The sequence below is a fragment of the Manis javanica genome, chromosome 1 (assembly GCF_040802235.1).
Source record: "Manis javanica isolate MJ-LG chromosome 1, MJ_LKY, whole genome shotgun sequence".
NCBI lineage: Eukaryota > Metazoa > Chordata > Mammalia > Pholidota > Manidae > Manis > Manis javanica.
In genome coordinates this window covers 102,952,194-103,528,909 of record NC_133156.1, presented here as the reverse complement: position 1 = coordinate 103,528,909, position 576,716 = coordinate 102,952,194, and the positions used below count along the sequence as shown (strand labels likewise).

The 576,716-nt window shown below is 37.8% G+C and overlaps 3 protein-coding genes and 3 long non-coding RNA genes across 15 annotated transcripts; 4 read left to right on the top strand and 2 right to left on the bottom strand.

Annotated features, from left to right (window-relative positions):
• The first annotated feature begins 126,046 nt into the window (after window positions 1-126,046).
• On the top strand, window positions 126,047-128,983 carry LOC140849187 (uncharacterized). The gene is made up of 2 exons (XR_012130846.1): window positions 126,047-126,477; window positions 128,019-128,983. It is a non-coding gene; the product is annotated as an uncharacterized lncRNA (long non-coding RNA).
• A 1,953-nt stretch (window positions 128,984-130,936) lies between these two features.
• LOC140849196 (uncharacterized) lies at window positions 130,937-138,868 on the bottom strand. The gene is made up of 3 exons (XR_012130862.1): window positions 138,660-138,868; window positions 138,102-138,231; window positions 130,937-130,990 (listed from the first exon to the last, which is right to left on the bottom strand). It is a non-coding gene; the product is annotated as an uncharacterized lncRNA (long non-coding RNA).
• A 173-nt stretch (window positions 138,869-139,041) lies between these two features.
• KIF2A (kinesin family member 2A) lies at window positions 139,042-216,044 on the top strand. 4 transcript variants are annotated; one of them, XM_073235832.1, is made up of 21 exons: window positions 139,042-139,323; window positions 175,851-175,945; window positions 176,332-176,451; window positions 184,023-184,077; window positions 185,263-185,328; window positions 185,941-186,041; window positions 188,229-188,324; window positions 189,664-189,718; window positions 190,098-190,260; window positions 192,408-192,498; window positions 192,604-192,667; window positions 193,562-193,653; window positions 193,987-194,129; window positions 194,492-194,696; window positions 195,374-195,484; window positions 197,044-197,111; window positions 200,150-200,263; window positions 201,141-201,291; window positions 204,176-204,277; window positions 212,477-212,612; window positions 215,138-216,044. In XM_073235832.1, the coding sequence occupies exons 1-21, from the start codon at window positions 139,260-139,262 to the stop codon at window positions 215,221-215,223; spliced, it is 2,178 nt and encodes a 725-aa protein (XP_073091933.1). In that variant the 5' UTR covers window positions 139,042-139,259; the 3' UTR covers window positions 215,224-216,044. The 4 variants fall into 4 exon arrangements, with proteins under 4 accessions (XP_073091933.1, XP_036878195.1, XP_036878197.1 ...); XM_037022300.2 differs by having other exon boundaries at window positions 185,263-185,385; XM_037022302.2 differs by lacking the exon at window positions 200,150-200,263.
• Window positions 216,045-217,658: 1,614 nt separating this feature from the next.
• On the bottom strand, window positions 217,659-235,204 carry DIMT1 (DIM1 rRNA methyltransferase and ribosome maturation factor). Of its 4 annotated transcripts, XM_037022297.2 has the most exons (12): window positions 234,906-235,204; window positions 234,612-234,685; window positions 233,391-233,477; window positions 231,407-231,468; window positions 224,927-225,020; window positions 224,792-224,841; window positions 223,596-223,719; window positions 223,370-223,462; window positions 222,045-222,109; window positions 221,415-221,478; window positions 220,212-220,318; window positions 217,659-218,743 (listed from the first exon to the last, which is right to left on the bottom strand). In XM_037022297.2, the coding sequence occupies exons 1-12, from the start codon at window positions 234,982-234,984 to the stop codon at window positions 218,701-218,703; spliced, it is 942 nt and encodes a 313-aa protein (XP_036878192.1). In that variant the 5' UTR covers window positions 234,985-235,204; the 3' UTR covers window positions 217,659-218,700. The 4 variants fall into 4 exon arrangements, with proteins under 4 accessions (XP_036878192.1, XP_073091957.1, XP_073091949.1 ...); XM_073235856.1 differs by lacking the exons at window positions 234,612-234,685; window positions 234,906-235,204 and having other exon boundaries at window positions 223,596-223,726; window positions 224,798-224,841; window positions 233,391-233,479; XM_073235848.1 differs by lacking the exons at window positions 234,612-234,685; window positions 234,906-235,204 and having other exon boundaries at window positions 231,407-231,470; window positions 233,392-233,438.
• A 15,759-nt stretch (window positions 235,205-250,963) lies between these two features.
• Window positions 250,964-540,772, top strand: IPO11 (importin 11). Of its 4 annotated transcripts, none has more exons than XM_073235815.1 (30): window positions 250,964-251,126; window positions 290,484-290,627; window positions 293,631-293,731; window positions 304,359-304,431; window positions 305,826-306,029; window positions 322,931-323,063; window positions 332,757-332,815; window positions 337,036-337,084; window positions 338,501-338,571; window positions 339,897-340,089; window positions 340,773-340,925; window positions 342,212-342,255; window positions 343,922-344,012; window positions 346,180-346,227; window positions 347,011-347,116; window positions 349,880-350,006; window positions 357,471-357,504; window positions 357,668-357,708; window positions 358,970-359,086; window positions 363,817-363,930; window positions 377,467-377,582; window positions 384,212-384,288; window positions 389,677-389,756; window positions 390,183-390,263; window positions 410,171-410,266; window positions 410,948-411,061; window positions 418,728-418,849; window positions 444,701-444,796; window positions 454,804-454,888; window positions 540,313-540,772. In XM_073235815.1, the coding sequence occupies exons 2-30, from the start codon at window positions 290,490-290,492 to the stop codon at window positions 540,355-540,357; spliced, it is 2,808 nt and encodes a 935-aa protein (XP_073091916.1). In that variant the 5' UTR covers window positions 250,964-251,126; window positions 290,484-290,489; the 3' UTR covers window positions 540,358-540,772. The 4 variants fall into 4 exon arrangements, with proteins under 4 accessions (XP_073091916.1, XP_073091901.1, XP_073091905.1 ...); XM_073235800.1 differs by lacking the exon at window positions 540,313-540,772 and adding an exon at window positions 496,329-497,742; XM_073235804.1 differs by lacking the exon at window positions 540,313-540,772 and adding an exon at window positions 496,329-497,742 and having other exon boundaries at window positions 250,964-251,202.
• Window positions 540,773-561,230: 20,458 nt separating this feature from the next.
• Window positions 561,231-567,189, top strand: LOC140848786 (uncharacterized). Its single transcript, XR_012129917.1, has 3 exons — window positions 561,231-561,310; window positions 561,925-562,021; window positions 566,456-567,189. It is a non-coding gene; the product is annotated as an uncharacterized lncRNA (long non-coding RNA).
• Window positions 567,190-576,716: the final 9,527 nt, after the last annotated feature.

Here is a 576,716-nt window from a genome sequence, read left to right as displayed (position 1 = left end):
CCAGACTCAGGTTTACGACAGTTTTAAAATTTGGTTCTTCATCTTAAAAGTTCAACATTGTACAAGAACTGTGAGAAGTAATACCTACCTGGTCTTTGGAGCATGAAACACCATAATGATGTGCTGGGAGATCAGGCCTGTATGTAATCCATTTACATTAGAGAGAGCATTTTCTTTTGCTTGCCAGGTTGACATGCCCTCATGTGTTTCCCACTTAATCAACAGAATCATTAAGGCATTGAAGGTTTTGATGGTCTCAATAAAAAACATCTATTTCTGTAAAATCTATCACTATAAATAATTTTACAAACATGCCCCCCAAAAAGACTATAAAAAGAGAGGAAGAATTATTCTTTCATACTTAAATCACAGACTACTCTGAAGTTGAGCCAAAATGAGTCTGATTTAAAATAAGAACAGGATGATGGCCAACAACGTTATCATTGTATAACATTAAAATGGAAAGATTACAGAAAAATATAATCCAGTTTCTGTTTTAAATATATACATATATACTTTATATGTATTTAAATATAAATAGTATGTATTTAAGTTTATTCTTCCATAAAAATGGTCTGGGAGAATTATATCAATATAAACTGTTAACATTATTAATCAGAGGGGTGACCTGTGGTAGTCAAGAACTTTCACATTCTGTGTTTGAATTTTTTACAACAATCTCCTTCGATCAGAAAAAAAGTAGGTATTTCCGTTTTTAAATATACACACATGCAGACTGTGTATACATATATAAATTTACACCAGTGCAAATCAAACTGGATGTTATATCTCTTTTTGCCTCCCTAGATATCAAGACTCAGTTGTCAAGAATAAGTAGCATTAGCCTGGAAACCTATGCTGGGAACCTAATCTCAGTCTGGAAAGGAGAAGCAATGACTGAGACTGGGGCTAAGAGGGAACTAAGTTATACACTGTGTCTGCAGAAGGGAGGCCCGCAGCCCACATTAGAATCCCAGGGAGAGCTGATACCCACAGAACCTGAGCTGTGGATTGGAACCTGGCAAGTAGGCTCCTCAGGTCATTACATCATCTTGCTTTGGGAACAGGCAGGAGAGGTGTCCATCTGAGTGAAGCAAGAGCTCAGCCAACCAGGGAGAAAGGGCAGGCAAGGTTTGGCAAGGCCAGCCCTGGATTAAAAGCTGAGTGAGGGAAGTGCTCCCATTTCAACAGAGAACTGGGATAACGCGCAGGAACCACAGTAGGAGGGCTGGGGTTGGGGAGAGAGAAGAAAAACACCCTGTCTTCTCTTTCCCTCTCTGCCTACAAACTCCTCCCTTGGCCTCTCTTCAGCCACACCTACCAGGAACCACCTGTCACAGGAACCTAGGAAACTGTAGCTTAGGATTCACCTCCTGAGTAATAAGACAGAGCAGGGAAGAACCATAAATGAATCTGAAGAGAGAGGGCAAGGACCAACATGTATAGCATCTGATTAAGCAAGAATTCACAGATTAGTTGTCATAATTGTGAAATGTTACCGTTTCTGGGTAGTGACCATCATGTTCCCATAACATCCAGGTATTCATGCACCTGGATATGTTTGAGCATGACTGTTGAATTTACTTAACAGCCCAAGGCTGAGAGGTATATAGCAGTGGTTTCAAACTGTTCTGGAGAACAGAGTTTTCATGGTGCTCTCCTGCAGCTATTGTACAGGTAGTGTGGATTGAGAATACTAGCTCCAACCTCCATTTCTACTGAAGCCAGAGAAATGTTGCTTTTTATCTGTTTTACATGCTGGGTCTACATAAGATTTTCCTTGAACAAAATGCCTCTCAGTTTAAATAGATAGAAATTCATGGGCATATATTATAGCTCCTAAGAATTATCTCAATGATTACATTCACTTTTTTCTTTAGTTTGTTATGATATTGAGTTATTACTTCCCTGTGTTTTATACTTTACCACATTTATAAACTGAATATAAATACAGGCCACACCAGTTTAGAGTGTGTGTACATATGTAGTTCTGAGCCAACTGTTGGGAATTTCAAATGCTTTTTCCCAAAATAATATCATCTGGGTAGTTAGAACCTCAAACATACCCACACAATCCCACTTAACCATACTGTACCTGAAATAGGATTCTATTCTAACAATAAATAAATTAGAACCTGGACAGCATTCATAATAAAATTCCAAAGGAAAAATGTATTCCAGTTTCTCATCTGAAATGTAGGAAACCAATCTCATCTCCCTGCAGTAGGACCCAAGGCTTCTCTTACTCATACTGTCTGCATTTTTCAAAGTAGCAAAGATTTTGAAACTCTCAAATACTGACAAAGATGAAGCAAAATATTCACTCATAGATGACTTGGGGAAATAAGTAGAAACAAATATAACTGTGTTTGTCTGGGTCTTTAGAGAAGCAGATACCAAGACTGGGCTAAACATACAAGCGTTTTATTAGGAGAAATGCCTGAGTGAGAGAAAATGGAGAACAAGAAAGACTGAGAGCCGTTGGACTGTGACACCATCTGACTGCAAGTGAAAGGAGAGAAGGCTGTTGTGAACATCCAGGGCTGTGTGTGTGCACGAGTGCATGCACGCGTGGATAGCCTAATACACTCTACTGATTCTGTTTCTCTGGAGAACCCTAATACAAGACCCTTCAATGAAATCACAGATAGAGAAGGGGGATCAGAGAAAGAGGTTGAAGAGCTTGAGAGAAAGACTTCTTTAAAGAAAGACGTTATCTTGCTATGAGGCCCAGCTTCCCTTTCAGAGGAGAGGTGAGAGATAGGACCTTCCACTCTAAGGAAGTGAGAAAGGTTTCAAGGGAACCTCTGAGAACCTTTGAGAACTTAGAAATGTGTTGTCTGGATTGAGTGACACCAAGGACTGGTGCCTGTGTTCGATAAAGCTAATGGGGACTATGGCCTGGGCTCTTACACTTAGCTCCCTACCCCAGGGAAATTTAGAGGCAGAGACAATGACTAACCAACTCTTGCAGTGGTCCCAGGAAAGGCTTTTGGCAGTGGGATGAGCCTGAACTCCCAGTTTGTCTCCCTTGGAATGAGTGATGGTTCCCCATAGACCCAATATAGCCAGGTGGAGAAGAGCAGGTATACACTTTGTCCAATAGCGCCACCTGCAAGGGTTAAAGAGATCTCCAAAAGAGGCCAGAGACTTAGTACATAATGTCCAAAAATTAAGGGAAAAAGGCACAGGATATCACCTGAAACAAAGATGCTTCTTTCTGAGTGAAGAGAACCAGAGGAGAGAGACCCCCCCACAGGACCTCTGAAAGCCTGCCAAGAAAAGATTGCAGTGATCATCAGCAGGCCTGCACCAGGAGGTCAGCTTCAACTACCTACTGGGCATAGAAGGCATGAAGCCTCCAGCCAAATCAAAACCTTGCTGTGCTAGTGTCTCCCTCCCTTCCCTAGCTTCCACTCCAGGGGAACAGAGTGGGGCCGATACCAAGAGATGGAGAGTTGAAGGACCATACCCCTTCCCCACTGAGGACTTCCAGGAAGAAACCAGGTCTATCTGGGGAAAAAAGGGGAAAACAGTCAGTAGATCTGGAGCTTTAATAACATGAACGTGTACATTGCATTTGTGAAGCCCAGCTCCCATCCTGGCTTACAGTAACTCTAGGATATCTATTATTTAAGAGGAAGTAGAAAAAGCATGGGTTTGGTAGTTTTCAACCATGATTAGGGGAAGATTATTCCTACTGAACAAAGTTTAAAGAAGCAATAGGAGGGGAAAAAAACAAATTGTGTCCTTATCACAATCCACACACCACATTTGTGCAGCATGCCAGCTACATTTGCTTCGCCCAGATGGTGTAACTCTTGTAACAACCACCCTCAGATCTCATCCTGTTTGAATGACAGTGATTGAGATGATTGCTTTCACTTTCAGAAAACCCCCAAAAAGGAAAATGCCACCCATGTGATTTGGAAAGAAGGAACTTGGTCAAATACTGAGAACAGGACCTGGCCCAGTAGCAGAGGTAGGAGGCTCTTGGATTCAGTTTTTATATCACTTATCTCTCTTGGCTAATTTAAACTCTCACAAAGTCACATTAAGGTAATAGATGATATACAATTTATTCCGCACAGAGGAGAAAGTTAAGATTCACCCAATTTCAAAAGGAAACCAGCTATCTTTTAACCTTATCCTATTTTGTTGCAGAAGCTGTGACAGTGAGAACCAATGAGGCAAGGGACTCCCCCCAAAAAGAAGCTAAAGATAGCACAGGAGATAGGACCCAAGGTAATTGGTTAAGGAGGGGTTTTATCTTTTTTTAATAGAAAAATAGTTGATATGCAATATATTAGTTTCAGGTGTACAACATGATCTGGCAGTTATATACATTACTGTGGCTGAATGATAGTTGGTGAAACATCCAGGTGCATGAATACCTGGATGTTATGGGAACATGGTGGTCACTATCCATATAGATGAAGTATAGTTGCCATCTGTTGACAAAGATATTATATTATTAACTAAATTTCCTATGCTGTACTTCATCCCTGTGACTAATTTCTTTTATAATTGGAATTTGTATTTGTAATCCCCTTCACCTATGTCGCCCAACCTCCTACCCCTCCCTTATGGCAACGACCAGTCTGTTCTCTGAGTCTATGTGTCTATTTCTGCTTTATTGTTTGTTCACTTTGTTTTTTATATTCCATATGTAAGTGAAATCGTACAGTATTTGTCTTTCTTTGTCTGACTTATTTCACTTAACATAATACCCTCTAGGTCCACCCATGTTGTCACAAATAGCAAGACTGCATTCTTTTTACAGCTGAGTAGTATTTCATTATATATATATACACACACACACACCACACTTTCGTTTTCCATATTTTGGCTATTGTGAATAATGCTGCAATAAACAAAGGGGTTCATATATCTTTTTGAATTAGTGATTTGGGGGGTTTCTTGGGTAAATTCCAATAAGTGGACTTGTTGGGTCATATGGTATTTTTATTTTCATAGTTCCTTGAGAAACCTCCATACTGCTTTCCATTGTAGCTGTACCAATTAATATCTCTGGTTTATGTAGGTTATTGGACAGGGTAAGAGAAAGGCAAAGAGAGAAAGCAAGAAAGATGACAGCTGTCCTCAGCAACAGCACATCAGTGGAGGGGAAAAAGCAGAAGACAATCTCAAGGAGGGGTGATGCTGAAGCAGAGCATTCTCCTGGCCACTTGCCATCTGCTGAGGGCAGCCATTGTGGGGTAAAGACTCTCTTGTACAGGAGGGACATACAGAGGCTGCAGGAGCCTTGAGGTTGCTTGAGCCTATAGTGCCTACCATCCTGACTTTGATTACCTGTCCAAAGACTGAGCAATAGCAATTGCTATTGCTACTGCTAAAAAAGCAATGCCCTGTAACTTAAATCACTCTACTAAAACTGACAGAAAGATAAGCTTCACTGAAGTAGCAAAAAAAGTGTTTTACATAGTCAAGTTATTATAGCACATTCTGATCAGAATAGCTTTAAATTATACATGTACATTTCTAGCCAAAAGTGTTATTTAATAAGGCCTAAAGTAAAATTGAAAGGAAAAGCATAGTGAGATTTTTGAAGTATTTATCTTATGTTCCTGACTGAATAGATAAATTTAGTAGTTGTTTCTCAGGTAACTAAACTTTGCTGTCTAGCTTAGTTTTTTATGTATTTAATTTGCCTTTAAACCTGGATTCTGTGCAAAGTTCCATAACAGCTTTAAAGTATGGCATTTATTAGGGATGTGAAAGCTGAGAATGCAGTAATATTTTCTCCTTATTAATTTGTCACATGATGCCAGGGGGAGGAGTAGGAGAATGGGAACTTAAAGCAGTCAGATACTCAGATTGGGTCAAGTAACTGTGGCTTTTCATAACCCTAAAAATAATTGAGGTTCTACAAGCAAGAACTTGATCCCTTCATCTTCAGAATCCCTTTGGTTTTGGAATTGAATAGTGTAATATTTTACTTTTTTTAAAAAATGGTCACGTGTGTCTAAGAATTTTAGAGGTGCATTTCTGCTTTCCTTCTCACTGGGTGGTTGTCTCCTTGGAGGCAGGGGGTTGTTTTTAATTGCATTTCAAAAGATATTTTAAGTTGAGGTTGATAAATGAATGCTATGCATCTGCACTTTTAACTGCTGCTATCCACTTTTAAGCAGCAGGTACGGTCAATTCTTCAAGCTGACTCAGATTCCAGTCAACCAGCCCAAGTCATCATAAGCATCATTCATTACTGAGCATTTACCAAGTATATGAACTTAAAATCTAGGTAAGCAGAGGGGTGGAGTCAAAATGGTGGCGTGAGTAGGACAGTGGGAATCTCCTCCCAAAAACATATATATTTTTGAAAATACAACAAATACAACTATCTCTAAAAGAGAGACCAGAAGACACAAGACAACAGCCAGACTACATCCACACCTGCGAGAACCCAGTGCCTGGTGAAAGGGGTAAGATACAAGCCCCAGCCCGGCAGCACCTGAGCGCCCCTCACCCCAGCTCCCGGCAGGAGGAGGGGAGTCGGAGCAGGGAGGGAGAGGGAACCTAGTACTGCTAAACACCCAGCCCTAGCCATCCGCACCAGAGCGCAGACACAGTGCATGCTTGGGGTGCTGGAAACTAGGGAAGCAGGACAGTAGAACCTGTGAGCAGGTCCTGAAGCCAGCGCCCCTGTGACAAAGAAAAGCAAGTGCTTTTTGAAAGTCGTAAAGGGACAGGGACCTCACAACTGGACGGAAGCATCCCAGGTCACAGTCCAGCAGCTGGAAATTTCAGAGAATTCCGGGTACACTAACCCCCTGTGAAACAGCTCTGAGACCCCCTTACAGAGATAAACAGCCAAACAGCCCCCCGTCCATTACCCCTTCAGGGCCCCATCATAGCAGAGCGGCAGCCTGAGGCTGGCCACGCCCTCAGCAAGGGAGCTCCCTCCATACCAGCTGGGCAAGATACAAAGACCCAGTCTACATGCAATTGCCCAACACAAGCCACTAGGGGTCGCAGTTGTCCCAGTAAAGAAAGGCCAGGAACCAAGTGGAAAGAGGCTTGACTCTCCCAGCTGATAGACGCATCAATAGCACTCCACTGCACCTATCAACATGAAAAGGCAAAAAAATTTGATCCAGACAAGACTAACCCAGACAGCTTTGACATCTTTTACATCTTCCCCTGAGAAGGAACCTGGGAAGATAGATTTAACCAGTCTTCCTGAAAAAGAATTCAAAACAAAAGTCATAACCATGCTGATGGACTTGCAGAGAAATATGCAAGAACTAAGGAGGGAGAATACAGAAATAAAACAAGCTCTGGAAGGACTTCAAAACAGAATGGACGAGATGCAAGAGACCATTAATGGACTAGAAAACAGAGAACAGGAACACAGAGAAGCTGAAGCAGAGAGAGATAAAAGGATCTCCAGGAATGAAAGAATTTTAAGAGAACTGTGTGACCAATTGAAATGGAACAATATCTGCATTATAGGGGTACCAGAAGAAGAAGAGAGAGAGAAAGGGATAGAAAGTGTCTTTGAAGAAATAATTGCTGAAAACTTCCCCAAACTAGGAGAGGAAATGGCCGCTCAGACCACAGAGATACACAGAACTCCCATGACAAGCGATCCAAGGAGGGCAACACCAAGACACATAATAATTAAAATGGCAAAGATCAAAGACAAGGACAAAGTATTGAAGGCAGCCAGAGAGAAAAAAAAAGGTCACCTACAAAGGAAAACTCATGAGGCTATCAGACTTCTCAACAGAAACCCTACAGGCCAGAAGAGAATGGCATGATATGCTTAATGCAATGAAACAGAAAGGCCTCGAACCAAGAATACTGTATCCAGCACGATTATCATTTAAATATGAAGGAGGGATTAAACAATTCCCAGACAAGCAAAAATTGAGGGAATTTGCCTCCCACAAACCACCTCTACAGGGCATCTTACAGGGACTGCTCTAGATGGGAGCACTCCTAAAAAGAACACAGAACAAAACACCCAATATCTGAAGGGAGGAGAAGGAATAAGAAGGGAGAGAAATAAAGAATCATCAGACTGTGTTTATAATAGCTTAATAAGTGAGTTAAGTTAGACAGGAAGATAGTAAAGAAGCTAACCCTGAACCTTTGGTAACCACAAACTTAAAGCCTGCAATGGCAATAAGTACATACCTTTCAATAATCACCCTAAATGTAAATGGACTGAATGCACCAATCAAAAGACACAGAGTTATAGAATGGATAAAAAAGCAAGATCCATCCATATGCTGCTTACAAGAGACTCACCTCAAACCCAAAGACATGCACAGACTTAAAGTCAAGGGATGGGAAAAGATATTTCATGCAAACAACAGAGAGAAGAAAGCAGGTGTTGCAATTCTGGTATCAGACAAAACAGACTTCAAAATAAAGAAAGTAACAAAAGACAAAGAAGGACATTACATAATGATAAAGGGCTCAGTCCAACAAGAGGATATAACCATTATAAACATATATGCACCCAATACAGGAGCACCAACATATGTGAAACAAATACTAACAGAAATAAAGGAGGAAATAGAATGCAATGCATTCATTCTGGGAGACGTCAACACACCACTCACTCCAAAGGACAGATCCACCAGACAGAAAATAAGTAAGGACACAGTGGCACTGAACAACCCACTAGAACAGATGGACCTAATAGACATCTACAGAACTCTACATCCAAAAGCAACAGAATACACATTCTTCTCAAGTGCACATGGAACATTCTCCAGAATAGACCACATACTAGGCCACAAAAAGAGCCTCAGTAAATTCCAAAAGATTGAAATCCTACCAACCAACTTTTCAGACCACAAAGGCATAAAACTAGAAATAAATTGTACAAAGAAAGCAAAAAGGCTCACAAACACATGGAAGCTTAACAACATGCTCCTAAATAATCTATGGATCAACAACCAAATTAAAATGGAGATCCAGCAATAGATGGAAACAAATGACGACAACAACACAAAGCCACAACTTCTGTGTGATGCAGCAAAAGTAGTCTTAAGAGGAAAGTATATAGCAATCCAGGCATATTTAAAGAAGGAAGAACAATCCCAAATGAATGGTCTAATGCCACAATTATTGAAATTAGAAAAAGAAGAACAAATGAGGCCTAAGGTCAGCAGAAGGAGGGACATAATAAAGATCAGAGAAGATATAAATAAAATTGAGAAGAATAAAGCAATAGCAAAAATCAATGAAACCAAGAGCTGGTTCTTCGAGAAAATAAACAAAATAGATAAGCCTCTAGCCAGATTTATTAAGAGGAAAAGAGAGTCAACACACATCAACAGAATCAGAAATGAGAAAGGAAAAATCACGACGGACCCAACAGAAATACAAAGAATTGTTAGAGAGTACTATGAAAACCTATATGCTAACAAGCTGGGAAACCTAGGAGAAATGGACAACTTCCTAGAAAAATAAAACCTTCCAAGACTGACCCAGAAAGAAACAGAAAATCTAAACAGACCACTTACCAGCAACGAAATTAAAGCGGTAATCAAAAAACTACCCAAGAACAAAACCCCCGAGCCAGATGGAATTACCTCAGAATTTTATCAGACATACAGAGAAGACATAATACCCATTCTCCTTAAAGTTTTCCAAAAAATAGAAGAGGAGGGAATACTCCCAAACTCATTCTATGAAGCCAACATCACCCTAATACCAAAACCTGGCAAAGACCACACCAAAAAAGAAAACTACAGACCAATATCCCTGATGAATGTAGATGTAAAAATACTCAACAAAATATTAGCAAACTGAATTCAAAAATACATCAAAAGGATCATACACCATGACCAAGTGGGATTCATCCCAGGGATGCAAGGATGGTACAACATTTGAAAATCCATCAACATCATCCACCACATCAACAAAAAGAAAGACAAAAACCACATGATCATCTACATAGATGCTGAAAAAGCATTCGATAAAATTCAACATCCATTCATGATAAAAACTCTCAACAAAATGGGTATAGAGGGCAAGTACCTCAACATAATAAAGGCCATATATGATAAATCCACAGCCAACATCATACTGAACAGCGAGGAGCTGAAAGCTTTTCCTCTGCGATCGGGAACAAGACAGGGATGCCCACTCTCCCCACTGTTATTCAACATAGTACTGGAGGTCCTAGCCACGGCAATTAGACAAAACAAAGAAATACAAGGAATCCAGATTGGTAAAGAAGAAGTTAAACTGTCACTATTTGCAGATGACATGATATCGTACATAAAAAACCCTAAAGACTCCACTCCGAAACTACTAGAGCTAATATCGGAATTCAGCAAAGTTGCAGGATACAAAATTAACACACAGAAATCTGTGGCTTTCCTATACACTAACAATAAACTAACAGAAAGAGAAATCAGGAAGACAATTCTATTCACAATAGCATCAAAAAGAATAAAATACCTAGGAATAAACCTAACCAAGGAAGTGAAAAACCTATATGCTGAAAACTATAAGACACTCTTAAGAGAAATTAAAGAGGTCACTAACAAATGGAAACTCATCCCATGCTCCTGGCTAGGAAGAATTAATATTGTCAAAATGGCCATCCTACCCAAAGCAATATACAGATACGATTCAATCCCTATCAAACTACCAACAGCATTCTTCAATGAACTGGAACAAATAGTTCCAAAATTCATATGGAAACACCAAAGACACCGAATAGCTAAAGCAATCCTGAGAAGGAAGAATAAAGTGGGGGGCTTCTCACTCCCCAACTTCAAGCTTTACTACAAAGCCACAGTAATCAAGACAATTTGGTACTGGCACAAGAACAGAGCCACAGACCAATGGAACAGAATAGAGACTCCAAACATTAACCCAAACATATATGGTCAACTAATATTCAGTAAAGGGGACATGGACATACAATGGGGAAATGGCAGTCTTTTCAACAGATGGTGCTGGCAAAACTGCACAGCTACATGTAAGAGAATGAAACTGGATCACTGTCTAACATCATACACAAAAGTAAATTCAAAATGGATCAAAGACTTGAATGTAAGTCATGAAACCATAAAACTCTTAGAAAAAAAGCATAGGCAAAAATCTCTTAGACATAAACATGAGTGACCGCTTCTTGAACATATCTCCCCGGGCAAGGGAAACAAACGCAAAAATGAACAAATGGGACTATATCAAGCTGAAAAGCTTCTGTACAGCAAAGGACACCATCAATAGAACAAAAAGGTGTCCTACAGTATGGGAGAATATATTCGTAAATGACAGATCCGATAAAGGGTGGACATCCAAAATATATAAAGAGCTCATGCACCTCAACAAACAAAAAGCAAATAACCCAATTAAAAAATGGGCAAAGGAGCTGAATAGACAGTTCTCTAAAGAAGAAATTCAGATGGCCAACAGACACATGAAAAGATGCTCCACATCGCTTGTCATCAGAGAAATGCAAATTTAAACCACAATGAGATATCATCTCACACCAGTAAGGATGGCTACCATCCAAAACACAAACAACAACAAATGTTGGCGAGGTTGTGGAGAAAGGAGAACCCTCCTACACTGCTGGTGGGAATGTAAATTAGTTCAACCATTGTGGAAAGCAGTATGGAGGTTCCTCAAAATGCTCAAAATAGAAATACGATTTGACCCAGGAATTCCACTTCCAGGAATTTACCCCAAGAATGCAGCAGCCCAGTTTGAAAAAGACAGATGCACCCCTATGTTTATCGCTGCACTATTTACAATAGCGAAGATATGGAAGCAACCTAAATGTCCATCAGTAGATGAATGGATAAAGAAGATGTGGTATATATACACAATGGAATATTACTCAGCCATAAGAAAAAAACAAATCCTACCATTCGCAACAACATGGATGGAGCTAGAGGGTATTATGCTCAGTGAAATAAGCCAGGCAGAGAAAGACAAGTACCAAATGATTTCACTCATGTGTGGAATATAAGAACAAAAGAAAACTGAAGGAACAAAACAGCAGCAGAAGCACAGAACCCAAGAATGGACTAATAGTTACCAAAGGGAAAGGGACTGGGGAGGACGGGTGGGAAGAGAGGGATAAGGGCGGGTACAAAAGAAAGGTGGTATTACGATTAGCATGTATAGTGTGGTGGGGGGCACGGGGAGGGCTGTGCAACACAGAGAAGACACGTAGTGATTTTACAGCATCTTACTATGTTGATGGACAGTGGCTCTGAACAGGGATGTGTGGGGGGACTTGGTGAATGGGGCACCTAGTAAACGTAATGTCCTTCATGTAATTGTAGATTAATGATACCAAAATAAAATTTAAAAAATCTAGGTAAGCAAATAGCTATGCAATACGATGCAGAACGGAGTAAAAGTCTTACAAGTCATCAACACTTACAAATCGCTTTGAGGTCAGAGATACCTCAGTTTGACTTAATGGAAGAACATGGGCAACTTCTAACTTAAGTCTGCTTTTCACACTTAAGTATAACTTGAGCAACATTCTGAACATAATTTTTTTCATCAGTAAATATTGGAAATAATACCTGCTATTCATATATAAGAGGCAATGAGAGAAGGGAAGTACTGAGCACAAGTAGGTGCTCTATAAATGCTAATCTCCTCCTTTCAGGGATGATGTGGGACCATGTGCTGGAACACATGACTGGCTTTTTATACTTTACAAAGAGGAACTGACAGGGCTATTTTCATGTCACTCAGCCTGGAGCTTACACTGTGCTCATGTGTCACTCCTCTGTGAGAGCATCAGCTGACTGTACCTCCCCATGGAAATCTACCAAGTGAGTGCTGGTGAGAAAAGCCAGTGGGGCCATGCCACCCAGAAGGCGCCTATTTCAAAGTGAGTGCCATGTTTCCTTGGACTCTTCAAAGACAATTTACAGATAAGATTATCCAAATGGCTGAAAGCATGTGACAAAAATGTAAAACTTTACTATTAAAAAATGCAAATTAAAAGAGGACATTTCTTTTTTCAAAGTAGCAAAGACTTTGAAACTATCAAATGCTGACAAAGATGAAGCAAAATAGTCTTGTAGATTACTTAGGGTAATAAATAGGACTAAATATAACTTGGTCTGGGTCTTTAGGAGAAACAGCAAGACTGGCTTATGCACACAAGAGTTTTATTAGGGGAAATTTCCAAGTGAGGGGAAATAGAGAGAGAAGCAAGGGTGGCAAAGAATGCTGTTAGACCATGATGCCTTCTGACCTCAAATGAGGGGAGGGAAAGCTGGTGTAAACATCCTAGACTGCCTGGCAACCTAAAGAAGGGTCAGCCAGGCAACAGGGGAGTCCTCCAGCCAATGACAGCCACTAAGGGAGTGCTGTGTCCTCCAGGAAGAGGCCTGCTTTAGTATCCCTGCTGAGATGGGTCACTGGCCAGAACAGCCTGTGCAAGTGTGCCCTTGGGTAGAACCTTAGTCAGCTGTGCTCTCTGTGTTTGGATGACTATGAGACACATTCTCAAGGTGGCCAGAGTCACATTTTGGTAAACAAATGTAGCTATGTATATTGAAAGTTTTAAAAATAACTTTACGTTTTTATATCTTGTAAGTCTATCCTAAGGAAATATGCTATAAGGGGAAAAATAACTGGAGTTACAAAGCTGTTCATTAGAAGTATTTCTAATAGCAAAAATTAGAAACTCAACATCACTTCCAGCTATTTGTAACAGTATCTGCCTCATCCATTTCATTAATTTACTTTGACCTCCTAGCCCTGTTTTCTAGTCTGTGAATTCTCTTTAGTGATTAAGAAAAGTGAAATCTACCTGTTAGCAGAACTTAGTTCTCCCAGACTTCTTTGTGACTCTCGTACTCAAGGGAACATTCTCTGTCTTAATCTGAGGGCTGTTCCCAGGATTTGCGCATATGTAAATATTCACCAACCATGCATTTAGGACTAAAGCACTGCATGCATGTTACTGGATGTGTTTTAACTGCTATAAAAAAAGGAAAAGAAGAAATCAAAAGACATGGTCGCTTCAAGTTAGAGATTCTACAACTCGAGGTGTTATATTTCTCCTTCATGACTTAACTCTCAAATTTAAATGTGACTTGTTAATCTGGCATGGGAATTAACCAGGGTGTAAGAACAAACTAACAACACAGATGCTAGTTGTCATGAAGGCCCAGGGGAACAGGAGTGCTGCTTTCCACCTGTACCATTACCCACTCGATCTCTCTTCTCCCTCTGTCCAGGTCCTCTCCCTCTTACCATGATTATGCCTTCTTCCATCTTCATTCTCTGTTGCCACCCCTACTGTAGTCCTACCACCATCACCAGTGCTGTTATTCCAAATCCCACCAGGCAGGGCAGATCACTACTGCCTCCACCGTTCCTTCATGAGAACTGTTGGTATCCAGATGCTCTTGGCTTTCATTATCATCATGAAACTTTTACTTTAATCCAGACAAACTTGGGTGACATCATTGGATGTTTTTTTCTCCACTAAATATAAGCATATTGTAAACCAAATCTTACTTGCTGTTTAAAGCTTCAATCTGTCACTTGTTTGATGCGTAACATCTGCCCCTCAGAGATGACAAAATTGATTTGAATTAAAATAAGAACAAAATTTCACTCATTCTTGGTGTGTGTACTCTGTGGCCCCCATCAGGACACAGTACAATTCTGGATACAGACATCCAGCATTTGTAACTTAGAACCAAGTTGTGACTTTGAATAATAAGGAATTTACATTCATTTCAAGGTGGTGGCAGGTACTGACCTATTCTTATACTATGCATTCAACAAGTATGCATTGAGCAAATATACATTTTTGGCAAATACAATATCCATTCTTCCCTTCTTCTGTACTAACAGAGCCTTCATTTTATTTTTTTGGTGACAGCATGTCTAGGCCCCAGCAATAAATCAATACTGGTGCACATATTCATGACAATCTTGTTCCACTTAGCCAGATACTAAATATCCCAATTACTTTTTGCAGCTAGAAATGGCCTTAGGACCCATTTATGGCTAAAAAGATGTAATGGGAAGTCTACTGAGGGCTTCTACAAGGCTTTACTTCCCTGATAAAAAGGATAGATGACACTGGCACCATCCTTCGCCCTTTTTCCTAATGCAGATGTAATCAAGGAGTTGCAGCAGAAATCTCAAGATCATAAGGCAACAATCAAGAAGAGGAACAGCAACCACTTTGGGAATGGCAGAAGAAAGGGTGAGGTCAGCTCCTGAGATCAGAAAAGGAGGATTAAATTAGGGGTTACAGAAGTATAAAGGGCCTGGCAGTGTTATTTAAGTAGTAAAATTAAGAACTAGTGAGAAATGAGCAACAGGAATCCCAAGGGGCATTGAGAACCCAAGTAAAGCTAGCATTAATTTAGAGGAGAACCATATTCTCAGACATATTTGGTAAGAGTGGAAATTAGGAGAGCAATATGGCAATATCTATCAGCATTTAAAATGCACAGATCATTTAAACTAGTGATTCCACCACTGGGAAATTATCCTACAGAAAAACACAGGTGCAAAAAGATATATGTGCAAGGTTATTTATTTTAGCATTGTTTGAAATCGCAAATAATTAGAAGCAATCTAAATATGAAATTGGGAAAATAAACTAAAGTAGGTACATTTATACAATGAGATACTATGCTGCTGTTCAAGAACGAAATAGTATGCACATAATGACAAGGAAAAATGCCCAAGAGATATTCTTAAGGGAAAAAAAGAGCAATACATATAATATCCCATTTTTGTAAAAAGAAAAACAAAGTTTAAACATAGGTTTAGAATGCCACATGGTATGTAAGTATATGAATAGAAAAATCTCAAAGAGAAGAACAAAATAGACAAAATGGACCCAGTTCCTATGTCTTTGCCTTTTCTAACATCTGTTGTTGGTGCAGCAATATTACTAAAAGCAGACAATAGGAATAACTCAAGGAGAGGTCCAGCCTGGGTGACCAGCTGATAGAAATCTGTAGATTTAAAGTGGCTCCAAAACTATGAACCTTCTAGACAAAATTTGGTAAGGGAAGCAAGTAAATTCCAAAGAAGCATAGTAAAAAAGGAGAAAAGAGAGGAATCAAGAGACTCAAAGTCACTATCAAGGTAAAGAAAAGGTTCAGGAAATGTAACCTGAATCCACAGAAGATGAGGAAGCTACCTATGGAAGGTACGGAGGATAGGGCTTTGTGTTGGGAGAAGAGGCTGGAACTGGAACAGCTCTGAACAAGGAAGATGCCCGTGGAGGGATCATGTCTGCGGTGGCTGGATGGGAAACTGGAATTATGATGTCAAAGTCCTCCCTCCAATGTGCACCAAAAACTATACTTCCAAACACAAGGATAGCTCCCCATTATTCCACTGGGGTCCGTTTCATTTTCATCACCTTTCTACCTGACTCTCTTTGCTGCAAGACATTGAAATTTCTTTCCCTGGCCTCTTCCCATAAACAAGCATGCAGTTGCATTTAAGGGTTTCTAAGGGACTTTATTGCTAAACGTTTCAGAGGATAACAAAATAACGAATGCTACATCCTTACTGTTAAGTCAGTAGATTGAGCCTATTCCACCTTTACCATGATGTTGTGCACATATTGTCGCATCTCTCTTAGACCTTGATTATGAACTCAGCTGCTAAATGTTAACCTGTCCATCTTTTTATTGCTGGTCATATTTCTAAATTCCCTTTCACTCCATTTTTTCTTTGGCTTTAGTTCCTTTGGTTTGGGTTTTAATCCTAACACTAAGGAGGAGTACTAGCTTGTGGATAGATGCATTACATTTCAGCACAAGCTTCAGACTTGTCCCTCCCACTTCAGTGCTTTCTTGATTCATGCAAAACCATTTCCTAACAGAGACAAGCGAAGTTGAGAAATTATGAGAATATAGAGGCTTAAGAGAATAAAAGCAAGGGGCTGGAAACAAAATGATTCTGAAGTCAACCGCAGCAGCAATGAGCTTTAGTGGATGTTGCTACTAAGGAACTGTGAAGGGACATGGACAGCAGTCTCACTGTGGCAGAGAAATAATCTCTCCTCCACCACTGGTGGAGTTTGAAAGTGAATGACCTCAATGGTGAGATTTTAAGGGAGATGACATCAAAAATCAGGCAACAAGTATATCTGCCAGAGTTTTTAGTTGAAATACACATGAACCAAGTCTTGGTTGATTTATTAAAACAAGAAATTTTTTAAGATAATTGGTGGCTCCCATAATTTCCAGCAGAGCCAGAGAACCTGACTTGGAAGCCATGCTGCCAGAAACAACGTTTTCAATCCCACTGCACAGAAGCAGTCCTGGGAAGGCTTCAGCTGCTGGACAATTTCCTTGGCTTGCACTGCCAACACCAAACGTGCTGGACACCACTGCTGGAATAGCCCCGGACACCACCAGGGACAACTGCCCAATCCACCACCCATCCCTGGCGCACATGCTCTGCCTCTGGAAGCTGAACACACTGCTGCCAGCACTGGCTCCACCAGATGGGTTCCCTATGGTCCTATTTCTGTGCATGTCTAGCTTCCAACACTAAGTCTGGTGCAGGTGCATCTGGCTGGTTGGAACCCTGTACTCAGATAGACTGGGAAAGTGCCATCCAGGCTTTATCTTCTACGGTGGAAACTGGCCAAAAAGTAGAGACATCATCCACACTAGGGGTCCAAGAGAGTGTATGGAAGAGGTTCAAGTATCAGACAGTTGGCTTACATTAGCAGAGGACTGTTCCCCGAAGACTGAGCAGAAGAGATGAGGGAGCAGAGAGGTAAAGGTTGGGAAGGATACTAGTAGAGAGGAAAAAGGAGGAAAGAATTTTTTAAGTACATTACTAAGGAACTTTCTCTGATTAAAGAAAATGAATGTTCATTTTAAGTACAAGTGCTGAAAATACAGAAAAGTTCAAGGAAGCAAATAAAAATGATCCTCTAACCTCATACTGCTGCTATTTGCACTTTATTTTTTTACATCTTTTTCTCTGAATATATAAATCATACTCTATATAATATTTGTATTGTGTTTTTTCAAAAATATTCTTGAAATTATGGTTTTTATAACTATTAAAATCCCATTCTTTGGATATAACATCATCTTTTGGAATATCACAGATTTTTTTCCCCTTAAATTCCTAAAAGTAAAATAAACGTGCTGGGTACAAATATTGACACATCTTCTCTTGCTGCTACAAAGATATTATACATTTCTGATCATGAATTGTTGAATACTTCATTATTCTGAACCTTCACCAAATTATGTATATCAGCTTTTCATCTTTACAGGTAAAAATTTATCCTATTTTTATTTTGTATTTATTTGAACACAAGTAAGGTAAATCTTTTTCCATATGCATATATAAATTACTCATTCATATCTTTTCCCCTTTTTTCTTTTGAAAAGACACTTCTTTCTCACTGATGTGTAAAGTTTCTTTACAAATAAAGATGTAAATCCTTTGTCAAGTAGATTCTAAATATGTTTTTAAGTTTTTGTTTATCTTGCAAGTCCTTTCTGATGTATAGAAGTTTGAGATGTTTAATCAAATTGATCTTTCTATTTATATTTTTTACCTGGAGATGTGTATCATCTTTTTAAATAAAATTATGATTTGAATCACTGTAATAAAGGAAACAAACTACCTTGTTCTTATTCTACCTTCTACATGTCTTTAAATGGCCCATCCTTCCAGTATCTTGGGACAAAACCCTAGAGACAAAAATGTTATCTTTTTCTTTCACCTCACACCTCCAGCCATCAGATCCACCTCTGAAACATATATCCAGAAGCTGACCACCTCTCTCCCCCTAGCCACTAATGCTCATAGTTTTTTCTCACTGGGGTATTGCTCAGCAGCCTTCTAGATGATCTCTCTTCCTCTCTGCATCTCACAGTCTATTCTGAACACAGCAAACAGAATGACCCTTTTAAAATGAACATCAACTTACATTATTTCTCTGCTCAAACCTCCCCCCCACCCATGAATCTCCATCCCATTAAGAGTAAAGCCAAGTTCATCACAATGAACTACAAGATTCTACAGGATCTGATACCATGGTGGGAGAGAAGGATAAGTGGAAAATAATTTCTTGAGCACATTACTAAAGGGCTCCCTCTCTGCTCACTTAGACCTCAGGTCCCATCACTCTCCCCTCTGTCATGCTGCTGTAGCCATACTGGCCTCCAAGCTATTACTCAAACCCTCTGAACACGTTCCTGCCTCAGGAGCTTCACATAACTGTTCCCTCTCCCAGGACCATTCCTGTCTTAAATATCCCAGTGCCTCACTCCACTCGAACACCATTTTATCAGAGGCCTTCAATGATCACCCCAATATGACAGCACCTCACTCTCACTGCCATCACTCTATCCTCCATACCCTGCTTTATATTTCATCACAACACTTACTTTCAATAGAAAAGTGTGTGTATATTTGTCTGCCCCTCCTAGAATGAGGGCTCTTTAAGAATAGGGCATTTGCTTTGTTTCCTGCCATATCCTCAGCACTTAGGATGGGTCTTGGCAATTAGCAGATACTTCATAAATATATGTAGTAAATGAAATATTTGTCTTAGGTCGGGTTCTCTAAAGCAGACCCCAAGGCAAGGGTTAGTGTGTAAATGTTTTATTATAGAAGCTACATGGAGTGAGAGAAGCAGGAAAGTTCCCAGCTTTGGCCTGATCCTACTGGGAGCTCTAGACTGTACAATTCCAGCTCAGAGGTCATGTGGCTGAGAAGCAACGATACTAAGCATTGTATTCTCTCATCAGTCAGTCATCGGGCACTCCTTCCTCTCAGCTCCAGTAGCTCAAGATAAATCCTCTGAAGAAAATACTAGGCATCAGTAGCAAAGCAGTGAAGACTGGTAAAAGATTCAAGGACCTCTGCAGGGAATCAACAGTGTCCACTATAACACTGACTGAATGAGTGAATGATGAGTGGATGAATGAATTAATATAGATGGAAATTGTTGGAATATTTGTAATTTTGATAGTGGAAATGTTGAACTAATGGAAGGCAGGTGTGAGATGTATCAATTTGATAGCAGGAGCCTGTTTGTACCTTTCTGATCAGTGGGACTACACGAGGCTAAGATTCCTTTTGCATCTTTGCTGCAAAAAGAAATTGGAACCGACTAATGCTGAACCACTGGCTATTTCTACTGGGGACAGAATAGGAAAGGGCAACCAGCAGAACACTGCCATGCAGTTTTGCTTTCAGCTTCATGGGGAGAAGCTTTTTCTAACTACAACGCTTTCCTCTAATCTAGCATTCCACCCCTACCCCCACCCCCACCCCCGCATAAGAAATATATCTGAATACTTGGGAACAAATGTAATTGACAAAGTGTTCTTGAAGACTTTAGCTATGCACCCCACCCTCACCCTAATGATCAATAATCTTCTCTTTTAGCATTCAAATTTCCCTTGAAATAACCACATCCTAGAGATTTTAATTCACAAAAATCTGTGGGTCCTACGCATCTATAATTGTAAAAGCTTCCCTGGCTATTCTGGTGTACATCCAGGGTCAAGAAGCTGGGCTAAGTCTTCCAACACTCTTACCAGCAGTGTATTATGTCAATAACATAATAAAAGAATCTCTTCCTCTTTGCATTAAGCAAGGATACTGAAGGAAGGAGAGGATTTTCCCTCAACTTTCAATTATGAAAATTCTTAGTTCTACAGAAAAGTTGAAAGAGTGGGTACTATAAAGATACATATGCCCTCCCACTAATTTAATAATTGCTAACTTTTTGTATTTTGCCATACTTTACTCATATACATACATGCATACATATACATAAATCAGTATACACACATACATATTGTTGGATCACTTGAAGTAAGCTGCAGACAGTGTGACCTTTACTCCTGAAGACTTTAGCATGCATCTCCTAAAAATAAGAACGTTCTCCTAGATGACCAAAATTCCAGCGTCATACTATATTTGTCTGGGTCTAATCAGGAGACAGAAACCACATGATTACTTAAAAGAATAAGTTTAACATAAAAAATTATTCAGATACAATAGGAAAGTAACTCAAAAGATGTAAAGAGACCTCTAGAGAGCACACCAGAATTGAGAGAGAAGGAAGAACCAATTTGGAAACCAAGATAAACCATCTATTTTGCAGTTTGCCTGCCAAGGGTCTAGAGTGGAAACCTCCTGTTTACCTTCTCAGTTATCTCTCCAGTCACCTTTGATATGTTCAAGCTGACTTCAGAGATGTGACTATGTTTAATTATAGCCAATACTGAATGACCAAATAGCTACAGAGTGAAGAAGCCACATGCACCAATGTGTGTGAAAGTGGTTGTAAGATAACATGGTAAACCAAAATGAGACATTATTATGTATTTTTGCTTTCACAAATAGTTATTTTCTCAACAGTTTTATGATTTAATGGAAAAAATTTTCAAATCACCATCTCATTTAAAATTTTAAATCTTCAACCAAAAACCTAGGAAACCGATTCTAATTTATGTACCTAACATGTTTCCTGAACATTGGGATGTTTTCTACTTGATTACCTTATTCATAGTTACATCTCAAGAGCTTTACAAAATACATTTTCTAACCATAGAAGCAATAGGTGTTATGCAAAAGAGTATTAGACTAAGACTTATGATCTGAATTCTGGTACTAACTAGCAGTAAAACCATGGGCAAGTTACTTAACCTTTCCCATAATCAACATCTCCGTCTCTAAAATGAAGATAACAATTCCCTGATGTTGTACAGGGTGCAGGTTTTAGAAGCAGAAAAATCAGGGTTTGTAGCTTTAGGCTCCCTCATTCTTGATAAGCAAACTTGGTAAATAAAACTAACATTCTGAGAGTTTCAATTTCCCTTTTATTAAGGCATGAAAACTTTTTTTTTAAATGCCTTTATTACAGATTCAAAATCTGGGAAAGCTCCTTTTTCCTACCCAAAGAGTTCACAAATACGGGCAGTAAAGCAAGTTGATTCCTTTAAAAAGAACATTTAAAACAGTAGAGGATGGCATCCATAGGCATTTTCCAGCTTCTAAGAAGCAGTGCAATCCTCAGGCAGCCAGAGCAGCCAGGGTTACTGAAGTTGCCCTGCTCTCCAGAATTTATAGCTTAATTCCTACACTTAAGAAGGAAGGATAAAACTGATGTAAGCAGGGGAGAAACCATTCCCAAATGACGCTCCAGGATTGACTCCTGTGTTCTTATTGGGATGACGTTGAGTTTTTCTTTCTTACTGGCCTTTTGTATGTTTCTCAGACATATTGCTACTATACCCTTTCACTTTTTCACAAAGGTGAATAAAAACTTTCTAACATAGTAGGATATTGAGATGTGACCTCTAATATCTAAATTCATTGGCTCACATGTGATTGAACTTTCAGTGAGAATATCTTGTGCCATTCATATTTCTTGATGCCACATGAAGAGAGAGAATAAGGGAACTCAGAATACCAACAGCCATCGGGTGGCAGGACAGTTTCCAGATACAGTTCTAAGGTTGAGGTTGTAGGTGAGTCACACAGGACACTGGTCTGATTCTGAGTGAAGCCAGTGTTCACAACAGACTAGAGACCCATCATCAAAATCACAAATCAACACACAAAGCTTGAGGAGCCCTCCTAACACCCCAGAGATCTTCATTGCTTCAGTGATGGAAAAATTTTAATTTATTAATTATGTATTGCCATGTGATGAATTACCCCAAAAGTTAGTGACTTAAACAACAAAAAAACATTTATTACACTCAGTTTCTGTGGGTCAGTTTCTATGAGTCAGCTTAGCTGGGTACTTTCTGTCTCAAGGTTTCTCATGACGTTGCAGTCAAGATATCAACCATGCAATCTAGACCCCATCATCCAAAGGCTTGACTGGAGCTGGAGAATCTACTTTCCCTTAAAACAGCCAAAAGAGAATAAGGCAAAATCAGCAACGTCTTTCCAATAACCTAGTCTTGGAAGTCATACCTTGTCACCTTACACATTACTCATTAGAAGCAAATTACTAAATCTAATCCACATTCAAGGGGAGATGATTTAGCTCTGTCTTTTAAAGGAAAGCATGTCAATTTGGAGGCATTTTGTGGTGGGGGGAGGGGAGAACCAAACATAACATAAAATTTACCATAATAACCATTTTTAAATGTACATGAAGTAGTGCTAAGAATATTCACATGGTTGTACCAATCTCCAGAACTTATTCATCTTGCAAAACTGGAACTCTATTCCCATTAAACAATTCCCTATTTCCCCTGCCTCCAGACCAACCATTCTACTCTGTTTTCATAAATTTGTCTACTTTAGATTATACACATAAGCAGAGTCATACAGTCTTTGCCTTTTGTGTCTGGCTTACTTTGCTTAGCCAGGTTCATTCATGTTGTAGCAGGGGACATGTTTCCTTCCTTTTTAAAGCTGAATAATATTCCTTCATATGTATATACCAGTTTGATTGTCCATTCATCTGTTCATGGACACATGGGCTACTTCCGCCTCTTGGCTGTTGTAAACAAAGCTGCTATGAACATGAGTGTGCAAATGTCTCTTCAGGACCCTGCTCTCAGTCCTTTGAGACAGATACCCAGAATTAAGATTTCTAGATCATATGCTAATTCTATTTTTAATTTAGCAACCAACAAGAGAACCAAGATGGCAGCATGAGTAGAGCAGGGGAAATCTCCTCCCAAAACCATATATATTTTTGAAAATACAACAAATACAACTAATCCTAAAAGAGAGACCAGAAGACACAGGACAACAGCCAGACTACATCCACACCTGTGAGAACCCAGCACCTCGCGAAGGGGGTAAGATACAAGCCACGGCCCGGCGGGACCTGAGGCCCCTCACCCCAGCTCCCAGTGGGAGGAGAGGAGTCAGAGAGGGAGCCCAGTACTGCTCAACACTCAGCCCTAGCCATCCACACCAGAGCACAGACACAGTGTGTGCGTGGGGTGCTGGAAACTAGGGAAACAGGACAGTAAGACCAGTGAGTGGGACCCTGCAGCCGGTGCACCCAGGACAAAGAAAAGCAAGTGCTTTTTGAAAGTCTTAAAGGGATAGGGAGCCCACAGCTGGACAGAAGTGCCCCAGGACACTTAGCCCAGCAGCTGGGAATCACGGGAAACTCTGGGCACCCGAACACCCACAGCATAGCTCGGAGGCCCCTCACTGTGATAAACAGCCTCCCGCCTGTTCCCCCTCTGACACGGCTCAGCCATATTGGAGAAGCAGCCTGAGGCAGGCCACGCCCACAACAACTGCAGAGCTAAATAAACTCCATAGCGGCTGGGCAGGATCAGAAGCCCCGTCTGCATGCAGCTGCCAGCACAAGCCACTAGAGGCCGCTGTTCTCCCAGGAGAGGAAGGCCACAAACTGGAAAGAAGGGACTTTCTCTTACCCAACACATGTGCCAGCTCCCCACAAATATATCTATCGCCATGAAAAGGCAGAAGAAATTGATACAGACCAAGATCACAGAGGCGAACCCTGAGAAGGAGATAGACCTAACCAGTCTTCCTGAAAATGAAGCTCATAACCATGCTGATGGAGCTGCAGAGAAATATGCAAGAGCTAAGGGATGACGTCCAAAAGGAGATTACAGAAATGAAACAATCTCTGGAAGGATTTATAAACAGAATGGATAAGATGCAAGAGGCTGTTGATGGAACAGAAACCAGAGAACAGGAACGCATAGAAACTGACACAGAGAGAGATAAAAGGATCTCAAGGAATGAAACAATATTAAGAGAACTGTGTGACCAATCCAAAAGGAACAATATCTGCATTATAGGGGTACCAGAAGAAGAAGAGAGAGAAAAAGGGATAGAAAGTGTATTTGAAGAAATAATTGCTGAAAACTTCCCCAAACTGGGGGAGGAAATAATCAATCAGACCATGGAAGTGTACAGAACTCCCAACAGAAAGGACCCAAAGAGGACAACACCAAGACATATAATAATTAAAATGGCAAAGGTCAAGGACAAGGACAGAGTTTTAAAGGCAGCTAGAGAGAGGAAAAAGGTCACCTACAAAGGAAAACCCATCAGGCTATCATCAGACTTCTCAACAGAAACATTACATGCCAGAAGAGAATGGCATGATATATTTAATGCAATCAAAGAGAAGGGCCTTGAACCAAGAATACTGTATCCAGCACGACTATCATTTAAATATGAAGGAGGGATTAAACAATTCCCAGACAAGAAAAAGTTGAGGGAATTTGCTTCCCACAAACCACCTCTCCAGGGTATTTTAGAGGGACTGCTCTAGATGGGAGCACTCCTAAGACTAAATAGATGTCATCAGAGAAAATAAAATCACAGCAAAGAAAGCAGACCAACCAAATACTAACTAACGGCAAAAAATAAAATCAACTACCCACAAAAGCAGTTAAAGGAAGCACAAAAGAGCACAGAATAAAACAACCAACATATACAGAATGGAGGAGGAGGAATAAGAAGGGAGAAAAATAATGACCAGACAGTGTTAAAAATGGCTCAGTAAGCGAGTTAAGTTAGACGGTAAGATGCTAAAGAAGCTAACCTTGAACCTTTGGCAACCACAAATCTAAAGCCTGCAATGGCAATAAGTACATATCTTTCAATAATCACCCTAAATGTAAATGGACTGAATGCACCAATCAAAAGACACAGAATAATAGAATGGATAAAAAAAGCAAGACCCATCTCTATGCTGCTTACAAGAGACTCACCTCAAACCCAAAGACTATAGGAACAAAGAAAGACTGAAGGAACAAAACAGCAGCAGAATCATAGAACCCAAGGGACTGGGGAGAAAGGGAGGGAAGGAAGGGATAAGGGTGGGGAAAAATAAAGGGGGCATTATGGTTAGCATGTATAATGTGGGGGGGGGCATGGGGAGGGCTGTGCAACACAGAGAAGACAAGTAGTGATTCTACAGCATCTTACTACGCTGATGGACAGTACTGTAATGGGGTTTGTAGGGGAGATTTGGTGAAGGGGGAACCCTAGTAAACATAATATTCTTCATGTAATTGTAGATTAATGACAATAAAATTAATTAATTAAAAAAAATAATAATAATAATTTAGCAACCACCATACACTTTTCCATAGCATTTGCACCAACAACATTCAAGCTTCCAATTTCCCCGCATCTTCCCCAACACTTGTTATTTTCTGTTTTTTCTTGATAGTAGACATCCTAATGGATGTGAGGTAATATCTCATTGTAGTTTGATTTGCCTTTCTCTAATGATTAGTGATGCTGAGCATCTTTTCATATACTTGTGGATGATTTATATATATCATCTTGGACAACTATCTTTTCAAGTCTTTGGCCTATGTTTAACTGGGCTTTTTTTGTTCTCGTTGAGTTGTGGAGTCATATTTTTAAACCACGCCTATCTTACAGGTTGTTGTGAGATATAAGAAATTCATGTATGCAGATCACATCTATTGTCACACAGTGCGCCCCAAAAATATTACTTGCCTTCTCAGAGTTGTTATAGTAAATAACATATGTAAAACTGCTTTAAAAATTATAAAGTGTTATGAAAATGTGAATTAATACTTTACATCTGTATGCAAATATCTTAATTTTTTTCTAAGGTTCATCATGTTTAAATATGTAAATATTTTCACCTCTCAACCTTATTGTTTTCAGCTGTAATCCCTTTTTTCCATTTTATTATAAGTTTTACCAAAATACAGCTGCCAAAATAGAATGAGTAAGGAGTAGAAACAATAGCCAATTTCACCAAAGCAAAGTCAAAGTGAGATCTATTTGAAAATAAAATAAAATGTGAAGAAAGCTGCAGCAGATTATGCTATTGAAAAATCCTAGGAGGACCAGAACTGCTGTTCCTTTAGAATGTGAGTGATTTTGAAAGATTAATAACGTTTGGATAACATTAATTACAGTGATGTTATAAACTCTGGTATTCCAGTTGCCATAACAACCTGCTATATGTTGGTTTTCTAATGACATTTCAAACAAGTGCTGAAGCGAACTGCATCACTTCAGAACTTTGACTGCTGTCATTCGGTGATTTTTAAATTGAATTGTTTTGTTCTTAAAGAGTCAGAATATGTCACTGTCTTCAAAAATGTTCTCAAAATTATGGGGAGGAAATGATACACATTCCTATGCAATTATAGAGTACTCAAGAAAAAGAAATATATTTTGTCTTTAATACAAAATTAACAGATTTTTTTTTATAGGGAAAAGAAAAAAAAAAGAAGGAAAGGGGAAAGTGCTTCATACTTCTCAGAAGACTTTGTTCCCTCAGGGAGTTACTTGACAATAAAATTCTTCCCAGAAGAGCTTACTTTTATCAGTTATATTATTCTCCCCATTCTCTCTTTTCCTTCCACCTCCCTTTTTCTTCTTTCTGATGAACTCTTGAAACCCGTGGTGCTGATCAATGTGGTGAGTTCATCTCCTTCGCACAGCTTTCTGATTTCTCTTCCCTCTACTGACCAACCCACTCCTTTCTTCTCAGGCACTGCCCAGGGTACTTAATGAAAGAAAGATTAGTTGCCACTGGCTTATCTTACATTGAATTTTAATATTTCCAAGAGAACATGTTAGCTACATATTGTGTCACTGCCAAGAAGAAAGGCTTGGTTGTAATAGATATGTTTCTGAATCCTAGTTCAGCTCACAGCCTGCTCTGCTCCTGCTGCCTGTGAGGCACCCCTCACCACACAGCCACCGCAAAGAAGAAGCATCGATTGAATCAGAGGTGAACACCAGAAGCAATCCATCCATGAGCAAGTGAATTGGAACAGTAAGACTCTTTCGCCTCTTTTTCTTTTTTTTCCCCCTCTCTCTCCCTTTCTACAAATTGAACTAAGGTATAAACTAATGATTTGCAATGGTGTTTGCAGCAGAAATGTGGTGTTCAGTGGAAAACTCTGTGCTGCAGGACTCTGAAGGGAGGGTGTGCCCTCTGCCGTCTAGCAGCATCTCAGTCTGGGCCCTGCATCTCAGGCCACGGTGGTGGCATCATGCCATGTAAAGCAGGTCAGAGTGTTCTATAAGCCTTGATCCAGTGTAATGCCCTCTGTGTAAACCCAGGTCTGCACCTTGGCCAGGCATGCTGTTCGCACCCTTTCAACACTCTCTCCAATCCCCTTTAGAACTCCCTCCACCCACCCAGACATTCAAAGGTTTCCTTCCTGCTTTCCCCAAAGCTCCCACTGTAGCCAATTCCTGAGAGACTTCCCAGGGACTAGCAAAGTGAGCTAATCGATCCAGTCCGGGCTTTACTTGACCCAGAACCATTGCAGGACCAGGGTCATGGCTCAGAAAGCAGGGGGCATAAACAATGACATTATCTGGAATTAACAAAGGCCACACACATTTGACTCATTCAGCATGAAGCAGATATGCTGACCCCTTTCCTTTATGTCTTCTCTGGAAGCTCCTATAACCTGATTTAACTGGGACATATGTGAACAGGTAAGAGGAGTAGCCTATGCTGAAGTCACTCTCCACCCTCCTCAGCCTAGCCCTGTCCTGGTTGACCTCTATGGGTTTCATCAATGAACTCACTTGCCTTCTGATGCCAACTTGGTCCTTCCAGTTAGGAATCCCTGACAGGAGAAAGAGGGAGGAGGGAGGAGTACATGCTGAGGAACACGTGCCACTAGCCCCTATCTCTGGACAGCCTTGCAGTCTTATCATGCCTCTCGCCTCTCTCTGGACAGCCTTGCAGTCTTATCATGCCTCTCGCCTCTCTCTGGACAGCCTTGCAGTCTTATCATGCCTCTGGCCTTTCTCTGGACAGCCTTGCAGTCTTCTTATGCCTCTGGCCTCTCTCTCTCAACAGCCTTGCAGTCTTCTCATGCCTCTGGCCTCTCTCTCTGGGCAGCCTTGCAGGCTTCTCATGCCTCTGGCATCTCTCTCTGGGCAGCCTTGCAGTCTTCTCATGCCTCTGGCCCCCTCTCCCTGGACAGCCTTGCAGGCTTCTCATGCCTCTGGCCTCTCTCTCTGGGCAGCCTTGCAGTCTTCTCATGCCTCTGGCCCCCTCTCCCTGGACAGCCTTGCAGGCTTCTCATGCCCCTGGCCTCTCTCCCTGGACAGCCTTGCAGTCTTCTCATGCCTCTGGCCTCCTCTCCCTGGACAGCCTTGCAGTCTTCTCATGCCTCTAGCCCCCTCTTCCTGGACAGCCTTGCAGGCTTCTCATGCCCCTGGCCTCTCTCCCTGGACAGCCTTGCAGTCTTCTCAAGCCTCTGGCATCTCTCTCTGGACAGGCTTGTAGTCTTCTCATGCCTCTGGCCCCTCTCTCTCAACAGCCTTGCAGTCTTCTCATGCCTCTGGCCCCTCTCTCTGGACAGCCTTGCAGTCTTCTCATCTGCCTTGCAGTCTTTCCTGCACGATTCTCTTCTCCTAGGTTCCGGGGACTCATCTCTCCCATGTCTTTTTGGGCTCAGGAGTTGTAGTTGAATCCAGTGATACTCCACTGTCCTTTTTGGGTTCCTTACACTGTTCACACCTTTGTAAATTGTCCCAATACTAACCTTTGTAAATAGTCACATTAATCTAATGTGAGCGGTCTGTCAGTTTCCTGCTGGGATCTGATATAAGAGTTCCTAAATTATGTGATCAATCCTATCTTTCCTTCCTGCCTAGTATAGCCTTCAGCCCCATCCCACCTCCCCACCCCCAAAAATGGTCTACCCTAAACCACATACACACAGTCCCACAATTCTGCTTCATGCACAAGAGAAAAAGATATATGGTAGGAGCAAGACTGCCTGAGGAGCAGGAACAGGGAAAGACAATGTTCAGCATGGCCACTAATGACCCTGTAGCTTCTAGGTCGATGAAGGTCAGAGTTAAAGAAGGCTGCTCTGAGCTCAAGTTGGCAGGTGCTCCATTAGAAAGGGCGTGGATTAAGTTCAGAACCCCTAAGAGTGGTGAAGGTATGGAGAATGTCAAAAGCCACAACTGAGTAGCAAGAAAATCAGAAGTATGTGGAGTAGGTCCAAGGGAGCACAGGCTGGCTGACTGTTGGGAGGCACTGGTTGATATGGGACAGAAGGCATGGGGATCAAATAAGAAGCCAAGTAATGGTCAAGTAAGATGATACGAACAGACAGAAATTTAAATCATAGACTATCAGAGTTGCAAGGCGATTTAGGAATCATATATCTAAATCACTTCACTTTTAGATGGGGACTATTAGACTTTAGACACAGGGTGGTAAGTGATAAGGACACGGAAAGGACAAGGACAAATACCCAGAACGCCTCACTTCTAGACCAAATGATTTACCCATGAAACTCAAGCCTTTGTGAGGACATTTTTTAACTTTTTAATCAGATGAGCTTTGGATGAAAAGATGTTATGAGCTTGATATTTTGACTTCAAGCACATTTTGAACTGGTTACCATAAAAAAATTAGATATAGTAGAAAAAAATGCACACAGGGCAAATTTATAATAGTCAAAACTATATATGTTAAATTTGATATTAATAAAAAACTGATTGAAGAGTCTCATTGTGCTGGTAATTCTCAAAACTACACAAATTGACCCAGTTAAAATTGTACTTTGTAGAAATAACACAAAATAAAACTGAAAAAGGCAAAATTTCACATAGCAAAATTTGTTATTGATGTTTAAAATTGATTAAAGAATCAAATCTTCTTGTCAGAAATTATACCTGCAAAAACCTGACCCAGGGAAGTTAAAATTGGTAGAAAATGACCACAAAAGAAAACTCAAAATTGCTGAAGCTAAAGTTGGGAAAATGTAATATGGACACAAAATGTGATCATTGAATTAAATCTAAATTTCAGTAATACAAAAAATACCAAAAATTATTTGACTCCACAGTAAGAAATTTGATCATAGAATTGATGTTGGAATAATTCTGATGAAAGTGTTTGCATTCATTCCATAAAAATGCCCTCAGAGTCAAAACAACTGAGGGAAATATTCTATGTGGGATTTCTCAGGCAGCCCCCACTCCTGGGGCTTCCAATTTTAATGCTTTAACTAGAATATCCTTTAGGGTCCTAACACCTTCCCTTACATCAATAGCATGTATTTAGTGAGTCATCCTAGCTGGTTGCTAATATGAAAGTTTACCAGAAGGCATGAAAGTTCACAGAACCCTTATCACTTGCAGGGAATTTGCACTTCACAAGCAACCCACATGTCACTTCATACCCATTCCATGCAGGGATCATAGGAGTCACTGGCTTTCATGCAAATTAGTGTAAAGATAAAGAAAACCAAGCCAGCATAGAAGAGCGCACTTACACTAATCTGTATATGATAAATTCTTAAAGCTTGTAAAAATTTTTAAATTTTCTCCTTCCAAATAATTTGTAACAGTGACACCCCAATAAGATTCAGTGTAGCCTTGCCCTGTCCCCTGGCCCAATACAGCATGCTCCTAAAGGACAGATAGCCCAGTTGAGAAGAACATGCTAATGTTTGAAGCCACACCATATGGTCAGAACCACCAAGCTTCGGGACTTAAAATCTCCATGAAAGAAATAACTCCCTTTCCCCACTCCCAGCTCTCAAGGTTGGGGTTCCTGAAGAGAGAAATTCTGGAGTGATTACACTGGAAGAAGAACCAGAAAATTAAAGTCATGCCACTGGTCATAGTCAGTGCTGGAATGAACGCTGACCTATTGGAGCACCCTCCACACCTTAGTCTTTCTGGAAAATTCCTAGTTATACCTCAAAATTCTGCTTGGGCATCACCTCTTGGTGAAGGCTTTGCTGAGTCCACCCTTCAGGCCACACTTTCTCACTCTCTCTCTACTGGATCTAGATTCTTTTTGTTTCAGGATCACAGACTTGGCTGACCTCATGCAACGTGGGTTATTCTAAGACACTTAGGGCATTAAGGCAGCACAGGCACCAGCTGAGCAGTTACAGTCCAGTTCTGTGGAGCCCGGGAACATCAGTGAGGAAGTGACAGTAAAACAGTCTCGCCTTGCAAAGGCGGAGCCTTGGCTCCTTGACTCCTTACTCCTGTGACTATGCCATGTCACAACTTAGCTTCTCTCTTTCTCTAGATTTCTGCTTCTGCATCTTACTACTTCAACTGTTACCTCCATTTTTCTTTCTTCCTAATTCATAGCGTTCTGAGTTTCTCACATTGTAAACTGCCTATGAGAGATCATTGGTTGGGTCAGTAAGTCATGCCCCTAGTAGGCAGGATTATGATATCAAGCCTCTCCAGAGCTATTGTTAAGTCTAAAAATGGTTGGCTTTGGCTAGCTTACAGATTTCTAGTCCATTCAATCATGGCCAAGTAACAGAGTTGCATGACAGAAAGCATGAAAACTTATGAGCAATGAACAGCATTTGCTACTTTGCTCAGAAGGCAATTTGTGCATATTTCCATTATTGCATATATCATAATGTAATCTAAAAATTTCTCCATGTGCCCAGTCCCCTACAAAACTATAACCCTGGGGTCAGCAACAGTGCCTTCCATCTCTGCACTGCAGCCTGTAGTGCAGTACCTGGAACTTAATTTTATTAAGATTCTTAATAAAAGTGTGTCAAAAGTAACTGAAATACATACAGAATCAAGAAACCTGAATTCAAGTTCTTTGCCCTTTCATAGCTCTGTGAACTTGGTCAAGTTATTTCATCTTTCCACACCTCTCATTCCTCTTTTGTTAAAAGATAGCTGTGATAAATAGTAAATAAAATGGGGACACACCTAAAAGAGGGCCTGGCCCACAGTTGCTTTGTGTTTATACATATAAAACATATTTATATATTATATTTAGGCTAATTATATTCAGATAATACTATGCAAAATATTATATTATATTAAAATTGATATACAACATATAATTCTTGATATTAAGGTATATCAATATTTCTTAATATATTATGTAATAAGATAAATACATAATCATATAATCAATATATAATAATATATATGTAGTTAAACTTTCTCTGTTTATATCATGGCCCTGCATTATAATTATGTCTCAATATATCTTCTCTCCCAATAAAAGGGTGAGTTTTAAGGACAGGATCTGTGTACCACTAACCTTTGCATCACTGCATCACCCCAAATCTCTGCACATTGTAGTTATTTAATATGAGTAAATGGTGTGGGAGCCCTCAGACTTAGGAACTGTATTTCTCCAGATCTTAACATTTTTCAAGAATTAAAAACAGGCAGGAAATACGAAGCATCACAAATAAATTACCATCAAACTTAGTTTCAACAACTCTGGGTGCCTAGCAATCTTTGAAGATAGAAAACAAGGGTGACTAAGCTCCAGTTTTCCAGTGTGTGTCTCCACCTGCTGTAGTTACTGGAAGCCGCTGGGGCATTCCTTCCGAGTTTTTCCAGGGCATAGGCCTGGACAGCATCTGCTCTGCGTTGGGCACATGTGCGTGCACATGTCCATAGACACCGCTAGAGGGCAGGCTAAGGCTTACTCCAGAGGCACCACGAACAGGGAAGCAAGTCTTGAGCTAAAAATAAATGAACGCAAACCTTCTGAAGTTTGTTTCTAAGTGGAAAAATACACGTGGGCATGTGAAGATTTGTATTTCGTGTTCCCTTAATTAGTTATGCGATCTTTTGGCTCACCTTTCCTTTTGTTTTCTATTTCCTCCTTCAGGTTCTTCTCCTTCGGATTGTAACAAACAAACCTTTTGTATTTTTTTCTAGAGGCTAAACCCACAAAAAGAAATCCAGATGAGGTAACACAAGTAAACACTGCATAATATAGTTGGTGACGTTTGGAAAGCTGATGCTTCATTTGGGTTTGTTATTTTAAAATAAAGGATTTTTTTTTAAGTTTGGTTTACCTAATTTTTCTTATTGTGCCCACTTGGCAAGATGGGAAATTGGGAAGGAAATTTTCAGAAAGAAGAAAACAGAGAGAGAGAGAAACTCTCTGCATGAGAGAGAGAGAGAGAGAGAGAGAGACAGAGAGAGAGAGAGAGAGAGAGAGAGAGAGAGAGAGAGAGTGTGTGTGTGTGTGTGTGTGTGTGTGTGTGAGGGGTCATTTGTAGGACAGACAAGCAGATATGTTGAGCAGCCACACCATCTCAGAAAGCACACTGGCCTGTGGGCACTCTTGGACCTGATACTCCAGCTAAACTAAAGTGGTCCTGGGATCTCGCTCCAGCTGAGCAGCTGCCACCTTAGATAGCCTTAGAGCTGTAACTCTACTCACACCTCAGTTGCCTTGTCTAGATTGTAAGAAATATATACTAGATGATATTCTATTTCAAATATAAGCTCATGTTGCATGAGAAAAAACATGAGGCATGGGATGGAAGTGCAGGATTAATATTTATGGAGAATTCTGAGAAATAACCATTAAAGAGAAACAAGCAAACAAACATTGAAGCTGGAAGGTTCTTCCCACCAACCTGAGTGTAGAAATAGTACTCCGGCAGACTTCCTTTTGTAATATTTTCTCACATGGCCAGAACCCCAAAAACTGAGCTTCCCTCTGCTTACTCTCTTCAATGTCCAGGGAAGACTGCTCAGGTTTCTGAGCAGTCAAGCAAAGGTACAGCAGTGGCATGGTGGGCTAGTATTGGTTGGGACTCTAGAGGAGCAATTTCCAACCCAAATGACAAACTAACAAAATTCTCAACATGAACTGACTCATACACAGTTAAACAATGGTCAAAATAAATACATACCTCTGGGAATGGTTACTCTTCCATGGCTGGTATAAGCTCTGATGCCTAAATTAAATGTTGGATTTTTATGACTTCTAGAAAAGGCCACTATCTTCCTATTTTATCTCCACAGTTGCAGTTACTCTGATTTTATAACACTGTAGGTTTGGAGCTATCACTGCTCTCTGACATTGTAATAATCAATTAATTACCAATTACAAAGTTTCAATTATTTTTTTATCTTAATACTTCTTGGAGCTCTCTCCAGATAATCACTAAAGAAAAAGGAGTTTCCACCCCATTTGGTTGTTACCATAAAACTAGCTCTATTATAAAAGATCGTTACTTTGCTAATAACAAATATAAGTGAAGTACTCAAAGTACTGTACTGTAATATAGATTTGAGACATCTGCAACTTCAAATAGTCACTACTAAGGGATTCTGCTAAATATTTAACTGGTGATCCTCACAGTCTGAGGCACAAAATGCAGATTTATAGTCTTGGTAAAATCAGAATCTTTGGGGTATGATATTGGGAAATCTGTCTTTTTGATAAGTTCCCTGAGTGAATTTGAGACAAGATAAGTTAGACAACAGTAATTTGGTCAAACTCTTTTTAATGGCATTAAGTTCCCTGAACTCTTTCCATAAAGAAAATCTTCATTTAGAAAACTAAATTATCCTTGATTAAAAAGGAGAATGTGAATATCTCTAACACATGTCCATGCCAACCACTCTGCACCACCTCTGTAGAGCATAGCAATCCTTTGTCTAGGCCACTGCAATAGCCTCCTAACCAGTTTTCTTGCTTCCATTTACCTGGAATCAATTCTCACACTGCAGCTAGAGTGATCTTTTAAAAGATAAATTCTGTCATCTCACTCACCTACTCAGTCTTCTAATTACTACCTATCACCTACAGAATAAAATTCAGAATTTCTTGCTGTGGCCTACACCACCACATATGAGGCCTTCGGGAGGCTCTCCCGTCCCGCTGGCCCTCCACCCCTACTATTCCTCAAGCAAACCTCAGAACCTCTGAGCTTGCTGTTCCCTCTGTTCTTCCCCCGGATCTTCATGGCTGTCTCTCTCCTTTTTCATTTCTTGTAGATGTCTGTGCAAATATCCCCTTCTCAGAGAGGCTTTTTTTTACCACTTGTCATCAGTCCTGGTGACAGTGGCTAGGGGCCAGGGAGGGACTGGGCTGTCAGAAAGACAGATTACTATAGGCCCTTTTGCAGTCACAGAGCAGGAGCACAGAACATGTTTGTTGAATGAATTAATGGAAAAACTGAAGCTAAAACAAGGTTAAACTGAAAAATATTAAAATATTAAATCTAGGTACAAACTGGGACCCTCTCTTCATGATTTCAACTATTCAATTGCCTTTTAACTAAGCTTTCCATATACATTCAACTTTAACACACCTTGTCTTATTTCTTCAGAGTGATTTTGAGTAAGAGTTTGGGGAGAGACATACCCTTCTAAAAAGGCATCTTAGAATTTTCAGGTATCAAGGGATAAACTGCATGCACAATACATTTCAAATCAATATTTCAATTATTAATTAATAATACTGTTAAAATTAATACAAACTAAAGAAAACAGGTTTCAGCAAAATCTGGCAAAGTCTAACCCTACAGCATTAATACAACCTCTTTCCTATAGTTAAAGATGTTTGTTGTATGGCCATCGACATCCATTCTCTGCCCTTGTCTGCCCTGCTCAGGGGCCCCAACACTGACCTGCATGGATTTCATCAAGTGGGTTCCCTCAGTCTCTGCCTTATTTGGGGTTTGGCCAATGGGAGTCATCAATAGGAGATAAGAGAATGAGAGGAAGAAAGGGTGGGTTATTCATTCCCCTGCTCCCTCCTGCAGGATCTGCCCTCCTTTACCAAAGGAAACAGAGGAGTCAGGCAGCCTTCTCCTAAACTACCTATTTCTCTGGGTTCCAGCAGGTGCCCCCTCCCTGTGGAAATGGGGCCCAGCAGTTGCCAGCTCCAAGGTACTCCGCTTAACCCTGCCCACACCTCTGTAAGTCCCCACATTAATCTTTCTTCAGTCACTCCGTTTGCCTGAGCAATCCGTCTACCACCAGACTCAGACTAGCATGACCTATGAGGGTTCTGACCATGGTGGTGGTGTGTCTGTCTAGTGGTAAACATGCCTAAGTTGCCAAAGTGACTACATTGTTTCAGCCTTTTTCTCTCATTGTCTCCTTGCCCTCATCTCCTGAGCTGTTCTCAACAGCTTTAATAATGCTGGCCTGGTCTCTGCCAAAGCCAGCTTCCCCAGACAGTCTTAGCATTCAGCAGCTCTAGGCAAAAAGGGTCTTTCTTGGCTTTTATTTTCTTTCAGAGTGTTTGTATCTTAAGCATAGAGAGTTTTAAAAAAGAATCAGCTACTAAAGATTCTTAAAAATGACTCTCCCACAACACCTGTCACCCTATTTATTCTCAACACCCCATAAGTGACACTGTTTTAGGCAAGACTGGTTTAACCAACAAATATAAGCAACTGGGAAGCCCATAAATAGCAGCAGAGAAGACAAAGAGGATGACTCAGTAAGCCTTGTGAGTCAGACTGGCAGGGACTGGCCTTCCTTCTTAATTGTGGGGCACTGGACCCATTGTCTCTGAAGTCACTTCCTAGTCTCATCTAACCAATATCAGACACCCACTATTCTTTGAAGATGTGCCATCTCCCTCATTCCAGCTATCATTAGAAATTAAAGTGCCCGGGCTGAGAGGCCTCCTCGAAGCTAAAAGTCTATGTCCTCAGCAATTAACCACTTCCTGGGCTCTGCAGCTGTCCATGCTGTTGGCTGGTTCTAGTCCTGGCTTTGGCACTCTCAATTTGTGGTATCCCAAATACATCACTTCCCCTAATGCAATCTAGCTCCTCTACGATGAGGGTAATAAAATTTACCTAGCTACAGGGTTGCCACAAAGATTAAAACCAATCTAGATAATTATATGACATTGTGGAAAAGGCAAAACTATAGAGACAGGAAAAAAAAATCAATGGTTGCCAGGAGGCCAGAGATGAATAGAAGGAGAACGGGGTATTTTTAGGGCATAAAACGATTCTGTGTGATATTATAATGGTGGACATATAACCATATATCTGTCAGAACCCATAAAACTGTACAAAACAGTGTGTTCTAATGTAAACTACAGACTTTGTTTAATAATAGTGTACGAACATGTACACGGTGGAATATTATTCAGTCATAAAATGAAAGAAATCCTGCCTGTGACAACATGGGTGGACCTAGAGGGTATTATGCTCAATGAAATAAGTCAGGCAGAGAAAGACAAATACCGTATGATTTCATTTATTTGTGGAATCAAAAACAAAACGAAATGAACAAAATAGCAGTGTATTCACAGATACTGAGAGTGACTGGTGGTTACTATGGGGAGGTGCTGGGGTAGGTGGGTGAATAGGAAAGATGAGGAGGATAAAGGACACAAAAATTCTCAGTCATAATATAAGTTGGTCACAGGGATGGTAGTACAGCATGGAGAATATAGCTAATTCTGTAACATCTTTCTTTGTTGACCTAGAGTAACCACACTAGTGGGGATGAGGATTTAATAATGTGGTTAATTGTTGAACCACTGTGTTGTATGTATACTTGAAACTAATATAAGATTGTGTATAAACTATACTTCAATAAAAAAATAAATAATGTACTCATATTGGTTAATTGGTTTTGACAAATATAATGCACTAATGTAAGATATTAATAATAGGATAAACTGTAGGGGGTAGGGATGGGTAAATGGGAACCCTTTGTGCTTACTGGACAATTTTTCTGGAAAACTAAAATGCCTAAAAAATGAAGTCTTACTGTATGATTTCATTTATATGTGGAATCTAGGGGGATAAAAAACATACTCATAGATACAGAGAACAGATTGGTGGCTGCCAGAGACAGAAGGTAGTAGGTAGGTGAAATGGGTCAAGGCAGTCAAAAAGGTACAAACTTCCAGGTATAAAATAAACAAGTCACGGGGATGTAATATACAGCATGATGATTATAGGTACTAATACTGTATCGGATATTTGAAAGTTGCTAAGAGATTTAATCTTAAAAGTTATCATCACAAAATAAAAGAAAAAAGAAATCATACTGTCATATCTGAAAAAAAGAAAAAAATTGTAACAATATGGTGATGAATGTTACCTAGACTGGTGGTAGCCATTTCACAATATATACAAATATCAAGTCATTACATTGTACACCTGAAATTAATGTAATTGACATGTTACATGTCAATTATATCTCAATAAAAGAATGAATAAAAATAAAGTTTTAATAAAATAGTCTTTTTTTAATCAATTGGGAAAAGATAAAGTCTTTACAAACTCTGAAGCACTATATAAAAATAAGGCATACACCCAAATGATCTTAAAGAACTTAACTTTGAAATTTTATTCAGAGGTCTGCTGAGAATCTGCTCTGCATAACAGGATAGAGCCCCCAAGTTACCTTGTAATTGCCTGTCTTCATGCCTACAAAACTTGTCAAAATGGTGGGGAGAGTGGAACCTCCATGAGCAGCTTGCCTTCACTGCTGTCTGAAGAGATTTCTACAAAATCCAAGCCATGATAGGAGTCTCCCTTTATGCAACTACTCCTGTGAGAGATCTTCTTCAAACACCTCTTATAAATTGCCCAGGAAATTTTAATACAAAATATCCTTCAGCATTTTTCCTTTTAATTCTCGGCCATCCCACTCTCAGTCTTACTTAGCAGTCATGTCTGATTAAGCGATGTTTGCTTTCACAGAAGTGAAAAACTATGAAAGGGTGCAGGTCAGGATTAAGTTCAATTAGGTTGTGATGGAAAACTCTTTTCTCCTTTTAAGCCAGAGAACTTCCCAAACAGACAAAGCTGTTCACAGTGTTTTGCTTCTAGGGGCTGGGGAGTGGGAGGGTGGTTGTTGCTGGCACCTTACGAGCATTATCTCTGTGCCTTATAAGCCTATAAGGTAGGGATTATCAATTACAGAGCAGGAAAGAGCATCAGGTAGCCCTAGGTCACACAGCAGTGACAGAACAGGGGTTCAGAGTCAAGACAGAGGACGCAGTCCCCTGGGCCTTGCCAAGGGACTCACTAGCTAATTTCAGCTAACTTCTTCTTGGACAATGGTGGCCAACTGCATTACCTCTCCAGGACAATACATGCAGTTTTGACAAGAACCTTCAAAGCTTTTGACAAAGATCTTCAGTGTTTGCCACACTGTAATTGCTGAAACTATGTCCTAGGAGCAGTTAATAGGCTTGCTATGGAAAAAGAGGTTCTGTGGTCAAATAACTGGGAAATGCTGCACATGATAAACCCCACTGTGAACAGTTATAGAGCATATTCACAAGGAAAGTTCTGGGCAGCCTGCAGCTAAGACAGCTACTCAGCTTAGTTTAACCCCAAGATTTCCAAAATTTATTTGAGCATTGAACACTTTTTATGATATGCTTATTAATATTTCCTGGAACACCAGCACAGGAAAAACTGGCTTACAAAGTAACTAATAATGGAAGTTATAGCCTCCCTGACATGACAGAGCCATTTTGGGGAAAGGATCTCATGTCAGTAGGTTTCCCACCTATCACCTCTCCATGTGGCAACAATAAATATATTTGCCCATGTTCTATATCCATGGTTCCCCTACAACTTGATGTTAAGTCCTGTTGCTGTTTATTAGTGTTAAAAGTACTGTTTGCCAAGGAGTACTTAGAGGTTAGCTATAGATTCTGAGGTTATAGTTACTATTGTCAACTGGAAAACAAGGAAACACAGCTGTCCAAAGAGAGAACAGAACTGAGTGTGAGGAGAGGGAATGAAGAAAAACAAGGTGTGAATTTAACGTCTCTTGCCTCCCTCCAGCTCACTAGCTGAACATGTAGAGAAATACTTCTATGTATTTAGGGATCAACATCCCCAATGAACAGTACTTGAAATGGGAGCCACTTTGAATACAAATAGGATACATCGTGTTTGCACAGAGCAACAGGGGAGTAGACAAAAGGAGAGATTTCTTTGCTACATATAGCTGTAAATGGGCGGGGAAGCTTAGAACTTTGGAATCTAAGAGTTGAGGTCACTTTTCAAAACCACTCCCAATTGCAGGGCACAGAATGTCTTAGTCATATGAAAAAGGTTTACATAAAGAATGTGACTAAAGCAAGAGAGCAGCCATTAGGTTTTTCAGAGGATAAGAACACATCCTGTCTGGGGACATACATGCATGCCCCTAAGCAGAGTGGGCCCCGCAGCTGTCCACTCTCTATGCAAGCCTTGTGGGGGCTGTGGAGACGGGGAAGCCTGCTATGGGCAGAATGAGGCTGGGCTGCCGTGGAATGAGCCACTCCCTCAGAAAGTCTAAATGAGGATGAGGAATTTCTGAACCAACTAAAGACCCAAACCCATACAGGAATAGAAGTGAAAGGAACAAGGGATTTTTAAATTTCTTCCACAGCAATCCAGATTAGAACATTGTTTCTAAGGAGGCTTTGGTGTCCCTTGGGAGAGCTCTGGTTTCAAAGTGGTCTTTCTTGCATAAAAAGGCATTGAATAAAATTTGTTTAATGAGTAAGTGACAAGTATGAATGTAGAAAAGAATATTAGGCAAGGTCCCAAGCATGACTTGCCACAGAAGGGAGAGACATTTCAGAAGCCAGATGCCTCATAACACTAAGGTGTGCAGACAAGGACAGTGGCCAAGTAGGAAGAGCATATTGCACAATGTTTACAAGCATGGGCTCTAAGCAAGATAGACTTTAGTTAGAATCTCAGCCTCACACCAGCTGTGTGATCTTGGGCAAGTTAATGAATGTTGTTGAGCCTTAGTTCCCTTATTGTAAATTGAAGTTAAAAATCCCTAACTCATATGGGGTTTAAATGCAGTAATGCATATAATATACTTTGCATTGTGCCTGCCACAATAGTAAGTTCAAAATGTTTTAGTCATTATATGGATCAAATTTCTCTCCAGGATTGGGTTAGGAGATATGAGGGGAATAGATAAACAGGTAGGAGAAGAGATGAGAAAAGAGAGAAAAAGTTAAACTCTCTTTTGACTTGGTTAAATGTCCCTGGAAGAAGACTGTCTCAGCAGGGTTATATTAGGTAAATCAAATGGCTCCCTGTCCACATTTGGGACCCAGTGTTTTCATCCTCAGTATAATTTTGAACTGATGTAACCTTAGGTGCTGAAGGAAATGTAAGGATGGTGTGTGATTGGATTTAGGGTGGGTGGTTTGCTTTCTGGCAATTATTTGGTTTTTGGAGAGGAAGAGTGCCAAACTGTGATTTGTCTTGAAACTAGCATTTAATATCATTATTTAATTTCTATTATAGTTTTGAGTAACTTCCAGGAAGTCTTCACTTTTTATAATATGTCCTTGTAAATAGGGTCAGAAAGCACAAATGACAAAGCCAAACCTGCGTGTCTACTATGCTACTAGGAAGACAGACTAGTGGTCCGTCTCCAAGCTTGGCTATCCCTAAATTCCCATTTCCCTTCATTCCTGTGTGCCATTCAGACACCCTACTGTAAGCTTTCAGTCTACAGAACAAAAAGGAGAAGCTCAAGGATATTTTTATAAAATACAATTTATAAGATTAATGTTAGAGTTTTGAATATATTTGCTTGCTAATGGGAATTTTTATGAGAGGAAAATTAAAGAGAAATTAGTTCAAATTTCCCTAGACAGATGTTTTAAAGAAATCCGAGCCTTTCAAAATGCTACCAAAAAGCTTTTCTATTCTGAGAAACAAAATTGTTGTTAGTTAAATGCTTAATGTTTATTATCACCAGTATATTAGTCCTAGAGCAAATTTACACCACATTAAAGTTACATTTTCATGTACTATGATTACATTTTATACCTCATTAGGGTCCACTGTGTACTAAAAGTGACAGCACAATAGGCCCATTTTATAGAAGCTAGAGAACAACTTTACTATTTTTTTAAATTAGTATAGAAACTTATATGCCATGTCTTTTCCTTAATAATATTGTTGGGTATTTGGTCAAATATTCCTGACCAGGCAATGCAATCTTTAAATATTACATAATTCACATGGGAATAAACACTGTCACTGTGTGCATGTAATGATTCAGTTTCCAAGAGCACATGGTGGTCAAAAACCTCTTGGCCTTAGAGATGATGTTCCCACACATTCAGGACGGTCAAAACTGAGTTACATAAGCTGTTCGTTGAAAGCATCCTACCAAAATCTGATAAATGCCAAAAAAAGAAAGCAAAGTGTTTATTTGTATCTATAAAGTAGTATCAATTTATAGATCTGGACAACATGGGCAGCTGCCATACTCTTCAGGAGATATGTGTGAAAAAATGCTTTTCTTGATCAACTTAGACCCCCAACATGATAACACAGAGGAGAATTTGGATCCTAGAATATCAGACATGGTAAGGTGGATGAGGAGGGAGACAAAATGAAGAGGAATCTCATTTGGTGTCAGCTGATTATTGAATGACAATATTTGATACAGTATTTGCTGTCTTTGCTAGTTTAGCCATATATTTTTTTCTATGTCAAGATCATAGTGTTTTTACATTTGCTTTAGGGATATCACACATCAAGAAACACTTCCTTGTGTATCCAAACCATTCCAATGCAGTGGTAAAAATCAATGTATATGACATACATTTAGATAACAGCTACTGACCTCCTCCTCCAAGAAAATATAGGTACCATAAAGGCTGAGCTTTGTATGTGAGGATGACAGTAATTACAAGTAGTTCTTCAGTCCCTGAAGGAAAAGATTACTTCACTTTCTGAGGAGGAATTTATTTACAGAGCATGAACAACTGCTGGATTTTAATTCAATCCTCTCTCAAAAACTAAGTTGGGCCTCTGCTTTTAAAAACAAGTCCAGTAAGTAATAGACTGAAGGGGCTTGAAATAAGAAAACTTCTCAGACTGCCAGCAAGTATGTTGAATATTAATATTTGTTCTACAACTGATCTCTTTGAGCCTAAGGTTTTTCCTCAGCCTAAAAGGTCAGTGGCCCCTCAAATTCAGCATGTGTTTGCCTCAAGCATGACACTAACTCTCACCTTTTGACCCAAGTAAAAGCCAAAGGTGAATCCTGGGGAACATCAGTACAATGACTCAGCATTTGATTATGAGCTCTATGGAGAAACCCAGAGGGACACAAGAAAACAAACAGGTGCAGGCAGGGTCAGAATTTAGAGTGGTGGGACACTGAGAAAGTTTTTTTTTCTTTTTCATTTGTTAAGTTTTCCATTATTGCTGCAATACATGCTTCATTCACCAGATGTCACACAATCCAGCAGGGGATCCGTCGTGGAGACCTCCGTCTTGGTGTGGAGTACTAAAGACCAGGCTGTTTACTTGAGACAGCCACCAAAAACGGCATCTTTTAAATGAGGTTTCCCAGAAAGTTGTCTTCACTTCTGTGATTTCCTTATATAATGTATTCTCCTTTGGTAGTCTCATCAATTACCCTGAGTAAGGTTATCCACAGTTTCAGCTATTGACTATATGCAGTCAACTCCCATATCACCAGGTCCTCCCAATGAGCACCCAACCCCTGATGACATCTCCACTCTTGTCCTACAGGCCCCTCCCTCTCAGCAGTTACCTCATCATCAAGAACACTGCCATCCAGCAAAGCACCTAAACCAGACACCTGAATATCATCTTTGACTTTTCCTTCCTCACATCCAACCCATGACCCAGCACCACCAATTCCACGTCTCAATTTCTCTTGACCTAGTTCATTTCTCTCCATCTCTGTTGCCACCACCCTTGATCAAGGAGGCTGCCATCATTTCAAACCCGCATTACTACATCACTGACTTCCTAACTGGACTTCTAAGCATTTTTCAAAAGCTTGAATCTGATTTTTCTTACCCTCCTGCTCAATGCTCTCCATTGTCCTCAGTCTAAAGCCAAAATCGTCTGTGGCATAAAAGACGTTTCTTGATCTAGCCTGAGTTTATCACAACAATCTCATCCCTTGTACTCTACAATTTAGCCATTCTGGGTTACTTTAAATCTCAGATTGTCTCTTGTCTCTGCGTCTTTCTGACAAGTTTTTGTTTCAGTCTAGAATGGCTTCCCCCTCTGCTCCTTAAAACCACGTCCATATACCCAGTTAAACCTGTCCACTTTCAGATCTCATTTTAAATGTCACCTCTTCTGGGGAAACCTCTTTTCCTTCCACACTGACTAGTTGACCCATAGTTTTATGGGGCACTCGATCAGAGCACTTAAGACATTGTATTTCAATGACCTGTTTACTTCCTTTCCTCCTGATCTATAAATTCCTTGAAGACAAGGATTTAGTATTGTTCACAGTTGTCACCTAACACCTAGCTCAATGCCTGAAACATGTTTGGTGTTAAATTACTGAACAAAAATTTATTTCTACCATAGTTTTTCTTAGGTTTTGGCAGCTATGATCAAAAGTTAGATGAAACATAAATGAACAAATAGCAAATAAATAAAAAGATCAGGTATATGAGACCTGCCTGCATCTATATAATAAAGTCATGTTTTCTGCAAATAAATTGTTTCTTATTTTTATATGAGGGAATTAAATATATCAGCTTTTCAATGTTTTAGAAAAGGAAAACCTCAACTTTCAGGTAAACAACAATTAAAGAAGTTTGATATTACCTGTGTTAAAAGCCATCACATTCCTGGGCTATTTGGACATTCAAGATGCCTTTTATTAGTTGCTTTCTCACTGAAAGTTCAGAAACACAACTCAGTTAGCTTAGACCCCCAAAAAAAAGATTGGGGTCGGGGTTGGTGAGGGGGGCTGTGATTAGTTCATGGAATACAAGGAAGAACTGAATGACCAACACACAGAAAGGATAGCCATTCATTTTAGCCTCAGAAACAACTCAAAACCAAGACCCGAAGCTACTAAGACTCTGACTCTTCTGCAACTCTACTGTCTGGAAAACACTGCATAACTCTCACTAGTGCTCTCTGCATGGTGGGAAATTGGGCAGGTTGACTTCGGATGTCACTTAAAGTCCACCATAAAATTACGTTTCAAAATATTTCTCAACCCTAGAAAAATAATACTTGCTCATTATAGACATTTTGGGGAAAAAACAAGATTTGATAGTGCTATGCCAAGCCATATTGGAGCCTAAGTCAAAAGGAAAAATGTGCACCTGATACACATGATTTTATGTGTTTTAATGTTTAATAATAATAAGGGCTATGTAAAAATACCCTATACACATGTGATTTTTCCAGATTATTAAATTAGTTAGGAAATATTAAAAAATTAAAAAGTAGATGTATTAAAAACTCTCATTATTTTAAATTTAAATATTATATTTATACCAAAATAGAATTCATTATAATTTCAATTTCTTGGCTTTAATAGAAGCAAACTCATGGATAATATTTTCATTAAAGACATTAACCAGTTTTAAAAATACACAGAACCGACTCTGGGGAGCGGAGCCAAGATGGATGCATGAGTAGAGCAACAGAAATATCCTCCCAAAAACATATATATTTTTGAAAATACAACAAATACAACTAATCCTGAAAGAGAGACCAGAAGACACAGGACAACAGCCAGACTACATCCACACCTGCGAGAACCCAGTGCCTCACAAAGGGGGTAAGATACAAGCTACGGCCTGGCGGGACCCAAGCGATCCACACCACAGCTCCCAGCGGGAGGAGAGGAGTTGGAGCAGGAGGGAGAGGGAGCCCAGGACTGCTAAGCACCCAGCCCTAGCCATCGACACCGGAGCACAGACACAGTGCATGGGGTGCTGGATACTAGAGAAAGCAGCCAGTAAAACCTATGAGCGGGACCCTGCAGCCGGTGCCCCTGGGACAAAGAAAAGCAAGTGCCCTTTGAAAGTCTTAAAGGGACAGGGAACACACAGCTGGATGGAGGCGTCCTGGCACAATCACCTCAGCAGCTGGGAACCAGGGGAACTCCTGGCACCCTAACCCCCTGGGCAGCAGAGCAGCTCTGAGGATCCTCACGGTGATAAACAGCCTCCCGTGCTTCGCCCTCTGGCGTGGCTCTGCCATAGCGGCAGAGGCCACACCCAAGCAACCATGCATGGAGCTTCCTTCACACAGGTCCGGCAAGAAACAGACCTCATCTGCACGCAGCTGCCCAGCACAAGCCTCTAAAGGTCACAGTTCTCCCAGGAGAGGAAGGCCACAAACTAGCAAGAAGGGATGTTCTCCCAGCTGACAGGTGCCAACTACTCATGACTATCTATATCGCCATGAAAAGGCAGAAGAATTTGACACAGACCAGATTAACCCAGACACTCTCCTCTGAAAAGGAATCTGGGGAGATAGACCTAATGAATCTTCCTGAAAAAGAATTTAAAAGTAAGGTCATAACCATGCTGATGGACTTGCAGAGAAATATGCAAGATCTAAGGAGTGAGAATATAGAAATAAAACAATTTCTGGAAGGAATTAAAAGCAGAATGGATGACATGCAAGAGGCCATTGATGGACTAGAAACAAGAGAACAAGAATGCATAGAAGCTGATGCAGAGAGAGATATAAGGATCTCCAGGATTGAAACAACATTAAGAGTACTGTGTGACCAATCCAAAAGGAGAACTATCCGCATTATAGGGGTACCAGAAGAAGAGAAAGAAAAAGGGATAGAAAGTGTATTTGAAGAAATAATGGCTGTAAACTTGCCCAAACTGGGGGACAAAATAGTCGCTCAGACCTCAGAAATACACAGAACGCCCAACAGAAGGGACCCAAAGGGGACAACACCAAGACACATAATTAAAATGGCAAAGATCAAGGGCAAGGACAGAATTTTAAAGGCAGCAGGAAAGAAGTAAAAGGTCACCTACAAAGGAAAACCCATCAGGCTATCATCAGACTTCTCAACAGAAACATTACATGCCAGAAGAGAATGGCATGATATATCTAATGCAATCAAAGAGAAGGGCCTTGAACCAAGAATACTGTATCCAGCACGACTATCATTTAAATATGAAGGAGGGATTAAACAATTCCCAGACAAGAAAAAGTTGAGGTAATTTGCCTCCCACAAACCACCTCTACAGGGTATTCTAGAGGGACTGCTCTAGATGGGAGCACTCCTAAGACTAAACAGATGTACCAGAGAAAATAAAATCACAGCAAAGAAAGCAGACCAACCAAATACTAACTAACGGCAAAAAATAAAATAAACTACCCACAAAGGCAGTTAAAGGAAACAAAAAGGAGCACAGAATAAAACACCCAACATATAAAGAATGGAGGAGGAGGAATAAGAAGGGAGAGAAATAAAGAATCATCAGACTGTATTTATAATAGCTCAATAAGCAAGTTAAGTTAGACAGGAAGATAGTAAAGAAGCTAACCTTGAACCTTTGGGAACCATGAACCTAAAGCCTGCAATGGCAATAAGTACATATCTTTCAATAATCACCCTAAATGAAAGTGGACGGAATGTACCAATCAAAACACACAGAATAATAGAATGGATAAAAGAGCAAGACCCATCCATATACTGCTTACAAGAGACTCACGTCAAACCCAAAGACATGCACAGACTAAAAGTCAAGGGATAGAAAAAGATATTTCATGCAAACAAGGAGAAAAAAGCAGGTGTTGTAGTACTAGTATCAGACAAAATAGACTTCAAAACAAAGAAAGAAACAAGAGATAAAGAAGGACATTACATAATGATAAGGGGGTCACTCCAATAAGAGGATATAACCATTATAAAAATATTTGCACCCAACACAGGAGCACCAGCATAAGTGAAAGAAATACTAACAGAATTAAAGGAGGAAATAGAATGCAAAGCACTTATTTTAGGAGACTTCAACACACCGCTCTCTCCAAAGAATAGATCCATCAGACAGAAAATAAGTAAGGACACAGAGGCACTGAACAACACTCTAGAACAGATGGACCTAATAGACATCTATACAATTCTACAACCAAAAGCAATAGGATACACATTCTTCTCAAGTGCACATGGAACATTCTCCAAAATAGAACACATACGGGCCACAAAAAGAGCCTCAGTAAATTCCAAAAGATTGAAATTCAACCAACCAACCAACAAAGGTATAAAACTAGAAATAAATTGTACAAAGAAAGCAAAAAGGTTCACAAACACATGGAGGGTTAAGAACATGCTCCTAAATAATCAATGGGTCAATGACCAAATTAAAAAAGAGATCAAGCAATATATGGAAACAAACGACAACAACAACACAAAGACTCAAATTCTGTGGGACGCAGCAAAAGCAGTCTTAAGAGGAAAGTATATAGCAATCCAGGAATATTTAAAGAAGGAAGAACAAACCCAAATGAATAGTCTAGTGTCACAATTATCAAAACCAGAAAAAGAACAAAGGAGGCCTAAAGCCCACAGAAGGAGGGACATAATAAAGATCAGAGAAGAAATAAATAAAATTGAGAAAAATAAAACAATAGAAAAAAATCAATGAAACCAAGAGCTGGTTCTTTGAGAAAATTAACAAAATAGATAAGCCTCTAGCCAGACTTATTAAGAGAAAAAGAGAACACAAATCAACAGAATCAGAAATGAGAAAGGAAACATCACAATGGACCCAACAGAAACACAAAGAATTATTAGAGACTACGATGAAAACCTATATGCAAACAAGCTGGAAAACCTAAAAGAAATGGAGAACTTCCTTGAAAAATACAACCTTCCAAGACTGACCAAGGAAGAAACAGAAAATGTGAACAGAGCAATTACCAGCAAAGAAAATGAATCGGTAGTCAAAAAACTACCCAAGAACAAAACCCCTGGATCAGACGGATTTACCTCAGAATTTTATCAGACATACAGAGAAGATATAATATCTCTTCTTCTTAAAGTTCTCCAAAAAATAGAAGAGGAGGGAATTCTCCCAAACTCATTCCATGAAGCCAACAGCACCCTAATACCAAAACCAGGTAAAGACCCAACCAAAAAAGAAAACTACAGAGCAATATCCCTGATGAATGTAGATGCAAAAATACTCAACAAAATATTAGCAAAACGAATTAAAAAATACATAAAAATGATCATACACCATGACCAAGTGGGATTCATCCCGGGATGCAAGGATGGTACAACATTTGAAAATCCATCAACATCATCCACCACATCAACAAAAAGAAGGACAAAAACCACATGATCATTTCCATAGATGCTGAAAAAGCATTAGATAAAATTCAACATCCACTCATGATAAAAACTCCCAACAAAATGGGCATAAAGGGCAAGTACCTTAATATAATAAAGGCCATATATGATAAACCCACAGCCAACATCATACTGAACAGCGAGGAGCTGAAAGCTTTTCCTCTGAGATCGGGTAGAAGACAGGATGCCCAGTCTCCCCACTGTTATTCAACATACTAGTAGAGGTCCTAGCCACAGCAATTAGACAAAACAAAGAAATACAAGGAATCCAAGTTGGTAAAGAAGAAGTTAAATTGTCACTATTTGCAGATGACATGATATTATACATAAAAAACCCCCTAAGACTCCAATTTAAAACTACTAGAACTGATATCAGAATACAGCAAAGTTGTAGGATACAAAATTAACACACAGAAATCTGTGGCTTTCCTATACACTAACAATGAACTAATAGAAAGAGAAACCAGGAAAACAATTCCATTCACAATAGCATCAAAAAAAATAAAATACTTAGGAATAAACCTAACAAAGTAAGTGAAAGACCTATACCCTGAAAACTATAAGACACTCTTAAGAGAAATTAAAGAAGACACTAACAAATGGAAACTCATCCCATGCTCTTCGGTAGGAAGAATTAATATCATCAAAATGGCCATCCTGCCTAAAGCAATCTACAGATTCGAGGCAATCCCTGTCAAAATACCGGCAGCATTCTTCAACGAACTGGAACAAATAGTTCAAAAATTCATATGGAAACACCAAAGACCCCGAATAGCCAAAGCAATCCTGAGAGGGAAGAATAAAATAGGGGGGATCTCGCTCCACAACTTCAAGCTCTACTACAAAGCCACAGTAATCAAGATAATTTGGTACTGGCACAAGAACAGACCCATAGACCAGTGGAACAGAACAGAGACTCCAAACATTAACCCAAACATATATGGTCAATTAATATTTGATAAAGGTGCCATGGACATACAATGGGGAAATGACAGTCTCTTCAACAGATGGTGCTGGAAAAACTGGACACCTACATGCAAGAGAATGAAACTGGATCACTGTCTAACCCCATACACAAAAGTAAATTCAAAATGGACCAAAGACTCGAATGTAAGTGATGAAACCATAGAACTCTTAGAAAAAACTTAGGCAAAAATCTCTTGGACATAAACATGAATGACTTCTTCATAAACATATCTCCCTGGGCAAGGGTAACAAAAGCAAAAATGAACAAATGGGACTATATCAAGCTGAAAAGCCTCTATACAGCAAAGGACACCATCAGTAGAACAAAAAGGTATCCTACAATATGGGAGAATATATTCATAAATGACATATCCAATTAAGGGCTGATATCCAAAATATATAAAGAGCTCATGGACCTCAACAAACAAAAAGCAAACAATCCAATTTAAAAATGGGCAGAGGAGCTGAACAGACAGTTCTCTGAAGAAGAAATTCAGATGGCCAACAGACACATGAAAAGATGCTCCACATCACTAATCATCAGGGAAATGAAAATTTAAACCACAATGAAATATCACCTCACACCAGAAGGATGGCCACCATCCAAAAGACAAACAACAACAAGTGTTGGTGAGGTTGTGGAGAAAAGGGAAACCTCCTACACTGCTGGAGGGAATGTAAATTAGTTCAACCATTGTGGAAAGCAGTATGGAGGTTCCTCAAAAAGCTCAAAATAGAAATATCATTTGACCCAGGAACTCCACTTGTAAGAATTTACCCTAAGAATGCAGCAGCCCAGTTTGATAGAGATGCACCCCTATGTTTATCGCAGCACTATTTACAACAGCCAAGAAATGGAAGCAACCTAAATGTCCATCAGTAGATGAATGGATAAAGAAGATGTGGTACATATATACAATGGAATATTATTCAGCCATTAGAAGAAAACAAATCCTACCATTTGCAACAACATGAATGGAACTAGAGGGTATTATGCTCAGTGAAATAAGACAGGCAGAGAAAGACAAGTACCAAATGATTTCACTCATCTGTGGAGTAGAAGAACAAAGAAAAACTGAAGGAACAAAACAGCAGCACAATCACAGAACCCAAGAATGGACTAATAGTTACCAAAGGGAAAGGGACTGGGGAGGATGGGTGGGAAGGGATGGATAAGGGTGGGGAAAAAGAAAGGGGTCATTACTATTAGCATGTGTAATGGGGGGAGGGGCACAGGGAGGGCTGTGCAACACAGAGAAGACAAGTACTGATTCTACAGCATCTTACTACACTGATGGACAGTGACTGTAATGGGTTTTTGGGGGGGACTTGGTGAAGGGGGGAGGCTAGTAAACATAATGTTCTTCATGTAATTGTAGATTAATGATACCAAAATAAAAAAAATAAAAATAATAAAAAATTGTCTACCCTGCTACCAATGCTGTACAGGGAGACACTGGCTTGATTAAATGTTAAGATTCATGCACAGGAATGGCGCTTGGTCCTTGAACTCATGTATGGTTCCTTTAAACAATACCTCATTCGGCAGTCTTTCTAATTTTATTTCTTTAATTGTCCATCAGGGGTAGTTCCTCATCTGTAAAGAATCATCAGGCAGAGTACCACTCACCACTTCTTTCTGGAGATGTTTCCTTTTCTCAGTGCAGGGGAAATGAATCCTTACATTTACCCTCTGGTTGTGGGTATAGGTGTCCCACTCAGCCCTTACGAAACTCAAGGAAATATTTAAAGTGCCATGGATGACAAAGGATTGGAGAGGAAGGAAGGGGGTGGTGACTCTGGCAAGAAAAATTGATCTGAGAAATATGCTGTGTATGACAATGGAACTGTATGTTCCTTTACAAATGCATTAAAAAGTTTTGTTTAGTCTCTTCAACAGATGGTGCTGGCACAACTGGACAGCTACATGTAGGAGAATGAAACTGGACCATTGTCTAACCCCATATACAAAGGTAAACTCAAAATGGATCAAAGACCTGAATGTAAGTCATGAAACCATTAAACTCTTGGAAAAAAACATAGGCAAAAACCTCTTAGACATAAACATGAGTGACCTCTTCTTGAACATATCTCCCCGGGCAAGGAAAACAACAGCAAAAATGAGCAAGTGGGACTACATTAAGCTGAAAAGCTTCTGTACAGCGAAAGACACCATCAATAGAACAAAAAGGAACCCTACAGTATGGGAGAATATATTTGAAAATGACACATCCGATAAAGGCTTGACGTCCAGAATATATAAAGAGCTCACACGCCTCAACAAACAAAAAACAAATAACCCAATTAAAAAATGGGCAGAGGAACTGAACAGACAGTTCTCTAAAAAAGAAATACAGATGGCCAAGAGACACATGAAAAGATGCTCCACAGCGCTAATTATCAGAGAAATGCAAATTAAAACTACAATGAGGTATCACCTCACACCAGTAAGGATAGCTGCCATCCAAAAGACAAACAACAACAAATGTTGGCGAGGCTGTGGAGAAAGGGGAACCCTCCTACACTGCTGGTGGGAATGTAAATTAGTTCAACCATTGTGGAAAGCAGTATGGAGGTTCATCAAAATGCTCAAAACAGACCTACCATTTCACCCAGGAATTCCAGTCCTAGGAATTTACCCTAAGAACGCAGCAATCAAGTTTGAGAAAGACAGATGCACCCCTATGTTTATCGCAGCACTATTTACAATAGCCAAGAATTGGAAGCAACCTAAATGTCCATCGGTAGATGAATGGATAAAGAAGATGTGGTACATATACACAATGGAATACTACTCAGCCATAAGAAGTGGAAAAATCCAACCATTTGAAGTGACATGGATGGAGCTGGAGAGTATTATGCTCAGTGAAATAAACCAAGCGGAGAAAGAGAAATACCAAATGATTTCACTCATCTGAGAAGTATAGGAACAAAGGAAAAACTGAAGGAACAAAACAGCAGCGGAATTACAGAACCCAAAAATGGACTAACAGGTACCAAAGGGAAAGGAACTGGGGAGGATGGGTGGGCAGGGAGGGATAGGGGGGGGAAGAAGAAGGGGGGTATTAAGATTAGCATGCATGGGGGGAGGGAGAAAGGGGAGGGTGGGCTGCACAACACAGAGAGGACAAGTAGTGACTCTACAACATTTTGCTAAGCTGATGGACAGTAACCGTAATGTGGTTGTTAGGGGGGACCTGATATAGGGGAGAGCATAGTAAACATAGTATTCTTCATGTAAGTGTAGATTAAAAATTAAAAAAAAAAAAAGAAAGAAAGAAAGAAAAGGGGGATTACTCCTTGACAGGATAAAACTATTGGTAAATCAAAGATCAACGCATGCTTTAAATATCCTTAATGTTGATCACTTAAAGGGTGACAGATGATCAGCTATGGAGGTACTCTTTTCTGATAATATTCCTTTCTCTTAATTAAAAAAAAAAAAAAAAGCAGTTCCTGTGTGCTGACCTCCAATGAGTTCTGCACAGTGGTATAGAGGGCATGTCAAAGTGTGGGCAAAGGGTCTGTTTGTTTCTATGCAGAAGATCAAGGCCTCGCTTGGATACCCAGAAAATGAACTAAGATACGATATGAGGAGGAGCTTCCGGCATCAGCACTCTCTGGAGGACTTGTGCTGGGGGATGATCATCAAAAAGCCTCCACAGGTATCCGGACGATGCTGCGGTTGTGGATGCATCCAGCCCACCGTCTCCTGGACTTGCCATAGGAATGAGGAGGGAGATGTCTAGGCTGGCATGTGCACACAGTGAGACAACGAATTTGACCGGATCTGTACTGTTGGAACTCAACCAGGAGTTGGGAGGGGTACAAGTTGTAGCACTCCAAAATCTCATGACTATAGACTATCTATGGGTAAAAGAACATATCCCAGAAATGGGCTGCTTTGTCTGATGGTTCAAGTACAGTTGGACAATATCCATCATATCATAGATAAATTTTCACAAATGCCTAGGGTGCCTAAATGGTTTTCTTGGCTTCACTGGAGATGGATGGTAATTATAGATTTGCTTTGTTTATGTCACCGTATTCCTATTATGTTAATATGTGTGTGCAAATTAGTTAGTAGTTTAAAACCTATACATACTTAAGGTACTATACAAGAAGATATGTCAAAGAAATAATCAATCCTCCCATGTTTCCTTCATATGCTACATCTATAGCTTTTCTTCTTCCTTCCTAATTACAACCCTTAAATAGAATTCGTGCCTCATATCGAATTTACCGAGTATCATAATTCCTCCAGGTGGTAAAGATACCTCGAGACAAGTGCTGGGCATAGAAGCCACAGGGCATAAATCTGCAAAGAAGTAAAAAGCTAACCTTTGCAAACAATATGGCTTCTCTCTCACTTACCAACTTTACATTTCCCTGTATGGCCCCGGAAGATGACTGGTTAGCCAGAGACGGGTAAGATTCCTCAAGGGAGGAACAACCTAAGACAGGCACAGTCGCAGGGGGGCCATCAGGTGAGAATTTGGGGATCAACAGAGGTGAGGCTCAGAACCTCACCCCCCCTGCTTTGAGAGAAATCTTCTGCATCCGTGGATGTCTTGCTGCCCTTGTCTAGCCTGGATTAATACTTAGTCCATAGGCACACACCTGATCATCTGATCATCTACATTTGCCCTCTTACAGCACTAAACTATGTTTTCTACCTTTATCTTGCATCTACCTACCACTTCAGCATTTTATTAAAAATAAAAATAATAATAATAATAGGAGAAATGTGGGATCAACATATAAATCAAGTACAAAAATCAAACGAATATTCATATTTGACCTGATTGTTTAAAGGTCATAATGCATGATCAAAACCAAAAGTTTCTGTGATGAATGCTCTTGTACTGTTCACCATGTAAGAATTTATTCACTATGTAAGAATTCATTCACCATGTAAGAACTTGTTCGTTATGCTTCAGAAGATTGGAGACTGACGAGAATTAGGCTTGAGATGGATTAATGATTGTACATTGAACGTTGACCCCCCTATACTGAATTTTATTGTTGTTAACAACCATTTGATCAATAAATATGAGAGATGCCCTCTCAAAAAAAAAAATAAATAAAAATAAAAATAAATAAAAAAAATAAAAAAAAAAGTTTTGTTTAGTGTGGCCAAGTTTATGTTTTCCTACTTTAATTTTTTAAAAAAAGACGAATATGTATTTACCATCAAATTGTTTAGCTCACCTCATTTCACATTCAGTGGAAAGGAAAGGCTGGGGGCTCTGAGGGAACAAACTTGGATGGCCCCCTGCCAGATGCCAGTCTGACAATGTTTTTCCACCAGGCTGCTTCCTGCTGGGCTGTGACATCACACAGGGCATGGGGAGCCCACACTCCCACATATCTCCTGCCCTCATTCTTGTCCCCTTGTCTTTCCTTGAGGTCTGGCTTGGCACCTCGCAGAAAAAGAGTTTTAAAGGGTTTTGGTCCAGGAGAGGGGTTCTGGATTTGAAACTTTTACTTTGTGCCAAGAACTAAAATGCTGACTCTTTTCCATCTCTATCCTAATGTCTCCCCACAGGCTTTGAATAAACTCTTGCAGTCCAAACCCACATCAAGCTTTTCCTCTCTCCTCCATCCCATATTCGTGGTTGCATTCAAGAAGTTTCTCTGCGAGCACTACTCAAAGACCTGCTGGAGGTACACTCAGAGGAGACCGGGTTTGCCCAGGGAGCATCCTGGCGCATCCTTCTGGCTCTCACCCCAGAAGCTTCTCTATGTGTCTTATCAGAAACTGCTCTCAGGCAGGAATGACACCGAGGCTCTCAGGGCTAGGTGGGATGAGTGCTAATAATAATAGCTACCATTCTTGAGACAATATGTTCCACAATGTACATGCAGTATCTCAGTTAATCCTCACAGCAACTTTAATCCCCATTTTACAGATAAGGAAGTGAAGAGCTTAGAAGTTTCCTGAAGGTCCCATGGTTGACCTCTCTAAAGTGGGAACCTATGCTTTTTAACTATAAGCATTCTAAGCCAGAGTGTGTACATGTGTGTGTGTGTGACAAAATACAAATTAACATGAAATCTACCATTGTAACCATTTTAGAGTATACAACTCAAGTGTCCCTCAGTGTATTCACAATACTAGATAACCATCACCACTAACTAGTTCCAGAATTTTTCATCCCCCTAAAAGGAAATCCTGTACCTATTAAGCAGTCATCCCCCATTCTCCCCTCCCTCTAGTCCTAGGTAACCACCAGTCTCATATCTGTCTCTATGGATTTGCCTCCGTTGTGTATGTCTTATAAGTGGAATCGTACAAAATGTGGCTTTTTGTATCTGGCTTCTTTCACTTAGCATAATGTTTTCAAGGTTCATCCATTTTCAGCATGTGTCAGTACTTCATTTCTTTTTATGGCTGGGTAACATTGTACTGTGTGAATAGACCCCATTTTGTTTATCCATTCAACTGTCAATGGACAGGTGCGTGTATTTTCACAGCAAGATAGCCTTTATCATCAAGGAATGAATCTCTAAGGTGGAATTTCAGGCATACAACTGGAAGGTAAGGGAGTTGAGAGTAGAAGTCTTTCTCAGATCTGTCAAGTAACAAATTATAAATCACATCTCTGACTAGCTCAATGGGACAGCAGTAAGGCAGGAGGTATAATGGTACACGCTTTCCAAAGGTGTCAATGTTTCCAAACCACTTCCGCTAGAGGGCATTTGGCAGGCTCCTGGAATTGAAGCTTACAGCTCAGGTTTATTTCCTGCCCACCTCATTTCACTGGGGGAGGAGGGAAGAATATGGAAGGGTCTTAAAAGAATACGTAAGTTTCCATACACAGGCTAATGAAAGGAGAAACTGAGATGACTCCCCAGATAATTTAACCCCCAATTCCTACAGGCCACTGTCTGAAGCAGTCGTCCTGGGTTTTCTCCATAACATATATATGCACATAGCATTATACAACTTCTGATAATGCACTGATTTGATCTTCTTCAACGTAGTTAAATCAGTCCAGTTTGAAAACATTTCGATGGCCTGAGCATTCTTCATAAGCAAAGTACTACAGCGGTTCAGAACAAAGGCTTTAGACCTGCATTCAAATACTGCCTCCACTACCACTACTTCCGTGAATTTAGGCAACTGATACAAACTCAGTTTCTTCACCTATAACATGGGATGTTAGCTACAACACCAAATACAGTGGTTTCTCATGATCGTATGTGAAGAATGTAACACAGCACCTCAGGAAAGCAATTTGTAATGTATCATTAAATAAAGGTCAATATCATCATTTACTGAGATTTTTTGAAAGGAGTGGTTAAGGACCAAGATTGGGTTATTTGATGGTTCCATTCTAACCCATCATCTTACATGACTATAGATTTTGTCCATTTGCTGTATCTTTTTCATTTGGGGCTGGAAAAGAAAGCATCCACACAATTTTTCCTGTTGAAGACATTTCTATCTTGGTACTACCCACCTCAAAACATGGCAGGATGGGCCTGTCCTCTGTGGGGCAGTGGGATGTTTGGGGGGAGTATGGCAGCCCCACCCTGAGAGCTTGGCTGAGGGGTGAGAACAAAAGGGTTTGTGACAGTGACAGGTCATAAAGGGCAGGAGAGTATAAATAGGGCTGCACAGGGGGCTACATACTTGCAGAGATTCCGACTGGCATATAGCACCTGCTAGCATTCCCACAGCCATCACCTGTACCACCACCCCTACCTCTGCCTCCAGGAGGCTCTCAGGCCAGGGAATTGGGTACTGCAGGGTGGGGTGCTGTTGAGAGACCTGCCGGGAAGCCACCCGTGACCAGAGCACCACTGTTCCCTCTTCTGTCATGGAAGGGAAGACCCAGGGACCTGCCTGCCTTGCCAGCACTGCTTCCTGTGGTAATGGAGCCATGAACAGTGAGTCTCTGTTTCCGTGTTACATGGCCCAGAGGAGCCCCACAGTGGGCATGTTCAACACCACCATGGGGCAACTGCAGTGACAACTGTGCCAGGGAAAACTTGACATGTTCAAGTCTGTCCCTATGTTTGAGAGTGACTTTATCCAGGTCACCAAATGGGAACAGATTGATGTGCACAGGTGTGCCCAGATCATGACCGTGGGCACCGGAAACACCAACCCCTTTGACCCAATACCAGACGTCATGCTGCTGGCACAACCGGTCGGTGATTGTGAAAAGCATGCGGGGTGTGGCGAGGCCACCGAGGGAAAAGGGCACAGAGATACAAAGAAGTTAGAGTTCACCAGGTTCCTCTCCTTGAAGTTGGTGAAGATCTCCATTCAAGCCGCGAGAGACAACAGCTGCGCGTGAAGCTTGCTACTGGCCGTTGCTACTACCTGCAGCTCTGTGCCCCTCCAGAAGACCTTTGCATATTGGGAAGAGGTGATTGACCTCCTGAGTCCCCTGGTGGAAGCTTACAGCAGTACCCATGCCATTCCAGCTGGGGACATGTTCATGTCGGTTTTTGAAGAAATGGACAGGAGGGGTCCCGAGGCAGCATATTTCCAAGGAACAGAAGGTCAGGGAGAGGTCAGCATTGGGAGCATCCATGTCCTGGAGGTGTCTGTGGCCCTCTCTGTAGCTTCTGCTGGGGGGAGCGGACCTGACAGGACTTCCACAAAGGCATGGGGGTCACCAAGTCTGCCTCAGAACAGCTGAACACAGCCCTAGCAGGGGCAGCCACCGAGTGGCCTGGAGGAAGCAAAACCAACCCAGCTATTTTTGGTGCTGCCAACACGTGCCCTCCAGAGTGTACTGCCAGTGGGTCAGCTGTCCTCTCCCCGGAGGACAGTGTGAGGATGGCGAATGCAGGAGCAGTACTGGCCAGCAAGATTGGTGGAGAAGGAACTGGAGTGTTAGCTTCTCCGACTTCCACTCCGACCTTGGGAAGGGAGCAGGCTGGGAGGCTGTCTCCAGCCAGCACTGAGGCCCCCAAGGGTAGAAGGGAGCCCAGGGAGGAGAGCACTCTCTGGAGCTCCCTGCCCCGCAGGGGAGCTCATAGCCACTATAAGGCAGGTGGGGACAAGATACCCCACCAACCAGAGGACAGCACCTTAGGCAGCCAGAGAGCCCCCAGAGAGAAGGAGGAAGGCCGCCGCAGCTCCGCGTGCAGCAGGCATGCCACCAGCCACGAGGAGGTCAGCCCTGCCCATGCCCCCACCACTGAGGAGTCCAGAGCCTCTCACAAACTGGGTGGGACAAAAAGTTCAGGTTCCTGGCCTGAGATACACAGCAGGATCGGCTTGCTGTGGCACAACATCAAAACCAGAGTGAGCAGCCGCACCTAGCCACAGAGAGGTGGACACAGTGGAGAGGACCGCTGGGAGACCATCATAAAGAGTACAGCCAGGGACTGGAGGCAGCTGGGAGCAGACCCTGGGCCAGAAGCCACAAGGAGGACCAGGGCTAGGGATGGGACCAGGGCTCAGGACATACCCCTGCATGTTAAATAAAAGATAAATGAGAAATACAAACAAAAAAATATACACAGAACCATGTATATACTCCTACATAGTACATAGCATGATTCTCTTTGCATCAGGCTCTGATATGACTCAGCACAGCACTGGCTAGGTCTGGGACTTAAACAACCAGAGTCAAGCACTTTAAAGACTATGAAAATGGGAACAGAACATCTGGTAATACATTACTCCTTGACTCTCCTATTGCAGCTCCTTTGGGGGTAGCCTCTCTTTTCTTACAAAAATATCACTGTCAGGCCTTCTTTTAGGATAATATCCTGAAGACCAATAAAGACATGCTGTGTTCTCATGACAGCAGGCACAAATTAATTTCACACATCTGCTGATACCCCTGGGCTTCTATATGGACTTGGAAGCTTAGCTTCCTGCTAAGTATCTGAGTTACTGTCTCCTAAATACCCCAAAATTAGGGTTTTGCATACCTTTTCTGGAACACATACATTCTTTTAACAAACATTGTTGAGCACTAGATCCCTACTAAATAAAGCAAAGCATACCTGGGTTTGCAGTGGTATTATCTAGCCTTATGTTTTTAAAATCCAATTAATGTGTTTCATTGTATATTTTGTCATTAAAAAATCATGTTTTAAGCACCTTTTCCTATTGTCAGGGATGTCTAATAATATCTTATACTTTTATGACTTCCCCTTACATTTGACATGAAATTCCTATGAAGTAGGTAAAGCAGATATTTTTTATAGAAATTAATGTACAAGTTTGTATCTTGTAAAGCTGGAGATTACCTAGTGATCAGCCCTCTGGTTTTCAGATGAGGAAATCAAGCCCCAGAGCAGTGAAAGCTCTTGCACTTGGTCATCCAGCTAGTACGTGACAGAACTAGAGTTACACTCACATGTTTTTATCCTAATGACCATTCCATCCTGCTAAGCTGCTTCTTCTAACAACTACATAGCCTAACAACATATGATTTCAGATAAGCACATGTAGACAAAGTAGGAATAGAATGTTGAATATGAGAAAGTCTAAAATTACCAAATTAACGTGAAAAATGTATCAAGGGAGAGGTGAATTTTCTGGAATGGAGATTGATGAGGAGTCACAGGGCTATCCACCCTTTATCACAGCAGCTTAGATCTGAAGGGCTAAAGCCTGGGGGTGGTGGAGGGGAAATAAGTGGTTACCACATGACTGGGAGTAGCAGTGTGGTCTACACAGGCAGAGGTCAGTGAATTGTGAACTTGACAAAAAGTTGAGTCACAAATATGTCCTGATTAGAATCAAGAAACGAACCAATGCCTAAGGTAGGCACCACTGGGAAGAACTAAGAAAACTAGAAATAACACATGACTTGATTACTTCTTAAAATATCAGGAGGAAAAATGAAAATGTTTTAGAGTTGGATGCTAGTGATGTCTGCACATTGTAAAAGTACTTACTGCCACTGAACTGTAAACTTGAAAGTGGTTAACATCAGAAATTTTATTATATGTATATTTTATCACAAATTGTTTTAAAAACCATGAGGTAATTCAAATTGACCTAGTTCTCTCCACCACAGAGGCAAATCCTTCTAGGTCAAAAAAGAGTCAGAATCTGTTAAAGAAACAATTGGGATGAAGATAGGGTAACTCCCATAATGGGATATTTTATATTTCTGTGGCTATTTTTTGTTTGCACAATGAATGGGGTACAACTGGCCAGAGTCCTGGGATTAGTTATATCCAATAATATGTAGGTCAGTCAAGAAAACAAAGAGCTGCCTTATGTCAGAGACAAGCTTTGAATGTCATTCCTTGGTAAAAACCTGTTTATGATAAACTGAACCTATCTTTATTTTATAATATTTAATTTTGTATGGTTTAAATGCATGGTTTCTTTTTTTTTTTTTGCTAAAATTTATGTTTTCTTATTTCATTTTGGTTAGGTTTTTTATTGAAGTATAGTGATATACAATATTATATTAGTTTCAAGTTTACAGCACAGTGGTTCAACAGTTCTCCACATTATTAAATCCTGCCCTCAACTAGTGCAGTTATTATTTCTCAACAAAAAGATGTTACAGAATCACTGGCTATATTCTCCATGCTATACTATTATCCTTGTGAACAGCTTATGCTTGAGAATTTTTTCTGCCCCTTTATGCCCCTCACACTCACTATTAACCTCCCCTAAACCCTCCCACATGGTAATCACCACTTTTCAAAATCTATGAGTCTACTGCTATTTTGTTCATTTTGTTCTGTTTTGTTTTTGGGTTCCACAAGTAAGTGAAACAATACTGTGTTTGCCTTTCTCTGCCTGGCATATTTAACTTAACCTCTAGATTGATCCATGTTGCTGTGAATGGTAGAATTTCTTCCTTTTTGTGGATGAATAATATTCCATCGTGTATATGTATCACAACTTCACCCATTCATTTATTGATGGATACCTAGATTGTTTCCTTATCTAGGCTACTATAAACAATGTAGCAATAAACATAGGGGTGCATATATCTTTTCAAATCAGGGATTTTGTTTTCTTTGGGTAGATTCCTAGATGTGGAATTAATGGGGGGGTCAATTGGTAATTTTTAGTTTCTTGAATCTCCTTACTGCTTTCCATAGTGACTGCATCAATTTACATTCCCACCAACAGTGTAGGAGGGCCCCAATTTCAACACATCCTGGAGAACACTTGTTATTTCTTGTCTTTTGGATGGAGGCCATTCTAATTGGTGTGAGGTGATATCTCATTTGGTTGTGATTTGCATTTCCCAGATGATTAGCGATGTGGAGCATCTTTTCATTTGTCTTTTGGACATCTATTTTCTTCTTTAGAGAAATGTCTGTTCAGGTCCTCTGCTCATTTTTCAATTGGGTTATTTAGGTATTTTTTGGTGTTGAGGTGTAGGAGTTCTTTATATATTTTGGATGTTAACCCCTTATCGTATATGTCACGAATATATTCTCTCATACTGTAGGATGTTCTGCTGATGGTGTCCTTTGCTGTACAGAAGCTTTTTAGTTTGATGTAGTCCCATTTGTTTCATTTTTGCATATGTTTCCCTTGCCTGAGGGGATGCGTTCAGGAAAAAGCTGGTCGTACTTACATTCAAGAGATTTTTTGCCTATGTTTTCTTCTAAGAGTTTTATGGTTTCATGACTTACATTCAGGTCTTTGATCTATTTTGAGTTTACTTTTGTGTGTGGATTTAGACAATGATCCAGTTTCATTCTCTTACATGTAGCTGTACAGTTTTGCCAACACCAGTTGTTGAAGAGACTGTCATTTCCCCATTGTATATCCATGGCCCCTTTGTCATATATTAATTGGTGATATATGTGTGGGTTTTCTATATGGACTCTCTATTTTAATCTATTGATCTATGTGTCTGTTCTTGTGTCAATACCAAATTATCTTGATTACTTTGGCTTTGAGTAGAATTTGAACTTGGGGAGCATAATTCCCCCAGCTTTATTCTTCCTTCTCAGGATTGCTTTGGCTATTTGGAGTCTTTTGTGGTTCCATATGAATTTTAAAACTATTTGTTCTAATTCGGTGAAGAATGCTATTGGTACTTTGATAGGGATTGCATTGAATCTGTAGATTGCTTTAGGCAGGATGGCCACTTTGACAATATTAATTCTTCCTATCCATAAGCACGGGATGTATTTCCATTTATTGGTATCTTCTTTAATTTCTCTCATGAGTGTCTAATAGTCCAGAGTATAGGTCTTTCACCTCCTTGGTTAGGCTTTTTTCCTAGGTATTTTATTCTTTTTGATGCAATTGTGAATGGATTTGTTTTCCTAATTTTTCTTCCTGCTAGTTCATCATTAGTATATAAGAATGCAACAGATTTTTTTGTGTATTAATTTTATATCCTACAACTTTGCTGAATTTAGTTATTAGTTGCAGTAGGTTTAAAGTAGATTTTTAGGGTTTTTTTATGTACAACATCATGTCATCACAAAGTGACAGTTTAGCTTCTTCTTTGCCAATCTGGATGCCTTTTATTTCTTTGTGTTGTCTGATTGCCATGGCAAGGACCTCCAGTACTACGTTGAATAAAAGTGGGGAGCATGGGCATCCTTGTCTTGTTCCTGATCTTTCAGCTTTTCGCTGTTAAGTATGACATTGGCTGTGGGTTTGTCATATATGGCTTTCATAATATTGAGGTACTTGCTCTCTATACCTATTTTGTTGATAGTTTTTTATCGTGAATGGATGTTGAATTTTGCAATATGGACTAGTGCTCCCAAAGCATCCCTCTGGAACCAAGTGTGCAGAGTTCCAGAGTGCCTATTCCCTTCTCACTCTGTTCTTCTTCCTCCCACCTGTGGACTTGGATGGGGGAAAGTGTTGGGCCCCTATCACTGCTCTGCCACTCTACCCTTTTCTGTGTGTTCTTCTCTTCTTCAACAGGTATAGGTGGTCTGTTCTGCTGTCTTCAGTTCATTTTCAGGTTTAGTTGTATCTGTTGTAGTTGCTTCTTTGGTATGTGTGTGGGAAAGAAAGTTTCCACCTTGCCTTCCTACTCCACCACCATATTCCCCCATGGTAGTTTCATTCTTAGAAAATACAGTGCCTTTACAAAACTCTTCAACAAAATATTAGCAAACCAAATTCAAAACACATAAAAAGGATCAACCAAAACATGACAGCATGAGAGGCGAGACACAGGCTTCCTCCTAAAACTGGATACAATTAGAAAATATAGTTGGCACAACTAATTCTGAGAGAGCAACAGGAAAGAGGATGGTGTTCAGACTGCACACACCTGGAGAAAAGAGCAGACCTCAGCGAACGGGGTAACATACCAGAGCTGTGGCTCCGTGGGACCTGAGCCCTTCCCCCACCCCAGCTCACCAGCGGGAGGAAGAGAAATGGAGCAGGGAGGGAGTGGAAGGCTTGGGACTGCTGAATACCTAGCTCTGGAGATCTGCTCTTGGAGCACAAACCTACACTTCATGGTGCTTTCATGAGACTCGCATGACTATCGGGTTGGAAAGTTAATACAGGCAGAGTTCCTAGGGAGACTGGGAACCTGGCCGCTTGTGGAAAGGAGGGATCCATACCCAGCTGCTCTGGGACAAAACCTTACACCTGTGTGACCGGCCCACTGGCTCAGGCAGTGGAGACAGGCACAGCAGCCGGGAGGCGGGGAACTGCTCTTTTCTCCCCCCAGGCACCAGTACCACTCCCCTGTGACTCCCAACATTGCTGCAGGGGCTCAGCAGCTCCAGAATAGAGCTTCTGGACACTAGAGGGCGCCATATACAAACATGAAATGCCAAAGGAACCTTGTCCAGAGTAAAATTATTAATACAACTCCTGAGAAAGATTTAAATGATATGGACCTCTTGACTCTTCCTGAAAGGGAGTTCAAAATAAAAATCATCAACATTCTAATGGAGGTACAGAAAGACATCCAAGAACGCAGGAATGAATTCAGTTCAGAGATCCAATCATTGAAGAGCACGGTGGGGGTATTAAAAGCAGGTTGGATACGGTGGAGGAGACAATAAATGAAATAGAAACTAGAGAAGAGGAATACAAAGAAGCTGACACACAGAGAGGAAAAAAGGATCGCTAAAAATGAAACAATATTGAGAGAGCTGTGTGACCAATCCAAGTGGAACAATATTCACATTAAAGGGATACCAGAAGAAGAAGAGAGAGAGAAAGGGATCTCTTTGAGGAAGTAATTGCTGAAAACTTCCCCAATTTGGGGAAGGAGATAGTTTCTCAGGCCATGGAGATCCACAGAAATCCCAACACAAGGGACCCAAGGAAGAAAACACCAAGACACATAGTAATTAAAATGGGAAAGATCAAGAATAAGGACAGACAGTTAAAAGCAGCCAGAGGCAGAAATAAGATCACATACAAAGGAAAACCCATCAGACTAACATTAGACTTCTCAGAAGAAACCTTACAGCCCAGGAGGGAGTGGCATGATGTATTTAACGCCATGAAGCAGAAGGACCTAGAACCAAGATTACTTTATCTGGCAAGATTATCATTTAAATTTGAAGGAGGGATTAAATAATTTCCAGATAAGCAAAAGCTGAGAGAGTTTACCCCCCACAAACCATCTCTGCAGTCTATTTTGGAGGGACTACTATAGATGGAAGTGTTCCTAGGGTTGGATAGCTGTCACCAGAGGTAGTAAAACCATGGTAGGGAGGGTGGAGCAGCTGATTGTGAGGCAAATGCAAAATTAAATTGATTATCCCCAAAGTCAATCAAGGGATAGACAAAAAGTACAGAATTTGATACCTAATATATAAAGAATGAAGGAGGAAGAAAAAGGAGGAGAAACAGAAAAGAACCTTTAGATTGTGTTGTAACAGCATACTAAGTGAGTTAAGTTAGACTCTTAGATAGTAAGGAAAGTAACCTGGAAGCTTTGGTAACCATGAATCTAAAGCCTGAAATGAAAATAAGTACATACCTATCGATAACCACCCTAAATATAAATGGACTGAATGCACCAATCAAAAGACATAGAGTCACTGAATGGATAAAAAAACAAGACCCATCTAGATGCTGCTTACAAGAGACACACCTCAAACCCAAAGACATGCACAGACTAAAAGTGAAGGGATGGAAAAAGATATTTCATGCAAACAATAGGGAGAAAAAAGAAGGTGTTGCAGGGCTTGTGTCAGACAAAATACAATTCAAAACAAAGAAAGTAACAAGAGATAAAGGACATTACATAATGATAAAGGGCTTAGTCCAACAAGAGGATATAACCATTATAAATATATAGGCACCCAACACAGGAGCACCAGCACATGTGAAACAAATACTAAGGGAACTAATGGATGAAATAGAATGCAATACATTTATTTTAGGAGACTTCAACACACCATTCACTCCAAAGGACAGATCCACCAGACAGAAAATAAGTAAGGACACAGTGGCACTGAACAACACACTAGAACAGATGGACCTAATAGACATCTATAGAACTCTAAACCCAAAAGCAACAGGATACACATTCTTCTCAAGTGCACATGGAACATTCTCCAGAATAGACTACATACTAGGCCACAAAAAGATCCTCAGTAAATTAAAAAAGATTGAAATCCTACCAACTAACTTTTCAGACCACAAAGGTATAAAACTAGATATAAATTGTACAAAGAAAGCAAAAAGGTTCACAAACACATGGAGGCTTAAAAACACTCTCCTAAATAGTCCATGGATCAACGACCAAATTAAAAAGGAGATACAGCATATATGGAAGTAAATGACAACAACAACACAAAGCCCCAACTTCTGTGGGACGCAGCGAAAGCAGTCCTAAGAGGAAAGTATATAGCAATCCAGGCATATTTAAAGAAGGAAGAACAAACCCAAATAAATAGTCTAACATCACAATTATCAAAATTGGAAAAAGAAGAACAAATGAGGCCTAAAGTCAGCAGAAGGAGGGACATAATAAAGATCAGAGAAGAAATAAATAAAATTGAGAAGAATAAAACAATAGAAAAAATCAATGAAACCAAGAGCTGGTTCTCTGAGAAAATAAGTGAAATAGATAAGCCCCAAGCCAGACTTATTAAGAGAAAAAGAGAATCAACACACATCAACAGAATCAGAAACGAGAAAGGAAAAATCACAATGCACCCAACAGAAACACAAAGAATTATTAAAGACTATGATGAAAACTTATATGCTAAGAAGCTGGAAAACCTAGAAGAAATGGACAACTTCCTAGAAAAATACAACCTTCCAAGACCGACCAAGGAAGAAACACAAAATCTAAACAAATCAATTACCAGCAAAGAACTTCAAGTGGTAATCAAAAAACTACCCAAGAAAAAAAACCCAGGCCAGATGGATTTACCTCAGAATTTTATCAGTCATACAGAGAAGATATAATAACCATTCTCCTTAAAGATTTCCAAAAAATAGAAGAGGAGGGAATACTCCCAAACTCATTCTATGAATCCAACATCACCCTAATACCAAAACCAGGCAAAGACTCCACCAAAAAAGAAAACTACAGAGCAATATCCCTGATGAACGTAGATGCAAAAATACTCAACAAAATATTAGCAAACCGAATTCAAAAATACATCAAAAGGATCATACACCATGACCAAGTGGGATTCATCTCAGGGATACAAGGATGGTATAACATTCGAAAATCCATCAACATCATCCACCACATCAACAAAAAGAAAGACAAAAACCACATGATCATCTCCATAGATGCTGAAAAAACATTCAATAAAATTCAGCATCCATTCATGATAAAAACTCTCAACAAAATGGGTATAGAGGGCAAGTACCTCAACATAATAAAGGCCATGTATGATAAACCCACAGCCAACATCATACTGAACAGCGAGAAGCTGAAAGCTTTTCCTCTAAGATCGGGAACAAGACAAGGATGCCCACTCTCCCCACTGTTATTCAAGATAGTACTGGAGGTCCTAGCCATGGCAATTAGACAAAACAAAGAAATACAAGAAATCCAGATTGGTAAAGAAGCAGTTAAACTGTCACTATTTGCAGATGACATGATATTATACATAAAAAACCCTAAAGACTCCACTCTGAAACTACTAGAACTGATATCAGAATACAGCAAAGTTGCAGGATACAAAATTAACACACAGAGATCTGCGGCTTTCCTATACACTAACAATGAACCAATAGAAAGAGAAATCAGGAAAACAATTCCATTCACAATTGCATCAAAAAGAATAAAATACTTAGGAATAAACCTTACCAATGAAGTGAAACACCTATACCCTGAAAACTATAAGACACTTTTAAGAGAAATTAAAGGGGACACTAACAAATGGAAACTCTTCCCATGCTCATGGCTAGGAAGAATTAATATCGTCAAAATGGCCATCCTGCCCAAAGCAATATACAGATTCGATGCAATCCCTATCAAATTACCAACAACATTCTTCAACGAACTGGAACAAATAGTTCAAAAATTCAATTGGAAACACCAAAGACCCCAAATAGCCAGAGCAATCCTGAGAAGGAAGAATAAAGTGGGGGGGATCTTGCTCCCCAACTTCAAGCTCTACAACAAAGGCACAGTAATCAAGACAATTTGGTACTGGCACAAGAACAGAGTCACAGACCAGTGGAACAGAATAGAGACTCCAGACATTAACCCAAACATATATGCTCAATTAATGTATGATAAAGGAGCCATGGACATACAATGGTGAAATGACAGTCTCTTCAACAGATGGTGCTGGCAAAACTGGACAGCTACATGTAAGAGCATAAAACTGGATCATTGTCTAACGCCATACACAAAAGTAAATTCCAAATGGATCAAAGACCTGAATGTCAATTATGAAACCATAAAACTCTAGAAAAAAACATAGGCAAAATTCTCTTGGACATAAACATGAGCAACTTCTTCATGAACATCTCTCCCCAAGCAAGGGAAACAAAAGCAAAATGAACAAGTGGGACTATATCAAGCTGAAAAGCTTCTATACATCAAAGGACTCCATCAATAAAACAAAAAGGTACCCACAGTATGGGAGAATATATTCATAAATGACAGATCTGATAAAGGGTTGACATCCAAAATATATAAAGAGCCTCAACAAACAAAAAGTGAACAATCCAATTTAAAAATGGGCAGAGGAGCTGAACAGACACTTCTCCAAATAAGAAATTCAGATAGCCAACAGACACATGAAAAGATGCTCCACATTGCTTGTTATCAGAGAAATGTAAATTAAAACCACAATGAGATATCACCTCACACCAGTAAGGATCGCCATCATCCAAAAGACAAACAACAACAAATGCTGGCGAGGTTGAGAAGAAAGGGGAACCCTCCTCACTGCTGGTGGGAATGTAAATTAGTTCAACCATTGTGGAAAGCAGTATGGAGGTTCCTCAAAAAGCTCAAAATAGAAATACCATTTGTCCCAGGAATTCCACTTTTAGGAATTTACCCTAAGAATGCAGCACTCCAGTTTGGAAAAGACAGATGCACCCCTATGTTTATCACAGCATTATTTACAATAGCTAAGAAATGGAAGCAACCTAAGTGTCCATCAATAGATGAATGGATAAAAAAGATGTGGTACATATGCACAATGGAATATTATTCAGCCATTAGAAGAAAACAAATCCAATCATTTGCAACAACATGGATGGAGCTAGAGGGTATTATGCTCAGTGAAATAAGCCAGGTGGAGAAAGACAGGTACCAAATGATTTCACTCATCTGTGGAGTATAAGAACAAAGAAAAACTGAAGGAACAAAACAGCAGCAGAATCACAGAACCCAAGAATGGACTAACGGTTACCAAAGGGAAATGGACAGGACAGGAGGCATAGGAAGGGAGTGATAAGGGCAGGGAAAAAGAAAGGGGGCCTTACGATTAGCATGGTATAATGTTGGGGGGGCATAGGGAGGGATGTGCAACACAGAGAAGACAAGTAGTGAGTCTAGAGCATCTTACTAAGCAAATGGACAGTGACTGTAATGGGGTTTGTGGGGCAGGACTTGATGAAGGGGGGAGTCTAGTAACCATAATGTTCTTCATGTAATTGTAGATTAATGATAATAAAATAAATTTTAAAAAAAGGATCATTCATCACAACCAAGGGGAATTTATTTCAGGGATGCAAGGTTGGTATAATATTTGTAAATAAATCAATATCATTCACTACGGAAAAAAAGGATAGAAACCACATGATTTTCTCAATACATGTAAAAAGCATTTGACAACATGATATGTTGTCAACATCCATTCATGATAAAGACTCTCATCAAAATGATTATAGAGGGTATGTGCCTTAACATAATAAAGGCCATATATGACAGACCCACAGTTAACATCATGGTCAATGGCAAAAAGATGAAATTTTTTCCTCTAATATCAGGAACAAGACAAAGATATCCACTCTTACCACTTTTATTCAATATAGTACTGGAGGTCCTAGTCATGGTAATCAGAGAAGACAAAGAGATAAAAGGGATAAAAGGCATCCAAATTGGTAAGGTAGAAGTTAAATTGTCACCATTTGCACATGATATGACATTATATGTAAAAACCCCTAAAAACTCCACCAAGAAACTATTAGAACTAATAACTAGATTCAGTAAATTTGAAGGAGACAAAATTAAGATACAGAAATCTGTTGCATTCCTACATACTTAAGACAAACTAGCAAAAAGAGAAATCAGGAAAACAATTGCATTTACAATTGCATAAAAAAGAATAAAGTACCTAGGAATAAACCCAACTAAGGAGGTGAAAGAACTTTACTCTGAAAACTATAAGGCACTCATGAGAGAAATTAAAGAAGACACCAATAAATGGAAATCTATCCCATGCTCATGGATAGGAAGAATTACTATTGTCAAAGTGGCCATACTGCCCAAAGCAATTTACAGATTCATTGCAATCCCTACCAAAGTACCAACCACATTTTTCAATGAACTAGAGCAAATAGTTCTAAAACTCATATGGAACCACAGAAGACTCCAAATAGCCAAAGCAATCCTGAGAAAGAAGAACAAAGCTGGTGGGATTACCCTCCCTGACTTCAAGCTATACTACAAAGCCACAATAATAAAAAAATATGGTATTGGCCCAAGAACAGACCCATAGATCAATGGAACAGAACAGAGAGCCCAGATATAAACCCATGCATATATGATCAATAAATATATGATTAAGGATCCTTGAATATAAATGGAGAAAAGACCACCTCTTCAAACTGGTATTGGGAAGACTGGACAGCTACATGCAAGAGAATGAAACTGGATTATTGTTTAACTCCATAAAAAAGAGTAAACTCAGTATTGGATCAAAGATCTGAATAGAAGACATGAAACTCTTAGAATGTAAACCATGCACTCTTAGAAGAAAACATAGGCAAAAACTCTCTTGAACACAAGTATGAGCAATTTTTTCCTGAACACATCTCATCGGGCAAGGGAAATAAAATACAAAATGAACAAATGGGACTACATCAAACTAAAAAGTTTCTGTACAGCAAAGGACACCATCAGCAGAACATCCTACAGTATGGGAGAATATATTCATGACATATATGATAAAGAGTTAACATCCAAAATATACACAGAACTCCTATGCCTCAATACCAAAAAATAGCCATATAACCCAATTGAAAAATGGACAGAAGACCTGAACAGACATTTCTCCAAAGAAGAAATATAGATGGCCAAAAGACACATGAAAAGATGCTCCACATCGCTAATCATCAGGGAAATGCAAATCACAACCAAATGAGATATCATCTCACACCAGTTAGAATGGTCACTATCCAAAAGACAAAAAATAACAAGTATTTGCAAGGATGTGTTGAAATTGGGGCCCTCCTACACTGTTGGTGGGAATGTAAATTGATGCAGTCACTATGGAAAGCAGTAAGGAGGTTACTCAAGAAACTAAAAATAGAAATATCAATCGATCCCCCATTAATTCCACATCTAGGAATCTACCCAAAGAAAGCAAAATCCCTGATTTGAAAAGATATATGCACCCCTATGTTTATTTCTGCATTATTTACAATAGCCTAGATAAGGAAGCAACCTAAGTGTCCATCAGTAGATGAATGGATGAAGAAGATGTGATACATATACATGATGGAATATTATTCTACCATAAAAAGAAAAGATATCCTGCCATTCGCAACAACATGGATGGATGTAGAGGGTATTATGGTAAGTGAAATAAGCCAGTCAGAGAAAGACAAATACCATATGATTTCACTTATTTATGAAATATAAAAACAAAGCAAAACATAATGAACAAAATAGAAGTAGACTCATAGACACTGAGAAGTTACTAGTGGTTACCACAGCAGAGGGTTTGGGGTGAGTTGGTAGTATGAGGGAGCTAAAGGGGCAGAAAAATTCTCAAGCATAATATAAGTTGGCCACAGGGATAATAGTACAGCATGGAGAATATAGCCAATGATTCTGTGACATCTTCCTATGTTGACAACTGCACTAGTTGGGGTGATGATTTAAATACAGGTAACTGTTGAACCACTGTGCTATACATTTAAAACCAATATAAGATTGTATACCAATGATATTTCAATAAAAAATAAATTTAAAAAGAATGAAACTACCATATAAGTGCAAAGAAGACTGAATGTTATCTCATTCATTATTTCTCTCAGTGTTGTTTATCACTTAGGAAAATCATATCACTAATGGTGATGCCATGTGTAGTATTTGAGTCATTAATACAACATCTCAGTATCAGTCTGCATTTGTAGGTATCATAATTAGAATTACTCTGTGTGGGTGCAAGCATCTGTGTACAGTGTATGTTCCTTTATTATAAATTACACTGTGGCTACTGTCTTTTAAAATTATGTATGGGGCCAAGTTATATAATCTACTCATTTTAGAATAGAAGATATTTGAAATAAAAAAGCAGTTGACACTAGTAAGAAATATATATCCAACTAAGATGTCTTAGAGTTCACAACTATGGGTGATTTTCCAAACACTTTGGGAGAATTCAAGCATTCTGTTGTCTGGACAGAGACCATGCCTTTATCACTGGTCTTGTGTACATGTTTTGTGTGAAGAGTCTAATTTTGTCAAGACAAGCCATACATATCTGTTCAAAGTACTCTTGAGCATCTTCACTGGGGAAGAGGAATTTCAGATATTTGACTACTAGAGGCCTAACAAGGGCACTGAACACATATTGTAGTTAATAAGCATTCTGAGGAAGAAACTAAGCAACTACACAGAACAGAAAAGTAAACAGTTAAACAATTTTTTTTATTAATTACCCTTGGCAACCATTATCTGATCATCACCCCTCAAACTCTAAAGCAGCTCTTCACCAGGATCCCTAATGACCGGCATCTGCCAACTAGCTGCTCAAGTAAGAATTTGTCTCCTCTGCAGCAAAATCCAGGAAGGCACTCACTTCTGTCTAATGGTTTCTCCATAATAGCTCCCAATTCTAACCCCTCCTTTCCCTTTCCTACCTTCTTCTTGACCCTTGATGGCAGCAAGTCCCTTCCTGGGTGTCCTGCCCCCTGTCCTGTCCTGACCCAGACTTGCTCACATTGCTCTCCTTTTTGAAATTCTCCACTGGTCCTGTCACTCTTGCTTAAGGTCCTTCCATAGCTTCCACCACCATCTCTTCAGGTGAAGAGATATACAAAGCCCTTCACATGGTGCCCTCATTTTCCTCCCAAGCCCCACCTCTCATGGCTCCCCTTAGTACTGCTCATCATAATGAGCTAATTACTCCCCTTCCAACATGCAATGCTGTCTCTCACCTTGCTTCCTTAGAACACATGGATTCTTCTGCTTGCACCACCTTTCCCAGTTCCCTTCACTGACTTTTCATTCTTCAAGATTGCTCAACTATCCTTTACCACCCTATGAAGCACCTTCAGCCCACAAAAACTGTGCAGTTGGGGTAAGCCACAGCACATCTTTTGCACCAGAAATTACCACTCTGGAGCCAAACCAGCCTTGCTGTATTTTGCTGTCACTGCCTGTCAAGACTATGTATACTCTGGGCAAGGTATTTTAACCACTGATGCTCTGCTTCCTTATCAACAAATGAGGATAAAATGACAGTATTGTAAGTCTGTTCTGAGATCAAATATAACTATGTATATAAAGGGCAAATAGCTCACTCCATGTTTTATCTCATTTTCTTTATATTCTTCTCTGTGTGCTTCTGAAGCCAACTATCTTACATCCTTTTTTAGAATGCAGCAGGATAGACACAAATAAATAGATACATAATTGTAAAACTTATGCTCACCCTTCAAAACTCAGATTGTATATTCTTGTTTTTTAATTAACTTGAAGACAAGGAGACACCACTTAAGGAGCCCTCTTAAAAGAGCCCCATCTGGGCTCACGTCAGCAATGACAAGGCAGAATAATGACTTGCTTCCTTTGGCTGGCTTTTCCATTCCCTTTCCTCCAGGGAAAGAACCATGTGTTACTTCACTTGGCCCCAGCCAATCCAAAGGAGTGCCTGACACAGACCAACCCCTCAGTAAATGCTTGTTGAAGGAATGAATAAATGGCTACGTCCAGTTTCTGCCTTTGAAACCCAAGTAACTTCCTTTAGACACTTGCATAGATGATTTCCTAGGACAATTTTGGAATTTTTAAAAATCTCAGAAGCACCTCCAGCCCCACTACCAGGTGACAATGTGTCTCAGGTTGACACCTGTGCTCTTGTTCATGCCATTCATCCAAAGACCTGCCTCTCCTTTTTGTGAATGTCAAGTTGGCTTTGATTTTGGTACCACTGAAAACCTTTCTTCTCCCATAAGTCCCTCTTCAGATTTTTCAAGCTCATTGCGATCATTCTAGTTCACTGTGATCCTCTGAACTCCTTTAATATCTAGGGTCTGTAACATTATTCAGACAATCACCACATACTGCTACACACTCCTTTTATTATTATACTCAAATGTTATTTAGTTTTGTAGTTTGGCTCTCTTATGTTTATTTCTTGTACCCTCAACAAATAAAATATATTCTTTGAAGTAGCTGCCAAGTCTTGCTCATCCTGGCCTTCCCTGCTGTGTTTGCATGCATGTGTCCACAGTTGTTTTTTAATTAACTTGAAGACAAGGAGACACCACTTAAGGAGCTGTCCTCTCTGCTGTATTCTCCCAGCAACCCCTGGCTCCCTGACCCCTTACTCCATTCTTTATCCTTCTCTGCCTTTTCTCTGAGCCCCTTCCAACTTTCTCACCAGGGCTACTTTGCCTCTGGCTTCCATTTGGGTTCATCCAGTACAAGTCACAGCAAGAGACCAGTAGGGGGAGGTCAGAGTGGCAGGGAATTGCTTCCCCTGCTTGGCCAGTTTTCCAGTAATACTATCTCTTCCCTAGGATCACCACTCTCCTAAGGCTCTACCTTTTAAGTGGGCTCCCATGACATCATTTCCTCCCTTTGCCTTTTCAGTCCTGGTGCCTCAACATCCTTTCATGATTCCCTTAACCTTGCCCACACCTGAGTAAACAGTCCCTTCCTTAAGATCTCTTCAAAGTCCCAGTAGAGTGTGTTGTTTTTTGCTAGGACCTTAAATGATATAGGGACTTTTAGTTAAGCTGGGGTAAGACTAGGGTAACCTTATGAATTATTATTCAAACCAGGACACTTTTGTGGGTGAAAAGGAGCACTATTAATAATTATATAAGGACAACATACATAAATCAGAACTGCCTCAGATAACCTGGAATGAATGGACACCCTGGGTCAGACACATAAAAAGATAATTGTTACAATGAAGGATGAAACATTTCTAGAAGAGATAATACAGGATAGTACGAGTGCCAAAGGGTGGAATAGACTTTCAGTGCTTTTGCCATCCCAAGAAACAAGAAATCATTTCTCCTTGGGGAAGACATTTGAGATCAGCATGTTACTCAGCAGTCCTTTTCCAACTAAATGAAGTCACTCCATCCATGTGTGTTTGGCTCATTTTGTAGATTTTCCTCAAGAAATCTCATCCCAGTTTAGATCCCAGTTCTACCCTTCACACACACATCCAGCATAACTCTCAACATTCCTTTCCACTGCTCTTTTTAGGGAAAGTAGGTTAAATTTTAATCAATTGTTCCTTTAAAAAAAAAACATCAAATGCATTCCTGATTCCCCTATAAATAAGTGTAGACATATGCTGTTTTTTATTCTTTAAACCATGTTTTAGCTTCATTTGGCAAAGTATAAGCTTTAGTTGAAAACTCATACATTCTTACTAACAACAGCATAAAGCCCAATAAGTAACCAAACCTTTTTAAATGTAGGCATACGTGTATATCTTACCTCTTAAACAAACAATTAACAAATACTCTAAACTGTGTCACTCTCAGCAGAGGGAATACATACTCCTTGCTCCCCCACTTCTAGCTGATTCAAAACCACTTGGCAAGGAAGTGCGTCTTATCCTCATGCTGCTAATAGAAGCAAGTTGCTATGAGCCCCAGTGTGTAACTTCAGGCTTGCCAAATCATGCTTTGTTCAGGCATTTCATATGAATGAGACAGTTTATAAAAGAACCCGCAACCCTACCCTAGAGCCCAGAGAACCCTGTAGATTAGTAGCAAGGGTTTCTTTTCTCCCACTGCCCAACCAGCCTGTGCTGGTTAGGATTAGTCCACGGCAAAATAGGGTTAAAAGGTCCCTCACGGAGATTCAGAAAGAGTCATATAAGACCAAGACAAACAGGAGAGGAAAGCAGCAAATGGAGATGAAAAGCAGGTGAAGAAGTTGAAAGGAAATGGTACAGATTGTTGCAGACAGATGGGAGTAAAGAGAGAAACAAAGTCAGCAAACAGATGTAAGAGATACTGGTCACATGGGCAGCCACTTATCCCATACTGGCTAGCCATTAATATCTGAAGGGAGCTGTGGGAATAGAGCAATTTTAGCATGATGCAAGGTGAGACAAGAAAAAGCTGCAGTGTGCCTTTGACAGCAGAAAAATTAGAACTGACCTAAGTGGTTCTACAGATCTAATCTATTTCAACCCCGATTGAAATTCTTCTAAGGCACTTTCAGCTCCCTGCTCACTGTATCACCAGGGAAGAACTCCAGCTGCTGTGATGGATGGTGAAGCTTCTCTCTTTTCTGGTACCTGTACACATAGTATTCTGTAGGAGGCAAGAGTGCACTGGAAACTTCCTGATGAGAATATTCTGGGTCCATATGGAGTGTAACATTCTATCAGCCTGTGAATTTTCAAAAACCACCCTAAGGCCCAAAACTAATCCTTCAATTATGGGCCATTGCCTGCTGTGCTTTGCATGCATTATGTGAAATGGATGAGAACTAATTTTTCAAAGTCAGCAGATTGTTATTTACCCATATGTTGATAATCAGTTGAAGAGGCAGAAACTGTGTGTCAGCTACTCCTTGAAAAACACTATACCTACTCAAAACTCATTAGCAACATCTACATTGGCTTTTCCTTCTTAAATTATACTAAAATAATTTTATTATTTTATTTATTTTAATATAAAACAGTTATATTATAATAATTACATAGAAAGTTTTCTATAATTTGTATATAAATACTGTATTTAGGCATATGTACCTAATTTCCATTCATCTCACAAACACATTTCATCTTCATTTGCTGCTTTCCTCTCCTGTTTGTCTTGGTCTTATATGACTCTTTCTGAATCTCTGAGAGGGTCCTTTTAACCCCACCTTGCACTGGACTAATCCTAACAGCTATATAACACGTATATTATAACATCTTATATAGCTATGGAAATTTACATAAAAAATATATAATAAATATTAAATTATATATTATATTAAATTATCTATTATATAAATGTCATATTCTATTATTTATATATAAGTAAGTTTATATTATATACATGTATATATAATAAATATTATATATTAATTATATACATGTATATATAAATATTATATATTATAAAATTATATGAAAATACTTTTATATTATATATAATTTATATATCAATAATTTTGTTATAGATAATTTTTTAAGTAAAAGCCCGTGTGTGTGTGTGTGTGTGTGTGTGTGTGTGTGTATATATATATTGCTTATCTATGTGTGTGTGTAACAAATAGCATTGATAAAAAACCTTTTCTAAAATGTGACAAGGATCTACATGGCAAAATGTCAATATGTGAGTGTGCATTTTAGAAATCTACCATTACAATGGTTCATGGATAAGTAATTACATTTTTATACAACTTCATTTCCATTCATCTCACAAACACATTCTGAAGCATACTATGTGATAGGCACTAAGCTGTATATCCTGATATAAACTCCAACAAGGTATAACCCCTCTTATCAGGAGTTTTGTAGACCTGTTTGGGAGAACAAATACCTTCACAATTTGATAAATGCTTGATAGATATGGGCTCAGGTGCCAGGGGAGGGGTTCTGGGAAGACTTTTCCAAAGATGGTCCCAGTGGGAGCTGAGCTTTAAATGATGAGGAAGAGCTAGTTGAAGAGAGAATGAGGGGAAACAGAAAGGGCAGTCATACAGAGACAACCATATCTCTAAGGCACTAGAGCATGGCTCTGCCTGATGCCTTTATTTCCAGGGCTCAGAGTAGACACTGAAGAATGATTGACAATGAGACTAGATAGACAAGGTCTATGTCTTTAAGGACCTTGCATGCTCACCTGGCAACCATGGGAATATTTAAACAGCAATGTTGCATGATCAGGTAGTATAAGGGGAAAAAAAAGGATGAGTTTAAGAAGAAAGGGTATGGAAAGATACTGGAGACTTCAAGCCACCCACGGAAGAAGGGATAAGAGAGGAAAGAAAGAGGTGAGATGACTCAAAGTGTAGAGAAGGGAGAATCTAAGTTCTTGGGACTGCTTGGATTTGGAGTTAGTGAGAGAAGTCAAGGTTGTCTGGCAGATTCCAGGCTATGATCACAGGGTGAATAGTGGCACTATTAGTGGATACAGGACTACTGGAAAATGAACAGGTTACCATTGTTGTTTATTTTAAGTCTGGGGTGTTTTCAGAGAACAGATGTTGAGATAAAACATTCTACTTGGGATGCTATTGTTCGGACAAGCAGTATGGCTCTGGAGCTCAACAACAAGGTCTGAACTGTAAACTCAAGAAGTACACAGAACCAGCAAATGAACAGAGACTGAAGCATATGCTAAAGTTGTCTGGGATAAGTAAGTAAAGGTAGAAGAGCAAGGGCCAAAGACAGAATCATGGGGTACATCATCATAGGGTAAGCAACAAGCACAGATTATAAAGGAGTAGCCAGAAAGTTAGAAACAAAGCAGAGTGTATTTTTTCTTTGAAATGGTGAAAAGGTCTCAAGGAGAGAGGGACTTAGAGTGTCAATGCTATACTGAAATCAAGAAAGATTTTAAAAGGAAAATAAATTCTTTTTCCTTTAACAATGCATTCCAGTGTGTTGAGAAAAATTTAACTTTATTAAGAAAAATCAATTAATTGATCGATTTTTATGTAGCAATTTAACACTAAATGTCATCCCTGAACTTGAACTCAGAATATATTCTACTCTCAAATGATGGATGAAAGATCATCCTCTCCTCAAAATTGTAACTGCTTTAAAGTGATTCACTTTACATGCTGCCACAAGTTGGGTTTTCTAGGCAGATGCCGAGCAATGCCAAGATGGAATCTGGTGTACGATGTGTAAGAGAGACCAATGCTGAAAGGCAGGAGAGGAACGAAGATTGGGCAGAGGGAGTGATCTAGAGCAAGACTTGCCCCTCAGAATGCTCCATACCAGGCTGCAATGCTGGGGCTTTTGGAGCCCCACCTCACTCAGTCACTGATGTGGACTGCCCCTGGAAGGGCACGGCATCAGGAGGTGGTCTCTGTAGCTGAGGCAGACCCTGAAGGAGCAAATAGCTGGAGCACCCTCCCATAGGTGGGCAACAAGCCCTTCCTTGGAGGAAAGTTGGGCAGCACACACTTGTTCCAACCTCATATCATTGCAGTGTCTTTGGCCAAATGTGTGAAGCAGAGCCTCATCCAGCTATGATTATATGTAGACAAAGTAGCCAACTATTAACTAGTTCTTTGCTTCATATCAGCATTATAAAGCCATTTCGCTGTCATTACAAATATGAAATAATTTTCAATGGTAAAATAATATCATATTATGGTCCTATCACATTGGTTACGTGGGTGTAAAAACCTGGACAAAAGAATGTGATAATTACCTTTGCTTTTGGAATTAAGTGCTGGATATATTTTATATGAGAAGAAAATAAAGTGTAAGACAATAAAGTAGTTGAGCTGTTCCAGTAATATCTAAAACTAAGTTTGGATTACATAGGTTGAGAGGAACATCACTTAATGAACACTTTTCCAAAAAGTACTCTGTAATTGGACAGTCTTGAGAAAATAGAATGAGGCAATCATATTTGGTTATATATTGTATTTATACCACTTGACATCTCCTTAGCAAAATAAATTTCCTCTGTGCCAGCTGTAATTAGGTGCTAAGATAAAGCTGTCTTAATATTCTGCATATTGGATCAGGGCTGCCAGCAGCTGTCAGATCACTGGCTCTGTTTTCATGTACAATGAAAACATCAAAGACATCTGCGGTTTGCCCTAAAATTAGTGCCAGAATTGCCCTTCTCTCCTTTACTGTGTAACCAGCTCTGCTGTTTGCATAAGTAACAAAGGAAACTCCAGCCATTGCTGCTGGGTCTGTGAAGGAAAACAACCAAAGAAAGACTTCGGAGAATGGGTGATATGTCCTTATGCCCAGCTTCAGTGTGTGGTGTTTGGAGTCACACAGACTTGGGGTTCAGACCTTAGCTTTTACTACTTACTCGTGTTTAAAGAACAATGAAGATAACTCACACAAAACATGTGGCTTGCCCAGGGCTAAGTAAACACTCACTAAGTGTTCACAGTCTTCATTCCCTCATCCAATGCCTTTTCAAAGAAGTAACTGCAGTGGCTATGAAACATTTATTTACTGATAAAACAACAGTGTGAAAAGAGCTCTCCATGAAGTTTGAAACAACCATGGATATAAAACACACACACACACACACACACACTCATAATTGTCTTCAGAATTCCTAAAAGTTACAGAAGTCTGTTGAACTTTTTCCTAGCAAGCAATGGAAATTTTTTTCACTACTGTTTACGATTTTGTGACAGGTTTTAAAGAAGACCTTTCATCTCCTTTTTAGAACCACTTATTATCATGTCACTGCTATCAGATGATTTGTAGTGACTCTTCTCAGGAAAGCATCAGTTGGTTTTTAACTGCAAGGTACAGAAAGCTTGACTATTCTGCCTTAAACAGTGGACATTTAATTTTTTCATCTAAGAAGTTCACAGATAGGCAGCTTCAGGGCTGCGATATTCAGTTATTCAGTTTCTAATGAAGGATGCAGGTACTTCCCAGCTTTGTGCTCTGCTGGCTCCTCATGCTGACTTTGTCTTCAGGCTAGCTCCTTCATGGCTGCAAGATGCCTGCCATGTATGAATAATTACATCTGTTCTTCCTGTGTCTCTTTTAAAGACAAAGGAAACCTGTCTCAAAGCCTCCCGGTTAGTGTCTCCTCAAGTCTCAGAAACCAGACAGAATTATGTAGCTATTCCTAAACCAATCAGTAGCCATGGAAATGGAATTACCATGTCTGGCTTCATGAAGCACATGGAAGAGTGGAGGAGGATGGATTACCTACAGATATTAAGGTTTTGTAATAAAACAGGAAGGTGGAGTGCATGTTTATCTTCTACAGTATCGGTACAGATATGCATAGCTATTTTAGGGTTGAAAGTCAAATCCTGTATTTTTTCTCATTCTCCCAGAAAGTACTACACTAATTTTATAGAAAGAAATTAATATTTGCTCATTATAAACAAAATGATAAATTTAGTAAACTCAGAGCTGATATTTAGTTGTACACATTAATATGGCATCATGGCTGGTGTCTGTTCTTTCAATGCTTATATGCCATTTTAACCATTAAACAATTTGATCATTATTCCCAAACAAATGTGACAAACTCTAACTTCCATATGAATGAGGCATAGGTCTGCCTTGTTCATTATTGTACCCTCCATAGCACAATGACCAGCACATAATAGATATTGAGTAAATATCTGCTGAATAAATAAGTGATGGAAATGAAACAAAAAACAAGTAATAAGACACTAGGTATACCCCAGCAGGACTCCAATCCCTGCAGTCCTCTAACTTTTACATTTAGAGCTATCTGTTGTCCTGCTTGCTCAGCCTTGGAGTTCAACAGGTTGTTAAAATAGGAGATTAAGGAACCCCAGGTCAGTAGCTTAATGTCAAATAGCCTGATTGTTCTTCCATGACCCTAATGCCAGAGCTTTTTCCCCTATACCACAGCCCTTTCTGGGCATCCTAGAACTAAGAAGTTCATTTCACATCCTTGAATCCCAACCTGCATATGACTGGAAGTTAACACTGCCACCAGACCTCCCCAAAGCGAACAGCATGTGAAAATGTAATGCTCTCAACAGGAACATGTCTTATAGAGACACCATTTTGGAAGGCATGTGGCGATCTAGAATGCCGACTCTGAGCATCAAAATCATACCTGCAATTGTCAGTTAGAATTGTATGTGATCCCTCTCTCATAAACGTATCTGTGAGAATTAATGTAGACTTTCTTAGAGATAGCTATAGGATTGAGAATTCAGTCCACATAAAAAAAGTAAGACTCATATACAATTTGCAATATAGTCAATTTTAGAAACATATATATATATATATATATATATATATATATATATATATATATACACACATACACTAGTGTTATAATTTTAACTTTCAATTTTTTCTAAGATTTAATAAATTGTCCAGCAGGTGTTGAGTAGGGAATGGAATCTTCTCTGGTCTAGTTCTCTTTCCCTTTATTTACTGGTTACGTTCTGCTGATTATATATTCTCTGCAGAAATGATTATTTTCTTGCATTGTAGTAGCCAATGCCAGATGTTGAGAATAATCAATTCCTGTTTAGGGTTGTGTATTTTTTAATCTGAATTTTGAACAAATTCAGACAAAGTACTCATCAATTGATTTCTAAGGAAACTTTTCTTGTCACCAGGGCATTTCTGCAAAATGTCTGCTACCAGCAAGCTGTTATGCGGGAATTGTTTTTGTTCACTCAGTCCTACTGCTCTGAGTGCTCTGAGGGCTCTCTGCTATTGACTCACTGTCCTGTCTGTGCTGTGATGGGAGGATGAGTTTTCAAGTCGGCTAGAGGCAAGAGGAGTAGAAGTACAACTTCCAGACTGAGTCCACACTGGGAAGGATTCTTCTTTTGGTACATATGGACCACATGATGACGCTTTCTGGGGGCACCACTGAACATACAGCATTTAACCACTTGCAGTCCACAACCCATCAGCTAACGGTTTCCAAATGGCACCAGAATCACTTAGAGAGCTTTTTAACAAACGCAGATATCTTATCACCCCCATCAACACTGGAAATCAGTCATCTTTTTGACAATAGTAATCTTTATACTTACCATTTGAAATTTGAATGTTATTGCAATTTAACAGCTTTAATTTTTTTGAGACTTCACTTTAATTACTCCTTCATACCTGTTTTATAAAATAAATGCAAGAAATTTCTTCATTCTTTTTGACCACTGTCATACACTATTGGAGGAAGCAAAAGCTGATGTGCATTTTTTGGAGAACAAGTTGACAATAAATGTCAAATTGAAAACGTTTAAGTCATTCAGGCTTAGTGATTCTCAAAATCCATCCTACAACAATACTTGCAGAAGCACATAACATAAAGGTGCATATTATTTAGGGTAAACCAACTGAAGTGAAAAATAACCTTTAAAATTTCAGTGGATCAATACAATAAATGTGTATTTTGTGCTAGTATCACAGTCCAATGCAAGTCAGCAGAGGAGCTCTGCTCACAGTCATTCAGAGATCTATCTGGTGACTTCATCCTTCTCTGGGTCCTTGGAGTCTGCTAAGTTGTAAGATGGGAAAGAAGAGAATGTACAGAAGATGATGTAAGAGATTTTTATGGACCAGGTCCAGAAGTGATACACATCACTTTGATCCACATTGTTTTGCCATTGTTCTGTTGAGAAGTCTGATGATAGCCTGATGGGTTTTCCTTTGTAGGTGATCTTTTTTCTCTCTCTGGCTGCCTATCACAAGACCCTATCAAGGAAGGGAGCCTGAGAAATGTAGACTAGTGGTGTGCTTGGGAGAAAAACAATGTATGGTGAATACTGTCAGGGGAAATTGGAGGGAGATGTACACAGGATTGCCTATGAAAGCAATAGACCAGAGTAAACCTAGGTCTTCAAAAACAAAGGAGTGGTTGAGTGAATTACGGTGTATTCATATTACAAAATATGTGACTAAAATGAAGTTGTAACTATATGTACTGATATGGAAGAATACCCACAATACACTGTCTGTTATAAGCCCAAAGTTAAGGGAGGCGCTCAACATGATGGTGTGAGTAGGGTAGCAGAAATCTCCTCCCAAAACCATATATATGTAGAAAATACAGCAAATACAACTATTCCTGAAAGAGAGACCAGAAGATACAGTACAACAGCCAGGCTACATCTACATCTGCAAGAACTCAGCATCCCACAAAATGGGTAAGATACAAAGCCGTGACCTGGCAGGACCCAAGCACTCCCCCCACCCCAGCTCACTGGTGGGAGGAAAAGAATCAGAGTGGGGAGGGAGCAGAAGCACAGGACTACTAAATAACCAGCCCTAGTAATCTGCACCAGGATCACAGACACACGTTGCATGGTGTACTGGATATTAGTGAAATGGAAAAGTAAAATCCAAGAGGGAGACTGTGAGCAGGTTCCCATAGTTGGCTCCCCTGGGACAAAAAAAAAGCAGGTGCTTTAAAAATCTTAAAGGGACAAGGGTATAACAGGTGGACAAAATCGTCCCAGCACATTCAGCCCAGCAGGCTCGGAATTTTAACGAACTTCAGGCACCCTACCCCCTGGATACTAACACAGCTCCGAAGCCCCTCAAGGTGATAAGCAGCCTGCTGTTCATTACCCCCCACTGGCACTGCAAGCAAACTGGCTGACCTGCCATTGCTGTGGACCAGCCAGAGAGCAGGCCCACCCACAGCAACCACACAGAGTCTTCTTCCATCTTGAAGCTAACTAGGCCAGCCCCAGAGGGTGCCACAAGCAAGCAGCTGTCCAGCACAGACAGTAGAAGCTGGCACAAAGTCCAGAAGGCAAAAAGGGGCAGGCAACATTCTCACAGGAGAACAGACCTGGTGTGCCTGTGACTCCCAGTAGTGTCCCATGGCACCTCAAGGCCACCCCATCTACAGTAGCTCAGGGAATTAACCCAGAGACTGCTCCCTGTGTGCAGGTAGATTGCACAAGCAGCAGAGAAGGGCAAGGTGACCCGTAAACAGGAAGGGACTTTGTTCTCCTAGCTGCCACACACACCACTTGCTGGCAATCACTTCTATCACTGCAAAAAGACAAAAGAACCTGGTCCATTCCAAAATCACTCCAACAATGCCAGACAGAGGGCCTGGCAAGATAGATATAACCAATCTTCCTGAAAAAGAATTCAAAATAAAATTCATAACCATGCTGATGGAGCTGCAGATAAATATGCAAGAGCTAAGGGATGAAGTCAGGAGGGAGATAACAGAATTGAAAAAATAAATAGAAGGACTTAAGAGAAGACTGAATGAGGTACAAGAGACTGTTAATGGAATAGAAATCAGAGAACAGGAATACAGAGAAGCTGAGGCAGAGAGAGATAAAAGGATCTCTAGGAATGAAAGAACATTATGAGAACTGTGTGACCAATCCAAACAGAACAATATTCACATAATAGGAGTACCAGAAAAAGAAGAGAGAGAAAAAGGGATAGAAGGTGTCTTTGAAGAAATAATTGATGAAAACATCCCCAGGCTGGGGAAGGAAATAGTCTCTCAGACCATGGAAGCCCACAGATCTCCCAACACAAGGGTCCCAAGGAGGACAACATGAAGACATGATGATTAAAATGGCAAAGATCAAAGACAAGGACAGGGTATTAAAGGCAGCCAGAGAGAGAAAAAAGATCACCTACAAAGGAAAACCCATCAGGCTATCATCAGACTTCTCAACAGAAACCTTACAGTCCAGAAGAGAATGGCATGATATATTTAATGCAATGAAACAGAAGGGCCTTGAACCAAGAATACTGTATTCAGCACAATTATCATTTAAATTTGAAGGGATTAAACAATTTACAGATGAGCAAAAGTTGAGGGAATTTGCCTCCCACAAACCGCATCTACAGGGTATTCTAAAGGAAATGCTCTAAATGGAAGTACTCCTAAGGCTAAATAGATGTCACCAGAGAAAATAAAATCACAGGAAAGAAAGCAGATGAACCAAATACTAACTAAAAGCAAAAAATGAAATCAGCTATCCTCAAAAGTAGTCAAGGGAAACACAAAAGAGCACAGAATAAAATACCTAACATATAAAGAGTGGAGAAGGAAGAATAAGAAGGGAGAGAAATAAAGAATCATCAGACTGTGTCTATAATACCCTAATATGTGAATTAAAGTTAGACATTTAGGTAGTAAAGAAGCCGCCCTTGAACCTTTGGTAACCACAAATCCAAAGCCTGCAATGGCAATAAGTACGTATCTATCGATAATCACCCTAAACACAAATGGACTGAATGCACCAATCAAAAGACACAGAGAAATAGGATGGATAAAAAAGCAAAACCCATCTATATGCTGCCTACAAGAGACTCACCTCAAACCCAAAGACATACACAGACTAAAAGTCAAGGTATGGAAAAAGATATTTCATGCAAACAAAAGGGAGAGAAAAGCAGGTGTTGCAGTACTTGTATCAGACAAAATAGACTTCAACACAAAGAAACTAACAAGAGATAAAAAAGGACATTACATAATGATAAGGGGCAGCCCAACAAGAGGATATGACCATTATAAATATCTATGCACCCAACAGAGGATCACCTACATAGGTGAAACAAATACTAACAGAATTAAAGGAGGAAATAGAATGCAATGCATTTATTTTAGGAGACTTCAACACACCACTCACTCCAAAGGACAGATCCACCAGACAGAAAATAAGTAAGGACACAGAGGCACTGAACAACACTCTAGAACAGATGGACCTAATAGACATCTACAGAACTCTACATCCAAAAGCAACAGAATACACATTCTTCTCAAGTGCACATGGAACATTCTCCAGAATAGATCACATACTAGGCCACAAAAAGAGCCTCAGTAAATTTAAAAAGACTGAAATTCTACCAATCAACTTCTCACATCACAAAGGTATAAAACTAGAAATAAATTGTACAAAGAAAACAAAAAGGCTCACAAACACATGGAGACTTAACAACCTGCTCCTAAATAATCAATGGATCAATGACCAAATTAAAACAGAGATCAAGCAATATATGGAGACAAATGACAACAACAGCACAAGGCGCCAAGTTCTGTGGAAAGCAGTGAAGGCAGTTCTAAGAGGCAAGTATATAGCAATCCAGGCCTATTTAAAGAAGGAAGAGCAATCCCAAATGAATTATCTAAAGTCACAATTATTGAAACTGGAAAAAGAAGAACAAATGAGGCCTAAAGTCAGCAGAAGGAGGGACATAATAAAGATCAGAGAAGAAATAAATAAAATTGAGAAGAATAAAACAATAGAAAAAAATCAATGAAACCAAGAGCTGGTTCTTTGAGAAAATACACAAAATAGATAAACCTCTAGCAGACTTATTAAGAGAAAAAGGGAATCTACACACATAAACAGAATCAGGACTGAGAATGGAAAAATCATGGCAGACACCACAGAAATACAAAGAATTATGAGAGAATACGATGAAAATCTATATGCTAACAAGTGGGATAACCTAGAAGAAATGGACAACTTTCTAGAAAAATACAACCTTCCAAGACTGACCAAGGAAGAAACAGAAAATCTAAACAGGCCAATTATCAGCAGTGAAACTGAATCAGTAATCAAAAATCTACCCAAGAACAAAACACCTGGTGCCAGACGGATTCACCACTGAATTTTATCAGACATATAGAGAAGACATAATACCCATTCTTCTAAAAGATTTCCATAAAATAGAAGAGGAGAGAATACTTCCAAACTCATTCTATGAAGCCAGCATCACTCTAATACCAAAACCAGGCAAAGACACCACAAAGAAAGAAAATTACAGACCAATATCCCTGATGAACATAGTTGCAAAAATACTCAACAAAATATTAGCAAACTGAATTCAAAAATACATCAAGAGGATCATACACCATGATCAAGTGCAATTCATCTCAGGTATGTAAGGATGGTACAATATTCAAAAATCCATCAACATCATCCATCATATCAACAAAAAGAAGGACAAAAACCATATGATCACCTCCATAGATGCTGAAAAAGCATTCGACAAAATTCAACATCCATTCATGATATAAACTCTCAACAAAATAGGTATAGAAGGCAACTACCTCAACATAATAAGGCCATATATGACAAAGCCACAGCCAACATCATACTCAACAGTGAGAAGCTGAAAGCTTTTCACCTAAGGTCAGGAACAAGACAGGGATGCCCACTCTCCCCAGTGTTATTCAACATAGTGCTGGAGGTTCTCCACAGCAATCAGACAACACAAACAAATAAAAGGCATGCAGATTGGCAAGGAAGAAGCTAAACTGTCATATCATCTGTTTGCAGATGATATGATATTGTACATAAAAAACTCTAAAGACTCCACTCCAAAACCACTAGAACTAATGTCTGAATTCAGCTAAGTTGCAGGATACAAAATTAATACACAGAAATCTGTTGCCTTCCTATACATGAACAATGAACTAGCAGAAAGAGAAATCAGAAAAAACAATTCCATTCACAATTGCACCAAAAAGAATAAAAAACCTAGGAATAAACCTAACCAAGGAAGTAAAAGACCTATACCCTGAAAACTAAAGTCGCTCTTTAGAGAAATTAAAGAGGACACTAATAATGGAAATTCATCCCATGCCCTTAGCGAGGAAGAATTTGTATTGTCAAAATGGCCATCCTGCCTAAAGCAATCTACAGATTCAATGCAATTCCTATCAAAGTACCAACAGCATTCTTCAACGAATGGGAAAAAATAGTTCTAAAATTCATATGGAACCACAAAAGACCCCGAACAGCCAAAGCAATCCTAAGAAGGAAGAATAAAGCAGGCGGGATCGCACTTCCCAACTTCAAGCTATACTACAAAGCCACAGTAATCAAGACAATTTGGTACTGGCACAAGAACAGAGCCACAGACCAGTGGAACAGAATAGACAGACCAGATATTAACCCAAACATATATGGTCAATTAATATATGATAAAGGATCCATGGATATAATGCAGAAATTACAGCCTCTTCAACAGCTGGTATTGGCAAAAGTGGACAGCTACATGTAAGAGAATGAAACTGGATCATTGTCTAATCCCATACACAAAAGTAAATTTGAAATGGATCAAAGACCTGAATGTAAGTCATGAAACCATAAAACTATTAGAAAAAAATGTAGGCAAAAATCTCTTAGACATAAACATTAGCAACTTCTTCATGAACATACCTCCCCAGGCAAGGGAAACAAAAGCAAATATGAACAGGTGGGACTATATCAAGCTGAGAAGCTTCTGTACAGCAAAGGACCCCATCAGTAGAACAAAAAGACATCCTACAGTATGGGAGAATATATTCATAAATGACAGATCCGATAAAGGGTTGACATACAAAATATATAAAGAGCTCACACACCTCAACAAACCAAAAGCAAATAATCCAATTAAAAAATGGGAAGAGAAGCTGAACAGACACTTCTCCAAAGAAGAAATTCAGATGGCCAACAGGCACATGAAAAGATGCTCCACATTGCTAATCATCAGAGAAATGCAAATTTAATCCACAATGAGATATCACCTCACACTGGTTAGGATGGCCAACATCCAAAAGACAGACAACAACAAGTGTTGGTGAGGATGTGGAGAAAGGGGAACCCTCCTACACTGCTGGTGGGAATGTAACCTAGTTCAATCATTGTGGAAAGCAGTATAGAGTTTCCTCAAAAAACTCAAAATAGGAATACCATTTGACCCAGGAATTCTACTCCTAATAATTTACCCTAAGAATGCAGGAGACCAGTTTGAAAAAGACATATGCACCCCTATGTTTATTGCAGCACTATTTACAATAGCCAAGAAATGGAAACAACCTAAGTGTCCATCAGTAGATGAATGGATAAAGAAGATGTGGTACATATATACAATGGAATATTATTCAGCCATAAGAAGAAATCAAATCCTACCATTTACAGTAACATGGATGGAGCTAGAAGGTATTATGCTCAGTGAAATAAGCCAGGTGGAAAGACACAAGTATCAAATGATTTCACTCATCTGTGGAGTATAAGAACAAAGAAAAAACTGAAGGAACAAAACAGCAGCACAATCACAGAACCCAAGAATGGACTAATAGTTACCAAAGGGAAAGGGACTGGGGAGGATGGGTGGGAAGGGAGTGATAAGGGAGAAAAACAGGCATTATGATTAGCACACATGGTGTAGGGTGAGGGGCACGGGGAGGGCAGTGTAACACAGAGAAGACAAGAAGTGATTCTATGGCATCTTACTAGGCTGATGGACAGTGACAGTAATGGGGTATGTGGTGGGGACTTGATAATGCAGTGAGTCTAGTAACCATAATGTTGCTCTTGTAATTGTACATTAATGATATCAAAATAAATAAATACGGACAGACAGAAAAAAACAAACAACAACAAAAAACAACCCACAATTATATAATAGTAAGCCTGGCCCAATTTTTATTACATATAGTATAATTGGAATGAAAATAGTCTAGCCTCAGGATAGGGTCTTGTTTTTAAAAATTAGCCCTATTCACATAATGAAATGCTATGCAGGTGTTAAAAGAATAAACTAGCTCTTAATAATAATGTAGAAATATCTCTTTTGCTAGGTCATTGAGAGAAAAACCTAAGATGGTGAGCGGTGGATAAAAGAAGCTTTTATGTAAAATGAATAAAAATGTATATTCACCTATATGTATATTCACAAAGAAGATGAAAACTCCTATCATTTTAGGGGAGAAAAACTCTGTGGACAGGGAGCAAGGAAACAAACCAGGGTTAAGGCAGGCACATATTTCATAGTGATTAAGCTTTTGTATCTTCTAAAAGGTACCTTTGTACTATGAGTACCGACTAAGCAAAATGTATTTTTTATACCCCCAGTGCTGGGAAAGGAGAGGTCAGGCAATTAGAGAAAGAGGAAGTAAACTCAGACCTCTGTTTTAGACATGTTGACTTTGAGATGTCTATTAGACAGCCAAGGGTGATGTCCAGGGAGCTGCTGGTCATATTAAGTCTGGATCTCAAGAGAGAAATCTAGGTCAGAAACAAATGTAAGGTTTCAGCACATAGATGATGTTTAAACCCATGAGAATAGATGAGGTTACCTAAGGAGAGTGTAATAAGGTAAGAAAAAGGGACTAGCACCAAGCCTGTGTCACTGCAAAATAAAGCATATTTCATGGCAAAAATTTTAGCAAAAGCTAAGAAGCACTAATAAGAAGTAACAATCAATTAAAATGCATCTACCTAGAGATTAAATCTATGAACATTTTTATATATTTCCTTGCAGTCTTTTTTCTGTGCATCTGAGAATATGCCACTATGAACCTCTTTGTATAAAAATCTCTACGTATATGAAGAGAGGGAAAAAAACTCAGCGTTACAACAATCCAGAGTATTTGAAAATGAAACACGCTCTAAATGGGAGTATTTTGTAGACTATTAAAGAGCATTCAACTTGCAGTCTGTGGCAAGTTTTTTCAAAACTCTTTTTGCTCCTGTCTCTCTGTCTCTCTGTCTCTCTGTCTCTGTCTCTCTGTCTCTGTCTGTCTGTCTGTCTCTCTCTCTCTCTCTCTCACACACACACACACACACACACACATCAGCAGCCGCTCTTCTGCTTCCTCTAAATACTCCAATTGCTCGTTTTCTTTGTATACAGGGCTCCACTGGTTTTTTCCATCCCTCCTCCTGCCTCCTAAAATACAAATTTTTAGAAACATGTTGTGCTGGATCCTCCAGTTGCCCTTCCAATCTCATTTAGCATCCTGCTCTGTGGCCTGGGAGGCAGACCGAAATGGACGGTATCACCAGGCATCTTTGCCTTCTGGCTTCCCATTGGGTTGGGCCAGTTGGGAGCCTTGGCAGGAAGTAGAAGGAAAGGAGGAGAATGAGGTCAAGTTATTTTTCCTCTCGGATCCCTAGTGCTGAGTGTCAGCATGGATTCCAGTAGCAACCGCCACCCCTTGCCCTATAAGGCTTAGTGGAGGTAAGGCTACAGTTGTCATTAGCCCTGGGGTACTTCCGAATCTCTTGTTAGCTTCTTTAAATCCTGCTCACCCCTTTGTAAAGTCCCTTAATTAAGCTCTGCTCAATGACCCAGCTTGAGTGTGCCATCTGTTTCCTGCTAGGATCCGGATTGATAAAAACATCTCAGTCTTCTTCAAGTTATATATCTCTTTTGACTCATTTTTCTTCATCTCCACAACCAAGAGCCCGAGTTCCAAGTAAGCAAAGCCTCTTTTCTTCATGGTGGAGGGAGTGGAAAATGTATAGCGGAACTTTGTGGATATTACTTTGTATTTTTTTACACCATATGGCACATTAATATAGATAATACTGGTATGTTTTTATGTGCACAAAGAAAATCTGTATGGAGTGGTTAATCCGAGGGAGCTGGGGGTGGGTAAGAAGGAGGAGGTAGGCTTTCACTTTTTCTTCATGCATATTCTTGTTTGATTTGTATTTCAAAAGGCAGGTACTACTTTTGCCTATGCATATATGTATTTATATATTATAAATATATAATAAAAAATAAAATATTTTAAATTATATATAATCATGTTATATATGTATATATTATATAATTTATATATTTTATATGTCCAATTTTTTAAGTATTAAGGAACAAAATACAGATTCCAGGGCCCTTACCCCAGAAACTCTGAATCAGTGGGTCTGGAGTGGGGTTCTGGAGAACCAATGATCAATGATGCACTGTTGAAACCACTCTTGGGGGCATTTGTATAGTTTGTCCCACACATAGGCTCCAGTTGATGGGGTCTGACAGCTAGCCTATGATCTACTTACCAACCCTTGAGACCTGACACTGAGCCCTGTCTCCCTGGAAGAACCAGTGGCTTTCACTAATTTGCACCAAAGTACTCTAGGTACTTTGGGTAGCCCTCTCCTGCTTGTCTGGTGTGCTGATTTTCCGCCACTTGGAGCTGTTAGCTGTTGTCTTCTCCGCATCTACCAGTACTCAAACCTGAATTTAGAGCTTGAAATAGAGCTTTTCTGATGATACTTGAATCCTGTCTATTTTTTTCCCTACCCACCCCCAAACCCTGCTTGGACTGACTAATGCTGCTCAAATTCCTAAACCCTTGTTCTAAGGTTCTTTACTAGAACAGATTTTCTTCCCCCCCGCCCCCCGTCCCACTCCAGTTTTCCTGGTCTGGCCCATTGCATCATTCCCTGTGCTCCAGCTTAGAAACTGCAATTATTTAACACCCCTTTGCCGCCAGCACAGTTATCAGGAGTTAACTTAATTTTCAATTTTTACTCATAGCTGGCCTTTTTTCCTTTGAGTAGCTTCCATTTGAAAATACATTGCACTGTTTCCTTATTTCCCTTGCCTTAATGGCCATGACATATAATGTCACAAGATCACCTCAGCTCAGCTATTTCTAAAACAGTCCCATCTGCCCCCCAACTCTGACCCAGCAACCTGACTTTTCAATAAGCTATTCTATTTTGAACTACATCTTATAATTTTAAAGTAGTCATTGGAAATTGCACACACATACACACAAATATATATATATATATATATATATATATATATATATATATATATGTAAATAAGGAAATACCCTTAAGATCTCTTTCAATACACAATGAAATTTTTTTAAATGATAAATACTGCATACAGGGATGTCTCCAAATTTCTAAAGGTTTCCAAATTGAGCAGAGATTCTATTGTGTTTTACAGTAGTGTTCTCTGGCACAGTTCCACTGGACTCTCCCTAAAACAGAGGAGGTAGGCCAGGAACCAATCACATCTTCCCTAGTCTGTGATTAGAAAACCTATAGAAGTTGCCTCACCACTTCTGGAAACTCAAACATCAAAAAGAGAACTGAGGCCCATTCACCTTTGTTTTAGCAGACTCATATTCCATTATCTTTCCCTCTCAGTCAGAAGCAAAATTTAGTTACGCATTAATTTTAAGGGGATTTCCTAGGAGACACAGGGAAAGATTTCCCAGTGATGTGGGCTGACAGCTATGGAAGCACTAACAAGGGAAGTCATAATCTCTTCCCTGGGAATCTTTATGCAAAGCAAAATCAAGTGGGTCTTGTAGAGAAGCAATATTAGAAAGAGCTAGGAGACTTAAAATGGATGAAGTGTCATATGATTCTGTGATTTTGTAGTAACAGATGGACTACTAATTTAAAATTAAAAAGCAACAATCAATTGTTAGTTGTTAATTCCCACAGATTTATGCTATCTATGTTCTCACCTTCTCCTGGCTTAATAAAATTTCTACCTGAACTGTGGTACAGTATTCATCATTACCCAAATAGCAAGTTGAACGTGCTTTTTAATATCTGATAGTAACCTACCTCCCTCCTCCCATGTAGTTCCAATCTCTGGTAGCACAAAGATTTTTGATATGGGTAGAATGTAAGCTGTGGCTCTTTTATCACTCAAGGTCCCTTCTGCTCAATCTCTATCCCTCTTGTATAGGAAAGGATGAGGCATGAATAGAGCTTGCCACATCTCTCATTAAAACAGAATTGCGTTTTTACACAAACAGAATCTGATTCCATACTTGATTTCTCCATATTTACTGTAGTAATCACATGCTTTAACCAAACTGTTGCCATCCTCTGAACATATCAGCAACTCTGATCTTTACCTATGAAGGCAAATATTTTTTCAGTCATGTTTTCCAGGTTTGCTTAAGGTAAGCCCACCACCAAATGCCCATGTACAAATGCCCATACTGAGACATATATCTGCAATTTTCTTTAGGAAGTTTGTTATTACAGTACAGATGATTTTAAACCATTCAAGTAAAAAAAATAATAATTTATAATAGTTGAGTTTCAAAAGCCAGGTAACTGTTGAAGAGAAGAATCAGGTGGAGCCACAAGTGCTGCAAATCAGTCATCTGCCTCTCCATCTCAGGCCCCTCAACTACAACTTCTTCCAGGGCCAAAACAGTAATGTGTGGCTGTATTTATTTACTGTGCACTGAGACTTTTTAATTTTAAAATTCATTAAGTGTTATTCAGTTATTCAAATGTCAAATAGTATCCAGTTATTGGACAAGTAATTTATAACAAACATCATTCTAATGCTTTGCTTGTATTATCTAATTTAAGTGCCAAAACAACTCCATGAGATAGTACTATGATGATCTTCACATTACAATGAAGAAAGAGAAACAAAGAGATTGGTAACTTGCTCCAAATCACAGGTGAAAGAGTGGTGGAGCCAGGATTTGCACCACCAAGTAAGCTTTTATTATCTTGGGGTTTTTGTGTATGGAAAAGCATTCTTACAATTACTTATGTATTGATTAATATTTAGTTTATTAAAATATAACTTCTAAAATCTTTTTTTTATAAATGTTTATACCAAATAAAAACAATCACTTGTACTTCTCTGATTAATGCTCATCTGGCAGCTCAAACTCTCGTAAATATATTTAACTATTTATACCTTTAATTAATCAGATTTCCTTAAGACATCCTAAATTACAATGAAAAACAGTTAAATCAACCGACAAATTAATATTAAAAAACAAAACCTTTCTTACAAATGATTTTATATATCTAATAAACCAGATCTTTCCAATTAGAAGCTCAAATCTTAAGCCTAAAATATATATTGAATATACGAAAATGACTTGATGTCAAGCCTACTTGCTAAATTTGTTTCTAAATTTAATATAAGAATATTAAACTATCAGTCTTTTCTTTATCATTTCAATTCTATGTTTTTCTGAGGTTACAAATTTATTAACCCAAGCAAAGAGAACAAAGTTACCCCTTCAAGACTACTTGTCATAGGGGCATGGAGCCTCTTTAAAGATTGAGCCAGTGAATGTTGGATGACCTAAAGTTTATAGTCAGATTCCATCTTCACATCTCCTGAGCTTCCTAAACCTGTCCTCCCAGCTTAAATAATCACATAAGTTTCAATCCTTGTGATTCTGTGACTTTCAAAAAAAACCCTGTGGATAAAATGAGAGTTCCTGTGGCCAGGATTCTCACCTGGCTGTGGTTGACTAGCTCACTGCACACCTGTGGGCAATACATGGCTGTTGACTCTATAAAAAGAGCTCCGCCCAGTGCTCTGGGCACGACATGGTGGCAGGGCTGCAAGGCTGCAGGAGAGCAGAGCAGAGGCTGGAGTGGTGGCAGTTCCGAGGACAGAGGCCCAGAGGACAGCTGTGCAGGATGACTGTGCAGAGGGGCCCAGAGGGGCCCAGAGGACAGCTGTGTGGGACGGCTGTGCGGACAGAGGGGCCCAGAGGGGCCCAGAGGACGGCTGTGTGGGACGGCTGTGCAGACAGAGGGGCCCAGAGGCAGAGACTGGCTTGCTGCCTGCAGACTCGCTCTGAGTGAGTGGGATTCTAGTGACTGATCTGCCACCTGGAAATAAAGTTGGGTATAATCCTTTCACCCGAAAGAGTGTTTTGCTATCAATTTCTTTGGTCACATTGAATCCATAGTGAACTTGCCCGGGGCTGAAACCTATTGGCAAGACAACCCCATTCCTTAAAATGTAAAGGACTTTCCAGGCCTTGAGGTTTTAATTCCTCTTGAATTAACTATAGATTGTTTCATTAACAAAATTTTGAACCTGTTACTCAGACTTCAATTTCCCCTCTTTCATTTTTACCTTTCTCATCAACGACCAATTTGTTTCTATTTCCCTGCCTCTAACAGCTTAAAATCTTTCTATGCTTTCTGTAGTGTCTCTATCTCTGAATGAATTTCTAATCATACTATTTCCAACAACAAACTGCACCATTGCAACACATCTTTTTCTTGATAGTGTGTTACTTAAGTGTCAGGCTACACCACCATTATTAGTGCAGAACTGAATTGTCCTATTCAGAGTTCCCCACAGAACGAGCATATTTTCCCCATCAAAATGTGGTCAGAACATTGAAATGCCAAAAACATTCAAAAAGGTTATGAATGTGACCCAAAAATCCCTGGCCCCAGCCTGTGATTACTAAATAAGATCAGACCAATTTGCAAAAAGCACAGGCCACTCTAGTTTAATTGCTAGAACATTACTTTCTTCAAAGTGTTTCCCATCTACCTCATAGTTTCCCAAAGACTCTCCATTACATCATTGTATTTGAGCATGTATTTTCCACCATGCCACCATCTCAGTGCAAATGGCCTCTTGATGCTGACATCTCCCTGGGCACTCATGAGCCCTCCCTACCACCACTCTGCCCTCACAAGAAAAGAACACCAATTTCCTCCTTGCCTCTGTCTAATTCCCCAAGTTTACATAGCATCAGAGGGGAAAACAATCCAGCAAATTCTTGCATCTGTCATTCAAAATAGCAATTAGAGATCATGGAGATGCAACCCAAGGTGTATCACCAATTTCCTGTTTGGGGGCCAGCTTACTTCTACCTCCAAGAGTGGTCTTAATATTTCCACAACTTAGATTCCTGGACAAAGTATCAAGTTCAAAAGAGAAAAGAGATTGTCTTCTGCTCCAGACTAAGTCTCACCTCCCAAGCACTCACTTTCTGCCATGGGCTGAGTTCTTCCCCAGAAATCCACTGTCTTCAAGGATGCACTGTTCTCATTCCATAGCCTCCAGAAGACATCCAAACCACCATTGTCTACCATCATCACATTTCTCATGATCTGTATACTCCAGTCAACACCACAGCATCAGTACTGCACCACACCAAGGCTGCCCTACAGTCAGTGCTAAGCATATTCCCTACAGTTTTGGAGGGTTCTCCTGCTGGAATGCTGAAGGAAAATTCTTGAATAAGAAAACACATACACATATACACACTATCTCCACAAAAACTAGAAAATATAAATAAGCACAGGGCTTGTAAACTCAAACTGAAGAAAATGAAAATTTCAAGAGAAGTTTTTCCTATTGTTAAGTCCCTGGAGGGCTTGTTAAAATACTTATATTTAGACCCTATATCAGACCCAGTCAGGGTCTAGGGAATCTGTATTTTAAACAAACTCTTGCAGTGATTCCTCTGTACACAAAGCTTTGAGAACTGCTACTCTGAGGGCAGTCCCTAACATTTGTAGTGCCCAGGGCAAGAGTACAAATGGAGACCCCTGGCTCACCCCTCTTCTCCTTTCACCCAGCTCCATCCCATACCACAAGGGGCCTCACAAAAAGTCACCCCAAGTTTCTCACTTAAAATCTATCCATACATCCCTGAGCATAGGAGCATTCTCAAGAAATCAGACTCAGTGAAGAGGCCTGCAAACACTCTAGGGGCAAGGGCAGGAATGTTTGAGTAGGGAATTAAAGGGTCCTTGTTACCCAGAATGTGATCAAGAAGTAGGGGACCGGGAGGAGCCAAGATGGCGGCATGAGTAGAGCAGTGGAAATCTTCTCCAAAAACCACATACATGTTTGAAAATACAATAATTACAACTATTCCTAAAAGACAGGCCAGAAGACACAGGACAACAGTCAGACTACATCCACACCTGAGAGAACCCAGTAATTGGAAAGGGGATAAGATACAAGCCGCGGCCCGGCAAGACCCAAGCACCCCTCACCCCAGCTCCGGGTGGGAGGAGAGGAGTCAGAGCCGGGAGAGAGAGGGAGCCCAGGACTGCTAAACAGCCAGCCCTAGCCATCTGCACCAGAGCACAGACACACAGTGCTTGGTGTGCTGGATACTAAGGAAACGGGACAGTAAGACCTGTGAGCAGGTCCCCACAGCCGGCACCCCTGGGACAAAGAAAAGCAAGTGCTTTTTGAAAGTCTTAAAGGGACAGTGATCCCACAGCTGGACGGAAGTGTCCCGGGACACTTAGCCAAGCAGCTAGGAATCCCAGGGAACTCCAGGCTCCCTAACCCCTTGGGCAGCAGTGCATCTTGGAGGCACCTCACAGAGATAAACATCCTCCTGGCCGTTTCCCCTCCAACAAAGCTCTACCATATTGGAGCAGCAGCCTGAGGCAGGCCATGCCCACAGAAACTGCAGAGCTAAACTCCACAGTGGCTGGGCAAGAATCGGAGACCCCTTCTGCGTGCAACTGCCCAGCACAAGCTGCTAGAGATTGCTATTCTCCCAGGAGAGGAAGGCCAAAAACATCAAGAAAGGATGTTCTCCCAGCCGACACACGCACCAGCTCCGCACAATTACCTCTATCATCATGAAAAGACAGAAGAATTTGATACAGACCAAAATCCCAGAGTCAACCGCTGAGGAGATACACCTAACCAATCTTCCTGAAAAAGAATTCAAAATAAAGGTCATAACCATGCTGATGGAGCCGCAGATAAATATGCAAGAGCTAAAGGATGATGTCCGGAGGGAGATTACAGAAATGAAACAATCTCTGGAAGGATTTATAAGCAGAATGGATAAGATGCAAGAAGCCATTGATGGAACAGAAACCAGAGAACAGGAATGCATAGAAGCTGACACAGAGAGAGATAAAAGGATCTCAAGGAATGAAACAATATTAAGAGAACTGTGTGACCAATTCAAAAGGAGCAATATCTGCATTATAGGGGTACCAGAAGAAGAAGAAAAGAGAAAAAAGGATAGAAAGTGTCTTTAAAGAAATAGTTGCTGAAAACTTCCCCAAACTGAGGGAGGAAATAATCGATCAGACCACGGAAATACAAAGAACTCACAACAGAAGGGACCCAAGGAGGATAACACCAAGACACATAATAATTAAAATGGCAAAGATCAAGGACGAGGACAGAGTTTTAAAGGCAGCTAGAGAGAGGAAAAAGGTCATACAAAGGAAAACCCATCAGGCTATCATCAGACTTCTCAACAGAAACCTTAGATGCCAGAAGAGAATGGCATGATATATTTAATGCAATGAAACAGAAGGGCCTTGAACCAAGAATACTATATCCAGCACGATTATCATTTAAATATGAAGGAGGGATTAAACAATTCCCAGACAAGCAAAAATTGAGAGAATTTGCCTCCCACAAACCACCTCTATAGGATATGTTAGAGGGACTGCTCTAGATGGGAGCACTCCTAAGGCTAAATAGATGTCACCAGAAAAAATAAAATCACAGCAAAGAAAGCAGACCAACCAAATACTAACTAAAGGCAAAAAATTAAATCAACTACCCACAAAAGCAGTTAAAGGAAACACAAAGGAGCACAGAATAAAACACCCAACATATAAAGAATGGAGGAGGAGGAATAAGAAGGGAGAGAAATAAAGAGTCACCAGACAGTGTTTATAATAGCTCAATAAGTGAGTTAAGTTAGACAGTAAGATACTAAAGAAACTAACCTTGAACCTTTGGTAACCACGAATCTAAAGCCTGCAATGGCAACAAGTACATATCTTTCAATAATCACCCCAAATGTAAATGGCCTGAATGCACCAATCAAAAGACATAGAGTCACCAAAGAAGTGAAAGACCTATACTCTGAAAACTACAAGTCACTCTTAAGAGAAATTAAAGGGGACACTAATAAATGGAAACTCATCCCATGCTCATGGCTAGGAAGAATTAATATCATCAAAATGGCCATCCTGCCCAAAGCAATATACAGATTTGATGCAATCCCTATCAAATTACCAGCAACATTCTTCAATGAATTGGAACAAATAATTCAAAAATTCATATGGAAACACCAAAGATCCCGAATAGCCAAAGCAATCCTGAAAAAGAAGAATAAAGTGGGGGGGATCTCACTCCCTAACTTCAAACTCTACTACAAAGCCATAGTAATCAAGACAATTTGGTACTGGCACAAGAACAGAGCCACAAACCAGTGGAACAGATTAGAGACTCCAGAAATTAACCCAAACAAATATGGTCAATTAATATTTGATAAAGGAGCCATGGACATACAATGGAGAAATGACAGTCCTTTCAACAAATGGTGTTGGCAAAACTGGACAGCTACATGTAGGAGAATGAAACTGGACCATTGTCTAACCCCATATACAAAGGTAAACTCAAAATGGATCAAAGACCTGAATGTAAGTCATGAAACCATTAAACTCTTGGAAAAAAACATAGGCAAAAACCTCTTAGACATAAACATGAGTGACCTCTTCTTGAACATATCTCCCCGGGCAAGGAAAACAACAGCAAAAATGAGCAAGTGGGACTACATTAAGCTGAAAAGCTTCTGTACAGCGAAAGACACCATCAATAGAACAAAAAGGAACCCTACAGTATGGGAGAATATATTTGAAAATGACACATCCGATAAAGGCTTGACGTCCAGAATATATAAAGAGCTCACACACCTCAACAAACAAAAAACAAATAACCCAATTAAAAAATGGGCAGAGGAACTGAACAGACAGTTCTCTAAAAAAGAAATACAGATGGCCAAGAGACACATGAAAAGATGCTCCACAGCGCTAATTATCAGAGAAATGCAAATTAAAACTACAATGAGGTATCACCTCACACCAGTAAGGATAGCTGCCATCCAAAAGACAAACAACAACAAATGTTGGCGAGGCTGTGGAGAAAGGGGAACCCTCCTACACTGCTGGTGGGAATATAAATTAGTTCAAACATTGTGGAAAGCAGTTTGGAGGTTCATCAAAATGCTCAAAACAGACCTACCATTTCACCCAGGAATTCCAGTCCTAGGAATTTACCCTAAGAACGCAGCAATCAAGTTTGAGAAAGACAGATGCACCCCTATGTTTATCGCAGCACTATTTACAATAGCCAAGAATCGGAAGCAACCTAAATGTCCATCGGTAGATGAATGGATAAAGAAGATATGGTACATATACACAGTGGAATACTATTCAGCCATAAGAAGTGGAAAAATCCAACCATTTGCAGCAACATGGATGGAGCTGGAGAGTATTATGCTCAGTTAAATAAGCCAAGTGGAGAAAGAGAAATACCAAATGATTTCACTTATCTAAGGAGTATAAGAACAAAGGAAAAACTGAAGGAACAAAACAGCAGCAGAATTACAGAACCCAAAAATGGACTAACAGGTACCAAAGGGAAAGGAACTGGGGAGGATGGGTGGGCAGGGAGGGATAAGGGGTGGGAAGAAGAAGGGGGTATTAAGATTAGCATGCATGTGGGGGGAGGGAGAAAGGGGAGGGTGGGCTGCACAACACAGAGAGGACAAGTAGGGATTCTACAACATTTTGCTAAGCTGATGGACAGTAACCGTAATGTGGTTGTTAGGGGGGACCTGATATAGGGGAGAGCATAGTAAACATAGTACTCTTCATGTAAGTGTAGATAAAAGATTAAAAAAAAAAAAAAGAAAGAAAGAAAGAAAAGGGGGATTATTCCTTGATAGGATAAAACTTTTGGTAAATCAAAGATCAACGCATGCTTTAAATATCCTTAATGTTGATCACTTAAAGGGTGTCAGATGATCAGCTATGGAGGTACTCTTTTCTGATAATATTCCTTTCTCTTAATAAAAAGAAAAAAAAAAGGCAGTCCCTGTGTGCTGACCTCCAATGAGTTCTGCACAGTGGTATAGTGGGCATGTCAAAGTGTGGGCAAAGGGTCTGTTTGTTTCTATGCAGAAGATCAAGGCCTAGCTTGGATACCCAGAAAATGAACTAAGATACGATATGAGGAGGAGCTTCCGGCATCAGCACTCTCTGGAGGACTCGTGCCGGGGGATGATCATCAAAAAGCCTCTACAGGGATCCGGGCGATGCTGCGGTTGTGGCTGCGTCCACCCCACCGTTTCCTGGACTTGCCATTGGAATGAGGAGGGAGATGTCTAGGCTGGCATGTGCATACAGTGAGACAATGAATTTGACCAGATCTGTACTGTTGGAACTCAACCAGGAGTTGGGAGGGGTGCAAGTTGTAGCACTCCAAAATCTTATGACTATAGACTATCTACGGTTAAAAGAACATATGGGATGTGAACAGATCCCAGAAATGGGCTGCTTTAATTTGTCTGATTTTTCTCAGACTGTTCAAGTACAGTAGGACAATATCCATCATATCATAGACAAATTTTCACAAATGCCTAGGGTGCCTAAATGGTTTTCTTGGCTTCACTGGAGATGGATGGTAATTATAGATTTGCTTTGTTTATGTCACCGTATTCCTATTATGTTAATATGTGTGTGCAAATTAGTTAGTAGTTTAAAACCTATACATACTTAAGGTACTCTACAAGAAGATATGTCAAAGAAATAATCAATCCTCCCATGTTTTCTTCCATATGCTACCTCTATAGCTTTTCTTCTTCCTTCCTAATAACAACCCTTAAATAGAATTCGTGCCTCATATCGAATTTACCGAGTATCATAATTCCTCCAGGTGGTAAAGATACCTTGAGACAAGTGCTGGGCACAGAAGCCACAGGGCATAAATCTGCAAAGTAAAAAGCTAACCTTTTCAAACAATATGGCTTCTCTCTCACTTACCAACTTTACATTTCCCTGTATGGCCCCGGAAGATGACTGGTTAGCCAGAGACGGGTAAGACTCCTCAAAGGAGGAACAACCTAAGACAGGCACAGTCGCGGGGGGACCATCAGGTGAGAAATTGGGGATCAACAGAGGTGAGGCTCAGAACCTCATCCCCCCTGCTTTGAGAGAAATCTTCTGCATCCATGGATGTTTTGCTGCCCTTGTGTAGCTTGGATTAATACTTAGTCCATAGGCACACACCTGATCATCTACATTTACCCTCTTACAGCACTAAACTATGTTTTCTACCTTTATCTTGCATCTACCTACCACTTCAGCATTTTATTAAAAATAATAATAATAATAACAATAAAGGGAGAAATGTGGGATCAACATATAAATCAAGTATAAAAATCAAACGAATATTCATATTTGACCTGATTGTTTATAGTTCATAATGCATGATCAAAACCGAATGTTTCTGTGATGAATGCCCTTGTACTGTTCACCATGTAAGAATTTATTCACTATGTAAGAATTCATTCACCATGTAAGAACTTGTTCATTATGCTTCAGAAGATTGGAGACTGACGAGAATTAGGCTTGAGATGGATTAATGATTGTACATTGAGCATTGACCCCCCTATACTGAATTTTATTGTTGTTAACAACCATTTGATCAAAAAAAAAAAAAGACATAGAGTCACTGAATGGATAAAAAAACAAGACCCATCTATATGCTGCTTACAAGAGACTCACCTCAAACCCAAAGACAGGCACAGACTAAAAGCCAAGGGATAGAAAAAGATATTTCATGCAAAAAAACAGGGAGAAAAAAGCAGGTGTTGCAGTAGTATCAGACAAAATAGACCTCAAAACCAAGAAAGTAACAAAAGATAAAGAAGGGCATTACATAATGATAAAGGGCTTAGTCCAACAAGAGGATATAACCATTATAAATATATATGCACCCAACACAGGAGCACCAGCATATGTGAAACAAATACTAACAGAAATAAAGGACAAAATAGAATGCAATGCATTCATTTTAGGAGACTTTAACACACCACTCACTCCAAAGGATAGATCCACCAGACGGAAAATAAGTAAGGACACGGAGGCACTGAACAACACACTAGAACAGATGGACCTAATATACATCTATAGAATTCTACAACCAAAAGCAACAGGATACACATTCTTCTCGAGTGCACATGAAACATTCCCCAGAATAGGCCACATACTGGGCCACAAAAAGAGCCTCAGTAAATTCCAAAAGATTGAAATTCTACCAACCAACTTTTCAGACCACAAAGGTATTAAACTAGAAATAAATTCTACAAAGAAAACAAAAAGGCTCACAAACACATGGAGGCTTAAGAACATGGTCGTAAATAATCAATGGATTGATGAACAAATTGAAATAGACATCAAGGAATATATGGAAACCAATGACAACAACAACACAAAGCTCCAACTTCTCTGGGACACAGCAAAAGCAGTCTTAAGAGGAAAGTATATAGCAATCCAGGCATACTTAAAGGAGGAAGAACAATCTGAAATGAATAGTCTAACATCACAATTATCAAAACTGGAAAAAGAAGAACAAATGAGGCCTAAAGTCAGCAGAAGGAGAGGCATAATAAATATCAGAGAAGAAATAAATAAAATTGAGAAGAATGAAACACTAGAAAAAATCAATGAAACCAAGAGCTGGTTCTTTGAGAAAATAAACAAAATAGATAAGCCTCTAGCCAGACTTATTAAGAGAAAAAGAGAATCAACAGACATCAACAGAATCAGAAACGAGAATGGAAAAAATCACAACAGACTCCACAGAAATTTAAAGAATTATTAAAGATGACTATGAAAACCTATATACTAACAAGCTGGAAAACCTAGGAGAAATGGACAACTTCCTAGAAAAATACAACCTTCCAAGACTGACCAAGGAAGAAACACAAAAGTCAAACAAGCCAATTATGAGCAAAGAAATTGAAGCGGTAATAAAAAAAACTACCCAAGAACAAAACCCCCAGGCCAGATGGATTTACCTTGGAATTTTATCAGACATACATAGGAGACATAGTACCCATCCTCCTTGAAGTTCTCCAAAAAATAGAAGAGGATGGAATATTCCCAAACTCATTCTATGAAGCCAACATCACCCTAATACCAAAATCAGGCAAAGACCCCACCAAAAAAGAAAATTACAGACCAATATCCCTGATGAATGTAGATGCAAAATACTCAACAAAATATTAGCAGACCGAGTTCAAAAATATATCAAAAGAATCATACCCCATGACCAAGTGGGATTCATCCCAGGGATGCAAGGATGGTACAACATTCGAAATCCATCAACATCATCCACCATATAAACAAAAAGAAGGACAAAAAGCACATGATCATCTCTTTAGATGCTGAAAAAGCATTTGACAAAATTCAATGTCCATTCATGGTAAAAACTCTCAGCAAAATGGGTATAGAGGGCAAGTACCTCAACATAATAAAGGCCATATATGATAAACCCACAGCTAACATCATACTCATATTGAACAGCCAAAACTGAAAGCTTTTCCTCCAAGATCGGGAACAAGACAGGGATGCCCACTCTCCCCACTGTTATTTAACATAGGTCTGGAGGTCCTAGCCACAGCAATTAGACAAAACAAAGAAATACAAGGAATCCAGATTGGTAAAGAAGAAGTTTAACTGTCACTATTTGCAGATGACATGATATTGTACATAAAAACACTAAAGACTCCACTCCAAAACTACTAGAACTGATATTGGAATACAGCAAAGTTGCAGGATACAAAATTAACACACAGAAATCTGTGGATTTCCTATACACTAACAATGAACCAATAGAAAGAGAAATCAGGAAAACAATTCCATTCACAATTGCATCAAAAAGAATAAAATACCTAGGAATAAACCTAATCAAAGAAGTGAAAGACCTATACCCTGAAAACTATAAGATACTTTTAAGAGAAATTAAAGGGGACACTAAGAAATGGAAACTCATCCCATGCTCATGGCAAGGAAGAATTAATATCGTCAAAATGGCCATCCTTCCCAAAGCAATATACAGATTCGATATAATCCCTATCAAATCACCAACAACATTCTTCAACGAACTGGAACAAATAGTTCAAAAATTCATATGGAAACACCAAAGACCCCGAATAACCAAAGCAATCCTGAGAAAGAAGAATAAAGTGGGGGGGATCTCACTCCCCAACTTCAAGCTCTACTACAAAGCCACAGTAATCAAGACAGTTTGGTACTGGCACAAGAACAGAGTCACAGACCAGTGGAACAAATAAGAAACTCCAGACATTAACACAAACATATATGATCAATTAATATATGATAAAGGAGCCATGGACATACAATGGGGAAATGACAGTCTCTTCAACAGATGGTGCTGGCAAAACTGGACAGCTACATGCAAGAGAATGAAACTGGATTGCTGTCTAACCCCATACACAAAAGTAAATTCGAAATGGATCAAAGACCTAAATGTAAGTCACAAAACCATAAAACTCTTAGAAAAAAACATAGGCAAAAATCTCTTGGACATAAACATGGGTGACTTCTTCATGAACATATCTCCTAGGGCAAGGAAAACAACAGCAAAAATGAGCAAGTGGGACTACATCAAGCTGAAAAGCTTCAGTACAGCAAAGGACACCATCAATCGAACAAAAAGGTACCCTACAGTATGGTAGAATATATTCATAAATGACAGATCCAATAAAGGCTTGACATCCAAAATATATAAAGAGCTCATGCACCTCAACAAACAAAAAGCAAACAATTCAATTAAAAAATGGGCAGAGGAGCTGAACAGACAGTTCTCCAAAGAAGATATTCAGATGGCCAACAGACACATGAAAAGATGCTCCACATCACTAATCATCAGGGAAATGAAAATTAAAACCAGAATGAGATATCATCTCACACCAGTAAGGATGGCTACCATCCAAAAGACAAACAACAACAAATGTTGGTGAGGTTGTGGAGAAAGGGGAACCCTCATATACTGCCGGTGGGAATGTAAATTAGTTCAACCATTGTGGAAAGCAGTATGGAGGTTCCTCAAAAAGCTCAAAATAGACATATCATTTGACCCTGGAATTCCACTTCTAGGAATTAACCCTAAGAATTCAGCAGCCCAGTTTGAAAAAGACATATCCACCCCTATGTTTATTACAGCACTATTTATAATAGCCAAGAAATGGAAGCTACCTAAGTGTCCATCAGTAGATGAATGGATAAAGAAGATGTGGATAAAGACATATACACAATGGAATATTATTCAGCCATAAGAAGAAAACAAATCCTACAATTTGCAACAACATGGATGGAGGTAGAAGGTATTATGCTCAGTGAAATAAGCCAAGCGGAGAAAGACAAATACCAAATAATTTCACTCATATGTGGAGTATAAGAACAAAGAAAACCTGAAGGAACAAAACAGCAGCAGAATCACATAACTCAAGAATGGACTAATAGTTACCAAAGGGAAAGGGACTGGGTAAAATGGGAGGGTAGGGAGGGATAAGGTTGGGGAAGAAAGGGGGTATTACAATTAGCATGTATAATGTGGGTGGGGAAAGGGGAGGGCTGCGTAACACAGAGAAACAAGTAGTGATTCTACAACATTTTACCACACTGATGGACAATGACTGTAACGGGGTTTGTGGGGGAGCCTTGGTGAAGGGGGGAGCCTAGTAAAAATAATGTTCTTCATGTAATTGTAGACTAATGATAACAACAAAAAAAAAAGTAGGGGACTGGCTCCAAGTGGGTATGTCCACTTGGCCCTGAGGGCTTCTCACCGTATGAAGAGTGGTAGGCTAGAAGAGGGTCAGAATGGAGACCTAAATTCTACTTCTAAGGGAAATATCAGTGGTGGAGACAACAGCTGCATAATTTATTTTACTAAACAGAGCTGATCTGTTAGATACATCTGTTCCTGAATTACACCTCTGCATTAAATTTTTTCCTAAGAACAATGGGAAAGGTTTTGCCCTGTAGTAAAGCCTTTTCCAAAATAAAATAACTATCTGTTGCAGAAGTAAATTTAAGCTCAACCCATAGAAACTAAAAAATACAACTATAAAATGGCAAGTTTTCATAGCTGCCAGGCTCATTGTTTGCTCCCAAAACTAATGTTTTGAGCAATCCATTACACCACAGCACCCTGTTACCTGAACTTAAAGGCTTTTGGAGTCAATCTGGATTTAAGAAGGGGAAATTCACAGTGGACGTTATCTATCTTTGATGACATGAAGAGTTGATACCCAGGAACAGACATTAGGCTTTATACCAAAGGACATCTTCAAGACGAAAAGTCTTGAAATATGAAGCTATTTCCAACTCATCATTAATGTCCACAAACTTCTCCCCATTAGTAGTAGTACAAACATTCCTAGAGTGAAGGCCCTACTTTACTGCCTCCCTAACAGCACCATTGCCTAGGAACCCCTGGGCATTGCCTCATAGTGAATGGCACTGTGATGGCCACTCACGGAGTTGTCTGCCTGGATCCTCCTCTGAGGATTGGTTCTCAGTGCTGGATCGTTTCCCAGAAGCCACGTTTGTGTTATATAACTCTGCAGCCCTGACAACAGTTTCTTGGACTGTGGGCACCTGACTCCAACTGTGTCAGCTTGATTCTCTTAGAATTAGGAGAGAAAGAGAAAGAGAGAATGTTTCTCTCTATGAAGCTGAACCTGAAATATCCAAATTTGGAAGCTGTGGGCCAGGCATGAATTGTTCCATGTGTGCTGGGAGCCAAGGAAGCCCCTCTGCACAGGGACACGTGAAATACATGTTCAGAGAAGAGAAAGAAATATTTTCTGTTTCCCTACAGCAGCTGCATTCTTAGCCTTGGGTTCTGTGGGTCACCCTGGAGCCTTACAATAAATTCTTTTGTGGGGCTTAAGTTAACTCATGAGGTTTTTCATTATCTGCAGCTATGTTTTGTTACATGTAACCATTCTACCTAGAAGCCTAGAAGGGCACCACTAGTGATGTGCTTACTTTCTTCACTCCACTCTCTTCCTTAGACCCCCATCCAAACAGCCAGGAAGTCCAATACATTTTAACTCATACCATCTAGTCAGTTCATCCCCTCCTCTCCATTATTACTGCTGCACCTTAATTCAGGTGCACAACTTAAGTCATATAGACCTGAGTTCAACTCCCAGCCTTGCCACCTCCTCATTGTAAGATCTTGAGCAAGTTACTGAATCTTCCTAAAATGGAGATAATAGTATTTGCCTCATGAGATAACTGTAAGGATTGGACAATTGTGCATGTAACAAAATATATGGCCCACAGTGCTCAAAAGATGTCTATTATCATTGCTATACCAATATTGTTTTTATTGATATTATACTATTATTAAAAGAGAAAGTGTAAGTTACTTAGGGCCCCCAACTTAATTGCTAATAGACCAATTGTGTTTCTTTTAGAAATCTGTTTAACAACTGTAATAATGTGAAGAAAGGATTTTTGCTTTATTAGGCTGTATCTAAAAGTAATAGAATTCAGGTCTGTAAAAAAATATGAATATAATGGACCTGATGTGTCAGATACTCTAATAAGCTTTTTACATACATTTTTAAATTTAATTTACAAAAGATGATATTCTCTGTAACTTCAAGATGGCAAAACAGAGGCTCACAAACATTTGACTTACTGACTTATTTTTATGTTGGAGAGAGAGCTAGGAATATTCATGACATAATTATGGTATACAATGTTATAAACATATCATTTCAACCTATTGCAATAGCTACTCAGAATCTACTTTAAGGAGATAACCATCTGACCCTATAGACTCCCCTGAACTCTGCTATCCCTGTCTCAAACCTCTAACTCCACCTTGTACATTTACCTAAAATGGCAGTACTAACCCTTTAGTTGGTGCTCTGGGTAGCTTAACTATAAGCACAAATCTGAATTGCTGATACAACAGATAAGAAAAGAGTCTGTCAATATACCAAATGTTATATAGATACAGATATAGATGGAAATAGATGTAGACACATAGATTCATAAGATATTTATCTTCAAAAGGCTTTTGTAATAATTGAATTTGGAATACATAAAATTTTTCTTCTTGGTAAGAAAATTTAGACTATTATAACCTTTTTAGAGGTTTCTTTGTTTTTATTGTAACTATAAGTGTGGACATCTTTACAACTCTCCCTAGTGCTTGAGTATGCATATTACCTTCAGATAGACTCAAGAAAAAGAAAAATTCAAAGGAGTTTTAATACATAAAAGAACTAAAATTAAGAGAACAAAATAGATTTCCTTGCTTCTATCATTTCAAATATGTTTGTGTTGTGAGAGTTATAAAAATGAGTAATACTATAAGAAAATACTATCTTAAATACAAATTCAGTTGACAATAAAAATATTAAAAAACATGTGCTAGATGTTTAAAGATATCCATCATATTTACTAACAAAGTTTAATTTGCATCAATCCAAGAAGGAGAAATATAGTTTATCTCACTCTTTAAAAACCTGACAGTAAGCAGGTCACTTGCCCTAGTGCAAAGAAAGTATAATTTCTCCTACACAGTGTTTTATGTTGAGTCCTGGGAATGCCCGTGCAACACAGACTACCATTTGTGTCTTCTCTAAACCAAAATGTGTTTGAGAATGCAATTTTATTGGGGTGTTAAAATAAAGACTCAGGGATATTTTAAAATATGAAAATATCTTTAGTTGAACATGTTGATTCTATTGCTGTTACTACTATTTTCTAATCCTATTTCCCCCATCCATATGCTTCTTCAGTGCACATTTCCTGCTAAAATTAAGGGTTGAAAGAGAACCACACTTCTGGTTCCTGTCGATAGTGTGAACCCAAAATAGCAGCAAATGAAGAAAAACAACTGTAAAGACTTAGAGCAGTGACACACTAGTAATACTTCCTAAAGTACCAGTAATTTTACTCTCAGAAAGACTTTTATGTGGTTCCTCAGGATCTTGACCATCACCTTCTAATAATCAAAGTAATGTCCTAGAGAAATGATGTGTACAGAAAAATAATTTCCCCCAAAAACTGAAGTGAGAGAAAGCACAGACAACCAAAGGAATGAGAACTCACTAGTGTAGGCATCAATCAATAAAAATGGGGCAGATGGAAATCAGGTTTTCAAATATAAAACATTTTAAAGTAATGTTTTAAGGCAAAGTCATAACTTTCATTGAATATAATCATATATATTGATACAACTGGTGTTTTTCACTAGGTAGAAGTCAGTGGTTAAGCATGATATTAGTATTCAAATTCATCAGTAATCCACTGAGCAAAAAGTCTGTTTCTCAGTTTTAAGGATATTGATGGAAGGATCAAATCCGAAACAAACGACACTGGTTCTCCCTTGTAGATTACCCATTCAGGAGAAAATACCTGGGGAAATCGAAGCTGTGAATGATATTTGATTCCTAAGATAGGTTCCTAGGTGAAAAAGTTCCTTCTTAGAGCACTTTTGCTTACTGCCCTGTAACAGGGAGGGAATGCACAGGCTGCCCCAGCACAGTTTTCAGCAACATCACAAAGTCTATGAAGTCCAGTCATTCATCAGGCAAATATTTATTGAGCAAAAGCTTTATTGATTATTAAAAGAGTATAAGGAAAAAATGTTGCAGAAAGTCTTTTTGTCAATTATTCATAAATCACAACTGGATCTTGTTCCTGGCACTTCAAGCCAACATATTAAGAGCATTGCAAACATCCATTTTAGTTGAGCATCTATCTCATCTTAAACCTTAAATTATATATTTGAATTTAATAATCTTGTGAATAATTAGGGTCAGCAGAAACTAAATGATGGATACTCTTTGCCCCTGGGCCTTTTTTTTTTGATGCATTTTGCTTAGCAAACTATATCAAAGTCAATTTCTTACAAAATCTCTGCTTCATATCACTAAATCTGTAAAGAAATCTGCTAAGAATGTAGATATAACACTTTTGGCTTAATACGGTATTTCCCCACCGCCATTCTGTGGAATGTGTATTTTCTGTTACAGGGACCCATTTTGAAGAACTCCATTGCATTTTTCAGGTAGAACTTTCATTAGAAACTGCTCTTGCAACTAAGAGAAGTCAAGAGGGATTTGGTGGTTGCCAACTGTGCTAACATTTTCTAAAGGTTGAAAATGGTTCCCCAAAAATCTGTCCACATTCTAATCTGCAGAACCTGTGAATGTTACCTTGAGATGAGATTACCATGGGTGGCCCCTAAATGCCAACACAAATGTCCCTATAAGAGAAATACAAAGGGGAATTTGACACAGATGCACAGAGAAGAAGGCAATGTGAAGACAGAAACAAAGATTGGAGTAGTAAGACCACAAGCCAAAGAAGCTAAGGAATGCCAACAGCCACCAGAAGCTGGAAGAGGCAAGGACGGATTCTCCCTTAAAGCTTCTGCAAAGAAGTCTTTTATTTTGGACTTCTGGCCCCAGAATTGTGATAGAATAAAGTTCTGTTGTTTTAAGTCACCAAATTTGAGGTAATTTATTGCAGCTGCCCTAAGAAGCCACCTTTACTGAATTAACCATGGTCCTCAACTTTGCTGGGCCTCAAAATTCCATTTCATTAGTTCAAACATAATTGCACTGATCCTGGATGAGAACTTCCCACTAATTAAATTCACAAGAAATGAATTGAAAACCAGATTATGAATCTGTTTATTTACCAGGGAAAATATCCCTTCTAATAACTAGGACTGATGATATGGTTAGAACATTTAGAGGTATGTTTAAAAGGAACAAGATTCCTTTCATAACCAGTCTTTAGGCACTAGACTTTCAGAACCTTATTAGCTCAGTCTGGGGGGAAGACAAAGGAGAACAAAAATAATGTGAGATGGTTAGGAGAAAACTGATCCTGCTGCATATCTGGTACCAGCATGGGCCACTGGAAAATAAAATGTTCAATATTTAAAGAAATGAGGAAAATCATGTTTGGGATAGGCAGATATAGATATTTGTGGGAACAGGTTCAAATCACATGACAGAGGGAGAAGCCCAAAAACAAAACATAAAACCCAGATGGGTAAAGTCATCATAGCTCAGGATAATGAATCCTTATCAGTCAGATTCTCCAGAGAAACACAACCACTAAGATGGAGAGAGAGAGAGAGAGAGAGAGAGAGAGAGAGAGAGAGAGAGAGAGAGAAATCAAGTTTAAGGAATTGGCTCATGAAATTGTGAAGGCTGGCAAGTGTGACATCTTCAGGGCAAGGCAGCAGGCCAGAGAAGAGTCCACAAGGCAGTCTGGAGGCAGGATTCCTTCTTCCTTAGGAGACCTTCATCTTTTTTCTCAAGGCCTCTGACCAATTGTATTGAGGCCTAACCACATTAAGGAAGGTAATCTGCTTTACTCAAAGTATACTGATTTACTTGTTATCACATCTTGAAAACACCTTCACAGCAACATCTAGCCTGATGTTTAACCAAAAAACTGGGTACCATAGCCTAGCCAAGTTAACACATAAAATTACCCATCACACTGTCTGTTTATAACAGGATTTCAAACAACAGAAAGAGAACACCAAATGCAAGACTGACTGCCCAGACAAAGAAGCAAGGGAAATGGACAGAAGGACCCAAAGAAAGCAAGTCTAGGAATTATTAACGATAATGGAGAGACATGAGGACCACTCAGGATTGAATCCTGAGAATACCTATAATATTTTAAGCAGGGTCAGGTCTTAGATAAAAGAATTTGTCTTGAGCTTCACCGTAAAATGTAGTTGCAGCCTACTGACCCACCTACATTTGGTCTTAAGATATAGGTGGCTTTCCAGTAAGTCTATAAGAGGCTACAACCATCATTCTCGCCAGAGGGTGACAGACTTATGTGTATCTGCAGCATAACGTCTGGGCTATGATGTCAATGAGCACAGGAAGACAGGATCAACATAAATTCCAAAACCCTAAAACCAGATTGACTAGAAATGAGTCCCAAATAATTAAGGTAGTGTCATCCAAGGAATCGAAACTACACAGAGTGAAAGACAAAACCAGAACTATGTCTTTAAGGTTTTGTCAACTTAGAGGGCAGGGATAGGGTCATGAATAAACATTCCTTGACTTGTCTGAAGTACCACTTATTCCTCTAGTGAGGGTGGGAATAGGATCTTTTGAGAATTGCTTACAGGAAATAGAAAGCAAAGAGCAAAAATCTGAAGGGTCGACTTTCAAAAAAGACTTTGAGAGACTCTGGACACAAGCTGGGTTAGTTTGGGGCCCAGGTAAGAAAAGACAAAGACCCAGGGTCTTGGAGCAGATGCCAGCAACATCAGGAGATGGCAACCTTAGCATAGACACTGTCACCAATAAATATCAGATATTCTTACATCTCATTACAGTTGTTTCAGGTATCTCAAAATATCATTATATTCTTCACTACTTTAAAATGATTGTAGTCTCTGGAAATGATCACTTAATGTAATGGATTCATAAAGAAACCCATATATTATTTTAACCTCAATTTTGAAGAATATTTCTTCAATATATTAGATTTCCTTATAATCTTACATGTTTTATTTTATACATTAAAAACATTATTCTGAGAAGGGCCCAAAGACTTCATTAGACTGCCAAAGGGGTCCAGGCACAAAAAAAGTTAATAACCCTTTGCACAAAAATCTCAATCGTAATATAAATTGGTCATGGGAAAGGAAGTACAGCATGGAGAATACAGCCAATGGTTCTGTAACATCTTTCTATGTTGACAGATAGAAATTGCACTCGTTGGGGTGAGGATTTAAGAATATGTGTAACTGTTGAACCACTATGTCATATACTTGAAGTCAGTATAATATTGTGTATTAACTATACTTCAATAAAAATAATTAACAACCCTTAGATAAAGGAACCTATTATTCTGTTCTATTTATATTCACTCAGTTAATAAATGTTTATTAGAACTTACTTTGTTCCATGCACAGCTCAAATTCCTAGCTCAAAAAGTGGTTTGGAGGAATTTGAGGGAACAACTTTAAAAAGGAAACATAGTAAAGCATTAATTTAAACCATAATATAAATGCTATAAAAATAATGACACAACAAAAGCCATGAATTTAGGGACAAATCCATTTGAAGGATTTCTTAGTACTGTGTAATTTATTACTGTTCAACTTGTGATTACTATATAATCAGGCTGACAAATGACTAATACTGTGCAGGTCCAAACAAGTGAATTCTAGTTTTGTTTGGGACTCTGTCTCCCCATCTTTGTGCAGAGTCTTAAGGAATTTAATGGTACTACCTCCCTTTGGGTCATCTGTCCCTCTGTATGACTCACAAAAGCTTTATAATTTTTCTCATCTAGACTACAGACACTGGATGGAATAATTACCCAGAAGCTTAGAGCACATTTACTTTGTCTATCATTCATTTCTAAAAATTATATTCACAGGTAGAGAAAAGTCACAGAGAAAAGAAACAGTAGAAAAAATATAAATCTGCCAAATTAATAGTCTATTTTTAGAGACCATTGATTATTTAAAGGAAATAAAATCATAATTATAATGGACAGTAAATGTTGGGATTGATAAGTTTGATTGAGAAATCATTATCAAAATTTGAACCTCAAAGTAAAAACCAACTTAATGAACGACAAGACTCCAGATGAAGACTAGATATTGATGGAAAGAGCTAATGGCATAAATCATAGTCCCAGCAATGGGAGAAGGCCAGAAGCCAGAAAATACAGAAGCCCAGAGGAAAAAATGAGCAAGACAACCTAACAGGCAGTGGAGGAGGTTGGTATATGCTTCCTCCTCCCTCAGGCCACACAAAAGCAGAGCAGTGAATACTGGTGTTGCTGAGATCATGTTTTCCTGGTTAAAACCCTGACTTCAGTGGTACTTTCTAAAAAGTGGTGAATGTAGTAAATAAAATGGAATTTTTGGATTTAGGGGCATTGAAGATCTAAATTTTTCCTACTCTCCCCACCTCAAGATACACACACAATGTCTCTGTTGATTAGAAGATGTTCACACGATGGTAACAGCTATGGTTTGAATGTTTGTATTCCCCAAAAATTCATTTGAAATCTTAGCCTCCAGGGTGAAGGCACTAAAAGGTGGGGCCACTAGGAACTGATTAGATCATGCAAGCCAAGATCTCTAAATGGAAGTAGTGGCCTTAGAAAGAGGCCCAAGAAAACTCCCTTGCCCCTTCTGCTCTGTGAGGGTACAGTAAAAAGACAGCCATCTAAGAAGCCAAATCAGCCAGTGCCTTGATCCTGTACTTTCTAGGTCTCAGAAGGTAAGAAATAAATTTCTGTTGTTTTAAGCCCCCAGTCTCTGGTATTTTGTTATAGCAGACTGACAAGACTAAGACAGTAATATTTTACAGAGATAACTTCACTCTGATCATTTTTCTTCCTTTTAAAAACTAGTTCAGGAATATATTCTTCCATACTTTCACATTCAATGGTTTCATGTTTTGTGTTTTACAATAAGAACATTTGTAAGGGCAGTCTTTTCATCTTTCAGAGAACACTCTTTTTTTTGCCAAAATAGATGATACAAAAAAGAGTAGGTAGCATCAAAAAAATAATCTGAATTTAAACATATACAGATGCTAAAGTCAGTTATTAGCAACCTACTACTGTTGTCATGAAAATCTTAGAAGGAGGTAGGTGTTATAAGAGCCATCTGAGTCCTCCTCTTTGGCTAAATAATGTAGTTAAAGGTGTAATTTATAGTTTATCTCTTCTGAAACCTTCCTCAACATGTCAGCAAAGGAAATTAAAATTTTAATTAAACCCATTTCATCAGATGTAGCAATGAAGACAGTGCTTTCACCCCAGCCAAGATGATATGATAACATGACTAGAACATGAGAGATATTACCTTTTGTCACACCAAGATTCCAACCAATTGTTTCTCACAATTAAACATATACCATATTGTTTTCCCTACCCAGCAAATATTTTCTAGGAATTGCCCCCACCCCATTGTCCACTCACAAAGGAAGCAGCAGGGTTAGCAGTATTCCTGCAATGGGACACTGTCCCCAGCCATGACCAAGTTGTCTTTAGGTGGCCATCTGACCTTAAACAGGTCTATCAGTCCCTTCCTCGGGGATTTTAAAACCGGAACTGAGAGGAACAGATCATCTCTCTCTAAATGGCTACACTACAAATATTAACTTGAGAGCTGTTCCTATTGACATGTGGATTGCAAACAAGAAAGCTGGTCTGCATTGAGAAAATAAATCAAATGTGAGAGGGGTAGAGATAAGGGTCAAACGGAGAATTTCTGGGTTTCCTGCTGTGTTCTAGTTGGTGGTTCTCTTCTTGAGGTTCTGCTGCATCTTAGATTCCATTAATCATTCCAGTTAGTTTTCAACAAATCCACTGTCTTTTTGTTAAGCTAATTTGATTGGGCTTCTATTCCTTTCACCAACAAATAAAAGTCCTCCTATTCAATTACTCAATAATTTATTTCTTTTAATACTTTATATAAATTATTTATATTTTGGCCCGTGCTACCTTTTGAAGATATAAATTTCACAAGCTTCTTAACTCATATCATCTAAAGGGCAAGTCTTTCAAGTGTCAAGAAATGCTTTCTAATCTCAGATTTTATGTTAATTTTGTGTTCACCCTAACTATATCCTTAATTATTTAAGAACTTTGCTCACATCCACGGTCTCTTTAGTACTGTTCACTTTATGCATTTTTGGTAGTCTACTTTGTGCCAGACAAGGTATGTGGTGACATAGACTCAAAGATGAAGGAAGAGATACTAATTTAGTAGAAAGAGATAATAATGAAGGAAGAGATCTCATAATCCAATAAAAGAAAAATATTTGTAAATAAATAATGGAGATGTAATGTGCCAAAAAGTGCCATAAAGGTGCATTCAAGATATGAACAAGGGAGTAACTAACACTCTAACTAGTAATAGATATTTATTTTTTCCCCAGCTTGCCATCCCCCAATTTTTCTAGAAACTTCTCCATCACCTTCTCCATCCATATAGTGCTTCTTCTCTTCTCCCAAAGAAGCTGAATGCTCTTACATGATCTTATATTCCAACTCCACTCTGGCCACAAACACTGGAAACCTAATGCAAGCTGGGAAAATTACTGTACCCTGTATTCAGCCCCACAAATTATCCCCAATGAGTCTCACCTCCTGTTATTCACATACTTGTGTGGTCCCCTCCTACACTGAATGAGGGTGATCTGCTTAACTATTAGACTACTAAGGAAAAACAAACTATGACTTCTATGTCTAGGTCATAGAAAATATTAGAGAGTTATAATGTATGATAATTGTATCTTCATAAAAAATTAAAAAATTTTAAATAAAAATAAATTAAAAAACAAGAAAATATTACAGCTTTTGTCTTGCTCCTTTGGATCACTCATTCTGGGGGAAGTCATGTCTTGAGAACACTCAAGCAGCCCTATGAAGATGCCACACAGCATGGAACTAAAGCCTCCAGACAACAGCCAGCATTAACTTAGCTGAGTTAAGTTAAATGAGTTCCCTTGGAAGTGGGTCCTTCAGCCAAGCCAAGCCTTCAGATAACTAAAGTTCTGACTGACATCTTGACTGAATCTTCATCAGAGACCCTGCAGCCCTCACCCAAGTCAGGCCAATGAGTGATTCCTCCCACCCCACAATATTTTGACAATATAACATTTATACGATGTAAAACTTAAATGCTATCAGTAACCATGTTTCCACCAGGTGAAGAAAACCAGTCTTAAGTGAAAAAGGATGAAGTTGGCACAGAAACAGAATAGCATGGAGAAAGACATAATGGTATTAGGATTCTATTCGAATTATTCCTGACACTTGGCTGGACCTTGCCCTTTCTTTGGCTTAGGTATTTGACTCTGCCCCAGAGTCTACCACCCAGATATTATTACCTTAAGACTTTTGCATATCTTGGTCATCTCTCATCCGTTGGCCCAATCCTTCACTATAGTTTCTGTGCAAATGTCATTTAACCAATGAGACCATCATGCCTGAAATAGATCATCCAATGTGTGGTGGCTTTTTAATTTATCAACTTGACTACATGGAACATTTCCTAGAATTCACTTTCTTGTATGTTTCTAGTTAGAGTAGGCCACAAGGAATATTTTGAGTGATTTGGAGGGTGACATGGAAGCAGCAGCTGGAACTGCAACTGCTTTATCTTACCCTGGATTCTCCTTCAGCTACTCCAACTTCTGGTGTAATATATGTTTAGCTCTGTATTAAGGAGCCCCAGCCTCTGTAGGATACCCTTATCACCAAGGTCAGAAGCAACAAGAATGAACACAGGCTTCCATCTATCCTTGGAGGTTATATCTCAAGCTTATGGATTCCAGCCTGCCCCTAGTTATCTTTCCCACTTCCCATCCATTTTCCCTCCTAGTATTAGCAGACACAGAGACAAAGCCTTATAGAGACTCTTCATCTAGTTCCTACCATTGTGTAAGGCCAAATAAAGAGATAGATAGATTTAGATAGATAGATAGATAGATAGATTGATTGATAGATAGATAGACAGACATAGAATTACAGATACATAAATATATAGATTTATAGACACATAAATATATATATATCAGAAAAGTCTAATAAGTTTTTGAAGGATAAATAGATTTCCATAAGATAGAAGAAAGAGTATTGGGGACAAAAATGCTCCAGGCTAAGGAACCAGCATATTCAAAGACAAAAAAGTATGAAATGGCTCATTAGGAAACATGTTTTCCCTAGAATGCAAATTGCAGAGGCAGTGGTAGGATGAAAAATTAAAGAAGTAATAAAAGCCATATACTGAAGAGCCTCAATACTCCACAATAGAGTTTAGACCTATTTTACAGGTAAGTTTTCACAAAAATTTTTGTGCATAAAAACCACTTTCTAAAAACATATGTGAAAAATGCAGACTCCGGGTTCCCATCCCCAAAGATTCTGATTACTTAAGTCTGTGATAGGAATTTGGATTTTTAATATGCCATCTAAATGATTCTAGTCAAAGATCTAAGGACTACACTTGATGACCATCACAGTACAATGGGGATCCACTGGAGGGTTTTAGCCAGGAGTAAGTATCATTTGATGAGATCTGAATTTAGAAAAATTACTCTAGATGCAGTATGGCATAACAGATTTGAAGAAGGTATATCTGAACATAGAGAGATTTATCAGAAAGTTGTTATGATAATCCAAATAGCCCCAACTAAGGCAGCAGAAATAGCAATGATATTATGGAGGGAGGGAAATAAAATTTAAGAGATAAAATCTAATGATTGGGATGGTAGGGAGGTCTAGGAGGATCCCAGATGATTCCCAGATTTTTCCCCTTAGGAATTAGTTGGATGATTAGATAGAAAATACAGATGAAAACACAGATTCTGTGGTTGGAATGTATTTAAAATTAATGAGTTTGGTATGATAGAGTAAGTTCAACATGCCTGTGTAACATACTCATGTGTAGTAGTATAGTGTAGATGTATAGTAGATAGTTACATGCATGCTATTAATCAGGAAGATTTTCCCCCCACACCTGATGTTTCCATGCTGTGGGACTTCCATTACAGTAACACTTCAGTTCTCCATTTTCCTCTTCACTCACTGCTTTTCAGGGAGGAGCAAGGTACCTGACTGGTGAATTTGGAGTAAGGAATTGAGGTATGTGCAGCTCAACCCATTCTTTCCTCTTTCTTTGAGATATGCCTGCCTGTAGAATGTAAATATTGTATGTATGTGCAATTACATGTAGAAAACAGAATACTGAAGAGCCTGGAAGACAGAGGACAAAGCAGAAGCTGTAAGGCTGTCCAGGCAGCTGCCAGCGAAAACAGGTCATGTTCTTTCAGAGAAGGTCTTAGAAGTTGTCTTAGTCTGTTCAGCCTACTTTAACAGAATGCTATGGTCTGAGTGGCTCATAAAAAAACAGAAATTTATTTCTCAGGTTTCTGGAGAGTAGGAAGTCCAAGATCAAGGTGCTGGCAGATTCCATGTCTGGTGATGGCCTGCTTCCTGGCTCAGAGCCAGCTGTCTTCATATTGCATCCTCACATAGTGAAGCGGTGAGGGAGCTCTCTGGACTGTCTTTAATAATGGCACTAAGACCATTGATGAGGGCTCCACTTTTATGACCTGATCCTCACAAAGGCCCACCCCCAAATACCATCACACTAGGGGTCAGGATTTCAACAGATGAATTTGGGGAAGGACATGAATATTTAGTCTATAACAGAAATAGAGGCTGACAGAGGTCCTTAGCATAAGAAGGGACCAAAGTGACCTGAGAAGTACCCATAGAAAATCTGACTCACCACCTACAAGGCAGAGGCCATCACCTTGGCAGAGTTCATCCACAGACAGACACACAAAGCCAGAGAGCAGACCAGTTACACAAGTCAGTCCTACCTTCCTTCCTAGTGATCTTCAAACTGATGTATCAGGAGAGAAGAGGCAGAATGAAAGAGCTGATCTTGAAGGTCCTTGGACCATGGGTCAAGTTTCAGCTGGTGAAAAAGTAGAGATATGATTAGAGTTATAAGTGGCTTTTTAACAACTAAAAGGGTCCAGCAAGCTGTAGGATCTTCTTAATCATGTCTACTAAGGGAGAGCTGATGCAGCACAACTGAGGACAGAGATGGGAGAAAAATAACATCTTTAATGTTTGTACTCCATCAAGTTTATTCTATTTGATAAATTGGTTCAGATGTTCAGATGGACTTTTTTCTGGGGTTGAAAGTCATTGTATTCTCAAAGAGTTATATGACCCAATTAAGGAAAATGATGCATTGTGACCACTGAGAAGAGAAGAGGACTAAGGGCAGAACCCAGGGGTATACCGACACGAAAGGGTCAAGAATGGGAAGAAGAGCTAGTAAAGACTGAAAAATCAGAAGAGGCAAGCCAAGGGAGGCATTCAAGAAGGAAGGGGTTCTACAGTAATGTATGCTGATCCCAAGCCCCACCAGCCTATGGATACAAATCTGATCACATTAATTCCCAAACATCACAGACTCTACCTCTCATCTGTGTAACTGCTTTCAACCTCAGCCCCTGAAGTCTTTTTGAGAAGATTTTCAAGAGAATAGTTTCTTTGCTGTGTCAATTCCCCAGTACCCCAAAGCACAGAATCCTGAATGAGCAAAAAAGGACTATATTAATTCTGTGCAGTGAAGTCACATTCTCTTCCCTATGAAAATGGGGAATATGATAGTAGCAGAGACACTGCTAGCTGTACTTTGATATTCCTTTTGTTTGTTTGTTTTTTGTTCCAGGCCACAAAGAATAAGGTTACATAACCTAGCTTTCTTTGAAGATAGGCATGCAAATGGATTAGATTCCAGTGATAGACTGTGAGCAGAAGTAATACAAGTAACTACCAGGATATTCCCTTTACCTTCTTCCAGCTAGTTGGGATTATGGAAACAGAACAGCCATCATAGAAATAGGTGACCCTGGAAATGAGGAAACTGCAGGGATGTACCTCCTTGCAATTCCTTCAATGAAGGCTGCTGGGCATGAGGTCAGTACACAGCTCGCTGATCTCAGCCCCTTCAGCTGCAGAAAGCTACCTTGCTTAAGGTCACAGTTATCCTGGATGACCCACAGATCACTATGGTAGTATAAAAGGCCTGTCTATTTTGGCCTAACGCAAGACAATTCTGAGGAACTGGCCAAAGCTATGCATCACAGCCTGCATTGCACCTTGACTTTTCCCTCTGCTCAATCTTGATCTTCCTCAAACCAATCAGACAGGTCTTTGTATGGCTGCTCCCTTGGGCTGCAATGCTTTTTGCCCACAGAGTCACAGAGTGAAATTCCTGCATGTCCTTCTAGTCTTTGTTCAAAACTCATCATCTCAGTGAGCCTCGCCCTGACTACCCTATTTCATCCTGTAGACTATCTGCCCCACCAACATTCCTGATCCTCCTCGTACTGCTCTATTTTTTCTTTTTTTTTGTGCACCTACCACTCTCTAATATGCTATACCACTTACTTATCATGTTTTTATTTATGTTCTCTCTCCTCCAACAGGATGTTAGGTCCCCAATAGCATGAGGACATGGGTCTTGGTTTTGTGCACTATGCATCCCATGCACCAACAATAATGGCTAGCATGTAGCTGACATTCAGTAAATGTTTACTGAATGGATGAATAAGTGAATAATTCTCAAGGAAAATTTTGCAGGTATTCACTTTTCAGGACCCTCAATTCCAAAAACCATTTGGAAAGAATTCTGTGGCAGCAGATTCATTAAGTATTATATATTCTATATTATCCAATAAGAAAAAATTGGTCATGTATTTTTATGGAGTATCCTAAGTCACTCCTTTTAAAGTTTACATTGATTAGCATATTTTCTCTCTCTCTCTCTCTCTCTCTCTCTCACACACACACACACAAATAAATAAATAAATAAATAAATAAATAAATAAATAAATAAATAAATAAAATCTCTAAACATTATGATGCCTTATTTCACAGGTTAGGCCTGTGATTTCTGTTCCAAGGAGATGGCCACTGAAAAGAATGATTTTCCTTAAAACAGGAAATGTAGAAAAAGCAAATCTGAAATTCTCAAGTGTGGTGATTCAGTACAGCTTGCTGGGTTACTTGACAGGGTATGATTACTTCTAATAGGAACTGTCTGTTCTCAAGTACAATTCCCTGCAAGTGAGCTATGGAAACTTTCGCCTCATATTACCAGCTTCTGAAGAGGGCAGTATTTGTGAGGCTTCAGAAAATTTCCTTTAAAACATGAACTAGACCAGCTGAACAATTCCATGGAGTTGGCCTAAAGATGTATTTCTGTTACTTTGAACTCTCAGGGGACTTTCCTTTCCTAAGTTCCCATTTTTTCAACATTTGTCTTGAGAGTTAGTAAAGGCTATCTAAATGTCATTATGTAATTAGAAAGGCAGTCATGAGATTATGATTATAATTTAAACCATTTAAAAAATAATAATTTTAAAATATTTGCAAGTAAAACAGATCATTGGACTTTGAACAAAATATTTATTATTATTTATTAACTACTTTTTAGTTATTAATAAGGGGTGGTGGGAGTATAGATGTTAATTATATTGCTTTTTTTGTTTGGGGGCTATGTTAATAACTTCAAGGGAAAAAGGCAGATACTCCAACACTGAAGTTGCCTTCAATCAATCTACCCCTCACTCATTCAGGCTCTGCAAAGCAGAGTTCATAATGTAATAAAAAACATTAGACTTAAGGTCCAAATGGAGTTTACCTTTGGGCAACTTTTCTATCCTTTCAATATATTGTTCTGCAGCAAAAAACTAAAGATTCATTAAGAGAAAGATTGCCTTCTTTAAAAATATATTAAGAATCATGTATTCAAAGCCTCAGTGAACCCCTATTTTGATTACTTTACCAGCCTCCAACTGGTTTTTGATGAAACTTAATTATCATCAAATGGATAATCAGAAAGCCAGTAGAGGGTAACAATTGGAAGCTGTATTGTATTTCATGTAGTTATATTTAGCTGGGTTTCTCTCTCTCTCTCTCTCTCTCTCTCTCTCTCTTGTTGGCAGCCGCGCTCAGAAAATAGTGCCCAATGCAGGGCAGCCGGAAGGCCCCGAACTTCCTAATGACAAATCATCCCACACCACTAAACTACATGCTAATTGCGCCTTGGCATAAGGACCAATGAGACCCACCAAATGGTTATGCTAATAAGGCATATGGAGCCGCACCAACCAGGTCAGAGCATGAGAACTATATAAGCAAGCCTCTCCTTCCCCTCTGGGTCCTGCCCAACTCATTTGTTTCACAAAGAGCTGAAGAATAAAGCTTTCTGCAGAAGAATCCTGCTGTTGTTGCGTGCTGTTCTTGCCGGCGAGGACGGGGCGCGCGACAAGTGGTGCCGAATCCCGGGAACCAGAACATCACCGGCACAGGGAGGACCCTTCAGACATCTGGAGAGGATTCAGAACTGCAGGTCAGAAGAAAGCCCGGAGGGGTAAGTTCCGAGAGGCCCCTGCTTTTTAGGATGATGGTTGATGGTTCTCTGTAAATAAGGAGGCACCATGGGGAATGCACCGTCATTAGTCACGGCGCTGCAGACAGCTCTCAAAGAGCGAAACTTGAAGGTCTCCAGCAAAGTCTTAGGATCTTTTGTGAAGGAGATAGACCGTGTGGCCCCCTGGTTCATTTGTTCAGGGTCCCTCTCAATCCCGAGCTGGGACAAACTGGGGAAAGATCTTGATAGAGAGGAGGAGGAGGGTAGCCTGAGGGGAGGCACCAGGCCCCTCTGGAAACTGATTAGAGCTTGTCTGCAAGATGAGAGATGTGAAAAGGTAATAAAAGAAGGTCAGAGAGCATTGACAGATATCCAAGAGAGCATGTCAGAAACGGAACGGGAAACAGAGAGCGCGCGCGGCCGAAAAAAGGCCAGAAAAACGAAGGTAAAGAAACCTCAGAGTGAGGGAGAAAGCCCACCTAGGGCAAAAGCGAAAGAGCCCCGAGAAGCGAGTGACGATCGCCTCGGAGAAAATAGTAAATACCCCTGGAAAGAGTTGAGGGACCTCCAACTCTCCAATAGGGAATCTGAGGAGGAATTAACGTCCGCAGAGGAAGGGGAAGAAAATAAAACCGCAGAGTGTAGAAGTAAGGGAACCAGCAAAGTTGAAAAGCGGACCAAGGAAAAAATGAAAGCAGGGTGTCCCCCGATGCCCGTTGCCCCGCCACCTTACGTGAGTGGCGCACTCTCCTTTTGCCACCCAGATACTCTTCAGGCAATTAGACAAATGTTTCCTGTATTTGAGGATAATGGCGTACACTCTCACCAGCCCCTGAGCCATAAACAAGTTAAGGAGTTAGCAGAATCCGTTCGGGCTTATGGAGTCAGTGCTAACTATACCATAGCACAAGTTGAGAGATTAACAGAGACAGCCATGACACCCGCAGACTGGCAATATGTAACTAAGGCATGCCTTTCTAGTATGGGGCAATACATAGAATGGAAGGCATTGTGGCATGATATCAGCATGACCCAGGCACGCGCAAACGCGGCCGAAGGACAGCCTGCGTGGTCATATGATATGCTGACGGGCCAAGGACAGTGGGTAGCTGACCAGACCGCCTTCCCCTTACAGGTATACGCACAAATAAACACGTGCGCCGCCAAGGCATGGAAAGCCCTCACCAACAAAGGAGAAGTATCAGGCAATTTGACAAAAATTATTCAGGGGCTGAGCGAGCCATTTTCTGACTTTGTCGCTCGTATGATGGAGGCCGCAGGCAGAATATTTGGAGATCAGGAACAAGCAATGCCCCTAGTGGAGCAATTAGTATTTGAACAATGTACCAAGGAATGCAGACAGGCGATAACACCCTGGAAACAAAAAGGGATACATGCCTGGTTGAAAGCCTGTAGAGAAATAGGAGGGCCACTCACCAATGCGGGCCTAGCCGCGGCCATATTACAGAGCCACAAACAAGCCAGGATCACTAACAGAAGTATTAAATGCTTTCACTAATCTGTCACGAGGCCTGTCCCAGTATCTTTCAGGAAACTGGTCCCAGGACTTTGATGGAGCACTAGAAGAACTGCGGCGAGAAATAATCCACATCAACTCCACCCGTCTAGATATCTCCGTAGCAGAAGGACTCTCTTCCTGGTTCCTCAGAGCTCTCTCCCACGTCAAGGAGTGGGCGGGCATGGCTGGGATGGGCGTGTTCATGCTTGGAGGTCTCATGCTCCTACTCTGGTTGTTATGCAGACTCCGCAATCAACATAAGGACAAGGTGATCCTTGCTCAAGCCCTAATGGCGATAGACATTGGCGCCTCTCCCCAAGTGTGGCTCAATATGCTTAAGAAGGAAGCTCAGCTTTAGCTTGAGGTAGCTCTTGCACCCTGAGCCCATGTGGCACTGCACCAGGCCCGAGTACCTCAATGCTTAATCACAGCTTTCTTTAAGAAGCTCATGGTGCAAGAGGGTTGAGAAAAAGGGTCCAAACCCTTTGTACCAAGCGGTCCCAACGCCAGCCAGAGGATGCGAGGCAAAGCACTGCAAGAGGTCTTGGACCCCTCTGAGAGGCATGCCTGACTGCATAGGGGTAGATGCCCAGAACCCCTCTCCAAAAAGGGGGCATCAGGAAGTATGATGGAGGTCAGGCCTCTGTCTCCGCCTCTGCTGGCAAGTTCCGCCTTGAGCTTCTGTTAGACAAAAAAGGGGGAGATGTTGGCAGCCGCGCTCAGAAAATAGTGCCCAATGCAGGGCAGCCGGAAGGCCCCGAACTTCCTAATGACAAATCATCCCACACCACTAAACTACATGCTAATTGCGCCTTGGCATAAGGACCAATGAGACCCACCAAATGGTTATGCTAATAAGGCATATGGAGCCGCACCAACCAGGTCAGAGCATGAGAACTATATAAGCAAGCCTCTCCTTCCCCTCTGGGTCCTGCCCAACTCATTTGTTTCACAAAGAGCTGAAGAATAAAGCTTTCTGCAGAAGAATCCTGCTGTTGTTGCGTGCTGTTCTTGCCGGCGAGGACGGGGCGCGCGACACTCTCTCTCTCTCTCTCACTCTCTCTCTCTCTCTCTCAGAACCCTGGGGATGATCCTCTTGCATCTTCCTTCAAGCATCTTCTAGTGTCTTGATATTAATCATTTTCTCAAATTCCTTGTCATGTAATACAGACTTTACTTATTCCTTGGCCTTAGTAGGTACACTTCTTCATGAACAATAAATAGCTCTTTGGCTATTCATTGAAAGTACATTGCCACTCACAAACCAGTTTCTGGAATATTCCTGAAATGGGTGTGTGTTGCACTGTGCAGATCACCTTTAAGACCCAAGGCTCACATTTCTGTAGTTACAGGAGTGTTGGCTCTGAGGGCTCACAGGTGAATTGCTCACTACCAAAGCTGCTGCCTCATCAAAGGTCCACTTCCCTCAGCCAGGAGTATCCATATGCAAAAAGTGCCCCATGTGCAGGGACACAATTGCCCCATCATCTCACCTTGAGACAACTTTGAAAGAACATCCCAGTCCAAAAGCTACCCATAGAATTGACAGAGGCCATTGTTAGGCCATTATTGTCACGCATCACAGTTCAACTATTCCTTCTGCTCAGTCTTAATTCCTTGACAGTTATTAAGAACCATGTCATAGTTCCAGCAATTGGCCATGCCAGTGCTCTACCTAAACCTTCTCAGAACTTCTGAAGGATCCACTTAATCCTTTTCTCTGAAGTGCTCTGACTGATTTTGTCACAATTATATCTATGATGCCATTTTCAAAACCATAAACTAAATTTTCATGGATCCTCTGAGACTAGCTGGTAGTTTACTTCTTGTCTTTTGTATAGAGTGTCTTCATCATTTTCTTAGCTATCAGCCTTTAAACCATGGCACTGGCTGGCCCTTCAACAGCAGCTTTTACAAATGCCACAAGGCTTGAGACCACTCCTCTGTCCTCAGGACTAATATGATTTACAAGAAATCAAGTTCAATAATAAGGACATATGTTTACTCAATAACTTGTTTCAAATAGCACCTAATGTCTTCAGATTGTACTTGGGATATTATATAAAACTAAGTTGATTTCAAAATGAAAACTTAAGTTCCACATTTTTTATGTTTTTAAAAGCAGCCCAAATGTTTCTTATCAAGAGGTTAGAAATTACTCACCCAAGTTACTTTAATCTTTAACCCCATTTATCCCAGTACATGGTTAAATGGTAAAATAAAGCTTGATAGATTCCTGAAAATACTCCTAGAAGTTGACTATATATATATATATATATATATATATATATGACAATCTTAAACTCTACTAAAGATTCTATATCTCTATGGAAATTTGCACCTCAGTGACTTCAGCTTCTGCCATAAACTGCCAAAGCACAACCTGAGATGCATTTATTGTGCATGACACATAATATACATTATATACCAAGTCCTGAAAAGTTCAGAACAATAATGAGATCAGTCAGTGCCTTGACACTTGTATTCATTGAGATTTTGGTTGCAGGTAGCAGAATATCAACCTTCAACTATCTGAAATATTGAAGTAAATTTGCGGATTATGTTGCAGAATAGTTCAAAAATCAGACCTCAGATAAGCTTTCATTCAGCCCAGCAGCTCAAAAATTAGGACAAGTACCCAGTTTCCTCACCCTTAAGTTTTTGGCTTGGCCTCTTCAATGTTGACTCCATTTTCACCAGGCCCTCTTTATGGTCACAAACATGGTTGTCTACAATTTTGGAGCTACTTTCTTGAGGTCTTGTTTCTAGCAAAAAAGTGAGAGTTTGCTTCCCCAACAATTCAAATGAATTCTGAGAATGGATATTCTTTGTACCTTATTGCCCTAGATTGTGGCATGTTTTCATCTATGAACCAGTCATTGGGTCAGGGGGATGAAATACATTGACTGGCTTAAGCTGATCAGGACCTACCCTTGGAGCTCCTGGTGCAGGGGTCAATCCCACTCAAATTATATGATTGAGAAATTTCAGGTACTGCTAGGAAGAGAGAAAGGATTACTGAGAAAGCAACAACAAATGTTCAGTACAATATTAAGTCCAAAGTCATGGACTTGGGCTTTCTATCAAAATAAAATATAAAGTAAAATATAGCTTCAATTTGGTTTTTGCTTTGTATTCTAAGAATTTGAACTCTGAAGAGGTTTTAGGTGAAGATATACTTTAGTTTTTATTGCTGGTAGGTACCTCCTCCTTTTAGGTATTAAATGTGGTTGTAAAAATTTTCATGGTACCACCACTTGGTGTTAGTAAACTAGAATAATAGAGTCCAACAAATTTATCATCTGAAGTCATATTCTTTAAGAGATTTCTTTACTTTACCAGTTATCTATAATTGACTCCCATCTTTGACTTCCATTTTGCCTGGTTCTTGTTTTCCAAACTACATTTTATAGTGATGCCCATACCTACTTCCTACTTTTTTATAATTGTAGACTAGATAAATTCCAACATGTAGTAACGACAATCTCTTCCATTCTTGAGAAACAGAGAACTACATATATTACTCCCCTTCATCCATGTTTCATATGTAATAAGTTCATATTCTTGATGTGTCATATGTCTGTCTGTTCTTTCTCTTATTTCTTGCCAACCCACTAGTTAGAACTTCAATAATTTCATACCTGGATTTCTCATGAGTCTCCTTGCTGACTGCCCTCATGAAAAACTCTCCTCCCTCCAATCTATTCAGCAAAATACTTTTATACTAATATTACTTAAATAATTATAGCAACTATTTACAAGGGCTTGCTTTGTGCTAGGTATTTTAAAACACTTACCTCATTTTATTTAATAATTACAAAAACTCTGTAACATAGGTATTATTCTCATCTTATAGGTGAGAAAGTTGAGACCCAGGAAAGTTAGTAACTTGACCAAGGCCACACACATTAGAGGCAGCAAAACTGGTTATCTGAAAACATGTCAGTCATACTTCAAAGCCTGTGTTCCTTCCATCACAACAGGATGCTGCTCTATGACTTCAGGACACTCCTGTTTTGAAAGGAGTTACCTACTGATGCCCCTAAACAATAGAAGTGAACATCTGTGCATGGCTTTTAAGCCTGCTATGATTATATCCTACCTAAAGGTTTCTCCAGCGACTTCAATGTGCACAACTCTCTTCAGATGTATCTCTTCAACCTGTCTCCTATAAATCAGCTTATGTTTGTTATGCTACACTTTTAAAAAAATCGTGATTATTATAATAATACATGCTAACTTAAAGGTTAAGTAATATAAAAATGACTAAAGTAGAAAATGGAAGTCCACCATATTTAGACTTAGCATTATGAATAGAATATAGGTCATAGATGTCTAATTGCAGACATTAATCCAAAAGAGAAGTCATGATTTTTACATTTTATCTGGGCTGTCCTAACTGGCATCAAAATGGCTGCATCAAAGTGGCATGTAAAAAATATCTTACTTCTGGTTTTTCTTGGCTTGTTTGCCTTCTTTTCTGCTATTGCCTATTTAGATCTCAGTTATTTTTCAGGGCCTAGCTGAAGTAATACATCTTGACCCCTTTTCCCCTTTTAAAATTGAACTTCTTTACTGTTCATAAACAAAACATAAAAACCATTTAAAAAATTTAGCACCAGGAAGTAGGTATGGGCGTCACTAAAAAATTTAGCACCAGTCAGTTCTCACTGACTCTCCTCTCTACTTAGAGCCTGTACCACATAATTAGCATTTAACTATGTGTTTTTTGCATTGTTTGTTATTATTTCATGTGTGTAAGAGTAGGTGACAAGGATGTGGGTGAAACTGTACTATGGGCATCTGAGGATTCAAATACTGTATGAAACATAATTGATGTGTAACTTAAAAAACACCAAAATAATATCAAAGTAACATAAAAATTTGCTCAATTTTACCAAAATTATAAATGTGACTATCCTTTGGATCAGCAATTCTACTTCAAGGAAGTTGTCCTAAAGAAATAGTCACACACCTGTACAAAATGCATGTACTCAACATTGTTGATAAAAGCAAGGGATAAAATGGAAACAACCCAAATATCTATGTACATGTTTGCTTGCTTATACTTTCCTCTATTAGGCACACATATAGTAGAATAACAGCCAGCTATTAAAAACTGACAGATCTGTGAACACTGGCATGGAGAGAGATCCAAAATATATTTTAAAAGAAAATTTCAGAACAGTATATGTTGCATGATTTCTTAAAAATATAAATTACACAGGTATAAGTATATACGCTTAGTGGATTTTTAAAAACATGTTTTTCAAAGTGTCATCTATTTATATCAAAATCATCTATAATAAATGTTAAAAATATACATTCCTGGACGTAATACTAGCATACTTGATCTTAATACTACATACTTGATCTACTGCTGACCTAGTATACTAGATCTCCTGAATCACAATCTGGTGCAAAACAATCATCCTACATGAATCTCATGCCCAAGACAATGTGAGGATTCCTGGATTAACAAGGCTCCTCCAAGTGCAAGGGGGCTTTCCCTTTGAATTTACTTTATACTCTTCTGTATTAAAAAAAATTACGGTCATTTATTACATATGTAAGTATCTACTAGAGATTTTGGAGGTTTAGAAGACTGCAACATGAAATACTGATTTTCTTAGTCATGTAAATGAGAAAATACATTACCAATTTATCTTAGTAGGAGAAAAGATTAAATCAAAGGCTAGAAATTTGACATTATATAACAGAGTAATCAAATTTTCCTTCATTTCTTCAACAAATATTTGCTGAGTATCTGTGTTCTAGGTACTGTTCTATATAACAAAGGTAGAGCAAAGAACATTAGACAAGGTTCTTACCCTCAAGGAGCTTAGAGTGGGGAAGAAGCAGACAAATTGAAAATTATACAGTAGACAAGATAATTGCAGGCTGTTGTTAGTAACAGGGTGATATGATAGAGAGTAAAGTGGGAGTCAGGTGAGGGATAAGGGAAGGCTTTTTTCAGAAGTGATTTTTGATTGAGACCTGAAAGATGAGAAGAACCAGTCATATGAAAAGTTGAGCAGAAGCCACAATCCTGATCTGGGCAAGAGCTTGACATATTTGACAGACAGAAAGAAAGAAACTCAGTGAACCTGGAGTGGTATGAACAGAAGGGTGGTACCAATGAGGTTGGAGAGGTAGCCAGAGCTAGGTCATATAAAGAATTCAGATCTTACCCTAGGAAGCTGGTGATTGGTTTTAAGAAGGAAGTGATTTACCTCTTTTACATTTTAAGTGATTACTTTCATATCTTTTGACCTGATATTTTCATCTAGAGGAATTTCTCCACAAGAAAAATGTTTTACAGAGATATGCATAATGAGAATTTTCTATAGACAAAATATTGAAGAAAACCCCAAAATACAGTGAATGTGTAAGCAAAAAATGATTTAGAAATATATGGATTATATGGCTATTCAAAATGATAAGCATATGGATTACAAAAGCACACCACACTAAAATAGGCATAAGAAATGAAGTCAAGCTAAAAAAATTTTTGACAGACCTATAATGTAAAAAATGATATCTCTAACATATTTTCACAGTTCTAAAATCTATCTACTCTGCCTTAACTATGCTCCAATGATGATATAAAACATATATCTTAAATTTAAACAAGGAATTCAAACAGCCATAAAAAGTAAGTACTTAACAAAGATTAGAAAAAAAAGGTATGTTTGGGGCTTAATATTTATGGGAAATTTTGCCTTCTGTAAATTGCTTAAATCATAACAACAACACAATCAAGTGCTATCCTTTAACAATGAGAAATACTTCAATGAAGCCCATTTTCTCTATTTGTGCTTGACTGAATACAATGAGAAACTAACAGTGATCTTAGTTTTTTTCAAAAGAATGAGGATATGTAGCACATCATCAATCATTTTGTTTCACAGCACTGATTCTCCACAACTTTATAAAAGATTTTATTCAGTGCCTGAATTACTAAGAACTATTGTAAGGATATAGAAATAATTTTTAAATTGGTTATATTACCACAAATGGTAAAAAGACCAAATCCTGTTATTTCTGAGTTCATGCTCATCAAATTACTGAAAAATCTGATATAAAGGAGCACTGCTACACTTCCTCTTGACAGGAATTAGCATGTAAATTAAAATTAAAGCAAACACTACATTAATAAGTATAAAATTAGGAATATCTCAATATAGATAGTAATTGAATATGACAACATATTACTTGGTATTTGTATATAGATCTAAGGTTTTGTATATTAGTTTTCTACCAACAGCTATACAATCCAATACCTAAAGTAAAAGTATACTGTCAAAATAAGTTTGATAGTACACTATCAAAAAATGTAAGTGAAAGAATTATAATGAAGGTGGATATGAAAATAATCAATTAGTTCTATTCAGTACCCAGGCCAATATACAGAAAATACTGAATTATGGGAATTCAGATTTCAACCAGATGTACACACTCCACAGATTCTCCTGATGAGTTTTTAAAAAATAGATGATGTTAAGTTCCCCCTTGGAGATTTTAAACTGTAAGGCCTGAAGCGCAGTTTGTGCTTCTGTATTTGTTTAAAATCTTTATTATGTGCTCCTGATGACCTTGGCTGAGGAAGAATCACCCAAATAGGAAAGTCATTAAAGAGGAGATTGGTGGAGAACACTCCATAAAGGGAGACTTCAGCTGTGCCTTGCAAGGTGGAGGGGCTTAAATAGAGAAGAAAAGAAAACTGCAAATCATTTACTATATGAGCAGAAACTGAGGCAGAAATGGGCAAAATATTGTTGGGGAGAAAAATACGTAGACCATTCTTCAAAGAATTCTGCAAATAAAGATGGTAGTGTCCACTGAATGAGGTAATTAAAAGGTAATTTTTTATTTTAAAAATACAATTCAGTAGAGGATTGACTCCAGATATAGGGGTGAGGAAATGAATGAGTGATGGGGAATCAAGGCAGTGGGTATTTAGAGCATTCATTTGAGAATATGGCCAGGGATAGAGAGTGGAAAATAAAATGGAATTTTAACTGGTAGAGAAGAATCAAGAGAATTTTTTTTTTCCCTAAGAGAAAGAAGCCTCAACAAGTTTGCCAGCAGTGGAAAGAAATCCAATGGAGGAGAAAAGAGCAGATATTTTAGAGCTGGTAAAATTGGGATTTATATCTCCCAGATGTTTTTAATGTATTTAAGAACTAAAATAAATTACAGTGAAATTACATTCATGTAATTAAAATTCAAATCTGAGTAAATTTAATGGGAATGGGGATCACTGACAACTGAAAAGTCTCCAAAAAAGTTCAGGGCAGAAAGTGGACAATAAAGTCAAAGTTTCTGCCAACCCTACCCATTTTCTCCACTTGATCCTAGATCCACAGTCTTTGTGGAAGTAATTGAGAATAGATGGAATCACTGAACAGAAATCTTCAAGTAAGAAGATGTAGACAAGTACATATAATCTGAGCTGCAACTGGAGCCAAGTTGTGCCTCTGTTCTTGGTAATTGGTTGAGTGCTGGCTTTTGCCTCAAACCTCACTCACTAGTTTAACACCTCTTCCTCAGAAAAATCTCTTAAGGTTTATGTACTAATTACTCCAAAGCACAGAGAGAAAGAAAAAAGATTAACCTGGGCATACCAAGAAAATTGGCTTGAATAGATTACAATAACTATAATTTTTTTAAAAAGTGGTTTATCAACTCAGGATAGGATAGGTCAACAGCAACCACTCTTGATAATATAGAAAAAATCCTTAAGGTTATTCTGTTAAGCTAAAATGGACTCAAGTAGCTAAAAGAATATAGACAGATCTGTAAAGCACTTTCTCTCTCTCAAATGTGAGATGATGAGGGCCAGAGCCAAACTGCAAAGTTTTTAATTTTATATCATTGGATATAAAATTCTAAAATACAAGTATTAGAGTGCTGTTTTATTTTTTACAGGGTGGTTTTTAACTTGTATTATATCAAAGCACTATCAGGTTTTATTATTTCAGTTGACCCTCACAAAAGCCTTCTGCAGTTGAGAGAATAAAAGTTCTTTTCCCAGGCAATTCAAAGAGGTAACAGATTTAGAGCAGTTTAACAAGTTAGCTCATTGAACAAATGTCTGAGTGCCTACTATGTGCCAGTCACTATTCTAGTTAGGGATATGTATCTTGCTAATGCCTCAGCCAGAATGAGAGTTCTTGGTTTAGGATGTTGATGGAATCATAGCCACATTGCATTTATACATGACAGCTGTTCAGGAGGCTGCTTGCACACAAAGCCTAAAATGCAAGTCTCGGTAAATGTATATGCTGGAGTGTAGCAAAAAACAGAAGCCTTTTGGATATGACCTATAAAGGAAAGGCTTTTGTGTTTGACAAGTAGCATGTCTCATATATTTTTTATGGAGCAGGATGATATACACATTTTTAAAATACATTTGTATATGGATTAAAGGTTTAGGCATCTTAATTACATAACCCACAGGGTGGAAGGTATGTGTCAGTAACCATGATAAAACATATTTTATGGAGCAATTTTAAATTTAATAGCTGTATAGCTTGATTTCTTTGCATTCTCTAATTTGCAAGCAAATAGTTGCTTTATACCACAGTCATAGAGACATCACACAATGAGTTCTACTCCATAGGAGCTCAAAGAGTTCAAATAAAACTCTAAAGATTATTAAAAAAGAAAAATTATCTCAGTTTGGTCAAATCTTATTTTGAAACAGGTTCAAATTATTTGAAATTTTGAAAATTTACAGTAATGTCATTTCCGGAATGTAAAAGCAGAAGTTATTTTCTAAGTTGTCTACCCAGTGTTTTTTTTTTTTATAGAAATGATTCCTATATTTTTGAGAATTATGTCTTCCATACGTTCAAGTTTCAGATGGAGCCCAAGTCTTTTAACAATTTTTTTAGGGTCTACTTGGCTTGATTATGTTATGTTGAAAACTCTAGGCATGTGCCTATATGCACCTACACACATACATCTAGTTCCCAATTTTAAAATTTTTAAACTGTATGTTTTTCGTCCTTATTATAGGGAGATTAACAACAACTAGATAAAATAGGGCACAAAAAGTGTCTCCTTCATATCAAGTCCCAATAATAGAAGCAAAACTCACACGTTTCGAGGTTTTTACATGGTGCTGTGAACACCGTTTCGATGGTCCCTGTCTACATAGCCTTCCCGCTCTGCCAGGATGAGGATTCTTGCTATCCACATGCTGATGTGGTCAGACTAGTCAAGTGACTCTGCAGAAAAAGCACATTCCTTAGCCTACAGTATGTGTCTGCCCTCTGTTCTTGAATCATAGTTATTGGCTTTATGGGCCAAGACAAATAAGTCTTGAATCCTACAGCCGAGACCGGACACTAGCATCGGATGCATCGTAAACCCAACAGTCAAGGCGGCCCTACCGCAGGGTTTCTTAGTGGGGATGAGCTATAAAGGTAAAGCCTTTAAGAAGCGAAGCTTCATTCCGATTTAGGGTGGGTTAACCCCTCAAAGATGTTTCCTCCCTTCTCCCAATGGAAACCTCGGGACGGTTACTTGGGCCAGCCACCTCTTATTTGCAACGGAGGCTATTCTCAGATGAAACACTGAGCCCAGGCGGTCAATGGCCTGCTTCTAAATTCACATCCCTCAGTCCTGTGCTCCACTCGGAAAGCCCAGAAACTACCGGTCCTTAATCCATTCAGTCAATAGCGCCAAACATTGGAAGCTAGAGACAAGAAGGCACCAGAGGGAGAGTTTCCCGCCTCTTCTAGTCTGCGCGCTGAACTCAAAACGACACTCTGGCTCTTCGGGGGCCGTGACGCGTGCTCTACTATCCCCCACCAGCCAGGCTGCGACAGCTGCCCGCCGGCCCCTCCGCGGAGCTGAGCGGGGTCGCCAGCGGGCAAAGGCTGGCGAAGGAGGAAGAAACGCGGGAGGCGCGCTCTGCGCAGGCGCTCGGCGTCCCGCCTCTCCCGGCGTCGGCTCGCGGGCGGCCGGCGCGGGCCCTCCCACTCTCACCCGCGCCGCCTGACGGCTCCCGCCCTCGCTTCACCCCGACGCCCGGCGTGCGCGTCCTCCCGCTGGCCTGCAGGCCCGGGGCCTCAGCCTGCTTCCCAGCCGCTGCTCCTCGCAGCCCCGGCTCGCGTTCACGCTGTCGCCCGGGCCGGCGCGGCCGCGGGCAACCGCTCCCCCTCCCACACCCACCCCGCCCCCTCCCCGCCTTTTCCGCCCTCCCGTCCCACTCCCTCGGCCCGTCGCCGCCGCCGCTGCTCCAGATGAGGTGATGGCAACGGCCAACTTCGGCAAGATCCAGATCGGGATTTACGTGGAGATCAAGCGGAGCGATGGTGAGCTGCGCCGTCGCCCCTGCCGGCTGGGCCCCGCATCGGATGTGCATGGAGGGGAGGCGGGCGCCGGCCGCCTCATTGACTGCTCCGCCGGGCTGTGGGGGCGGAAAGGCGGCGGCCGCGGCGCTTTTGTGTGTGGCGTGTGTGCGAGTGAGGCCGGCGTGGGGTCTGCCTGGCGTCGTTGCAGTGCCGCAGGCGGGGAGGACCCTGCGGGGCTGGGCCGGGAAGAGGCCGGCGGGGAGGGCCCTGGTGGCGCGGGCCTCGTGTCGGGGGGCTTCGGACGGCGCGGGGGAGGGCCCGGGCCGGCGGCCTCTCGCTCCTCCCGTGGTCTCCATCCTCCCGGGAGCGGGGGCGGCGGACTGGGTTCGGGTGACCCAGCCTCATGTTTCACCCCGGGCTTTTCATCTTCTGGTCTCATCTTTGAGGCAGTGGGGGCGGGGAGAGCATGGAGACCAGTGATTTCAGTATTTAGAGAACCGACTGCTGGTCAGAGACCGAGGTGGGGAGAATAGGCCAGCCCGTGGGCTTAAACTGCTGTCTTGTCGTCAGGCTGCTTGGGCTTCCGTTTCTTCAGCATGCCTCTTTCTTTATTACTACTCCCTTATAGGGATGCGGAGTGTCCTGCTCAGCCATGAATAAGGGTGAGGGGAGCAGTGGGAAGAGGTCCTCCGTGAGCCTCTCAAAGGTGATGAGCCCGAAAGGGAAGGAGAGGGGATGAGCCCAGTCACGGCGGGCTCCGCTGGGGGGAGGGGACCGGAAGTTGATATTTTTCACACTCTCCGGAGAGGTAGCAGAGAAAACTCTACGGTGAGGCAAAGACATGCTTAATTTGAAAAAAAAAGCCTTAGGCTTATGTTTCTTTCTATAGGTTCTTTTTGGGGAAAATACTGTTTATGTCAGTGTTTTGGGGTACGGAGTGAGACGCCAGCCAGGCTTGGAAATAAATCATATCGTAAAAGAGAAAGCGCATGAAGGGAGATTAGTGAAATTTTCTTTAAATCTGAATATTGAAAGAATTAGGGGTGTGTAATATATGGAGGTGTGCAGTGTTTTTGACTCCATCTTCCTCATATACTTACCTTTTATTCATGGCTTAGTTGTTATCCTATAACCTAGTTAGTAGTAACTCGCTATCACATCCACACCCTCTTGGTTTCTAACAACTGTGACTAAGTTATATGAAGCTAGTTTGACATTCATATGATCTGTATGGTGTGTTGGAAGACCCTGTATAGCTAGTGATTTTTTTCCTATATTACATTTGAGATCAGCTGTGTTAACTGGAAGAATCATTATCCTATATGTGAATAGACAAGTTATACCACTTAGAGCTTTAGAAGTCACCCATAACACTAGTGGGAAAGAGGTGTCTCTTTTACTTGGATTGGGGTTTCTTTATATATATATGTTCTCTTTTATATATATAGTTACATATTTTTGTATTACTCTCCTTAAACAGTGCTGTGTCATTTCTCTTACATGAATGCAGGTTCACTGTGTATGAGCAAAAATAGAATTTGCATATAATTTTAAATTTTGGTGTGCAATAAAATGTAAGTTCTTCACATTCTAAGCATTTAAGTATGATTTTAGGTGTTACTGTAAAATCTATTGGATAGAAAGCAGTATCATACGACATTTGTAAGGTTTATGTGTATATTTTTTCTGGACTAACATCTTTTTTTTTTTTAACACGTATTGGACTTGAAACAATTTTGGTTCTTTTAGGGTTCTAAGATAGAGGCTTTTAATTCTTTTTTCAGTTTTCACCTGCCTGTATCAGAAACCCAGACGTGAAAGAGTATGGTGTTCTTACATAAGTGCTAGTAAACTAAAATCACATTTCAAAGCAGTTTGCCCATGAGAAATAATGGAAATTGTTACAAGGTGTAATATTCTAACCTATAGTCTTATACATACTTATATGCCCCAGATGCATAATGGAGTTGGTAGAAGGTAAAAAAAATAACTTGCAAAGAGAGTGACCATTTACATGTCTGGTGGTGTTTCACAGTAGAAATTGGTGTCTGGGAGACTCCCTTCAAGCTTTCCCTTTTTCACTTTAAAGAACCTGTTTTGTTTCCCCCCACTTCTATAGCAGAGCTGAATTGGATAGAACACTAGTGGTTCTTGTAACAGAAATAAACTTTGTAGTTGGATGAGTGAGCACTAATGTAATGCCTGAGACACTGGAAATCACCATCAGTCGAGAAGGGCTGCTCCAGACAGCTCTTAACTGGTGACTTGAAGTTCTGCATGCTTGCTAATGGTGATCCTTTTCCTTGTTTCAGAGCATGCTTCTCCTATCGGTGATACTCATATATTAATAAAATGTATTCCAAGGGCAAACAGTAAACTAAAATAGATTTATTATCACGATCCTACTCAAAACTATTTCTAGAAAGTCTTCACTGATTACTAAAATCAGATGGCCAGTCAGCCTCTGAATTCCTAAGTCATTCTGTATCACTCATTAGAAAGCATATTTCCCTAAGTATTAATATTTGGACATATTTCTCTTAGTATTGTATTTTCAAACCACAATGGAGGAGGGGTGGTGTGGAGAATGCCATTGACGGATGACAGGATACACCCATACCTTCTATCCAGAGTCAGGGTGTTAACTGGGTTAAAATAAAAAAATTCCCTGAATTCATCTGTCTGTCTGTCTTCCCATGTACTTGTCAGAGTTCCTTTCATAGTTTTTTGAGTTAATCATTCATTATTGGATTTTTGTTTTTCAAACTTTAATTAACGAGTCAGATGAAATCTTACTTGGAAGTGAAAGCCTTCCATCTATGCTCATCCTGTGTTGCCAACTCTCTGGTCTGGCCCCTGACTCCACATACAGGCCTCTTAGTTCAAGATTACCAGAGTTGACTGAAATTGAGTGATATGCCAAGGCTAATCTGACGTTTCTGGTTTTTTAAGGTTAAAAGTGACAGAGGTTAGGATTGGACTGCTGAGGTGGTTCCCAGCCACAGGGCATAACCTGGTATGAAATCAGACTGTTTTCTGGAAATGGATGCTCATGCATAATTTCTTGCATATCTTTTCCTGTTTCTTTCTGATTAAATTCCTTTTCAAAATCCAGTTACTCTAAAAACTACAACCATACAATTTTGTAGCCAGATAGTCTTTATTGGGAAATTTTAAAACTGTAAAGACATTTCTTACATGTTCTGCAGTAGTCATGACTACCCTTTGGGGGCTAGAGAAAGGATGAGAAATATTTTGAATATTTGGAAGCTGCAACTATAATGGGATTCTTCTTTGAGGTCTCTTAGTTACAGTATTGATATAGGTGATCTGAAGAGAATCATAGACTGTTTCAACCAGAAAGATCCTTGGAGTTAATCTAGTTCTCATTTTTGTTAATGTGGAAACCAGGTCCCAAGTCACTATCAGTGACTTGTCTAGATTCGTATAGCTTGTCAGTGGCAACCAGGAACCTGTCTTGCACTGTGAGAACTCTGACAACAAAGGGAGAATTTTGTTACTTAGGAACCGTATACATACAGCTATCTACAGCCTAGTCAAGATACAGGAAATTACTTTACACTTCTGGGAAAGCCTCCAGGGAGCAGTGTTTTAGAGCCCAGTTGGAATGATCAGGTAAACAGTGATACAGTATAGTTACTAAAGGTCACAAAACCCGAAACTGGAGGAGGAAAACACTTACGTTTCTTAATTAAACATTGGTGAAAAGAGTGCTTTAATTAAACATCTAAGATCCAGAGGAAATTGAAGATTTCAAAGGACATGGAAGGAATCTTGGGGTTTAGGACAGGCAACCTTTAGGAAAGATTTTAAATGGCCCGATTCTTTACTTTGCCACAGGTATTCTGCTAGTTCATCTAAACATGTCATCATATTAGGCTTTTGAAGAACAGATAAAGTGAATCTAGGTAATAAAAATGAACCACATAGCAATATAGTTGTTCTTTAGTACAGTTAGTTGTGTGACTGATTATAGAGTGGGTGAAATGGAGGAATTTGTGAATTAATATGGCAACTAGCATGATAATGGTTCTTTATATGTTTGTTAGGCTTTCATAGTTTTCCAAACAAGTTATTTAATTGTGTCCTTACAAGAAACCCTATGAAGTAATAAAACTAGGGTTGGAAGGTGGGAGATCTCATTTTACAGGTGAAGATTCTGAGGTTGGATTATTTGCCAAGATTACATTGTTAATAAGGCCTACAGCCTGGGCTAAAGCCTAAGTCTTTCACTTCTAGCTCTCTAAGTTGTGGCAGATGTTTGCTGGTTGATGGTATGAAGTTGTATACCTTGATATTTTTTTTTTTTTAGATATAAAACCCCCTGTAGTAAAATTCTTTTCTACTACCACCAAAAAAGCCCAGAAAACCTGCAACTGGTAACAGTACTTAAATTTTCCAAATTAGTGAGATCAAATTGAAGTCCAACGTTTTATTAAGTATATAAGGATTGAAACTGAGCAAACTAAGGCTTTAGTGCCCTTTTCTATAGTCAGTCATTTTTTGCTTCCAGAATGACCTCAGAAAGCCAGGAAACTATTTTTGTTGCCCTGTCACTTGATTCTTTTGACAAAAATTTCAGAGCTCTAGGGAAAGACTGTGTGTTAACTTGATTTATGTGTCATAATTTAAAAAAATACAAAGAAAATTGCAAAGAGCCAGTTTAGCCTGTGTCTGATTGAATAGGGAATTCCGGAAGCATGAGTGTTGAAAATCCAAAACAGGATTCCTTGGGAGATCATCTGGATCTATTCTTTATAGTCACAGGTATACTTGTCATTAATATTACATTAATCTTTTGCAAAGCTTAATTTTTTTATTCAGTTGCCCACTTTGCTTGTAATACCTCTGACCTATAACCCGAAATAATCTTTTAGAGTGTTTTTCTTTTTTGAGATCATAGTTCTGAATTTAGGATTAGATGTAATTTTTAAGCCTTGGGTAAACTACTTTTCATCCTTCTGGTCCAGTTGTGGAGCAACTATAGGTTACCTTTCCATCACACACCAGCTCTTTTAATTAAAGTAATACTAATGGTATTGTAATGCCTAAGTAAAAATAGACGTTGGAACTCACCATATTAAACATTTAGTGCTTGATTACACAGTGGGTATGGTGCCATGTACTTAGTAAATTCAAGTTTATGGTTTTTGGGATTTGTCTGCTGAAAACTTATACAAAATGAATGGAGTTATCATTTTATTGTTGGTTAATCTTAAATTATATATATCTTGAGAACATATTGGGTAAATGTATTTGTGGGGGTTCTGTTTCTAGAGTGGGTAAGGTTAGAATGGTGGTTCACAACACTGTCATCTCATTAGAATCACCTTTGGGGCTTTGAAAAAAACCCAACCAAACGTAAACAACCTCCCCCCATCAAACCCCAGACCTGTGTCCACCAATGTCTGCATCCTTTACATAGAAGTTATGTTTTAATTGGTCTGATATGGAGCCCAAGTATCAGTATTTTATTTAAAACACCTCAGTCACTGGTGAAACTTAACTTTACACTTGCTCATTATTCCAGTGTGTATGCAGGATTGTGATCCATTATTTTAGAAAAGGTATTATCTCCTAACAGTGATCTGACAAGACTTAATGGAGAGTGAAGTTCACATGGGGGGAGGAAGATAACCAGTAGATTGCTTGGAGGAAAAGAGGCATTCCAGGCATGTTGTACAACATGCAAGAGGTCCCAGAGCTGGCAGTGGAGAGCTGGCAGGCAAAAAGGGCTTTTAAAACAGACAGGTGAGTGAGTGATGGATGAGGAAAAGAAGGAAGGAGGGGTAATCTCGGACACCTTATTAAAGACTTGGAAACAAAGGTAAGGTAAGGCATCTTGGAATTAATTTCTAGGACACTTGGAAACTACTGTAGGACTTAATATCCTAAAAGCAGTAATAGGAGTTAGCTAGTGATTAGTGTTAGAATAGAGGGAGAGTAGTACTGAAAATGAGAGCTAGCAAGGATAAGATTGCATCAGTCTAGAAAGGTGAGCAATAATTAAGGAACAGATGAGATACAGAACACTAAAAATAATTGAAGTTATATATATAGCAGTATGTCACTTGTGCTGAATAAAGGACAGATGTGTTGAAAGGAATGGACTTAACATTTAGAAAGGCTGAGTGTCGGTTATAACATCTCTTCAGTTCTGTTTGATCAAGCTAATCCTTCATGAATACAGTATAAGGACTGTAGAGCCTGTGTACAATGAAGTATCAAAGAGCATCCAACTCAGGCTGTTTATAATTTTTTGCCAGTATCTTAAAAGTAAGTGAGTTTAAGGTATGAGTCACTAATGTTTATATGTAGATCAGGAATTTACTTAAGGTGTAAAAACAAACTGCTTTGCCTACTTAAGACTCAGTATGGTGTATTAGGCAAAACTCTCTCAGAATTCCTGGAAGGGAATGGGAAGGAGAAACAGTACTTAAGAATCTGTCTTAGCACTTTAAGGGATGAAATATTTGATTCTCGAAATGTAGCTGCTCTCCTTTTTCATGGCTCTTATTTTTGGCCTAATTTTTCTACCCTGGTTTTTGCCTTCTTTTTTCATCCTCAAGATTCTGAATGTTATTTCAGCATTGAGAATTTCTTAACTGATCTTTGCACTTTAGGACTTTAAAAGGAATGAGAGATGGACAACCAGACAAAGCACAGTAGATTTTTAGAACAGTGAAAATTTTCTATATGGTGAATACATGCTACATTTTTGTCAAAACCCGTAGAAGATAGAAGAGTGACTCCTAATGTAAACTATGGCCTTTGGGTGTTAATGATGTCTCATTGTAGGGTTGTTGATGGTGACAGGTATACCCAGTGTGGACTCTTGATGTTATGGAAGGCTCTGGGTACTGTAGGAGCATGGGAAGATAGGGGAAATCTTTTTACCATCAGTTTTGTTGTAAACCTAGAATGGCTCTGAAAAATAAATGTGTTTTAAAAGGGAGGTATGAAAACTTCAGGTGTTAAAAGTCAAAGGTACTCTCGAGTTAATAGACTAATTAATGATAAATTTATAATATCTTAAAATAAGATTTTATAAGATTTGTAATATTTTTAAACATGAGGATCAACTATATACGGTTGCAGTGAAGGTCAATTTTTGTTCTTCTGTTTTGTTATTTTGGCCTTTATGAGAGATTTAGGGTTTGCTGACATTTATAAAATGAGCTGTAGTGCAGTGAAAGGATTCAGATACGCTTTGCAACTTTAGCCCCATTTCTTCACTTTGGCCCATAGACGTTTTGAATTTCATAGTTCAAATGCCATGACACTATCCAAACAATGTGTCTAGAAGCTACATCCTTGAGATCAGACTGGCAGAGAATTTAAATAACAGTTTACCTGTTGTAGTTAAACTATAGGAAATACCTGCTGTTAGATAATCACATGAAATATAATTATGTTTCATCTCATGAAAAGTGAGTTGGAGATGTAAACAGTATTAAAGTTATTATTTTTTTTGGTAGTATTTTTAAGTGTAAGTTACTGTGGACTGCTAAAGAGAAATGGATATAGTGATTATAGTGATTACCTGTATGATTTTTGGAAATGAGAAAAATTAGAGGCCCTAATTAGTGAAGTAAGTCTTAGAATTTAACCACAGACAGCTTTTTGATGAAATACTGTTTGTTGGTCAAAACTTGCTTACATTTTTACAATGAGGAAATTGACTTGTCCAAGGTTGTACATAAAGTGGCAGATACAAGGTTAGAACATAAGTTGCCTGTCTCTAAAGTCCCCTACACTCTTAATTCTTTTAGAGTTCTTTGTGTACAATGGATGTTCCAGGCATTGGAAGTCAGATTATTAAATATGTAATCTTTTCCTTTTTCTTTCTTTGTTACATACTGCCATCAGGTTTTTTTTTTAATTAATTAGGCCTAAATTTTTGAAAATCTTGTGAGCATGGAGGGCTTAAATCTGTGCAATGGCAGAGACTGGAAAAGACCAGAATTCTTTTTCAAAAGAAATTTTAGAGCCACAGAGTGCTTGCATTGAGTGCAATACCTATTTAATATTGTATTGTAAATGACATCATTCAGAAAAGTCCTATGCCTAATCCCTCAAAGACATCAGATGAAGGGACACATAATAGTCATGCAGCAAATGCTAACTGAGTTAATAAAAAAAAAACCTGAACATGTGCTGTCATGTGAAGGAATGTTTCTTATTAGATTAACAGTTAAATTGTCAGGAAAATATAATAGATTATAGCAACTTCCTGGGAAGGGCCTGTATAGATGCAGTGATCTTTATTTTTGTAAAACTTACTTAAAGTTGTTTTGGAATAATACATTTTTACTATTTTCCTGGGAAGGGCCTGTATAGATGCAGTGATCTTTATTTTTGTAAAACTTACTTAAAGTTGTTTTGGAATAATACATTTTTACTATTTTCCCCCCAGTTATAGCTGATATTGAGAGTTGACTACATGGCCCTAATATATATGTATGTTCTTTGTATGCTCTTTGAGGTTTCATTAAAAGCTTTTCCTTAACTAAATGGAAAGTAAATAAAACTTCTTGTTGTCCTCTTACCTCTCAGACCTTTCCTTTTTAATCTTTGAAGGTGCTGCTTTTTCTCTTTATTCTGTAAAAGTGGTGTTCTTAAGGGGTTCGTTCTAACCATGTAGTTCTTCTCACACATTATTCTCTCTCTGGCTGAACTACATGCTTAACCGACTGGCTGCAAACGTGTTTGTGTATCTATTTAACAAATTGCTGAGTATCTCCCCTTGGCTGTCTCATAAGTACCTCAAATTCATTGTGTCCAAAATTGAACCCATTCCCCAAATCTGCTTCTTCAGTAATATCTCATTCACCCTGTTGCCCAAACAGATAACCTATAAGTAGTCTTGCTTGACTTGTTCTCTCTTAACTTCATATGTTATCATGAGGTTCTCTTAATTTAACTGTTCAAGTACCTCTTCAATCCATACACTTTTTCCACATCTCTACTATAACTTTGGTCAGGCCAGCAAATTTGCAACAAATTCCTAAAATAGTTCTCTCTACCTTTGCTGGATTAGTTTTTCAGAATAACCTTTCCAACAAATAAATGTGATTCCACAATCACCTGCTTAAAACTTTTTGATCACTTCTTCTACCTCTGTTGCGTTTGGATGAAGCCCAGCTTTAACATAGCTTAGTCTAGACCCTGAATAATCTGACCTTCTTCTGCAGTCTCATTTCTTGCAACTTACTTGGGGCACTCCAGAACACTGAACTCTTAGAACACTCCATTTCCACCTAGCCTAGCTGAGTGCTGCTCCTCCTTTTTTGCCTCTGTTAAACATTCCATCCCTCCTAGAGTAGGATGAATCACCTGCTTTATGTTCTCCTAGTTCCCTCTACTTTTTCAAAACATTTATGGGAATGGGTTATCTGTTTAACTGTCTCTAATCAGATTCAAGTTCCACTGTATCCCCAGTGCCTAGCACAGGACCTCTACATGCTCAGTAAATTATGTGTTTGCTGAACCAGTGATTAAATGAACTTTTAGCTGTGCTGTTTTTTCACTACTCTTGTCTGTCTGAAATTAGACAGTGTGAAAATGATTTGTATTCATCCTCTGGGCATCAAGAATATGACAATGAGAAGGTATGTATCATTGCTTTTAATGTACACTTTTAACCCTTATTAAAAAATATAATTATCTGTTTTCAATAGCAGTATAGTCCGGTTGTTAGTAATTAGGTTTCAAGAAGATATATATTAGTCTGTATCTGATCCTTGTCCTCAGCCACCTGGTTCTTCTCCCAAGTGAGATCTGGTATTTTACAGGTTCTTGTGTAATTGTTACAGAAGTATTTATTTTGCATTTTCAAGCAAATGTATGTTGTGTATGTGTATCTATATGTAATATATGTGTAAATGTATACATTTTTCCTTTCATATAGTATATATATTGTACACCCTGGTGGTTTTAATTCTATTTTCACTTAATATCTTGGAGAATCTTTAAGTACATAAATAATAATCTCAGTCTTCCTCATAGGTACATTTTGTTGCTGATTAAATACACCACGATTCAGGTTGTGCCCAATCTACAGCTACTATACAGCCAATACTGTATTGAATAATTTTGAACTTCTGTCATTGTTTACATACATGACAATATGTATCTAAGTTTACATACATGGCTGTGTCTGTATGATAAAAACCTAGAAGTACAATTGCTGCCTCAGAGAATTGTATATTTTTAATTTTGATACATCCTGCCAGTTTGCTTCTCTAAAGAGTATGTGATTCCTTTCTGTAAAAAGTACCTGTTTACTCATACTCTTGTCCACATAGTGCAGGACAGATTTTTACAATTTGTTTGGATTATGGAGTTCAGACTGTGCCTGTAGAATGTTTTTTTTTCCCTGAAATTAAGTGGTTCACAAAACGTAACATGTTTAATTTATTGTTTATGACCATGACATATAATGAAAAAAAAATTAGCTGGTATGGAAAAACAAGATGGCATGCATTATATTTCATAATGGGAAAGAAGTGATTTTTTTTTTTAATTAAAAAACATTTGGAAAACAAACCTACTTTTTAACTTAATAAACTTGAACAGCTTCACCAACTAATAGACTGGAATTTTTCTAACTCTAACAGTTAAATAAATTATGTTAATAAATTAACTTCCCTATATTCTTATCAGTCTGTAGTTGGTTAACTTCCTTAAATAGATTGCTTACTTATTGAGGCCAGAATTGAGGAGCCTAATCTTTTTTTTTATATAGATAATTTTTTTATATTGTTAATGTACAATTACTTAAACAACATGGTCACTAGACTCCCCCTATTATCAAGTCCCCCCCACATACCCCATTACAGTCACTGTTCATTAGCATAGTAAGATGCTATAGAATCATTACTTGTCTTCTCTATATATTCTGCCTTTCCCATGCTCCCTTCTCCCCCAATACGTTATGTATACTAATTGTGATGCCCCTTTTTCCCCCTTGTCCCTCCCTTCCCACCCATCCTCCCCAGTCCCTTTCCCTTTGGTCACTGTTGGTCTATTCTTGGGTTCTGTGAATCTGCCTCTGTTTTGTTACTTCAGTTTTTTCTTTGTTCTTATACTCCACAGATGAGTGAAATCATTTGATACTTGTCTTTCTCCGCCTGGCTTATTTCACTGAGCATAATACCCTCTAGCTCCATCCATGTTACTGTAAATGGTAGGATGTGATTTCTTCTTATGGCTGAATAATATTCCATTGTGTATATGTACCACATCTTCTTTATCCATTCATCTACTGATGGACACTTAGGTTGCTTCCATTTCTTGGCAATTGTAAATAGTGCTGCAGTAAACATAGGGGTGCATATGTCTTTTTCAAACTGATCTCCTGCATTCTTAGGGTAAATTCCTAGGAGTAGAATTCCTGGGTTAAATGGTATTCCTATTTTGAGTTTTTTGAAGAACCTCTGTACTGCTTTCCACAATGGTTGAACTAGTTTACATTTCCACCAGTAGTGTAGGAGGGTTCCCCTTTCTCCACATCCTCTCCAACATTTGCTGTTGTTTGTCTTTTGGATGTTGGCCATCCTTACTGGTGTGAGGTGATGTCTCATTGTGGTTTTAATTTGCATTTCTCTGATGATTAGGGATATGGAGCATCTTTTCTTGTTCCCATAGGTCATCTGAATTTCTTCTTTGGAGAAGTGTCTGTTCAGCTTCTCTGCCCATTTTTTAATTGGTTTATTTGCTTTTTGTTTGTTGAGGTGCGTGAGCTCTTTATATAATTTGGATGTCAACCCCTTATCGAATATGTCATTTATGAATATATTCTCCCATACTGTAGGGTGTCTTTTTGTTCTACTGATGGTGTCCTTTGCTGTACAGAAGCTTTTTAGTTTGATATAGTCCCACTTGTTCATTTTTGCTTTTGTTTCCCTTGCCCGGGGAGATATGTTCATGAAGAAGTTGCTCATGTTTATGTCCAAGAGATTTTTGCCTATGTTTTTTTCTAAGAGTTTTATGGTTTCATAACTTACATTCAGGTCTTTGATCCATTTTGAGTTTACTTTTGTGTATGGGGTTAATACTCAAAATATATAAATAACTCAATAGCAAAAAAAAAGTCTGGTTTTAAAGTGGGCAGAAGTCTGAATAGACATTTTTTCACAGAAGATATACAGATGGCCAACAGGCACATGAAAAGATATTCAACATCACTAATTGAGGGAAATGCAAATTGGGCCATGGTTAGATATCACCTTACACCAGTTAGAATAGCTGTTATTACCAAAAAGACAAAATAAAACAAGTGTTGGCACAGCTGTGGAGAAAAGGGAACCTTGATGCACTGTTGGTGGGAATGTATTTTGGTGTATCCATTATGGAAAACAGTATAGAGTTTCCTTAAACAATTAAAAATAGAACTAAAATATGATCCAGCAATTCCACTTCTGGGTATTTATCTGAAGAAAATGAAATCCTACCTCAAAAGATATCTGCACCCTTATGTTGTAAATTACACTGCAGTGTAATTACAATAACCAAAACACAAACAACATCAGTGTCCATAAATGGATGAGTAGATTTTCCTAAATGTTACATATATACAACGTGTGTGGAATCTAAAACAAAAAACAGCCAAACTCATAGGTTCAGAGAACAAACTGATGGTTGCCAGAAGTAGGGGATGAGTGGTAAGGGGTAGGTGAAATGGGTGAAAAGGGTCAAAAGGTAATAACTTCCAGTTAGAAAATAAGTCTAAGATACACTGCATAGTGACAATAGTGAGTATTGTGTGGTGTGTTTAAAAGTTGAAAGTAAATTTTAAAAATTCTCATCACAAGGAAAAATTATGTGTAGTGATGAATGTTAACTAGACTTATTGTGATCATTTCACTGTATACAAATGTTGAGTCATTATGTCATACACCTGAAGCAAATACAATGTCAGTTATATCTCAGTAAAGGGAAAAAAATAAGATTCCATGTAAGGGAAAAAATTCACGCTTTTAAAGTGGGCAATTCAGTGATTCTAAGTATATTCATGAAATGATGTCATTATTAACACTAAATAATTTCAGGACATTTTTATCACCCCAAAAGAAACCCATACCCATTCTGCATTCCCTTCTTACCCCAGCCCTTGACATCTGTGAATCAAATTTCTGTCTTTGTGGATTTGCGTATTCTGGACATTTCCTATAAGTGGAACCATACAAAATGTGGCCTTTAATATCTAACTTATTTCACTTACAATAATCCATGCTCAAAGCTTATCAGTGTGGTGCCATGTTTCAGTACTTTATTCTTCTTTAGGCCTGAATAATATTCCATTTTACTTATGCATTCATCAAGTGATGAACATTTGGATTGTTTCTTCCTTTTTTCTTAATTAAAATTGTTTTACTTCAGTTTTACTTCAAAGTTTTGTGTGAACATACGTCTTTAATTTTCTTGGGCATTTACCTAGGATTGGAATTGTTGGGTCACATGATAACTGCTTAACTTTTTGAGAAGCTGTCATACTGTTTGTGTGCCTACACCATTTCATATTCTCACCATTAATGTATAAGGGCTCTGGTTTCTTTATATCTTTGCAAAAATTTGTTATTGTCTCTTTTTATTGTAGCCATCCTCATGGGTGTGAATGTGCTTATTAGCAATTTGTGTATCTCCTTTAGAACAATGTCTCCCATTCTGTGGTTGTCTTATCCCTTTCTTGATTAATATCTTTTGAAGCACAAAAGATTTTAATTTTGATGATGTCCAGTTTATCTTGTCTTTTGTTGTTATATCTAAGAAACTTGCCTAATCTGGGGTGTGATCTACTTTTCTATCTTCTTCTATAATTCTTTATATGACCTAGATAACCAAAAATATTTACCCATGTACTTTTTTGATCCTAACAGTCATTATTGATTTGTTAACAGAGAGAGCAAATTAATTTAGCATTTGTCAGCAAATACATTGCAGTTCTTTGATACAGGATGGAGGAGGTCTTGAAATATATCGAAATTGTAGTCTCCTAGTTGACTGTCTTTATTACCAGAATTGAAAGTTTGGGCGAGATCACATATTACGTTGTGTGTGGATGTGTATATGTGGTATAATGTGTCTGGGATTTAGAGAAACCATAGTAGACACAGCATAAAACCAGGCATAAACCAGACATAATGGCAAATGGAGTTTAAACTTGAGCTGTGGTAAAGATGATTTGTTTGGCTTCTTTCATGATCACATCTTTATTATTATTTTCAAACAGATCAGTGGCATGGAGCTCAATTTATTAAAAACCCTCCCAGTTGTAGTGAAACATCTGTAAAAAGAGGAAAAACAAATGAATTAGAAGGCTTTTTTTTTTAAGGAAAATGTGAAAAACCCATAAAATGTATCTCCATACATACTTGTAAATATGGATGAATTGATGTATCTGGAATTTGCTTCAAAATAATCTAGTTGTGGTGGGAGGAGTAGCAGTAGGATTGGCCATGTGTTAAAACTTAAACTGAATGAAGAATATTTGACATTTAAAATATATTGTGTATGTTTGCAATCTTTCACAATAGAATTGAAAGTTTTTTAAATGAAAACTGTTTTTAAATGACCCTTTAGACCTGTTCTTTCTCTTGAATTCCAGATCTGTCTTCTAGATACTACCACATGGATTTCCTGCCATTATTTCAGATTTAACTGTCATCAGAAATGGAATCCATTACCTTTATCTCCAGATTTCTGCATTTCCTGTATTCTTGATCTTGGTTAATGGAAGCACCATATACCTGGTTTTCCAAGATAGAAACCTCAGACATTACTAGCTTTCCTAATTCCTTGAAGATTTTTGCCTTGGCTCACTATTGTACTTTCCTGTCATACTCCTTGGTAATTGCACCATTGATATATAGATAATCCTTCCAGTACCCTGGCCTCTCAGTTCTTTGAGTCTCTTTTCCTTTTTGCCTTTCAGTGATCTTGCCCTTGGCCTTAGCTCACTGCCCTGACATCTCTATGTAGTAACTCTGTAATCCTCAGTTTCAAGCATCCTATTTTTCAGTCACCACTGCCTTTCCAGCATACTCCTAGTATCCTAACTCCACTAATCTTTTGACCCCACCCGGATTTGTAATTCTGCTTTTTATTGTTCCTTACTGCCCCTTACGTCCTTACTTGCTTTCTTAAAAACACTGCCTTATGTGATACCTTCAACTCCCTTGTCCCTCTTTTGATTGGTAAAAGCCCAGATCACTCCCTTACTACATATATTTTAAATCTTGCCCTTTCTTGACTGTCGGAAATTGACTGGAAGAGGGAAAAATCATAAATTTTCTGATTAATCAGTTTTAAATACATGGCTACTTTCCTCGAATGAGTTATACTATCTCTAGCCCATTTACTCTTTCCTAGCTGACTTTTGTCTTAAAGCCCTTAAGTGGTATTTACTCACCTACACTTCCAGCAGTTGAACTTGCTTGCTATTTCACTACTGAGAAATACAAACAATCAGAATAGAACTATTAGTCTATCAAATCTACCCCAAAACCAGTATCTGAACCCATAACTCTGCCTTCCTTACTTTGTCATGGATCAATTCTTTCTGTTCCTATTTTAGACAAATTGTCTCCACTGCTACACTAGATCCTGTTCGCCTTCACCTGCCCGAAGTTGCCACTCCATCAGTTCTCTTTGTCTGCAGAATCAGTATTTTCTTTTGTACTGAATCATTTCCATCAGTATAATTAGAACGCTGTTACTTCTCTCATCTTAAAAAAACAAAAACTTTTTATCTCACTTCTCACATTTAGGCATTGCCCTTATTTTACTTGCTCTGTTAACACCATTTGCCACAGTTGAGGACTGACTCTTTCTCAAAATACCTTCTTACCTTAACTTTCTAGGGCTCTACTCTCCTGATTTTCCTTTTTTTTTTCTCAAGCAGCTTCTTGATCTACTTTGTGGGTATCTCATTATCTCTCTGACTTCTGTACGTTCAAGACCAGTACTTTTATTCACATCTTTTGGTGATCACGTTTACTTTCATTGTCTTAAATACTCTACCAGTGTTTTCCAACTCGTTCATTATTGCCTCTCTCCAAATAGATGTTTTAGACTTTTTTTTCTCCTTATCACACCCTCCTATAAAATTTTAATACCACATATATTATGTATTTGTTTATGTGCTGTGGCCCTTTAGAGTACCACAGACCATTGTAATATCTGAGATATCACCTTCCAAAGAGCCAGTTTTGCCCCCTTGGAGGTATTATCACCCCTGTTGAGAATGTATGATCGGTATGCTGACAGTTGGCAAGCATTTTTTTTTTTTATCTTCAACCTGGAACGTCCTCTGTATGTCAAGTACATACTATGTATATGGACATAACAGATACCTCCACTAGATATCTAATACCTCAAATTTAGTATGTACAAAGCCAAACTCAATCTGACTTCAGCTTCTGTGTGATGAGCTTCTGTGGCTCTGCTTTTCTTTGTGTACCTTTTGTTCTAGCCACAATGAATTTGCTATTCCACATTTTACTCTAGCGCTAAAAGGCTTAAAGGGGTGATCACCCATTTATCCATATGGGCCAGGCATTGAAAGTAGAAGTTTCCGTGGTTCAGAGCCTCTGTCATCATAGGTTTCCCAACTTAGAGGGGACCAGAGATTGTGATGACAAATTCCTAGGAGAAATAGTTTCTTTTCTAAGTGCTAATGTAAGATTTATCTCATAGTAGAATATTCAGATTGCTTTAGCCTCTTTAGCAGTGAGAGGTTTTTTGAAAGATTCTGATGTTATCAGTCTGCTTGGTGTCCTCATTAGCATGTCTGCAATTTTTACTAAGTTTGGTCACCTGAGTTCTGGCCTTAAATTCCTTATTGAAAGTTGGATGTAGCTGAAAATCAGTTGGAATGACTGAACATTTTATAATGTTTTTGGCAGTTTTCTGAATTATGTTTAAATTTGGTTAATAAATACATGTATACATCTAGATTGCTTGGGTTACTGCTGTTGAAAACATTCCAAAAGGTCTCTCTCTTCTTAGGTTGTATTTAAGGATAAGAGATGATGATATTTACATGTAACTATGAAAAGTTCACAGAATAGTGCAGCTGTATTGAATTCCCTTTTTAGTAAATAAGAATTTAAACCAGGGAGCAATTAGATAGTGTTGCTCAGTATATCCAGCAGAGCATCTGTGAAAGGCAGTTCTTCAAATCTTTGGCCTGTCAGCGACAACGTGTTATTTTAACACCACCACTTGTAAAACTGGTATTTTAGATAGCGAGTCTTTTATTTTTTAGCAGGTGATTAAAGATGTGTTTTGGATATTCTGACATCCACGGGAATATAGATATGAAGAACTATGAAGAAGGCCGCTTAATTAAAGTGTGTTGAGATTTACTTAAGTAATAAACTTTAGTTAATAAACTTTCATGAAGTTTTTTAAATGCTGTTCTGTGCTTTTTTTTACGTTTTCACTGTTTCAGCCAGAGTCATAATCATATAACCTATTGTGATTTTAGAAATGTAGTTTTTATGTTGTCTTTACTAGTGGTTTTGTAGTTTTTTATCCTCCCTTCCCCCAACCCCAAATGTGTAGAATAATATCAAGAAACTGAAATGATTTAATACTTTTAAATGGGATCATGGCCCCTTTATGACATTTTTCTTGTTAACCTTGTTTAAATTCAGAATGGAACTTTTCCAAAAAGCTGCACAATGGGCCCTTCTAAATGATAATTCTACCCAAATTGTTAAGTGTGCAGTGTTTCAGTCATCACAAACAACAAGATCAGAAATTTGCCTGCCACCCCAAAGATGTTGAGCAGTATTAACATTTCTTTTTTTTTTTATCAATATAGATATATATTTGTTCATTCTTTTAGAGATCCAATATTGGCAAATTAAAAGCTTTGTTTCACAATATTAAAAAGGATTATCAAGAAAGGAATTCAAACATTACAATTTTTAGAACAATGTGTCCTAAACGAAAATGGAAGAAAGAAGAGAGTGGCCATGGCTCCTGAGGCCCTAGTGTCTGATAAATCTTTTTTTTTTTTTTTTGAGAGGGCATCTCTCATATTTATTGATCAAATGGTTGTTAACAACAATAAAATTCTGTATAGGGGGGTCAATGCTCAGGTTCTGATCATGCATTATGAACTATAAACAATCAGGTCAAATATGAATATTCGTTTGATTTTTATACTTGATTTCTTTGTGGATCCCACATTTCTCCCTTTATTATTATTATTATTATTATTATTATTTTTAATAAACTGCTGAAATGGTAGGTAGATTCAAGATAAAGGTAGAAAACATAGTTTAGTGCTGTAAGAGAGCAATTGTAGATGATCAGGTGTGTGCCTGTAGACTATGCGCTAATCCGAGCTAGACAAGGGCAATAAAACATCCATGGATGCAGAAGCTTTCTCTCAACACAGGGGTGGGTAAGGTTCTAAGCTTCACCACTGTTGTTCCCCAATTTCTCACCTGATGGCCCCCCTGCGACTGTGCCTGTCTTAGGTTGTTCCTCCCTTGAGGAATCTTACCCGTCTCTGGCTAACCAGTCATCTTCCAGGGCCATACAGGGAAATGTAAAGTTAGTAAGTGAGAGAGAAGCCATATTGTTTGAAAAGTATTAACATTTCACATCCTTTTCCAAAACAAATGAGGTAAGACTATAAAAACTTAGAGTTTATGTGCAATGTAAGTGAAGGTTGACCCATTTTTAAGTTGCATTTTCTTCCTGAAAATTATTAGGTATATCATTCCCATTTTTCTTCTCTAGCGTAAAAATTCCACTTTAAAGTCTAAGAAGGGAGATGCTAGGACTTTTTAATTTAGTTGTAAACAGTTAACATCTTAAATGTGATAAACCAAAACGGTTTCTATGTTTGGCAAAGTCACATTCCCCAAGGATTTTCTAAACAGCAACGGCACTGTTACCAGTGTCAGCTGAGGTATTATTTGTGTCCTTCTGTAATGGCTCCTTGTTTCACCAAAGCTATTGAAGAAGGTGTACACTTACATAGTCCTCATTAAGGATTCTTTTCATAAACACTGCTTAGGTACCTAACAAAACCTGGGTATCAGAGTTTGGGAGTTGGACCTCTGCTGGATCTGTTATGATATTCAACAAAATCACCAGATCTTTTGTCAACATTACTGTTTCAGAGAATATAAATAAAAGATTGTAAACTGCTGGCAAGATAAGAAATAATGTATGAATATTTTTGTATACTTAACAGTGTTTTTCATTTTCTAAGTAAGTCTTTTAGTACTGTCTTTTGATTGTCATATTTAGTCTTTCTGTTTTAAGGTGGTGTTTTGGCAATCTTCATTTTTCCCAATTTTTTCCCATTTTACTATTATGGTATCAGAAGATGGTGTTGTAAACTTGGTAAAGAGTTTATTTTCATGTTCCTGAAGGAGCATGCTTTCAGTCTTTTTAATAAATTGAAGAAAGGAAATGTGACTTTTTTAAACAAACCTCATTGGACAACAAAAGCTAACATGTTTTTTTCTGACTCAGAAGGATGCACTCAAATTTTTTAATTTGCATTCTACACTTGCGCTATTGGTAAAACACCTAATATGCAGTTAATTTATTTTATTGAAACTAATGTTTTGTACAAAATTTAATTATTTAAACAAGAAACCTATTTTAGATTTTAATCAGCCACATGATACAAAGTTGCAAAAATTTTGAGGTCATTATGTTTTAAGATAATTTATCAGTATTCTCATCTGGTAGGAAATGACTTGGAAGAAAGTGTTTCTTTCAGATATCTATTCACCAACTACTTTGAGTAAGCCATTTATATTTTACATACACGCCCCCCCAAAACAATATTATTTTTCGAAGCACTTGTTCTGAATGTATGTTTTTTATAATTCATACTAATATTTACTTCTTTGTTCTTCTGAGAAGGGATGGTAATGCTTGCTTTTTCTCTTTGTCCTTGCTTGCAAAGATTTTACCACCATTTTTTAAAAAGTAAAAGCCCTTTCAAATTGTGCAGTGGTATTCTGATTGAAAATTGAGGATGTTACTCCTAGTTTTATCAAGAATAAATACACTATGGTTAAGGGATATGGAAACTCATTTTTGCTTGTTTTTCTGTTATCCAAACAGGTCTAAAGCAATAAACTGTTAACATTAAAAAAGAAAAGAAATAACAATAAAGAACTATATATTTAAATTAGCTAGTTTTTTGTATTAGCTTTCATTATATGGCTACATACAGATGAATGACCAGTGACTACTAGTTTTTTCACATTTTTTAAATAGTTATATTAGCTAATGATACTTATAAAGCATTGTCTTGCCAATGGGTTTCAGTCCCAGGTAAGTTCACTATGGATTCAGTGTGACCAAAGAAATGACAGTAGAACGTTCTTGAGGTAAAAGGGTTATACCCAACTTTATTTCCACGTCAGTCACTAACAGTCTCCTTCACTTAGAGCAAGACTGCATGCAGCAAGCCAGTCTCTGCCTCTGGACCTCTCTGCCCGCACAGCCATTCTCTGGGCCTCTGTCCTCGGTGCTGCCACCACTCCAGCCTCTGCTCCACTCTTCTGTACCCTAGCAGCTGTGCCACCCTGTCACCCAGCTCTTGTATAGAGTCAATAGCAACGTATTGACCACACGTATATAGTGAGCTACCCAACCAGGGCCAGGTGAAAATCCTGGCCACAGGAACTTTGATTTTATCCACAAGCATTAATTTTTGTCATTTTAAAATTTATCAGACTATAAACAAAAACAGTGAACTTGAACAACTTCACAGGGTTTGAAAATCACCATTGTAAGCAATCGTATATTTCAAGTTTTATTTTCACTAATTATTTGTTTGTGTTATTCTTACATGTTTCAATTTTGAAAATGTTATTAAGATCTTAAGAAAAGTATGAAAAGAAAACTCATAGAAACAGCTCAAGAGGAACTGATAAAAATAATGTTTACTTTTGGGGAAGATATGTGTGCTTATATATACCTCAACTCTGATTTAGAGTAATTAGGAATAGAAAAAAATACGGAGTTTGTAATCCTGCATATGTCAGAAACAGCTGCAACCTTTTTAAAAACAGCATGGGTCTGAAAAGGATTGTTGCCTTTTCATATTTTTCCTGATGTTCTAACACTGTCCTTTTAATAAAGTACATATATTTGTTAGCATTTAAAGTATTGAGACTTTTAAATACTTGTAATGATATTTTGTTAGTATTCTTGGCTGTTTTGCTTTGGCTCTTGTCTTCTGCATTTGCAACCAAATTATACTTTATATGCTAGGCAAGGTTTATGCCAGCCTAATTGGTTGCTGGCATTTCTTAGCTTCACAGCTGCTGTGAATGCAGCTGTGAACTAGTAAAACATGATAGGATCCTGTTTTCAGAGACCAAAAGGTAATTGTCAACATGTAAAACTTATTTTTGACAGCTCAATAAATATATGAGATTTTATGGCAAGTGAAATAGCACTAATAGCAATCTTAAATAACCATCTTAATTTTAAAGATTTTAAGTCCTAAAATACAGAATTCATGTATTTGTTACTTTTGTTTACTGGGGCAAAGGTGGCTTGAATTCAGTTGTTTGTTCTTCTGTTCATTCATTTGTATGGTTTCTTTTTTTTATTCTTTTAAAAAAATCATTTGTCTTTATCTACTAACAGGCATGAAAAAGCTGCAGTTTGAACTATTTCCCCTTTGATTTCACAGTAACAAAAAGTTGAGAGTTAAATGATGTAAAGATCTTAAAATGAACTAACCATAAAATGGCTTTGAAGTAAGGTTATTATTTCAAAATACTTTATGTATTATTTTATTTGTAAGACAATAAATTTGTGGTGAAATTTACTTATCTCTAAGGTTGAACAATATGCAATTGACATTTTTGAGGTTAAAAATGGTCAAATACTGGTTTTTTTTCCTTAAAATTATGGTTTTTGTATGATCGAATTGTATTTAAAAGTCTATTTGTTCTCAATAACAGGAACCTCTGAGGATCCTGTTTTTAAACAATATACAGTTTTCTCCCACTTAAGGTCAGTAATCTGGACCTAAAAATCAGATTTTTTATGTGAAAATGCTGACTAGGGGCCAGTTTGCTTACATTTTAACTGGGAAAAAAAAATCTCTGTGCTAATTATCAATCCAAACTTTTAACCAATTTCAGAAATGTAACTGACACTATAAATTACATATATATATATGTAGAAAACTATCATGTTTAACAATAAATAAGGGTAACAAAACAGTTTTATGTACAATAAAATATTCCATTATATTTGCTTTGTGCCTATCCCCAGTGTCTTAACAATGGGTTTCAGCCTCAGATGAGTTCACTATGGATTCAGTGTGACCAAAGAAATGACAGTAGAATGTTCTTGGGGTGAAAGGGTTTTACCCAACTTTATTTCCATTGTGGCAGGTCAGTCACTAGAATCCCGTCCACTTAGAGCAGTCTTCATACAGCAAGCCGGTCTCTGCCTCTGGGCCTCTCTACCCCTAGAGCCATCTCAGTCTCTGTCATTGATGATGCCACCACTCCAGCCTCTGATCTGTTCTCCGGTAGCCTTCCAACCGTGCCACCATGTCACCCAGAGCACTGGGCAGGACTCTTTATAAAGAGTCAATAACGTGTATTGCCCACATACATGTAAGTGAGCCAGCCAACCAGGGCCATTTGAGAATCCTGGGCACAGGAACCTTCGCTTTATCCACACCCAGTATTTTCATTCAACATTTTCTTAACTATTTTGGGAGTATTTCAACACTAGGCAAAAAAAGGACTAAATAAATATGAGAGGCTGTGGAAATACATTCAGGATAAACACACATGTCAGAAAATGGCTCACAGGATGATGCAAGCATCATCTTGTGCCTACTTTGATATTTGGTGAATTCCACACTAACTTCTTTAGGTTCCTGGACCTGATTCCAGTATCTGAATGACCAAATATATATTTCTTACAACTCATTATATTGCAGTCCACACCCTGGTTGTCAAGCTTGGATTCCTTTTAGCAAAACGATCATACCTGTCAGAGCACTTTTATTTGATATAGCACTTATACAAAAGATATAATAATAGTACCAATGCAAGTAGGCCTGACATTTGGAGAAGCCAGTGTGTAGTGGGACAGATTTCAAGAGACAATTTCCAACGTTTTTATATTGGTCCAGTTCATCAACAAATCTTACAGTGTGTCTCCCAGAGTGATGCCACTCAGGTTTGCAGGTTACCATTCGACCTTTTCAGGTTCCAAAAGCAGAGATGGTTTTAGCAAACATACAGCTTTCATGCTTCTGAGCATCTGCTTTTGCTAAGAGGTACTATTATTCTCTTGCCCTGAGCCTCTCTCAAAATGAATAAAATGTGGGATTTCCATTGTTGCATAACCCACTTATTCATCCCTTTACCCTCAACTGTAATTTCTCTTTCTCTTCATTTGTTATTTATCTTTACCCAGACTTTTCCACCTGTGGAAAGAGTATTAGGTTTGGCCACTGTGATGGTCCAGATTGCTGGCAGCAATTGCCCTGCCTCCGCAGTCCATTCCTACTCCTAGATGGTAGGGTTACAAAGGTGGAGAACTAGAGGACTGTCCCAACCACTAGGCAGCATAGTTGGATTCACTGTTAACCCCATCTTTTGTCAGATGGGGTGAAAGCATTGTCCACCCCATCAGGCCCTTAGGAATTCTGACATTAAGACTTAGGATATGGTTACAATTTCTTGCTTAGTAATCTTCCCTCCTTCTGGCACCTGCACTTGTAGCCCTGGTCCTGAAACCACTGCATCAGGTAGGAAAACAGAGTTGTGGTAATGTGGGGGAAGAAGTATGTAGCCTCAGTAGCATCCTCCCCCACACTCTTCTGCAAATCCCCCAGAAAAGCCAAGGAGTCTATCCAGTGGGGATCCTCCCTCAGCCCCACTCATGTTGAGAGTGAGCACACATTCTTGAAGGCTGTAAGCCCGCCCCTCATGCCTTTATCTCCCCATTTTAAATAGCAAATGTTTCCACCGCCCATTCCAATTTTCTATTAAACCATGCTCTGAAGATGATACACAGCATTGTACATCCATCTGATGTCATGTCTCTTGGCCCACTTTTGGACATTACAGGTTTTAAAGTGCGTCCCTTTGAAGAGATGTGACTTGGTAATATTGTATATCAACTTTATTGTGCTAAAAATATATAACGGGGTATCTATACCTATTGTAACAAGTGTCTAGTAATGGATACAATTATCAAGTCACTATTAAATTAAATAAAAAGATGTTACTTGGTCCAAGTTGGTACAGTATCTTCTGTTTCAATCCTTCAGTGGCATTTTGAGCATTTGCATCTACCACCAGGTATGCAAAGCCCAGTCCAGAGTAGTGTCTGTTCTGGTAAGGACCCGTTTATAGCTCCCAGGGCCTACTGGCATTGGTCCAGGGTAATCCACTTGCCACCTATGTGCAGGACCTTCCATCTGGGAATTTTCCCCATAGCCAGCTGCTGTCTTTGTCTCGCTCATTGACAGAACAGTTTTTGTTGGCATTCTCTGCCTCATAGTGTGCAAGAGGAATATATCTAGATTCACTTCATCTCTGCATTGCTGCAGCCCCACCATATCCACTCATTTCATGGACCCAGGTGGCCACCTCAAGGGAGAGCACCAACAGGTCCTCTTGGTGGTTTCAGTCACTTTTCCAGTCCTGGAAGAGGGTTCTTTGGATGGGCATTGAAATGTCTTACTTTAATATACCCCTTAAATTCCAAGTGATTTCTATAGGGCCATGCCTCGCATGGGCATCCCTTTAATAGTCCAGTTTTCCATTGTCCATCTACCTGACCTTATGGCCAGGTCATTAGCTATAGCCCAGGAGTCAGTAAAAATCCAGACATAGGGGCTTTTATCACTGTTCAGTTCTTCATCACTGCCAGGAAAACAGCATGTAATTCAGCCTACTGAACTGATTTGTTCTTACCTCTTTCAACCAGAATCTTGCCATCTGCTGGTCTCAATGCAGCAGTTATCCGAACAGGATACCATCCACTCATCTTGGAGCTGCCATCTGTGAACCAAACAGGTCTTTGTAGTATATCTGAGAGCTGTTCTAGGACACCGTCCATATAGCAGTTGGTTCTGGCAGCTTATTGGGTGGCTCCAATGTTGGTCCTAAAGGAAAAGAGGCTACGGGCTTATGGATTGGTGGAGGGGCATCCTTGCATTCCCCTGGAATATGTTCCCATACGAACCACTTTCATTTTATTATGTAACTCTTCTGGTCACTGCCTTCCTTCTTAGAGTGATTCTCTGACATCAGCCAAGACATTATGGGTATCTTGAATTTCTAGATTAGGGCACTTAGTCATTGAAGCAGTCTCTTTTTCACAGGCTGTATAGGGCTGTTGAGCAGTGAATTCATTGGCGCCAGCACTCCAGCTTCCAACATATTATTAATTAAAGTGGTTGTCTCTTTTTGTTCACCAGGTATTCTGTATTGCATCAGGTTAACCACCTGTGTGGGCTTGGGCAGTTCTAGTGGTTCCCACTTAGCATGTCCAATTAAAACTGGCCTGAGAGCAGGCTTACAGGCCTTCTGTTTTACTGTATTAAGTAGGGGAAGCAATCTCCAGTCAGACATAATATCCATCCCAATAAAATACTCATGTAAAGGAGATGAAACCACCTTACAGAAAATCTGCTGAAAAAAACAAATTTTCATCCAGATTTTCACCTTAATCCAGTCAACTGTTGTATCTGCATAATGTCCCACCCTAACTTTATACCCCACTAAGTTTTCAGCAACAGGTTTTGGAATCACAGTGCATTGGGCTCTGTATCAAGGAGTCCCAGAAAAGTTTCTTCTGCCCTTGGCCATATTACCCACACATGTGCAAATATTTCCAGGCCCCCAGCTGGGAGTGTGGCCAGAAGACCCTGGCCCTTCTGTCAGTCTTTAAAGTGGTTAACCTGACGTACTATTGCCCCAGGGATTGTTAGTCAGATTTCTCATTGTAATCTTGGCCTTCAGGCTTTTTAAGTTCTCCAAACTGAGGTAAAATAGAGCAGACTTGTTTGGCATCTGTATGGAGTGGGAGGCCGGGAGATGGGAAGGAGGAGGTGCTGCAACAGCAGGTCCAATTGGCCCAACCAATCTCTTATAGTGCTGCATTAACATCTTTGTTTCAACCCAACAGTTGTCCACTTCATTCATCCTATTTTTCAATAACCTCGGCTGGGTTGAGTCCCTGAACTCTCCCCTTTGTCTCTCTCAGTTTTCTTAATTACTTTAATGTTCTTGGTATCAGACCCATAGGGAAGCTGAAATAGTAAATCTGTTAAGGCTTCTCAGCTTGTTGGATTTTGTAGCAGTAAAGTTACATGGGGTGCCTACATAACAGGGCCCCCTTAATCACAGCATTCACCATAACCTATTTAAGGATATTCAGTGTGTGAATATCTTGGTTGTTATAAAGCCAATCCCACGTGGCTTGTATGTGAAATACATCAACTGCTTCATCTGGGGTGTTCATTTGGGATTTATAGGGGGAGTTGGACAGGCCCCCTTCTCTGGATAAACAGACCTCACAGTGGTTTTATCCAGTTTACCAAGCTGGCTGTTCCCTCAGACGTAATCTCCTGTGTGTCTCAATCATAGGATTGTTTAGTGTGGGTCTTGCATCGGTCCAAACATGCTTTTCTATCTGTGATTGTTCAGTAGTGAGCTATGGTTCCTGCATCAGCCCAAACATGCTCCTCCACTCTGAAACATTCAAAACCCAAAGACACAGCCCCCAAATTGGTTACCTACAGTCCACTTTAGTAAAGGTTCTTCAGGAAGGTCATATTACTGATGCACAAAATGAGCCACTTCCCTCACACTACATCCCCTAGTTTTAGTCATTTCCTGGTTTTTGCCCTCCCTCTACATTAACTATCTAATTGGTGACCTTAGAAGTATTTCCTGTTGCTCCAGCATAATTTTTCCCTTTCTAGGAAGCTTTGAGACCAATGACCAAAGCTCAGATTGACTGAAATCCAAGCTTGGTTCAACATCAAGAGCCTGACCCAGCACATTCTTTTATGTTCATTTTTGCTATTGCAGGTAACAATAACCAGTGAAGGGTATATTTAGCCTGCTGCTTATTAGTTTGCATTTTCTTATATATCCAGTATGCCAACTCCTTAGGAGTTGGGTCTGCTGCCATTTTTTAATTTCATTAGTAACTTTTGCCTTTAGTAACTGATTGTAATGCAACTGCTGTTTCATACCATGGGTGATCAGGGAGCCACCCAGGTATCAAAGGTTCCTCATCCCCTGCCCTTTTCATTCTTTCTCTTCAGAACCACCTATTTCCATGAGTCTGAGCTATTCTAGCAAATCTCTGCTCTGACACCTCCTTTCAGGTTTCCAGACCCAGTTCCAAGGTGTGGGGTGGGGAAGGAGGTATTCCCCCACACACCACCAAGCAATTCATGAACACCAGCAGGGTGTCCAAGAACTCAACTAAATTCTGGCACGGTCTGCCCATCAAAAGCATCAGATTCTCCAGGTTAATGTCTCCATACTGTTCTATAAGACTACTCCTCATGCCCTGACTCCAGATGCCAGTTACAAGACCTGTACTTCCAATAAACCAGCTACAGACCGGAGGTTCCAGAGACTTACCCCTTAGGTTTGATTAATTTGCTAGAGCTGCTCACAGAACTATGGAAAACATTTATGTTTAACAGTTTAATAAAGGATGCAAGTTCACAGCTAGATGAAGAGATACTTAAGGCAAGTTCCCCAAAAAAGCTTCTATCCTTGTGGAGCTTGGGGGCTGGCTTGCTGGCACATGGAAGCTGTCTCTGACAGAGAAGCAGGATGCAGGGTAGAGAGATAGAGAGATGCTCTGGATTTTTGGTGACGGCTTCATTGCATAGATGATTGACTAAATCATTGGCCATTGGTGGATTCACCTCCAGCCCTTGTCCAAAAGTCTCTCATTAACATGATAAGACACCCATTTTACGCAAGGCTCTGAAGTGTTTTCATAACTGGATGAAGACCATATAAACCTGAGAAATACATTTTTCGTCATCTGAATGCCCAAATACGTGTTACTTATAACTCATTATGTTACACTTGGCCTGCTTTTTTTTTTATGATTCTGTCAATTATATTTGGAATGTGATGCAGAACTTACCTTGGATTGGATAGTCTTGTTTAAAATGCAGATTGAGTTTGACTTACACAAATACAAATCCTCTCATACAAACATTGATCAGAATATCTTGATTGAGAAATAAGTACATTTTAGGAAGTTTGGGATTAAAAATCAAGAGGTGTTCTGCCGGGGAAAGTGATAGTGGGAGACATTTGGCAGGATTTGCCTATACTTCCCAAAGTCTTTGCAAGTACTTTTTTCACTCTCAAGAGAGGACATTTTTTACACTACTTTATCTTTACAAGTAAGTTGAAATAAAGCTGAAAACTTTTAAATACTTCTCTAGAATTTTGAAACTAATAGTTGAGGGTTGGTTTTATATAATAACTTGAACTTAAGAGTTTTCAAGTCTGGCTCTCATTTTCTATGAATATGACAAACGACTTAAAATGGATTAGATTTCTGGTCACAATTCATGGATTGTCATCCTACTCTGTAAACCTAACAGAAAACTAAAAAGGCTCAGTTAAGCTCAAGAAGATACCACCATGGAGCAGAAATACTAAGGGATGGGTTGGGCTGAGCAGGCAAGGATGGTAAAAAGTTTTGACTCCTGTAGGATGAGAGGAACCTAAACGAAAGAATGAGAGTCAGGTTCATTATTTGAAGACAAAGACCTTTGTCTTTAAATATACTAATAAAGAATTACTGCTGATTTGTTCTCTGGAGCTAGGTTTAAATTTTCCTATAAAAGGAAATTTTCCTCCAAGAGAAGTAGTTCCATGCAATTAAGGTAATTACTTGGGTGGTACTCAGCCATTGTGCAGTGGGGGAAGTCATACCAGTCGTTTGTGGCTTTATATGTTCCTGATTGGTCAGGCATCTCACCTTTAGAAAGTTATTAACAGGATACCTAGAAAACTCCCATGTGTGTTTGGAATTTGAAAAACACCTCTAGATTATTATGAGTCAAAGAATCAATAAAGAAAACCAGAAAATAATTTGAGTAACAAAAACACTGCATATGAAAATTTGTAAGGTTCTGCCAAAGCAGTCTTGTAGAGAACTGTATAACTTTAATTTCTTATCTGGAAAAAGAAAAGGATAAAGATAAATAAACTAAACATCCATCTTAAGAATTTAAGAAAAAAAATAACCCAGCAGAGTATTCACAAAATAAGTTGAAGGAAAGGAATAAAAATAATAAAAGCAGTAATTAAGTATTTAATAACATAATAAAAGGGCTCAACAAAACCAAGTGATGTTCTTGGAAAAGGCAAAATTGACAAATCTCATGTGAGATTTATCAAGGAAAAATGAGTTGGAAACTTAGGAATGAAAAAGTGACTTGTTACAGATACCACAGGCATTCATATACTTATGAACAACTTTATACCCAAAAAACCATAATTCTAGAAAAATACAATTGAAACAGTCAAGAATAGGAAACTACAGTAATCCTATTATTTTTATTGAAGTATTGTTGATACACAATCTTCTGTTGATCTCAAAGATACAACACTGTGGTTTAAGTTACCCATATTAATAAATCCTTACCCCCACTAGTGTGGTTGCTACCTGTCAGCATAGAAAAATGTTACAGAATCATTCACATATTCTCCATGCTGTACTACCATCCCAGTGGCCAACTTATATTATGCTTGAGAATTTTTGTGCCCCTTTAGCCCCCTCACCCTCCCCACCCATCCACATCAACTCCTACCTCATGGTAACCACCAGCACTTTTCAGTGTCTTTTAGTCTACTGCTGTTTTGTTCATTCTGTTTTGCTTTGTTTTTATGTCCCACAAATAATTGAAATCATATGGTATTTGTATGTCTTCACCCAGTTTATTTCACTTAGCAAAATACCTTCTACATTGGTCCATTTTGTTGCTAATGGCAGAATTTTCTTTTTATGGCTGAATAATACCACATTCTGTACATTTACCACAGGTTCTTTATCCATTCTTCTGTTGGTGGACACTTAGGTTGCTTTCATATCTTGCCTATTGGAAATAATGTGGCTATAAACAGAGGGATGCACAATATTTTTGAATCAGGGAGTATGTTTTCTTTGGGTAAATTCCTAGGAGTGGAATTACTGGGGGGCCATTTGGTATTTCTGTTTTTAGCTTCTTGAGGAACCTCCTTACTGCTTTCCACAGTGGCTGTACCAGTTTACATTGCCACCAACAGTGTGGGAGGGTACGTGATTCTCCAGATCCTCTCCAACCCTTGTTATTTCTTGTTTTTTGAATAGTGGCCATTTTAACCAGTGTGAGGTGATGCCTCATTGTGGCTTTTATTTGTATTTCCCTGATGATTAGTGATGTGGAGCATCTTTTCATGAGCCTGTTGACCATGAAAACATTGGAAAAATGTCTTTAAAAAATCATTTTCTAATCAGGGTGTATTTTTTCTTTTGGTGTTGAGGCATATGAGTTCTTTGTATATTTTGGATGTTAACCCCCTATCAGATGATTCATTTATGAATATATTCTCCCATACTGTAATATACCTTTTTATTCTGCTGATGGTGTCCTTTGCTTACAGAAACTTTTAGTTTGATGTAGTCCCACTTGTTCATTTTTTATTGTTTCCCTTACCCAATGAGATGTGTCCAGGAAAAAATGCTCATACTTACATTCAAGAGATTTTTACCTATATTTTCTTCAAGAGTTCATGGTTTACATTCTTAGAGTTTCATGTTTTACATTCAGATCTTTGATCCATTTAGAGTTTGCTTTTGTGTATGGACTTAGATGGTAATCTAGTTTCATTATCTTGCATGTAGCTGTTCAGTTTTCCCACCGCCAGTTATTGAAGAGGCTGTCTTTTCCAAATAGTATATTAATACTATATATTTTATATTATATATACTATAATATATAGTATATTCGTAATATATATGGCTCCTTTATCATGTATTTTTTGACAATATATGCATGGGTTTATACCTGGGCTCTCTATTCTGTCCCATTGATCTATTGTTCTGTTCTTGGGCCAGTACCATACTTTTTGATTACTGTGGCTTTGTAGTGTAACTTAAAGTCAGGGAGCATAATACCCCCAGCTTTTTTCTTCTTTCTCATGGCAGCTTTGGCTGTTCAGCTGTTTAGTGGTTCCATATAAATTTTAGAACTGTTTCTTCTAGTTCACTGAAAAATGATGTTGGTATTTTTAATAGAGATTGTATTGAATCAATAAGTTGCTTTGGGCAGAATGGTCATTTTAGTAATATTAATTCTTTCTATCCCTGAGCATGGGATAGATTTACAGTTGTTTGTGTCTTCTTTAATTTCTCTCATGAGTGTCTTACAGTTTTCAGAGTACAGGTCTTTTACTTCCTTGGTTAGGTTTATTCTTAGGTATTCTGTTTGATTGCGATTGTAAATGGAATTGTTTTCTTGGTTTCTCTTTCTGCTAGTTCATTGTTAGTATATAGGAATGCAACAGATTTCTGTGTATTTTTTATCCTGCAACTTTGCTGAGTTCAGCTATTAGTTCTAGTAGTTTTGGAGTGAAGTCTTTAGGGTGTTTTATGTACAATATCATGTCATCTGCAAATAGTGACAGTTTAACTTCTTCCTTACCAATCTGAATACCTTTTATGTCTTTGTGTTGTCTGATAGCCAGGGCTAGGACCTGCAGTACTGTGTTGAATTAAGAGTGGGGAGAGTGGGCATCCTTGTCTTTTTCCTGATCTTAGAGAAAAAGCTTCCTGCTTTTTGCTGTTAAGTATGATATTGTCTGTGGGTTTGTCATTTATGACCTTTGTTATGGTAAGGCACTTGCCCTCTATACCTATTTATTTAAGAGTTTTTATCATGAATGGATGTTGAATATTGTCAGATGCCTTTTTAGCATCTATGTAGATGACGTGATTTTTGTCCTTTATGTTAATGTGTATGTTGATGAATTCCTTGTATTTCTTTGTTTTGTCTAATTGCCGTGGCTAGAACCTCCAGTACTATATGGAATAAAAGTGGGGAGAGTGGGCATCCCTCTCTTGTTCCCAATCGTAGAGGAAATGCTGTCAGCTTCTCGCTGTTCAGTATGATGTTGGCTGTGGGTTTTTCATATATGATCTTTATTATGTTGAGGTACATGCCGTCTGTACCCATTTTGCTGAGAGTTTTTATCATGAATGGATATTGAATTTTGTTGAATGCTTTTTCAGCATCTATGGAGATGATCATGTGATTTTTGTCCATTTTGTTTATGTGTTGGATGATGTTGATAGATTTTCAAATGTACCATCCTTGCATCCCTGAGATGAATCCCACTTGATCATGGTGTATGATCCTCTTGACATATTTTTGAATTTGGTTTGCTAATATTATTTTGCTGAGTATTTTTGCATCTATGTTCATCAGGGATATTGGTGTGTAATTTTCTTTTTTGGTGGGGTCTTTGCCTGGTTTTGGTATTAGAGTGATGCTGGTTTCATAGAATGAGTGTGGAAGTATTCCCTCCTCTTCTATTTTTTGGAAAACTTTAAGGAGAATGGGTATTATGTCTTCTCTGTATGTCTGATAAAACTCCGCGGTAAATACATCTGGCCCGGGGTTTTGTTCCTGGGTAGTTTTTTGATTACCGCTTCAATTTCGTTTCTGGTAATTGGTTTGTTTAGATTTTCTGTTTCTTGCTTGGTCAGTCTTGGAAGGTTCTATTTTTCTAGGAAGTTGTCCATTTCTTCTAGGTTTTCCAGCTTGTTAGCATATAGTTTTTTGTAGTATTCTCTAGTAATTCTTTGTATTTCTGTGGGATCCGTTGTGATTTTTCCTTTCTCATTTCTGATTCTGTTGATGTGTATAGATTCTCTTTTTCTTTTTACAAGTCTGGCTAGGGTCTTATCTATTTTGTTCATTTTCTCAAAGAACCAGCTCTTGGTTTCACTGATTTTTTTCTATTGTTTTATTATTCTCAATTTTATTTATTTCTTCTCTGAACTTTATTACGTCTCTCCTTCTGCTGACTTTAGGCCTCATTTTATTCTTTTTCCAATTTCGATAATTGTGTCTTCAGACTGTTCTTATGCGATTGTTCTTCCTTCTTTAAATATGCCTGGATTGCTATATACTTTCCTCTTAAAACTGCTTTTGTTGCATCCCACAGAAGTTGGTGCTTTGTGTTGTTGTTGTCACTTGTTTCCTTATATTGCTTGATCTCTATTTTGATTTTTTCATTGATCCATTGATTATTTAGGAGCATGTTGTTAAGCTTCCATGTGTTTGTGAGCCTTTTTGCTTTCTTTGTACAATTTATTTCTAGTTTTATACCTTTGTGGTCTGAGAAGTTTGTTGGTAGAATTTCAGTCTTTTTGAGTTTAATGAGGCTCTTTTTGTGGCAGTGTGTGGTCTATTTTGGAGAATGTTCCATGTGCACTTGAGAAGAATATGTATCCTGTTGCTTTTGGGTGTAGAGTTCTATAGATGTCTATTAGGTCCATCTGTTCTAGTATATTGTTAAGTGCCTCTGCATCCTTACTTATTTTCTGTGTGGTTGATCTGTCCTTTGGAGAGTGGTGTGTTGGAGTCTCCTAAAATAAATGCATTGAATTCTATTTCCTCCTTTAATTCTGTTAGTATTTGTTTCATATATGTTGGTGCTTCTGTATTGGGTGCATATATATTTATAATGGTTATATCCTCTTGTTGGATTGACCCCTTTATCATTATATAATGTCGTTCTTTATCTCTTGTGACTTTGTTTTGAAGTCTGTTTTGTCTGATACTAGTATTGCAACACCTGCTTTTTTTTCCTTGTTGTTTGCATGAAATATCTTTTTCCATCCCTTGACTTTTAGTCTGTGTGTGTCTTTGGGTTTGAGGTGAGTCTTTTTTAAGCAGCATATAGATGGGTCTTGCTTCTTTATCCATGCTATTACTCTGTGTCTTTTGATTGGTGCATTCAGTCCATTTACATTTAGGGTGATTATTGAAAGGTATGTACTTATTGACATTGCAGGCTTTAGGTTCGTGGTTACCAAAGGTTCAAGGTTAGCTTCTTTACTATCTTACTGTCTAACTTAACTCACTTATTCAGCTATTATAAACACAGTCTGATAATTCTTTATTTCTCTTCCTTCTTATTCCTCCTCCTCCATTTGTTGTATGTTAGGTGTTTTATTTTGTGCTCTTTTGTGTTTCCTTTGACTGCTTTTGTGAGTAGTTGATTTTATTTTTTGCGTTTAGTTAGTATTTGATTATTTCACTTTCTTTGCTGTGATTTGATTGTTCCGCTTTCTTTGCTGTGATTTTATTTTCTCTGGTGACATCTATTTAGCCTTACGAGTGCTTCCATCTAGAGCTGTCCCTCTAAAATACCCTGTAGAGCTGGTTTGTGGGAGGCAAATTCCCTCAACTTTTGCTTGTCTGGAAATTGTTTAATCCCTCCTTCGTATGTAAATGATAATCATGCTGGATACAGTATCCTTGGTTCAAGGCCCTTCTGTTTCATTTTATTAAATATAGCATGCCATTCTCTTGTGGCCTGTAAGGTGTCTGTTGAGAAGTCTGATGATAGCCTGATGGGTTTTCCTTTGTAGGTGACCTTTTTTCTCTCCCTGACTGCCTTTAATACTCTGTCCTTATCTTTGATCTTTGCCATTTTAATTATTAAGTGTCTTGGTGTTGTCCTCCTTGGGTCCCTTCTGTTGGGAGTTCTGTGTGCTTCCGTGGTCTGAACGATTATTTCCTCCCCCAGTTTGGAGAAGTTTACAGAAATTATTTCTTCAAAGATACTTTCTATCCCTTTTTCTTTCTCTTCTTCTGGTACCTCTATAATGCGGATATTGTTGCATTTCGATTGGTCACACAGTTCTCTTAATATTCTTTCATTCCTGGAGATCCTTTTATCTCTCTCTGTGTCAGCTTCTGTGTGTTCCTGTTCTCTGATTTCTATTCCATTAATGGCCTCCTGCATCTCATCCATTATGCTTCCAGAGATTGTTTTATTTCTGTATTCTCCCTCCTTAGCTCTTGCATACTTCTCTGCAAGTCCATCAGCATGGTTATGACCTGTATTTTGAATTCTTTTTCAGTTAAATTGGTTAAATCTATCTCCCCAGGTTCCCTCTTAGTAGAGGATGTCTGGGTTATTCTGGTCTGGATCAAATTCTTCTGCCTTTTCATGGTGATAGAGGTAGTCGTGTGCAGTTGGTGCTTGTGTCAGCTGGGAGAACCAAGTCCCTTTCCACTTGCCCCTGGCCTTCCTTTCCTGTGAAAATGGCGACCCCTAGCAGCTTATGCTGGGCAGCTGCACACGGATGGTGTCTCTGATTCTTGCCCAGGCCGCTGTGGAGTAAGCTCTGCCTGGTTGCTGTGGACGTGGCTGCTTTCAGGCTCCTGCTCTGCTATGGCGGGGCCACGCCAGAGGTTGAATGGGTGGGAGGCTGTTTATCACTGTGAGGGGCCTCAGAGCTGCGCTGCTGCCCAGGGGTTAGGGTGCCCAGAGTTCCCCGATTCCCAGCTGCTGGGCTGAGTGTGCCAGGACGCTTCCATCCAGCTGTGAGGCTCCTGTCCCTTTAAGACTTTCAAAAAGCACTTGCTTTTCTTTTGTCCCAGGGGTGCGGCTGTGGGAACCCGCTCACAGGTTTTACTGTTCTGTTTCCCTAGTATCCAGCACACCGCACACTGTATGTCTTCGCTCCCAGTGCGGAGGACTAGGGCTGGGTATTTAGCAGTTCTGGGCTCCCTCTCCCTCCCCACTCCGACTCCTCTCCTCCCGCCAGGAGCTGGGGTTGGGGTGTCACTCGGGTCCCATCGGGCCCTGGCTTGTATCTTACCCCCTTTGTGAGGCACTGGGTTGTCGCAGATGTAGCTGTAGCCTGGCTGTTGTTCTGTATCTTCTGGTCTCTCTTTTAGGAATAGTTGTATTTGTTGTATTTTCAAAAATATATTTTTTGGGGAGGAGATTTCCATTGTCCTACTTATGCTGCCATCTTGGCTCCTCCTCAATAATTTTAAAATACCAATTTGTACAATATATGATAGTGACTTTTAAGTAAAAAGTATTTCACGTCAGTAAAGCATTAAAAATTGCTTTATGAATTTTCTGTGTTCTGCAGAGTTGTTGGCTTATAGTAAGGAAAGTTTCAAATGATTAGAATTGTTTCACAGCATAAAATTTCAGGTGTTCCTTGCCATGTTTTACCATGTATGCTGAAAATAAACTTTCAGTCTAATTCAATTTCTTGAGTTCCTTGTCTTGACAAGTAGCAGTTGGTTTATAGTCCCATGGACAAAGTTCATTCCCTAATCCTGAGACTCTGTGGAAATCCTGTGTAAGGCAACTAATATAGTCTTTGAAAGGTTTGTAAAATGTAGAATTTTATTGGACAGTGTTTAGGAATACTATAATTCGTGGCATTTTAAAAATGTATATTTTATTCCTGTTTAGGGCGAATACATCAAGCAATGGTAACATCTTTAAATGAAGACAATGAAAGTGTAACTGTTGAGTGGATAGAAAATGGAGATACAAAAGGCAAAGAGGTACAGTCATCACTGGGTTAAATTTTATTTCTAGTCCTGCAGTGAAGATTCTGAATATAAAATAAAACAGAAAAGTATGTAGTTTTTACGTAGTGCATGTATTCCTTGAAAAACTTTGAAAGGATTAAAAAGCTTTTGCTCAAAGAAAGGTAGATTGCTCCTGCTTGTCTTACAACTGAACATGTAATCAAGACCACAAAATACTAATCCTAAGAGATTCTTTAAATATATGTGGGTTATATAATGTTAAATAATCTGGTTTTCAAGTCACCTCCATTCACTTAGACTGAAATCATTTAACATTTATTCTCTGTGGAAATTTATTTGAAAAATAAAAACTTAATTGTTAAAATACATTCTCAAAATATATGTGGTTCTTAAAACAGATTGACCTGGAGAGCATCTTTTCACTTAACCCTGACCTTGTACCTGATGAAGAAATTGAACCCAGTCCAGAAACACCTCCACCTCCAACATCCTCAGCCAAAGTAAACAAAATTGTAAAGGTTAGTATAAAAATTCAGAGCAGGGGTGCGTGCGTGCGTGCGTGCGTGTGTGTATGTGTGTGTGTGTGATACGTTCTGGTTTGAAATTGGCAGGATGTGAAGAGCACATTTTAAGTATTAGTTTGCTTTAAAAAAAAAAAACTTAATTCTTTCCACCATCCACATGTGTGTATATACACACATACCTGAAAGGAGTGAGGGTGTCTAATTCACAGTAATGACAAGCATTAGATAAGATCCTAGAATTTCTTTCCCTGATTAGGATTTTCTCCCTAAGAGTAATAATTTCTCAGGACACATGGGTCAAAACCATTTGCTTCTTGTCAGCATCTATTGAGTGAATATGTAAGGTTTTGATAAGGAATGACTTTATTATTCATAATAAATTCCCACTCCAATAGTCTTTTGAGAAAATAATTTTACTTAATATTCCTTAAAGGAAGATGCTGTAGTTTAACTACTTCTATATTATATGTGAAGATAAACTTTAATTAAAACTATGCTATGGGGGGCGGAGCCAAGATGGTGGCATGAGTAGAGCAATGGAAATCTCCAAAACCATATATACTTTTGAAAATTCAACAAATACAACTATCCCTAAAAGAGAGACCAGAATATACAGGACAACAGCCAGGCTACATCTATACCTGCAAGAACCCAGCGCCTCGTGAAGAGGGTAAGATACAAGCCCCAGCCCAACAAGACCTGAGTTCCTCTCACCCCAGCTTCCGGCGGGAGGAGAGGAGTCAGAGTGGGGAGGGAGAAGGACCCCAGGACTGCTAAACACCCAGCCCTAGCCATCCGCACCAGAACACGGACACACAGTGCATGGGGAGCTGGATCCTAGGGAAATGGGGCAGTAAAACCTGCGAGTGGGTCCCCGCAGCTGGCACCCCTGGGACAAAGAAAAGCGAGTGCTTTTTGAAAGACTTAAAGGGACAAGGACCCCACAGCTGGACGGAAACGTCTGGGACACTTAGCCCAGCAGCTGGGACCTGGGGAACTTCAGGTGCCGTAAGCCCCTGAGCGGCAGCGCAGCTTGGAGGCCCCTCACGGAGATCAACAGCCTCCCGCCCATTTCCCCACCGATGCTGCTCCACTATGGTGGAGGCAGCCTGAGGCAGCAGGGCAGAGCTTCTTTCACAGCCGCCGGGCAAGAATTAAAAACCCCGTCTGCATACAGCTGCCCAGCACAAGCTGCTAGGGGTTGCTGTTCTCCCAGGAAAGGAAGGCCACAACTAACAAGAAGGAACGTTCTCCCAGCCAACACATGAGCCAGCTCCCCACAACTACCTCTTATCGCCATGAAAAAGCGGAAGAATTTGACACAGACCAGACTAACCCAGTCTCCCCTAACAGAATTGTGTGACCAATCCAAACGGAACAATATTCGCATTATAGGGGTAACAGAAGAAGAAAAGAGAAAAAAAGGGATGGAGAGTATATTTGAACAATAATTGCTGAAAACTTCCCCAAACTGGGGGAGAAAATAATCGATCAGACCATGGAAGTACACAAACTCCCAACAGAAGGGACCAAGGAGGACAACACCAAGACACATAATAATTAAAATGGCAAAGATCAAGGACAAGGACAGAGTTATAAAGGCAGCTAGAGAGAGGAAAAAGGTCACCTACAAAGGAAAATCCATCAGATTTCTCAACAGAAACCTTACAGGCCAGAAGAGAATGACGTGATCTATTTAATGCAATGAAACAGAAGGGCCTTGAACCAAGAATACTGTATCCAGCATGATTATCATTTAAATATGAAGGAGGGATTAAACAATTTCCAGGCAAGCAAAAGTTGAGGGAATTTGCCTCCCACAAACCAGCTCTACAGGGTATTTTAGAGGGACTGCTCTAGATGCGAGCACTCTTAAGGCTAAATAGATGTCACCAGAGAAAATAAAATCACAGCAAAGAAAGCAGACCAACCAAATACTAACTAACGGCAAAAAATAAAATCAACTACCCACAAAAGCAGTTAAAGGAAACACAAAAGAGCACAGAATAAAACACACAACATATAAAGAATGTAAGAAGAAGAATAAAAAGGGAGAGAAGTAAAAAATCAACAGACAGTGTCTATAATAGCTCAGTAAGTGAGTTAAGTTAGGCAGTAAGATGCTAAAGAAGCTAACCTTGAACTTTTGGTAACCACGAATCTAAAGACTGCAATGGCAATAAGTACGTATCTTTCAATAATCACCCTAAATGTAAATGGACTGAATGCACCAATCAAAAGACACAGAGTAATAGAATGGATAAAGAAGCAAGACACATCTATTTGCTGCTTATAAGAGATCCACCTCAAACCCAAAGACATGCACAGACTAAAAGTCAAGGGATGGAAAAAAGATATTTGGTACAAACCACAGGGAGAAAAAAGCAGGTGTTTCAGTACTAGTATCAGAAAAAATAGACTTCAAAATTAAGAAGGTCTCACAAGAGATAAAGAAGCACATTATATAATGATAAAGGGGTCAATCCAACGAGAGGGTATAACCATTATAAATATATATGCACCCAACACAGGAGCAGCAGCATATGTGAAACAAATACTAACAGAAATAAAGGAGGAAATAGAATTCAATGCATTCATTTTAGGAGACTTCAACACACCACTCCAAAAGATAGATCCACCAGACAGAAAATAAGTAAGGACATAGAGGCACTGAACAACACACTACAACAGATGGACCTAATAGACATCTATACAACTCTGCATCCAAAAGCAATAGGATACACATTCTTCTCAAGTGCACATGGAACATTCTCCAAAATAGACCACACACTAGGCCACAAAAAGAGCCTCAGTAAATTCAAAGACATTGAAATTCTACAAACCAACTTTTCAGACCACAATGTTATAAAACTAGAAGTAAATTGTACAAAGAAAGCAAAAAGGCTCACAAACACATGGAAGCTTAACATGCTCCTAAATAATCTATGATCAACGACCAAATTAAAATGGAGATCCAGCAATAGATGGAAACAAATGACAACAACAACACAAAGCCCCAACTTCTGTGGGACGCAGCGAAAGCAGTCATAAGAGGAAAGTATATAGCAATCCAGGCATATTTAAAGAAGGAAGAACAATCCAAAATGAATAGTCTAAAGTCACAATTATCAAAATTGGAAAAAGAAGAACAAATGAGGCCTAAAGGCAGCAGGTGGGACATAATAAAGATCTGAGAAGAAATAAATAAAATTGAGAAGAATAAAACAATAGAAAAAATCAATGAAACCAAGAGCTGATTCTTTGAGAAAATAAACAAAATAGATAAGCCTCTAGCCAGACTTATTAAGAGAAAAAGAGAATGAACACACATCAACAGAATCAGAAACAAGAAAGGAAAAATCACGACAGACCCCACAGAAATACAAAGAATTATTGAAGAATACTATGAAAACCTATATGCTAAAAAGCTGGAAAACCTAGGAGAAATGGACAACTTCCTAGAAAAATACAACCTTCCAAGACTGACCAAGCAAGAAACAGAAAATCTAAGGAGACCAATAACTAGCAACGAAATTGAAGTGGTAATCAAAAAAACCTCCCAGGAACAAAACCCTCTGGCCAGATGGATTTACCTCAGAATTTTATCAGACATACAGAGAAGACATAATACCCATTCTCCTTAAAGTTTTCCAAAAAATAGAAGAGGAGGGAATACTTCCACACTCATTCTATGAAGTCAGCATCACTCTAATACCAAAAACAGGCAAAGACCCCACCAAAAAAGAAAATTACACACCAATATCCCTGATGAACATAGATGCAAAAATACTTAACAAAATATTAGCAAACCGAATTCAAAAATACATCAAGAGGATCATACACCATGACCAAGTGGGATTCATCTCAGGGATGCAAGGATGATACAACATTCGAAAATCCATCAACATCATCCACCACATAAACAAAAAGAAGGACAAAATTCACATGATCATTTCCATGGAAGCTGAAAAAACATTCAACAAAATTCAACATCCATTCATGATAAAAATTCTCAGCAAAATGGGTATACAGGACAAGTACCCCAACATAATAAAGGCCATATATGATAAGCCCACAGACAACATCCTACTGAACAGTGATAAGCTGAAAGCTTTTCTTCTAAGATCGGGAACAAGACAGGGATGCCCACTCTCCCCACTGTTATTCAACATAGTACTGGAGGACCAGGCCACGGCAATTAGACAAAACAAAGAAATACAAGAAATCCATATTGGTAAAGAAGAAGTCAAACTGTCACTACTTGCAGATGACACGATATTGTACATAAAACACCCTAAAGACTATCCAAAACTACTAGAACTAATATCGGAATACAACAAAGTTACAGGATACAAAATTAACACACAGAAATCTGTGGATTTCCTATATACTAACAATGAACTAATAGAAAGAGAAATCAGGAAAATAATTCCATTCACAATTGCATCAAAAAGAATAAAATACCTAGGAATAAACCTAACCAAGGAAGTGAAAGACCTATGCCCTGAAAACTATAAGACCCTCTTAAGGTAAATTAGAGGACTCTAGTAAACAGAAACTCTTCACATGCTCTTGGCTAGGAAGCATTAATATTATCAAAATGGCCATCCTGCCCAAAGCAATCTACAGATTTGATGCAATCCCTATCAAATTACCAACAACATTCTTCAATGAACTGGAACAAATAGTTCAAAAATTCTTATGGAAACACCAAAGACCCCAAATAGCCAAAGCAATCCTGAGAAGGAAGAATAAAGGGTGGGGTTCTCGCTCCCCAACTTCAAGCTCTACTACAAAGCCACAGTAATCAAGACAGTTTGGTACTGGCCACAGACCAGTGGAACAGAATAGAGGCTCCAGACATTAACCCAAACATATATGGTCAATTAATATATGATAAAGGAGCCATGGACATACAATGGGGAAATGACAGTCTCTTCAACAGATGGTGCTGGCAAAACTGGAGAGCTACATCTAAGAGAATGAAACTGGATCATTGTCTAACCCTATACACAAAAGTAAATTCCAAATGGATCAAAGACCTGAATGTAAGTTATGAAACCATAAAACTCCTAGAAAAAAACATTGGCAAAAATCTCTTGGACAAAAACATGAGCAACTTCTTCATGAACATGTCTCCCTGGGCAAGGGAAACAAAAGCAAAAATGAACAAGTGGCACTATATCTGGCTGCAAAGCTTCTGTACAGCAAAGGACACCATCAATAGAACAAAAAGGTACCCTACAGTTTGAGAGAATATGTTCATAAATGACAGATCCAATAAAAGGTTGACATCCAGAATATATAAAAAGCTCATGCTCCTCAACAAACAAAAAGCAAATAATCCAATTAAAAAATGGGCAGAGGAGCTGAACAGACAGTTCTCCAAAGAAGAAATTCAGATGGCCAACAGACACATGAAAAGATACTCCACATCGCTAGTCATCAGAGAAATGCAAATTAAAACCACAATGAGATATCACCTCGCACCAGTTAGGATCACCACCATACAGAAGTCAAACAACAACACATGTTGGCGAGGTTGTGGAGAAAGGTGAACCCTGCTACTCTGCTGGTGGGAATGTAAATTAGTTTAGTCATTGTGGAAAGCAGTATGGAGGTTCCTCAAAAAGCTCAAAATAGATATACCATTTGAGCCCAGTTTGAAAAAGAGATGCACTCCTATGTTTATCGCATCACTGTTTACAATAGCCAAGTAATGGAAGCAATCTAAGTGTCCATCAGTAGATGAATGGATAGAGAAGATGTGGTGCATATACACAATGGAATATTATTCAGCCATAAGAAGAAAACAAATCCTACCATTTGCAACAACATGGAAGGAGCTAGAGGGTATTAATGCTCAGTAAAATAAGCCAGGTGGAGAAAGACAAGTATCAAATGATTTCACTCATATGTGGAGTATAAGAATAAAGGAAAACTGAAGGAACAAAACAGCAGCACAATCACAGAACCCAAGACTGGACTAACAGTTACCAAAGGGAAAGGGACTGGGGCGGATGGGTGGGAAGGGAGGGATAAGGGCGGGGAAAAAGACGGGGTATTACGATTAGCATGTATAATTAGCATGTGGCGGGGGGCATGGGGAAGGCTGTGCAATACAGTGAAGACAAGTAGTGATTCTACGGCATCTTACTATGCTGATGGACAGTGACTGTAATGGAGTGTGTTGGGGGGACTTGGTGAAGGGGGGAGCCTAGTAAACATAATGTTCTTGATGTAATTGTAGATTAAGGTTAAGAAAATAAAAAAGAAACTATGCTGTATCCTTCCAGTTTTTATCTTTACTGATATAAAAGGTATTTTCATTAAGATAATTCCTCTTCCTTCCTATTATAACTTCTCATTGTTAAAACTTCGTATCAAAATACAACTCTTTTTATACCAGGTAGTCCCTCAAAGTTGTTGGATCTGCAATTCTTTGTTTTCAATTCAACAAGCATGTGTTGGATTTTTCTACATTGTTGACTTTATCATCCACTAAGATAAATACGAAATGATTTTAACTCTATAGGAACTTTCTGTCTTGCAGGGAACACATACGTAAGCATCCAAATATGATCAAAGCTTAGCAGTATCAGCAAAATATTTTGCATTTTAAACCATTCATATGAACTTAAGGTAGATTTTCAGTTCATGTAATTTCAACATCTTGAGAGTCACTGCTTTGAGGGCATTAGCTACCACTTGTAAATGGACTGTTTTTCACAACCTTGAGGGGTGTTCATAGTTTTTTTATCCTTCTTGGTATGCCATTAGCAGCCTTTGCTGTACATAGAATCACCTGGAGGTTTTTTTTTTAATGCTCTTTTTAAAAATTCTTATTCTTTAATGCTTATTTTAATTCTTATTCTTAATCATTATTCAGTCCCAGAAATTCAGTTTTATTTTATCTAAAGGGAGGCCCTCACATCAAAATCCTTTCGCTAGTACTCATTTTATTTGAATGTACAAGCATTGAGAACCACTGCATCATTTGATATCTTTTTTTCAGGTGCATAAAATGAAGTCTTGCTAAATAAATAATGGGACCACTGTTGGTATAACTGGCAGTGCACACTTGATAGTATTATCTAAAATTAATAAGTCATCTGAAATTAGTATTTTATTGATTACCCTGACATCCAAAGATGAAATATATGAATATGGCAGGGTAGCATGAGGATTAAAAGCCCACCCTTTAGTGAAAATACTTAACCACTCTCTGCTTCAGTTACCTTATCTGTGAAATCAGAGTAGCAATAATAATGACCTCGTAGGGTTGTTATGAAGATCCAATGAATTAATACATGTAAAGTTCTTAGAACAGTGCCTTACTCATATTAATTCCTGAATACTTTTTATATGTGGGAGGTATAATACTTATATAAAGAAACTTGAATATTGATAGCATTTGTACTAATTCATTAAAAGATTTATCATTTTTCTATTTCTTTATTGTTTTATAAAAAGTCCACCTACTTTTGTTTAATTAAAGGAAGGTGAAATTATTATATATATATGAGGAGTAAAAGAGAGAGTAAAGTGGTGATTTTCCTTTATAGAATCGACGGACTGTGGCTTCTATTAAGAACGACCCTCCGCCAAGAGATAATAGAGGTAAAGGAAAAATTTATTAACTTTGCCTATTGACTTCTCAATATGACTCTTGACAAGGTAAATCAAAAGTAAATATTATCCTTGACATCATTCTTCATTTAAACCATTCATGGCTAATTTTAAGACTGGTATCTTCTTGATTTCTTTGAAACAGTAATGTTGATAATAGAAAAAAATGATTTATAAAGGAACATGTTGACTATGAAACTCCATAATATGTGCAATTTTTGATCCATCACATTTACCCAATAGTTTTTCAGGTATAAGGAGATTATAAGAAAAAAAGGAATGATGAAGTCAGTTAATTGATATGACATGGGTAACATTATAATTATCATGATGTTTTAAGTGATTTTTCTGGCTAACAGGCTTCTAAAAAGTATCATGCCTTACTTTGGAGTTAACTAAAGAAAAGTTAGGCAGATATAAGTTGTAGTTAATTGCAGTTAGTTTCAGCCATGAAATATAAAACAATAGTTAATTTCTTTTCTACTCTTTAGCAATTCAGAGGTGTCCTTTATAGTAGTGATGTTTCTTTATATGTGTAGATGTAGGGCAGGATAAGCATAGGTATTAGAAGAAAGAATGGAGGTAGAGGGAAAGTCCTGCACTTTAAACACTACCTTTTGAGTCTTGTGAACATTTATATTTCTTTGTAGGTGATATTTATATTTAACTTTATATTCCTTTTCCCACTTTTACAATTTCCAAAGTGGAAAATCTCTGCTAAAGATTTGTATATCTGAAGAACAAAGAGTGGGATTTGGAATACAGGGAGGGTTAAAGGACTTTTTTTTTACTTTCTGTGCTTCCAAATACTGTAAACATAGTGTAAATTTTTCAGTATGAGTATGTATATTAATTTAAAGTTCCTACTTTACACACACGTTTTTTAAATGATTATTAAAAATCAAGCTTTACTTTGGTTTTTATATAAATCAGATTGAGTTTTATAGCTAAAATTACATTGCACATTAGTATTATTTTGAGATCTCTTAGCTTGTCAGTTTATTGAACAGAATTGATTATTATACATTATCTTCATACACCCATAAGTAGAAAACTTGGCAATTTGCTAATGCAACTTTAAAGTTATCAGTTGTTTTGAGGTATCTCTGTTCCTTCTATTAAGGTTGACCTTCACTAATTGTCTGTCCTGAATTTAAAAATTTGTTTCACTTACAGTGGTTGGTTCTGCACGTGCACGGCCTAGTCAACTTCCTGAACAGTCTTCCTCTGCACAACAGAATGGTAGTGTTTCAGATATATCTCCAGTTCAAGCTGCAAAAAAGGAATTTGGACCCCCTTGTATGTAAATCATGTATCAGGATTCAGTCATTTTAGCATACATGTATTTTCTCTTGGTTATCCTTATAAGTCCCCAAACAATAAACAGTGTAATTGCAAACTTCATTGTAGATTTTGTTTTACCACTGTGGAAAGTTTTTCTTTTCTTGTTAGTATAGTCTGTCAATTGGGCTTTTAATATATATTGTAGGGAAAAAATTTTTAAATAAAAGTGTCTCATTTGCTTTGAATTTAAAATTCTGGCCAGATGATGATTTGACAAATGTTACAGAAGAAATTCTTATATGCTTGTTTATCTTTTCCCATTCAAAGATATGTGATTCTAAACCAAGAGATAACATGTATCAATGTTAAGAGTGCCTTTTCTTGACTCCTGTTTGTATATTGTCCTAGTTTGTTAAGGCAGCTCGTAGAGTTCACATAGTTGTTGCAGGCGTGCTTTGTCACTGTGTACCTTTTTTTGGTGTATGTGGTGAAATTATATGTAAAATCTTTGTTTATAAGTACAGTATTCTAAATAAAACTGTACTTCTATAGCTCATCTTTTTCTTCCAGCACGTAGAAAATCTAACTGTGTGAAAGAAGTAGAAAAGTTACAAGAAAAACGAGAAAAAAGGAGACTACAACAGCAAGAACTTAGAGAAAAAAGAGCCCAGGTTTGTAATGAACATTTTTTTTTTTTTTTAATATACCACCTGAAGGTTTAGGCCATGTCAGTGAAAGTGGTCAGCTTGTGAAAAAGTAGTTGAGGCATTCATTTAAAGTTTCCATATACTTTCCCTTATATTGATTTTGAAGAATAGTGTAAACTCTTTGAAAGTAAGTTATCATAGCAGATTTTTCTTACTCCATATACTTTCCATGTTTTAGTGGGTATGTGTTAGCCCAACAGTTTGTTCCATTTTGGATAATAAGCCACTATGTTACAGAATACCAGTGCATGTATTATAACTTTTAAGAATAATAGGATTTTGACTTTTTAAAAAGATCTAAAAATATATTCAGAAGAATATCCAGTTATGGTACATGGTTATACTATAACTTTTATTATTGTTTTTCCATCATTAATAAATCATCACATCACAATGAAAAGAGTTGGGAAATTCCTTGTGTTTTGATTTATAATAGGTATTAAGACTATATCTGTATTGTGCCTCTCCCTCATGTTCCTTTTAGATGGTAGCAAACTGTTTACTAGCAACAGAAAAATTTCATAGGGGACTGGCTTTTTATCTCCCTTCTCTACATGTCTTTATGTATTAGAAATTGTTACTACATATAACTTCTCTGTTGTGCTTGTATTGTTCCTATTATAATTTCTTAGAATTTTTTTTTCTTTCCTGAAATAAAACATCAGGATTTTTTTTTAAGAGTATGTTCAAATGTCAATAATTATAAATGTGTTGTGGAATTGTGGAACTAGTGTAATATTCAGCCTGAATAGAACAGCTTCTATCTGAAAGTGACCTGAGAATGACCAAGTTGGGTTAAAATTAAATACACAAAACAGATCTACTGATAATGTAACACAGATGCCACCTGGTGTTTTCTATAGGGACTTCATAATATTTTCACATCTCTTTGTGGTCTCTTATTAATTCTCACTTTACATTCTGCTTCTCAGTTGACACAGTTGGTTTAATTACTAGGAGGAGGTAGATTGGAAGTAAGTTTCATTAACAGTTTTAAAATTTAATCATAGTCAGAGCAAATCTGCACATGTTATATGAAAAAATCTTGACTTCTCAAATACCTATGATTTCACTTACTTGTTTAATACAAATACAAAGCAAAAACAGAATGAACAAAACAGCAGTAGACTCAAACACTGAGAAGTGCCTAGTGGTTACCATGGGGAAGGGGATGGGAAGGAGGGGAGGGGTATAAAGGGGCACAAAAATTCTCAATCATAATATAAGTTGGTCATGAGGATGGTAGTGCAGCATGGAGAATATGCAGTTAATGATTCTGTAACATCTTCCTGTGTGAACAGATAGTAACGGCACTAGTGGGGTGAGTACTTAATAATATGGGTAACTTGAAACTGTTGAACCACTGTGTTGTAAACTTGAAACCAATATATAATTGTGTGATACTTCAACTTTTTTTAAATGTTTGGAAAAAAGAAAAAATCTAACTTCTTAGAATGTTCAATAATTTATTACAGCTAGGAAAGGCCATGTAACTTTGCTATTTTTATCATTATCTGAATTTTCTCAGTTTTGAAGCAAAAAAATTACAGTCAGCATTTGATAATTTGAATTTTAAAGATTTTTAAAAATTATCTTGACTTTTGATTCCTTTAAATTCTGTGTCTTACTCATTTAGAGTTGCTTTACCATGCCTTAATTTTTCTTTTTTAAGAAACACAATAAAAATGAATCCATATTTCTACTTCCCTGAAACACTGGATTAAGAATTGGCAAGAAGAATCTGATTAAATGAATTTTTCTAGAATTGCAGCTTTTATAGAGTTCTTTAGTGAAGTTTAAAATGATCATTTTTTCTCTTCAGCTCTATTTTCTAGGACAATTAAGGTATATGTTTAACAAGTGAATTTTTAAAGTTCAAGGGTGGTATTGATGAGAAGTGTTTGGTTTGGAGTTAACAGAATTCATGTAGATTAACAGAATTGTGCTTTTAGTATGGAAGTGATTCCTGGGCATATTATTAATCCTGAACTCTAAAACTAAATTGTAGTACATCTCCAATTTGAGTGTGGACTTATCTGTGACAAATAACACAGCCTATTATTTTAATTTTCAAATCACATATAACAAATAAACATATATCCCATTATTGTGATTATAATAAGTAAATGAATTCTCTCTGTCTTCTTATAGGATGTTGATGCTACAAACCCAAATTATGAAATAATGTGTATGATCAGAGACTTTAGAGGAAGTTTGGATTATAGACCATTAACAACAGCAGATCCTGTAAGATTTTTTATAAACCATTGCTCTGGAACTTTTTATGCTGTAAATAAAAATGTATTTGATACCCCCTAAATTAATGGATTTAGTTATATAGCTTTTCCTCTCCTTATGGGTGCTTATCCCCATGTTTTAAGAAGAAAACCAAGAAATCATCTACATTTATTTTTATCTGCCATAATTTGATGTTGTCAGACATGCTTCTCACAGAGATGCCCTTTTCAAAGGAAAGCCTCCTGTCTGATAGGGCAGAGCAACTGTTAAAGGAGTAATGTCAGTAGATAAGTTTCCTTTATGACCATCACTTATGCTTTGATCTCAGTTTCTCTTTCATAACAATACTACAATACTACAATTTCTGCTGCAGTAGGCCAGAAATCTACTGCTTGAAAAATGTTGAAAATGAGAATTTATTGAATAGGGAATACTTTGTAACTGTCACTTATGAAAAGTAATCCATCTGACCTAGCATATAGAGACTGTATTGGGTACACAAAATAAATTTGCAGTAGGCAGATGTATTATGTAGGGTTTCATATAATAGAATTGTTGTTTGTGACACTTGAATCGCATGTATTTTAGTCGTTGTTACCCCTCCATGTATTTAACTTGCCACATACTTTAGGACAGGGATTGGCAAACTTTTTCTGACAAGGGCCTGATCATAAATGTTTTTGGCTTTGTAAGTCTTATGGTCTTTGTCACAACTACTCAGTTCTGCCTTTACAGTGTGAAAGCAACCACAGACAATATATAAACAAATGGGTGCAATCCTCAGTAAACTTTACAAAAACAGGTTGTAGGCTGGATTAGGCCTGCAGGCTATACCTTGCCAATCCCTGCATTATGTCAGTTATTAAAAGGCAAGTATTTGGAATGTAAATTTTATGAAAAAATATGTGTAAAAACTGGCATATTAAAAACTTGAAGTTATTTTTGCTCAATAGTCTGAGAATTGTGTTGTTGTCCATAGTTACCTTTGCCAACAACTTTCTCTATAATCAACCTGAAAATACACTATTTGGTAGGAAATTCAATTTGTTTATATACATCACATCTTGAAATGAATAAGGCAGCTTCTTAACATGAACCTAATGCTGCTAAGAACAGTAGTACCCTCTACAAAGTTATTTCCTAATGTTTTACCAAATAAAACAAGCAAGTTTCCATTATACTCAAAATTTTAGAAGTAATCATGTCTAATAACATTTAAATTTCTGAAAGCTAATTTGTTTTTTATGGTATGCATAAATTTCTAAAAACTCTGAAGGAAGTATTGCATAATTGACTTTTTGGTGTTTTACATACCACTGATAATCACTGAAATAAATTTTATTTCTAGATTGATGAACATAGGATATGTGTTTGTGTAAGAAAACGACCACTCAATAAAAAAGGTATGATGCCTTTTGAACTCTAATAAAAGGTTGATTTTATCCAGTTTCTAATTTATTTTGATAATAACAGAAGAGTTTGAAAGAGTTCAGTGTAAATAATCATTTCATTTGTACGTAACCATTTTGTATATTTCTATGGCCAGATCTGTTTTCTTATTACTACTCTATGAATCTCTGCCATTCCTAGTTTGTGCTTCAGAAATCTTGTTTTTTTACTTCATTGTTGAAATATTTTGTCTTATTGAATGACATACATATGGTATTTATATTTACACAACTTACTACTGTTACCTAAATTCTTACTACTTAAAATAATTTTTGTACATTAATTCAAATGCTGTGTAAATTACTGGGCACTGATTTTCATTTATTCCTTTAGAAACTCAAATGAAAGATCTTGATGTAATTACAATCCCTAGTAAAGATGTTGTGATGGTACACGAACCAAAACAAAAAGTAGATTTGACAAGGTACCTAGAAAACCAAACTTTTCGTTTTGATTATGCCTTTGATGACTCAGCTCCTAATGAAATGGTTTACAGGTAGGTAAATTTGTTTTTAATCAGAATTTTGTTATGCTGTGTGTTCATAACCACCCTGAACTACATGATCTTAGCTTGTCTCTCCAAAGGTGTAATATACTTTTTTCTGAGTTTAAACAAAGAAGAATATGTAATAAGTACTATAATGACTCCTAGCACTTGTTCTCTTTAATGCTCCCCAAAATCACAATTTTAATTGCTAATCATTATATACATATCTCACACACCGTACACATAGGTAGGTAAGTAGGTAGGTAGGTAGGTAGGTAGGTAGGTAGGTAGGTAGGTAGGTAGGTAGATAGATAGATACAGAGATGGATAGGAAGTTTCTGGAAAATGCTGACATTTTCTGTACCTCTAAGAATGGGATATGCTTAGAAGAGGACTCTATTTTCAGCTTTTTAATCTCTGTACTAGTGAAGAAATTGGAAATAACAGTTATACGTCAGTCATTAATTTGTCTGAATATTTATTTAACATGTACTACCACTTAAGGGGGAAAAAGTGTAAATCTACTTGAATTTGCCTAATTTTTGTCATATTTAAGCTTTAGAATAGCTTTAGTACATGAAATTCTTATATGCTCGCATACTGAACTCATGAACAACTCAAACTTACATGTATTACACATTGATACCCCAAATTATTATGCCAAATTTAATTTTCATATGTAGTTTGTAAAGCCTTCACTTCTAATTATTTTAACCAGTCAGTTTTAGCCACATTGCTCTTCCAGTCTATGTAGAACTGTCTTGTCAGTTACTTCAATGCTATGTTTCATTGCCTTTTTTATAAATATGACTGGAAAACAGAAAATTAAAGAATTTAATGGAGTCCTAAGAATTGAAGCTGTTATAAATGAAATACTGTTGAAAACAACTCTGTTCATCTTAAGCCAGTATGGGAGTTCATAAAGAAAGAGAACAAAATTAAAGAACATGTAAGTGAGTGATAGAAATAGAATAAAGAACTTGTTTTAAAGGCAGTTATAAATTATTTATTTTTTACCTTTCTGAGAACAGAGCCCTCTCCTCCCCCTCACACCCTTCTCTGCTTCCACTCCTGCCTCATAAAATGTGTCTGTTTGACTTTTATAATCATTTTCAAGAAATCATTATAAATGAAGGTATGTTTCTGTGTGTTTGTATGTGACAGACTAAGTAAACATTCTGTGTTTCACCGTATATATATGCTTCTTGACTTTACTGATACTGATCCTATCCCCGTTCTCTTATTTTTAACTTCTATGAATTGAGGAATTGGACCTTTTTTTTTTTAATCACTCTGCAGACTCATTTCTAGTTTTGTTTGGCCAGAACTTTTTTCTGCTGCTTTTGTTTTTTTACCTTTTCTGGTGCCTTTAAAGAAAAAATCAGAGCTGTTTAAACTGTTCCACATACACTCTTTTGACACGTATATAAAAAGTAGATTGTTTTCTATCAGATTTCTTAGTGTTGTGCTCAGTGAGTTTTTCATGTCCCTCCTTACCTTTTTATTTTAATGCTAGTGGTGATTATACCAGTACATTTAAAAAATAATCCAAACCAGAATACTTTGGCATACTTTCCTGAATTAAGACTATAAACTCATAACTCATTGTCTTATAGGCATAATCTGCATTTCTTCACATTCAAATTAATCTTACCACTTTTCTACTTCTTAGATCATCTAAGTTATTGTTTTATAGTTTTTTCAACCTTAGTTTTTCTGTTATGATTACCATTATTTTGATTCTGTTTCTGTTGAAACTTTTGATACTTTTCTTTTTATTATATGTCTTATTTATCTGGCTAATGTTACCATCTTTTATTAGTATTTTGAAAAACTTCCCTGTTGTCTTCTATATGTCTTAGCTCAGTTACTATCAATTTTTTTCTGTCTATAATTATTCTGACCATTGTTTATTACAGAATTATTGCTGAAAATTATGTTTTAAAACTAAGCAATTCTTGGATGTGGTTATTTAAAATTTTTAACAAATCAATGGGCTCAGTTGTGATCTCAAAGTTAAGCCCATTCATTGATTTGTTAAAAATCTTGGTGTAAGTTTCATTTATTAATAAGACTTGGTATTACTTTTATTATTTATTTGTTTAATTTAAGTATTGACAGCGCACTCTGACTGGTGCATTTGATTTTTATTTAAGGTTTACAGCTAGACCACTGGTGGAAACTATATTTGAAAGGGGGATGGCTACATGCTTTGCTTATGGGCAGACTGGAAGTGGAAAAACTCACGTAAGCAATTCATTACAGCTACATTTAACTATGCAAATTTGCTTTCCTTATTAGCCTAATTCCAAGACTTAAATAATGTCTATTCTTTTTTTTTTAAATATATAGACTATGGGAGGTGACTTTTCAGGGAAGAACCAAGATTGTTCTAAAGGAATTTATGCATTAGCAGGTAACTGCTTTTTATGTATCATTTGTAATACATTTGACCCTTGAGCAACATGGGGGCTAGGGGCACCAACCCTCCCATGCAGTAGAAAATCCACAAATTTAATTTTGACTCCCCAAAAACTTGTAACTACTAATAGCCTTTAATAGCTATTAAACAGAAGCCTTACCATTAATAAAAACAGTGCATTAACATTTGTTTTGTATGTTATATATGTTATACACTGTATTCTTATAATAAAATAAGCTAGGGAAAAGAAAGTTTTTTTGTCGCTAATCTCCAAAAAATTTAATAATATATTTATTGAAAAAAATCTGCATATAAGTGGACCCATGCAGTTCAAACATGGTCTTCAAGGCCCAACTGTATTCTTCTTGAATGTTATTCAGGTGGCAATGAAATAAGACTTGGAGGTACTGTCCAGGACTTCAAGGGTAACTGTAATATACTTACTGTATTTTATGTCAATTTTTAGGTTTTTAGAAAAGAATTATGAGGTTAAGCTTTTGGGAAAGAAATCTTGATTATGTCATTGGAATCTAGCACATTGTTGGAGCTTAGTATTTGTTGTTGAGTAACTGATTTGTGAAAACATTCTGATTGGTATGGTTATGAGAGTAACTATTATAGCTACTTACAATTTTATGCAATTTTTAAGGATAAGTAATAGCATTTTTTATTGAATTCTTTTATTGAGTGGTATCTAAACCTTAAGTGTAAAAAATACTAATACTATTTTTTGTAAAATTAATGTTCACTTTTGTCTTCATTTGTATTATTGATTCTATCATTGTAGATAAAGATTAACTGATTAGTCTAAGGATAGAAAATTTGAATTGCTTTTTAAAAATACTATATGTTGCATCTTAACACATTCTCTCCATATAAAATTGACAGCTCGAGATGTCTTTTTAATGTTAAAGAAGCCAAACTATAAGAAGTTAGAGCTTCAAGTATATGCAACCTTTTTTGAAATTTATAGTGGAAAGGTAAGTGGAAACTTACCTTTATTTTTTTTTTTTAGGTTTTTAAATTGTGGTTAAAATATACATACCATAAAATTTACCATTTTTTACCATTTTAACTATTTAAAGTATACAAGTTCAGTGGCATTAAGTACATTCACATTGTTGTGTAACCATTGCCAACATAATTTTTGTATATTTAGATTAACTGTTAGAATTTTGTGTTAAAAGATATTTAAAAATTCCCTTTGAAACTCTCAGCATCAATATTGAGCATTATCATTATAGTTGCCAGACTGTAAATGACTCATTTTCGTAGAATTCATTAGTTTTCTAATTTGAACTATTTTTTAATAGGTATTTGACTTGCTAAACAGGAAAACAAAATTAAGAGTGCTAGAAGATGGAAAACAGCAGGTTCAAGTTGTGGGATTACAGGAACGGGAGGTCAAATGTGTTGAAGATGTGCTGAAACTCATTGACATAGGCAACAGTTGCAGGTAAATTTTAATTAAGAAAGGGAAACTTAATTTCCTAATTTTAGATGCTTTGGATATAACATAAAAACAAAGCAAGGATCTTATCATTGCATCTTGGAAGTAAAAATTGTTTATAAAAACTTCTGTTTTTATATGTAATTTGAGTGATATCTACTATCTACTGCAAATATACCAGAAATATGCCAAATTAAATTGTATGAATCTGGTAATGTTTCAGTGTTCTTAACTCAGAATGTCTCTTGTATTTAAACAATGAAAACTGGATAGTTTGGGGAGTTTTGTTTGTCTTCATGCAAATACTGTAGTTTGACCATATAAATTGAAGTTCTTGTGTATCAAAATGCCTTCATATCACATTGTAGAACATCCGGTCAGACATCTGCAAACGCGCATTCATCTCGGAGTCATGCAGTATTTCAGATAATTCTACGAAGAAAAGGAAAACTACATGGAAAATTTTCTCTTATCGATTTGGCTGGAAATGAAAGAGGAGCTGATACTTCTAGTGCAGACAGACAAACTAGGCTTGAAGGTGCTGAAATAAATAAAAGCCTTTTAGCACTCAAGGTAAATTGTATTTGATTGTGAAAAGTCTTTTACTTTTTACTTTAATTTTGTTTACTTGGCTGCAAAATGATAGTATTTGTTGTGACTACTAAGTGGTTATCAAAATTTAGTTGTTTGTATTTGCAGTTACAGATTTATATTGTACCCACAAATTTTTTGTATACACATAATTCTGAGGCTACTTACATTCCAGAGGGCCTCACTCAGTCCTATTTTCTTGGAAGATGGCAAGGAACCACAAAACTGAGATAAGAAATAGTTTCTCAGAAAATGTGGAATGGCTTTCAAAAAGTCAAGTATTGTATCTCTTCCTTGACTAGAAAAGCAAAAATTAGCAGGATTGCAGGAGAGTGTGAGTGTTCTGTTTTTCTTTTGTAGTACCATTTTAAAATTTTAACTTTTTATTGTTATCCTACTACTGCCTGTCACTCATAACACTAATCACAGTGTCCAGAAGAATCTTTTGGAATAATAAAGGAGTTTGTTGGCTTTTTTTCTCGTTTTTTTCTTGAATTAGGATTTATAGAAGCATCTTTACTGTGCTATAAACCTGCTAGAATTTTCAGAGCTTATTTGATCATAGATGTTAGGGTTACACTAAGAAATTTTTAAGTATGGTAATTAAGACACTCTTTATAGAAAGCCTAACCTGTAAAACTTTCTTTGTTAATTTTCAGGAGTGCATCAGAGCCTTAGGTAGAAATAAACCTCACACTCCTTTCCGAGCAAGTAAACTTACTCAGGTGTTAAGAGATTCATTCATAGGTGAAAACTCTCGTACTTGCATGGTAAGTTAGTGTTTGATTTTTGTCTGTTTATTTACTGTGTTTTAGTCCTGAATATCTACATAATATATATGGAAAAATGATAATATACATTAATGGCAATCATTTAAATCCTTCTTTTTAAAAGTTACAGTGATACTTAAGATGTAGTCCCTGCCAGACTGATACAGAGGATTAATTACAGTTAAAATGCATTCTACTAATTCCAACATCTGAGTCCTCTTGAGGTTGGACTCCATCGTTTTCTATTTTCCTTGAATATGGTTCACACTTTTCTATTTCTTCATATATATAGTAATTTTGGATTATATAATTTCCGTTATGAATGAGTACCTTTTAGACACTCTGAATTCTGTTACATTCTTCTAAAGAAGAATTTTAAAGCTTTTTGTTGCTTTAACAGAAAGTAAACCTAGCTGAATTTACTTCAAACTCTTGTCTCCCCTACTGTGGGCAACAACTGAAATTGAAATCTCTGTTTAGTTCTTTTAAATTTAGCTGTGTTGCTTAGAGTAAGCTTTGTGTATGTGTGGTTCAGAGGTCAGCCAGTTAAATTTTTTTTTTTGGACAGTGAATTTTAAATTTTATTTATTTATTTAGGTGTCATTGATATACACTCTTACGAAGGTTTCACATGAAAAACATTGTGGTTACTACATTCACCCGTATTATCAAGTCTACCCCATACCCCTTCAAGTCACTGTCCATTAGTGTAGTAAGATGCCACAGATTCACTACTTGTCTTCTCTGTGCTTCTCTACCTTCCCTGTGACTCCACACACACCATGTGTACTAATCAACACCCCTCAATCTATTTCTCCCTGCCTCCCTACCCACCTTCTCCCACCCATTCCCTTTGGTAACCGCTAGTCCCTTCTTGGAGTCTGAGTCTGCTGCTGCTTTGTTCCTTCAGTTTTGCTTCATTGTTACACTCCACAAATGAGGGAAATCATTTGGTACTTGTCTTTCTCCACCTGGCTTATTGCACTGAGCATAATACCCTCTAGCTCCATCCATGTTGTGGCAAATGGTAGGATTTGTTTTCTTCTTATGTCGGCCAGTTAGGCACTTTATATGTAGAATTCTTGGTTGTCAAAATATCCTCCTGTAGTTGTCTTCTGGAACAAACTTCATTTTCCAGCTCCTATGATCCCCACCTCCAAACCCTGTCCTTCCTTAACCAGTGAGTCTCAGATTTTAATGAAGTTTTAGTTGTCCTGTGTGACAGCAGCAAGGGTTTGCCCCTTGACAAAAAAGCTATTGGGGAGGGGTGGAAGCAGTCACTCAGGGCTTTTCGCCTCTTGCAGCTGTTAACTTCCATTTCCTGCCCAATTTTGGTCATTTTCTGTTGCCTTCAGAGAGTTGTTTAGATTTTAACCTGAGTTTGTAATTATTAATCAGCTTATGGGTATGAGATAGCAAATTTTCTTGGAGTTCAGATATCATTAGTAAATCTTTTTTTTAGATAATCATTTTACGATTAGACCTTAATGAGCTGTATATCAGTATTACTGCCTTCATCATTTATAACATTTTCTTTACCTTTGCATTTTCTCCCATAGATTGCCACAATCTCTCCAGGAATGGCATCATGTGAAAACACTCTTAATACATTAAGATATGCAAATAGGTATGATAAATGATTATCAGTTTTGAAAATTGAGGGAATAAAAATAGTATCTAATTTAATATCTGATAGCATATTTTATAACATTGTTCTTTAAATTTTCAAAAAAAATTTGCATGTTATTCATTAAGATGATATTTAGAATCATTTTGTCAAGTTCTAAAAAATGTTGGAAATGTGTGATTTGTGAAGAGATTTAAATCTTTAGTGTCATTGGTCTTTCTATCCCAGATTATATTCTTCCATTTCACCAAGTTGTATTTCATAATATTTCACTACACTTAAATATATTCCTGTCATATTCTTGCAAATTACTCCTGTCATATTAAGACTCTAAAGTAAGTGAGCTTCAGCAGGGGCCAGTCTATATTTCTTACATTATTTTTCTCTCTGCTGAAAATTATTTCTGATAATATTACATGTTATATGTAGGGAATCTAGGGTTTGCTTCAGAAGTGATACCAGAGTTCTTTCTGGTTTTCAAATAGATTATATTTTATTATTTCAGTAGTGTTAAAACTTTAATGGACAACTGAATTACTACAAATGGAAGTACAAAAGGCACTATAGCCTATTAAAGCAGTGTATTCCTTATGGCCATAAAATATCCTTGGAACTTCAGATTGTGATATATATTTATATTTATTCTATAAATTGTTCCCTTTACTCCTGTTTTGAATGACTATATAGTTTTAAATGTCTGTTGTCACATACTGCATTTGTGACTTTAACTTGAATATAAAATTCCCTTTTGTATTACATTTTTAGTGTGAAGATTCTCTTAATTTTGCTAAACACAATCATTTGTTCTTTTTTGTGTTAATGATGGAAATCTTATTTGTAATCTTCTGCTAAAATGTGATATACATGTCTATAGGAGATTCCCCAAAATGTAAGTGACTAATTCAATAAATACTTATAAAGTGAAAATTCCTATCCTCAGATCAGTAATAAGATATTTCCAGCCCCCCCGAAAAATTTCCCCATGTGCCCCTTTCTGATCACAAATCTTAAATGTCCAAATCCATTAATTTTTCCTTGAGGTAGCCATTGACCTGACCCCTGTGCAATAATTTTCTTGTTTTCCTTTTTTTCCCTTTTAAAAATATTTTCCCTGAACAACATAGGTAACTGTACTTAAACTTTACGTAAGTGGATTAGGTCATACCCTTTGTTTTTTTGTATCTTGCTTTTCAATTGAGATTTTTTTTAAATGGTAGTAAAACCTGTTGGAAAGTATAAACCTACTGACTGTACATTAAAAGGTATTAAAACATAACTTATTTAAATATATAGTGTAACTTTATTTCTAAATTTAGTCCCTTTTAAACTTTGAATTAAAAGCTCTGAGCTGCAGACATTTATAGTACTTAAGTTTGATGTTTGTAATGAACATTTTTGACATATGGGGTTTTTATCATCAATTTTACATGCTTATTTCAAAATTGTTTATGTGGGAGATGAGAAATGTCTTAGGGTAGCAGAATATTGCCATGTTGCAGAATTAAAACAAATAAAATCCCTCCGTGTCTTCAGATTTCTGACAGTAAAGGAATTCCCCCTACTGTGAAAATGCTATATTTGGCTGACATTCCTCTAGTTTGTTTAGGTTCAAGTAAATGTTTTAATTTATTACCATATAATGTACAACATGACTAACCATCTAGGACACATAATTTTGTCTTTTATTTCCAAATCTCTAAGAATAAAGATTTTCAGCCTCCCTTGATAGCTCATTTGAGGAATATAATTCTTATATATAGTATATAGTGTTTGGGTTGGGCAAGAGGGCTTTGAATAGAATAAAGATGTGTAGTTAGGGGATAACAGGGTATCTAAATTAGGAGGAAAAAAGAATAAGATAAGAATGGGGTTGGATATAAAAAGAGTTAAGGCAGTATTAGAAATTTAAGTTTGTCAGCATGTGTGGTAAATAAGTTTTCCAAAGTGACTATAAATGATGAAACGCAAATGAATTCAGTATTGAACATTGACAGTAGATATTACTAATAGGTCAAAGAAAGATTGTAAGTAGAAGAAATTTATTAATTGGTTCTACTTGAAATTATTGGTTTGATCAGTATGTCCATTTTTGACCTATAAAAACAGTAATTTGATTTAGTTCAAACCTAAGAGAAGTAATGAGAAAAAGAATATGGTTAGTATACTGAAGTGTTTAAATAATGTTTGTACTCAAAGCTAGGTTTGAACCTCAGTTATGTCACATTTTCATTAAATGACCGTGGGTGAAATACTTCATTGCTCTCAGCCAACTTCTCATCTGTAAGGTGGCAGTAATAATATCACAAGATTGCTGTAAGGACCTGACAAACAGGAAGTATTACTGTTTATGAAATGGGATTGGTCCAGAAGGGACATAGAGAATCAGAAAGATAAGAGTCAGAAAAGCCATACATAATGTGGTTAATCCTAACGATTAGAGACATTATCAGAAGCAATTTAATTCCATTGCTAAAGGCTTTCCTCAACCAGAGTTCTTCATCTGAAGCAAACACAGAAAATTATTTGAATGACTGTTTTCTCAATTTGTACCAATGATATTTCAAGCTAATACCATTCCAGACACATAGGAAAGAAGTAATTACAAACCATGGATGCCACTGGGATTTAATTCTCTTGTATCCTATTTGAAAAGACTACAATACAAGAGTTTTGAGGACTCACTGATGCTAATAAACAAAACATTCATGGAATTAAATATCTGAGGAAATCAGATTGTGTGGTCATAGAGTTATATAAGGAAAATTTCAAATTTAGGTGATGCTCTCATTAACCTAAGAAGGATCATGAGAAAGGGAAAGAAAAATACAACAGAAAGTAAAGAGTATGAAGTAGAGAATTACTAGTACAGAAAGGTTCAAAAACCTAAAATTTTTTTTAAATATTCTAAATATATTAAGTCACAACAATGTTGATGTCTTCTTCTAAACAAACTGAATACTGAATGAAATCTTAAAATGTGCATTTGCTGTCTTTACAAGAGCATTTTCTCTTAATTTGTTGCTGTTTTGGTGCTGCAGAGTAAAGGAGTTTGGAATTAGTCCATCAGACATTCCCTTCTCACAGGGTAGTGGCAGTCGCCCTGATCTCTCTCCTTCTTATGAATATGACGACTTTTCTCCTTCGATTACCAGGTCTACTTCATTCTATACATACATAAGATGTTCATTTTAATAGTTTGTTTTGAAGTGTGCTATGTATATAAGTATTTCATTTATACTTTTGTCTTGAGCTATTTTATTTTTTATTTTCATTTGGTTTGGCAGATGGTGGTCGTACTGCATGATCTTCATTTTTATGTACTTTATTAATTTATTTGCTTTAAACTGTTCATTTAGAATTCAGGCTTCCTCTTTTCCCTCATAGTTGTAATGATGATGTCATCTTTGCATATTTAACATTGAAAGATAAACTGTCTTTGTTTAAAATGAAAAGTTTACCTTTATGTTCTTAAAAGTTTCCTTTTCTGGAGGGAAATAACAAGTATCCTCTTGACTTAGAAAGTACACCCTCACCCAGTTGTAGATTTAAAAATAAAGAGTAAACACTTTTTAAATAATAGAACTTTATGTCTTATAATTTTTATACTTAAGAAATAAGATTATTTTACATGTAGTTGTTTTATTTGCAAAGTGTATTAAACATACTGATTTTGGCAGTGAGCTATTTACTGGCTTAAGAGCCTTCATTAGTATTTTCTGTTCATATAATTTAAGTGCTACAAGTTTCTTATATCTTTAAAATACTGAATCTACATATTTTGCTAATTATCATTTAATATGCATAATAATTATATTTGAAGTAATTGTAAAGTTACCTAAATACATTCCCAAAGTTAAACAGCTAAGCATTCCTAAAGTGTTTCCAGATTTCAGGTAAATTTGATCTGAAAAGTTGACATCATCAACCTTAATACATTATTTGAATTGCCTTTTTATAGAATACATTGGTATTTTTTTTGTTCCTGTGCACAAGTCTGTTAACTTTAGAATACATCTTATGTATTTATAGGGTGAAAGAACTGACTGTGGATCCAACTGCTGCTGGTGATGTCCGTCCGATAATGCACCATCCATCAAACCAAATTGATGACTTAGAGGCACAATGGGGTGTGGGCAGTTCCCCTCAGAGAGATGACCTAAAACTTCTTTGTGAGCAAAACGTGAGTGATTTAATATAGTTGTAATTATCTAGTTTTAGTTCATTTCATCAGTACAAAACTTAGTAATTGAAAACTATTGTCTAAATTTGGAATCAGCAAAGTATAGTCTGAACCAGTCATCTATTTACACAAATAAAGTTTTATTGAAATATGGCCATGCTCATTCATTTATAGGTTGGTTGTCTGCCTACTTTCTTACTACAACAGCAGTGACAAAGATTATGGGTCACAAGCCCAACAGCATACATACTATTTGGCCCTTTAAGAAAGTTTGCTGGCCACTATCTGAACTATTCTTTCTTTATTCCCTCTTTTTTCTTTCAGATTTTATAGCAATATTAAAATTTGGAGATTTTTTTTAAGGCATATAAGGAATTAAGTGTAAAATTGTACAATATATCATAAATGTAGTTTAAAAACAAAATTGACTATGACACATAAATATGTATTAGAGGGATGCATGAACTATATTAAAAAATCAAATGTGGCAAAATTGTAACATTTGTTAAATATGATTGCATCTGTATCTTTGAAATGTGTAGTGACATTTTATGATTTAGAAATTTGATACCTTATTCAAAAAATAAATATGTGCCCATTGTATAAGGACAAAGAGATATAAAGAAATAACAAAAGCACATATGCATTTTCACATAATCACTTTGATATATTGACAGGATTCCTTTCTGTATGTGAAATATGAAAGTTTCTATATTATTTAACTTCATTTTTAAATGTACAGTCTATATAGTTTTGTATCATTTTCCCATTAAGAATGCTATAGTAGCGTTTTCTTGTAATGATAAAGGTATTTATTAATTGTTTAATACATGGCATACATTTGCTAAGCATTTTACATACTGTCTAATCTTAATGACAGAATGTGATAAGTACTATAATTACCCCTACTTTTTAACTGATTTTCTGAAAGGTTAAGTAAGTTCTCTAAGATAACACAAGTAGTAAGTGCTGAAGTCAGAATTAAGATGTGGATCTTTCTTATTCCAGAGCCAAATCTTAAGTCAACTAAATTTATTGCTAGCTGCAGTAAAATATTCTTTGGAAACAATATAATGTTTTTATACTTTCTAGCTGGTATTAAAGTCCAAAATATTCTAGTAATAAATGGACATACCACTTTTTTTTTTTAAGCATCATTGATACACAGTGTTATGATGGTTTCAGATACACAGCACAGTGGTTCAGTATTCACCTATATTATGAAGCGCCCACCCTTTCCAGTGTGGTCACTGTCCATCGACATAGTAAGATGTCACAGAGTCATTAACTGTATTCTCTGGGCTGTTCTGCCAGGACATACTACTATTAAAATCATGTTCCAAATTTCTCTCTATTGATAAAGCAAGGCTTACTGTAGCAGTCTCAGCCAGGAGTGACTTGGGGAAAATTTATGGAGACATTTTTGGTTATCACATCCGGGTGCTGGCTGCTAGCATCTAGTGAGTAGAGGCCAGGGATGCTACTAAACATCCTACAGTACCCAGGGTGGCTCCCCCACCGCCACCACCAACAGAATGTCAGTAGTGCTGAAGGTGAGAAATGCAGCATTCATAAGAGTTCTAAACTTTGAACCATAGAAAATAAAGAACTAAAAAGAAGGTTCTCACCTTGGTCTACCCCCTGTCCCCAAAGTTGAGGAGAATGTACTTGCTTTTTAGAATCTTTAAAACAAAGTCTACATTGCACATAGCTATGGTGCCTACCAAATACTGGAAAAACAGAACAGAATATATACTTCTGTAGCAGATCTTTCTCCATTTTATTCTTGTATCTATTGGGTCTCTTAATTTGGAAAGGTTGGCCAGAGGACGAGAACTAATCAGTGGCTTTAGGCATGAATGACATTATGAGTTATTGCAGCCTGCTCCATATTTGAGAGAATGAATTTCTTTCAACTTTGCCATCCCCAGGGAACTCTCTTGAGGTAGTTTAACATTAGCCTTTAGTATTGATGCATGTATTCATATTCTTATTGCTGTCTTAAGTTTTAACATGGTAGATTGAAATGGAATAGTGTCTAAGACATGCCCTAAAGATAAAACTAATATGGAAGATAAACTAGGTAAACAAACTAGAAGATGATTAAATGCATTATAATTCCATAAGAACTTATTTAGACAAAAAAGTATTACGAGTACACTGCATGGAAGTAATAGGAACTTACATAGCATACTGAAGCAAATGAAAAAAGATTCTGGGCTTAGTGGGGAGGTGGGCAGGTAAAATAAATAAAGGTGGTTGAGTATGTGTTTGTCAGAGAGAGAAAGATGATAATGTCTGCATGTCCTGGTAAAAAGCAGATGCCTGTTTTCCCAAGAGAAGATAAAAAGTTCTTGGGCCAACTTGATTATATAGGGATGGTGGTTTGTTGATGAAAGAGTCAAATGTCTACTTACAGTATTAAATCAAAGTTTGCACGAATATTTAGAATTCTGTATTTTATTGGAAAAAGGATTTTTTTCCTACTAAAATATTACAAAACAACTTTATAAACTTTGTCACTAAAGCTGTATTTTGAGGAAACAAATCATTAGACATTGGAGATGGAAAGGAAGCTCAAAAAAGAAAGCAAGGCCAGACTAAGTTTTAACTTGATATAGGACCAAAATATGGATTATGTTTATGTATGTGGGGTTTTTGTTGAAGTAAAGTTGTGAACTGTCAATTAGATGTAAAAACTAGTGAGCATATTGTTCAGTGCAATTCAGAAATTAAGATTTAGTAAGAGTTGAGACCTTTAGAGCACTAATATGATAGTCACAGTCATGAGGACATTGTCTTTACATCTTTATTCTGGTGAAAGATTAACACATATAATGATTAAATATTAACTTTACATCATAATTTTCAAACTATTTTTAAGGAAGAAGAGGTTTCTCCACAATTGTTTACTTTCCATGAAGCTGTCTCACAAATGGTAGAAATGGAAGAACAAGTTGTAGAAGATCACAGAGCAGTGTTCCAGGTAAAGTAAGACAGGACCTTTCATCAAAATGTTTCTTTAGGATAACTAAAGAAATTAAAAACCTAAATGATTCTGTGAATATCACACTAATCTAAAAACAAATGTGTGCTATGCATGTTTTTTTTATTAAGGTATTATTGATATACACTCTCATGAAGGTTTCACATGAAAAACAATGTTGTTACTACATTTACCCATATTATCAAGTTCTCACCCATACCGCATTGCGGTCACTGTGCATCAGTATAGTAAGATGCCACAGATTCACTATTTGCCTTCTCTGTGCTCCACTGTTTTCCCCATGAAGCCTCACACAATGTGTACTAAACAGAATACCCCTCAATCTCCTTCTCCCTCCCTCCCTCTTTGGTAACCACTGGTTCCTTCTTGGAGTCTGTGAGTCTATTGCTATGTTGTTCCTTCAGTTTTGCTTCGTTGTTATACTCCACAAATGGGGGAAATCATTTGGTGCTTGTCTTTCTCTGCCTGCCTTTTTCAGTGAGCATAATATCCTCCAGCTCCATCCATGTTGTTGCAAATGGTAGGATTTGTTTCTTTCTTATGACTGAAGAGTATTCCATTGTGTAGATGTACCACAACTTCTTTATCCATTCATCTACTGAAGCACACTTAGGCTGCTTCCATATCTTGGTTACTGTAAATAGTGCTGCGATATACATAGGAGTGCATATGTATTCTTTAGGTAAATTCCAAGGAGTGGGATTCTTGGGTCAAATGGTATTTCTGTTTTTAGTGTTTTGAGGAACCTCCATATGGCTTTCCACAGTGGTTGAACTAGCTTACATTCCGACCAGCAGTATAGGCAGGGTTCCCCTTTCTCCGCATCTTCACTAGCATTTGTTGTTCTTAGTCTTTTCGATGCTGGCCATCCTTACTGGTGTGAAGTGATATCTCATTGTGTTTTTAATTTGCATTTCCCTGATGATTAGTGATGTGAAGCATCTTTTCATGTGTCTGTTGGCCATCTGACTTTCTTTGGAGAATTGTCTCTTCATATCCTCCGCCCATTTTTTAATCAGGTTATTTGCTTTTTGGGTGTTGAGGCGTGTGAGTTCTTTATATGTTTTGGATGTTAACCCCTTGTCCGATACATTATTTACAAATACATTCTCCCATACTGTAGGATGCCTTTTTGTTCTGTTGATGGTGTTCTGTTTGCCATACAGTAGCTTTTAAGTTTGATGCAGTCCCGTGAGTTCATTTTTGCTTTTGTTTCCCTTGCTCGAGATGCGTTCAGGAAGAAGTTATTCATGTTTATATTCAGGAGATTATTGCCTATGTGTTTTCCTAAGAGTTTTATGGTTTCATGACTTACATTCCGACCTTTGATCCATTTTGAGTTTACTTTTGTGTATGGGATTAAACAATAGTCCAGTTTCATTCTCTTGGCATGTAGCTATCCAGTTTTGCCAATACCAGTTGTTGAAGAGGCTGTCATTTCCCCCTTGTATGTCCATGGCTGCTTTATCGTATATTAATTGACCATATATAGTTGGATTTATATCTGGGCTATCTAGTCTGTTCCATATAGTTGGGTTTATATCTGGGCTATCTAGTCTGTTCCATTAGTCTGTTGTTCAGTTCTTGTGCCAGTACCAAATTGTCTTGGTTACTGTGGCTTTGTAGTAGAGTTTGAATTCGGGAAGCATAATTCCCCCAGGCTTTATTTTTCCGTCTCAGGATTGCTTTGGGTATTCAGGGTCTTCTGGGGTTCCATATGAATTTTAGAACAATTTGCTCTAGTTCATTGAAGAATGCTGTTGGTATTTTGATAGGGATTGCATTGAATCTGTAGATTGCCTTAGGCAAGATGGCCATATTGACAGTATTAATTCTTCCTATCCATGAGCGCAAGATGTGTTTCCATTTATTGGTATCTTCTTTAATTTCTCTCATGAGAGTTGTAGTTTTCAGAGTATAGGTCTTTCACTTCCTTGGTTAGGTTTATTCTTTTTGATGCAATTGTGAATGGAATTGTTTTACTGATTTCTCCCTCTGCTAGTTCAGTGTTAGTGTATAGGAATGCAACAGATAGCTGTGTATTAATTTTGTATCCTGCAACTTTGCTGAATTCAGATACTAGATCTGGTAGTCTTGGACTGGATTCTTTAGGATTTTTTATGTACAATATCATGTCATCTTACCAATCTGGATGCCCTTTATTACTTTGTGTTGTCTAATTGCTGTGGTGAGGACCTCCAGAACTATGTTGAAGAAAAGTAGAGAGGTTGGGCATTCTTGTCTTGTTCCCGACCTTAAAGGAAAGGCTTTCAGCTTCTCGCTGTTAAGTATGATGTGGGCTGTGGGTTTGTCGTATATGGCCTTTATTATGTTGTGGTACTTGCCCTCTATACCCATTTTGTTGAGTTTTTATCATGAATAGATGTTGAATTTTGTCAAGTGTTTTTTCGGCATTTATGTAGATGATCATATGGTTTTTGTCCTTCTTTGTTGATGTTGTGGATGATGTTGATAGATTTTCTAATATTGTACCATCTTTTCATCCCTGGAATAAATCCTACTTGATCATGGTGGATGATCTTTTTGATGTATTTTTTTAATTCAGTTTGCTAATATTTTGTTGAGTATTTTTGCATCTGTGTTCATCCTGGTGAATCTGTTCATCAGGAATTTGGGTCTGTAATTTTCTTTTGTGGTGTCTTTGCCCTGTTTTGGTATTAGAGTGATGCTGGCCTCATAGAATGAGTTTGGAAGTATTCCCTCTTCTTCTACTTTGTGGAAAACTTTAAGGAGGATGGGTTTTGGGTCTTCATAAATGTTTGATAAAATTCAGTGGTGAAGCACTCTGGTCCAGGAGTTTTCTTCTTAATAGGCTTTTGATTACCAGCTCAATTTCGTTGCTGGTAATTAATTTGTTCAGATTTTCTGTTTCTTTCTGGGTCAGCCTTGGAAGGTTGTATTTTTCTAGAAAATTGTCCATTTCCTCTAGGTTATCCTGTTTGTTAGCATATAATTTTTCATAGTATTCTCTCATAATTCTTTGTATTTCTGTGGTGTCCGAAGTGATTTTTCCTTTCTCATTTTTGATTCTGTTTATGTGTGTAGACTCTCTTTTTTTCTTGATAAGTCTGGCTAGTGGTTTATCTATTTTGTTTATTTTCTTGAAGAACCAGCTCCTGCTTTCATTCATTCTTTCTATTCTTTTATTCTTTTCAATTTTATTTATTTATGCTCTAATCTTTATTTTGTCCCTCCTACTGACTTTGGGCCTCATTTGTTCTTCTTTCTCTACTTTCATTAATTGTGAGTTTAGACTGTTCATATGAGATTGTTCTTTCCTGAGGCAGGCCTGTATTACAATATACTTCCCTCCTAGTACGGCCTTCACAGATTTTGCGTACTTCACAGATTTGTGTCCCAGAGATTTTGCGATGTTGAATTACTGTTGTCATTTGTGTCCGTATATTTCTTAATCTCTGTTTTTATTTGGTTATTGATCCATTGATTATTTAGGAGCATGTTGTTAAGCCTCCATGTGTTGGTGGGCTTTTTCCTTTTCTTTATGTAATATATTTCTAGTTTGATTTTTGTGGTCTGAGAAGTTCATTGGTACAATTTCAATATTTTTCAATTTACTGAGACTTTTTGTGGCCTAGTATATGATCTATTCTTGAAAATGCTCCATGTGCCCTTGAGAAGAATGTATATCCTGCTGCTTTTGGGTTTTGAGTTCTGTAGATGTCTGTTTGGTCCATCTGTTCTAATGTGTTGTTCAGTGCCTCTGTGTCCTTCCTTATTTTCTGTCTGATTGATCTGTCCTTTGGAGTGAGTGGTGTGTTGAAATCTCCTAGAATGAATGCATTGCATCCTATTTCCCCTTTTAATTCTGTTACTATTTGTTTCACATATGTAAGTGCTCCTGTGTTGGGTGCATAGATATTTATAAGGGTTATATCTTCTTGTTGGATTTACCGCTTTATCATTATGTAATGTCCTTCTTTGTCTCTTGTGACTTTTTGTTTTGAAGTCTATTTTATCTGATACAAGTACTGCAATTCCTGCTTTTTTCTCCCTATTAGTTGCATGAAATATCTTTTTCCATCCGTTCACTTTTAGTCTGTGTATGTCTTTGGGTTTGAAGTGCATCTCTTGTAGGCAGCATATAGGTAGGTCTTGTTTTTTTATCCATTCACTGACTCTGTGTCTTTTGATTGGTGCATTCAGACCATTTACATTTAGGGTGATTATCGATAGATATGTACTTATTGCCATTGCAGGCTTTAGATTCATGGTTACCAGAGGTTCAAGAGTAACTGCTTTACTATCTAAGAATCTAATATAACTCACTTAATATGCTATTACAAACATAATCTAAAGGTTCTTTTTTTCTCCTCCTTTTTCTTCCTCCTCCATCTGTATATATTAGGTATCATATTCTGTACTCTTTGTCTATCCCATGATTGACTTTGGGGGCAGTTGATTTAATTTTAATTTGCTTAGTAATTAACTGTTCTACTTTCTTTACTGTGTTTTTATTACCTCTGGTGATAGCTATTAAACCTTAAGAACACTTCCCTCTGTGGTAGTCCCTCCAAAATAGACTTTAGAGATGGTTTGTGGGAGGTAAATTTTCTCAGCTTTTGCTTATCTGGAAATTGTTTAATCCCTCCTTCAAATTTAAATGATAATCTTGCCAGATACAGTATTCTTGGTTCAATGCCCTTCTGTTTCATTGCATTTAATATATCATGCCATTCTCTTCTGGCCTGTAAGGTTTCTGTTAAGAAGTCTGATGATAATCTGATGGGCTTTCCTTTGTATGTGATCTTATTTTTCTCACTGGCTGCTTTTAATAGTCTGTCCTTATCCTTAATCTTTGCCATTTTAATTATTATATGTCTTGGTGTTGTCTTCCTTGAGTCCCTTGTGTTGGGAGATTTGTGCACCTCCATGGCCTGAGAGACTGTCTCCTTCCCAGACTGGGGAAGTTTTCAGCAATTACCTCCTCAAAGACACTTTCTGTCCCTTTTTCTCTTCTTCTCCTGGTACACCTATAATGCGAATATTGTTCCATTTGGATTGGTCACACAGTTCTCTCAATATTCTTCTTAAAGATTCTTTTTTCTCTCTGTGCCTCAGCTTCTTTATATTCTTCTTCTCTAATTTCTATTTCATTTATCATCTCCTCCACTGTATCTAATCTGCTTTTAAAATCTTCCATTTTACTGTGTTCCATAATGATTGGATCTCCGACCGGAATTCATTCCTGAGTTCTTGAATATTTTTCTTTACCTTCATGAGCATGCTTATGATTTTTATTTTGAAATCTCTTTCAGGAAGACTCATGAGGTCGATTTCATTTGACTCTCTCTGGTGTATTTATAATTTTGCTTTGAATGGGGTTCCTTTGATGTTTCATGTTTCTATGTGGCACCCTCTAGTGCCCAGACCTGTACTCTCTGGAACTTCTCAGCCCCTGGAGCAATGTCAGGTGTCGCAGGGGACTGGTGTTAGTGCCTGAGAGGGGAGGAAAGGGCTATTTCCTGCTTCCCAGCTGCTATACCTGTCTCCACTGCCAGAACCAGTGGGCTGAGCACACAGGTACAAGCCTCTATGCTTTGCATTTGTTGCTGCTGTAACTGGGGCTTCCCTCTGGCTGGTCTGATGCCAGGGCAGGGTTTGCAGGTTTGTGAGCCAGATTTGGGCTGGCCAGGAGGAAGGCGCAGCAGGCTACGTATCACAGAGGGAGGCCTTGGAGCTGTGTAGGCAGCCAGTGGGCTGGAGCACCTGAAGATCATGAAAGTTCCCAACCTGCTGGGCAGAGTACCCGGAACATTTTGTCTACCTGTCCTTTCTCCTGAGCAGTAAACTGTGTGCAATCATTGCCCCTTTAGCTGTTAGGAAGTCTCTCAGGCTTCCTGCCTTTCTTTTGTCTCAGAGGAGCCGGATATGGATCCCTGTTTTCCATGAGCAGTTGGAATCTCAGTCTCTCCAGGTATGCTGCCTGTCTTAGCTTTCCAACCCCCCTAATCACAAGAGAACCATGTAATGTAGGTTTGTGCTCCCAGAGTAGATCTCCATAGCTAGGTGTTCAGCAGTCTCAGGCCTCCACTCCCTCCCCACTCTGTTTCTATTCCTCCCACCGGTGAGCTGGGGTGGGGGAAGGGCTTGGGTCCCGTGGGCCATGGCTTTGGTTCGTTACCACGTTCCGTTTATTCTTCTCTCCAGTTGTATGCCGTCTGGCACAGCCATCTTTCCTGTTGCTCTTTCAGGATTAGGTTTATTAATTATATTTTTGTATTATATGTAGTTTTAGGAGGAAGCCTCTGTCTCACCTCTCACGCCACCATCTTTAATCTCTCTCTTGAAGTCTATGCATGTGTGTTTTTGTAGGGCGTATGACCTGACACATTTTGAATAGAATGAATGATGGCTACAACCTATCTATGTATTGTTGTTCAAACTATTCTTGAACTCTAGAACTCTGCTTTTGTTAGCCATCCATTTTTCGAGAAGTTGAATCTCCCCTCCACTATCCCTTTCTTCATTTTAGGCCAGTTCATTTGACAGCAGTAAGAAAATTTCCTAAACGGTATCCAAACAGTTAAGGAAGTATCAGTCTTCACAGAACAGTTAGACTGCTTCAGGAGCAGAGATCTCCTGTTCTTACAGAGCCATCAGTGGCAGTTGAGTGAAGAGTGTTATATTCCTGTCTGTGGAGATCCTTCGGTATTCATCCTATTGGCGTTCAACCTATTGAAAGCACTCTTACTGTGTGATCCTTCTTCCCACCCCCAACCCCTTTTAATAAGATAATATCCTGAAGGATGGTACCTCTGAGGAAGTGAAGAAAACATGACATTATTATAGAGACCATCTGGTTGACTTGCCTCTTTCCTCCGCATTCCTGTAGTGCTATAGTTAAATACCTTTTGAGAAAAAAATAAAACAATAACCCAGTCTCCCTATTGACCTATATTCCTTTTCCGATGTGAAGAAATCTTTATTTGTAAAAAAAAAAAAAAAAAAGTGTGTGATTATGTGTGTGTATATGTAGGCCGTTCAAGCACTTAGCTGAATTCAGGGCTTAAAAATAGAACTATTTTATCATGTTAGGATAGAATGTACATTCATTAAAACTGTTAGTCAAACCCTTATGAGAATTGCTTTAAGGCCTAGGTGTTTAGATTAAATCAAGGGACACTTGTAATTTAGAAAAATTGTTGTCTGTGCCCTTTGGGAACAATGTGTCATATAAAAACCATCATTTCCCACTCTGCCATTTTATGATGCGTTCTTAAAGTCATTTATTTATTTATTTATTGGCAGAACTGGGTGTTCTGTCTTTCAATCCAGTATTCTCTTTACAATTCCATTAATTGCTGCTCCTTACTGTGGTCTGCCATTTCTCAAAATAGGGTTTTGTTTTTAAAAAAGTAAGAATATAGCTGAAGGGACAGAAAAAATACTGGGGTAGGTGTATGTGTTTTAATCAATAAACACGTATAGTTTTCTGATAGATGTTTCTACCTATACCAATCCTACCTGGTGATACACAGTCCAGTTGTAATTAGCCATTAAATTGCATTGATGTTCGGAAAATTGGATGTATCTCAGAAAGCTAGGAGTTGCCCGTTTTTATATCCAAAATGTCTAATTCAGAATGGCCTTGTTGATCATCCATACGCGTCACAGTGTTGCTAGTAAATGAAACCTACATATCTAAAATCAGTTAAGAATGAAGGGTTTCATTGAAGCCTTACAGTCACAGTAATTTTGTAGAGCTAGTATTCAGAATTTAGGGTTAGCTCTTGACCCCAGGCACTGTGAAGCTCCAAATGGGTATGTTCTTTCCAGATGATTTACAGGTTCTAGGCTACCAAAGACCTCATCAAATTGCTCAGTAGCTTTTTATACACATTCTTTCCCTGTTTTAGAGATAGCTATTAAAGTTTTGAGAGTAAATATGCTCATTGATGTTTGATTCATTCCCTCCCCAAAACTCCAACCAAGGTAGAGTAAAAGTAGAAAAACAAAGTCATTTTGCTTGGCCTTTCATACTTCTATTAAAGGAAATATGTCTTGATACTGTTTCGAAAATAAATGTATGGTTATTAATATTTTAGAGAATACCCTCTTGAGTATTTGATTATATAAAATTTATAAATTGGTTTCTGTCTTACACAAAGGTTTATTGGATTATTTTTGTCTTTTTAGGAATCGATTCGATGGTTAGAAGATGAAAAGGCCCTCCTAGAGATGACTGAAGAAGTAGACTATGATGTAGATTCATACGCTACACAACTTGAAGCTATTCTTGAGCAAAAAATAGACATTTTAACTGAGCTGCGGGGTAATTCTTTCTTCATTTACTGTTTGAAATCTACTTAATATTTGTATGTAAGAAAGAGGACATCTCAAGTGAAAAGGGTACCCTTTAACATCTTTCTAGAGGTATAATGACAAACCCAGCATTCTTCTGTATTTTTCCTAAAAGAAAAAGAAGAAAAAAACATGGAGTGTCATTTCAAGTACTCTCTAGTCATCTGTTTTCTTTTAGTCTCTTGTAAAGGTAAAGATATCTTATGATTAAAGGGAGAAAATATATTTTAACAACCATGTATATCTATATACTTTCTCAGGTTTTCAGTTTGGTAGACCAGTGCTTTTCAGAATTATTTTCTCTAGATTAGGTCTATCAAGGTCATCTTTCTGTAACCTTCCTATCTACATCAACTTTCTGTGCATCTTGGGTCATGTTTTTCCTTTGAACACTTGTTTGTAAAAAAGTTAAGGAGAAGGTTTCAAGACAATTACCCTTTCTACTTTGCTTGTAGAGGGATACATGTGGCTTAACCACATGCCATGTTTTCTTGGCTTTTTAATTAGCTTTTCTGTGTAGCGTTAGATTAACATTTATTGTATATGCTAATTTTATAGGCATTAGCAAATTAGCTGTCTCCATTTATATGCAGGTGGGCATCTGTATGTGTGTGTGTGCAATGCAACATGAAACCAGATTGAAATTGCTAGTTTTTGGCACCAAACAAGCTGCTTAATTTTTTAATCTAGCAGCTTTGTGAAGTTGTTTGTTTGAAATCATATCCAGTAGAGTCAGCACTAACCATTTACCCAATTGAGAATTGTTTGTGCGGATGTAGGATTTCTGAAATTTACTTCTGTTTTCCATGTTTTTCATATTTAAGCCTTCATTTAAAGTGTTTTGATCATTTTTCTAATCTGCCATAACTCACAAGGAGCTTTTCTGTGTATTTTGTTCAGAAAACAGATCATAATGCATTCTTTTTTTTCCTCTGTAATATGTACCATTCAACTTATTTGACTTCTTTCCCTAATTTTCTCAGGATTCATGTATATGAAGCACATCCATAACTTTGAAGAAATTAACTACCTATATATTATATTATTTAGATCTTAGGGAAAAAATTGTTTTTACCATCCAGAGATAATTTTGGTACCGGCATACCTTGGAGATGCTGTAGGTTTGGTTCCAGACCACTGCAATAAAGCAAATGTCACACTAAAGAGAGCCAAATGAATTTTTTGATTTCCCAGTGCATATAAACATTATATTTACACTATAATTTAGTCTACTAAAAAAAAAAGTACATACCTTAAATTAAAATACTTGTTAAATGTTAACCATCATCTGAGCCTCCAGCAGGTTATAATCACTGATCATATATCACCATCACAAATATAATGAAAAAGTTTGAAATATTGTAAGAATTACCAAAATGTAACAGACACTCAAAGTAAGCAAATGCTATTGGAATAATGGCACCCAAAGACTTGCTTGATGGAAGGTTGCTTTAAACCTTCAGTTTGTAAAAACTGCAATATCTGTGAAGCACCATAAAGTGAAATGTAGTAAAATGAGGTATGCCCGTAGTAATTTAAGAAGTTTGAGTTATTATATTAGCAGGCACCAAATGAAGAAGTCCTAAAATTCCTTTATAAATTTCAGAAAAATCAGCATTTCAAACATCATTGTACTGACATTCCAACTTTTTATCTTTCTTTACTTTTAAAGGCCATTACCTTTGCATTACTAACACATTTTAAGTTGGGTAATTTCTTGTTGAGAGGTACTGTCCTGTGCATTATACAATGTTTACCAGAATCCTTACTCTCTATTGATTAGATATTACCAGATGTCTCCTAGGGGGGAGTCAGAAATCACCCCTAGTTAAAAACCATTTTGTGGAAAGCTTTCTCATCTTCACAACTGATTTGTTATTTGCCTCTGCCCATTTGCTTACCTATTTCTTATTCTTATGTGACTCTGAATTAGTATATGATAAGTGGTAAGACAGGATTTTAGGACCAAGAAATGTATAATCCTGTAATCCTTCCTCCCCACCCCTTTTACAGTCAATGATATAGGGGAAAATGACATTTTTTATTACAAATTGGAGAATCTTCTGAAATTTCATAGCTTATGAAAAGGTAACATAGGAACTGGGAGTAGAAATTTCCTGATATTGAGAAGAAATTGCTATGTTTACAGTTTAATAAGATTCATAATACTCCTTTTGGACATGACTAATCATATTTTACACACAAACATAACCTGTCTACACTCCAACAGGAATTCAAATAAGGTTGAACACTATAAAATGTGCCAAAACACAACAGAAACCTGTTGAAGATAAAAAATGTCCAGGAATCTGTAATTAAACTGTTACTATAGTTGACCATTGTATTTAGTACTCAGCTTCTGGACAACACAGAATGAAAAGAAAAATCCTTATTTTATTTCATGAAATAAGATAGCTGACTAATAGGAGCCAAAAAGTTGTGTATTGTATTGCATGTAATACACTACTTATTCCCTTATTCTTTTCTTTTTCCAAGATAAAGTGAAATCTTTTCGTGCAGCTCTACAAGAAGAAGAACAGGCCAGCAAGCAAATCAACCCGAAGAGACCCCGTGCCCTTTAAAATGGCATTTGCTGCTAAAGGATCCCCAGAGGCCCTCACTAGTGTAACATACAATGGTTCAGCTGTAAGGGCCATTTGAAAGTTTGAAATTTTAAGTGTCTGTGGAAAATGTCTTGTCCCTTCACCTCAATGACATTTCAGTTTTGTGAAACTCTCCTTTGTCTACAAAATGCTTCTGGTCCAGGAGGCACAACCAAGGTTGGGAATAATGAAGCATTTTGTTTCATTTACCCAAACAGTGATTTACTTTTGGAGATCCTTGCCAATTTTATTTTCTATATGACAAAGTAAGATTGTGGACTTGGTCGAGAGGTGACTAGTAAGAGGAAGCCACAGCATTTCCTTTTAACTTGGTTCAATTTTCATAGCAAGACAGCGGTTTTAAATCCTTTGCATGCATGCATACCTCATCAGTGATTGTACATACCTTGCCCACTCCTAGAGATAGCTGTGCTCACCTCTCCCTGCTTTGTGCCTTGACTAAGGCTATCACCCTAAATTTCTGAAGCACAGCCAAGAAAAATTACATTCCTTATTTGTCAGTGTAAATTACCTTTATTGTGTGTAAATTTTTATTGTATTTGAGACATTTTTTGTGTGTGACTAGTTGTTTTTGCAGGATGTGCCATATCATTGAATGGAACTAAAGTCTGTGACAGTGGACATAGCTGCTGGACCACTCCATCATATATGTAAAGAAATCTGGAATTTTGACCTTAAAACCATGTAACATGTGGTTATAATTTTTTTAGCATTTTCTTTGTAAAGAAGTAAAATATAAACTAGTTGGTGTATAATAAAAAGTAATGAAATTCTGAGAAGAGTTTTATCTTAGGATAATACATATATATGCAGTGTGTGTTCCAGTGTGGTATTATTAACAAGACTAATAGTGCAACTTGATCCTTACCAATACTATGACCTAAGTTGAAGTGTCCATTAGCAACCCAAAATATAACTTAAATGTACTGATAAAGGAAATTGGCTTTTAATGCATGAATATGTACATTGAAAGCAGTCCATAATAGAATTGTTAGTTTAAGCCAAGTGCAGGCAGTACATAACTCCCTTGAAAAGGAACTAAGGTAACAATGAGTCGACTCTGACTTAAAAGGCAGATCTAACCCAAGTTCCATCCATTACCTAATGTGTTATGTTTCACCATTATTTGGTGATTCTCAACAATAAATTGGTCTAGAGTATTCTACTTTTTAAGTGGTGGCACTTATTTTTACAGATTGCTACTCCAAGGAAGAAAACTGGCCACTTCTCATGTAAATATTATTAAAGGATTTATATAGCTCTCTCTAGGAGTTTTCCCTCAGTTCCCTGGAGAGTCCAGAAGTAGATTAATAACAAAACATCTCCCAAGAATAACTTGTTTTGATTTCTCTAGGGAACTAATAGCTCATTCATATGGGCCAAAGGGAAGCTGTGAATAGAGTCACATGAGCCAGATTCCCTACTACACTGTTCACAGAACTCAAGAGTGTAGTTGTGGGAAACCCTAACACCATGGTGAAATGCTCCTCTGTAAACTTGAAGTCTAGAACAAGTGTAGATTTTTCATGATGTGCTTATTAATAAATGAAATCTATGGATTGAGTTTTAGAGATTATTTACTTTAGTCACCTTTGTTTTGGAAGGGACTCAGGTTTTAAAACTGTTTAAGATAGGTTCTATTTGTGTTTATTTCAAAGGAATGGAGAACTGTTACTATGAACCTTGCAGAGCTGTTTAAAAAGGTAGTTTTTGAGGCTAATCAACCTTCAAAAGGCAATAAAGAGATGTGTATTTGCTCATTTTAAAGCACAACAGATTAGTGTTAATTATTTAAGTTAAATGGGTACTATCTCTGGAAGGTTTCCTTATATCCAAATATGCTGCCTTATGCTTAGTGGCTTCATTCTGATCAGTAATCAAGGTATATAAAACATTAGTATCAGAAAAGATCTTGGCTGTATAATGTAGTCTGTCAATTTCACAGATAGGGAAAACTGAAAGCCAGAAAAGGGACAAACTCAGCAGTTCATAGAGGAACAGGGAAAGAGGGAGAGCTGAATTAAATCTTAAACTTTCTTATAAAGGAAAGATAATACAACTGAACTTTGCAGAGTAAGTAGTTTTGTGATGCTGAAAACATACTTTTAAGTATATTTAATATTATTTAACAAAAGTGGCTTGATATGTTGTTAAAGAATAACTACTTTTTTGGATCTGGATTAAACATGCTTTACTTTCTCAGACTTGAAAGCTGATAGACCTATTAATAACTATGAACATACATTGTTTTAATTATATAGGAATGTTTTACTATATCACTGAAGCCAGATATCAAACAAATCTCTTTGAACAACTTCCCTTCTGGGTTCATTCAGTGTACTAATTAATTTGGAAATACTCCTTCTATTAAGTTAGATATAAAGAAAGCCAAGTATCAATAAAGATTTTTTTTATTTCTTTATATAAGTAAAATAATCAGCTACTATAATTCTTTAAAGGACATTAACACCTAATGTTACATTGATTTAAACATAGTAGTTACTATTGATGACATTTATTGAAATTCTCAACCTGACATTTTAAAAACAGCTTAAAACTAAGCATCAGGTATATGAAAACACTGGAAATTTTAATTATCCAGAAGTCATTTGAATATCAGGAGCCTATAGCTGTGGGAAAAAAGCTGGTTAGGTTTTGGTTTATTTTGAAATTGAAGAGCAGACATTTTAACTTTAAAGCCAATTTTGGATTTACAAAACCCTTTGAAATTCTCTTAAATGTGTGACTCTCCCCTAGAAAAAAACAGTCTCAGTTCACTTCATTCTGGTTGAGCATCCTCATTTCCCAGGTGAAGAATAGTGCCCCAAAATAATACACTTGCACCACACAGTGACAGTAGTGGACTCAGACTTGCCCAGGACCCTGATGGTAGCTTATGATGCTACAGGGATAGCTGAAGGGGTTGTACAAAATAAACAGACAAAATAAGAAGCAAAATAAAGACATTATTAAGAAATAACTTTTTACTATACACATGAATACAAAGAAGAAATGGTATGTATGGGGGTATGTGACTGAGTTAAATATATTTTAACATTTTTACTACTTGAGGGACAAAGGCCTAATGAAGGCCCAAAGAGGTCCTCACAGTAAGAGGTAACATAGAAGAGTAACATCTTCACACAATAAACTGTTAGAAGTTAAGTGCAAAGTTGTGTCTGTGGCTCTCAGAGATTATCATGTATGGATTGGACCCTGCCCTATTCTAGATTTAAAAAAAGAAAACAAACTTCTGAGTACTCAGAATTGACTGACTTAACCACCGTAAAAATTCAGAGTAATAAGTGGTGACAATAGTATTAAAAATAGTCAAGCACATAGTGCCCCAGTGGAGCAAAAGTATTGTTCACATTCTCAAAATTATTAAAAATATACAATTCATTTCTTAAGTCTAAAAAATTCTTTCCCAGATGCTTAAGAAAAATGTACACCTTCTGCATTGAATCCATGTAGCAATCTGAAAAACGAAACCAAAGTGAGAAGTTATTGAAAAACTAAGTAGCACATAACAGTTCATAGCTCCTATACCATGAATTCTAAAACAAACTTATCAGCATACCTACAAAGCCCACCCACTCCTAACACCAGTCATCAAAGAAACTTTATTATTCAACTAAATTTATAAGACAGGTTAAAACCATATCATTTGGTGCCTCTTATCATAACCTATATGTATTATGATGAATTTGACTAAAATGATCTTAGACCTCCACTATGCTAGGCCTAAGCTCACTGATCACTTGTTCCATTTCAGCATGGTGAGTGAACAAGAAGCTATTTGGAATTACAGTAATAAAGGCCAATCTTACATGTCCTTTCTATCTTGCAGAGCTCACTGTTTAAGAGATTCAAATTAAATACAAATAAATAGCTTTTCTCTGGATACCTATGTACTTAGCATATCCTAGTTAGTAAACTGTATATTTCATATCCTTGAGGCAGTTTAGTGAGGATGAAGGAAAATGTTTAACTATTTAGACCTGAGATTTTTCAGGATGGCCCACAGTGCAGATCTAGATGGGTTAAAATGTCTGAAAAAGGAACATAGGTACTTATGAATAATGTTGAAGTCCTTTATTAACATTTAATAAAGACTCCATAGTACTGCTAGCCTGCCAATATAAAATATAAACCCAATTTCTTGTAGGTATATAGAACTGTTTAAGTCAAACCAATGACTTCTGGAGCAATCTACCCTCATTTTTCATTCAGCACCTAGAACATGGAAGCTTTAAAAATGAACTGGCAAAGCAAGCAAAAACTGTAGACAACTTATTAGGAAATGAAAGTGTTAGGGACAAAAACCAGCGAGCACAAGGTTAGTAATTATCTGAGTAATCAAAGCCTTACTCTGCTTTTAGATAGCTTACTTGCTTAATCCAAGGAAAACAAATTTTGGTCTACATTGCCCAGATAATTAAGACATTCTTATTTTACTTTAGGAAGCTAGAACTTGTCTCAGTCTACACAAGTTAACGTTCTCACTATACCAGTTAGAAAGGAAAATCAGACATGTTTATAACTGACATTCCAGCCGAGGATCTGTTTAACAAGAGCTATTCCTAATAAAAGAATGAGATCCAACTACATGTATGATTCTTCTACATTACAGGCTACTATGAAGAAACAAACTATTAAAACTAACTGAATGGAAGTTGGGGGAGGGGGCTGATGGGGAGGAGTACACACACCATAATACACTGACATGGAGGCCATCTCCAGGCTCAGACTGTTCTTTACTACTGTGCTTAAAGAAAAATACTCATTCTGCTGCAGCTACCTAGCCTCATCTTCTACACCAAATACTATTCCATGCCATGGAAGTGCTATGCAATAACTTGCAGGTAGTTATATACCACTTAAAAGCCTTTAAATCTCTAATCTGAAGGTGTCACAGTAGAGAAATATAAACAAAATGTAATTACCTAATGAAGTCATCGATGTCCATGGAACGGGCACGCTTGTCACTAAAACCTGTGTTGTTTAGGATTTGCTGTATTTTATCTGCTATGCTGAAATCTTCTGGTATTATCTATCAATGTAAGATTCAGAATAAATCTTTAATGAAGTCACCTTGACTCTTTTTTTTTAGTTCAGTAAATCAAAACAATCACCTTTATCTGTGACAGTCTGGAGAGCCTATTTGTGCAGGTAAGACTTTGATCTCTCATTAGTTAAGCAGCTGTTCTTAAGCATATACCAAATACTCGAGGATTCTGAGTTAATCATGTATATTACTGCCCTTTCCTTAAAAATTCTGAAATAGTTATGTAAGTTTGAGGCTTCACAAAAAGCTGTCAACTAAATTTAAAGCAATTGTAATTCCTTTCAAAACAACTCACATTTTCTTGGTACAAATTTCATTTTAGCAAGTTTTCCACAAAGAGATGACCTTTCCAACCCTTGAAAATATTACATCTTTCACACACAGATTTCTCTTAATCAAGTTTCATATTTTCTTACTTAGGCAGAAGTTTAATGACTTTATCCATAAAAGAGAAAATGGAAGCAGCAATGTGATACATTAAACCACAGATCTGAGTAAAAAAAAAAAAATTGCTCTTACCTCTCTAATTTGAAAGAAAAAGTTATCAAACATCACAAATTCATTTTACATGGATATGTGTGTGCTTACACAAAATTGGTCAAAAAAATGTTGCACAGATGAAAATAAAAGACGGGGCTCAGAACGAGAAATTGCTATTCAGCCTATACTTTATTTCAATTTCTGGGAATTAAAAAAAAATGAGAAAATGGTAACTTGGAATTTAATTGCGAAATGAGCAACAAGAAGGGATGTTTCCAATTCAGATGGTACTCAATTATTTTGAGCTGAGCAATCCACACGTCTAAAGCTTTGAGAAAATTATGACTCAACTAAATCTCTTGGCTAAAAACAACTATCAGTTACAGAGGAGTGAATGGAGTAATCAAGGTTCTTCTGATCTGCTCCAGAATAATACAACAGCCCTGACTTGTTCAAGTTGTGCTAGTTAGACATGACATGATGTCTTTTTAAGGATCCCTTAGAATGTACGAAATTAAGAATCTTATGAGTGGTAGTTGAAAAAGAAACAAGACATTTTAAAACAAAACAAATCAAAACCACAGGAACATTTTTTGCTTACAATATTATGGACAGAACAGTGAATTCTGTAGTTTTTTTCCAACAACTGTTGCACTGCGCTTGACCTATAGCATTAAAAAAAATAATATTACAACTACTATTCCCATACCAGAGACTATAAGTAATTTCCTTTAAGATTAAATCTATATTTCATATGGTTGAATTTAAGGAATTTAAAAATTATTGAATATTTAAACTTATAAAACAATCACTAATTATATTTAAAAAGTAAAGTCCTCATAAACATCTCTTAAATTCTTAAAGAAGTTCTAGACTCTCCATAAAATACCTAAAAAAAAAACCAAAACCCTAAAATTAAGGCTTTGATCTCTGTTTTGCCATTGGGCCCCCACATTGCTGTTACATTTTTCCAAGGGAAAACTAGGCAGATGTGTGGTCAGTTTTTGGTATTTTTTCCTGTTTTGCAGAAAACCAGATCCAATTCCCAACTCTAGCCTTCATTAAATTCTCCTGCCTCCCAAAGTACAAAGTTGAAAAGGGAGAATGTGTTTGGACATGGATAAACTTAACGCTTTAGGGTATGTGTTTAGGCAAAGGACCAAATTTTAGCACTTAGCACAGTTCCTAGAGCACTGGTCCTTCAAACATTATAAATGAGTGAAATACTTACTTAAATGCTGCAGACAGTGTCTTGTTTTTCCTAACAAAGGTAATTCTTACTAGACCATCCCATTCCTGAAATAGAAAATGGATGTTTTCTTAAAAAATATCAAACCTTGCCTATGCCGGCTTATTGCCTTTTAATATACAAAAATGAAAGGAACCTTCTGGAGTGATGAACATATTTCTGTATCTTGATCTGGCTGACACACATGTAAAAATGAAATGTATACTTGGTTTTTCCACTCACTAAATATTTTATTCTCAATTTTAAGAACTAGAAAAAATATATATATTTGTTTCACATCTGAACAAAAAACATGGCATTTATTTAAATATAAGTATCTGTGGATAAAGTGAAGGTTCCTATGGCCAGGATTCTCACCTGGCCCTGGTTGGCTAGCTCACTACACACGTGTGGGCAATACTTCACTACTGACTATTTATAAAGAGGCCTGCCCAGTGCTCTGGGCGACATGGTGACACAGCTGCAAGGCTGCAGGAGAGCAGAGGCTGGAATGGTGGCAGCGCCGAGGACAGAAGCCCAGAGGACGGCTGTGCAGGCCTAGAGGCCCAGAGGCAGAGACGGGCTTGCTGCATGCAGACTTGCTCTGAGTGAATGGGATTTTAGTGACTGACCTGCCACTGTGGAAATAAAGGTGGGTATAACCCTTTCACCTGAAGAACGTTTTACTGTCATTTCTTTGGTCACATTGAATCCATAGTGAACTTGCCCGGGGCTGAAGCCCACTGGCAAGACAGCATCATTTTCAAAAAATATGATTCAAAACAGACATGATTTTTTTAATATATCCTGTGCAACACATCTATCCTTCCTTGAAGGAGTAATGGACAAACCACCCCATTTGCCACTACCTGTTGACCATACAAGCCAATATGTTTTATCCAAAGTGGCTGCAGGAAGGTTTTACATCAAGTGATCTGGCTTGCTTCCCTTTAATTTGAAAAAACAAGAATTTTAAGTAAAAAGTGTTACCCATAATATCACTCTAACACAACTACTTTCAATTTATCTTGTTTTACAAATCTTATTCAAATAGATACATGTTTTCCACAGCTATAATCTTCAGCAAAAGGCAACAGCATTCTCATCTTTATACCTTTTGCAAACATTTTACATCATCTTTTGTGGTCTTCCACAACTACTTTGCATCAAATTATTCTATTCCATCTACTCCTTCAGAGGGATGTATCATAATAACGTTTTCTTGTTTGGACATTTCGGTTCAGTATTTTTCTGCTGCTATAGACACATGTCTTCCAGCTTGGACTTTTTTTCTCCCTTCATTGAGTGACCTCGTATTTTAACCTTACCTGAAAATTGATGGGTGGTGGTGGATTCTTAGGTTCTATTCTCACAACACTGGATTCCACCTTGGGTGGTGGTCTGAAGTTATTTTTCCCAACCTGTTCATCAGAGAATGTTCAAGTTGTTTTCTCAAAAACAACTTTAAATTAGAAATCAAATATGCTCTCCTCACAGAAGGCACAGCAAAATGCTCAAGGATGAATTAAGCTGCATTATTTCAGTAACACTCACTTTCATTAGATGGTCCACACGTGCTAACAGCTGTGCATTAATTGAAAGTCTACAGTACAGTTTATCTCCAGGTTTTGCAACTAGTCGGAGGGCAAATTCTCTTTGAAACATAAGTATAGCACATCTGAAAAGACAACAGAAAAGACAACAGAAAGGAATAGGGATTAAACTATAAATGTGTTTTAACATCAATGAATTTTCTTAGGTGATAGAGGAAAGGAACATCTGTGGTTAATGATAATTAGTCCAGCTGGTTACAGGTAGAACACTTTCAGCCTTAGAAATGATCAAGTTGGCTTTGTTTTTCATTTTATAATGGCTGCATCTCTAACCCCCTACAAATCTAAGCCCTCAGTGATTAGATGATTTTAAGTAATTCAGATCAGCACTAGTCCATCACCCCTTCTAGGAAAAAAAAACAAACATAATTGGCTCAGCGGCAGAACTGTATTCGTGGGGTGGCAAACACCCTTTTGGAAGAGCCGAAGCAGGAGAGGGAGGTTGTGATATAAGCATCCTCCTGACTGAACAGTTTAAAGAATGTGGACTTATTCAGCAAGCACTGGGAGACTTTCTGGAAGTTCTTGAACAGGAGAGGAAAAGCTGGGTTTCAACTTTCAAACTTTTTTGACGAGTCACACTAAGAAATACATTTGACACTTCAACCCAGGACACAAATACCTGTATCTGTATGTGTATATGTAGCTCAAACAAAAGTTTCATTAAACTATAATCATCGGACCATATACAATGAATGTCCTCATATATTTTATTCCATGTCATTACAAAACATGATGGTCATGACTCACTAAATCTATTTTATAACCAAGTTTTTGGCTTGCAGTTTGAAAACCACTGGTATAGATTGTGCTAGAGATCAGTTAGGAGGTTCCTGCAATTGTCTGGACATAAGGCAATTAAAAAAAAGTCTGACCTGGGCTAATGGCAAGAGGATTAGACAATGGGAAAAGGCTGTCTGGTCTCAGAAGCAGGACTTACACCACACCAACCTCAGATAACTGTCAACTGTATAAGGAGAGAAAGACAGACTTCCACACAAATTGTTATTTTCTAAAAACTTAATTCTCTAGTAGTTCTGCAACTAAATTAACTTTCATCTTTGGCTGTCTCTGTTCATGGCCTAACCTTTCTGTCTTTTTAAGATTGGTCAGTAACTTTGGTCTTTTGTCACAAACCTGAAAAAAGGTCGGTGAAGCAACAGCTTGAAGACAAAAGGAGAAGAGATCTGTAAAAGAATTAACTAGTTATTTCTGGGGAATACACACCAGAGAAACCTTTCAAATAATGTTCCCAACAAATTGAAAACATACCTGATATGGCAAATTTGCCACACAAGCATCAAAGAATGGCAAATCTGTTTTCAGCACATCACCCACCATTACTTGAAGTTTACTGGCCAGAGGCCTGATGATAAGGAAAAAAGCAGTTAAAAAAGAATAGTGTAATTCCCAGACAAGCAAAAGCTGAGGGAATTTGCTTCCCACAAACCACCTCTACAGGGCATCCTACAGGGACTGCTCTAGATGGGAGCACCCCTAAAAAGAGCACAGAACAAAACACACAACATATGAAGAATGGAGGAGGAGGAATAAGAAGGGAGAGAAGAAAAGACTCTCCAGACAGTGTATATAACAGCTCAATAAGCGAGCTAAGTTAGGCAGTAAGATACTAAAGAAGCTAACCTTGAACCTTTGGTAACCACGAATCTAAAGCCTGCAATGGCAATAAGTACATATCTTTCAATAGTCACCCTAAATGTAAATGGACTTAATGCACCAATCAAAAGACATAGAGTAATAGAATGGATAAAAAAGCAAGACCCATCTATATGCTGCTTACAAGAAACTCACCTTAAACCCAAAGATAAGCATAGACTAAAAGTCAAGGGATGGAAAAACATATTTCAGGCAAACAACAGTGAGAAGAAAGCAGGGGTTGCAGTACTAATATCAGACAAAATAGACTTCAAAACAAAGAAAGTAACAAGAGATAAAGAAGGCCACTACATAATGATAAAGGGCTTAGTCCAACAAGAGGATATAACCATTCTAAATATATATGCACCCAATACAGGAGCACCAGCATATGTGAAGCAAATACTAACAGAACTAAAGAGGGAAATAGACTGCAATGCATTCATTGTAGGAGACTTCAACACACCACTCACCCCAAAGGATAGATCCACCGGGCAGAAAATAAGTAAAGACACACAGGCACTGAACAACACACTAGAACAGATGGACCTAATAGACATCTATAGAACTCTACATCCAAAAGCAACAGGATATACATTCTTCTCAAGTGCACATGGAACATTCTCCAGAATAGACCACATACTAGCTCACAAAAAGAGCCTCAGTAAATTCCACAATATTGAAATTCTACCAACCAATTTTTCAGACCACAAAGGTATGAAAGTAGAAATAAATTCTACAAAGAAAACAAAAAGGCTCACAAACACATGGAGGCTTAACAACATGCTACTAAATAATCAATGGATCAATGAACAAATCAAAATAGAGATCAAGGAATATATAGAAACAAATGACAACAACAACACTAAGCCCCAACTTCTGTGGGATGCAGCGAAAGCAGTCTTAAGAGGAAAGTATATAGCAATCCAGCCACACTTGAAGAAGGAAGAACAATCCCAAATGAATAGTCTAACATCACAATTATTAAAACTGGAAAAAGAAGAACAAATGAGGCCTAAAGTCAGCAGAAGGAGGGACATAATAAAGATCAGAGAAGAAATAAACAAAATTGAGAAGAATAAAACAATAGCAAAAATCAACGAAACCAAGAGCTGGTTCTTTGAGAAAATAAACAAAATAGATAAGCCTCTAGCCCAACTTATTAAGAGAAAAAGAGAGTCAACACAAATCAACATAATCAGAAATGAGAATGGAAAAATCACGACAGACTCCACAGAAATACAAAGAATTATTAAAGACTACTATGAAAACCTATATGCCAACAAGCTGGAAAACCTAGAAGAAATGGACAACTTCCTAGAAAAATACAACCTCCCAAGACTGACCAAGGAAGAAACACAAAAGTTAAACAAACCAATTACAAGCAAAGAAATTGAAACAGTAATCAAAAAACTACCCAAGAACAAAACCCCGGGGCCGGACGGATTTACCTCGGAATTTTATCAGACACACAGAGAAGACATAATACCCATTCTCCTTAAAGTGTTCCACAAAATAGAAGAAGAGGGAATACTCCCAAACTCATTCTATGAAGCCAACATCACCCTAATACCAGAACCAGGAAAAGACCCCACCAAAAAAGAAAATTACAGACCAATATCCCTGATGAATGTAGATGCAAAAATACTCAATAAAATATTAGCAAACAGAATTCAACAGTATATCAAAAGGATCATACACCATGACCAAGTGGGGTTCATCCCAGGGATGCAAGGATGGTACAACATTCGAAAATCCATCAACATCATCCACCACATCAACAAAAAGAAAGACAAAAACCACATGATCATCTCCATAGATGCTGAAAAAGCATTTGACAAAATTCAACATCCATTCATGATAAAAACTCTCAGCAAAATGGGAATAGAGGGCAAGTACCTCAACATAATAAAGGCCATATATGATAAACCCACAGCCAGCATTATACTGAACAGCGAGAAGCTGAAAGCATTTCCACTGAGATCGGGAACCAGACAGGGATGCCCACTCTCCCCACTGTTATTTAACATAGTACTGGAGGTCCTAGCCACGGCAATCAGACAAAACAAAGAAATACAAGGAATCCAGATTGGTAAAGAAGAAGTTAAACTGTCACTATTTGCAGATGATATGATACTGTACATAAAAAACCCTAAAGACTCCACTCCAAAACTACTAGAACTGATATCGGAATACAGCAAAGTTGCAGGATACAAAATCAACACACAGAAATCTGTAGCTTTCCTATACACTAACAACGAATCAATAGAAAGAGAAATCAGGAAAACAATTCCATTCACCATTGCATCAAAAAGAATAAAATACCTAGGAATAAACCTAACCAAGGAAGTGAAAGACTTATACTCTGAAAACTACAAGTCACTCTTAAGAGAAATTAAAGGGGACACTAATAAATGGAAACTCATCCCATGCTCATGGCTAGGAAGAATTAATATCGTCAAAATGGCCATCCTGCCGAAAGCAATATACAAATTTGATGCAATCCCTCTCAAATTACCAGCAACATTCTTCAATGAATTGGAACAAATAATTCAAAAATTCATATGGAAACACCAAAGACCCCGAATAGCCAAAGCAATCCTGAAAAAGAAGAATAAAGCAGGGGGGATCTCACTCCCCAACTTCAAGCTCTACTACAAAGCCATAGTAATCAAGACAATTTGGTACTGGCACAAGAACAGAGCCACAGACCAGTGGAACAGATTAGAGACCCCAGAAATTAACCCAAACATATATGGTCAATTAATATTTGATAAAGGAGCCATGGACATACAATGGCAAAATGACAGTCTCTTCAACAGATGGTGCTGGCAAAACTGGACAGCTACATGTAGGAGAATGAAACTGGACCATTGTCTAACCCCATATACAAAGGTAAACTCAAAATGGATCAAAGACCTGAATGTAAGTCACGAAACCATTAAACTCTTGGAAAAAAACATAGGCAAAAACCTCTTAGACATAAACATGAGTGATCTCTTCTTGAACATATCTCCCCGGGCAAGGAAAACAACAGCAAAAATGAGCAAGTGGGACTACATTAAGCTGAAAAGCTTCTGTACAGCGAAAGACACCATCAATAGAACAAAAAGGAACCCTACAGTATGGGAGAATATATTTGAAAATGACAGATCTGATAAAGGCTTGACGTCCAGAATATATAAAGAGCTCACACGCCTCAACAAACAAAAAACAAATAACCCAATTAAAAAATGGGCAGAGGAACTGAACAGACAGTTCTCCAAAAAAGAAATACAGATGGCCAAGAGACACATGAAAAGATGCTCCACATCGCTAATTATCAGAGAAATGCAAATTAAAACTACAATGAGGTATCACCTCACACCAGTAAGGATAGCTGCCATCCAAAAGACAAACAACAACAAATGTTGGCGAGGCTGTGGAGAAAGGGGAACCCTCCTACACTGCTGGTGGGAATGTAAATTAGTTCAACCATTGTGGAAAGCAGTATGGAGGTGCATCAAAATGCAAAAAAAACAGACCTACCATTTGACCCAGGAATTCCACTCCTAGGAATTTACCCTAAGAACGCAGCAATCAAGTTTGAGAAAGACAGATGCACTCCTATGTTTATCGCAGCACTATTTACAATAGCCAAGAATTGGAAGCAACCTAAATGTCCATCTGTAGATGAATGGATAAAGAAGATGTGGTACATATACACAATGGAATACTACTCAGCCATAAGAAGTGGAAAAATCCAACCATTTGCAGCAACATGGATGGAGCTGGAGAGTATTATGCTCAGTGAAATAAGCCAAGCGGAGAAAGAGAAATACCAAATGATTTCACTCATCTGAGGAGTATAGGAACAAAGGAAAAACTGAAGGAACAAAACAGCAGCAGAATTACAGAACCCAAAAATGGACTAACAGGTACCAAAGGGAAAGGAACTGGGGAGGATGGGTGGGCAGGGAGGGATAAGGGGGGGGAAGAAGAAGGGGGGTATTAAGATTAGCATGCATGGGGGGAGGGAGAAAGGGGAGGGTGGGCTGCACAACACAGAGAGGACAAGTAGTGACTCTACCACATTTTGCTAAGCTGATGGACAGTAACCGTAATGTGGTTGTTAGGGGGGACCTGATATAGGGGAGAGCATAGTAAACATAGTATTCTTCAGGTAAGTGTAGATTAAAAATTTAAAAAAAAAAAGAAAGAAAGAAAGAAAAGGGGGATTACTCCTTAACAGGATAAAACTATTGGTAAATCAAAGATCAACGCATGCTTTAAATATCCTTAATGTTGATCACTTAAAGGGTGTCAGATGATCAGCTATGGAGGTACTCTTTTCTGATAATATTCCTTTCTCTTAATTAAAAAAAAAAAAAAAAAAGCAGTTACTGTGTGCTGACCTCCAATGAGTTCTGCACAGTGGTATAGAGGGCATGTCAAAGTGTGGGCAAAGGGTCTGTTTGTTTCTACGCAGAAGATCAAGGCCTAGCTTGGATACCCAGAAAATGAACTAAGATACGATATGAGGAGGAGCTTCCGGCATCAGCACTCTCTGGAGGACTCGTGCCGGGGGATGATCATCAAAAAGCCTCCACAGGGATCCGGACGATGCTGCGGTTGTGGCTGCATCCAGCCCACCGTCTCCTGGACTTGCCATAAGAAGGAGGAGGGAGATGTCTAGGCTGGCATGTGCATACAGTGAGACAACGAATTTGACTGGATCTGTACTGTTGGAACTCAACCAGGAGTTGGGAGGGGTGCAAGTTGTAGCACCCCAAAATCTCATGACTATAGACTATCTATGGTTAAAAGAACATATGGGATGTGAACAGATCCCAGAAATGGGCTGCTTTAATTTGTCTGATGGTTCAAGTACAGTTGGAAAATATCCATCATATCATAGATAAATTTTCACAAATGCCTAGGGTGCCTAAATGGTTTTCTTGGCTTCACTGGAGATGGCTGGTAATTATAGATTTGCTTTGTTTATGTCACCGTATTCCTATTATGTTAATATGTGTGTGCAAATTAGTTAGTAGTTTAAAACCTATACATACTTAAGGTACTATACAAGAAGATATGTCAAAGAAATAATCAATCCTCCCAAGTTTCCTTCATATACTACATCTATAGCTTTTCTTCTTCCTTCCTAATTACAAACCTTAAATAGAATTCGTGCCTCATATCGAATTTACCGAGTATCATAATTCCTCCAGGTGGTAAAGATACCTCGAGACAAGTGCTGGGCATAGAAGCCACAGGGCATAAATCTGCAAAGAAGTAAAAAGCTAACCTTTGCAAACAATATGGCTTCTCTCTCACTTACCAACTTTACATTTCCCTGTATGGCCCCGGAAGATGACTGGTTAGCCAGAGACGGGTAAGATTCCTCAAGGGAGGAACAACCTAAGACAGGCACAGTCGCAGGGGGGCCATCAGGTGAGAATTTGGGGATCAACAGAGGTGAGGCTCAGAACCTCACCCCCCCTGCTTTGAGAGAAATCTTCTGCATCCGTGGATGTCTTGCTGCCCTTGTCTAGCCTGGATTAATACTTAGTCCATAGGCACACACCTGATCATCTGATCATCTACATTTGCCTTCTTACAGCACTAAACTATGTTTTCTACCTTTATCTTGCATCTACCTACCACTTCAGCATTTTATTAAAAATAAAAATAATAATAATAATAGGAGAAATGTGGGATCAACATATAAATCAAGTACAAAAATCAAATGAATATTCATATTTGACCTGATGGTTTATAGGTCATATTGCATGATCAAAACCGAAAGTTTCTGTGATGAATGCCCTTGTACTGTTCACCATGTAAGAATTTATTCACTCTGTAAGAATTCGTTCACCATGTAAGAACTTGTTCGTTATGCTTCAGAAGATTGGAGACTGACGAGAATTAGGCTTGAGATGGATTAATGATTGTACATTGAGCATTGACCCCCCTATACTGAATTTTATTGTTGTTAACAACCATTTGATCAATAAATATGAGAGATGCCCTCTCAAAAAAAAAAAAAAAAAAAAAAAAAAAAGAATAGTGTTTCATGAGATTAAAATGCACTTTAATTCTACTATGCATACTCACGTGCCCTGAACTCTTTTGTGAAGTTCAGCTACTAGCCTTGGGTCAAGTTCACAGGCAATTACCTAAATTAAAAACAAAAAAGAAAGGTTTTGGGGGTTAATTATGGAATATGTGTCTTTTCTTATTACCTCAATAGTAACTCTTCCTTGATTTACATGAGCTTCTCCTCCCCCTTCTACACTCTGACCTGGGTAAGCTGCTCTACCCAGGAAGAGCAGCATCCAGCCCCTGCTGGGTCTGCCCAGCCCACCAACCCTGCAAGCCCTCTGCAAGCTCACCATTGCCTTGGAGACAGCTGAGCAGCTGCTCAGCCCACTGAGTTAAAAGCCGGGATTGCTCAGCCTGGGCCAGAGGGCTGGGCCGAGTTGGAAAGACAGACTTATTTAGCCCTGAATAGAAACTTGCAAGGAAAAGAATATATATTCCTTCAACTGTACTATATCATTTCAAACAAAATACACAGAAAAGCAGACAACCAGACTATGTGAGAGTTCCACCCAAATAACTGACAGAATTATCACACTCTTCTGGATCCATGCTTTGTAATTCAACAGATGAAAAAAATAAACATGTCTGTGTACTAAATGCTCTTAGAAACATACAAAGCAACTATTCCTAAAATGAGTATATTACTTCTCTCATCTACTAAGATCCAGAACACAAGAGCATAAATAATTTCTTATGTAAATGAAAAGGGATACCAGATAAGGCTAAACTTTAATTTTAATTCAGTATCAAATGAGGTTTTACTGACTGCCAGGACCACGTCTACAACAGATATATATGTGCTCACTCTATTCAGCTGCCAGATCCATTCTCTAGCTTTCTCTGGGCCTTGCAGGGTGATATAGCCTTGTATCACCCTGTATCACCTTGTATCACCTTGCCCTTTCCACTTGAGTTGGCACTGGCCAGTGAAAGGCACCAACATTATAGGGCACAAGGGAGAGGTTGAGTATTTCCTAATATTACCTGCTGCCTACCCTGCAGAAGTTCTGGCAATGGCCATGTTCTGCTGAGTGGCCCCTGTTCAGTGGCTCTTGCCCTTTCTCTGCTCCAGAAACAGTTCCCTCATTTTCCCCCTTGAGGTCTTTGGATGGTAACTGTTTCCTGTTGTTACCAGTCCCCTAGGTGTTTCACTAATGCTTACTGCTTCCCTTAACCCCAGTCCCACATTTAGTTAATGACTCATCATTAAACTCTCTTCAGGTAAATTCTTTAAGATATGCTGTCTACTTCCACCAGAGGGCACAGTATGGATCCATTTAATTGGACACCGGGTACCAGCAGCGGCCAGGCAGCACCCCAATCTCAAAGGCCTATGCTCCAGCATTTCAGAACTACTTCTCCAAAGTTCTAGACTCCAGGAACTCCAATTGCCTTACTTTGTACACCTCCCACCCCCAGCCTGGCAGTGGTAGCTACTCTTTGCAATTATCATTTTTCAGGATATCTCAGTGTTCCCATTTTACTCTTTCAGTCCTCTAAAAACCATACCCTGTATTGAAATATCTAATGTGGTTTGTTTTCCTGACATATCCCATCTTTTCTTTTTTTAAACCATTTTTTAAAATTGAGATATAGTTGACATATTACATTGTATTAGTTTCAGTTGTACATGATATATGTATATATCTCAAAATAAGTAGTTAACATGTTACCATACATAGTTGCAAAATTCTTTATTAGAACTCTTAAAATGTACTCTTAGCAACTCTGAAATATATAATATGTTATTATTAAATATAGTTGCCATGCTATACATTACATCCCCAGGGCTTAGTTATTTTATAACCGGAAGCTTATATCTTTTAGCCGCCTTCACCCATTTGGCCTTCCCTTATTTTCTAAAAGTTTCCAGCAAAGGATCAAGAGTCACTGTTAAAATAATAGCAATGAATTAAAACAGATTTATATTTTCAAATCAGCTAAGCTTGTTCACATAGTCATTTCTGATACCAGAACACTAAACCCTCTTTTTTACCTTTTTTGCCTTTTCTAGCAGCTTTACAGTCATATTACCAGTTCCAGGTCCAACTTCCAGCACCACATCAGTTGGTCTTAAAGCAGCCTGCAAGCAAGCACACCACCTCAGCTACTGGCATATCTGAACACATCATTTAACTTATCCCTAAATATCTTTACCTAAAAGTCCTCAGTTAAGAGATTTTATTGTGACTCCATTTTTATGATATTCTTTTATGATCTATGTGCTTAACGAAATCTTCTCATTGACATTAGATGTTGGTGGAAATCTAACCTCTCCATAACTTGGAACAATACTTAGTTGTATGAAAAACAGCAAGAACAGTTCTTTCTGGGATTGGGATTCTGCTTTCTACCTTGGAAATGATTCCAATAGCTTCTTGTTATCGATTCGATTATCAGTAAGTACAAACCAGAAAGTACTACATAAGATGACCTTGTCTGAGAATTATACAGAGTATACCAGGATTTCTCAATTCTCAACTCATGTATGGTTTCAGGAATGCAGAGTACCAAGAGATTGTACACAAAACTGGATATTTGTATACACAAAGCTGCAGTATCCTGGGTATACAGCTTTCATCAGATGCTGCAAGTGCACTAGTCAAAATGGTTAAAGAGCTAGGTCAATCCTCACTTTGCAATGTGAGGTCAGGATGTGATCCTTTATATAATGTAACAGTTCTTTCTACAGTTCGAGGAGGCTCCCTTTGTAACCATTAAAGTAATTTACATCACCTGTATTTCATGTCCTAGCATGAAACCCATCCATTATAATAAGAGAACACCCATAACCCCATATAGGAGGAACACTGCAAAGAGTTTATATGTGGCACTGGATTGTACCATTTAAGCTTTTTCTCTGGGCAACAAACTTCCTAACATGTGGCTTAGACATATTTTCGGGCTCTGGAATAAATAAAAACTAACGGCGATAGATGGTGTCTAGAAAAAGTTACTGGAAATAGGTTGAATAAGTACAAATGTCCAGCAATGAAGTAAATGACCTAAAGAAAAGACAAAAATTTGGAGTCAGGAGAAATCCACTCACAAAATAAATCATGCTTTCAAAGACAGCCTATGAATTCCAGACAATTCTTCCATTCACTTAGCAAGTATTTATAGAACATTTATTTTGAGTCAAGCATCCTCTCCGCCCTTAAGGAATCGATAAAAACAATAACCCAACAATTCTCTCCTTTTGCTCTTCCATACCCACCTTATCGATAATGCTGTTAACAATGAGAGGGTTTTTCAAAATGTGCTGCCCAATCCCCGTGTTGAACATGAGTCCTGGAAGACAACACGAAAACATCCTTAATTCCCCAATAAAATTAGCCACGAGACGGTCCCAGAGAAGCGAGGTGGTGGGGCGGACCGCGCCGAGTCGCCGGCGTCGCACGCGGAGCGGGGCTAACACCCGCTCCAGGCAGCCCTTCCGCGGGACGGACGCGCGCCCCCGACCGGCCTCACTGCCCCCGCCGCGCCGCCCAGCCCTCCGCCACTGTCCCACCTCCGGCGCTCTTCAGCTCCCGGCTGGGCCTCGGCCGCTCGCGGCGGCGGGCGCTAGCTCGCGACTTGATCTTCGGCATCTCAGCAGACGCGGACCCACGGGCCCGTGAGATCACGAAGGCCCGAAACCGGCTCGCGGAGTCACCGAGCCGCGAGGGTATTGCCAACGCGCCCGGCAGGCGCCACGGCAGCCCACACGGGAGGGTGAGGTCGCCTCTGCCCAACCGGCTTTGCGCTTGGCCCGGACGCAGGGCGCGTGGCCCGGGACCACCGGGAAGTGTAGTCCAGCGCTGGGGAGGGCCCACGGCCCAGAAACTACAGGTCCCAAAGGGCACCGCGCCACCGAGCTGGCAGGTGGAATTGGCTGGTATGGAGCCGGGGCGGGGCCTCTCTCCCAGTCCTCTCGGAGCTGCTTGCGAGTGCGTTTTGGTCTTGAGCTTTGCACATCGTGAAAGAGGGTTAAGTTACATAAAGCTTTCAGGTCTGTTGATGCTCTGTCAGGCAACTGTCTGGGATCACTGAAATCCAAAGGTTTCCTTTTGTCATGCACCTCGCTTCTGTTTCCCAGACGATTTGCGGTGCGAAACTCAGGATCTTGGGTGAGGAACTTGCTCCCTTGGGGCAGTGAGTTCACTGCTTGGGCTGTGCAAAGGAATTCCGTGAATGTAGTAGTTCCCAAAGGTTCTTAGTTCCTCGCTTCCTTTTGTGCCATCCATTCGTTCCCTAAACATTTATTGAGTTCCAGCTGTGTGTATTAAACACTGCTGGTTGCCGGAGATTCAAAGTGAAATAGGAAATTGCTCTCCTGAAAGTTTATTCCGTTGAGAAAGCCAAAAAATCCGCGACGCTGCAGATGTGCTAATAGGTCTGTATTGGGGTATTGTGACAGGGCAATGTATCCGACAGAAAGCTCCATGAATACAGTTTCCACATCTGTTTTGGCTGACGGTGTAGTGGCTCTCGGTTTTTAATTGTTTTGTGTGTACTCTATTTCCTGGAAAAAAACAATTTATTTTGTCGTTACCAAGGGCGGCCCTTCTATGCAATTAAGTGTGTGCATTCCTAAGCCTTGGTCTTTCTTTAGTGTAATTCTAATTCGGGGAAAATTTCCTATGCCCTAGTAGTATCTTTATCTATGTCATGCCATTAATCATTAATTTATTCCACAATTCTGGGGAATTTACAGTGTCCCAGGCACAGTGTCAAATGTTAGGGATAAAATGATTAACATGACATGATCCCTGCTTTAAAGAACTTTCTGTCGAGAGAGGGAGACATGCAAGCTATTATAACAGCACCATTTGCTGATAAATATGCCAGGTAGTTTAGGAAGGTACATTATCTCATTTAACACGTTTGAACAGATAGGTTTTATCATTATACCTATTTTATAGATGAGGAGGCTGAAAGACCAAAATGTTTAACATTTTTCTCAAGATCATACAGTAAATAAGAGGTGTGTCTTGAAACTTTGTATTCCAAAGACTGTGCTTTAAAAGAAGTATGATCTTAGCACTATGGCTAATATTTGAGAAAATTGGGGAATATTTCCAAAATACAATATTTGAGCCAAGTCTTTAAAGGATAAACAAACGTTGGTCAAGGGAAGTTTGGGAATTCAGAGGGAACAGTACTCACAAAGCCAAGACACAAAGAAAATTAAGGAAGAAAAAGGAACTTGGTATAGCTGAGGAGTCAAGAGGAAAGGTAAATAGACACTACTGTTGATGCCCAGGTTCTTGTTTGCAGAGTCGAAGAATGAATTTAGAAAACAGTCAAGGTAGGAGAGCCAGGGAGAGGCTTTTATTTAGAGATACAGTGAGAGAATAGAGTTCCTGGCTCATGCCAGGATGGGACAAGAGAGTCTGTAGTGGTGCATTATCTAAGGGTTTTATAGGCAGTTGAACATTTTGGGAACCAGGTAAAGGCTTAGGGGTGTGGACTTATTAAATTGTCTCTGAATATTTAGAATTAACTTAAACTTCCTGCTCTGATTTCTCCCCAAGATACCTGCGTCTCAGTCTAGGAACATATCAAACAAGGCCACCTGCCCCACCCCCAAGGTGGGCTGAGTTATTGTTCGTTTACTAAAGAGTAAGTTAAGAATCTTCTTAAACTTCCTGGGTGTTAAAATGCAATCTTATCTTTAAGGTGGAATCCTTCCTGCCTTCTACTATTTGTTTATAGCTGGGTCTGCATGCTAAATTAGTTGCCCAGTTTGCAAATCACTTCATCAGATCTGAAGGAGGAAAGACAGCACATAGGCCTGGGCCTTTAACATGCTAAGGTGAATCTTACACATGATTACAAATGATTAGCATAATAAAAACATGTGCTACTCTTCTTTATCTGGGGAATATTAACTGATCTCACTGAAGAATGACTTTAGAGCTTAATGCTTAACAGAGTTTTGGTAGGGGGTTTCCTTGTGAGACAGGGACTGTGGGATTAGGCAGAGTAGGGTGAGGGCCTCTTGAGAAAAAGCAGAACAAGATAATTACAGTCAGAACAATGTAGCAATGTGCAAAGAAGTCCCTTTTGAAACTCTGTGATAAGCATTAAGCAAAGTCAAAGTCACATTAATTCTCTAGGGTAAAGATACCAGTCTAGGAATATAGACATCTTCAGTGAGATCAGTTAAAACTCAAAAGGCCAGCAGCAACTTAGCCTGGAATGTTTGAGTGTTCTGCAGACAGACTTTACTATAAAATTTACCTGAGCCTGCTAAAAGGCCCAGCTTATTTTAACCATACCTATGTGCTATATTTCCTTGTCTGATCCTAACCAAGTAATCTGCAACCTAGGAAAAAGACTAATTTAGTAAGCAAGCCCAATTATAAGCAGCCCAAGAAGTTAAGAAATAAGATTCTTAACTTACTCAGCAAACAGACAACAACCCAGCCCACCTTGAGGGCAGGGTAGGCAGTCTTAATTGACATGTTCCCAGAAGAAAACTGCTATCTTGAGAAAGAATCAGAGCTGAAAATCTCTTCTGTTACTCATCAAGAATGAGCATTCTGGGACTACTCAACAAGTCTGCACCCCTAACCCTTTACCCTCATTCCTGAAAATCCTCAACCACACATAAAACCCCTAGACAATGAGCCAACCATGGACTCTCTTGTCCCCTCCTGGCGTGAGCCAGCAGCTCTGTCCTCTCACTTTATTTCTAAATAAAAGCCTGTACCTTGCTCTCCTACCTTGAGTGTTTGTGAAGCTCATTCTTTGGCTTAGTGAACAAGAACCCCGGCATCACTTGCATGTAGTTTCACTGCTCTGACTGTAAATATCCCACCTTGCTCTTTCTGGAGGCCCTCGCCCTATTCTGTCTAAGCCCACGGTCCCTTCAGGGACCTGAAATGTTACGTTAAGGAGCAATGTGGTCACTGAGGAACCAAAATTACCATTTTGCTCTCTACTCCTCTCCAGGCAGTAAGAATTGCCAGACATCCCACAATCGTGCAGGTAGGAGACGTACATGGACTCCACATTTAACTGGGTTCTGAACCCTGCCTAGCCAGCTCTTCTTGAATTTTCTCTGATCTTATTCCATTTTCCATAAAAAATGAAATCTTAAATCTTTTCACGTCCTCTGCCCTCCTCACCTCCCCTCTCCGCAGAAGACCTTGCCTTTTGCTTCACAGAAGAAATGCAAGATCACCTTAAGACACTCATCTTGTTTCTACACACTGGAGATACAGTGGTGAGCAAAGCAAAGGGGAGCTTACATTCTAGTGGGGAGAAAGAGACATTATGTCAGGTGGTGATAAGTGTGAAGAAAAAAATGATGCAGAGGAAATAGGCATCAATGGTGTGGGTGGGAAAGGCTATTTTATGTAGCCTTATCTAGAAAGGCTCCCCTGACTGGCATGATTTGATCAAAGACCTGGAGGCACAAACCTGGGAGTGACTCACATCATGCCGGCTCACATTCTCACAGTTTCTGCTACAATAACCAACTGGACTCTATAGCAAGTGAGGAAAGCATGAAGGAGTTGTGCATGCAAGGCCAGTGGTACAACAGAAGGAAAGAGGTTGCAGTTTGTGTTAGGGAAATTCATATGGATAATCCAGGGAGAACTTGAAGTTTGGGAATGAGGAGGTAGTTCTACTAGCTGGGGAGGAAAATGTGTTAACAATAAACTCATAGGGGAATCTGTGTCCTAGATACAATCATTCTTTCAATAGTCTATTGTACTGCAAAAAAGTAAGTCACCCTTTGCTTCGAGGACAATTACGTTAGACAAAAAGGACGGTAACCAAATTATAATTTTCTTGAGGAGTAAAATAGCAAGACCTTCCTGGAAGAGTTCACATGTTCTAATCCACATAAAACTAAAGACTGTGGTGAGTGTGATTATCTAGCTTACCTTACAGACTAAACTGGTATTTGTGTAAATATGAACCTTGGGCCACTTGCATCAGAAATACTATGGTACATGTTATGGGCTGAATTGTATCCCTCTCCATCCCCAAAATGCATATGTTGAATCCCTAATCCCTAGTACCTCAGAATATGACTACATTTGTAGATAGGGCCTTTAAAAAGGTGATTAAGTAGAAATGAAATCACTAGGGTGGGCTCTAATACAATGACTGGTGTCCTTATAAAAAGAGGACATTTGTATACACAGAGACTCCAGAGATAGGTGTGCACAGAGGAAGACCTTGTGAGGACACAGCAAGAGGGCAGCTGTCTGCCAGCAAAGGAGGGAAGCCTCAGGAGAAACCAATACTGCTGACACCTTGGCCTTGGACTTCCAGCCACCAGAACTGTAAGAAAATTAATTTCTGTGGTCTAAACCACCCAGTCTGGAATATTTTCTTACAGTAGTCCAACCAGACTAACTTAGGTGATAATGAAAATTCACATTACCAAGCCCCACCCTAAACATTCTGGATTAGAATAGGATTGGGCCCCCAAAAATGCATTTTTAACTAACCCTCTAGGAGATTCTGATGCCCACTGAAGGTAGGGAATCACTACTTTCTGCACTAAAAGAGCATAGTTAGTTGAGGAACTTCTACAGAAATGAAAGAGGGTGGGGAGACCTAAGATCGGGAACAAGACAAGGATGCCCACTCTCCCCACTTTTATTCAACATAGTTCTGGAGGTCCTAGCCATGGCAATCAGACAACACAAAGAAATAAAAGGCATCCAGATTGGTAAGGAAGAAGTCAAATTGTCACTATTTGCAGATGACATGATATTGTACATAAAAAACCCTAAAGAATCCACTCCAAAACTACTAGATCTAATATCTGAATTCAAGAAAGGTGTGGGATACAAAATTAATGCACAGAAATCTGTTGCATTCCTATACACTAATGATGAACTAGCAAAAAGAGAAATCAGGAAAACAATTCCATTCACAACTGCATCAAAAAGAATAAAATACCTAGGAATAAACCTAACCAAGGAAGTGAAAGAACCTATACCCTGAAAACTACAAGACACTCAAGAGAAATTAAAGAGAACACTAGCAAATGGAAACACATCTCATGCTCATGGATAGGAAGAAGTAATATTGTCAAAATGGCCATCCTGCCTAAAGCAATCTACAGATTCAGTGCAATCCCTATCAAAATGCTAACAGCCTTCTTCAACGAACTGGAACAAATAGTTCTAAAATTCATATGGAACCACAACAGACCCTGAACAGCCAAAGCAATCCTGAGAAGGAAGAATAAAGGAGGGGGTCTCTCTTCCCAACTTCAAGTTCTACTACAAAGCCACAGTAATCAAGACAATTTGGTACTGGCACAAGAACAGACCCATAGGACAGTGCAACAGAATAGAGAGTCCAGATATAAACCCAAACATATACGGGCAATTAATATATGATAAAGGAGTCATGGATATACAATGGGGAAATGAAAGCTCTTCAACAGCTGGTGTTGGCAAAACTGGACAGCTACATGTTAGAGAATGAAACTGGATTATTGTTTAACCCCAAACACAAAAGTAAACTCGAAATGGATCAAAGATGTGAATGGAAGTCATGAAACCATAAAACTACTGGAAAAAAACGTTGGCAAAAATCTCTTGGACATAAACATGAGCAACTTCTTCTTGAACATATCTCCCTGGGCAAGGAAAACAAAAGCAAAAATGAAAAAGTGGGACTATATCAAACTAAAAAGTTTCTGTACAGCAAAGGACAGTATCAGTAGAACAAAAAGACATCCTACAGCATGGGAGAATATATTCATAAATGACATCCGATAAAGGGTTGACATCCAAAATATACAAAGAGCTCATGTACCTCAACAAACAAAAAGCAAATAACCCAAATAAAAAATGGGCAGAGTAACTGAACAGACACTTCTCCAAAGAAGAAATTCAGATGGCCAACAGGCACATGAAAAGATGCTCCACATCACTAATCATTAAAAAAATGCAAATTAAAACCACAATAAGATATTACCTCAAACCAGTAAGGATCGCCACCATCCAAAAGACAAACAACAACAAATGTTGGCGAGGCTGTGGAGAAAGGGGAACCTACACTACTGGTGAGAATGTAAATTAGTTCAACCATTGTGGAAAGCAGTATGGAAGTAACTCAAAAAGCTCAAAATAGAAATGCCATTTGACCCAGGAGTTCCACTCTTAGGAATTTACCCTAAGAATGCAGGAGTCCAGTTTGAAAAAGACATGTGCACCCCTTTGTTTATCGCAGCACTATTTACAATAGCTGAGAAATGGAAGCAACCTAAGTGTCCACCAGTAGATGAATGGATAAAGAAGAGGTGGTACATATACACAATGGAATATTATTCAGCCATAAGAAGAAAACAAATCCTACCATTTGCGACAACATGGATGGAGCTAGACGGTGTTATGCTCAGTGAAGTAAGCCAGGCAGAAAAAGATAAGTATCACATGATTTCACTCATATGTGGAGTATAAGAACAAAGAAAAAAACTGAAGGAACAAAACAGCAGCAGACTCACAGAACCCAAGAATGGACTAACAGTTACCAAAGGGAAAGGGACTGGGGAGAATGGGTGGGAAGGGAGGGATAAGGGGAAAAAAGGGGCATTATGATTAGCACACATAATGTACTGGGCGGGGGGGACATGGGGAAGGCAGTACAACACAGAAGACAAGTAGTGATTCTATAGCATCTTACTATGCTGATGGACAGTAACTGTAATGGGGTATGTGGTGGGGACTTGATAATAGAGTGAGTCAAGTAACCATAATGTTGTTCATGTAATTGTACATTAATGATACCAAAATAAAAAATAAAAAATAAGGAGGATGAGGAGAACTACCATCATCAGTACAGGGGACTTGTTCTGATAATTCGGATCCCTTATTATTATGGCCAGATTTCATCCTTTTATTTCCTGTTAGTATCAAGGCAGCATTCAGAAGCAAGACAATATGGGGTATCCCATGGATCCATGAGTCCTAGGGTACTTTGTGATGCTGTGATAGGGTCTGCATTAAAGAAACGAGCCATGGTAATTTATGCTGGAATGTACTTGAGTTATTCTTTCAGCTGTGCATGGCTAAGTCATTAAAAATAATAATTTTATGGGTCTCTGGTTCATATTTATCTCCTTCATTAATTAAAAATTGTTTTTCAATTTGGACATGAACAATTGATGTGTTGCCATTTCTATAGTTTTTGTTCATAAGAAAATAAAAGTTGAAAAGAAACTACAGTAGCATTTGCTTTGGTGTGAGAAGAGGCTTATTTAAATTTGTAGCAGCCTTGAAATAAACATTTTAAATGTGCCAGGAAATGTAATAAAAAATAAAGATAAAATATTATGAGCATTTTCTTGTATAAAACATAGTTCCTTACAGAATTTTAATGTATTCAAGTCATAAAACCATTAAGAATGTTTGAATTTTATGCTTTTAACTGTTTCATTGACAATGAAACACTATGTTCCTATGAAAAAGGACTATAATTCAACTGAGCAAGATAAAACAAATCAAATTGAGATCTAATTGATATCAAGCTGTTAAATTGGATTTAAACAATGTAACATGATTGTTATTGTGACAATATCCAAACCTAAATGCTAAAACAAAGTGCTGCTTTAAAGAGCTGGATAATTTTAGAGCACCTGCAGACTTGATTTCTACTGTGCTGTCTAAATCCTAACAGAAAAATGTGATGAAATTTGGCTGAAAGAAGTATTATACTTTGAATACTATGAGCAGTATTCTCCTGCAAATATGCTCTAACTCTGTTCTAGATCACTGTGAATGCTATTTTAAGTTGATAAATTAATTAAGAAAGAAGATTAGTTTCTGTTTAATAGCCTCATGATTATAAGTTTGTCAGTATCTAATATCTAATAAGTGATACCTCCCAAAAGTGACTGTCAAATAAGTGTTTTCATATCATTACCATAAAATAATATATATCATGTTGCAAAATGAAGCTTTTTGAAGCTTTCCAAACACACAAAAAAATAAGTTATTGTACTGAGAATTCCATTTGTGGATTATACTGGAGCCTATTTTATATTTTTATATTTGTATTTATATGTGTTATATTTTTATATTGCATTTTATGGATTTCAAAGCACTTTCTACACAATCTGATTTTAAATGAAAACCCTGTGAAATTAGTAGGGCAAGCATGATTACCCTATTATACATATGAGGAAATTGGGTCTCATGGAGATTAAGGGTACTTGTTCAGCGTCCTTTAGGTAGTAAGCACCTGAGGTGAGGGTGGAAATCTGTGACCTGGACACAACAGAACACCATCCTGCCTTCTGTGGGCTCTGTTGGTCTCTACTTCTAGCTGAATGTTGACATTAGAGTTAATTACTCTCATCACTGATGGAATAACAGGGAAGAAAAAGATACTAGCAAGTCGTCCTAAATTTAATTTAAATCAATTTTATTTTCTGATAACAATCTAATGTAAGATTCAAGTGAATTCTAAAGTATGGAGTTGATTAAATCTTTGGTTACTATGAAATTAAGAATAGTTTGTGTTCAAAGTAACAATTAATGACAGAAATGTAGTAAGTAAAACCAATTTTATTTCCCATTGTATGTGTTTCCTGAGTGCCAAAGATAGGACAACTAGATGGTAAACAAAATAGCAAAACCAAAAATTTAGCTTGCAAAAACCTTGGAAATACATACATGCAGAAATTCTCAACAAATATTAGCAAACCGAATTCAAAAATACATCAAAAAGATCATCCATCATGATCAAGAAGGATTTATCCCAGGGATGCAAGGATGGTACAACATTCAAAAATCTATCAGCATCATCCACCATAAAAAGGACAAAAGCCACATGATTATCTCCATAGATGCTGAAAAAGCATTCGACAAAATTCAACATCCATTCACGATAAAAACTCAACAAAATGGGTACAGAGGGCAAGTACCTCAACATAATAAAGGCCATATATGACAAACTCACAGCCAACATCATACTTAACAGCAAGAAGCTGAAAGCTTTTCATTTGAGATCGGGAACAAGACAAGGATGCCCACTCTCCCCACTTTTATTCAACATAGTTCTGGAAGACCTAGCCACCGCAATCAGACAACACAAAGAAATAAAGCGCATCCAGATTGGTAAGGAAGAAGTCAAACTGTCACTGTTTGCAGATGACATGATATTGTACATAAAAAACCCTAAATAATCCACTCCCAAACTACTAGATCTAATAACTGAATTCAGCAAAGTTGCAGGATACAAAATTAATACACAGAAATCTGCTGCATTCCTATGCACACTGACGATGAACTAGCAAAAGGAGAAATCAGGAAAACAATTCCATTCACAACCACATCAAAAAGAATAACATATCTAGGAATAAATCTAACCAAGGAAGTGAAAGACCTATATTTTAAAACTGTAAGACACTCACGAGAGAAATTAAAGAAGATACCAATAAATGGGAACACATCCCGTGCTCATGGATAGGAAGAATTAATATTGTCAAAATGGCCATCCTGCCCAAAGCAATCTACAGATTCAATGCAATCCCTATAAAAATACCAACAGCATTCTTCAATGAACTAGAGCAAATCATTCTAAAATTCATATGGAACCACAAAAGACCCCGAATCGCCAAAGCAATCCTGAGATGGAAAAATAAAGTGAGGGGGATTATGCTCCCCAACTTCAAGCTCTACTACAAAGCCACAGTCAAGACAATTTGGTACTGGCACAATAAACTCAGGTATATATGGTTAATTAATAAATGATAAAGGAGCCATGGGCATACAATGGGGAAATGACAGCCTCTTCAACAGCTGGTATTGGCAAAACTGGACAGCTACATGCAAGAGAATGAAACTGGATCATTGTCTAACCCCATACACAAAAGTAAACTCAAAATGGATCGAAGACCTGAATATAAGTCATGAAACCATAAAACTATTAGGAGAAAACACAGGCAAAAATCTCTTGAATATAAACATGAGCAACTTTTTCCTGAACACATCTCCTTGGGCAAGGGAAACAAAAGCAAAAATGAACTCATGGGAGTACATCATGCTAAAAAGCTTCTGTACAGCAAAGGACACTATTAGCAGAACAAAAAGGCATCCTACAGTATGGGAGAATATATTTGTAAGTGACATATACAACAAGGGGTTAACACCCAAAATATATAAAGAACTTACATGCCTCAACACCCAAAAAGCAACTAATCCAATTTAAAAATGGGCAGAGGATATGAAGAGACACTTCTCCAAAGGAAAAATTCAGATGGCCAACAGACACATGAAAAGATGCTCCACATCACTAAGTATCAGAAAAATGCAAATTAAAACCACAATGAGATATCAGCTCACACCAGTTAGGATGGCCAACATTGAAAAGACTAGGAACAACAAATGCTGCTGAGGATGTGGAGAAAGGGAAACTCTCCTACACTGCTAGTCAGAATGTAAGCTAGTTCAACCATTGTGGAAAGCAATATGGAAGTCCCTCAAAAAACTAAAAATAGAAATACCATTTGCCCTGGGAACTCCACTCCTAAGAATTTACCCAAAGAAAACAAATTCTCAGATTCAAAAAGACATATGCACTCCTATGTTTATCGCAGCACTATTTACAATAGCCAAGATATGTAAGCAACCTAAGTGTTCATCCGTACATGAATGGATAAAGAAGATGTGGTACATATACACAATGGAATACTATTCATTCATAAGAAAGAAACAAATCCTACCATTTGCAACAACATGGATGGAACTAGAGGGTATTATGCTCAGTGAAATAAGTCAAGCAGAGAAAGATAAATATCAAATAATTTCCCTCATTTGTGGAGTTTAACAACGAAGCACCACTGAAGGAATGAAATAGTAGCAGACTCACAGACTCCAAGAAGAGACTAGCAGTTACCAAAGGGGAGGGATGGGATAGGGCGGGTGGGGAGGGAGGGAGAAGGGGATTGTGGGGTGTCATGATTGGTGCACATGGTGTGTGTGTGGGCTAATGGGGAAGACAGTGTAGCTCAGAGAAGACAAATAGGGTCTCTGTGGAATCTTACTGCACTGATGGACAATGAGTGCAATGGGGTATGGGGGGCAGGACTCCATAATAAGGTTGAATGTAATAACCACCTTGTTCCAACATTTTAGTCCCTGGATATATATTAACAAATTATTTCTAAAACAGTTGAATCAATTTTCATTCTCATCAGTAGAATATGAGAAAATGCCAATTTTATCTTTAAAAATGCATAGATGCAAGATATTATATTCCCTTTTCCAGACTAGAAATGGTTTTATTTATTATTTTTGTTGGTCATTAAATAATACTTAAACACTGCAACAAAGTATAGGTAACAAAAAAAATTTAGAAAGTGAAACACGCTGCCCAGAGTTCACTTTCATTAACATATTGATATTGTCCGTGACTTTTTTGAATGTATGAAACTCTTTTAACCTCTTGTACTTATGAATCTTTTAATGTTAATTAATATAAGTTCACATCACCATTTTAAGAGGTGAATAGAGTTCTATTATATGAATATACCATAATATATGTAATCAATCCTTACTAAAGACATTTGATATTTCAAGTTTTTTAAAAATCATAAACAAAACCGAATCAGTTAAGTTAAACTGATTATATTACTACAGATTTTACTACAGATAATACTACAAATTATATTGCCAAGAGCAGATCAATTCGTTTCTCAAAGACTTATTTTCCTAATGTGGAAACCATTTAATGAGTTAATTTTTAAGCATCTAATGAGCTATATTACAATATAGAGTTGTTCAAGACCCAATTTTGCACAATTTGCAATATTAAATGAAATGTAACAAAATAAGGAAGTCTGTGATTTTGGAACATGTGTTTTCTATTGCTGCTGTAAAAAATTACCACCAATGATAGTTTAAAGCAACATAAATTTGTCTTAAAATTGTGGAGTTCTGAAGGTCAGAAGTCTAAAATCATATGCAGGACTGAATTTCTTCTGGAGGCTGTATGGGAGAATCTATTTCCTTGATTTTTCCAGCTTCTCTAGGAAGTTTGCATTCCTTGACTCATGGCCCCACATGGCTCCATCCTCTGGTTCCATAGTCAGATCTCTCTTTCTCTCTGCCGCTCCTACCTCCCTCTCATAAAGACCCTCATGATTACATTGGGCCCACAGGATAATCCATGATAATCTTCCCATCTGAAGATCCTTTCTCAATCACATGGGCAAAATCCTTTTTTGCCATGAAAAATAGTATATTCACAAGTTTCAGGGATGTGAATATCTTTTATTCTACCTACCACAAAGCTTATACCCAAATTTGAGTCTGTGCTCCTCCACTTAAGGATTTGAATTTAGACAAATGGCCTAATTTTTATGAGCATCATCTAATCTATAAAATGAGGAAAATGATATCCTACATATAAGGTGACAAGAGGATTAATAAAATAAATTATATGAAATGCCTACAATTCAATGCCAGGCATTTTAAAAAACAGAACAGTAATTTGCACGTAGGAAATATTTAATGGACAGTTATAATTATTGAAGCAAAATTGCATCTTTATGCTTGTTTGTTTCTTGGAAACTACTTGTGACTGAGGCATGAGGGGAGACAATGTTTCTTTATTTTATTTTGTTTTATTTTTGTATTAAAGTTTAGTTGATATACAATATTATATTGGTTTCAAGTACACAACATAGTGATTCAACAGTTATCTACATTATCAAATGCTCCCCTAGTTACTGTAGTTAATGTCAACATTAAAGATATTACAGTATTGATGATATTCTCTTGGCTGTACTTTTCTCCCTGTGACTAATTTATATTATAATTGTGATTTTGTGTCTCTATTCCCTTCACCTATCTCACCCACTCACCCCAACCCCTCCCCCATGGTAACAACTAGTCTCTTCTCAGTGTCTATGAATCTATGTCTGTATTGCTCATTTGTTTTGTTTTGCTTTAGAGCCCATATGTAAGTGACATCCTATGGCATTTGTCTTTCTCTGCCTGGCTTATTTCATTTAGCACAATACCCTCTATGTCCATCCATGTTGCTGCAAATGGCAAGATTTCTTTCTTTTTTATGGCTGAATAATATCCCATTGCATATATGTACCAACTCTTTATCCATTCATCTATTGATGGATACTTCAAGCCAATGTTTATTTCATTTAGCATTTGCTTCATCAATTGTCTGCTTATTCTTTTCAGTTATCAACTTTTTTTGGAGAAAATCACTGACTTAATATTTATATTACAAATATATTGTGAATAGACCCAATGATATAATTTTATTTAAATATTTTCCTTCAAAGAACCTGAGAATATGAGAATATACCAATGAAATACAGTAATATGAGATTATCTAACTGTACATATTCATTTTGTATATACTATGTGACTAGATTTTACATTCATAATAGCTAAAGCTAGGATTTCCAAGTGCATCTTAATTTGGGCTCCTGAAATTGTAGTCAAGATTTATGTATGTGGATTTTTCTAAGTTTCTTCTTTTCTTAGATTTCCAAAGGATCCATTATCCCAAATAGAAAAGATCTATTCTTCTAAACCAACTGTTTCATTTTAATTCAAATCACGTAGGTGTTTTTTTTTCTTTATTGCATATTCCTAATAGAAACTTAGACTTATTATTCAGTGTGTGATCTATGGACCAACAGCATAATGATTAACTGGAAACTGGTTGGAAATGAAGAATCTCAGGCCAACTGAATCAGGATCTGTATTTTAACAAGATTCCCATGTGATTCTATGCACACGTAACATTTGAGAAGTATTGCCTTTCATTAAAGCCAGAAAATATAATCAAGCACAAATAAATAAATAAATGAAACGCCCACAATACCATCCAACTAGTGACAAACCCTATTACTATTTTGACATAAATGGATTTCCAAATTGGAACCAAACAGAACATACTGTTTTGTACCCCACCCTTTTTTTTCCTTCTGTCCAAAGAATTTAGCCTGGCTCTTTCACTGCCACTGTATGCTCTGATGAATCTCTTATACCCAAGGCAAAACTGAAAATCAGAAGTAGCTTCTCCTCAGCTAAGAAACAAACAAACAAAACAAAAATCCTTTGTTGGGTCTCTGCTGATAACTTTAGGGAGGTAGACATGAGAAGATGCAAGAAATCTTACATATTACTGAAATAGCAATTTAGTATCTACCAAGTAGATACTTCTCAGACAACTAGTTAGGAATTTAGCCTCTTGAACTAGATTGTCTTATTTGAATTTAAGCTCTACTGGTTTTTAGCTTGTGACCTTGGGTACCTAATATAACTTATCTGTACCCTAATTACATTTGTAAGATGAAGATAACATAATATTTAACTAAAAAAGATTATTGTGGGCTTTAAGTAATAAAGCATTTAAATCTTAGTGTAGTACCCTGCACATGCTAAGTATTTCATAAATGTTAACTATTACTGTAATAGTATTTTTCCTAATTTTTATTGTTATGTAAATTAAAACATTTTTATTAAGGTATCATTGATATACTCTTATGAGGGTTTCACAAGAAAAACAATGTGGTTATTACATTCACCCTTATTATTGAGTCCCCCCATACCCCATTGCAGTCACTGTCCATTAGTGTAGTAAGATGCCACTGTAACCCACTCTTTTATCAATGCATTGTGTGTTAATATGTCAACAAATACATGTCAGCATAATTTTTAATGGCCAATTTGTTTTGTCTTGCATATGCTGCTATCATGATTTAAACATTCCTTTCTTGGTGGTCATTTAGGTAATTTCTGTATTTTTACTTTTAAAAACAGCCCTTATATGATGAAATCCTTATAATGCAGGACTTGTGATTGCTTAGTTCAAATCCTAACAATGCCATTTATTAGCTGTGTGACCTTACACAGATTGACTTCTCTATGGTAAATATGGCATAATAAAAGCATCTCATGGGTTGTTTTGAGGACTGAAATACATGATTCATGTAAAGGTCTTAGAAATGTTTCTGGCACATTCTAATGCTCAGTAAATGTCATTTATTATTATTATTGTTAATCTTTATGAACACAAAACTATTTCCTTACAGTTTCTCTTTTTAAAGATAAGAAAACTAATGTCACTAAACTAATAGCTGATGCAGGCAAAACTGGACTTGTTTCCTTTTTAATCTTTCCAACCTTGCTATCATTCTGGAGTAGAGCGCCCAAGTTTAGGATCTTGAAAAAATAAATACTCGTGGGCGGGTTAACTGATGGAAATAGGATTATTTTAATAACTCTTCTCTGCTGAGACGGATCCTAAAAACAATGCATTTAACAGCAGCTATCTAGGCCTGGAAGGGTAAACGGTTCTCATCTAAGCTTCAATCAACCTAGGAGACAATTGATTTTCCCGGGAGTAGGCTAACGCAGACCTACGGTCTCCATGGTTACAGATCGCGCTCGAGTCTGAGCTCACCGCGCGCTATAATGCGCAAGCGCACACAGCCGATTTAGAAGTCCGGCGCGTTCAATTTCAAAGGGGAAGCGCCTCCTTTCTCTCCCACCGTTCTCCTATCGTCTTCCTCCTTTGCCTAGTCCACGCGCTCTGGGTGTGTGACGCAGTATTCGCGCGTCCGCGTCACTTGGAGCGGCGACGCTGAACATGGCTCGTTCCTAGAAGCCGCTTTCGGCATCAGTAGGCGGCGGCGTGTGGACTGGAAGCGTGGGGCGTGGGACCAACGGACGCCGCTTCCTGTCGGGGAGTGGAAGCAGGAGAGCCGGGCAATTCCGGACCGAACCAAACAGTGAGGCCCCGGCCTTAGAGCCGCAGAGTGCGCGCGAGTGGAGGGGAGGAGTGGGTTGGAAGGAGCGACCCGAGAGGTGAGGAAGAACGTGGGACTACCAGGAGACGAGGATAGCAGAAGCGCTGCGAGGGCGGCCTGCAGCCTTGGCTCTCCGCGTGACTCTAGGAACCCGTGGGAACTGGGAGCTGGCCGAGTCAGCCCGGGAGGGGAGAGCATGGTGGAGGAGGAATCAGGGTGCAGGGAGGCAGGGGCTGGGGGCCAAGATGAGGAGAACGTTAGGGTGCCCCCATTGTGGCTGCGGTTGCGGGCCAGGGTGGTGCGTTTGCCCTTGGGGGATAGGTGGTATAAATTTTGAGAGAATGTGGTCAACTTTAGTATGAAATAACTGTATTTAGGTATTGCACACACAACAGTTGCTAATAGCAGTACTGTGAAAGCTTTAATTAAGCATTAGACCTGTCCTTGCCTTTCATGAACAAGTGAAGGAAGTTACACGTTTTCAAAGGAGCTGCTTGCTGAGGTATGGCCGCCAGTGCTAAAGCTCAGCGACTTATGCAGTTTTATATTTGGGGAGTATTTGTGATTCAGCAAAACGTTTTGACGCCCATTGCATTTGTAATTTTTCTTTATTCTTTAGTGATATAATGGTGAGTGGGGGGGAGTAGTATTATTTCAAAGTGACTTGACTAAACAGCTAGGGCTGGTAAATTTATTGCCTACTGGTGCCAAGATTGCAACTGACATACACCCCGCTCCCCATCCCCGTTTAAAAGAGCTCAGTTGTAGTCTTGGGAGTGTCCTTGAGATTTGGTTATTCTTCTGCAGGGAGTAAGGACGAGCAGTTTGCAATCATAGTTGTTCTTTTCTTGGATAGGGAGTTCACTCCTCCATTTTCATGTCATTTCAAACTTCTCCTTTCAGTACAGAGGCTTCAGATTAAGGTCAGAGTGACTCTCCTATATAAGACATCCATCACATGATACCTCTTCTTAACGCCTTTCATCACTGAGGAAGAGTTCTGTAATATTAGAATGAAAATCCCGCCTTGTTGGATGTGACAGGATTGTGGAATTTTTTCCCCAATAACCTAGCACAGGGAATAGTAGAAACAGTTTAATTATAGCCATGCTTTGTGGCCCTGTGTTATAGCTCTAGGGTAGCTGATCTGTCTCTGGCCTACTTACACTTAAAGCAGAAGAGAATTCTCACCACAAACTAATTTAGTTGTGGTAATATGATTGGAGGTTCTAAACAATTATGTGAAGATTATTTGGTAATTAGTAAGAAGTTTGTGACCCCGAGAATGTTTTTGCATTCAGAATGCAAACACTTTAGAATTTGTGACCCCGAGAATGTGTTTGCATTCAGGATCAAGCCAGAATGCAACAGAACCCTTGTAGGCGTGTGGCACTTAAAATATACTGAAGATTTTTCCAGAGATAAATATATGTTTTTCCAGAAATAAAAATATTCATATTTGAGAAAGGTAATATCTTTGATTAGATGAATTTTAACCTTTGTGTTGTTTGTATATGTGTGTGTGTGTATTTAATCTTGCTGTTCCTAATCTAGTGTAATCAATGGCAATATTCCTTTTTTTTCCTATTTGCATTAAATGGGGACTATCAATTAATTTCAGAGTATTTTAGAGAATGGCAAGACACACTTAGTGCAGGTGTGAGTCTTTTTTGGTTTTCTAAATATCTGGAAATTTCTAAAAATTAGATAAGCCCACAATTATAAGTTTTGTAGGGCTTGAGCTAGATCAGTGTTATACTCTTGCTACTCAAAATGTGGTGTATGGCATCACCTGAGAGTTTGCTAGAAGTACACATCTCAAGCTTAACCTGAATCAGAATTAAAATTTAAGAAAACTCTCCAGATGATATGAATGCACATTAAAGCTTGACATAATACTTTGGTTGGTAAAAGTTAAAGATCGAGCATGCATAAACTTGTGTGAAAATTATAGCATCATTTATTTTTTATTTCTTGTTTTATTTATTATTTATTATTTATTATTTTATTTTGGTATCATTAATCTACAGTTACATGAGGAACATTATGTTTACTAGGATCCCTCCCTCACCAAGTCCCCCCCCACAAACCCCATTTCAGTCACTGTCCATCAGTGTAGGAAGATGCTGTAGAATCACTACTTGTCTTCTCTGTGTTGCACAGCCCTCACTGTGCCTCCCACACATTATACATGCTAATTGTAATGCCCCCTTTTTTTTCCCCCCTCCTTATCCCTCCCTTCCCACCCATTCTCCCCAGTCCCTTTTCCTTTGGTAACTGTTAGTCCATTCTCGGGTTCTGTGAGTCTGCTGCTGTTTTGTTCCTTCAGTTTTTTCTTTGTTCTTATACTCCACATATGAGTGAAATCATTTGGTAGTTGTTTTTCTCTGCCTGGCTTATTTCACTGAGCATAATACCCTGTAGCTCCATCCATGTTGTTGCAAATGGTAGGATTTGTTTTCTTCTTATGGATGAATAATATTCCATTGTGTATGTGTACCACATCTTCTTTATCCATTCATCTGCTGATGGACACTTAGGTTGCTTCCATTTCTTGGCTATTGTAAACAGTGCTGCGATAAACATAGGGGTGCATCTGTCTTTTTCAAACTGGGCTGCTGTATTCTTAGGGTAAATTCCTCGAAGTGGAATTCCTGGGTCAAATGGTATTTCTATTTTGAGCTTTTTGAGGAATCTCCATACTACTTTCCACAATGGTTGAACTAATTTACATTCCCACCAGCAGTGTAGGAGGGTTCCCCTTTCTCCACAACCTCGCCAACATTTGTTGTTGTTTGTCTTTTGGATGGTGGCGATCCTCACCTGTGTGAGATGATATCTCATTGTGGTTTTAATTTGAATTTCTCTGATGACTAGCGATGTGGAGCATCTTTTCATGTGTCTGTTGGCCATCTGAATTTCTTCTTTGGAGAAGTGTCTGTTCAGTTACTCTGCCCATTTTTTAATTGGATTATTTGCTTTTTGTTTGTTGATGTGCATGAGCTCTTTGTATATTTTGGATGTCAGCCCTTTATTGGATCTGTTATTTATGAATATATTCTTCCATACTGTAGGATGCCTTTTTGTTCTACTGATGGTGTCCTTTGCTGTACAGAAGCTTCTCAGCTTGATATAGTTCCACTTGTTCATTTTTAGCATCATTTATTTTTAACCTGAGGTGATCTTATGCTGATTAGTTAGTCTGATTCATCTGATTGAAGAAACTAAGGGCCATCAAAGGTAAGTGACTTGGATAAAGTCAGTTCTATCTAGATTAATAACTAAGGTTCTGGTTTATTTTAGTGCTTTTCTTTTACTAGTTATTGGCAGAGTTCACCATATTAAGCTTAAGTAAAGCATTCGTGAATAACAGCTAGGTATTCATACAACAACAAACATATATTACATAATGGAAACAAAGCCCAGTAATCCTGGGTGTCTCTAGTAACTGGTTCCCATGGTGGTGGTTAACCCACCACATTCCCTTCTTACTCTTTCCTGGATGGTGTTGCTTTCTACTTCACAGAGGAAAGGAAGCACTGCTTTTTATCCTCTTTTCACCTGTGAACATGTCTACTTCTATCTGTTCATCTTTAATTGTGCTCTGAGTTTTTTTCTTCAGAGATAATGTTTCCTTGGTGGATTCGTTTGCTGGGGCTGCCATAAAAGAATACCACAGACTACATGGCTTAAACAACAGAAATTAATTTTCTCACAATTCTGGAGGCTGGAAGTCCAAGATAAGGTTCTTGCAGGACTGGTTTTCTCTGAGGCCTTGCTCCTTGACTTACAGGTGACTGCCTGCTTTCTGCCTTCTTTATATGGTTGTATTGCAGTGCACTAGAACCTCTGGTATCTCTGCTTCTGATTAGAATACCAATTGCATTGGACTAGTGCCTCAGTTTAACTAGTCACCTCGTCTGAGGTTATTAGAGGTTAGGGCTCCAGTATATGAATTTTGGGGGAATACAGTTTAGTCCATAATACTTGGTTCTCCCTTTTTTCTCTCAGTTGGCACTAACTTACCAGTCAGTGTTTAAATCACTTGACATTTTGACTAGTTGTCCTCCTTGAGATTCACTCTCTGATGCTTCTGTAACACTGTTCTCCTTAATTCCCTCCTATGTCTTGGCCAATTTTTCCTTGGTGTATTTTCCCTCTTCTCTGATGGCTTCAGTTATTGTTTCATTCTGGGGCTCTTCTGTTCTGTTATGCCTCTGCCTACTCTCCTGGAATGGTCTGATGACTTCACCTACTGTCTTGATTTTGATGACTCCTCCGTTTCTCTCTCTTTAGCACAGATACTCTACAACTCTGATGCATTGTGATTGTCTTAAGATACCTTACACTGATGTCAAAAAAATTATATATTTAACCCTTTCTGAAGTTGTTTCTCTTCTTATGGTCCTTGCTTCCATCAGCCAGTTGGAGACACCCCAAATCTTAATTCTTCCCTCTTGGTTGCCCTTATATGCTGTTCTCCCTCTGTGGCCTCTCAAGCTATCTAAATATTTCCAGCTCTTGTTCTACCTCTTTCATCTAGTTTTCCCCTGTGGCTGTTACCTTGGTTCAGATTTTCATTATTATTTGGAGTTTTGTGTAAACATTCTAAGTAATTTTCTTGCTTCTAAGAATGGCTACTGTTCTTCTTTACCCTTCCTTTTACTGTAGGCAGATTATAGTGTTATTCTGCAATCCTTCCATGCAGACTTGCAGATGAAAATCCAAACTACTAAGCCTTGGAAATAAGGACCTTAGTGATTTGGATTTTGCTTGCTTTTTGCTTTTGCCTTCAATTTCCTTCCCCAGGTTCTTCTGTCATGCTAAACTATTTATAATTATTCAGAAGGGTTAGAATGTTTTTATTTATTATTTACTTATTTATTGAAGTATCATTGATACACAACTTACATTGCTTTCAAATATACAGCACAGTGGTTCAACAGTTATCTGTATTATTAAAACCTCACCCCCACTAGTGCAGTTACTATCTGTTAACTTGGGAAGCTGTTACAGAATCATTGGCTATATTCTCCCTACTGTACTACTTACTATCTCTGTGACCAACTTATATTATGATTGAGAATTTGTGTGCCCCTTTATCCTCCTCATCCTCCCCACTTACCCACCTCAACCCCTCCCCCATGGTAACCACCAGTCACTTCTCAGTGTCTGTGAGTTTGCTGCTGTTTTGTTCATTTTGTTTTGCTTTGTTTTTATATTAGGATGTTTTTAAAAACAGAGTTATATGTTTGTCTTCTGCCTAGAATGGTCGGTCTCACCACCTGACAAATACCTATATCATACTCACTGGATAACTCCTATTCAACTTCCAGGGCCTAACACAGACACTGCTTTGTTCCACTCCCTGGGAAGCCTTCCCCAACCTCTGTGGGGTGACTTAGGGCTTCCTCTTATGTTGTTGCATAACAGGTTATCACTTACACTATACTGCATTTGTCTTTTGTCCTCTCTAGACTTGAATTCAAAGACTCATTTTTTTTCTCAGAATAGTGAGTGCCTGGCCAGTACACGCCACTTCATTGTTGAATACTGTGAATGCAAGTTGAATTACCAGATAGTTGAGAAAAGGTAGGAGGTTAGACTGGGAGGGCTTGAAAAATCAGAGATTAGAGTTCATTTTTGTGACTTTACACAACTATAAGCAGAGATTGGAATTTAGTAATTGAATTAATTTACTTAACAAATATTTATTCATCACTTTTATATGTGCCAGGTATGATTCTGGATTCTGGTGATAGACCTTCAAACAGTTGAAGTCCCTTGTCTCTGGACCTTAAATTCTAATGGAAGGAGTCTGGACAATAAACACATATATATCAGAATGTCAGATAGTTAAAAGTGTTATGCAGACAAACTAAGAAGGATATCCAGAACATAGAGATCTGGGTTGAAGGATGAGCAATTTAGATTGGGTGGTCAGAGAAGACCTATTTGATTAGTTGGCAGCTTGAGCAGAGACTTCGTTCAAGTTAAGTGCAACATGTGCAGCTAACTAGGAACAAGAATTTTCCAGCCAGAGGGAACAAATTCTACAAGGGAAGGATGTGGTACATTTTGTGTATTTTGTCCACTAAAGATGGACACGTGCTGTCTCCAAGTCTCTCTTAACTCACAGACTGCTCCTTATGGACCCTTTATCCTGTTTCCTTCCTGTATGCTTGTGCAGGAGTTACTTTGGTTATAGCACCAAGTATGGAACTGTTGTGGCATAGGATGTAATCTGGTCATAGGATATAACCTGGTCGTATCATGTATACACATACACACAATTTCATTAGAGAGGGCAAGATGCTTTCCTGAGTGCTTGTACCAAGGTGTACTCCTACTGGCAATGCATAACGGTTTCTATTTCGAGTCTTACCAGCACTGAATATTTTCAGACCCTGTAATTTTTGCCAGTTTGATGATTATGAAGTAATCTTTTGATTAAACAAAATCCTGGTAACCTGTGAGGAAGCATCTCTTCTAATATTTATTAGCAATTTGGCTTTTCCCATCTGTAGATTGTCTACTTATACCCTTTGTCCGGTTTTCTTGTGTATTTCTTGTTTTGTTGATCCACAAGGGTTTCATGCATATTCTTTATAGTAATCCTTTCTCTGTTTTAGTCATTTAAGTTTCTAATTTCTGCCTTGTTAAGTTTGCATATGGTGTTTTCATTGGCTTCATTAATTTGGTCTTCAATTTTGATGTAATATAGTTTATCAGAAAGATAAGCTATAGTCTTGATATTGTAGTTTGGTTCTGAGGCCTAAAGCAAAAAAAAAGTCAATTTCACTTGAGGTATCAATGGACGGCATTTGTAATCAAAAGGAAAGTTGGGATAGCCTGAAGAGTTTTGAGTTGGGATAGGAGACTTGAGTTCTAGGTTCAGGAATGTGATTAATGAGGCTATGACCATAGAGTAGTCATAATTTATCTCTTTAGCCTCTTTGGGATAGTTTCTTGGTTAGTAAAACAAAATGCTTAAATTAGATATACTTACTATTTAAATAACTGATGGGTAGTTCAAAGGTGAGATAGAAAAATTATTTTAATGATTTAAAACATTTTAATGATAAAAGAAGAATAGTTTTTAATTGTGGGACATGGCTTGACATACAACCTACATTTTTTTTTTCCTACATTTAGTCCATCAGTGCAGCAAGTTGCCAGAGATCCACTATGTCCCTTCTCTGTGCTACACTGTTCTCCCTGTGATCCCCCACACCATGTATACTAAACATAATACCCTTCAGTCCCCTTCTCCCTCCCTCCCCACCTGCCCCCCCACACCCCTCCCCTTTGGTAACCACTAGTTCATTCTTGGAGTCTGTGAGTCTGCTGCCATTTTGTTCCTTCAGTTTTGCTTCATTGTTATAATCCACAAATGAGGGTAGTCATTTGGCATTTGTCTTTCTCCGCCTGGCTTATTTCACTGAGCGTAATGTCCTCCAGCTCCATCCATCTTATTGCAAGTGGTAGGATTTGTTTCTTTCTTATGACAGCCCTACATTTTTTAATGAATGAATTTTTATAATTGCAATGACTCCTTAGGCTAAACTCTCACAACAAAAATGAGATTCTTCTAAAACAGTGCTGTAGTGATGTCTTGGACCAGTAATTGGAAGCTACTAATCAAAGGTGTGTATATTTGGAGAGGGCTGATGATCCTTTAACACTTAGCAAAAGATTTGACTAAACTTAAATTTGATCAGTTACAGTCTTAAATGTAGGCTGTGCTATTGCTGTTATTCAAAGAATAGTACCTTGCTTCAGAATTAAGCTTACTGCTCTTCCTTCTTTATGTTACTTCAGGGAAGAAACTCTAAAACTAGTACACATAATTGCTGTTCTTCAGTAGTTTTCATACAGATCTTTTTATTTTTTTGTTTCAGCTAAAGACATGTCAGAGGCTACTGGTGACATTAGTTGGGGGCTCGCAACTGTTACTGCCCTCGTGGGGGTCACTAGTGTTTGGGACAAACTCCATAGCTTTTCCTGTTAGGAGATGTTCAGTTGCTGGGGACGCTCTCAGATACCAAACAGGCAAGAGACTTACTGTAGTTTATCAATGCCATTTTACTAAAACTCCCAGTAAGATGCAGATACTCTGGTTTATTAGACCGGATTTCTCTCAAAGCTGCCTCCTGTTGCTCTGTATTGCCTTCTTAAATAGTATGTAGTTTACACAACTATTTCTCTGTCTCTCAGTCTTGAGTGTATATACTCTCAAGGGTTGGAGTTTTTTGTCTTTTTAGTTAATTGTATCTCAAGTGTCTAGAGTAATGTCTGGCATTTATTGGTGTTCAATGAATATTTGTTGAATAAATGAATGTAGAAAAGTCTAATGATAAAATAAATACAAGAAAGTTGATTGGAGAGCACAAGATTAGAACAAAGGGTGTTAGATATCCCCAGTGAAAGGTATTGCTAAATTTTGTTGGCTTGATGTGCCTGTTTCAGTAAAGGAAGATACTGAATGGACTGTTCATGCATTCATTTATTCCTTCATTCATTTTCCTCAACCTCAACCATATAACATGCTGTTTACTCTTATATCTTTTCTAGATATATCTCTAGTTACTGTGATACAATTACTGTTTTTTGTATTTTTGTTCCTTTGACAACTTTCTGTTTCATCTTTTCTAAAAGTCTGCCTTCTACTCTTAGAAATTACAGGCACATTATTGCCTTGTTCAGTTCATCAGACACATACTGAGCATTTGCTATATATCCTTGACACTGTACTAAGTGCTGACACAGATAAATGAATAAGCACAGTTCTTGCCTTTAAGCAGCTCATGATTTTGAGGAGTAGATGCAAGTAAACAAGGAAGTAGAGGTAATAATGGAAGTGTGTACCATGTAAAACAGGAGCATGGAGGAAGGAGTGTTGTACTATGTATATACCACATCTTCTTTATCCATCTTGGTGGACACTTTGGTTTCTTGCATTTCTTGGCTATTGTAAATAATATGGCAATAAACATAGGGATGTGTGTATCTTTTCGAATCAGGATTTTGTTTTATTTGGGTAAATTCTAAAAGTGGAGTTAATAGGTAACCTTATTTATCTTACCTCTATCTAATTCCTTTCTAACTACATTGGTAGTAAGGTCTAGAAACTTGGTCAGATTTGGGTTTAACTTTTTTTTGGCAAGCTGTTTTCTTGTAATTTGAGATTTTGGTTTCTTGAAATAATAACAGTCCCTTTCTTTAATCTTTCTAATATGTGAACTTTTCTTAGTGATTATCTTTGAATTCTTTGCTGCTCTTCACAAAAAATTCATTTCTTTTTTGTCTTTGACACATTGTTTTTCTCTAGTTTGCTTTTGACTTTGGGCAGTTCTGCAATTTTGTAATATTTTCTATGCGTCATTCCCCAAGAATATTTTCTACCTCCTTTTCTTTTTGTAGACTCGGGCTGTAGATCAGACTGGACTTGCAGGAATTTAACTTGTTGAAAAAAAAATTACTTTGTCTTACCCTGTTTATGAAATGCTCCAGTAATACATGGTAAATGCTATATTGCTTATACATTTCATCAAAAGGCTACTGTCCAAGTTTTTATTTGCCCAATTTCTGTTCTTCTAGGAGGAAACTTGCTTTCAACTTACTAATGTCATTTTCTCAAGGGCTTGTATCTGGCCATTGTTTTTCCTGCTTCTGAATATGTATCCTTCATTTAAATGTGAAATATTGCAGTGTTTTTCTCACTGGGCGATTCATCCCTGTGTTCATATCACTCTGCCTGTTCTATTTTTTCAAGTGTATTTTTTTATTGAAGCATAGTTGATACCCAGTAGTATATTGATTATTATATTGATTTCAAGTATACAACACAGTGTTCCAACAGTTACTCATTATTAAATCCTCAGCCCCACTAGTGCAGAACCATTGGTTATATTCTTCATGCTGCACTTCCATCCCTGTGACCAATTTATATCATGATAGAGGTTTTTGTGCCCCTTTATCTCCCTCACGCACCCCTCCCACCCACCCTGACTGCTCCCCGATGGTAACTACCAGTCACTCCTCAATGTCTGTGGGGCTACTGCTGTTCTGTTCATTTTGTTTTGTTTCGTTTTTAGATTCCATAGATATGTGAAATCATAGGGTATTTGTCTTTCTCTGCCTGAGTCTGCCTGTTCTTGTTCCACAGTTTCTCACTCTCCTTTATGCTAAAATATTGCTTCTGTTATTATATCTTCTTAAATTCTGTCATACTTATTTTATGTAAAGCTCAACACATTCATGTCATCATGTCACATTTTCTTTTCGTAGAGAGTAGTTTAAAGAATACAATATTTAACTGCAGTAGTAGAGACAATGCTATGAGGAAGTTCTTTGGTTGTTCTTGTTTTGCCTTTCAGGTGAGGTTTCCATTTTCATGTTTTGAATCACATCTTTCTTGCATTGTATTACTCTTTAAGCCTACATTAATTTAGTTCCCTTAGGACCTCTCTTCTCACCATATATATATATTTTTTTTATTGAACCTGGGTCTCCAGCAGGGGTTCCTGGGAGATCAAAGATAAGGATAGAGGCACCCAGGTTGTCTGCAATATTTCCAAATGTCCATTGGTAACCATGTTACTGGTATGTATTCTTATTGCCATTAGGTTTTTATTTTTTTATTTTGGTACCATTAATCTACAATTACATGAGGAACATTGTTTACTAGGATTCCCCCTTCACCAAGTCCCCTCCACAAGCCCCATTACAGTCACTGTCCATCAGCTTAGTCAGATGCTGTAGAATCACTACTTGCCCCCCCCACATTATACATGCTACTCGTAATGCCCCCCCTTTTTTCCCCCTCCTTATCCCTCCCTTGCCACTAATCCCCCCCAGTCCTTTTTCCTTTGGTAACTGTTAGTCCATTCTTGGGTTCTGTGATTCTGCTGCTGTTTTGTTCTTTCAGTATGTTCTTTGTTCTTATACTCCACGAATGAGTGAAATCATTTGGTACTTGTCTTTCTCCGCTTGGCTTATTTCACTGAGGATAGTACTCTCTAGCTCCATCCATGTTGTTGCAAATGGTAGGATTTGTTTTCTTCTTATGGCTGAATAATATTCCATTGTGTATGTGTACCACATCTTCTTTATCCATTCATCTGCTGATGGACACTTAGGTTGCTTCCATTTCTTGGCTATTGTAAACAGTGCTGCGATAAACATAGGGGTGCATCTGTTTTTTTCAAACTGGGCTGCTGTATTCTTAGGGTAAATTCCTAAAAGTGGAATTCCTGGGTCAAATGGTATTTCTCTTTTGAGTTTTTTGAGGAACCTCCATACTACTTTTCACAGTGGTTGAACTAATTTACATTCCCACCAGCGGTGTAGGAGAGTTCCCCTTTCTCCACAACCTCGCCAACATTTGTTGTTGTCTGTCTTTTGGATGTTGGCCATCCTAACTGGTGTGAGGTGGTATCTCATTGTGGTTTTAATTTGCATTTCTCTGATGACTAGTGATGTGGAGCATGTGTCTGTTGGCCATCTGAATTTCTTCTTTGGAGAAGTGTCTGTTCAGTTACTCTGCCCATTTTTTAATTGGATTATTTGCTCTTTGTTTGTTGAGGTCTGTGAGTTCTTTATATATTTTGAATGTCAACCCTTTATCGGATCTGTCATTTATGAATATATTCTACCATACTGTAAGGTACCTCTTTGTTCTATTGATGGTGTCCTTTACTGTACAGAAGCTTTTCAGCTTGATATAGTCCCACTTGTTCATTTTTGCTTTTGTTTCCCTTGCCTGGGGAGATATGTTCATGAAGAAGTCACTCATGTTTATGTCCAAGAGATTTTTGCCTATGTTTTTTTCTACGAGTTTTATGGTTTCATGACTTAGATTCAGGTCTTTGATCCATTTTGAGTTTACTTTTGTGTATAGGGTTAGACAATGATCCAGTTTCATTCTGTTACATGTAGCTGTCCAGTTTTGCCAACACCAGCTGATGAAAAGGCTGTCATTTCCCCATTGTATGTCCATGGCTCCTTTATCATATATTAATTGACCATATATATTTGGGATAATGTCTGGAGTCTATTCTGTTCCACTGGTCTGTGGCTCTGTTCTTGTGCCAGTACCAAGTTGTCTTGATTACTGTGGCTTTGTAGTAGAGCTTGAAGTTGGAGAGCGAGATCCCCCCAACTGTATTCTCAGGATTGCTTTGGTTATTCGGGGTCTTTGGTGTTTCCATATGAATTTTTGAACTATTTGTTCCAGTTCATTGAAGAATGCTGTTGTTAATTTGATAGGGATTGCATCAAATCTGTAGATTGCTTTGGGCAGTATGGCCATTTTGATGATATTAATTCTTCCTACCGAAGAGCATGGGATGAGTTTCCATTTGTTAGTGTCTTCTTTAATTTCTCTTAAGTGTGTTTTGTAGTTTTCAGGGTATAGGTCTTTCACTTCCTTGGTTAGGTTTATTCCTAGGTATTTCATTCTTTTTGATGCAGTTATGAATGGAATTATTTTCCTGATTTCTCTTTCTATTAGTTCATTGTTAGTGTATAGGAAAGCCACAGATTTCTGTGTATTAATTTTGTATCCTGCAACTTTGCTGAATTCTGTTATTAGTTCTGGTAGTTTTGGAGTGTAGTCTTTAGGGTGTTTTATGTACAATATCGTGTCATCTGCAAGTAGTGACAGTTTGACTTCTTCTTTACCAATATGGATTCCTTGTATTTCTTTGTTTTGTCTAATTGCCGTGGCCTGGTCCTCCAGTACTATGTTGAATAACAGTGGGGAGAGTGGGCATCCCTGTCTTGTTCCCGATCTTAGAAGAAAAGCTTTCAGCTTATCACTGTTCAGTAGGATGTTGTCTGTGGGCTTATCATATATGGCCTTTATTATGTTGGGGTACTTGCCCTGTATACCCATTTTGCTGAGAGTTTTTATCATGAATGGATGTTGAATTTTGTTGAATGCTTTTTCAGCTTCTATGGAAATGATCATGTGAATTTTGTCCTTCTTTTTGTTTATGTGGTGGATGATGTTGATGAATTTTCGAATGTTGTATCATCCTTGCATCCCTGAGATGAATCCCACTTGGTCATGGTGTATGATCCTCTTGATGTATTTTTGAATTCGGTTTGCTAATATTTTGTTGAGTATTTTTGCATCTATGTTCATCAGGGATATTGGTGTGTAATTTTCTTTTTTGGTGGGGTCTTTGCCTGGTTTTGGTATTAGAGTGATGCTGGCTTTATAGAATGAGTGTGGAAGTATTCCCTCCTCTTCTGTTTTTTGGAAAACTTTAAGGAGAATGGGTATTATGTCTTCTCTGTATGTCTGATAAAATTCTTTGGTAAATCCATCTGGCTCCAGGATTTTGCTCTTGGGTAGTTTTTTGATTACCGCTTCAGTTTCGTTGCTGGTAATTGGTCTTTTTAGATTTTCTGTTTCTTCCTTGGTCAGTGTTGGAAGATTGTATTTTTCTAGGAAATTGTCCATTTCTCCTAGGTTTTCCAGCTTGTTAGCATGTAGGTTTTCATAGTATTCTCTAATAATTCTTTGTATTTCTGTGGTATCCATTGTGATTTTTCATTTCTCGTTTCTGATTCTGTTGATGTGTGTTGATTCTCTTTTTCTCTTAATAAGTCTGGCTAGAGGCTTATCTATTTTGTTTATTTTCTCAAAGAACTAGCTCTTGGTTTGGTTGATTTTTTTCTATTGTTTTAGTCTTATTCAATTTTATCTAATTCTTCTCCTGTCTTTATTATGTTCCTCCTTCTGCTGACATAGGGCCTCATTTGTTCTTCTTTTTCCAATTTTGATAATTGTGACTTTAGACTCTTCATTTCAGATTGTTCTTCCTTCTTTAAATATGCCTGAATTGGTATATACTTTCCTCTTAGAACAACTTTTGCTGCGTCCCACCGAAGTTGGGGCTTTGTGTTGTTGTCATTTGTTTCCATATATTGCTTAATTTCTATTTTAATTTGCTCATTGATCCATTGATTATTTAGGAGCATGTTGTTAAGCCTCCCTGTGTTTGTGAGCCATTTTACTTTCTTTGGGCAATTTATTTCTAGTTTTATACCTTTGTGACCTGAGAAGTTGGTTGGTTGAATTTCAGTCTTTTTGAATTTACTGAGGCTCTTTTTGTGGCCTAGTATGTGGTCTATTCTGGAGAATGTTCCATGTGCACTTGAGAAGAATGTGTATCCTGCTGCTTTTCGTTGTAGAGTTCTGTAGGTGTCTATTAGGTCCATCTGTTCTAGTGTGTTTTTCAGTGCTTCTGTGTCCTTACTTATTTTCTGCCTGGTGGATCTGTCCTTTGGAGTGAGTGGTGTGTTGAAGTCTCCTAAAATGAATGCATTGCATTCTATTTCCTCCTTTAATTCTGTTAGTATTTGTTTCACCTATGCTGGTGCTCCTGTGTTGGGTGCATATATATTTATAATGGTTATATCCTCTTGTTCGACTGACCTGTTTATCATTATGTAGTGTCCTTCTTTATCTCTTGTGACTTTCTTTGTTTTAAAGTCAATTTTGTCTGATACTAGTACTGCAACACCTGCTTTTTTCTCTTTGTTGTTTGCATGAAATATCTTTTTCCATCCCTTGACTTTTAGTCTGTGCATATCTTTGGGTTTGAATTGGGTCTCTTGTAAACAGCATATAGATGGGTCTTGCTTTTTTATGCATTCTATTACTCTGTGTCTTTTGATTGGTGCATTCAATCCATTTACATTTAGGGTAATTATTGAAAGATATGTACTTATTGCCTTTGCAGGCTTTAGATTCGTGGTTACTAAAGATTCAAGGTTAGCTTCTTTACTATCTTACCATCTAACTTTGCTAGTTTAGCGAGCTATTATAAACACAGTCTGATGATTCTTTATTTATTTTTCTTCTTATTTCTCCTGCTCCATTCTTTATACGTTACGTGTTTTATTTTGTGCTCTTTTTTGTTTCCTTTGACTGCTTTTGTGGGTAGTTGATTTTATTTTTGCCTTTAGTTAGTATTTGGTTGGTCTGTTTTCTTTGCTCTGATTTTATTTTCTGTGTTGACATCTATTTATCCTTAGGAGTGCTTCCATCCAGAGCAGTCCCTCTAGAATACCCTGTAGAGGTGGTTTGTCTGAGACAAATTCCCTCAACTTTTGCTTTTCTGTAAATTGTTTAATCCCTCCTTCATATTTAAATGATAATTGTGCTGTATACATTATTCTTGGTTCAAAGCCCTTCTGTTTCATTGCATTAAATATATCATGCCATTTTCTTCTGGCCTGTAAGGTTTCTGTTGAGAAGTCTGATGATAGCCTGATGGGTTTTTCTTTGTAGGTAGCCTTTTTTCTCTCTCTCTCTGGCTGTCTTTAAAACTCTGTCCTTTTCCTTGATCTTTGCCATTTTAATTATTATGTGTCTTGGTGTTGTCCTCCTTGGGTCCCTTGTGTTGGGAGTTCTGTGTGCTTCTGTGCTTTGAGCAACTATTTCCTCCCCCAGTTTGGGCAAGTTTTCAGTAATTATATCTTCAAAGACACTCTCTATCCCTTTTTCTCTTTCTTCTTCTTCTGGTACCTCTATAATGTGGATATTGTTCTTTTTGGATTGTCACATAGTTTTCTTAGTATTCTTTCATTCATGAAAATCCTTTAATCTCTCTCTGTGTCAGCTTTTCTGCGTTCCTGTTCTCTGGTTTCTATTCCATTAATGGCCTCTTGCATCTCGTCCATTCTGCTTCTAAGTCCTTCCAGAGACTGTTCTATTTCTTTAGTCTCCCTCCCTGCTGTTTTGGTTACCTCTGACATTTTTCTCTGCAGCTCTATCAGCATGGTTATGACCTTTATTTTGAATTCTTTTTCAGGAAGATTGGTTAACTCTCATCTCCCCAGGTTTCCTCTCAGGGGATGTCTGGGTTATTCTGGTCTATATCAAATTTTTCTGCCTTTTCATGGCGATAGAGGTAGTCGTGGGCAGTTGGCGCATGTGTCAGCTTGGAGAACAAAGTCCCTTCCTGCTTGCTCATCATCTTCCTCTCCTGCTAGAACAGTGACTCTTAGCGGCTTATGCTGGGCAGCTGCGCCCTAGTGGGGTCTCTGCATCTGGCTGTGGTGGCTGTGGAGTAGGCTCCATGTGGCTGCTATGGGCATGGCCAGTCTCAGGCTGCTGCTCCGGTATGGCCGTGCTGTGCCAGAGGGGAAATGGACGGGAGGCTGTTTATCGCAGTGAGGAGCCTCAGCTGCGCTGCTGCCCAGGGGGTTAGGGCACCTAGAGTTCCCTGGGATTCTCAGCTGCTAGGCTGAGTGTGCCGGAACGCTTCCGTCCAGCTGAGGCTCCTGTCCCTTCAAGACTTTCAAAAGGCACTTACTTTTCTTTTGTTCAAGGGGTGCTGTCTGTGGTGACCCGCTTGCAGGTTTTACTGTTCCATTTCCCTAGTATCCAGCACACCACGCACTGTGTGTCTGTGCTCCCGGTGTGGATGACTAGGGCTGGGTGTTTAGCAGTCCTGGGCTTCCACTCCCTCCCCACTCCGACTCCTCTCCTCCCACTGGGGAGCTGTGGTCGGGGGCGCACTCGGGTCCTGCCTGGCCGCTGCTTGTATCTTACCCCCTTAGTGCAGCACTGGGTTCTTGCAGGTGTAGATGTAGCCTGGCTGTTGTACTATCTTCTGGTCTCTCTTTTAGGACTAGTTCTGTTTGTTGTATTTTCAAAAATATGTATGATTTTGGAAGGAGAATTCTGCTGCCCTACTCACGCCACTATCTTGGCTCCTCTCCCTTGCCATTCTCTTCTCAGCATTTTTTGTCCTAACTTCTTGAATCCTGAAAATGTTTGCTGTGTTTCCATATGGCCAGGTGGTCAACAGAATTCCAAAGTCCTCTTCCACTAGCCCTTCTGAGGGAAAAAGGATGCTTGGAACATACACTTTAGGGGGGTGTGGTACTTACTTCTTACCTTCAGGTGGCACTGCAGATTGCTTTATTTGTTTTTACATGGTTAGGAATGGTAGACTTTATAGTGCGTGATCTGGTAAAGAAATGAGTTGATGTGGAAACTCTGATGGAAAGACCTAGAAATGAAATTAAAGACACTATTGATAAATACAGATTTATATTCCTTTTATGTGATGGATATGTACTATGTATAATATGTGAAGTTTAAATAATATGGAATTTTTGGATTAATTTTATTTTTATCAGACTGTTAAATATTTAAAAATACTATCTTTATAAAAAAACACCAAAAAATAAGAATATTAAATCCCTTGTAGAGATGACTGTTTGCAGTACTGCTATTTGATTATAAGACTCAGAGTCCCCTGAATGAGGAAGATTGTCTCTTTTGTCATAAAACAGGTAATAGGGCAGAACTGTTGCTTATCTACTCTTGCTACCAAAGACCAAGTTTGTCAGCTTTCTCTCCTGAACTTTTATGATGTGAGTGCAATGATTGACTACATTACCTATGTAAATATCGTATATTTAATATATTGACACAATTTCGTGATAAGTGATTGACAAGAGAAATACATGATGATTTGAACATCTTGAGAAGTTGGGATATTTCAGGGATAGAGAAGGGAAATCAAGCAAATATTCCCTTGGAAAATGTAGAGCAGGTAAAAAATGAGAAATCTTGGCCTTTTTAAAAAAATGTTTGTTTCATCATAAAGGTAAGCTGTTTAGACTGTCAGAATCTTTGTAACCTCTGGGGTTACCTTTACACAACTACTGTTTATAATCTGGCATGTTTCCTCTTGTCTTTTATTATTAAGAATTAATATTTGTATAGTTTTTTTATTCAGGTATTATTGATATACACTCTTATGAAGGTTTCACATGAAAAAACAATGTGGTCACTACATTTACCCATATTATCAAGTCCCCACCCATACCGCAGTGCAGTCACTGTCCATCAGTGGAATAAAATGCCACAGATCCACTATATCCCTTCTCTGTGATACAGTGTTCTCCCTGTGATCCCCCACACCATGTGTACTAAACATAATACCCCTCATTCCCCTTCTCCCTCCCTCCCCACCTGCCCCCCCACCCCTCCCCTTTGGTAACCACTAGTTCATTCTTGGAGTCTGTGAGTCTGCTGCCATTTTGTTCCTTCAGTTTTGCTTCATTGTTATAATCCACAAATGAGGGAAGTCATTTGGCATTTGTCTTTCTCTGCCTGGCTTATTTCACTGAGCATAATGTCCTCCACCTCCATCCATGTTATTGCAAGTGGTAGGATTTGTTTCTTTCTTATGGCTGAATAGTATTCCATTGTGTGTATGTACCGTATCTTCTTTATCCATTCATCTGCTGATGGACACTTAGGTTGCTTCCATATCTTGGCTATTGTAAAAAGTGCTGTGATAAATGTAAGGGTGCATATGTCTTTTTGAATCTGAGAAGTTGTATTCTTTGGGTAAATTCCAAGGAGTGGGATTCCCGGGTCGAATGGCATTTCTATTTTTAGTATTTTGAGGAACCTCCATATTGCTTTTCACAATGGTTGAACTAGCTTACAATTCACCCCAGCAGTGTGGGAGGTTCCCCTTTCTCTGCATCTTTGCCAGCGTTTGTTGTTCTTAGTCTTTTTGATGCTGGCCATGCTTACTGGTGTGAGGTGATATCTCATTGTGTTTTTTATTTGCATTTCCCTGATGATTAGTGATGTGGAGCATCTTTTCATGTGTCAGTTGGCCATCTGAATTTCTTCTTTGGAGAACTGTCTCTTCATATCCTCTGCCCATTTTTTAATTGGGTTATTTGGTTTTGGGTGTTGAGGCGTGTAACTTCTTTATATTTTGGATGTTAACCCCTTGTCTGATGTGTCATTCACAAATAAATTCTCCCATACTGTAGGATGCCTTTTTGTTCTGTTGATGGTGTCCTTTGCCGTACAGAAGCTTTTTAGTTTGATGTAGTCCCATGAGTTCATTTTTGCTTTTGTTTCTTTCTCAAGGAGATGTGTTCAGGAAGAAGTTGCTCATGCTTATATTCAGGAGATTTTTGTCTATGTTGTCTTCTAAGAGTTTTATGGTTTCATGACTTACATTAAGGTCTTTGATCCATTTTAAGTTTACTTTTGTGTATGGGGTTAGACAATAATTGAGGTTCATTCTCTTGCATGTAGCTGTCCAGTTTTGCCAATACCAATTGTTGAAGAGACTGTCATTTCCCCATTGTATATCCATGGTTCCTTTATCTTATATTATTTGACCATGTATGGTTGGGTTTATATCAGACCTCTCTAGTCTGTTCCACTGGTCTGTAGCTCAGTTTTTGTGCCAGTACCAAATTGTCTTGATTAACTCTGGCTTTGTAGTAGAGCTTGCAGTTAGGGAGCAAGATTCCCCCCTGCTTTATTCTTCCTTCTCAGTATTGTTTTGGCTATTTGGGGTCTTTTGTGGTTCTATATGAGTTTTAGAACTATTTGTTCATTGAAGAATGCTGTTGGTATTTTGATAGGGATTGCATTGAATCTGTAGATTGTTTTAAGCATGATGGCCATTTTGACAATATTAATTCTTAAGAGCACGGCTTATGTTTCCATTTATGGGTATGTTCTTTAATTTCTCTCATGAGTGTCTTGAAGTTTGTAGAGTATAGGTCTTTCAGTTCCTTTGTTAGGTTTATTCCTAGGTATTTTATTCTTTATGATTCAACTTTGAATGGAATTGTTTCCTGATTTCTGTCTCTGCTAGTTCATTGTTAGTATATAAGAGTGCCCCAGATTTCTACATACTAATTTTCTATCCTGCAACTTTGCTGAATTCTGATATTAGTTCTAGTAGTTTTGGGTGGATTCTTTAGGGTTTTTTCTGTACAATATCATGTCATCTGCAAACAGGGACAGTTTAACTTCTTCCTTGCCAGTCTGGATGCCTTTTATTTCTTTGTGTTGTCTGATTGCTGTAGCTAGGACCTCCAGTACTATGTTTAATAGAAGTGGGGAGAGTGGGCATTCTTGTCTTGTTCCCAATCTTAAAGGGAAAGCTTTCAGCTTGTCGCTGTTAAGTATAATGTTGGCTGTGGGTTTGTCATATATGGCCTGTATTATGTTGAGGTATACTTACCCTCTATACCCATATTGTTGAGTGTTTTTATCATGAATGGATGTTAAATTTTGTCAAATGCTTTTTGAGCATCTATGGAGATGATCATGTGGTTTTTGTCCTTCTTTTTATTGATGTGGTGGATGATGTTGATGGATTTTTGAATGTTGTACCATCCTTACATCCCTGAGATGAATCCCACTTGGTCATGGTGTATGATCCTCTTGATGTATTTTTGAATTCGGTTTGCTAATATTTTGTTGAGTATTTTTGCATCTATGTTCATTAGGTTTATTGGTCTGTAATTTTCTTTTTTATAGGTCTTTGCCTGGTTTTGGTGTTAGAGTGATGCTGGCTTCATAGAATAAGTTTGGAAGTATTCCCTCCTCTTCTATTTTTTGGAAAACTTTAAGGAGAATTGGTGTTATGTCTTCTCTAAGTGTCTAATAAAATTCAGTGGTGCATCCATCTGGCCTGGACATTTTGTTCTTGAGTAGTTTTTTGATTACCAATTCAATTTTGTTGCTGGTACTTGGTCTTTTTATATTTTCTATTTCTTCCTTAGTCAGTCTTTGAAGGTTGTATTTTTCTAGGAAATTGTCCATTTCTTCTAGGTTTTCCAGCTTGTTAGCATATATTCTCTAGTATTCTCTAGTATTCATAGTATTCTCTAGTAATTCTTTGTATTTCTGTCGGGTCCATCTTGATTTTTCCTTTCTCTGTTGTGATTCTGTTTACATGTGTAGAGTCTCTTTTTCTCTTAAGTATGGCTAGGGATTTATCTATTTTGTTTATTTTCTTAAAGAACCTGCTCTTGGTTTCATTTATTTTTTTCTATTATTTTATTCTTCTCAATTTTATTTATTTCTTCTCTGATCTTTATTATGTTCCTCCTTCTGCTGACTTTTGGTCTCATTTGTTCTTCTTTTTTAGTTTCAGTAATTGTGACTTTAGACTATTCATTTGGGATTGTTCTTCCTTCTTTAAATAGGCCTGTATTGCTATATATACTTTCCTCTTATCACTGCCTTTACTGCATCCCACAGAAGTTGGGGCTTTGTGGTGTTGTTGTCATTTGTTGCCATATATTGCTGTATCTCTGTTTTAATTTGGTCATTGATGCATTAATTATTTAGGAGCATGTTGTTAAGCTTCCATGTGTTTGTGAACCTTTTTTTTCTTTGTACAATTTATTTCTAGTTTTATACCTTTGTGATCTGAGAAGTTGGTTGGTATAATTTGAATCTTTTTGAATTCAATGAGGTTCTTTTTGTGGCCTAGTATGTGGTTTATTATGGAAAATGTTCCATGTGCACTTGAGAATTATTTGTATCCTGCTGCTTTTCATTGTAGAGTTCTGTAGATGTCTGTTAGGTCCATCTGTTCTAGTGTGTTTTCCAGTGCCTCTGTCTTTACTCATTTTCTGTCTGGTTGATCTGTCCTTTGGAGTGAGTGGTGTGTTGAAGTCTCCTAAAATGAATGCATTGCATTCTGTTTCCTCCTTTAATTCTGTTAGTATTTGTTTCACATATGTTGGTGCTCCTGTATTGGGTGCATATATATTTATAATGGTTATATCCTCTTGTTGGACTGACCCCTTTATTATTATAATGTCCTTCTTTATCCCTTGTTACTCTCTGTTTTGGAGTGTATTTTGTCTGATACAAGTACTGTAACACCTGCTTTTTTCTCCCTATTGTTTGCATGAAATATCTTTTTCCATCCCTTGACTTTTAGTCTGTGTATGTCTTTGGGTTTGAGGTGAGTCTTTTGTAAGCAGCGTATAGATGGGTCTTGCTTTTTTATCCATTCTATTACTCTGTGTCTTTTGATTGGTGCATTCAGTCCATTTGCATTAAGGGTGATTATCGACAGACACGTACTTAATACCTTTCAATGCTTTGGATTCATGGTTACCAAAGATTCAAAGATAACTTTACTATCTTACCATCTAACTTAAGTCTCTTTTTAAGCTATTATAAACACAGTCTGATGATTCTTTATTTCTCTCCCTTCTTATTCCTCCTCCTCCATTCTTTATATGTTAGGTGTTTTATTCTGTACTCTTTTGTGTTTCCTTTGACTGCTTTTGTGAATAGTTGATTATATGTTTGCCCTGTAGTTAGTATTTAGTTGGTCGGCTTTCTTTGCTGTTTTCTGTGGTGATATCTATTTTGTTTTCTCTGGTAATATCTATTTAGCCTTAGGAGTGCTTCCATCTAGAGCATTCCCTTTAAAATATCCGGTAGTGTTGTTTTGTGGGAGGCAAATTCCCTCAACTTTTGCTTGTCTGGAGATTGTTTAATCCCTCCTTCAAATTTAAATGATAATTGTGCTGGATATAATATTCTTGGTTCAAGGGTCTTCTGTTTCATTGCATTAAATATATCATGCCATTGTCTTCTGGCCTGTAAGGTTTCTGTTTAGAAATCTGATTATAGCCTGATGGGTTTTCCTTTATAGGTGATCTTTTTTCTCTTTCTGGCTGCCTTTAATACCCTGTCCTTGTCTTTGATCTTTGCCATTTTAATTATTATATGTGTTGGTGTTGCCCTCCTTGGGTCCCTTGTGTTGGGAGATCTGTGGGCTTCCATGGTCTGAGAGACTGTTTCCTTCCCCAGCTTGGGGAAGTTTTCAGCAGTTATTTCTTCAAAGTCACTTTCCATCCCTTTTTCTCTCTTTTTCTTCTGGGACCCCTATAATGCGAATATTGTTCCTTTTTTATTGGTCACACAGTTGTCTTAATATTCTTTAATTCCTAGAGATCCTTTTATCTCTCTCTACCTCAGCTTCTCTGTGTTCCTGTTCTCTGATTTCTATTCTATTAGCAGTCTCTTGCACCTCGTCCAGTCTGCTCTTAAGACTGTTTCATTTCTGTTATCTCCCTCCAGACTTCATCCCTTAGCTCCTGAATATTTCTCTGCAGGTCTATCAGCATGGTTATAGCTTTTATTTTGAATTCTTTCTCAGGAAGATTGGTTTTATCTATCTCACTAGGCCCTCTCTCTGAGGTTATCTGAGTGATTTTTGACTGGACCAGATTCTTCTCCTTTTTCATGGTGATAGAAGTGGTCGTAGGCAGGTGGTGCTTGTGTCACCTGGGAGAACAAAGTCCATTCCTGTTTGGTGGTCGCTTTGCCCTTCTCCTCTGCCTATGCCATCTACCCACACACTGCGTGCAGTCTCTGGGATAATCTCCTGAGCTACTGAGGGCGTGTTGGCCCTCGGGCTTGCCTAGTGCACTGCGGGGGTTGACAGACATGCTGGGTGTGTTCTCCTGTGAGGACAGCGTTCGTTCGTGCCTTCTGGACCATTCTCTGGCTTCTGCTGCCTGTGCTGGTTACCAGCACACTGGGAGGCAGTCTCTTGGATAATCTCCTGAGCTTCTGTGGGTGGGGTGGCCCTTGGGCTAGCCTAGCACACTGCGCAGGGTGGCAGACATGCCGGGTGTGTTCTCCTGCCAGGACGGTGCCCCTTCCTGCCTTCCGAACCTTGCTCCGTCTTCCTCTGCTTGTGCCGGTTACCTGCACACCGGGAGGCAGTCTCTGGGATAATCTCCTGAGCTGCTGTGGGCGGGGTGGCCCTTAGGCTACCCTAGCGCACTGCGGGGGGTGGCAGACATGCCAGGTGTGCTCTCCTGCGAGAATGGCACCCTTTCGTGCCTTGGTCTGGCTTCCTCTGTCTGGTGGGCAGCTGCTCACTGGGAGGAGGCTCTGTGTGGTTGCTGTGGGCAGGGCTGCTCTTCAGCTGCTCTGCTGCTCTGGTGGGTCAGCTGGTTTGCTTGCAACCCCAGCTGGGGGGAATGAATGGCAGGCTGCTTATGCCGTGAGGGGCTTCGGAGCTGCTTTACCCCCCAGGGGGCTAGGGGGCCTGAAGTTCCTCAACATTCCCAGCCGGCTGGGCTGAGTGTCCTGGGATGATTTTGTCCAGCTGTTGAGCCCTTGTCCCTTTAAGACTTTTAAAAAGCTCCTACTTTTCTTTTGTTCCAGGGCAGCCAGCTGTGGGTACCTGCTTGCAATCTCTGTCTTGGATTTTACTTTTCCGTTTCTCTCATATCCAGTACACCATGCAATGTGTGTCTCTGCTCCCAGTGCAGATTACTAGGGCTGGTTATTTAGCAGTCCTGTGCTTCAACTCCCTCCCCGCTCTGATTCTTTTCCTCCCGCTGGTGAACTGGGGTGGGGGGAGTGCTTGGGTCCCGCCAGGTCATGGTTTTGTATCTTGCCCCCTTTGTGAGATGCTGAGTTCGTGCAGATGTAGTTGTAGCCTGACTGTTGTTCTGTATCTTCTGGTCTCTCTTTTAGAAATAGCTGTATTTGTTGTATTTTCAAAAATTTATATGGTTTTGGGAGATTTCTGCTGCCATCTTGAGCCTCCGACATTTTTTTTTTTTTTTTAAATTTATTCTTTTTTTTTAATTTTTTTTTTATATTTTTTTATTTTTTATTTTTTATTTTTCTTTTTGAGAGGGCATCTCTCATATTTATTGATCAAATGGTTGTTAACAACAATAAAATTCAGTATAGGGGGGTCAATGCTCAATGTACAATCATTAATCCATCTCAAGCCTAATTCTCGTCAGTCTCCAATCTTCTGAAGCATAACGAACAAGTTCTTACATGGTGAACGAATTCTTACAGAGTGAATAAATTCTTACATGGTGAACAGTACAAGGGCATTCATCACAGAAACTTTCGGTTTTGATCATGCAATATGACCTATAAACCATCAGGTCAAATATGAATATTCATTTGATTTTTGTACTTGATTTATATGTTGATCCCACATTTCTCCTATTATTATTATTATTTTTATTTTTAATAAAATGCTGAAGTGGTAGGTAGATGCAAGATAAAGGTAGAAAACATAGTTTAGTGCTGTAAGAAGGCAAATGTAGATGATCAGATGATCAGGTGTGTGCCTATGGACTAAGTATTAATCCAGGCTAGACAAGGGCAGCAAGACATCCACGGATGCAGAAGATTTCTCTCAAAGCAGGGGGGGTGAGGTTCTGAGCCTCACCTCTGTTGATCCCCAAATTCTCACCTGATGGCCCCCCTGCGACTGTGCCTGTCTTAGGTTGTTCCTCCCTTGAGGAATCTTACCCGTCTCTGGCTAACCAGTCATCTTCCGGGGCCATACAGGGAAATGTAAAGTTGGTAAGTGAGAGAGAAGCCATATTGTTTGCAAAGGTTAGCTTTTTACTTCTTTGCAGATTTATGCCCTGTGGCTTCTATGCCCAGCACTTGTCTCGAGGTATCTTTACCACCTGGAGGAATTATGATACTCGGTAAATTCGATATGAGGCACGAATTCTATTTAAGGTTTGTAATTAGGAAGGAAGAAGAAAAGCTATAGATGTAGTATATGAAGGAAACTTGGGAGGATTGATTATTTCTTTGACATATCTTCTTGTATAGTACCTTAAGTATGTATAGGTTTTAAACTACTAACTAATTTGCACACACATATTAACATAATAGGAATACGGTGACATAAACAAAGCAAATCTATAATTACCAGCCATCTCCAGTGAAGCCAAGAAAACCATTTAGGCACCCTAGGCATTTGTGAAAATTTATCTATGATATGATGGATATTTTCCAACTGTACTTGAACCATCAGACAAATTAAAGCAGCCCATTTCTGGGATCTGTTCACATCCCATATGTTCTTTTAACCATAGATAGTCTATAGTCATGAGATTTTGGGGTGCTACAACTTGCACCCCTCCCAACTCCTGGTTGAGTTCCAACAGTACAGATCCAGTCAAATTCGTTGTCTCACTGTATGCACATGCCAGCCTAGACATCTCCCTCCTCCTTCTTATGGCAAGTCCAGGAGACGGTGGGCTGGATGCAGCCACAACCGCAGCATCGTCCGGATCCCTGTGGAGGCTTTTTGATGATCATCCCCCGGCACGAGTCCTCCAGAGAGTGCTGATGCCGGAAGCTCCTCCTCATATCGTATCTTAGTTCATTTTCTGGGTATCCAAGCTAGGCCTTGATCTTCTGCGTAGAAACAAACAGACCCTTTGCCCACACTTTGACATGCCCTCTATACCACTGTGCAGAACTCATTGGAGGTCAGCACACAGTAACTGCTTTTTTTTTTTTTTTTTTAATTAAGAGAAAGGAATATTATCAGAAAAGAGTACCTCCATAGCTGATCATCTGACACCCTTTAAGTGATCAACATTAAGGATATTTAAAGCATGCGTTGATCTTTGATTTACCAATAGTTTTATCCTGTTAAGGAGTAATCCCCCTTTTCTTTCTTTCTTTCTTTTTTTTTTTAAATTTTTAATCTACACTTACCTGAAGAATACTATGTTTACTATGCTCTCCCCTATATCAGGTCCCCCCTAACAACCACATTACGGTTACTGTCCATCAGCTTAGCAAAATGTGGTAGAGTCACTACTTGTCCTCTCTGTGTTGTGCAGCCCACCCTCCCCTTTCTCCCTCCCCCCATGCATGCTAATCTTAATACCCCCCTTCTTCTTCCCCCCCCTTATCCCTCCCTGCCCACCCATCCTCCCCAGTTCCTTTCCCTTTGGTACCTGTTAGTCCATTTTTGGGTTCTGTAATTCTGCTGCTGTTTTGTTCCTTCAGTTTTTCCTTTGTTCCTATACTCCTCAGATGAGTGAAATCATTTGGTATTTCTCTTTCTCCGCTTGGCTTATTTCACTGAGCATAATACTCTCCAGCTCCATCCATGTTGCTGCAAATGGTTGGATTTTTCCACTTCTTATGGCTGAGTAGTATTCCATTGTGTATATGTACCACATCTTCTTTATCCATTCATCTACAGATGGACATTTAGGTTGCTTCCAATTCTTGGCTATTGTAAATAGTGCTGCGATAAACATAGGAGTGCATCTGTCTTTCTCAAACTTGATTGCTGCGTTCTTAGGGTAAATTCCTAGGAGTGGAATTCCTGGGTCAAATGGTAGGTCTGTTTTTTTTGCATTTTGATGCACCTCCATACTGCTTTCCACAATGGTTGAACTAATTTACATTCCCACCAGCAGTGTAGGAGGGTTCCCCTTTCTCCACAGCCTCGCCAACATTTGTTGTTGTTTGTCTTTTGGATGGCAGCTATCCTTACTGGTGTGAGGTGATACCTCATTGTAGTTTTAATTTGCATTTCTCTGATAATTAGCGATGTGGAGCATCTTTTCATGTGTCTCTTGGCCATCTGTATTTCTTTTTTGGAGAACTGTCTGTTCAGTTCCTCTGCCCATTTTTTAATTGGGTTATTTGTTTTTTGTTTGTTGAGGCGTGTGAGCTCTTTATATATTCTGGACGTCAAGCCTTTATCAGATCTGTCATTTTCAAATATATTCTCCCATACTGTAGGGTTCCTTTTTGTTCTATTGATGGTGTCTTTCGCTGTACAGAAGCTTTTCAGCTTAATGTAGTCCCACTTGCTCATTTTTGCTGTTGTTTTCCTTGCCCGGGGAGATATGTTCAAGAAGAGATCACTCATGTTTATGTCTAAGAGGTTTTTGCCTATGTTTTTTTCCAAGAGTTTAATGGTTTCGTGACTTACATTCAGGTCTTTGATCCATTTTGAGTTTACCTTTGTATATGGGGTTAGACAATGGTCCAGTTTCATTCTCCTACATGTAGCTGTCCAGTTTTGCCAGCACCATCTGTTGAAGAGACTGTCATTTTGCCATTGTATGTCCATGGCTCCTTTATCAAATATTAATTGACCATATATGTTTGGGTTAATTTCTGGGGTCTCTAATCTGTTCCACTGGTCTGTGGCTCTGTTCTTGTGCCAGTACCAAATTGTCTTGATTACTATGGCTTTGTAGTAGAGCTTGAAGTTGGGGAGTGAGATCCCCCCTGCTTTATTCTTCTTTTTCAGGATTGCTTTGGCTATTCGGGGTCTTTGGTGTTTCCATATGAATTTTTGAATTATTTGTTCCAATTCATTGAAGAATGTTGCTGGTAATTTGAGAGGGATTGCATCAAATTTGTATATTGCTTTCGGCAGGATGGCCATTTTGACGATATTAATTCTTCCTAGCCATGAGCATGGGATGAGTTTCCATTTATTAGTGTCCCCTTTAATTTCTCTTAAGAGTGACTTGTAGTTTTCAGAGTATAAGTCTTTCACTTCCTTGGTTAGGTTTATTCCTAGGTATTTTATTCTTTTTGATGCAATGGTGAATGGAATTGTTTTCCTGATTTCTCTTTCTATTGATTCGTTGTTAGTGTATAGGAAAGCTACAGATTTCTGTGTGTTGATTTTGTATCCTGCAACTTTGCTGTATTCCGATATCAGTTCTAGTAGTTTTGGAGTGGAGTCTTTAGGGTTTTTTATGTACAGTATCATATCATCTGCAAATAGTGACAGTTTAACTTCTTCTTTACCAATCTGGATTCCTTGTATTTCTTTGTTTTGTCTGATTGCCGTGGCTAGGACCTCCAGTACTATGTTAAATAACAGTGGGGAGAGTGGGCATCCCTGTCTGGTTCCCGATCTCAGTGGAAATGCTTTCAGCTTCTCGCTGTTCAGTATAATGCTGGCTGTGGGTTTATCATATATGGCCTTTATTATGTTGAGGTACTTGCCCTCTATTCCCATTTTGCTGAGAGTTTTTATCATGAATGGATGTTGAATTTTGTCAAATGCTTTTTCAGCATCTATGGAGATGATCATGTGGTTTTTGTCTTTCTTTTTGTTGATGTGGTGGATGATGTTGATGGATTTTCGAATGTTGTACCATCCTTGCATCCCTGGGATGAACCCCACTTGGTCATGGTGTATGATCCTTTTGATATACTGTTGAATTCTGTTTGCTAATATTTTATTGAGTATTTTTGCATCTACATTCATCAGGGATATTGGTCTGTAATTTTCTTTTTTGGTGGGGTCTTTTCCTGGTTCTGGTATTAGGGTGATGTTGGCTTCATAGAATGAGTTTGGGAGTATTCCCTCTTCTTCTATTTTGTGGAACACTTTAAGGAGAATGGGTATTATGTCTTCTCTGTGTGTCTGATAAAATTCCGAGGTAAATCCGTCCGGCCCCGGGGTTTTGTTCTTGGGTAGTTTTTTGATTACTGTTTCAATTTCTTTGCTTGTAATTGGTTTGTTTAACTTTTGTGTTTCTTCCTTGGTCAGTCTTGGGAGGTTGTATTTTTCTAGGAAGTTGTCCATTTCTTCTAGGTTTTCCAGCTTGTTGGCATATAGGTTTTCATAGTAGTCTTTAATAATTCTTTGTATTTCTGTGGAGTCTGTCGTGATTTTTCCATTCTCATTTCTGATTATGTTGATTTGTGTTGACTCTCTTTTTCTCTTAATAAGTTGGGCTAGAGGCTTATCTATTTTGTTTATTTTCTCAAAGAACCAGCTCTTGGTTTCGTTGATTTTTGCTATTGTTTTATTCTTCTCAATTTTGTTTATTTCTTCTCTGATCTTTATTATGTCCCTCCTTCTGCTGACTTTAGGCCTCATTTGTTCTTCTTTTTCCAGTTTTAATAATTGTGATGTTAGACTATTCATTTGGGATTGTTCTTCCTTCTTCAAGTGTGGCTGGATTGCTATATACTTTCCTCTTAAGACTGCTTTCGCTGCATCCCACAGAAGTTGGGGCTTAGTGTTGTTGTTGTCATTTGTTTCTATATATTCCTTGATCTCTATTTTGATTTGTTCATTGATCCATTGATTATTTAGTAGCATGTTGTTAAGCCTCCATGTGTTTGTGAGCCTTTTTGTTTTCTTTGTAGAATTTATTTCTACTTTCATACCTTTGTGGTCTGAAAAATTGGTTGGTAGAATTTCAATATTGTGGAATTTACTGAGGCTCTTTTTGTGAGCTAGTATGTGGTCTATTCTGGAGAATGTTCCATGTGCACTTGAGAAGAATGTATATCCTGTTGCTTTTGGATGTAGAGTTCTATAGATGTCTATTAGGTCCATCTGTTCTAGTGTGTTGTTCAGTGCCTGTGTGTCTTTACTTATTTTCTGCCCGGTGGATCTATCCTTTGGGGTGAGTGGTGTGTTGAAGTCTCCTACAATGAATGCATTGCAGTCTATTTCCCTCTTTAGTTCTGTTAGTATTTGCTTCACATATGCTGGTGCTCCTGTATTGGGTGCATATATATTTAGAATGGTTATATCCTCTTGTTGGACTAAGCCCTTTATCATTATGTAGTGGCCTTCTTTATCTCTTGTTACTTTCTTTGTTTTGAAGTCTATTTTGTCTGATATTAGTACTGCAACCCCTGCTTTCTTCTCACTGTTGTTTGCCTGAAATATGTTTTTCCATCCCTTGACTTTTAGTCTATGCTTATCTTTGGGTTTAAGGTGAGTTTCTTGTAAGCAGCATATAGATGGGTCTTGCTTTTTTATCCATTCTATTACTCTATGTCTTTTGATTGGTGCATTAAGTCCATTTACATTTAGGGTGACTATTGAAAGATATGTACTTATTGCCATTGCAGGCTTTAGATTCGTGGTTACCAAAGGTTCAAGGTTAGCTTCTTTAGTATCTTACTGCCTAACTTAGCTCGCTTATTGAGCTGTTATATACACTGTCTGGAGAGTCTTTTCTTCTCTCCCTTCTTATTCCTCCTCCTCCATTCTTCATATGTTGTGTGTTTTGTTCTGTGCTCTTTTTAGGGGTGCTCCCATCTAGAGCAGTCCCTGTAGGATGCCCTGTAGAGGTGGTTTGTGGGAAGCAAATTCCCTCAGCTTTTGCTTGTCTGGGAATTGTTTGATCCCACCATCATATTTAAATGATAGTCGTGCTGGATACAGTATCCTTGGTTCAAGGCCTTTCTGTTTCATTGCATTAAGTATATCATGCCATTCTCTTCTGGCCTGTAGGGTTTCTGTTGAGAAGTCTGATGTTAGCCTGATTGGTTTTCCTTTATAGGTGACCTTTTTCTCTCTAGCTGCCTTTAAAACTCTTTCCTTGTCCTTGATCCTTGCCATTTTAATTATTATGTGTCTTGGTGTTGTCCTCCTTGGATCCTTTGTGTTGGGGGTTCTGTATAATTCCATGGTCTGTTCGATTATTTCCTCCCCCAGTTTGGGGAAGTTTTCAGCAATTATTTCTTCAAAGACACTTTCTATCCCTTTTCCTCTTTCTTCCTCTTCTGGTATCCCTATAATACGAATGTTTTTCCTTTTGTATTGGTCACATATTTCTCTTAGTGTTGTTTCATTCCTGGAGATCCTTTTATCTCTCTCTATGTCAGCTTCTATACGTTCCTGTTCTCTGGCTTCTATTCCTTCAATGGCCTCTTGCATCTTATCCATTCTGCTTATAAATCCTTCCAGGGATTGTTTCACTTCTGTGATCTCTTTCCTGACATCTGTGATCTCCTTCCGGACTTCATCCCACTGCTCTTGCATTTTTCTCTGCATCTCATCCCACTGCTCTTGCATTTTTCTCTGCATCTCATCCCATTGCTCTTGCATTTTTCTCTGCATCTCTGTCAGCATGTTCATGATTTTTATTTGGAATTCTTTTTCAGGAAGACTAGTTAGGTCTGTCTCCTTCTCAGGTGTTGTCTCTGTGATCTTTGTCTGCCTGTAGTTTTGCCTTTTCATGGTGATAGAGATAGTTTGCAGAGCTGGTACAAGTGACCGCTGGAAGAGCTTCCCTTCTTGTTGGTTTGTAGCCTTTTCCTGGGAGAATAGCGACCTCTAGTGGCTTGTGCTGGGCAGCTGCGCGCAGACAGGGCTTCTGCTTCCTGCCCAGTTGCTTTGGGGTTTATCTCCGCTGTTGCTGTGGGCTTGGCCTGGCTGGGGCTGTTCCTCCAATATGGTGGAGCCCCGTTGGAGGGGGAGCAGCCAGGAGACTATTTATCTCCGTAAGGGGCCTCTGTGCTCCCTGCTGCCCAGGGGGTTAGAGTGCCCAGAGATCCCCAGATTCCCTGCTTCTGGTCTAAGTGACCTGTCCTGCCCCTTTAAGATTTCCAAAAAGCACTCTCCAAACCAAAACAACAGCAGCAACAATGAGAGAGGGAACAGAAAGAAAGAGAAAAAAAAAGGAAAAAAAGGGGAAAAACAAGCGATTTTTTTTTTTTTTTTTTGTCCTCAGGTGCCGGTCCCAGGCACCCGCTCACTGGTCCTGCTGCCCTGTCTCCCTAGCACCAGGGTCCCTGTCCTTTCAAGGCTTCCAAAAAGCACCCACCCACCGGTCCCGCAGGGAAGGAACGCTCAATATTCTTTGTCCTCAGGCACTGGTCCCACGCACCCGCTCACCAGTCCTGCCGCCCTGCCTCCCTAGCACCGGGGTCCCTGTCCCTTCAAGGCTTCCAAAAAGCACTCGGCAAAAAGAGAGAAAAAAAAGGGGAAAAACGCGCGATTTCTTCCGTCCTCAGGTGCTGGTCTCAGGCACCCACCCACCGGTCCCACAGGGAAAAATGCGGGATATTCTTTGTCCTCAGGTGCCGGTCCCAGGCACCCGCTCACCAGTCCCGCCGCCCTGCCTCCCTAACACCGGGGTCCCTGTCCCTTTTAGGCTTCCGAAAAGCACTCACAGAAAAGAGAAAAAAAAAAGGGGAAAAACGCGCGATTTCCTCTGTTCTCAAGTGCCGGTTTCAGGCACCCGCCCACCGGTCCCGCAGGGAAAAACGGGGGATATTCTTTGTCCTCAGGCGCCGGTCCCAGCCACCCGCTCACCAGTCCCGCCACCGTGCCTCCCTAGCACTGGGGTCCCCGTCCCTTCAAGGCTTCCAAAAAGCGCTCGCCAAAAAGAGAAGAAAAAAAAAGGGGAAAAACGCGCGACCTCCTCCGTCCTCAGGCACCGGTCTCAGGCACCCGCCCCCAGGTCTCGCAGGGAGAAACGCGGGATATTCTTTGTCCTCCGGCGCCGTTCCCAGGCACCTCCTCACCGGTCCCGCCACCCTGCCTCCCCAGCAACGGGGGCCCGTCCCTCTAAGGCTTCCAAAAAGCGCTCGCCAAAAAAAAAAAAAAACCGCTCCGGTTTCTCTCCACCCGCCGGGAGCCGGGGGGAGGGGCGCTCGGGTCCCGCCGGGCTGGGGCTTGTATCTTACCCCCTTCACAAGGCGCTGGGTTCTTGCAGGTGTGGATGTAGTCTGGATGTTGTCCTGTGTCCTGTGGTCTCTATTTTAGGAAGATTTTTCTTTGTTATATTTTCATAGCTCTATGTGTTTTTGGGAGGAGATTTCCACTGCTCTACTCACGCCGCCATCTTGGCTCCGCCTCGAGCCTCCGACATTTTAAAGTTTTTTTTTGTTTCTTCATTGCATTTAGTAATCTGTGGGGTGATATTTGAACACCCTGGGAATATTCTATTTCCCAAGAGCTGTTCTTTCAGTTATTGGTTTAGTATCCATCATTGATCCATGCGTGAATAAATCCACTGTTGATCCATGTGTGATTCAATTGTTTCACCAGGAGATACTTCTTTGATTTTGAAGTTCTTTTTTCTGTAGTTATTATTGTAATCTTACACTTTCATTTTTAAGTAAGTTCACTTACTAATTGCTTTAACATTTAGTAATGGGGTGGAGTTATTGTTTGTGTAGAATGTCCTAAAACTAAGCACAAACAGATAATCTAGTAGTCTAAACAGAATTATCATGACTGAAATTAAATTCACTGAAGGCCTGAGAACTCTTTCTCTTATTGGCAAGGCAGAGGTGCTGTTTTTCCCTTGTCTATTTGTTTTTTTTAATGTAATTAGTAAGTTTCCAACTGTAGGTCTGTCTGTATATCTTTGGACTTTGAATTTTTCTAGAATTGGGAAAGTATCTTACCAAAACAAACCTTGAAAGTCATTTTTATAGGATACGAGTATTTTTAGGCTCTTGGTCACAAATTGCTAGATTGTTCAGACTTTAACAGAATCAAAGACTACAGTAAGCCCAGTAATAAATTGAACTGCTAAAATGTGAAAAAGTGGGAAAGGTGAAATGCCTGCTTTTTAAATTTTCACCTTTTTCCTTTCCTATTATTGTTATTAGGGAAAAAAGGTTATATACTTAGATTTTGAATAATTCTCTTCTATAGTGTAGTTGAGAGCTAATAAAATAGTCATAAGCAGTATTTCCTCTTTCTTACAATTTTGAAACTATACAGATTAATGAAAAGCAACCACAGTGTATACATTATTAATTAGAAACCAAGGTAAATTTAATTGTTTTGCTTGAATGTCTCAAGGGCTGTAGTAATTAATAGGAACAGAGAAAGGCAAAGGATACATTCTACTAACCTAGGTTGAGAATTTCTTTGGTTACTCATAGACGTCTGCCCACAGGAGACATAAACAGCTCTTCCAGTGTCACAGACTAGCTTCGCTGGCCTTCAGCCTACCTGGTGATGACCTCTGTGAAGATCCTGCAAAGTTCTTTGAGAAATACCTTTAGCCATTCCCACACATTGGTGTCTGTCTTTCCATTCCCTTCAACCTTCTACCTTCTTCCTGCCTCCTTTCTTTTCTCCTTCCTTCTCTTCCTCCTCTCAGTCTTCCTTCTCTCTCTCTGCCTATCCTCCTGTCACCTCTTTCTCTGTCACTCTCAGGTCTCCATTATTTGGGGAGACTGGTTGTATGTCTGCTTCACTACTAGGGGCAAATGATAGTGGCAACCGCATTGTATTTCTGCATGTTAATTCCAAAAAAAGTGTACAGAAGCTTAGTTTTGTAGGTGTTCCACCCCCCAAACTGACTACCAGTAGGCAGCAGTCATCTCTTTGAAACCAAATGAAGTTTATATATCCCCGGTTGTATTGACGCAGTACATTTCTCTCCTTGTTTTTTGCTGCCACCACTGTCCTTTCAGAATAATTCCACAATTGAATACTGTGTGAATATTTAATATATAGAAAATGTGATCTTTTGAGATTTTTGATGGATTTAGGAATCTTTTTGATAGTTTCTCAAGCAGCCTAGTAAAGGAGAGCCTGGTATGTTTATATGAGTTTAGGAGTAGAGTGGTGTGGGGAGGCCTTTTTATATTGTATAAAGAAGAGCTGGGATTCCAGAGACCTGGTTATCAACTCTCTTGATAATTGTAAGTTCTTCTTCTATAAAACAGTGATGTTAGTCCACATTCCTTTTTATAGGTTTATAGTTTTCCTTTTTATAGGTTTATAGGTTATACGATCTTTAAAAAGTTAATATGCTTTAGTTATGTTATTTACTTATATATGTATATATGTATTTTTTTAAAATTGACATACAGTTTTATATTAGTTTCAAGTATACAACACAGTGGTTCAACAGTTATACATATTATTAAATCCTCACTCCATCCAGTGCAGCTACTATCTGTCAACACAGGAGGGTGTTACAGAATTAGTTATGAGTTATTTTTTAATAATCCATTATAGGTCTCTCATTCCTGAATTGTTTTTTTGATGATGCATTATTTAATCTGAAATTTAGGAACTGATTGTTGCTGAAATTTCCCTTATGAGTTAACTAATATTTAGAAATTTTTACAGTGGAGTTTGTGAGTGGTGGTTTGTTTTTTCAGACCTCAAAACCTTTTTACCCATTGCTTAAACCACTCATAATATTGTTTCTCTGGGGGGAATAAACTCTGGATTCCAGTTGGTATTCGAGAAACTTACTTTTTCACAGCTTATTTTCATGATAAGAATAGTTCCTTCTGCCTCCCACCTCATTATCCTGCAGAATTTGGGCAGAGGAAAAAGACTCTTTCTGATTCTTACCATTCTAATAGGTATTGCAGTGCTTGACACAAAATTGATTTTTCAAAGTATTCAAACAGAGTTCTCCCTCCCAGACTGGATGAGCTTCTTGGAAGCAAGGAGTGGGAATGGGTGGGTGATGGGGGTCGGTTGGGTACAGAGCATATACTTCTGGGAAGGATCTGGTTAGAGCACGGCCTGGAGGGAGAGGTTAGGCTGGGGAAGTCTAGCAGCTTCCACTAGAACAGTTGAATGATGAGGGTAAGTGGGCTTATGGGTAAGAGTATGTAGACTTAAAGATTGTCATGCTATAAAGTGGTGTGTGTGTGTATGTGTGTGTGTGTGTGTGTGCTCGCGTGCGCGTGTGCGCATACGCACTCTGCACAATGTTTTAGTAAAAATTTCTCTCATGTTGGTAATATTCAGTGATTTTATTTTTCAAATAGTAGCCCAAAAGAGGGACATGGCTTTTTTTCTTTCTTTTTGGGAGGTGGGATTTTAGGTCTGAATGAATTCTGATAGAGCCCTTTTCTATAATTATATTCATATCAATATATCCATATATTCTTCTTGTCTTCCAGTGGCATTTTTTTGGTACATACATAAAAATCTAGACAGTTTATTTTCCCCTACAAAATTGTACATGATCTGTTCCTGCCTATTTCTCCAACCTCACTGTGTACCATTTCCCCCTTTTCTCATTAAGTGTCAATCATACTGCCCTTGTTAACTTCGTTTCTTCCATTAAAGCCTTGTTTTCAGTTGTTTCCCCTATGTGAAGCTCTGCTTTCCGATCTTTGCATGGCTGTGTCTCTCTAGTCATTCATGTGTCTTGTAAATGTCACCTCATAAGCCTTCCCTGAACACCCAATGTAAAGTAACAAATTCATCTGTAGCCAGTCTTTAACAATATCTTATTTTCTTCATATCATAACCTGTTTCCTTCCTTGCTTCCTCCTTCCCTCCCTTCATCCCTTCCTTCCTTCCTAACAAATCTAGCTTCTCCCACTAGAATGTAAGATGCATGAAATCAGAGGTACTGCTTTGTACAGCACCTGTTCTCTGTTCTCAGCACCTAGAACAGTGCCTGGTACCTAGCAGGCTTTCAGCAATTTTACTTAATAATTTAATTAGAGGCTGAATAGTTCAGTGTGAATACTTTATTCAAAATTCATCACTTTATTCAGCAAATATTTAGTAAGCATATATTGTGTATCTTATTGGGCTCCTGGGACTTCAGAGATGCCTTAAGGCAAGAGAGGTGTCACTTGAGGAGAGTATTAAATACTGATTAAGATTAGTGGCTTTGGTGTTCAAGTCCAAGCACTGCCACTTAGATTGTGACCTTGGCAAGGTAAGATCTTTGATCCTTTAGTTTTCTACTGAAAAAATGGGGGTAATAATATCTTCTGCATAGAATTATTATTAGCAAGAATAAAAAATGAATAAAGCACTTAGTTCAATGCTTGGCATATAACATATGCTTAGATATTGTCTTTTTTAAAAGAAAACCTTTTATTTTTATTTTGGCTGGCTGCTTTTATAGTGTTGGGGGAGAATCAGTGAATTCCTGCGTTTCATACCTTAGACAGTTCCCTTGTGAGGACTGCAGATAGCACTGGTCTACCCTTTCATAGGAGTATGTAATTGGAGCTGCTGTACATGTTGTCATCTGCTGCACTAGCGGTGGCACTGGGTTTTCAGATGTATCTCAGTTTGAGATGCTCTAAAGTTAAGCTTCTCAGCTTTGGCAATTTACAATTCTAAAACAGTGACAAGAGAACTTAGTAAGGCTTAGGTTTTTGCTCCACTGCTTCCCTCCTCCAACTCCTGTTCCATTTGGTAGGTTAGGAGGGAAGAGTGAGAATTTGTATTTCCATGAGATGGTGCTGGTGTTACCAGTCTTAGGACCACACACGGAGGAGGGCTTTTTCTGGGGGTTGTGCTGATATGTAACAGGGTAGCTACTAACCACCTGTCGCTATTGAGTACTTGGAATGTGGTTAGCTTAAAATAAGGTGTGCTTTAAGTGTAAAAATATATGCAGGATTTTAAAGACTATAAAAAACAAAAACATAAAACAAAATATTGATAACATGCTGAAATGATAACATTTTGGATATGTTGAGTTAAATATGATATAATATTAAAACTAATTTCATGTTTCCTTTTACTTAATGTGGCTACTAGAAAATATAAAATTACATATATGGGTTGCTTTTGTGGCTTGCATTATATTTCTGCTGGAAGGAAAAAATTACAGTCTCTTTAATGTATCTTCTAAAGTCTCCATAAAGTAAATTTCTCTTACATAGCCTATTTTTGAAATCATACCTCACCAATAAGCCTTCTAAATTGAGTGAAAATGTGTTCACTTGTTTTCAAGTAATAATGAACACAGGAACTTACATTGTTCAAGGAACTCCCAATTAGTAGGAGAAGGAGTATGTATCTATAAGGAACCCTAGTCAGTTCTAAAAGAGACAAGAACAGACTACTAGTTTAAAATCTTAGCAAACTCCATTGTTAATTGATGGCATTTTGTCTAATTCTGGTTATTTTGCTCTAGCTCTACTTTACTCACATAGGCTTCAAAATTGCTAATATTTCTTAAAAGTTGTAATATTTTGGGTCAGATTTCTTATTGAATCAACATTTGGGACCTTCCCTTTTCATTAGTCATTGCAATTTAATTACAACTCTTTAACAAAGGAAGTTGCTTGCTTTGGCTATTTCTTTATGGATTAATGACTTTCAGACTTTTACTATCTAGAACATTTTTCAGTTTAAATATAATTACTGTCACAAAGTATATTTATTCCCAGTCACCTCTGCACTGAGAATTTAGATTTCTGTCAATTTTTAGCTATTCTAATCTTATACACTTCATACATGTATATTATGAACAATTATACATACTTTGCTAAGTATACAATTGCATATAATTTGGGGGATGATTAGAAACAGAATTCCTAGTGAATTCAATAAATTGCTCATGTATTTTTAGAATGGCTTCATATATTTAGTGTAGGGTTAGATTATCCAACCTTAAGATCATTTCTAATGTAGACTTTATATTTTGTTTGCTGGTTCAGTTTATTCTGCTCCCGCTCCCAATATTTCTTGGGTATATTGTATTTTGAAAAACATTTCAGATGTGTGTTATTGGTGGCACATGAAGTAATGTTATGAGGTACTTAGCAGTGAGTCAAAGAATTCTTTTTTCAATGCTCTTCCTTCTGATTTTGTCAGAGATAAAGTGGTTAATGCTTTTATAACATTTATTAATCTTTTAAAAACTAAGACAGAAGGGATTATATGTAGAATCTTGGGCAGGCAACAGTATTAACCAGAATTTCATAACTTTGGTTTCTGTGTCTACGGGTTTTTTTTCTCCTTCCCCAGTTTTTTTCTATTTATGGTACCATGAAAGGTAGTTTCCTGTAGAACTAAATTGATTTAAGCAAATCTATTTGAATTATGGGAATTTTATGTTAAGTGTGGGTGGGACATAGAAAAGATAAAAACCCAGTAGAAACAGGAAGGAGTAGGTGACCTATTAAAGTATAAGAGTAATGCAAAACACTGAAGGTTTTTCTCTATGTTACTGTTATAATTATTTTTTTTAATGTATAATGTACATTCAAGTGTGATAACCTATCTTTCCCAGGTTTCCATGGATCTCAATAGTGCCAGCACTGTTGTTCTTCAGGTCTTAACACAGGCCACCAGTCAGGATACTGCTGTGTTAAAACCAGCTGAGGAGCAGTTGAAACAGTGGGAGACACAGCCAGGTTTCTATTCAGTGTTGCTGGTAAGTTGATCTGCAGTAGTTAACTATTATTTTTAATAAAATGAGATATCATTTAATTGTTCTAAAAACCTACTTGTACTTTGTTTACTTTAGTGAAACTGATCCAAGTGTTTGACTGCCTGCTTTACTACTGCTGTTTATTAATTCAGGGCATGGCTCTTTGAGGGTGTTTAAGATAAATTTGTTGTTGGTTAACAGCTCAGCAGGGTATTGGTAGTATCTGCTGAGAAGGCAACACTGTGCTGATACTCCATTTTAGCATGTTACTCTGTCCTCAAGATTATAGGTCGTACACTTTCATGTTTTGTCTTTATCCTTTTCCCAGTTAACTTAGGTTGTCAAGAGTTGGTCAGGTTTCCCCATGCCAGCACTGCACCCAGGTCTGCTTTGTTCAGTGTCACTTTAAAACATCGTTTCCTTTCTGCCATCTAAAATTTCATTTTCTTAACATATCTGATCTTTTATAGGTATTATGGGAAATAGTATAGTGATTAACAATATATGCTTTAATTAAACCTATCTGAGAGCTTAAAGTTTTTGGCTAATTAACAACATTGTTTTCTCAATACCAGAATGTCTTGTATTGAGGGCGTACTTTATTATTCTTTTGAAAAATTGAGAACTCTTGATTAGAACTTGAGATTTAGTTTCTGGCCAGGGCAATCAGGCTACCAATTGGATCAAAAACTGATCCAGTATTTGTGACGGGGTCACACATTCAGAGCACAACTGTTTATCAGATCTTGTAAAATAGAAAAAGCAATTGACATAGATTTTGACTTCATGTCTAAAAAGTTGGAGTTGTTTGTTAAATTTAACAAGATACTGGTATGCCTGTTAGGGAAATTAAATGTCTGGAGCCATATATGATATTTTGAATATAATATGAAAGTTGGCTCTTTGGTGCAGTATCAAAAAGGTACAAAACAGATTGCTTTTTAAAAATACTGAAGAAAATACGTATTCTTGTTTAGGTAATCTGAGCATGATGTTTGTAAGTTTTGGGCACAGTATAAATCTAGAAAATCTCTATTGTTACTTTTCATGTTTATTTAAATGAATGTGCTCTGTGTGTTTTTCAGGCCAAAATGTGAAACACTTTTGGAATTCCTTATTTTAGTTAGTGCTGGACCTTAAGAAAAAGCAGTAGGAGCTTGCTTAACTGTTCACTTTGTGTGTGATTAATAATTGTGAATTATTAATAATATTAAGTGCCTAAACCTTTTTTTGAATTTTTAGTAGCTATACTTTTCTTCTTAGACAGGTTGGTAAAATTTCTTTTACATGAAATAGATTATATTTATAATAGGTTTAAAGTCTGCCGAGTTAATTCTTTTTCCCTGTACTCATTGTCCTGGCATATTTAGTGTATTTTTGCTTTAGCTCTTCATTCTACTCTGAAGGTTCCTAAATTTGTATCCCTAATCTCAGGCTTGTATTGCAGTCCTATTATTCATATACTTAAACGGACTATTTCTACTTCAGTTGACATTTGCAACTTGACTTTTCTTGGTTCCCTAAGTGTAGCTGAGACAGGCTAAGATCCACCAAATTCCACATTATTCCCAAATTGCTTCCATTCATTCACTCAGTTGCTGAGTAGATATTTATGAAATTCTCCTATGCTGGGCCCTGTGCTAGACTCCAGGCATAAACACAACTCAATCTCGTGTGGAAAGTAGAAAATATTCCAGGAAAGCAGAAAATTTTCCTGACTGGTGGCCTGTGTTAAGACCTGTGGTGTGGTAGTGTTAAAGTCAAATGTGATTAATGTGATAAGAAGTCCATTCTTTTGCAGAGGAAACCCAAAAGAGGGACTTTGACTCAGTTGTCAGGGGTATTAAGGAACAAATGTGTGTTACATAACTATTTTTATAAGCTTTCTTTCTTTTTGTATACACATGATTTCTAGAAATGGGATTATGTTATACATACCTGTTTTTAATACTAAACATAAAATATTTCCTACACTAGAGAACAACTGCCACATCATTGTTTTTGGGGTTGAAGTTTTATCACACAAGATTGTGTTGAAGAGATAAACTTCTGGGGATTTGAGTTGCTTTTGGTCTGAGGTGTAGTGCAGCTTTAGTTAATGCATTTCTTAAAACATTGCTACATTTGTTCTGTGTACCCACTATTCTAGATGAGTGTTTTACAAATAAGTAAAACACCTTAATTCTTAGTCTTCATGATATTTTAAATTACAGTGTAAATATTAGCCTTACTGTTCTTTTTATTTCCTTATACAACTGTCAGTTACACATTTTTGACAATTTTAATAAATTTTTTGATAAAAATGTTTAAATGTTTCAGAACAATAGTAATTTTCTCCTTGATTACTAAGATCATGCTGCATGGTTCGGACTGCACAGTCCTTTTTATGGTGTCCCACTATGGTGTGAAACAAGGATTGCCTGTATTTGGATAAGCACAGTGAATAACATTTTTGAATATTGGTTAATTTTGAGTTGAAATTATTCACATCACATCTGCCTTTATATATCATTTAAAAATGTTCTGCTGTCAAGCTTATTTGTAAGCCTAATTGTTTTGATGAGGATACTTTGAAATAATTTATTTCATAGTATGTATTAATAACCCAAGGGCTTTGACTCCTTAGAATCATGAACTATGTTGTGTTGAGTCTCCTTTTTCTTTTTTAACTTATCAGGTGTTTTAGTTTTATATAGGTTGTAATATATAACTGGGTTTGCTTTTGTGTTTAATTTTTTATTAGGAAAATTTCAAGCATGTCTGAAAGAGTAGTATAATGAATCTCCACATATCCATTATTCAGCTTAAACAGTTAACATGCTATTGAGCATGTGTGCTTTCTTACATGAATTGTAGAGCTATAAATACTTAGAAAATAACATGATATATGTAGTGATAAAAGTTAAATGAAACAGTTAATTAAAAAAATCTATCCATACTTTATTATGGGTATATTATACTTTCACCTTGTTACATGTCATTCTAATACTATGTTTTTATTTACAGAATATTTTCACAAACCACACTCTGGATATAAATGTGAGGTGGCTTGCTGTACTATATTTTAAAAACGGAATTGATCGTTACTGGAGACGAGTAGCACCTCAGTAAGTTTTCCATTGCTTTCTCCCTCTGGATAACTATTAAAGAAGAAAAGTGTTCTGTGTAGCTATTTACAAGTCAATATCCATATTATTGCTTTACTCAAAGAGTTTTTTATTTAGGGATATAAGAAGATGTAGATTTCTTGTTGGCCTTCTGCTTTCAAGGATGTCTAATTTTATGGGCACAAAATTAATGCTGAGGGAATAAGTCATGTTAAAAAAAAAAGTTTTAGGAAAAATTTTTTTAAAGAAGTTTGAAGTTAGTATTTTGAAAAAAGTCATTGAGAAGAACATCTAAGGTCATTTCTGAGCCAGCCTTTTTCCCAGTCTTTGGCATAATTTCCTTTGTGGTGGGAATGGGATATACGTTTGTAATCTCAGTTGTAACTTCTCTGATGGTTAAGTGATCAGATTTCTGTTAGTAGTTAATTACACATTATATAATTGATGGAAAGACAATGTAGACATGACCCTGGAATTCATTTGATAGAAAAGTAAACTTTGCTGAAATAAGTCTTTTTTTCCAGTAGGTGGCACTATAGCTCTTTACATTATTATATTTATAAGGCCTTAAACATTTTTTTTGAGTATTTCTAAGTACATATAAAATTGTCCCTTGAATAATACTGGAAGAAACTGGAATATTTTAAGGCTGCAGTTAGTATAATGTAGTCTAAAGCAAATCCTTCTCTTACTTATAGAATTAATAATTTTGAGATAAATGAGTAGTTATGAGAAACTGTATACTGAGTTATTAGAAACAGTGCAATACTTTTTCTATGTGAAAACACACTTTTTCACTGCCATGTCCAATTAAATTTTAGATGCCTCTTAAATTCAGTTTGTTTTACTGGTTGTTTGAAGAATATGGTTATAAATAACTGTTTTAGAAAGGATAGTAAAGTATTATTTCAGATTGTACTTTCACATAAAGAATTAGCAACTGATTAACACATAGTCTACAGGCACACACCTGATCATCTACATTTGCTCTCTTACAACACTAAACTGTGTTTTCTACCTTTATCTTGCATCTACCTACCACTTCAGCATTTTATTAAAAATAATAATAATAAAGAGAGAAATGTGGTATCCACATATAAATCAAGTATAAAAATCAAACGAATATTCATATTTGGACTGATTGTTTATAGTTCATAATGCATGATCAAAACCAAAAGTTTCTGTGATGACTGCCCTTGTACTGTTCACCATGTAACTTATTTACTATGTAAGAATTTGTTCTCCATGTAAGAACTTGTTCGTTATGCCTCAGAAGATTGGAGACTGATGAAAATTAGGCTTGGGGTGGATTAATGATTGTGCATTGAGCATTGACTCCCCTATACAGAATTGTATTGTTGTTAACAACCATTTGATCAATAAATAGGAGAGATGCCCCCCCCCCCCCCACACAAAAAGTACACACTTCCAATTGTAAAATAAATAAGTAACTGGGATGTAATGTATAGCATAAGGAATATAGTCAAAATATTGTAACAACTTGGTATGGTGATAGCTGGTACCTAGAATTATCATGTATATAAATGTTGAATCACTGTGTTGTACACCTGAAACTAATGTAATACTGTGTGTCAACTACCCTTCAATAAAAAATAATTATCTACAAAAAAAAAAAAAAAAGAGCAACTCACTAGAACTGATATCGGAATACAGCAAAGTTGCAGGATACAAAATTAACACACAGAAATTTGTGGTTTTCCTATACACTAACAATGAACCAATAGAAAGAGAAATCAGGAAAACAATTCCATTCACAATTGCATCAAAAAGAATGAAATACCTAGGAATAAACCTAACCAAGGAAGTGAAAGACCTATACCTTGAAAACTGTAAGGCACTCTTAAGAGAAATTAAAGAGGACACTAGCAAATGGAAACTCATCCCATGCTCTTGCCTAAGAAGAATTACTATTGTCAAAATGGCCATCCTGCCCAAAGCAATCTACAGATTTGATGCAATCCCTATCAAATTACCGACAGCATTCTTTAACAAATTGGAACAAATAGTTCAAAAATTCATATGGAAACACTAACGACCCTGAATAGCCAAAGCAATCCTGAGAAGGAAGAATAAAGTGAGGGGGATCTCGCTCCCCAATTTCAAGCTCTACTTCAAAGCCACAGTAATCAAAACAATTTGGTACTGGCACAAGAAGAGGGCCACAGACCAGTGGAACAGCATAGAGACTCCAGACATTAACCCAAACATATATGGTCAATTAATATACAATAAAGGAGCCATGGACATACAGTGGGGAAATGACAGCCTCTTCAACAGATGGTGCTGGCAAAACTGGACAGCTACATGTAAGAGAATGAAACTGAATCACTGTCTAACCCCATATACAAAAGTAAATTCTAAATGGATCAAAGACCTGAATGTAAGTCATGAAACCATAAAACTCTTAGAAAAAAACATAGGCAAAAATCTCTTGGACATAAACATGAGAGACTTCTTCATGAACATATCTCCCCGGGCAAGGGAAACAAAAGCAAAAATGAACAAGTGGGACTACATCAAGCTGAAAAGCTTCTGTACAGTAAAGGACACCATCAATAGAACAAAAAGGTATCCTTCAGTATGGGAGAATATATTCGTAAATGACAGATCCGATAAAGGCTTGAAATCCAAAATATATAAAGAGCTCACGCACCTCAACAAACAAAGAGCAAATAATCCAATTAAAAAATGGGCAGAAGAGCTAAACAGACAGTTCTCCAAAGAAGAAATTCAAATGGCTAACAGGCACATTGAAAAGATGCTCCACATCGCTAGTTATCAGATAAATGCAAATTAAAACCACAATGAGATACCACCTCACACCAGTAAGGATGGCTACCATCCAAAAGACAAACAACAACAAATGTTGGTGAGGTTGTGGAGAAAGGGGAACTCTCCTACACTGCTGGTGGGATTGTAAATTAGTTCAACCATTGTGGAAAGCAGTATGGAGGTTCCTCAAAAAGCTCCAAAGAGAAATACCATTTGACCCAGGAATTCCACTTTTAGGAATTTACCCTAAGAATGCAGCAGCCCAGTTTGAAAAAGACAGATGCACTCTTATGTGTATTGCAGCACTATTTACAATAGCCAAGAAATGGAAGCAACCTAAGTGTCCATCAGTAGATGATTGGATAAAGAAGATGTGGTACATATACACAATGGAATATTATTCAGCCATAAGAAGAAAAAAAATCCTACCATGTGCAACAACATGGATGGAGCTAGAGGGTATTATGCTCAGTGAAATAAGCCAGGCAGAAAAAGACAAATACCAAATGATTTCACTCATATGTGGAGTATAAGAACAAAGAAAAACTGAAGGAACAAAACAGCAGCAGAATCACAGAACCCAAGAATGGACTAACAGTTACCAAAGGGAAAGAGACTGGGGAGAATGGGAGGGAAGGGAGGGATAGGGCGGGGATAAAGAAAGCGGGTATTACGATAAGCATGTATAATGGGGGGGGCATGGGGAGGGCTGTGCAACAGAGAGAAGACAAGATGTAATTCTACAACATCTTACTACGCTGATGGACAGTGACTGATGGGGTTCGTTGGGGGGACTTGGTGAAGGGGGAGCCTTGCAAACATAATGTTCTTCATGATAACAAAATAATATAAACAAACAAACAAATAAATAAGACTTGACCTTAAAAAAAAAGAATTAGTAACGAATTTAGCTTAAATTTAAGAGTTAAAGGTGATACCCTATGTAGGTAAAATCCCAGCTTTCTCTTTTATGTATTGGGATAAAAGCTGGAAAGAAGATGGATAAACTTAGGGAGCAAGGATGGTAAGAATGTACTCAGAAAGAGAGGAAGGGAGCAAAGATTAGTAATCAAACTTATATTTAAATCTATGACATCTGAAAAATTTACTTGTTTGTGTTCTTATCTAACTTTCCTTTTATATAGTTCCTGCTCTTACCACTATTTTCACAGGGGATCATTCTAAGTTTATATGTCATAACTGTATACAATGCAACTTTAACTCGGTCCTAACTAACTAAATACTATTCAGTTTCTGCTTGGGATATAGTTTGAATTCATCAAATGATAATATGTGCATCAAATTAAAGGTGAGATATTAACTATTATTAGAGAATTGCCAAAGATTTGAATTTTTTCCAAGTTAATGGCCTGTTTTAATATATATATATATATATATATATATATATATATATATATATATATATATTTTTTTTTTTACATGGTCTCTATTTCATAGCTAATTGTTATACACTCTTAAAATTACAAAAACTGTACAAAAACAAAAACTCTTTATCAGTCAAAAACTAGACACCTTACTCCTCATCAAAAACAGGATAGGTATGCTATGTTCCTAATAGGCTCATATGCTATGATATCCTATGAGCCTACCTCCTTGGCATAGAAGAAAACTTGAATTTCAAGCTTGAGGAAAAATGTTTATAGGAGAAAATATTATTTCAGGGGTTTGATGATAGAAGGGAGCTATTAAAGTTGTAAAATACAGCCTAGTTATGAAAGAATTGTATTATTTCTAATGGAAAGCATAGATTTGCATTGGGCCTTGTCTCTTTTTGCCTAAATTATTTATCTTGATCTTGTTTTTCTGTTTGTTTATTAACCTTCAGTAAGTCTATTAAGGCTTAAAAAAATTATTGAAGCACAATATGTAACATACTTAAAAGTACATACATGAAGGGTATAGATTGAATGTTTATTATAATGTGAGCATACCCATGTTACTACCACTTGGAACTACGTAGAACATTACTAGCACCCTGGAAGCCTCCCTCTTTATAGTCAGTTACCTCCCCTTCTCCCCTCCCCTCAAAAAGTACCATCTAATGTTGCTCGCCATAAATCAACTTTACCTGTTTCTAAATTTCATACAAATGGTAATCATATACTGTGTTCTTTTATATCTGACTTTTATTCAGTATTTGTGAGATTTATACATGTAGTTGCATGGAGCAGTAATTTAGTCCTTTATGTAGGAGTATAACATTACAATTAGGAACATAGCATATCTATTCTGTTTTTGATGAGGAGTAAGGTGTCTAGTTTTTGACTGATAAAAATAACACTTCTTTGAAAACTTTTGTATGTCTTGTTGCACATAGTGTCCATTTTATTGTCATTGTGGTCAGATACATGTTCAGCTTTAGTAGATCTGTCAGTTTTCCAAACTGGGTGTATCAGCAGCATGTGACTATTGACATTATCTCCACATTCTTGGCAGCACTTAGTCTAATCTGTTTCATTTTTAGTCTTGCTGGTATGCTTTGTAATTTTTTCATTTTACTAATGAACATTGATAACCTTTTTCTGGTACTTAGTAGTCCTTTGGATGTCCTCTTTTGTGAAGGCCCTGCCATGTTTACATAAAAAATTGGGTTATCATTGATTTGTGGGACTTACATATATTTTGGATATAAGTCCTTTGTTGGATGTGCATAATGAAAGTATCTTCAGGCAAGGGAAACAAAAGCAAAAATGAACAAGTTCGACTATATCAAACGAAAAAGCTTCTGTACAGCAAAGGACACCATCAGTAGAAAAAAAAGGTATCCTACATTATGGGAGAATATATTCAGAAATGACATATCCGATAAGGGGTTGACATCCAAAATATACAAAGAGCTCATGCACATCAACAAACAAAAAGCAAATAATCCAATTAAAAAATGGGTAGAGGATCTGAACAGACAGTTCTCCAAAGAAGAAATTCAGATGGCCAACAGATACATGAAAAGATTCTTCACATCACTAATCATCAGAGAAATGCAAATTAAAACCACAATGAGATATCACTTTACACCAGTTTGGATGGCCACCATCCAAAAGACAGACAACAGCAAATGTGGAGAAAGGGGAACCCTCCTACACTGCTGGTGGGAATGTAAATTAGTTCAGCAGTATGGAGGTTCCTCAGAAAGTTCAAAATAGAAATACCATTTGACCCAGGAATTCCACTCCTTGGAATTTACCCTAAGAATACAGCAGCACAGTTTGAAAAAGACAGATGCACCCCTATGTTTTTCGCAGCACTATTTACAATAGCCAAGAAATGGAAGCAACCTAAGTGTCCATCAGTAGATGAATGGATAAAGAAGAGGTGGTACATATACACAATGGAATATTATTCAGCCATAAGAAGAAAACAAATCCTACCATTTGCGACAACATGGATGGAGCTACAGGGTATTATGCTCAGTGAAATAAGCCAGGTGGAGAAAGACAAGTATCAAATGATTTCACTCATCTGTGAAGTATAAGAACAAAGAAAAAACTGAAGGAACAGATCAGCAGCAGACTCACAGAACCCAAGAATGGACTAACGGTTACCAAAGGGAAGGGGAGGTGAGAAGGGACGGATAAGGGGAAAGGGGGGCATTATAATTAGCACACATAATGTGGTGGTGGGGGGCACAGGGAAGGCAGTATAACGCAGAGAAGACAAGTACTTACTCTGTAGCATCTTACTATGCTGATGGACAGTGACTGTAATCGGTTATGTGGTGGGACTTGATGATAGGAGGAATCTAATAACCACAGTGTTGCTCATGTAATTGATATTAATGATACTAAAAGAAAAAAATATATATTCTTCAACTTTGTGACTTTTCACTTTCTTAATAATGTTTTTTATGAAGTGAAGTTACTGATTTTAATGAAGTTCAATTTAGTTACCTTTGTATTTAATTCTTTTGGGGCCTATTTCAACATTTTTGCTCAACCCAAGGTCATGAACTTACTCTGTTTTCAAAGAGGCTTTATTTTAGTTTTCACATTTAGGTATATGATGTATCCAGAAGTGATTTCTGTTTAAGGTGCATATCTGAAGTAGGGGCAGCACTATGTATTTGTTTCTTACCATATTTCAGTCGTTCCCTTGTTACAAATCATGCACTTCATGTGAATGAAACTGTTTTTGGATTCTGTCTTTTGTCCTATTTGGCCTGTCTATCCTTGCTTTAGTTATTGTACTTTGTAAAGCTTGTTGTACTTTCTATTGCTTTTTTGTATTTAAGTTGCTATTTTTCCAGCTTTTTGAGATGGAAACTTAGGATAACTGATTTTCAGTTTTTCTTCTTGTATATGCATTTAAAATATTAAAGCTTTTCTTATAATCATGGCTTTAGTGCTGTTTCACAAGCTTTGATATGTAGTGTTTTTATTACCATTCAGTTAAAAATACTTAAAAATTTCCCTTGTGATTTCTTTTTAGACCCATGGGTTAATTAGAAGTTGCCTAATTTCCAAATATGTGGAGGTTTTTACTTACTTTTTGTTAATTGATTTCATTGTTTGGAGTGTGCTGTTACATTTTATGATTCCCAGCATATGGTATTTTGGTAAATGTTTTATGTGCATGTCAAAGAAATGCATATTTGCTGTCATGGATTATAATGTTCTATGTCACTCAGGTCAAATTTTTTATGCTATTCAAATCTTCTGTATCCTTATTATTGATTTTGTGCAATCTTTTCCATCATTTACTGACAGGTATATTAATCTCCATACTTGCCTGTTCTTTTCATTCTGTTTGCTCTTAGTATATTGAGGCTATATCTTTAGGATCATATAAGTTCAAGGTTATTATATTCCTGTAGAATTTACCTTGTCCTGATTAGGAAATGTTTCTCTTTATTTTTAGTATTCTTTGTTTTGGCTTAGTCTAGTTTTTATGATTTTAATAGAGCCAACCAGCCATCTTATAGTTGCATGGTGTATTTTTTTCTGCTTTTTTCTGTCAGTATTTCTTTGTTCTATATGAAATGTTTCTCTTAACTACATTTACTGTCGTGAGCATTTCATAATGTAGGTAACTGTTGAATCATTGTGTTGTATACTTGAAACCAATATAGTATTGCATATCAACTATAACCTCAATTAAAACAATTTCTCATATAAGCAGCAAATAGTTGGGTCTTGTTTTTTTATTCAATCTGATAAGCTTTGTCTTTTAATTTTAGTATTGCGTCCATTTACATTTAATATAATTACTGATAAAGTTAGGGTTAAATCTACCATCTCTATGTTTTCTGTTTGTTAATGTCTGATCTTTGTCCCCTCCCACCTTTTTCTTTCTTTCTTGCCTGCCTTTGGATTATTAAAGAAATTTTATGTTACTCAGTTTTTCCCATTATAAGGATATTAGGTCACTTTTATTCCTCAAGTGATTTTCCAAGAGTACAACATGCATCCTTAACTTATTAGCCTATCCTTAGATTAGTACTTTACTTTTTTCAGATAATGCACAAAATTTACAATGCTTTAATGCTGTTTATACCTTTCTGTATTTTATGTTGTTGTTGAGTACTTTAATTCTACATATATTTTTAAACTCCACAAAATATTATTTTATGTTAATTTTGCCAGCAGTATTCATTAAAATTTACCTTTCCTAGTGTTCTTCATTCCTTCCACTGTTACTTGGTTTCCATCTGGGTCCATTTGTCTTCTCCTAAAGACCTGCCTTAGTATATATCTGTCAGTGAACTCTCAAAAACAGAAGTCCTTTTTTTTCTCATGTTTCAATCTGGATATTTTCTACTGCCCTATCTTCTAGTTTGTTATCTTTATTTTACTTATTATGTTTATAGTTGTAGGATTTTCTTCTGGTATTTCTTAAGAAAGAGATTCCAGTTCTGTGGTGAAATTCTCCCATGTTTTACCTATTTTTTTATCATAATAATTATAAATATTTTAGGTGTGATTTGATTATTACAATGTCTATATATCCTGTTTCTATTTGTGTTTGATTTCAGTCATTTCTTCTGTTTTTTATGTGCCTGATATGTTTTGATTGAATGGTGGACATTGCATAGGAGAAATTGGAGAGGCTTTCAATTTTGTTATCTTTCTTCAGAGAGTTTAGTTTTCTCTGGGCAAGCAAATAGAATATATGACTTCAACCTTATTCTGTTTGAGGGTGATCTATTTCTGGTTTACTCCTAATCCCAAGTTTTGGCCTTACTAGGGTTTCAACTGCAAGCCTTTGGTGTTTACCAAAGTATTGCCTTCTAGTGGGCCCTGAACTTCCATTTGTGTCTTACCAACACTGTGAGAACTGCTGAAATCTCTTCCTAGCTCTTTAGTCTCTTAGCTGCTACTTTTCAATTTCTTGTGAGCAAATACTTAAAGGGGAAATGTACTAATTCATCACTGTTCCTTTCCCTTCTGTGTAAGACCCCCGTCTTGGCTACTGACGTTTTTAATGCTGTGCTAGTTTTCTAGGATTGTCAAATGGGGAGCTTAACACAATAGTGGAAGTGTATTTTCACACAGTTCAGGAGGCTAGGAGATTAAAATTGACATGCTTGGCAGGGCTTTACTCATTCTGAAGTCTCTAGGGAATAATTCTGTTGTCTCTTTTTAGCTTTTAGTGGTAGTTGCCATTCCTTTTCTCCTTGGCTTGCAGCTGCATCACTCCAGTTTTAGCTTCCATTGTCACATGGCCTTCTTTTCACATGTCTCCTCTGTGTTTCTCTCTGTCCAAATTTTCCTGTCCTTATAAAGGGTACCATTCATTGGATTAGGGCCCACCCTAATCTAGTATGACCTCATTTAACTCAATAACATCTGCAAAGCCCCAGTTTCCAAAGGTCACATTCACAGGTACTTGGAACTAGGACTTGAGCACATCTTTTTCGGAAGACCCAGTTCAACTTGGTAGCTGCCTTAAAACTGTTTTTTTAAATTGTATGCAACTAGCTGATATTGTTGGTTTGATTCATCTGATACCAACTACATCATAATCAGGCTGTGAAACTTAAAAATGAGGGTTTTAGAACTTAATTCTTGATAACATATTCTTGTAGTTCAGAATCAAAATGTATGCAGTGAATGTTCACCTCTCTGTCCTTTTGCTATCTAGTTTCTTTCCTCATTTGCAGTCAGAAGTATCAGTATTGTTCATACTTCCCAGAGATGTAAAATGAAAGTTTTTTAACTAGTTGGTTTCTACATGTCTTCATCCCAAATATTCTCTGATTCCTGCTACCTTTCCCTATAGAATAACCTCATTCAGATTATATAATAGAAGTCGGTGAAAACTAATATTTACTTAAAGATTTATTTAGCCATTAATTTTTTGTATGCAGCTTTTTAATTAAAGTATCATTGATACACAATCTTACAAAGATTTCATATGAAAAATATTGTGGTTTCAACATTCACCCATATTGTCAAGTCCTCACCCCACCCCATTGCAGTCACTGTCCATCGGCATAGTAAGATGATGTAGAGTCATTACTTGTCTTCTCTGTGCTGTATCACCTTCCCCATGACGTACCTATATTGTTATGTATGCAACTATTTTTACTTCAATAAAAGCAAACATCAAAATACCACATTCATTATTCTGGATTTATTTAATTTCCTATTGTTCACTATTTTGTGCTTCCTATTTAATTTTTAAGGAATTTTATGCTTTTGAATTACTTGATGTGCCAATATACAAGTAATGGAAATAATTATATTTAGTTACCAACAACCACCAAGGACACCTTGTTTGAATGACTTTTTTTATTATTAAACTTCACAGTAGTGCTTTCCTGCATTAGTTGTTAGGTAGCCTCCTTCCCTGTGTGATAAATAATATTTTTTTGCAGTGCTCTCTCAGAGGAAGAAAAATCTACATTACGTGCAGGGCTAATCACCAACTTCAATGAACCAATAAACCAGGTTAGTGAGGAAATGAATGCTAACTATTTTTTCTCTTCTGTTACTTTTTATTTTCCACACTAATTTTGCATCTTGGTGTTAAAGATTATCTTATTACATAATGCTCATTTGGGATGTATGTACATACTTCTCTGTTGGTTTGAAAATGTTGAGATGCAGTTCTAATTATTAAGAATTTTTGTTAGATATGGCTATTGTTTAAAACTCAGAAGTCATTTTAGGATATACTTCTATACTTTTTAAACTTCCTCAGTTTTTGAACCAATATTGGAATCAAATCTCCATATATTTTTACTCAATTTTAATGATTTAGGGTTGACTACAGGATGACTTCAAGTTTTTGTCTATTTCTTTCATCCATCACATTTTCAATTCCTGAAACTCCATAGGGGATAAAGAGTAGATTCCATAGTTTTTATTTTTTCCTTACCTTATAGTGATATTTTTCTCTTCTTAGAATAAAATAAGCTTTGTTTATGTATAAAAATATTCTTAAAATTTTTACAAGTCACTACTATTTATTATACTTGATTATTTAAGTGAAATATTAAAGCATACCATATTTGGTGGTATATCCAATGCAGTTTTATCCCAGTGTATTTAAATGATCTCAGTTCTCTGCTTTGTAGTTCCTTCACTAAGGAGATGGGGGAAGATGGAGATGAATGGACTAGCTCTCACTGGGGCAGGAGGTGGTTGGGAGGGGTTTGATTGAGGGGTAAACCACTGCATAGATTTTCTGTCAACCAGCATTTGGGAAATACTGATCTGTACAAATATATAAATACCTAATATTTGATATTCATTTCTACTCTTAGGCCAGTGGTTCTCAAACTTTGTGGTCTTTGAACTTCTTTATACTGCTAAAATAAAACCCCAAAACTGAGAAATTAAAAAATATTTATTAATTAAAAATAATAAAATCAACATGTTAACGTAAAAGGAATCTCAAAAAATGAACAGTAGCTGTTTCCCTGAGCAATGAATATTTAATGAGAAGAGTCATTGTTCTGCACTTTTGCATCTCTCTGTAGTGTCTGGTTATTTAAAATAAAACATGTAGATTTTCCTATTTGCTGCTTCATTTACTGTGTTGGAATATGTTATTTCAGTATAAGTTATGTGAAGAAAATCGAGTTTCACACTGATAAGTTATTGGGAAAGGGAAGACCTCACAGACCACTGAAAGGGTCTTAGTTCCTCCTTTGCCCCTGGGATCCTTAGACCACAGTTTGAGAACCACTATTTTCAGTTAGCAGTTGTTTGAGTGAAATTTTATCCACTTTTGTCAAATGTATATTTAACCAGAAAGGTAATTTTCAACTATAAATGCATTCTTATCCATTTCTTTGATTACATACATTTATTTCCAGTGATTAACTTTTTACCTCTAGATTGCAACTCAGATTGCAGTGCTGATTGCAAAAGTTGCTCGATTGGACTGCCCCAGACAGTGGCCTGAACTGATTCCTACTCTTATAGAATCTGTGAAAGTCCAAGATGATCTTCGACAGCACAGAGCATTACTTACCTTTTATCATGTTACCAAGACCCTGGCTTCTAAACGTCTGGCTGCTGATAGAAAACTGTTTTATGATGTAAGTGATTTAATACAGTTAAATTTGACTATGTATAAAAATGTTATTTATATATATATATGTATAAATTTGACTTGTATAAAAATGTAATTTTCCCTCTCTAAATTAAAATATTATGAATTGTTTCTAATTGACCTCAGATAATTCCAAGTAATAACTTCGCAGAGGTTTTAAGCTGGATAGTGATATAGTCAGGAAGTTATACAGGTACTGATTGATGTAGCTAGTACTTAGTTGCCAGTGAGGGGATTGGATAGTGCAGAACGGTCTGAAAGCAGAGTCACTAGTTTGAAGTAGTGCAGATAAAAAGTAGAAGCAGTGGTAAAGGGAAGATTTTTAGGAGGGTACAGACTTGATATTTAGAAAGTTAAAATTGACATTCTTGAGTAATTGGTGAATGTAGGGCAGATTCAGGAAGGAGTCTGATAAAACTACAGGACGATAGTCCTTTGTTAGGCATTTGAGTATTGATTGTTGAAAAGACTTTCCTTTCTCTATTCAGTTGCTTTGGCACTTTTGTATTTGAGTAACCTACCAAAATAGCGATTTTCATATTGTTCTACCCAACATTTTGGACTGCACCACGTAATACTGATGAGTTTCAAAGTATTTTTAACAATGTGCTTGCTTACCTTTGGAATCCTAATTTTGAGGATATAATTTAGGAATCTACATTTCCCAGGTGATTGTTATATGCACCAAAGTTTGAGCCAGAACCGTTTCATGTCCTCTTTATCTTTAATCCACTGGGTTTAAATGGCCAGACTTATGTTTTTCTGAGGATGTTGAGTATAAGAGGAATTCTTTTTGTTAAAGGTTGCTTTTTAAATCCTTATCACTTTTGCTTGACACCTAATTGGAACTAAAGAAATGGACAGTTTATCTTCTCAAGTCTTCCTGTGAATTTCTTGATTTTTCTCACCTTTGTCCCTGCCTCATATCTTCCCACGTACTTTTATATTGGAAGTTTTCCAAAGTCAAATGTTTAAGAGATACTGGGTTATAGTTAGTCTTTATTAAAGAGTACCCTTTTATAGATGTCATAGTTCTTAGGTTAGTGCTCTCAAGTTGTACACTCTTAATATGTTACCTTGGTTTTCAGATATAATTACATTTAGCTTAGGCAGCCTTCACAAAACAGGGGCTTTATTCTGGGTAGCTTCTTTCAGTTAATTTCCTGATCACTTCCACTCTCTTGCTTGGTTTTCTTATAGCGGGAGGCTGCTTTCTTCTCATTTAGAGTGAAGTATAGGTCAACCTAGCATATTGTACTGACTTGTAACATTGTATTTACCAAATTGTGCTGAGTTATAATTGTTAACTTTCTGAGATACACTACACTATGAGTTTTATGAGGGAGGACTGCAGCTTTTATTATGGTTCTTTTATTAAGTCCAGAAGAATAGGGTGGTGCTCAATAACTTGTTAAATGAATAAAAAATAAAGAGTAGACTTGTTCTGAGATAACTTGCTAAATTTCAAACTGGTATAGTGCAAAACTTCAAAAAGCAGTTTTGAGAGGATACACAAAACTGAAGACACCTGGAAAAAAATTCAGCTTACCCCTTTTCATTTTGGAATGCAGTAGCTGAACTGGAAACGTGGCACATAATGTGGACCAATAGGGGAATCTAGTCTGATGAATTTAATTGAAGGATGTGTATATGGGAAGGTAATAGTATAAACAACAATTTTGCTATTTAATAAAGTGGCCTGTATTATTTTGATAACTTGAAGTGTAAGAAAATCTTCCTTTTTATAATATGTTTATTGTAATGCCATGATGGTCTGTCTCTATTTACTGATCTGGTTTCAAACATAAAAAAAGGTAAGCTCATAGTTGAGCTAGTTGCTATGGCAGAGTAGTGTAGTGTGTACTTAAAACTTCTTCCTGCAGTTTAGTGTATCCCAGTAATTTTTTTTTAAAGTACCATTGCTTTTTATTGTTTTTAAAAATGCAAGCTTCAGAGTAAATTAAACCTGTAACCATTTCTTTTTTTTTGCAGTTTTTTAACTGACATATAATGCACATAATACAACAAATGATGTGAGATAATTCACATTACATAAAATTCACCATTTTAAAGCATACAATTCAATAGCATTTAGTACATTCAGAATGTTGTGCACCTCACCACTGTGTAATTCCAGAACATTTCCCCAAAAAGAAATCCCACACCCATCAGCAGTCGCTTCCCCATTCGCCTTCTCCTCATTCCCTGGCAACTACTAATTTGCTTTGTGTTTCTGTGGATCTGCCTATTGACCCCACTTTTTAAAATTTTTTATTAAGGTATGATTGAAATACACTCTTATGAAGGTTTCACATGAAAAAACAATGTGGCTACTACATTCACCCATATTATCAAGTCCCCAGTGCAGTAAGATGCCACAGATCCACTATTTTCCTTCTCTGTACTACACTGTTCTCCCTGTGATCCCCCACACCATGTGTACTAAACATAATACCCCTCAGTCTCCTCCTCCCTCCCTCTCCACCCACCCTCTCCCACCCCTCCTCTTTGGTAACCACTAGTCCCTTCTTGGAGTCTCTGAGTCTGTTGCTGTTTTGTTCCTTCAGTTTTGCTTCATTGTTATACTCCACAGATGAGAGAAATCATTTGGTACTTGTCTTTCTCCACCAGGCTTATTTCATTGAGCATAATATGCTCCAGCATCATCCATGTTGTTGCAAATGATAGGATTTGTTTCTTTCTTATGGCTGAATAGTATTCCATTGTGTATATGTACCACATCTTCTGTATCCATTCCTCTACTGATAGACACTTAGTCTTCTTCCATATCTTTGCTATTGTAAATAGTACTGCAGTAAACATAGGGGTGGATATGTCTTTTTGAATCTGAGAAATTATATTCTTCGGGTAAATTCCAAGGAGTGGAATTCCCAGGTCAAATGGTATTCCTGTTTTTAGTGTTTTGAGGAACCTCCATATTGCTTTCCACAATAGTTGAACCAGATTACATTCCCACAAGCAGTGTGGAAGGGTTCTCCTTTCTCCGCATCCTTGTCAGCATTTGTTGTTCTTAGTCTGTTCAATACTGGCCATCCTAACTTGGCCTCTAATATCCTCATTGTGTTTTTTTATTTGCATTTCCCTGATAATTAGTGATGTGGAGCATCTTTTCATGTGCCTGTTGGCCATCTGAATTTCTTTGGAGGATTGTCTATTTATATCCTCTGCCCATTTTTTAATCAGGTTATTTACTTTTTGGGTGTTGAGGTGTGGGAGTTCTTTATATATTCTGGATGTTAACCCCTTGTCAGATATGTTGTTTACAAATATATTCTCCTATACTGTAGGATGTCTTTTTGTTCTGCTGATGGTGTCCTTTGCTGTACAGAGACTTTTGAGCTTGATATAGTCCCACTTGTTTATTTTTGCTTTTGTTTCCCTTGCCTGGGGGGATATATTCATGAAAAGTTGCTCATGTTTATGTCTAAGAGATCTTTGCCTATGTTATCTTCTAAGAGTTTTATGGTTTCATGACTTACATTCAGATTTTTTATCCATTTCGAGTTTACTTTTGTGTATGGGGATAGACAATAATCCAGTTTCTTCTCTTGCATGTAACCATCCAGTTTTGCCAACACCAGTTGTTGAAGAGGCTGTCATTTCCTCATTGTATGTCCATGGCTCCTTTATCATGTATTGATTGACTTTACATGCTTGGGTTTATATCAGGGCTCTCTAGTCTGTTCCATTGGTCTATGAGTCTCTATTTGTGCCAGTACCAAATTATCTTGATTACTATAGCTTTGTTATAGAGCTTGAAGTCAGGGAGAGTTATCTCCCCAGTTTTATTCTTCCTTGTCAGGATTGCTTTGGCTGTTTGGGGTCTTTTGTGGTTCCATATGAATTTTAGAAGTATTTGCTTTAGTTCATTGAAGAATGCTGTTGGTAGTTTGATAGGGATTGCATTGAATTTGTAGATTGCTTTAGGCAGTATGGCCATTTTGACACTATTAATTCTTCCTATCCATGAGCATGGGATCATTTTCCATTTAGTGGTATCTTTAATTTCTGTCATGAGTGTCTTATAGTTTTCAGAGTGTAGTGCTTTCACTTCCTTTGTTAGGTTTATTCCTAGGTATTTTATTCTTTTTGATGCAATTGTGAATGGAATTATTTTCCTGACTTCTCTTTCTGCTAGTTCATCATTAGTGTATAGGAATGCAACAGATTTCTGTGTATTAATTTTGTGTCCTGCAACTTTGATGAATTCATATATTACATCTAGTAGTTTTGGGGTGGATTCTTTAGGGTTTTTTTATGTACAATATTATGTCATCTGCAAACAGTGACAGTGTAACTTCTTTACCAGTCTGGATGCTTTTTATTTCTTTGTGTTGTCTGATTGCTGTGGCTAGGACCTCCAGAACTATGTTGAATAAAGTGGGGAGAGTGGGCATCCTTATGTTGTTCTGATCTTAAAGGAAAAGCTTTCAGCTCGCTGTCAAGTATAATGCTGGCTGTGGGTTTGTCATATATAGCCTTTATTATGTTGAGGTACTTGCCTTCTATTCCTATTTTGTTGAGAGTTTTTATCATGAGTGGATGTTGAATTTTGTCAAATGCTTTTTCAGCGTCTACGGAGATGATCATGTGGTTTTTGTCCTTCTTTTGTTGATGTGGTGGATGATGTTGATGGATTTTCTAATATTGAACCACCTGTGCATCCCTGGAATAAATCCTGCTTGATCATGATGGATGATCTTCTTGCTGTATTTTTGAATTGGTTTGCTAATATTTTGTTGATTATTTTTGCATCTATTTTCATTGGGGATATTGGTCTGTTATTTTCTTTTTTTGTGGTGTCTGTGCATGGTTTTTGTATTAGGTTAATGCTGGCCTCATTAAATGAGTTTGTACGTATTCCGTCCTCTTCTACTTTTTGGAAAACTTTTAGGTCTTCACTAAATGTTTGGAAGAATTCAGTGGTGAAGCCATCTGGACCAGGTGTTTTGTTTTTAGGTAGTTTTTTGATTACCAATTCAATTTCATTGCTAGTAATTGGTCTATTCAGGTTTTCTGTTTCTTTCTGGTTCAGCCTTGGAAGGTTATATTTTTCTAGAAAATTGTCCATTCTAGGTTATCCAGTTTGTTAGCATATAATTTTTCATAGTATTCTCCCATAATTCTTTGTATTTCTGTGGTGTCTGTAGTGATTTTTCCTTTCTCATTTCTGATGCTGTTTATGTGCATAGACTTTTTTTCTTGATAATTGTGCCTAGGGGTTTATCTATTTTGTTTATTTTTTCAAAGAACCAGCTCCTGCTTTCATTGATTCTATTGTTTTATCCTTCTCAATTTTATTTATTTCTGCTCTAATCTTAATTATGTCCCTCCTTCTACTGACTTTGAACCTCATTTGTTCTTCTTTTTCTCGTTTCATTAATTGTGAGTTTAGACATTTCATATGGAATTGTTCTTCTTTCCTGAGGTAGGCCTGTATTGCATTATACTTCCCTCTGAGCACTGCCTTCACTGCATCCCAAAGATATTGCAGTTCTGAATTATTGTTGTCATTTGTCTCCATATATTGCTCGATCTCTGTTTTTATTTGGTCATTGATCCATCGGTTATTTAGGAGCATGTTATTAAGCCTCCATGTGTTTGTGGGCTTTTTTGTTTTCTGTGCATAATTTGTTTCTAGTTTTATACCTTTGTGAACTGAGTAGCTGGTTGGTACAGTTTCAGTCTTTTTGAATTTACTGAGACTCTTTTTGTGGCCTAGTATATGCTCTATTCTTGAAAATGTTCCATGTGTACTTGAGAAGAATGTGTATCCTGCTGCTTTTGCGTGTAGAGTTCTGTAGATGTCTGTTAGGTCCATCTGTTCTAATGTTTTGTTCAATGCCTCTGTCTCCTTACTTATTTTCTGCCTGTTTGATCTGTCCTTTGGAGTGAGTGAAGTATTGAAGTCTAGAATGAATGCTTTGCATTCTATTTCCCCTTTTAATTCTGTTAGTATTTGTTTCAAATATGTAGGTGATGCTGTGTTGGATGCATATATATTTATAATGGTTATATCCTCTTGTTGGATTGACCCCTTTATCATTATGTAATGTGCTTCTTTGTCTCTTGTAACTTTGTTTCAAAGTGTATTTTCTCTGATACAAGTACTGCAACAACTGCTTTTTTCTCCCTGTTACTTGCATGAAATATCTTTTTCCATCCCTTTACTTTTAGTCTGTGTATGTCTTTGTGTTTGAAGGAAGTCTCTTGTAGGCAGCATATAGTTAGGTCTTGTTTTTTTATTCATTCAGTGACTCTGTGTCTTTTGCTTGTTGCATTCACACCATTTACATTTAAGGTGATTATCAATAGGTATGTACTTATTGCCATTGCTTGCTTTAAATGTGTGGTTGGCAAAGAAAGGTTCAAGGGTAACTTCCTTACTATTTAAGAGTCTAACTTAACTCAGTATGCTATGCCAAACACAATGTAAAGGTTCTTTTTTTCCCCTCCTTTTCTTCCTCCTCTATTCTGTATATATTAGGTATCATATTATGCCCTCTTTGTTTATCCATTTTTATGACCTCTGGTGACAGCTATTTAACCTTAGGAACACTTCCATCTATAGCAGTCCTTCCAAAATATACTGTAGAGATGTTTTGTGGAAGCTAAATTCTCTCAGCTTTTGCTTATCTGGAAATTGTTTAATTCCTCCTTCAAATTTAAATGATACTCTTGCTGGATAAAGTATTCTAGGTTTGAGGCTCTTCTCCTTCTCTGCATTAACATGCCACCTCCTTCTGGCCTGTAAAGTTTCTGCTGAGAAGTCTGATGATAGCTTGATGGGTTTTCCTTTGTATGTGATCTTTTTTCTCTGGCTGCTTTTAATAGTCTGTCCTTGTCCTTCATCATTGCCATTTTATTTATTGTATGTCTTGGTGTTGTCCTCCTTGGATTCCTTGTGTTGGGAGATTTGTACACCTCCATGGCCTGAGAGATTGTCTCCTTCTGAAAACTTGGGAAGTTCTCAGCAATTACCTCCTCAAAAACACTTTCTATCCCTTTTTCTCTCTCTTCATCTTCTGAAACCCCTATAATACGAATACTGTTCCGTTTGGATTGATCACACAGTTTTCTCAGTATTCTTTCATTCCTAGATTTCCTTTTTTCTCTCTGTGCCTCAGCTTCTTTGTATTCCTCTTCTCTCATTTCTCTCTCATTTATTGTCTCCTCCACCATATCTGATCTGCTTTTAATACCCTCCATTGTGTTTTTCAACAATTGGATTTCTGACTGGAATTCATTCCTGAGTTCTTGAGTATTTTTCTGTATCTCCAGGAGTGTGTTTATTATTTTTATTTTGAAATCTCTTTCAGGAAGATTAATTAGTTCAGTCTCACTTGATCCTTTTTCTGGGGTTGTTGAGATTTTGCTTTGAACCAGGTTTCTTTGACGTTTCATATTTGTATGTGGCACCCTCTACTCTGTGGAGCTCCTCAGCCCCTGGAGCAATGTCAGGAGTCACAGGGTAGTAGTGCTAGTGCCTGAGGGGAGGTAATAGATGTTTCCTGCTTCCCAGATGCTATTCCTGTCTCCATTGCTAGAACCAGTGGGCCAAACACACAGTTGTATGCCTCTACACTTTGTGTTTGTAGCTGCTGTAGGTGGGGCTTCCCTCTGGCTGTCATGATGTCAGGGAAGGATTTGCCAGTTTGCGAACCTAGTGTGGGCTGGCTGGGAGGAAGGTGCAGCAAGCTGCATATCACGGTGGGGGACCTTGGAGCTGCGTAGCCTATCGGGGATTGTTTTTTTATTACAGGCCTGAAGATCATGGAAGTTCCCAACCTGCTGGGCAGATTGCACCTGGACAGTTTTGTCTGCCTGTCTTTTCTCCTGAGCAGTAACCTCTGTGCAATGCTTCCCCATTTAGTAGGCCTCTCGCTTTTAGGAAGTTTCTCAGACTGCCCACCTTTCCTTTGTCCCAGAGCAGGTGGATGTTGATCCCTGTTTTCCACAAGTGGCTGCAATCTCAGTCTCTCCAGGTATTCCGCCTGTGTTAGCTTCCAACCCACCAATCACCAGTGCACCTTGCTATATGTAGGTTTGTATTCCCAGAGTAAATCACCAGAGCTAGGTGTTCAGCAGTCCCAGGCCTCCACTCCCTCCCAGCTCTGTTTCTCTTTCTCCCACCGGCGAACTGGTATCAGGGAAGGGCTTGGGTCCCATCGGGTCATGGCTTTGGTATGTTACTCTGTTCCCTGAGGTCTGTTCTTTTCTCCAGGTGTATGCAGTCTGGCGCAGCCTTCTTTCCTGTTGCTCTTTCAGGATTAGTTATATTAATTATATTTTCATATTATATGTGGTTTTAGGAGGGAGCCTCTGTCTCACCTCTCACGCTGCCATCTTTAATCGCCTATGATTTTTATTTTGAAGTCTTTATCAAGAAGATTGGTGATTTCAGTTTCACTTAGCTCTCTTTCTGACATCTCTGCTAAATTTTTTTTCATACAAATTTTTTTTTTGCCATTTCATCTTTCTAGTGATTCTTATGGAATAATAACTTTCATAAGTGGCACCCTTTAATACCCAGAAACTAGTCTACTCTCTGGGGCTGCCCAGCACCTAGGGCAATGGTGGGGGTCACAGGTGTGTTGAACCGGTGCCTGCTTGGAACAAAGAGTTCTTTCCTGCTTTCCAGCTGCAGTCCCTGCTTCCACTGTCAGGGCTAGTGGCTGAGAGTGCAGGGAGGAACCTCTGTGCTATGACCGTGTAGCTGCCGAAGACAGGGCTGGCCTGGCATTATGGCACAGGCAGCAGGGTTGTGGACCTGGGTCTGCCAGGGTGGTAGGAGAGGCATGTTACGTATTAGAATGGGGAGCCTCAGGGCTGTGTTGTCTGGGGTATGGAGTGCCTGAAGGTCCTGAAAGTTCCCAACCTGTTTGGCAGAGAGTGTCAGGACGATTTTGTCCACCTGCCCTTTCTCTTGAGGAGCAAACTCTGTGTAATCTTTGCCCCTCTAGCATCCCTCTTTCTGTTTGGAAGTCTTTCAAAGTGCCCATCTTTCTTTTGTCCTGGAGCGGGCGGTTGTGTGTACCTGTTCTTCAGAAGCAGCTGGAATCTCAGTCTCTGTGAATGTTCTGCCTGTCTTTGCATTCCAACCCCACTAATCTTCAGAGCACCATGTAATGTGGGTTCGTGCTCCCAGAACAGATCTCCAGGGCTGGATGTTCAGCGGTCCTGGGCTTCTGCTTTCCCCATGCTCCGTTTCTCTTCCTCCCTCCTCTGGGCTGGGGTCGGGGGAAGACTTGAGTCTTGCCTGATCATGGCTTTGCTACTTTACCCTTTTTTATGAGGTCTTCTCTTTTCCCCTGGTGTAGGCAGTCTGTTCTGCAGTCTTCAGGTCAGTCTTTCACGATTAGTTGTATTTGCTGTATTTTTATGTTATATGTGGGTTTGGGTAAAGACACCTGCCTCACTTCTCACCCTGCCATCTTTTTCCTGTCTCCTATGCTTTGTTCTTTTACCTATTTATATGCCCATCCACAAGTATTTAGTTTCCTACTCTGTGCCAGGCTTTTTACTGGTTGCCTGAGATACAGCTGTGAACAACGGTAGGGTTGCAAATGGCAAGGAGGGCAGTTTCACCTCCACCTCCCACTTGTGCACCGATATTTTGGATATATGAAAATATTGGTGAGGCACCAGTGGTGGAAGACAGGTCTTTGGCTTTTGCTAGTATTAGAGGACTTTAGGGATCTGGAAAATGGGCCACAGTGACTTTCCTGTTCCTGAGCTGTACCAGTGGCAGGGTTGAGAACAACAATTAGGTTTTACTACAAAAAAATATGTACATTAACAGATATTTCAAGTCTTAATGAATGTCCTTTGTTGAAAATAAATAAATGTTAGTTGAGAGACCTTGGCAGTTTGATTGGAAATTGTTTTTGAGATAGATCTTCCCTCCACCAAAGCTTTTGGCCTGCCACACTTTGGCAATTTGATATAGTATTTATTGAAAACAATATGTGTATAATTAGACCTGCACAGTTCAAACCTTACTTATTCAAGGGTTAACTGTATATGTTCCGGTTAAGTAAGCAAATTTTTATTTAAGCCTTGTAGCAAAGAAAAAAACTAAACACTAATAAATAACTATCATTTTTTTGTTAAGAATTTATGGTTGTTTTAAATTTCTTGTTACAAAATTTTAAAAACATAGAAAAACTAAAGAAAGAATCTGCTAAATGCCCATCACCTAGACTTAGCCGTTAGCATGCTGCTATTTTTTACTTTAGTAACATTTTCTCTCAGGTATTTTAAAGAAATTTAAAAATTTCTTGTTATTTTGTTACTAAGCACTTCAGCATTCATCTGCAAAAGGTAGATCTTTTATATAATCATTTAACTTCTTTCAAACCTAAGAAAGTAGAAATAGTGACTGAATATTTAATACTTTAGCCAATCTTCTACATTGTTCTCCAATGTTTTTACAAGTGGTTTGAGGCAGAAAAATGAGTAAGTTGTGTACATTTGTGTACATAATCATATCTCTTAGATACTATTTAATTTATAGTAGTTTTTATTTCTCATTCCCCACAAACCTTCCTTCCCCCCCCTTTTTTAAAACCATTGACTTACTAAAGAAACTATTCAGTTCTAGGTTCAGGGCTAGCATGTTTGACAACTACTGCTTATGGGTAATATTTATTGCTCCATTATCAGTGATAATTACAAGACTGATTTAGAAGATTTTTGGTGCTGACTTTTCTTAGGGGAAAATTGTGAGGACAGTGGTCCTGAGGTTAAAAAGTGTGTGAATTTTTGAACCGCTGAAAGAAGTAGAACTTACTGTAATGGTTCCCTTTTGATACTCAAAGAGTTAGTCTGAACCTCTCAGTTAAAATCACTAAGCAGTCAGTAGGTGTCAGTGTTTCTTCTGGTTTAGAAAAATAAAATGGAAGTATTTGGGGTTTTTGCTATCAGTACTTGAAATGTTTCATTAAATAGATTATTCCATATTGTCTCACCGAATATTCCCTTCCTTCTCTACACTTGCTTCATTACTTTTCTCTTTTCCATATGAGCCTTCTATAAGCTTTTGTTTTCTGGAGACAGATAGAAACTTGTGCAGGCCTTGTGTATGTAGGATAATTGGCAGTGTTTCTCCCCAAATTCCTTTGGGTTCTTCCTTATCTGTCTCCCTCCCTTCACTGTTGAGCTGAAAGGAAAGCACTGTTACTTCTTTATTCCAACCATCCCTATTTGTGTAGAGGCCTCTTGTAGGCCAGCTAAAAAGAATCTTGAATTGGAGCTTTATTAGATGCTTAATGTCCCTATCTGTTTAGCTCCAGAACTGGAATATCAAACAAGGAAAGTATTAATAAAAATTTTTTCCATATTGCTGATTCTTGATTTCTGTCTGAAATAATGCCATATGCTTTTATTCATACAACAATGCCTGCTGTATGCCAAGCTAGTTATGTGCTTTTCCTATCTTATTCTAATTTAAACTGTCATAACTCTTCAGGGTGAGAAAGAGGGAAGAATCAATAAAGATCTAACTTTGCCATTAATATCTGTAAATGTTACTGCATTATTTATTTTCTTAAGAAATGGTGATAACAGTTTCTGATGTTGATGAAAGTTGCTTGAGGTAAAATGGAGTAGAAACTTTGATTATCTGAATTATCCAGCTTTTTCATAGTTTAGAGTCAAATTATAAATGGAAAAAAGGATGACTTTATGGAGCAAAATAAAATTTTATTTTAGTAGCTTTGATTCCACCACAATGAAATACTTCCTTTCATCCAAATCTTGTGACAATAACCTGTTGTATAGTATTCAGTGATGTTTTGTGGTATATATTTGCTTTTTGTATTGGGAGTGATTGAGAGGGGTTTTATATTAATATGAATACTATCATTTACATTGTGCATATGCAAGGTGGTGAAATTCTGAAAAGGAATATTCTCCTGATAATAGAAGTAGCACCTGAAAAAATTGTAACAGTTGAAGTAGTTTTGCCCTTTTGCTACCATTATTATAAAATACCTTTAAAATAAATCTTACGTGATTTCAAAATAGTAATGATCACCAGCATAAGCTGGTGACTTAGGGTTGGAAATTCTCCTTTAATGTTTTCCTTCTTGAGCTGGTGCCAGAGTCCATTTGGTAAACTCTTTTTCTCAAGCTCAATCTTACTTTTTTAAAAAAATTAAAGTATTGTTCATATACGATTTTATATTGGTTTCAAATATACAACACAGTGGTTCACCAGTTACTCATATTATTAAATCCTCACCCTATCTAGTGCAGGTACTGTCTATCAACATAATAAGATGTTACGGAATCATTGACTGTATTCTCCATGCTGTACCACCATCCCTAGGACAAACTTATATTGTGATTGCAAATTATTGTGTCCCTTTTATCTATCCCTTCCCACCCATCCCAAACCCCTTCCTTCCCTTGGTAACCACTATACCCTTCTCAGTGTCTTATGAGTCTACTGCTGTTTCATTCCTTCTGTTTTGCTTTGTTTTTATATTCCACAAATAAGTGGAATCATACGATATTTGTCTTTCTCTGCCTGGCTTATTTCACTGAGCATATTATCCTCTAGATCCATCCATGTTGTTGCAAATGGGAGGATTTCTTTTCTTTTTATAGCTGAAAAATATTTCATTGTGTATATGTACAACATCTTTTTTATCCATTCATCTCCTCATAGACACTTAGGTTGCTTCCATATCTTGGCTATTGCAAAAAGTGCAGTGATAAACATAGGGGTGCATATGTCTCTTTGAATAAGGGATTTTATATTCTTTGGGTAAATTCCTAGAAGTAGGATTACTGGGTCATATGGTATTTCTATTTTTAGTTTTTTGAGGAATCTCCATACTGCTTTTCAGAGCGGTTACACCAATTTACATTCCCACCAACAGTGAAGGAGGTTTCCCCTTTCTCTGCATTCTCTCTAGCATTTGTTATTTCTTGCTTTTTAGATGTTGGCCATCCTAACTGGTATGAGGTGATAATCTCATTGTGGTTTTAATTTGTATTTCCCTGATACTTAGCAGTGTGGAACATCTTTTCATGTACGGGTTGGTCATCTGAATTTCTTCTTTGGAGAAGTGTGTGTTCTGGTCCTCCACCCATTTTTTAATCATGTTACTTGTTTTTTGGGTGTTGAAATGTATGAGTTCTTTATATATTTTGGGTGTTAATCCCTTATCAGATGAGTGATTTATGAATATATTCTCCCATACTGTGGGATGCCGTTCTATTCTGCAGATGATGTCCTTTGCTGTACAGAAGCTTTTTAGTTTGATGTAGTCCCACTTGTTCATTTTTGCTTTTGTTTACCTTGCCTGAGGAGATGTATCCAGGGAAAAATTGCTCATACTTATATCCAAGAAATTTTTGCTTATGTTTTCTTCTATGAGTTTCATGGTTTCATGTCTTACATTCAGGTCTTTGATCCATTTTGAGTTTACTTTTGTGTATGAAATTAGACAATAATCCAGTTTCATTCCCTTACATGTAGCTGTCCAATTTTCCCAACCTCAGTTGTTGAAGAGACTTTTCCTCACTCTATATTCATGGCTCCTTTATTGTATATTAATTGACAATATATATTTGGGTTTATATCTGGCCTCTCTATTCTATTGATCTATGGGTCTGTTCTTGTGCCAGTACCAAATTGTTTTGATTACTATAGCTTTGTAATAATCTTACTTTTTAATTGAGGAACTAGGAAATGGTTACCATTGTTTTTTTTTTATTGAGTCTGGCATGTAATGGTAAAGGAGGGTATTGATAATTAAATAAAAAGTCCTGTGGCTGTTCCAACTAATGAATGGGATATGCTCCAAATTTTATTTATTTATTTAACATTCGACTTACATTAGCTGTATCTTGCATAGGTACTTTATGAAAATAATAGGACAAATTTTTTTCTGTTGAGTGATGTAAAGAAGAGATGGGACTTATTAAAGAACTTCTCAGATGAGATTGTGATTCAAACCATTTATTGCATCCAGATTAGCAGCGTTATGGACCTCAGTGAATGTGGGGGAAAATTTTCCTTTTTGTAGTAATGAAAAGCAAATTCTACCATTATTATTATTTAAGTTGGAGAACAGGATTCACTATTGATTTTGAATGTATGGGATAATATCTACTTAATGTTGGTTTATGTTTTGATACTACCAAGTTTAAATACAGTTTATTTATATAAATAATGCTTGTTTCTTTTACTAAGTTACTATGTAGTTAACTTGTTTACTATGTTAAGGGGCAGTAGAACATAGAGGTTAAAAATGCAGGCTCTGAGCACTTCCCTGATTTAAATATCATCTCTTCCTCATGTGGTTTGCTGTTGGGCAACTTCCTTATCTTTCTGTGCCTAAGTTTTCTTACTGTAAATGGGGAATAATAATGTCTGCTTTTTAGATCGTGATGATTAAATAAGTTGATATAGATAAAGTGCTGAGAACAGTGCTTAGTGCAGAAGAGGGTTCATTAAATGTCTGTTATTCTGTTACTAATATTTGTATCATGTAAATGATTTTTATCTGCATAAATACATGTATCCTGAAAATACCTTTTAAAAGAGTTCAAGTGACTTAATGGTGACACAAAAAGTTTCTAATAGGCAAACCTCCTGAACAATTTTATAGACTCTGTATGTAGAAATTAATGTTAAGTAGTTTAACAGAAGAGATGGAAAGAAGAAGGGCTATAAAATAATCAAATTGTTGTTTTGTTTTATGTAGGTGACTGGTTCAGAGCATAATAGCTTTCTGTTCTTACTTAAGTTTGGATATGATGTGCTTTGGTTTTTTCTTTATTTATGACATAAACATAGAGTACAAAATGGATCTAAAAATTACAGCCAAGGCTATAGATTTCACTTTTTTTGGTTGAAATATTTGCTACAATAAGAAATTACAGTTTAAAACTTAACTTTTAGATCTTATGTATAATTTACATGCCTTTTCTTCCTCTAAATCTTTATATTTCTATTCTTTTGCTTTATAATGGCTATCAAATATTTTTAAGATGTATAAGTTTGAAAAGTATAAGATGCTCTAACCTAAAATTACTCATAAGTGTAATAAAAATTAGAATGATGGATTTTCTGATTATATATGTTTTAGCCTCATATTTTCATAAAGGACTTGACTTACTAAGAAAAGTATTAAGTTTATTGAAGTTTTAAGTAAAGCTTACAAATTTTTTAGGTAAAGCTGCTTTTTCCTTCAACTTATATCCCTTCTAATTAGATTATTTTGCTTCTCTGTTAGAACAGTATTTCATGGGATAATGTCAGTTTTAGATCCTTAACTTTTTATGTTACTGCTGCTTGTGCTATAATACTATATTGAGATAATTATCAATACAATATCTTGGCTATAATGAAACATTAGGATTAAATGATTTGATTTTACTTTCTGAAATATTGATGTGTACCTGAGATTATGCCAAAGTGGCCTAATAACTAGTCATTGTACTTAAAAGTTGTCAAGCATGCACACAAGATAAGGGAGGGCTGAGGCTCCCCTTCACTGATCAGTTGGTGAAGATAGAGCCACTGTCAGATTCAGACAGTTTATTACTTATTTTGGACAGAGAAAAGAAGTTAGCTATTGGTGCTGACTCTGTGTGGTCCTTGTCCCACCAAAAAGAATGACCAAAGTAACATAACAAGGGCCAGATAACTTCGGTACAAATTGTGGGATACCCTATTACTGAGGAGCCAATTCTAGACTGTAACTAAGTGGTTGTATTTTCTGCCGCTCTATTCTGAGGGGGTGTTGAGTGTAGGACAGAAATCCTTATACCTTAACAGAACTTAGGAGGCAAGCAGAGACTGTCTCATGATAGCCTAAAAGAGGAGGTAGGGAAGTGAGCAGGAGATGGTTTTGTAGCCATTCCTTAAAGTCTGTCCTCTTGTGTTCCAGGAGGATTGCAAGATGTTCGGCCAATATTCAGATAAGCTGAGGTTCAAGCCTTTGCCTTTGTAGCCTAGGTAGATATGTGCAGTCATCAGGGGACACCTGTAAGCATAGGTCATTAAAGGTCCTGAAATTAAAATAATAGAAATGGGATATGATTTTTCTAAATAAATATTATTATATTCATAGGATTGCATTTCTGACTGGTTTCTGATGCTTAACTTATTATAAATACAGTGGTTAATTAGTTGAGATGATATCCTATGCTGAATAAGAAAAAAATGCTAAATATGCTAATGATAACTAGTCATATTCACTTTCATATAATATTTATTTAAAGTAAATGGCCATGTAGGCTCAGCTGGATTGCTCTTAGAGCCTCTGGAAAAAAAACTGAAGATAGCACTGTAAGATGGGTCTGCCTCAACCTGGAAGGCAAAAGCCAATTGCATCTCAGTGTGAGGGTCAGGTTTTTAAATACCAGTACATATTAGGAAAACAGACTGACAGGTGATGTGGTTTGTATGTTCCTGGCTTTAAATGCCCAAAAATTATATGGGTAGAACTAGCAGAACACAGAAATTTCACTGCTTTATACTTATTGTTTTATTGCAACCTGAGTGTTGCAATACATTAGTGGAAAAAGAAAGAGTATAAATAGAGAATATCTGATTGCAATGCAGGCAATAGACTAAGTATCATTTCAACAAACTAATATTTTAGGTGTGTGTGTTCATAGCAGCAGCCAGTGTGTACTTAACTAATGTGCATTTTGGCTTCAAAAGTTCAAATTGTTGTGATAAATGACCTGATTTTCAAATCCCATCTTTTTGTGGAAAGTAGTGTGCTGAAAAAGAAAATGTGTGCTGAATTTTAAAACCAAAATGTATTACAATGTAGGTCTAAATTAATTACTGAAATCTATGATATGTTATGAACAAATTTGTTGATAACTTCTTTGCAGTTAGCTTCTGGAATTTATAATTTTGCCTGCTCTCTCTGGAATGGCCATACAGACACATTCCTTCAACAAGTTTCTTCTGGCAATGAAGCTGCAGTTCTAAGTTCACTAGAACGAACTCTACTATCACTGAAAGGTATGGTTAAACTTGGTATGTTTGTTTCTGAAATAGTATGTCTCAGAATAGTCACCAAATTGTTCCTCTGGGCAGATTTTCTGTTCCCAGTTACACTGGGAGTATAAGGGGTTAATGTCTCTCTTGGAGACAAGGGCTTTTTTCTTTCTTTCTTTTATAAGAACAGTTCTTCCTCTACCTTATATGAAAGTGTGCAATAAGTTTTATGTTAAATTCACATTACTGGGGTCTCATGGCTCTTAATACATTCCTTTCAAATACTTCCTTATTTTTGCTACTCTGTTTTTCATTCTGGACTCCTACCCTTATCATTGTTGCCATGCTAAATAACTTCCCTAAACTTCTGTCCCCAAGGTTGCTTGAGCTCTGTCTCCCAGCCTTTTCTCTGAGAACTCAGGTTCCACATTTATTTATTTATTTATTGTTTGTTTGTTTGTTCATTCATTCATCCATTCATTCATTTTTATTTTGTTATAATTAATGTACAATTACATGAGCACATATTATGGTTTCTAGACTCCCCCCATTATCAAGTCCCCACCACATACCCCATTAGAGTCACTGTCCATCAGCATAGTAAGATGCTATAGACTCACTACTTGTCTTCTCTGTGTTGTACAGCCTTCCCCGTGCCCCACCCCCCATTACATTATGTGTGCTAATCATACTGCCCCTTTCTCCCCCTTATCCCTCCTTTCCCACCCATTCTCCCCAGTCCCTTTCCCTTTGGTAACTGTTAGTCCATTCTTGGGTTCTGTGAGTCTGCTCCTGTTTTGTTCCTTCAGTTGTTTCTTTGTTCTTATACTCCACAGATGCGTGAAATCATTTGATACTTGTCTTTTTCCACCTTGCTTATGTCACTGGGCATAATACCCTCTAGCTCCATCCATGTTGTTGCAAATGGTAGGATTTTTTTCTTCTTATGGCTGAATAATATTTGTGTATATACACCACATATTCTTTATCCATTCATCTACTAATGGACATTTAGGTTGCTTCCATTTCTTGGCTATTATAAATAGTGCTGCGATAAACATAGGGGGGCATATGTCTTTTACAAACTGGGCTGCTGCATTCTTAGGGTAAATTCCTAGGAGTGGAATTTCTGGGTCAAATGGTATGTCTATTTTGAGCTTTTTGAGGCACCGCCATACTGCTTTCCACAATGGTTGAACTAATTTACATTCCCACCAGCAGTGTAGGAGGGTTCCCCTTTCTCCATATCCTTGCCGGCATTTGTTGTTGTTTGTCTTTTGGACGGTGGCCATCTGGACTGGTGTGAGGTGATATCTCTTTGTGGTTTAAATTTGCATTTCTCTGATGATTAGCAATGTGGAGAATCTTTTCATGTGCTTGTTGGACATCTGAATTTTTTCTTTGGAGAAGTGTCTGTTCAGTTTCTCTGCCCATTTTTTAATTGGATTATTTGCTTTTTGTTTGTTGATGTGCGTGAGTTTTTGTATGATTTGGATGTCAACCCCTTATTGGATATGTCATTTATGAATATATTCTTCCATACTGTAGGATGCCTTTTTGTTATAGTGATGGTGTCCTTTGCTGTACAGACGCTTTTTAGTTTGATATAGTCCCACTTGTTCTTTTTTGTTTTTGTTTCCCTTGCCTGGGGAGATATGTTCATGAAGAAGTTGCTCATGTTTATGTCCAAGAGATTTTTGCCTATGTTTTTTCCTAAGAGCTTAATGGTTCCATGACTTTCATTCAGGTCTTTTATCCATTTTGAGTTTACTTTTGTGTATAAAGTTAGACAATGATCCAGTTTCATTCTCTTACATGTAGCTGTCTAATTTTGCCAACACCAGGTGTTCAAGAGGATGTCATTTCCCCATTGTATATCCATGGCTCCTTTATCACATATTAATTGACCATATATGTTTGGGTTAATATCTGGACTCTCTATTCTGTTCCACTGGTCTATGGGTCTATTCTTGTGCCAGTGCCAAATTGTCTTGATTACTGTGGCTTTGTAGTAGAACTTAAAGTTGGGAGGTGAGATCCTCCCTGCTTTATTCTTCCTTCTCAGGATTGCTTTGGCTGTTCAGGGTCTGTTGTGGTTCCATATGAATTTTAGAACTATTTATTCCAGTTAGTTGAAGAATGCTGTTGGTATTTTGAGAGGGATTGCATTGAATTTGTAGATTGCTTTAGTCAGGATGGCCATTTTGACAATATTAATTCTTCCTAGCCAAGAGCATGGGATGAGTTTCCATTTGTTAATGTCCTCGTTAATTTCTCTTAAGAGTATCTTGTAGTTTTCAGGGTATAGATCTTTCACGTCCTTGGTTAGATTTTTTCCTAGGTATTTTATTCTTTTTGATGCAATTGTGAATGAAATTGTTTTCCTGATTTCTTTTTATGCTAGTTCATTGTTCGCATATAGGAAAGCAACAGATTTCTGTGTATTAATTTTGTATCCCGCAACTTTCCTGAATTTCGGTATTAGATCTAGTAGTTTTGGAGTGGAATCTTTAGGGTTTTTTATGTACAGTGTCATGTCATCTGCAAATAGTGACTTTTTCCTTTCCAATCTTGATGCCTTTTATTTCCTTGTTTTGTCTGATTGCCGCGCCTAGGACCTCCAGTACTGTGTTGAATAAAAGTGGGGAGAGTGAGCATCCCTGTCTTGTCCCCAATCTTAGGTAAAAAGCTTTCAGCTTCTCTCTGTTTAGTATGTTGTTGGCTGTGTGTTTGTCATATTGGTGTTTATTATGTTGAGGTCCTTGCCCTCTACACCCATTTTGCTGAGGGTTTTCATCATGAATGGATGTTGAATTTTGTTGAATGCTTTTTCAGCATCTATGGAGGTGATCCTGTGGTTTTTGTCCTCCATTTTACTGATGTGGTGGATGATATTGATGGATTTTTGAATGTTGTACCATCCTTGCATCCCTGAGATGAATCTGACTTGATCATGATGGATGATTCTCTTGAAGTATTTTTTAATTCAGTTTGCTAATATTTTGTTGAGTATTTTGCATCTATGTTCATTAGGGATATTGGTGTGTCTTTTCCTTTTTTGTGGTGTCTTTGCCTGGTTTTGGTATTAGAGTGAAGCTGGTTTCATAGAATAAGTTTGGAAGTATTCCCTCCTCTTCTATTTTTTGGAAAACTTTAAGGAAAGTGGGTATTATGTCTTTCCTAATGTTGGATAAAATTCAGCAGTAAATCCATCTGGTAAGGGGCTTTTGTTTTGGGGCTATTTTTTGATAACTGATTTAATTTCATTGGTAATTGGTCTGTTTATATTTTCTGTTTCTTCCTTGGTCAGTCTTGGAAGGTTGTATTTTTCTAGGGAGTTGTCCATTTCTTCTAGGTTTTGAAGCTTGTTAGCATATAGATTTTCATAGTATTCTCTCATAATTCTTTGTATTTCTGTGGTATCCAATGTGATTTTTCCTTTCTCGTTCCAGATTCTGTTTATGTGTGTAGATTCTCTTTTCTCTTAATAAGTCTGGCTAGGGGTTCATCTAATTTGTTTATTTTCTCAAAGCACCAGGTCTTGGTTTCATTGATTTTTTTTTTCTGTTGTTTTCTTCTTCTCAATTTTATTTCTTTGATCTTTATTCTGTCCTTCCTACTGCTGACTTTGGGCCTCATTTGTTCTTCTTTTTCCATTTTCAGTAATTGTGACTTTAGACTATTCATTTGGGATTGTTCTTCCTTCTTTAAATAGGTCTGGATTGCTATATACTTTCATCTTAGAACTGCCTTTGCTGCATCCCACAGAACTTGGGGTCTTGTGCTGTTGTTGTTATTTGTCTCCATATATTGCTGTATCTCTGTTTTAATTTGGTCATTGATGCATTGATTATTTAGGGGCATGTTGTTAAGCCTCCATGTGTTTGTGAGCCTTTTTGTTTTCTTTGTACAATTTATTTCTAGTTTTATACCTTTGTGATCTGAGAAGTTGGTTGGTAAAATTTGAATCTTTTTGAATTTACTGAGGCTCTTTTTGTGGCCTAGTATGTGGTCCATTCTGGAAAATGTTCCATGTGTACTTGAGAAGAATGTGTATCCTGCTGATTTTGGTTGTAGAGTTCTGTAGATATCTGTTAGGTCCATCTGTTCTAGTGTGTTGTTCAGTGCCTCTCTCTCTTTACTTAGCTACTGTCTGGTTGATCTGTCCTTTGGAGTGAGTGGTGTGTTGAAGTCTCCTAAAATCAATGCATTGCATTCTGTTTCCTCCTTTAATTCTGTTAGTATTTGTCTCACATATGTCGGTGCTCCTGTGTTTGGTGCGTAGATATTTAGAATGGTTATATCTTCTTGTTGGACTGCCCCCCTTTATCATTATCTAATATTCTTTATGTCTTGTTAGTTTCTTTGTTTTGAAGTCTATTTTGTCTGATACAAGTACTGCAACACCTGCTTTTTTCTCCCTCTGGTTTGCACGAAACATCTTTTTCCATCCCTTCACTTTTACTCTGTGTATGTCTTTGGGTTTGAGGTGAGTCTCTTGTAAGCAGCATATAGATGGGTCTTCTTTTTTATCCATTCTATTACTCTGTGTCCTTTGATTGGTGCATTCAGTCCATTTGCGTTTAGGGTGATTATCGATAGATACATACTTATTGCCATTGCAGGCTTTGGATTCTTGGTTACCAAGGGTTCAAGGGTAGCTTCTTTACTATTTAATCGTCTAACTTTAATTCACTTATATGCTATTATAAACACTGTCTGGTGATTCTTTCTCTCCCTTCTTATTCTTCCTTCTCCATTCTTTATATTAGTGTTTTATTCTTTGCTCTTTTGTGTTTCCCTTGACTGCTTTTGTGGATAGCTGATTTAATTTTTTGTCTTTACTTGGTATTTGGTTGGTCTGCTTTCTTTGCTGTGATTTTGTTTTCTCTGGTGACATCTGTTTAGCCTTAGGAGTGCTTCCATCTAGAGCAGTCCTTTTCAAATACCTTGTAGAAGTGGTTTGTGGGAGGCAAATTTCCTCAACTTTTGCTTTTCTGGAAATTGTTTAATCCCTCCCTCAAGTTTAAATGATAATCTTGCTGGATGCAGTATTCTTGGTTCAAGGCCCTTCTGTTTCATTGCATTAAATGTATCATGCCATTCTCTTCTGGCCTGTAAGGTTTCTGTTGAAAAGTCTGATGATAGCCTGATGGGTTTTTTCCTTTGTAGGTGATCTTTTCTCTCTCTCTGGCTGCCTTTAATACCCTGTCCTTGTGTTTGATCTTTGCCATTTTAATTATCATGTGTCTTGGTATTGCCCTCCTTGGGTCCCTTGTGTTGGGAGATCTGTGGGCTTCCATGGTCTGAGAGACTATTTCCTCCCCAGCTTGGGGAATTTTTCATCAATTATTTCTTCAGAGACACTTTCCCTTTTTCTCTCTCTTCTTCTTCTGTTACCGCTATAATGCGGAGATTGTTCCTTTTGGATTGGTCACACAGTTCTATTAATATTCTTTCATTCGTGAAGATCCTTTTATCTCTGCCTTAGCTTCTCTATATTCTTGTTCTCTGATTTCTATTCCATTAACAGTCTCTTGCACCTCTTCTAGTCTGCTGTTAAGTCCTTCTATTGATTGCTTCATTTCTGTTATCTCCCTCCAGACTTCATCCCTTAGCTCTTACGTATTTCTCTGCTGCTCTGTCAGCATGGTAATGACTTTTGTTTTGAATTCTTTCTCAGGAAGATTGTTTATATCTGTGTTGCCAGGCCCTCTCTCTGGTGTTGTTTGAGTGATTTTGGACTGGACCAGTTTTTTCTGCCTTTTCATGGCATTAGAAGTGACCACCCACAATTGGCATTTGTGTCAGCTGGGAGAGCAAAGTACCTTCCTGTTTGCTGGTCGCCATGCTTTTCTCTGCAGCCTGTGCCGGTTACCCACACACAGGGAGAATTCTCTGGGTTAATCCCCTGAGCTGCCTTGGGTGGGGCAGCCCTTGGGATAGCCTATGGCACTGCAGTGGGTTGCAGACACACTGGGTGTGTTCTTCTGCGAGAATGGCACCCCTTTGTGCCTTCCGGACCTTTCGCTGGGTTCCTCTGCCTGTGCTGGGCAGCTCGTCTAGGTAGGAGTGTCTGGGTCTGGCCCGGTTAGCTGTGTGCTGGGAGAAGACTGCGTGGTTGCTATGGGCGGGCCTGCTCCCCGGCTGGTCTGCAGCAGTGGCGGATCAGCCTGCTTGCTTGCGGTGCCGGTTGGTGCGAATGAACGGCAGGCTGCTTATTGTTGTGAGGGGTTTTCAAGCTGCATTGCCGTCCTTGGTGTTAGGGCTCCTGAAGTTCCTTAAGATTCCAGCCTGCTGGGCTGAGTGTGCCAGGACAATTTTGTCTGCCTGTTAATTCCTTGTCCCTTTAAGATTTTTAAAGCACCCGCTTTCTTTTGTCCCATGGGAGCCAGCTGTGGGGGCTGATTTTACTCTTCTGTTTCCCTAATATTCAGTACACCATGCAGTGTGTGTCTTTGCTCCCAGTGCAGATTACTAGGTTTTGTTATTTAGCAGTCCTGTGCTTCCACTCCCTCCCACTCTGATTCTTTTCCTCCTGCTGGTGAACTGGGGTCAGCGGAGTGCTTGGGTCCCGCTGGTTCACGGCTTTCTGTCTTACCCTTTTTGTGAGATGCTGAGTTCTCGCATATGTAAATGTAGCCAGGCTGTTGTACTCTATCTTCTGGTCTCTCTTTTGGGAATAGTTGTATTTGCTGAATTTTCAAAACATGTATGGTTTTGGGAGGAGATTTCCACCACTGTACTAACACCACCATCTTGAGTGCCAGGTTCCACCTTTATTTGTACCTCATTCTTACTTCGATTTTAGAAGGTGCTTGATGAGGTGCCATCTTGGTTTGTATTTTCTTATGCTTTGCTTGCCGAATGGAGAATATCTTTAACATATTCTCCATTCCGCCTTCCCTGGACTGAGTTGTTTATCCTGATGTTCCGTGGTTCCTTTCCTTTTGAAAATGCTGGCTCAGCTCATTCTCTGTCTTCTTGTCTCTTTGTTTTGGTTGCTGAGGCTCTTCTACTTTGTCCTCTATTTGATCTCAAATGGCCTTTAGCTCTCTTACTGCAGCTCATTTACATCCTTTTGTTTGATTCATAAGTGGTTTTATCATGCTTGCCCTAGTACCTTACGATGCTATCATATGCTTTTGCGCTACTATAATGCATCACCTACGTTAACCATAGACCGGATGCACAAACCCAAACTGCCAACACATTTTGGTGAACCTTGTAGACAAAAGTGTGAATGATTTGAAAGGACTGTTGACAAGTAATTCATTGTACAGGTGGGTTATACAAGTGAGTGGAGATGGTTTTGTCAAAATCCTTAAAGAAGAAAAATTAGAAAACCTTAAATGTTTACCCAGAAAGATTTAGAATAACTGGTATAAGGTTATATATAGAAAACTGTGTGTACTATATTTAGTAATAAAGGAATTTTCATGAGTTCTTTTGATGGTAGAGTTTTACTGCCTTCCTGAGTTCAAAGCCTACCTCCTAATAAAAAGGGTGCAGCTCTGTTACCGGAGATAGGTAAGGTCTTGTTGGAAGAATCAATTGAAGAATGGACTCAGAAGCATTTGAGCTTTATAAGTTTATTTGGAGAATAAAAGATCAGGGAAAGTTGAGTACATGTCTTAAAGTTGGGGCGCAGACTACCCCAGAAGGAGTCATTCTTAGTAAGCAATAGGGATCCTTTTTTATGTAAGGAAGATGATTATTCACTAAGTGGGGTTAGGTTTTAAGGGGAACAGGTGGAGTGTTTTTGGATTTTGGGCTTGCTTCACTCTCATGTCAGGCAGAGGGATTTTGTACTATATTTGTTTTCCGTCAGAACTGTCATGGTGTGGGAGGTATGATTTTTACTATGCCAATGACAGAGAGGTATAATTTTTACTATGTTAATGAGTATATAATATACTCTGGGGTAAAGTTTGTGTCAACTTCTCTTACATGGTGGAACTAGCAGGTTTTGGGCAGTCTGTTACCTGTATTTTCACTCCCCTCATCCCTGGAAAACAGCTTACACAGAATGTTTAGAATGTAAGCAACATTTAGCCGAATGTAAACACCAGCTGAAGTCTTCCTCCCCCTCCCTGCTAATGTCTGGCTATCTACCTACTGTAAGAGTCCTACTTGGTTAGTCTGCTTTAAGCTTTTTAATATTACTCATCTCAAGGTCTTAGATGCCCATTAACATTTCTAAGGCATTCTGACCTGGAAAAATCCCACAGCATTTTCCTTTAAGATAACTATTCTGTATAGCTATAAATATCTATCCTGTTATGAACTAAGAAATACTTAGAACTAGAGTTTTTGTTATATGTAATCTCTGATATTACACCTATGTGCATTTAGTATCTTTTCAATATGCATATATTCATTATTCATTCATCAAACTTATAGGTAGACAAATTGGCACAGGAGAGACAGACATAATAAAATGATTATACAAATACATGTAAAATGACATCTGTGATGGGCCTGTGATGTGATAACTGATAATATGGTCAGAAAAGACTTTGCTGAGAAAGTGATGTTTGAACCAAAATCTTAAAGAATAAGTGGAAGTTAACGAGACAATGAAGGGAGAAAGAAGGGACTCTCCTAGGTAGTGTGGACCATGGTCTCTTGGTGGCAAAGAATGTATCTAGATGAAGGGATACATGAATCCTGTTTTCTCCTATTACGATGCAGTAACTTTTAGTTATATATAATTGATGGAATGAAATGATGGTCTTTGTAGACAGTTGCATTCTAAATCAATTTTTAATTTTTAATACGCTGTCTCTAGACTTGAGTCATGAACACTAACTCTTTAGTTATGTAGATAGCAATGTTATCTATAAAGTTGTTGTGTTAAAACAAAGTAGCTTTGAATTTTGTTCTCTCTTATGCTGTCTTCATACTAGCTGTTATTTAATGTGTTTATACTCAAATAGGATTGTTTTATACTTACTCAAATCTGTGTTAGTTTTCACAGCGAACACACTTGCTAAAGTGTTTTACATATATAACACTATTGAATCCTTCAGTAACCCTCTGAAGTGTGACTTATTAACCACATTTTGCAGATGAAGAATGTGAGATCTAGAAGATGCTGAGAATTATACATTAATAGACATTGGAGCTACAAGATTTAAATCTAGGTCTGACTTCACATCTGTTAGCCTGCTTGTTCCCTGTGTATACCAGTATATAAAATGTGATGCTTACAATTGAGCACTATTGTCTGTTCCAGATTTGGAAATAGAGTGTAATTTTATATCTTTCTATCCCTTTTAGAAGATACATATTTTCATTAATGTAGCCTAGAACTGATTGAAGCTTTCTGATCACTTTTTAAGCATACTTTAAAGCTTTTGGAATGTAGGTACCATTCTCAATTTCAATCTGTAGGAGTTACTGCAGTTGAGAAGTACTAACAATTACAGAAATTAGACCAAATTCTGCAGTACTCTTTCAGAAACATGAGTAGTTAGGATAGGTGAGAAGAACACTGCTTTTGAGTTACAAGAACTTGGTTTTAGTTTTGTCTTTCCACTTAGTAATCAACCAGTGACCAGAGGTTACTTTTCTTTATTTATTAAATGAAAGGATTTAGCTAAATCACCCTTTGGGCTTTATGAGGCTTTGTTATTCTCAGTCTTTATTATAATTATGATTTTAATAGGATAAAATAGGAAAAAGATGCAAATAAAACTTACTTTTACTTTTCAGTGCTGCGTAAGTTAACAGTTAATGGATTTGTGGAACCTCATAAGAATATGGAGGTGATGGTAAGTGAAAGAAGTAATTGATTGATTCTCTATGATTAGTGTTTGATATTTTCCTAATATTATAGAGCTTATTCTTTTTACTTGACATTTATTCAGATGTTTTTATTAAATGATCATCTAGGTTTTTTTAATCATTTTATGTTTGTTAAACTGTATTTTTAGACTTGTGGTCTGTTTTCAGTACATCAAAGGCATTAGTATGTGAAGGAGAGGAAATAGGCCTAGGATAGTTCTCAAGATGTCATGGTACGTTGAAAGTGTTAATTTGAATTTAAATTCAAGTGAACTCCTGTAAATTTGAATCTTACTATAACATTATCAGGTGCATTATAGATAGTTATTTATATCCTTGATATTTCCCTTTGTTTTCATATGTTTAAAATTAATTTTTTTCCCAATGATCATGACATTTATATATACTCTTTGTAGTCTATTAAAAAAATTGTATACAAGAGTGGAAAATCCCATCAGTAAACTCAACAAGTTGTGATATATATTAATTATTGGTATAGAATCATCTACTTTTTCTATGTGCAAAAATATATAGTTGCGTATGTTTTATCCCTGAAGAAAATGGGATTGTTTTGTACTTATTCAAATCTATGTTAGTTTTCACAGTGAATTTAGGTCAGCTAAAATGTTGCTTTCTCTAGACTGCCTTGGGGACTGAATAGAAATTGTAGAAAAAGTACATCTAATTGGGTCTTTGGGTCTGCTTTACTGGATTTGAACAGAGCTACTGTCTTTTTTTTTAAATCTTTAGTATATTGTGTATGTTGGTAAGATTTTGATTGAAATAGTCAATTTAAAAACTAATATACATCAGTATAATGTGATGGCTATTTTGTTCTATAAAAGTGTTACATGCTTATTTTTAAATTAAACAAGGAAACAGGAAATAAATCATTTAAAAACTTAGTATCAAATTTGTAAGTATCTTTAAGACATCTACGCAGTCTTTCAGATGTACTTTCTTCCTCAGGTTTATATAAATGGGACCTACATGTTGTTTCCTTATTTGCTTTTTCTTAAGCTCAATGTATTACAGATATTTTTCTCATGTCAGTAATATTGTTAGAGGTCATATTTTTAACGATTGTATGGTAAATCCGTATGATTACTGTCTGCAGACCAGGTTTTTTAAAAATGATGAAATTAGCATAGGGTTCCTATCATTTACTTGCCTAGTTGTCTGTTGGTGGACATATGGGTTGTTTCCAGCCTTTGATTATTGATAAAAGATGTTAGAATTAACATTTGGGTACATTCTATCATTGTACATCTTTTTAATCATTCTTCAGGATGAATTCCTAGAAATGGAGTTGTTGAGTTAAAGTGTTTACACATTTATAGTATTTATATATATTCCATGCCAGAATATACACAAAAAAACCAACCACAATTTTAAACACTGACACACTTAAAATCTTTATATTTATTGCCTTTTGGCCAAAAAACATTTTCCAGAAAACCAATTTGCTAACTCCCCCTCACTGTAATGAGTGCAAGTTTGATGAAGGTAAAGACTTGGTTTTAATTCACTGTTCACTCCAGAGCTTGAAGTAGTTTCTACCAATATAGTAAATGCTCAGTAATTATTTGCTAAATGGATGAATATATGATATGGAGGAAACGTTATGTCAAAAGGCTCAGTAGTTATCTTTATATGCAATATTATTCTGAGTATCATAAAATTATATTGAGTAGAACATTATGTTCATCAGTTTTTTTTCTTTGAAAATGAATTGATTTGAGTCATATTTTTATAAACTGGAATAGTGGTTTTCAGTAGATACTGTCAGTATTTTTGTGAGCCTTTGACTTTCCTTTCAGAGTCTTCTTTCTACAGAAACTATGTCAACCGTTACTCAGTTTTAAATGCTGTCTTGTAGCATTTAAGATATAATGACTGGTTAGAAAGGGAGTAGAATTTTTAACAATTTAAGGACAACTTTTCAAATAACAAAGATCATAAAAGTAACATGAAACTTAAAAGATGTTTAAGAAACATGATAGTGAGATTTTGGTTTCTGGAGGCAGATTTGGATTTGATTCTTACTTAGCATTTTCCTGATATCATGGTTTCTGGCTATTTATTTATCTTCCCTGATACTGTTTCCTTTTTTGTGATATTGAGATGAAGTAATAGTACCTAAATCACTGGATGTTGTGAGGATTAGGGGAGATAATGATGTTTGTAAGTTGTTCAGCAACTAATGTCCTCTGTAAATTACCACTTAATGGTTATTTTAATTTAATTTCTTACTGTTAATGATGTAACATTAGTCAAGTTACTTAGTTTATTTGGACTACAGATTAGTCAGCTGCCTGTAATTCTACAAATTCCTGATTCTCCTCATGAGCTTACTCAAATTGATAGCCTTTATAATTTTCTACTTATTTTGGAGAACCCTGACTGATACACTAATTTTATTTAGAAAAAAATATGATTCCTCTTTCTTGCAGTTAATTGTAGCTCCAGGGGGAAGTGGTTTTCCTGGCCTGGGGCAAATAAACCGGTGTGACAGAAAGTCAGTCTCAGAAAAGGCTAGACTGGGAGAAACCCTTTTATTGCCCACAATGAGGCCCAGCGTCATTTGTCACTCTCACTCCCTGTCTTCCCCTGCTCCAGTGCACACTAACTTCTCCACCCACCCCTTCTTGGAGAAACTCCACAGCGACGGACAGGTGCCAGACCAGTTACGCAACAGAGGGGAGGAGAGAAGAGCCCTCTCCACCTGTTTCCCCAGAGGCTGCCCTGAGCTGTAGTGGTATATGTAAATGGGCTAAGGCCAGGCAAGAGATTCTGGAAATACTGCAATTTAACCCACATTAATATATGGGACCATTAGACCCTTGTATAAATTTAAACTACATATGGGATCTCAGTGATCTTATTCTTCCTATATCAAAACATTTTGCTATTTCATCACCCTAGGAATAATTTTGTTATTTATCATTTATTCTCAACTAATGCATATAAAAACTGAAATAGTATGAAAATGAAAGAGTGATGGAATTGTCAGAAAGGGAAGCAATAGTGAAATGGTCATCCTGCAGTTTTCTTCTTGGTTGCCCACTGTATTGCATCATCTTTCAAGAAGGTATAAAAGAATATTGGAAAACTCTTTACTCTTACCTTTTGTTTAACACAGTTGAGAATTCAGAATTTTTCATCTTTTTCCCACAATGGCAGGAAGAAGAAAATTGACAGAGTAAGATGTTTTGTAATTTTTAGATGAATGTGAAGATGGATGTTCTCAAAGACACCCAGAGTAGCACTCTAGACCCTAATGGTGATGGTGAAATTATCTAAGTGAAATAGTCTCTAAGTCTTCAAATGATAATATCCTAATTTAACTGTTTTAAACTCAAGAACTGATTAGTGAACAATATATTTCTAAGGACAAAGGAGATACAGCATTCTGTTATAGTTAGTCCTTCATCAAGAAGGCCATCATGGTGTATAGTTATTTTGAGGCAAAAACCTGGATCATCCAATTTGCTAAAAGTACATGTGACATCTTTTATATGTTTTTACACCAAAATTTATTGATACAAAGATGTCTGCAATGTTTAAATTCTTAAAAATTTTAATAAAATTGTTTTTCACTATCCCTTTACATTATATATTTGTATAAAATGTTCATAATTTGTTTCAAAACATATATTAAAAGATAAGGGTCCATAACCAAGTGGTGATGATGGTCTCCTCTGGTATCTGAAGGATAGTATTTAATACTTGAGATTAAGAACCTTCACTTTAGATAATTGGTACCATTTATTCATATATTGAATGCTTATTCCTGGATTCTGTGGTAGAGCAATAAATAACGTAAAATAAAGTTCTGGCTCTCAAGGAGCTTACATTATAGTGGGCAGAGACATAATAGACAAACAGTATGTCAGGGGTTATAAGGGCTGTGAAGAAAAAAAAACCCATAAGGAGAATAGAGTATTTAGTGCAATAAAATGCTTCATGAATAATTTTTTATTTTTTGCAGAGTGATTAAGGTCACTGAAATAAGACATTGAAGAGATGAAATACTATAATTATTTTTTTTGTGGGAGACTTACTTATAATAGTGGAATTTTTTTCCCTTATCTAATTTGAACTTTTTAAATGATGTGATAGATAAGTTTTAGTATCCCCCAAAAAGTGTAAGGCAAATGCTTATGATAGAAGAGATTGAGACTTTAAAAAAAATATTCTTTTCTAGGGATTTTTACATGGAATATTTGACCGTCTAAAACAGTTTCTGGAATGCAGTAAGTACTTCCATAATGTAGTTTTTATTGTAGAATCCTTAATCATTAATAGCTTCTGCTCTGCACTTGCAAATCTGAAGAGAGGCTAAAATCTTTTATCTTCATAGTTAATTCTCTAAAGTTAAATTGGAAGCTCAGCTTTGTCTTCATATACCTATCTTTTCCTGAGTACTGAGGAAACTCTCTCTTAAGAGTCAATGTTGTGTCCATTCCTTCATCTGTATTTGTAGTGCTACTAGTCTGTTCCATGTAGACGTCCACAGCAGTCATATGTTTAACAAATACTCATTAAGTGTAGATCCTATGCCAGATGTTCTTTAGACTTTGTATAGATTCTGTTTTTCTTTAGTACCTTTTACATATTTGTATGATAACAGTTTCCTTAAGTCAACTTTCATTTTGTAAATCTCTTGTTCATTAACTTTCACTGGCTTACCTTTAGGACCCTTTCTAATCCACCACCCCACCTAAGAGAATTCAGCATTTACATTTGTGTTGATCTGTACTGGTGGTCTCTTTGTTATCTTTTTTCCTTCTTTATGATCAAAAACACCTTTGCTTAGGATACATACACAGGATACAAAGATGTGCATGCATGCATGCATGCACACATGTATATTCTGTATACATGTGTTTTTTTATGTGTCTGTATTTCCCCAAATTTGCTACTCTGAAAGATATCTTAGTGTCCTCACTTTTAGGGAGCTGCTGATTATTTTATGTTAGTTATTTTCAGTTTAGTAAAAATATTGTTGAGTCTATTATCAACTGTTCTGGGCACTGTGCATGCAGAGATGAATAAGATAGCTCATAAAGTTTATTTTTCTAAAAACAGTCATTTTTTCTCTGGTATTCCCCATGGGAGAAGCAGAAGGAAGAATAGCAGTCCTTCCCGGAAAGAATAAGATAAATGATGAAACAATATGAAGAGTATGATAAGAGCAGAGTAGTTAATGGGCCTATTGGCATTTTTCTGAAAAATTAATTATGCCAGGGAAATTACCAGGAAAAAATTGTCAGAAGATAAGAAAAATAATGAGCATGTTAATCTTGGAATGCTTTGCTTTTACTTATGTTGCTTGAAAAGTATTTCAACTGTGACTAATTTAGATTTTTAAAGTATGATTCGTGGATAAAATTGTTACCCTTTTACTTTAAAATGGACTGTTTGTATTTTAGGATTAATTTTATGAAATACAGCATGGAGGATTACTGTCTTTTAAGTGCAAATCTTGGTATTGCTTTATAAAAACTATTTTTATGGTTTATTTGTTTAGAGTTGGAAATACCCACTGATGAATTCATAATGTAAAATGTACAAAAAATATCTGATAGTATTTTTGTAAAAAGTTTTGTTATTGTCTTGGTTTTGAATTTATAGAATATTATAAGTACATCTGAATGTTTTTTTAACAGGTAGACATATAGGTACAGACAATGTATGTAGAGACAGACTGGAAAAGACCATCATTCTTTTTACAAAAGTGGTAAGTTTTCTTTTTATCTTAAGTGTATTTCCTCAAATAAAAGACACATACTCAAATTTAGTAAGGAAAATGATATTTTTGTAGGCACATGTTTTCATTTTAGTGTAACTTACTTTATGACTGTTCATAGGAAAACTAAGAAGAACTGCATCTGGAAGCCTTCAGAATGTATATAAAAATTATCTTTACATAACATATATTTTATACATCACCTTGATAGAAAAAAATCTATCCTAGTAAATATTAGAGAAGTTGGTTTCTCTAAAGCTCATTATTCTCAGACCCACTGAAAGAAGCAGAGCTAAAGAAGATACCAGTGCAGCACAGTAGGAAGTAGATCATATGTAGTAGGCAGTATAATTTCAGGAAGTCAGTATATTCATAATGACAGATGGTCATCATCAATATAAACACCTTTTGAATAGAATTATATGGGTACACTTTATGAACTTTTGGGCTTGGGTTGGGAAAAGGGCAAAGAATGGGGTTAGAGCAATAAGGGAGACCTAGTTTGAAGATCATATTGTACTGAAACAGTTGAAGACAAGTAGCAACATTAAATCTGTAGCCTACTTTCCCTTTTTTAATTGAAGGTTTATTAATAGGATTAATGTGTAGTTTGATAGGCTTGATCACACTCAAGCTTTTTTTTTTTGTGGAGGAGAGAGGGTAGTGATGGCAAGAATATAGGTGGTGCTGTGTGTTTCCTATTGCTGCACAGTCAGGAGATACACAACGTCTGATATTTGAAAATGATGAGTGAGCTCTCCATTATAAAGTTCCTCAACAGCCTTTCCCCTTAAGGATCTGTTGAAGACCATTGCCTGTATCCTTGATTGGGGGTTACAAAATGATGGCATTCTAACTTTATTATTCCTTTTGCATTATTAACTGGAATTCTTCTATAAAGAAGAAATCTTCCTCAGTCAACTATTTGATGCATTGAAATACAGTTAATGCAGTCAAGGCAGGATAATTTTTTGATTCTTTGCCTTTATCACTTTTTAAAGGCCTATCTTTTGTATACTTACATTTTTTAAATCATATTTATCTATTGTTATCAAATTAAGTATGAAGTGGGTCTATTTTGAGCCCTCCACTAGAAATAATAGAAAGTTCTTATTATGAGGTATAATCCATATTGTATCATGTACCTTAAGAAGCATATTACATGTACATTACATGTGGAACTGCATATACACAGACTTGCTGCCAAGATTAAAAACTTGATGAACCTTTATTTTCAAAGTTATAAGATTTATTTATATATGATTATATTTCTATATGAATTTGGGGAATATACATTTTAATTTTTTTCTTTATAGCTTTTGGACTTCTTGGATCAGCATCCCTTTTCATTTACTCCTCTAATTCAAAGATCACTGGAATTTTCTGTAAGCTATGTATTTACGGAAGTTGGTGAAGGTGTTACATTTGAACGATTCATTGTCCAATGCATGAATCTTATTAAGATGATTGTTAAAAATTATGCTTACAAGCCATCCAAAAATTTTGAAGGTAATGCTTACTGGTAGTTTTACTATTTGTATTTCAACTTCCTTATTTCACTCTAAGTGTGAAGTAATTGCTATTTTTATGTAGGTTTTTTGAAGTTCACTTATTTTAAGCTTGAAAAATAAATTGTTGCTGGGACATGAAATACAGATAAGTATTAGATTCTTTAATATGTGAAACTAAGCTTTTAAAAACCATACAGTGCATTTAGTAAACTATCTTTTGTAGCACAATGGAAGATTGAAACCTAGAGATTTTAAACATTAAGTATACAGTAACTGCTGCAGCTCATGTTGTAGGCTGTATTTATTTGTACAATTAAAAGTTTTCTTTGACTTTACACAAAGTGAAGTTGTTTCTGGACAAGTTAAATTGTGATACTATTTGAATATCATTCATGTGCATGTGTACTGAGATGAATGAGAAGATTTTGTGGAAGAGAGAGACATAAGTATGATGTATATAAATCATTTCAGGATGGTGTAATACTGTAGCATGGTAATGTCCAAGCTGTAGTGGTAAAACCAGAAGCAAGACTGATGTGTGTGGTATGAATAAAGGAGAGTGTCTGTGAGAATGCCATAATGTCTTTTCCCCCAAGAGTGTGTTTTTAAATTTATTCAAGTTATGTAATCCAACTTGGGCAGAATGTTTGTACAACTGACTTGGAAATTTTATTTTTCTAGATAGCAGCCCTGAAACTCTTGAAGCTCATAAGATTAAGATGGCATTCTTCACATATCCCACTTTGACAGAGATATGTAGAAGATTAGTGTCTCATTATTTTCTATTAACTGAAGAAGAACTGACAATGTGGGAAGAAGACCCAGAAGGCTTTAGTAAGAATCAATTTTTCAGTTTTTGCATGTCTTTTCTCCCCTTCCATAAATATGTATCATCTATTTGAATACATATGATAATATTGTGTTTTAGTATAGCGTTTTTAGTCTGAGAATTATGGTTTTTAAAAATTATTATCCTCTCAGCACAAATTGAGAAGCAGAAAATGAATGACTCTTTAAATACAGAATTTTCTCTGGAAAGAAAACTTTTATTAAAGTTTTAGATGTTCTTATGAAAATATCATATAGTTTAAAACAAAACTATAAAATTAACTATATTATCAGGTCAGTTTCTACTTTGTGAATCGTTCCTTATGATTGGTTATTTGTGGAAATGTTTATTTCAGAAAGAAATTTAGAGGTGAAAATTTCTGAATTTCTGAATAGGTTATCTTTTTAAATTTTAAATTAAAATTAATTTTTTGATGGTTAAAATGTTTCTAAAGATCTTTTTATCTGTTGGAATTTTGTTAGTAGATAGGATAAATAAACAGGGTTCTTTCTACACAAAAACAAGGAATTGTGTGTCTAGTAGAAGTACCTGTGTGTGAAAAAAGTTCTTGTGTGTGAATTACTTTTGCCATGGTCAGACACAGGCCAGACTTTAGTCTTTGTTTAATCCCTTTTGCTGGGTGCCTTTGTGTTTCCTGATATTTTCAGAATGCCTTAAACATTTTGGAAGTCTTATCTTTGTCCTCTTTTTGTCATTTAAAAGTAATTTTAGTTCATTTAGAAAATATTGCAGTGCACTGTGCAGTGCATCCTCCTTTGTTTTTGCCTTTTCTCTTAGCTAAAATCTTACGTTGCTTTCTTTTGCAGTATATGTAAAATTGTAACATGAAACACAGAATCCCTAGATTGTTTGAAATGCCTGAAGTATCTTACTTTAAATATAGGAAATTTATAGAAAATGTGACTAATCATTTTAACTTGTAAAACAGGAATTGAAATGAATCTCAGGCTAGTAGTGATAGTGTATCAGGTGACATCAGATACTCTGGAAGTGAAGAGTACTGTGAGTTTTCTTCCATACATGAAAGTGAGAATGCTTATAGATGTTAATACTTGACAGGTGACTGGGATACACACAAATATGATCTGTAGCTGACAGTAAAGAAATCTGTGTAAGACCTTGTGTTCCCAGTGATTTGCTTTCAGTGTTATGTTAAAAACAATTCACAGAAATACACTGATATTAGTTAAAATCTTTGTTTTTCAAGCTGAGGTTTTGGAAACATGATTACATTTCTGGAGAGCATCATTTGTCATGTTTTTAATTGCAGCAGTGGAAGAAACAGGAGGAGATTCTTGGAAATACAGTTTGAGGGTAAGTTGATTTGATTGATTAAAAGAAAAATTGATAGGCGACAAGCTTAACGGTTTTATAACTCTTGTGTAAAAAAGGGTACTCTATTGAAACTCCGGGTGGGGTAGGTGAGGGGGATAAAGAGGCACAAAAATCTCAATCATGTAAGTTGGTCATGGGCATGGAAGTAGCATGGAGAATATAGTCAGTGGTTCTGTAACATCTTGCTATGTTGACAGATAGTAACTGCATTAGTTGGGTTGAGGATTCAATAATGTGGGTAACTGTTGAACCACTGTGTTGTATACTTGAAACCATTATAATATTATGTATCAACTATACTTCAATTTAAAAAAATACACTTAAAAAAGAAAAAAAATTCTAAGCATTAATTCAGACAGACAGAAAGCTATTTATAATTGCCAGAATCTGTATTTGAGAGGGAACTACTTAATTAAGTTATGAACTTTAATCTGAAAGGGTTTTTTTTGTTGTTCTTAAGTTGGGGGTTTGCAAGCAATTTTCTTTATTTTGCAGTTAAACTGATTATCATTTCAAAAATAGGAAATGTTATTTAAAGGGAAAGCTTCCTCTTTTTGCTAGAATGATTTTTTTCTCTCTTAAGTATTAAATTAATTATATAGCTCCTTTTGATAACTTTATTTCTCTTATACCTAGTATCGTTCTCAGAGACCAGCCCATTGCTTTTATTTATACAATGCTTTTTAAACATATATTTTGCCACCAGCTTTTGAGGAAGGTTTCTCAGAGATAGTCTTTAACTATTTTTTTTTTGTGGTGATTTGTGTTTATATAATTTGTATAAGTTGCCATTATTTTTCTAAAAATGTATGTAAGTGTTATGTTCTTAGTTTCATAAGTTTACGCAGAAAACGAGAGATTATAAGGCAGAAATTATTGGTGTTTTAAAATTAAGAAAAAGAGTTAAGGTTTTGGTGTTTTTAAAGCTTTCTCTTAGGGAAAATTTCACCCCCCCATCTTGGATTATTTTGAAGTGTATATCTGAGATGAAATATCATTTTATCTGTACATATTTCAGTATGTATATCTGTAAGGTTTCTTTGTAAACAGAAGCACAGTACCTCAAAATTTAATTATAATTCCTTTATATTATGAAACAGTTTTTGATTCAGTGCTTTTAAGAACCAAAATGAATCATCTTTATTGTAGCTGACACTGTTTTCTGTTATTGTTTGTGTCTGTTGAAAGAAACACTACTCTCTGTGGAGAATTGAATTCATGAGTTGCTATTGTTACTTATGTCACTGCTAAGAATACATATAATCTTTAGCATATTGATTCCTTGACAGTCACTTACAGTTCTATAAATGAATGTGGCTCCTGATTGCATTTTTAATTTAAAGAATTATTAATTAAAAATGTGAAGTGTTTCCTCCTTGTAGTTTAACATTTTTAAGTGCATAGTAATCCCAAATGATTGAAATACTGAAATAACTTTCTCTATCTTATGAACTAAACTTTTATAATTTGATTTTATTTCCCACTGTGATTATAAAAAATAGTAATCTACTTTAAAAACGTTAAGAATTGGAAACATTTTCAGTCTTAAGATTTTAAGAACGAGTGTTTTTTGCTTTATTATATAATTAATTAGTACAATGTAACATTGTTTTCATTAGAAATTTATGTGCTTTTCCCCCTCCAGCCTTGCACTGAAGTACTATTTATAGATATATTCCATGAATATAATCAGACTCTTACTCCTGTACTTCTAGAAATGATGCAGACACTTCAAGGTGAGGTATATTTTGTGATACTTTGATTTATCTATCAATTAATATTCAGTTAAAATAATTTGAGTGCCTGTTATATAAAGCGCACTGTTTCCCAGATCATATAATCGATAAGAATTTGAGAAAGACTGAGTTTGTTCTCTCCAGAAGGGGTGACTGTCAGGATAGAAAATAAGAATGGCCAGTTCACAATAGAAGGCCATGAGATAGGCCTTAAATGTGATAGTTAGATTTTGCTATCATAATATACTAGCAACATAAGTAAAATAGCAAGAGGTCAAGTATATTGCTTGGGGAAATAGTCTGTTCTGGAGCACATTGTGTGAAATAGTGGGAGAAAAGGTTAAAATAAGAAGTGTTAGCTTCAGAATGGTGGCACTGAGAATAGAAAGAAGGTAGTGGATTTAAGAGAGAATGTAAAGTGAACTTTCTGACATTTTGCACTTTGCACACATGTAATTATTTTAGTCTTAACAATGATTGATCATTTCTGACTTCTCTGGTATACTATAAATTTCAGAGCAGGGGCAGTGATCACATCTGTTTTGTTCACACATTATTTCTAGCACCTTGGCACTCAGTAACTGTTGATTGATTGATTGACTTTTGGCAAATAATTGTGCTGAACAAGGGGAAGTGATCAAATGAGACTGACCCTTAGAGCTTAATGACAGGGAAAATGGTTAGTAGTAGTGGTTAGAGATAGAGCTTTACTTTTGTGGTGTGTGTATAAGGGGCTTTGGGGGAGGAAAAGAGGTTCAAGGACAGGACCTGAGACTTTCTTCTTTAGGGATATGAGGAGGTGAAGGCCTCTGGAAACTATCTTAGAGGTATGAGGAGAAGTTTGGGGGTGAATCCTGGAGAGCAGCATGTCCAGTAGGGTACAGTGCTGTAAGAGGCAAAAAGCAGGAGCATCTTCTGAGGCAACAGGTAATATGATTGGGTGGACAGGGACTCATTGTAAGGAATCGGGACTGAGTAGGTGTTGTTGTAAGGAAACAACAGCTAGAAGATCTCCTGTAGGGAAGGAGATTTCTGGTTATGTTTGTAGTAGTTAGAGAGTAGCTCACTTTTTTAGGCTTTTTTTCTCTTAAAAACCTAATAGTTTCTGCTTACATTATAAATCAAGGCAAAAAATGAGCTCAGTCAAGTTTTACTGTGTTTATTTTTAAAGATAATTTGAGCATTAATTGTTATTTTCATATGGATTGATTTATAATATAGTTATTTACTGATTTCCTAATGCAGGATTACAAGTTGTTAAATCTGATATATTTATACTTGCTTAAGTTACTTTTTTGGTTGAGTTTAGAATATTATTGCTGTTTTCTCTCTTCCATTCATTTTTTTTTTTTAAAACCGTGACAGGAAAGTGGATATGCTATTTTTAGATTATTCTCTGATAAGTTGCTGTATGCTGGTAAGGTTTTCATTGATTTCATAGTTCAGTTTTCTTTCTAGTTTTGGAGCAGTTTGCTTATTTAGGGCAATACTTGCTCTCACTTATTATACTAGTGAGCTTAAGAATTCCTATTTAACAGCAGAAGAGTGCTTTGATAAACCTGCTAGAAATCTTTCTTTTCTACAGGAATGCACTTATTAAGTAAACTGTGTTTTTCATGTCTTAACCATTGTATTCTCCTTTCTAGATAACAGAGATGGCCAACTTTTTATTCTAAAGCTTCCACATTACATAATGGCTATCACCTTTCTGTTTGCACTTTTCATTTTGTTGTCACCCTTTAATGTACTGTCTATAACGTGGTTTATTTTTTATGTTTAGAGCTTCTTGTGTGGATTGCCCCATTCTACTTTTTTTTTTTCTTTTTTCTTGTAAGATTTATCTAGTCTTTCTTTTAAGAATTTTCTTTTCTAATCAGGATCTAATGCAGCACTTAGCAGTTTGTGGCATATATTTCCTAGAATATTGCTTGACATAACATTTTCCAAATATGTTATAATGACTTTTAAAATTATAATACGGCTTTACATTTTGTACCTGTGTTCTCTAATAGTGATGATAACAAAACTTAGACTTACCTTGTACATCTATATATATATTTAATATCACAAAATTTACTGTCCTTAACTGAATCAAGAAACTAACAAATTGGGTTTAAATAAAATATTTTTAAAAAATGAATTTTATTTATTGATACCTATTTTTCAGGGCCCACTAATGTGGAAGATATGAATGCAGTCTTAATCAAAGATGCTGGTATGTTAACTAAAGTGATTTGGAAATACTTATTTCTTCGTTAGGTGGTGTGTTTGTTTTGGGGCAGGTGTATGCTATGAGAGAGGATATACAAGGGTGTCTAAAATATAGGAACTTTCTGGCTGGGGAGATAGATAACCAAGTAAGCAGGCAGTTGATTATAACAAGTACCAGTTGATTCATGCTAAAATAGATGGTATTAGGGTAGTACTATGGAAAACCACAAAGTTTTTTTTGGTGTGCCTATGGCAAGGCTCCTAAAGAGGTGTAATATGAGAACACCAAGATACATGGGAGTTAGCAAGGGGAGGAGCGGTATGGGAAGAGGGTTCTAGACAGAAAGAGCAGTATGTACAAAAATTTAAAGGGAAGAAGAGCAAACACAGTTAAGTTTTGAACTGAGAGTGTTTTGGTTTAATTGTAACCTAAAGGATAAGGGTTTGAAATAAGAGATGGAGGTGGAAAGAGGAAGTAGGGAGTAGATTATAAAATACTGCATCCATTTGGAAATAGATATTATCTTGTAATTTTTATAATTTGACTTGAATATTTTTAAATGCAATTTTCTGTTTGAAAGCACTAAGGAGTATTAAGAGAAAGCAGTATAAAGTTACTTAAATAATGTCTAAATAATTTGTCTTATTAGCATATTACATGTTTCTGTTTATTAAAATATTTTGTTTCAAAGTAGTCCCTCAGGCTTAGTTTCTTATATAAGAATACTTAGCATTTGGCCCAGTATCTGAAATTACTAATTTTTTTTTTCTCAAATCTTCTTTTTAGTGTATAATGCTGTTGGATTAGCAGCTTATGAACTGTTTGACAGTGTTGATTTTGATCAGTGGTTTAAAAACCAACTTCTTCCAGAATTACAAGTCATTCACAATAGGCAAGTATAAAACTTTGTATTTATTATACACCTGTTTTACTTTATTGATTTTCAGGTGAAGCCATCATTACAATTGTTTAAAATTTTAAAGTCTTGGTATGACTTAGTCGAGAGTGTCTAGTGAAGAAAAAAGTAAGACTTTTGAATCTTGTAATTGAAAAATAAGCAAAACTGTTCTTATTTTACTTCAAATGTGAGTTGTGACATGTGTGAAGTATTTCATGTTAGATAAAATATTTTGCAGGAGAAAGTTTTATGCAAATTAAGCGAAGATGGAGATCTTTAAATTCTAGAATGATAATGTGTGAAAAAGGAAACCAGTTGGAGGCTTACCAGGGACTAGACATTGTGTCAGAAGTAGTCTAATAAAAGTAATATCCATGAAATGTGATTTCCTTGGGGTCACACAAAGTGTTCTGCAAGTCTTTTGGGAAAGAGTAGAGTATAGAGTAGCATATAGAGACACTATGGCAAAAAGCATCTGGACACATGTTAGGCTCAAATTGAGGTACCTTAATTCAATGGTATACATCTATCTGACATTTAATAGGACTTTTGTCCAATTCTTATGTTTCATGTGCATTTTCAAGAGTTTTCTAGATTTTTTTCTTTTAGTTTCTACAGTTTACAATTAGAGACTTAAAAAAATTCCAAGAAACTTTTTTCTTGTTTTGAATTGTATAGTTCTGTTGATTTATTTCTATACATATGATGCCTAGCACATAGCCATAGTAGCATTTCATGACTACATTAATGAATAAATAGAAGGCCATCCGTATATGAATCATTTTATAAATATTTAGAGTCATACAATTGTAAAGCTGGAGATCCTTTAAAAGTAATTTTGACGAGTAATGAACTGTGTATCTATTCAGTTACTCAGTCATTTAGTCAATCAACAAACATTTTCAAAGTTGGAATTTGTCACATCCTGTGGAGTCAGTGGTTAATAGGATGAACTATGACTCTGCCCTCGGTGCAGGTGAGGCTTTGAGGGTAAGTCTTCCATAGGGAGACAGATGTGTGGCTTAATTGTCTTTAAATCCTAGAGGTTATTTAGTCTAGACCTGTACTTTCCAGTATAGTAGGTAGTACATATGGCTCTTGAGCACTTGAAATGTACTTAATGCAGCTGAAGAAATGACTTTAATTAACTAAAATTTAAATTTAAAAACTAAAGCAGTATAAAATATGTATTGATTACATATTGAAATAATATTCTGGATGTATTGAGATAAATAAAAATATCATTAAAATTTCACCTCTTTTTACTTATCATTACATGGATACTAACATATAAATTTGCATTTTTGTCTTGCATTAAATTTCTTTTGGACAGATTTGATCTAGACCATGTTTCTCAAATTTTAATGTGCATATGAATCACATTGGTGATTTTGTTAAAATGCAGGTTCTGATTTAGGTTTTAGGTCTAGGTCTGGGTCAGCTTATGTGATTCTGTCATGCTACCAGGAGATGATGCTACTGGTCCAGGGACTACTCTTTGAGGAACAAACTGATCTTAACTCTGCCCAGAAGTGACTGTGATCTTGGAATTTGACCTTTCTCAACTTCATTTTCTTGAATTGGAATAGAATGTTGACTCTGGTAATTCCAAAGATGATAGTCCAAAATTGGTGGTTCTGTGGTTCCTTCTTTGTATTCTATTCAAGTTTTGTTTGCTTTCACTATTGGGACTCTGTTTTACAATCAGCCCCTATTCCTTGAGATGGCATTTTTTTGTTCTCTGCCCCAAATACTATTTATCATAAAGGCTATTCAAGTGCCATCCCCCTCTGCCCACTCTTTCTCTTCCTTTTTTGAAGTCCTAGAATATGTCGTTGCATTCTGCAGTTCTTTAAGGTGTGTTGTTATAAACATTTTGAGGACAGGGAATACTTATATTTTTTCAGATTCAGTGGTCAATTTTCTCTATGTGCTTAATCATCCTATGAGACTCTTAATTTTGTAAAGAATGTGGTATATTCATTAGCTTATTCTGTTTACATCCAGGAATAAATATCATCTTGGCACTAAAATTTATGTAATTTCAAGAAGAGACTTTATGGGTGGAATTCTTGGACACAATTTTTTGTGGCTTTGTACTTTTTCTCCTTGCTTAAAGAATCTTTATTTCCTTTAGCACATGTGACCATAGAGAAAGAAATGTATGTACATGTTACTACATGCATCTTTTCTACAACTTTTAAAATGTAAATATTTTTTTATAATCTGAGCCACATTCTGTAAGGGCCCTTCTGAAAAAATTAGAGAATTTAGATGAAAGCAATGTAAATATGTATGAATATTTTATGAGTTTGAAAATCTCTCACAATGTTCTGAAAATAATCTTTGGAAGATTAACAGAATTGGAATTGGAAAATTGAATATAGGACCTCCTATATCACTACTTTTTGGGGTCTCTTCAACCTTAGGGTTTGGGACATTAGCTATCCTGTTTGGAATAACTGGTTTTGGTTACTTGAGGAACACAAATGGACTTGGTTTTTATGTACATATCATGTAACATTTTAACATAAAATAATTAGATATATAATATGTCTGCCTGAGTCTTCAATTTTTTAGATCATAACTTTATTGTTATTTATACTGCTGTATGTTTAGAAGTAGCCTTTTAATTTTTATTATAAAAATACAGGTTGCTTTCTTACTGTATTTTAGATTTAAATGATGAAATATGCTAAGTGAAATAGACTTCTTAAAATATTTAATATTTTAATTTCATGGTTTTCCTCTATCTAGGTATAAGCCCTTGCGACGTAGGGTGATTTGGCTTATCGGTCAGTGGATTTCTGTGAAATTCAAGTCTGACTTCAGACCCATGTTGTATGAGGCAATTTGTAACTTGCTTCAAGATCAAGATTTAGTGGTATGTTTTTTAAATGTCTTAAAAGAGTTATAAGTTGAACTTCAAATTCAGAAACAGTTTTATCTTTATTTAGAATGTTGGTGGCCTTTCACTGCTTAACTTGCTCCTTGGTGAGCAGTTTGATTTGAGGGAAGAAAGCCCTTTGATTATATTTGCTTTTGCCATCACTAGTCATTGAAAAAGGATTTAACCAAACTACTATTCTAAAATAACTTGTAATTGTTTAGTAAGAGTAAAAGAAGACATTTTTAAAAGATCATTTTACAGCTTACATTGTTTATTTTTTTTCACTCTGGGAGAAATTTGTCATTCTTACATTTGAAATAGGACCATAATCTATTACATCCTTACTGTTATTTCTTTCTTTGACTCTCATTTTCGAGTTTTTCTTTTTAAGCCTTTGGAATTGTTTCTTTTAGGACATTTTCTTTATAGTGTCCACATAAGATTGATTTTATGTTGCTGAAAACTTGATAATGGCTTCTTTGTTTCTTTATTCCCCTTCAAAGCAGGAGCTTTTGCTGCTGTATTAAATAGATCACTTAAGGAGGTTTTTTTTAAGAAGTTCAACATTATGTAGAATAGATTTTTTTCCCCTACTTGAGCTTTATTGTATGCCTGATTGAGTATATTCATGACTTAATATACATTTACTTTGTGTTGGGCTTAGGTTTGACTCCAGCATAAACTTTAAGAAAAAAGTGAATCCAATTATCTGAGTTTCAGATTAATTTATGTGCACATCTTCCAGTTTCCCCAAGCCCACCTGTTTTCTGCCTCTCCACTTAGCTTTTCAGCCTTTGCTGTGGAATGACACAGTTCTCTCAGTCCCACACTCTCTATACACTTAACAACCAGCTCTTTTCCACCCCAGTGGATTAAAGGCTTCTCAGCAAATTATGGGAAACTGTAAAGGATGGGAGTAGACACTACTTTACTTTTTCTTTTTTAGCTCCTGCTGCAAAATAAGGGGAGTATCTATTATTTATTTTATTTATTTTTATTTATTTTTATTTTGATATCACTAATATACAATTACATGAGGAACATTATGTTTACTAGACTCCCCCTGTCACAAAGCCCCCACCCGACAAATCCCATTACAGTCACTGTCCATCAGTGTAGTAAGATGCTGTAGAATCACTACTTGTCTTCTCTGTGTTGCACAGCCCTCCTTGTGCACCCACCCTACATTATACATGCTAATCATAATGCCCCCTTTCTTTTAATTCCTCCCCTTATCCCACCCTTTCCACCCATCCTCCCCAGTCCCTTTTGCTTTGGTAACTGTTAGTCAATTCTTGGGTTCTGTGAGTCTGCTGCTGTTTTGTTCCTTCACTTTTTTCTTTGTTGTTATACTCCACATGTGAGTGAACTCATTTGGTACTTGTTTTTCTCCACCTGGCTTGTTTCACTGAGCATAATACCCTCTAGCTCCATCCATGTTGTTGCAAATGGTAGGATTTTTTTTCTTCTTATGGCTGAATAATATTCCACTATGTATATATATGTACCACCTCTTCTTTATCCATTCATCTACTGATGGACACTTAGGTTGCTTCCATTACTTGGTTATTGTAAATAGTGCTGTGATGAACAAGGATGCATTTGTCTTTTTCAAACTGGCTGCTGCTGCATTCTTAGGGTAAATTCCTAGAAGGGGAATTCCTGGGACAAATGGTATTTTTATTTTGGCTTTTTGAGGAACCTCTATACCGCTTTCCACAATGGTTGAACTAGTTTACATTCCCACCAGCAGTGTAGGGTTCCCCTTTCTCCACAACCTTGCCAACATTTGTTGTTCTTTGTCTTTTGGGTGGTGGCGGTCCTTACTGGTGTGAGTGATATCTCATTGTGGTTTTAATTTGCATTTCGCTGATGATTAGTGATGTGGAGCATCTTTTCATGTGTCTGTTGGCCATCTGAATTTCTTCATTGGAGAACTGTCTGTTCAGCTCCTCTGCCCATTTTTTTATTCGATTATTTGCTTTTTGTTTGTTGAGGTGCTTGAGCTCTTTGTATATTTTGGATGTCAACCCTTTAATGGTTATGTCATTTATGAATATATTCTCCCATACTGTAGGATGCCTTTTTGTTCTGTAGGTGGTGTCCTTTGCTGTACAGAAGCTTTTCAGCTTGACATAGTCCCACTTGTTCATTTTTGCTTTTGTTTCCTTTGCCTGGGGATATATGTTCATGAAGAAGTCGCTCATGTTTATGTCCAAGAGATTTTTGCCTATGTTTTTTTCTAAGAGTTTTATGGTTCCATGACTTGCATTCAGGTCTTTGATCCATTTCAAATTTACTTTTGTGTATGGGGTTAGACAATGATCTAGTTTCATTCTCTTACATGGAGCTGTCCAGTTTTGCCAACACCATCTGTTAAAGAGTTTGTCATTTCCCCATTGTATGTCTGCGTCTCATTTATCATATATTAATTGACCATATATCTTTGGGTTAATATCTGGACTCTCTATTCTGTTCCATTGGTCTGTCAGTCTGTTCTTGTGCCAGTACCAAATTGTCTTGATCACTGTGGCTTTCTAGTAGAGCTTCTAAGTTGGGAAGTGAGATCTCCCCCCCCCCACCCCCCCCCACTTTATTCTCCTTCTCAGGATTGCTTTGGGTATTTGGGGTCTTTGGTGGTTACGTATGAATTTTAGAACTATTTGTTCCAGTTTGTTGAAGAATGCTGTTGGTATTTTGATAGGGATTGCATTGAGTTTGTAGACTGCTTTAGTCAGTATGGCCATTTTGACAATATTAATTCTTCCCAGCCAAGAGCATGGGATGAGTTTCCATTTGTTAGTGTCCTCTTTAATATCTCTTAAGAGTGTCTTGTAGTTTTCAGGGTATAGGTCTTTCACTTCCTTGGTTAAGTTTATTCTTAGGTATTTTATTCTTTTCGATGCTGTTGTGAATGGAATTGTTTTCCTGATTTCTCTTTATGCTAGTTCATTGTTTGTGTATAGGAAAGCAACAGGTTTCTGTGTATTAATTTTGTATCCTACAACTTTGCTGAATTCCTATATTAGTTCTAGTAGTTTTGGAGTGGAGTCTTTAGGGTGTTTTATGTACAATATCGTGTCATCTGCAGATAGTGACAGTTTGACTTCTTCTTTACCAATCTGGATGTTTGTATTTAATTTTTTGTCTGATAGCCGTGGCTAGGACATACAGTACTATGTTGAATAACAGTGGGTAGACTGGGCATCCCTGTCTTGTTCCCGATCTTAGAGGAGAAGCTTTCAGCTTCTCGCTGTTCAGTATGATGTTGGCTCTGGGTTTGTCATACATGACCTTTATTATGTTGAGGTACTTGTTTTTTTACCCATTTTGTTGAGAGTTTTTATCATGAATGGATGTTGAATTTTGTTGAATGCTTTTTCAGCATCTATGGTGATGATCATGTGATTTTTGTCCTTTGTGTTGATGTGGTGGATGATGTTGATGGGTTTTTCGAATGTTGTACCATCCTTGCATCCCTGAGATGAATCCCACTTGGTCATGGTGAATGATCCTCTGGATGTATTTTTGAATTCTGTTTACTAATATTTTGTTGTGTATTTTTCAATCTATGTTCGTCAGGGATATTGGTCTGTAATTTTCCTTTTTGGTGGGGTCTTTGCCTGGTTTTGGTATTAGGGTGATGCTGGCTTCATAGAATAAGTTTGGGAGTATTCCCTCCTCTTCTGTTTTTTGGAAAACTTTATGGAGAATGGGTATTATGTCTACTCTGTATGTCTGATAAAATTCTGCGGTAAATCCATCTGGCCCCGGGATTTTGCTCTTGGATAGTTTTTTGATTACCGCTTCAATTTCATTGCTTGTAATTGGTCTGTTTATATTTTCCGTTTCTTCCTTGGTCATTCTTGGAAGGTTTTATTTTTCTAGGAGGTTGTCCATTTCTTCTAGGTTTTCCAGCTTTTTAGCATAGATATTCTCAGAGTATTCTCTAATGATTCTTTGTATTTCTGTGGGGTCCGTCATGATTTTTCCTTTCTCATTTCTGATCCTGTTGATGTGTGTAGATTCTCTTTTTCTCTTAATAAGTCTGGCTAGAGGCTTATCTATTTTGTTTATTTTCTCAAAGAACCAGCTCTTGGTTTCATTGATTTTTTTTCTATTGTTTCATTCTTCCCAATTTTATTTATTTCTTCTCTGACCTTTGTTATGTCCCTCCTACTGCTGAGTATAGGCCTCATTTGTTCTTCTATTTCCAATTTCCATAAATGTGACTTTAGACTATTCTTTTGGGATTGTTCTTCCTTCTTTAAATAGGCCTGGATTGCTATATACTTTGCTTTTACAACTGCGTTTGCTGCATCCCACAGAAGTTGGGGCATTGTGCTGTTGTTGTCATTTGTCTCCATATATTGCTTGATTGCTATTTTAATTTGGTCATTGATCCATTGATTATTTAGGAGCATGTTGTTAAGCCTCCATGTGTTTGTGAGCCTTTTTGTTTTCTTTGTACAATTTATTTCTAGTTTTATACCTTTGTGGTCTGAGAAGTTGGTTGGTAGAATTTCAATCTTTTTAAATTTACTGAGGCTCTTTTTGTGGCCTAGTATGTGGTCTATTCTGGAAAATGTTCCATGTACACTTGAGAAGAATGTGTATCCTGCTTCTTTTGGGTGTAGAGTTCTGTAAATATCTGTTAGGTCCATCTGTTCTAGTATGTTGTTCAGTGCCTCTATGTCCTTACTTATTTTCTGTATGGTGGATCTGTCCTTTGGAGTGAGTGGTGTGTTGAAGTCTCCTAAAATGAATGCATTGCATTCTATTTCCTCCTTTATTTCTGTTAGTATTTGTTTCACATATGTTGGTGCTCCTGTGTTGGGTGCATATATATTTATAATGGTTATATCCTCTTGTTAGACTGAGCCCTTTATCATTATGTAATGTGCCTCTTTATCTCTTGTTACTTTCTTTGTTTTGAAAGTCTATTTTGTCTGATACCAGTATTGCAACACCTGCTTTTTTTGCCCTGTTGCCATCCGTTCACTTTCAGTCTGTGTATGTGTTTGGGTTTGAGGTGAGTATCTTGTAAGCAGCGTATAGATGGGTCTTGCTTTTTTATCCATTCTATTACTCTGTGTCTTTTGATTGGTGCATTCATTCCATGTGTATTTAGGGTGATTATTGAAAGATATGTACTTATTGCCATTGCAGGCTTTAGATTCGTGGTTACCAAAGATTCAAGGGTAGCTTCTTTACTATCTAAGTGTATGACTTAACTCTCTTATTAAGCTATTATAGACACAGTCTGATGATTCTTTATTTCTCTCCCTTCTTATTCCTCTTCCTCCATTCTTTATATGTTAGGTGTTTTATTCTGTAGTGTTTTTTGTTTCCCTTGACTGCTTTTGTGAGTAGTTGATTCCATTTTTTGCCTCTACTTAGTATTTGGTTGGACTGCTTTCTTTGCTGTAATTTTATTTTCTGTGGTGACATCTATTTAGCCTTAGGAGTGCTTCCATCTAGAGGAGTCCCTTTAAATTATCCTGTAGAGGTGGTATGTTGGTGGCAAATTCCCTCAACTTTTGCTTGTCTGGGAATTGTTTAATCCCTCCTTCATATTTAAATGATAATTGTGCTGTATACAGTATTCTTGGTTCAAGGCTCTTCTGTTTCATTGCATTAAATATATCATGCCATTCTCTTCTGGCCTGTAATGTTTCTGTTGAGAAATCTGATGATAGCCTGATGGGTTTTCCTTTGTAGGTGACCTTTTTTCTCTCTTTTGCTGCCCTGTATACTCTGTCCTTGTCCTTGATCTTTGTCATTTTAATTATTATGTGTCTTGGTGTTGTCCTCCTTGGGTCCTGTGTATTGGGAGATCTGTGGGCTTCCATGGTCTGGGAGACTATTTCCTCCCCCAGTTTGGGGAAGTTTTCAGCAATTATTTTTTCAAAGACACTTTCTATTCCTTTTTCTCTCTCTTCTTCCTCTGGTACCCCTGTAATGAAAATATTGTTCCGTTTGGCTTGGTCACACAGTTCTCCTAAGAATCTTTCATTCCTGGAGTTCCTTTTTTCTCTCTCTGAGTCAGCTTCTCTGTGTTCCTGTTCTCTGATCTCTATTCCATTAAAGTCCTCTTGAATCTTGTTCAGTCTGCTCTTACGTCCTTCCAGAGATTGTTTTATTTCTGTATTCTCCCTCCTAACTTGTTCCTTTTGCTATTGCATATTTCTCTGCAGGTCCATCAGCATAGTTATGACCTTAATTTTGAATTCTTTTTCTGGAAATTGGTTAAATCTGTCTCCCCAGGCTCCCTCTTGGTGGTTGTCTGGGTAATTCTAGAGTGGATCAAATTCTTCTTCCTTTCATATCAATAGAGGTAGTTGTAGGCAGTTGGTGCTTGTTTCAGCTGGGAGAACAACATACCTTCCTGCACCTTTCCCTTCTCTGCTGCCTGTGCCAGTTATCTGCACATGGGGAGCTGCTTCCAGTCTTATTTCCTGAGCTGCTGTAGTTGAGGCAGCTGTCGTGGCAGCCCAGTGCCCTGCGGGAAGTCGCAGGTGCACCAGGTCTGCTCTCCTGCGAGAATGGCAACCCTTCGTGCCCTGTCACGGCTTCCTATGTCTGTGCCAGGCAGCTGCGTGCTGGCGGGGCCTCTGAGTCTGGCCGGGACGGCTGCAGAGGAGGCTCTGGGCCGCCGCTGTGAACGCACCTGCTCCCAGGCTCCTCTGCTGCTGTGGCTGGCTGCGTGGGATGGGGAATGGACAGGAGGCTGTTCATCCTCGTGAGGGGCTTCCGAGCTGCATTGCCTCCCAGGGGCCTGGGGCGCCTGAAATTCCCCGTGATTCCCAGCTGCTGGGCTGAGTGACTCAGTGCCGGGATGGTTCCGTCCAGCTGTGGAGTCCCTGTCCATTTAAGACTTTGAAAAAGCACTTGCTTTTCTTTTGACTCAGGGACGCCGGCTGCTGGGACCTGCTCGTAGGTTTTATGCTTCCATTTCCCTAATATCCAGAATACTGTGCACTGTGTGTCTGCATTCCCGGTGCGGATGACTAGGGCTGGGTATTTAGCAGTCCTGGGCTCCCACTCCCTCCCCGTTCTGACTTGTCTTCTCCTGCTGGTGGGCTGGGGTGAGGGGAACGCTTGGGTCCCGCCAGGCTGTGGCTTGTATCTTACCCCCTTCATCAGGTGCTAAGTTCTTGCAGATGTAGATGTAGCCTGACTGTTTTACTGTATCTTCTGGCCTCACTTTTAGGAATAGTTGTATTTGTTGTATTTTTATAAATATATATGGTTTTAGGAGGAGATTTCTGCTGCCCTATTCATGCCACCATCTTGGTTCCAGCTATCCCTTTTTATTTTTAGATGTTATTGTATTTTTTTACTTTAATATTAACAAAAAAAGAGAAAAATGCTTTCAGGTAAACTTTTTGTCCTTGGGTGTTAATAATGTTTAGTAGTTCTAGAATGATTGAAAACTGATGATGAATTTTCTTTTAGGTCCGTATTGAAACTGCTACAACTCTGAAGTTAAATATCCTTTAAATAATTATGAAATCGTTAATTGCAAAGGTGTTAATTTTAAAAAATTATAAGATAGTTTAATATGTAGTGTTTGGTTTATTATACTTAATTTTTATATATATTTTATCCTGATAAATCTAAAATATTCTTAGAATTCCTTAACTGCTCTTCACCTGTTGATGATTTTGAGTTTAGAACAGATCAGTTTCTACCGGTAAGAATATTTCTAGGATTTATAACAATTTCTGCTTATGTATTTTAATATGACATGTTATTTTATAGGTAACATTATATATATATGCTATTTAAAAGCAGATTCTTTTGTACGTAATTGCTTTTATTGATAATTTTTATTTGTAATAGTTCACTTTTATTTTGCTTGTTTATGTTTAGCTATATTATTAATCTATTCTGGAGTTTCCTGCTGAACTTTTCTCATATTTATAAAACGTAGTGATTTTATATGTGTCTGTTAGTTTTACTCCTTACGTTATCCTCCCTCCTCTCGTTCATGTATTTATGTCTGTAACCTACACTTGATTGCAAATTACTTGAAGGGCAGAATACCAAGTGTTAACTTATCTTTTTATTCTTTACTCAACCCCTAGCATCTAGTATGGTGTTTTCTCATAATTAGTACTTTTAACTATGTCAGTAAGACTGGGGTGCTAAAAGTTTATTATTCTAAAGGGGGCTGTGCAAGAGGAAACTTACAAAATGTCTATTTGTATTTCTTGTGTGAGTCATTGAAGGGGCAACTTGTAGAGCAGAGATATTTTTTCAATTAAAGAATTGCTAGATATTTTTGGAAAAAAGAAATATGTTTTAGAAGTATGTATAAAAGTAAACCAAATATCTGAAAGAGCAAATACTTGTTTTACATAGTTATCTGGCATCCTATGATTTGTTAATTCCTACTCTGATTTTTATAATGTAGGGATTAGTAGACATAGGGTATTTGTTTTATTTTTCCTAGTAAGAACTATTCTGTCATTCTTTGAATAAGCAGTATATATCTACAGAAATTTATATCTCCACAAAGCATATGTTAAGGGCCACATCAGACAGCTGGTGTGTGAGTACAGTAATTGGTGTTCCTTTTGCTATAATGAGTAGACCTTGCAAAACAAAGCATTTTGTGATTAGTGACAGGCATAAATGTAAGAATATGACAATTCACTGTTGAGAGTATAGTTAGCAGTATGAAATTTAAACACACAAAGTTTAAACAGTATTTTCTTCTGAAACATTAGTTTGTGGATGAATTAAGTTCTAAAACAGACACATTTATTAGCAATAAAAATAAATCACTACCCTAAATGTTAGTAACTTAAACTGTTGAGGTTGCTTAGGTAATACTGAGGCTTTCGCTGTCATGTATTGCTTTGACAATATGATTTGATTTTACTTATTTCTGTTTGTCTATATGAAAAGATCTTTACATTTTTTCTGAGTCCTTTTCTTTTTACCTGCAGTATTTGGAAACCATGTTCACACTACTTTTTCAATTACTTCAGCAAGTTACAGAATGTGACACAAAGATGCATGTTTTGCATGTCCTTTCTTGTGTGATTGAAAGAGTCAACATGCAGGTAATTTTGTTGTAAAACATGAAAATAAATGTCAGTGAGGTGAGTAGAGTATACGTAGAATTCATTATCTACATTGTTTTAAAGTTAAAACATTCATTATAATGCTTCTAACTTGCAGGTTGATTTTGGTAATGCATTATTCAAAATTGACATGTATATGCGACTTTTTTAAAAAACGACAAAATAAAAAAAAATTGAATCAGCAATATAGAGGTATCTAGAAGGCAAAATTTTGTATCTCTTAAATCCAGTTTATATGTAATTGTATTGCTTAAAATTCAGGATGTTTGAGAGCATAGTCACAGTATCTGCTAGCAAATGCAAATATTCATAGAAGTCTGTTATTTTTACCTTAAATTAAGTGTCTTTTGTAGTCTAGTCTATACTATGTCATGTTTGGCTTAATATAAAAAATGTGTAAAGTTCTTAACAGTTAAATAATAATTTAAGCTTTAGATTATTCAGCTTTCTTTGTCACTCCTAATCTTTGTGAAAATTGATAATCCAGGAAATCACACTACAATTATCCCATAATTCCTAATATTTTAGTTCACCACTGCATATTCTTGTTGGAAAAGCACTGAAGAAAATATGTGATGTATTAGAGAAAAATAACTGAGTTCAGGTCCATAGATTCAAGGAATTTAACACTAATGGAATACTATTAAATAATATTAAGCCCATGTCAGATTTCCTTCATTGCGCCAATAATGCACTTTTTAACTTCCTACCTGTTAATCTAAGGAACATGTTAGGCTCTCATGTCATCACTCTGCCTGCTGATCCCTATATCCATTTTTGGGTCTTTTGTGTCAGTGACTCTATGGGTAATTTTTGAAATACTTCTTTTGAAGCATTAGTTTTAATTTAGAACATCATGTATTTTTTTTGAGCATTTAAAAAAATTTTGTTGTCATTAATCTACAATTACATGAAAAACATTATGTTTAGCAGGGTCTCCCCCTTCACCAAGTCCCCCCCACAAACCCCATTACAGTACTGTCCATCAGCATAGTAAGGTGCTGTAGAATCACTACTTGTCTTCTCTGTATTGCACAGCCCACCGTATGCCCCACCCCCACATTATAAATGCTAATCATAATACCCCCTTTCGTTTTCCCCACCCTTATCTCTCCCTTCCCTCCCATTCTCCCCAGTCCCTTTCCCTTTGGTAACTGTTAGTCCATTCTTAGGTTCTGTGATTCTGCTGCTGTTTTGTTCCTTCAGTCTTTCTTTGTTCCTATACTCCACATATGAGTGAAATAATTTGGTGTTTGTCTTTCTCTGCCTGACTTATTTATACCCTGTAGCTCCATCCATGTTGCTGGAAATGGTAGGATTTGTTTTCTTATGGCTGAATAATATTCCACTGTGTATATGTACCGTATCATCTTTATCCATTCATCTACTGATGGACACTTAGGTTGCTTCCATTTCTTGGCTATGTTAAATAGTGGCTTTTGGATGTAGAGTTCTATAGATGTCTGTTAGGTCCATCTGTTCTAGTGTGTTGTTCAGTGCCTCTGTGTCATTACTTATTTTCTGTCCAGTGGATCTGTCCTTTGGAGTGAGTGGTGTGTTGAAGTCTCCCAAAATGAATGCATTGCATTCTCTTTCCTCCTTTAGTTCTGTTTGTATTTGTTTCACATATGTTGATGTTCCTGTGTTGGGTGCATATATATTTATAATGGTTATATCCTCTTGTTGGACTGAGCCCTTTATGATTATGTAATGTCCTTCTTTATCTTTTGTTACTTTCTGTTGTTTTGAAGTCTATTTTATCTGATACCACTGCAACACCTGCTTTTTTTCTCCCTGTTGTTTGCATGAAATATCTTTTTCCATCCCTTGGCTTTTAGTCTGTGCATATCTTTGGGTTTGAGGTGAGTCTCTTGTAAGCAGCATAGAAATGGGTCTTGATTTTTTATCCATTCTGTTACTCTGTGTCTTTTGATTGGTGCATTCAGTCCATTTACATTTAGGGTGATTATTGAAAGATATGTACTTATTTGCCATTGCAGGCTTTAGATTCGTAGTTACCAAAGGTTCAAGGTTAGCTTCTTTAGTATCTTACTGCCTAACTTAACTCGCTTATTGAGCTATTTTAAACACTGGCGATTGTTTATTTTTCTCCCTTCTTATTCCTCCTCCTCTGTTCTTTATATGTTGGTTGTTTTATTCTCTGCTCTTTTGTCTTTCTTTTAACTGCTTTTGTGGCTAGTTGATTTTATTTTTTGCCTCTACTTAGTATTTGGTTAGTCTGCTTTCTTTGCTGTGATTTTATTTTCTGTGGTGACATCTATTTAGCCTTAGGAGTGCTTCCATCTAGAGCAGTCCCTTTAAGTTATCCTGTAGAGGTGATTTGTTGGTGGCAAATTCCCTCAACTTTTGCTTGTCTGGGAATTGTTTAATCCCTCGTTCATATTTAAATGATAATTGTGCTGTATACAGTATTCTTGGTTCAAGGCTCTTCTGTTTCATTGCATTAAATATATCATGCCATTCTCTTCTGGCCTGTAAGGTTTCTGTTGAGAAGTCTGATGATAGCCTGATGTGTTTTCCTTTGTAGGTGACCTTTTTCCTCTCTCTTGCTGCCCTGTATACTCTTTCCTTGTCCTTGATCTTTGTCATTTTAATTATGTGTCTTTGTGTTGTCCTTCTTGGGTCCCTTCTGTTGGGGGTTCTGTGCACTTCCGTGGTCTGATCGATTATTTCCTTCCCCAGTTTGGGTAAGTTTTCAGCAATTATTTCTTCAAAGACACTTTTTATCCCTTTTTCTTTCTCATCTTCTTCTGGTGGTACCCCTATAATGCGGATATTTTTCATTTTGGATCGTTCACACAGTTCTCTTAATATTGTTTAATTCCTGGATATCCTTTAATCTCTCTCTGTGTCAGCTTCTCTGTGTTCCTGTTCTCTGGTTTCTATTCCATCAATGGCCTCTTGTATCTTATCCATTCTGTTCATAAATCCTTCCAGAGATTGTTTCATTTCTGTAATCTCCTTCCGGACATCATCCCTTAGCTCTTGCATATTTCTCTGCAGCTCCATCAGCATGCTTATTAGCTTTATTTTTAATTCTTTTTTAGGGAGATTGGTTAGGTCTATCTCCTTCTCAGGGTTTGCCTCTGTGATCTTGGTCTGTATCAAATTCTTCTGCCTTTTCATGGCAATAGAGGTATTTGTGGGGAGGTGTCGTGTGTGTTGGCTAAGAGAAAGTCCCTTCTTGCTGGTTTGTGGCCTTCCTCTCCTGGGAGAACAGCAACCCCTAGCTGCTTGTGCTGGGTAGCTGTGTGCAGGCAGGGTTTCTAAATCTTGCCTGGCCGCTGTGGAGCTCCGCAGTTGCTTTGGGCGTGGCCAGCCTCAGGCTGCTCCTCCAATATGGTGGAGCTGCAACAGGCAGGAGGCTGTTTATAGGCATGAGGGGCCTCCAAGCTGTGCTGCCACCCAGGGGGTTAGGGCGCCCAGAGTTCCCTGGGATTCCCAGCAGCTGGGCTAAGTGTCCTGGGATGTTTCCGTCCAGCTGTGGGGTCCTTGTCCCTTTAAGACTTTCAAAAAGCACTCACTTTTCTTTGTCCCAGGGGCACCAGCTGCGGGGACCTACTCACAGGTTTTACTGTCCTGTTTCCCTAGTTTCTAGCACCTCACACACTGTGTGTCTGTGTTTTCAGTGCGGATGGCTAGGGCTGGGTGTTTAGCAGTCCTGGGCTCCCTCTTCCTCCCTGCTCCGACTCCTCTCCTCCCGCAGGGACCTGGGGTGAGGTGCTCCTGGGTCCTGTCAGGCTATGGCTTATATCTTACCCGCTTCGCGATGCACTGGGTTCTTGCAGGTGTAGATGTAGTCTGGCTGTTGTCCGATGTCTTCTGGTCTCTCTTTTAGGAATAGTTGTATTTGTTATATTTTCAAGAATATATATGGTTTTGGGAGGAGATTTCCGCTGCTCTACTCATGCTGCCATCTTGGTTCTCTCTCTCAAACATCATATATTTTAATGAACAGTAAAGATTGGGATAGAAATATTTTATGACTTTCAAATATACCTGGGTACTTTGGTTTTATTACCTTACACTATGTGTAATTCATAGCATATACTCCCTTTCCAGGAACTCACTGTCAAACTGTGCTGTGCTTCAGGGTGTATTTTCAGAACTAGTTAACTTAATCCATAGAGGTATTAACAGTTTCATCTTTTGAAAAGGATTGTCTTCTGTGTTTCTACTATACCTCATATGCATCTTTACTGTTGCACTTATCCTCTCATTGTGAGTGAGTGTCTACCTTTACATCCTTTTCTTTCTGGTGCCTTGTCCTCAGAGCCATAGTTGGAAGATGCCATCAGATACTTGCTGAATGAATGAGTAAATAAAACTGACTCTATAAAAAACTGTAATTTCTAGGTAGGTAAGCTATTTTATATAACTAGGATATAACAGCATTTTCCATTAAATCCTAGATAACTGGCTGCAGTGTGTTGTTTTATATTCCTAAATTTCATTTCATGCAGTAAATTTGGTACTTGTTTAAAATCGTTTAAAAATAATTACCATAGAGCTCTCTGTGTCTCTTTGTAATGTCTGATTTATCTTTAAATGGACATATCCATAACATATCTGTTTAATATTAAATATTTGCTGCCTGAGATTTAATAGAGTTCTGTCAGTGTTTCTTAAAGTAAATTGCCTTCTTTCCTAACAGAATTATTTTGCTTCCCCTACTTCTGTTGTGATAGATACGACCATATGTAGGCTGTTTGGTACAGTATTTGCCTCTTCTTTGGAAGCAGAGTGAAGAACACAATATGTTGAGATGTGCTATTCTGACAACGCTTATTCATCTTGTACAGGTAAGTCACTTCTCCAGTTTCAAAACTTAACATTTTTTTTTCTTTTTAAGATGTTTTCATTGTTTTCATGTGGTTTATGTTAATGGTAGTGAAAGGCCTCACATTTTATCTGTTTTTCATATATGATGTAAACAGTTTTAAGAAGAACTTTTATATGAACATTTATTTCACATCTGAAAAATACTCTGCTTTTTAAAGACTATTTCTTTGATGAGATGTAGTAGTTTCCAGTGATCATAGACTCATGATTTGTGTAGTTCATTGTACCTTTTGTGCAGTGTCCTTGGTATTCATTGCCTGCATGCATTTACTCTCTATTTTCACTCATTTTCCTGATTTAAAATAAACCTTTTCCCTTGCAAATTGAGAAGGCAGGAAAACAAAACAGGTGAGTTGCTTTTGAGGGTAGGAGTGAATTTGATTTTAGACATTTTGACTTTGAGGTGTTAGGGTTGTACAGCAAGTAGAAAGGAACCCTAAAAATCTCAGAGAGATAATGAGACTAGTTTTCATTTGAACTGTTCAAGTGAATTAAATAGTCTGTGAGAATATAGAGAGGGAAGAGCTTAATGAAAAGTTTTAGAATTATTGAGGATGGGGATGCTTATGTGAATTTTGCTGGCCTTGCCCTGAAGTTTGATAGATTTTTTCCAGGGAGTTTGCTCTCTAAATTACAAATTATATTCCAGAATTTTCTAATAAGCTAAAATTTGGGGGAAAAGAAAACTCCCTAATGCTAGTTTCAAAAAGTCTTTCTTAGGTACCCTGACGTTCTTTGAAATGTAAACTCATTCTTTCAGTATTTATTAATGAATTTTACCTAAGGCTGTTTAGATAGATGAATAGTGAAAAAGAATTTTTTAAAGCATGTTCTTTTTAATAAGTGTTTGGCTTAGTATCTCTTCTTTTCTTATGTACTCTTTAATTCTTATGATTTTCCTGTAAAGATGAGCATACAAAGGCTGAGAGAACATTAGTCTTGAGATTGCCCTTGTAAGTAACAGAATGAAGAGTGATCCCAATTTTTTGCATTATATCTCTGCCAAAATGTTATTAGACTCAAATTTTGAGAGTTTTGTGAGGGGGTTATTAAAAAGAACACAGCTTCTATGTCTTCTCAGGCAGGTTTACCTCAGGAAATCTTAGGAGGTCAGAGTTAACCTGTGTGTGTAGGGCCTTTTCCTTTAATATGACATTTAAGTAACCCCTATATTTGTATAGGCCAAGGCTGTAAGCTTCTAGCTGAGTAGTCATCTACCCTTGTTGAAGAAAGCATGTAATATTTAATATTGAAATTGAGACTGTAGCTTAAAATTGAGGCAGATAGTAGTGTTAAGTATTTCTGTGTTTTTGTTTTCATTTTGTTTTTTAAATTCTGAGAACCCAAACAGGCCATCTCTGACTGGGGAGAGTAAAAATGGCTGACAATATCTAGTCTGCAATAGTTGACCTCAGTAGAAGTAAGCATTCGTTCATATAATAAACAGGTCTTGAACACCTGCAATGTATAATATATGGAATGAGGTACTGGGGTACAGAAATAAATAGGGCAGGCTCTTTGTGAATTTAGCTGTCTAAGGGAAGACTAAACAGTTAAGTGCTCTTTTAGCAATAGTGCTGTGGGGGCACATGGTGTCTTATTACCTCTCTCAGACTAGAGAGTGAGGTGGGACATCAGGGAAGGCTTCCTGACAGAGGTGGTACTGAAATAGTGTTGGTGTTAAGTAGTCTTCAGAAAGAGGTGTCAGTGAAATGGTGGTTCAGGGATGAGAGTGTAAGGATATTTTTAACATGGGCCAGCATATATAAAAACCCCTAGGCATAAAAGAATGTGATAATTTTTGGTTTCTTCTTTGTAGGTTTATATACTGATCAGTTCTACACGTAGATAAGTTAAAGAGTCAGCTCTTGAAGACTTTTTATGAAAAGGATCAGTATCTCCATTTCCTATTTGGTGGAGGGATTTCAACACTTAGAGCCTGGCCTCTTAGGCTTTTTATCTCTAGCTCTAAGTAACATAATATTCATTCTTGATTTAATTGTGGGCTTTATCTCTAGACTTCCACATATAGAAGATAAAGATTTAATTCTTTAATTCTCCTATATGTGACTTCTATCCTCTATCCTCCAATACAGTTGTATTGTAATTTAAGTTAGTCGCTATTTAGTATTTTTATTTGGGTATCTATATAAAGACTATTAAAGGCATATATCATTATATTATGATTAATTTTCTTGTACATCATTCTCTTCAACTCCACTCCTATATTAATAATTTTGTTTGCCTAGTTTATAAGTTTTCTATTGCTGACTAACAATTACCATAAACTTAGTGGCTTAAAAACAACATCTACCTATTAGCTTAGAGTTCTGTAGGTCAGAGTTCCAGCACACCGCATCTGTACTCTCTGATCAGTGTCTGACAGGATGAAATTGAAGTGTCTGCTAGGCTAAGTTCTCCCTCAGAGAACTTTGGGGAAGAATCTGTTTCCACACAAACTCAGCTTGTTGGTAGAATTCAGTTCCGTGATCTGTAGGACTGAGGTTTCAGTTTACTTGCTGGCTGTCAGCTGCGATCCCTCTCAGTCCCTAGAGTCCAGACCATTCCTTGATTCATGGCCCCCTCCATCTTCAATGTCAGTAGTGGAGAAGTTCTCACATGTCAAATTACTGAGGCTTAAAGGGCTCATGTGATGAGGTCAGGCCTGCCTGGATAATTTTCCTATCTTAAGGTCACTTGATTTGGGAACTTAATCACATCTGTAAAATTCTTCCACAGTAATGTCTGGATTAGTATTTGATTGAGTAATGGGGAATGGTACACACCATTGTGTATGTACACTGGGGTCAACAATCTTAGATGATCATCTTGGAATTCTGCCTTCTACACTTAATTGTCTATGTAATTGAACCCATACTCTTCTTCTATTATCTAAACATTTCCTCATTATTTCCAAACACATGAGGTAATTTTACTTCCATCATCTTGAAATCTGGAATATTCTTATGTGCATTAGTCAGATGGTTTTATTCTATAATTGTGCACAACATTTATAACATGGGTCCTTCACTGCCCATCAAAAGAATTCTTACCTATCCTTTCTGTCCCTCATGTCATCTTCCTTGTTTTACTTCTTTCTGATGGAGCCCACGAATGCCAGTGGCATTCTTCAAAAAGCACAAGGAAGGTAAAATTTTTTGAGATTTTGCATGTGTGAAAGTATCTTTGTTTTCATGTTGATTTGTCTTTTGGCTGGGTATAAAATCCCTTCAAAATTTTAGAGGCATTTTTCCTTTGTCTTCTAGCTTCCAGAGTTGCTCTTCGGAACCCTGAGCCATTTTAATTCATCATTCTTAGATGTATCATTCCTCCTTTCTCTCTCTGGTAGCTTGTATGATCTCTATGTTCCTGTTTTCAGTTTTACTATGTTGTGGGTGTATTTCTATTACATTGTTCTGGACCCTTGGTGGGCATTAAGCAGTCAGCTCTTGAAGATTTTTTATGAAAAGTATCAGTATCTCCATTTCCTATTTGGTGGAGGGATTTCAACACTTAGAGCCTGGCCTCTTAGGCTTTTTATCTCTCTAGCTCTAAGTAACATAATATAGTAACTCACATTGTTGAGACCTAGATAACATTACTGTATTTTATTGATTATTTCTTCCCCTTCATGTTTTTCTTTTGTCTCTCTCTTAACTTTCTGTTACTATTCTTACTATTCTTTGCTGCTTTTCTTCTATTTGTCCTTTTGTCGTACTTTCTAGAGAATTTCCTCATCTTTCTTTTGACCTTTCTATTGAAATTTTATTTCTTGCTATAATGTTGTTAATGTTATAAATCTTTTGTTTCCCCTAATAATAATTTAACAGCATTTCACTTACTTTTTTTAAAAAATTTTATTTTGGTATCATTAATCTACAATTACATGAAGGACATTATGTTTACTAGGCTCCCCCCTTCACCAAGTCCCCCCCACATACCCGTTCACAGTCACTGTCCATCAACATAGTAAAATATTATAAAATCACTACTTGTCTTCTCTGTGTTGAACAGCACTCCCCGTGCACCCCCCTGCCCCCCACTATACATGTTAATCGTAATGCCTCCTTTCTTTTTTCCCTCCCTTATCCCTCCCTTCCCACCCGTGCTTCCCAGTCCCTTTCCCTTTGGTAACTGTTAGTCCATTCTTGGGTTCTGTGCTTCTGCTGCTGTTTTGTTCCTTCAGTTTTCTTTTGTTCTTATACTCCACATATGAGTGAAATCATTTGGTACTTGTCTTTCTTGGCCAGGCTTATTTCACTGAGAATAATACCCTCTAGCTCCATCCATGTTGTTGCAAATGGTAGGATGTGTTTTTTTCTTATAGCTGAGTAATATTCCATTGTGTGTATATACCACATCTTCTTTATCCATTCATCTACTGATGGACATTTAGGTTGCTTCCATACCATGGCTATTATAAATAGTGCAGTGATAAACATAGGGGTGCATCTGTCTTTTTCAAACTGGAGTGCTGCATTCTTAGGGTAAATTCCTAGAAATGGAATTCCTGGGTCAAATGGTATTTCTATTTTGAGCATTTTGAGGAACCTCCATACTGCTTTCCACAATGTTGAACTAATTTATATTCCCACCAGCAGTGTGGGAGGATTCCCTTTTCTCCACAACCTCGCCAACATTTGTTGTTGTTTGTCTTTTGGATGGTGGCGATCCTCACTGGTGTGAGATGATATCTCATTGTGGTTTTAATTTGCATTTCTCTGATGACAAGCGATGTGGAACATCTTTTCATGTGTCTGTTGGCCATCTGAATCTCTTCTTTAGAGAACTGTCTATTCAGCTCCTCTGCCCATTTTTTAGTTGGGTTATTTGCTTTTTGTTTGTTGAGGTGCGTGAGCTCTTTATATATTTTGGATGTCCACCCTTTATCGGATCTGTCATTTACGAATATATTCTCCCATACTGTAGGATACCTTTTTGTTCTATTGATGGTGTACTTTGCTGTACAGAAGCTTTTCAGCTTGATATAGTCCCATTTGGTCATGTTTGCTTTTGTTTCCCTTGCCTGGGGAGATATGTTCAAGAAGAGGTCACTCATGTTTATGTCTAAGAGATTTTTGCCTATGTTTTTTTCTACGAGTTTTATGGTTTCATGACTTACATTCAAGTCTTTGATCCATTTCGAATTTACTTTTGTGTATGGGGTTAGACAGTGATCCAGTTTCATTCTTTTACATGTAGCTGTCCAGTTTTGCCAGCACCATCTGTTGAAGAGACTGTTATTTCCCCATTGTATGTCCATGGCCCCTTTATCGAATATTAGTTGACCATGTATGTTTGGGTTAATATCTGAACTCTCTATTCTGTTCCATTGGTCTGTCAGTCTGTTCTTGTGCCGGTACCAAATTGTCTTGATCACTGTGCCTTTCTAGTAGAGCTTCAAGTTGGGAAGTGAGATCCCCCCCCCCACTTTATTCTTCCTTCTCAGGATTGCTTTAGCTATTCAGGGTCTTTGGTGTTTCCATATGAATTTTTGAACTATTTGTTCCAGTTCATTGAAGAATGCTGTTGGTAGTTTGATAGGGATTGCATCGAATCTGTATATTACTTTGGGCAGGATGGCCATTTTGACGATATTAATTCTTCCTAGCCAGGAGCATGGGATGAGTTTCCATTTGTTAGTGACCTCTTTAATTTCTCTTAAGAGTGTCTTATAGTTTTCAGGGTATAGGTCTTTCACTTCCTTGGTTAGGTTTATTCCTAGGTATTTCATTCTTTTTGATGCTATTGTGAATGGAATTGTCTTCCTGATTTCTCTTTCTATTAGTTTATTGTTAGTGTATAGGAAAGCCACAGATTTCTGTGTGTTAATTCTGGATCCTGTAACTTTGCTGAATTCCGATATTGGCTCTAGTAGTTTCGGAGTGGAGTCTTTAGGGTTTTTTATGTACAATATCATGTCATATGCAAATAATGACAGTTTAACTTCTTCTTTACCAATCTGGATTCCTTGTATTTCTTTGTTTTGTCTAATTGCTGTGGCCAGGACCTCCAGTACTATGTTGAATAACAGTGGGGAGAGTGGGCATCCCTGTCTTGTTCCCAATCGCAGAGGAAAAGCTTTCACCTTCTCGCTGTTCAGTATGATGTTGGCCGTGGGTTTATCATATACCGCCTTTATTATGTCGAGGTACTTGCCCTCTATACCCATTTTGTTGAGAGAGTTTTTATCATGAATGGATGTTGAATTTTGTCAAATGCTTTTTCAGCATCTATGGAGATGATTATGTGTTTTTGTCTTTCTTTTTGTTGATGTGGTGGATGATGTTGATGGATTTTCGAATGTTGTACCATCCTTGCATCCCTGGGATGAATCCCACTTGGTCATGGTGTATGATCCTTTTGATGTATTTTTGAATTCGGTTTGCTAATACCGTGTTGAGTATTTTTGCATGTATGTTCATCAGGGATACTGGTCTGTAGTTTCCTTTTTGGTGGGGTCTTTGCCTGGTTTTGGTATTAAGGTAATGTTGGCTTCATAGAATGAGTTTGGGAGTGTTCCCTCCTCTTCTATTTTTTGGAAAACTTTAAGGAGAATGGGTATTATGTCTTCTCTGTATGTCTGATAAAATTCCGACGTAAATCCATCTGGCCCGGGGATTTTGTTCTTTGGTAGTTTTTTGATTACTGGTTCAATTTCGTTGCTGGGAATTGGTCTGTTTAGATTTTCTGTATCTTTGTGAGTCAGTCTTGGAAGGTTGTATTTTTCTAGGAAGTTGTCCATTTCTCCTAGGTTTCCCTGCTTGTTAGCATATAGGTTTCATAGTACTCTCTAATTATTCTTTGTATTTTGTGGGGTCCTTCATGATTTTTCCTTTCTCGTTTCTGATTCTGTTGATGTGTGTTGACTCTTTTCCTCTCAGTAAGTCTGGCTAGAGGCTTATCTAATTTTGTTTATTTTCTCAGAGAACCAGCTCTTGGTTACATTGATTTTTTCTATTGTTTTATTCTTCTCAATTTTATTTATTTCTTCTCTGATCTTTATTATGTCCCTCCTTCTGCTGACCTTAGGCCTCATTTGTTCTTCTTTTTCCAATTTCTATAATTGTGACATTAGACCATTCATTTGGGATTATTTTTCCTTCTTTAAATATGCCTGCATTGCTGTATACTTTCCCATTAAGACTGCTTTTGCTGTATCCCACAGCAGTTGGGGCTTTGTGTTGTCATTTGTTTCCATATATTGCTGAAACTCCATTTTAATCTGGTCATTGATCCATTGATTATTTAGGAGCATGTTGTTAAGCCTTCATGTGTTTGTGAGCCTTTTTGCTTTCTTTGTATAATTTATTTCTAGTTTTATGCCTTTGTGGTCTGAAATGTTGGTTGGTAGGATTTCAGTCTTTTTGAATTTACTGAGGCTCTTTTTGTGGCCTAGTATGTGGTCTGTTCTGGAGAATGTTCCATGTGCACTTCAGAAGAATGTGTATCCCATTGCTTTTGGATGTAGAGTTCTATAGATGTCTATTAGGTCCATCTGTTCTAGTGTCTTGTTCAGTGCTTCTGTGTCCTTACTTATTTTCTGTCTGGTGGATCTGTCCTTTGGAGTGAGTGGTGTGTTGAAGTCTCTCAAAATGAATGCTTCGCATTCTACTTCCTCCTTTAATTCTGTTAGTATTTGTTTCACATATGTTGGTGCTCCTGTATTGGGTGCATGTATGTTTATAATGGTTATATCCTCTTGTTGGAGTGAGCCCTTTATCATTATGTAAGTCCTTCTTTATGTTTTGTTACTTTCTTTATTTTGAAGTCTATTTTGTCTGATACTAGTACTGCAACACCTGCTTTATTCTCCCTTTTGTTTGCATGAAATATCTTTTTCCATCCCTTGACTTTAAGTCTGTGCATGTCTTTGGGTTTGAGGTGAGTCTCTTGTAAGCAGCATATGGATGGGTCTTGCTTTTTTATCAATTCTATTACTCTGTGTCTTTTGATTGGTGCATTCAGTCCATTTACATTTAGGGTGATTATTGAAAGGTATGTACTGATTGCCATTTTTGGCTTTAAGTTTGTGGTTACCAAAGGTTCAAGTTTAGCTTCTTTACTGTCTTACTGTCTAACTTAACTTGCTAATTGAGCTATTATAAAAACGGTCTGATGATTCTTTATTTCTCTCCCTTCTTATTCCTTCTCCTCCATTCTTCATATGTTGGGTGTTTTGTTCTGTGCTCTTTTTAGGAGTGCTCCCATCTAGAGCAGTCCCTGTAAGATGCCCTGTAGAGGTGGTTGGTGGGAGCAAATTCCCTCAACTTTTGCTTGTCTGGGAATTGTTTAATCCCTCCTTCATATTTAAATGATAATCGTGCTGGATACAGTATCCTTGGTTCAAGGCCCTTCTGTTTCATTGCATTAAGCATATCATGCCATTCTCTTCTGGCCTGTAGGGTTTCTGTTGAGAAGTCTGATGATAGCCTGATGAGTTTTCCTTTCTAGGTGACCTTTTTTTTCTCTCTGGCTGCCTTTAACACTCTGTCCTTGTCTTTGATCTTTGCCATTTTAATTATTATGTGTCTTGGTGTTGCCCTCCTTGGATCCCTTGTCATGGGAGTTCTGTGTACCTCTGTGGTCTGAGAGGCCATTTCCTCCCCTAGTTTGGGTAAGTTTTCAGCAATTATTTCTTCAAGGACACTTTCTATCCCTTTTTCTCTCTCTTCTTCTTCTGGTACCCCTATAATGCGGATATTGTTCTGTTTCAATTGGTCACACAGTTCTCTTAATATTCTTTCATTCCTGGAGATCCTTTTATCTCTCTCTGCATCATCTTCTCTGTGTTCCTGTTCTCTGTTTTCTAGTCCATTAATGGTCTCTTGCATCTTGTCCATTCTGGTTTGAATTCCTTCCAGAGATTATTTTATTTCCTTATTCTCCCTCCTTAGTTCTTGCATATTTCTCTGCAAGTCCATCAGCATGGTTATGACTTTTGTTTTGAATTCTTTTTCAGGAAGATTGTTTAAATCTATGTCCCCAAGTTCCTTCTCAGGGGAAGATGTAGAAGATGTCAAAAATGTCTGGGTTAGTCTTGTCTGGATCAAATTTTTTTGCCTTTTCATGTTGATACGTGCAGTGGTATTCTATTGACCCATATGTCAGCTGGGAGAGCCCAGACTCTTTCCATTTGCTCCTCACCTTTCTTTACTGGGACAGCTGCAACCCCTAATGGCTTGTGTTGGGCAATTGCATGTAGATTGGGTCTCTGTATCTTGCCCGGCCGGTATTGAGGAAGCTCCTTTGCTGTGAGTGTGGCCAGCCTCAGGCTGCTGCTCTGCTATGGCGGGGTCCTGGAGGGTTAATGGACCAGGGGCTGTTTGGCTGTTTACCTCCATGAGGGGTCTCAGAGCTGTTGCCCAGGAGGTTAGTGTGCCGGAGTTTCCTGGAATTTCCAGCTACTGGGCTGTGACCCGGGATGCTTCCGTCCAGTTGTGGGGTCCCTGTCCCTTTAAGACTTTCAAAAAGCACTCGGTTTTCTTTGTCCCAGAGGCGCTGGCTGCGGGATCCGCTCACAGGTCTTACTGTCCTGCTTCCCTAGTTTCCAGCACCCCATGCATGCACTGTGTGTCTGTGCTCTGGTGCGGATGGCTAGGGCTGGGTGTTTAGCAGTCCTGGGCTCCCTCTCCCTCCCTACTCCGACTCCTCTCCTCCCACCCGGAGCTGGGGTGAGGGGCTTCGGGTCCCACCGGGCTGTGGCTTGTATCTTACCCCTTTCACCAGGCGCTGGGTTCTCGCAGGTGTGGATGTAGTCTGGCTGTTGTCCTGTGTCTTCTGGTCTCTCTTTTATGGATAGTTGTATTTTCAAAAATATATGTTTTGGGGAGGAGATTCCCACTGTCCTACTCACGCCGCTTTCTTGGCACATTTCACTTACATTTTATGGATGCAGTGATATTAATGATACGTTTTTCCGAGCTCTTATCTCAGTGTGTGGTCTCTGTTTCCTTCACAGTGATGTTTTGTGTTTGTTTCATTCTTTTTTGTATTAGGTATTTTAATCTTATCTGTTAATCCTTGATTGCCTTTTTCATCTTTTAATTGTAAAGAATTTTGGAACATACACAAAAACAGGAAGAACAGTATAATGAATCTTTATAGATAACCGTCATCCAGCTTTAAGAACTACTAATATTTTTTCTATGTAAATTCAGAATTGGGCACTAAAAAGATGATTGCAAGGGTTGAGTATGTATGGGAATCTTGCTGATTGTGGTTTTTTCCTTTAGAATGATCTAGATGGATTGTTGCTGGGAGAATGTTCCATGTTTTTGAGGTCTTTCTTCAGTGAAAGATCCTTCAGTCTCCTGGTTCATGTTACCTGTCTCTATTTTATATAGTAAGTCAGCTCTTGATTATCTCTTTTTCGTGAGACCATTTGTTTTACCTTACCAGACAATAATTGACCAGTTTTATGCTGGTTCAGAGGAGGGCCATATATTAGTCTGTGGATGTGGATGAGATCTTGAAATCATGTTGCTTGTCTTTTTCTACTTTTTTTTTTAAAATTAAAGTATCATTGATATACAGGCTTATGAAGGTTTCACATGAACAGGAGTGTGGTTTCAACATTCACCAATATTACAATTCCCATTGCAGTCACTGTCTGTCACTGTAGTAAGATGCAGTTGAGTCACAACTTGTCTTCATGCTTTACTGCCTTCCCTGTGACCTGCCTATATTGGACATCACACTGCTTTTCAAACAGTTTAGAGAGGGTCCTCTTATTTTTAATACCTCCCCTTAAAGCTCACCTTTCCCAAAGTAACTAGTGGTACCAGTTCCCTAGTCTTTTAGAGTTTCCGTAATGTGAATCATGTTTCTTCTTGCCCTTTTATTCACTACTGGTTTTGAGCTTTGGTTTTCTGAGTCTGCTAAGTTAGTTATCACTTAGCTTCCAAAGATGAGTTGCTTTACTTATGCTATCTTTTTAGGTCTTTAAAAACTCACTTTTATATGCTTTTAGGAACAATGGTAAATGCATGTGTTAAATGTGCCAGCTTTCTCCAGATGTTAACGTAGTGACTTCTAATACTAGATTGTTTGTTGTAGCTGGAACATAGAGTACAGAGTTTGAATGCAGGGGTTCTGGTCAGGAAGGCAAAAAGGATATCTCTTGAAGTTCAGAGGAAGGAGTGTTATTTTTATTTTACAAAAGGTAGTGGAGATAAGGTCTAGAAGGGAATAAAACTAAAATCAAGGAAAGTAGTTGGGAGCGTCTTTCTGTTAACCATGAAAAAGATGATTAGGACCTGAAGTAAAGCCATAGAAAGAAAGGGAAAGGTTTAAAAAATATTAGAGAGATAGAATTAAGGATTGTTTAGATAGTGGGGTGAGGAGGAAGAGGAACTAGAAGGTGGTTGTGATATAATTTATCACTACATTGAGAGTGGCTCATGTCACTTGAGTTAGAAAATACAGGAAGAGGGACTGTGTTTAGAAAGACAATGAGTTGGTTCAGTGGTCGACTTAAGAGTTTGAAATGTCTTCTGGGTGATAATGTCCTGTTGTCATTTGCAGTATTTGGATTGGAGATTAGGGTTGGAGATAATAGATTTTGACATTTTCAGCATTTATTTGGGAAATGAGAAGAGAGCCAAAGACAATATCCTGAAAAATGCCGATATTATAGGACTTTTTTCCCCCCTTAACTGAAAAAAATAGTAACTAGAAACGTACAGGAAGTGCAAAGATCCTACAGAGAGATTCCTTGTGCCCTTCACCTAATTTCCCCTTATGTCTTATGTAATTATAGTACAACAGATTCCCCCCACTTTAAGCATTTCTGATAGTTTTATTAATAAATGATGAATTTATTTTTGAGCTTTCATAGTATTGTAGACAGTGACTTGTAGTTATAACTGGCATGAAGGAATGTTCAAATTTACTTAAAGCTGCATATCTGCGATTGGACACATTCTTTAGACCACTACATCATCACAAAGGTGAATCTCTTCAGGTTTGGCCAGTAGAGTCTTCAAGTTTAGCAGTCACTTATTTTAGTTTTGCTAATGCTAGTGTGTTGTGCTAACTGGGGTGTTCACTAAGTAAATAGATTCTAATTTTCCTAGGAAATGTTAAGTTTATTTGATAATCAAAATGAACTTGACCACTTTATCTTAATATTCTTTTTTGTTACAATAAATATTGTTAGAGAGTAAAATTTAACTGAATTTTAAATCCTGATATACTAGTTTATTAAGTCAGAAATTTTATTTCTCTCCCCCTGGAAGAATCTTTAAATAAGGTGTTTCAAGTGATTTTTACTTGTAAAAAGGGCCAAATTTATACTTAACATGTTTAAGGATAAGCTTTATATATTTCTACTGAAATATCTATGCCCCACTGATAAAGATTGAATTTTGTATACACACGCACAGATATATACACACATATATATATATATATGCATACATACATATATTTTATATATATGTAATTTATGCCAGACATCCAAAGGGGAATACATATGTGTTTTGTTGCATGGTAATTTGCTATAAACTATATTGACATTTGAATTATTTGATATTTTACTTGGTTTCCTTTCTGTGTTTATAAGATTATGGAGATTATTATGGACTAGCAATTGACTTGTTATCATTTTTGTTTTCTTTAAAAGTGCTTAGATTTAGTGTGATATACCAAGTTAACCTCCGTAAGACAGTAATTAGGTAAAGTAGAATTTTAGATAAAACCACCTCTTCTTCCTCCAACTGTGTTCTTGGCTCATTAAAAATACTATAAATATTCTTCATTAAAAAAAAATAACAAGTCTGCATATGTTTTTAAAAGCTGACAAAGAAAACTTCCTTTTACCCCCTTTCAGCATCTTTTCTGCTTTCCCGTATTTAACTAGGGTTAACTTTTTTTTTCAATTTGCTCACAGGAAACATATTTATGCATGTATCTGCATATATAGATATGTAGATATTTTAAAAAATTCTTTGGCAGGTGGAATTGTTATACATACTTCTGCATTTTTTATGTCCTATTTGTAATTATTTTTAAGATTATTTTCATTCCATGCCTATCCTTTTTCACTGGCTACTCAGTATTTAGAATATGAATTTACCATAGTTTTGTTTTCTTACTGATAACCATTTAGGTTGGATTCATTTTAGATTAGTTATTTGGGAGAGATAATTTATAGAATTTAATATATCAATGTTAATAACTCTTTAGTACTCAGAGAGGGGAAAATAAATATTTATAATGTGGAATCTCTTAAAAAGAACGGATGTGTGTAGCCTTGGTGTATATGGTTTTACTATCATAAGGCAATTAAAGAGTATTTTTTGCTACTTGCTTTTCCATTGTAAGTAAACAAAACTAACATTGTTTTAGTAGTGCTTATAATTAGGACCATCCTAGAAAAGTCTGATTGATTTATTTTTGCACGTTGGTTTTAGAATTTTTTATACAGACTATTTTTTGGGGTTGAGTGGTATCTTAGAGTGTCTTATGTTAAGTTTTATTTATACTTCCCATAGGGATTAGGAGCAGACAGCAAGAACCTGTACCCTTTCCTGCTCCCAGTTATTCAACTGAGTACAGATGTTTCCCAGCCTCCACATGTTTATCTTCTGGAAGATGGTTTAGAATTATGGTAAGAGGAAAAACTTGATACCATGGATATTTTTTTTCCTGGCCTTACCTATTCTCATGCCATTAAAGCAGAGGTCATGTTACAGGACTTAAAAACTCAGCATCTAAAAACAAAAGCATAAAATCAGTTTCTCCAGACTGGGTAACAAAATGGGCCCATCTTTCCTTAGCAGCTGTTGCTTAGTGTAGGCAATAATAGTCAAGTTAAAGCAGAAATTTCAGTGAGAACTCAGCTGCATTTAGTCTCTTGGATTTGGAATATAAAATGGAGATCTTGGTAAATTTTCAAAACTCAAATTGGACTTCAAGCTTTGTTAAATGAGACGCTGTGGGTGATGTGAGGGCTTTGGGGCCTTACTACCTTACCCAGTAAGTACTGAGATACTATACCTCAGCCCCAAATACTAGTGCTTGTTAGTCTTGACTTGACTTGCTATTGTATTGAGTGAGTAGTATGTAGCGTTAAGAGGTAAAACTCTCTTTCTGTGGCAACTTGGTGCTATAGACCATTACTGACTGCCCACTCTGTAAGAAACTGTGCTAGAAAATCCTTTTGCCCTCGTAAGCTTATCTTACTGATAGCAGCAAGTTTCCTGCAGGGCCAGTTTTTATTCAAGATATAGTTTATAATATAGGAAAGGTTTAAAAATTCCATGTATACACTGACTGCTGGAATTAAAAAGCAAATCACAGAAATTAACCATAGAAAAATTTAACATTTGTGGTTCCCTTCCTCTCTTCCTTCCTAAGTTTTGCTTAGATGTCTAGGAATGAACAATTTTTTTTATTACTAGAAAGTATCTTTGTTGCAGATTATAAATCAATGATCTGTTTCAGAATACTAGGTGAACAGTCTTTTTTAAAATTTTTATTAAGGTATTATTGATATACACTCTTATGAATGTTTCACATGAAAAAACAATGTGGTTACTACATTTTCCCATATTATCATACATGAACAGTTTTAAAACAGAACTAGCTAAATACTTATTAATTTGCAGGATCTCTCATTCTTTTCTAGGTTATGCTTGAACTTAAATGATTTCTGGATGGTTTGATTATAAATTAGCATGTGTTGAAACTTATATTCATATATTTTTATTTGTATAGGATGAATTACTCTAGATCAGAGGTGGGCAAACTTTCTGTAAAGGAACAGATGGTAGATATTTTAGGCTTCCCAGGCTATGCAGTCTTTTTCCAAACTATTCAGCTCCATTGTTTTAAGTGCCAAAACAGCCATAGATAATATGTGAACAATGGACATGGCTGTGCTCCAATAAAATATTGTTTACCAAAGTAGGATGTGGGTTGGATTTGCCCCATGAGCTATAGTTTGTGATTCCCATTCTAGAACACAAAACACTAATCTCTGGCATAAAAATACTTTCCTGGAAACATGTAGATACTGTATGATGTTGACTATTAGAAAAATTTTAAGTGTTAGTCGTAGTAAAGAGACAGACTAAGATACTTATCAGTATTACAGATACTATGTCAATATATTAAAGGTCTATGCATTTTTAAAAGATTGCATGAATAAATAATTATAAAAGTGCATTGTTCTTTTAATGGTAATCCCTTTTTTTCCTAGCCCTTAGTTGTATATAAATAAAATTAAGTCTTTAGAATATTTTTTTTTCAGTTTGCCAAATTTATTAATAGCTAAGATTGTTTAAAGAATCAGCATACATATTTCTACATACATTTTTCCTAGTGGAATAAAACTCAGTTATGAGTGCCAGCCAATCCCAGTTATACCACTGCATTAGGTTTTTAGTTATCTTCCACAGGCCTCAGTTTCCGTATCTGTAAAATGAAGAGAAATAATTCCTACCTAACATTTCTGTTGTAAAGATGAGGTATGTTTGTAAAGTGCTTAGCACTTTTCTGTGTACATTTAAAGCCTGAGAATTGGTAAGATTGCCTAGGAAAGGGGCAAATAGAGAACATTCTTCTCAGGATAGAATACTAAAGAAGTTACATTTTGAGGTCACACAAGGAGCCATCAAAGATGACAGAGAAGAGCTGTCTACTGACATAGGAGGAAAACCAAGCCAAGAGAGGAGATTATTTTCTTAAAGAGGGGTGTTGAGCTATGTCAGATGTTGCTGATTATTCTAGTAAGAAGAGTACAGAGAAGTGAATTTGTCTACATGGAGATGATAGGACAGGCTTCAGTGGGGTACTAAGAACAGAAGTTAGAATTGGAATAGATTGAAAATGAGTTGGAGTTAAGTACAGGTTGTGACCATTAGCAATGTGTTTGAGAACTTTTACTCTGGAGAGGAGTGTAGAAATTGGGCAGCATGTGCTGGTGTGGGAAATGCAAGGTCTACAAGGCTGAATTAGGCCCAGAGGGAGAATGTGATAATTGAAGGCAAGAAGGGATGGGTGTTAGTTCAAGTTGAGGGTTTGTTTTTAAATAGCTGCAGGTATACCTCATCCATTTTTCCTGGAGGCAGAAAGATGGATTGTTCTATCATAGTGGGATGAGAGGAAAGTGTTACATCTGAAAGTTTCCATTTTCTCAAGAAAATAAGAAGTATAGCCATCAGGTGAGTGTTATGGGCTGGAGTGGAAATGTATAGAAGATGTGAGAAGTTTGTGGGGAGCAAAGGTATAAGATCGTTATCTTGGAGAATGGGAATTTGAATTTATTAGATATAACCAATACCAATTGATGTTTGTGGTTATGTATATAAAGTGTAACTCTTCGCACTGATTATATTTTGTTTTTGTTTTTTCTTTCCCATGGCTTGCTTGCTTTCTTGATCCATCTTGCTAGAGACTTATCAATATTATTAGTATCCTCAAAGAACCAACCTTTGGATTGATTCTATTTGTTGAATTTGTTTTCTATTTATTAGTTTCTGCTCTTACATTTATGATTTCCTCTTTCTACTTGCTTTAGGTTTTTTTGTCTTTGTCATTTGACCTACATACTAAGATTTAACTCAGCAATTTTTAATCTTCTTTCCTAATATAAACATGTAATACTGTAAAGTATTTATAAGCAGCAGATGAACGAAAGACCTTGCAGGAACAGCTTTTTTTTTTTTTTAAAGGAAATAGGGTGGGGTCATGGATACTGGTAAACAACCAGCATCAATTATATGCCATTAACTATAATATGCTTTTCAACATTAAAAAAAAACTAATTTGATTGCTTTTTGCCATCTACTGAGGAGATTACATCATTTTTTTAAAAAAACTCTCTTCAAAAGACTGACTTCCTAAGATAAACTTTAGTTGCTAGGGCGACTTGTACTTTTAATATATTGTACAAATCTGTTTTCTAATATTTTATCTGATTTTATTTTTTCCTCTGCTTACAAATAAGTTGTATATATAATGCACATGTGGTACTGCCTGATTTTATGTAACGGTTATGTTTGTTTTGCCAATTTACCAATTTTTAAAAATCATTTTTTTCATACTGGAACAGTCTCTGTAATATGGTAACTATTCCTTGGATCACTTGAAAATTCAATAGTAAAGAGGACTAGATATGGACTCCTGGCAGGGGCTAGGAAATCAATCACAGTTTTAATAACATTTTCAGATTGTTTCTTAGTTATCAGTTTATAATTGTTTATTTTAATTTTGATTTTCAATATCTATTAGTTTTGGCTCTTAGTCCCTTCAGATACTAGTAAAACATTTTATGAGTTTACTTGCTTTATCTCTGTTACTTTTAGTTTTATTTTTGTCTTATCTGTATTTAAGGTACATTTATTAGTGATCCTTCTAGTAATATGAAAGATAAATTACATGTTAGATATATGTTAGATATGTTAGATATATAAATTCTGTTTCTATCCTTTCATTAGTTTATTTCACTTCTGGATTTTTTGCTTCTAATTTTTTTTTACTTAAAAAAAACTTAAGTCTGTGAATGTCTTGGAGTTTAATTGTCTTCCCTGAAGTCTTTATACATATAATGTCCTTTTTTTAATTTTGTGGTAGCATTACAATTTAATGATGACTTCTTTGCTCTGCGTTTATTTTTCCATATTAAAGTATAGGATTCAGGTCTGGATTTGTTGCACTGTTAATAGAACATGTTGCTTGTACAATTTTTAAGAAGTTCATGTGAATTTTAATGACTTTTTATAGGTTCTAATTTGTATATTCACATAAATAGTAATGATGGTATCAAAGATGCAGACCTTAAAAATACTCTTTTTTAACATGTAGGTCTTATAGTTATCTTACTATTTTGATTTTTAATCTTGACATTGATTTGTTAAAATATATCATTCAGTTTTCTTAGTGTCAGTATCCCTGTTTATTTCTGATATTTTTGATCTGTAAATTTTAAAAAGTATTCTTCACTATACAGAATTTTGGTACTTTTGTATACTGTTAAAAGATTTAATAAAGCATTTAAAATTTTTAGTATTTTCATGAAGTGTCATGTGATGTTATGAATATGTACCAATTAATTTTCCACCTTTTAATTCTTTTGCATTTAAATTACATCTGTTAATATTGTCATATGGTATATTTTGTTTAGATTTGAGTTGATTATCTTTGCTCATCTTTTACATTTTAGCTTTTCTGCTTGAAATTTAGTTATGTCTCCTATATAGAGCAAATTTTTATATTTTGCATTTTAGGACCTAACCAAAGATTCTTTACTTCAAAAGAATTTTAAGTTCTTACATTTAATTGCTGAAGTGATATGTCTGTCTTTTTAGTTTAAGCTCTCTCTATTCTATATTTTTTGAGGAAGGGGAACATTAAAATTTACATTTCTTTAAAGATGTTGGTATGTATGCCTTTGTCTAATTATTCATCAAAATTGTGACTTTCCCTTTCATTGATGGTAAAGAATTTAGTGTTTTAACTGTTTGCCTCAACTCCTCTCCTTTCCAAGTCTTAATTTGTTTAATCTGCAGTTACATACCATGTCATTTTATTTTTAAGTAGTTTAAATTCTTCAAGATGTTTTCCTCTTTTATTTATTTCTTTTTTGAGGTACATTTAAAAAAAATTGAAGTATGTATAGTTCATATACAATATTATATTGGGTTCAGGAGTACAACATAGTGATTCAGCAATTATACACATTATGAAATGCTCACTAGTATAAGTGTAGCTACCAGCTGTCACCGTGCAAAGATGTTACAATATTATTGACTATATTCTCTATGTTGTACTTTTCTTCCTATGACTTATTTTGTAACTGTTTGTCCCTCTTTAATCCCTTCACCTATTGCTTCCCCCATCCACCCTTAACTCTCTTTCCTATGGCAACCAGCAATTTGTTTTCCATGTTTATCAGTCTGTTTCTGTTTTGTTTGTTCATTTGTTTTATTTTTTAGATTTCACATATTAGTGAAATCATATGGTATTTATCTCTCTCAGAGTTATTTCGCTTAGTATAATACCCTCTTGATCCTTCCATGTTGTCTCAAATAAAAAGATTTCATTCTTTTTTTTATGGCTGAGTAATATTCCACCATATATATGTATCATGTCTTCTTTATCCATTCATCTACCTATGGACACTCAGGTTGCTTCCATATTGTGGCAATTGTAAATAATCTTGCCATAATCATAGGGTTGTCTGTATCATTAAATTAGCTATTTTGTTTTCTTAAGTGAATTCCAGAAGTGGAATTACTGGGTTGTTTGATATTTCTAATTATATAAAGAACCTCCATACTATTTCCCATAGTGTCTGTAGCAGTTTACATTCCACCAACAAAACATGAGGGTTCCCTTTTCTCCACATACTTGCCAACACTTATTATCGCTTGTCTTTTTCATGCTAGCCATTCTGACGTGTGAGGTGATAGCTCATTGTGGTTTTCATTTGCATTTGCCTGATAATTAGTGATGTTGAGCGTCTTTTTATGTGTCTGTTGGTCATCTCTCTGTCTTCTTTGGAAAACAGTTGAGGTTCTCTGCCCCTTTTTAAATCAGATTATTTGTTTTTTTGGTGTTGGTTGTATGAGTTCTCTGTGTACTTTGGATATTCACCCATATCATTCAAAATATCCAAATTTGATATAAATATATTTATAAATGGACATATCATTTGTAAGTGTCTTCTCCCATTTAGTGAGTTGCCTTATTATTTTGTTGATGGTTTCCCTTGCTGTGCAGAAGCTTTTTAGTTTGGTGTAGGCCTGCTTGTTTATTTTTTGCTTTTGTTTCCCTTGGCTGGGGAGATATGTCCAGAAAAAAATTATAATGTTGATGTTCAAGAGTTTACTGCTTATGTTTTCTTCTTGGAGTTTTATGGTCCCAGTCTGTTATTTAGATCTATAATCTATTTTGAATTTATTTTTGTGTGGTCCAGTTTTATTCCATTGTGTATAGCTCTTTGACCAGTCCGTAATTATCATGTTTTTGCTTTATCATTTAACTGTATTATAAATATTTTAGTATGTAGTTACTTTCCTTACTACTTTTGTTATGTATATAGAAATACTATTGATTTGTAGATACTTAATTTTGATACATTTGTAATTCTTTTCCTGAAAGATAATTTTTATAATTTTCTGCATTGTCCATTTTTCTTCCTTTAGAAGGGACAGCATTTTTATATTTAAGTTGTGTTGTTAATGGCTTTAGTGGTTATGGAAAGTGATGTAATTATCAGTATCTCTTTTCTAGGTTAGTGACTTTGGAGAACAGCCCAAGTATTACACCAGAGTTGCTTCGTATATTTCAAAATATGTCACCACTTCTTGGTATGTATTACAGCATAAACTTACTAGTATTTTTGAATACAGCCATAGTTTTAAGCATTATAGGTGACTTTAAACCTTCCATTTTTACTAAAGTTCCTGATTTTGACAGAAAAATTCAATAGTGTTTTAATAGTTTCGAGAATTTTTCTGTGTAACTTTTTAGAACCATTTCTGCTTTCTTAAGGAGAAAATGCTAACTAAATTTACTGAATTACTAAATTAAAACAAAAAATGTTCTTAGGAAACTAATTACAGGTTAAGTTTGAACTTTGCCTGGTTAAATTTCTATGTTTGTTAGCAGTTCTATGTTTAAAGAACATTTGAAAAACTACTTTGTAAAATTATTTCTGTGTATTATGGTTTTATCCATTTTCTTTTACAGAGTGATTTTGTGGTATCAGTTGTTCATAGGTGACCTCTGTACATATTTCTGATTAAGCCAAGGCTTAATCACCAAAATGAAGAGTATTAAATAGGTTTAGAAATCATATTTATTGTTTGTTTAAGCATTAACTTATGCATGAGTTGTGAAATCATGAAACTTAATGTTTTTGAAGCAACACTTTCGGCACATGAAAATAACTGGATACTGTGCTAGGAGTAGGCTTGTAGTTGCTTTTAGCTACCTTAGGTGAAATCTAATTAGATTATTTTTTTTGCTAATTCTGAACATGTATTATGATAAGTAGTAATAGAAAAATCAGTACTTTCTGTTACAAATCAGCTACCATTCACAAGTATGTAATACCTTAAATTAAAAAAAAAATTTGTTCATAGAGTTGTTGTTTCGTGAGGGATTTTTACCAGTGCAGATTCACATTTACTCAGAGTATTTAAGAATTGTATACTGTGCTATTTACTGGCCCTTTGATTATTTTTCAATTTGCATAACTGCCATTTTTAAAATCACTCATTTATGAAATGTAAAAATTATTTACAGTTTTTCCATTGAGAACCCCCATTTTCAAGACTTATCCATGAAGTATCTTTAATTCTTTCATTATAACTTCGGATGTACTAACTGAAGTTAATATTGTCAGGAGGTGGTGTTTTAAATAGCAAAACACTAGGAAAAAAGGCACACGTGGCAATATCTGGACTATTTTTTCTGAGAACGTATTTATAGTGAGCAGTTTTTTTAGAGGCAAAAATATTACAGAGGTATAATGGTGCACCAGAATGTAGACTAAAACTGATTAAAAAACATATTTGCTGGATGATTGTGGTGGCTAGATTATGTAGTTAGCTCTTTTCTGAGTTTTTCTTTTCTTCTACCCTATTCCTCAGAATAGATGAGATCTCAAATAATACCAAAATACCATTTATTTTCTAATAAGGATCCATTTGCAGTTTTCATCTAGATACTCATAAAATTATGGAAAAATTTCCCAAAGATGAAGACAGTGACAGTAGGCCACTTGCTTATTATCAGTCTCCTAGGAAAAGTTTTGTTGTCTGCAGCATGCCATAGGTAAAGAGAATAGGACATGTCCTTTTCACATCCCTATACTCTCTGGTGAAGGCATTTAAGTTGCGTTCTGTCTAATACCTAACTTGGAGATCATATACAGTGCTATTCTGGGTAAGCCGCAGTGCTTCTTTATACTTAAACTAAGAATGGAAATCTCAGCCAGAGTCATTATCAACTTTATCATGAACAGAATTGGGCCATTTTCACATGTGGTTGAGTTCACACAGTGGTTTTACTTCACTTGTATATTCCACTCCATGTCCAGCATGCCTGGCTTTTACAATGTAGTGGGAGAAAGGATCTATAGGCAACAAGAAAGGAACAAACAAAAAGCATTTGACTAACTCTGCTATAACCTAATGACATTATATTAAGTGTAGACATAGTAAGTGCTATAGCACAGTTTTATCATATAAGCATTATTGTCGATCAATAGTCCTTGCAAAGCAGCAAGGACTTTTATGTGTTTAGAACAATGTCTGGTACTTAGTAAGCACATTGAAGTGTTTTATAATTGTATTTATTACTACTATTACTATTAACATTGCTGCAATTTTCAAAGGAAAAGTACCCAGTTTGCTCTGTTACTGAACTGAATCAGGAAGTAGTGAAATTTCATCCTTGTGATATCGATACTTGATTTAAACTTCTTTAATTTTCAAAGATTTAAAAAATTGCATATTTTATAAATAACATCAGTGAATAAAGATGATAAGGATAGTATTGATTTACTTATTCTCTGCTTTTCTCTTTCAAAATAAAAAGCCTGCAATGTGTCTTATGCATTGTGTTGGGTATATTTGCTTCAATAATATGAAGAAATTCTGTTTATAAATTTTATTTGTGCATGTTTAGTATACCTTAACATCAGCATTACCTTTATTTTTTCTTGAGTATTGCACAACTAATACTGACATGTAGCCTTTTACATATACATTCTTTCAGATGAGCTTTACAATTTATTTTGAAATATAACCAGAATAGTTATTTTAATCTATTAAGAATGTAATTCAAAATGAATACACACTTTTTTAATCAGTGAAAACATATTCTTTCTTATTAGATCAGTGATTTAAAAATATTTATTTACTAAGTATGATAGTTCTTTCTTTTCCTAAGTAGAAATAAAGCTTCTGGCTGAAGTTTCTCATTTTTGTTTAAAATATATAAAACCAACAATACTGCGTACTTTAAGATGTTTAAGTCACTAATTTTTAGGATATGCTAATTAAGCATGAATAAATCCAAGGCAAAAATTCTTGTATCTTTTTCCCTAAAGGTAAGTACAACTGGAGAAATTTTAAGTAGATTCAGAGGCTGTAGCTGAAAGTAATTCTAATAATTTAGTTCTAAGGGATTGTTTTAAAAATCCCTTAAATCTTTTAGAGTGTTAATTTACTTAATGTTCTCATTACTTAAAAGATAAACACACAACTGGCTCTTGTCCATGTTGTTGTAAATCCCAGACTAACGTTCCTCAACCAGTAAAATTTTTCTGCTGGTAACTTCCTATCTAATTTGAAAGGAACATTTTCCCACCTACCCTCATGGTGATGTAGGCTATCTTATACATTTTATTTTTCATATTTTATCAGAATTTGAAATAAAAGAAGAAACTATGACAGTTCCATTTCCAAACATAAACATTAAATAGTAAGGTTAAACATAGATTCCTACTGAATCTGTATAACATAATTCAGTAATTCATTCTCTTTGTCACCTTTACAGAAACTTAAAAGAATAAAAAAAATGTGACATGAAAGTACAACTCAGAAATAGGATTAAAAAAATAGGGAAAACAAAGAGTATCAGAGTATAAATTATAATTAGGCTAATAGATATAAATGATACATGCACAACAGTGTACCTTGATACTTTGATGGGCACAGCTTTGCCTCAGAGTGCTCTCACAGCCTGAAAGAAAAGCTTGATCTTTTAAATTAGGGGTTTTCAGTCTGAACACTGTTGACATTTTGGGCCAGGTAATTCTATGTGTGAGGGGCTGTCCTATGCATTAAGGAAGTTTAGTTCATCCTTTGCCTCCACCCACATAACGTCAGTTTTAATGACCAAAGTTTCCAGACACTGCCAGATGTCCCCTAGGGGGCATAATTGCCCCTGGTTGAGAACATTTGACTTAAATTATTCAGTCTGAATATGAATATAGATCTACTGCATGGTTGAAGTACAGCTCCATTTTATACTAAGACCAGACAGTAATTTTTCTTCAGAGTCTCATTAGGAGCTTATGGGTATAATGAACACTATTCAGTACATCATAAAATAAATAAGTCTACTAATTTTAGGACGGTTTTAGTATCAGTATTTAATATTTGCTGGTGATAGCATGCCCTAGACAGTTTAGTAAAAGTTATCTTTGGTTTGGTAGAGTCATGGAAAGCAGTATGAAGGATCTAATCACTTGAGTATTTGCTTTGTATAGGTTAGTCCAGAAACAGGTTTTAAAAGTATCTATAAGAAGAGATCAATACTATGGTTTTAAAAATTGATCCTTCTTAAATATTATTTCCTTCACCATTGATCTTGATAAAATTTTAGATGACAATGATTTAGAAATTACAGTCCCTGACATGCTTGAAGTATAGTCATTTTTGAGTTTTCACTTAAATATAGGCCTTTCTGCTTTACTTATCACAGTGCTGCTGAACAGTGTGCTATTCAGTGTTGGTCTGATAAACAGTGTACACAAGTCCAGACTTGAGTGGACATTCTCCTTGTGAAAGGACAATGAATTTTTCATAAGGCCTATCCCTTTATCCTGTGATTTGTCTTACCCCTGTTATGAAAAATACCTGAATGATAGCCTTTACCATTTCTTTTTGTCTTTCATTAGCATGGTAGTAAGTTGGTCAGTCTCTGTGCCATCCATATCTGTTTTTTAAACTAATCTGTTAAATTCTAAAGTATACTTATGCCTTTAAAAGACATTTTTGAACTAGGGGTAGCATTGTCATTTTCTTGTGAAAGTATATGGGAAATTTTCATCTAAATAGAATGTCTTCTCACTTTGCTAGGATGTGAGTTAAGAACCCAGGGTCTAGACAAAGGTTTTTCCAGAAATTTTTTTTTTAATCTGTCCTTTGCAAGTGAAAATAATTTCTAAAGTATTAGCAAGAAAGAATGGCATATTTCAGATAGAGATGTTATTTTGGAATTATGTTTCAATATATATATAGTTCTGTATATACAATCTGTATTTATTATATAACTATTAGATGTGGTGAGCCATGTAAAATAACATGGTACGAATACTTGATCAGAGTTGATTTTAACAAAATATATTTTTCTACTTTGCATTTGAAAAGAAATAGCTAAAAACAATATCCTTTTTCTATGGTTTTCTGGTAATTACATTTTTAAGAACATTTTTCATGTGTAAACAGTTTTTATAGGGGAGCACATTTGAAGAACAAAGCCAAAGGATTGAGAATATCTAATTAATCAAGTATAACAGAGACTCTTTTCATAAGTAGGTAGGTAGCATTTGTAGTGCCAGCAGAGTTAGACACTCAATAAATGCTTACTGAGCAGAAACCATTTAAGGCAAATATCAAAATATGATAGTAAAATGGTTCACTTGCATGGTGTTTGCCATGCACTAGAAATTCAGTTTGAAATGAAACGTGGGTTCAAATGGTTATGTAGTTCTTTTATGAAAGGAAAAAAAAGGAGCCTAATATACTTTTCTGAATTGTTTTAACTCATGGGAACTATATGGGAAACCAGTATGTTATAGGCCGATGCCAGTTTTTACAGTTATCTGTATACCATAATCTGAGTAGCACTCAGAAGATTTATAAAGACAGGTATATAACTTAGTTTTAAATAAATTACTTTATTTAAACCAATTTCAAACAATTTTTTAATTTGTCCTTTTTAAAAAAATTCATTGGCAGAACTAAGTTCAGAAAATCTCAGAACCTGTTTTAAGATCATCAATGGCTATATCTTTTTATCATCAACAGAATTTTTACAGGTATGTTGTTTCTGCAGTGCAGTTTTTGCTTTGTAAAAATTTGTGTAGTTACTATTCGGATTGTCTCATTTGGTAGGAAGGACTTTTTCAAAATTTAAAAGATTTATCTATCATGTTAAGGTGGTGGGGAATATTCTAATATGCATTGCCCCCTTCAGGGCAGATTTGATGCATTTGCATGAATTTTTATTTAACTCAGAAAATATGCTATATAAATAAGCTATATTCTTATATTTCTACAAAAAAATCATTAAAGCAATAAACTGTATTTTTATTTTCTTTACTTTTCCTAAGTTCTAATAGAAACTTTAAATTCTTAGACCTTTAATTCTCAACTAGATTCTGAGTCCCAAATTGAATTTTATGCCTTTTTTGATATTGCAGATATATTCAGATTATATATTTTGACTTTTGATTGAATTTCAGACATATGCAGTAGGTCTTTGTCAGTCCTTTTGTGAGCTGCTAAAGGAAATTACTACAGAAGGTCAAGTTCAAGTGCTTAAGGTATTGCCATCTTTTAAATGACTATTATTATAAGTTTTCCATCTGTATTTTTAAAAATTGGACTTTGACTTGGGTTTTGATGATTGGTAAGAAAGGGAAGAGTAATTCTAGATATTTTCTTTTAGTAGTATTTAATTGGCCTGGACAACAGGTCTGAAATTTGAATGCACATACAGAACACACCTTCCTAACCTGAGGATGTTAAAATACAGAGTCCTCATTTCCAACATGGGGACCCAGTCTTGGTCTTCCAAATCCTGAGACCTATCTTCGTGTTGCAAAGCTTTAGAAACTTTTATAAATTATCTAAAGGCTGGTGACATATAATACTTCTCAGCCCTCCAGTTAGCCTACTTTTGGTACAAAATTTTTCCATTATAATTGGATACTTTAAAGTTGGGTTGGCTGCAAACTTAAGAAGGTACAAGTTTGTGTGGATTGTGCATAATTAAGGACCAGTATCAAATCATTATGTTGTATCCCTGAAACTAGCATGTTATATATCAGTTATAAAAAAGCACCAATAGGCTGAGTTAATCTTAATGAATTATATCTTTACAGATTAAAGATATATACTATTAAAAACAATATACTTGAGTTAATCATTATGAATTATATCTTTACAGATTAAAGGTATATACTAACTTTATATATTGTGTATAATTGTATATAATTAGGAACTAACAGACTGCATTGTATATTCTTTATATATATCTATATTAAAGATATAAGTAGTATCAGTAAAGTGTATATGTGTACATATAAACATAAGTATATATAAATATATAATGTCTCTACACATATATGTGTGTGTATATATATATATGGGCTTTATGTATGGACTTTGTGAGGTGTGGCTCTTAAAAGTATCTCTCTTTTTATATTTCTTTTCTAATTTCTTTGCTAAGTATTGAGTCAGATGTGTGAACTGGTTTGATGAAATGTTTATATCATAAAGTAGTATTTATTGTGTGAAAATCCTGATATTGCTTTAGATCCTTAAAAAAAAATCTGATTTCATCTCAGTGAAATGAAAAAGTGTTTGATCAATAGGTTCATTGTAAGAAATGTATTTAACTAATCACAATAATCATTGCAGTAATTCACAGTGTATTTGGAGGACTAAGTGAGTAAAAGTTTCTGCAGATGGTAAAGTCTGTTTCATAACCAGTGTGATAGTTGCTTTGCATCTAGTAAGAGTAATCATCAGCTTGAACTTTGCAGTATTATAATATTTAATGTGCTGTTCTTCAGACATTTATTATATACCATGTATGTGCACATATAATGCCCCAGATATCCATGTGAATAAGTCAATTTGACTTTTAAATTGGTTACATCCTCCAGTATCATTGCTGTTTATTCAGTCATTCACCATATAGGTCCGGAGTAAGCCAACTTTCTCTACAAAAAAATGGGTAGAATATTTTAGCTTTATGGGCCATACAGTTTTTGTCTCAACTATTTATATCTACTGTTGTAAATTGAAAGCAATCATAGGTGTCATGTAAATGAATGGGTGTGACTATATTCCATTAATGCTTAATTACAAAATCATAAGCTGTGGGAATAGTTTGCTAACCCATTGTATTGGTATTGAATGCTTTCTTCTATCAGGCATAGGTGATAGGAAAACCACCCTTTCTGCGAAGTAACTCATTCTCTTGGAAGGGAGAGGAAGCAAGTAAACAACCAGTCTATACTCAGTGTTATGTAAACACTGGTTTTGGATTAGAGATATCTCAAAATAAGTTGGTGAACTTTTTGAAAATTCAAGTAGGATACAAGACCATTATTATCTCTTATCTTTTTTTGTTTTTACTAAAGTATCATTGATATACAACTTTATGAACAATTCACATGAACAACATTGTGGTTTCAGCATTCACACATGTTATCAAGTCTTCACCGCCTATTGCAGTCACTGGCTATCAGTGTAGTAAGATGCTATAGAGTCATTTCTTGTGTTCTCCATGCTGTACTGCTATCACTGTGACCTACCTATATTGTGATTACTAATATTAATGTCCCTTAATTCCTTTCTCCCAACTTCCCCAACGCCTTCCCTTTGGTAACCGCTAGTCCCTTCTTAGCATCTGTGAGTCTGCTCCTGTTTTGTTCCTTAAGTTTTGCTTTATTGTCACAAAACAAATGAGTGAAATCATTTGGTAATCGTCTTTCTCTGCCTGGCTTATTTCGGAGCATAACACTCTCTAGCTCCATCCATGTTGTTGCAAATGGCAGGATTTCTTTATATGGCTGAATAATATTCCATTGTGTATATGTACCACATCTTCTTTATCCACTCATCTACTGATGGAAACTTAGGTGGCTTCCAAATGTTGACTGTTGCAAATAGTGCTGCGATAAACATAATGGATGCACAGGTCTTTTTTTGAATCAGGGATCTTGTTTTCTTCGGGTAAATTCCTCGGAGTGGAATTCCTAGGTCAAATGGTGTTTCTATTTTTAGTTTTGTGAGGAACCTCCATATTGATTTCTACAATGATTGAACTGATTTACATTCCCACCAACAGTGTAGGAGGGTTCCCCTTTCTCCACATCCTTGTCAGCATTTGTTGTTTCATGTCTTTTAGATTTTACCCTCCTAACTGGTGTGAGGTAATATATCTTGTGGTTTTAATTTGCATTACCCTGATGATTAGCGGTGTAGAGGATCTTTTCATATGCCTGTTGACCATTCGAGTATCATCTTTGGAGAAGTGTCTATTCAGATCCTCTGTCCATTTTTTAATCGGGTTATTAGATTTTATATTTTGAATGTTAGCCCCTTGTCAGAAATATCATTTCTGAATGTCGGAAATATCATACCTTAGGATGCCTTTTTGGTTTACTGATGGTGTCCTTTGCTGTACAGAAGCTTTTTAGTTTGATATAGTCCCATTTGTTCATTTTTACTTTTGTTTTCCTTGCCTTAGGGGGTGTGATCAGAAAAAAGTTGCTCATGCTTATATTCAAGAGATTTTTGCCTGTGTTTTCTTCTAAGAGTTTTATGGTTTTATGACTTATATTCAGGTCTTTTATCTATTTCGAGTTGACTTTTGTGTCTGGATTTAGACAATAATCCAATTTCATTCTCTTATATGTAGCTGTCCAGTTTTGCCAGCACTAGTTGTTAAAGAGGCTGTCATTTCCCCATTGTATATCCATGGCTTCATTATCATATATTAAATGACCATATATGCTTGGGTTTATATCTGGACTCTCTGTCCCACTGGTCTATGGGTCTGTTGTTGTGCCAGTACCAACTTGTCTTGATTACTTGTGGCTTTGTAGTTGAGCTTGAATTCGGGGAGCTTAATCCCCCCCACTTTATTCTTTCTTCTCAGAATTACTTTGCTATTCGGTGTCTTTTGTGCTTCCATATGAATTTTAGAACTATTTGCTCTAATTTGTTGAAGAATGCTGTTGGTATTTTGATAGGGATTGTACTGAATCTGTAGATTGCTTTAGGCAGGATGGCCATTTTGACAATTCTTCCTATCCATGAGCACAGTATATGTGTTTCCATTTATTGGTATCTTCTTTAATTTCTGTCATGAATGTCTTGTAGTTTTTAGAGTATAGGTCTTTCACTTCCTTTGTTAGGTTTATTCCTAGGTATTGTATTCTTTTTGATGCAATTGTGAATGGAATTATTTTCCTGATTTCTCTTTCTGCTAGTTCATCATTAGTGTATAGGAATGCAACAGACTTCTGTGTATTAATTTTGTATCCCACAACTTTGATGAATTCAGTTATTAGATCTAGTAGTTTTGGAGTGGATTCTTTAGGGTTTTTATATACAATATCATGTCATCTGCAAACAGTGACAGTGTAACAACTTCTTTACCAATCTGGATGACTTTTGTTTCTTTGTGTTGTCTGATTGCCCTGGCAAGGACCTCCAGAAATAAAAGTGGAGAGAGTGGGCATCCTTGTCTTGTTCCTGAATTTAAAGGAAAGGCTTTCAGCTTCTTGCTGTTAAGTATGATGTTGGCTGTGGGTTTGTCATATATGGCCTTTATTATGTTGAGGTACGTGCCCTCTGTACCCATTTTGTTGAGAGTTTTTATCATGAATGGATGTTGAATTTTGTCGAATCTATGGAGGTGATTGGGTTGTTTTTGTCTTTCTTTTTGTTGATGTGATGGATGATGTTGATGGATTTTCTAATATTATACCATCCTTTCATCCCTGGAATAAATCCCCCTTGATCATGATGGATGATCTTTTTGATGTATTTTTGAATTCGGTTTGCTAATATTTTGTTGAGTGTTTTTGCATCTATGTTCATCAGGGATATTGTTCTGTAATTTTCTTTTTTTGGTGGGGTGTTTGCCTTGTTTTGGTATTAGAGTGATGCTGGCCTCATAGAATGAGTTTGGGAGTATTCCTTCCTCTTCTACTTTTTGGAAAACTTAAGGAGGATGGGTTTTAGCTCTTCTTTGAATATTTGATAAAATTCAGTCAGGAAGCCAGCTGAAACAGGGATTTTGTTTCAGATATTTCTTAGGTACTTTTTTGATTACCAATTTGGTTTCATTTCTGGTAATTGGTCTATTCAGATTTTCTGTTTCTTCCTGGGTCAGCCTTGGAAGGTTGTTTTTTTCTAGAAAGTTGTCCATTTCTTCTAGGTTATCCAGTTTGTTAGCATATACTTTTTCATAGTATTCTCTCATAATTCTTTGTATTTCTATGGTGTCCATAGTGATTTTTCCTTTCTCATTTCTGATTCTGTTTATGTGTGTAGACTCTCTTTTTTTCTTGATAAGTCTGGCTAGGGGTTTATCTATTTTGTTTATTTTCTCGAAGAACCAGCTCCTGCTTTCGTTGATTCTTTCTGTTGTTTTATTCTTCTCAATTTTATTTGTTTATGCTCTGATATTTATTATGCCCCTCCTTCTACTGACTTTTGGCCTCATTTGTTCTTCTTTTTCTAATTTCATTAATTTTGAGTTTACTGTTCATTTGGGGTTGTTCTTATTTCATGAGGTAAGCCTGTATTGCTATATACATTCCTCTTAGAACTGCCTTTGCTGTTTCCCACAGGTTTTGGGTTATTGAGTTATTGTTTTCATTTGTATCCATATACTGCTTGATTTCTGTTTTAATTTTGTCATTGATCCATTGATTATTTAGGAGTATGTTGTTAAGCCTTCATGTGCTTGTCGGATTTCTTTTTTCTTTGCATAATTTATTTCTAGTTTCATACTTTTGTGATATGAGTAGCTGGTTGGCATAATTTCAGTATTTTTTAATTTCTTGAGGCTCTTTTTTGTGGCCTAGTATGTGATCTATTCTGGAAAATGCTTTGTGTATACTTGAGAAGAATGTGTATCCTTCTCCTTCTGGATGGAGTGTTCTGTAGATGTCTATTAGGTCCATCTGTTCTAATGTATTGTTCAGTGCCTCTGTCTCCTTACTTATTTTCTGTCTGGTTGATCTGTCTTTTGGAGTGAGTGGTGTGTTGAAATCTCCTAAGATGAATGTGTTGCATTCTATTTTCTCCTTTAATTGTTAGTATTTGTTTCACATATTTAGATGCTTCAATATTGGTCCATAGATATTTATAATGGTTATATTCTCTTGTTGTGCTGACCCCTTATCATTATGTAATGTTCTTCTTTGTCTCTTGTTGCTTTCTTTGTTTTGAAATTTATTTTGTCTGATATAAGTACTGCAACTCCTGCTTTTTCTCCCTATAATTTGCATGAAATATCTTTTTCCATCCCTTCACTTTTCATCTGTGTATGTCTTTGGGTTTGAAGTGTGTGTCTCTTGTAAGCAGCATATAGATGGGTCTTGTTTTTTTATCCATTCTGCAATTCTGTGTCTTTTGATTGGTGTATTCAGTCTATTTATATTTAGGGTGGTTAATGATAGGTATGTACTTATTGCCATTGTAGTGTTTATTTTTGTCTCAACAAAGGTTCAAGGATAGCTTCCTTACTCTAACAGTCTACCTTAAATCACTTACTACTTTATCTGAAATACAGTCTAAAGGTTTTTTTTTTTCTCCCCTTCTTCTTCCTCCTCCTTCACTCTTTATATATTAGGTATCATATTCTGTACTTTTTATTTCTTGACTAACTTTCTGAGTAGTTGACCTAATTTTTCGTTTGCTTAGTAATTAGTTGGTCTGCTACCTTTACTATGGTTTTATTTTCTCTGGTGACACCTTTTTGGCCTAAGAGCATTTCCATCTAGAGTAGTCCCTTGAAAATATCTTGTAGAAATGATTTGATGGTGGTGAAGTCCCTCAACTTTTGCTTCTCTGGAAATTGTTTAATTCCTGCTTCAAATTTAAATGATAATCTTGATGAATAGAGTGTTAGTTCAGGCCCATCTGTTTCATTTCTTTAAATATATCATGTCACTTCTGTCCTGTAAGCTTTCTGCTGAGAAGTCTGCTGATAGCCTGATGGGGTTTCCTTTATAAGTGGTCTTTTTTCCTCTGGCTACTTTTAAAACTCTCCTATTGTCCTTGATTTTTCCCTTTTTAATTATTATATGTCTTTGTATTGTGTTCCTAGGGCTTCTTGTTTTGGGTGATCTCTGCACTCCCTGACCTAAGTGATTATTCCCTTTCCCACATTGGGGAAGTTTTCAACAGTTATTTCCTCAAATAGACTTTCTAACGCTATGTCTCTCTTCTTCTGGTACCAGTGTAATGTGAATAGTGTTCCATTTGAATTGGTTGCACAGCTTTCTTATTCCTAATGATCCTTTTTTCTCTCTGTGCTTCAGCTTCTTTATTTCCTTGTTCTCTAATTTCTACTTCATTTACCATCTTCTCTACCTCATCTAATCTACTTTTAAATCGCTCCATTGTATGTTTCATTTCATATATTGTACTTTTCAAAGTTCTTCTCTCATTGTTGATGCCCTCTCTAAGGTCCTGAATATTTTTCTGTAGCTCCATGAGCATGTTTATGACTTTTACTTTGAAATATTTATTAAAGAAGATTGGTGATTTCAGTTTGGCTTAAGCCCAATCTCAGACTGCTGGGCTGAGCATGCCAGGAAGGTTTTGTCCACCGGCCCTTTCTCCTGAGCAGTGAGCTCTGTGTACTTCTTGCCCCTTTAGTGCCCTTGCTGCTTGGAAGTCCTTCAAAGTGCCTGCCTTTCTTTTTCCTAGTGGGAGGCCATTTGTGCATACCTGTTCTCCACAAGCAACTGGAATCTCAGTCTCTCTGAGTTTTCTGCCTGTCTTTGCTTTCCAACCCCACTCATGTCCAAAGCACCCTGTAATGTGGGCTTGGGCTCCCAGAGCAGATCTCTAGGACTGGGTGTTCAGCAGTCCTGGGTGTTCAGCAGTCCTGGGCTTCTATTCCATCACACTCTGTCTTCTTCATCCCACCTGTGATCTGGAGTGGGGGGAGGGCTTGGGTCCTGCCAGATTGTGGCTTTTCTACTTTACCCTTTACTGTGAAGTCTTCTTTTTTTCCCCAGATGTAGGCAGTCTGTTCTGTAGTCTTCAGGTTGCTCTTTCAGGATTCGTTGTATTTTCTGTATTTTCATGTTCTATGTGATTTTGGGAGGAGGTTTTTGCCTCAGTTCTAAAGCCACCATCTTTTCTCCCTCCATTATTATTTCTTTTTAAGAAGTTCCCCATGTTTTTTTTCATGAATACTTCATATTGGGAACCATTGATACCTATTTGCTCATGTTGCTCTGGGAGTATAGATGTAGTCATTCTACCAGCATTTTGCAGAGAGCATTTTTCAGGGAGGAGCTGAGATGGAAACTGTCTTAAAAGTTTAATAAGGGTAGGGTTGATGCATATGATATATTTTTATTTGCTAATTCTGGCAACCTTAATAGGGTGGATTAGGCTAATACAGTTTTAAATACTGCCAGTAAGTGAACAAGACTAAGAAGAGAGAAAATACTGTGAGGATTGTCTGTTGAGGGATAATGGTGTTATTTGAAATCTTTATTGTCTGTAAATTGAAGGGGGTCATTTGCCAGATTACTAAGTATTAAATTATATAAAGTGATGAGAAAAGGACAATATCATTAAGGGCTGTATTCCTTTCCTAGACTACCAAAGAAAGTAGCATAGTCTGGGTTGCTTAAAACAATAGAAATTAACTTATATATAGTGCCTTTCTTATAGGGTTCTGGAATTTTTAAGTCTGAAATTAAGATGTTGGCAGGGACATATTCTCTCTGAAGAAGCCAGGGGAAAATCTGTTTCATGTCTTTCTCAGATTCTTCTGGTTGCCAGCCGTCTTTGACTTCCTTGGCTTATAAAGACATTACCCCAGCCTCTGCTGATTGTTACATGGCAGGTCCTTGGATCTCCATTCTCTCTTATCAGGACACCAGTCATGCTGGATTAAGGGCCTGCCCCAGTAATTTCCTTTTAATTATATCTACAAAAACTCTATTTCCAAATAAGATCACGTACATGGGTATCTGGGATTAGGACTTCAGCATATTTTTGGGGGGACACAATTCAACCCATAACAAGAATTTACTATTAAAAGGTAAAAAGGTGGCTTTTGTGTGTGGAGAGGCAAAGAGGAGGTCCTGATCTGTGTAGCGTTCGTAGATGAAAGTGACACAGTAGACAAGAGGATGGCGCCAGATGATTCAAGGGTTTGGATATATGGAGGGATTAGCTTGGAAAAGAGGCAAGTGTTTGTTTTCTGAGAGAGTTAGCAAGAATGGCAGTGATGCAACTGTAGATAAAAAGTTAGGTGAAGAGTGTAGGAAACTGGCATATGACTTTGGTGTTTTCAGTCCAAAAGGAGACAAGGTTGTCAGAGCTGCTTGACGTTTGTCACCGTGAGGCAAAAGTATGCTGCGTGACGGCTAATGCATCTGCAGTTATTTTGGGCTGGGGGTGGTGGTGGTGGTGGTGGTGGTGAATTAGTATTATTCACCTCATATTCATTCCTGTCAGTTATTTTTGCATTTATACCCTTACCAAACCATTTTAGTGAAATGTACAATTTTATCAAGGAGTTTCATTTGTCTTACACAGTCTTAATTTCATCTTTTGCCTTGGTGATAATTTCTTCTCTGGAAATAGAGGAAATAAGAAGAAATGGGCACTGTAGACTTAATTCTGATTATTTGAGGAAAAACTGACAACATGGGAGTGATAGAAATTTGAGAGAAAATTGCTATGTCATTCTGATGTTGTCTTTATAGATTTTTCAGTGTATGTGTTTTATTATCTTAATCCTCAACTAAACTTTTCCATGACCCTAAATTTAGTAAATGGGTTTTCTCTTCTCTCTGATTGTATACAATGTAAGTGATTTAGATGTGAGAGAATCCATATTTCTTACTTAAGGGTAGGGTTGATGCATATGATACATTTTTATTTGCTAATTCTGGCAACTTAATAAGGTGGATTAGGCTAATACAGTTTTAAATACTGCCAGTAAGTGAACAAGACGAAGAAGAGAGAAAATACTGTGAGGATTGTCTGTTGAAGGATAATGAAAAAAAAATTGAATCAGTAGTGTGTTTTTTCCGCCTGCTTTTTTGCAATATTATTATTAAATTAATTGTTGAAAGATTAATTGTTCTGAGCCATATGGAGTGGACATTGTGAAATTCATTTGGAAAGGGAGGCAGGCTTTTATTAAATACCCTAAGGAGACTATTTACTTTCTTCCTTCTATTTGTTTTTAATTATATTCTTGCAAAATAATATAATTAGAGGCAGTATAACAGTTTAGTAGAGCAAATAATACTGGGGACTGAAGTGAGGCTGCCAGGATTAGAATATTGGCCCTGCTGCTTCACAACTGTATGAAGTGAGCAAGTTAATCTGTGTTCCTTACTTTCATCTGTAAAATGGGAGTGAAACTACCTTTTTCCTAGGGTTGAGGTAAGGAACACATGGGCTTTATGTGTTACAAAGCACTTACTACAGTGCCTAGCATGTAATCAGCCTATATAGTATTGGCTATTTTTATCTAATTATGTAATGTAATTTAGTTGTTTAATTATTTAATCTCCCATTAGGGAAAAATAGGCCTGCTATTCTTGTAAGACACGTAATTTATTTGGTTGCTAAGATCTTTGGCTGTAAGAAAAACAAAACAAATTTTTCTATTTTTAGACCATTTCTTCTAAATAAATGTTTATTTAAAGAGTACGTTAGTTAAAATTTTGAAAGGCAGGTTATTTTTATAATGATATAACACTCTAAAATTAAATACAAAATTAATTGTATTTTTTTCTTTCCAGAATAGCACAATCATTTAAAAATTGTTTATTATGGAAAATTCCAAATTCAGATGATGTACAACACTACCCTTACAATACCATAAAAACAAAAGTTTGCTTCTCCTTTTTCTTCTGAAGTGAAAAGATAGTATCAGTATTTGGCCCTCGGTTGTACCTGATATTTTTTGGTTGATTCAGCACAAATCAGTTACTTTCAAAATATATGTTAACATATTTGTAATGTTTGACATAAGTTACAGATTAAACCAGTTTCTCTCAGTATGCCAATAAGAGGTCATTAATGGGATATAAATACTTGAATTGAAAATTGGTCATCTAATAATGTGTTCAGACTGTATTTTTATGTAAATATTGCTATAACTACTAAAGCTGTATATTTGATTTGAAATCTCAGAAACTTGATTTTATTATTTAAAGTGTATGATAAATATTAGGGATATTCTAACTTTCATGAATGAATGAATACTTTTTGTTTCTAATAAAGGAACATTTTAGGATGCTTTTGTACCTGTAATTGAAAGCTGAGAACTCCCAGAATTTTTGACATTTTCTTGTTCTCAGAGTTTCAGTAAAGCTATAATAATACTTTTAATATTAGTTCATTATTTTCATTTTTATTACCTTTTAGATACTGTTTCTTAATATAGTATGCCATATAACATTTATAACATATTTTTGACTGAGTGTCACTGTTATACTAATTTCTGACAGTATCTGGAACTAACCTCTTTGTTCTTTGAAATAGAAAATTACAATGTTACGAAAATTGGATAGAGAGACAAGTATGCCTGCTTTAGGAGCAAATGTTTAAGAACAAAATTAGGCTGTACTGTATTCTGTGACCCCGAACAAGTTGTCTAGATGAATACAATTACATTAAAAAAATACTGAAATTTAATTGTTACCATTAGAGATTTGTCTGTATGTATACATACCACTTAGAGTTTAGAAATTCTCCTTTTTGTCATGCTCTTACCAAACAGTAATAAGCCAAGCTGCTTTTATTCCCTGTGATAAGGCTTATTTAAGATGGCACAAATATTCTGAAGGTATAATTTATTCTGTAATAATAATAATAGCTAATACTAGTATTTACTATAATATGCTATACTTTTCTAAGCACATAACATAGAGTCCATTTAATCCTCACATAAACCTATGATGATAGTACTGTCTTCTCCCCATTTTTACAGATGAGAAAGTAAATCACAAAGAGGTAAATATCTTGTCCAAAGTCACACAGATACTAAGTATTGGAGCCCTGATACAAATGTAGGCATTCTAACTTTAGGATCCATGCTCTTAACCACTTTGTATGCAGTGTAAGCCTAAATCAAGAAAATTGCTTGAGTGCAAGGCACAAACTAAAAGCCTGAATTTAGGCAGGGATTTTAAAGACAGTCTGTTCCAGGTATATTCAGAAAAGGGATGGATTAAAACTAAAGTGCAGAAGTTTAATTTGTAATGGTAGTGACCTCTATATATAGTTTTAGAGTGATTTTGAGACTGTAAGCAAAGAACAATATCTTTTGAGGTTTCTTATGTTTAAAGAGTGCAACATTGCTATATAAGTAGCAATGGAGGGGGAAGAGGGAGAAAGTATTGAAGCTAGGTCTTTCAGGATGTATATCTGTTTTGTACTCTTGGTTTTGTAGCCATGTACATGTTTTAAAATAATAAAAATAAAATATGTTCTTAAAGATAAAAAAAAGTTGAAACATTTGAACCGAGCTATTATTATGTTAGTGGCATAGCCATCTGAGAAGAATATTTTAAGTAGCTTTAATATATGGTATTTTACATGTACATCCCTGGCAGGATACATTAGAACATAAAGCAACACAAGGAAATGACAAATTTCATTTGGTAGTGTCACTGTTATTAGTAATATTGGTATTGTTATTTTGAAACTCGTGTATATGTGGAGATGCATATGTAAAAAGTACTTAGAAGCAAATAAGATGATGAGAATTGGATTTTTCAATATAAGAGAAGATGGAAAAATCAAAGAATTTATGTAAAATTCTGTACTCTTAGACTGGATTTGGTGTGAACTTATGTTATACACTTTTTAGCAAGAGAAAAATAGATTTCCTAATGCTAAGTAAAGACCTAGAAATAGTGTCAGTCCAGTGGTGGTAAGAATACAAGTTCTAATGATACCAGCAAAGGCAAATCCTGTCCTTAGATAGGATGCATGCAAGAGAGTAGTCCTGTGATAGGATAGTGGCAGGAATGGGGTCTTGTCCTGGTCTAGCATACCAGACCTTTACCCCTCTCCCTGTGGGAGTTATGGATGGCTCAATATGTAGGGCTATGGAAGGCATATGCACTGACCATAAAGACAATCAAAACTTCCTGTAAGATGCTCTTACATCCAAGCTGTTTTGGGTACACTCCTGTGATCTTTGGGGGCCACTCTGCTGTTACTGCAGGAACACACAGAAGGCCAGCTTCCAGGCCCTATCCCTAAGCAATCAGAAGGGCCAGCCATCACTGGTACATGTGTCGAAATGTCCAGGGCCACATCAACTCAACAGAGTCTCCAGGATTTAATGCAGTTGGGGCTGGTGGCAGGATGTTGCTCTGCTGGCCATATTCTGGCTTCAGTAACTCCTCTTTAGTTTGCATGTGCAGTTGTACAGGAAAGGCAGCAATGTGTTAGCATGTCCACAAGGCTCAACGTCCCCATCTGGGGCTTCTCATTCAAACGCCGTATCACTGTCCACAAGTGGACTGTCCAGCCCTGTAGACTGTTGGTGTCTGACTTCAAGTCAGATTTCAACAAAACATTGTACCTCTTTATCATGCCTGCCCAGATAGGGATATGTGGTACATGAAAATTCCATCTTACCCCTAATTGTTGTACCCATTCTTGTTCCAGTAAAGTGGATGCCTTGATTGCTGTCAATCACCTGCCACCTGACAAGGGGTATCAGCCCCTTAACTATGTTGCTCTGGGACTCAATGTAAGTCCTTAGAGCACCCAAGGCACTCCTGCCAGGCTCTACTGACTTCTTCAAAGGTTAATGGCAATCTCCAGCAATGGGCTACAGCCCACATTGTCTTTTGCCCCACATGCAACAAACGTTTATGTAACCATTGGGCTACATCAGAGCCAGGCTGTCCTCATAGCCAATGCACCTGGACCAATGTGTCTGCTTCATCATTCCCTGGGGATGCTAAAGGCAAACAGCTAGTAACATGACATACAGTAACTGTCTTAGTCTTACCAGATGCCCATAAGTCTTGCCACAGCTCTTGCCCCCAAAGGGGCCGGTGACCAACCATCCAGTTAGCATTGTATCATGTGGGTAGCCACAGGGTCAAGCCCCAATAGATGGACCAGCTGGGTGTGCAAACAATTACTGGGGAGTGCTCCTGGGTGATCCTGAGCCACGCTGCCTGCAATTCTGTTCATTGACTGTTCTTCCCCTCTTCATCTTCCATCCATATTGCCTCAGTCTTAGGGTGGAAAGCCACAGCCCTCCACTTTCGGAGTGGCCTACATCTGTATAACAAGCATCTTCAGTAATAAGGGCTCTTCCCTCCCAATAAGGGCTCTCTGTTACTAATGGCCCCAAAGCATGTTCTTCCTGCTTTCCACTGGTGTATGTCACTGGCCCCAGTAAGTGTTGGAGTTCTCCACTTAAGGGGCTATTGGAGAGGGCAGTACGCTGTTGTAAATGTGCCATGCCACTCCATGGCCTTTGGGTCCAGTCTTGCACCCACCCCATGATGGGATAGGTGGTTATTACCTTGGTCGGAGCTGTTCTGGTGATGGGCTCTGTAGCCAGCAAGGCATGGTATACAGCAGCCAGTTGTTTCTCTATTGAAGTGTGCTGGACCTCTGCTCCTTTCCAGAGTTCTGACCAGAATCTATTAGGTTGTTGGGTCCATTCAAGCTACTGCCAAAGGCCCCATCCATAACCATCGTCAGTTACATGAACATCTACCTCACAGTGCTTTGATGGGTCTATTACCTCAAGGCCTTCAAAGCCTGCAAGGCCTTGACTGCTCGCTCAGCATCAGTAAAGGCAGATACACATGTTTCATCCCAGTCCCACCTAATGCCCTTTCATATCAGCTGGTATAAAGTCTTCAGAATTTGTGGCAAGTGTGGGAGAAACACTCTGCAGTAGCCCAAAAGACCCAAAAACTCTTGTAATACTGCCACAGTGGTAGGGGTAGGGAAAGCCTGGACCTTGTCTATGACTGCTTCCAGGATAACTTTAGTCTTACCCAACCAGACAAACCAAGAACTTTACTGACAAACTAAGTTCCTGAACCTTGGTGCTGTTCATGGCCCATCCTTTCTCCTGTAGATGTTGCAGCAGTCTAGGTGCTACACCTTCTAGATCTGCAAGAGAATCAGATGTGAGCATAATTTCATCAGTATAATGATACAGCCACACTGTTGGCGGTTTTTCCCATGCCACCAAGTCCTGGGCTACAAGCAGTGAAAAATCGTGGGACTGTGGAAGGATAGTGAATGTCCACTGCTGGCCTTCTCATCTTAAGGCAAACTGTTCCTGACTTTCCTGTGCTATGTCAATAGAGAAGAAAGCATTAGCAAGGTCCACAACATAATGAATGATATGTCCCTAGTTCATGACAGAGAGTCCTTAAGGGCTGCTATAGAGGGAACAGCAGCATGCAGAGGTGGTGTGACTTTATTCAGTTCCCTGTAGTTCATGGTCATGTACCAGCAGCTGTCTGGCTTTTTCACTGGCCACACTGAGGAATTAAAAGGACTATGAGTGGGCTTTATGATGCCCACCTTCTCCAGCTCCTGTAGAGTTTCTCCAATTTCTTTGTGCCCCCCAGGCATTTTATATTGCTTAGTATTCATCACCTGCTGAGGTACAGGAGAGCTACAGGCAGTTGCTTAGCATGTCCCCTCAGAACTGCCTTTACCACACATATCCTGAGTTCGAAATCACCTGCAAGTGGTCTGTAACGACAGGTCCTGCAGGATATCCACCTCCAAAATATATTCAGGGATGGGAAAAATATATGCCTTTGGGGGTAAGTGCCCTATTCCCAATGAGATTTGGGTTTTTTCACTCTAATTGCCTTACCCCCATAGCCATATTTCACAGTGGGGGTCCCAGGAAACCACTCAGGGTTGCCATAAATCAGAGAACATATAGCTCCTGTGTCCACTGGCACCAGGACACGTTGTACATTCACTGGGAACCAGTGAATTGCTAATTCTACATGTGGCCTCTGGTCCCCACCACATCCCCTAAGTTGGGGGTCTTGATCCCCTCCCCTTCATCAAGCCAGTACTCCCAGTGCTCTCCTGGGGAATGGGGGGCCCAGGTGGGGTCTGGGTACTCACTCCCAGGAAGTCCTGCAAGTACACAGGCTGGACCTGGGGCTTTGCCTCAAGCTTCTGTGTCTTGTACCTCAATAGCTGGAACTGCTGCTCTGGCTTTCATTGAAGCCACAGCTCTAGCTAGATCCTATTGGGCTGCCCATCAAGTTTTTCCTTCACTGCCTTTGTCTTTATCAGAGCAACCCACATCTGGGTCCTTGAGATCTTCATGAGGTCCTTTGAACCTCTTCTTTCAGTCGCAGACCATATTTCCTTCTGTGCTCTTACTATTTCAACCTCTCCTGTATCTGCTATACTATGAGTAACCTCAGTTATGGGTTGCCCCATGTGGGGGGTAAGAATAGTCAGTAGGGACCCAAAGAGGGATTGGTGAGCTGTATGGAACACCAGATTTCTTATCCCCATGGTACACAACCCCTCATTAGGGCCCTACGGGTCCATATTGTCAATGATATTTTTCATGCCCAATTCCCTTTAAACCTGCTGGAGCTCTGTGTACATTTGCCAGCTAGTGGGTAAGTATGGTAAATCACCCTGATTAGGCCAGATTGCTCTGTGGACTGCTCCAGCCAGTCTTAAAATGCATGATTCCTAGGTCTGATGGGCATTTTGTAACATCTGCTGGAGAGAAAAGTGAGTCGTCAGGGAAGCCAATTTACACATTTCTGACCCAGACAGATCAATGTCCTCTACTCCTAAATCCCGAAGACGCAAAAGCAATGTAGGCAGAGGCTCTGAGGGCTTCTGTCAAAACTGGGTGCTCAAATCCACCAGCTTGGTCTGGGTATAAGGGCAGAGCATGGAGTGCTCCACAACCTGGGAAGGGGGCTGCTCCTCTCCCTAAGGAACCCGTAGTTGTTGCATCTGTATTTTCTTGACCACAACCAAGTGGGCTTTCAATACGGGAGGGGCTGGGGCCTCAGGCAGTGGCTTCGGCAACAGTTCTGCCCTCTGTTCTACTCCACTCATCCTCCCCCTGACATCTCTACCATCTCTGGGGCTGCACCTTCCTTCACCTTCCCCATGGCATCTTACAGCTCACATTTTTCTGCTGCCTCTTCCCTCACCGCTAGTATGTCTCTTAGTAGCATGACCTCAGTTCTCAATAGTTTTTATTCCTTTTTCAGAGCATCCCACAACTCATCTCCCAGTCCCCTTGATGCTGAAGTGCATCTCTCCTTGGTAACCCTTTCCAGTGCCACAAGAAACAGCCACCCCTCACATATCCTGCCACCCCATGGCCATTTAGTTCCCCTAAGGAGTCCCCCATTTTGCAGAGGGCATCTCCACTGCCTCCAGTGTTTCCACCCTTCCACAATTCTGAGGAGGGGCCCACTCCTCCAGGAGGCACTTTACCCCAGACAAAATCCCCACTGGAGAAGCTCTGTGTGAATCCCCACCTCTTAAAGGGGGATACCTGGGTGAAGACCCACCACCCATCGGGTGTTCCCGGATGTCTCCTCACCACCCACAGGCAGGTCCAAGGGTATTTCCCCACCATCTATAGGAGCAACCTGCCCAAACATTGCACCCATGAAGACAGATTGGGATTCGCCTGATCCTGCTGACTCACACCAGGTGTAGCTCTGAGGTGGAAGGGTGCTCCCTGTCCAGGGGGGGTGGTGAGTCCCCCCCTATGAAACCGATGAAACTGAAGTAAGTCAAGGGAAAGGTTATGTTGGGAGAAAAGCCTTTATTTCTTACAGTCGCTAGTCAGGCTTGGCACCAACCGTCTCCTCCAGCTGCAGCTCTGACTTAGCTGCCACAGCCTGCTCTCCACTTTCCACCCACCCCTTCCAGGAGGAACTCCATTGGCGGGTCCTTGGTGACTGGCAGACACCAGACCAAGTACAAACCAGGAACGTAATTCTCTCCAACCCTTCCTTGCCCCAGATTGACATGAGACTCTGCAGCAGTAAACACCTATTGATAATGTAAATTACCTAAGGCTAGGTGGGAGATACTGGAAATTCTGTCATTTACCCCACACCCAAGTAATTTTTCAGAAATGATCTCATCTGTGGTTCCTAACATTTTTGAATACAAAGACTCCATTTTAGTTCTGAAATATATGTAGATCCTTTACGCAATAGTAACCATACTTTTATATATAAAGAAAATGCACAATGATAGAGAGCTGGTTTGTATTGAATGGTAACACTTAAGTGAAATTATATTTTAAAATTCAGAATGATGTTAAATGTATGATTGCTTTCCCTTTTCTGGACAAACTTTTGTAATCTTTGGAGTTAATAATTTTTTGGTATAATTTTTCATGTGCACTAAATTCTCTGCCACTTGTTCATTTTCAGACACATCAACACATCGATTATTTTATTACTTTAATTTTCTTGACGAAGTCTCTTCTAGGCATCTGCTGGAGAGAGAGGTGCTAACTCTTTATCGGAGCAACCCACATCTGGGTCCAGAGCCATGCTATCTCCCCCTCCTTATTCTTCTCTTCAAGCTTGTAGCTTTTTTTTTTCTTGTTCCTAGTGTCCGGAAATTTGATATGCCTTGATGTAGGTTTATTTTAATTCATTGTACTGGGTACTGATGGGCCCCTTTAATTTGGTTACTGTTTGAGACCCTTTTTAAAAAATAAACTGTCTTCTCTGGGGGAGGGGCGAGGCAGTTGCCCAGGTATGTAAATTTCGGAATATCTAACAAACATTTTTTCTCAATAAACTTTCACTCAGTCTCTTTTTTAGTTTTTTTTAACCCTCCTTTCCATAAGTATATGGGTCTGCTGAGTTCTGTGTTCTTTGGTGGGGAGAAGTAGGGAGAAAATACATGATGTAAATCAAGTTGCTTCTCAGCTTTGCAGGTGTCAGCTCTCTGATCTGATGAATCAGTTACCTCTTGAATGTCTTCATTGTAGCTTCCAGTACTCATCTTTGATACCCTTTGTCCTTTTAAAATTATTCTCCCCTCCCTTTACAATCCTTTTCCTATAATTTTTGTGGGCTTTCAGGAGACAATGAAGTTATATGTGTCTAATAGTCAGCAGATGGTCTTGCTTTCCATTCATAGATCAAAAAAAGACTGGTGACATCTGCCTCTGAGACTCTCAATCTATTAGCTTATCTACACCTTCCCCATCTTTTTTCCAAATCTAATTTTTAAAAAAAGCTTTGAGGTTGTTCTGAATTGTGTTCTGAATCTCATCTCCTGTTGCTTTTAATCAGGACCTGTGATATCTTTTATCCTGTTTCTCTTAGTAGATAGCATAGTGCTTGGCTCACAGTAAAAGTTTTTGTGCCTTTAAACTTCTGTTTGAACATTCCCTTCTTGCTCAAAATGAGAGAATGTTGTTATCCATAGGTACTATATTTGCTTACTTTGAGAATATTGAAATGCATGGAGTTGGATTAGACTGTCATCATGTGTGGAGCATGCATGCTATTGGTACATAGTGAATAGAGACTGGAGATGCGAAAAGCCCTTTGGTGCATGAAATAGTCCTGCACAGTACACACTTGTCCCACTCAGAATGCTAGTGTTGATCTTCAGAAACATTGCTGTAGGGAAACCTGGCAGTGCCTCAAGATAGGTCCTTGCCCGTAGCCCTCTCAAATGGCATCTGTTTTCATTCCTGTCTCTCAGCTAGTGGGGCTGGACCTGTGAAGAGTCCTCCTTGATCACAATGCTGCTTCCTGACTACTGCCTTTGTCTCTCCCTAAAAAATAAAACAAAAATTAAAAATCTCACCTCACGTGAAATTTCATGCTATACCTATTTTTGTAGAGGGAACCCATTTCACTCAATTAAAAGTAATTTATATTTTAATATTTTACTCATAAGAATCAGTACTCATGATTGATAATCTATATAATTATAAGTGAAATGATTTCTCCTTTAATAAGCGTGCAATAAATGTGCAACATGCCCTTTTCTGTTCAATTTATTGATACAGTTAAATGTAGATTTATTTTTGGGCAGTGAATATAGTTGTTAACCAATGTCTCTTTTCACTATTGAAAGTCAACACTTTAAATGCCTTTTGTTGCCTCTATTAGTGAAACATTTGGAAGGGTTATTTGTTTAAAATGCAAATATAATAATTATAGTAACATGATAGCTATGTTACAAGAATGTGCTTAATTATACTTCTATTCAGGATGTATAACTTTGTCTAAATATACAGTTTACATCAAATTACAGTTTTTAATGGATTATCTTGTGCAAGAGTGTCTAATGCCAGAATATTGAATACTTCATGTATTTTATGTATTCTCAAATTTAGTGTGTGATATTTAATACATTGTTATCTTTGCCTGTGTTGTGCATCTGTGCATGAAGAAATTACTTACATTATTAAGTATTACTAATATGTCTTTCTGGTTTTTAGGTTGTGGAAAATGCCCTTAAAGTGAACCCAGTATTAGGCCCACAGATGTTTCAACCAATACTACCCTATGTTTTCAGAGGTATTATAGAAGGGGAGGTAAGATTTTTCTTAAGCTTCTAAGGGTAGTATTGGACTCTAGGGTTCTAGTTTTAATTATTTTCCTTCTTGGTTGGAACATTTTTTCTATATTGTTAGGTAGCTTAATATTGGATAATTCTGAAGTAAAATTAAGTTAAATTTCAGTGTAGTTGTATAGCTTTGCCTTTTCTTTCTCCACATAGTAAAATACAGATTTTCTTTGATGTCTCATCTCTGTCACTCTTGTGCATGTGCATTCACACACAAAGATTTGAAACAGGAATGGAAAAAAAGTAGTGTTACTTTTGTTACATACTGAAGATATGAAAATACCAGTTATTTTCTGTCAGGCTTGTATATAGATAGATCCAGGTAACTATGCATGTTAGGAATATTTAAAGTAACATAAATAGATAAATATGCTAATGGAAATATTCTTTCTCTGCTCTTCTCTCATTATTATATATGTTCATATGTAATCCGTGTAAATATATATATTTAATACATATTACCCAATATGATGTATGTATTAGTTAGCATTCAGGCAATATTGGCAGCTCTTTCTAAAGAAGCAAAATGAAAGAGAATGTTGTTGTTATTTTATGTCCCTGTTGTTTGTTACTGTATCAGTGAGTGGTTGTAATTGTTTATACTTGTACCTTAAAATAATTTTACATGTGCTGTATTTTAATTGTACAGAGGTATCCTGTAGTGATGTCAACGTATCTTGGAGTTATGGGTCGAGTCTTGCTACAAAACACTAGTTTCTTTTCTTCACTTCTTAATGAGATGGCACATAAATTTAATCAGGAGGTAAGAATCAGTTCTCTTAAATTGAAGAAATCTTTATGCAAATTAACATTGGAAATAATTTGGTAAAATAATAAGTCAATAGAAGTTTTGCAATATTTTGACTTTATTATTTTAAATCTTTAATAACTTACATGTACCTGTAATTTGGAGAAGAAAAAGAAAGGAATCTGGATGGAATTTGTTCTCTCAAAATGATTTATTCTGTTTGGCTATAGGATAGGATAGGATAAAATTTTGATTTGTTTATGGTTGCAGTTTTCATTTACTCATACATAAAGTGAAACAGGAGTACTTTCCATATAATCACTTGCTGTCTTTGTTTCATTCCTTTAATGAACTTGTTCTTAATGCCATGCAATAAGTTTCCGTCATAATTATTTTGTAATCTTTTCAGTAAAGACATCAATAAACTACAGTAACTGAAACCAGCCATTGGAGTATGGAATAGTTTCTTAAATGAGTTGGTTACTTGAGACTGTATGTATTATATTAAAAGGTGGTTTTTATGTTTTAAGTCATTAATCTGTTAAGAATTATAAAATGTAGAAGGTGAAGTGTACTTGACTGATATCTTTCGAATGGAGGCAGGTCGCAAAATCTTTGGTTTGTGTTGGAAATAAATATAACTATTAGCACTTCATGGAAATCCAACGTAAGGAAGTGTAAATTTTAGAATGTATGTAGTTTTTCTAGAATTAGACTAAACTAGAGATCCTAATCTTTGTTTTGATGAGTAGGTAGGAGAGACTTTTCATTAGCTTCATTAAATTTAATTGTGATAGCATAATGTTAAATAGTTACAAGAGTTTATTGAGTCTAGCAAAATTTGAGCAATTTTAATAACAATATATTTAATAATAACAAATTTAGTGTATTATTTAAATTGTCACAACAACCCAGTGAGATAATAGTATTTTAATTTCTATCTCACATTTGAGAAATCAGGGGCTTAGAAAGATTTAGTGAATTTGCAAGTTTGCACAGCTAGTAAATGATCGATGGAGTTGGTATACAAACCTCCGCAACCTGACTTCATAGCCTGCCTCTTATGGAGACATTCTGCTGCTTCCTGCCCATCCCGGAACAGGTACTTCTCCACTAGACATTGGAGACAATTAGACAAGTTTATAAATACTCTTTTAAGGAGAGAGTATTTTTATAATTTTATAATTGTATTATAAAATCTATGTTAGAGATATGAACAGTGTGCTGTGGGAAGAGAAAGAAAAGCTATCTTTTCTGTTTAAAATTTTTCCTCTAATTTATCTTATTATATTGAAGTACACATAACAGAATTTACTATCTTAATCATTTTTAAGTGTATGGGTTAGTCGTATTAAATACATTCATAATATTGTACATAGTCTATGATTTTGACTACTCGAGGGACCTAATGTAAGTGGAATCATACAGTATTTATCTCTTTTTTTGTGACTAACTTATATCACTTAGCATAATGTCCTGGAGGTTCATCTGTGTTCTGGCATATGTGAGAATTTCCTTCCTTTTTAGGGCTGAGTAATATTCTACTGTATGTACATAGCACATTTTGTTTATCCATTCATTGTTTAATGGATGCTTGGGTAGCCTCCACATTTTAGCTTCCATAGTAATTCTATTTTTAATTTTTTGAGGAACTGCCATACTGTTTTCTATAGCAGACAAACCATTTAAAATTCCTTCTCACAGTGTGCAAGGGTTCCACTTTCTTCATGTCCTTTGCAACACTTGTTTTCTGGTCTTTTTCCCCTCTTTTTGGTAGTGTCCTCCCTAATGGGTGTGAGTGCTATGTCATAGTTTTGATTTGCATTTCCCTAACAATTAGTGGTATTGAATATCTTTTACATGCTCCTTGCCCACTTGTTTATCTTCTTTGAAGAAATGTCTATTCAAGTCCTTTGCCTGTTTCTGAATTGGGTTGTATTTCTGTTGAGTTTTAGGAGTTATTTGTGTATTCTGGATATGAGTACCTTTTCAGATACATGGTTTGTAAATATTTTTTCCTATTTTGGGGATTGCTTTTTTACTCTGTTGATAATATATGATGCATAAACTTTTTGAATTTTCAAAAAGTCCAGTTTGTTTTTTCTTTTATGGCCTATGCCTTTGGTACTATATGCATGAAATCTTTGTCAATCCAAAGTTGTGAAGTTTATACTGTTTTTCTCTAAGAAATTGATAGTTTTAGGTCTTACATTTAGGTGTTTGATCTATTTTGAATTAATTTTTGTATATACTGTGAGGTAAGGGTCCAACTTCATTTTTTTGCATGTGGGTATTCAGGTTTCCTAACACCATTTGTTGAAAAGACTGCCTTTTCCCCATTGAGTGGTCTTGACACCCTTGTCAAAAAAATCACTTGACCATACATGTAAGGGTTTATTTTTGAGCTCTCTATTCCATTGGTCTATATGTCTGTCTTTATCCTATTATCACATTGTATTGATTCCTAAAGCTTTGTAGGAAGTATTGAAATCAGAAAATCTTCTGGTTTTATTCAAGTTTTTGGAGATTCTTTTGGCTGTTCATGGTCCCTTGGGATTCTGAATTAATTTTTGATGGGGGTTTTTCTTTTTCTGCAAAAAACGTCATTGGAATTTTGGTAGAAATTGCATTGAATCTGTAGATTGCTTTGGTTAGTAGACATTTCAACAATATTAAGTCCTCCAATACATGAACATGGGATGTGTTTCCATTTTTTTAATGTCTTACTTAATTTATTTCAGGAGTGTTTTATATTTTCCATTTATAAGTCATCCACCTTCCTTGGTTTTAATAATTCCTAAGCATTTTTTTTTGGATGGTACTGTAAGAGGAATCATTTTTGCAATTTCTTTTTCAGATTGTTCATTATTAGTGTATAGAAATGCAACTGATCTTTCTGTATTGACTTTGCTGAATTGGTTTATTAAGTTATAAGAGGTTCTTTTGCGGGATATTTAGAAGTTTCTAGTTAAAAGATCATATTATCTGCAAACAGAGATAATTTTACTTCTTGGTTTCCAATTTGAATGCCTTTTCTTTTTCTAACCTTATTGTTCTGACTGAAACTTCTAGTGCTATGTTGAATACATGTGGCAAAAATGGGCATCCTTGCTTTGTTCCTGATATTGGAGGATAAGATTTCTTCAGTCTTTCACCTTTCAGTATGATGTTCATTGTGGGTTTTTCATATATATTGCTTTTACTGTTTTGAGATACTTTCCATCTCTTCCTAGTTTGTTCACTCTTTTTATCATGAAAGGGTGTTGAATTTTGTCAGATCCTTTTCCTGCATCAGTTAAGATGATCATGTGTTTTTTTTAATTCTTAATTTTTTCCAACTCTATTGAGATATGATTGACATAATATATGTATTTAAGGTGTATAGAGTGATGACTTGACACAACTTATATATTACAAAATGATTACTACACCATAGCTTTAATATCTCCATCATGTCACATAATTACCATTTCTTTTTAAGGTGAAGACATTTAAAATTTATTTTTAGCAATTTTCAAGTATATTATACAATGTTATGAATTATAATCACCATGCTATACATTCTCAGAACTTATTTATTTTATAAATGGAAATTTGTAACCTTTAACCAACATCTCCCCATTTCCCCATCCCCTAGATCATGTGGTTTTTATCCTTCATTTATGTTATCTTGCATGTTACCTTGATCAATTTTCATTTATAATGTAATATAGAGAAATAATGACCCATGGAATGTATTACTCCAAGCCCATTTGCAATGTGAAGGATTGAGGATAGGTTTGTAGCCACTGGTTCTGACTTATTTCTGATACTGTATTTAGAGTGCAGGCTTTTCACAGAACAGTTTCCTTACCTTTTTTTCACTTTGCATTCTGAAAAGGAAATATCACAGAGAAATTGAAAAAATAATTTAAAGCCATCATATTTGAGCCTAGAGACTAGGGGAATGAAAGTGAATAAAATATTATTCTAGTTCAAATGGATACTTTTAACTTTGAGCAGTTATAAAGAATATCCAAAGTATGTGCAGGAATTCTATAGGGCTAGGTAAACGAGTTCAGTAAACCCTGATAACTGAAAAAGGAAGGAATTTGGAGAAAAGTTTTTCTCTTCTAAACAGTTGAAAATAGTAGGGGAAGCCCAATTTAATTAACAATAATTTTATATCTTTAGGAAAGGAGCTGGGTTCATTGCAGAAGTTACCATTAGAACTGTTTCTTCTCTAAACATTTACCATTTTAAGTCTGTCAGTCATTTGTTTATATTGACTAAGTGAAACTTTTTAGACTGATCACCTTGTTTAGAGCTTAGATCCTTGGAGTACTGAGTAACACTTTGGTTGTAGAGAAATTTACCGGAAAATGACTGTAAGCCCTCTTCTGCAGGATAGTCTCTCTTTTGGTATAAACAAGTGTTGGGGAACTCAGGATGGGGAAAGGGCTTTGTGGATTGAGGGTTCTGGACAGTTCAGGACCCAAATGTTCATTTCAGTCATCTGATTTTAATTTGTACCTCACCTTTTCTTCCCTATTATTGGTGTCTTGAGTTACAGCTTTCCTGATACTTTGTACTCCTTCAGGAATGGGGAAGAGAACCTAGAAGGCTCTCATTGTTTCTTATATAGGTACTCAGCCACTTTTCCTGCTTTGAGGTCTGTGCTTCACCTACACTACCTTTGCAGCCTGGTGATTCCAGGGTTCTGAAGACAAACCCGTTTGCATTATTGCATTAGATTTTATTCTCCTGGCAGGCGGTTTGGTTTTAGGCTTTTCTGATCAGGCAAATCACCTACCACCCTCTCATCTACCTTCCAAACACTTTTGCCATGTTTACCCATGTAGTTTCTTCTCTTTATAGACCCTATGGGGTATTTCTTTGCTTTTTATATATTATTATTCTCATTTTGACTGGATTTCAGAGGGAACCAGTGAATGCGTATGGTCAATGTTTTCACAATGTCAGTATGCTTCTAGGGAAATAACTTTATTATAAAGATGCAGTAAGGTGTTTGTAGCTGAATAATGTGAGTTATAGTATCTATTTATCTTTTTATAAAACTAATACTGAACTAAATTATTCCTTAAGTATTCCCTTGTTTTCTAGAAACATTGTCATCTTTTATAACAATGTCTTTTAATTAAACTTTGTAAGTGTTGGGGGGCAGTGAGAAATTTTGGTAACTTACTCCAGATACTATAAATCCTTCATCCTAAGAAGATGACTCTTCTGAAAACCTGCCACTTGAAAACTACAGGATTTTTACCTTAATCAGTCCTAAGTGTTTGACTTGAAACAGCACACTTCTTTCAAATTCTAGAGAGACTGAAGGTACTTTTTTTATTTCTGCATAATGAATCAGCTGTTTCATGAAATCTTACATAAATACAACATTTTATTTCTTGAATAGCAGTTGGTATGAAGGTTAGACTAAGCAGGGAACATTTAGAGAAAAAAAAGACCACCATTTGTCTAAACATTTTATTTTACTTATACAGGGGATGTAATGCTACAGAATTACAGGGGATGCAATTCTTTTTTCTAAAGATTTATTTATAGCTTACATTCTAAAAAGTTAAAACTATGGAACCATTCGGAAATAGAGTTCTTTTTTCCTGCAATAGATATTTATTTAATTGGTATCATCAACAGATTAGTTTATATCTGCATTTGTGAGGCTAGAGCTTGGCAAACATTATCAAGGTAGAGAATTCTCATCTTTTTCTTTATTATATTGCTTAAAAGTATTTTGATTTTAGAAATTAGTTCTCTGAAAATATGGTGAATTTCTTTTGCTGCTTTATGATCTACTATCAGTGGTCATCAACATGTATTAAAGTTGTCCTGTTTGTATTTTGTGACCTTTTAAAGTCTTGCTCACTAGGTATTAATTGCAATAAATCTGTAGAGCATCTATACCATTTGTTTCCAAATAAAATATGAATTGAAGACACCATGGTATAAATTAGAAGTTACTACTCTGTCTTGGTTTATGGTGCCCTTGATGTGTGAATAAGATTTGCATAGTGCTTGTAGGCCGAAAGAAATAGAAATGTCTGACAATTCCTATTATTAAGTAGTTAGGTCCAATTAACTTAGTGTCTATTTATGTGCTAATAACATAGTAGCTATTGAAAAACACAAAAATTTAAAGAAAGAATAAAATTTTCATTTCATTACCACAATTACCAACTAAAAGTATATGTATGTCTATTGGACACTACCCAGATTTTCAAACTGGAATCAGATTGGACACCTCCACCTTCATTTTCTGTTCTACCTTGATTTTGGGATAGTACCTTGTAAAGATATGAAGTCATCAAAGGAGTATAATGTTGAAACTGGGAAATACCTTGAGCTGATAGTTTTTAACAGCATCTGAGAAATGTCTGTTTTTCTCAGTAATTTTAAGCATTCTGTGAATTCACTGTGACATGTTAGGATGCAGTACACAGTTTGGAGAACTCAGATATGAATTATTGTCTTAACTTTTTTTTTTAATGTGTTGAAGCATTTCTTGGAAAAAATGTAGAAGCGTGAAAGTAAAAAAAGCATGAGAACTTAAGGTTGATTTTATGTTATAAAAATCCATGAGGTAGAGATTTTGACATTAAATGCATTTTTAAAAAGACACTAGAAGTGGATAAGTGTTTATAAGTAAACCCTGAGATCCACTTTCAGTCTACATGATCAGTTACAGTTGGTTGATGTCTTACTTTACAGATTATAACTGAATCAGGCAGAGATCTCCAGGAAAGTAGAAGTGTGAGTGTGTGTGTGTGCGTGCATGCATGTGTAGAGAGGCAGAGATCTCAAAAGAGAGAATGTGTATACCCATGTCAGAGAGAGAGAAGGGAGGTGAGATTTTAAAGAATTGTCTCACATGATTGTAAGGACTGGTAAGTTCTAATTTTGGAGGGTAGGCTGAAAACTCAGGCAGGATTTCTATGTCACAATCTTGAGACAAAATTTATTTTCTGGGGAACTCGATTTGCTCTTAAGGCTTTCAACTGATCAAAGCCGAACTGAAATATCTAGGATAATCTCCTTTACTTGAAGTCAGCCCATTACACATGTGTGTCACATCTGCAGCATCTAGGCCAGGAGCCAGGCAGCCGACCACCTTAGCCACCAGAGTAGCTGGACACCTTAGCCTGCCTTAGCTGATGGGTTAAATTAATTGTCAGACTAACCAATTCTGTGTTGTGTAGATTTACTTTTAATGTAGCATATAAATGTCATGGGAAATGACTTGTTTTCCTTTGAAATTCTGCAAGTTGAGGTTGTGACCTGTCCTTTACCCTGAAAGCGGCAACAGACCTAGCCAGCAAATCAACAGCGAGCGCTAATCCTGGGAAAACCACTGCAGCCTAAGTACACGTTGACAGTTCTGAAAAACGTATTTACTTTTTTTAGTGTTCCCGGAGGAGTGTATTGGATTGGGGATTTATTAGGTGAAATTACTAAAAGTGTTTACTGGCTGCATACTCGTTTTGAGCATGTCTGTTTAGCTCTCAGAATTAGTTGGCTCTCAAGATTAATTGGAGTAATTTTCTGGCTTTGCTCAAATTATTCCTTTCTAGCTCAAGGCTTGCCCGTGCCTTATGAGGTCTTAGCCTTTATCAACACTTACACACAAGTAAACATTTCAAATATTTTGAGACGCCTCCTGGTCTTTTTTCAGATGGACCAGCTTTTGGGAAACATGATTGAAATGTGGGTTGATCGCATGGACAACATTACCCAGCCTGAAAGAAGGAAACTTTCAGCTTTAGCTTTGCTTTCTCTTCTGCCATCTGATAATAGGTGAGGATATGTTTTCTTTAAGTTTATTTCTTTAAAAATCAAAGTATCAGCACTGTTTTTGGTCATTGTTACTGCTGTGTGTTATGGGGCAGTGTTGTTTTAAACATACATATGCTAATTTTGTTAGTAGATAATGACATGGCCAGTGTTCGTCTAGATCTTAAAAGGTATGAATGGGAGTGGAGAACACTGCAGTTCAAATAGTAGTATATGTTCACCAGTTAATTTCACCATTTATTTATTATAAATAAATATTATATTTATTTATTCATTTCACCAGTCAATTTTATTCCTGCCTGATTTCCCAGTTTTTTAAATAATAGATTTTATTAGACTTATTTTAGGTTCTTCTTTATACATAGATATATTAAATAAATACTATTTCAGTGTCAGTGGCACTTCATAAAATATATTATCCTCCTAGTAATTCAAAAATATGTTATATAATTTTATTATTTGAATTATCTAAAGAAGTTTGCAAGTTGTTTTTTTCTCCTTATGTAGATGAAGTCATTATGTTTTCTTGAACGTGAAATACTGAGATTATTGAGGAGAAACTAGAAATGACATAGGTTGCGTGTAGAAAGATATCTAATTATATCCAAAGCATATTTGTTTTACATTTTTAAAAATCAAAATACTATTTATTTGCTTCAATATTTAATTTTATGTGAGTGCATGGCTCAGAAATATTGTTGATATGTAAGTTGTGGAAATAGTTGGCATCTCTTAGGAAAATACAAAGCTTCTGTAAGTTTACGGAATTCTTAGGCTGGGTGCCATGTCAGTCTATATATAAATTAAAGGACGTAATTTTATTAAGAGTTAAAATTCTCTTAAACATAAAAATTTCAAATTTGGAAGTTGTGAGGAGATAGCTTTTTGATAGGGATGTAAGATTTTTGTTTTTAAAATTAAGTATGTATTGAAAAATCCATTGGACAGTAGTGAATTCATGTCATTTTAAGGGTACCAAGAAACTCTTGACTAATGTGGTAATAGAATTTTAAAGAGTAATGATGTGACCTTATAATGGATTACTGACTAAAGAAACAGTGATACAGAAAATGTAGTGATCTGAAAAGCAAATAAAAAACTTAAATGCTGTAGAAACTTGGGACATAGTTTACTGGCCAATTTAGAAATATTTGTTTTCACGTGCCCTAGTGGAAGAATGTTGATGTGTTAAGTCAGCAGTTTTATTGCTTCCCATTTTAACCTTTCTTCTACTTACAACTACAAAGTTGTTGGAGTTTGAAAAAATTTCCTCCCCTTCTGAATCCCCAATGATATTTCCTGGTTAATCTTCCATATAAAGTAATGTCCTGTTCCTACACTTGTTTTAGACTTTGTGATATAACATTTCTCTTGCCTGAAATAAATAGGTCTTAAGAATAATGTTGATAATGATTTTTTGAAACAGGTTAAATTGGTAAATGTTATTTTCGTCTCCTTTCATTATAATGGATTTTCAAATGCAGAACTATGCTCTTCTAAAGCAGGATTTCTCAACCATAGTACTAGTGACATGTGGGGCCAGATGACTATTTGTCATGGGGTTTCTCCTTTATATTGTAGGTTATTTAGCAACATCCCCGGCCTCTACCCACTGGGTGCCAGTAGAACCTCCCACCTTCAGTTTAGAATCACTATCTTTAGGGTGATCATTTGGAAAACTATTAAACTCTTTTACCCTAATCCACTACTTCTGATTAATTTGGTAAAGACTATAGACTTTGGACCTACACTCAAATTCAGTGAACGCCACCAGTCACTTGCTAATGACCATGGCCAAGTTATTTAACTTCCCTGTGCCTTTGTTTTCTGGTTTTTAAAATTGGGATGTTAATAGTATCTTCCTCATGAAAGTATTGTATAGATTCAATAAGTTTATGTATGCAAGGTCAGACTGTCTGGATAGGTGAGGCTAGCTGTTTTTATTTCCACCCTTTCATCCATCCATTTACTATAGTACAAAGTTCTAAAAGCTAAGTCTTTGTGTGTACATGCATTTGTTTTTAATTCAGTACATATTCAGGTATACTGAGTATTTATATATTGTTCATTAAAAGGATGTGTTAACCACATATGTTCTAAGGAATGTCACCTGCTTGAAGTTCTTCTGTAGTAGTCTACATCATCATCAACTTATGGATACATGATACTGTTTCTGTCTGCTCTCTACATTCTTGGTGTATCTTCTTGGTAACCTTATGAACATAAAGTGATTTTTTTTTTGATTGTGTGCCACCACTGTTTTGTGTCCTTTTTGTTTTATTATTTCTTTAGCTGGTATAATTCCAAGTTTATATCCAAGTTTATATTTTCTCTCATCGGATCTATAATTTATACATAGAGGGAGTAATGTTTTTTCAGCTAATGTTTATTTGAAAATAGCATTTACATCTACCTCTTTTAATGTTATCCAAAGAGTTTTTTTCCAAAGGCACAGATTAAACAAAAACTATTACTTGTAGATGAGAATGAGAATAATGAAATTTTCCTTTGACTCTGTTGTTTAAAATAGTTCATCCTCCAATTTCAAAGACCCATTTTTATGATGTAGTTCCAAGAATTTTAGATGTGAATAAGAGTTCTTTGAGATCAAGTGTTTTAAGAACTTTGAATTTCACTTCTTTTTTTGTTAGATTTAAGGAATATACCAATGGAGACTATTTAACATGAACTAGTTGAACAATTAAGAGAGATTGATAAAACAGTGGGTTTTTAGGTATGAAGGCTTGCTTTTTAGGAGAAATCGCCTATAATAAAGTCCTCAGGGTGTAAGATTTACTAAATGTCTCCGTAATTCTCATTTATCTCAAGAAAAATATATATATCAGCATTTGGAAATTTACTGTTATTTAAGAATTTTCTCAGATAATTTTCTGAGTCACTTTACAACTTTTAAAACATCAGACTAGTAAAATCAAGGGAGGTTCCAAAGAGCAGTATTTTGGTATAGTTTAAATATAGTTAAATAAAAGGCAGTTACAATTTTTAAGTTGTGGACAGGTTGTTTTACCTGAATTATACTTGGTTTAAACATCTGTTCCTAAGTGAGTATTTAGCATGATAGGATTTTATTTTCATCCTTTAAAGCAGACCATGGAAGCCACCCATTTAAAGTGTACAATTCAGTAGCTTTTATTATATCCACAGAGTTGTGCAGTCAATTTTAGAACATTTTCCTCATCCCCAAAAGAAATCTTGCACTCTTTAACATCCTTATTGTCTCATCATCCTTTAGGCCATGGCAGTCACTTATCTACTTTCTGCTCTATAGATTTGCCTATTCCAAACATTTCTGATAAATAGAAGCAGATGCTTTGTGATCATTTGTGGCTGGCTTTTTAAAATTAGCATGTTTTCAAGGTTGACCCATATTGTAGCATATATCAGTATTTTATTTTGTATTATTCCTGAATAATATCCTATTGTATGGATATACCACATTTTGTTTATACATTCAACAGATGATGACATTTAAACTATTTCTAGTTTTTTATTTTTTGGGGGGAGGGGGAGGTGGCTGTTCTTAATGATGCTGCTATTACTCATGTACAAGGTTGTGTATAGATTGCTGTTTTCATTTCTTTTGAGTATGGCTGGGTCATTCAGTGACTCTGTGTTTAACCTTTTGAGGAACTGCTAGGCTATTTTCAAAGTAGCTATACCATTTTACATTCCTTCCAGCAGTGTATGAGGGTTCCATCCAGTTTCTTCACATCCTTAACAACACTTGTATCTTTTTTATTACAGCCATGCTAGTTGGGCATAAAGTGGTATCTCATTGTGTTACAGAACCATTCAAACCTGGTTCTACTGACCCAACTTGCAGCAAACCTAACACTGACACCACTGTGTAGTGAATGCAAATAGATGTGTATTAAAAGGCACTGACCAAGGAGAATGGTAGCTAATGCTCAAAGTCCCAAACTCCCAGTTGGCTTAGAGGCAAAGACTTTTTAAAAAAATTAAGGTATCATTGATATACAATCTTATGAAGCTTTCACATGAGCAACATTGTAGTTACTACATTCACTCATATTATCAAGTCCCCCTGCCACCCCACTGCAATCACTGTCCATTGGCGTAGTAAGATGCTACAGGGTCACTACTTGTCTTCTCCATGCTATACTGCCTTCCCCATGACCTATCTAAGTCATGCTGATTATAATGTAAGTGCTGATTATAATGCCTCTTGATCCCCATCTCCCTGCCTCCCCAGCCCCTTCTCTTTGGTAACCGTTAGTTCCTTCTTGGAGTCTGTGAGTCTGCTGCTGTTCTGTTTCTTCAGTTTTGCTTTCTTGTTATACTACCCAAATGAGGGAAATCATTTGGTACTTGTCTTTCTCTGCTTGGCTTATTTCACTGAGCATAATACCCTCTAGCTCCATCCATGTTGTTGCAAATGGTAGAATTTGTTTTCTTTCTGTGGCTGAATAATATTCCATTGTGTATGTACCACATCTTTATCCATTCATCTACTGATGGACACTTAGGTTGACAAGCAAGGATTTTTAAAGACAAAGTTATATATGAGGGTCTCAGGATGCACGATCAGCTCACAGACAACTTCTGAGTAGTTGAGGATTAGGTCAACAGGAGATGTTTTGGGAATCTTAATCATCAGTCTTCTGGCTCCAACTTTCTAGGGTCTTTGTGGTTATAGTGAGCGTGGGGTCCATCCTGTGGGGGTCTCAGCTCCTGTAAGCCAACTCAAGGACATACGTCAAGACATTATCTCTGAATTATCATAGAACTGAAGTCCTATGACAATGATTTACATCAAGGCTAAGCTATTTACACCTGCTTGACTTTCATATCCTCTCCTCCTGCATGTATCCATTGCCCTAATCATCCTTAACTGTGAGTCCAATTCCCACATTCTGGCTAGGAGGGCTCAGGTCAGCCCGTAGTGAACAGGGCTTTGAGGAAAGGGGTTATCTGCCCAGTTTCAATTAGGGTAGAGTGTCTTTTAAATGGTTCTTCTCTGCATTGCTCACCTTTGGGAAGCTGACTTGACACAAAGGCTTTTGACTATTAGTTGACTGATAACTCTGTGCTGATTTGGGGGTGCCTGAGGAAATAACTGAGATCTGAAGGGGAGAAATTAACTCTGGTGAACATGTTGAAAGCAGGTCAGTATCCGAGAAGATGGAACAACCTGGGCAAAGGCTTTGTAGCTGGAGGGGTCAGGGCACCTTTGGGAAACTGAGAGAAGGCCAGTGTGGCAGCCATTAGAGCAAGTGGAGTGAGGGCAGTAAAGTTGGAAAACTGGGCCCAAAATAGAGCATAGATCCTTGGAAGGCAGAGCCTTCAAGGAATGGTTGGTTTTATTCTCTGAGATGAATTATGCAATTACTAGTTTCTATCTAACAAAACTGTTACAGATCATTTTACTCATTTCTTTCTGTGGAAATTTTTAAAATCCATTTTTCTGGTGCCCAGGTTGTCACATAGGGAACATGCTAGGATTCATATCCTTTAATTAATTTTTGATCTAGTGTTTGCTTGTTTGCTGCCAGCATTCATTCTTACTAATTTCCTCATTTATTTGTTCAGTAGAACATTATTCAATATGCACACCTCAGTAGTGGGCTGTGAGTGCTTTGAAATGTAAATTTTGTTTTTATTCACATATGGTGAGGCCCACAGATCAGAGGACGATTGCCATTTGAGACCAGCTTTCTCATGTAGCATAATGTCTTTTAAATTCATCCAAGCTGTTGCATGTGTCATTAGAGTGTTGTTTGGTTATTGCTGAGTAGTATTCCACTGCATGGATGTATCACTTTCAACCATCGAAGGGCATTTGGGTGTCCAATATTTTTTAAATGACTCACACCCCCACTAATATCTAGTTCCATGAACGTCAGAGCCTGTAATTTTTTTGCATGTGTTCTCGTCTCTCTTTCTTCACTCAATCATCATGCATATACATTATATACACATGGTACTTAATTTTCAGAACCATTTGCATGTAAGTTGTGTAGATCATGGCCTTTTACTCCTTTAGTCTAGGATCAGGTATTGCATTTAGTTGTCACGTCTTTATAGTCTCTCACTCTGTATTGACATTTCCCTAGTCTTTCTCTCACTGACATTTTTGAGGAATATAGTAGTTTTCTCTCTCACCCTCTTTTCCTCTCTTTCAACAGAATAGATTGTTCCTCGTTTGGAGTTTGTCTGATCATGATTAGATGGTCAGCATGGTCAGATTGAGCATGTAATGAAACACATAAATGATGTTGTGTCCTAGAAATACTACGTCCAGCAGCATGTGGGGTCATCCTGCATTTCATTAACCATGTTCGTTCTGGTCGAGGTGTTGTCTCCACTGGTTTCCCTTTTTTTCCTTGCAACCAATAAGCAAACTATATTGAGAAACTGCTCCTCATTAAAATTTCTGCCTATATTAAGCAAAATGTTTTTCATTGTTATTGGGCTATTTTTCATTGTATGCCTCATTTCAAATTTTGATTCTCTTGAAATTCTCAGGAAATAAAGGTGTTTTAATATCAAAAGGGAGTTATAGTATACAATTATGTACATATATAATGCTACTGATATTTTAGGTATATTGTCAGAGAATTATATTAATGAAAGTCAGAATTAGCCTAAGCAATCAGCTTTTTGAAAAATTAATGGTTAAACAAGATGTAACAATTTGTAGTCAATTCTTTATAAATACTTACCTTACAATGTTACATTATACACAGATACTTTTTTTTTTTTTTAGAGGGCATCTCTCATATTTATTGATCAAATGGTTGTTAGCAACAATAAAATTCAGTATAGGGGGGTCAATGCTCAATGTACAATCATTAATCCATCTCAAGCCTAACTCTCATCAGTCTCCAATCTTCTGAAGCATAACGAACAAGTTCTTACATGGTGAACGAATTCTTATATAGTGAATAAATCCTTACATGGTGAACAGTACAAGGGCATTCATCACAGAAACTTTCGGTTTTGATCACGCATTATGAACTATAAACAATCAGGTCAAATATGAATATTCATTTGATTTTTATACTTGATTTATATGTAGATCCCACATTTCTCCCTTTATTATTATTAATATTTTTATTTTTAATAAAATGCTGAAGTGGTAGGTAGACGCAAGATAAAGGTAGAAAACATAGTTTAGTGTTGTAAGAGAGCAATTGTAGATGATCAGGTGTGTGCCTGTAGACTATGTGTTAATCTAAGCTAGACAAGGGCAATAAAACATCCACGGATGCAGAAGATTTCTCTCAAAGCAGGGGGGGGTGAGGTTCTGAGCCTCACCTCTGTTGATCCCCAATTTCTCACCTGCTGGCCCCCCTGCGACTGTGCCTGTCTTAGGTTGTTCCTCCCTTGAGGAATCTTACCCGTCTCTGGCTAACCAGTCATCTTCTGGGGCCATACAGGGAAATGTAAAGTTGGTAAGTGAGAGAGAAGCCATGTTGTTTGAAAAGGTTAGCTTTTTACTTCTTTGCAGATTTATGCCCTGTGGCTTCTATGCCCAGCACTTGTCTCAAGGTATCTTTACCACCTGGAGGAATTATGATACTCGGTAAATTCGATATGAGGCACGAATTCTATTTAAGGGTTGTAATTAGGAAGGAAGAAGAAAAGCTATAGAGGTAGCAGACAGAAGAAAACATGGGAGGATTGATTATTTCTTTGACATATCTTCTTGTATAGTACCTTAAGTATGTATAGGTTTTAAACTACTAACTAATTTGCACACACATATTAACATAATAGGAATACGGTGACATAAACAAAGCAAATCTATAATTACCAGCCATCTCCAGTGAAGCCAGGAAAACCATTTAGGCACCCTAGGCATTTGTGAAAATTTGTCTATGATATGATGGATATTGTCCAACTCTACTTGAACAGTCTGAGAAAAATCAGACAAATTAAAGCAGCCCATTTCTGGGATCTGTTCACCTCCCATATGTTCTTTTAACCGTAGATAGTCTGTAGTCATAAGATTTTGGAGTGCTACAACTTGCACCCCTCCCAACTCCTGGTTGAGTTCCAACAGTACAGATCCGGTCAAATTCGTTGTCTCACTGTATGCACATGCCAGCCTAGACATCTCCCTCCTCATTCCAATGGCAAGTCCAGGAAACGGTGGGGTGGACGCAGCCACAACCGCAGCATCGCCCGGACCCTGTGGAGGCTTTTTGATGATCATCCCCCGGCATGAGTCCTCCAGAGAGTGCTGATGCCGTAAGCTCCTCCTCATATCGTATCTTAGTTCATTTTCTGGGTATCCAAGCTAGGCCTTGATCTTCTGCATAGAAACAAACAGACCCTTTGCCCACACTTTGACATGCCCTCTATACCACAGTGCAGAACTCATTGGAAGTCAGCACACAGGGACTGCTTTTTTTTTTTTTATTAAGAGAAAGGAATATTATCAGAAAAGAGTACCTCCATAGCTGATCATCTGACACCCTTTAAGTGATCAACATTAAGGATATTTAAAGCATGCGTTGTATACACAGATACTTTTTATTCTAAAAGATTGAAAATAATTCAGTTGTATAGTGAAAAGTCACTGCAGGACCCTTTCACTCTCTCCAACTTTTTTTGCCAAAGATAGCATTTGTCAGTAATTTGCTATGCAACTGCATACAACCCAAGGCATGTTTCTTAATATATTAAGGTACTAATTGCTAGAATTTAATATTTTATCCTCAAAATTTATTTTGAAAAATTAATAGAAAACACAGAGTGTTCACCATTCTAAATTGCTTATTTTTGCTACCTATTTTTTTAAGGAATAAAAGTTGAACTCTAACATGTATTCAAAGCAATATAAATATCTTTTTCATTTAAATAATTCACAAAAAACTATATTACTCTATTTATATCTTATTTCAGCTTGCTTTTTCCACTCAATAACTTTGTTGTTGAGGCATATTGTTAGTTTGAATATTTTAAATTTTCGGGTTTCTTTTTTTAAAAAAATACTTACTTTTAAAATAATGAGATATTTAGGCATGTGCATGAGGAAAACTCAAATTTACTGCATTCTGAAAAAGTAAGTTCCTGAGATTTCCTTTAACAATACCTTTGAAACACAGATAAAATTACTTCCCGTCTCTCAGTTTCCTGTATCCATGGTAACCCCTGTTTTATACACTGACTGTGGAGAAACCAATGTGAAGAGTGGTGTTTCCTGAGCAAACTGTGACTTAAAAAAAAAGAAAGAAAAGAAGGTGGAGGGGTAGAGGTCAACAGTGGCACAGAAAGAAATGGAGTTTAGAAATGTCGCTTTTCAGACTTACAAAGAAAACCTTTACTTGAATCAGCCGAGTGTTAATAATGTGAATTTCCTGTTCTTGGTAAGATTATTTATTTAAATGTGAACTTATAGTTGAAACAAAGAAAGCTTTGGTTTTGTGAAAAACTGTAGTTAAAATAGAGTTTAGTTCTGTTAATGGATTTGTATTTTCACGTATTGTAATGTTTTTTAATTGATATTAGACTTTAAGATACAGGGATATATTATATCCACAGACTGTCATCCTTACACCATCATTTGTCACTTTTATTATAGTCAGCTGTAATATTTTAAGTTAACTTGGCAAATTATTTCTTTTGCAGTTCGTGAAATTTGAATTGTCATTTTGTCAAACAGGTTAATGATCTGGAGGTGTTGATAATTCTAGAGCATATTCCAAATTGATCATTTTATGCTATCACCATAATTATGATTTATTTAGTGTTACTGGTTGATCCTAACAAAAAAAAAATAGGACGCAGGATTTCTAGTATTATAAAATGTTTCATTTTAAGACATTTTGATGATTTAAAGTTTTACCTTCTTTTTTTATAGCCAATTCTGATATGAACAGAAAAACCAAGGGCTCTGTGTGGATTATGTTTTTCTCTGCCTTGCCTTCGACTGTTTCTACTTGTTATCTGTTGTCTTCTATTATTATTCCATAAAAAGATACTTGGATGTTTGTCTGTTTGCCAGCTCTGCACTGGGAGACAAATTAAATGCTGTAATTTAGACCTTTCAAGTATTCCTAAGAATTTTCCTGAAAGTACAGTTTTTCTATATCTGACTGGAAATAATGTATCTCATATAAATGAAAGTGAGTTAACAGGACTTCATTCTCTTTGTAGCCTTGTATTTGGATAATTCTAGCATTGTGTATGTATATCCAAAAGCCTTTGTTCAGTTGAGGCATCTATATTTTCTGTATAAGTAATAATTTTATAAAACACTTGGATCCTGGAATATTTGAAGGACTTTCCATTCTTTATAATTTATATTTACAGTCTAATCAAGTATCTTTTGTTCTAAGAGGAGTATTTAATGATCTAGTTTCAGTTCAGTACTTAAATCTGCAAGGGAATCGCCTGACTGTCCTCGGGAGTGGTGCCTTTGTTGGTATGACTGCTCTTCGAATACTTGATTTATCAAACAATAACATTTTGAGGCTAACAGACTCAGGCTTTCAGCATCTTGGAAACCTGGATTGTTTGTATCTAGAAGGTAATAATTTAACAAAAGTACCATCAAATGCTTTTGAAGTACTTAAGAGTCTTAAGAGACTTTGTCTCATAACCATATGGAAGCAATACAGCCCTTTACATTTAAAGGACTTGTCAACTTGGAGTATCTCTTCCTGAAAAATTCTAGAATTAAAAATGTTACTAGGGATGGGTTTCCTGGAACTAATAATTTAAAACATTTGATCTTTAATCATAATGATTTAGAAAATTTAAATTCTGACACATTTAGCTTGTTAAAGAATTTATTTACCTTAAGTTAGAAACAGAATTATCAGCATTGATAATGATACATTTGAAAACATGGGAGCATCTTTGAAGATCCTTAATCTGTCATTTAATAATCTTACAGACGTACATCCAAGGGTCCTTAAGCCATTGTCTTCACTGACTCATCTTCAGGCAAATTCTATTCCTTGGGAATGTAACTGCAAACTATTGGGCCTTCGCGACTGGCTAGCATCTTCCGCCATTACCCTAAACATCTATTGTCAGAATCCCCCATCCATGCGTGGCAGAGCACTGCATTATATTAAGTGGACTGACTTTACAAATTGTATTACATCTTCTACAAATGTATCCAGAGCTTGGGCTATAAAATCTCTTCATATTCATCACAAGACCACTGCATTAATGATGGCCTGGCATAAAGTAACCACAAACGGGAAACATTTGGAAAATACCGAAAGCGTTACTTTCTGGGAACGAATTCGAACTTCTCCTGCTAGTAGATTTTTTCAAGAGAATACCTTTGCTAATCCACTAGAGACTACTGCAGTGTTACCTGTGCAAATGCAGTTTACTTCTTCCGCTAACTTGAACTTGGAAGAAAACAGTGCTTTACCTATTGATGCTGCTTCAGTATCAGGGAAAACAGCTCTAATTTGTACCCAAGAAGTTGAGAAGTTGAATGAGGCTTTTGACATTTTGCTGGCTTTTTTCATTTTAGCTTGTGTTTTAATCATTTTTTTGATCTACAAAGTTGTTCAATTTAAACAAAAACTGAAGGCATCAGAAAACTCAGGGGAAAATAGACTTGAATACTACAGCTTTTATCAGTCGGCAAGGTATAATGTAACTGCCTCAATTTGTAACACTTCCCCAAATTCTCTAGGAAGCCCTGGTTTGGAGCAGATTAGACTTCATAAACAAATTGTTCCTGAAAGTGAGGCACAGGTCATTCTCTTTGAACATTCTGCTTTATAATTCTAGATATTGACTGTAAGGAAACTTGAGTGCCATTGATGGGAATAAAATTGAAGCTCCTTATAGAATTTTGAACTTTTTTTTGAAATATGAATTATATGAGCTTAGCCTTAATAAATATATTTTTAATAACTTGTGAATACTGTATTCATTCAGTGGATATTTTTTTGATAGGTACTATGTTAAGTAGTAATAATAGTTAACATTTCTGTGTACCAAGTACTGTTCTAAACACTTCACATATATTTAATCTTTAAAAAGCCTTGTAAAGTTGTACTATTTACATTTTAAGGAAATCTAGGCAGAGTGAATTTGAGACACTGTCCTGTATTCTCAGTTTGGGATACTTTTTAGGTCTATCTGACTCCAGAGCCCATGCTTTTAATTTCACACTACTCTGCTAACTACTTGCTGGGGTTATAATTATGAACAACATGGACACAGTTCCTAATCTCAGTAGAGCTTGAAATCTAGAGGAGGAGACACATGGCTTTTGTACAGTATGGTAAGTACCACTATTGGAGTACCACTATCTGTTGTATGTGGGGTTGAGAGATGGCTGAATGGAAAAGGTGACAGTGACACTGGGTCATGAAGGGTATATAGAAATTAGCCCAGTGAAGAACTGACAAATGGGTGGTGGTAACATCTTATCAGAAGGGTTGAAGATAGGAGAAAGAATACTACTTTTTAGGTGCTAAAATTACATTACAACTGGAGTTGTAGGTGGTATTGTGAGATTTGTAGCTAAAGAGAACTATCAGATGAAGAAGGATATTATAAGTTCATTTTTTTTCCCCATGGCAACAAGGAGCCATGGACGGATTTTAAACAATGGGTGACATAATGAGATTTACTCTTTAAAAAGTACACTCTTTCTGGAAGGAGCAGGAAGACTAGGGGCAGGATCATTTGGGTAGGAATCTGAATGACTAATCCAGGCAGAGATGATGGAGGCCTGGGCCAGAGTCCAATGAAGCAGAGAGCATAGGTAGATTCTGGAGCTACTTTGGAAGTATGATGAACTAACTGCCTTGGTGACTGGCCAAGGGGTGGTGGGTGAGGGAGAAGTTAAAGATGTTAGGTTTTTGGCTTAGGCAACTTTGTGCTTCATTCATTGTGCAAAGGAAGCTAAAGGAGTAGAGATATGGGTGGGGCAAAATTATGTGTTCAATTTTAGATACATTGAATTTGAGGTTCATATCAGATCTCCAAATGGAAATATCCAGCAAGCAGATGATTAGGAAAGAGGTCTTACCTAGTAAATGTCAGTAATTTTTAACCTTTCATCTGTCAAGTACACTGGAAGTATATGATACATTCTTAACAGTGAAAACAACCATTTGGGCCATGATTTTGGTAGAAGGTTAGTGAATAAGATGAAAGAGCCCCACCAAGAGATGTTAGTAGCCTTGACTGAAAATCTTTAATATCGATAGATGGTAACTGAAGTCATGAAAGTGATGTGATGCTTTTCTCCATTAACATATATTTATATTGGTATAGCACTCTGCAGAATATCAGGCATATATATAGTAAGTGCCCATGTCCAATCTGTTAACAGTGACTCAAGCCATATATATGTATTAAAAATTTCCTCCTAAGCATTATATATTTCATGTTAATGCTATTCTTCCTCTTATCCCAAATTTATATTTTTATTACTAAGAGTTAATAGTATCCATATGAAATTAGCTTAAAACAGTCTGGTAGTCTCTAAATCAATTGTTAATTATTGAATTTGCACTGTGAAACTGAAATAATTATAAACAGGTGTGCTATGTTGTCCATTATAACTTAAGACAGTGCTTCTCAAACTCAGAATCACTGGAAAGTCTTGTTAAAACACATGGTGCTGCTCCCTACCCCTCCCAGAGTTCCGGATTCAGCAGGTCTGGAGTAGGGCTTGTGAGTCTGCGTTTAACAAGCTGGCTGATGCTGCTGGTCTGGGGATCATGCTTTGAGAACCACTGCCTTAAGATATTTGATTTGAGAGAAAAGCAGAAAGGAGCTGAGAAGTGCTTTTGGGATATACTAGAAATTGCAGAGAAATTAAAGCTGCAGTTCACCCACCCCTGCCCCTAAGATTTTTCAGTGTATTCCTTTTCCCAACCTAGCTTTGTCCTTGATTATGATTTTAGCAGAAAACATGAGTATATTTTAAATAAGTTTGTTCTTACATAAATTAGTTATTTCATTGTGGAAAACTATGTGGTATTTGTTTCACCTGAAAAGATATTTTTAATAATATACTTCTTTTTTTACTGTTTCTTCCCAACTCCTGCAACTCCAATTAAGTTTTTAATTATTGAAAGTACATATTCACTGGAAAAAAGAATTCAAGCAATAACTAAAATATTTAAAGGTAAAAACCTCTCCATGTCACCATTCCCCAGCACCTAAACTCCATCCTCTTAAAGGTATTTAGGAGCAGCATAAGTGACTTTTTAAAGTTAGGAAAATTCCAGTTAACAGAGTATCTTGATGTTAAAATTTTCCCCATTCATAGAAGGTAATTTAGAAATTCTGTCAGTTTTTTTATATCTAGTTTCTGATTGAAATCAGGCTCAACTAGATAACTAATCTTATTAATATCAATTTTTATATGGAACTGTGGTTGAACACGTGAAATTAAGTGTTCATTCCAGCTTTTATCAGCTGTTCCTTTGAAAAATGTTACCAAATCCACATTTTACTGTTGACATTTGTACAGTTTTAAAACTTAAGGTAAAACTGATTTGAAGTGATATGTGAATAGATGTTTCTGGCTTAAATTTCTGTATTTCATTATTAACTTATTTCATAAGTTAATATAGCTAAAGAAGTTCACTCTTCTTAAGATTTCTGTATTTCTCTACCGTTTAGTAAAAGTTCTTGGTTAGAACACTCAAGATAGACTCCACCTTTAAATGGTTGTGTTTCAGAGGATAGTTTTAGATACACATCCAATTTTTTTCCATTATATTTTATTAAAGGTGGTTAAGGTTCCAGGGCTACCAAAAAAGCCCCCACCCCCTTCCCCACTACTTCCTATAACAAATGAGAAGTCTGGAACTCAACCACCGTTTATTTATAACATCAAAACTTTTAGATACATTGAGAATTCCAATGTGGAATTTCAGAAACAGGTATCTCATATCTGGGATAACTGGAAATTTACTCTTAATCCTCTTCCAGCAATGGAATTGAGACATTTGGTATCAGATTTTTGGGGGAGGGCTTCTGTGGTATTGGATAGAGACTTCAACAGGAGTGAGCAGGAAATAGAAGGTTACAGGTGGTGGGCCTTGGGGGAGAGTGAAGGAATTGTATAGAACCTGTAAGAAGCAGGGAAAGAGGATCTCTGGATACCTCTTTGTTTTCCATCAACTTCTTTTTACTCTGAGGGGAGCTCTTGACTTCCTCATGCATAGAGTTTCAGCATTTGTTGATTCATTCTGCCTCATGGCCACCTGTATCTGAAGTAAGCAACAGTGGGCAGTAGTCTCTTCCTTCAGTTACCTTGTATTTTAGGGATCCTCCAAGCAGTGGTAGAGTCAAATCAGATCCCACCTGTACTAATGTTAATACATAACAAATATTTGCCCTTGGACTGCACACACATATTTTTAAAACTGTTCACTGATCATATAAACCACATACAGCAGTGAACACGTCTGCATAACTACCACTCAGGTCAAGAAATAGAACATTCGAATGTGTAATATGTATATGTAGACATTTCTTAAATTTAAGAATTATATAAACACTCAACTGTCAAAGCTATGAGGTGGAGGAAGATCCCCATGTAATTGGGTATTTTTACTCAATTCTTTTATCTGTACCACGGCAATACCAGTAAAGTCTATCCTTTGTCTTTGTTTTTAAGTAGTGTAAAAATGGGAGAAAAAGCCTACAGAAGTTAGGATCCTACTACTTTACTTATTTTCTGTTAATAAAAGTCCCCTTTTGGTCATATAAATCATGTTTTTTAGAGCACATTGTCTTCATTTTGGTCTGAACTGTGTGATATTCAACACTTCCCCAGGAATTTAACGCCAAATTACAAGTGCTTTTTCATTTAACTTGAATAACATTAGAACAGTTGACTCTTCATTGGTCCTGAAAGTATGTATTCATGATTACTTTGTAATTGTTTATTGTATAGCTTTGTATTAACAATGTCCAACATTTACAATGGTGAGGTCAAACCCTCAACCCCACAATTACCAAATCTCTATGAAATTTTTTTATATCCCTTTTTAAAAAACATGAACCAATCTGTCCAGTAACTCCTGTAAGTAACCAAAACAAGCGTTGATGGTTTTTTTCAGTCTAATCTCTTTTCTAAACAGTTCTGTACTGATGATTGATCATCTTTTTTTTTTCAAAGATGTAATCATATAGTCTTTATTTCTATGGCAAATATTCCCATAGATTTTTTTATATGAATTTTCTTTTATTAAGGTTTCATTGGTATGCACTCTTATGAAGGTTTCGCAAGAAAAAGAATGTGGTTATTACATACACCCTTATTATCAAGTCCCCCTGATACCGCATTGCAGTCACTGTCCGTCAGTGTAGTAAGATGCCACAGAGTTCCTGTTTGTCTTCTGTGAGCTACACGGTCTTCTCCATGACCCCACACATACCATGTGCACCAATCATGATACCCCACAATCCCCTTCTCCCTCCCTCCCCATCTGCCCTCCCCCACCCCTCCCCTTTGGTAACTGCTAGTCCCTTCTTGGAGTCTCTGAGTCTGCTGCTGTTTTGTTCCTTCAGCTTTGCTTCGTTGTTATACTCCACAAATGAGGGAAATCATTTGGTATTTCTCTTTCTCTGCCTGACGTATTTCACTGAGCATAATATCCTCTAGCTCCATCCATGTTGTTGCAAATGGTAGGATTTGTTTTCTTCTTATGGCTGAATAGTATTCCATTGTGTATATGTACCACCTCTTCTTTATCCATTCATCGACTGATGGAAACTTAGATTGCTTCCATATCTTGACTATTGTAAATAGTGCTGTGATAAACATAAGAGTGCATAAGTCTTTTTGAATCTGAGAAGTTTTTTTTTCTTTGGGTAAATTCTTAGAATTAGAGTTCCCAGGTTAAATGGTATTTCTATTTTTAATTTTTTGAGGAACTTCCATATTACTTTCCACAATGCTTCAACTAGTTTACATTCCCACCAGCAGTGGAGGAGGGTTCCTCTTTCTCCTCATCCTCGCCAGCATTTGTTGTTCCTAGTCTTTTCGATGTTGGCCATCCTAACTGGCGTGAGATGATATCTCATTGTGGTTTTAATTTGTATTTCCCTGATAATTAGCCATGTGGAAGATCTTTTCATGGGCCTCTTGGCCATCTGAACTTCTTCTCTGGAGAAGTGTCTGTTCATAACCTACACCCATTTTTTAATTGGGTTATTTGCTTTTTGGGCGCTGAGGCATGGGAGTTCTTTATATATTTTGGATGTTAACCCCTTGTTGGATATGTCATTTACAAATATATTCTCCCATACTATAGGATGCCTTTTTGTTCTGCTGATGGTGTCCTTTGCTGTACAGAAGCTTTTTAATTTGATGTAGTTCCATTTGCTCATTTTTTATTTTGTTTCCCTAGCCCGAGGAGATGCATTCAGGAAAAAGTTGTTCATGTTTATATCCAAGAGATTTTGCCTGTGTTTTCTTCTAAGAGTTTTATGGTTTTACGATGTACATTCAGGTCTTTGATCTATTTTGAGTTGACTTTTGTGTCTGGAGTTAGACAATAATCCAGTTTCATTCTCTTATGTGTAGCTGTCCAGTTTTGCCAGCACTAGTTGTTGAAGAGGTTGTCATTTCACTATTGTATATCCATGGCTTCTTTATCATATATTAATTAACCATATATGCTTAGGTTTATATTTTGGCTCTCCAGTCTGTTCCATTGGTCTATGGGTCTGTTTTTGTGGCAGTACCAAATTTTCCTGATTACTGTGGCTTTGTATAGAGCTTGAGGTCGAGAAGCTTCATACTTCCTTCACAGGACTGCTTTGGCTATTGGAGTCTTTTGTGGTTCCATATGAATTTTAGAATTATTTGTTCTAGTTTGTTAAAGAATGCTGTTGGTATTTGATAGGGACTGCATTGAATCTGTAGATTGCTTTAGGCAGTATGGCCATTTTGACACTATTAATTCTTCCTGTCCATGAACAAGGGATGTGTCTCCATTTATTGGTATCTTCTCTAATTTCTCTCATGAGTATCTTCTAGTTTTCAGAGTATAGGTCTTTCACTTCTTTGGTTAGGTTTATTCCTAAGTATTGTATTCTTTTTGATGTAATTGTGAAATTGTTTTTGTGATTTCTCTTTCTGCTAGTTCATCGTTAGTATATAAGAATGCAAGAGATTTCTGTGTATTAATTTTGTATCCTGCAGCTTTGCTGAATTCAAGATGTTAGATCTAGTAGTTTTGGGGTGGATTCTTTAGGGATTTTTCTGTACAATATCATGTCATCTGCAAATAGTGACAGTTTAACTTCTTCTTTACCAATCTGGATTCCTTGTATTTCTTTGTTTTGTCTGATTGCCATGGCCAGGACCTCCAGTACTATGTTGAATAACAGAGGGGAGAGTGGGCATCCCTGTCTTGTTCCCAATCGCAGAGGAAAAGCTTTCAGCTTCTCGCTGTTCAGTATGATGTTGGCCGTGGGTTTATCATATATGCCCTTTATTATGTTGAGGTACTTGCCCTCTATACCCATTTTGTTGAGAGTTTTTATCATGAATGGCTGTTGAATTTTGTCGAATGCTTTTTCAGCATCTATGGAGATGATCATGTGGTTTTTGTCATTCTTTTTGTTGATGTACTGGATGATGTTGATGGATTTTCAAATGTACTATTCTTGCATCCCTGGAATAAATCCTACTTGATCATAATGGATGATGTTTTTGATATATTTTTGAATTTGTTTGCTAATATTTTATTGAGTATTTTTGCATCTATGTTCATCAGGGATATTGGTCTGTGATTTTCTGTTTTTGTGGTGTCTTTGCTTGGTTTTGGTATTAGAGTGATTTTGGCCTCATCGAATGAGTTTGGGAGTATTGCCTCCTCTTCTACTTTTTGAAAAACTTTAAGGAGCATGGGTATTAGGTCTTCACTAAACGTTTGATAAAATTCAGCTATGAAACGATCTGGTCCAGGGATTTTGTTCTTAGGTGGTTTTTTGATTACCAATTCAATTTCTATGCTGGTAATTGGTCTATTCAAATTTTCTGTTTCTTCCTTGGTCTGCCTTGAATGGTTGTATTTTTCTAGGAAGTTGTCCATTTCTTCTAGGTTATCCAGTTTGTTAGCATATAATTTTTCATAATATTCTCTCTGTGGTGTCTGTAGTGATTTTCCTTTCTCATTTTTAGATTCTGTTTATGTGGGTAGACTCTCTTTTTCTCTTGATAAGTTTGACTAGGGGTTTATCTATTTTGTTTATTTTCTCAAAGAACCAGGTTCTGCTTTCATTGATTCATTCTATTGTTTTATTCTTCTCAATTTTATTTATTTCTGCTCTCATCTTTATTATGTCTGTCCTTCTACTGACTTTGGGCCTCATTTCTTCTTCCTGTTCTAGTTTCATTAATTGTGAGTTCAGACTGTTCATTTGGGATCATTCTTCTTTCCTGAGGTAGGCCCGTATTGCAATATACTTCCCTCTACATGGTCTTCACTGCACAGATTTTGCGGTGTTGAATTATTGTTCTCATTTGTCTCCATATTTTGTTTGATCTCTGTTTTTATTTGGTCATTGACCCTTTTATTATTAGGAGCATGTTATTAAACCTCCATGTGTTTGCGGGCTTTTTCATTTTCTTTGTGTAATTTATATCTAGTTTCATACGTTTGTGATCTGAGAGGCTGGTTGGTACAATTTGAATCCTTTTGAATTTACTGAGGCTCTTTTTATGGACTAGTATATGATCTATTCTTGAAAATGTTCCATGTGCACTTAGAAGAGAAGAATGTGTATTCTTTTGCTTTTGGATGCAGTGTTCTGTAGATGTCTGTTAGGTCCATCTGTTCTAATATGTTGTTCAGTGCCTCTGTCTGTTTACTTATTTTCTGTCTGGTTCATCTGTCCTTTGGAGTGAGTGGTGTGTTGAAATGTCCTAGAATCAATGCATAACATTCTATTTCCCCCTTTAATTCTGTTAGTATTTATTTCACATATGTAGGTGATCCTGTGTTGGGTACATTGATATTTATAATAGTTATATCCTCTTGTTGGACTGACCCCTTCATCATTATTTAATGTCCTTCTTTGACCCTTGTTACTTTCTTTGTTTTGAAGTCTAATTTGTCTGATGCAAGTACTGCAACTCCTGCTTTTGTCTTCCTACTCATTGCATGGAATATCTTTTTCCATCCCTTTGCTTTCAGTGTGTGTATGTCTTTTTGGGTTTGAAGTAAGTCTCTTCTAGGCAGCATATACATGGGTCTTGTTTTTTTATCCTTGCATGGAATATCTTTTTCCATCCCTTTACTTTCAGTCTGTGTATGTCTTTTTGGGTTTGAAGTAAGTCTCTTCTAGGCAGCATATACATGGATCTTGTTTTTTTATCCATTCAGTGACTCTGTGTCTTTTGATTGGTACATTCAGACCGTTTGCCTTTAGGGTTATTATCAATAGGTATGTACTTATTGCCATTGCAGGCTTTAGATTCGTGATTACCAAAGGTTCAAGAGTAATTCCCTTGCTATCTAACAGTCTAATTTAACTCACTTTGCATGCTATTGCAAACACAACCTTAAAGTTCTTTTTTTTTCTTCCTCCTCCATTCTTTATATGTTAGGTATCATATTCTGTACTCTTGGTCTTTCCCTTGATTGACTTTGGGTGTAGTAGATTTGATTTTGTATCTGCTTAGTAATCAATTGTTCTACTTTGCTGTGGTTTTATTTCCCCTGGTGACATCTGTTTAGCCTTTTGAATACTTCCATCTATAGTTGTCCCTCCAAAATGCACTGTAGAGGTGGTTTGTGAGAGGTAAATTCTCTCAGCTTTTGCTTATCTGAAAATTGTTTAATCCCTCCTTCAGATTTAAATGGTAACCTTGCTGTGTAGAGTATTCTTGCTTCAAGGCCCTTCTGCTTCATTGCATTAAATATGTCATGCCTCTCCCTTCTGGCCTGTAAGGTTTCTGTTGAGAAATCTGATGATAGCCTGATTGGTTTTCCTTTGTATGTGATCTTATTTCTCTCTCTGGGTGCTTTTAAAAGTTTGTCTTTATCTTTGACCTTTGCCATTTAAATTATTATATGTATTGATGTTGCCTTCCTTGGGTCCCTTGTATTGGCAGATCTGTGCACCTCTATGGCCTGAGAGACTTATCTCCTTCCTCAGATTGGGGAAGTTTTCAGCAATTACCTTCTCAGTGATACTTTCTATCCCTTTTTCTTTCTCTTCTTCTTCTGGTACCCCTATAATGTGGATATTGTTCCATTTGGATTGGTCACCCAGTTCTCTCAATATTCTTTCATTCTTAGAGATCCTTTTTTCTCTTTGTGCCTCAGCTTCTTTGTATTCCTCTTTAATTTCTGTTCCATTTACTGTCTCTTCTACTACATCTAATCTGGACTTAAATCTCTCCATTGTGTGTTTCATTTCAGATACGGAATTTCTTAATGATTGAATCTCCCATCTTAAATTCGTTCCTGAGTTCTTGAATATTTTTCTGTACCTCCCTAAGCATGTTTATGATTTTTATTTTGAACTCTCTTTCAGGAAGATTAGTGAATTCCGTTTCATTTGGCCCTTTTTCTGGGGTATGTGAGATTTTAGTCTGAACCAGCTTCTTTTCTTGTTTCATATTTTTATGTGGTGCCCTCTAGTGCCCAGAAGCTCCAGTTTCTGGAGCTGCTCAGCCCCTAGTGTGAGGTTGAGGGGTCATAGGGAAGTGGAGCTGTGCCTGCGGGGAGGAAAGATCTGTTTCCTGATTCCTGTCTGCCGTGCCTGTCTGCAGTATCAGAGCCAGTGGGCCGAGCACACAGGTGTAAGCCTCTGTACTTTGTGTCTCTAGGTGTTTTAGGCGGGGCCTCCCTCTGGCTGGCCTGATGCCAGCGCAGTGACTGCCAGTTTGCGAGCCAGTGCCATCAGGTCAGGAGGAAGGCTCTGAATGCTGTGTATTACAGCGGGGGCCATGGAGCTGTGCAGCCAGCCAGGAATATTGGGCTCATGAAGCTCCCAACCTGCTGGGCAGAGCATGCCCAGACAACCTTGTCTACCTCTGCCTTATCCCGCACAGCAAGCTCCATGCAAACCCCACCCCTTCAGCAGGACTCTCGCTGCTAGGAAGCTTCTCAGACTGCCTGCCTTTCCTTTGTCCCAGAGCGACCGCGTGTGGATCTCTATCCTCCACAAATGGCCAGAGTCTCAGTCTCTCAAGCACTCTGCCCATCCCAGCTCCACAACCTCCAGAACACCACACAGTGCAAGTTTCTGCTGGAAAAGCAGATCTCCAGAGCTAGGTGTTCAGCAGTCCCAGGCTTCCACCCGCTTCCCACTCCGTTCTCCTCCTCTTGTCGGTGAGCTGGGGTGGGGGAAGGACTTGGGTCCCACCGGATCAAGGCTTTGGTACGTTACCCTGTTTCTAGAGATCTGCTCTGTTCCTGAGGTCTGTATGCAGTCTGGTGCAGCCTTCTTTCCTGTTGCTGCCCTAGGGTTAGTTGTATTAACTATATTTTCATACTATTTGTAGTTTGGGGAGGAGTTCTCTGTCTCACCTCTCACGCCACCATCTTGAATCCCTCGAACTTGAATACTTTTAAGGTAATTATTATATAACTTCTTTAACTGATCTCAGAATGTGGCATGGATAATCTCTCTTCACTTTTTTTTTTCTTCAGTCCTTTTCATGAGTCGCTTCTTCCCCTTCAAAGGCAGGTTGCATAATTTTCTATTCTGAGCCATAGTCATTTTCCCCTTTTCTTAACTTGAAGTCTGTGCCTCACTCCTCTGACACTGAGTAGGTACTCTAGGGTAAGCATAGTTTTCTATGTTTGCTGGAATATCTCCCCCTCTGCCTCACCCAAGTAGATTTCTGCCTCTTGAGCCCTTTTTTCTGTGCAGCATGGATCATGATCCAATGAAAAAATGACTGACCAACTGACTGAGGTTGCCTCCCCTCCCTTATTTTGTCTCTCCTAGATAGTCCTCTGTCCAAGCCTTTCCATTGGTGAAGCTAGAAATGCAGCTGGTGGCCGGGCAGAGATGGGGGAGGTTGTTGACCTCCACTGATCACATGACTGACTTCTCCAGATCTGAATAAGCATGGGCCAGTCAGAAGTCTCTCTTCCTAAACATCAGACACAGGCTGAGCAGATGTTGGACCTATAGCCTCTGTCATGGGTCCAGTCTGCCCCTGTGAATATCATTATGCACTCTTCATTGTAATTTTTAAAAACACTTCTTTTTGTCAATCATTCACTAATTTTATCTTTTGACTTTCTATGTATCTTGGGTTCCTGAGCTCATTAGATTTTTCTCAGAACTTTTCAAATGTTTATTCTGCTTCCAGAAGTGTCATTGAAACGATCTCATCATTTATGAGAAAGGGATGAACTTGCTGCTTTTGGCAAGATTTGTGCAGTCAAAAGTTTATCCTATCCATGCTGCAGTTTGATTATCAAAATCTCTCTCAGCCTGGGAGGCTCAGTCTAATGAGTGTGCATTCCTGAATGGAGGCTGATGCTCTAGAACTGTATCATTTATTTGGCATATTGTTCATTTTTTCCAGTTATGACACAAGTATAACTTTTTACCTTCTTTTCAGAGACATGTGCCTGTGCTAGTAGCACCAACATTGACCATTGTGATAATTTGAAGTAAAACCAATAATCAAATGAGCTGGTTGTCCAATTATGGCATTTTCATCTCTCTTCTGTACTTCCTTGTAACTAACATTCATCCATGTAGTAAAACATGGTCACAATCAGGTTGCCAGATATCAGTTAGGAAAATTCATAATCAGTCTTGAGAAAATGCACAGTACTGAGAAATTCCAATGATTTCTTTTGAAATTTCAGGTTTTCCTACACGGAGTGGGTTGTTAATTGGAGGCAGTGTGGTTGTCCCTAAATAATATTGGCATAAAGGCCTGGTAAAGAGCCTTTGAAGTGTAGGGGTTTTATTTTTTGTCTTTTTCAGCTAATTCAAATCAGTTGATAGCTGTCTAGAATGCTGCTATGTTAAAAAGGAATCTCAGGTCCTGCCTGCCTTAGCATGCTGTGATAATTAGTGGTGAATTACTCTGCAGTAAGTATACTGGCTAGATAGGGCTATATTCACCCATGTATCTGCCGTTCCAGAGTACAAACTTTATTTTACAGACAAGGAGACCAACATCTAGAAAAATGAATGAATTTCAGTCAGCTAGCATGGCTAGCACAGGGAGTGCCTGAACTATTAGTACAACATCTTGGTTTTCCCATTCTTGTTTCTAGGGTATTTTTCACTGAGCCAAATAGACTATTTGTGTTTCTTTCCTTAGAGACTTTTTTAGTTCAAATATTAAGGAAACATAATGACATAAAAAATATGTTCTCCTGAAATAGGGTGTTATATGCAGATTAACATGCATCAGAATGATATTGACTAGTTATTCTTTTGTCCATCTTGTGATTTAGTTCTCTAAAATCTGATCACATTTGAATATACAGACAAAAGGTTTTGACTTTACAGAGGTGGGAACGTGACATGACCAAAGTGTGCAGACCTGGGAACTACTTACCCTACTGAACATCTAAAAAATTAGTATGCATATTAGCACAGTATGAGAAACAGAGTGTGTCCTTTGTAGAAATGACATTGTAAGTTCCCTGGAGACAAGTTATCATTTATTCAGTTAGTTTTAAATTCAAGTAGCGTAATGCATTGTGCCAGTAGATAGTTATATACCTCCATGTTTTTAAAGTGAGGTTTATTAAGGTATAGTTTACATACTGTAAAACTTCTTTTAAGCATAAAGTTTTGGCAAATGTACACAGTGTGTAACCACTACCACACTCAAGAAATAGAACATCTACATCACCCCCGAATGTTCCATTGTTTCCCTTTGCTTAATCAAGTAACCTGTAACCGCTTACCAAATAATTCTGCCTTTCTAGAAAGGCACACAAATGGAGTCACACAAAAGTAGCCCATTTAATGTGTTCTATTCCTCTAAGCCTGCTGTTTTAAGATCAATCCTAGTTGCATGTGTCTGGTTCATTCCCTTTCATTGAATAAATGTCCCACAGTTTATCTTATCGCTAGTTAATAGGTATTTTGGTCATTTGCAGTTTTGGAGTATTATGAATGAAGCTACCATAAATACTCACATACAGATCCAAGGGTACTTGTTTTGGTCTTGGGTGAATACCAAGGAACAGGATTGCTTAATTGTGTGGAGTGTATTCTACTTTATAAAAACTGCCAATATGTTTTCCAGTATGGATGTACCATTTTTTATTCTTACCAACAATGTATGAGAAGTCCTATTGTTTCTCATTCTTGCCAGTATGGGATATTGTCAGTCTTCTTAATTTTACTTTTAATTACAATCGCATTATGTTGTTAATTTGCATTTCTCTCATGAGCAATGGTATTAAGCATCTTGTCCAAATTTTTACCCATTTTAAGTTACTTGTCTTACTGAGTTTTCAGTCCTTTTTAGTCTCTGAATCCAAGTTCTTTATCAAGAGATAATGGTCTTCGAAAGATATATGTCTCCTTCCTCAGTTTCTGGCTTGTCTTTTCTTTTTCATGACAGTATCTTTAGAAGAGTAGAGATTTAAAATTTGTAACATTTTTGTATCTTTATCTTTTTAGTTATAAAATTAACATAGGACTCTTATAATAAAGAATATTATATCTGCTATCTAATGTACCTTTCAGTGTTTAAACACACTAATAATCTCGTGAAAGAGAAAGTTTTAATGTTATATGCAAAGATAAAATTTATCCTTTAAGAATATATTTTGGAAGTTTCTTCTGTATTTTAGAACTAACATTTCATGTCCAAGAGGGTTATTAGAAAAACAGCAACAATGGCAACAAGAGAATTACCTGCTGAAATGCTCTAGTTTGACCTGTTTTGCTCTTTTACCCTAGTGTTATCCAAGATAAATTCTGTGGGATTATAAACATCTCAGTGGAGGGCCTACATGATGTCATGACAGAAGATCCTGAAACAGGAACTTACAAGGAGTAAGTCGGTCATTTAATTAATTGTACTTGGACTTAGGGTTAATGAATTATATTTTGCATCTAAGCACTGTGTGGCAACTTTTTAATTTTATCTTCTATAAATTTTGTTTGTTTGTTTGCGTATAGTATTGACTCTTTGATCTTGAGGTCAGCCTCACGTTGTAGTTAAATTCTGAATTGGGCTTCTTTGGTCTAATCATTTTATGATTTGACATTAGGTTTGTAAAAAAATAAAATAAATCCAAATGTATGTTAGCGTATAAATTCCTTTTTTAAACAAAGCAAAACAGAAGGAACAAAATAGTAGTAGACTTATAAGACACTGTAAGTCAGGGGAGAGGAAATCCTGGGGCAAAATACCTCTAAAAACCAAAATCAGTCAAAGGGAGAGATAAAGTTTAAGATCCATTTATTGCTCACAAGCTGCAGTCTGGGACTGTTTCTCTCCTTCCTGCTCCAGCAGAAGCCAAAAACTGTCCCTGCCTCTCACCTCTCAAGTACAGATAAGCCCTCCATTGCCCAGGTAATTAGCCATTGATATGGAGATGAACTTCTCTCCATCCCTGAAGAATGATGCAAATGCACTAAAGCCACACTTATTTCCACCACTTAATGCCTAATGATAAGCAGATGCGCTAAAGCCAGGCGAGATATTCTGGAAATGTTACAATTTTACCCACAGGCCACTCCTCCAGAAATCTTGCCTTACAATTTACTCATTCCCCTTCTTCCAACCTATCTAATAACATACTATAGCAACAGCAATAAAATCTTGATAATCCTCAAGCCAGAGGATTCAGCCTATAAAGATTACAAATGTACTTTACAGCACAATCTCTCACTACGCACAAAATGTTTCTACACTTGTTTATTCATTCCTAACAACTATACTAGATTGCTCATAAAACTTTTACCAAACATTAGACAAAGTCAAGCCTCTCTTTAAGCATTTTTTTCTTGTCAATAGCAACACAATCATGGTAATTCTCAAGTCAGAGGATTCAGCTAGGTTCAAAGTCCCAGGCAGGTTTAAGTCCAAAGCTCGTCAATTCCAGCCATCACTTGGCAACTGCAGCAAGGGGGTGCATCCAGGACACAAGGCAAGTAACCGTGATTGTGGGGGGCCACTTTGCTGTTATTCCAGGAATAACAGGAAGCCAGTTTCCAGGCCTTTTCCCCAAGGTGCCAGAAGAGCCAGCCATCGCCGATCCATGTGTTGAAATGTCCAGGCCATGTCTATTTTACTCCTAATTGCTGCTTCCATCCTTGCAACACATGTCCAGTAAAGTGGGTACCTTGATCATTCTCAATCACTGGTGACTGGCCGTAGGCTGCAAAGAGATTCTCTGTGCCCCTCTTCGTGGTTTGCTGATGTGCACAATGTGCAGGGTACTCCTTCTGGGCTTGGCTGACTTCTTCAAAGGTCAGTGGCAAGCCCCACCGACTGGCTACAGCCCACATTGTCCTTTGCCCTGCGTGCACCAAATGCTGATATAGCCATTGGGCCACATCAGAGGCAGGCTTTCCTTTTAGCCAGCACACCTGGGCCAATGTGTCTGCTTCATTATTCCCTGGGATGCCAAAGGCAAATTGCCAGTCACATAATATACAGTAGATGTCTGTGCCACACCACTCCATGGCCTTTGGTTCCAGTCTCTCACCCACCCCCCGATGGGATAGGTGGTTATTACCTTGGTCAGAACTTTCCCGGCGATGAGCTCTGTAGCCAGCAAGGCATGGTACACAGCAGCCAGTTGCTTCTCTATTAAGATGTACCGACCTCTGCTCCTTCCTGTAGTTGTGACCAGGCTTCAGCCAGCAGCAGAAACAGCAGCAGTGGTAGAAGCAGTAACATTACGCTCGGGCCATGGACTGGGGTCGGTGTGGCCAGCAGCGGTGATGGTACCTCCAAAACCACACGAGCGTAGGCACATGTCCTTCGGCGCGAGCACCACTTCTCCCCATCATTTCTAGGGGTGGCCCTCCCAAAGGGCTCACCCGTTATAACAGATTTCACGTTCAGAGGAACCCTGCCAAGTGCGCCAGGTATAAGTCTCGGGAGAGGAAATCCTGGGGCAGAATACCTCTAAAAACCAAAATCAGTCAAAGGGAGAGATAAAGTTTAAGATCCGTTTATTGCTCACAAGCTGCAGTCTGGGACCGTTTCTCTCCTTCCTGCTCCAGCAGAAGCCAAAAACCGGCCTTCCTCCTCACCTCTCAGGTACAGATAAGCCCTCCATTGCCCAGGTAATTAGCCATTGATACGGAGATGAACTCTCCACCCTTGAGGAAAGATGCAAATGCACTAAAGCCATACTTCTTTCCACCACTGAATGTTTATTGATAAGCAGACATGCTAAAGCCAGATGAGATATTCTTGACATGTTACAATTTTACCCACAGACACTGAGAAGGACCTAGTGATTACCAAGGGGTTGGGGATTGTCCCAGTAGGCAGCAGAGGGTGAGGGGGATAAAGGGACAGAGTAATTCAAAATCACAATGTAAGTTAGTCCCAGGTTTGGTATTACAGCATGGAGAATACAGTTAATGATTCTGTAACATCTTACTGTGTTGATAGATAGTAACCCCACTAGAGGGGGTGAGGACTTAATAATATGGGCAACTGTTGAATCACTGTGTTGTTTATTTGAACCCAACATGAGATTGTATATCAATGATACTTTAATAAAAAAAAAGATATAGCTGTTTAGTACAGTTAAAAAGAAATTCCTTCTTAAAGATGTTTTCAGTATGTTCTTTTTATCTTTAAACAAAGTTCCCTTGTCCTGCAGCCAAGTAGTGGGGAAAGAGGTTGGATAATCATCCTGTGTTTGTATTTGCCTGGTTGAAGCATCACTGGCACCTTTAAAATATTGGAGGGTCATGTGGTACTCAACAAATTCCAAAAGAGAATAGTTAAAATTACATTCTTGAGGAGAGTAGTTAAAATCTTATTAGAAATGCTGATAATCTCAAATTACTTTAAATATTAACTTGAAATTTTCTTTTTTTAATCATTGTGTCTCTTTGTAGTTAGTGGAATTGCCACACCTTTCCTTTTATTACTATTAATAAAGGGCATGCTTCATATAAGCAAGGCTTCATGAGATTGCAGATTGTTTGACTTCTCAATAATATGTTGAGCCTGTTTTCTTTGCTTCTTTATAAAACCATTATAGCAAATGGGAAAGATTGCCATTCAACTCATATTTTGTTGGAAAATATGGAAAGCAGATATATATATGTTGTTGAACTTTATTAAACATATGTAGGGAAAATGAGTTTGGCATGTAACTTAGCTATCGAGAACATAGGAGTTCAGATGAAGTAGAAACCTCAAACTCTGGTGATTACAAACCAAAAATAAGAAGCCATTCATGCATGCAGGCAATTTTTAAAAAGTTAACATGGGTTTTGTGGCACATGACTGTAAATATTGTGATTTTTGTACATAATATGTGACAATTTTACAACTATTTGTGAAATATTTAGATATAGTCTTAGGTTCCTTGTCTTTTTTGGAGTATATGATTTAGTTGTATTAGACATAATAGCTGATATATGTCTAATAGCTCAACAAAAACACTAGTAATGAGTCATGGAAGTTATATATGTTTTGAAACAAAGCACACAAAATAGTTGAATTCCAGATTGTGCTTTAACAGGGACTATAACTGTGTTACAGTCTTCAGAGAGGGATAAGAATTAGGATGTAGGAAGTAGAACGTAATTATAGCATGGTTTAACTGGAAGGGACAAAAGTCATAAAGTTGTTAGGTAGTTTTATTATTTTAAACATTATTTTAAAGACCAGGGTACAAAGGGCTTAGAAAAGTGCAGTGACACAGCAAGTTAGTAGAAGATCAAGACTTAGAACCATGGTCTTCCTAGCTTAATATGCCAACCTTAGCTATGAAGAAAGTTTGTTTTGGAAGAAGAAAATGTTGGAAATGTAAGGAAAACAAACTGACTAGGAGACCATTATAGAGATCTAGACTAGAAAGGCCCTGACTTGAGGGTTAGGGTGCATGGGTACTGGAACATACGACCACTGTTTTCTTTTCCAAAATTGTTTGGTAATTGCTTTTTGCCCTAGCGTAGTGTTTGGCAAGGTGGAGAAACAATTTACCTTTTTCTGAGTCCCAGTTTCTGAGAGGGGTTAGCCTAGATGTCTCACACATCTTCCTATTCTGTAATTCTATGATTTACATAGAGTTCTATAAATTAGTGAGACTATAGAATATGATAGACTTTCAGAAAAGTCCACATCATAAACATAAAATACTTATGTAGCAGACAGCCTCTAACTTCCCCTTCTGGTTTGTTGAAGCAGTTTATTCAAAGTTGATCTTTGCAGTTTTGTTGAATTCCTGTTGTATTCTCAGTATAGAATGAATTAAGACAAAGGAAGAAAACCCTGTTTTTATCACTTACGCAAGTAGTGTATTAGTCAGGGTTTTTTAAAGAAACAGAGCCAGTAGGACATATATATATACGTATGTACACATGATTTATTGTAAAGAATTGGCTAATGTGATTATGGAGGCTGAAAAGTCCCAAGATCTACGGGAGGCAAGCTTGAGACCTAGGAAAGCTAATCGTGTAATTCCAGTCCAAATCCAGAGAGGCCTGAAAAGTAGGAGAGCTGGTGGTGTAAGTTCAAGGTGAGTCAGAAGGTGGGAGAAGACCAGTGTTCCAGCTGGAAGACAGTCAAGCAGAGAGAGTGAATTCACCTTTACTTAGATTTCTTACTCTATTCGGGCATTCAACTAATTGAGGCCCACTCACAATGGGGAGGGCAATCTTCTTTATTCATTGTGGGGGTTCAGATGTTAATCTCATCCACCAGCAACCTCACAGAAACATCCAGAATAGTATTTAACCAAATGTATGGACCATCTAAGGTGACACAATTAACCACAATAAGACAGCCTTGTTGACAAGTCATCTTTGTTAAGAGACTTAATAACAGACTTGTTTATGCCAGGCATTGTGCTGCCTGAGGAAGCAACTGAGGCTTTGTCCCAAAAGAGCTCACAACCTAGCAGGGGAATTGAGATCAGTGGAGCACTACCAGCCACAGGAGAGGAAGGACTCTGGGGAAACTGAGAACAACTACTAAAAATATGTAGTGGATTGGAGTCAGCTAATAATTTGGTGAAATCGCAAAGGATTTTGGACTATTTTGTGTACTAAGTGGAAATCCTGCTGATTAGTGATGTTGAGCATCTTTTTGTGTACCTGTTAGCTATCTGTATGTTTTCTTTGGAAAAAATGTCGATTCACATCTTCTGCCCGTGTTTTAATAGGATTGTTTGTTTTTTTTTGTTTTTGAGTCCTTTATATTTTTCTATTATTAACACCTTATCAGATACTTTAATCAGATAATTTATTTGCAGAAATTTTCTCCCATTCAGTAGTTACCTCTTTATTTAGTGGATGATTTCCTTTGATGTGCAGAACTTTTTAGTTTAATGTAGTCCCACTTGTTTATTTTTGCTTTTGTTGCCTTTACTTTTAGAGTCAGATCCAAAAATTCATTGTGTAGACCAATATCAGGGAATTTACTGTGTGTACTGTGTCTGTTTTCTTCTAGGAGTGTTATGGTTTCAGGTAGGGCTTACATTCAAGTATTTAATCCGTTTTGAGTTAATTTTTGCATATGGTCTAAGATGGTGATCTAGTTTCATTCTTTTGTATGGATTTATTTATGTTTGTATTTTAGTTAGGGGTTTTATTTCATTAAACAAGGAAAATATATTAATTTGACATGAAGTTTGCCTCTGCTTGTCTTTGATTAGAATGGTTTCCCATTTTTCCTTAATATTTTGTATGTACACATTGGGGAATGAGATTGACAACCCCCTGCCACAAAGTGTGGGAAGTAAAGAATTTAGCCAGCATTTTAGGAAGCTTTGAGGCACTAAGATTTATTAGAAAAAGACTCATAAATTGTGGTTTTTATAGCCAGAGAGTGTAAAACATAACAGTAAAAGAAATAACTTCGTTTAAAACAAAAGTAAAATTTTGGCTTTTCTATGGGTTTTTTTCTCCTTCACCTGATACATTGACCCACTAGATGGCTCTTCAGATTGGAATAGAGAATACCAGAAGAAACCTTGGTCCCTGATTCTGACATTATTACCTGTATATTATGCTCATGTATGTAGGTCCCACTGACCTCCTTGGGGACCCCACTTTCTCCAATTGCCCCCTTCTGATCCATTCTATCCCACTTCTTAAAGCCCAGTTTCTTACAGAATAAAGAAATGGGCACTATTCTATGCTTACCCTCAATTTACATTACTGACCTTTTTTCCTGCCTCCCTAAGTCCCTCATCATTGACCAAATAAGCCATTCCCTTTTATGTACATAGCTTGACTCCTAACATGCCTTCCTGGCATGTCATGCCCTCAGCCTGCCCTGCTTGACGTTACCTTACTCTAAGAGTTCCTTTCCAGACTCTGAGGAAAAAATCATTGCATTCTTCTCTGTTCTTTCATGGAATCTTTTTTGTACTGCTAATGTACAACATTTAGTTAGTTGCTTATATTCAGTCTAGTGTCCATGAGATGATTTGATGCAGTGTCAAAGAAAAGCACTAGCTCTTTATGACTGAAAATTATCAACACAGCACTGAAGGAATTTAAATAAGAAACCTTGATTGGGGAAACCTGTGACATCTGGATGTAAAACTTAGGTCTGAGCTTATTAACTACCAGGCAAAAAGAGAAACACTAGGAATTACCTAGATCCTATTTCAAGTAGAAGGAAGTGGGTTAATCAGGAAAGGGAAACTGTTTCTTGGCTTGAGCCAAGAAATGAATTTTTGTTAAGGTATTTACACAAGGTACTATACAAGTATTTTCAGCTGCAAGTAAGAGAAACCCTTCGTCAACTAGTTTAACAATAAAGAGTTATCCCAAAAAACCAAAAAACCATAGGTAAGTGACTCCAGCATTAGCTGTTTGCAACCTCACATCTTCCGAGACCCAGGCAGGGCTCTTTCTGCTCCATCCCCTCAGCACAGTCACTTTATTTGCAGCCTTCTTTCCCTCATTGTCACAGAGTAGTGCTAGGCTAACCATGCACCAGACAAGTCATCTTAGGACTTTTTTAACATCTAAGGAAACCTTTCCTAGAAGTCATTTCATCAGACTGAAACCTTCATGTCTAATTGGCTAGAATTTCCTAAACCAGCTCCTGTTAGAAGCAGTCATGATCAGGGAAATAGGGTTGCTAGGACTGCTTATGTGAGCCACTGGCCTGGGGCTGGCATCAGCTGTTTCTGAAGCATGCAGTTCATGAAAGAGGAGGATTAACTAGACACTCTGGATTCTGTTAGGAAGGAGGATGAGTAATAGGCAACCAAAGTGCCTGCTACAGAGACCACCTGAGTAATGTTGTCAGTTCTACGTTTATTATTATGTCAGAAGTGTGTTTGTTTAGACTAATGAAAGGTGTTACAGAAAGTACCTTTTAAAACAGGAGTCATTCTAAAGGTTTCATGTTGCATGTTGACTCTGTAGGTTGTGTTTGGCTGGTTCAGGTTTCTTGTTGGGAAAGATTCTGATTTAGCAGGCTCGACTGGCTGGGGCTCTTCAGTGGGAGTGTAGGATGTGAGGGGTGGCTGCTTGTGCTCACATGTAGGTTGTTAGTTGTCCCTATTTTAAACTGTTGTTATTACTGTTTTATTACTATTACTATTATTACATTCATAACCCACACATTTTAGCTTATTAGAAATCTGTTCATTCTCACCTTCCTTTTTATGCAGAATATGATTGCCTATCTTTAATATTTGTTAACAGAATAAGATTTGACTTTTACTTGGAGGTTTTCCTATAGGACAGAATTTCAGCTTTGGGTTTTTCAATTCAATTTTATTCCCTTCATTTTTCATCTTTCAGAGATCCAAGTGAATGCAATCTGCTGAGTTGCAAAGCAGAAATATTTTGCCCTCTGGATAATTTTTGGTCACTGGAAAAATATATATGTGTACATGTATATTTATATCCAGAATATACTCCTTTATTAATGTGATAAATCTTTTAACTTACAGAAAGGAGAACAGAAAACTTTTACTATATAGAAGTAAGTTAAAAGAATTTGGAAGGCAGTAAAAGAATTTGAAGCAGTATACAGCATACTTCTATAGAGAGCCAGATTCATTACATTTAGAATTCAGATCTGCAGTAGGCATAACATAGCTAGTGGAGGGAACCCCATCTTATTATTCAGTTGTAAAATACAAACCGGAATCTAGCCTTTGTCTAGACATTTCTCTGTATTAAATAGCTTCTGGGTTGAGATAATAATGTCATAATTTTCTTATTTTGTGCCAGAGTCCCTTGGCCAAATAACTGTGCTACACCATATTATATCAGGTGGATGAAAGCATTTCAAGTACAAGAAGAAGTTAAAACCATGCAGTGAGTGTGGAATTGAGCTCTTGCTGTTTCTCAGGGTTTCTGATTTCCAGTTTAAGGTTCTTACTGTTTGATCTCACCAGTGTGCATTGACTGGGTCAGAAGCAGTTGTTTCAAAAATTGTTTTTTTGAGTGGCAAATAGGGAAAAAGGACACTCATGTCTCCTTCAAGTGCGAGCCTAATCACATTTCTGGCATCAGTACCTGTCCTTCACCCTGAATTAAAAGTCATTTCAACAGCTGAGTCAGGAATTGTCCTTCCCCTGTACTTGCTACAAAACATAAGAGAAGGCAAGTGTTTTTTGCCAGTTTATTGGTTAGGAACCTATGACTCTAATAAATTACTGAATTGTGCTGTTCTAAATTAAGAAACAGTAAGTTTATTCCATCAACTTGATTCACTAAACAATATTCATATATCCCTGAAACCGGTGTTGACTGAATAGGAAACTATTCTATTTTCTCTACTAAAGGTGAAGAGCAGTGGTGCACATAATCAAAATAAAATGATTTATAACTGTCCTGCAGGTACAAGTGCCATCAGGGACAAGTTCCTCATAGCAAGTCATTTGGAGCAGAAAGTAGATAGTTATATAATAGTGTTTTGATGATGCTGTTGTTTAAATTATTACTGTTGTTATGAAACATGTATAATAATCAATAGACATATGAAGATACATGGTAAAAGAAGTATTAATTTCAAGTTGAAAAGTATCATTGGTTATAAAGATATTTATATCTTTCTAGAGATATATCTACCCTTTAGGGTATACCTTACTCTGTCAGGTGATATATGGGTCAAAAGTTGCCCATAAAAATGACCATGTGTATCTAAGCAACTAATGAATGTAGTTATGTTGACATTACTGTTTTCTCAGTTGTCTCTTCCAATGATTAAGAACACTGCTACTAGTGAGATGTCTAGAGCTTGAATACTGGCTCCACCACTTAACTGGCTGTGTGATCTAGGGCAGTCATTTCACTTCTCAATTTCTGCATCTGTAGAATGGGCATAACACTAGTTCCCATCTCAAGATCATTATGTGAATAGCATAAGCAATTTAACATTTGTCTAGATGATCACCTTGTATTTGGGCACTGCATAAGCATTAGGATCATGTTTACATTTGTGTCAATGTCAGTGAGTATCTGAAGTACCTAAAGGTTGAAAGTGTTCATTTGTCACCAACATATGCAAACATGGACACTAAATATTCATCTTCCTCGCATTCACTATTATTGCCCTTATAGTCTTTTGTCAGCTATAAAGACAAAACTGAGCTTTGTAGTAAATATTCACCATTGATGATAGTTCAATAGAAAAAAAATGCTGCCTATAAATAAGTTTCTTGTAATTTACTACTATGCTCAAGTAAAATGCTCCAACATTTTTTGGTGTGGCCCTTTTTAAAGCGAGATATCTTTTCATAATTAAAAAAAGTTTTAAAAATTATAAATCTGATTTATCTAGTTATTTCTCACATTTTGGTACATAGAAGAATTAATGTTCCAGCGATTTTGAAGGTTTGTATTTAGTGTTGTTATATTTTTTTTAAACTTTTTTTTAACTGTAGCTGTATGTTGATGACTCATCTTGAAGAACCAAAAGTAACAGAAGATGAAGAACCACCCACAGAACAGGATAAAAGGAAAAAGATGGTAAGTTACAAACACAGCTTCTAAAAATTTGGGAGAACCATATCATCATTATATTCTGTAGGTTAGAAAATAACAGTTGGTCCGTCCATCCATCCATCCATCCATCCATCCATCCATCCATCCATCCATCCATCCATCCATCTATCCGTTCCTTATAGTAGAATTAATGTAAGCTGAGTTTGTAAATTTGGAGTGTACTCCTAAGACAGATGAATTGTGTTCCTAGTACAGGAAGCTGAATTTAACTTTTCATCTGAAATATTCATTTCTTGTCTTAACAGACCAGAGGGTTTATTCTTTTACATGTAGGAAGCATGTGATCCTCAAACCTTATTTAAGTTGTAATGCTAATTCTTCTGTTTTGAGATTTACTAAAATTGTTTCACTCCTTGTTATTTCATGGATCTTTGCAATGAACTTTTTTCTGAGATACATCACAGGCCTTTATAAAAATGCCTTTAAAATAACTGGAAATTGTTTTGAAAACCATTCATTCTCAGAACAGGAATATGATAAGAAAAAGGAACAATAAATAGAAAGCATCTAGAATATCTTGCCTTTAAAATTATTTATGGTCTTGAATTTTTAAATATGTAGACTTTGACACATCAATATTAAATAGGTACATAAATAAACATTTTCCTATTTTTCTCTTGGAATCTCTTCTAGTCTCCTGACCTTACCAGTTATTAATGTCATTGTCCCTTCTTCCCTCATTTTCAAATGAGAACAATAATATCTACTTCAAAAGTAGAATAAATAAATTAGTATATAAAATGGTCCACCAGATAATGCTGAACAACTAGTAATTATTACTGTGTATGTGTTAGCTATCACTATTTTAGTCTGCTCCTGATACTCCCTCCTTGGATCATCCCACATTAACCCTCAAGGGCTTCATCCACAGCGTACAGCTAACACTGCACTGCTCTGACAGCCTTTATAAAAACTGTTGAGTTTAATCCTTTTTTCTTTGCTTTTATGTGAGACATCATCTCCTTAACAGTTTTTATAGAGGAAAGGACAATATACAAGAATTCATAAGACCTGAATTCTAGTCCCGTTTATGCTGTTAATTGTGATTTTTAAGCAAGTTGCCTTGTTTCTTGAAGAACTGTTTCCTCATCTGGGAAATTAGCAGATTCCCAGGGCCTGTGAGCTAAAAAATGATTCAATTTTTTTTTTTTTTAGCTCTTAATACCATTCTTCCTCCCCCATCATACAGTGTTTTAGTGAAGTATTCAATTGTGATTATGCCTCTGGAAGTATTTCTTCTGTGAAATGAGACTGCTAGTTGGTATCCTAAATACACTGAAGATGTATTTTCTTCACCTAGAGTAATGATAGCCTTTTGGCATAACTGAACAGTTTGTCTTTGCTGCTCTGTCAACTCTACTTTTTTTAAGTATTGAATGTATCATTGGTGTTACAGAAAAATATGATAGCATTTTTCTCCATAAGATTTTGTACTTGTAAATGAATAATAGGTGTTCTGTTTCTATTCAGTCATTAAATTTTGCACACATTTATTAACATGTATGTGCTTACTTAAACTTTTTAAAATAATTGATCTATACTTAGCAAATTAATCTACCTAAATTGGTTTTTCATTCTGTATAAAATTTTCAGTAACATCATATATAGTAATTATAATTCTAACTTGTCTTAAAGGTAAGTGAAATACTGTTTCAAAGAGGTGTGTAAGAACATAGTTTTAGAAATAACACTTAAAATTCCTTGATTCAGTTCGTTATCCTAAATTTTGAGAGCTAGTTATTTTATCATTATTGTTTTAATTACAGGTAATATTGATTTGTAGAACAACCATTATTTTTTAAAGCAGCTGATTTTATTTGAAGTTAGTCATCACAATAGCTATTTGGTGTAGATTTATATTATCATTTCTATTAAGATATCTAATGCCATAGACTTGAGTCTTAGTCTTATGCTGAGGATACCACAGTATTTAAGACTAAGGCTGGGATTATGTGTCTCAGCCTTGAAAAAATCTAATTAAGAGCACCATGCTAATTTTTCAATAACTGTGCAATAACAAACAAAATTAGTTTCTCAAAAGTTTGACTGATTTATTATCAAGTTGTCTGAAAGTCCTTAAAATGTGGTATCTGCATTTCAGCTGCTGCTCTGGCAGAGAGGATAGCAGTGGCAATTGCAATTCAGGAATGTGGATGATTAATATTCTATCACATGCCAAATGAATTTCTATACATTTATGAAAATTCTCTATATTATAGTGTCTTAAATAAGGATGAAGTTTCCTTTCAGGAAAGTTACTAAGCTGTCCAGAATTTGATCTTGTTCCCTTTTATCCAGCTTCTCTCTCTACTGTCCGTTTTGGGAGCACTAATACTTAGGAGACCAAATGCAGCTCACACATTTCATTTTATTTCTAAGTTCCTTTTCTGTCCAGTATACTGCATTAGTAGAACAATAATTTCATGACCTCTTCTGTAAAGAATTAAGTTAATACATTAACATTTTAGGTTGCTTATAATTTTTTTTGTGGCATGTGACTTGCTAGTAATTTATAATTTGCACTTCCTAAATAAAAGTGTTTTTTTTCTTTTTTCTTTTGGTATCATTAATCTACAATTAGATGAGGAACATTATGTTTACTAGACTCCCCCCATCACCAAGCACCCCCCCACAAACTCCGTTACAGTCACTGTCCATCATCATAGTAAGATGCTGTAGAATCACTACTTCTCTTCTCTGTGTTACACAGCCCTCCCCGTGCCCCCCTCCACATTATACATGCTAATCATAATGCCCCCTTACTTTCCATCCCTCCCTTATCCCTCCCTTCCCACCCATCCTCCACAGTCCCTTTCCCTTTGGTAACTGTTAGTCCATTCTTGGGTTCTGTGAGTCTGCTGCTGTTTTGTTCCTTCACTTTTTTCTTTGTTCTTATACTCCACATATGGGTGAAATCATTTGGTACTTGTCTTTCTCCACCTGACTTATTCACTGAGCATAGTACCCTCTAGCTCCATCCATGTTGTTGCAAATAGTAGGATTTGTTTTCTTCTTATGGCTGAATAATATTCCATTGTGTATATGTGCCACCTCTTCTTTATCTATTCATCTGCTGATGGACACTTAGGTTGCTTCCATCTCTTGGCTATTGTATATAGTGCTGTGATAAACATAGGTGTGCATATGTATTTTTCAAACTGGGCTGCTGCATTCTTAAGGTAAATTTCTAGAAGTGGAATTCCTGGGTCAAATGGTATTTCTATTTTGAGCTTTTTGAGGAACCTCCATACAGCTTTCCACAATGGTTGAACTAGTTTACATTCCCACCAGCAGTGTAGGAGGGTTTCCCTTTTCTCCACAACCTCACCAACATTTGTTGTTGTTTGTTTTTTGGATGGTGGCTATCCTTACTGGTGTGAGGTGATATCTTATTGTGGTTTTAATTTGCATTTCTCGGATGACTACCGATGTGGAGCATCTTTTCATGTGTCTGTTGGCCATCTGAATTTCTTCTTTGGAGAACTGTCTGTTCAGCACATCTGCCCATTTTTTTATTGGGTTATTTGCTTTTTGTTTGTTGAGGTGTGTGAGCTCTTTATATATTTTGGATGTCAACCCTTTATCGGATCTGTCATTTATGAATATATTCTCCCATACTGTAGGATACCTTTTTGTTCTATTGGTAGTGTCCTTTGCTGTACAGAAGGTTTTCAGCTTGATATAGTCCCATTTGTTCATTTTTGCTTTTGTTTCCCTTGCCTGGGGAGATATGTTCATGAAGAAGTTGCTCATGTTTATGTCTCTAAGAGATTTTTGCCTATGTTTTTTCTTAAGAGTTTTATGGTTTCATGACTTACATTCAGGTCTTTGATCCATTTTGAGCTTACTTTTGTGTAAGATGTTAGACAATGATTCAGTTTCATTCTCTTACATGTAGCTGTCCAGTTTTGCCAGCACCATCTGTTGAAGAGACTGTCATTTCCCCATATGTCCATGGCTCCTTTATCTTATATTAATTGACCATATATGTTTGGGTTAATATCTGGACTCTCTATCCTGTTCCAGTGGTCTATGGGTCTGTTCTTGTGCCAGTATCAAACTGCGTTGATTACTGTGGCTTTGTAGTAGAGCTTGAAGTTGGATCCCCCCCACTTTATGCTTCCTTCTCAGGATTGCTTTGGCTCTTTGGGGTATTTGGCAGTTTCATATGAATTTTAGAACTGTTTGTTCCAGTTCGTTGAAGAATGCTGTTGGTATTTTGATAGGGATTGCATTGAATTTGTAGATTGCTTTAGTCAGGATGGCCATTTTGACAATATTAATTCTTCCTAGCCAAAAGCATGGGATGAGTTTCCATTTGTTAGTGTCCTCTTTAATTTCTCTTAAGAGTATCTTTTAAAGTTTTCAGGGTATAGGTCTTTCACTTCCTTGGTTAGGTTTATTCCTAGGTATTTTATTCTTTTTGATGCAATTGTGAATGGAATTGTTTTCCTGATTTCTCTTTATGCTAGTTCATCATTTGTGTATAGGAAAGCAACAGGTTTCTGTGTATTAATTTTGTGTCCTGCAACTTTGCTGAAATCTGATATTAGTTCTAATAGTTTTGGAGTGGAGTCTTTGGGGGTTTTTATGTACAATATCATGTCATCTGTAAATAGTGACAGTTTTGACTTCTTCTTTACCAATCTGGATGCTTTGTATTTCATTGTTTTGTCTGATTGCCGGGGCTAGGATCTCCAGTACTATGTTGAATAACAGTGTGGAGAGTGGGCATCCCTGTCTTGTTCCTGATCTTAAAGGAAAAGCTTTCAGCTTCTTGCTGTTCAGTGTGATGTTGGCTGTGGGTTTATCATATATGACCTTTATTATGTTGAGGTACTTGCCCTCTATACCCATTTTGTTGAGAGTTTTTATCATGAATGGATGTTGAATTTTGTTGAATGCTTTTTCGGGGGGATCTATGGAGATGATAATGTGGTTTTTGTCCTTCTTTTTGTTTATGTGGTGGATGATGTTATGTTGATGGATTTTCGAATGTTGTACCATCCTTGTTGTACCCTGCGATGAATCCCACTTGGTCATGGTGTATGATCCTCTTGATGTATTTTTGAATTCAGTTTGCTAATATTTTGTTGACTATTTTTGCATCTATGTTCATGAGGGATATTGGTCTATAATTTTCTTTTTTTGTGGTGTCTTTGCCTGGTTTGGTATTAGAATGATGCTGGCTTCATAAAATGAGTTAGGAAGTATTTCCTCCTCTGCTATTTTTTGGAAAACTTTAAGGAGAATGGGTATTATGTCTTCTCTCTATGTCTGATAAAACTCCATGGTAAATCCATCTGGCCCAGAAGTTTTGCTCTTGGGTAATTTTTTGATTACAGCTTCAATTCCGTTGCTGGTAATTGGTCTGTTCAGATTTTCTGTTTCTTCCTTGGTCAGTCTTGGAAAGTTGTATTTTTTTAGGAAGTTGTCCATTTCTTCTAGGTTTTCCAGCTTGTTAGCATATAGATTCTCATAGTATTCTCTAATGATTCTTTGTATTTATGTGGGGTCCATCATGATTTTTCCTTTCTCGTTTCTGATTCTGTTGATGTGTGTTGATTCTCTTTTTCTCTTAATTAATCTGGGTAGGGGCTTATCTATTTTGTTTATTTTCTCAACGAACCAGCTCTTGGTTTCATTGATTTTTTTTCTATTGTTTTATTCTTCTCAATTTTATTAATTTCTTCTCTGATCTTTATTCTGTCCCTCCTACTGCTGACTTTGGGCCTCATTTTTCTTCTTTTTCTCATTTCAATAATTGTGACTTTTGACTATTCATTTGGGATTGTTCTTCCTTCTTTAAATATAGAGGATTTTTATATACTGGATTGCTATATACTTTCCTCTTAGAACTGCCTTCGCTGTGTCCCACAGAAGTTAGTGCTTTGTGCTGTTGTTGTCATTTGTCTCCATATACTGCTTGATCTCTTTTAATTTAGTCATTGATCCATTGATTATTTAGAGCATGTTGTTATGCCTCCATGTGTTTGTGAGCCTTTTTGTTTTCTTTGTACAATTAATTTCTAGTTTTATACCTTTGTGGTCTGAGAAGTTGGTTGGTAGAATTTCAATCTTTTTTGAATTTACTGAGGCTCTTTTTGTGACCTAGTATGTGGTGTATTCTGGAAAATGTTCCATGTGCACTTGAGAAGAATGTGTATCCTGCTGCTTTTGGGTGTAGAGTTCTGTAGATGTCTATTAGGTTCATCTTTTCTACTGTGTTGTTCAGTGCCTCTGTATCCTTACATATTTTCTCTCGTGGATCTGTCCTTTGGAGTGAGTGGTGTGTTGAAGTCTCCTAAAAATGAATGCATTGCAATTCTGTTACCTCCTTTAAATCTGTTAGTATTTGTTTCACATATGTTGGTGCTCCTGTATTGGGTGCATATATATTTGTAATGGTTATATCCTCTTGTTCGATTGACCCCTTTATCATTATGTAATGTCCTTCTTTGTCTCTTGTTACTTTGTTTTAAAGTCTATATTGTCGATACAAGTACTGCAACATCTGCTTTTTCCTTCCTATTGTTTGCTTGAAATATCTTTTTTCCTCCCTTGACTTTTAATCTGTGTATGTCTTTGTTTTTGAGGTGGCCTCTTGTAAGCAATGTATAGTTGTGTCTTGCTTTTTTATCCATTCTATTACTCTGTGTCTTTTGATTGGTGCATTCAGTCCATTTACATTTAGAGTGATTATTGAAAGATATATACTTACTGCCATTGCAGGCTTTAGATTCGTGGTTACCAAAGGTTCAAGGGTAGCTTCTTTAGTATCTAACTGTCTAACTTAACTCACTTATTATGCTATTATAAACACAGTCTGATGATTCTTTATTTCTCTCCCTCCTTATTCCTCCTCCTCCATTTTTTATATGTTAAGTGTTTCATACTGTACTCTTCTGTGTTTCTTTTGACTGCTTTTGTGAGTAGTTGATTTTATTTTTTGCCTTTATTTATTATTTGATTGTTCTGCTTTCTTTGCTGTGATTTTATTTTCTGTGGTGACCTCTATTTAGCCTTAGGAGTGCTTCCATCTAGAGCAGTCCCTTTAAAATATCGTATAGAGGTGGTTTGCGGGAGGCAAATTCCCTCAACTTTTGCTTGTCTGGGAATTGTTTATTCCCCTTTTCAAATTTAAATGATAATCGTGCTGGATACAGTATTCTTGGTTCAAGGCCCTTCTGTTTCATTGCATTAAATATATCATCCCATTCTCTTCTGGCCTGTAAGGTTTTTGTTGAGAGGTCTGATGATAGCCTGATGGGTTTTCCTTTGTAGGTGACCTTTTTTCTCTCTCTGGCTGCCTTGTCTTTGTCCTTGTCTTTGATCTTTGTCATTTTAATTATTATGTGTCTTGGTGTTGACCTCCTTGGGTCCCTTGTGTTGGGAGTTCTGTGTACTTCCGTGGTCTGATCGATTATTTCCTCCCCCAGTTTGGGGAAGTTTTCAGCAATTATATTTTCAAGGACACTTTCTATCCCTTTTTCTCTCTCTTCTTCTGGTACCCCTTTAATGCGGATATTGTTCCTTTTGTATTGGTCACACAGTTTTCTTAATATTCTTTCATTCCTAGAGATCCTTTTATCTGTCTCTGCTTCAGCTTCTCTGTGTTCCTGTTCTCTGATCTCTATTCCATTAATGACCTCTTGCACCTCATCCAGTCTGCTCTTAAATCCTTCCGGAGATTGTTTTATTTCTGTATTCTCCCTCTTACCTTGATCCTTTACCTCTTGCATATTTCTCTGCACATCCATCATCATGATTTTGACCTTTATTTTGAGTTCTTTTTCAGGAATATTGGTTAAATCTATCTCCCAGGCTCTCTCTCAGGGTTTGTCTCGGTAATTCTGGACTGGATCAAATTCTTCTTCTGCCTTTTCATGGTGACAGAGGTAGTCGTAGGTAGTTGGCGCATGTGTCAGCTGGGGGAACAATGTCCCTTCTTGCACCTTGCCCTTCTCAGCTGCCTGTGCCAGTTATCCACACACTGGGAGCAGCTTCCGGTTTTATTTCCTTAGCTGCCGTGGGCGGGGCAGCTGTCAGAGCAGCCCAGTGCACTGCGGGGAGAGGCAGGAGCAGCAGGTGTGCTCTCCTGAGAGAATGGTCACCCTTGGCACCCTGTCCCGGCTTCCTCTGTGCTGGGCTTCCACGTGCTGGTGGGTCCTTTGAGCCTGGCCTGGGTGGCTGCAAAGGAGGGTCTGGGTGGCTGCTGTGGGCGCCGCTTCTCTCAGGCTACTCCCCTGCTGTAGTGGGGCTGCATGGGAGGGGGAATATACTGGAGGCTGTTTATCGCTGTGAGGGGCTTCAGAGTTGCGCTGCCACCCAGGAGGTTAGGGCGCCTGAAATTTCCTGGGATTCCCAGCTGCTGGGCTGAGTGTGCCAGGACTGTTCCATCCAGCTGTGGGGTCCCTGTCCCTTTAAGACTTTCAAAGAGCACCCGCTTTCCTTTTGTCCCAGGGTCGCTGGCTGCGGGGACCCGCTCACAGGTTTTACTGTTCCGTTTCCTTAATATCCAGCACACTGTGCACTGTGTGCCTGTGCTCCCGGTGTGGATGACTAGGACTAGGTATTCAGCAGTCCTGGATTCTCACTCCCTCCCCGTTCCAACTCGTCTCCATCTGCTAGGGTGCTGGGGTCGGGGGTACACTTGGGTCCTGCCAGGCCGCGGCTTGTATCTTATCCCCTTCATGAGGCCCTGAGTTCTCACAGATGTAGATGTAGCCTGACCGTTTTACTATATCTTCTGTCCTCTCTTTTAAGAATAGTTGTATTTGTTGTATTTTCAAAAATATATATGGTTTTGGGAGGAGATTTCCTCTGCCCTACTCATCCTACCATCTTTGCTCCTCTCCCTAAATGAAAGTTTTTGAGCATACTGATGCTTTCTGGCAATTTTAGGGTACCTGCTAAAAAACCATTACTAATGAAACACTTGATATATTAAGTAAAGCTCTGTTAATGAGGTATTTCTGATCATTTTTTTCTGTTTAGTATTTCACATTTTAAGCCCCAGAAATATTTTGATAATCTACTTCTGTAAATAGTAATCTAGTTTTGTGTATACTTACCAGATGTTTTAATTGATAATGTCAGTATAAATAAGTCTGAACATGATTAAAACCACATTCGCTGTACTGGTAGAGCAACAGCACAAATAATCGTCTATGTAAACATTATGGGCCTTTGAAATAATAGTAATATTATATTTATATAACATTGGCCTCTTTTCAAAAACATTTTTTAGGGTGTCTTCTTACTTACCCCATAACAGTTTTATGGTCAGATACAGAGGGAGAAACCAAGGCACAGAGAAGGTACCTCTTGTGGTAGCTTAGTTACAGATTTAGGTAAAGGCCAAGATAAGAGCTGTGCCTTTTTGACTTCTGTCTAGCCTGATGGACTCTCTACAATTTTAATTTCTAAAATTCCTGTAGCTTCTCTAAAGTGTTTTGAGGAATGTCATACACTATTTTGCTGAAACTGGAGAATGTATGGAACTCATGTTTTGGTGGAAACTCAAACCAGCTTAAAATGCAGCTCAGCTACCACAAGGTCAGTGTAATTGGAATTAGATCAGCAGAGGAAGTATAGTTTGTCATGTTCTTGTAATAGGCATGGCTAGGAAACAGGTAGCTTATTAATTTGTGTGTTTGCTTTACCTTAGTAATTAAAGTTATGGAACAGACTATAACTGAAATCTGGAGAGAAATGACTTTCAAGAAAGTTCAATCACGGGGAAGATCAATTCCAGGGAGAACATTACTTAATGATAATTCACAAAGATGGTAATCCTCTGCTGAATAACATTGAGCATTTATTATATTTAAGTATTATTTTAACTATTTTACTATTTACTGAGTACCTGCTACCTGCCAGACACCATTCTTAGTACTGAGGATATGGGAGTAAACAAGACAGATAAAGTCTTATTGTAATGAAGCTCACAGTATAAGGAAATGATACACTTATATATAACAATGTCGGATTTATGAAGATTGAGATGATGTAATAAACATCACCATAGTTTTCTAAGATTATAGCATATTCATGAAATTTGCAAGTTTTTATATATAGTTTTCCTAGAAATACCTTTTATTGCATTTAAGAAATCAATTAAAGAATGTAGCTGGAGTTTTCTCCCTCCCAATTCATTGCTGGTAACTTTGTTTTCCTCTTTTTCTATGTTAAACATCTTTGTAAGCCTTGAATTTGATTTATTATTTTTCAGTAGAAATATCACTTTGGAAACTATTTTTAACAAATAGTTTTCACAAGATCGTCTGTACTTGGAATGAATTTGATCAGTTTTCCACCTATATATCTTAATGTATTTTTAAAGAAAAATTTAGAACTATCGTATTATATCTGGTTCAAGAATATGAACTAATGTTTTTCCAACATCTGTCTCAAGAGGTATGTTAGAGTAGAAAACATATTGCAAACCAATGAAAATATCATTTTAACATGTTGTGCTTTATTTTTAAGTTGCTGTTTGCCAAATGAGCTCTGCAGGTAAATTTTCACTGGTTTGTAATAAGTCTTCAGCTTTTGATTGGCTCAAATATTTATATGGCTATCAAAGTTTTACATTTTGTACTTTACATAGGGCAAACAGAATCTACAGCCTAACTCAGCTAGATTTTGAATGCTACCAAGAATGCATAGGCTGTGGCACTGGTAAAATGGGCATCACAGTCTCCTGCTTTGGCTATAACACATCTATACGCAAATTGGTTGTATGTTAGATTGGGTGTCATTTTTTTTGATAAATTCACAACCAGATCCTAAGTCTCATGGCAAATACAGTAAATCCTGAGGACATGTTACATATTGCCTTACAGTGACTTTGTCTCTTGTGCTGCTCTTTCTAAATAAAGCACTGTGTCATGGAGGGACAGAAGTTCTGTACTGAAAGTACTGGAATGGAATTGTCTGAAAATCAGAACCTATAGATAGCTAATATCTTCCCTTTCTGAGGGCTGACAGAGCATCTCTGTCTCTGCCTCCCTCCTCCCTGTCTCACATCCCCTCCTCTCATCAACTTCTGTTTACCTATTAAATGCAACAGCCTTCCTCAAACTTTTATTTTTAAAATAAATTTATTTTGTTTTTTAAAAATTGGAATGAAGTTGATATAGAGGATTGTTTTCAGATGTTCAACATAGTAACTTGATAATTATATACATTACTAGATGCTTGCCACAATAAGTGTAGTTGCAAGATATTATCATACCAAGATACTACAATATTATTGGTTTATTCTCTATGTTGTACTTCCATTCCTATGTCTAACTTATTTCACAGTTTGTAGTTTATACCTTTGTATCCCTTTCACCTATTTCTCCATCCTGCCCAGTCCTTCCCTATGGTAACCAGTAGCTTTTTGTCTATATTTGTGTGTCTCTCTTTTTTTTGTTTTCTTTTGTTTTTTAGGTTCCACATATAAGTAAAATAACACAGTATTTGTCTTTCTCTGCCTGGTTTATTTCACTTAGCATAATACCCACTAGATCCATCCATGTTGTCTCAAATGGCAAGATTTTCTTTTTAATGAATGAATAATATTCCCTTGTGTATATATATATATATATATATATATATATATATACTACATCTTCTTTATTCATTCATCTATTGATAGGCACTTGGGTTGCTTCCCTATCTTTACTATTTTAAGTAATACTGCAGTGAACATAGGTGTGCATGTATCTTTTTGAATTAGTGATTTTTGTTTTCTTCAGGTAAATTCCCAAAAGTGGCATTGCTGGGTCATATAGGTATTTTTATTTTTGGTTTTTTGAGGAGCCTCCATATTGTTTTCCATAGTGATTGGACCAATTCACATTCCTAGTGTAGGATGGTTCCCTTTTCTCCACATCCTGCCAACACTTGTTTTTTCTCATACTTTTACCTAGTAGAGTTTAGAATACATTGTCAGAGGAAAAGTTATCTTACTATCAGTTGAAAATATTCCATTATGTTGTTTTGTAAATTTTTAGTTCAAATGTAATGTCAGTAGGGCACCTAGTTGGCAGTGGTTTGGGGCGGGAGGTTATAAACTCTCCTTGAATGATTCTGATCACTGAGCACCAGCAGAATGATTCTTTTGCCTGCTTCCGTTTGCCCCCAGAAAAACTAAAAGACTAGTAGAAAGACAGAATTGCATTTTGTTTTAAATTGCTGTTTTTCTTAAATATCAATATTCTTGTAATTCATGCATAGAAGGCATTTTTATTTTATAAATAATAATATGAGATTAACCCATCATCTTAATGGTGGTTTTGAAAATCCTTGCCGTATCACATTCAGTAATCAAGATGAATTACAGAATCGTTGCTAGTATTCTAGTATTCAACCTGTGTGTAGTGTCACACTAATTATGAGTTTAGAGAGCTTTCTTTTTGTTTTTTTCTCAGCTTGCCCAGTTCCCTTACATTTTTCACTACTACCCTCATGCTGTGTCTTGACTCATTCTCACCCAAAATGCTGAACTCTTAATATTTCTTCCTCATCACAACCGCTTCTTTTTCCCTATTCACCATTCCTTTTCCCCTGGTAAATCCATTTCATACTTTCATCTGGAGCCCCGTAATTTCTGCGTATTTTCACAATCGCTTTTCCATCTTTTAATATAGATTTTCTTGTTTTTCTGTTGTTTTTCCCTTTGGACAAACCATAGCCTTTGCCTCCCCATGTCAAACCTACTAAGTTTCTGGTCCTGGGAATCAGACATACATATTTCTTAAATATGTATTATTTTGGTGTACAGCCAGGGTTGAGACTACTGCAGTAAATATTAAAATTGACAATCTTTTACAAACTTCTGCCATCTGATTTTTTTCCCACTCTGTCTCCTAAAGCAAACAACTTGTCTCTAAACATGTATTTTTTACCTCTGTTATGGAGCTCCTGTTAGGCTTCTGTGTGGAGTAAGTTCTTCATCCTCCTCCTTTCCTCTCAACTACCTCATTTGCCATTTTCCTCATGCAGCATCCTCTTCCCTCACTTGATCACCCTTCCCATCCGTGCCCAGTTACAGCAGTCATCTCTTCCTCTTCTGGACTGAGGTAGAATCTTTGTGTGTTTTATGAACTGCTTGTATCACCTTCTATTTTATGTAACCTAACAACTCAAATCTACTGCAGTCTCTTTGAGATTAGGAGCCATGTCTCATTTATTTTTGTGTATGTAGCTAAATAGAGCTTCTGACAATGATATGTGAGTAGGACTCAGTATTTTGTTGAATAAAAATTTCTTATATTAATGTTTCTTTAAATATGGATATTCTCTTTCATTTATAATTTTTGAGGCACCCTTATAAAGTTTGTTAGCCAGTAGTAGATGTAAGCAGACAAACTGAACTTTTCTTCTTTGTTTTCAATTGGAGTTTCACTCCAGGAGGTACAACTGTGGTGTGTTAGATCTGTTCTCTGCACTAAGATGACAGAGTTCTTTCCTGTTTTCATCCTCAAATCAGGATCTACAACCCACTATGTCTTTCCTCATCTTGAAGCTTTATAGTACCAATGGGGAAGTAGAAATGGCACCACACAGCCATAATTTGCCTTACTGATTTTGTAGTGGATTAGTCTTGGCAGGGACTGTCCTGCTTCTCATGGTCAGTTATGTTGGTCTTTATGTAAAAATCAAAATCAAGGGAACACTCAAGATGGTTACCATTCACCTGAGAATTAAGTGAAGTTATATGTGGAGTTCAATTTGTTTCCAGACTTCTTGTTTTAACAATGCAGCCTATAGTACATCTTTTTTGTAAAAATTTACCTTAAATCTTTAAACAATATTTTGAGTGAATGGCAGTATGTAGCATTAATTAGGTTAAGTAATTAGTATAAGCCTGCTAAAAATTACATGCTGCATAGAAACTAGAGATGTTTAAGACATTAGGTATATTTATAGCATATCTATTCTAAAAAAGAAAGTTTAATGTAAAAAGTATCAGTGCCTGCCTAAGAACAAGTTTCTACTTAATAACAATGTGTAAATGAAGACTTGAGAAAATGTGAAGTATATATTTGGCTTGGGGACATCCAACGACCCTAATTTAAGAAGCATTAAATTAGCGCGTTGCATTTATTTAGGCAGAAATTATTAATCTGGGATTCATTGACGTCTGAGGAAGGTTTATAAACATGCTGAGGCTGTATGCAGATTTGGGGGTAAGATTTTTGGAGAAGAAGTTATATATCCTTCTTAGGAGGTTTTTTAAGGGTTCACTAAAGATTAATTCAAAGTAGTCCCTTGACTATTCTCTTGACTTTCTCCTGGAGGAGGTAGATGTATATCTTTAATTTTTCACACACACACTATCTACTGCCTCCTCCTCCTTACTAATTTTCCTTCATTTGGTTTTATTAGGCCCATTAGTGTTACGTATAGTGAGTGAACATTGAAAACCTTATAGCCAAACCTCTAAGTCTGGCCAATTGATTATATACATAGACAGTGGTTCAGTGCCACCAACCAAATGAAATGTAGGCTATAGAGAGAAATGGTAAAATTGGGCCTAGGGCCCAAGGGTCACTTAGGATCAGTCAAACTGTTTCTAAGCAACGTACCATATTCTAGAATAAACAACTATAGAAATGCAAAGATTTCCAACACCCAACAAGGCAAAATTTACAATGCTTGGTATATAATAAAACACTACAGGTATGCAAAGAAGCAGGAAAATATGAGCCATGCTGAAGGGGAAAGAAATCAATTAATTGAAACTATCCAAGAAAAGATACATACGGTGGACTTGGTAGAAAAGGTCATTCTAAGAGTTCTTTAAACTGTGTTCTCTATGTTAAGAAACTAAAGATTGATCATGTTAAGTAGAAACATGGAAGATACTTTTACAAAGACTGAAGTTTCTAGGGATTGAAAACTACAGTATATGGTGGGATTAATGTAGAGTGTAGGTATTGTGAAGAAAAAATTAGTGAACTTGAAGACCCAGCAATAGGAAACATCCACAGTGAAACAGAAAAAGAGCCTGGGGGAAGAATGAACTGTAGGGTATCTTTAGGCAGCCTGCTAAGTAGTTGAAGTCCCCAAGTGAGAAAAGTGAGAACAGAAGAAATATTTGGAGAAATAATGGCGAAGATTTTTTTAGATTTAATGAAAACTGTGAACTCACAGCTCCAAGAAGTTTGGAGAACCCCAAACACAGGAAACAACTACATCAAGGCACATCATAATAAAATTGATACTTAAATCTAGTGTTAAAGAGAAAAGCTTAAAAGCAGTCAGCAGGGGAACAAATGAGGCATCATATAGAGAAGAAAAGAGGTAAGAATGGTAACAAACTTGCCATCAGAAACAATGCAGGCAAGCTGACAGAGCAGCATCTTAAGGTATTGAAAGAAAAAACCTGTTTATCTTATTTTCACATTACTAAAATAATCTTTTGGAATAAAATTATAATATCAAAATAAATGAAAAAGAAATTTAATCCTTTGTAAGTTTTCAAATTTTCTTTGATGTCAGTAGAAGATATCCTGTTTTCTGATTTTTCTTTACTTAGCAACAATGATGTGAAATATTTACAGAGTATTCCCATAACCCATAACTATCATAGATGACCTCTGGAAATCTATTACAGTATCACATTTATCTTACTTAAAATATTACTAGATATTTTTTATGTTACTTCTTGAATGAAACTACAAAAGTATAGGTTTGAATACTTTATAATCATTAACATAGAAGTACTCAACAATTGTTACTTTATGTCTTGCCATCTGATTCTTTCTTTTCCCCTTCAAAATTGCTGAGATTTCATTTTTTTCTTCAGCCTTTGATATACAGTGATTTTTAAAGTTTGCAGATAGATAAGAGGGAAAAGGCAGCCTATTCAGAAGCTGGTTTTTTAACAGGAAAATCAGGTAGATCCTAGTTGTTCATTATGAATGTTTTGTTGATGTCTAATAAAACCATTACAAATAGGTGGACTTTGTCTTTGTTCTTTTGCCTCCTATAAATCTTTAAAACTTAATTTTTAAACTTTAATATTAATTAACAGTTTGGTGAATAGTGATTATAAATTATTGCTTCTCATTTTGCAAAGAAAGCAATTGCGCTAATAATTTTAACCATATCATTTATTTGCTGTTACTTATATGTTGGTTGTCATTTACATATTTTCAGCCAAATCTGACTATGTTAAGGGCCAGTTTATTTAAAATGTGTGCAAATCCTCATACTCTTCCCTTCTCGTAAGCAGTTCTCTGTTTACTCTTAGTCAAGTACCAGATTCCTACCTGTGTGGTTACATGACTGCTTCTCTTGACCTCCAAGTTATGGCAGTAGAGTAGCATCTTCAAAACGAATTTTTCTTTTCACATTTTTGAATGCTTACCATATGCAAAGCAGTGATCTTTATAACCATTATTTTTCTGCTGGAGTATATGTATACCCACATAACCTATTTTGTGGAGCATTGTTGGTCAGTAATACAACATTGTTTAAAAATATTCAATACCATTGCCTTATTATAAAGCCAGTTTCTTAAATGGGAGGATTTACCTCTTTTTATCTGTGCTTTGCTCAGATTCTGCTGCCTTCTCTAAATTCAGCTGACTATTATACTGCTACTAAAACATCCTTATATTCATTTCCAAGTGATGCTGCTGAAATGTAACAAAAGGCTGTTAGGGGACACATAACTACTTAATCTAGCTATATAAAAAATAGTACATATTTCAAAGTTGTGAGACCCTCAAAATCAACGTTAAATTTAGCCAAAATCTTGTAAATAGACTGTTGCAATGGTTAATTCAGCATTTATAAACTGCAGAGTTGCAAGTGACATTAAAACAAGGGATAGGAAATAATGAAATAGTCCAACTGAGATGTAATAAAGACACAAATTGATAAGCAGGCATCCTTCTGAGATAGCAGTTCTTCCTATGATAGAGCTAAAATGTTAATCAAAAAATTGTTTGAGATCCAGAAGTTAAGATCTTTCACAGTAGGCTGCATAATAGTAATCAAAAGACATTGGAAAAGAAAATTCTGTTGAAAATGCCCTTGGTACTAAATAAAGTGATGGTTTCTGAGTATTTGTTTTTAGTTGAGTTTCAGATTAATTGCCTGCAGACATCAGGATTGTTCTTAAGCATTACAAAATAGGCAACCTCATTATTTCTTGAATTGAATTTACTAAAATTGTTACCAAAAGCTTTAATCAGGAAGAGTTTAGTAACTTTGCCACTGTTCACTTGGAAACCTTGGCAGTGTGGTATTGACTCAGTATAAAGACTTCACATATAGAGGAAGAATATGGCCTAGTTTGGAAGACCATAATTTTCAGTAATTTAGGTAATAGCATTCCAGAGCATTCGAGTTTTCTTAGCAATTTTTCCTACTTTAATTCCAGCTTTTCTCTTCTGCTTCTTTTTCTCAATAAACTACCAGGAACGCTAATTGTATTTTTATAAGGAGTCTATCTTTTTAGGGAGGGGAAATTAGGGAGTCTTTCAAGGGATTACACTACCTAAAGAAATTCCTATCTTGAAGAGATTTTTTTTTTAAGTATAAAAGTAACCTGTAGTAATTTAAAAGCCACAAAATTAATTGTATGATATGAAATACCCTTTCCCCAATGTAGCCTTTATTAACATTATGATATAGATGTAGATATATATATATCTATATATCTTTGCAAACATCTTATTTACATAAATAAGTGTCTACATATGGTTCACAAATTAGAAATAGTGTACATTGTTTTACTGCTTGTTTTTTCTTATATGTGATTAATATATGAGCATATTTCCATGTGCATAAATTTAGATTTACATCATTTCTTTTAATAGTTGCATTTGATAACATTCCATTGAACCGATTTCCATCCCATGTATCTCTTGAGCAGCAGTTCTTAATGTAGTCTGCAAATAACTGGAGGTTTGTGAAACCCTTACAAAAGGATTATTATTTATAGTAATCTTAAGATATTATTTCCCTTTATATTGTCTGAGCATTTTGCACTGGTGGTACATGGTGTTTGGTACCAACTGTGGGTTCAGCTGCTGGCATGTGAGCATCAGTTGAGGCAAGGGCAGCAAACTCTACCAGCAGTCCTCATAGGCTTCACTACCACACACTCAATGTTTTGATTTTAAAGCCAGTTTCATTTAAGAATGTCCTTAATGAAGTACTACAAATTATCAATTTTATTAAATCTCCACTCTTGAGTACACATCTTTTAAATAATTTTTGTGTCAAATGGGAGTATGCTCTGCTGGTTGTCTTGAGAAGTACTTTTGTGCTTGAGTTGTGACCACATTGCCAAAGTTTCCAAGTGAACAGTGGCTAAGTTACTAAACTCTTCCTGATAAACTACTAGTAACACTAATTGTATTTTTATAAGAATTTTGCAGTTTTATACTTATTTTCTATCTCATGTGATGGTAGTATGTGTGGAAATCATAGTAGTAAGTCATCTTATTTTTCTGGAACTACCCCTCTGATATAATGTACTTTAAAATGGATATAAAAGAGGAAAGCTTTTGTTGTTGCTATGTTCCAAATGGTAGAATTTGTTTTCTTCTTATGGCTGGGTGTTAGTCATAACTTTTGTTCAGCTTAAAGCAGAATTAGTTTTTTCTCCTCCACTTCCTTACTGAGCTGAAAGAAACCACAGTGAAGAAACTGATGAGTTTTTTAATCCTAGTCAAAATGGCTTTATGTCATTGTGTGAATTAAGTAGATTTACATTTACTTTTACATACAAACAATAGATCCTTGTTCAATAGTAGCTCTCAACTGAGTGTTATTTTGCCCTGCTTGAGGCTTACAGCATTGCCTGAAGACATTGTTCTTTTTCACAAGGCTGAGAAGTACTTCTGGCATTTGGTTGCAGAAGCCAAGGATGCTGCTAAACATACTACAGTACTCAGGGCAAGTAGTTATTTGTTTTATTTCACTGAACAAAAGGTAGTTGCAAGAATGACTCTCTAGAAACATTTAGGTGCCTACCATGTGCCAAAATAGCCAGGTTGTATAGGGCCTGATATGCCATATGATAAGTGTGGTTAGCAGAGTAATCCCTTTTATCCCCCAAAGATGTCCATATCCAATCCCTGAATCTTATGAATATGTTTTGTTACATGGCAAAGTGGAATTAAGGTCACTAATCAGCTGGTTATAAGGGAGGTTTTCCTGGTAGGCCACATTAATCACAAAAGACCTTAAAATGGATGAGAGAGGCAGAAAAGAGGGTCAGAATGATGCAGTGTCAGGAGGACTCAACTACTGTTGCTTTGAAGATGGAGGAAGATGGCTTCTAAAAGCTGGAAAAGGTAAGAAAACTGATTATTCCCTAGACTCTTCCTTGATTTTATCCCAGTGAGACTGTTTTGGACTTCTGATCTATATAACTGTAAGATGAAAAATTTGTGGTAGTTACAGCTGCAATAGAAAGCTAGGAGTGTGGATTTTATTTGGTAGGAATAGGGAGCCATCAAAAAGTTGTCATCACAGGGGTGATATGGTCAGATTTTTGTTACTAAAAGATTGTTGACATCCATATTCTACCACAGATTTGCTTATTCATCTGCTATGATTGTATAAATGACAATACAACATGAATCTTCAGGTACCATTTGAAACTGAATTTTATATAAATTCCAGAATTATTATGTCCATCTACATTTTCATAGTTATATCCACATTTCATGGGTAGAAGTCTTTTGTTTCTAAACAACATTCTTCTTTTTCCTTCAAAATAGTTATCTATATAACTCTTTGTTAAAAATTCCTTACCATACTTTACATATGAATTTTACAGATGTCAATTCTTTTTCTCTTTAAGAAAATAGCTATTATGTAATGCAACTGATTGTTACAGTGTAGGCTCTCTTCTTTCCTCTGTATGTGGAAAACCATGAAGCCTCTTCATTAGTCCTTAGCGTTTATCATCCCTGACAGGCTGTCCAGTGGGTCCCAGTACATGAAAAATCTCTACAGATTTTCTTTTTAAGTGAAAAGCTATAGATGCATGTTATAAATTGTTTTCTCATTCGCGACAAAACTATGTTTCCTTAAAAAAAAATGTAGTGTATCCTGTGAGAGTTTCTCTACCTAAAGTGAAATTTTTTCACTTTATCATTTCTTTTGTTAGGTTTTTGTTTTGTTTTTGTTTTTATTAAGTTATCATTGATATACAATCTTAATGAAGGTTTCACATGAGCAACATTGTAGTTACTACATTCACTCATATTATCAAGTCCCCACACACGCCACCACAGTCACTGTCCATCAGTGTAGCAAGATGCCACAGTCACTACTTGTCTTCTCTGTGATGCACTGTCTTTCCAGTGACTCCACACATACACCATGTGTACTAATATTAATGCTCCTCAATCCAATTATCCCTCCCTCCCACCACACCCTCTCCTACCCCTCCCCTTTGGTAACCTCTGGTCCCTTCTTGGAGTCTGTGAGTCTGCTGCTGTTTTGTTCCTTCAGTTTTGCTTTGTTGTTATACTCCACAAATGAGGGAAATCATTTGGTACTTGCCTTTCTCCACCTGGCTTATTTCACTGATAGCTCCATCTATGTTCCAAATGGGAGAATTTGTTTTCTTATGGCTGAATAATATTCCATTGTGTATATGTATCACATCTTCTTTATCCATTCATCTACTGATGGACACTTAGGTTGCTTCCATATCTTGACTATTATAAATAGTGCTGTGATAAACATAGGGGTGCATATGTCTTTTTGAATTTGGGATCTTCTTTTCTTCAGGTAAATTCCTAGGAGTAGAATTCCTGGGTCAAATGGTATTTCTATTTTTAGTTTTTTGAGGAACCTCCATACTGTTTTCCACAATGGTTGAACTAGCTTACATTTCCACCAGTAGTGTAGGAGGGCTCCCCTTTCTCTGCATCCTCACCAGCATTTCTTGTTCCTTGTCTTTTGGATATTGGCCATCCTAAGTAGTGTGAGGTAATATTTGCATTTAATTTGCATTTCCCTGATGATTAGTGATGTAGAGCATCTTTTCATGTGCCTGTTGGCCATCTGAATTTCTTCTTTGGAGAAGCATCTGTTCAGATACTCCACCCATTTTTTAATCTGGTTATTTGCTGTTTGGGTGTTGGGTATGTGGGTTCTTTATGTATTTGGATGTTAACTGCTTGTTGGATATGTTGATTACAAATATATTCTCCCATACTGTAGACGCCTTTTTATTCTGCTGATGGTGTCCTTTGCTGTACAGAAGCTTTTTAACTTGATGTAGTCTCATTTGTTCATTTTTGCTTTTGTTTCCCTTACCCAAGGGAATGTGTTCTGAAAAAGGTTGCTCGTGTTTATATTCGAGAGATTTTTGCCTATATTTTCTTCTATGAGTTTTATGGTTTCATAACTAAAACATTCAGGTTTTTTATCAATTTTGAGTTTACTTTTGTATACAGAGTTAGACAATAATTCAGTTTCATTCTCTTACAAGTTTTGCCAACACCAGTCGTTGAAGAGACTGTCATATCCCCATTGTATTTCCATGCCACCTTTATAGTATATTAATTCATCATATATGCTTGGGTTTATATCTGGGCTTTCTATTATGTTTCATTGATCTATGGGTCTGTTCTCATGCCAGTGACAAATTGTCTTGATTACTGTGGCTTTGTAGTAGAGCTTGAAGTTGGAGAGCAAATCCCCTGAGCTTTATTCTTCCTTCTCAGGATTGCTTTGGCCATTTGGGGTCTTTTGTGGTTCCATAAGAATTTTGGAACTATTTGTTCTGTTTTGTGTAAGAATGCTGTTGGAATTTTGATAGGGATTGCATTGAATCTGTAGATTGCTTTGTGTGGGATGATGATTTTGACAATATTCTTCCTATCCATGAGCATGGGATGTGTTTCCATTTATTGGTATCTTCTTTAATTTATCTCATGAGTGTCTTTAATTTTCAGGGTATAGGTTTTTCACGTCTTTCGTTAGGTTTATTCTTAGGTGTTTTATTCTTTTTGATGCAATTGTAAATGGAATTGTTTTCCTGATTTCTCTTTCTGCTAATTCATCATTACTATGCAGGAATGCAACAGATTTCTGTGTATTAATTTTTTATCCTGCAACTTTGCTAAATTCAGATATTAGAACTAGTAGTTTTGGAGTGGATTCTTCAGGGTTTTTTATGTGCAACAGTCATCTGTAAACGGTGACAGTTTAAGTTCTTTCGTACCAATCTGGGTGCCTTTTATTTCTTTGTGTTGTCTGATTGCTGCAGCTAGGACCTCCAGAACTATGTTGAATAAAAGTGGGGAGAGTGGGCATCCTTGTCTCATTCCCAATCTTAGAGGAAAAGCTTTCAGCTTCTCACTGTTAAGTATGGTGTTGGCTGTGGGTTTGTCATATATGGCCTTTAGTATGTTGTGGTACTTGCCCTCTACACCCATTTTGTTGAGAGTTTTTATCATGAATAGATGTTGAATTTTGTTGAATGCTTTTTCAGCATCTATGGAGATGATTGTGTGGTTTTTGTCCTTCTTTTTGTTGATGTTATGTAAGATGTTAAAAGATTTTTGAATATTGTACCATCCTTGCATCCCTGGAATAAATTCTGCTTGATCAGGATGGATGATATTTTTGATGTGTTTTTGAATTTGGTTTGCTAACATTTTATTGAGTATTTCTGCATCTATGTTCATCAGGGACATTGGTCTGTAATTTTCTTTTTTTCTGGTGTCTTTGCCTGGTTTTGGTATTAGAGTGATGCTGGCCTCATAGAATGACTTTGGAAGTATTCCCTCTTCTATTTTTGGAAAACTTTTAAGGAGGATGGTTATTAGGTCTTCACTAAATGTTTGATAAAATTCAGCAATGAAGCCATCTGGAACAGTACTTTTGTTTTTAGGTAGTTCTTTGATTACAAATTTAATTTCATTGCTGCTAGTTGGTCTGTTCATGTTTTCTGTTTTTTCCTGGGTGAGTCTTGGAAGGTTGTGTTTTTCTAGAAAGTTGTCCATTTCTTCCAGTTTATCCAATTTGTTAGCATGTATTTTTTCATAATATTCTTTGATAATTCTTTGTATTTTTTTGGTGTCAGTAGTGATTTTTCCATTGTCATTACTGATTCTCTTTATGCGTGTAGACTCTCTTTTTTCTTTATAAGTCTGGCCAAGGGTTTATCTATTTTGTTTATTTTCTCAAAGAACCAGCTCCTGGTTCATTGATTCTTTCTATTGTTTTATTCTCAATTTTATTTATTTCTGCTTTGATATTTATTCAGTCCCACCTTCTACTGACTTTGGCCTCATTTGTTCTTCTTTCTCTAGTTTCATTAATTGTGAGTTTAGACTGTTCATTTGGGATTGTTCTTGTTTCTTGAGGTAAGCCTGTATTGCTATATACTTTCTTCTTAGAACTGCCTTTCCTGAAGTTGGGGAGTTGAGTTGTTGTGGTCATTTGTCTCCATATATTGCTTGATCTCTGTTTTTATTTGGTCATTGATCCATTGATCATTTAGAAGCATGTTGTTAAGTCTCCATGTGTGTGTGTGGGGGGGTGCTTTTTTGTTTTCTTTGCATAAATTATTTCTACTTTCATACCTTTGTGGTCTGAGAAGCTGGGTGGCACAATTTCAGTCTGTCTGAATTTATTGAGGTTCTTTTTGTGGCCTAGTATGTGATCTATTCTGGAAGATGTTCCATGTATGCTTGAAAAGAGTGTATATCTTTTGTTTTCGGGTGGAGTGTTCTGTAGTTGTTTGTTAGGTCCATCTGTTTTAGTGTGTTGTTCAGTGCCTCTGTGTCCTTACTTATTTTCTGTCTGGTTGATTTGTCCTTTGGAGTGAATGGTGTGTTGAAGTCTCCTAAAATGAATGCATTGCCTTCTGTTTCGCCCCTTAATTCTGTTAGTCTTTGTTTCATTTATATAGGTGCTCCAATGTTGGGTGCATAGATATTTATACTGGTTATATCCTCTTGTTGGACAGACCTCTTTATCCTTTATCATTATGTAATGTCCTTCTTTGTCTCTTGTTACTGTCTTTGTTTTAAAGTCTATTTTGTCTGATATAAATACTTCAACTCCTGCTTTTTCTCCCTATTATTTGCATGAAATATGTTTTTCCATCCCTTCACTTCAAGTTTGTGTGTGTCTTTGGGTTTGAAGTGAGTCTCTTGTCAACAGCATGTGGACAGGTCTTGTTTTTTTTATCCATTCTGTAACTCTGTGTCTTTTGATTGGTGCTTTCAGTCCATTTATGTTTATGGTGATTATCATTAGATATGTACTTACTGCTATTGTAGGCTTTAGATTTGTGGTTACCAAAGGTTCAAGGGTAATTTCTTTACTATCCAAGAGTCTAACTTAACTCACTTAGTATGCGATTTCTAACACAATCTAATGGTTCTTTTTTTCTTCCTCCCTTATTTCTTCCTCCTCCACTCTTTATATATTAGTTGTTATATTCTGTTTTCTTTGTGTATCTCTTGGCTGACTTTGTGGGTAGTTGATTTAATTTTATATTTGCTTAGTAATTACTTGTTCTATTTCCTTTACTGTTATTTTATTTTCTCTGGTGACAGCTATTTAGCCTTTTAGAGCACTTCCATCTATAGCAGTCCCTCCAAAATACACTGTAGAGACAGTTTGTGGGAGGTTAATTCCCTCAACTTTTACTTATCTGGAAATTATTTAATCCTTGCTTCAGATTTAAATGATAATCTTGCCAGGTTGAGTATTCTTGTTTTGAGTCCTTCTGTTTCATTGCATTAAATATATCATGCCACTCCCTTCTGGCCTGTAAGGTTTCTGCTGAGAAGTCTAATGATAGCCTGATGGGTTTTCCTTTGCATGTGATCTTTTCTCTCTCTCTGGGTGCTTCTAATTCTCTGTTCTTGTTCTTGATCTTTGCCATTTTAATTATTATATATCTTGGTTTTGTCTTCCTTTGGTCCCTTGTGTTGGGAGATCTGTGCACTTGCATGGCCTGAGAGACTCTTTCCCATACTGGGGAAGTTTTCAGCAATTATTTTTCTCAAAGGGACTTTCTCTCCCTTTTTCTCTCTTCTTCTTTTTCTGGTACCTCTATAATGCAAATATTGTTCCCTTTGGTTTGGTCACCCAGTTCCCTCAATATTCTTACATTCCTAGAGATTCTTTTTTCTCTCTTTGCCTCAGCTTCTTTGTATTCCTGTTTTCTAATTTCTGTTTCATTTACCATCTCCCCTACCTCATCTAATCTGTTTTTAAATCCCTCCAGTGTATGTTCCATTGCAGATACTGTATTTTTCAAGTTTCAATCTCTTTCTTGAAGTCCTCCCCGAGGTCTTGGATATTTTTCTGTAGCTCCATGAGTATGTTTATGATGTTTATTTTGAAATCTTTATCAAGAAGATCAGTGATTTCAGTTTCACTCAGCCCTCTTTGTGGTGTTTGTGAGAATTTTGGTTTGTACCAGGTTCTTTTGCCATTTCATATTTGTAATGAATTAATATGGAGCAATAACTTTGTGTAGGCAGCTCCCTCTAGTGCCCAGAAACTGTGCTCTCTCGAGCTGCCCAGCCCCTGGAGCACTGAGGTGGGTCACGGGAGCAGCCCCAGTGCCTTCAGTGAGGAAAGAGCTCTTTCCCGCTTCCCGACCACAGTGCCTGCCTCCTCTGCCAGGTCTTTTGGGTGGAGCACCCAGGGAGAAGCCTATGCGTTATGCTCCTGTATCTGCCATAGGCGGGGCCACCCTTGGCTGGCCTAGTGCAGTTGCGAGGGCAGCAGGTTTGCAAACTGGTGCTAGCTGACTGAGAGGAAGGAGCGGCAGGCTGTGTATTGCAGTGGGGTATCATCACGTGTCACCAGCCAGGGAGGTGGAGCTCCTGAAGCTTCTGAAAGTTTCCAACCTGCTGTGCTGAGTATACTGGGATGATTTTGTCCACCTGTCCTTTCTCCTGAGCAGCAAGCTCTGTGTAATCCTTGCCCCTTTAGCAGCCCTCTCACTTTTGGGAAGTCTTCGAATGTGCCTGCCTATCTTTTGTCCTGGAGCAGCCAGTTGTGGGTACCTGTTCTCCACAAGCAGCTGGAATCTCAGTCTGAGTATTCCACCTTTCTTTGCTTTCCAGTCCCAGTAATCTCCTGAGCACCATGTAATGTAGGTTCGTGCCCCCTGAGCATATCTCTAGCGCTGGGTGTTCAGCAGTCCTAGGCTTCTACCACCTTCCTGTTCTGTTTCTCTACCTCCTGCTCATGAGCTGGGGTAGGGGGAGGTCTTGCATCCTGGCGGATTGTGGCTTTGCTACTTTATGCTTTTCCGTGATGTCTCTTCTTTTCCCCAGATGTAGGCAGTCTGTTGCAGTCTTCTTTCTAGTCACTCTTTCAGGATTTATTGTATTTGCTGTAGTTTCATATTATATGTAATTTTGGGAAGAGGTTTCTTTCTCACTTCTCATGTTGCCATCTTTAGGTCTTTTTCCTCTTTTGTTGTGTTTTAGAAAAAAATCAGTTATTCGTTACTTTGCAGAATAACTACATTCTAACTAAGTATGGTTATAAAGGCATTTTTTTCTAATGGAAATTCTGTTCTCATTGATTTTCATTGTAGACTAGATGTATATATATTTAAAAATAGTTTTCTGATTGATTGCTTTTTAACAAATTCCTCAATAAATGGAAAAATAGAACAGAAAACTTGACAAGAAAAAGTTTTAGATTGTGTTTAGCTCATACTGCCTGTGGTGGGGAAAGAGCTTTCCATATTGCTAATGACTGCTATGTGAGTGAACCTCTTAACATTTTCCTACTGAAAAATCCTAACCCCTTCCACTTAACCATTTTCTTAACTGCAGAGTAACTGCTTACATGAAGTGAATACTGATTCATTAGGTATGTCCATACATCCATGTAGCATTCCTCAGACTTGAGTAACTGAGAGAAATATCTTCTGTTTGTTGTCTGTCCTGTCCCCCCTTTTACCTTCCCCTATCTTCTCCCTCTGTGTTCTCCTTTTATCTCCTCCACTTATCACATACACCCACACAAGTCTGCTTCATTCCAAAGAGCATTTGATACAGCAGCTTTTTACCAATTAATATAAAAATTTTACTACATCACTATTTTTTATGTTACCTTACCTTAACCCCACCCCATTTAAAAAAGGATTTTATCTTACAAAGGCCGTGATTTATCTTTGAATCCCTGCACTTAGAAGAGTACAAAGTGGGTTCTCAATAACTTCCCAGTGAATTCGATGTTGGTGGCAACAAATTTGTTAAATCCACAATCAGCAGTCAACAGGAGTTATCTACTGGATATTTGGGTGACCTTTGTTCAGGAAATACCTGGACTTTGGTAACTGAGTGTTTGTTGACTAACGCTCTATAATTGGTTCTAAAACTGTGCTTGTTCTCATTTCACTATGAATTCATTCCTTGAACAAAAAACAAGTGTAATTCTCAGAGATTGGTACAAATGCATTTATGGTCTTAAATCCCAAGAGTATTGTATGTACAGATTGTGTTTACTGCATTTTTATGTGAACTAAATTAAATGTTGATAGGCTTGGTTCTCCAAGACTTAAGAAAATGGCAACATTAAAAGGTATATAGTGGGACAGATATTTTGAAATAACTTGAATTGTGTTGTTTTCTAAATACTTGTCATGGTGTTACATCTTTTTTAACCACGTGCTGTTGTTTTTTGAGAGTTTTCTATTTGACTTCCACTTATAATTCAGGAGGGACTGCTCTGGAGCTGTTCCTTTGTTTTGTGCCAAACCTGATGACTAAAATAAATATATAATGTAATTAATATAGTGCATGAGATTGTTTCAAATACTGCAGCAAATTTAAGTTAAACAGCCATAGAATAGTATATTCCTTCCCAGAAGTAGTCCATTATTGCAAGTTCTGAAATATTACAATTTCTTTAACAGTTTTGCTCTGTCAGCAGATGGTCAAGATGCAGTGTTCTCATTCCCTTCATATTCTATCACTTTTATAAATTACTGATGGTTTACAATCTGATGAAATGACAATCCCAGTTTTTGAAAGAGATTGAGGATACTGACTGAATTATTATTAAACTTTCTTGCCTTTATGGGTTCTCTCTGGGCATTTCCTATTTATAGCATTTACTTTTCAGTCTGTCACCTAATAGCTTGACCTTATGAACCATTTTATCAAAAACCTTAAGATTCTCATAAGATTTGGTCTGTGAGCTCACTTCATTGAACCACAGAGACAATGGTAGTAATAAGGAGATATAAAGAAGCAGGTGTTTCCTGTAGATGGCTTACACTTGGGATGTTCATAGTTCTCTCTCCCCTTAAAAAGGTTATAGGCAGAAATAATTGCTATTCAGAAAGCTTAGATAACACAGCCAAAGACGACATCAGATCTGATTTTCCCTCATTGTTCCTCTTTATCTTCTTGCCATTTTCTATATCACCTGGAAACTACAAATAATGGAATAAGTGTATTATGGGACTTATTTGGTTTTATAGTATGTTCTCACAAAATGGACAAACATGAATATTAGTAATATTTCTGAAAAGAAGGTAGTAGGATCAGAGGTACTGCTGGGTATTAACATGTTTAAATATCTAGTAGGCCATTATTTTCTAATTTAACAACACTGATAGCATATCCCTAAATAAATATTCTGCTATACTTTGTTATGTAGTCATTTTACTTTGATGATGATAAGATGAATGTAAGGAAGACTACTTTCTATTATTTATTAATTAGTTATGTATGAGAGTTGATTTTTTTTTTTTTTTTTTTTTTTTTACTGTAGAGAGAGAACTCCATTGCTGGCAGTTGAATCGAGATAGTCCTTAATTACTGCTAAAATTGTTTCATAGTAAAAATGCTTTCATAACACAAAGAGTCATTTCAAAAGGCAGCATAATTTTTTAGGATTCTAAAACTGACATACTTTGGCAGCAACTTGTCTTCTCTCCATCTTTCCCTTTCCCTTTTTTCTTGCTTTTCCTTCACTTCTCCTTTCCTTTCTTTAGTTCTATCAAATTTTATGGAATAGGTAATGGTATGCTAGTTCAGCTATTCCAAAACCTAGAAAACTGTGAGAATTGTAAGAAAAAGAATAAAATAGAAAAAAAGCAGATAGTAAACTTTTTAATTTGTAAAAGTAGATGCAGAAAATATAAATTACCATTAGCAAATTTAATCCAACATTAAAGTCACCATTTATTCATGGATTTCTTACTGAAATAAGAATGGAATGATACGCCTTTAACATGATTTTAAAAAAAGCTATTTGAAACAAAGCAAAAACATGCCACTGGGTAGTGAATGGTCTAAACACCAGAGAATGCCATTTTCTATAACAGATTCTGGAATATCAGCTAATGTAATAGTTTGTTTCTTACTCAGGAAAAGCACAAAAAGGAGAGGATTAAGTGTGTATATTTTTTTAAAAAGTGAGTGTATAATTCACATGGCCATTCAGGGATGATCCAGATGTATTTTTAGATGCTGCCTTCTTGGTATCTATCTGGCTGGAAGGTGGAGCAGGGCAAAGAATGAGAAGTAGTGATTCACGAGTCAGACTGGGTAATGTCGCATATCATTCCTGCTCACATTCCATTGACTGGGCAGTGCAGCCTGTCTGTGTACTAGGAAGCAGAGGTTTGGTGATGGTCTGTCACATGGACTTTCTAGCAGTGTGTTGAGAAGACAGAAGAATGCCAGCTAGTGAGTGCAAGCTTAAGAATTGTCAGTGAAGAGACTAAAGTCGTTAGTTGTTGAAATGATCATTTAAACTAGAAAAGTCAAGAAAATCAACAAATCAACTATGAAGAAAGGTGACCAATTAAATGACAAAGGCTGCTGTTATATACCAGTAATAGCCACTTAGAAAAACTGGAAAAAAATAAAGGTCCTATACAGATATGGATTTTATTTACCCTGTGATTTGGGGAATCTTCTGACATTTTAGAGTCAAAAATCAAAATCAAAAGGGCTTTAAACTTTTACATGGTGGAAGAGTCAATGAAGAAAAAAGGACTATCATTGCCTAGTATGCATATAGTAAAGTGAAAAGGAACTCACAAATGCCCCACTGAAACTAAAGGAGAAAGGAATTCCTGAAGAGTTTCTAGAAGTAGGTGGTGGTAAGTGGGGATTAAGTTATAGGTCTTAGAATTACTAGTTAAAGGATTTTTGTTTTAAGTGTACTATCAATGAATTTGGAAATATCTATAGAAATTTTTGTTGGGTTTACTTGAGATCTTAGCCCTCAAAAGTGGTTTTTCCAAATTTTACTATAGCAGTTCTTCTCACTTTTGGATCACCTGGGGAGCTTTAAAAAAATTCCAGTTCCTGAAACCAGTTAAATCAGAATCTCTACAAGTAGGACTTAGATATCAACATTTAAAACAATTCTTCAAACAGTTCCCAGTGTGCCACCAAGAGTGAGAACCATCTGTAAGGACTTTTTGTTATATTGCTGAGAGTTCCCTGTCCTCCTTAGGATTTCTTACTGTGAGTTTTAAATGAAATAATATATGTGAAGAGCCTAGTCTGTGCTTTTGGTTGGAATTTAGTAAATGTAGATATAATATTTTGATTCCTATTTAATTGTTCTGATAAAGAACATTCCAAAGTGAAATAAGTGTGAAGACATAAGAAGATGTTCTTTTGCTCAGATCTGGGCTTGAAATAATTACTCTGACTCATTGCTTAAATTATGTATTTCTCTCAAGTTTACTTTGCAAAGCACCTTACTGAAAGGCATAACCACAATAAAACTAAAAGTAGAGTAAAAATATCCAAGCAGTAATGGTCTAGCACTGATGGAGGGAAAAATTAGTTATATCAGAAAACCTAGGTTACAAGCTAATTGTTAAATTGAAATTTCAGGTTTTGTCACCGAGACATGTATGTGCTGTCATTTTTATGTCATGAGGTCTGAGTCTTGAGTCCCAGTCTTTCTAGACATAGCAATGTAAAATAGTTCTACTTACAAGCTTGACAGATAGAAATCATAGTCTAAATTCCTCAAAGCACAGCTACAAAGCAATAGTGATGATAAAAGTCTCAGGTGGCTGTCTTGGAGTTTGGGTTTCACACTGGGTGTAATTCGTGACTAAATCTGCATTGCCAAGCACTAGTGATGAGGTGAGTTCTGCTTAGCATCTACAGGACTCAAACACTTTCTGAAGCCACCAAGTGAGGAGAATTTATATCCAACTGATTTTAGAAATTTAGTTGTTTTAGATATATTTTAGAACTTGGCAGTTACCTGCAGTGAAACAACTACAGGTGAAAAAGAAGGGAATTTTAAGCCAAACATATTTGGAGGAAAATGCCAAACTAAGGAATTTTTGAAGACCACATGGTTAAATACATTGTTGTAGGCAAGTTGTCCTTTAAGATTTTTGGTCTGTTGCATAGCTAATGTGTTTATATATAATCTCGGTTTCATGGAAAATATACTATTACTCTTAAAAAGATCTGTAGTTTTCTAGGGAACTTTTTCATCTGAAATAATTTTACAGTCAATAATTTCTAAAAAATTATCACAAGGTATATGGAGGCTTAAAAAATAAAGGATAATATGATATGCCATATGACCTAAGCAAAATGAAAGATTCAGCTTCAACCAAATCCCTGCTGGGTGGAATTGCTGATTAATGTACTAAAATATTTTTTGATTTTAAGGAATAAAAATCTCAAAGAACAAATATACACATCCAGTAAGTAGCACCATAGGAGCTAAAATCTTGCACCAGCTTTAAAGACTAACCACATTATGTGTCAAAGCATATCAGAAGGCTATACTAACCAACAGAAGGACCTGATACACAGTTCAACCAGAAATATTCTGTTTTAGAGCAATGATTTGAAAGCCAAGAAATACTGAACTACTTGCTTGTTAAAATCCAGTTTTGGCCCTAAATAGACTTAATCAAGAAAAAAAGAGAGTCTACAATCACTGCAGACACCACAGAAATACAAAGAATTATGAGAGAATACTATGAAAAATTATACGCTAACAAACTGGCTAACCTTGAAGAAATGGACAGCTTTCTAGAAAAATACAACCTTCCAAGGCTGACCCAGGAAGAAACAGAAAATCTGAATAGACCAGTTACCAGCAAGGAAATTGAATTGATAATCAAAAAACTACCTAAGAACAGAACCCCTGGACCAGATGTTTTCACTGCTGCATATTGTCAAACATTTAGTGAAGACCTAATACCCATTCACCTTAAAGTTTTCCAAAAAGTAGAAGAGGAGGCAATACTCCCAAACACATTTGACAAGGTCAGCATCACTCTAATACCAAAACCAGGCAAAGACACCACAAAAAAATAAAATTACAGACCAGTATCCCCGATGAACATAGATGCAAAAATACTCAACAAAATATTAGGAAACCAAATTCAAAACTATATCAAAAAGATCATCCTTCGTGATCAAGTGGGATTCATCCCAGAGATGCAAGGATGGTACAACATTCGAAAATGAACCACATTTGAAAATGATCAACATTATCCACCACATCAACAAAAAGAAGGAAAAAAACCACACAATCATCTCCATAGATGCGGAAAAAGCATTCGACAAAATTCAACATCCATTCATGATGAAAACTCAACAAAATGGGTATAGAGGGCAAGTACCTCAACATAATAAAGACCATATATGACAAACCCACAGCCAACATCATACTTAACAGTGAGAAGCTGAAAGTTTTTCCTTTAAGATTGGGAACAAGACAGGGATGCCCACTCTCCCCACTTTTATTCAACATAATTCTTGAGGTCCTAGCTATGGCTATCAGACAACACAAATAAATGAAAGGCATCCAGATTGGCAAGGAAGAAGTTAAACTGTCCCTGTCTGCAGATGACATGATATTGTATATTAAAAGACCTAAAGAATCCACTCCAAAACTACTAGATCTAATAACTGAATTCAGCAAAGTTGCGGGATACAAAATTAATACACAGAAATCTGTTGCATTCCTATACACTAATGATGAACTAGCAGAAAGAGAAATAAGGAAGACAATTCCATTCACAGTTGCACCAAAAAGAATAAAATACCTAGGAATAAACCTAACCAAGGAAGTGAAAGACCTATACTTTGAAAACTACTAGACACTTATGAGAGAAATTAAAGAAGATACCAACAAATGGAAACACATCCCGTGCTTATGGATAGCAGAATTAATATTGTCAAAATGGCCATCCTGCCTAAAGCAAACTGCAGATTCAATGCAATCCCTATCAAAATTCCAACAGCATTCTTCAATGAACTAGAGCAAATCATTCTAAAATTCATATGGAACCACAAAAGATGCCGAATAGCCAAAGCAATCCTAAGAATAAAGCAGGGGTGGGGGAGGGAATTATGCTCCCTGACTTCAAGCTCTCATACAAAGCCACAGTAATCCAGACAGTTTGGTACTGGCATAAGAACAGACTCATAGACCAATGGAACAGTCTAGAAAGCCCATATATAAACCCAAGCAAATATGGTCAATTAATATATGATAAAGGAGCCATGGATTATACAATGGGGAAATGAAAGACCATTCAACAGCTGGTGTTGGCAAACTGGACAGCTACATGTAAGAGAATGAAACTGGATTATTGTTTAACCCCATACACAAAAGTAAACTCAAAATGGATCAGAGACCTGAATGTAAGTCATGAAACCATAAAACTCTTAGAAAAAAACTTAGGCAAAAATCTCTTGGACGTAAACATGAGCAACTTCTTCATGAACATATCTCCCCAGGCAAGGGAAACAAAAGCAAAAATGAACAAGTGGGACTCTATCAAATGAAAAAGCTTCTGTACAACAAAGGACACCATCAGTAGAACAAAAAGACATCCTACAGCATGGGAGAAAATATTCATAAATGACATATCTGTAAGGGGTTGACATCCAAATTATATAAAGAGCTCACACACCTCAACAAAGAAAAGGCAAATAAGCCAATTAAAAAATGGGCAGAGGAGCAGACACTTCTCCAAAGAAGAAATTCAGATGGCCAACAGGCACATGAAAAGATGTTCCACATCCCTAATCATCAGAGAAATGCAAATTAAAACCACAGTGAGATATCACCTCATACCAGTTAGGATGACCACCATCCAAAAGACAAACAACAGCAAATGTTGGTGAGGATGTAGAGAAAGGGGAACCCTCCTACTCTGTTGGTGGGAATGTAAATTATTTCAACCATGTGTAAAGCAGTATGGAGGTTCCTCAAAAAACTAAAAATAGAAATACTGTTTGACCCAGGAACTCCACTCCTAGGAATTTACCCTAAGAATGCAGGAGCCCAGTTTGAAAAAGACATATGCACCCCTATGTTTATCGCAGCACTATTTACAATAGCCAAGAAATGGAAGCAACCTAAGTGTCCATCAGTAGATGAATGGATAAAGAAGAGGTGATACATATACACAATGGAATATTATTCAGCCATAAGAAGAAAACAAATCCTACCATTTGCAACAACTTGGTTGGAGCTAGAGGGCATTATGCTCCGTGAAATAAGCCAGGTGAAGAAAGACAAGTATCAAATGACTTCACTCATCTGTGGAGCATAAGAACAAAGCAAAAACTGATGGAGCAAAACAGCAGCAGACTCACAGAACCCAAGAATGGACTAACAGTTACCAAAGGGAAAGGGACTGTAGAGGATGGGTGGGAAGGGAGGGATAAGGGGGAAAATGGAGCATTACGATTAGCACATATAATGTAGGAGGGGGGACATGCGGAAGGCAGTATAACACAGTGAGGACAAGTAGTGATTCTTTTGCATCTTACTTCACTAATGGACAGTGACTGTAATGGGGTATGTGGTGGGGACTTGATAATAGGGGGAGTCTAGTAACCATAATGTTGTTCATGTAAGTGTATGTTAATGATACCAAAATAAAAGTAAATAAATAAGTAAAAGAATGATAAATCCAGTTTTGGACTTTTGAAGTGAGTCAAGCTATTAGCACTTAATTTATCTGACATTGTCCTGGAGTCAGGAATTCTTGGTAATTGTCTTCTGGTAATAATTGAAACCTATTATAAGTTTGTTAATTTTAGTTTAACAATTTAATGAAAATATTTCTTAAATGATCGTGTACTTCCTCAGGGAGTGAGAATGGGAGTTAGGCGTGTGGAATTCAGTGAAAGAGCAAAACCAAGATTTGGAAGTTTATGTTCTAGTTCTGCTGGTATCATTGACTTGAGGAAAGTCAGCCTTGGATGCCACTCAAAGCCTAGGCATACTTTTTCTCATTTCAAAAATGAACCTGCCAGCATCGGTGTTTAGATGTTCTGTAATTGAACATTTATATAAGCTAACTGAGGTGTCTAGAACTGCTTGTCCCCACCTCTAAGACCAAGTTGCCTTAGAGGAATGTGGTTGTTTCTGCATCCATGTTTTTAAATACCTTTTGCAGTTATGTTTGATACTGTCTCTCTTGTCTATTTTTGCTTTTGTTGCTTTTATTTTGGTGTCATATGAAATTATTACCAAGGCCAATGTCATAAAGCTTTCCTCCCTGTTTTCTCGTCTTTTATAGTCTAATGTATTATGTTTAACTGTAATTCAATTTTAGTTGATTTTTGTGTGTAGCTTAAGATAGGGATTTCATTCTTTTGCATGTGGATATCTAGTTTTCTCAGCACCATTTGTTGAAGAGACTTTCCTTTCTCCATTGTTTATTCTTGGCACCTCTGCTGAAGATTACTTGACTCTATGTGTGGATTTATTTGGGGGTTCTGTTCTGTTCTGTTGCTGTATATATTTAGCATAGTACTGGAAATCCTAGCAATAGCATTTAGGCCAGAAAAAGAAATACAAAGTCATCTGAATGAGAAAGAAATAAAACTGTCCCTGTTTGCAGATGACATCTTATATATAAAAAATTCTAAAGACCCCATTTAAAAATACTGCTGGAACTAATAAAGGAATATAATAAACTTGCAGGGTATAAAACAGTCCAAACAAATAGAAAAATACTGTGTTCATGGATTGGGAGACTTAATATTGTTAAGATGTCCATACTACCCAAAGCAGTCTATAGACTCAGTGCAATCCCTATCAAAATCCCAATGGTATTTCCTACAGAAATAGAAAACAATTCCGAAATTCACATGGAACCATAAAAGACCTTTAATAGCCAGAACGATCTTGAAAGAGAACAAAGCTGCACACTTCATGATTTCAAAATATGTTACAAAGCCACAGTAATGAAAACAGTATGGTACTGGCATAAGGACAGATTGTTTTTATTTATGGATAATTTTAGATTTAAAGAAAGGTAGCTAACATAACATTTTCCTGTGCTCCTCACCCAGTTTCCCCTAATATTGACATCTTATACTACCATAGTACATTTAGCAAAGCTGAGAAAGCAACATTGGTATATTACTATTAACTAAGCTCCAGACTTTATTTAGATTTCATCAGTTTTCCACTAATTCTCTTAGTTGCAGGGTTCAGTCCAGAAAAGCTTACATTGCATTTCACGCAGATCCATTTTTAATTGTTTTCTATGTCTTCCCATTACTCCCAATATTTTTCCCATATTGTCAACTGAGCCTCCATATTGCTCTCTGTTTCTACTTTTGCAAGTTTTTATATTCTCATATTTGTGCATTTAAGCAAATTTCCATCTAAACAAAGATCATCATACTTGTTAGAAATGTGTGGAAAAGAAGAATAAACAATTTATGACTTTGTAAGATTCTGCTCTGAACAGTTTGCTTGAATTCTGGCATATAGGTTCAGACTCTTGATCATTCACCTTCGGGAGTTGATTCCTTGCCACCCAGTGTTGGTGTTTACCAATGAAAACATCTTGCAGAATTGTGACAACACAACCAGAATCAAGACACAGAACATTCCCATCACCACAAAGACCCCTCTTGTCCTTTTAAAATTAGACACACTTCCCTCCTGCCCTGCCTCTTCCTTTTGTTACTATGAGTGATTTTCTATTGAAACCTGGACAGTTTTAGTGTTATGTTATGAGACTCTGAATCTTACTGAAGCCTTTTAGCCAGCTTCTTTTGACACTGCCCTGGCAGGAGAATTGGGTGTATCACTCTGTTCCTGACAGTAGGGTGAGGAAGGGGGTACAGTCCAGGCTCCCCAGGGGTTTCCACAGACACTGTTGGGGGATGGGTTGGTCGAATAACACCCTAGCATGACACCTGGCATGAGTGGGGGTGAGGCCACAGTTTATTCTGTGGTATTTAGCTAAAGTAGACCAGTGAGATGGTCCATTTTTTCCTTACATATATGTATGACAGTAACAATATCATACACAGCAGTAATAGTAGGATAGCTCCATTTGGGTTCCTGAACCTGAATTCAGTGTGTGATTATGTGGGAGGGGGGTCTTCCCACACATATTTACACCAGGCAATTCTCTAACACCAGCAGAGTGTTAGTGAACTCAATTCTGATGCTGTCTGCCCTGAGACAGCACCAGATTATCAGGTTAAGGGCTCAGTCCTCCAAGACTGCTCTCCACCCGCAACTCCAGACACGGTTTTCAAGCCCCAGGCAGTTCCCTGTGCTTCTGACCTACCACCTACAGACTGGAGGTTCCCAAGACCTTCCCCTTAGGTTCAAGTAATTTGCTAGAGCGGCTCACAGAACTCAGGAAAACACTTACTTACCAGTTTAATAAAGGATACGTGAAGGATACAAGTTAACAGCCAGATGAACAGAGACATCAGGGCAAGGTCCCAAATAAAGGAGCTTCTGTCCTGGTGGAGCTTCTGTCCTGGTGGAACTGGCTTGATGGCTCGTGGAGGCATTCCGGTTTCCCCAAGCATAGAAGCTCTCGGACCAAGAAGCAAGATCCAACCAAGCAGAGCAGAGCAGAGAGAGCGCGGAGATGAACATTGACTAAACCACTGGCCATTGGCCGATCCAACCTCCAGCTCCTTCTCTTGGATGCGGTCCAAAAAAAGTCTCATTAACATGACAAAACACCTGTTTCACCTTTAAGACTGCAGTGTTTTCAGGAACTGTGGATGAAGACAAAATATACCTGGGAAATGCATATTTGGTTATATGAATGACCAAATACGTATTTCTTATAACTCATTATATCACAACCAGTTATTCTCTAAAAGTTTTCTGTCTAGCTGTGTGGTCCCTTTACTGGTCTTTGGCTAGAGAGCAGCTTTTTGTTGGAGGTTCTGTTGTCTGCGGTCATCGTTGTTCCCAGGTTGCCAGCTTCTTCAGCCCCAAAGCTGGGATACAGGAGGCAGAAATAAAGCCAGGGCACTCACCACCACGGTGTTCCTTGGGGACAGGGGCCCCGCTCAAGCCTCCATCTCTCCACCTTTTAAAGTCGTCTTTAAGGGTTTTACTACTTATTGGAAGAATTAGAGTATTTTATTATTTTGGAAGTAGAAGGCTATGTCACATCTACTTTTGCAGTATAGTTTTTCCAATAGCAGGTTTATATTCCTGATTATAATTTACTTACTACGTTAGAAAATGAATTACTTTCTCAACACACACTTGATAAACATGGTAGGCATTCTATATATATATATATATTTTTTTTTTGGTGGGTTTTTTTTTTTTTTGAGAGGGCATCTCTCATATTTATTGATCAAATGGTTGTTAACAACAATAAAATTCAGTATGGGGGGGTCAATGCTCAATGTACAATCATTAATCCATCTCAAGCCTAATTCTCGTCAGTCTCCAATCTTCTGAAGCCTAACGAACAAGTTCTTACATGGTGAACGAATTCTTACATAGTGAATAAATTCTTACATGGTGAACAGTACAAGGGCATTCATCACAGAAACTTTCGGTTTTGATGGCATTCTGTATTTTTTAACATTAAATCAGATAATTAAGTTCTTCTGAAGCCTAACGAACAAGTTCTTACATGGTGAACGAATTCTTACATAGTGAATAAATTCTTACATGGTGAACAGTACAAGGGCATTCATCACAGAAACTTTCAGTTTTGATGGCATTCTGTATTTTTTAACATTAAATCAGATAATTAAGTTCATTATGTTAGGTGGGCATTATTTGTAAAAATTAATAGTTTTGAAAATGCACTACTTCAGTCAAATATCTGGAGTTTTAGTGGATGTACAGCAATGATTTCTCTAGAGAATCATTTTATCAATCTATTTTATATGATATTTCTTCAAAAGAAAGAATAGCTATAATTAATTAATGCCTACCACAGGCCAAAATAGATGTTTATTTGCTAACATGTTTTTTTAACTAAAACAATTTTTTTATTGAAGTATCATTGATATACAATCTTGTGTTGGTTTCAGTTAAAAAGTTTTTTAAGATCTTTTAAGTTATGCAGTTGGAGATTCCGTATATGTCTTTTTTTCTTCCTTTTCTCTCTGTAACTCTCCTTCCAAAAGAGTTTAGTGCTTTTAATCTTTGACTAATACACTTCAAAAAATGTTGTACATATATAGTGTTATGTCATCTAGTAGGTTTTAGCATGGTGATAGTGTTCCTTTTTATTAATCTGTTGGAAAATAAAGTGTAGAGATGTGAGAAGTTAACTGGTTACAGTTTCTTGAAAAACATCATTTAAAACCACACTCCTTAGCTTCATTTCAGTAATTGAAGTGATGTGTTGAACATGAATTTCAAGCTCAGCTGCTTTTCACTCGTATTGTAGACGGTTGTTACAGATATTTCATATTTTAGCAGAGTCCACATCCTGTTTAGCAAGAGATGTGTTTCTTAGTAATCAAAATAATATTGAACATTACTGCATGTTGCTAAAAAGAATAAGTATTTTGAAATGTTGGTCTCCAGTTGCTGTACCTTCTGTAGCATGACACCTTCAGGCTGTTAATGTACGACTTCCTGGTGTTCCTTCTCCTGTCTGACCGACAGGAAAATGAGTGTTAAAACTGCCCTTGCCTTGGACTTACCATGAAACTCTGGATGGTCACATAGGGGGTTTAATCTCAAATTAATGCCATCTGTGTGTCTGCCTCTCAGTTATATTTTCCATTTGTGGTCATTATTTTAAAATCTGTTTACATTGCCCAAACAGCAGATACAGCTCTTTCACCTCCTTGAATAACATTGAGTATCAGTAAGAAAAGAAAAGAATTTCTCCTCAGCCATATTGGGCACAAAAAGGCATGCACTTTACTTAAGACCTTCAGCTTTATTGATAATGAGAGAAATGTACAATTTCAAGCAATGGTGTGTTACTTTTCAATTCTTAAATTATAAGGAATTTAAGCAATGGTAATACCAGTGGTAGAAACAGTGTCTTGAGCTGAAAACTCCTATACCTTTTCAATTCATACAAGCTGTAGGGAAAACAACTTGATAGTATGTGTAGGACTCATAACGTTGCCTATGCCCTTTAATCTGTTAATTCTTCTAGATAGAGATAGATATGGTATGGAGATAACCTGAAATGTAGAGGAAGAACTGTGTATGTGGTAACATGGAACAGTGCTTGTGATAGATTATTCAGCAAATAGTTAAAAGTACTTAAACTATACCATTATTACTTCAACATACTGTAACAAAAAAATTTATGACATTAATAGATTAATAATTCTTAGAATGTGATAGAGTAGAATTTTTATGTATTCATATAAATGCAAAGAGTGCTACTAATTGTGTATTTATGTATGTGTATGTATGTGCATGCCACAGACACAGTACAGACAGAGGGCAGAGTGATTTCTGTGGTGATTGTTACCTTTAGGAAGTGGAATGATGGTTTTTTTTTAACTAAGGTATCTTTGATATACAATCTTATGAAGATTTCACATGAGCAACATTGTGGTTTCAACATTCGCCCATATTATCAAGTCCCCCTGCCCCAACCCCATTGCAGTCACTGTGTGATGGGTTATTTTTAATTTAATTGTATTTCTTTCATTTTCCAAATATTCCAGTTTGAATGGAGGAGCATTTGTTTGTTTTTTTAAATCTATGTTTATTCATTATTTTTCTTCCTCTTTTTTTTTAAACCAGAAGCATGTACATGCGCCTGAATAGCCTAGCAGTCAAGGCAGGGCAGTGCTTGCTCTGTCAGTCCCAAGGGCCTCAGGGCTCACTAAGCTGCTACAGTAGAGTACCTGAGCTTCTTAAGAGGGACCCCAGACAATTTTGCTTAACTGGTCTTTTCAATGTTCTGTTCCTTTCCCAATAGTTTTACCTGGTTTTGATTCTTAACATGGATGTACACACAGCTGTTGAGAAACTGGACTAATCAGAGGCCTAGGGAACTGAGGGTAGAGTAAGTGCATGAAATTTTGTTTAACAGACTTCCCACAATGAGGCTCTTTTAGAATCCCTCGTAAGGGATGCCAAGGCAGATTTGTCACTACAGAAGAGATTACAAATCATTTTTGTCAGTCACAGGTAAGATGGGCTTCCTTTGCCTCTCTGACACAGTGTGGCTCCTCTTTGTCCCCAGCTGGCCCTGAAGGACCCGGTGCACACAGTGTCACTGCAGCAGTTCATCTATGAGAAGCTCAAGGTGCAGCAGGAGCTACTGGGAGAGCAGGGCTTCCAGTCCCTCATGGAAACGGTGGACACAGAGATTGTCACCCAGCTACAGGAGTTTCTGCAGGGATTCTGAGAACACATGCCATGTGGCTGCCTTCCCTTTCAGAAGCAGACCAAGGACCCAGCCTGCCATCTGTGTGTGAGAGCCTGCTGAGATGATGAAGAAATAAATCCCTGTGTATGAGTATAAAGAAGCAAAGACCACGCATTTTTTTACTACAGAGTTCAAATAAATGTAAATTGTGCATAACTAAAATCACAATCCTATTCCTGAAAAGAATTTAATTTTATATTTATGAGGGGCCCTGTGTTTACTAGAGATAGACTTGATAACAATAGCTGCTTAGTTTCCTGTTAAGAAACTGTTTGATAACCTTTTAATCGTGTGCTCTTAACACTTGAGAAGACGAAGGTTAATATCTGAGATGTTTTTCTGCAACCAAAATTAGTTCAATTTGGTTGCCATATCCCTTTTTTAAGCTAACAAAACTGCAAGCTTGAAAAATGATGGAGATGCTCAGATGATGCAAGAAATTAGTGCCTAGAGCAAAGACATAAATAGTGATAGATACACATTACTGAGGTGCTCTTAGTACAAGGGAGTTGATTTCATCTTGGACTTGGAAAACCTGCTTTATCAGATACATGCTTTTATTTTCATTCTAGTCATCTGATATGGGAATTAGTAAAGGGATTTTTTTCTCATTTTTCTTTCAGTAATTGCAGTAAGTATTTAAGCATATTGTAAGGCCTGCAGAAGTAAACCTGTGGTACTGCAGTACCAGGTGGAGACCTCTGGTCATGATTTGGTCCTTCTTCCTTTGTTACCCCCAAAAGGCCAGGAGCCCTGTGAGCACTGAGAACTAGACAGCCCACAGACCCACTGTGCTGTGACAGTCTGTGACAGGCTGTTTGGCATTTACCCGAGGAAGTCAGGTGCCTCTGTGCAGGGGTGCATCAGGGCCTCGATGATGCGGGGACCTTGGAGGACTCAGCAGCGATCCCCTGAGTACCAACACTGATGTGACAAGTCTTCCTTCCTTATTCCTCCAACATGCAGTACAAGAAAAGGGGGAAAAGGAGAATATAAGCCTTACTTTGTTTTACTTGCCATTTATTGTAAGGAACCTTTAAAGCATTTTTAAAGAAATGGAAAGCAAGGTTGGAAAATGTCTGATCTTTCTATAGAAAGTTGGGTACAGTATATAACTGCAGTAAACCCACTGCCCCTTTGTGAGCTGTGGAACCTCAACTGTATGGAAATATTAGATGTTTTCAGTAAGAGAGAGAAAATATGATCCAAATTAAATTTTCCAAAGATACCTCACCTTTGATTTGTCTGATTATTTGTCCTGCTCCACAAAAAGTGAGTTAATAAAAATTGCCCAGTGACTTAAAGGAAATGTTGCTGTCATACTCTGCTGTTAGCTGTGTCCTAGTAGATGGGAGTGTTGTCCGGAGCAAATCCTAGTTGCCCTTTCAGTTTCTCTTTTCATTTACAAGACTTAAAGTTTCTTTAGTATGTTACTTCTTTATCATTATTACCCAGTCCTGAAGACTGATCTAAAAAGAATAATTTCTTTTGTTGACTTAATTACTTTCATTTGAGGCATTATTCCTATTAGTCTTATCAGCAATTTTCAAACATGTTCTAGTTTCTCAGTTATAGTAAAATACTCATCTTTCCAATTCCTGACATATTTCATTATAGTGTCATAGCAAATATTACTAAAATGGCTACCTTATTAAAAAATAAAAAATTTATCTCAGGGCAAGAGTTGGGTTCACTTTTCTAAACTCAAAGGTTAATTTGTAAATAGTTTAGAAGAAAAAGTTCATGTTACTTCAAATTTTAAGTGCTCAAATAAGACATAAAATGTAATTATTGATTTACAGAATTTTGTTCATTAATTCAGTCTTATAGCAAACATACTAAGTTTTGGACAAAGAACTCAGACCTCTGGTTGAACTGAGGCCCCAATACAATATAATGATAATTTCTATTGCATACACATACTCCTGTTTATTTTATATTCCAGAGACTTCTTCCAGCCCTTGACAGATGCCAACATGTGACCAACAGTAACACTTTATAAAGTTTTTATTTTCAAGAGTCTCTCCCTCCTCTCTCTCCTATTCTCTTATTAGAGAAGCCAGCCATGTCATTACATGTTAAAATACTCAGGTTTATAGTTTCACTTGAAAACTTCACCTTAGATCTTTATTTTACCTATTCCTTTATTCCTCTAGTATTTGTTGAGTTCCCATTTTGTGCCTTAGTGCTATGCTAAAATCTGGGCTTAGAGTGGGGTAACTCCTGAAGTTTTACAATTCAGTGGAAACACACACTTGCAACAAGATATGAGAAAATAGTGGTTCTAATGGAAGTGTATGTGCAGGAGCAGTGGGCGTGCAGGGGAAGGAGTTTGAGTACAAAAGGCGCCATATAATTTGATACCCATTTAAAAACTGCTCTCAATCATTATAGTTTGGTGAGGTTGTTTAAAAGTAAATGACACGCTACTGGAACTGGGCAGCTCTGTATGATTCCAGACTCAGAGCTATCTGGTTTTACTCTGACATACAAAAGTGAGAATTTGAAAATCTTAGCAGTCTAGCCACACAACTAATTCCTAATTCCATGAATTTAAAACATAGGTCTCACCTATTAAGGGTAGTGGTCTTCTGTCCTACTTCTAAAAACCTTATAAATACCAGATGAGTGGATGTTTAAAAGTTGTTTGTGAGCTGATTAAAGGAAGACAAGATGCATGTTCTGAAAAATAAGAATACTTTTCCTCCCCAACTTTGGGAAAAAATGTTTAATCTACAGAAGCATTGAAAAAGTAGCAGAATGAACACCAGTATGCCCTTTGTCTGGATTCACCTAATTGTTTCATTTGCCACATTTATTCTTTTCATACATATATACACACATACATACATACATATATATATATATAGTATATATGTACTTTTGCTAAATCATGAAAGTAACTCACCCCCAAATACTTCAGCATACCTCTAAGAATGATATTTCTTTACATACCTACTAATACCATTATATACCTAGGAAAACTAATATTAATGCAATAATATCTAATGAGCAGTTCCCAAATGCCTCAAAAATGTCTTTTATATGACACCCACTTGTTTTATGATCCAGAACCCATTGAATGTTTATACACTGCATTTGCCTGCTCAGTTTTTAAATTTATAATGTCCTTTTCTCATGTCATTGGCTTTTTTTTGAAGAATCCAAGACAGTTGTCCGGTGTGCAGTGTTCTAATTGTTTCCTCATGACTGGATGCAGGCTCACATTTCTGGCAACAGGGTGCCGCTGCTGATGTTGTATACCTGCTGTGGTAACACGGCAGGAAGCATGCAGTGGCAGGCTGCCTCCCTGCTGATGGCGCCTGTGGGTCAGGTTGTGATAGCCAGACCTCTCCATTAGAAGGGTAAGTTTTCAAAGACCCTTATGATTGTAGACATTTCCAGTGGTGTTTCTGTTTTTTTTTTTTACCTTAGATCTCTTAACCATTATTAACTCACCTTTGCATTTACAAACAGTACTTCAGTTTTAACTTAGAATGGTCTTGTGACAGAGCTGTGGAAAAGGTATGTTGAAGCTGGTGCTGGTTTCATCAACCTTTTTAATTTTGACAATCCGTTATGGTTGTGGCACACCTCTTAGCCAAGATCATTTCTCTTTCCTTCTTTCTCTCCTCACCCGCTCGAATTTCTAACAGGTATGCAGCTGTCTGTGAAAAACAATTCAACTTGCACGCTCACACCACTGAAAATGAAGAAATGAAGGCAGGCACTGCTTTCTTCACCTTTCATTTCCCGAACACCACTTGGGTTTGTAACTTGGCCAAGAGGCAAATGTGCAGCAATTTGTGTTTTGTTTACAGATACTTTATCACTTTTGGGTAGAGCTTAAAAGGCAGAATTGTGCGAGGCTGTAGTTTTTAGTTTTTAGTGTGGTTTAGGATGAGAAGGTGCTATGTTATCAGCTGGCAAAGTGGGAAAAAGAAAAATCCTCTCCTTAAATGTGCAGCTTTGATCTTGGTATTACTATAGTATGACATCTGAAGCAGAAGAGTTACATTTTTTTCCCTTAAGAAGGAGCTGCATTCTGTCCCAAACACATCCACATTATATGATGTCCCATGAAGTGGTGCACACCAATCCATCTGGCTACTGTAGAGCTTGAACTTTTTCTTTAACCTCAGGCTATTGTCTGAAGTCAAAGTTTTAGAGCTCTTGGGGTGAATACCCTAATGCCCTGAAAAAGGGCTATGGCTATTAATAAAAATTTCTTCATTTTTACTTCTGGGCAGTTGAACTCCTGGCCTGAGGGACTCCTTATGGTCTGAAGGACTTGGATAAAATTCAGAACTGAGACTCATTATATTTTCTCTTGAATTCTTTCTAACTATAACAAGGGGAGATCTCTGATTAGCCAAAGATCCTTAGCAAGCAAGATTTGCTTCTTGTCCCGGCCAATGCCCACAGCCAGTTCATTTGGGCACGTTGGCATTTATTTAGCTGTGTTTTGAACAACTGTCTAATCCAGGAAGGAATGTATCGCTGTCTGGGCATCCAACCCTTTCTCGCTTCAAGTGAAACATTAATTTTCATGCCACTTTAATTTCTCAGTAGGGCAGAAATAGAATTCAAGTAATTGTGAACAGGTATGAGTCCCCTGAGGCCTAAAAGCATTTACATCTGTCTGCCACTGGGCCAGTGGTTTTAAAGTAGGAAATTGGCCTTATGACTAGAATTCTGCTTGTTGGGGATTTTTATTGCAAGGGGTTAAAGCAAAGAAGTCTAGAGATGAGACCATGAGTCCACTTACAAGATCAGTATCTCATTCCAAAAGGTGCAGGTCATTTCCACAGTTCTCTCTAGTCTAGCCTCAAAGTTTTTGTATTTTCTTTTTAAATGAGCACTGCAACTTACACAGTAATCTGGAAGAGCAACACTTTCTGACTGACAGGGCAGTTGTAGCCCATAAATGTGTACACTGAGCTCACAAGTATATTGTCAGCCAGCCAGGGAAGGAAAGTCTATTGACAGATCTGGAGGTAATCACAAACTGATTATGAGCTCTATTTAGGCAAGGAAGGTAGCTCGGTTTCTTTTTGTTTTGGATTGGAAGGCACATTTCTTGTGCTGTTTCTGGTACTGAAATCAGTACTGTGAAATGGCCTTTTCCGTCCAGCCTGTATGTTCTTTACCCACAGCACAATGCATTGAGAAACAGTGAACCAGGTGAGCAAATCCAGTATTTTATTAGACTTACTGGATAAACCTGCCAAAGGCAGCTCACAGTGTGGAAATAGGGGAACACAGACTTACTAAAGTAATAGATTAGGGAATTAGTTATGTTTAAAGGCTCCTTATTCCTTTCAAAAGGTTCCTCCTTATAGATTTCACTCCTTGAAGATATATTTAAAGGAAGAGGTAGGCTTCTTATTTTTTTATTTTATTATAATTTTTTTAGTCATGAAATTTCGGAACAGGAAGGGAACCAGAGAGAAATGATCTATTCTAACCTTACCATTTCACAGATGAGGAAATGGGGCCCAGAAAGGGAAGGTCTACAGTCTTGGATCCCTGGTGCTTTCTCCAATGAACTTTCAATTATATTTCTTTTTTAAAAGTGTTATTGGTTGCCTAGGTCTACAATATACATTTTAAGTCAATCTAAATACACCTTCAAGTAACACTAGTCTTCATTTGTAGTGTAGGTACTTTGTAACAGTATTCCCAATCCCTCTGTCCCATCCCTTATGATGTTGCACTCATTTCATCCAGATGCTTTAATAACCCAGTACATTATTACTATTACTTTAAAGTTACCTTTACATCAATTAATTTAAAAAATCAAAGATTTAATGTTACCTTCATTTATTTTTTTCTCCATTTGTCATCACTTTATGTAGTTCCAAATTTCTGACCTAAATAATTTTCCTTTTAACATTTATTTGCAGGACAGGTCTTCTGGTAATGAATTCCCTCACTTTTTGTTTGTGAATGTCTTTATTTACCCTTCACTTTTGAAGGATACTTTTTCTGGATATAGAATTCTAGGTTAGTATTTATTCTTTCAACACTTTAAATATTTCATTTCACTTCTTGCATGGTTTCTAAAGAGAAGCCCACTATTTTTCTTATCCTCATTCCTCTATAAGTAAAATGGTTTTCCATCCCTCCTCTAACTTCTTCCAAGATCTCTTTGTTTTTGTTTTTCTGCAGGTCATATATGATATACCCAGGAATTGTTTTTTGTTTTATTTTTGTTACAGTGTTTTTGATTTCTAACATTTACCTTTGATTCTTAGGATTTCCATCTCTCTGCTTATATTATCCATCTGTTCTTGCATATTATCCACTTTTTCCATTAGAGTCCTTGACATTTTAATGATCTTTCAAATTCCCTGTCTTGATAATTCTAACATCCGTATCATATATAAGTCTCATTCTGATGCTTGCTTGAGATTTCTGATTTCTTGTTTGATCACGAATCTTGATCTGTGTGTTTCTCTTGCCTTTTTCCATGCCTTGTGATTTTTTGTGGAAAGGTGAACATCCCTCCTCTGGGCAATGAAACTGAGATAAACAGTTTTCTAGTGTGAGCATTTTTGCTAACCTGGCTAGGAGTTAGACTGTGTTTAATGTTTGTTGTGGCTATTGGTGACAGAGGTTTCAAATTCTTCTAGGGTCTTTGTTTTATTTCCCCTTCTGACTTTGAGCTTCCTTAAGTACTCCTTCCTCAGACAGAGCCTGCGTCTTGTAGCTCTTTCAGCTATCCACTGTTAATCCTGGAGCCCTGCTGGTGAGGTGCAAGTGTAAGGGGGAGCACTCTCCTAGTGGGCTTGAGTCATGTGTTTTTTCTTGGATAGCGTTCCCATCCCTCTCGTGTGAGGAAGAGAGACTTAGAAGGGGCTGGAATGAGGAATGGCCTTCTCCCATGCTTTTAGGAAAAGGCTCTAGTAAAGTCTTTCCCCTGGGGAGTAGGCCTCTGTTAAGAGAAAGCTCTGGGCATATTTTCACAAGCATTCATCTTCCCCTGCAGCTGCCAGAGCTATGGGGGAATCTCTCTGGTCTTCACCATGAAAAATTGGTGGGTCGCCTGGAGGTAGTGCTCACCAGAGCAGAAGAGCCCTAAGACTCTGGTCTCTGCTAGTGATCCCACCAGTTTATGGCTAGCAGTTCTGTTCCAGGTAAGTAGATCTTGGCTGTCACTGGATTTGCCCTGCAAACTCAATTCTTTGATGAGTCTGAGAAAAATCATTGGTTTTCAGTTTGTCCATTTTTTTCCTTTAAGGATTGGAGTGACTACTTCCAAGCTCTATATTTTAGAGCCAGAGCAATTAGCCCAATGAGTTCTATATATGGCCTTCCATCATATAATTACTCTAAAGGATGACTATTAGGGAAAGGAACATTCCTCAAAAGACTTAAGAATTTTGTTTCTGATGTAATTTAGAAATGGCAGCTGAAAAACTGATAAAACATAAGAAAAACCTTTTGAGCAAATTAATGTGGTCAGATGCTTTTTAATAACTTTTTCTCATTATAAAAGCAATGTATGTTCATGGTAAACATACAATTAGGTATGTGGAAGGAAATACAAATTGCCCATAATCTTACTCCTCAGAGGTAGCAGTTGATATTTTGCTGCTTTTTCATTTTCTTCTCTGTGTATAGATAGAAACACATGCCCCCAAAATTGGGATCATACTAGACTTTTTTGTTAATCTACTGCCCCTTTAATTCACTGAGTGTTATATTTAACCAGTTTCTCATGTCATTTAAATATTGTTTAAAAATATGTATTTAGTATCTACATTAAAAATTCATTATAACAGTGTCATAATTTAACTGTTAGACCTGTTTGTGTTACTGTGGTGAACATCCTTGTTCATGAACTCCTGTGTACATCTCTTAAAATTTCCTTAAAATTACTAGAAGCAATCAGTGGGTGAAGAGTTATTCATATAATACTGAGAAGATACTGATATTCTTATGCGTTTGATACTGGACAGTTTTTTTGGGGGTAGGGAAGGTTTTCTTAGTAGAGGTGCATGAGGTGCTATCTGAAGGCATCCCACAGATTCAGCTTCCTCTCATTGGCATTTAGCACCACAGGGATGCTACTTATGACCCCACCTTTTGTAGTGTTTGCACAGAAAATTTTATGACATTTGAGTATTATATTTTGAAAAATAGACTACACTGGAAGGAATGTGACCGTTATAATCAGACCCAGACTCACTCTGCGTAAACCTCTGATTATCTGCCATTTACATAATTGAACTTAACTGAGCTTCTTCATTCTCTTCATTTGTAAAATGGAAACAGTCACTTCCTTTCCAGGTGGTTGTGAAAATTAAATATTCATTCAACTTTCATTGAACAAATTAATTTGCCTGTGAATGACAGGCATTGTGCTGGGTGCTAAGGATACAATGATAAACAAAGGCACACAAGACTGTTTTGTTCTGTTTTGAGCTTTCCATTGACCAGGAAAGACGTCCACAAATAAATACTCAAATAAGTGTAAAAATGAAACGGTGGCCTTGAGCTCTGAGAGCATCTGATAGCAGATCAGACCTCAGGGTTAGAGAAAACTAGGTGCCTCCATGGAGGTGATGATGGAGGGGATATGTGAAGAATGAGGAGGTGACTGGGTGTGGAGGGGAGGATGGTTAGTACTTTCATCAGAAGGAGCAACATACAGAACAGCTCCATGGCACATGAGAGAATCCCTGAGAGGCAGAGAGGGCTGGAGTGGGAAGAGCTGGGTAGCACTCATGGTCTCTGCCAATCATAGAGTCTTGTTGGTCAAGTTAAGTTTTAGGCACTATCCAAAGAACAACAGGAAGTGGAGGTGAGTGGAAGGGTAAGAGGAACAGATTTGCATCTTAAAGTCGATCCTGAATGCAGTCAGAATGCATCATGGTGGGGAGGGAGATGGCAGTGACTGTGGGCCAACCTGCAGAAGCTATTAAATGTCTAGGACAGAGATGATGGTCGCTTGGATTAAAGTGGAGTTGAAATAAAGTTTTAGACTCAAGATGGAGCTGCTCCTGTCTGGAATGTCATGTCAGTGAACCAAAACTTAAGATAACTTTCTTGTCCCTGTAAATGTTCCACTTGACCAGAAATGCACTCTATCCACTCTGCTAATCCCCAAACACCAAAACAACTTGGGGCTTTATCCTTACTTCCTCTTATTTTCTCATGCTTGTTCTTTACTCTTTATCCTATGAAAGTTTCCTGCCTTTTGTGCCATTTTTAAGTCTCTGGACCCTCAGGAATGGAGAATGACTACTTCATGAACTTTAATGCTTCATGTTAAACAAAGTTTGTCTCCTAAATTATCCTTAAAAGTCATTTTTAACAGTGGCAATAGTCAAAAAGAAAAGAAATAAGTACTTTGAGAAATATTTAAGAGGTAGTACAAGTAGGAATCAAATTCAGAGTGTTTTGGCAAGATTTCTGTTGTATAGGTTAAGTAATATAATCAAAAATCATTCTCTGAAAGTTCATCCTCAGTATTTAAGTCATATTCACATCATTGGGTCTCTTTTTATCCACCTTTTTCAGAAATACATCCATATGAGAAGTGAGAAGTATGAGTTACAACAGCATCCTTAAAGATGATACATCTGTGTGCTAAGGTTGCCGTAGCAAAGCACTGCAAACTAGGTAGCTTAAAACAACAGAAATTTATTCTCTCAGTTATCTAGGCTAGAAGTCCAAAACGGAGGTCTTGTCAGGGTTCCTTCCAAAACCTGTGAGAATCATTCCTTGCCTCTCTCCCGTCTATTGTTTGCTGCATTCCTTAGCATTCTTTGGCTTGAAGATGTATCGCTCCAACCTCTGCCTCTGTTGTACATGGGCAGCTTCTCCCCAAGTGCGTCTTTCGTTTTATGAAGACACCAGTCATCTTAACTAATTACATCTGCAGTGACTTCATTTCCAAATAAGGCCATATTCTGAGGTACTGGGGGTTAAAACTTCAATTCTTTTTATTTATTTGTTTGTTTATTTGTTTATTTTAATATCATTAATGTATAATTACTTGAACATTATGGTCACTAGACTACCCCTATTATCAAGTCCTCCCCACATACCCCATTACAGTCACTGTCCATCAGCATAGTAAGATGCTATAGAGTCATTACTTGTCTTCTCTGTATATACTGCCTTTCCTGTGTTCCCCCCAACCCCCGCTACATTATATGTGGTAATTGTAATGCCCCATTTTCCCCCTTATCCCTCCCTTCCCACCCATCCTCCACAGTCCCTTTCCCTTTGGTAGCTGTTAGTCCATTCTTGGGTTCTGTGAGTCTGCTGCTGTTTTGTTCCTTCAGTTTTTGCTTTGTTCTTATGCTCCGCAGATGAGTGAAATCATTTGGTACTTGTCTTTCTCCACCTGGCTTATTTCGCTGAGCATAATACCCTCTAGCTCCATTCATGTTGTTGCAAAAAGTAGGATTTGTTTTCTTCTTATGGCTGAATAATATTCCATTGTGTATATGTACCACCTCTTCTTTATCCATTCATCTACTGATGGACACTTAGGTTGCTTCCATTTCTTGGCTATTGTAAATAGCGGTGCGATAAATATAGGGCTACATATGTCTTTTTCAAACTGTGCTCCTGCATTCTTAGGGTAAATTCCTAGGAGTGGAATTCCTGGGTCAAGTGGTATTTATATTTTGAGTTTTTTTGAGGAACCTCCATACTGCTTTCCACAATGGTTGAACTAGTTTACATTCCCACCAGCAGTGCAGGAGGGTTCCCAACAATTCTTTTTTAAGGGTACACAGTTCAACCCATAACAATGGGTTTAAAAGAATCAACACTAAATATTTCTCTGTTCACATTGTCCTTATGAAAATGTATCTAATAGCTGTAAGCCCCATTCTGTGGATAGAATTGCTACTCTAAAAGTAAAACCTAGTTCTAAATGCACTCATAAAGTGTGGGATGAGTTTTGCCTTGGTTTAAGGACTAAGTCTCTACAGACAGGAGCACCTGGCTACTGTGGTGGTGGGAGTCTGAGGGATTTGGTGAACAGGTTAAGGCTCATTTGCTAGTCTTGCTTCAAAATGATTTCTTGAAAGTGTAAGTAATTTATTGCCAAATCTTAGAGATATTCCTTGGCTTCCATCTTATTTTTTAGTTAAGTTAAATATCCACCAGGAAGCACAATCAGATATCCGTGCATTATTTACAAGGTGTTGCAGTTGCACAGAAGGGCTGCGTTTTGCTGAGTGTTAGGAGAATGCAAAGTGAATTGCAATAAACAAAACTCGACTTTAGTTCAATTAAAAATGATAATGGATTCAGGCTTACTACAGCTGCACCAAACTTACACTTCACTCTTTTTGGCCTCCAGGAAACACAACAATAACAGCAGCATTCAATTTAGCTGAAGGAGTATTGGCTCTGAAATCAGATATGAATTTGATTCTAGGCTCCAAATGTTGGTTTTTCCACCATGGTAGGCAAAGTAATGGCCTCCCCAAAGATGTCTATACAATAATCTCTGTAAACTGTGAATATGTTACCTCACATGACAAATGAACTTTGCAGATTTAATTAAGGTACAGACCTTGAGATGGGAGAATGTGCCGTATTGTTCAGATGGGCCCGATCTAATTACATGAGTCCTTAAAAACAGAGCTGCTTTCCCAGCTGTGGTTGGAGATGTAATGAAGGAAAAGGGGCTGGATATATTGTTGGCTTTGAAGATGGACCATGGGCCAAGGAATGAGGGTGGCCTCTGGAAGCTCCAAAGAAAGAAAATAGATTCTGTCTTAGATTCTCCAAGGAATACAGCCCTGCCAATGCCTTGATATCAGGACTTTTGACCTCTAGAACTGACAGATAATAAAGTCATGTTTTAAGCCACTGAGTTTGTGGTCGTTTGTAGAGCAGCAATGGGAAAACCAATGTACCCACTAACTAGCTATATGACTTTCTGAGTCTTGGTTTTCTCATACATAAAAAAATAATATAAAATGCTGATCTTGTGTAGTTTATGATTTACTGAGATGGTGTATGTACAATCCATTGTAATCACTTCATGTCTTAGTATCCGGAGTCCACTCCTGAAGAGACTGGTTCTTTCCTCCCAGGTGCTAACCTCCAGTTTGGGCACAGCTGCCATTAGCTGAGTGGTTGCATCTAGTTCTGTGGTCCTTTCCTCCTGTTCAAAGTGTGACATGTAGACCAGCAGCATCAGCCTCCCAGGGAGCTTGTTAGAGTCACCAAACCGCAGACCTCACCTCTGATCCACTGAGTGGGATACTCAGAGAATCCTGTTTTTTACCCCCAGAATCTGTAATTTTTAACAAGATTCCTAGGTGCACTTCATATGCACTTTAAAATTTGAGAGACACTAGACTTGTGGTTCTCTAATATCATAGACGCTAACAGAACATATACCTGGGCCTAGAATTCATGAGTGTGGGTGTGCATAAAATGAGAGTTCCTGTGGCCAGAATTCTCACCTGGTCCTGGTTGACTAGCTCACTGCACACCTGTGGGCAATTTGACTCTATAAAAAGAGCTCCACCCAGTGCTCTGCGCGCGACACGGTGGCAGGGCTGCAGGGCTGCGGGAGAGCAGAGCAGAGGCTGGAGTGGTGGCAGGGCTGAGGACAGAGGTCCAGAGGATGGCTGTGTTGGACGACTGTGCAGAGAGACCCAGAGGACGGCTGTGTGTGATGACTGTGCAGGACAGCTGTGCAGACATAGGGGCCCAGAGGCAAAGACTAGCTTGCTACATACAGACTCGCTCTGAGTGAATGGGATTCTAGTGACTGACCTGCCACCTGGAAATAAAGTTGGGTATAACTCTTTCACCCCAAAGAGCATTCTGCTGTCATTTTCTTTGGTCACACTGAATCCATAACAGACTTGCCTGGGGCTAAAATCCATTGACAAGACAGTGGGGCTCAACATCTGTATTTTTAATGTGCTTCCCAGTTATTTCTAATGCACAGAGGATTAAAAACACTAGAATAAACACTTAGAAATTCACTTTATGGCATTCAAATCAGAATTGTGCAATTTTCAATTAATACCTTTTTATCTAAGGAAAACAGCTTTGCTATGTAAGTATTACTAAGTGCTGTATTTAGAAAGGTACATGAAGGAATAAACATCAAAGAACAGCAGAGACACTTTCTCACTGGTTCTTCACTGTTGTGATTCCTATTCTGGTTTGTCATTTGCTCTTGATGAGACTTCTTCATGAGACACGGCCAGCTTTGCTTTGCTAAGAAGCAGTTACTTCATGCATAGCACGGTGCTGTGGAACGTTGGTATTCAAAGCTCCTCTTTTCTCTTTAGCAGGAGAGATCTAACTGCTTATTACAATTTTCAGAAGACAGACGAGTTTCTGGAAAGTCTTCCCTGTCCTAGAAGTACCACATCCCTTCCTCTACAGATAGAAGCATTAAGAGAGGGCTCAATGATTTTAATTAGGGCAGCCCACACACTTCCTCTGGGCCACGACCCAGAGTTGAATTCCAAGAATTAAAACTAACATGACTTCTCTCCAGCATGCCCAGAGCAGAAGACCCAGAGTCTGGGGAGAGCGCTCAGATTCAGACTCTTAACAGGAACAAGAAGCCCAAACAGCTGGATAAGGACTATAGACAGGAGCCAAAATCGAGAGCGAGTCACTGAGCACATGCCAGGGCAGAAGGGCAGCAGGTTCATGGTACAGCTCCTGGACAGTTGCCACAACCAGCTTTGAAGGAACCTGTGGCTCTTCTTTATTCTGCAGCAAGGACGTGAAACAGGGGCACTGGTCTGCCTTGAAGGGCAGGATGGAGATGAACACTATCCTCAAAGCTTCTGCTATGAAAAGCAGAGTGAACTGGGACCTAGGCCCAACCAAGAGGCGTCTAGGGAAAACTTTCTGTTAGAGACAGTGAGGGCTCGACATTCCGAGAAGGGCCACTGGCAACCACACTCTCTCCAGGCTCTCTTAGCTGTAGAAATGGTCCCCTGAGGTCCCACCAAGCCCAGCTCATTGACTTAGTGCCTAACAGCTGTGCCCACAGGCAAGCATCTTCTCTAGGGTCTAGAAATGCAGGCCTGGACTGGCCATTCTAGGCTCTCCACCTCAATGAACATAAAACCCTTTAACAAACTTTTGTTTTTGTTGTTTACTTTTTTATTAAGGTATCATTGATACACACTCTTAGGAAGGTTTCACATGAAAAACATTGTGGTTACTACATTCACCCATATTATCAAGATCCCCCCCATACCCCACTGCAGTCACTGTTCATCAGTGTAGTAAGATGCCACAGAGTCACTACTTGTCTTCTCTGTGCTACACTGTCTCTTCCCTGTGAACTGTCCACATACACCATGTGTACTAATCATAGTACCCCTCAATCCCCTTCTCCCTCCCTCCCTTCCCACCCACCCCTCCCCTTTAGTAGCTGCTAGTCGCTTCTTGGAGTCTGTGAGTCTGACAAACTTTTTATTATCAGAAATTGCAATTTTCCATTGTTAGAAAAAAATAATGACATACCTCCTACACTTCTTCAGAACCCTGAAATAGGAATATGTAAGCTATTCTTTCATTAGGTTTCCCTCTGCCACAATAAACCACTTAAAATGACATTAGGCAAACCCCAGATGGTGTAAAATAGGTATAATCTGGTTTTCCACAGATGCTGCAGGACACTTGACTGAATTTTATCCTCTGCTACTTGGCTGGCTTAACACTAGTGCCTTAAGCTGGTGACTAAGTGTTGGGTATTTTTCTTACTCCTCTCTCTCCTTTTCCTTGTCCCTCCCTCCTGCTTTACTTTCCCCTGTCTTCTCATTCTCTCACACAGAGTCCCAAACCACTGGTGCCTAACACCATTAAATCATAGCAAATTACACCCCAGCACTCTGTAATTTCCAGTGTGATTCCAACATGCCATGCCAAAACATCAGACTCCCCAGCCGTGGGGGTTGTCTGTGGTGTAGAATCCAGGGAGAGAGCGCCTTGGACCAGCTCTCCTGGGCTGCCAGAACCCTAGACACCTTCAGAGACAGATGTGTGTTGGTGGATCCCAAGGGTCTGGTCTCCTCTGAAGTTGTATTTCTCCTTATATACTAATATATTGGCACTTGATTTTCATTGGAAATCATATAAAAGAGTCTTAAGTTTGAACACCACTCACTGAATGGTCCTGTTCCTCAAAGAATACCTTTCTTCACTCTGCACCCATAATTATAACCCAGCAAATGGTAATGACAAAAATAATTATGGTGCTGGCACTATATAAAAAAATGGCGGGGGGCGGAGCCAAGATGGCGGCGTGAGTAGAGTAGTGGAAACCTCCCAAAAACATATAGAGCTATGAAAATATAACAAAGAAAATCTTCCTAAAATAGAGACCACAGGACACAGGACAACATCCAGACCACATCCACACCTGCAAGAACCCAGTGCCTTGCGAAGGGGAGTGCTTTTTGGAAGTCTTAAAGGGGCAGGACAGGTCACTTAGACCAGAGGCAGGGAATCTGGGGATCTCTGGGCACTCTAACCCCCTGGACAGCAGGGAGCAGAGGCCCCTTAAGGAGAAAAATAGCCTCCAGCCGCTCCCCCTCCAATGGGGCTCCACCATTTTGGAGGAGCAGCCCCAGCCAGGCCACGCCCACAGCAACAGCGGAGATAAACCCCATAGCAACCGGGCAGGAAGCAGAAGCCCTGTCTGCACACAGCTGCCCAGCACAAGCCACTAGAGGTCGCTATTCTCCCAGGTGAGGAAGGCCACAAACCAACAAGAAGGGAAGCTCTTCCAGCGGTCACTTGTACCAGCTCTGCACACTATCTCTATCACAATGAAAAGACAAAACTACAGGCAGACAAAGATCACAGAGACAACACCTGAGAAGGAGACAGACCTAACCAGTCCTCCTGAAAAAGAATTCAAAATAAAAATCATGAACATGCTGACAGAGATGCAGAGAAAAATGCAAGAGCAATGGGATGAGATGCAGAGAAAAATGCAAGAGCAGTGGGATGAAGTCCGGAGGGAGATCACAGATGTCAGGAAGGAGATCACAGAAGTGAAACAATCTCTGGAAGGATTTATAAGCAGAATGGATAAGATGCAAGAGGCCATTGAAGGAATAGAAGCCAGAGAAAGGAATGTATAGAATCTGACACAGAGAGAGATAAAAGGATCTCCAGGAATGAAACAACACTAAGAGAACTATGTGACCAAGCCAAAAGGAATAATATTCGTATTATAGGGATACCAGAAGAAGAAGAAAGAGGAAAAGGGATAGAAAGTCTCTTTGAAGAAATAATTGCTGGAAACTTCCCCAAACTGGGGGAGGAAATAATCGAACAGACCATGGAATTACACAGAACCCCCAACAGAAAGGATCCGAGGAGAACAACACCAAGACACATAGTAATTAAAATGGCAAGGATCAAGGAACAAGGAAAGAGTTTTAAAGGCAGCTAGAGAGAAAAAGGTCACCTATAAAGGAAAATCCATCAGGCTAACATCAGACTTCTCGACAGAAACCCTACAGGCCAGAAGAGAATGGCATGATATACTTAATGCAATGAAACAGAAGGGCCTTGAACCAAGGCTACTGTATCCAGCACGACTATCATTTAAATATGATGGTGGGATTAAACAATTCCCAGACAAGCAAAAGCTGAGGGAATTTGCTTCCCACAAACCACCTCTACAGGGCATCCTACAGGGACTGCTCTAAATGGGAGCACCCCTAAAAAGAGCACAGAACAAAACACACAACATATGAAGAATGGAGGAGGAGGAATAAGAAGGGAGAGAAGAAAAGAATCTCCAGATGGTGTATATAACAGCTCAATAAGCGAGCTAAGTTAGGCAGTAAGATACTAAAGAAGCTAACCTTGAACCTTTGGTAACCACGAATCTAAAGCCTGCAATGGCAATAAGTACATATCTCTCAATAGTAACCCTAAATGTAAATGGACTTAATGCACCAATCAAAAGACATAGAGTAATAGAATGGATAAAAAAGCAAGACCCATCTATATGCTGCTTACAAGAAACTCACCTTAAACCCAAAGATAAGCATAGACTAAAAGTCAAGGGATGGAAAAACATACTTCATGCAAACAACAGTGAGAAGAAAGCAGGGGTTGCAGTACTAATATCAGACAAAATAGACTTCAAAACAAAAAAAGTAACAAGAGATAAAGAAGGACACTACATAATGATAAAGGGCTCAGTCCAACAAGAGGATATAACCATTCTAAATATATATGCACCCAATACAGGAGCACCAGCATATGTGAAGCAAATACTAACAGAACTAAAGAGGGAAATAGACTGCAATGCATTCATTTTAGGAGACTTCAACACGCCACTCACCCCAAAGGATAGATCCACCGGGCAGAAAATAAGTAAGGACACAGAGGCACTGAACAACACAGTAGAACAGATGGACCTAATAGACATCTATAGAACTCTACATCCAAAAGCAACAGGATATACATTCTTCTCAAGTGCACATGGAACATTCTCCAGAATAGACCACATATTATCTCACAAAAAGAGCCTCAGTAAACTCCAAAATATTGAAATTCTACCAACCAATTTTTCAGACCACAAAGGTATAAAAGTAGAAATAAATTCTACAAAGAAAACAAAAAGGCTCACAAACACATGGAGGCTTAACAACATGCTACTAAATAATCAATGGATCAATGAACAAATCAAAATAGAGATCAAGGAATATAGAGAAACAAATGACAACAACAACGCTAAGCCCCAACTTCTGTGGGAAGCAGCGAAAGCAGTCTTAAGAGGAAAGTATATAGCAATCCAGGCACACTTGAAGAAGGAAGAACAATCCCAAATGAATAGTCTAACATCACAATTATCGAAACTGGAAAAATAAGAACAAATGAGGCCTAAAGTCAGCAGAAGGAGGGACATAATAAAGATCAGAGAAGAAATAAACAAAATTGAGAAGAATAAAACAGTAGCAAAAATCAACGAAACCAAGAGCTGGTTCTTTGAGAAAATAAACAAAATAGATAAGCCTCTAGCCCAACTTATTAAGAGAAAAAGAGTATCAACACAAATCAACATAATCAGAAATGAGAATGGAAAAATCACAACAGACTCCACAGAAATACAAAGAATTATTAAAGACTACTATGAAAACCTATATGCCAACAAGCTGGAAAACCTAGAAGAAATGGACAACTTCCTCGAAAAATACAACCTCCCAAGACTGACCAAGGAAGAAACACAAAAGTTAAACAAACCAATTACGAGCAAAGAAATTGAAATGGTAATCAAAAAACTACCCAAGAACAAAACCCTGGGGCCGGATGGATTTACCTCGGAATTTTATCAGACACACAGAGAGGACATAATACCCATTCTCCTTAAAGTGTTCCAAAAAATAGAAGAAGAGGGAATACTCCCAAACTCATTCTATGAAGCCAACATCACCCTAATACCAAAACCAGGCAAAGACCCCACCAAAAAAGAAAATTACAGACCAATATCCCTGATGAATGTAGATGCAAAAATACTCAATAAAATATTAGCAAACAGAATTCAACAGTATATCAAAAGGATCATACACCATGACCAAGTGGGATTCATCCCAGGGATGCAAGGATGGTACAACATTCGAAAATCCATCAACATCATCCACCACATCAACAAAAAGAAAGACAAAAACCACATGATCATCTCCATAGATGCTGAAAAAGCATTTGACAAAATTCAACATCCATTCATGATAAAAACTCTCAGCAAAATGGGAATAGAGGGCAAGTACCTCAACATAATAAAGGCCATATATGATAAACCCACAGCCAGTATTATACTGAACAGCGAGAAGCTGAAAGCATTTCCTCTGAGATCGGGAACCAGACAGGGATGCCCACTCTCCCCACTGTTATTTAACATAGTACTGGGGGTCCTAGCCACGGCAATCAGACAAAACAAAGAAATACAAGGAATCCAGATTTGTAAAGAAGAAGTTAAACTGTCACTATTTGCAGATGATATGATACTGTACATAAAAAACGCTAAAGACTCCACTCCAAAACTACTAGAACTGATATCAGAATACAGCAAAGTTGCAGGATACAAAATTAACACACAGAAATCTGTAGCTTTCCTATACACTAACAATGAATCAATAGAAAGAGAAATCAGGAAAACAATTCCATTCACCATTGCATCAAAAAGAATAAAATACCTAGGAATAAACCTAACCAAAGAAGTGAAAGACTTATACTCTGAAAACTACAAGTCACTCTTAAGAGAAATTAAAGGGGACACTAATAAATGGAAACTCATCCCATGCTCATGGCTAGGAAGAATTAATATCGTCAAAATGGCCATCCTGCCCAAAGCAATATACAGATTTGATCCAATCCCTCTCAAATTACCAACAACATTCTTCAGTGAATTGGACCAAATAATTCAAAAATTCATATGGAAACACCAAAGACCCCAAATAGCCAAAGCAATCCTGAAAAAGAAGAATAAAGTAGGGGGGATCTCACTCTCCAACTTCAAGCTCTACTACAAAGCCATAGTAATCAAGACAATTTGGTACTGGCACAAGAACAGAGCCACAGACCAGTGGAACAGATTAGAGACTCCAGAAATTAACCCAAACATATATGGTCAATTAATATTTGATAAAGGAGCCATGGACATACAATGGCAAAATGACAGTCTCTTCAACAGATGGTGCTGGCAAAACTGGACAGCTACATGTAGGAGAATGAAACTGGACCATTGTCTAACCCCATATACAAAGGTAAACTCAAAATGGATCAAAGACCTGAATGTAAGTCATGAAACCATTAAACTCTTGGAAAAAAACATAGGCAAAAACCTCTTAGACATAAATATGAGTGACCTCTTCTTGAACATATCTCCCCGGGCAAGGAAAACAACAGCAAAAATGAGCAAGTGGGACTACATTAAGCTGAAAAGCTTCTGTACAGCGAAAGACACCATCAATAGAACAAAAAGGAACCCTACAGTATGGGAGAATATATTTGAAAATGACACATCCGATAAAGGCTTGACATCCAGAATATATAAAGAGCTCACACGCCTCAACAAACAATAAACAAATAACCCAATTAAAAAATGGGCAGAGGAACTGAACAGACAGTTCCCTAAAAAAGAAATACAGATGGCCAAGAGACACATGAAAAGATGCTCCACATCGCTAATTATCAGAGAAATGCAAATTAAAACTACAATGAGGTATCACCTCACACCAGTAAGGATGGCTGCCATCCAAAAGACAAACAACAACAAATGTTGGCGAGGCTGTGGAGAAAGGGGAACCCTACACTGCTGGTGGGAATGTAAATTAGTTTAACCATTGTGGAAAGCAGTATGGAGGTTCATCAAAATGCTCAAAACAGACCTACCATTTGACCCAGGAATTCCACTCCTAGGAATTACCCTAAGAACGCAGCAATCAAGTTTGAGAAAGACAGATGCACCCCTATGTTTATCGCAGCACTATTTACAATAGCCAAGAATTGGAAGCAACCTAAATGTCCATCGGTAGATGAATGGATAAAGAAGATGTGGTACATATACACAATGGAATACTACTCAGCCATAAGAAGTGGAAAAATCCAACCATTTGCAGCAACATGGATGAAGCTGGAGAGTATTATGCTCAGTGAAATAAGCCAAGCGGAGAAAGAGAAATACCAAATGATTTCACTCATCTGAGGGGTATAAGAACAAAGGAAAAACTGATGGAACAAAACAGCAGCGGTATTACAGAACCCAAAAATGGACTAACAGGTACCAAAGGGAAAGGAACTGGGGAGAATTGGTGGGCAGGGAGGGATAAGGGGGGGGAAGAAGAAGGGGGATATTAATATTAGCATGCATGGGGGGGAGGGAGAAAGGGGAGGGTGGGCTGCACAACACAGAGAGGACAAGTAGTGACTCTACAACATTTTGCTAAGCTGATGGACAGTAACCATAATGTGGTTGTTAGAGGGGACCTGATATAGGGGAGAGCATAGTAAACATAGTATTCTTCATGCAAGTATAGATTAAAAATTAAAAAAAAAAAGAAGGAAAGAAAGAAAGAAAAGGGGGATTACTCCTTGATAGGATAAAACTATTGGTAAATCAAAGATCAACGCATGCTTTAAATATCCTTAATGTTGATCACTGAAAGGGTGTCAGATGATCAGGTATGGAGGTACTCTTTTCTGATAATATTCCTTTCTCTTAAAAAAAAAAAAAAAGGAAAAAAAAAATGTGAGTCAAATATGCCTGCAATATCCTCATAATATTTACTCTATTTCCTAGATATGAAAATAGTCTTAGAAAGGCCCGGTAGTCATCCCTGGGTCATATGTCAGGTCACTGGTGTTCCTTAGGCTGCCTGACATCAGGTTCTGCTCCTCATCACATCACTGCATGGCCCCCTTACCATCCATACACCATCTTCCTTCCCCACCTGGGACTCATAGCCACCAGGCCACTATCCCTCCTTTCCTCCCTCTACCATGTATCCTTCCCAGACTCTGCCCTGCTCTGGCTTTCAACCAGCCTTCCCATGCATGCCCTGCCTTTCCCAGGGTGCCCTAACCCTACACACATCCCTGCACACATGTGCACAGGTTCTCTTAGGGATTTGCGTGATCGTAGATCATCTGAAAGAAAATAAGACCTATCAGAGGCTGTATCCTGGGTCAAGCCAAAACTTCCCGCTACAAAGAGAGGTGCTTCTTCCTCCGGCTGATCAGGCCATCTGCCATTGTGCATGCCCACGCTGAGCAGTGTGCATGCTGCCAGAGGGGCCTGGGCTCTGGAAGGCTGCCCAGCTTGTGTCTGTTCACGGAGATTATCTGCACCTCACCACTATCTAGGCAAAAGCCAAAACGAATTTTGCTTCCTTCAAACACGTAAAGAATCCTGTTCAATCCTCCTGTGCAATTTCCAGGTCTTCATGATTTATGCAAATGGCCTGCTGTGGTGTTGGAAGCAGATGTTCATACATAAAGAGAAACCCCTTTCTCTTCTCTTTTCGCTAAAGAGAAGGAGCGCCTTTTCTTGTCAAGGCAGAGGACTTCTCTCAGGAGGGGTATGAAGGCAGGAGACTCTGTTCTTTGGACCAGAAAAACCAAGACAAAACAGTAAAAAATTGCAGAGCCAAATTCTTAAAAATCATCTTTGCCAGCATCCCAGGACCTGAATCAAATGGTCTCTTCTGAGATCACTGGGCTCCTGGCCTGCCAAAGGCCACTAATGTCATCCCACTTGAGCACGCAGGAACAGCCTACAGCAGAGGCAAGGAGGGTGAGAGGCACATCAGCTGAATCATCTGAACCCACTGTGGACACAGCAGCCCTGACCTCAGAGACTAGCCTTGTTCACTGAGCACTTACTGTAGTGTTGGGAATGATACTAAAGTGCTTTACATGTAATGACTTATTTCTTTTCACACTATTACCCTCTCTACAGAGAAGACATTGAGATATGCCAGGGTAGATCTGCTCAAGGTCATATGGTGAGCAAATGGCACAGCAAAGCTTTGAAGCTGGGCTTCCAGCAACACCATCCATCCAGATCCAGATAAAATCAGGATGCATATGCTTCCTGCCTTGTCGTCTCTGCAGAGTGTAAGATAAAGCACCCCAGATTAAAATATTGTTAAGATAAGGCAGGAGAATGATTGGAACCAGGCACCAACAATCATTCACAGGCATGGGGAACTTTGTGTGTTATGGAGCACTTATGGGTGGGGAATGGAGCTGGATAGAAAGTCTTTTCTTGTGGCCATCCTTGAGAAAGAGTGCAGTATGCTCTCCTTCCTTCATGACCATCCCCTGTGGATCACAGAGAACAAAGACCACCCCTGCCCCACAGGTCATGATGGGAGGCACCCTGCCCCCTGGGTGGGAGTGGGTGAAACAACCAAGCAGACCCAAGAAGCTGGCCCAGCTTGTGGCCAGCTCACAGTCCCTTCCTGCGGCAGCCCTGCTGGCCATGAGCAGGATAGAGAAGTGAGCCTTACTGGAGAGCAGAGATAGAGTGTCTAGGAGGGACCCTCACCACCTACCTGGGCCAGGACTAAAGAAATTTTCCCAGAAGCCCAGGAGACACAGGTGGATACTGACTGAGAGATTCAAGATGGCGTGAGAGGTGAGACAGAGAACTCCTCCCAATACCACACAGAGTATGAAAATACAGTTAATACAACTAACCCTAAAATAGCAACAGGAGGAAAGGCTGCACCAGACTGCATACAGACCTCATGAACAGAACAGACCTCACAAAACAGGGTAATGTATGAGTGCCTTCATAGGCAGGACCCAAGCCCTTCCCCAATCCCAGCTCACTGGTGGGAGGAAGAGAAATGGAGTGGGGAGTGGGTGGAAGCCTAAGACTGCTGAACACCTAGCCCTGGAGATCTGCTTTGCGAGCAGAAACCCACACTGTGTGGTGCTCTGGAGGTTGGGGAGCTGGGACAGGTGGAGTGCTTGAGGGACTGAGATTCTGGCTGTTGGTGGAGGACAGGATCCACATCCAGCCACTCTGGGACAGAGGAAAGGCAGGCAGTCAGAGAGGCTTCCTAGCAGTGAGGGGGCTGTAGAAGGGTTGGGGTTTCCATGGAGCTTGCTGTGTGGGAGAAAGGAGAGCTGGATAAGGTTGTCTGGGCATGCTCTGCCCAGCAGGTTGGGAACTTTGAGGAGCTTCAGGAGCTCCATCCCCCTGGCTGGCTACTTATCTCTGAGGTCCCCCACTGTGATATGCAGCCCGCAGCGCCTACCTCCTGGCCTGCCGGCACTGGCTCACAAACCGGCTGTCACTGCGCTGGTGTCAGGCCAGTCAGAGGGAGGCCCCGCCTACCACAGCTAGAGACACAAAGCACAGAGGCTTAGACCTGTGTGCTCAGCCCACTGACTCTGACACTAGAGACAGGCACTGCAGCCAGAAAGCAGAAAACAGCTCTTTCCTCCCCCAAGGTACCAGCACTGCTCCCCTACAATCCCCAACCTCATCCAGGGGTTGAGCAGCTCCAGAGACTAGAGCTTCTGAGCACTGCTGGGCACCACATAGAAATATGAAACGTTGAAAGAACCTGGTTCAGACCAAAATCTCACAAAACCCAGAAAAAGGGCCAAATGAAACTGAACTCACCAATCTTCCTGAAAGAGAGTTCAAAATAAAAATCATAAACATGCTTATGGAGGTACAGAAAAATATTCAAGAACTCAGGAATGAATTTAAGACATAGATTCAATCATTAAGAAACTCTGTATCTGAAATGAAACATACAATGGAGGGATTTAAAAGCAGAATAGATTGAATAGAAGAGATAGTAAATGAAATAGAAATTAGAGAAGAGGAATACGAAGAAGCTGAGGCACAGAGGGAACAAAGGATCTCTAAGAATGAAAAAATATTAAGAGAACTGTGTAACCAATCAAAATGGAACAATATTTACATTATAGTGGTACCAGAAGAAGAAGAGAGAAAAAGGGAAAGAAAGTGTCACTGGCAAGGTAATTGCTGAAAACTGGGGAAGGAGATAGTCTCTCAGGCCATGGAGGGAGATCCACAGATCTCCCAACAGAAGAGACCCAAGGAAGACAAGATCAACACATATAATAATTAAAATGACAGAGATCAAGGATAAAGACAGACTTTTAAAAGCAGCGAAAGAGAGAAAAAGGATCATAGACAAAGAAAAACCCAACAGGTGATCATCAGATTTCTCACCAGAAACCTTACAGGCCATAAGGGAGTGGCATGATACTAATGCAATGAAGCAGAAGGGCCTCAAACCAAGAAAACTTTACCCAGCAAAGTTATCATTTAAATTTGAAGGAGAGATTAAACAATTTTCAGATAAGCAAAAGCTGAGAAAATTTACCTCCCACAAACCACCTCTGTAGTCCATTTTGGAAGGACTCCTATAGATGGAAATATTTCTAAAGCTAAATAGATGTCACCCAAGGGATAGACAAAGAGTACAGAATATGATTTGTAACATACAAAGAATGGAGGACAAAGAAAATTAGGGAAAAAGAAAAAGAACCTTTAGGTTGTGTTGTGATAGCAAGTTAAGTGAGTTAAATTAGACTTTTAGATAGGGAATTATCCTTGAATCTTTAGTAGCCATGAATCTAAAGCCTGCAATGGCAGTAAGTACATACCTATAGATAATCACCCTAAATGTAAATGTCTGAATTCACCAATCAAAAGACATAGAGTCACTGAATGGATAAAAAAACAGACCCATCTATATGCTGCCTACAAGAGACCCACTTTGAACTCATAGACATACACAGACTGAAAGTAAAGGGATGGAAAAAGATATTTCATGCAACTAATAGGGAGAAAAAGCAGGAGTTCCAGTAATTGTATCAGACAAAATAGACTTCAAAACAAAGAGAGTAACAAGAGACAATGAAGAACATTACATAATGATAAAGGGGTCAGTCCAACAAGAGGATATAACCATTATAAATATCTATGCACCCAACACATGATCACCTACATATGTGAAACAAATACTAACAGAATTTAAGGGGGAAATAGAATGCAATGCATTCATTTTAGAAGACTTCAACACACCACTCCAAAGGACAGATCAAACAGACAGAAAATAAGGAAAGAGACAGAGGCACTGAACAACGTATTAGAACAGATGGACCCAATGGACATCTACAGAACAATCTATCCAAAAGAACAGGAAACACATTCTTGTCCAATGTACATGGATCATTTTCAAGAATAGATCATATACTAGGCCACAAAAAGAACCTCAGTAAATTCAAAAAGATTGAAAATGTACCAAATAGCTTCTCAGATCACAAACGTATGAAAGTAGAAATAAATTACACAAAGAAAACATGGAGGCTTAATAACATGCTCCTAAATAATCAATGGAACAATGACCAAATAAAAACAGAGATCAAGCAATATATGGAGACACATGACAATAATAATTCAACACCGCAAAATCTTTTGGATGCAGCGAAGGCAGTGCTAAGAGAAAAATATTTTGCAATACAGGCCTACCTCAGGAAAAAAGAACAATCCCAAATGAACAGTCTAAACTCACAATTAACGAAACCATAAAAGGAAGAACAAATGAGACCCAGGGTCAGTAGAAGGAGGGACATAATAAAGATTAGAGCAGAAATAAAACTGAGAAGAATAAAACAATAGAATCAATGAGAGCAGGACCTAGTTCTTTGAGAAAATAAACAAAATAGATAAACCCATAGCCAAACTTATCAAGAAAAAAAGACAGTCTACACACAAACAGAATCAGAAATGAGAAAGGAAAAATCACTAAGGACACCACAGAAATACAAGGAATTATGAGAGAATACTATGAAAAATTATATGGTAACAAACTGGATAACCTAGAAGAAATGGACAACTTTCTAGAAAAATAGAACCTTCCAAAGCTGACCCAGGAAGAAACAGAAAATCTAAATAGACCAATTACCAGCAAAGAAATTGAATTGGTAATCAAAAAACCACCTAAGAACAAAATTCCTGGACCAGATGGTTTCACTGCTGAATTTTATCAAACATTTAGTGAAGACCTAATACCCATCATCCGTAGAGTTTTCCAAACAGTGGAAAAGGAAGGACTACTCCCAAACTCATTCTATGAGGCCAACATAATCCTAATACCAAAACCAGGCAAAGACACCACAAAAAAAGAAAATTACAGAACAATATCCCTGATGAACATTGATGCAAAAATACTCAACAAAATATTAGCAAACCGAATTCAAAAATACATCAAACAGATCATCCATCATGATCAAGTGGGATGCATCCCAGCTATGCAAGGATGGTACAACATTCGAAAATCCATCAACATCATCCACCACATCAACAAAAAGAAGGAGAAAAACCACACAGTCATCTCCATAGATGCAGAAAAAGCATTTGACAAAATTCAACATCCATTCATGATAAAAACTCTCAACAAAATGGGTATAGAGGGCAAGTACCTCAACATAATAAAAGCCATTCCATATATGACAAACCCACAGCCAACATTATACTTAACAGCGAGAAGCTGAAAGCTTTTCCTTTAAGATCAGGAAAAAGACAAAGATGCCCACTCTCCCCACTTTTATTCAACATAGTTCTGGAGGTCTAAGCCATGGCAATCAGACAACACAAAGAAATAAAAGGCATCCAGATTGGTAGGAAGAAGTTAAACTGTCACTCCTTGCAAATGACATGATACTGTACATAAAAAAACCTAAAGAATCCACTCCCAAACTACTAGGTCTAATATCTGAATTCAGCAAAGTTGCAGGATACAAAACTTAAAGCACAGAAATCTGTTGCATTGCTATACACTAATGATGAAAAAGTAGAAAGAGAAATTAGGAAAACAATTCCAGTCACAATTGCATCCAAAAGAATAAAACACCTAGGAATAAACCTAACCAAGAGAGTGAAAGACCTATACGCTGAAAACTACAAGACACTCATGAGAGAAATTAAAGAAGACACCAATAAATGGAAACACATCCTGTGCTCATGGATAGAAAGAATTAATATTGTCAAAGTGGCCACCCTGCCTAAAGCAATCTACAGATCCAATGCAATCCCTATCAAAATTCCAACAGCATTCTTCAATGAACTAGAGCAAATAGTTCTAATGTTCATATGTAACCACAAAAGACCCTGAATAGCCAAAGCAATCCAGAGAAGGAAGAATAAAGCAGGGGGCATTACTCTCCTTGACTTCACGTTCTACTACAAAGCCACAGTAATCAAGACAGTGTGGTACTGGCACAAGAACAGATCCATAGACCAATGAAACAGACTAGAGAGCCCAGATTTAACCCAAGCATATATTGTAAATTAATATACGATAAAGGAGCCATGAATATACAAATGGGAAATGTCAGCCTCTTCAACAGCTGGTGTTGGCAAAACTGGACAGCTACATGTAAGAGAATGAAACTGGATTATTGTCTAACCCCATACAGCAAAGTAAACTCAAAATGGATCAAAGACCTGAATTTAAGTCATAAAACCATAAAACTCTTAGAAAAAAACCTAGGCAAAAATCTCTTGGACATAAACATGAGCAACTTCTTCATGAACATATCTCCCTGGGCAAGGGAAACAAAAACAAAAATGAACAAGTGGGACTATATCAAACTAAAAAGCTTCTGTACAGCAAAGGACACCATCAGTAGAACAAAAAGACATCCTACAGCATGGGAGAATATATTCATAAATGACATATCTGATAAGGAGTTGACATCCAAATTATATAAAGAGCTCATGCACCTCAACAAACAAAAAGCAAATAAGCCAATTTAAAAAATGGGCAGAGGAGCTGAACAGACACTTCTCCAAAGAAGAAATTCAGATGGCCAACAGGCACATGAAAAAATGTTCCACATCCCTAATCATCAGAGAAATGCAAATTAAAACCACAATGAGATATCACCTCACAGCAGTTAGGATGCCCAACATCCAAAAGACAAACAACAACAAATGTTGGTGAGGATGTGGAGAAAGGGGAACCCTCCTACACTGCTAGTGGGAATGTAAATTAGTTCAACCATTGTGGAAAGCAGTATGGAGGTTCCTCAAAAAACTCAAAATAGAAATACCATTTGACCCAGGAATTCCACTCCTAGGAATTTACCCTAAGAATGCAGGAGCCCAGTTTGAAAAAGACGTATGCACCCCTATCTTTATCGCAGCACTATTTACAATAGCCAAGAAATGGAAGCAACTTAAGTGTCCATCAGTAGATGAATGGATAAAGAAGAGGTGATACATATACACAATGGAATATTATTCAGCCATAGGAAGAAAACACGTTATACCATTTGCAACAACATGCATGGAATTAGAGGGTATTATGCTCAGTGAAATAAACCAGGTGGAGAAAGACAAGTATCAGATGATTTCACTCATATGTGGAGTATAAGAACCAAGCAAAAAGTGAAGGAACAAAACAACAGCAGACTCACAGTACCCAAGAATGGACTAACAGTTACCAAAGGGAGAGAGATTGGGGAGGATGGGTGGGAAGGGACGGATAAGGGGGAAAAGGGGGCATTATGATTAGCATATATAATGTAGGGTGTGGGGCACAGGGAAGGCAGTACAACACAGAGAAGACAAGTAGTGATTCTATAGCATCTTACTATGCTGATGGACAGTGACTGTAATGGGGTATGTGGTGGGGACTCGATAATAGGGGGAGTCTAGTAACCATAATGTTCAAGTAATTGTGCATTAACGATAACAGACAAACAAAAAAAGAGACACTGGAGTCCTTTGTTTTTCTCTCTGTTGTATGGGGACCCAGCAAGAAGGCACCTGTCTGCAAGGCAGAAAGTAGTCACTCTTCAGGAACCAGATTAAACAAGCCGGCCCTTTGATCTAGGACTTCACAGCTTCCAGACAGAGAAAAAAATGTCTGTTGCTGAACCCCTCTGGTCTCTGATATTCAGTCCCAGCAGCCTGGGCTCACTAATATAGTTTGATTTTTGTCTTGTTGAGTTAATGTCTGCCCTTACCCATTTCAGAACTTCTGAGATAAGCTCAAGAAGCTGTCCGCACAGATTGGGATGCCATCTCCCCAGTTTCAGGAAAGTACATGAAGCAGTAACATGAATCAGACAGGTAGTCATAGGTGGAAAAAGAAAAAAATGTCTGGTATTCTTCCCCCTTAGTTGGCATATAGGTAAGCCTAGGATGACCAGCCAATTTACAGCTCAAACCAAAGTTGTTAGTAATTAGAATGATTAATATCTATCCAGATATTAATATGTAAATTATTGTCAGAACCAGGAGTGTCAGGGCAAATTGGAATGTTGGTTATCTTAGTTCAGCTCCTGGTTTGAGTGATAAATGATTCTAATTCTACTACTTCTTTCCTCAGAAGTGCCCCTGGGCACACTTATAGGTGCTCCAGGCGTGGGCAGCTTGCTGATGACTGGACTATATTTGGGTTAGAGGGAAGAAGAGACTTTGGCTTCATACCTAGGTATCAAGTAACAAAGTAGTAATTTGGAAAAGAGACATCTTGCCATTGTCACTTCTCCGAGAGGACTGACAGTGTGGGACAGAAGTGGTTGGGGCAGGGCTCTGACACACCCATGTCCCGTGCTCTAACACCATCCTGACACCACTCAGAGTAGTGGTGGGTGGCCCTGAAGATCATGAAAACTCTGGTCTCAAACTGCTTTGTTTGAAATATGCCTCTGGCACCTGTTAGGTGTATGCCATTGGCTAAGTTACTCAGCTTCTCTGTTAGAGCAATGCCTCTGTCACAGGGTGTGGCGGTTATGAGGTAACACATGTAGGGTGCTTAAAGTAGTGCCTGACATACAGAAAAATGCCTAATTGTTGGCTGTTATGATTATAATGATTACTGATGTTTCACGAGCAAACTCCCTAACAGGTTATTGCCCTACTTTATGGATATAAGGACACCGAGTTCAAATGTGGGTTGTTGTGGCCAGAGAAAATTCGAAAAAGTTGAGCCAGGTCATGGAATATGTGCAAAGTAGATGGGCAAAGAGGAGGAGGCAGTGGAAGCCGGGTGGGGAGGAGCCAACACGTGGAGTCAGGAGGACGCTGGTGTGGTGAGGGGGCAGGCACAAACACAGCTCCTGGGGGGCACAGATTGCGTGGGAGGATGGGGCTAGAGGAACTGCAGAGGCAAAGATCATGGGGCAGCAACCGTAAAGAGGGCCTCCTACAGCTGACTTTCCCTCGGGTTGCCTAAGCCTCTCTGTACCCACGCAGGTATGGACATTTTCATAGCATAGGGAGTCTGCCTCAGCACCCGCTCCAGTGTGGCGCAGCGTCTGACCGGGGCTCTTGCATGCTGGGCAGGTGCCGTGCAGAAGAGCACATCTGGTCCAGGGACCATCCCACCCCTCTGACAGACAGGAGTTTATTTCACTTAGCCTCAGCTTCCATTTCTCCATTAGTTGTGACTCTCAGTCATGAGGACAGAACCAATTCATCCTGGCTGAACAAAAAATGGGAATTTAATGGCTTGCTTAATTGACTTTGGAGACATCGACTTCAAGTGCAGTCTGATTCAGGTGCTCCAACAGTGCTGTGAGGACCCAGTTTCTTTTCCCATTTTTTGGCTGTATTCCAGAGTGTTGGCTTCCTGGGTAGCTCCAGGTATATGTCATCTCACTTATTTTCAGTACAAAAAAGTAAGTTCCTTCTCCCCTGCTGCCCCAACGAAGTCTTATGGCATCTCAGTTCTTTTGGGCCAGAGACCCAACTCTGAACCAATCACTGTGGCCAAAAGAACATGATGTTCTGATGGCAGTTCTGAGTCACATGCCTACATCTGGAACTTGGGATAAGATCATAAGGATGTGGACTGAGCACAGGGAAGGAAACTGCCATGAGAAGAGCAAAAAAACATCAATGACAGTAACAACAAAATAAAGTAAAAATAACTCTTTTCACTGAGCCAGCAGAGTGACTAGTAAAAATGAGATTTGTGTGTCTGGAGTATAGACCCAAGTGACTTTTAGTCTTAGGTATGCTGGAGAGCAATGTCTGCTGTGGCTTTATTCTTCTTATTACCTTAGACTTTGCCAAGTGGGCCCTATACACATATGGTTTGCTTATTTTTAAGCCTGACCACTTGTGGCCATCTATCTTAAAACACATTATTCCAGCTTCATTTTTACAATTGAAATTATATGACTGTTGCTCTCCTTTCTTGTTCCTTGGATCTTGAACTCACCAGGGTCTCCCTCCCATTCTGCCTCTTGCCGGAACAGAAAGCCATTCTCCAGTGGCCCAGCACTGTCATCTCATCTCATCCAAACTTGGCCAGTATTTCAGGATGCAGCTTCTAATGTTTCCTCACTTCACCACCTGGACCTGAGAGTCTTCTGTGATCCATGACTGAGCTCTGTGATGAAGGGGACCCATGTCATTTAATTTTTAAGTCCTCTCACATAGGCATTTTATTGAGTAGGACTGACATTGCCAAGATCTAAATGTAGTCAATCAATTCTGTGACTAAAGTTATAGAAATACAAGTAGGGGGCTAGCTAGCGGAGGGCTTTCAGTGCTAGGCCAGGGTCCTGTTGACAGTGGTGGAGCCACTGAATATTTTTGATTAGGAGAGAGACACCCTCCTCCTCATGGCTACCATTCATTGAGCACATACTAAGTGCATATGTCCTTTACACACGTGATCTTATTTCATGACCACAGTAATTCTCCAAGAGGAGGATCCCCTTTTCAAGTGGTATCTACTTACCTGAAATCACCTCTCATTCTTGGCAAGAACCCCTAAAAACACAGAGGACACACAGAAATCCAACTATCCGAACTAACTTAGTGCCCGTGGGACAGTGGTAGCTGGCATGTTGACATTCATTCTATGGAATGTGATGTCCTAAGGGAGGAGTGTACTTTTCTCAGTTTGTTTGGCTCACTAGCTGAGGACAACATCCTGCAAGGGTTAAAATAACAATGAAAAGGAAATGATACAATTCCCTCTCAAATTGGTTGCTTCCCCTTCCTTGCCTCTGTTTTTTTTCAGAGAGGAGCTATCTCTACCCCTGCATTTCCATCCCTTCCTCTTGTCTGACAGGCCCTTCTCTCTGTCACTGATCTCTCTGTTTATTTCACATCCCTTGTCTCTGATCTTCACAGGGTTACTGCCCTTCCTCCCATGACGCTTTAGCCATGAAATGGCTTCTCGACTTGTTCAACTCTGTCCCCAGCACCGTCGCCTCATGCATGTCTGCATCACTCCCTGTTTGTGTGTATTTAGTGGCCTTTATTTGACTTCCTCCCTTGATTTCTAAGTCTTTATCTTGCCGGTTTTGACCAAGGTGCTCCCCATGACCCAGCACTTCCCCTGCTGCTTACCCAGCATTGCCCGACGTGCCTGTCTGCCCAGGACGGCCGCTGTGTACCTGAGCTGACAGGGCATTTTGTTCTCCATCTTTGTTCTCCTTTGGTTCTTTCCGTGTTCACACTCTGCCTCCCCCAGTGCTGGCCGTGCGCTCTGGCAAAGTCGTTTTACTTCTCTACTCTTCTGTGTCCTCCTCTGTTACACAGGATGCTGTGAGTACTTCCCTTATAGGATTCTTGTGGAGATTACAAGTCATTTAATAAGTGGAAAGTTTTTAGAACATTGCTTGGCACAGTGCAGTCATCCGATAAATGTTAGTTCTTACAATTGTTTTGGTGGTGGTATTACATTGTTCTGACATTCTGATTCAGGAGAATTCCTCAAGAATAGCAGGTACGGAGGCAGCACCGTGGCGGAGGGACAAAGGGCAGGTTTGATGGTGGCTAGGTAGAAGGACATGCTGGCTTAGTGTCCACTGACATCCTTCTGGCAGACTTGGGAAAGTAATCTGTCCTTTAAGAGAAGGAGAGAACACCATTCTTCTTTATCAGGTAAGTGACAAAATGAGAAATAAAGTAGTGTTGGTAAATACTGACTTGTTAGAAATTTATTTTAAAACAATGAAACTAAAACAAACAATGCTCAGAAGGGTTGTCACTCCATCTGCTTTGTTCCCTTCTGGTGCTCCATAAAGATTCCTAAATGCAGTTTGGATTTTGAAAACATCTGGAATCAGCCAAGCACATCCTTTTTTTTTTTTCTTATTGTATACACTCTTACAAAAGTTTCATATGAAAAACTGTGGTTATTACATTCATCCATATTATCGGGACCCTCCCATATCCCATTGCAGTAACTGCCCATCAGTGTAGTCACTATTTGCCTTCTCTGTGCTACACTGTCTTCCCTGTGACCACCCCCCACACACACACCATGAGTGCCAATCAATACCTCTCAATCCCCTTCTCCCTCCCGCCCTCCCCCATCCCTCCCCTTTGATAACCGCTAGTCCCTTCTTGGAGTCTGTGAGTCTGTTTCTGTTTTGTTCCTTCAGTTTTGCTTCATTGTTATACTCCACAAATGAGGGAAATCATTTGGTACTTGTCTTTCTCCCCCTCAGCCAAGCACTTCTTGAAGCTGTTGAGCATTGACCTTATAACCTGTATTTCTTGTTGCTTAGCTGTGCCTGCCTACCATACATCAGCCTCAGAAGAGGAGGCCCCCAGTGCGCTCCATTCAGACAGCACCCAGCCTCAGAGGGACTTCAGGGTCCTTATGGAGCTTTGTCTGTGTATGTGCACTTAATTTGTTTCTGATTATAAAGGTAGTGATTTTCATTACTGAGACATTGGAAATTGGAGAAAACAATAAAGAAGCAGCAACACTTATAATCCATTCATTGAGAAATGACCACTAGTAACATTGTGATGTGTGTGTGAAGGGTTTATATGTATGCACACACATACACACACATTTGTTACTCTATGCGTTTTAAACAAAACAAAATGAGGATTATGTTGTATATGTATTTAGAATACTAGCATTTTTGATAGCTTTATATCCTGTTTTTTCTATCCTTATGTATTTCTTGTGAATACCATATTTGAAAACTGACTTGATATTTGGTGTTCTGTCAGTTCAGGTTCTCCAAGAAGCAGGTACTAAGAAAGGATTAACTGAACAAGAAACATATCAGGAGGAATTCCTGTGAAGGACAAAGGGAGAGGGAGCAGGACTAGGTCACTGGGACGATGCAGGTCTGACACCTGTGAGAGGACAGTAGTGGGAAGGAATGGGTAGGAAGGGCAGCCTGCCTTGGCTGGTGGGAGTCAGTCCCTGCTGGGAGCTTGCTCCTGGGGTAGTTCCTATAGGATGAGAGTGGCCTGGCTCTAGCACCCCCGCCATGCTTAGTCAGTGGTTGGGGAGAGCAGGGAGGAAGCATGGCCTCAACATGAACACCGATGTGGATCCAAAGCGGTGACAGCTGGAGGCTCCAGGCAACTACACTCCCCCTATGGAAGGTTCTGTTGAAGGAGATATGAATGGCACAGCTCCCTGGTCGCCGCAGAGGTACCATAGTTATTTCATTCATCTTTTACTGCTAGCTATTTTGACCATTCTTATTCCTTAACATTATAAATTATGAAGCAGTAAAGATTTTTTAGCATAAATCTTTGTGTTCTTCGTTGAAAATTTTCCTAGGGTAAATTCATATGTGAACTCTGGTTAAATATGAAAATATATGTTTTTCTGAGTTCTTTCTCAAAAGTCACTTAAAAAATGTGAAGATATCAGCAAAGTCAAAAATCTACAAACTTCATCCTAGAGATAGCAGTGGATGAGACTTTCATAAAATTTTAGAAGATTAAAAAATGTTAAGATAAATGTTAATAGACCAAACAAAGAGAAGAACATTGAAATCCAGGGAGCCTACAGAAGGGGAGGCCAATCAGCCCTAGAAACCCTGAAAGGTTTATGAATTGAAGTTACCACATATCCTCAAAGTGTGTGGGGAGTGAGAGCAGGGCTGCTTGAGAGGGAGTCTGTGTAAGAAGCCAGACCGCCCAGTCGCCCCAGGTGGCCACCCTTGCCAGATGATGAGAGGTTTGATCTCAAAGAGGCTGCTGTCTTGAGGTATTAGGCTGAATTGAAATTATGGGCATAATGTATAAAAACAGAGATTATATGTAATTCTGCGTGCTGACCCTGGCCCCTTCCTCCATTCTAGTCTCTTGGCCTTAGTTTTTCTATCTGTAAAAATGGGGATAAAAAAATAATAGTACTTTACCTTTCAATGTTGTTTTAAGGCTAAAGTATATACACATGTAGAATGGTGTCTTGTATATAGTAAGTGCAATATAAGAATTAGCTCTGACTGCTCTTGTCACCATTATATATATATTGAGCTTTCTCTTTTTTTGCGTTTATCCATTTACTTAATCTTATGCTGTTTTAGCTCATAAAGCTTTATAATTTGTCCCCTTTCCTTTATAATATTTTACTTGACATTAAGTTGAACATGTCGATTAATTTGTAGAGCATTGACCTCTTTACAAGATACGGAGAATGTATGCATCTCCTCATTTCTTCAAATATTTTGTGTCCTTCAACTATGCTTTTATTTCTATATATTTCTTCTTAATTTTGTGTTAGGCCCTTTGTTGTTGTTGCTAATATTAATGGAAATCTTGACTCCAGTATATTTTTCAAACTAGTAAATACTGATATTTAGGAGGGCTTTACATAATTATTTTGTATCTGGCTTCCTTATTATAATTATTAAATATTTTAAGTGTTTCTAATAGCTTTTAAGTAGATTCTCTTGATGTTTTATTTAACAATGCATTCACTCAATAAATATAATTAAATAACAAATTAATTAAAGCTGGTACTATGAGGTGGAAACACAGTGGTCAGTGTGACCATCAGTGGCTTCCCCTGTGGAGCTTGCATTCTGTTAGGGCAGCAAGTAGTAGCAGGTAATGATAAGAACAGAAACTGTCCCCTGTCCCAAGGCTTCCTGGAGTGCCCTGGCAATAACTACACACTTAAAAGAAAGAATCCATAGTGACAAATCTACAATCCTCCCAAATAACTTACATCATAGGTAAATTCTACCAAATATTCGTGGAACATAATTCTTATTTTAAACTGATTGTTCAAGAGAACATAAAAGAGTATATGTTCTTTGATGTGTCTTATAAAGGTAATATAATCTTAGGATCCAAACTAGAAAAGTAAGATAGAAATGAAAATCAAGCAATGTATGATGTATATACCCATTTTTATAGTTAGAGTTTTAATGCTCTGGTTTGATTTATCTCACAATGCAAAGATGGTTGGGCACTAGCACATTGATTAATGTCATTCACCCCGTTAACAAACTTGGAGCAGAGGTGAGAAAGGAGATCAAGGACAGTAAAGTCATAGCTTAGCAAAATTCAAGGGCGTGTTTTCCACTTGAACCAAGGCAAATGACCAAGCGGTACATGCAGAGCAGTGGTCACTAAGGAGAAACCACCGAGGCAGGAGCAGTGAAGGTGTGTCTATTGTCTCCTGACTATCTAGTTAGGCCTGTGTTTGGGCAGGACCAGGCACCAGACTCCAGATAGGCACCAGTGGACTGTGGGGCTTTTAGGTGTGACTAGGGAATCAGTGGCTTTTTTCATGATGCAGTAGGGAAGGAGGATGAAGGCCCAGCCCTTGGAATGTTCATGTCCAGCTAATAGCAGTATTACCACCTCAGCTCCATCCTGGCAGGTGAGAAACTGAAGTCCAAACCTTGTGCTTGACCAGGATACATTGCTGCAAGCAGTGGGCCTTCACCAGTTTCCTTGGAGCCTTACAGAAGAGCAACTCTATTTCTGGGAGGTCACCTTCAGAGGATCAGTCTTAGAAAAATAAACCCCTAACTCTGCATAAAAGAAGAGAAAAATAACAAAAATTGAGAAAATTACATGTTACTTACATAGTCCTCATATGCCATATGTTTTTGTGTACAATATACATTTTTACATACACATTCTGTAAGGATTGAATATGCCCAAGTCTTACATATTCCTTTGTAGGTGGCTAATAAGATTTCCGAGGATGGGAACATATGCAGATTTTGCTTTTAAGAGTTGGTTTTAGAACCTAACGACCCATGTGCATATAAGACTCCACAAAACATCCTTTTTCTGTAATGCAGTTCCTATACAGATAATACTTAAAAGTACTTAAAAAAATCACTTGAAATAAACAATCATACAAAAATTGTGTCTGAATAACAAGGGATCTGAAGCCAGGAGCAGGCATTCCAGGTCAGACAGGATGGTGCTGGGTTAGAACAAAGTGAGATGGGCACAAGAGGGTGAGCATGTGCCACATGGATAAGGGCTGCCAAGTGGTTGCTAATGAGGTGAAATTAAAGCTAATAGTCTATGTCAGTCTCTTGGTTAAATGTGTGTAGTAAATTGTGTGGCATGCTCAGTACAGAGGGAGGGTCCAGTCATTCTTAACAAATACTTTTATTTCTCTATAAAAGGGTAAGTTGAAGAACGATTTTATACATTGTTTTGTAGTTATGGGAATTGAATAGACCTCAAATGGTTATGAGAGTCAAAATTCTGGGTTTAGTTTGGCAGTATTTTATCAAATTCCTTAAAATGTTCCAAACTTGAACATGAATTAATGACTATCCTAATATCCGATAGGTGTGCAAGCATTTATGTTAAAGATGTTTGTCTGGTTAGGATAGGCTATTAATGCAATGCCAGCAAAGTTGGAGATTGGATAAATAATACGACATTAGTATAACCTACATGTCATTCGAGCTTCCCTATCCACTGAGATCGAAATGAAATTGGCTCAAGCTCTCAATCTGATAGTCTACAGAGAATTTAATATCCTCTCTAGGACTTTTGTGAATTTCCAGGGTCTGAGTTCTTATGGGCCTTTTCAGTGCTGAGTTGTGGCTCTGTCGACCGTCCATTTCCCAGGCTTCAAGGCAACCCAGATTCGTTGCTGGTTCTCCTGGAATTTGCTCAAATCACTCTCATAAGGTATCTGGATAGACAGCAGCCTGTGCTGAAGGTTAGGAATGGGTGTTACTGCTATGTTAGCAGGAATTGTAGGCTCCTGAAAACTTCTTTTACTTACTGCAGGCCCCACCATGTTGTTCTACTTCTCTCCCTCTGCATGACGTTAGCCCTCTGCTTGTAGGTCCAAAAACTCACAAAGGAATTGTCTCCTCTGTTAATGTGTAAAGATTGGGAGGGTTAGATTTGACTACTGTTGTCCAACCACTCTCTGCAAATGGCATAACACAGTATACAGTTTCCTCCACTGACAGAAATTATGTAGTCCCCCATACTTAGAAGGCAAAAACAACCACTTCCAGTTTTGTTTTTTATATATTTATTTTTCTGTCCTGCTCTCCATGTACAAATTCCATACAACCAGTAAATCTGATGCTATATTATTAAAAGGCTATTGAATAACATCCCAATTTGGTATTAAAAATACACAAAGATGCATAGAAAAAAGATCAGCAGATAGCACCATAAAGTTAGCAGTGAGTAGTTAGTTCTATTGAGGGTGTTTATATTCCTCTTTATATACTTTCTTGTATCATTTAAAATATCTATAATGAACATGCATTGCTATTATAATCAGAAAAGGAAAGATTATTTTTCAAGAAGATTCTGTTGCCTAGATTGAGTAAAACCAGCTAAACAGGTACTTTACCAAATTTAGTCTTCATAGAATCTGTTGTTCTGTGGTTAATATTATTATTACAAATGTTTGCTGAACCCCTCCCTCCGGGTTCTGAGGGGGGAATCATTACCGAGGACTACGAATGATAGGGGAAACTCTGGGACCTTGCTGGGATCAGGGCTGGCTCTCGGATGCTGGGGAGGATTTACCTATTGGAGCATGTGATCTGAGGTGGCCCACCCTGGAGGGCCCTTGATTTTCCTTATCTGCCCTTTCCTTGTATTCCAAATCCATGAGATCTACTCTTAATGCTGGAATTACAGAAGGCAGTGGTAAATCTAGTTAATCCACAAGGATCCATCAGAGCTTTTCTAACACCAAGGTTAATGATAAAGGTTGGCATTATCTGAGCCATTCGTAGGCAGGATGCTCTCGGCAGTTCTGTATTTGAGCCTTTCTTCCCTCCTATGTAATTGTAAACTCCTGGCTATGGAGTTGTGGGTATAAGGAGGGTGTGTGTGTCAGATTAACCCAACAGCAGCCCAACCAATCCCATCATGGTTAAGAGCATGAACTTTGGTACAAACTGCTTGGAATTGAGTCCTGACTGTCATTTACCAGCTGAATGACCTTGGGAAATTATTAGCCACTCAGCATCTCAGCTTCTTTATCTGTACAATAAGTACATAATATTTCTTACATCCTGGGGTGGTTGTGCAGATTAAATGAATTAAGTCAATAGTTCTCAACAGGTGTGTAGTTGTAATTTGGTAAGTAACTGTGAGTGGTGATAATCTGTAACCAAATGAGGTCAAGACCCCCAAAGGCTGGTTCTCTGTGCTTCCTCTCAGGAGTCTCTGGTCATTGCTAAACTGAATGCAGAGCTGTACCTGTGCACTGCTTGAAGTTCCCTGAGTCAGGATAAGATGTCCTAGTTTCATAAGCTGTTCCAGCTGAGAGACCCTCAGAGTTGCAATTCAGTCCTTTCATTTTATACACAGAGAAACTGAGATCTAGGGTGCCTTGGTCATTTGCTCAGGTTTATTGCAGGGCCTCAGTTAGAGAGCACTTAATTCCAAACACATTTTGTTACATTAAGTTGAAATTACTATTTTCCTCTTCATAACTATCTAATATAGTTAAGCATGCATATAATTTGGTAAGAGGAAAGAATTCACAAATAACCCTCTTTCTGAATAAATAGATTCCATTCATTAGGATGCTTTCATATTGCAAATCCTCAAATCATTTTCCTTATTGAAAATACTCAAAGCTAAACATAAATTGCAGCTCTGAGCATGTGAACTGTGTTGGTGGTGAATTTTGTCTTGGGCCAATAAAGTCTTCCCACTTTAGTCTCTCATTTACTTTCTCACTTTTCTCCTTCCATGCCTGTAGAACGGGGCCAAATAGCACTCTTGTTTTAATTGCATTAAGTTTAAAATGTCCCACTACCCTAACATGTCTAGTTTTGTCTTTGAGTATTTTCTTTCTGTTCTTGTCCATAGGCACGTAATTTTTGCACAGTTATATCCATAGTATTCATAAAAATTTAAAGTCTGCTTTTCTCATCTAACATTATTTATGTTTTATGTATCCACAAATTTCCATTATTCTGGATATCTAATACATTATAATGAAACTAATCACAAAGCCATAAAATAATTTCTCTATTACTGACATTTGGGTTGCTTCCATTTTAGGGCATTGAATATAGTTCTATAATATAGATATATTTTTTCTGTTGACTTAATTGCCAAAAGGTATAGTTTCAGGATTGAGATTTTATGGTCAAATATATAAATATTTTTATAGCCAAAAGATATATCGCAGGGTATTTTTTCCAGTGAGAACGCCATCCACAGTGTATGGCATACCACCTTCATCTTCCTCTTATCAACACTCAACATCTAACAGCTTTTACTCACAAAAACATGCATTTGTACCAGGAAAATGTTCATTGAAGTGATGACTCGTCATCTCTGTCATGTGGATTGAATTTGATGTTTTCCAGGTTGGAAAATTTCCCTGTTTCACACTCAATTAGTAAAATCTATAAGCTCCATGACCTTTAGTTCCATAATAGTGTCTTGAATTGTTGGTATCCAGAAACCTACTGATTTAATGTTATGTCCTATAAGATGCTTGCCTCTACAAGTCATATTATGCAGTTACCATGGTGCTGCACAGTAGTGAAGAGGAAAGTAAAAGGGGTAGTGCTAGGATGTGTTTTCCTACATATATATATAGGTAAAATTGTGATATTTCCAGAATCTCTCACCTGGCTTCAGTACATCTCCATATCAGTAGGTGTTTCTAAGGCATGGAGAGAAGTAGTCCATCTCCATGTTAATAGGTAATTACATGGGTAAGGAGGGCTTATCTAGACTGGAGAGGTTGGGTGGAGCTCACTCGTCTGCTGCAGCCCGGTCAAGAGAGAGACGGGATAACTGCTTGTAAGAAATAAACGGGGTTCTTAAACTTTATTTCTCCCTTTGACTGATTTTGGTTTCAAAGGTATTTTGCCCTGGGATTTTTCCCTGGAGTTACAATGTAACAATAACAATATTATACACAGCAGTAACAGTGGTTCCCGGACCTGATTCCCATGTATGTAAGCATGTGGGAGGGGGTCTTCCCACACATACTAACACCAGGCAATTCTCAAACACCAGCAGGGTGTCCAAGAACTCAACTCAATTATGATGCTATTGGCATGAAGACAGTGTCACATTCCCCAGGTTAAGGGCTCCGCCCCCCACTGCAGATGCTGGTCTTACGCCCCTGGCAGCTCCCTGAGCTTCTGACCTACTGGCTACAGGTTGGAGATTCCTACAACCTTCCCCTTAGGTTTGATTAATTTGCTAGAGCGGTTCACAGAACTCAAGAAAACACTTATGCTTACCAGTTTAATAAAGGGTATGTAAAGGACACAAGCTAACAGCCAAATGAAGACATATATAGGGCAAGGTCCCAAATAAAGGAACTTCTATCCTCCTGGAGCCTGGGGACTGGCTTGGTGGCACCTGGAGGCATTCTGGTTCCCCAAGCATAGAGGCTCTCACTCTCTCCGACTGAGAAGCAGGATCCAAGAGAGCAGAGAGCAACAAGCATATTCCCGGGCTTTTTGTGGGGGCTTCACTGCATAGTCATGATTGACTAAATTATTGGCCACTGGTTGATTCAGCCTCCAGCCCCTGCCCTTGGATGGAAGTCTAAAAGTCTCTCATTAACATGACAAAACATGCATTTCACCTTTAAGACTCTGCAGTGTTTTCAGGAACTGTGGATGAAGACCAAATACACCTGGGAAATATATATTTGGTTATATGAATGACTAAATATGTGTTCTTTTGACTCATTATATCCGTGTATCCCAGGGAGGCGGAGAGGAGGGAAAATGTGGAGACACTGTGGGATTTATGAGTAGGGGAAATGAGGGGCATCTCCCCAAAGGCAGGGTCACAGTCCCCTTCCCTGGTGCCTTAGGCATTACTGAGTCTGTCCATGTCTACTCCTGACCCCTACTGAACCTCCTTGTCTTTCCCTCTCTGTCTCCACCCCTGCATCTCTCCTCCCTCAGCTTCCCCTCTAGTCCCCCGCCTTTCCCGTGGGCTGGACTTGTGCTCACTGCCCACACAGATTCGGTCAGGTGTACGGCACTATCCTCAGCATCGTGGGGGACCCAGAAATTAAATGTGTGTGAGCCCTGCTTTCCCGGGGTTTGAAGTCTGAGAGGAGAGAGAGGCACCTGTAGAAGGCAGAATGTGATAAACGCCACAGGAAAGCTTCAGAGGAGATTCTCTGGGAGGTTTCTTCCATTGAGAAGACTCTACAGAAGTGGCATCACGACCACATCATGAAGAATGGGAAGGGTGTGGATGCATATATGACACTGTCCCCATCTTCTCGGGATCCTCAGTGCTCTCCAGACCCTTATGGCTTCTGTCAGCAATTCACATACTCCAGGGATGTACATGCCAGAAGGCATGCAAAATGTTAAACAACATACCTGGTTATTTCCCTCTTAATTTAGAAGATGGTTTTGATATTTCCTTCTTTAGTGGGGTGAAACCAAATTTTTTGAAAAATGAGTGTGCTTGAACTGAGCGAGGCAGTACAGAGCCACCAGTGTGCAGCCCAGGTGTGTGGAGGAAAGCAGCTCCCCAGGGGCTGCCTGGAGGTTTGGGGCTCGTGTGCCTTCAGACTGGTCCATGCCTGTGTCTTGTTGATCTTTGCTTGTGCTTGTTCACCACAGGCTGTCTCAGATATCTTTATTATCCCTGGGGAAAGGGACACTGTCTTGTAATCTAAGGAAAGTGCAGGTGTAGAAAGATTCCAGGCTGCAGAATCTCAGTGGATGAGAACTGGATCATCTGTATCATCTCTTCAGTTGTTTTTATCTTCTCTGCTTACCCCTCTGAGCTAACCCAAGCCTCCTCAACTATTTCCCTTCCTTATATTGCAGAGCTCTGTTAACTGATGTACATTATAGTTGATCCTTTCACCATTTTCACCAGATTTATCAGGCTGGGGGCACATTACAGATTTAGAGGGACGCCATCCTAAATGATGTCTTGTTGGAGGAGAAGCGCAAACCTGGGGGGACTTTTCAATGTTTCTAAAAGACTGTTTCAGAATCCTTGCGATTGCTGTATTATTGTGGCACAATAAGGACAGACACATTTATCTGCTGCTTTTTCCAATTCTGATTATTGTGGTAATGAAATGATGCTCATCCTCACCCCCCACAGAGACAAAAAGGCAACCCAAGGAGTAGAGCCCGCTTGCACTCATGAGCAGCCAGCCTTCCAGAGGCTCTCCTCAGAACCGTGACCTGCAATGTGAGTTTGCAGCTTCTCCCATCCAGGTGGAGTCCATTCTCCTACCCTTGGACTTTGGCTGGCCTTAAGACTTGCTTTGAGCCAGAGAATGTGGCCGAAGTGACAGGTGCCCTCAAGGGACCTTGAATGCTGCGGCTTACTCCCTGAACAAGCCCGGGTAGCCTGCTGGATGACGGCCCAGTTGTCCCCTTTGCCTCAAGCGACACTGTGCCAACCCCCAGAAGCAGAGCTGCCCAGCTGACCTGCAGCTGACACAGGAGGTTGCTCCGCAGAGCCCACCTTAAACTGCTGTTGGACAGAACTGTGAGTTCAAGTAATGGCTTGAACTGATACACCAGGGGTCAGGGTGTTCCACCACGTGTTTTTGCCAAGCTCATTGTTTTGCAGTGAAGAATCTAATTAAATACTACTTTAAAAAGATGAAATGTGAGTGTAAAAAGGAATAAAATTATTTCTGTGAAAACTAAATTGCTTGTAAAGACTTGATAGAAACAACTACCTTTTAAAATTTCAAAGAAGGTGGTGAGAATCTATAAAAAAAGAGGGAAAGTCATAAAAATGTGACAGTCTACCCTCAGGATGTTGCATATATATTTATATCTTAAATTTTTAGTCCATTCTAATGAATTGAAACTGAACATCATGGGTGATTGGGTTGTAAGAGGAAAACTAAGGCTGATGAACAAAGGGGCTGCACAATAATTTGATAACTTAAAGGGGATCAAATTTTAATTGCTTGTTTGTTTTTCTCTAGTAATCCATGGTGAGCATTCTAGCATTCCAGGCCAGAGGGAAGTCCGTGCAATTATTCAGGAATCCAGGCCTTTTCATCATTTGGACCTATGGACCCTTACAGCCTGTTATCTAAATGGTTGAAAAACTGTTACAGGTTCTGGAGTCAGAAAAGGAAAGTGAGCATGAGAAGGCATAACCCTTCTTGAGGTATCAGCCCAGGTGCCCTTTGCAAATGCTCCGTTGCAAACCCATCACTTCTGCAAATACTCTATTGACAAAAAGTCCCTCACATGATTGTGGATCACTGCAAAAGAGACAATAAAAGGTATAGTATGGAGACAGAAACACGCTGAGCTGCCATCCTTTTATTATAGTGAAGGACAGGGTGGATTTGCATGAAAAGCCAACTGTCTCCACCAGAGCCATGCGTCCTAAGTATGTTTTTTACAAGAAGGCCAATGGGAAGCTTGAATTCATACACCCACACCCAATGAGAAGGCCTTGGTGAGTTGATGTGCATTTCTGTATTTTAAGTCAAGACAACATGTTTAGTGTGTGATATATCCATTTTCCTGACTTATAGCCTTGATTTCCTAAAATTAATTGGCCAGTTACAATGGCCCTGCTTATGAGAGATATGAGGACTTGGTTTCTTTCTCTTGATTCTCCAGTATCTCTCTATAATACTTTCCCTTTTGTTTTCATTTTTGGAGTATCAAGAATATGGCAGATTGGTTGAGTGCCTATGTGTCATCTTGAAGGGACATGCATTTCTGATGTAGCCTCCTGATTTTAAAAGAAAATATGGTTACCTCGATGCTTGAGATGTGGCCAACTGACTAGGATAAGTCACAAAAAAAGTAGTATCTACATCTACCCACTCACTTGTCAGTGCTGAAAGAAGAAAAGGTTAAGATTAAAGGTGGTGAGAAGGTGCTTCCCATGTACAACTTTGCTGCTGCACGATTTCTGCTATGCAAGTTGAAATGAGTGCATTTTTCTTGGAAAGTGAGGACAGGATTTCTGGCAATACAGTGAACCGCTGCGGGGCCCTATCAGAGCTGCTCTCAGTAATGGCCCAAGTTGGTCCTTGTGCACAAGAAGAGCCATTCTGAAGATTTGAGGAAATGGATGTGGCCCTGGAGGTGAGTGTGTGCTGTGTAAAAACACCCACAGTTTGAGGCAGCTCCTTGACTCGGCCCTGAGCACTGTATACTCAGGCCCCAGATGTGCTCATTCAGATGCGTCCAACCTTCTTCTCTTCATCTTTGACGTTTATTAAAGAATCCTTAGCTGCATCATCTCATGTCCCTGCTTATTTCCCTCAGCTCACCTGAGTGGACTTGATATGGGTGGAAAATGGATGTGAAATACAAGAACACTGTCTAACTTGAGAGAAAGTCACATTTTTTCCCACTTTTCTACCAGAGTTTTCTGAAAACTTGGCTTAAAAGTGATAATGTTGAAGAATCTGAATAGATATGCAGCAACAGGATATTAGATATTTTACACTTTGCCAATGTTTTAGAGAGCTGGGTTTCAGTGTGTCAGCTTCCTGATACTGTCCCATATCTGCTCAGGACCAGCCACACAGGCTGATCTGGGAGATACTGTTTATTAAATGCAGGACTTTTTCTTTTTCATTTATTAGATAAAGAGAAACACATATGGCACAGCTGCAGGAAGCCAGAAAATCAAAGTTGCTATATTATATCCCCTTCTTTCCAAGTGTGGGTTTGGATTATAGAAATACTGTGGCTCCTCTTTTGAATACCTACTGTGTGCCAGACATTCAACTAGCACCTTTACTTATATTGTTTCGTTCAATCTCTGCAACAATACTGTGATCATCAGCTCCAGTTTACAGGCTGGGGAGGTTAAGTTTCCAGAGCAGTTAAATGACTTTCCTAAAATCATCCAGCTCTCAGGTCATGGAGCTATTATAAGTCCAGTTTTCCTCTCTTAGTCACAGCACAGGATGAAGGGCAAAAATAAGCAATGTTTGTTCCAGAAAATAAAAAAAGGTACACTATAGGATCCAGCATTCCCAGAAGAGATGTCTGTCTGTCTGGCTTATTTTGCAGATGTTAGCACAAGAAAAAACAAGGCAAATTATGCTCACTCATAATGTATCCAACAAAAGTTGCTACCCATCTCCTAGCAACAAGAAACACATCCCCCCACATTTTGTAGTGCAAATTTTTACATGTGCTCTTTGACAGCTCTGCTCGGGCAGAGATTTTTCCATGGGAGGCTCTGTTGTGGTCCTTGCGGCTTGTGTAGATGATGCCAGGGGCCCATTTCGTGAGCCTGTTTTCTAGCTTGAAACCCACTCAGAAGCTGTCACTTCTGAATTCCCATGTAACCTTGGGTTTAGGAATGTCAGTTGTTTTTTCCTGTTCATTCTGGAAGTCTTTGTTTTAAATAAGAGAGGAAAAAGCTATTCAGGTGCTCACAAGATTTATTAAAAGCACCATCTGGTTTTTTGGTAAACTATTGCAAATGATGAAGGACCCTTAGGATCCAGACCCCAGAGGCACAAGTGCTTCATGATTGGGGTACAGGTGTGAGGCTGAACTGAGTTCTCAAAATGAAGGGTTGGTGTCCCTCTGCTGTGTTCTTAGAAAATTCTGCACTTCCCTGTCCAGGGCATTAAAGTTGCCTATTGCCTTGTTTGTCTTTGACTCTTTGAGGGTAGAGCCTGATATTTGCCAGGTGATCAACAAATACTTATTAAATGAATGAAAGAATGCATCAGAGCTCTGATCTTCAATTCAGGGCAAGTAAATGAATATATCAAAACTCACCTTAATCCCCTCTGTAGAATGGAGTGGATTTGGGAGCAAAGCCATTTGCTTTGATGTTTATGTGCTTAGAGCTGTAGTTTAATGTTACATGCTAACAAGGTTTTCCTTCTTGTCCTCTCCTGAGATTCTAAATTAATTGGTCTGGTGTGGGCCTATAGAAGTGAGTATTTTTTTTCAAAAAGGTCCTTAGGAGTTTCTGCCGAGCAGCCAGGGCTGAGAGCCCCCATTTTGCATACACCTGGAGGAACTGGTACCGTATGGCTAATGGAGCATGCTGGTGGGTCATGTCCTACATAATCTGGGCCTTGTGGGAAAAAGATATTGGCCCCCAAAAACAGAAGACAAGGACATTTTCTAGAAGCTCAGCTCAAAGGCTCAGCTTTGCTAAGGTGCTCTTGGTAAGTAACTGCTCATCTGTAGGACATCTAACTGTTGCAGACATTTAATTGTTGCCTGAAGGAATTGCTCTGGGATCCTCAACCTCTTTCTGCATCAGCTTTCTCCACGGAATGTTCTAGTAAGAGCAACAGCTTGTCTGACAAACCTGAGAATGAATTAAGTGCATATGCACAGCTTTCAGGTGGGAATGATGAAGACACTGGGGTTAGGAACAAATATGTAAGTCTCTCTTGCCCTGAAAATGGAGTTTTGAATTGTATTAAAATGCTAGGATGCCTGAGAAGTTCTGTATATAGTCAATGGAGCAAGAACTATGTTTTTCTTGAGCTGTTGTAATAAAAACTCCAAGTTTTCCGGCTTCACTGATTTCTGTATCTCTGTGTCCTGTGATGGAGTTTGTGCATAAGACTGTTCAGGTCAGTTTCCATTCCACTGAGTACCTGGTGGGCTGGTGGAGAGGAGAGAGGAAGCAAGAAGAGGAGAGACCAGCCATATTTTTATTTCCTTTTAAAGCTCTGTGTTCTTAGTATATCTAGCCTACCATTTCCTTTTTCTTTAATAATATACAAAATGGATTTGGCCTCAGGCATTTATCCTGTGTCTTTTAAAAGAAAAAAAAAGGATGTGTACAGATGTGTCTGTCCTGGAGTTCCTGAGAGCAGGCACATAATATGCTTTTCCAGGGTAATTTGCAGAGAATGGACCTTTTCAGACACTAACAGCATCCCCTGTGTGAGCTTGGCTGATAGCTTTAAATACAGGAGTTTTGATTAATTGGTGTCAAGAACTGTGAGAGGCCTGCAGTTTTACCCTCTTGCAGTTAAACAAGTTGGCTGGCCATGGTTTCATGGATGCTGGCAGAAGACTTGAGGATCTTGAGTGAGAGACAGACTTTAGAACTCACAGCATTAGCAGTGGCCAGAATATCAGCCATTTCTTGTCTCCATTCACCAAGCTCCAGTTCTCCCGGGGTGCAGTAGCATCTGCTAAGGAGAGGACCTCGGAGCTTTCTCAGTGGGCACTAAGCACGCTTACCCTGTGCTCTGAAGGGCCACACTCTATCTTTCAGGGCTATTCACTAAACAAAAATCTTTGGAAACGTACTCCAGAACAAAGAAAGTCAGTGCCTCTGTTTGCAAGACACAGAGGAACACGAGCCACCTGTAGAGAACTGCCAGCCAAAGAGAGTGAGGACTGACGTGGAAGGCTCGTTGGGGCTCAGTAAAATGGAGTGCTGAGGGAAGCAGGGGGCTTTATGAAGTTCCCTAGACTCCCTCAGATGTAACAAGTCTGTACCCAGTTCCTCCATGCATCAGTGAGTGTCTGTTCTTCACAAACACCCCACAACTTAATGGTTTAAAGCAATAACTGGTGTTTAGCTCCTGAGTCTGTGGATGGGCTGAGTGGCTCTCCCCTGGGCCTGGCCAGCTCAAGTCTGAGCTGGGCTTGTGCACGCATGCGCTCCTGGTTCTGGTGCTTGTCAGACTGCCAAACAGGACAGCAGGGGCCACTGGCCAAGCGTCTCCTGTCATCCAGCATGCTGGCCCAGGCGTCTTCACATGCAGTCACAGGGTTCCTGGGAGCAGCAAGAGGAGGAAGCCCCATGTGTGCGTGCTTTTCGAGCCTCTGCATCACTTCTGCTAACGGACCACTAGCAAAAATGGATGGTATGGCCAGACTCAAGGGCGGGGAGATAAACTCCACCTCTTGAGGGAGGGACAGCTCTGTGGCTAGTTTCTAATCTTTCACACACCAGATCTGTGCTCAGCTCCTTCCAGTTGACCCTCCAGGTCTTTGCTCCTCAGAGTCCAGCCTGTGCTTCTTGCCTCCTGTCATCACTTCCACCCCATGACCCAGTTTGTTTTTGTCATAATCCTTAACTACATTCTGAAATGATTTCCTTTCTTCCTTATTCGTATGTTAAATAAAACAAGAAAGCAAAGTAAAAAATGTAAAAGTAAAAAAAATGTTTCTCCAACCACAAAGATAATGGCTTATCTTCAGCAGCTACAGTAATGCCTGAATAGAGTGTCAGTAAAAATCTGTTAGCTGAATGACTTCCAGCAGAATGGATTTGGTCCTCTTTATGGGAATGGAGAGGGAGAACCACGAAGATATAAACCAGACTCTTGCCCCAACAGCACGTGACAGGAGGGCCATAGAGACGGAGTTGCAATGGGAAGGGTGGTGCAAGGATGCAGGGATTCTCAGTCGTCCATCTCTTTATCTGCCGGATCGCAGAGACTGCCACTCACTGATTTACTACAAGTAACTGGACTGTGTAATGGGCGATGGCAAAGCAAGTCTGAAATCTAAAGGGCTGAGGCTGGTGTGCACAGGAAGCTTTCTTCTCTTTTGGGGCAAGTCCCAGCCTTACTTTGAAGGCCTTTCAGCTGGTTGATCAGACCCACCCACATTCTTCAGCATAATCTCCCTTACTGAAAGTCAGTTGATTAGAGACTTCAGTTATATCTAATACATCTAGATTAATGTTTGGTTGAATAACTGGGACTGTAACCCAGTCAAGTTGACACATCAAAAAGTATCACACTGGGCCTGCAATGAGGTCTAGGATGGAAAAGGAGCCTGAGCAAGTCCTCAAAAGGTCTGAATGTTTTCTTTGGTCCTTCCTTAGAGACTGATGAAAAGCAACACAACTGAGCAAACTTAGTAGTAATTTGCTAGTCTATCAATCTACAATAGAGTAATAATGCACCACAATTGTGAAAAAGACTTAAGTGTACTGGTGAAACTTGGAGAAACACTGAGCTTAAAGGGCAGAGGCCAGGAGTGGATGGGGCGCAAACAGGCACCAGGGGCTCTGGATTGGTGACCCACCTCATTACACAAGGCCCTGTTCTCAAGGTTTAACCATGCTGCTTTGCCCTCCCTGCCTCTCAGTGTCTTCACCTGTGAGTGATTATTGTTCCCAGTAATAATTTAGCTGAAGTTTTGCCCATTGCAAAGGTCTACTTCTCCAATGCACACATGTATCCACACATGCACATACTCAGACTTGTGCTTTTACACGTCAAGAAATCCTTGACAAGGCAAAATTTGAAGAATGGGACACTAAAGTCAGTAATCTTAGTAACTGGGATGACTTCATATTGTTCTTTTTGGGTATCACCGCAACCTGGGCTCCCATTCAACCTTGGGACCGAGGCAGAATGTGTGCATTGGGGCACATATCTTAGATAAGAATCACTTTATGGGTCCTAGGAAGCTTCTTTGTCCCTTTTCCTGACCCCTCCAAATACTCCAGCTCTTTCCAATGCCTATAATTTTTTAACAACAGAAAATGTCCTCCTTTCACTCAATATTAGAAATAAGTTTAACTATAAAACACACTCGGGAGAGGTAAGAAGGTAAGCAACATGTTCACACCAGCAGATTGTTGCAGTTCCTTTTCGGATTGTGGTGAAACAGGGGGGAACTCTGGGACAAAGGAAAGGTGGGCAGTCTGAGAGGCTTCCTATTAGCTAGAGGGCTGCTGAAGGGGTGGGGATTGCATGAAGCTTACTGCGCGGAAGAAGGGATAGGTGGACAAGGTTGTCTGGGCGTGCTCTGCCCAGCAGGAACATGGTGCAGACCAAAATCTCACAAACCTCAGAAAAAGGGCCAAATGAAACTGAACTCACCAATCTTCCTGAAAGAGAGTTCAAAATAGGCCTCAGTGGGCAGGAGGGGAGAGATGAGAGTTATGAGACAGAAGACTGGTTAGGGGCATTGATGCTGGCAGGTTGGTTGAGAGCTGGCCTAACCAACCCACAACACAGAAGTTTCAAGAGGTTCTGCTAACCTGTGCTTTTTCTCCATCCTTCTTCAGAAAACAGTTACAGTGATGTGTTTAGCCAGTCAAGTCCATGTTATTATCATGAGCTTGTATCAGGTTTATTCAAGTTTCAAAAAGGAAATTGATTGTAAATGCAGCTCTTCCTTCTCCATCTGTAACTCCCAGAAATAAGTATAATAAATGCTGGTATGAGACTTTTTGGCAAAGCCATCCCAGGATTTCCTCAGGGGACTGGAAGAAGGTGGAAGTCCTGCAAAGGTAACTGTGGGTAAAACTGTAACATTTCCAGAATATCTTGCCTGGCTTTAGTATATCTGCATATCAATAGGTGTTCAGAGGTGGAGAGAAGTATGGCTTTAGTGCATTTGCATCTTTCCTCAGGGGTGAAGAAGTTCATCTCCATATCAATGGGTGATTACCTGGGCAAGGAGGGCTTATCTGTACCTGAGAGGTGAGGGGAAGGGCTGGTGTTGTTGCTGCTTGAGCAGGAGAGAGAGATGGGCTGGACGGCAGTTTTGTAAGACCCTTTCACCCCAAAGAGCTTTTTGCAGTCAATTTCTTTGGTCACACTGAATTCATAGCAAACTTGCCTGGGCTGAAACCCATTATCAAGACAGTAACCTTACAGCAAAATAAGATCCAGGGGGCTGGGCCAGGCCACCCACTCTCACAGAGGGAGCCGCATTTATAACCTGGGATAATGGGAGTGTCCACATCCCTGTGCAGCCATGTTATTAGGTGAAAGTCCTTTGGAAGACCATGGGGAAAGGTTTTTTCCAAAATCAAATGTGAAAACACTTAAAAATGGACTTTAAAAAATCTAAATGCTGAAGCAGTGAGAAAGGGCTTCAGTTCTTGAAAACAAGGTTCAGGAGAGCTCTTCAGAATAACAAAGAATGGCAAAGAGCCACTCCAATTCTCTACACTTTGAAGTAGGTCAGCTGACTCAAGGCTTTCATTAGAGGGTTTTACATAATAGTGGCTTCACTTTTTGGAGGCCACTCATGTGAGTGCTACACAGAGGCTTCAGGAAGTTATATTTCAATTTATTTAAACTGCCATTTATCAGAAGCTTAACCTGTGCAAGGCCAAATCTAGTGCTGTGTTCCAGCCCTGGTGTCCTAACCCCAAAAGTTGCAAAAGGGGATACTTGCCTTAGAAAGAAGTCTTCTCTGGTGTCTCTGCGTCCCCTTCCGGCATCCCTCTGCCCACTTAGAGAGGCTGCCCTCCTCCTCCCGAAATTCCAGGCCTTGTGAGCAGAAGTCCATTGGAGGGGTGGTCAGGGAACCTCTGCTGTTTCATTCTTTTTGACTAACAGAAGATGTATGTAGAGGGCCCTCTCACTTGTAACAGCTCTAGTACACTTAGTCCCAAAATTTCTTACATGTTTGTAAATCTCTTGGTGTCTTGGCCTCTTCGGTTCATAGTGCCATGGGAAGGTACAAAGGTTGACCCATTTGTTTACCCTTATCCTTGACAGTATCTGAATGGGTTTGCCCTCCTGCTTTACTGGTCCCAGTGCTGACAGCAAGGACAGAGCAGACCCCTGCCTTCTGAAGGAGCTACACTGATGCTTTTTTTCCAGGTGGCCCTGACCCAAAAATGCCCAACTACTGTGGCTGAATACTTTCAGGGTGGGAAGGTATCATGGATTTAAGAAAGCACAAGGTTGTGCTCGTGGGGCTTACCACCTCCCTAGTCCTAAAACTAGAATCATGGATTCACAGAAAGTTAGAACTGGAAGAACCTTATAGACCAACTAGTTTAAATTTCTTGCTGTACAAATGAGGAAATGGAGAGGAAGTGATGCATCCCAGGCTGCCTTGCTGGTACGGAGCAGAGCAACGACAAGAACCTGGTCTCCTCTCTCCAGTTCCAGGATCTACAATCATTAGCCAGCCAGTGCTGCATTGTATATATTTTCTTTCCATTGTCACTGTGTTAAATAACACAGCATTTTGTGACAGGCTTGTTCTTAGTCCTTATCATTCCCTGAAGCCTGTGATACATACATGTGTTCGGCCACTGCAGGTATTTGGTTCCTGACCAGAGTGCCAGCTGCATATATCTGCTGCTGCTTTGAGGCTAATTCTGAGACCTGGGATTACTTTTTTGGTGAGCCATTTACCCTGTTCATTGGATGCTGGGCTGATTCAGGTGTCTGGGAACAACGATGGCCACAGGAATGTCCGTGCATGTGGTGGAGCTCCCGGCTCCACTCGCCTCATAGCATGGCAGTAAGAGGCTGTCTCTTGTCTGAGCTTTCAAGGATCACATCTACCATGACTGTGTTCTGTTTGTCAGCATGCCAGCAATTAGACCAGGTGATGTTAACAGAACTTGTCAAACTCTGATTACTGATTCATCCTGTATAGTGTTTTCATTGGTCAATTTGTCTTAGTTGCATGTGATAGCAGTCTATATACCTCACAGAGACTAAAATCCAGTCAAAGAAATCTAACGACCTAAGAGACTATTTCTTTATATAGGGAATCCAGACAATAGCGGTACTACTACTGGGGATTTATGTAGTGCTCTTCCTTCAAAGAGCCCTAAGCACTTTAAAATTAACCCATTTATTTTCAAGCATCCCTGAGAGGGATTACTGTCAACAGAATGTTTTCCTACAGGAGGAAGTGAAGCAAGGAGAAATTGTCTGAAGTTTCTGAGGTCAAGCACAGATCTAGGACGAGCATCTAGAAGTTGGCACACCAGACCAACATACACGTCATCAGGTGATACTGACTTTAGGATGGATCCTGAATGGAATTGACAAATACATGGCCTTGGATGCTGCCAGGCCCTTGCTAACTGATTATGACATTTTTTCCCATTGAGCTAGTTTGTAGCCTCAGAATCCATCCCTAGCAGGGCTCTACAAAACATCATTTCTATAACTGTTGGCAAGATTGGAGAACCCTTGCCATTTAAGATCCAGAGATTGGACTAAAAGGCTAAGTAGGCCTTGTCTTCTGCCTGAAGTATCTTCATTGAAGTCCCAGTGTGGCTGTTAAAAGGTAACATTCTGACCTTTGATAGTTATCTAAACACTTTAAACTGACATGGGACATAGGATAATATGCGAGAGGTCAGCAAAGGAGCCAGGGGCCGTAATGAGCAGTACCTTGTAGCTATAAAAGGAGTGCGTGCAGGCCTGAGGTGAGAGCTGTCGCTGGTCTGAGTCAGCTCAGACATCTTCTACTGCTAGTGCCAGACACACATGTTTGCTCATGTGCGTAGGTCAGACCCTTTGTGTCTGCTTTCAGTGCTGGGCTGAGACCATAACAAAATCAATAAAAGCAAAAGTTCCCCTTTTTTGTTAGAGAGTCAGTCTGGAGACCTCAGAGGTCAGGTTGGAGTGGAAAACCAGGAAGAGTGATTACCTCCATCTGCACCCTGGGAAGGCAAGGAGTGGTTTTTTCTTATTTCCAGAAGAAAGCAACCAAGATCTGCTCAACTCAAGGATATAATTAGCTGAAAAGATTTTCTGAGAGAGGCAAGTTCCCCTTCAACAGATTTTGTATTCCTGACTTTGGAAGACGACAGAAGAAAGTCAGCATCATATGAAAAGGACTAATTTTAACAGTTTCACCTTTGAATTGACACTAAGTGGGTGGCAGAGGTGGAAACACCCTTAGAACTTCAATATTTTCAGGTCTATAAAATGGAGAAGGGGAAATGGACTTATTTTTAGCACTTAGTGTGTTGACAGCCACTGAATTTTAAAAAAGTACAGATTGCAAAGCCCACTGGTTTCATGATGTCTAAGACAAGAGCTTTCATAGTTATCTAAACAGGCTTTGGCTTTTCCTTAGGGCTACTCTATGAAAAACTGTAAGGAAATTAAGCTTTCCACTCATCTCATGCACAAATCGCTGCAACATTCTGTGAATCTCATTCCAGCCCAGGTCATCTATTTTCCCACACTGTCACCTGGTCTCCAGAGAGGTGGCCCAGCAGGGGCCATCCCTCACCTCGTGGCTCCCTGTGGCCCCACTTGTCTCTTCCCATCTTCCTCTCTCTGTCCCTCTATCAACAGTAACTACCTGATTCTTACATTCTGTTTTCTCAGGCTCTTGGATTCCTGTGTTATTGTTGGATTGCTGTATTATAGATAGCTCCCTGGCAGCATGGCTAATGTCAACACAGGGCTTGTGGAGATACATAGATGGTGACTTTCTGCCCAGTAGAGGTTTTGTTGAAGGAGTTTTTTTGGGGCTTTTCCAAAGATTGATGATTGCCCTTATCCTTCACTAGCTCTGGGAAAGTCCCTCCTGCTTCTTTCAGTCCAAACTATGACTCACATGTCCAAGGTATAAGGACTCATAGTAAGCACTGTCTTGTCTACATTTAAGTAGTAAAGAAGGTTAGAAGCAAGTGTCTGCTGACCCATCTACTCTGTAATTTCATGTTAAATGGTCGGATGTAGTTCTGCTCAAAACAGGCATTCATCAAGCTCTTCTGGAACAGTCAGACTCCACAGCCATTGTTTTGTGGTGGTTCATTGTATCTCCAGCTCTTCTCCTCCCAGAAATCTCATGTTTTATTTTTTGGCCTGTGAGATCTGTAAACAATGCTGGAGTAGAAATGGGGAGAACTCCAGTGGCCGAATCTGATAGACTCTCCTTTCATATTTTCCTAAAAGCCTCCAAATGGAAATTTTTTTTGAGGAAACTATTATAGGACCCTGAAATAAAACTTGAAAGTAGCTATAGCTTGTAAAGGATGCCGGTGCCATTTGTCACTGTGTATAGCAGAAGACAAAGCTTTTTACTAGAATCAAGAGGCTTAGCTTCTTCAAGACCCAACTTATCCACCACTTAGCTGTGTGACCCTGAATTTAGTTGACCTCTTCATGCCTTAGATTATTCATTAGGTGTTAACTGCACCTTACACACATTATTTAATTTCCTCAGTGCTCCATGATAGGCTGAATAATATCCCTCGAAGACGGCCTAATCCCTGGAAACTGAATACTGCCTTATGTGGCAAAAGGATGAATTTCCTTATAGGATAAAAGATGTGATTAAAATGAAGGATTGTGGAGATTATGTTGCACAATCAGGGTGGGCCCTAAATTGATCACATGTATCCTTATAAGAGGGAATCAGAGGGGGGTTTTGTTACACAGACAGAAGAAGAGAGGGCCCTGTGACCAGGGAGGTGGACACTGGAGGGAGGCGGCCACAGAAAGGGAGCACCAACAGCCACTAGAAGCGGGAAGAGGGAGGAGCAGCCTCTCTCCTGATCCTCCAGAGGGAGCAGGGCCTCACCAACCCCTGCCTTTCAGTGCAGTGAAACAGATTTCGGACTTTTGACCTCCACAACTGTGACAGAATAAATTTCGGTTATTTTCCTCCTAAGACCCACCAAAGCCTGGTTGCTTCTTTGGGAAACCCTTTCACTCTTCCCAGCCTTGCCTGCATCTCTCTAACCTCAAGGTCTGACCCTCCAGGGCAGCAGGGGATAGAAGAGAAAAGGCCAGGAAACAGGACTCACAGAGGCAGGAGCTGGCGTTTTGTGCTTGAGTCTGGCAGGTGTTTCCCTACCTGCACTTTTGAAGGTTCTTTAGAGACCTCCTCTCCCCTACAGGCCTCCATTCCTTCCAGTGGCTGGTGATCTCTCACCTGCAGTTTTTCTTCATTAGGGTGAAGCTCCTGCTATGGCTGCTTCCTCTGGTGGTACGTCTGGCATCTTTCTGTGCAGGACTATGTATGCCTCTGGGCAGGCCTCCCTTTGTCTCCTTCACATGAGTGACCTGCATGTAGTCCATAAGGATGTCCTCAGGCACCCTTGCAGTAGCCTAACAAGCCCTCATCCTTTGCTCTGCCACTGAAGCAGCCAGCCAGATTTTCCATGTGGGGTCACAATGTCCCCCAAGCCAGAAAACATATATCAGGCTTTCCAAGTGTTCTTGTTGTGGCCACTTTCTTTAGGCTTTAAATGAGAGATGGGAAGGGGTATCTGGACTCAGCATACCAAGAGGTCCCTCATAAATGGTTCTTCTAACTCTAACCCTCATCTTTTCATGTGAGAGAAGGCTGGGTATGAGATATGAGAGGGGTTCAAGGGTACGAGTCACAATGGATTTAAATCAACTCTAATATAAATCCTATATCATAATAGTCTCATACCTGCTTTCAAATGTGGCATTTTTAGTTCTGGTGCTTTAGTTAAAACTTCCGTAACACATCTTGTGTCTCTGCTACCAGGGGGAGCAAGTGCTAGGGCCATTACTTAACTGCAAAGGGAGTTCTGTTCTATTCCTTCTGAGTTCTTGGGAAAGTAACATTTCTCAAAAGCTTGCCTTAGTAATATGACCAGCCCTCTTGTCAGAATTTGTGCCCAGCCCTTGCTCCCTGAATGCGCCCAGCAGATTGTTAAACTTAAATAAATGGCAAATAACATTAACTCAAAAAACAAGAGTCTTTACCAAAAAAGATCAAAGAGCTGCTGTGTGCTATGTATACTTAATCCTGTGGGGATCTACAAAGTGTTCCAGTGAAGATCCTCTAGGATTTTGCTCAGAGCTAGAATGGAAATATCTAGTTCTTGAACTGAGGGACGATCTGAGACTGATGGCCTTTGCCTAGCCAGTGAAATTCTTCTCAGTACTTGCATATCAGTTGGGAAGAACTGGCTTCTTTGCATATATTTGAAAAGCACCATGAAGATGCTGTTGATGGAGTTTTTGAGTTTGGCATGTCAGGCAGGCTGAAAAGTGATCAGAACACTGTTAATTCAACTCAGTAGTTAATATGACATGTGGTTAGTAACAAGACAGACTGGCTGTTCATTGCTTTGTGCTCAACTGGCAGGATAATGAGGAAAAAAACCATATATATTAACTGTAAACAATGTATTTACCCATTTATTCATTCATAGTACTAGTGCTTCTTGGGAGAATAAATAAAAAACTAATTATATATATATGTACATATTTTATATATCCATGTGTGTGTATATATACACACACACATTTTTATTAGTTTCAAGTGTGCAACATAAAGTTTTGATATTTGTATTGTGAAATGATCACAATAAGTCTAGTTAACATCCATTACCAAAGTTATAGAAAGTATCTTTCTTGTGATAACTTTTAAGATTTATTCTCTTAGCAACTTTCAAATATGCAGCACAGTATTAACTATAGTCAACATGCTGTACATTATATCTCCATGATTTACTTATTTATAACTGGAAGTTTGTACCTTTTGACCCCCTTCAACCATTTCACACACACCCACCTTCCCCTACCTCTGGCAACCACTAATCTTTTCTCTGCATCTATGGGTTTGGTTGTTTTTGTTTTGTTTAGGATCCCACATATAAGTGAGATCATATGGTATTTGTCTTTCTCTGTCTGACTCATTTTAATTAGCATAATGCCCTCAAGGTCCATACATCTCACAAATGGGAAGAAGGAAGTGCTAGCTTTTTTTAAAAAAATTTTTCTCATTTATTTTATTCACATTGGTGACTTCCTTACAATATTCAGTACTGTTACCAAGAATAAGCTAAAAATGTCTGTAATTCACAAATGGGTGCTCAGTAAGGGAGCAATAGATCACCAATATTCCATTAACACTGGTAGGAGACTGAGGCCTTCTGATGCGATGTAATTGTGTTTAGGACTTTTTGTTTTGTTTAGCTTAGAGAAAGAAAAGGGACTCAAACACTACTGTTTCCCTATTAATTATAATTTTAAATTCAATGGTTTTCTTTTAATGCTTTCAAGAGGATTTAAAATATGTATGTAAAGCAATGTTAGCTTTTTAAAATAGAAAACGCTGAAAAACTTCAAAATATGACAATTTTTTTCTGTAATATAACATTATATTAGGTTAATAATATAATTAGATTACATTAGGCAATATAAATTGCACTTTAACCCATTTAGATGCAAATTTTGGGGGGTGTCATTAAAATTTAGAGCTTAAATAGATTATATTAAAGATTTTAATTCACAAAAATGTTAGTTCTGGCTTGCATAAATTAAAATTCAATATTTAAATCTAAGTTGTGTACTTATCTTTTTGGAGAATGGAAGTAGCATCTTTTCATACAGACTTCTTGTAGTTTAAGGAGAAAGCCAAGACATTTTCATGGTTATAAATTAATGTACTGTAACGGAGTGCAGAGAGCATCAAGAGTCAGGAAAAAGAACTAATGACACTTAACCTGACTGCCTAGAGCGAGAGCCACCCAGTCTTGTGTAAGTTACCCGAGGCTTCTGAGAAATGTGCCTACCCTAAGTTAGATAACTAGAAGTCAGCAACAGCCTGGGAACGCCTGGGGATGTAACCCGTGATAAGTCACGTAGACATGCTTGGGTAAGTAAGAGATAACAATTGAAGCGGGCAGGCAACTGGCGCGTTCCCTAAAAAGGTTACAATGTTTCCCATTGGTTACAATATAGAGTGTGTTTTAAACCTATTAGTTGTAGAACTGCGCGGGCTTTGGTGTAACGGCTGTGAAGATCCTATATAATCAGTACCCAAAGTTGCTTCGGGGTCGGCAGCTCGGACTCGGCCTGCGTGTCAGGGGAGGTGCTGTCGACCCCAGCTTGCTGGCTGAATAAAGACTTTGCTTGGATTTTCATCTCCGTGTCCGTGTGTCTTGTTCTCTGGGAAACCCTGGAGTCCTGGACCCTAACAGTACATAAATGTAATTGCTATCCTGTTCCCAAGAGTTTTTTTATTGGTTCATAAGCCATATAGTTTATGCATACTGAAGAAAGCAACTTGAAGGAAATTTGGAGTTATGGCTCTGAAGACTCTTGTTTCTCCACTGCTTTTATAAATTTGACAAAGGATGCTGATGATATTTAATTGTGGGACTCTTATGCTACCTAGTTTCAAAATTTGACATGTTACTATACATTTTTGTCTCTCTTCTCTATACATACAGATATCATGACACTTCATCCTTAAATACTTTAACATGTCCTCTGTCTGTTTCAACGTCTCTGGAGCAGGAATCTGATCAGCCCTTTTGGTCAGGTGTCCACCCATTCTCCTTCCAGGAATAAGCAGGGAGTACGTCAGGCAGGCTTTGTTCTCCCAGCAATAGGTCCAGCACTGGAATTAGACCCAATAGTCTGCAGGTCCACAATCCTCCTCTGTTTATGCCTCGGAAGTGCTAGTTTTTATAGAGGTGGATATTCTCCTGGAGTAGAACCAGAAAGATGACACGGCCTCTATCACCAAGTCAAATCATTTTGACCTTAAAGAAATTGGTCCATCAGTCATTTGCTTTGCCTCATTTGGCTATTGCATAACAAACTACCCTAAAATTCAGCTTAAAACAATAAGCATTTCTTATTGCTTGTGGGTCTACACATCAACTGGGTGATTCACCTGGTCTTAGCTTGGCTGACTGATGTGATGTCAGTCAGCTGTGTGTTAGATGTGCAGCTCTGCTGATTCAGGCCGGTCACTCGGAGGCTTTGTTGAAACAGCTAGTGTCTCCTTTATGTGGCCCCCCATCCTCCAGCAGGCTAGCCCAAATTTATTCACATGGTCATGGAGGATTCCAAAAGAAAAGGGTGGGAATGTACAAAGCTTCCGAGGCTAGGCATAGAACACATAGTGAACCATTGCATATATTGCATTATGTGAGTCAGAGCTCAGATGTAAAAAGTAGGAAAGGAACTCTTATCTCTTCATGGGAGGAGCTATAAAGTCACATTGCAAATAGCATGGAGACTCAGAGAACATTAATTGGACCATCAATGCAATCAACTTACTATATTCCCCAAACAGAAACTCTTTTCCTGCCACATTGTGTTACAGAGTGATAGGGAGCATGGAGGCGTTCAAACCACAAATGCAGTCACTACTAGAATCCAATCTGAGAGCCCCCCATCCTGGTCTGTTGTCTGTTTCCAGTTCCTAATGCTGTTGTAGGTTAGACACTGTCATGAGTTGCTTGTATGCATGATGCCTGGCAGTCCATATTTGCTTACTTAGATGCACAGTATTCCAGTAAGAGACAAGAGGATTTATTTCATGATTAAGTTAGGAGAACAAAACTACAGTTCGGTAAGTGACTTGAATGAAAACCCTGGATTCTCAGTGAGATTAAATGTCACTGTAAGTAAATAATGGGAATTCAAATTTACCATTAAATTGACCTTAAAGAAATTTAGATTGGTCACCCTGAATTCTTTTTTTCACCATTCAATATTTTAACAAACACTTACTGAGCATCTACTATGCACAAGACACTACAATAGATAGGCTAGGCCATGCCCTCAACTCTTGCACATTAGATCTGATTCAATTGGGCTAGGTTGAATCTGGGTATCAACATTTTCTAAGTGTTCCCCAGGTGGCTCTAATGTGCATGCAGGGTTTAGAACTACTGGATAAATTATTGATTCAATTGTGGAAACCAATTTAGTGAAGTTCATCATGGCTCTGAGCTTGGTTATAGTGTTTGTTCTGTCAATCATGTTTAGGGAGACCTACCACAGGCATGGCACCATGTAATCTATCCACACGATTGGAGAGGGTGAAGTTATGAAATCCTGTGCATAGAAAGACTGCCTGGAGTCTAGGTAAGCAGGTGAGATGGTAAGATAAACAACATCGGGGACAACTGGGGTACATACTATCAAGGTTTAAAAAGCCTAGAGCAGTGCTTCTCAAACTGTAATGTGCATATGAATCACCTGATTTTATTAAAATGCAGATTCTCATCCAATAGGGTGAGGTTAAGATTCGGCAGTTTTAAAAAGCTCCCAGCTGCTTCTGCTGCTGCTGGTCTGTGCACCATCCTTTGGGTAACATGGTCTAGGAGTCTTGTATTTGTTGTATGAAAAAGTGCATATATATATGTTATTTTATGGTACATATATATATATGTTGTTTTATGGTACAGGTCAAATGGAAATTTGAATTTGCTTTTGGACATTTGCTTTGCAATGCAGTTGCAGTCCACACACACTACTTGGACTTTATAGAATTAGCTCAAGAGCTGAAGCCCTTGCTTAGCCCACTTCTCCCCTTTCGAGGTAGTGCAGTGAGTGGAAAGGATTTGGGTTTGGGGTCATGAGGACTGACATCAAATCTCTGTTGACTCTTCCTAGATATGTAACTTTGAGTAAGTTGAATGAACCTTGTGAGATTCAGTTTTCCATATGTAAATTGGGGGTCATAACCTTTCCATATGTAAAATTGGGTTATTGATTAGATTAAGCAATATCATGTTTATCTGAAGCAGCTGGCACAGTGGCCCAGTATGGAGTAGGCTTCCATTTAACTGAAGTTATCCTTATGCTGGTGTGCCATCCAATGTGACAGGCAGTGCCAATGCAGACATGAGCAAGACTCAGACTCTGCTTGAGATGTAGAGGGAAAGACAGACAAGAAAACCAGCAATGACAGCAGGCCTGATGGGTCCATGAGGAGCCAGCCCCCAGCACAGAGGCTCCCATTGCCGTGTGATTAAGGGACACTCTGCTTTCTTGGATGTGTTCTCATTGTCTGGCAGGAGATCATCTCTTCTTTTCCAGCATGTATCAATAGAAAACTTAGTAGTCCTTTCTCCAAAAAGTTTGATAATGATTCATTTGTTTCCCTACCTATGGGGTTAAATTGAAAGACCAGATGGGTCCATTTTGGCTTTACAGGGAGATACCATTTAAAATAGGAAAGGCTTCAGAACGCCTTCAGAGCAATTGGTCTTTCTGGAGGGAGTAAGGAGAAACTGCAGATAAATTCAATCATTCTTCTCAGAAAAAAAAGAGAGGAAAAAGAAAAGATAAAGAAGCAATTTCCCAGGTTTAGAAAGGAATGAGGGCAGAGTTCTAACTCTTCTGAAATTCACTTCAAAGGAACTGCTTTGATCACTGTATTTCATCTCGGTCCAATGTGGGCTTGAAGCCCAGAGCTTCAAAAGTTGAACCCAAAACTCTATGGCCACATTTTATAGGATCAGAGACAAATACTTTCAAATGTGTTTTCTGTCATTGTGTTGCCAGGTATCTGTGTCTTGGGAGGTCTCTCCCTGTGCACCAGGTGAAATACGAGGAGAAACCTCAACCTGGACAGGGGAGGATTCTTGACTCTGGAAGAGAAAGAATTCTCAAATAGGTCACATGAGTGTTAGGTAAGGAAGGATTTAATTAAGGCAAGAGCAGCAGGGAATGGCAGCTGCTTTGCTGGCAGGAAAGAACAGGAAAGTGCGGAGGGAAAGTTCTTGGCCTAGGGCAGATTCCCTTGCCAACTTCTGAAGCCAGGGTCACCTGGCATCCTGTGTCTGCTTGGATCTGCACGGCATGGGGACTAGACCCCACCACTCCAGGATTTGGGGGACCCATGGAGCACAGGATGGAATAAGGTTATATTCTGAGAACTTCCCAAAGAAAGGAGATTTTCAGGTAGGCTACTAAGAGCAGATGGCACAGCTCCAGTTTCCTCCAGGTCACCCAGGCAACAGAAACATGCAGGCCCAAATCTGAGCTCTTATCAGCCCCTTCCTGCTAATTAGGAGTAAAGTAGAGACAGACTGAAGACTTGGAAATAAAATGAGATAGCAAAGAGACAAACCACAATAATTTGAGCAACAGTGAGAAAGCTTTATTTGAAAATACGCACTTAGAGGAAAGTGTGGGTGTCCTCAGAGAGGAGGTGCACTGAAAGGTTGGGGATTCTGTCTTTTTAGACTTTCAAGAAAGGGGCAAAAGGCGGAGGGAGGGTTGTTGAGTACAGGCTTGACTTGTGGTCTCAAGATGCTTATTTCTGGTAAGAGACACCATGTCTTCTCTCCTTTATCCTCCAGCTGATTCTGCTAAGTAAACCCAACACAAGATATTTAATTATCCTGTTCTTTTCCAAGATAGTGGTTACCCTCAGAGTGGAGATGTATCAGTTAAGACTGCCTGCCCTGCCTTAAGGTAGGCTGTTGGCTGATTACTGAAGAGTATGTTAGGAAAGTTGGGGTTCCTATGGCCAGGATCCTCACTGAACCTAAACTGCTTTATGATGTAACTGGCCTGTTGCTAGGCTACTTCTTCCACACCCGTAGACAATAAGCTATTACTGACTGAGTCACTATATAAAGAGTTAGGCCCAGTACCCTGGGTGGAGGCAGAGATGATGGAGGATTACAGACCTGCACACTGTTGGATGCAGATGTTCGACCTACCGCCGGGAGAACAAGCCAGGTAATAAACCCTTTGCCACAAGAACATTCCACTATCATTTTCTGTGGTCACATTGAATCCATAGCAAACTTGCCTGGGGCTGAAACTCATTGGCAAGACATCAACTCTTTCTTTCTTTCTTTTTTATTTTTTAAAATTTTGGTATCATTTATGTACAATTACTTGAACAACATTATGGTTACTAGACTCCCCCTATTATCAAGTTGCCACCACATACCCCATTGCAGTCACTGCCTATCAGCATAGTAAGATGCAATAGAGTAATTACTTGTCTTCTCTGTGTTATACTGCCTTTCCCATATCCCCACTCCCTGCTACATTATGTGTGCTAATCTAATGCCCCCTTTTCCTCCTTATCCCTCCCTTCTCATCCATCCTCCCCAGTCCCTTTCCCTTTGGTAACTGTTAGTCCATTCTTGGGTTCTGTGAGTCTGCTGCTGTTTTGTTCCTTCAGTTTTTTTTTTTTGTTCTTTCTCTGCCTGGCTTATTTCACTGAGCATAATACCCTCTAGCTCCATCCATGTTGTTGAAAATTGTAGGATTTGTTTTCTTCTTATGGCTGAATAATATTCCATTGTGTATATGTACCACCTCTTCTTTATCAATTTGTCTAGGCCCAGTACCCTGGGTGGAGGCAGAGATGATGGAGGATTACAGACCTGCACACTGTTGGATGCAGATGTTCGACCTACCGCCGGGAGAACAAGCCAGGTAATAAACCCTTTGCCACAAGAACATTCCACTATCATTTTCTGTGGTCACATTGAATCCATAGCAAACTTGCCTGGGGCTGAAACCCATTGGCAAGACATCAACTCTTTCTTTCTTTCTTTTTTATTTTTTAAAATTTTGGTATCATTTATGTACAATTACTTGAACAACATTATGGTTACTAGACTCCCCCTATTATCAAGTTGCCACCACATACCCCATTGCAGTCACTGCCTATCAGCATAGTAAGATGCAATAGAGTAATTACTTGTCTTCTCTGTGTTATACTGCCTTTCCCATATCCCCACTCCCTGCTACATTATGTGTGCTAATCTAATGCCCCCTTTTCCTCCTTATCCCTCCCTTCTCATCCATCCTCCCCAGTCCCTTTCCCTTTGGTAACTGTTAGTCCATTCTTGGGTTCTGTGAGTCTGCTGCTGTTTTGTTCCTTCAGTTTTTTTTTTTTTGTTCTTTCTCTGCCTGGCTTATTTCACTGAGCATAATACCCTCTAGCTCCATCCATGTTGTTGAAAATTGTAGGATTTGTTTTCTTCTTATGGCTGAATAATATTCCATTGTGTATATGTACCACCTCTTCTTTATCAATTTGTCTACTGATGGACACTTAAGTTGCTTCCATTTCTTGGCTATTGTAAATACTGCTGCGATAAACATAGGCGTGCATATGTCTTTTTCAAACTGGTCTCCTGCATTCTTAGGGTAAATTCCTAGGAGTGGAATTGCTGGGTCAAATGGTATTTCTATCTTTAGTTTTTGAGGAACCTCCATACAGCTTTCCACAATGGTTGAACTAATTTACATTCCCACCAGCAACATAGGAGGGTTCCTCTTTCTCCACATCCTCACCAACATTTGCTGTTGTTTGTCTTTTGGATGGTGGCCATCCTTACTGGTGTGAGGTGATATCTCATTGTGGGTTAAATTTGCATTTCTCTAATGATTAGCAATGTGGAGCATCTTTTCATGTGCCTGTTGGCCATCTGAATTTCTTCTTTGGAGAAGTGTCTGTTCAGCTCCTCTTCCCATTTTTTAATTGGATTATTTGCTTTTTGTTTGTTGAGGTACGTGAGCTCCTTATATAATTTGGATGTCAACCCCTTATCAGATATGTCTTTTATGAATATATTCTCCCATGCTGTAGGATGTCTTTTTGTTCTACTGATGGTGTCCTTTGCTGTACAGAAGCTTTTTAGTTTGATATAGTCCCACTTGTTCATTTTTGCTTTTGTTTCCCTTGCCCGGGGAGATATGTTCAAGAAGAGGTCACTCATGTTTATGTCTAAGAGATTTTTGCCTATGTTTTTTTCTAAGAGTTTTATGGTTTCATGACTTACATTCATGTCTTTGATCCATTTTGAGTTTACTTTTGTGTATGGGGTTAGACAGTGACCCAGTTTCATTCTCTTACATGTAGCTGTCCAGATTTGCCACTACCATCTGTTGAAGAGACTGTCATTTCCCCATTGTATGTCCATGGCTCCTTTATCATATATTAATTGGCCGTATATACTTGGGTTTATATCTGGGCTCTCTATTCTGTTCCACTGGTCTATGGGCCTGTTCTTGTGCCAGTACCAAGTTGTCTTGATTACTGTGGCTTTGTAGTAGAGCTTGAAGTCAGGGAGAGTAATTTCCCCCACTTTATTCTTCCTTCTCAGGATTGCTTTGGCCATTTGGGGTATTTTGTGGTTCTATATGAATTTTAGAACTATTTTCTCTAGTTCATTGAAGAATGCTATTGGTATTTTGATAGAGATTGCATTGAATCCGTAGACTGCTTTAGGCAGAATGGCCATTTTGACAATATCAATTCTTTCTATCCATGAGCACAGGATGTGTTACCATTTATTGGTTTCTTCTTTAATTTCTCTCATAAGTGTCTTGCAGTTTACAGAGTATAGGCCTTTCACTTCCTTGGTTAGGTTTATTCCTAGGTATTTTATTCTTTTTGATATTATTGTGATCGGAATTGTTTTCCTGATTTCTCTTTCTTCTAGTTCATCATTAGTGTATAGGAATGCAACAGATTTCTGTGTATTAATTTTGTATTCTGCAACTTTGCTGAATTCAGATATTAGATCTGGTAGTTTGGGAGTGGATTCTTTAGGGTTTTTATGTACAATATCATGTCATCTGCAAATAGGGACAGTTTAACTTCTTTCTTACCAATCTGGATGCATTTTATTTCTTTGTGTTGTGTGATTGCCATGGCTAGGACCTCCAGAACTATGTTGAATAAAAGTGGGGTGAGTGGGCATCCTTGTCTTGTTCTGGAACTTAAAGGAAAAGCTTTCAGCTTCTCACTGTTAAGTATAATGTTGGGTGTGGGTTTATCATATGTGGCCTGTATTATGTTAAGGTACTTGCCCTCTATACCCATTTTGTTGAGAGTTTTTATCACGAATCGATGTTGAATTTTGTCGGATGCTTTTTCAGCATCTATGGAGATGATCATGTGATTTTTGTCCTTTTTGTTGATGTGGTGGATGATGTTGATGAATTTTCAAATGTTGCACCATCGTTTCATCCCTGGGATGAATCCTACTTGATCATGATGGATGATTGTTTTTATGTATTTTTGAATTCAGTTTGCTGAAAATTTGCTGAGTATTTTTGCACTTATGTTCATCAGGGATATTGGTCTGTAGTTTTTTAACTCTTTCTTTTTTAAAATGGCATCTTAGCCTTAAGGTAGGGTCCCTCCTGTTCTTATGATACTGTTTATATCTCAGCATTGTTCATCATAGACAGAAAAAGTTAATCATGATGTTTATCCCATGTTACTGCCCTACCTCAATTGGAAGAAGTTGAATTCTTAACTTGTCAGACAGTATGAGAATAGCTGCCACAGAAATTGTCACAATCAAGGAGATATTGGAACTTTAGGTGTTGATAAACTGAATTCAATTAGAGCCAACAGAACTATCCCATTTTGTTTGAAAATATCTGGGGCACAAATAATGTCTAGTATGGAAATGGGACAAATGCCTCTGCAGTAACAGTTGTCCTAAATCAAGTTCCGTGTGGTGGGTGTTGAAGTGCAGACTTTAGAAGTGGGATCCGTCTTTCCCAGCCTGCATCAGTGCTGCTTCCTGATAACACTGTGACACCTATGGGAATGATTTGCACATCTTCTGAGGAAGGAAGGGAGAGAGCTGTGCCTGCCCCTTTTCTTCACATTTGTTCCCTCTTCCATTCATTCTCCACACTTCTGCCAGATCTTTCTAGGTACCAAATCTTATTATCAGATACATTGTCTTAAAGCTCCACAGGCTCCCTCCCCTGCTGCCTATAGGATGCATTCCAAATGTGGGAAGGCCTCATTATCACCACACTCCCTACTCCAGTTGCTGGGAACATCTTACATGCCTGGAGGAGCCACCACGCTCCTCTCGCTGACATATGTGTCCCCCTCACTTGCATCTTCCCTGGTAAGTGTTGCATTCCAACACCCAGCTTGGAAGTGAGCTCCTCTATGAAGCCTCAGCTCTTTCAGGATCCCTGAGTCTCTCTCTTTTGACCTCTTCTAGCCCTTGCACAGACTTCTTTAATAGCCCTTTCTACAGTGTTTTAAAATTATTTCTTATATTTCTCACTCTAGACCTCAAGCTGTGTACTTGGCATCTAGCAGGTCCTAGTGGGTGATAACTGATTTGAAATATAACCACTGGGGGGATGGCATCATTCACCTTCTCCTCACTTTCTTTATAAAGGTTTTGTCTAATTTGACTGAAAGTCAGCCTCCCAGAGATGTTTTAGTGATATGTGTAGGTATATATGATTAATAACCTCTGGTCTTGCTATCTTGCAGGTAAATTATCAGTTGGGAAATCAGTGCTTTTTATTTTAAGGCTTGGAGAGGACTCAATACATCAACACATATCATAAGACTATTGAGCTTTGAAAAGTCAGAAAGAAATATGAGAAAAACAGGTCTTCTCAAAGAATTTAATCTTGTCTGGGAGATAATATAAGCTAAGTGCTGAATTGTGGGTAAAGAGAAACACCATATGTATATAGTAGGTGCTCAGTGAAGACTAACTAGCTCACTGACATCTATGTGAAATGGTTAGGAAAAATGTTATTTACTTCCACCTCTGAAATTGCTCCAACCCTTTCAATGGCTAGAGCTTTCCATTTCATACAAATAGAAAACAAGGTTCTAGTGATTTTGAGGCTCATAGCAAAACTTCAGAAAAATTTCAGAGACTTGCTATAGTATCTCTCAGAGTCAACTATCATGGAGAGACATTTCTGACATCTTTGGAGGAGAATAATAGTCAAATTTTTAGAGTCCCTTCTCTAAAGAGCTGTATGTACAAAGGATATGATTTCACTTATATATTTTAAATTTGTATTTCTCTTGAAAAAGATTAAGGGCCAATATTTTGTATAATTTAATGTTTGGACCAGGAACATCTGACAGATGGTGTGGGGAGAAGTGGGCATGCTTCTCACCTCTGTCAGGAGGAGATAGCATTGCCCGCTGTCTGAAGCAGAGAAGTGGTGCAAGCCAGTTGAAGGAGAAAAAAGGACAAACTGTGAAGAGCGGCCTAGATGCCACCAGACCCTCCTGGCAAGATGTTTAATCTGAGGATAAGAGATTTGAGCTGGGCCTGAAGGAGAAAAAAGCCCATGCAGCAGGGCTCCATCAACTGTATCTGAGAACAAACAATGACTCTTTTTCACTGAGGTTGGAAGTTCATTAAAGCTCAGTCAGATTAGCTAGACTGTCTTTACTCAGAGAACTCAGCCTGACCTGGAAATCTAGCCAAGGATGCTGGGCCAGCCCTCTACTGTGGTTTCAGAGAAGCCATTTTAATTTACTTTTATGTGATCCTACTGTGAGTGAGGTTTGTGCTTTCAAGAAAAAAAAATCACAATCTTAATCATGTGTGAGGTCCTGGAAAAGACAGTGAACTCAGAAGACCTGGATTTCAGCCTGACCTGTCTTAAACTTGAGTGACTTGCTTCTCAGAGGCTGTTTCCTCATCAATAAATTGGGTTGTGATATCTGCTCTACAAAGGAGTGAGGTGGGGATGAAATAAATGTGTGAAGGTGACAGCACACAAGAGAACTCACAGCTACCAGTATTTTCATAAAACTAGGGTCCCTTGAGGAAAGTCTGGAAGAAGCCAGGACAGTCTCCTGACTGGCACTTCCTCACTTCTTGCTCAGAGGTTGGTGTTCCCACCAGGGCTTTAGTAGCATAACTGTAGACCATGCCTGTCTGAAAACTCTTCCCCTAACGAGCTCTATTCCTTCAGGTTCTTCCAAGCCCCCTTGCACCCCTTCTCCCTATTTGCATGGCTTGGATCCCTGAACACACGTCTAGAGAATAAAATGGGAGATTCTTTATACTTTCTTATGCAACCTAATTCTTACTGGAGAGGAGTATAAAAGATGCTTTCTTCTTTGCATGAATGCTTTGAGTTTAACTGATATTGCTGTTGGGTTGTTTGGAATCAGCAATGATAGGTACCTCTAAAATAAATTATACATAGAAGTAGGACCATGTATTACAAACACAAAATATCCCAAGAGAAGCATAACAGCAACAAGAGTCAGATGTATCCCTGCATCCATCTGTCACCCACAGAGAGGAGGCTGTATTTGCTTGGCACAAGATCACAAAGTGGTTGAGGCTTTGGGTGCTGAATTTAAAATTCAAAATGTAAGTGACTAGAGAAAACTTTCCCTCTAATAATTTCTACCTAGGGTTATTGCTACCCAAGGAAACAAACACATTAATCATGAATCAAAATCTGACGGGCATCCATGGAGAAGGGATGAAAGTCAAAGTTCCCTCTGGGGTAACCTAGGTGCTTTCAGCCTGAACCCAGTGGCCCTCAGACCTCTGCACACTTTAGTCACTGTGGAGCCTTTAAAATACAGCTGGCAAAAATAAAATAAAATAAAATAAAATAAAATAAAATAAAATACATTTGGCCAGGCCTTGTCCTATACCAATAAATTCAGGATCTCTGGTGTTAGGAGCCACCTTGATATTTTCCCATTGCTCTCCAGGTGATTCCATTGTGTAGCCAGCCTGAAAGCCACTGGTTCAACCTGTGGTTGGGAGATCGAATCTTTCCGTATTTCTGTTGGTGTCCTCCTCCTTCCCAAGGAAAGGGGTGTACCTGGGCTAGACTGCTTAATTCTCAGGAGGCCCTGTGTACTAGCTTCTACTGGGTAAGTGAATGTAATGTGTGTGCCCATAGCAAAAGGACACGACACAGGGTTAAAAAGAGCTATTGCTCTTCTGTATTGACTGACTTGACTTTCTCTCCTTATTTTTGATAAGGTCTGGAAGGCAAAGAACTGCATTTATGTACTATGCTTTGTTCTGGGATCTGTATGTAACATACCTTTCTTAATCTTTACAGTTGGGTATTTTTTGCCTCCCATTTACAGATGAAAAAGCTGAGGCTCAGAGGAGTTAAGTAGTTTGCTCAAGGGTCCGATAGAGAATATAGTTGCGATTTGAACCTGACCTGTCTGACGCCAAAAGCCTAGTCTCAGAACACACATACTCTGGCAAAGTTTAGCATTGGCATCTAAAAGCCACTGGGAAAACTTTAAGAGGACTTTACAAGGAGGCCTCTGCTTCTAACAGCTGGGAAGTGGAATAGAATCAGCTGCGTGATTAGGGTGTGGCCCCCTCAGGCCTATCAGCGTCTGGGCTGGGAGTCACTAATGAGGGGAGCTGGGGTGGTGGGCTGTGCCTGGTCTCGGCATCATTGAAGGCCCTCATGGACCTGCAGCCTTGGCAGAAGAGAAAACCGACAGCAGGGGGAAGAAATAAGGGGTGAAGAATACAAGGGATCGCTCCCATAGATCACCTTGAACTCTGGTCTCCTTGGGATCTGACAGGCATCCACCCAAGTCCAGCCTTCCTTGTTTTATTAAAACTCATGGAGTGAATGAATCACAAATGTTGGAGGACCTCTTCTAGGTGCGTGGAAGGCCTGAGGCTGAAATGCGAGCTGATGTCAGGTGAGTGCATTCTGCAAGCTCTGCTCCCCATGGCTTGACATGGGTGGAGGTAAAATAGTCATAACTTGAATATCTCATACATGAGAGTGTCCTGTTGGATCTGATTACAAATCTGACCCTACTTAAAATCCATGACATCTTTGAAAATATGCATTTAGACTGTGATTTCTTTAAAAGATAACCCGTGTAGTTATAGCCTGAGAGTAAAACAAGTGAGCTGTGTATAACATACTGGTCTTATTCTTAGAACCTAATATGGCTTTCTACCTGTGTTCTATAGTACTCATCTTTTCTTCCCCCAGCTGTTATTCTAGATACCTGAAACAGTGATATGAATCCGAAAGCTCTGAAATTCCAGGGTATTTTGGTTTTCTCTTCTATGGCTTTTCTAACAGCCAAGTATTTTTCAAAAGTGCTCTCCAGACTTGATCTGTATCTAACCATTTGGAAAATAGGGGAAAATGTGCTCCAGAATTTATATGTGTCTGTATGTTACAACTTTAGCACTTTGACACATAGTACTGGGCAAGACAGAGAAAGCAGGTAATTACTATTCCACAGAGCAAATTGTACTCATTCCTGGCCAAGTTGTTTTAAGCTGTGATTTAGGGGAGGGAATCTCACAGACATATTGGAGATTTCTTAAGATGAAAATATTACAAGTGTGGTTGCAATTTATTTAAAAATGAAGTATTCTTGCATCTTAATCAAAGAATTAGAGCCCACAAGAAATAATGAATGTGAGAACAAAGATGGTTGCTGGCCGCCTTCTTCCTCTTTTCAAAACCAAAATGCCAGCAAGAGCCAAGATTTCCCACAGGGAAGAGGAAACTCGCACTGTGCCAGGAGCCTGTGGGCCTCAGATACCTGGCTTCGTGACCCAAGCTGTTTTATGCACTTCAGGAGGTGATTTCTTCTGTCTTTGCGGTTTGCTCATTGGTTAATGATAAGTACTAATGGCCACTCTCACAGTAATGTTGTGAGAATTGAGAGAGGTTATTAAAACCCAATTGCTTCCTCCCTATTTGCTATGCATGTATTAATTTGTTTCCCTGTGCTGTGGACTGACAAATAATTGCCCTCAGGATGTCGGGGATCTGATTTTTCAATCTTCAAGTTGGGTTGATCTGGCTGACTAGTTAGGAGTCTTCTCCTTTCCTCATGCTCTTTAATTTTAGAGAAAGATCCTTACCAAAAGAGGCAGAGTGTAGTTCATCCCAGGCGGTGTAAGTGCTACTGTGAAAACAAATTGAATCCATCTTCAGGAGAACATAGCTTCTTGGGAGATAACAGTTTCTTGATGAAAATCAATCCATAATATATTTACCATTTGTAAGGTAAAGAATAGAAATTATCGTTCTTATTCACAAGGATGCTTATGCTTCATTGCAGGAAAGGACATGATGTAGATATGTAAAGGCATTGCGTGAGGGCAGTTTCTGATAGGAATGGGAAGTATTTTAATTCCCACCCTTAAGGACAAAGGCCAGCAGATAGGCAGGTTCCAGAATATGCCTGTTGTAGTCTTCTAACCTTTGGTCCTTCCTTGCATATTAAAGCCATCTGTTCATAACCTAACCCCTCTATGCAGAGAACAGTTCTCATGCTTTTTTGGTCTCATTCCCTTATGTACTATTAAATATTATTGCAGATTTTAAAGAGCTTTTACCTGTCAGTCTTTACCATATTAGAAATTAAAACAGACATTTATAAATATTCGTATCTAAGAATAACAATAATAAACTCATATATTAACATAAATAACATTTTATGAAAAATTGTGATAATATCTAAACAAAATATTTAGTGAGAGTGGCATTGTTTTACATTTTTGCAAATCTCTAACATCTGCCTTAAAGAAGGTAACTGGATTTTTCTGCTTCTGTACTCAATCTGTTGCAACCTGTTATGTTGCCTGAAGCATATGAAGAAAATCTCAGCTCAACCAGATATCTAGCTGGAAAGGGACAGCTATTTCATTAGTCTTTTTAGATAAAAGTGAATATTCTTTGATACTAAACCATAACTGAACAAGAGGTAGTTTCTTAAAGTTGCAATTTCAACTCTGAGAACATGTCAATGAATTTTTGTCCTCTGTATTTAAAATCCATTGGTCTATCTTGCACTTTGAATGGATCTTTTATCCATGCATAATTTTGCAGTATCATTCATTGATCATCTGAAAAATATTTGGTAGCTAAATTATATAGCTCTTCAAATGTTGAAACAGTTTATTGTATAACATCAAAAAATTACAATTGTTGATACATCACCTTCTATCTCATCAGACAAGTCTTCAGGTATTGTAAAGTTGTCAGCATCATTGTGGTGGATTGAAGTTGTCCAAAATTCTAATTTTTGCTTGAAAGCTCCAATTTTAATTGTTGGTAACATATACTGTCAGTGTTCCTTGAAATGACACGTTTGCTTAATCTGCTGTTAAGAAAATATCTGCGAGCTAGTTTGTCAGTCACTCACGTAAAGGTGGTGTTGCATGAAGAAAGCAACTAGTTCAGCTATAGACTCATACTGTAGTCATACTCAGGCATACAAATGCTTGTCCTTGAGACAACCTGCAGATTGGAGAAGGACTTGGTGCACACTTCCTATTTTGACACAACTTATGAAAAATACATGTACTTGGTTGAGATTTAATAAAATTGTTTTTTTAAGACTCATCAGGAGATTTTTAAGTGAAACACAGTTTTTTCTTAAGTGGGAGTGCATGCTGGTGAAGAATACAATAAGCACTAGTACAGTTTGATGCCACTGTGTTGATTTCTGTTAAAATGCCAGCAGTTTTACCCAGCATTGCTTTTGCAAATATCAGAAACAGTGAAGAAGGCAAAAAATGATGTCTTAATATTATTACAAAAACAATTTTAGCCTCAAGGGCCACCTGACAGGGTCGCAAGAGCTCTGGAGGTTCTGGGGCTATACTTTGAGAACCCTTGACTTAGCATGTTTGCTCTCCCTCAGATGACATGCAAAAACGTTATAATCATGGTTGTCTCTCAGGCCTTTTGATGCTGGGTAAATTCCTAGGAGTGGAATACCTGGGTCAAATGGTATTTCTATTTTGAGTTTTTTGAGGAACCTCCATACTGCTTTCCACAATGGTTGAACTAATTTACATTCCCACCAGCAGTGTATACTCCGTCCATTTTTTAATCGGGTTATTTGCTTTTTGGTTGTTGAGGCATGTGAGTTCTTTATATATTTTGGATGTTAACTCCTTGTCAGATATTTCATTTATGAATATATTCTCCCATACTGTAGGATGCCTTTTTGTTCTGTTGATGGTGTCCTTTGTTGTACAGAAGCTTTTTAGTTTGATGTAGACCCATGTGTTCATTTAGCTTTTGTTTCCCTGGCTTGAGGAGATGCATTCAGGAAAAAGTTGCTCACATTTATATTTAGAGATTTTTGCCTATGTTGTCTTCTAAGAGTTTTATCATTTCATAGCTTACATTCAGGTCTTTGATCCATTTCGAGTTTACTTTTGTGTATGGAGTTAGACAATAATCCAGTTTCATTCTCTTGCAGGTACCTGTCCAGTTTTGCCAACACCAGTTGCTGAAGAGGCTGTCATTTCTCCATTGTATGTCCATGGCTCCTTTATCATATATGCTTGGGTTTATATCTGGGCTCTCTAGTCTGCTCTATTGGTCTATGGGTCTGTTCTTGTGCCAGTACCAAATTTTCTTGATTACTGTGGCTTTGTAGTAGAGCTTGAAGTTGGGGAACATAATCCCCCAGGATTTATTCTTCCTTCTCAGGAATGCTTTAAGCTATTTGAGGTCTTCTGTGGTTCCATATGAATTTTAGAAGTATTTCCTTTAGTTCATTGAAGAATGCTGTTGGTATTTTGATAGGGATTGCATTGAATTTGTATATTGCTTCAGGCAGGATGGCCATTTTGACAATATTAATTCTTCCTATCCATGAGCACAGGATATGTTTCATTTATTGGTGTCTTCTTTAATTTCTCTCATTGGTGTCTTGTAGTTTTCAGAGTATAGGTCTTTTACTTTCTTGGTTAGGTTTATTCCTAGGTATTTTATTCTTTTTGATGCAATTGTGAATGGAATTGTTTTCCTGATTTCTCTTTCTGCTAGTTCATCATTAGTGTATAGAAATGCAACAGATTTCTCTTTATTAATTTTGTATCCCACAACATTGCTGAATTCAGACATTAGATCTAGTAGTTTTTGAGTGGATTCTTTAGGGTTTTTTATGTGCAATATCATGTCATCTGCAAACAGTGACAGTTTAACTACTACTTTACCAATCTGGATACCTTTTATTTCTTTGTGTTGTCTGATTGCCATTGTGAGGCCAGGACTATGCTGAATGAAAGTGGGGAGAGTAGGCATCCTTGTCTTGTTCCCAATCATAAAGGAAAGGCTTTCAGCTTCTCTCTGTTAGGTATGATGATGGCTGTGGGTTTGTCATGTGGCCTTTATTATATTGAGGTACTTGCCCTCTATACCCATTTTGTTGAGAGTTTTTATTATGAATGGATGTTGAATTTTGTCAAATGCTTTTCTGACATCTATGGGGATGATCATGTGGTTTTTGTCCTTTTTGTTGATGTGGTGGATGATGATGATGGATTTTCTAATATTGTACCTTTCCTGCATCCCTGGAATAAATCCTCCTTGATCATGATGGATGATCTTGTTTATGTATTTTTGAATTTGGTTTGCTAATATTTTGCTGAGTATTTTTGCATCTATGTTCATCAGGGATATTTTTGTGTAATTTTCTTTTTTGTGTTGTCTTTGCCTGGTTTTGGTATTAGGGTGATGCTGGCCTCATAGAATGAGTTTGGAAGTATTCCCTCCTCTTCCACCTTTTGGGAAACTTTAAGGAGCATGGGAATCAGGTCTTCACTAAGTTTTTGAAAAAATTCAGCAGTGAAGCCATCTGGTTCAGGAGTTTTGTTCTTAGGTAGTTTTTTCATTACCAATTCGATTTCCTTGCTGGTAATTGGTCTATTCAGATTTTCTGTTTCTTCCTGGGTCAGACTTGGAAGGTTGTATTTTTCTGGGAAGCTGTCCATTTCTTCTAGGTTACCATATAATTTTTTGTAGTATTCTCTCATAATTCTTTGTATTTCTGTGGTGTCTGTAGTGATTTTCCTTTCTCATTTATGTTTCTGTTTATATGAGTAGACTCTCTTTTTTTCTTGATAAGTCAGGCCAGGGGTCTATCTATTTTGTTTATTTTCTCAAAGAACCAGCTCCTGCTTTCATTGATTCTTCTTATTGTTTTATTCTTCTCAATTTTATTTATTTCTGCTCTAATATTTATTATATCCCTCCTTCTACTGTCTTTGGGCCTCATTTGTTCATCTTTTCCTTGTTTTGTTAATTGTGAGTTTCGACTGTTCATTTGGGATTGTTCTTCTTTGGTGAGGTAGGCCTGTATTGCAATACACTTCCCTCTTAACATGGCCTTCCCTGTGTCCCACAGATTTTGTGGTGTTGAATCATTGTTGTCATTTGTCTCTATATATTGCTTGATCTCTGTTTTTATTTGGTCATTGATCCATTTGTTATTTAGGAGCATATTGTGAAGCCTCCATGTGTTTGTGGGCTTTTTCATTTTCTTTGCATATTTTATTTCTTGTTTCATACCTTTGTGGTCTGAGAAGTTGATTGGTACAATTTCAATCTTTTTCAATTTACTGAGACTCTTTTTGTGGCCTAGTATATGATCTATTCTTGAAAATGTTCCATGTGCACTTGAGAAGAATGTGTATCCTGCTGCTTTTGGGTAGAGAGTTCTGTAGATATCTGTTAGGTTCATCTGTTCTAATGTGTTGTTCAATGCCTCTGTGTCCTTACTTATTTTCTGTCTGGTTGGTCTGTCCTTTGGAGTGAGTGGAGTGTTGAAGTCTCTGAGAATGAATGCATTGCATTCTGTTTCCCCTTTTAATTCTGTTAGTATTTGTTTTACATATGTAGGTGCTCCTGTGTTGGGTTCATAGATATTTATAATAGTTATATCCTCTTGTTGGATTGACCCCTTTATCATTTTGTAATGTCCTTCTTTGTCTCTTACAACTTTCTTTGTTTTGAAGTTTATTTTGTCTGATATTAGTACTGCAACTCCTGCTTTTCTCTTCCTATTAGTTGCGTGAAATATCTTTTAACATCCCTTTACTTTTAGTCTATGTATGTCTTTGGGTTTGAAGTGAGTCTCTTGTAGGCAGCATATAGTTGGGTCTTGTTTTTTTTATCCACAATAAAAATCTCCAAGGCTAGGTGTTCAGCAGTTCTCTGTCTTTTGATTGGTGCATTCAGACCATTTACATTTAGTGTGATTATTGATAAGTATGTACTTATTGCCATTGCAGGCTTTATATTTATGGTTACCAAAGGTTCAATGGTAAATTCCTTACTATATAAGAATCTAACTTAACTCACTTAGTATGCTATTACAAATGCAATCTAAGGTTTCTTCTTTTTCTCCTCCTTTTTCTTCCTCCTCCATTCTTTATATATTTGGTATCATATTCCGGCTTTTCTGTGTATCACTTGACTGACTTTGGGTGTAGTTGATTTAATTTTGCATTAGCATAGTAATTAACTGTTCTACTTTCTTTACTGCGGTTTTATTACCTCTGGTGACAGCTATTCAACCTTAGGAACATTTCCATCTTAGCAGTCCCTGCAAAATACACTGTAGAGATGGTTTGTGGGAAGTAAATTCTCTCAGCTTTTGCTTATCTGAAAATTGTTTACTCCCTCCTTCAAATTTAAATGATAATCTTGCTAGATAGAGTATTGTTGGTTGGAGGCCCTTCTGTTTCATTGCATTAAGTATATTATGCCACTCCCTTCTGGCCTATAAGGTTTCTGCTGAGAAATCCAACGACAGCCTGATGGGTTTTCCTTTGTATGTGATCTTATTTTTCTCTCTGGCTGCTTTTAATAGTCTGTCCTTATCCTTGATCTTTGCCATTTTAATTATTATATGTCTTGGTGTTGTCCTCCTTGGCTCCCTTGTGTTGAGAGATCTGTACACCACCATGGCCTGAGAGACTGAGACTATCTCCTTCCCCAGATTGGGGACATTTTCAAGAATTATTTCTTCAAATACACTTTCTATCCCTTTGTCTCTCTCTTCTACTTCTGGTACCCCTATAATACAAATATTGTTGCATTTGGATTGGTCACATAGTTCTCTCAGTATTCTTTCAGTCCTAGAGATCCTTTTTGCTCTCTGTGCCTCAGCTTCTTTGTATTCCTCTTCCCTAATTTCCATTTGATTTATCATCTCCTCCACCATATCTAATCTGCTTTTAATACCCTCCATTGTGCCCTTCAGTGATTGGATCTCCATCCTAAATTTGTTTCTGTGTTCTTGAATATTTTTCTGTACCTCCATGAGCATGTTTGTGATTTTCATTTTAAAATCTCTTTCTGGAAGATTTGTTAATTCAGTTTCACTCAGTCCTTCCTCTGGTATTGAGATTTTGTTTATACCAGGTTCCTTTGACCTTTCATATTTCTGTGTGGCACCCTCTAGTGTCCAGAAGCTCTACTCTCTGGAGCTGCTCAGCCCCTGGAGCAATGTCGGGGTCACAGGGGAGTTGTGCTGGTGCCTGGGGGTAGGCAAGAGCTATTTCCTGTTTCCTGGCTGCTATGCCTGTCTCCACTGCCAGAA

Coding starts and splice junctions, on each gene's coding strand:
- KIF2A (XM_037022300.2), top strand. CDS start 139,260: ATGGCAACGGCCAACTTCGGCAAGATCCAGATCGGGATTTACGTGGAG. Junction 193,654..193,986: donor TTGAAATTTATAGTGGAAAG/GTAAGTGGAAAC, acceptor ATTTTTTAATAG/GTATTTGACTTGCTAAACAG. Junction 197,112..200,149: donor ACATTAAGATATGCAAATAG/GTATGATAAATG, acceptor TTGGTGCTGCAG/AGTAAAGGAGTTTGGAATTA.
- DIMT1 (XM_037022297.2), bottom strand. CDS start 234,984: ATGCCGAAGATCAAGTCGCGAGCTAGCGCCCGCCGCCGCGAGCGGCCG. Junction 224,842..224,926: donor TGGCAAATTTGCCATATCAG/GTATGTTTTCAA, acceptor ATTCTTTTACAG/ATCTCTTCTCCTTTTGTCTT. Junction 222,110..223,369: donor CACCACCCATCAATTTTCAG/GTAAGGTTAAAA, acceptor TTTCTATTTCAG/GAATGGGATGGTCTAGTAAG.
- IPO11 (XM_073235800.1), top strand. CDS start 290,490: ATGGATCTCAATAGTGCCAGCACTGTTGTTCTTCAGGTCTTAACACAG. Junction 346,228..347,010: donor AGTCTTAATCAAAGATGCTG/GTATGTTAACTA, acceptor TCTTCTTTTTAG/TGTATAATGCTGTTGGATTA. Junction 350,007..357,470: donor TTCAAGATCAAGATTTAGTG/GTATGTTTTTTA, acceptor ATTTTCTTTTAG/GTCCGTATTGAAACTGCTAC.